Source organism: Neodiprion virginianus, chromosome 4 (genome assembly GCF_021901495.1).
Source record: "Neodiprion virginianus isolate iyNeoVirg1 chromosome 4, iyNeoVirg1.1, whole genome shotgun sequence".
Lineage (NCBI taxonomy): Eukaryota > Metazoa > Arthropoda > Insecta > Hymenoptera > Diprionidae > Neodiprion > Neodiprion virginianus.
The window spans coordinates 34,673,256-35,176,617 of record NC_060880.1 but is presented as its reverse complement, the minus strand read 5'-3'; the positions used below and the strand labels follow the sequence as shown (position 1 = coordinate 35,176,617).

Here is a 503,362-nt window from a genome sequence, read left to right as displayed (position 1 = left end):
ACGTGGTGCATCCTGTCTGCAACTCTTTGTTCGACTTTTACTTGTAGTCTTCGACGCGCACCGCGTGTTCCGTCGACCAGGTTGCACCACCCTTCCCGATCACGCTTACGCGAGGTGCCTCTCTGCATCACAGGGGAATACACTTGAAACGTGATGTTAAAATTGCCCACGGCTGGGTTTTTATGAAGCAATTTTTTCAACGATTAATTTAGAAACTTAGCAGATTATAATTTAATAACTTGACATCGGATACGTAGTAGTGTTATATTGTCTAAAAATTGTAGTTTATGAAAATCTATACCGACATTTTTCCTGTAACAATGAACGGAGTGGACGTTACTAGAATTTTTTACGGGACTTTGGGGTTTTTCTTTTCGTTTAAAGGGCTTCTGCAGGTAATCGTATTGTACAGGATTTTTAACTCGTGTGATTCCATCGGTTAATCGAGACCATGATGTCTGTTTGCTGTTTGCATTAAATAATTCAAGAGTGATTTAGGATATTATTTACTCTATTATGAATCAAAGTTTGGTAAATTTTCACTTTGGCGAAAAGAAAATCGGTCTCAGGTTGACAAATTACTCAGTCCTCGTTATACAATCATAAACAATGCTTAATCGTTTTTTAGCAGCGTTCAAGTATCATCCGATTATTATACGGGCTGTTAGGATCTAACATAAGTCAGATTAATTTATAAGGCAATGCATTCATAGGGTTAGTTAGATATCACGTTAAATATGCAGAAATAGAACGCTCATCTGGCTTATGAGTGAGTTATGGTAAAAGCTGCGGTACAAATGCGGTCAGGAACTCAACGCCCGTATAACAAACAGTCAGACGGGGACAGCGGTATTCGACACTGACTCAAGCTTAGGTATTATATTTCAACGAAATTCCTCGTCGGACATTTAGTAATTTTGTCCAAACCTTACATATAATTTTACCTATGATAATTTTAAAATGACGATGAAAATGTTGGCGATGTAAAAAAAATGTGTGACACATACATACCTAAGTTGGCTAATTATGGAAATCGACAGAGGTTAGTTCATTATTTCCCCTCGATCCAACAGCAAATTTCCTTTCATTCCCAGATCTGCGGTTTGTTTAATTTCAACTATTCTGTCCGATTGTATAATGTTATAATTATTCGAATTATCTTAATCACAGAGAAATTGTACGGTTATATCTAATTCTAATTCTCCCTTTCTTGCAAAAAAAAAAAACCTTTAACCGAAACTTGAAAAAAGCAAATCCGCTGCAGCAGCCGTTTTAATCGGAGATGATGCGTTGAACTTAAGGTTGTCCCTGCGCTTCTTTGCGGCATGCGATCCTGGGGGACAAAGAGAGCGAGCGTAGAAATTCAATCGACCGTGACTGACGATCAGGCTGCAGTTCTATCGCGTTCCGACGATTCGCGGCTTCGCGAGGTGCGTCGTCTCCGACGGTTCCCACCCAATTCCTGCTGCTCCACCCCGTGCTCCACCCCCTGATATCTTTGGAAGAGAGCAGGCAAGCGCTTCGAGCATTCGCGAGCCTCGTCGCGATAGGATAAAGCGGTTCGAACCTCGCCCAGCTAAACTACACCCGGTAACGATTGCCGCCGAAACGGAGAGCGGAGGTAGAGCTTCAAGGGCTGTCCTCTCCTGCACGGGGGGCGTGGAGCAGCGTAATACGAGAGGACGCGTCAAATTGCGATGACGATTCATATCTTGGCCGCGCTGCGCAGCAGGAGTTGAGAATCAGGAGGAGCTCGAGAGAAACACTTCCGTTATGACGGATATTTCATCTCTTCGCGACCCGGCAACCCCCGACCCGCGTCCCGCTCCCTTTCTCCAATAATCCGTCTTCCCGATTTTTACGCGCCAAAATTTCGACAACGGTAATCGCGCCACTTTGCGCTGACTCCTCCTTTTCCTCGATGGCTTAATTGATGTACGGAAGGGTGGTCTTCGCGAAGATTCAACTATCGATGCCAGGCACGGCTGAGAGGAATGAATTTTAGAGAATTTATGAAGAAATTTTAGAGAATTTACTTCTGTTTTCTCCGTAGTTCTTTGCCTTGTGAATTTTATTCTCTTCGTATTGGTATGTTCGAAGTCTAAAATTAATGCAAACCGTGGTGTTTACTTTCAATTATTATTTCGTATCGATAGTACGTGTTAAATCGTACAGTAAACACGCGACGCACGTAGGTAGGTACTTCACGATGTGCAAATGTTGTTTGCATCGGGAAGCCATTATGTTCAGTTTTAAGTACAATACGTAAAAAATTTGCGATTCCTTTTCAAGTTTACGTTATATCCAGCATAACAGTATGCACAGCTATAACTACGTACAAACACGAGTGACGTGTTCGGCTCTCGAAATCTTATACGTATAATGTACGTGGATAAATATTGTTGAAATTACTATATTGAACAAATTATCATTTGTTAGGCGAGTGAAAATCTCGATAAATAATTTGTGGAAGCACAAGTTATATCGACTTTGCCGACAAAATTGTTACCGCAAACGAGGGACCCGATCAGTCACATACATTATATTTTTTGAAATACCTACAGTTTTGTCTCGTCGATTATAATACTGGTTGGATTCCAAACGAGCAATAATGGTTTCATAGACGAATTAATGGATTTGCTATTATATCATCAGGCCATCTTGAGCTATACGTATAATGTTAGTTAATGTTCTAACAAACCTATCGTGAAAATTTATCACAGAGCTAAGCGTAATTCTTCGCAAACACAAAATCGCTCCTCATGAAAAACGCCTGACGTCAGGCAAAAACTACACAAACCGTTTCTGTTATCCTGATAGAATTTCGCCCAGATACATTGAAAAAAATGTTTCGACACGACGGATATCCTGGTACAGAAATAGATCCCGTCACTAAACGGTGGCTCAAAATTCCTGGCCGATGGTTAAACTGGAACAGTGTGTGTGTGCCGAAGGATACGACACGAAAGTAATGTTTCATTCGAAGGGCTTCCCGCTTCCTTTAACGCAGCCCTAGCCCTTCGCCTCCCCATAGTTTGTACCTTCCACCTCGTCCTGAAGACCTGTTCAAAATGCGTGGGTGAGTTCCAGGCAGGGGTCAAGTTGCCCGACACACGTGTCAAGTGCATTTAGGGCGGACTCAGACGAGGACTTTGACCTTTGTCCGTACGTGCCGGCTACATCATTGGCGTCGGAACGCGCTCTCGTTTCCAGATCGACGAAATATCCCTCGGGAGCCGGTACGCAGGGTTCGACGACCGTATCGCCGCCCTTCGCCGAAGGCCGCTATCAAAGGCACGCACCACGTGTGGGGTGAGGTGGATGAATTCCGATGCACACCGCGGTAACCTATAACAGCGGTGATCCGCGGCGGAGGGACCGCCTTGAGTAGTAAAAACCCGTTCTCTCCGCCCCTCGAGTTTGGCGACGGGCGAAGGGTCGAGGCCGAGTCTGGGAAGGGGGTCCGGCCCTTCGGAGGTTCGGTCGTTCGGTCGCGGCCAAGGCCGCCGAACGGTTCCTCGTCGATTCTACGGTCCTGTTAATATTGCGTGGGCGCGGTCTCCCCGAGGGCCGGACTTCGGCACCGAAGGCACGCGCCCTTTGGCCAACCACGGGATACGTGTGTGTCTATCCGGCTAGTTCTTCTTCCTGCCTCCTGCCCCCGGGACGACCCTCATTAGCGTACCCGCACCTCCACCTCGCGTCGGAGCGACGGCCCTTCGGGCGAGGCGTCGTCCTGGACCACCGCGCCATCCCCGGAAGAACGACGCCCCGCGCCTCCCTGCGCAATGCGCACTCCAACAGCATTCGATCAACCGACCGAACGACGCGACGCCCTCCCTGCCTACCCCCGTCCACGTTCTCGGAGTTCGACCAAATTCCCGGCTTGGGTATATATCGAAGCCCCGTTTTCTTCCTTTTAGATCCAGACCCCTCCCTAATTGTATGAACCTCGTCTCAAGGACCTCGACGCCCTTGCACGTCGTCTGAAATCCAAACCCGAGTCCGCGCTCATGGTTGTATCACAGATTTTTCCAAGTTTCATGGATGTGATATTAGTATATCTAACAACACAAACGGTGAATTGAATAACTCGAATTCCTGAATTCGGAGCTTGGCTTTGAACGGCGTGGACGTTTAATCACGTTTATACAGCGCGTGTCTAGACGATGTTCTTTAGGTGCCAGATGTAGTAGGCGTGTGTGTCGTTGTATCGTTTGAAAGTAAATCGCGTGATCACCTAATGCCGTGCCTTCGGACCGACGTGCAAAAAGTTATACCTCCTCCATTAGCAATATGCGGCTCTGGTTGGTGAGGTTTCCCGCGCTGACACCTCCTGAGAATATTGTACTCCTGTTACGGGGATGTAACGGAGTTGTTTACGCCGCGCATGTAAGGCATCGCTTTGCCTGCGGTGCCGGATCCTATTGGTCGGATCTAGCGGTACGCGATTTGAATGGGAAACCGGATGGATCCACCTCGGCAATCAACATCGGCAGCTTACGATTAGACGAGAATAAAAAACGAGCAGACAAAGAATCGATTTTCAAATGATTTAAACACAAGTATGAGCGCTCATTGTCGGATAAAAGTGTGCAAACAGTATCATGCCGGTGGTTTTTATCTCCGTCACGTCAAGTGACGATACAACGGAAATCGCGGTGCCGATTCGAGGAGTGGAAGAGGAAGCGGCCAAGATTGCGGGCGGTTGTTCAGGGCTTGGGTGACCCTTTTGAAGCCAATCGATTTAATCAGGAAAGACCAGGGTAGCAGTAGGCGGAAGGGAGTCGTAGCCGAGACATAAATTACAGTAATTACAACGTAACAGCAGGAACGCATGACTAGCCGCAAGGGTATTCCGTAACGCGACGCTCTTTTGAAACCTGCACGGAAGGCGTCGTGAATTTTGAAAGACGAAGAAAATCGGTCTCGGGGTCAGCCCCGAAGACAAGACAAGGGTAAACAATCGTAGTAAGGAAGTACGCGGCCCTAGGAAGTGGCTAGTGACCCGGGTCAGTGGCGGCCGTGTGAGGAAGGGTCAAGTGTTTCGTGATACAACTCGAACCAGGGACTCATCAAGGCGGGAAGGGCCTTTCGAACTCACGGGTGCTTCCTTGCCGCCCAAGAAGTGGCTCGCACGCTTATTATACCTGGCGTGGTTCCTTCGGGACCCGCCCTTTTCACCTTGAAATTTCGCGTCGATAGACGGCACCTTCTGCGATGCCGCTAAGTTGGCAATTGGCAGCTTTGCCAATTTTATCCTACCAACCAACGTCCTAATTTTATCAAGGTAAATCGCATTCTTTGCACATTATCTCAGACCGGCACACGGTCGTGGCGAGCGAAATCTTTCGCACTGAAATGCGCAAGAAATTTTTTCAGGAATTCTACCAGCGTCTACATCCTCGTAACTCATTGTCAGCGATAATGCCACGTTGGAGTTATATTCGTTAGGTAAATCATCGCGGTGAAAAGGCTAACACTTTCTACAATTGCCACGCGTATGCGTACAGAGTTAATGTTCTTTTATTTTCGAACGAAATTTTGACTTTCAAGTTTTTTCACTCAAAAGCCGATCTTTTTTAGGCGCTGAGATTTTTGCAGTTCTTATTTCTACTGCGTTGATGATCGGGCGGCATCGATACCCGTTGGAAGTGGAATTGGGCGTCGGCGAAGGCGTAGCACGAGCCAACAGTTTATCCAGTCCGCTATAAACTGGGCTCTTTCATAAATCACAGACTTTATCTCGAGAGTAGATATGAAAAAAAATGAAAGGTGATATCTGCGAGAACAGGAGATCATCTTTGCAACGGAGTAAAGTGATCAAGTCACGACAGAGAGGGAAACCCGTTTCTGGGACTCACCTTTCTCCGTGAAATTCCCGGACACTGCAGTGGGGCAAATCATTCCCGGACAAAAAGCTACAGCTGTTGTTATTTCCCCGAGGCTAGTCTTACAATCAGTCAGGGGGCTGATGAACGACGAACCGTGAGGGAATTTCAAGCGTCGAACGTGATTCATCAACGTCTCGGTGTACAATACTCAATTTGATAATTTATTCAAACGTACTTTCGTCACGTCGGGAGAAAACTTCTTCATTTTTTAGGATCTCATCTCTTTGTATAACGATGGCCTAGAAATGTATCAATTAATTCTGGAGTTTTCAAAAATTATGTTACAGTTTTAGACTGTTGGTCATTCTGTAAATTATTCGAGAGGGAGAGAAAGAGAGAGAGAGAGAGAGAGAGAGAGAGAGAGAGAGAGAGAGAGAGAGAGAGAGAGAGAGAACGAAGGCTTGTACAGTTCAAATTTTCTGTGCATAGGTATAACATCTTTTCATATTACCTATACCTAGTTGAGATCAGCTGTACCTGCAGGAAACAGCGCAGTGGTTCTGTTCGTAGGGTACAACCCGTAAACAAGGACATCCGGGAAGCAGGAGTGAACTGCAGGGCGAGGATCCTTTGGCCATGGGTGAGTTGGCCGGAGGGGAATCGAGGATTGAACTATTTGCAGGGTACTGGCCGAACGGAGTTCTCGAACCTTTGGTGTCAAGGATCGAATCCCCGGGAGACGAAAATCTGATAAACAAAAGTAACGAGACAGCATAACGAGCAGGAGTAATATCCTAACGGGAAAAGGGATATGTGAAATATCCGGACCTTTCTACCTACAGAAATTCTCGGCTTCTACAGCCCTGTTGCAACGTTGGCGTCTCCTCATTAATATGTAATGCATTCGTTCTCCCCTGATCAGAACGCATTTTAAAAATAAATTTAACCGTAGGCGTGTTTCTCTATCCTAGTATTTTTATGGTAGATAAAACTCGAACCTGCACTTCCACGAAGGATGTTACGGCTTAGCTCACTCTAAAATCAACGACATAATCATCACCGAGGCGCGTCCCGACGTCATGAAGATGCGCCCTACGACGCACGGTATAGCAGGGAACCAGGAATCCTGAGATGAATTCCAGCCTGCCGCTAGAATGGCGTCTTGTACTTTTTTCACTTTCTTGATTGAAAACGTTGAGCGTCAATACTAGCTGCACTCTCTGTATAAAGTTACGAATAAGGTGGGAAAAAAAATGAAAGAAAATGATAACCGTCATTAGCAGTGACGATGTTGTTTTCATCAGCACGTTTCGAAATACATATTGGCACAAAATCAGTGCGAAAGTCTGACAAATATTTATGCAAATACGGGTAGCTCATATCTTGAAAATATTAATGGCACATTTGTTAATTTATATCTTTCGTTCTGTTGTTATTCTTTTTGCAAAGACGTGTGTATGTATTCCTGTCCCTACTTACGTCATCTATTTACTTACAATTAAATCACTGAACGCAGGAATTTCAATCAGGAGCACTTCGTTCCCGGACCCGCAGAACGTATCGTATCGTTCAGTTCCAATTAGTGCCCCTTGGGCGAGTTCTAAATGCGGAGAGTCTGATCATCAGGGCCTTAGGGACCTGGAGGAGGATCGAGACATCCTTGAAGCGGAACACACCCAGCACTGCAGAACCTTTAAGGACTTCTTCTGCTATCCTGACACTTGTCACCAGCTTACTTATTAATATGCTAATTTTCGGTCCCGCCGACATTTACGAGTTCCACGTGTCACCGCGATACATTCTGTTAATAATTTCGCGCGCAGCCATTAGTGGGGCAACCGCCTTACAGTGAATCTGGTTCCCTTTAGTTTTCCACTTTATGCGTTGTCACGTGTAATGCGATACTCCGCAGACCAGGAAACTATAGCTTCTACTGTATGCAAGTGCGACAAACCTCAGCGTTGTTCCGTCGAAGACGAAGGTATGTAATCACCGTCGTTTCAACCTTATCATTGATCGTACAAAATAGCCAACAAACTTACTTACGTATATTGCTGACGTCTGTTGTTGTCCATTTACTATTACACTATTCTTGCATTATCGTTTCTCGTCCCCGTTACTCGGAGCCTCTGTAAGCTGCATAAACAAAGTTACATTATAACGAGTCGTGAAAAAATGGGAACGCAGTTGATTATGTTCGAATCAACGTCCAGTTACAAGCTCATGACGTAATGGCGCCTATACCTACAGTCCTGAGTTGACCGAAAGGCGATTAATAGTTACGAGAGATCAAAAATTACTTTCACCTTTCTCATACTTTCTTGTCGGCCAGAGTATCACGTGACAAGATTTTTTTTCCGTCTTTTCGTATGGTCCATGTCTGGTCTGGAGACTAGAACCAAAGGTCCATTACGTAGGTATGCCTAACAATCAGCCCTTCGTTAATCCGATGGAAGGATCGAGGAAGGTAGATCTTTTCACGCCTTTTCTACGAATAGTTAGTTATCTTCTTACCCGCGGTCTATAGAGTCTCATGGACATGTGTTCATCGTCGCTGAGTAACTCTTTCAACAATACCGAAACGGCCCAGGGACTAGGAGAATATGTCGGGTCGACAGAGGAGAGTTAGAAGTCCTTGGGGATAAGTCAGTCGGCTATCTCGAAAATTCCAGGTTCCTTCACCTCATGGTGCTTTGGCCCCTGAAAGTTAAAAACGGACCGAAGCAACAGGCACAAGTGTACTGTACGTATAATTCACACGTGCTTGTAGACAGACATTCTCTGACTGGCATGTAGCGACTGTCAGTCAAAGCGATGGGTTCTGCATAAAAATTTAAATGTCACCTGTACTAGGAGAATATGTATAATATAACAAGGTCAATTGAATTTATGCCGCCGAACTTGCAGGAGGCCGGAAAATATCGAAGTTCTTAATCGACGGTCGTCGAGTTAGTTAAGCTCGAACGATTTTGAAAAGGTTGTGAGTCGTTCTACGAGGGTACTATAAGAATCAGAGAGAAAACTCGTCGCAAGTGTCACTATGGTGAATCACAGCTGCACCTGCATTACCTGGTTATTCCGAGCTATTTCACTGCCTCTATTTCCGCGATGCTCGATGTTCTCCGGAATAGTCGAAAAGGTTGAGAGATTCTTTCGATCAGGAATTTATGAAGAAAAATTCATACCTTGTAAGAAGAAGGCTGAGTTTTTTGATGGTTGTAACAGTTCTGGCTGGATGATTCTTAAAAATTTTGACCCAATGCAACTAGGAGAACATCCGAAGTCCGAGGAAAACCGACGACGCTGACAATGCGTGTGTGTCATTGTGTTCGCCAGGGCTGGCGGACGAGAAAGGCGCACTGGGAAATCACCCTGAATTAGTCACGCTCGATAGAAAATGAATAGAAGTGGAGCCTTCCAGAACTAGGGTAGTATGAGGAAAAGCTACGACGCCCGGAGGCCAGACGAGCCAACTGGCAATTGGCCGGTTCTGGTTGGCCGATTCTTGAAATTTTCGGTCCCATGTGACTAGGAGAACATGACAAAGCGGCACCATCGTGCACCATGGAGACCATAGCACGCCATGGTGAAGCATCGCTGTGCCGAGAAAACGGGCTCTTGTACTTGCAGTAAGGGTCACTTTAGAACGGTTCGAGAGTCGGGTTCTTCCGGTGGTATTGCGGCAACAAAGGCAGATAGATCAGATATGAAATCAAACCCGACTCAGGTAAGTTCGGCACACGACGAAGGAGGCGAAACGATCAAATAGCCACGCGGAAAGCAACTAATGGATAAACAACCTCAGCCGGGTTTCAGGATGTTATAGAAGGTGATGGTGGGTAACCACCCCTTTCTTGATTCCAGCTTTCACACCATGTTGAATTCCGCGTTGAATTTCTCTCTTCAGCATTAGTCATTCTTTAGATACCATAATCACCTGCATGATGTCTCGTTTGATTATTGACTTTGTGTGGAAGTCTATGGAAAATAGAAATATGTACATATTTTTTTTTAAGGTACATATTGAATAATAATCCAAGCTTATAAATATACATTTTCATTAGCATTGCGATTAGTCGGTCGGTGGCGATGTAACGCTGACTCGATTATCGAGCCGATCTTGACAGCTCTACTTTAATCTGTCTACTTGTATCTGCCCTATATATGTTTAAAATTTTTTTTAGAGCTTTTTCTAACGTTACACTCAGGTTTTTAAAATACGGGCGACCACGTTGCATTATACGATACCGGTGCAAAGTGCATTTTGTCATTCGCTCTTTGGTTAATCGCATCAAATTTGCAGATCCATTTTTCAATTCAAAGCGAATGGCCGGTACGACGATCTTCATCGAGTACTGCAGAGCTATCTACATTTTACACGTGTAATATTGTAACTTTACAATGAAACAAAATCATGATCGCAATCGTGTTTAAGTTTTCAGTAACAACTAGTCGCCGCGCGAAGATTTATCTGTTATGTATGATTTCAAGGTCACTGTAACCGGCGTTCGTCATAATATAAATGTGGAACACTATCAGATTATTTTCGAGCAGCCCCTTGATCCCGGTTTCTAGGAAACACGTAGTGAAGCAAATAATAAGGAAAAAGTAAGTGAGCGCCGCAAATGTTGTCAATAAGTTTACGCTAACCATGCAATAACACAAGATTTTTGGGGTGATATAAATTGTACTTTGGACAGGCCTATCTCGTTTTTTATAATTATAAATTTACTGATTATGAACTCCGTGTGTAAGGCTAATCAACCGCTATCTCTGGTTCAGAGTCACCACGGGTTAAACTCACAACGGTTTTCCCCAATTAGTATAATTCGTTTTCCTGTTTTCATTCCGTCGACGTAAAGATGCAAATAACTGACTTACAGCAGAACGAGATACAGCAATCTGTTCCGATCTGCACTTCTTCCACAAAAAGCTGTATATTTTTTAGCCTTAGACTTTGAATTTAATCAGTGTACGTACTAGAATTGTTGACAAACTTTGCTAAAATATACATCGAAAATAATGACTACTTTTTTAAATGAATTCCATGTTCCTTAAATGCTTATCGAAATGTCAGTCAGTTAATCCCGAGTTTATCGAGATTTCAAAGTCCACGAACGCGTTCATCGGGCGGTTCACGACCTCTGCCAATTAATCTTGAACGGCGTCAGGTTTATAGTGCCATTAATTACGCCATCCTACTAAGTTGCTATTTACAGTTTCGAATTATTTATAACTCAGATACTGAAAGCTGTCATTTATGGTTAAAAATGTCTTTCCGTTAATTTTTTTTTTTTGTTTTCATTGATCAATACGCATGACTTACTCTTCCCATGCGTACATCAGAGAGAACCGAGTCTAAACCTAGACCCTACCATAAGCCAGCAGGTACTAAACAGAGCCTTATTTAGTATTTTTTGGTCCTCACGCCGTGTTCAGAACCTTGAGAGAGAGCTATCTTTTTCATAGTTGAATCCCTTGTGGACCTTAACTTCCTATTAAAACCTATTCTGGTACTCCATGTGATACTCCTCTCATATGAGAGCCTGTTGTGAGGTCCTCAAAAAGTACTACAGCCGTGTCTGGATTGGCGATTATATTATTCTACTTACTCGGAATAATTATATGCGATAAGGAGCCAAGGTTGCGAAAGTATAATTATTCAAATATTAATGCGTTATATATTACCAAAATAATAAATAATGCCCCAAACCTAAGATTTTTAACTACCCGAACAATTAAATAACACAATCAATAATTGCCAGAGTATGAAAAATGCATTTGAATTACATTAATTATTTCCAAAGTAAAGAGTATTTTTTTCATCGAATTTTTGGGAAGTATCGATCTTAATATTCTTTGACTGAAATTGTACATTCTATGGTAAAGGACTTGTACAAGCCTTGAGGATATAGAGGATATAGAGTACCCGTAGAAGTCCTGAGGCTACAGAGGACCTGTAGAGATTTTAAAGATGTTCTACTTTGAACCTGAACGAGGAGGAAACGGAAATATAGGCCGAATTTAGGCCTACAATAGGTTCATGACCTGTTTTCCGCCGTACCGATGCTCTCAGAGATAGCAATTTCATCGACCGTGCTAAGCTTAACACTGCGTTACGACCCACGGTTGCAGTAATTATGTACATTTGCGTGTAGTTCTTAGATTACTGGCTAAGCAAAATTTTTACGGTCAAAGACCCAAGGACATGGAAATTTAATTGCATACAAGGCTTCACCATTAAATTTATAGTCGTAGTCATTCGCAGGATGCAACGTCCGCTAGCGATTACCTTTAAGAATAATTAACTAAATGTTCGGCATTCAGAACAAGAGAGTTATCGTGATGCTAGGACGAGCTCGACTCTTCAGGCTTTGTCTCTGATTTCCTTGAAACCTTCTAAAAAATTAGCTATTCTAAACTTGTTAGAACTATTGGGTTTAGTCGCATCCTAAGCCCTGAGTTACAGAAAGTTACGTATCAAAAACTAAATACACATTCGAAAACATAGAATTTCTTACTAATTATTAAAGATTGTATAAGAGTCGAACACAATAGTTTTAGCATGATTTTGAAAATTTCAAATCATTCGAAAATAACCTGCTAAGAGTAGGATTAAATCGAACAGACAAATTGTAGATCAGTCATCGCCTTATAAAATTCAAAAATACGATCTGTGACGTCAGCGGGGAAATTAGTACCCTAAATTCTTGTCAGATAACGTTGCGATCATGCTCATCCGATCTGTGGATCTGGCAGTGAGTCGAAAGTCGCGAGATGGCAGCAGGCGCTGGAAGCAAAGCAAAGCTGAGTCGTTGGCTCGTGTCGGTGACGTTGTATGTAAGTTAGGTTAGGTTAAATCAAGTTAGGGTTAGGTGGTCAAGTCACGTGGTAGAAAGCGATGCAGTCCGCATATGGAGTAAACACATAAGCGTTGAGATATGTCAGCCGCATTTGGACGACGCGTTGTATCGCAATTATTTGCGAAAACTGCGAAAAGATCATGTTTAAGACTCTCGACGTCGAAATGGCGAAGCACAGCTGCTGTCGCATCGGAAACCGTCGTCGCTGACAAACCCTCAAAGAATGTTATTCCGACTCCGGAACCCGGTCGCGTTCAGGCGGCCTTGCTGAAAAACTTCGATGAGCCTCTTCAAATCGAGAACATTGATGCACCGAGGATAACCGAGGACAAAGAGGTTTGGAATTGGAAACTTATTTTTGCCTTACTTCGGTTAAGACGATAAAAGAATTCGTTAAGTCTCACCTCGATTCTTCGCCTCCAGGTACTCATCGACGTTCACTACTGCGCTCTGAATGGTCCGGATATCCTTTTGAGTAAAAATTCTTACCCGCACAAGCTGAAGCTGCCTCAAATACTGGGCTATGAGATAGTCGGCGAGCTTCGAGAGGTTGGCGATCATGCGGCCAAGGCTGGATACAAAGTTGGGGACAAAGTTATCGCCCTAAACAAACAGCGCTTTGGCGGGTTTGCAGAAACCTGCACAGCAGAATTTGGGGTAAGGGGTTGAATTTTTCGGTATTTCGTTGGCACAGATTTACTTGGATTCCTAGGAATTTATGGTACTTTAGTAGTGAGGCAGATAGATCAAAGGGATAAACTGAGATATTCATGTCGCCTTGTATTATTTCTTATCTCTTCTCATCTTTCAGGACATTTGGAAGGTTCCTAACTCGTTGAAACTGATCGATGCAGTGTGTTTGCTGGACGGTTATGCCACGGCACTTGTTGGGTTCGAAACGAGAGCCTGCTTGCAAGAAGATGATATGGTATTGGTCAATGTTGGGCTTGGCGGAGTTGGTTTGGCTGCCGTCGATCTTGCTGCAAATGTCTACAGAGCTCAGGTTTATAGAATTAGTTTTTAACTTTCTAATTTAGATTTATGATCAGACTTGCTCCCTACTTTGAATCGTGTTAATATTGGGAAAGTAATAATTAAGATTATTTACAGGTAATTGGGGTTTGCGCAACAGAAGATAGAACCACGCTTGTTAGAGAAAAAGGAGCATTTGCAGCGCTTAAGTTTCACGACAAGAAGTTGATGAAGCAAATCGTCAACGTTGCTGCGGAGAAAGACATCAAAGAAATTTTCGATGGTGTCAGTGGCGAAAATTTCAAGAAAGTTTTGTCTTGGTGAGATAACAAGCTTGTTCTCAAAACTAGAAGTTTCATTTTTGGCCTGAAAATTATCGATTTAAGACAAAAGGAATTTTCATAATCTTTCGCTAACAAGATTTATGCAATTAAAATTCGTTTCTGTTTTTTTCTTTGCCAATCACTTTTCTGTTTTACATTTACAGTTTTACAGATGTCTATAAATCGGGTTTGGTAAAGGACCTGCTACACGACAACGAGTTTTCCGTTGTAATACAACACTTGTCTCGAGAAGGTATATTTCAGTGAAAGAATATCGTTTAATTTAAATTTGGGCATCAGTTCAATCAAAGTCTGTGTTACAAAGGGCGAGTTATCGTTGCTGGGCTAGCAGTCAGCAAGTACGATGGAAAAGATGCCGCGCCTACAGGATCCTTCGGTGTGACAGGAGTAAGCCTTCACGAGTACAGAGACAAGGATCATGAGTTTTATCGGTCAGTGCGCAAACAGAAATGCTCCAAGAATGTATACCTTTTCCTTTGAGTATCATTTAAAACGCTTTACCCCACAATTGAATGAATCGATGTTTATTGTACAGTTCAGTCGGGGACGAGGTGCTTGAATTTTTTGAAGATGGACTGATTTCACCCTCACGTTCGCTTGTTGCCGGACTATACAAAATTAACAGCGCCATGAAATTCATTTTAAAGATGAAGGCGTCGGGAAAGGTAAGTTCCGGCTTTTTATTATTTCTTATTATTGAAACTTGGAAGTCTAATAATTTTACAAGTAAGTGATAAATGTATTAAATTTCACTGCCATAGGTTGTCATAGACATGAAAAACAAGGAAGTGTTTACGGAAACGGACGACGACGATTAAAAGTTGAGAACTTTTATTCTCTTGGCTTTTCGTAAACGCATAATTAGAGATTAAAGTCTCCTCAGATTGTTTCCTGTTCAAAAAAAAAAAAAAATTACATCGAAAACCCCATACACCGTGATTCGTTCAATTTCTAGATAGTGATTGATCTACAGAACAAAGAAGTTGAACACAATGCCAACGATTAGTACCGGAGAATTTTGTTAGAAAAGAATCGCGTGCCGGCCGCGGTAAGGAATGAGAGTTTGAAAATCGAATAGATTTTCGTAAAAAAAATTATTGCTTTCACCGATTCGCTTTATTATGGTCCGGAGTTGTAATCACGCCATGCAGTCAAGGATCAATTGCTTACAATTACAGTGTCGTACAGTTGCGTTGTTATGTAGTTCCTCGACTCTCTTAGTTTATACATACGTGTAATTTTCGATCGTTAAATGTAGGTATGGAGAACCGATTTGACGAGTTGCGTAAGTTGTTCAATTGCAGATTTATATATTAAACCCTCAATTAGCTTCATATGGAGAAAATAAAAAATGGAATAATTATAGGGCTCAAAGCAACAGCCGTAACCCCATATTTTGAATCACATACAAATTCGGCTCTTCTGTCAATGTGGGGCCATCTTTTAGACTGATTGCGAACCGACAGGTTCAAAAGTTTATTTATTTACTCACTTTCTGAACAGAGACACCGAACAGCATTCGACGTAATAGCTATAAATCCGTATTGTGGTAAAAGTTACAAAACGTGCTGTCCGATCTCTGATAAATTGGAATGAAATTGTATAAGAGCTGTAAAGTTAATAAAGAGATTTATATCTTATTCTTTCAGCGGTTGTGTTTCACTTCGTCAAAATGAATTTTTAATGCCATTTTATAGCCCACGAACAAGCGCATATTGAATTACGTACAACTTCTGGATTAGAAAAAAAGAAACAAAGAAGGAAAAAAACTCTAAATCACGTTCGGTCCATTAGTACAAATGATCCGGAATGTGATTGTTAATAACACCGCAGAACGAAGGTGAACATTAAATTTATGATTCTATCTGGGCTACTGGCATCGCGGATAATTGCTAATTACCGATTGCCTAATGGGCAATTGGTTTCGTTGAAACGGGAGCAAAGTGTGGAAATCATGAATGAAGCTGCTGATAAACCCGAAGCTTGCGCAATGCAGCCTTAACATGATAATTATTATATACCGTTCTTCCAGTTGGCTAACATTTAAACAGCTTCTTTGTCACAGATTCATTTTAATGTCTCAAGTAAATGCCTTGACGGACGGTAGTGTGCGTGCTTTATAAATTTCACACCTTTTACTTTCGAAATAGTTTAATGTACGCGGCCGTGGAGAATCTCGTGAAATAAAATTTGGTGCACGGATTTGCCATTTAGCTGGCAATCTAGGCATATACAAATCCGGTTATACATGGAATTTGAAAGAGACGATTAACGAGCGTGTTTTTCACTGGTATATCAATACCGCCGCGCTCGTTTCGATATTACGATTCAAGTTAATTTTTTTTTTATCCTTACTCCGCTTAGAACGCCGGCAAACTCTTTATCCGACGAAATAAGCACCGAAGGTGCGAGAGGAGTGTCGGTTTTCATTTGCATCCGTGTGTCGAACACCAAATCGTAAATTAACAATTTTATTTCCGAAAATATATATTCCGCAAAATTACAAAGATTTCACGCGTTTATTCTCACGCAATTCCGATCCCGGTTATAGCCTGATTAACGATTGCGCAATCGGCGCACGAGGATGGGAAGAACTGATCGTGAGATGGGAGATCTTCGCTGCCAGGGTGCCCGACGCAAACATGAGCCTAGCGAAAGAAGGCTTTCTTGTTACGCAATCAAAGCGAAGCGATGGTTTTCTCTCGTTTGGCAAATGTCGGGACCGTTAATCGCTTTGACGGCATAAACGACGCACAGCGGTTGTAATTTTGGTGATTTATAAGTCATTCTTGATTTAGATTATAAACATGCGCATGATGGATGTTACACCATGCATATATGAATCCGCGGCTAAGTTTCGTGGAAGTTTGCTACAGACGAGAGACGATGCATGTCTCCTAATGAGATATAACACGTTGAAGATGTTAGCCTACAGTGCTGTTAAAAAGTTCGTGATCACTTTCCAAATTTTGAATCAAGGCAAATAATTAGATGTTTCGACTGAAAAAAGGCGTAAACAAATGATCCACATAGTACCTGAAAGTAGAACCAACTTCATTATGCTTTTCTTTTTAAATGATAATACTTATCGTTATTTTTTAAATAATTAGACGTACCTTTATGACAACACGAAAATTGCGTGAAAAAATTATGTTCAACGTCACATAATGAGTGCAAAAAAAAGTTGTAGGGAATTTAGAAAGGAAGTATAACGACGCTGGTTCTTTCTACTTTTGAATGTAGCCTAGATTACTAACGCCTCTTTTTGGTAAAGATATCCAATATTTCGTCTCGACTGAAAATTTGTAGAGTGATCCCGAACTGTTGGACGGTATTTTACAATGTGATACCTACTAATGGCGATTGAATTTCGTGAGCCAAATTCTCAATTCTCAGGCATTCTACGAAGGCGATATTGCCAACTAAATTATTCTTGCCATCGTATTCTTTGGCTTGAAAGACCGTTCGCTCAGCGATGAATCCTAAAAATAATCGTATAATCGATATTAAATTTCAAGTGTGTGAACGGCAGCCATATTGATTTCGTAGGAAGGGTCAAGCTGCCTGGTAAGGTATAACTTTTGGAAACCTTACAACTAATCACGCCGTTTCAGGTCGAAGATTAATCACCTCTGCACCATGGATTAAAAAACTACCTTTTCACTTTCTCCAATAGGTGTGTGCTTGTATAAGTACAGAAATCGTAGTAGAGTTGATTCCCAAATGTAATTCATTGGCTGACTTACTAGAGCCAGGCTTATTGGACGGGGGGGTTTGCCTCGGACTGATCGATGGTCAATAAACTTATAAACCGACAATAAAGAATCATCGGTCGTAATTTTCGACCTGATTAAAAGCGCTAGGTATACATGATCGACTTAAACCCATACATGGATAGCCGGCGCCTGTTCCGCTTTGAGGATCGTGCACGAAACACGAAAGGAGCCGAAACCCACCAATTGTGGCAAATCGTGTCGTAATAATTGGCGCACGAGCCGACGAACGCTCAACTGACATCGGTTGTGGGTGGTTGTTCTATAGATCGTAATTATGGGATTTCGTCGTGACCGTAGCCTGAACGATATAACGAGCAAACGAAAACAACGGATTGAACGGGACACGCCTAGGGGCAAAGTATAAGGCAATTCCAAGTTGCAAAATCGTGATCCATGGCACACGCCGATCTACACTCGATCATTTTAATACCTGTATCCATTCTCTGTAGGGTATAATATGTCTGTGCATACTATGCATACGTGGGTGGATGTGATATCGATGAGGCGGGTTATTTACGCACATGTATGTATGCAAGTGTTGCGCGTTTGCAGGCGCACGACACGCTCTGTGGAAACATATCGCATGTGCGTGTAATATTGACGTAACGATAATTGTAGGCACGATGAAAAGAATGTGCGATATCGAGGCGTAGGTACAGCCACTTTGTTCGTTCGTTATACTTCTGTTCCGTATCACCCAAGGACTTTAACCGTGTGGGCATGGGCGTGGTGCAAGTTCCTGTTGGTGTACCACTAAGCTACGTTGTATAATACAGCTCACGTTAGGAACGAGTGACATTGGCAATTATAAGCATGTACGAATAATTCGGGAATTTGAAACTGTGCGGTTTTTTACGTTTCCAATGTGACGACGCATCTTCTTTTTATCAAATACGGTTAGGTCTAACAGTGTCATATTGTATGACAATTTTGACAAGATTCGTTAATAATTATCCGCGTCAAGCTTCCAATTGTCGTGTTGCTTGTTAAAATCGATGAAACGATTGCATACGTGTTATAAATATATTGTTTCATTCATATTCGAATAGTTTTCTAGACATTTAGTTTAGACTTACCTCAGAGTTTCTGTGTACAAAGAAGAGGACCAAAAATCGACGGGCAACAAACCGCAAATTTCGTAGTACGTTTTATTAGGCTTGTCCTAAAAATGGGTTGTATCGAACGATTTCTTGCACTTAGAATCAGGCATTATCTTTACACCAGATATTGCCTTTATCAATGAGTGAAAAGTAGGAACGAGGAACTTTTCACTTGAAAATATCGATATTTATAAGGATGATTTTTAGCGTGCCCATATTTTGCGTTATTCACACACATCAGCGAATATTGGATTTCGAAATTGATTAAAATATTAGGAACACTCTGTTTTGTCTACTCAAACGGTGCCATCTATCTGAATAAGCGGGTCAAAAACGCCCTCAAAGCTTATTGCCAGACAGTTGCAGATAAATATTTATTATAAAAGAAGAATTTTTACCGAGTTTTAACTCCTTACTGTTTCCATTCAACGTTTTCGGTTTTCGGATTGTTTTCAAAAATCACGCAAGTTTTACGTTCTGGAAGAACGTCTGCGAGAGATCTTCGATTCGCCTCTTGATTCAGATTAAATTTAGAATAAGAGAATAACTTTATTGCGCCGATCCCACTCTTGATAAAATTTTGTAAGTTAATTAGTTTGAAAATTATTAAACGTACGTAGTTTGACGTGTCAAATTTAGAAAATTCAATGTTAAATTGATCAAAGTTTCAAAATGTTGAGCAAATTATCATTAAACGGATTCCTTTTAGTCCTGTTACTAATTTATCTGTAACAAAATTCATGTCATTAAACCTTGTTTCACTCACACGCTGTTCTGATTTGCTTGATTTCCTGGACCTATACACTGTCAGCTGAATTTAATTATTCCGGAATAACAGTTCTCAATTATTGGAATGATTATTCCTAGTCGAGTTATTTCAACCACGTTTTCCAATCGAATTGACAATCATGTATCGTGAGATTTTCGCGACGTCAGTAATTCACTCTGCTTCAGATATTCACGGTCTGAAAAAGGTTTTGGAGTGATAGAAAAAAACTAGCGAAACTGGTTATGTCTGTATCATAATCGTGAGAATTATTATGTAACTGCAAATTTTGAAATATGTAACATGGTTTTATCTGCCGTTACGCGGGTCTAAATTCAACATTTGCATTTGCATTAATTTGGTTTTTGCCTCGTTGCCTTCACTTTTTTCCCCATTTTTTCCGCTTCATCGTTATTATAAATTATCGCGTCCAGACGCCAACCGATGTTTACGATATCACATATTACAGGTTATCACATATTAAGACAGGCGTTACAAAACATGAAATTTCTAAGTTTGTTTTCGTCCGGACTTCAAGAACACACTGCTCCGTACTAACATACATGAGATATGCGTGTGATTAGCAAAAACGATTTGACACTCGGCCTCAACCTGATCTTAATTAATTCACCTGATCCGGTTTTGGAAGAGTAACGAACCAGTGCCGATCAAAGTGATCAACAGTAACGGGCTTTAAGGTACATACGATGCAGCGTATTGAGAAAAGACGTACGTGATATACCCACGAATATTATCAAAGAAATCGATTGTCTTGAAAAATTTTCTTTACCACTCAAAGTTAACCGTAAGTACGTGAGCTCTCGAATTATAACCAAAATGTCAAAGTCAGGATACATCAGACGTTAAGTATCGTGATTATATACAGCCGAAAGTACAGGAAGTTGTCGTAATCAATTTGATCAGTTTTTTTCTTTTTCTGATTTTAGACCACATCCACATCGAAATGCCCCTCACCGAGTGTTTGGCCAAGACAAGAAAGAGAACGATACGAACAAGTATTTTGGCTATGCCGGAATTACTTCAATAGCGAATTTCGTGTTCGCACAACATACATAGGTTATTTATATCGCTATAGATTTACTTCTGTCGAAATCCGGCACGTTAGAAGTCCATTGCGCTTATCCAATACAGGAATCTGTTCTGAACGATGGTAGATCAAAGGATCTGAAACCTGAACGGCGATTGATCAGACTCCTTGTAACAACTCCTTTCACGTTGACTACTGTATGTTGATGTTGTATCTGTTATAACCTATACGAGAGGCCGCACGTTTCGTTATAGATCCCGACTTTGACAGCATTGTATTCTAACAGACCAGGTGTATAAATCAAAGCGACACCAGTCTAGTTCGTAATACACTTTCAAGGCGTGCGTGCATACCTTTGCACCAAAGTTTTTACACATTCAACAGGGGGTGTCCTGGCCGATTTCGACGTTGACGTATATATCTCCAAATACCGAAGTCCACGTGTCTCAAATACGAAAACGGGCTCAACAGCTCCGTTCTATACCCAATTCTGGACAAAACCACTCCAATACATTTTCATTTGAGGCAGAAATAGAGAAATGGCATGAATTCTACGAATTTCACGTTACGTTTTCGTAGAATCTATGCCATTTCTTTATTTCTGCCTCAAATGAAAATCAGTCGGAATGTTTTTGTACAGAATTCTGTATAGAACGGGGCTGTAAAGTCCTTTTTCGCGTTTGAGATACGTGGATTTCGATATTCGGAGATATATAAGTCAACGTCAAAATCCAACAGGGCACGCCCTTAAGTCTTGGGCAGGACGATTTTTCTGCAACCGGTCGATTTCGCCCTGACTTTAAATTTCTGCGCACACGTTGCGCAATGCCCGCTTTCATTTCTGGTCAAACTAGCCCAAGAGCTCCGATTCCGCAAGGCATATCTTTTGCAGACATTGTAGCACTGCAGGAACAGGCCCAGCTGTCATGTCGGAAATACATTTTATCACTGTTCTTTATTTTATCAGTTGTCACCATTAACAAGAAGTCGACGTCAACGGCGGTGTAATCTTTCAGACGAAATCTCCGTGCTTTGGTAGCACGATGAGTTGCGAAACACATTTTTTTTCACATTTCAGCCGGTTCGCCGGTGGGCCTGTTTCGTCCGGTTGGGGACAGGTCAGAGTGGCTGTCGAACGTCAAACGCGTTCGCCGTCCTTTTATTCCTCTTTTATTGCTTATTTTTCCCCTCGTTATGTTATCTTTCGGCCACCTTCAACCGCGCTCTTACCGCGAGGCGGGGATCGACTTTTGCCGCGACTTCGACTAACCGGATACGTATTGCAAAGTCGACCTTCGCTCGATATGTCGTAGACGGTACGCCTGATCAAGTGGTCTTAGGTATAAAACGAAGCCTTTTTTTCTTTGCGCAGGAGATAACTTTATATACACCTCGTCTAGGATAAGAATGTCGAAGAAATTTTTGTTTTGTTTGTCAAGAAGACGCGTCGAGCTAACGAGTGAAATTTTTGTGATAATTGCGATTATTTATACCCACTAAACATTTTAGCCATACGGCAAATTAAGCAGCTAATTATCACCGTGTTACTTCACAGCGAATCAGGAATATCTCTTTCAAGGTTTTGGTGTTGAAACCCTCGGCATGCGTGCAGCATAGTAGATAAATAAAGCCTAATCCCTGCACTATATCCTTGATTCAGAGTGAAATATATGTTTGATAGTTTCGGTGCCCGTTCACGTTATGTTAAAAATTTGTTTGTCTTTTTTCACAATCTTCGTATTTCTTCATTGACAGATTAAAGTTCGAGAGATCTCATCGAGATATTTACGCCATTTCTCGAACCCTCCGCATGCGTAATACGACTATTCGTTGAATCGTATATTACCGTGCGAAAATCATCGTCTATACCTCTAGTGTAGAAGAATGATAATTCGTGGGCAAAAAACTGAGCAGAGCTGGTATTCTGCCGCATAATAATAAGATGAAAAAAACGAGAAAGAATGTAACAGCAAATTAATGCAGGTTCTCGTAATTGCCGCGATGAGAGATATCACGCTCCGCGACGCGGAGGCACCGTAGGTATGTATTCCACACCGGCGCCGCAGTCGCGATATTCGAATTGAATATTTAAACAACGCGGAAATTACTAGAGATGTAATTTTCATGAATATACCCAACGCCGGCTACCAGCTGCCAGTCGGTCTTCCTAAGCCGAGTTTCATCCGCAGCTCGCAGTCTCTAAGGTCACGAACGTGATGCAGGGACCCGATTGAGGGTGATCTATAGGTTGTACGTACAGTCGGTTGGAAAAGGTGATTGAAAGAAAAACATGGTAAAAAGAAGGCTGAAAAAGTCGCAATTGAGCTAATCTATACTTACGCGTAACTTAAAGACTCTGAATTTCAAATGTATAAACCAGCTTGTAACTATAGTTGTTATCATCTTCAAACAATTGCAATATCTATCATTTGTCACCGAAAATTCTACATCGTTTCTACAATTCTGATTAACAATAGATTGTATTAGTCGTGAATACATTCTCCATGGGATCGTCTGACAGGAATGTATCCCAGGTCGATCTCTCCGATTTCATTTCTTTTGTAACCCGTTACAGTAGACTAAAAACTAAGCGACAGGATTTTTCTGTTATCTGCCATTAAACACTTTAAGGGGGAGAATTGGCGGGAAACTTAAGAATTGAAATCGATCTTTTATTAGATGTGAAATTTATAATAAATGCAATGAATCTCTTACGTTATGTCCCCACCCTCACTGCTGGTTGATATATAGGCCACTCCCGCCGTTAAAAGGTTAAAAAATATTATTTTCAGGTGGTTGAAACTGCCAAATCACCTTTTGTCATGCCTTGTACTTCGGAGGGTGATTTCATTCCCATAAAGTGTTTAATGACAGACAAAAAAAAAGAAAAAATGTGTCGCTTAGTTTTTAGTCTACTATAACATATTACAAAAGAAACGAAATCGGAGATATCGACCTGGGATACCTTCCTTTGAGTTACATTTTCGGCAGCAATATGATGCATTTATTGCCAAATCACAAGTTTATTATTCGTTAATTGTAACGATCGCATAACTATAATAAACGCATAACTAAATTTTTTTTTACCTACTCATAAGCTCGAGTGAAATCTGTATCAGGCGATTTGTAGTGTATTAATTTACAAATAAAATAAGCTATTGTTGATCAAAATCGGATAAAATTGTAGACTCTTGGATAAAAAAAAAATAGTAAAATGTGCGATTTGTCTGAGGTCGTTATTAGTAGGGTCTTCACCAGTTCAATCTCGATGTCTCTTTCAATAATATTCAACTTTATACAATTTTAGTTTCAATTTTAAAACTTTTTTTATGCCGCGTTTTTGTTTCGGAACATTCTTGAGCTGACTGTACTTTTGATATATCTTTAAATGTTTGAAAAACATCGCGAGCAAGATTATACGGGATCGATTTCGTGATTTTTGGCGGTCAATCAGCGAAAGCAATTAAATTGCCCGGTTCTTAAAAATAGAATTCTCCGGAATATGTACGTGAAATTAAATCTTTTGCGGATTGAAATTTTAAAGTTCAAAGCATCATTCAGCCTGACTGTGGGTAGGAAAAAAAAGACTTATCCTATACTCCGAACAGGAAATTTTACACTAGTCGTTACCAATTACGAAACGAATTCTTGGCACCGTAATGTCACAGGGTGAGACAATGTCGTCCTGCGGATTGGGCAATGACAACGGCAAGACATAAAACCTGACATTTTCGGTCCAGACGGAGTCAGGTAACATTTTTGGGTCACGTGGGGCGTGATGTATCAGCGGCTGCTCGTAAGTCGCGATCAATCGGAAACCTCCACCTCTCGCACAGGCTTGCCGAGGAAATTGGTCGCCTTCTTCTTTGTTTTCGCAAAAAATTAATTGAGTTAGCGCCGATTGATCGAGACAATGAAACGTCAATACCCCGACGAAAAGGATTAATAACTAATACCAACTACTCTATCATTATGTCTGTAGGAACTATAGCGAACAATAGAGATTGATACTCTAACTAGTTCTGCTAATGAATTCTATTCAGGTAACGATTGACCAGTCATTGCATGCTTTGATTCTGATACAGTACACCGCTAATTAGGGTAACAGTATACGATGAAAGATATTTGTGTTTATCCTATCCGAAGAAGATAGGCATTGCGTATGCCGATGAAGACGATGTTAACGGTTTTTAAAACTGAAATTTGGTGCTTAATGGAAGATTGCTTGGACTCGGAGAAAACGCGTCTTTGACCTACTGAATATAAATTTCCAACAAAGAGTGAAAGTCCATGTTCCTGATTTTTTATACAGTTACAAAAATTTGCGTCGTGCGTTGGAGCGACAAGTGATTTCGAAAAATGACGTTTTGAACCTATTAATTCAACGAGTGTGCAAAAAAATGTACCAAGAAGTTCGCAGACATCCGTTTACTCTTTTCGAGTAAAAAATATTCATGTTTACGACGTCGATTACACGTATAGAAATAATATATCGTAATTGAGATGTATGCAATTAAATGAATTTGAAGTACACGTAACGGATGCAGCAGACGTAAACACCTAAATTTCATCATTTACTAGTATTAAAAAAGTGTTCGCGAACAAAAAGAGACATTACAGTAGGTACGTAATAATTTGACTCTTTCAAGATTAATCGTTCATTACCCGTCACTTAATTGTAAGTAATACAAACTAGCAGCGATCAATTTGAGAGATGACTCTTCCGAATCTCGATACGAAGGAATTTGAAGGGGTAAAAATGCGTAGAATCGATCTTCGTTCGAGTACAGTATAAGCGTGTGCACAGTACAGGACGTAAATTACGGCAGTGCGCAAAGATAGGTGTACATAAGGCATACAATATCATACGATTGTGTTCGATAACTTGAACGCCCACACTTTCACCGATTCGACAACCTTGCAATTCAGATTAAAGAACTGCTACTGGAGCTGGACTCGACCGCAGTTCGCATATATGCTTGTCACTGGTGCCTGTATGTAATGTACGTACGTACACGAATTTACATCGCCTACACGTTTATTTTATATCGTAGGAATGGAGTATCGATCGACGATTACGAGTGTTTTAGGATACAGGGTAGGATTAGGGCCGCGGGAACAGCGACTGGCGTATTGTTACAACGGAGTAATTGGTGGAATTAGTAGGATTAATCAATCGCATTTGTGCCGGGTGTTCGGCATCGGGATTATCATTACGCGGTTATTTCGATTACGTATAACGTGTAGAATATCGCCAGCCGCGGGCTGATTGACAGAATTTAAGGATCGAAGTGGGTATATCACTGTTTACACTTGTATATTTATATATATATATATATATAGAATAGATACAATGAGGCGCGCACGCCTCTACATTAATTGGAACAGCAGATCTTAGATCTTAGAATGACGAGCAATTTGGGAATATTGTATAACTCGTGAACAACGCACGTATGTATGATATGTACGTACAGCTACTCAGCTTGCAGATATTGCGGCACAGCGTTGATCGAAACTAGACCGCGAACTAAAATCAAATTGTGTAACAAAGCGTGACGATCGGTCCGAATAAAACGTCCGCAAGGTTTTATCCCGGCCGTTTAATTTCTTCGACGATTTGAACCGCTGCCGCGATCATGCAGATTTGATTTAGTTAGGTATATCGGACAATGCCATTTTGCTATTCGATTCCAATTTGGAACGTTAGGCCTTCCATCTGCAAGTTGGCAACCAAGAAAATATAAACGATAAATGTCAAATACACCCACGGGGCATGGATACTTGGGTAAATTATACCCGGGTCGCCTCAAGGTCGCGAAGTCGTTTTTTCACTTCACTTACACGTATTACACGTCTGAGAAAGAGAGAAAGAGAGAGAGAGAGAGAGAGAGAGAGAGAGAGAGAGAGAGAGTAGACACCTTTATCTCCCAATGCAAATGTCGTTAAATATTTATGCATAGTGTTCGCGGGTGGACAGACTTGTATAACTTGTTGCAAATTCATCAACTGGCAACAACTGTCAAAGATATATTCCAACGAAAATTCAAGGTTTCAGTTCTGCACCCCGCAACAGAGGAAGAACATGTTTGGTACGAGTAGTCCAAGAAAGAAGCCAAATCTCACGATCCCTTCGGTAAATTTGTCAAAAGGAAAACTGACATTTAAAAATATGTCGGCCTGCTTGAAGAGAAGGCTCTAAGAAAAGAAGATCTTTTGAGTGCGTCACGTTGCGTTGAATCAACTCGACTTGTGGAATCGGAACTAACCCAATTCCGATAGCTCCAGCAATCATTGCCGTAAAACAACCTTCCATTTAATAGGTACAGTCGCTTACCGAAATATATCGTAGGTACATACATACCTACGTACCTTGTATACTCTGGCCAACTTTTACTTCAGGAAGTAATTCTTGCGCCATTCGGTATCCTTATCTTAGATCAGATGCCCTGTTTAAGAGGATCAAATTCCACGAGTCCGCGTTTGATCTGGATCGACGCCGCGATCATCGCGTGGCATAATTCGCGTGCTTGAAACCGACCAAAGATGAATTAGACGCTTGAGTAACGTCGTTTATTATCACCTTGATCGGTATCAATTTGCAGCGCGATGACTTTGATACCCAATAGATTTCATTCAAACTATTTCTATGTCAGTGACTAATCCGCGTTAGTTATGCGGGGGCGTAAATTTATCCCTATAATATAATCAGTTTCTATTTATACATGATATTTCTTCAAAGACGCGATGGCGTAACGCTTGCATTTTTTTTTTTTTTTTGATCAACAACAGTGGATATATAACCGCGACGCTTCGTTGTACTCTCCATTTATTTATTATAACAACGCGCTAAAAAATTGTACGAAAAAGCGAACGACAGTTTTGCCCTTTTTACCTGACTGTTGCAGCTGCCGCTGTGTATAATCTGCAGTTTCTAATCCTTGGAATCTGTCTTTCACACTTTGCTCAAATTAAGTAGTTCAAAGTTTCACCAATCCATTTCATCAGATCGGTATTAAGCCTTTTGAAATCATTAAAAAAAAAACGCTAAAAAATATTTTTTCCACCGCTGCTGCATTTTTAGTTCGATGCTCATCTCTTACCCTCAATAATTAACGAAGTACGTCCGTTAGCCTGTTGCGAGATCGGAGCAACCAGTTCGTCACGAAGTATATTTAATGCACCATGATTACAGAATCGGACGTTCGTTCTAATAGCTGCTGCAACGTAGATGAAAACAGAAGAAAGAATAAGAGCGAAGAAAAGAAAAAAAAAAAAAAAATCAACCGCAGAAGAGAAAGATGTAAAAAAAAAGAAAGAAAAAAAAGATCAAAACAGGGGAATAAAAGAACGATCGATAAATCATTTCTCTCCGCCTCTCTCCAAACCGGGTCGATAGCATCTCGCTGAGTAAATCTCTTCTCTAAGTGGACAGAGAGCTGCCCACCCTATTGGGCAATTACATTTCGATCAATTTGAGATTCGGTTTATCGATCGACTCGAGTCGCAGCGCATGTTCCCGTATCATGCGGCATATGTATGTACGTACCTTGATATAGTCTGGGGTATAAGTAAAAGTAACAGCAGGATTGTATTCGGGGGAGGCAAACAGCTGCGAAATCGTGTCTTCTACATTCGGTATCTTGCCTCATGTCTCCCATATAGGCCAATAATAATTGATCAGATCGCATAACGACCGAGGCTTCATCCGCAATTTGTCTACCTGCCATGAACGTGGATCTAAGCTAGGTAATATACAGGCACACACGTAAGGAGACGTGCAGCATGTATGAATCTTCGAAGCTGTTGGTGACTCCTGTCAAATAACACCGGTGAACACGAATTTTGAGTCCGGGTTCCAGATGTGAAATTTTAATTTCTTCCACGTGAGTGATAGAAGAAAAAAATAGTTTTATTAGATAAAGTTTGCTTTTTATTTCAACGTGCTGCTATCTGCTGTTTATACTATTAATAAAAAACTTTACGACTTATTTATCAACGTAAAAAAGGCAAACTTTACAAGTAACGAATGAAGATTTTGGTTATTATTCCATACATAGAATCAAAATTTGTTCATTTAAACATAAACTTAAGAAAAATAAAAACATCATTTTTTTTTTATTTACCTGTGTAAAAAGAACGGTGGTGGGAAAAAACCCGGATTTCCTACCTGCAGGCAGTATTTTTTTTCCTCTGCTTTGACGTACGTGCCTCGGAGACACGGCGCTTTATTACCGCGTTTAGTGGATACAAAAATTAACCGTGCTCTGTTACTCGGTGTAAAAAAAAAAAAATATATATATATATATATAATAAACAACTTTACGGTGCGGGCAAGAAAATATAGATGTATTCAAGTCGATTACAGCCTTCCGTTCGACAACTGCACAATTATAAATTCGCTACCCCTGCAGTGCAGATTCATGATTCACCAAGAATTCACCAGGGGCGAAACTTTCAGTTTCTGTCCAACCGCGTAGTTTCGCGTGTAACCTGCTATGCGCAACGCGTAATGCGTATACAGGCCAGTGCACTTAAGGTGCTGTTGCAGTTTTATTACACGCAACGCATGCTCAAGGCATGACTTGTAAACACCCGGGTGCAATTTGCATGGTTCGCCACTAATATGCTTGCGAGTATAATAACTATTCACATATTAAGTGTCTTTCTACTCCTGGTCAGATCTCGGAGAGGCGAAGCGAACGAAAGGAGTTCGTTATTCCGGAGCCGAATCGGTGCTTCTCGATATATATCCTTGTACCCAAGCTGGAGGTAAACGATCGTGTCCTGTCCGAGATCTGACGCGGGTCTGGACAGATTTAGGTGCAGCGTTTGCGTACCTTCGGATACAGGTATTACACGCACACTCGCAATTAACGCCGAATCGTCACCCCGAAGGCAGCTGGGAGTCACCCTGGAACCAGCTGGTCAGAGAAAGGCGCCCACCCACTTACTCACCCGATTACACAACCGCTTTGCTCCAGTTATGAGCACGCGAGAGTTTTTAGTCTTACCTACATACCGAGGCGTGCATAAGCACAAGATAGATACGTGAGGTTCGCGGGGCTCGTACGCACCTTTGATTGCCTCCAATTGAGGTATCAGTGTAAAAGAGGGAAGAGAAACCAATCGAATGCCGATCGATTAGGACTAGATTACTACGATTCAGAGTTTCTATCAGACGATCTGTTATCGCAGAATAACGTTCGTCGTTGGATTGTTTAAGCTTTCTGTTTCAAAAGAACGTTTCTTTTATCTTCTTCTTCTTCTTCTTTTTTATTTTTTTTTTTTTTTTATTTCTTATTGCTGGTGAAATTAAGGCAGACAGAGGAAAAGTTGTTACGAATACCTGCGGGAGAGGAATTAGAGGTGGGGGAGGAGGAGTGCCGCTGGTTCGTCCTATGACGTTAAATTAATTTGCGAGGAACCTTCCTCGGGCTAATTGCTGTGCCGTTTGAAAACGCAGCCGACGGAATGGTTACGTTGGTTCGTTTATTACACCGGGAGTGAGCGAACGACCCCGATATAAACCGACGAAATGAATTGAATCTGTCTCGAAGGCCAGCCGGACTGCTAACCGGCTCACTTTTCCTCCGTTCCCATGTTACTTGTCCAATACAACGTATTGAACTCTGTCATCGGTCTCCGGTTGTCCCGTTCCCTCTTATCATTTCGTATCAGATAACGTGATTTCAACTCGGCGCAGCTGCCGAGGCTGATAATTATTCCGAGATCTCGTGTAAAGTGGCAGGCAAAAATATCCCTGTGATCTGCACAGTACTTGGTATAGTAATTGATAGATAGAGTGGAACTCATTTTTATCGAATTCGAAATGTTTCTTTGTCGTTTCCTTTTATTTTTTATTCTTTCCTCCGCTTGAACGATGACGATTATACCGAGTCGTCGAATATTATTGATCTTCAATGGTAAGTTAATATTTTTACAAAGAGAAATTGTCTTAGGTAAGATTTTTATCAACCAACCATTTCTCATGTAGCCCAGGTTCGATGTTCGTTCGATCGTGTATCGAAAGCTCACGGACGAACGAACAGACAGTTTTCGTACCGATGTATGGATACCTGTTTGTACCCGTCGGACGAACAAAGATAAAAAACGAAAATAGTTGAATGGGTAAAAGAAAAAAAAAATCATTCATTCCTCAAAATTTGTTCATCTTTGTATCTCAGCACGGTTTTATTTGTTCGAGGAATAAAAAGAATAATTTCTCTACGTAACTCGGTGAAATATATTTTACGCAAGAAGTTAAGTTCCTGCAGTGAATCGCTAAACTTTGCTAATAAAAATAGCAAAACATTAGGTAGATACTCACAATCGGAGAAAGTCTCTAGATCAACGTTAATTTCCGAGTTTTCTCGGCAGATTTTGCAGCTTCTTTGTATTTTTCTAAATAACTGTAAACGATTACTCTGTATTCCTCAACGTGAAACTAGTTTTTTCTTTCAATTGCCATGATATTTTCGCAGAACCATGCGAGTTTCTACATTTCCAAATGCGATATTGTAATTTCTCTGCATTTAATCGAATAGCTCGGCAATAGCAAGGAAATCGTCCGGAAGTTGAAAGATGGAAATTGCAAGTAAAAATTGTATTGATATAAAATTTTCATCTGTTTTCTAAAAGAAAATCCGAGGTGTATCGTTGAGAAAAAAAGTGTTGGAAAGTGGCGCATACCTGCCGATCTAGGGCGGAAATCCGTACTTGTATCCATGCGGATCATGATCGATTGTACAACTGCCTCATTGTCAGTAGTAGCCTTCGCATTCGTTATTGCCTGTACGTTGCACCTCTCAATTAAAATCAGCGCGAAGGTGGCTGTTAACCGTAAATCGGCACGCTTACTTCTACGATTTTTCGGCACGGATATCATAAAACTAGATAAAGGTAAATAGATTTTGTAGCTGTGACCATAAACTCTAATATGGGTTACTAATTTCGACAATTATGGTCACTCGTATCATATTCTCTTTTAATTATCGCGATAATTTGATGTCGGTGGAAGAATAAATATGTGTTGAGGTATTATTTAACCGATAATTATTGTAGTAAATTCAATCAAAGAGATTTAATGTTCCGATCTGCGGAAAAATTTATCGTCGACAATTATCATTACACCGAATAATGAGTGACTTGTACTCCGTTTACTTGTAATTTCAGCAACATTTAAGCCGTTGTTGTAACGGTAACGATTTAAATAAAATTTCCTATTAACCATAATATGAGTGAAATTTTTCACAGTGAGAACAGCAGCACCGATCGCCGAGCAGTCACACGCTCCGATTAATTTTGGCGGCAGGGACGTTTGAAATTCGATCTTTTTAGGTTTGGAAGCGATGAATTAGGCGCGCGATTTTATGGGTCAAGATACATATAATTGCGTTGCCACCTATGTAACTGATATATATTGGTTTGGTCAGACGCCGCATAACGGTTGAATATCTGTAAGAGTTGCAGCCTGACAATTGCAGAGTGCTCAATTTACTTGCCCCGAGGAGCAAAAAAGAAAATTTAATTGGCGCGAGACTCCGTACATGAATCGATGAGGCGAATGATTTATTTATATAAAAATCGACGCTGATCGTTGGTACGAGTCTAAAAAACCATTCGTACACCGTGTGAACTGACTTACGCTATCATCATTCGTAAAGTAGTGAAGTCAACGTTGTACTTATCTAATTAGAACAATTATTAACACAAAAAATTATTATATTTGTAAGCTTAAAAGATTTGTTTTTTTTAAATACGAAAAATATAAAACACTGGGATTATGAATAAAAGTTCAGATACAGATGCATTGTTCTAAATCGCTTCAAAATGGTTTAAAATCAAGTAGATTCGCTCGATTTCACCCTACACAATGGCTCATTTTATTCAGGCGTTTATTTTCTACAAATTCATTGAAACACTTTCTTTTCGTCAAGTCGGCATGGTTGAATATTTAATTTCATAAGGTTACACTGATATTGATTATGATCAACAAATGCAATGTTGAATTCACTGCTTCAAAAGAAAAAAAAAAAAAGGAAATCTGTTTCAGTGGGTTTGTAGAAAACAGTTTTTAGGATAAAATGAGTCACCGTAGAGTAAAAGTGCGAACCATTCTGTCGGCGATTTGAAACCAAGCATTGTTATCCGAGCTATTCTTCATAATTCCAGTATTTTATATTTCTGTATTTCCAAAGAGACCTTCATAGTTTACTGGTACAATAATTTGAACAATACTAAATGAACGACTGTCTGGTTATAAAATTAATAAAAAGTATCGATATTTGGCCAAGCAAGCTCCTTAATATTTGATCACGCTTGCATAATAACTGTTCCTGCGTTACGAAAGGGGACGTTGTCTGGTTTGCAACTGCACAGCAGTCGAACTGCAGGCTGAGTAATAAGTGAATAACCGTGTTTAGAGGTATTACAAGAGAAAATTTATTCACAAACAATCGTCTGCGGTGATGCAATCCTCCCCATCGCGGCGTAATCAAATGAAAATAAAATTAAATGAAAAGTGATTTAATTGAAAAAAGGAAGGAACGAATGGAAAAAAGAAAAGAAAATAAAACTCTACGGTAATTATTACGCCTCGACGATGTCGCAATTGTAATCGTGCGAAAAAATAACGGCGCGGCCGTGTCGTCGTACGATCTGCGTCGATCCGATTTATTTCTGGGAAGTGAACTTATTCAAGTGAACCCAGAGCAGCGGGCCGACGTCCCCTGGACAGATGGAGGAATCACTTTCTCCCTGTGAGAAGTAATTTTTAATCCTATTGTCCGATACCGGCAAGTTAATTTCTGGCAAGCATCTGCCGCGTTCTCGTTTCTAACGAGGCAAGAAATAATTACCACACAGTGATCGCTCACTCGCTTATTATCTCGCGTCACGTTTGCCTTCACCGTGATGAATAATTGCGTGTCCCCTGTATTTTGGCAAAGCTGGCCGAAGCACGCGGCGGTTAATATTCGGCGTTAGCAAATAACCCGTGTCTTGTTTAAATAATTCCCCCAACGCGTCTTCCTCACCCGGCCTTCTTTCCTTCGTACTCCTCTTCCATCCCGTCTTCCATTGCCGTTGATGCAGCCACGGACCGGCGGAGAGACGGTTATTATTCAAATTGCACAATTAGCTACCGTTTCTAACGTCTCGAGACGAGATCTCGGAGAGTTGAATGAGGATTTCGGGTTTCTCCTCGTCGTTTTTCTCCTGCACTCATCAGCTGCGTTTTGCAATACAAGGAAGAAGCCTTCGACGACGATCTGGGTTCACGGAGCAGCCGAGATACATACTTACCACCACCTATTTCGCCACCTCGACCACTGTAGCCTTGCCTAGCCGCGGTGAACCGCGTCCAGAACATTTGTCACGGAGGTGGCTTATCCTTTATTAGGCAAAGCGTATCTCCCGGAGGCGGTGAATTATTCCTCCACGGAGTGATGTTACACGCTGCAGCTTTGCCCCGGATGAATTATCATCATTTCTTTCACTCAAATCCGGTCGACTTCGCTGCAAAAGCAAACCTATTCCATTTACCCGCGCATTGTATACATGTATGCATATAAGAGGATCCAGTTACCTCCGCATATGTATAACACGATTTCTTCCGACGTGCCGTGATATTATTATTGCGCAGTCGATTTTTCTCACTGGTTCTTACATGTATTCCACCTACAATACGTCACAAGCTGCCGGGTGTATTACACTTGTTTTATTCCGCTAATTCGACGACGTGTCCTCGTTAATAACACGAGTTAACACCTCTCGACTGGCCGGTATTAATTTCTTCGTATTAATTGAAGAGGCGAGATTAATATGTATAATTTAATTGCCGCGAGACGTTTGCACCTGATTGTTTCTGCACGAGTTTTTGGTTACCCGTCAAATATCGCGTAATTTGTAAAATTACGACGGTAATTTTCACGCAGCAAAACTTTTCGAGAGGCTTGTATGTTATTGGAGTATGGTCATTCCTTGCAGGCATTGCGGAAAAATTTTCATACGAAACTGAAATGAGGAAAAAAAATATACCGCATTTTTCTGCTCACTGATCGCGACGCCCGCGCTGTGACTTGATTCATTCATTTTTGTGGGAAAACCGTGAGCTGCACGATGAATCATTGTGCCTTGTTATTACGATTTTACGGAGGTATCGATGATGCAGCAGGGTCTCGATGTCCTAGATATATTAATATTCGAGAGGCTTGTTGCATTTCTTCGATTCAAAGACGAGTTACCTCGCTGTCACTACTGTTTTCGTCAAGGGTTGGGGTATAAATCCCGGTATTGCAAAACAGTCGGCATTCCGAATGAAGAAATCACGGAATGTGAAGGTATAGAAAAATGAAAGTTCCGAAATTAAAAATTGATAGCGGCTAATACTTCGAACAGTCGAAAAACGCAAAAAACTAATTTTCTTAAATCACATTTCAGAAGGAGCAGAATCTCGGTCCGCAAAATGCAGAAGGATCAGAATTCCGAAACGCTGAAATACCGAATCTCCTGAGAATTCGGAATTTCTGAAATTCGTCCACTCAATGCGGCTTTTATCATGAATTATCTCATTTTATTAAGAAATCGTCTGTATCATCAGAGAAAAAAATAACGCAAAGGAACAAGCAATATATTTTTAATAACATTTAAACAGTACATCTTTTGTCCCGTTAGATTTTCAATTTATTCAACATATCATTACATTAAATCGTGTCCCACATTCACGTACGTACCCTCGTGTCACTTCACAAGCATAGCGCTATATATTTAGCTGCAACTGGTGACGTTGGAAAGAATAAAAGTGCTTCTGACGACTTGCAACCTTTCGGTATTTTGCACATTCTGTCTCAGTGAGTTTCGGGATTTTAATCTTTCGAGTCTTTGGCTAGTCGTTATTGATAAATTTGGATTCGTAAATTTTTGAAAAGGGCACGAGTCTGACATTTGAAAAGTTGACTCTTTGACTGTTCGATATTTTCGCAATTCAATATTTTCCCCTTCGTAATCTTGCCCATTCTCAAAAAAAAACAAAATATTTCAGTATAAATATATTTATACGTTTTTGCGTGCTTCATATTTATTCTTCTACAAGACAACTTTTCGTATTTATCGTTTTGCTACGTTTTTAACCTTCCGCAATTTGACTTTCGGGATTGCATTCCGTCGACTTTTTGATCTTTCACATTTTTGTACCACACCCTTCGTGAATGCGCGAATTTCATCATTTGTCTGGCGTTTTTCTTTTGTTTATCTTTGCCAAAAAAATATCATCACATAGTTCTGCAGTGATAACGATTTCAACATTGTAATCCGACCAAGATTCATTAAGCCGTTATTAATTTACATCACTCAATATATGCCGCGAGATCAGACAAGTATGGCAATTCCGGCCCAAAATGATTTTTTCTTGTTGCAACGTATTCTTACGTTTTCCTGGAAAAATTAGCTACTCGAAAAATCTCGGTGTGTTCATTCTTCCCAACAAACTCCCGGACAATTATTTCTATAACTGTTCAATGAGAAAATCTTAAACGCGTAGAACTTGACGTTCAAATAACGGAAATGAAGAATGGACAAAACCCGTTTTGTTTTTCTTGTGGTCTCGTAAATGGTAAAATAAAATCTCAGATGCATAGGATTCTATCATTGAGCTATAAAAGAATGCAAACAATTTTGTAATGAAATGAAAATATTAAAAAGTTATGAAATATGGTGACGATATACTTGAACCTATACAGTTCCTTGCAGTATAATTGAATTGGTTAACAAGGTGATGAAAAGTATAATACCCACACTGCGAAAAAATACTGTGTTCACGGCGTGTTTTGTACTAAAGTCGATTATCTTCGTTGTGAAAACAGCAGTTAGAAATAAATCTGAATTCACACATCCGTGAAATATTGCAAGTGGTATATGAAAACAATTGAAAAAAAAAAAAAAACCTGGAATACCGCTTCCCCTGTACAACAAATCGCTTGGGGTCAGCGTGCTGACCCTTATCAAACAGGACACACACGCCTATAATATACTACTGTGTACTGCAGCTTGCTCTCTAGCGTGGAAAACGTCACCTTGATAACGTATCCTTCGCGTGAAAAGAGATCGTTGCAAACCTGCCTATTGGGTATAAGGAATGTAACTGCGTTAAAGAAAAAAGAGAAAGAAGAAAAAAAATTTTTTAAAAAAATTGAAAAATCACGCGACACGAGCATCTCGAATCGCAGGTCCTTATCGTCGAGGACATGTCGTCCCGGCGGATGATCGGCTGGCAGATATCCGTTTGGGATGCGAATATCTGTTCGGCTCGTGCTGCACTCCCGCGAATGTCGACGAGGTGTAAGACCGACTGTCTCTCAACGACGCCCCCACTGCCAGCTGTCCCCGCAAGTGTCCATTGCCCACTGTCCACCACCACCGCCATCTCCGCCTTCGTACCGCGGATCGACTCCCGTATGCAAGGAGGCAAAGTGGCGGTAAGGAACTGCTGCTAACCCAACGAACCATTCACTCTCACCACCAAGAAACCTTGCCTCGCTTGATCGTTGACTTAGTCTTACTATTGCCTCCTCCCGGTGTGGCTGCGGCTTCCCGAAGCAGTGTCCGTCCCCCCCCTCCCCCTGTCCAGGATTACCTCGCGCTAATTAAACCCGAAGATCGAGAGAGAAGGAAACGGGTCCCTTTTCATCATCCCCGCGTAGAATAGAATTCGTTTGGACAGTGTTTTCTTGTCGATCCGATCAAGCCGATATTACCGATGCCAAACGCGAGTGTCGATCTTCTTCATTTCGTAGACGAAATCAAGATTAATCGCGACTGCGTGTAAATTTTATTTTTATCTTTTTTTTTTTATTCTGTTCGACGAAACAGTGTGACGAACGATATTTCTCTTACTTTTAAGGGTAAGCAACGTATACAGTGCGGGTTTGTGTTAATCGTTGCAGGCAAGAGTTGCGCTTGAAAAGAAAGTACCGATCGTCGCGTTTACAAGTACATCGTATACCCAACGTATAAGTAGACAAAACTATAGCTGTACGTAAGTGTACTCGAAAATCAGCTGTTTTGTCGGATCGTGCGCTGGTTTCGAAGTTGATCATCGTCAACGATGAAATATTACTACAAGACACCCGGTACGTGAAATTCTCGGTCCATCGCGAGCTGCGATTTCACGTCCGAATCCCGAGGTGTGTGAAAAGAAGAAAGAAAAAAATTATTGAAAAAGAAAATACGAAACTATAAAGTAACGGTTTATTTATTTACGGTGCGTGGAGTCCGTAGCTGATAAAGAGGAAAAGACGCGCTTGACGGTGTAAAAAGTTCAGAGTTCAAAGTCAAGACAGAGAGAGAGAGAGAGAGAGAGAGAGAATCAGAGATAAAAACGAAAAATGAAAGAAATCCTTGCCTGCCTTTGAAAATTTCGCTAAATTTCTTGCTGCGGATCAGCACTGATCGGTTGACTGCGAATTTTCAAGCCAGATCAAACCACTTGCGGAGAACGCGGAGGCGTTCACCCGTGAAAAACAAAGTGACCAAGTACGCAGCGCGCATGCAAATTGGTCCGGCTAAATCGAGCAGATATAACCGTAAATCGTAAAGTTCTTTTGCGCGTGTGTAAAAATCGTGAAGAGGGTGATACCGGCTAAAACTCGTTTCAATTCCCGGCCGATTCCGAGGATGAGCATGCGTAAATTCGACATTTGGTATTCCCATTAGCCGAAATTTTTGGAAAACTTTTCCCCAATTGCTGCAGAGCTCCTACAACACCTCGGTCTGTCTAGCTGACAGCGTTGCGGATAGTTCGTTGAACGCCTCAGGGTTTCTATAGAAGGAAGTTGCACAAGATCGGGCAACTACGAAAAGCATTCTTCAAACGTTTAACGATGCACCGTTGACGCGATCGAGCCGGCTATTATATCCTGAAAAGACAAGTGCGGACCGAAGGATTGTCTGGATTATAAAATGTGTCTATAAATCGGAAAGATTGACAAGTCGTACATCATACGTGAAAGTAAACCGCGATGATCATGTCCAAGTGCGTCGGTATAACTGAAATTTCTAATCGAAAATCAGTGATCGTCAATAAACAATTGTAAGGGTATAATAAATCGAGGAAATTGTATAATCGGTAAAACATATTTTGGCTCATTTGAAAAAAAAAAAAAAAAAAACACAGTTTCGACAGATCTTTAAAGCACCCGTCCAAACCGAGTGATATACGGTTCGGCGAAGTGATTCATATCCAGAGGTGGAAGGATTGGCTTAAAGACAAATTTAAAAAAAAAAAAATAAAAAAAAAAGAAAACGTTCAGTGCATCGAGTATAAACGCGCGAGAGAATTACCTCAGCATTGCACCTATCCACCGGCAGGCGTCAAGCAAAGGTCAACCGAGCATAAAGTAAGTTGTAATAAAACATCTTCTGTCATGCAGCTGCCCTATTCGCTCAACGATCCATCGTTGACCATGAAAAGAGAAAAATCGTTCAGACGGGACGGATCGATAACGAAAGAGAATCTCGAAAAATGGACCATTGGTGAAAAGTTTATTGTTGATTTTTTTCAAACACAGTCGTATCGCACAACACTGATTATATTTTGAACTATCTTCCGAAGACGTTAGCAGCCGTGCAATCAGAGTGAAACGAATGGTCTTGGAGAATCAGATGAAAACTGCTCCTCTGTTTTCATATCTTATGTTAGATCAATTCCATGATTGCACAGCGAGGTAGCCTACATTCATGGTTTCGTATTTACTTGCATGAGCGCTTCATGTTCGGCCGGCTTAATTAACGTAGCTCCTGTAGATTACTGGAATGCCGACTTTCCGACGATCAGTTGGGTGTCTTGAACGATAATCCGAACGATTTTGAGTTTAAATACACGAACTGCTTGACTGTCAAAAAATTGAAGTTCAATTGTCACGATCTTTGTTATTTTGTTTGTAAAAGATACTTGTATCGTAGAAGAAGTTCTTCACAGAGGTATACCTGCCTAAAAATTGTAACGTGTCTTTTGACTCGCATGTCTAAGTCCGATTTCTCATTGGAAACAATCTTAAAACCAGAATCTTTCGAGAATCGAACAATTTAGTTGAAAAATCTAGCGATCAATGATCTAAAATGAAAATCAAGGAGCGTAAGCTTTGATTTATATCAACATACCGACAGGAATTTCTAGTTACGGTTATGTACAGTCCTTACGAATTATTTTCATTTTATACCATAAGCAAAAAATATTGTTCTGGGTACGTAATGAAAATGAATTTTACAGAGCCGTAACTAGAAAATCTAGTACGTATTACAATTATCTATGATTATTCTCAGTTGTACAATATTTTCTTGTGACCGTTGTGTTAATTTGACGTTGAGGCCTTATTTAACAGAAACCGTAACCAGTCAACTAAACAAACAGATTTAACTTATCATAAATGCGAAAACGCAGTATCGACAACTGTAATCACACTAAAAAATGACTTAATCGTACCATGTTTCCTTGTAACTCCACCAATACTCGAATGGTTATTGTAACGATACCAATTCGCCTAGAATTTCCTAGTAACTGTAACGAGTGCAACTTTTTCTCACTACAGTGATTCGTGCCGATGATTTGCAACATGTATACAGCTCTTATATATAACCACGTTCCTACAGAGTTACGCGGTACAAACCTGTAATCGGAGACCTTCAGGATGAGCGGGCGGATGGTTATTACACTCATACATGCACCTATACGTGCATCGTTACGTGTCAAAGAATTCGAACATCAGCCCGTTACACGTCGGGAGTTGAGCCCGCGGTTCGACCCGCACGTTTGCTTTTAGTATTTCCCGTTACACAATGGCAATCGATCGGCATGAAATCGGTCGAGCGTTTTAATATCGGAGCTTTGCGGTGATGCTTGCTGCAGGCTGGTTTGCTGGAATCACGTGCACGCATGTGTGGCCAGGATCGGAAACCTGTTCCGTCGATAGTGAAAACTGGAGGCCCGTTATCCGGTTTACGGTTGTGAAAAAAATTTTACACCTCGGACTATTTTTGCCCCCTTCTTTCGTTTCGCAGCCTTTGACCTGCGGTCGAGAATCGAGAAGCTCGCTGCCTTAAAATAATTGCACACAAGACGGTAATTCTCTCGGCTGGTGAAGGGTTTGCATTCAATTTGCGTGTAGCTAGCCCGAGGTGGGTTGTTTCTCGAGAGATCGTGCCGGGGATAATTTCCCGAAGCAAGCCAAGATACAGCAGGAAGTGAGACTCGCAAATGCGTGATACAATTCGCGTTTACATCGTAAACAAACCAGCAGCCAACGCCACGGAAGAGAGAGAAAGAGAGGAGGAGTGAAAAAAAGAAAACCGGAAATCCAGAACTGATTATCCACGCCGTCTTAGATGCTTTAATTGAGGAGTTATTTTTCAAACTCGCTTAGTTAAGGATTGGGGTGGGGGTAATAAGGAACTGCAAAACCTGTTTTAAGATTGTTGTTATTATTACGCACATGGGCGTTCCCCTTTTTTCTTCGTCAAAGCAAGTTTTATGCGTGCACGCTTTACGATGTATCGAACAATTCAAAAATAACCACGGATAGCAGGGATGTTAAAAATAGCGGTTCAAGCCTGTTATAACTATGTTAGAAAACAATAATCAGTACGGTGATTGCATACGTGTATCCGGAATGTTGTACATGATACTTAAAAACACATTCATTATGCGAAGCGTCCACGAAATCTACTCGCTTTCATTCTCTCTCTCCCTCTCACGCTAATACGTATAACCACTATCCATTTTCTACGAATCTGTTAAGTAGCTGGACGTGAACCACGAATTCATTTATGTATTTCACTAAAGTATTCATTGATTAATTCAATCGCTCATTAGATTATCCCGCGTCCAGCGGTATGAAATACCAATTACGGTATGCGAGGTACGAGAGCAGAGACAAGATCGTAAATAAGTATGAAAAAATTAAAAAATTAAAAAAATAGAAAACAATTTACGTAGAAGAAATTATAAACCGAGTGGCGCGATTGCTCAAGCGATAAATTTTTCACCGTTTAAAAAAACTTTTCCTGCAAAATTTTAACGGCAATTTCTATGCACGTGCTATACGCGTGAACTGTTTGATTTTAGTTTATTGGTTTATTGCACCGCTGTAATCGGTCGCCCGAGTAGGTTTATCCGTATACATGTATTATATATCTGTATACAGCAGACAGCGAGACGCGTGAGTAATTTCTAGGCACAACGTCGTCGAGTTGCCGGTTATACGGGTATAATCGAGGTGAAACGCGCTGTTCCGTATCGAAAATGAAAGCGAAGCGTATGTGCGCTCTGCAGTTCTTGTATCTTATAATACGAACCTTTTCGTACGCCAAGAGACGACGATACGTGTCAATGTATTAAAATATTAATAAATTTTATTGCCTTTGATTCTGAGGCATATTGCTTCCCGTTAAACTCATAAGAGAAGAGAAAAAGGACGAAGGAAAGAACGAGATTTAAAATAAGATAAAAAAAAATATCGGTGATGGTGTCGTCTTTTTTCGATTCGCGAATTGCGAAATTTCAAGCCCATGCGTAATTAATAGCCGCAGGTATGCGTTGGAAATTCGCAATTCATTAGCCACAGTTTCGCTAACTTCTAAGAGGCTGACGCAACATTCTCTAATCTATATAATCACCTTTTCGCGAGATAAAAATTCATGCAACTGTTCCACCTCGGGCTTCCAACCACGGGGCTTCGCTACTTGTCTATAACTGCAGACCCTGTCATAAGCTCGAAGTAGTTAAATCCCGTAATGATCGGGCGAACGGCGCGGCGCACGAAGCAGATGCCTCGGCACTCGTCACGAATTAACCGTGTCGAGTTGAAATTTAGTCGGGAAAAAACCGACCTTTCCTTCTTCGCCGGGCGCACCTCTGTAATGTAACGCATTTCTAACGATCTTTGGATCTGGACTTTAATTTTCTTCATTTCATCACGATCTAGTCGTACATTGAGTATTTACCATATTATTATTATTATATTAGTAATCTACGAGGAACTCTTTGAAAATATGAGAAAAAAAAAAATACTGTAAATATAAAGAAAAACTTAAAAATCGACGCCTATTTTCAAATCGTTTTAAAACCATTAAGAATCTAGTAGAATAGCTCGATTTCACCCTACGATGACTGATTTCATTCGGATGACTGTTTTTTACAAAGTCAGTGGAACAGATTTTCTTTTTTTCTCAGAAGTCGATTCGACGTATTGTCATTTGTCGACCATTATCAATATCGGTGAAATTTTGTAAAATCACATATTTAATGCTGCTGACATGATAAAAAAAAAAAAAAAAACGAAGCGTTTCAGCAAATTTGTCGAAATAATCGACTGACCAAAATGATCTATGCCGTAGAGTAGAGCCAAACGAATTTGTATAAGATTCTTAACGATTTTGAAATGAATAAAAAGTGTCAATTTTTGGCCAACCTGCACAACTTCCTTAAAGGCTGCAGAGCTGTGACCGAGGCACGCCGCTAAAGGAAAGAAGACGCTTCCTCTTGATCGTGTCGGCTGGGTGTGTTACGAGGGAAAGTTAGTTGTTGCCGTACGCATCGCACGCTCTTCGTCGCATGCTTCTAAGTGAGGTATAGCGGTGCCTATCTCCGTAGGTATAATTCGATCGCCGAGTGGCGCTTGTATGACGAAATCACACGCCGCTGGCCCTTTGTACGTTGCACACATTCCTTATGAAATAATTCAGCCATTATCGGGGACAAGATTAGAAGCCGCGATACGCAAATAACGTCTAACATCCTCAAGGGAATATCGATTATGGTGTCGGTTACATATCGCATCCAGTCAAACTTGTATTTTTTCAATGTCTATAATCTGCCTAAGTGCCTGTCATCGCATACGATTGTTAGAATTTATTTTCTAGTTTTTTTCAACGTATCCTATCAACACGAGCTTCATTGAAGAATCTCAGAAGGTGAAGTTTATAAAAAAAATCATGTTCCAAAATGAGATAGATTAAGAGAGGGGCTTTTTCGTTTCTTCTCTCATTACACTTTGTTCTTTGATTCCACCGCAGGTATATAACAAGGTATTTGTCAAGGAGGTGAAAAGTTTCCGATCGCATATATCGGTCAAACTGCGTTCACTTGTTGACCGAATGCCGACCGTGCGCTTTTATTGTCGATTTTTTTCAGACAAATCCGGTTTCCAGTCAACAGCATAGTATACATATACATTACAGAAATGCTTTTTAACGATTATTATATGACTGTTTGTGACCGGTAAGAGTTTGCTGATACGGTTGTTGATTTTTTCCATCGATGTAACTTACCTCTCACATTATGTATAGTTCACCAAATATTATGAGTCGGTAATTTGTATGCGAAAGGTTTTATGTCGTTCGACGAAACGCTTTTTCTACACGCTTGCAAAAACGTTGCGATCATTCGAATAGATATGGTCGTAGGGAAGAAATTGACGTTCTATTTTCCACGCGTCACTTTGTAGACACACAGAAACGACACTTTGACGGATACCTTTGTCGCGAATTAAGTAATAATTATTTACGTAATAATTATTTTTGTGCAACATATACAGCCCGGGGTATGTTTAATTGAACGTGAAATCTGTTGCGACAAATGACGAGCGGGTTCGCAGTTTCTTTCCTATTATACACAACCGCATAACTCGCATTGCCGTGAGAGTTTCTAGCTCGTGTATATGTCCCTCTACGTATTGACAACGTGAATTCCATTCGATCCGGGTTATGCGGCACTAAAATCAGCTGGGCGTTTAAAGAGCGCAGTCACGTTACGTATTGTACTACTTTATGTATCCATTTTAGGTCTATAGGTACCATTTAAGAAAAATTTTTCGTTGGGTGTATAACGAGAATCGATTAGCGAAAGAACCGTTCGAGTTACAAAACCCACCTCGACTGTCCGGCCTGCCCATATAACCCAGCCACCGTGTAGAATCATTTACATAACCCGATCGAGCGAGAGAGAAATCCGCCTACAATCACTGCTCACTTTTTCCAAGACAAACGCGAACCGCCCGCGACTCTCTTAACAAACTGCACGAATTTATTATATCTACCCGCTGCACAATACACGTGGACATTCGATGTAACGACACCAACATCATTCTTCTCTGTCGTTTACCGCGGTTTGCATTTCTGCAGCGTTGCTGCGACGTCGAACTTTCCAAGTATCACAAAACTTTTCGACATCTCTCGCGGCTCGATTTTCACCCCACGCAACGAACTATCCGTTCCAACGATCAAATCCGTCGTACACCCGCGGTTACGAAAGGAAAATTTCTCACTTCTGGAGTACACTCTGCACCACTCGACGTAATTAGGTACACTTGCACCACCCGCATTCGAGAGTGACTTTCATCCTCCGCGAGGTTACACGCGGTAATAATTGACGATGAGCTTGGGAACAACAGTAAATGATCTGGGCTGCTGGCTAGATCTGTGGATCAGTCTTACGGTCGAGGAAAAAAGAAACGCACCTACCAAGGAACCGCTAGCCGACCTTGCCTGTCTGTCGCAGCCTTGAAGCCACCAGGCATCTCTCCAGTTAAATATACCATCGCGTTGTCGGCTAGAAGGCGGTGGATTTCACATGTGTAATGGTAGCATAATTATTTTGCCTCTACGAGCAGTCGGTCAACGCTTGTTGTTTAGTTCCAATTTGATTGGAATTGGTTTTGCAACACGCACCGACTTCGCAGGGTCGGACGGCGCAAGGTGGAGCAAAATAATCAGCTCCGTATGCTCAGTTCCAAGAGTTGTTACGAAACTGGGTGTACACCTTCATCGCCAACGTCCGCTTCTCGTGACGCTTATTGCTATTATATGTATATATATACTTGACCGTGAAACTCGCTGAGAAGAATCCCGATTACCTGAGAACCTCCGTGTCTTTCGCTATATCCTATAATTTTGTTTTCGAGAAGAATCGATCATCCAAAATTAGATTCTTAGAACTTTTCACGAATCGATTAGCTCAAAATATACCGGTACCAGGCTCGAATTAAGGCGGCACGATGCCTAATGCTGCTCTACAAAAAAATGCCGAATGTCGGTCGTGCAAGATGATCAAATTGGTTAATTTTAAAAAGTCGCGACAGAAAATTAAATGGACTAAGTTTAAGAAAAACATTATTATTGTATTATTTCTCTCGTGTAATTAAGTTTGTATAAAATGGTATTGTACAGGGAAACACATTTTGTATTACGATATCGAGTAGTGTACAAGATTCTCAAACTTTATGCAGGAAATTCGTCGAAATCGGATTGCAGCGAGATATTTGTGCAATCCTTTATTAGTGACGATTAAGAGTTCGAAAACTTTTTGAAAATCTAGTTACTATTTTGCAAAATTTGATTTTGAGAATCGAAGGGCCGAAAATTTCTAAAGTCTAGCGGCTACAGCCTTTTTAGCCTTAGGGTTAATTTGGGCCTGACCGGTACCTCTTGTTACCGATGAAATTACGTTATAGCTGCCGATTGGCGACACTTGTTACGACTGATGAGCTCACGGCGGCATGTGTGCTCTGTGTAAATCTTTTGTGTTTATATCTACGAAGAGTACAAGATTGTACACAGAGAGCCATACGTAACCCGCGGAGTTAGACGAGGCGGAGCTCTGTTCACTTTCTATTTACCAACTATTTTCGACCGTATTAGCTTTTGGCACTTGGCAAACTTTGCGAAGGATGGGATGTGTAATGTTGAATGAAACCTTAAGATTTGCCTGCGAACGATTAATTATGAATCATTGGCCGATGAGACGAGGAGCTTCAGTAGCGATCACTTTTCAATATAAAGTCACGACTGGCGATCCTTTCCATACGTGCGCACATTCGGATGAGGCCATCTTGAAATACCTCGAAGGATGTCGACTCCGCACATCGTTTCGTGCGTGTCGCGTATCTTTTCTGCGTAGGAAGAGGCGAGAAAGCACTCCGAAAGGTTCGTTCCCTCCCTTGGATCACATGTGTATAATTGTACAAGCACCGTGTGCGCATGGCGATTCTCGTAAAATTTGATCCAAGGATCGAGAGTTATCCAAAGAGAATGAAAAGAATCAAATTGCTTTATAACGACTCGCGGTATCAAATTTTCCACGGTATTTCCGTCCGATGTATCGAGTATTGAGTACGTCTATTTTATTACGATGGGAAGGTCGGTGACTTTCTGCAACAGGTAGTTTTGATCCCTCGATATTGTAGATCGTACGGGTAACTCGATATCGGTCGAGGTCCCTGAACCATCGCATCCAGTTATACGCGTTCCCTGAAAAGGTTCTCGTCTGGACATTTCGATCGTTCGAATTTTAACTTTCGCCCGATCGTCCAGAGATCGGATCTGGGTCGTGCCCGAGGGCATATGAAACGTCCTGCGGAGATTCAACGAATGTTTTTAGTACAAGCGTATAAATTTAATCGTAGAAAAAACCAAGAGTCGCCGTGACTAGTTATTAAACTTCTCGTTATGCGTGGATGTGATTTACTTAAAAATCGATCCACGAACGAACTTGGCCGCCCGGAGCTACGGATGATCCGACGCTGGAGGTTGCCTTCGCACAATGAATCGATCACTGGTCAATTTGTCTGACATTTCAATTATCGAGTTATTATTTTCGTTGCGGATGCAGTTTCTCAATGGCACTAGCGTATCGTCGCTAGGTGAAAGTTGTTATAGATACAAGGATTAATGGACGCAAGCGGGATTTCGGAGCTGTGGAATTCGAGTACTTGATGGATTCGAAGAACCATTACTCGGGTATACGTGCCTCTCGAGAGGTCCAATAAGCGATTTTGTACGATTCGTAAAACCTCTAATAAAAGACATAACCGAGAAAAATCTCATCAATTGCGTAAGCCGTGTGGTGTCGGCTTCTACATGCACAGTTGTATAATTTTTATTATCGTATAACTCGACGCGAGCTGTCAACGATCACCCGGAATATTTACAGCGATCGGTAATTTACACAGCCAAGTCAAATCGGTCAGCGACGGAACGTTCGAAGCTAACGTTCATCGGTCACACGGCGACATTCTTCGATTAAAGGCTATCGGTTATGAACACGTAACCGATTGATGCACAACCTGGTACCATATGTCCCCGTGAGAAGCTCTCAGGTTATTTCGACAAGCTCAAATCACGACATCGAAAGGAACCGAGTACAAGACGGATGTACAACCTCGATGTTCGCTTTGTCCGGAACGTCGAACTCTTTAACGATAATCACCGATAAGACGACATTACCGGAGGCTTATTCGAATCTCCAGTCAAGGTTGAGGACAGCATTCAGCGTACCTTTCTCTCGATCCACCTCGACATCGTTTCGAGAACATATAGTTTTCTTTCTACCGGTGATTAGATTGGTCCCTGTTACAAAACGTTCTGATATGCTTCGCGTGTTTGATACAGTCAAATAAGTTGATTTTTTCAACGACGTTCCGAATAAATCTTATTCGGTGAAAGTTTACGTTACCGACGTGTTGCCTCTACTATTTATATCGCCCAAATAATGATAATTGGAATGACTAATAATATCGAGCAACCGTGCGGACGCACGAATTTTACGCACGCGAGAGAAAGAAAGTTTCGACAGTCATCGCTCATCGCCGAGTTTCATCATTGTACGTATCCCTGACCCGTATTACAACTCGACTGATGACTTCTCGCCCAGTTAGCTGCAGCTAGCGTCGCACGTACCGTGATTGATTCTATTGCCACTGAACGGAATCCGCGACGATGCAGTGGGCGAACCATTTGGCCAATTTGGTAACACGGCTATAACGAGGCTTGGTTGCAATAAATTGTTCGATCTTTTTGATTCGCTGGGAGTTCGTAATAACCAGTCATCCATATACTTTCTCGACGTAGACGTAGGTACTCGGCGAGATCGGCACTTGGCAATGACCTCCATATCGTTGACCTCTGTCAGTCGAAAGCCCGCTGCGAGGAAAGGCAACGCGGCATTCATTCCGGGGGCCAAAATTCTTATCGTTAATTTCTATATAATATATTTCCTAAACCTGCGGATGATCCCACATGTGTAAGCCGCATCGGCAACACCATCGTGCGGATACCTCTTTAGCTTTCTAAAACTTCCAATCCACCGGACAGGCGTCACCGCGATTTAACGCCTCTTGCCACCGACGCCACCGCGCACTTGTTAATTGACGTCTCTATAACTGATCAAATGATTATCTACCGATTTCGACGCGTGAATCGCCCTCGTGACATCCACCTTTGACGGTGAAGTAGACCATATCCTAATACAATTATTCTCTTTCATCAGACTTCGTGCCACCACCTCCGGCTGATCTGCAAATCGATCAGTTCTCTGAGACAGGCACGTTGATGATTCAAGCCGCGTGCGGGTGTGTCTACTCACTATGGATCGATAAATCCGAACAGTCCGGATGTTTGTCGAACCGTTGAATATATACGATAGAATCAGGGAAAGCTCCGTCCCGCGGAAACGTAGCAGTTCGGTGCATATTTACGTAAAGGTGAAAAGTCTTTTTGCCGGTTAGCATCGACCGGAGGTTTCTTGCTTTAGGCAGAGATTCGTATTACCGGTAAAAAGACTGCGGTAGTGCCAAATGGAACGTAAAGTTTCAAAGACAATTCGATCAGTTTAGTCCGGCGAGCGGTTTCTACAGGCATTCTTCAATTTGACAACATTGCGTTTTTGCTCATTGATGTCTACGCGATATACGAAGATGTGCTACAAGTTCCACGGTTAATGAGAAGGCAAACTTAAATAATCTGGGGAAGAGCTGCACCTCTCCGCTGCAGCTCGGTACAGTTTAAATATTGACAGGACACGACACGTGACTCAAACAGAAGGCCAACGGCCGTTACGGTTCCCTCGATCATTTCCTTTCGATTTTCGAAGCCGAGAATCTCACGAACCCTTTTGCTTTATAACGATCGGATGCTACGCTCCCTCGATAATTCGTAAACCACGATCCGGAAAAATTGCAATCATACGAACACTCTCTATTTTTCAGGCGTCGGAAGTGGCGGAGCGACGAAGAGGCGGCCTGGATCCATCGACGCGTTAGCCATGAACCTGGTGCCGCACGGAATATTGTTGCAGGGTAAGTCTTATATGTTAAGTACTTATATGTTACCTACTTGTATACTAGAATTACTCTGTGAAAGACGGATGTCACGCTGCCGAGACAATTATTCACCTATCCAACGCCGTTTTACCACATTTTCTACGGATGTTCATGGTACTCGGTCTCAGGTGGACTGTCTCACCTATCAGCCAAGCAATGTTTTGTTTTCCTTTACAGAACAGCGTTAACGTGCGTATAGTTAATCGTTTCACTCATGCTAAACCATTGCTAATGATCATCAAAAATAAAATGACTTTCGGCGGGTTTTGCAACCTACACAGTGACACTGTCCCCCCACTGCAGGCGAAAAGCCCTGACATTCGAGCATTCGCATTCGGTCTCATGGTCGTAATTATACACCATTTGAAACTCGTGTCATGGCAGTTAGTGACGACACTTTGCGTTGGTCTTTCATGTACAGTTAAACACGTACAGTAGGTACGATTCTCGAGTCCGTTACGAGCACGTGTGTCGTACGTTTCGGCGAGAAACATCACGGCTGACATATTTGCAGAGGATTCAAGAACGTTGAGAGCAAATCCGCACGTTCGTTCGGATGCAGCTGTCACGCGTGTGATTTTACGCCACGTCACGCTTGCAGAGCGAGCAAGATACATCATTTCGCTTTCGAAGCACAAAGGCGTGCGCGAGGCGCTGATCGTTTGTGAGAAATTCGTACCGTCATCGGGTCAAGAATCACCTACTTCAATGTTGACACTGACGATGAGCTCGATCCTAGTTGTATCCGCACACCGAGCTTAGGAAGGTTATAAAATAAAATCACCATTGCCTAATGCGAGAATCGAGCATCTCGTATCCAGTTAATTTCTTGACGCGATAGGTGTCAATGACTGGCATTCGACTACGTGACGTGTAGTGTACAGATTCACGAGTATTGTCTGCCTCCTTGAGAGAGAGATAGAGAGGGAGAGAAAGAGAAAAAAATAAATAAAAATAACGACGGAGACGAATTCACACGTTATACTATACATTACCTCTGGCTGCCAGATCAACCGCAGATTGCAGTTGCGTAACTTTTCGCTTCTGAAATTCGCGCTGGTTTCAATAAGAGGATGCAACGAACAAGAGCGATGATTCAATTCGATAATAATCAAGTCCTGGGATCTCCGCTTCCACGCTTTGATATAGTTGGATTTCACAAATTTATAAATTAGTTGAAAAACAGCAAATGATGTATACTCGCAGACGAAATCTGTTGGGTGAATAACCGCAGGGAACGAACTTCACTAGTGGATTTATAACCTGGTCCTATCGTTCTTGACAATCTATATTCTAAACAGAGACGACGACAAGGAAGTGCGAAGTGTTACACATGCCAGCCCTCGTTAGGTTGGGTTACGTAATTTGGCCGTTTTGACAAGGACTTTGCGGTTGACACTCGACTGGTACCGGACCAGCTGCCGGCCGGTTTAACGCACCGAATTGAACCTGGAACCTCTTAAGATGAGGACGAATACGTCAAGTCTTGGCGTGAGTCCGGAGAGGAGTCTCGACGTTGTAACGAACAACGACTAACACTAATTTCCATCATTCAATCTGCTGAAAATTATTTCAAAGATGCCTTAGCACTTTGCACAGGAGTACGATTTGTTCATTGAACCGAGCCATTACTATGAAGTATTGATTTTGTTCGGATAAACAAATTTGTTCAGCTCAATCTGTGCATATCCCTACACAATACGTATTATATGTACCTGTGCAACTGAGGCGTATGAATTATATCTAATTAACTAAATTCTCCGACCACGTTGAAACCAGATTTGAAAGTAAGTCTTGTTTCGCACCGTAGTCGTGAATGGGCTGCTTACACTGCCAGACCGGTAGTAGATATATGTAGATACGTACAAGCTAATAGAGTAAAGCAAGTCGATTATTGTGAAAAAAAAACAGCCTTAGGTGAACTGATCGTAAAACGTGTAGCAACGAAGGCATGGATATTAATTATCGTACCTTAAAATAAAAGGACTTGGTCGTTGAAAGACATGAAATTCGACGCGATTTCTCGTAACAGCTTTTCCGAATAAATGAAGGATTTATAAAATAAGGACGCGCTTTGTCCGGCGTTTCTCGTTCATCTCAAGGGACAGCGTTTTTCGACTTGACCTGGTTTTCATCCAGTCCCTCGTTCGGCGATCGACACATTTTACAGTTCCACACACGTCTCCACGTACGAGATATCCGCGTACCTATATCTCTGGTCATCTGTTCACCGGGTAGACAGCTGTTGGCGCATGGTGAAGTGGGGGAACGTAATTAGCTCGGTGGAGTTTTCCTCATCTCGCTTCCGGTCCGCTGCACCTCTCGACACGAGCGAGTCATTATTATTCAAGCCCTTTCGCCGGAAACGGAAACCCTCCATTACTGGTCGTCTCGAAGATTGCAGGACATTCTTACGGTTTCTGGCCACCGCGTCGTCTGTTATACGTTGCACGCGTCTGCGCTCCGACCTTATTTTTTTTGCCCGTGAACCGAGTCGCTTTCTTCCACGCAATGACAAACCTCGAGGTCAAGGGTCGCGAAAATTATACAGGTTCTACACACCAATTGAACAGCAAAAAATCGTTTCGCATATATCTTTGTGCAGTGATGAAGACATTATAAAATTAGAATCGGGCATCAGTTTTTCACTACACTTTGATATTACGAAACACCGTACACATTGACCACTTTGCAATTATACTGTACTGGTTATTTCTCTGCCTAGCGTTTCTGCACTGCATTCGCAGTTTATTTTCGTAACAGTCGAAAGATACGATGCAAAACTGCAGAGCCTTGAAGGATAGGCCGATCGAAATGGGACCGGAAACGTTTTCTTATTCCACCGACAATAGGCTTATTTTCAATTATATTTTTATACTTTATTGCCACTTAAAAAGAGTCATCTCTTTGTTGCGAAATGGATATTGTTGGACAAACGATTAACAAGAACAGAAAAGTTGGTCCAGGCTGCAATTTTTCCAGTCTCCAACCAGTTTGAGAAATTTTTCAGAATAAGAAATTAACTTTGCAACACGCCGAGTTTAATTTCTTCGCAAAAAACATGACGGGTTCACTGATCGAGCTGTTTTTCGTTCACACTCTTTAATAACCCTCAGACGAGTTTTTTCCCGGTTCTGTTACAACAGAAATTTTGGGATAACGAATAATGAGAAAAAACAGAGGATACATTATTCGTACTCGCGTACATAGTTTCTCGCTGTCAGTTGAACAAATAATGAACATAGATGGTTGTCGAACTGTCGTGTCTGCCGTCCGCTGTGTTGGTTAATATACGCATGCCTAGCTAGATTCGCCGGCTGTCAAATAGTCGCGTGTTCGGTGCCAATAAATATTCAATGATCACGCCACGAATGGAAGAATGAACACGAACATCATGATGCGGTAGGTGAGAGCCTCGCGTGTTTTCTTCCCTGCTGTCTGCCTACAATTACGATGTGCAATTACACACGTGTATAGTAGTCTATTAGTAGGCGTATACTATTATACACTGTATGTATCAACCATGGGATTAATCCGAGCGGCAGATCGTCCCGAAGATCAACGATTTTTAGATGAAAATCTGTGCCCTGTGAATGACAATTATCGTCGTGTGTACGATAATGCGTGTGTGGGTGTGTGTGTGGGTGCATTTTTTTATACTTACTTTGTAGAGGCTGCAGCACGTGTTCGGAATTGTTTACCGTAAACCAGCTGATTTTCATTCCGTGAAAGACAAAGCACGAGGCAAAGATTTAACGATCGAACCGCGGCATTCATCGTCTTGTCGTATTTCGCAACGCGACAAAAGCCGCAGGATATTTGCACAATGTCTGTTCGGGCTGACAGCCAAACGTGGAAGAGCATATCGCAGGCGTGCTTGGTATGGATGGATATTATTACATCACTGCACGGTTAGAATTCGTAGGCGCGACGATCGAAGGGATGGAGTAAATAGAAAGTGCCGAGTTCTTTAACTTATTCGCAGCTGATGATGACGAGCTTACGTGTACTTGAAGCACTTCGCTTCTTCAATCGAAAACTTTTGCTCAGTTTCATTTACTTCCCCACCCACTCAATCGGTTGTATCATGCTCTGTAGAAATGTCAAGTGGCCGGAAATAATAGACGCGATGTGTTTTTTTTACATCGTTACTAAACCTTAGGTTCATTCATCCACACCGAAATTATGGCGTTGCATCGCTTATGTCTTGGAAACCATTCAAGCGATTTGTGCAAAATCTATTTCACCCCACGAGTGTTTAGCCCTGATCCTATTAAATTCGGCATCAAAATCGCGAGCTTTCGAATGTTGGTACGCAAATAAAAAGTCAGAAGAGCAATTCGACTCGATCGTTACAAAAATTATCACGCTGGTTTCATTTCTCGATGCAAAATCTGAACGTTTTTTTTTTTTACTCCTCGAATGAAAATCGTGGAAGAAAAAGTTTGGGCGATATGTTTGGCCTGAATTTGAGTTTAACCGAATTTAACTCGGTCCTAGCAAAAGTATAAGTAATTTGGTAAGCAGACCTCGTCGATATTGGCTCGTGACGAGGTGAACTGTGCCCTAAAAATTATTCCAGTAAGTCAACTGCAGAACGACATCGTGCAGCGCAATTTCATGCACGAATCCAGCGCATAGTTACCCTATACATATATATCAGAGATTTAGTATTCTTAGTGGATCTTGGGCACGTCGTTCGAGTTAATGGTAACCGTTCCCTTCCCCGTTTCCTAACAAGTCGTAACGATAATACGAGTATTGCACTCGCGTCGCACGGCGAGTGCCGGTTTGATTGGCCCAATGTAAGCTGCATATGCAAATCTACCGAGCGCATGTATAAGATCCCTCAACGAAAGTAGACGTGAGCTAATCGTGCGAGGATGACGAGGGATGGGATTTCGAGACGGTTGGATCAAATTGCCGTAGGGTAGGAAGGAAAATTTTATTCCATTTATCGTCGTCAGATTCGTCGGTCAGTGACAAGATATCGTGCTTATATTACCCATCTTTTTACATTTGAAATTTTTCATTAGTATGCCAGCTGCATCTTTCATTGAAATTCAAATTTATTTTTTTCTTCCTCTTTTCTCTGTATACACATGTTTTTGAAAATAAGTATTATACCTTGGTTACGTAGGTGCTCGAGAGGACTTTTATCACTCGCTCATTGTCAGTATCGTTTGACAAATAAAAACCTCAACATTTTAGACGGTAGATGCATTTTATTCACCGCGTTGTAGAGTCGGAAGTGAAACACTATACTTTTTCTTATTCAGGAATTGTATGGGCAAGTGTAAAAAATATTTTTTTCATCTTCTGCACGACGGAAATTGAGATTGAAGATGAACCGCTCACCTCAATACCCGTGATTGTCTACAGGTGTAATTGAAGAGGCAAATTTTTCAACGTCAGTCACTCGAGATTCGATCCGTAATGCAAAATGTCATCTCGTCCAAGTTTATACACACGGGAAACTTATTCGACCTGTGCCTCACGGTATTCGTGTATGTACAACCTATTATAGCATAGACTCGATTTCCGCGCGTGGGTTAAAAAATATCTAAACTCACCGCACGTCTCGTTTTAGCCTATAAAAAATCCACAAGGCACTCCCTTGGCAAGGCAATTTCGCTGACACGGTGGCGATTGTTAAAAGATGAGCCGCAGCTCTTTCGATGTCACAAATCGCTTCGAACGATGAGGCAGCAAGAAATAAACAGATGATTTTCAGACCGTTTACGGTTCGGCCCCAAAAATTCGTAATTTTCAGAATTTGTCTCGGAGAAATTTACTTCGCGCCTAACGAAAAAAGGGGGAAAAAGTAATCCGAGAATAAAACGTAGGTGATATTTCTTTACGATGAGACGGATTTCAGAACGTGGTCTGTCGGCTGTCGTGGAATACAGCTAAATTTCGTTGAAACAAATTCCTGCGGTCAAAATTAATTTTCCCATCAATTTACGCCGGTGTGTATGGCTATATTATACGCGCAGACTTAATGTTTAACCCTGTATGGCCGAGCTTCGAGCCAAGGTTGCACTTTGCTCGAAATCCGTTTTGTCCTCTGTATACCGACTAATCGTTACAATATGAACAATGAACATACGATACTTTAGTCACGGTCACGGCTCGCTGACGAGCAAACGTTTCCAATGCTATAATATCGATGAATTTCTACAGCTAACCAGATTCGAGTCGTCTCATTTTTCAATAGCGCAACTGTACGTAGCTCGATATTTTATTAAATTTACAGCAAATACGTGAGTTAAATTTTGTCCCATCTATTTATACAGACTCGGGTGACATCTCACGGAATTTTCACAATTTCATACGACCGTACGACACAGCCTTGAGAATTTCTTACCTGTACCCGGAAATCACTTGTTTTGTCGCGGGAATTTTGGTAATCCTTGGACGTACGGTACAGGTTCAAATGTTATCTCCGCCAAAGATCTTCCGCGATGAATGTAATGAGTAAACGGAACGGGAGAAGAATTAAACTTGAAATTCTAGGGAAGCGTATATATGGTGTATTCCATGCCAAAATGATGTTCTTATTTATTTATACATCAGTCTTCGTTCCAAAAATCACTGAAAAAAGAATTCTCACGATATCTCAAAAACTACACTGACTTCGTTTTTTAGGGTTTTTCTATTTCTTACCGAAGGTTTTAAATTTTTCATCTTGATAATATTGACATCATTAATTAATTAATCCTTAATTTTAAGGACAATAGCCGCGGGATAAAAATAATTTCCAACTAAAATGATCTCGAAATTATTGATATAAAAAATTTCAATAAAATTTTTCTCAATACCTGAATTAATATTGATGTCAACATCGTTTAAGAATTTGTAAAATAAAAAAAGGAAGAAATTTTTTTTGCTATTTTTTATCACGAGGAGCATCGTTTGTACCAAAAGCTAAATTTTCAGTACTAAATTGTTCGAGGCTGGTTGATTTGTCATGGAAGGCCCCATGTATTATAGGTTACATATATAGATTGTAACTTTCGTTCGCGAATATCAGAGCGTTGAGCTGTACATATATTGAGAAATGCGTTTCGGCCATTAACCGTCGAAGCAGCGTCGAGGGTCTTTGCGTTAAGGAATGCGCAGCGAAGCAAACGAAATTATCTAAGCTGTGTAAAGAAATGTAGAAATATGAAAACGAAATATACACTTGCATTTAATTTATATGTAGGTATTCATAAAATAATACGCAATTGTGTTCCGTGTGTATTTAAATTTAAACAGATGACTTTCATCCTTTTTATCCAGGAGCATGTTTAATTCCGGCGGTAATTTTAATTCGCATTTTTGCCAACGTTTGTACATTATCTATAACACATGTGAACCAATCTCTTCCACAGATGTGAACAATCAAATATTGTAAAATATGTGCTAAGCGATCGCGTTCAAAGGTTAATATAATTTTTGCTCCATTCATAATCGGCTTTATCTTATTTTTTCCTAGTAGTAATGTATATACGTATGTCTATCCCTTCGCTTTTCATTTCGTTATTTACTTGATTTTATTTTACACTAGCCGACCCGTCCCGGCTTCGCACGCATGACTTTTTCTTAGATCTACTAACGACCGATATTTTTTTAATACATTGTCTTCACGTATATCCAACCATTCGGTTAGCGCATGCCGCTAAAGCAATCGAGCAGTGCTTTATCTTCCGGCTTAATTTAAAAATATTGAGTATTCGAACTGAAAACTTGTTTTTATCAAAATAAATTATGGCCCATGTTATTCAGGGACAGTTTAGCTTTTTATTAGTGAAAGAATTTTTAAAACCGGTTTAGTAGATACAGAGGATACCCCCTACATACAAATAAACAACAAACAAACATTACCTCTTTATAATATTAGCATATATTATATTTTATTTCATCGTTGTGTTACTTTTGTTCGATTATGTTTCTGTTTATTACGGTGACTCTTCGTGTTGCCTTCCGGGACTTGTCCCAATGTAAATAAATTCTGATTCTAATTCTAATTCTAATTCTAATGATTAAACATTTTACCGGTAATCCGGAGTATTAGAAATTTCAATTTGTGTTATAAATTGATTAATATGCACTTAAAGCTGCGGTTTAATGTTCAGTTCTGCAGATTGATGAAACCGGTCGGTCCGGGAAAAATGCCTGTAATGTCCCCCCCCGCCCACGCTTTCAATATTCAAAATGTTTTTTAACTTTCCAATCTCAGCTATTTCTCTCTTTTTAATATTGACTTAGTGACGATCGGGAAACCACACGCGGTACCGAGCATCTGATTGCCATGCAGGGTGACGGATGTCTGCACGAACAAAGAAATTCGAACATCGAAAGAAAGGAATATCGAGAAAGAAAAGTCACGTACCGCAGGAGCGTAGGGAAGTAATAATTTTTCTGCACCGTCCGCGTGAGATGGCATTTTGTCTAATTTTAGAATCATTTATTCCCGACAAAGAACGGCACTCGGCGTATTTGACAAACAGATTTCTCGTTGAAAGCAAAGCTGTGATTCGATCAGGAAACAATTTTGAGGCGCATAGTTTTAATCTTGCATTTACGTATTCTTATGAAATCAAGTTAACAACTTCTACTGCAGCTGGTTACAATTTTAGCTACAAGTTTATCAGCAGGGGATAAAAACGGTTTGAATACAAAGAAAAAAAAAAAAAAAATAAAAATAAAAAACTGAAAGTAACGAATTATCAGTGTCAGAATCTGTCTTCAATTCAATTCGTGATTACTGATAATTTGTAAAAATAACTTTCAGACACTTTGAATCATCACTAACGTCGCTGCCGTGCTGATCGTATTCACTATAATCTGAGAAAATACAATGTCAGTGAATTAGCTGAATTTTTGCAAACGGTCACAACGATCGTACCGTTTGAATCCATTGTAAGTCAGATTTCGCGTTACATTCGTCTCGTTCGCCTTTTTTTCCAATCTTAAATCCATTCCTAGTTTTACCCTCGTTACCGCATCGCCCACTTTCGTACGAGAGGTCGATTCGGTACGACCGGCACGTATGAATATTATCAAACCATGCTTGTACAGCTGCAGAAATCGACGCAACTGTCGACAGACAATAAAGATAGATTTAGCACTAGCCTCGTGCCGATCGTTGAAACGGCAATTTAAATAGTAAGTCCGGCAACTCTGCCACATTCGTATTATATAATAAAAATTATATATAAATATATGTATATGTTTATTAATATCATATAATACATGTATATTAAATTTGACATGTAAATTATACATCTGCGGCGCCTGGAAAATTAGTTGACAACGCGTAACTGAGCATATTTTTTAAAGAAAATATCGATCGAACATGTTCCTGTAGAAGGATTTACACGATTCTGGTGAAATGTGAGATATTGATGAATAAACTGGCGCATTCAAATCAATTTTTCACCGCAGTTTTCTATTGCACTATTTTAGAATAATGGCAGTAACTATACGAAAAAAGAGTAATGGGAAACCTAAAATCCGGACATGCTTGTTTGCAGTGATGTAGTGGAGGCTCCGTTTAAAAACATAAAATCCCGTTTTGAAATACAGGAAATTGGTTTAATATTTTTTTTTAACGCACCTTCGAACATCCGCAAGTATCTTGGATGTAATAAATTGCCTCGAGCCGTTGGTGTGGTAAAAAGAATTGGAAAGTGAAAAGTTGTAGATAGCGAAGTAGAAAAACCTGGACGAAAGGAAAAAAGGACGAAACCGGGAACGTGCAGTGGCATAGACAGATAGACAGATAGATAGATAGAGGTTTCTTGCATCCGCAGCGACGTTGGACGAGTACATAACGATAGAAAATTAATACAGGATACAGGAAAAACGGAAACAGATTACGTACGTGCAGGTAGAGAAAAATAACACAAGACAGGTAAATTAAAAAAATTAAAGAGAAGAAATCAAAGCAGATTTCAGTGGAGTGTAAAAGGGATGAGATAAAATAGAATTAAAGTTAGAGACAGCAGGTAGAGTGAAATGAAGAAAAATACGAAATGTGAGAAACGAAAAATAAAAGAGACAAACGGTTACCGGGAGTAATGTCAGAGGATCCGTTGATACATCGCGTGTAATTTGAGAGGATGAGCTCTGCCGGGGCAGCAAGGGGCGCCCGTTAATTGCCTTGACGAAGACGTACGCCGTGGGCCGTCGGTCGGCCATCGCGACGGCGCCCGTCGTCATGAATCCGTCAGCATCCGCTTATAAACCGCGTCTGCAGCGTACAATCCCGAGGTCTGGTTATAAAACGTCAAGACGACGAGCCCACCGGTAATCATCGCGCCAAGTGAATAACTGCCTTTGTCTAGGACGCCCGCGCGTCAATTCCGGATTCCTCCGATTCGGCTGCAAGCTCTGGAACATCCGCAGCATCAACGCTCCGGCAGATTTATGCCCTCTTTCTCCGCCGATCCTCGCAGACCGAGCAATCCTCCGTCTGCGTTGGCGTGACCTCATGTTTCGTCGCCGAGTTGCTGGGTCGTTTTGACGCACCTAGAAAAACGTCTCGCCGTTTTACAGGCAACTGACAATAAGTGTTTAGCGTCCGAAGCTGAGCTAAAAACTTATAGCTACTCGGGCCGAACAGATTTTATCACATATTTGAAGAGAAGATGGAAAAAATAATTCGCTGGTACAGAAAGTTTCAGTTTTAATGTATACTTACAGCTGTGCGTTTTGGCTGTCGAAGCAAGAATTTTCGTTACAGCAGAAGAGGTTAAATTTTCTAAGCATACCAAAGATTGGATGGAACAAACCCGTTAGCTAAACTTGCAAAATTTTCCTGTCGCGAACAAACAAACGCTAAAATTTCCTGGTCAGCGCAATAGTTTTTTTTTTTCTCCACGAATCTCTTTATCTGGAACCGATACTCAAGTTGCATAAATTACCGAGGGTAGAAAAACGTCAAGTACGAAACGTTGACGTGCAATTCTACATTTAGTCATTAATTTTTCTGGCTGCGATGCAGGTATGCGTGTCTGCAACACGGTCACGTATTCTACATACCTGTATAGATATGCAGATATATTACACATTAGAAAAGTGAAAGTCCAAAGCTGTCAGGACGCCGCAGCAGGGCGGAATGATCGGCGACGCGAGATTCCTTGGCTGCATCCTCGACCTTTTCTGGGGGACAAGCCCATCGTTGCGCAACGCTTTAAAGCTGTTCAATTGAAAACAGACGGTCGTTTAACCGTCGTCGATGACCAGATTATACTTCCACAATAAATTATCCTTCCTCGATATGTTTATACCCGTTTCAGGGAGTTTAGGGTTACCTTCAGACGAGCTACATTATATCCTTCCTCCCGGAAACTCGATAGTTATCAAGGTATCCGGTAACGATATAGGCGTAAACGAGTTGAAGAACCGTCGAGGAATTCCAGCCGAATTTTATCATTACGTAAGATATTATAGAGCTTATTCGCGCACGCACAAACTGTCATTCGGAAAAAATTCTATTTCGGATCGTTTCTGCGGTTTTCTTTCAAAGCACGTTACACATTATCAGTATAGCTGTTGCAGGGTATTGATTTCTGTATTCTCGAATGATTTCAAATCGATGACACAAATTGTAAGCAATTCGAACAGGTAGTCGATTATATAATCATACCTGAAATATTGGCCGTAGTTGATCACCGTTGTAATTTTTTTTTTATTTTTTTTTTTATTGTTGCATTGAGACGATCGCAAATCTGCAGTTTACAAGTTTTCGTCACACATATCAATTTCATAATTATCTTCTAATCCGCAGTAAATATATTTTATACAGGTTGCCCCGGAATCATCGTTATGTTTTTTGTTTTTTTATTCTCCGTTATTGTTCTTACAGTGTTTCGCATATCGAAAGGCAGGAATTTTTTGTTGGACGCATTTATTACAAGCGATTGGATGACGCAATGTCCTCCCAGCGTTGCGAAGGCTCCGTGTATGAGGATTTTCGCACGCCACTCTCAGGTTCTCGGCGTAATTACCTCGGGTTACCCGAGCGAGGAAGCGGACCGTCGAGGATGGCACTCGTCGGGTTCAGGAGAAAGGTGCAACGTGTATTTCTCCTCCCCCTTTTGCCATCCTCCCCCCGCCCTCTTGCCCTTTAAACTCTTATAAACGTCCCGACAGACTTCCTCGTCTTGTTATTCAACATTGGATTCAGCTCTTCCGTGAATCCGTTGGCCTGTAGATGGATATACATGTACGCGGAGCTGTGACGAACGATGGAAGAATTGTCATTGGAGTAAATTCCGGCGATAACATGTTTTTATAAATCATCTGACAGCAATTGCCGCGAAGCGTTATGAGCAAATATTGCTTATACTTTTCCCGACGTTACGGAACCCGGTATGTACTTGCTTCTGTATTATTTGAAAAATGAAACATAAATCAATCAAATGAAGTCTAAGCTGCAGCTGTCGAAACTATCTCCGTGTAAATCTGGATCATTAATTCACTCCAATGAACAAGTTATTGCGATGTACTTTCTTGAATCGGTGCGATCGCAACGCCGAGTGCCTGCAATAGGTATGCGTACTTATACATATTCAGCGTCAGTGATGGATCTGATTTCAAAATTGCAAAAAAAACAACCGTCTCTCGAATTTTGGTTTTAAAATTTTGCGGGGAAAGGACTAAAATACTGTTTTTTTCTTGTACAAATTATGATCGGAATCATTTTTTTTTTTAAAGCGTCGACAGAATGTTTGGTGGGTTCTGTATCTAAATCCAAAACCTTACTCACAGTGTAACGAAAGTTTTGTCTCTAAAAACTAAAAGAATTTCTGAGCGTTCGACGCGCACGTTCAAAATAAAACCTATCGCGTGTATGTAATTTGTCAGTAATTATCAGACAAAACGGAAGTAGACTCGGGGCTAAATGTACTTACATCGTCGAGTCTGACTTCAAAAAGTGAAAATTTCCCATTGATTTTCCTTATTTTTCGCAAAAAGTATGACAGAGAAGAGGATTCTTGATGGTTCTTGCTGTGATTTCACAACACCGTGAATGTGTGTTATACATGTAGGTAAATTGGTATACCTATAGTCTAGAGAATACGTGCAGGTGATACGGGAGTTGCGTACGGAAAGCGAAATCCAAATCGAAATTGATTCGCTTTCCTGAAACCGAAAGAAGCGATTGCTCAACTTACCTCGGCCGTCTCTCTTCGTACCTCGGATCGCAGGTTGTGCGAGACTTTGCTCTTTCTCTTTCCTACAGCCACACCTCGCCACTTTCTTCCCAACTTACCATGGTTATGGATAAATGTGTATAAGGACTGGATACATTTCGACGGCATACCTACATAAACACATTTACGTGACTGCGATCGTCTCGAAAGCTCGGAGGCGAAACGAATTATAACAATATTGATAACATTAGCTACACATGAATAATTTTATTAATTCCAAGCTGATCAAGCTCCGTTTCATTGTATATAATACGTGTGTGGTGCGAGATTCTGTGTGTGCACAAGTATTGTACAACTTGTGTATATTATTTCAAGGCTATTAGTAACGAAATTGATAATTCACGCGTGCAAATTGAGACCCGCCTAAATCAATAAGCGGTATATTTTTTCATATGTATTACAAGCGGTGGGAAATCGTTGAATTTAAATCACCTATGGTTGTTTGAGGAAAGGTAGAAAACAACAGCAACAACTACACATTTACATACCGCGGGAAAAAATATCTCTATACATATGTATACAATGTATATAATGTATGTTTATTTATCATAATTCGTTGAGTTCGCGGAGATGAGCAGCAAGTGCATTGCAGTTGCGCAACCATTCGCTTGCCGCGATGTCTGATGAAGGCGGCCGCGTTTACGAGAATCCGAGTTAAACCTAAACGCTGTGCAGGTATAAAGCTGCAATGCGTATATAGCGAAAAGTTTCGCGAAATGAGGCAGCTGCAGCTCATCTCCATGGGTGCAACGGCTAGACCAGCGTCTCGATCTGTGGGAAGGTATTTCAAGCCGAGTAGCGGGTATAATGGCGTGTAGCAATCGGTTCGTCTGAATCGATGCGGATCTTGGCCGCGTAAATGGATCGCTAAGCTCGGTTCTGCAGGCGTTCAGGGTTACATTTCGCTCTTGGATAATTCATATATTTAATTTCTATTAATTCGGGGTTTGTAAGGACAATTAACAGGTCTGTAAGGTGAAATCGTTGCCGGCTTATCTATCCCAGTAAATAATTATAAACGTCTGCGCGCAAGGAGGGAGGATTATACGTAATCACGCGCGAGGAGCATGTCGCTTTGATGGCGTAACGAGTGAATCCTGAACGAGTAACGATATAATTTAACTACGTAGTAACAGTCTGATTGAACAGGTGCTCCTTGGGATGCGTTACCGAATTAAAATATTTCACAGCGCGCGCACGGTGTGAACAACGACTGACGTGAATCGATGTACTTAACCATGCGACGACGTACTTAAAAGAAAATCCGACAATTTCGAAAAGATGACTCTGCGCTGATAATCGCACTTTTATTCACCGCGGTGAAAAAGATACGAAAATATGGATTTTAACTGTGTCGCGGTAAATTTTTCGAATGAGAGTGGAAAAAAATATTATTACATATCATGTCAAATGTTACTTGATCCAGTTCAAAAGGTATTCCGAACTTGGGATTGTTGAATTACCGAAGGGTTAAAATTCAGAATGATTTTATGTGATACTATCGCATGATCTCAAGACGATTTATCCCAGAAACTTTCACAAATTCTGTCCGATCGCGGTTTGACCATTCAGAAATTTGAAACGTATCGGGTTTTCGACATGTGAACTGATCGAGGTCCGGTGTAGTACTTGATCTGAAGTTTCGTCAATCGAAATGGTGGTTCTTATTTGACTTTATGCTGTAACATTTTATGGGCATTGAGAAGAAGAACCGGGCGATTTAGAAAAACATTGAACGAAAAAAAAAATTCTCACCATTTGCATCTCAGCAAGGAAGTCCGATGCTTTGGCTTGTTCCATTTTTCTGCATTTAGCGAATCGTCGAAACCACCTTTTCTATTTACTCAAACATCAGAGTGTGGAATATGATGAGGAAAAAAGTTATAAAAATGTGGTATTACACCTCGTAGCATTTAACACGAGTAGACATTTCGGCTGATTCGCTGTGGCTCGATCATTCACCTTACGGGTTGAAGGTTGCGAGTTAATCATGGACTTTATAACGACGTAAAAATGATTTCTGGCATACGAAGATGCGCAGCCCTTTCAGCCTGAGAAATTTCTGTAAGAAAGTGAGCCAACACCTCGGTTTTCACCCATGTTTGGATAAACATTTCAGTTACCTAAGTAAAATTTTAAACTTCAATACGATATTATAGCTACTGCGCTGCTCCAAGGTCAGTGTAGAGGGTAAATTTACAGTTGGGTGGTTCAATTTGGCACGTGGCAGTTTGTTATAGCCAATTATAATTAGACTCGTGGTTCTGACGTCAGCTATCCAAGTTGCCTAAACCACCTGAATAATCTGGATTCTTTCAACGAATGAACGAAAAGTCAACATTTGGTTATAAAAGTTATTTAACGCTGTGATCGTCTTTCCAAAATCATATCAATTCCTTAATATGAATGACTCTTATTGTTAGAACATTTCGTCGCAAAATGTATCAATACGATATTTAAATCTATACAAGACGACTTTATAGCATGTTCTGAACATTAATTACAAAGTTCACGGTTCGGTGATTAGGTACATCGGCTAATAAAAACTCTGACAATGAAGTGTCCGAATGGATATTACATTGGAAATCAACCGAGAAGTAGAAGCATGAATATTAATTTCATCGGTTTATTACCTATCTTAAATTATAAATTACCGCCAGCGATGTTGCGTCATTGACCGATCCAGCCGTCTTCTCCAATGCAACTACCGAAAGCTGTATCACCTCAGCTACGATTGGTGCTGAGGATATCGACTTCAACTCATTGAAAAATTAAAATGATGTCGATGTTTCTTGGGTCTTGTTGTGCTTATATTTATAGAATCTACTGTACTGTGTATACTTCCAATTTTTACTTCACAGAATAATTAAAATAATACCTCTTTCTCTTTTACGTATGCTCTATAATTATTTTGCACAAATTCCTACCAATTCTTGGCGCACTTGGTCAACCACAAGGTTTGCAAATAAAAAAAGGCATGCATTTATTGATTGAGTAATAAATTTGAACAAATTTACGATAAAACGAAAAACTTTGACGGAATTCTCTGTTGGAACTGTTTCTACATCTTGTTGCGATGAGGGATCTTAAGCGCAGGGCCCAACTGTTTGTTGGTGAGTCTATTCCTTTGTTCGTATCATTTCTAAACTAAATTATAGCAACAATAGCTTTTGCAAGTTGCGTGCTCAACATAAGCATACATATAAAAATACAATGAGTTTTCATTATAATGGAAAGATATTGTTGTCAACTTATCGTGTCGATAGTCTGCCTGATTCATAGTCGCTATAAAGGTAAATTTATTCCATGCTGTTAGCAGTGTCACCTAAGAACTACGTTCGCCGATTCCAGCCCAAAATCCCCTGAAGAGATGAATCGACGAAATTGTTATGTCTTCGAGACCTAAAGTTCCTTCAACTCTGTCCGGACACTTTTACAGCCACCTTGTAACTTGCGTCACTCTTCTTATCTCTACTGTGCTAGTTGCAAACGGCACCAGCTAAACTGAATCTAGCCAGTCTCTTACATGGTTCCTCCAGTATACTCACTCTCAAGTCATCTTTCATTCGGCCAACATGTGAATTCGCCTTCAGTAAAAATCTTCATTCTAGACATAGGAACATTCTTTACTATTATTAAATGCATTTTAATCTAAACGGCCATGTGCTAAACTGTTGTTTACATGCATATATTTTTTATAAGTATGTTATATTATTGTAAACGGTAAGTGGCGTTGCGAAACCACCGATGAAAAGAGTTTCACGCGTGAACTGATTGAAAGTATATGTCAAATAGAAAAATGGCAAAGATGGAAACTAGAAGAAGGAAGTATATTCGGGATGCGTAATATGTAACATGCTCTTTAAAGTCTGGGAAAGGACTGTTTGCACAATTTTGTTGGTTGACTCGATGACGGCAGTGATTCAGACGGTTGATAAAACGGCTGATTCAAAGAGTACGATTTACAAATCGATGATGCATAGAAAGCTATAGTGTGAGCACACCTTTGTTGCAACGTGTACTTTAATAATTTTTATACCACCTACGTCGTTCTTTTAATTCACCATCAGAAACAATATGAGACTCATACTTGCTCCAAATCTTTCATTATTTGCAACATCTGCAACAGCCATCTCGGCGTTCGAGTGAAATACTTTGGTACGATTCATGGCTTACTCCGCATGGAGTCTGCGGCAGATTTTCACCTAGGGCTACTTCTACAGCCAAAGTCAGTTCAACCACCGTTAAAGTTGACGTCACGACTGTATCATCCCAGGCAATTGTCATCGGTGATGCACATTAAACAACCTGAGTGTGTATTCTCTGTCGGAATAATTCTAAAGCTAACAAATAGTTGATTAGATATTGATGTATCGATGGAGTACACATTGAGAACTATAATATACACATACACCTCTCAAATTGAACATGCATTGTGTATGACGTCTTTTAAATTATACAAATGCTATATCACCAGTTAATTTGAATTATGAACCACTAAATTATTCTTGTTGTGTATAATATTACTATCGAAATAAATATCGTATGTACTTTGAAAAAGATCGTAATGAAAGCCTCGATGTATCTGAGGTTCCACTTTATGCTAAGATATTCGTTCCGTGTTATATAACGCACCTTTACTTTTTCTCAATCATAATATCATCGATTGTTATGCCACTTGTCTTCTGCTAGTTTGAAGTCGTTTAGTACATGTTTTGATTATAATTTTGAAATAAATTAATTCACACACAACGCCATTATTTTGACGGTACCCTGCAATTAGGATTGGTTTTTTGGTCACATCGAAGAACGATCAAGATCGGAAATTGATATTTCCGATTCAAACCTAATTTTTTTCTGAAGAAGAATTATCTTGACCTTGGAGATTTGTTGATTAAAGTTTTTCTTGGATATGAAGGTCACAACTCAAAACACTTTTTATCGTGTTAACGTTTCGGCCCTGGTGGGGGCCCTCCTCAGAACAATTTTATTTAAATATCTGTCACGAACAAAATAAAAATAAAAATGATATACAAATAGGTTTGACAAAATAAGACATATTGATGTAACTGATATGCAAGGTGTTGAAGAAGTATAAAAGAGAGATTACCTCATATGTGATAGCACTTCCAATTAAATAATGCGTGTTGATAATTAAAAATATAAATAGAACAAATAGGCAAAAACGACAGAAAACAAAACCCACTGCGTTCGCGACGCGTAACTCCCACGAATTCATATTTATAGTTGGTTTGTTGAAAGAATAAAATGCACAGCCGTTATGGTTGAGTCAGAGCACATAAGCACAGTGGAACGTCTAATGTGTAGTGGGAAGAGGTCGATCTCAATAGTTATCCGAGCAACGCAGAGTCAACGGGTTAGACAGAAAAACAAAAAATTTTTTTATGTTAAGAAGGTAAAATCGAGAGCAAGCTCAGTCGGTAATGGACAGAATTACGATGGTCGTATCACAGAGGTGTAAATATTGCTTAGGTGTTCTATGTCTTGTTTACGGTTGACAGAATTAGGATGTGCTACTATATTGCACATTTCCAACAGAAGCCTATTATAATACAATGGTTCGACATCAATAATACTAGCTTGAGAATAATGAAAAAGAGTGGTCGAAATCGATGGCATGTCTCGTCAATGCAGTATAATTATCCTCGTGTTCGTGGATGTTGCGTCTATGTTCGGTTATCCTGGTGTGTAGTTGTCTACTAGTTTGACCTATGTAAGCCTTGTTGCAATGATTGCAAGGTATTTTGTAAACTACACCCGAGCGATTGACCAGGGGTAAGGGGTCTTTACCCGAATCGAACATCGAGGATATATCATGTGCACATTTGCCCACAAATTGAATTTTGTATTTGGAGAATGTTCTATTAAGAGACTCAAACAGACCCGCTACATAAGGGATGGAAATATAGTTTTTTTGAATGGTCTGTGTAGTAGTTGCATCGAGATTGTTGTTAGGGCTGGTAGATGCCAAGATGGAATCATATTTGAACTTTATATGTTTGTTAAGCAGGCGAGAAGGATAGTCGTTCTTAAATAATACCTGCTGAATCAAGGACAAATTTTTATTGTGAAATTCCATGCTTGAGAGTCGGATCGCTCTGTCAACTAAACAATTGATCGTTCCAATTTTGTATGATTTGGGATGGTGAGAATGGTAATTTAAATACCTTTGTGACCAAGTAGCCTTGTGGAACCAATCAGTTTTAATGAGCTGATTGTCATTGATAATCAGTACATCTAAAAAGCTGATTTGGCGATTAGACTCTAATTCGGATGTAAATTGTAGTCTCGGATGGAAACTATTAAAAACTGAAAGCATATCGGCGACTTTATGCGAAGGGACAGCTGTAATTATGTCGTCTACGTATCTGAAAAAGAATGAAGGCTTGAAGTCTAGTTTATTAAGACAGTGTTGTTCAAGGTCATCCAAAACCAAATCAGACAAAATTGGAGAGAGCGGTGAGCCCATAGGTAAGCCAAACGTTTGGGCATATATGTTATGGTTAAATTTAAATATGGCAGCCTTAAAACATATTTGTAATGCTTTTAAGAGTTCATTACGTGGGACCGGAATTTTGTCCACCAGCTGATGCCAGCGCTTGTTGATGGCGTTGATTGCCAGATCTTGTGGTACATTAGTGAATAAGGATATAACATCCAGTGAAACTAAAATATAATCAGCTGGAAGACGAAGGTCCCTAATAGCATTCACCAACGCAAAACTATCTCTTATCCGTGACAAAGGTGGTATGATGTTATTACCTATCCATTTACTAAGAAAACGAGCCAAATTGATCGTCGGACTATCGGTGAAGGACACAATGATTCGTACCGGTGTATCAGGTTTATGGATTTTCGGTAGTCCATAAGCTCTAGGTGGTAGGCAGTCCGTTTTAGCAATTTGACGTCTTAGTTGATTAGAGATGAATTTGCTATTGACCCAATCGGTTGTTAGTTTTTTTACTTCTTGTTGCAAAGTAGAAGTGAGATCATATCTAACAACTTTATAAGAATTATTGTTAGATAGTTGTTGCAACATTTTGGCCTCGTACATTAGTTTGTTCATAACAACAGTCTTGTTTCCCTTATCCGCTTTCAAGAAAAGCAAGTCCTTATTGTTGTTTTGGAAGATCTTGGTTTCTTTGATTTTTTTGTGAAGGACATTCTTATCTAATTTTTTTCTCCCAAAGTACTGATAAAAAGAAGGCCTTGATGTTTTTTTCAAATTTTTTCAATCATTCGTGACCGATATATTAAAATTTGAAAAAATGTAGAAAATTCCAGGAACGTACAACAACATTTGCAGCGCATTATTCGCGTTACAAAATCCAGTTTTGAGAAACATCAATACGTCTGACTTTATGAAGCCAACGTATCTATTGGACAGGATTCCGGTAGTCGGGTAATGAATAGAGTTCTTGTTATGTCGTACGGTGCATGCTGCAAATAACTGGCGATACAATGGGCATCGCAAGAAATGCGAACAATATATTTGTAAAAATTTCGGTACTTTCCAATCAGCATATTGTCGCCTAGTGTTCATGGAACTATGTCTAGTTAGCTAGTTGGATAACGAAGTTATCATCACATGATGATGAGTATAATAATTAATCAGAAATAGTTGGGAATGGTGGGGCAGCGCCAGCCTGTGGGGCAAGACCGCAATACCCAAAATAAGAAATGGTTAACTGGCCGCCGCTTTGCCAGTTAGCCAATTGTTTCTGCGTGGCCGGTGTTGCACTACTAACCGGCGCTGCCTCACCTTCCCCAAAGTTTTGTTTGAGAAGCAACCAAGATGCCACTGACAGCACGTAAAATCGGGGTGGGTTAATTTACGCCTAATGTCGCAGTGCGTAAAATTGAGTAATTCGAAAGCACGCACGCGCCGAAGGAAGTCCTCGTCTGTAAAATAAAGTATTTCAGTAAAGTATATAAGGTCAAAGTCAATGTTGTTTTACCGCACTGTTCGGAAATGGGGCACTTTACGCACACTCCACGTGCAGGTATCAGAAAATCTAATTTTCCAAACAAGTGTTGGAAAAAAATTCCCATCTAATTCTATACCCAGAAAAGAAATTTATTCGCTAGAAATAGGGATTCACTTGGTCGACCATAATATTTTGATATGAGATTGAAATATGCAATGAATAACTGGGCTAGGAAAATTTATGATGAAGCAGAGCATTTCTGAACGAAATAATGCTCATCGTTGATATTGGATTTCGTTAGGCCACGTTTCTTTCTGCTAGTTGATTTCTAACATTCTAATATTGAATACCAAGAGAAAAGTGCAGCACTTTCGTATCTCTGGTTCAAACGAGTATAGGTAACTAAAAGTAAATTAAATAAGTTTTACGTGAAGTAAAAATAATAGACCAATGAATTTTGTATAATAATCAACTCATTGTATGTAGCATCGTCGTGATACAAGGTCGCTATGAGGGTGAATGTACACTTGCGTGGCTTGATTTCGCACGTGTCGAACATGTGTGGCCAATAACCATCAGAGTCTGCCTTGCACGTATCAGCAAATAGTGTTAAGCATACCAGCTGAGTACTTGTTAGTATAGATAAATCAACGAATTTTTAACATCTCGGTGATTAAATATATTGAATCGTAGAATTGAAACCCGAAAAACATGTTTGTACTATATATAAATAACTAAAATACCGCAAGCAGCGTGACGTCGCAGGATTAATTGAGTAGAAACGGGCTTACTTACCAATGTAAATTTTCACCACAGTTTCAACAGGAATATTTTACTGTCAAATGATGTTGATTTCGAGAGGGTACTGCCAATTATTTCTGACATGAAGCTCATTTCCGTAACTCGATTACAGCGCTTTATCGCGCTCTTAAAACAGGGTTCACTTCTATACCACTTGCGGTTTTTTCCTGCATAATATGAGAACCGATGTAAAGTTTATCCGAAATCCTTATCTGCACGATTTCTAAAATTCATCTGCAAGTATTTTTCAAATCGGACCGAAAAAGAGTAGGCTTGATCGCTGTAGCAATGTACAATAAATTATTATAGATAATAACGCTAGTAACGCTACTGTAACAATACTGAACTCTATTCAATATAAAAACAGCGAAGAGGAAATTGGTAATACACTATTCTCAGTAGAATAAGCGTCAAGCAAGTAGGTATCCCTAGTGGTTTCGTCGCATCTGTCGTAAATTATGAGGCGATTACTATCAGTAATATTTAATTACCTATCACGAAAATCTTGAATTGACGACTGTTTCCACAGAAGTAGCAACCGCTAGAGATATGATGTGATGCATGATGTAGATAAATCGAAGGAATTTTTATACCTTGACGTCAGAATGCATTTGGCGTTGAAAATATAAATAAAGAAAACATGAATTTATTCTGCATGAATCGCTGACACTTTCAAAAGTGATGCCGCAACGTACATTCAATGGAGCGTCACGAATTTCCGCACACTTTTTAATGAGTCTGAATTATGATAATATGTAGGAATAATGTATTGGAACATATTTATTGACTTGCCAGTTATAGATTTTTCTTATTTCGTAATATCGATAATTCTTGTAATCTGGTTTTGAAATTAAATGTACCATATTAATTTTGTTACGTACAATGTTTTGCTATTTTTGGTACACTTTTGGAAACGGTAATCATATCTACACTCAGATAAAAACTATAAGCGTTTAGATAAAGTGTCATTTTTTGCATTCGCCAAAATAAAGTTATGAAATAACTTACCAGTAATATGGTGATAGTCCAAAGAATTGTTAACACAAAAATCGTGTGACTGAACTAGATGTTCGGATACAGAAAAGCTAGTATACATGCGACAATAAAAATATGTACCATCGACGGAAGCAAAGGTGGATGGATTCTATACATCTTAACCAGAAGAAACACTTGAAAATTTATCAAGTTTTTCTTGATACATAAAGTATAAATTCTGTTACGATGAAACAACATCATGCGATCAGAATTTCGATTCCTTGTCCCTTGACGACACGTGGACAAAAATTATTTGTCGGTGGATTAAGTTATTTAGAAAGGAATACGTCTAATTATAATTGCGATGATTCAGTTAGGGCTTGTATTACGGACATTGGGATCGTAGAACTGTTTGTGTGTCATATATGATCTGTAATTGAATTCTTCGAGTGCGTTTTGAAATTCATAAATTCAATGCCTTAAGAGTAAGGATAACAAATATTCTTGCATCAGATCCTTTCATATGGCACAATATAAGCCCACTGTAGAAACAGTACGTCTGAACGTGTGGGGATCAACCCAGGTTCATCAAACGAAAAAACATCTGTATGTTCACGCTTCAATGAGCATATAGCTGCATAAAAACTCGTGGTTTGCGCTGGGAACGGCAAACTGGTGATCGTCGGTTAAGAGGCAATATGCCTAATAAAATCTTCATATTGTTGGCACTCTTGGCCATAAGTGACCAGTCCCAGGCAAAACCGTCGTTTTGGAGTAGTATATTGTCCACGGCAAGTAAAGTTGAAGACTCGATAATAGGCTTATTGACCGGAAGTGAAGATTCAGATAATGAAGGTACTACTACAGAAAGTGCAATACTTGACTACACCACAATTATAGAAAACGTAGTTGATGATGTGAGTGAAAAAATCGGTCAAACCACACCTGAAGCAAGTATTTCAAGCGAAAAGTGGATAGATACGACAATTACGAGTTGGCTTCAATCTTCGTCAGAGAAAAATTCGTTCACGAAGAACAGGCTATCGAGCGAAAATGAAACAGTCGACAGACCGTCGTCAGAATCAAGCTATACTGGTTCGAGCCAAGCGACGGAGGAAACGAAAACTAACACAAGTGATTTATCAGATAGAACTGATGCCAGCACGAGTGACGAAGTAGGCGAGGAAATTAATGGAACCACGTCTGAAGAAAATATTGAAAGCCAAGAATGGATAGATACGACTACGCTTCGGCTTGAATCTTCGTCAGAGGAAAGTTTGCTCACGGAGAACGGGCCATCGAGTGAAACTGAAACAGTCGTCGATTCTTCGCTAGAATCACAGGATGCTGGTTCGAGCCAAGCGACGCAGGAAACCGAAACTGGGGAGAGTAATTCATCAGATGGAACTGGTGTCGGCACAAGTGATGAGGTAGGCGAAAAAATCGATGCAACTACGTCTGATGAAAATATTGAAAGCCAAGAATGGATAGATACGACTACGCTTCGGCTTGAATCTTCGTCAGAGGAAAGTTTGCTCACGGAGAACGGGCCATCGAGTGAAACTGAAACAGTCGTCGATTCCTCGCTAGAATCACAGGATGCTGGTTCGAGCCAAGCGACGCAGGAAACCGAAACTGGGGAGAGTAATTCATCAGATGGAACTAGTGTCGGCACAAGTGATGAGGTAGGCGAAAAAATCGATGCAACTACGTCTGATGAAAATATTGAAAGCCAAGAATGGATAGATACGACTACGCTTCGGCTTGAATCTTCGTCACAGGAAAGTTTGCTCACGGAGAACGGGCCATCGAGTGAAACTGAAACAGTCGTCGATTCCTCGCTAGAATCACAGGATGCTGGTTCGAGCCAAGCGACGCAGGAAACCGAAACTGGGGAGAGTAATTCATCAGATGGAACTGATGTCGGCACAAGTGATGAGGTAGGCGAAAAAATCGATGCAACTACGTCTGATGAAAATATTGAAAGCCAAGAATGGATAGATACGACTACGCTTCGGCTTGAATCTTCGTCAGAGGAAAGTTTGCTCACGGAGAACGGGCCATCGAGTGAAACTGAAACAGTCGTCGATTCCTCGCTAGAATCACAGGATGCTGGTTCGAGCCAAGCGACGCAGGAAACCGAAACTGGGGAGAGTAATTCATCAGATGGAACTGATGTCGGCACAAGTGATGAGGTAGGCGAAAAAATCGATGCAACTACGTCTGATGAAAATATTGAAAGTCAAGAATGGATAGATACGACTACGCTTCGGCTTGAATCTTCGTCAGAGGAAAGTTTGCTCACGGAAAACGGGCCATCGAGTGAAACTGAAACAGTCGTCGATTCCTCGCTAGAATCACAGGATGCTAGTTCGAGTCAAGCGACGCAGGAAACCAAAACTGGAGAGAGTAATTCATCAGATAGAACTGATGACAACGCAAGTGAACTAACCACTAGAGCAGATTTCAGAGTGAGCGAAGCGTCTGATGAAAGTTATAATGACATTAAAACGGCTGACGAAAGTAGTGCTGGTTTCACTGGTTCCTTTGAAGAGAATAGTGAAACTGAAAGTGAAATGTATGAAGATATTGATGACGGAATAAGTGAATCATCTGTCGAACGTGATGACAGGACGAGTACAACGTCTAACGAGAGTCACGATGGTATAAGTGATTCGTCTGAAAGAAGTGCAATCCGGTTTGATGATTCATCCGACGAAACTAATATCATACAAATTGAGCAATCAGATGAAAATGGTGGAACGACGGAACAACTTTCGGACTACAGTGATGAGGACGGAGTGGGAACTTATGTTACAAGTAAAACGGAAGATGAAACGATAGAAACAGTGAGTATTAATAACAAAGTAGAAACAAACGAATCAGCCCATACCGGTGAAACAGCTGATGGGTCTGCGGAATCGGAGGAGGCAGCAAAAACAGCCGATAGCACGAAAGCTACGAGCCTTAGTGCAAATCTAGAAAATCCGACCACATCGACCATCACGACTACAAGCACCGATCCCAACAACATGGATTCGGACATTGCGACCAGTGAAGTTGAGACACTATCATCAGCGACGATTATTGTCAACGATCTATCCTCAACAAGCGAATCTTCTGAACCGACCGATAGAGGTTGGACGGATTCATCCGAGAGAATTGTTGCCGACGCTCTAACTTCAACCACCGAACCCTCCGGAACTCTAAGCCAGTCAGAAGCGGCGACAGATAACGGTGAATTGTCTTCGTTAACCGAATCGATTGACAAAGAAACCGATGTATCCGGAGGAAAAAAAGCCAGTGATGAAACATCAAACAACATATCTACTATCGGAAAGAGCATAGCAATAACAGAGAAGACTCCCGTCAGCGTGAACCGATCTAGCAGTGTGACCAGAGTAAGTAGCGATTGTGAAGAAGATGACGATGATACAGATTTGACATCGGAGGAGATTTATGATGATTCTATTGACTCGTCAGAGGAAGATTCATGTCAAGAAAGCACTGACGAGTCGGAAGATTCATCGACGACGACGGCCGAAATAACATCGACGACCGAAACAACTGACTTGACTACCGTTGCGTCTGGAACAACTGACGTTGGAAACGACGCTACAACAACCGAATACTCCGACGTCACAACAGTGACATCGAAGACCACTACGGCCAGTGCCGATGCATCGACCACAGAGTCTTCCAACGCTACGACGGTCACATCAGAGACCTCCGCAACAAGTGCCGATGCATCGACCACAGAGTCTTCCAACGCGACAACGGTCTCGTCGGAGTCGTCCACGACAAGTGCAGAGGCGTCAACTACTGAATCTTCAAACGCTACGACGGTCACATCAGAGACATCTACAGCGAGTGCCGATGCTTCAACTACAGAATCATCCAATGCTACGACGGTCACATCAGTGACCTCCACAGCTAGTGCTGATGCATCTACCACGGAGTCTTCCAACGCTACGACAATCACATCAGAGACCTCCACAGCTAGTGCCGATGCATCGACCACAGAGTCTTCCAGCGCTACGACGGTCACATCAGAAACCTCTACAGCAAGTGCCGATGCATCGACCACAGAGTCTTCCAACGCTACGACGGTCACATCAGGGACCTCTACAGCAAGTGCCGATGCATCGACCACAGAGTCTTCCAACGCTACAACGGTCACATCAGAGACCTCTACAGCGAGTGCCGATGCATCGACCACAGAGTCTTCCAACGCTACGACGGTCACATCAGAGACCTCCGCAACAAGTGCCGATGCATCGACCACAGAGTCTTCCAACGCGACAACGGTCTCGTCGGAGTCGTCCACGACAAGTGCAGAGGCGTCAACTACTGAATCTTCAAACGCTACGACGGTCACGTCAGAGACATCTGTAGCGAGTGCCGATGCATCAACCACAGAGTCTTCCAACGCTACAACGGTCTCGTCGGAGTTGTCCACGACAAGTGCGGAGGCGTCAACTACTGAATCTTCAAACGCTACGACGGTCACATCAGAGACCTCCACAGCTAGTGCCGATGCATCGACCACAGAGTCTTCCAACGCTACGACGGTCACATCAGAGACCTCTACAGCAAGTGCCGATGCATCGACCACAGAGTCTTCCAACGCTACAACGGTCTCGTCAGAGTCGTCCACGACAAATGCGGAGGCGACAACTAATGAATCTTCAGAAGCTACGACGGTCACATCAGAGACCTCCACAGCTAGTGCTGATGCATCGACCACAGAGTCTTCCAACGCTACGACGGTCACATCAGGGACCTCCACATCGAGTGCCGATGCATCGACCACAGAGTCTTCCAACGCTACAACGGTCTCGTCGGAGTCGTCCACGACAAGTGCAGAGGCGTCAACTACTGAATCTTCAAACGCTACGACGGTCACATCGGAGACATCTACAGCGAGTGCCGATGCTTCAACTACAGAATCGTCCAATGCTACGACGGTCACATCAGTGACCTCCACAGCTAGTGCTGATGCATCGACCACGGAGTCTTCCAACGCTACGACAATCACATCAGAGACCTCTACAGCAAGTGCCGATGCTTCAACTACAGAATCATCCAATGCTACAACGGTCTCGTCGGAGACGTCCACGACGAATGCGGAGGCGTCGACTACTGAATCTTCAGAAGCTACGACGGTCACATCAGAGACCTCCACATCAAGTGCTGATGCTTCAACTACAGAATCATCCAACGCTACAACGGTCACATCAGAGACCTCCACAGCAAGTGCCGATGCATCGACCACAGAGTCTTCCAACGCTACAACGGTCTCGTCGGAGACGTCCACGACAAATGCGGAGGCGTACACTACTGAATCTTCAAACGCTACGACGGTCACATCAGAGACCTCTACAGCGAGTGCCGATGCTTCAACTACAGAATCATCCAATGCTACGACGGTCACATCAGTGACCTTCACAGCTAGTGCTGATGCATCGACCACAGAGTCTTCCAACGCTACGACGGTCACATCAGAGACCTCTACAGCAAGTGCCGATGCATCGACCACAGAGTCTTCCAATGCTACGACGGTCACATCAGTGACCTTCACAGCTAGTGCTGATGCATCGACCACAGAGTCTTCCAACGCTACGACGGTCACATCAGAGACCTCTACAGCAAGTGCCGATGCATCGACCACAGAGTCTTCCAACGCTACGACGGTCACATCAGGGACCTCTACAGCAAGTGCCGATGCATCGACCACAGAGTCTTCCAACGCTACAACGGTCACATCAGAGACCTCTACAGCGAGTGCCGATGCAACGACCACAGAGTCTTCCAACGCTACGACGGTCACATCAGAGACCTCCGCAACAAGTGCCGATGCATCGACCACAGAGTCTTCCAACGCGACAACGGTCTCGTTGGAGTCGTCCACGACAAGTGCAGAGGCGTCAACTACTGAATCTTCGAACGCTACGACGGTCACATCAGAGACCTCTACAGCGAGTGCCGATGCATCAACTACAGAATCATCCAATGCTGGGACGGTCACATCAGTGACCTCCACAGCTAGTGCTGATGCATCGACCACAGAGTCTTCCAACGCTACGACGGTCACATCAGAGACCTCTACAGCGAGTGCCGATGCATCGACCACAGAGTCTTCCAACGCTACGACGGTCACATCAGAGACCTCCGCAACAAGTGCCGATGCATCGACCACAGAGTCTTCCAACGCGACAACGGTCTCGTCGGAGTCGTCCACGACAAGTGCAGAGGCGACGACTACTGAATCTTCAGAAGCTACGACGGTCACATCAGAGACCTCCACAGCTAGTGCTGATGCATCGACCACAGAGTCTTCCAACGCTACGACGGACACATCAGGGTCCTCCACATCAAGTGCCAATGCATCGACCACAGAGTCTTCCAACGCTACAACGGTCTCGTCGGAGACGTCCACGACGAATGCGGAGGCGTCAACTACTGAATCTTCAAACGCTACGACGGTCACATCAGAGACCTCCACAGCGAGTGCCGATGCTTCAACTACGGAATCATCCAATGCTACGACGGTCACATCAGTGACCTCCACAGCTAGTGCTGATGCATCTACCACGGAGTCTTCCAACGCTACGACAATCACATCAGAGACCTCTACAGCAAGTGCCGATGCTTCAACTACAGAATCATCCAATGCTACAACGGTCTCGTCGGAGACGTCCACGACGAATGCGGAGGCGTCGACTACTGAATCTTCAGAAGCTACGACGGTCACATCAGAGACCTCCACATCAAGTGCTGATGCTTCAACTACAGAATCATCCAACGCTACGACGGTCACATCAGAGACCTCCACAGCAAGTGCCGATGCATCGACCACAGAGTCTTCCAACGCCACAACGGTCTCGTCGGAGACGTCCACGACAATTGCGGAGGCGTCAACTACTGAATCTTCAAACGCTACGACGGTCACATCAGAGACCTCTACAGCGAGTGCCGATGCTTCAACTACGGAATCATCCAATGCTACGACGGTCACATCAGTGACCTCCACAGCTAGTGCTGATGCATCGACCACAGAGTCTTCCAACGCTACAACGGTCTCGTCGGAGTCGTCCACGACAAGTGCAGAGGCGTCAACTACTGAATCTTCAAACGCTACGACGGTTACATCAGAGACCTCCACAGCAAGTGCCGATGCATCGACCACAGAGTCTTCCAACGCTACAACGGTCTCGTCGGAGTCGTCCACGACAAGTGCAGAGGCGTCAACTACTGAATCTTCAAACGCTACGACGGTCACATCGGAGACATCTACAGCGAGTGCCGATGCTTCAACTACAGAATCGTCCAATGCTACGACGGTCACATCAGTGACCTCCACAGCTAGTGCTGATGCATCGACCACAGAGTCTTCCAACGCTACGACGGTCACATCAGAGACCTCCACATCAAGTGCCGATGCATCGACCACAGAGTTTTCCAACGCTACAACGGTCTCGTCGGAGTCGTCCACGACAAGTGCAGAGGCGTCAACTACTGAATCTTCAAACGCTACGACGGTCACATCAGAGACCTCTACAGCGAGTGCCGATGCTTCAACTACGGAATCATCCAATGCTACGACGGTCACATCAGTGACCTCCACAGCTAGTGCTGATGCATCGACCACGGAGTCTTTCAATGCTACGACGTTCACATCACAGACCTCCACATCAAGTGCTGATGCTTCAACTACAGAATCATCCAACGCTACGACAGTCACATCAGAGACCTCCACAGCAAGTGCCGATGCATCGACCACAGAGTCTTCCAACGCTACAACGGTCTCGTCGGAGACGTCCACGACAAATGCGGAGGCGTCAACTACTGAATCTTCCAACGCTACGACGGTCACATCAGGGACCTCTACAGCAAGTGCCGATGCATCGACCACAGAGTCTTCCAACGCTACAACGGTCTTGTCAGAGTCGTCCACGACAAATGCGGAGGCGACAACTAATGAATCTTCAGAAGCTACGACGGTCACATCAGAGACCTCCACAGCTAGTGCTGATGCATCGACCACAGAGTCTTCCAACGCTACGACGGTCACATCAGGGACCTCCACATCGAGTGCCGATGCATCGACCACAGAGTCTTCCAACGCTACAACGGTCTCGTCGGAGTCGTCCACGACAAGTGCAGAGGCGTCAACTACTGAATCTTCAAACGCTACGACGGTTACATCAGAGACCTCCACAGCAAGTGCCGATGCATCGACCACAGAGTCTTCCAACGCTACGACGGTCACATCAGGGACCTCCACATCGAGTGCCGATGCATCGACCACAGAGTCTTCCAACGCTACAACGGTCTCGTCGGAGTCGTCCACGACAAGTGCAGAGGCGTCAACTACTGAATCTTCAAACGCTACGACGGTCACATCGGAGACATCTACAGCGAGTGCCGATGCTTCAACTACAGAATCGTCCAATGCTACGACGGTCACATCAGTGACCTCCACAGCTAGTGCTGATGCATCGACCACAGAGTCTTCCAACGCTACGACGGTCACATCAGAGACCTCCACATCAAGTGCCGATGCATCGACCACAGAGTTTTCCAACGCTACAACGGTCTCGTCGGAGTCGTCCACGACAAGTGCAGAGGCGTCAACTACTGAATCTTCGAACGCTACGACGGTCACATCAGAGACCTCTACAGCGAGTGCCGATGCTTCAACTACAGAATCATCCAATGCTACGACGGTCGCATCAGTGACCTCCACAGCTAGTGCTGATGCATCGACCACGGAGTCTTTCAACGCGACGACGGTCAAATCAGAGACCTCTACAGCGAGTGTCGATGCTTCTACTACAGAATCATCCAACGCTACAACGGTCTCGTCGGAGACGTCCACGACAAGTGCAGGGGCGTCAACTACTGAATCTTCAAACTCTACGACGGTCACATCAGAGACCTCCACGGCGAGTGCCGATGCTTCAACTACCGAATCATCGAATGCTACGACGGTCACATCTGTGACCTCCACAGCTAGTGCTGATGCATCGACCACAGAGTCTTCCAAAGCTACGACAGTCACAACAGAGACCTCCACAGCAAGTGCCGATGCATCGACCACAGAGTCTTCCAACGCTACGACGGTCACATCAGAGACCTCCACATCAAGTGCTGATGCTTCAACTACAGAATCATCCAACGCTACGACGGTCACATCAGAGACCTCCACAGCAAGTGCCGATGCATTGACCACAGAGTTTTCCAACGCTACAACGGTCTCGTCGGAGTCGTCCACGACAAGTGCAGAGGCGTCAACTACTGAATCTTCGAACGCTACGACAGTCACATCAGAGACCTCCACATCAAGTGCTGATGCTTCAACTACAGAATCATCCAACGCTACGACGGTCACATCAGAGACCTCCACAGCAAGTGCCGATGCATCGACCACAGAGTCTTCCAACGCTACAACGGTCTCGTCGGAGACGTCCACGACAAATGCGGAGGCGTCAACTACTGAATCTTCGAACGCTACGACGGTCACATCAGTGACCTCCACAGCTAGTGCTGATGCATCGACCACAGAGTCTTCCAACGCTACGACGGTCAAATCAGAGACCTCTACAGCGAGTGTCGATGCTTCTACTACAGAATCATCCAACGCTACAACGGTCTCGTCGGAGACGTCCACGACAAGTGCAGGGGCGTCAACTACTGAATCTTCAAACTCTACGACGGTCACATCAGAGACCTCCACGGCGAGTGCCGATGCTTCAACTACCGAATCATCGAATGCTACGACGGTCACATCTGTGACCTCCACAGCTAGTGCTGATGCATCGACCACAGAGTCTTCCAAAGCTACGACAGTCACAACAGAGACCTCCACAGCAAGTGCCGATGCATCGACCACAGAGTCTTCCAGCGCTACGACGGTCACATCAGAAACCTCTACAGCAAGTGCCGATGCATCGACCACAGAGTCTTCCAACGCTACGACGGTCACATCAGGGACCTCTACAGCAAGTGCCGACGCATCGACCACAGACTCTTCCAACGCTACAACGGTCACATCAGAGACCTCTACAGCGAGTGCCGATGCATCGACCACAGAGTCTTCCAACGCTACGACGGTCACATCAGAGACCTCCGCAACAAGTGCCGATGCATCGACCACAGAGTCTTCCAACGCGACAACGGTCTCGTCGGAGTCGTCCACGACAAGTGCAGAGGCGTCAACTACTGAATCTTCAAACGCTACGACGGTCACGTCAGAGACATCTGTAGCGAGTGCCGATGCATCAACCACAGAGTCTTCCAACGCTACAACGGTCTCGTCGGAGTTGTCCACGACAAGTGCGGAGGCGTCAACTACTGAATCTTCAAACGCTACGACGGTCACATCAGAGACCTCCACAGCTAGTGCCGATGCATCGACCACAGAGTCTTCCAACGCTACGACGGTCACATCAGAGACCTCTACAGCAAGTGCCGATGCATCGACCACAGAGTCTTCCAACGCTACAACGGTCTCGTCAGAGTCGTCCACGACAAATGCGGAGGCGACAACTAATGAATCTTCAGAAGCTACGACGGTCACATCAGAGACCTCCACAGCTAGTGCTGATGCATCGACCACAGAGTCTTCCAACGCTACGACGGTCACATCAGGGACCTCCACATCGAGTGCCGATGCATCGACCACAGAGTCTTCCAACGCTACAACGGTCTCGTCGGAGTCGGCCACGACAAGTGCAGAGGCGTCAACTACTGAATCTTCAAACGCTACGACGGTCACATCGGAGACATCTACAGCGAGTGCCGATGCTTCAACTACAGAATCGTCCAATGCTACGACGGTCACATCAGTGACCTCCACAGCTAGTGCTGATGCATCGACCACGGAGTCTTCCAACGCTACGACAATCACATCAGAGACCTCTACAGCAAGTGCCGATGCTTCAACTACAGAATCATCCAATGCTACAACGGTCTCGTCGGAGACGTCCACGACGAATGCGGAGGCGTCGACTACTGAATCTTCAGAAGCTACGACGGTCACATCAGAGACCTCCACATCAAGTGCTGATGCTTCAACTACAGAATCATCCAACGCTACGACGGTCACATCAGAGACCTCCACAGCAAGTGCCGATGCATCGACCACAGAGTCTTCCAACGCTACAACGGTCTCGTCGGAGACGTCCACGACAAATGCGGAGGCGTACACTACTGAATCTTCAAACGCTACGACGGTTACATCAGAGACCTCTACAGCGAGTGCCGATGCTTCAACTACAGAATCATCCAATGCTACGACGGTCACATCAGTGACCTTCACAGCTAGTGCTGATGCATCGACCACAGAGTCTTCCAACGCTACGACGGTCACATCAGAGACCTCTACAGCAAGTGCCGATGCATCGACCACAGAGTCTTCCAATGCTACGACGGTCACATCAGTGACCTTCACAGCTAGTGCTGATGCATCGACCACAGAGTCTTCCAACGCTACGACGGTCACATCAGAGACCTCTACAGCAAGTGCCGATGCATCGACCACAGAGTCTTCCAACGCTACGACGGTCACATCAGGGACCTCTACAGCAAGTGCCGATGCATCGACCACAGAGTCTTCCAACGCTACAACGGTCACATCAGAGACCTCTACAGCGAGTGCCGATGCAACGACCACAGAGTCTTCCAACGCTACGACGGTCACATCAGAGACCTCCGCAACAAGTGCCGATGCATCGACCACAGAGTCTTCCAACGCGACAACGGTCTCGTTGGAGTCGTCCACGACAAGTGCAGAGGCGTCAACTACTGAATCTTCGAACGCTACGACGGTCACATCAGAGACCTCTACAGCGAGTGCCGATGCATCAACTACAGAATCATCCAATGCTGGGACGGTCACATCAGTGACCTCCACAGCTAGTGCTGATGCATCGACCACAGAGTCTTCCAACGCTACGACGGTCACATCAGAGACCTCTACAGCGAGTGCCGATGCATCGACCACAGAGTCTTCCAACGCTACGACGGTCACATCAGAGACCTCCGCAACAAGTGCCGATGCATCGACCACAGAGTCTTCCAACGCGACAACGGTCTCGTCGGAGTCGTCCACGACAAGTGCAGAGGCGACGACTACTGAATCTTCAGAAGCTACGACGGTCACATCAGAGACCTCCACAGCTAGTGCTGATGCATCGACCACAGAGTCTTCCAACGCTACGACGGACACATCAGGGTCCTCCACATCAAGTGCCAATGCATCGACCACAGAGTCTTCCAACGCTACAACGGTCTCGTCGGAGACGTCCACGACGAATGCGGAGGCGTCAACTACTGAATCTTCAAACGCTACGACGGTCACATCAGAGACCTCCACAGCGAGTGCCGATGCTTCAACTACGGAATCATCCAATGCTACGACGGTCACATCAGTGACCTCCACAGCTAGTGCTGATGCATCTACCACGGAGTCTTCCAACGCTACGACAATCACATCAGAGACCTCTACAGCAAGTGCCGATGCTTCAACTACAGAATCATCCAATGCTACAACGGTCTCGTCGGAGACGTCCACGACGAATGCGGAGGCGTCGACTACTGAATCTTCAGAAGCTACGACGGTCACATCAGAGACCTCCACATCAAGTGCTGATGCTTCAACTACAGAATCATCCAACGCTACGACGGTCACATCAGAGACCTCCACAGCAAGTGCCGATGCATCGACCACAGAGTCTTCCAACGCCACAACGGTCTCGTCGGAGACGTCCACGACAAATGCGGAGGCGTCAACTACTGAATCTTCAAACGCTACGACGGTCACATCAGAGACCTCTACAGCGAGTGCCGATGCTTCAACTACGGAATCATCCAATGCTACGACGGTCACATCAGTGACCTCCACAGCTAGTGCTGATGCATCGACCACAGAGTCTTCCAACGCTACAACGGTCTCGTCGGAGTCGTCCACGACAAGTGCAGAGGCGTCAACTACTGAATCTTCAAACGCTACGACGGTTACATCAGAGACCTCCACAGCAAGTGCCGATGCATCGACCACAGAGTCTTCCAACGCTACGACGGTCACATCAGGGACCTCCACATCGAGTGCCGATGCATCGACCACAGAGTCTTCCAACGCTACAACGGTCTCGTCGGAGTCGTCCACGACAAGTGCAGAGGCGTCAACTACTGAATCTTCAAACGCTACGACGGTCACATCGGAGACATCTACAGCGAGTGCCGATGCTTCAACTACAGAATCGTCCAATGCTACGACGGTCACATCAGTGACCTCCACAGCTAGTGCTGATGCATCGACCACAGAGTCTTCCAACGCTACGACGGTCACATCAGAGACCTCCACATCAAGTGCCGATGCATCGACCACAGAGTTTTACAACGCTACAACGGTCTCGTCGGAGTCGTCCACGACAAGTGCAGAGGCGTCAACTACTGAATCTTCAAACGCTACGACGGTCACATCAGAGACCTCTACAGCGAGTGCCGATGCTTCAACTACGGAATCATCCAATGCTACGACGGTCACATCAGTGACCTCCACAGCTAGTGCTGATGCATCGACCACAGAGTCTTCCAACGCTACGACGGTCACATCAGAGACCTCAACATCAAGTGCCGATGCATCGACCACTGAGTTTTCCAACGCTACAACGGTCTCGTCGGAGTCGTCCACGACAAGTGCAGAGGCGTCAACTACTGAATCTTCGAACGCTACGACGGTCACATCAGAGACCTCTACAGCGAGTGCCAATGCTTCAACTACAGAATCATCCATTGCTACGACGGTCGCATCAGTGACCTCCACAGCTAGTGCTGATGCATCGACCACGGAGTCTTTCAATGCTACGACGTTCACATCACAGACCTCCACATCAAGTGCTGATGCTTCAACTACAGAATCATCCAACGCTACGACAGTCACATCAGAGACCTCCACAGCAAGTGCCGATGCATCGACCACAGAGTCTTCCAACGCTACAACGGTCTCGTCGGAGACGTCCACGACAAATGCGGAGGCGTCAACTACTGAATCTTCCAACGCTACGACAGTCACATCAGGGACCTCTACAGCAAGTGCCGATGCATCGACCACAGAGTCTTCCAACGCTACAACGGTCTTGTCAGAGTCGTCCACGACAAATGCGGAGGCGACAACTAATGAATCTTCAGAAGCTACGACGGTCACATCAGAGACCTCCACAGCTAGTGCTGATGCATCGACCACAGAGTCTTCCAACGCTACGACGGTCACATCAGGGACCTCCACATCGAGTGCCGATGCATCGACCACAGAGTCTTCCAACGCTACAACGGTCTCGTCGGAGTCGTCCACGACAAGTGCAGAGGCGTCAACTACTGAATCTTCAAACGCTACGACGGTTACATCAGAGACCTCCACAGCAAGTGCCGATGCATCGACCACAGAGTCTTCCAACGCTACGACGGTCACATCAGGGACCTCCACATCGAGTGCCGATGCATCGACCACAGAGTCTTCCAACGCTACAACGGTCTCGTCGGAGTCGTCCACGACAAGTGCAGAGGCGTCAACTACTGAATCTTCAGACGCTACGACGGTCACATCGGAGACATCTACAGCGAGTGCCGATGCTTCAACTACAGAATCGTCCAATGCTACGACGGTCACATCAGTGACCTCCACAGCTAGTGCTGATGCATCGACCACAGAGTCTTCCAACGCTACGACGGTCACATCAGAGACCTCCACATCAAGTGCCGATGCATCGACCACAGAGTTTTCCAACGCTACAACGGTCTCGTCGGAGTCGTCCACGACAAGTGCAGAGGCGTCAACTACTGAATCTTCGAACGCTACGACGGTCACATCAGAGACCTCTACAGCGAGTGCCGATGCTTCAACTACAGAATCATCCAATGCTACGACGGTCGCATCAGTGACCTCCACAGCTAGTGCTGATGCATCGACCACGGAGTCTTTCAACGCTACGACGGTCAAATCAGAGACCTCTACAGCGAGTGTCGATGCTTCTACTACAGAATCATCCAACGCTACAACGGTCTCGTCGGAGACGTCCACGACAAGTGCAGGGGCGTCAACTACTGAATCTTCAAACTCTACGACGGTCACATCAGAGACCTCCACGGCGAGTGCCGATGCTTCAACTACAGAATCATCCAACGCTACGACGGTCACATCAGAGACCTCCACAGCAAGCGCCGATGCATCGACCACAGAGTTTTCCAACGCTACAACGGTCTCGTCGGAGTCGTCCACGACAAGTGCAGAGGCGTCAACTACTGAATCTTCGAACGCTACGACAGTCACATCAGAGACCACCACATCAAGTGCTGATGCCTCAACTACAGAATCATCCAACGCTACGACGGTCACATCAGAGACCTCCACAGCAAGTGCCGATGCATCGACCACAGAGTCTTCCAACGCTACAACGGTCTCGTCGGAGACGTCCACGACAAATGCGGAGGCGTCAACTACTGAATCTTCGAACGCTACGACGGTCACATCAGTGACCTCCACAGCTAGTGCTGATGCATCGACCACAGAGTCTTCCAACGCTACGACGGTCAAATCAGAGACCTCTACAGCGAGTGTCGATGCTTCTACTACAGAATCATCCAACGCTACAACGGTCTCGTCGGAGACGTCCACGACAAGTGCAGGGGCGTCAACTACTGAATCTTCAAACTCTACGACGGTCACATCAGAGACCTCCACGGCGAGTGCCGATGCTTCAACTACCGAATCATCGAATGCTACGACGGTCACATCTGTGACCTCCACAGCTAGTGCTGATGCATCGACCACAGAGTCTTCCAAAGCTACGACAGTCACAACAGAGACCTCCACAGCAAGTGCCGATGCATCGACCACAGAGTCTTCCAACGCTACGACGGTCACATCAGAGACCTCCACATCAAGTGCTGATGCTTCAACTACAGAATCATCCAACGCTACGACGGTCACATCAGAGACCTCCACAGCAAGTGCCGATGCATCGACCACAGAGTTTTCCAACGCTACAACGGTCTCGTCGGAGTCGTCCACGACAAGTGCAGAGGCGTCAACTACTGAATCTTCGAACGCTACGACAGTCACATCAGAGACCTCCACATCAAGTGCTGATGCTTCAACTACAGAATCATCCAACGCTACGACGGTCACATCAGAGACCTCCACAGCAAGTGCCGATGCATCGACCACAGAGTCTTCCAACGCTACAACGGTCTCGTCGGAGACGTCCACGACAAATGCGGAGGCGTCAACTACTGAATCTTCGAACGCTACGACGGTCACATCAGTGACCTCCACAGCTAGTGCTGATGCATCGACCACAGAGTCTTCCAACGCTACGACGGTCACATCAGGGACCTCTACGGCAAGTGCCGATGCATCGACCACAGAGTCTTCCAACGCTACAACGGTCACATCAGAGACCCCTACAGCGAGTGCCGATGCATCGACCACAGAGTCTTCCAACGCTACGACGGTCACATCAGAGACCTCCGCAACAAGTGCCGATGCATCGACCACAGAGTCTTCCAACGCGACAACGGTCTCGTCGGAGTCGTCCACGACAAGTGCCGATGCATCGACCACAGAGTTTTCCAACGCTACAACGGTCTCGTCGGAGTCGTCCACGACAAGTGCAGAGGCGTCAACTACTGAATCTTCGAACGCTACGACGGTCACATCAGAGACCTCTACAGCGAGTGCCGATGCATCAACTACAGAATCATCCAATGCTGGGACGGTCACATCAGTGACCTCCACAGCTAGTGCTGATGCATCGACCACAGAGTCTTCCAACGCTACGACGGTCACATCAGAGACCTCCACATCAAGTGCCGATGCATCGACCACAGAGTTTTCCAACGCTACAACGGTCTCGTCGGAGTCGTCCACGACAAGTGCAGCGGCGTCAACTACTGAATCTTCAAACGCTACGACGGTTACATCAGAGACCTCCACAGCAAGTGCCGATGCATCGACCACAGAGTCTTCCAACGCTACGACGGTCACATCAGAGAACTCCGCAACAAGTGCCGATGCATCGACCACAGAGTCTTCCAACGCGACAACGGTCTCGTCGGAGTCGTCCACGACAAGTGCAGAGGCGTCAACTACTGAATCTTCAAACGCTACGACGGTTACATCAGAGACCTCCACAGCTAGTGCTGATGCATCGACCACAGAGTCTTCCAACGCTACGACGGTCACATCAGGGTCCTCCACATCAAGTACCGATTCATCGACCACAGAGTCTTCCAACGCTACAACGGTCTCGTCGGAGACGTCCACGACGAATGCAGAGGCGTCAACTACTGAATCTTCGAACGCCACGACGGTCACATCAGAGACCTCTACAGCGAGTGCCAATGCTTCAACTACAGAATCATCCATTGCTACGACGGTCGCATCAGTGACCTCCACAGCTAGTGCTGATGCATCGACCACGGAGTCTTCCAACGCTACGACGGTCACATCAGGGACCTCCACATCAAGTGCTGATGCTTTAACTACAGAATCATCCAACGCTACGACAGTCACATCAGAGACCTCCACAGCAAGTGCCGATGCATCGACCACAGAGTTTTCCAACGCTACAACGGTCTCGTCGGAGTCGTCCACGACAAGTGCAGAGGCGTCAACTACTGAATCTTCGAACGCTACGGCGGTCACATCAGAGACTTCCACATCAAGTGCTGATGCTTCAACTACAGAATCATCGAACGCTACGACGGTCACATCAGAGACCTCCACAGCAAGTGCCGATGCATCGACCACAGTGTCTTCCAACGCTACAACGGTCTCGTCGGAGACGTCCACGACAAATGCGGAGGCGTCAACTACTGAATCTTCAAACGCTACGACGGTCACATCAGTGACCTCCACAGCTAGTGCTGATGCATCGACCACAGAGTCTTCCAACGCTACGACGGTCACATCAGAGACCTCCACATCAAGTGCCGATGCATCGACCACAGAGTTATCCAACGCTACAACGGTCTCGTCGGAGTTGTCCACGACAAGTGCAGAGGCGTCAACTACTGAATCTTCGAACGCTACGACGGTCACATCAGAGACCTCTACAGCGAGTGCCGATGCTTCAACTACAGAATCATCCATTGCTACGACGGTCGCATCAGTGACCTCCACAGCTAGTGCTGATGCATCGACCACGGAGTCTTTCAACGCTACGACGGTCAAATCAGAGACCTCTACAGCGAGTGCCGATGCTTACACTACAGAATCGTCCAACGCTACAACGGTCTCGTCGGAGACGTCCACGACAAGTGCAGGGGCGTCAACTACTGAATCTTCAAACTTCACGACGGTCACATCAGAGACCTCCACGGCGAGTGCCGATGCTTCAACTACCGAATCATCGAATGCGACGACGGTCACATCTGTGACCTCCACAGCTAGTGCTGATGCATCGACCACAGAGTCTTCCAACGCTACGACGGTCACATCAGAGACCTCCGCAACAAGTGCCGATGCATCGACCACAGAGTCTTCCAACGCGACAACGGTCTCGTCGGAGTCGTCCACGACAAGTGCAGAGGCGTCAACTACTGAATCTTCGAACGCTACGACGGTCACATCAGAGACCTCTACAGCGAGTGCCGATGCTTCAACTACAGAATCATCCATTGCTACGACGGTCGCATCAGTGACCTCCACAGCTAGTGCTGATGCATCGACCACGGAGTCTTTCAACGCTACGGCGGTCACATCAGAGACTTCCACATCAAGTGCTGATGCTTCAACCACAGAATCATCGAACGCTACGACGGTCACATCAGAGACCTCCACAGCAAGTGCCGATGCATCGACCACAGTGTCTTCCAACGCTACAACGGTCTCGTCGGAGACGTCCACGACAAATGCGGAGGCGTCAACTACTGAATCTTCAAACGCTACGACGGTCACATCAGTGACCGCCACAGCTAGTGCTGATGCATCGACCACAGAGTCTTCCAACGCTACGACGGTCACATCAGAGACCTCCACATCAAGTGCCGATGCATCGACCACAGAGTTATCCAACGCTACAACGGTCTCGTCGGAGTTGTCCACGACAAGTGCAGAGGCGTCAACTACTGAATCTTCGAACGCTACGACGGTCACATCAGAGACCTCTACAGCGAGTGCCGATGCTTCAACTACAGAATCATCCATTGCTACGACGGTCGCATCAGTGACCTCCACAGCTAGTGCTGATGCATCGACCACGGAGTCTTTCAACGCTACGACGGTCAAATCAGAGACCTCTACAGCGAGTGCCGATGCTTACACTACAGAATCGTCCAACGCTACAACGGTCTCGTCGGAGACGTCCACGACAAGTGCAGGGGCGTCAACTACTGAATCTTCAAACTCTACGACGGTCACATCAGAGACCTCCACGGCGAGTGCCGATGCTTCAACTACCGAATCATCGAACGCGACGACGGTCACATCTGTGACCTCCACAGCTAGTGCTGATGCATCGACCACAGAGTCTTCCAACGCTTCGACGGTCACATCAGAGACCTCCGCAACAAGTGCCGATGCATCGACCACAGAGTCTTCCAACGCTACAACGGTCTCGTTGGAGACGTCCACGACAAATGCGGAGGCGTCAACTACTGAATCTTCAAACGCTACGACGGTCACATCAGAGACCTCTACAGCGAGTGCCGATGCTTCAACTACAGAATCATCCAATGCTACGACGGTCACATCAGTGACCTCCACAACTAGTGCTGATACATCGACCACAGAGTCTTCCAACGCTACGACGGTCACATCAGAGACCTCCACATCAAGTGCCGATGCATCGACCACAGAGTTTTCCAACGCTACAACGGTCTCGTCGGAGTCGTCCACGACAAGTGCAGAGGCGTCAACTACTGAATCTTCGAACGCTACGACGGTCACATCAGTGACCTCCACAGCTAGTGCTGATGCATCGACCACAGAGTCTTCCAACGCTACAACGGTCTCGTCGGAGTCGTCCACGACAAGTGCAGAGGCGTCAACTACTGAATCTTCGAACGCTACGACGGTCACATCAGAGACCTCCACATCAAGTGCTAATGCTTCAACTACAGAATCATCCAACGCTACGACGGTCACATCAGAGACCTCCACAGCAAGTGCCGATGCATCGACCACAGAGTCTTCCAACGCTACAACGGTCTCGTCGGAGACGTCCACGACAAATGCGGAGGCGTCAACTACTGAATCTTCAAACGCTACGACGGTCACATCAGTGACCTCCACAGCTAGTGCTGATGCATCGACCACAGAGTCTTCCAACGCTACGACGGTCACATCAGGGACCGCTACAGCAAGTGCCGATGCATCGACCACAGAGTCTTCCAACGCTACAACGGTCACATCAGAGACCTCTACAGCGAGTGCTGATGCATCGACCACAGAGTCTTCCAACGCTACGACGGTCACATCAGGGTCCTCCACATCAAGTGCCGATGCATTGACCACAGAGTCTTCCAACGCTACAACGGTCTCGTCGGAGACGTCCACGACAAATGCGGAGGCGTCAACTACTGAATCTTCGAACGCTACGACGGTCACATCAGAGACCTCTACAGCGAGTGCCATTGCTTCAACTACAGAATCATCCATTGCTACGACGGTCGCATCAGTGACCTCCACAGCTAGTGCTGATGCATCGACCACGGAGTCTTTCAACGCTACGACGGTCACATCAGAGACCTCCACATCAAGTGCTGATGCTTCAACTACAGAATCATCCAACGCTACGACGGTCACATCAGAGACCTCCACAGCAAGTGCCGATGCATCGACCACAGAGTCTTCCAACGCGACAACGGTCTCGTCAGAGTCGTCCACGACAAGTGCAGAGGCGTCAACTACTGAATCTTCAAACGCTACGACGGTCACATCAGAGACATCTACAGCGAGTGCCGATGCTTCAACTACAGAATTATCCAATGCTACGACGGTCACATCAGTGACCTCCACAGCTAGTGCTGATGCATCGACCGCAGAATCATCCAATGCTACGACGGTCACATCAGTGACCTTCACAGCTAGTGCTGATGCATCAAGCACAGAGTCTTTCAACGCTACGACTGTCACATCGGAGACCCCCACAGCAAGTGCCGATGCATCGACCACAGAGTCTTTCAACGCTACAACGGTCTCGTCGGAGACGTCCACGACAAATGCGGAGGCGTCAACTACTGAATCTTCAAACGCTACGACGGTCACATCAGAGACATCTACAGCGAGTGCCGATGCATCGACCACAGAGTCTTCCAACGCTACAACGGTCTCGTCGGAGTTGTCCACGACAAGTGCGGAGGCGTCAACTACTGAATCTTCAAACGCTACGACGATCACATCAGAGACATCTACAGTGAGTGCCGATGCTTCAACTACAGAATCATCCAACGCTACGACGGTCACATCAGAGACCTCCACAGCAAGTTCCGATGCATCGACCACAGAGTCTTCCAACGCTACAACGGTCTCGTCGGAGACGTCCACGACAAATGCGGAGGCGTCAACTACTGAATCTTCAAACGCTACGACGGTCACATCAGAGACCTCCACAGCAAGTGCCGATGCTTCAACTACAGAATCATCCAATGCTACGACGGTCGCATCAGTGACCTCCACAGCTAGTGCTGACGCATCGACCACGGAGTCTTTCGACGCTACGACGGTCAAATCAGAGACCTCTACTGCGAGTGCCGATGCTTCTACTACAGAATCATCCAATGCTACGACGGTCACATCTGTGACCTCCACAGCTAGTGCTGATGCATCGACCACAGAATCATCCAACGCTACGACGGTCAAATCAGAGACCTCCACGGCGAGTGCAGATGCATCGACCACAGAGTCTTCCAACGCTACAACGGTCTCGTCGGAGTTGTCCACGACAAGTGCGGAGGCGTCAACTACTGAATCTTCAAACGCTACGACGGTCACGTCAGAGACCTCCACAGCTAGTGCCGATGCATCGACCACAGAGTCTTCCAACGCTACGACGGTCACATCAGAGACCTCCACAGCAAGTGCCGATGCATCGACCACAGAGTCTTCCAACGCGACATCGGTCTCGTCGGAGTCGTCCACGACAAGTGCAGAGGCGTCAACTACTGAATCTTCAAACGCTACGACGGTCACATCAGAGACATCTACAGCGAGTGCCGATACTTCAACTACAGAATCATCCAATGCTACAACGGTCTCGTCGGAGACATCCTCGACAAATGCGGAGGCGTCAACTACTGAATCTTCAGAAGCTACGACGGTCACATCAGAGACCTCCACAGCTAGTGCTGATGCATCGACCACAGAGTCTTCCAACGCTACGACGGTCACATCAGGGACCTCCACATCCAGTGCCGATGCATCGACCACAGAGTCTTCCAACGCTACAACGGTCCTGTCGGAGTCGTCCACGACAAGTGCAGAGGCGTCAACTACTGAATCTTCAAACGCTACGACGGTCACATCAGAGACATCTACAGCGAGTGCCGATGCTTCAACTACAGAATCATCCAATGCTACGACGGTCACATCAGTGACCTCCACAGCTAGTGCTGATGCATCGACCACAGCGTCTTCCAACGCTACGACGATCACATCGGGGACCTCCACATCAAGTGCCGATGCATCGACCACAGAGTCTTCCAACGCGACAACGGTCTCGTCGGAGTCGTCCACGACAAGTGCAGAGGCGTCAACTACTGAATCTTCAAACGCTACGACGGTTACATCAGAGACATCTACAGCGAGTGCCGATGCTTCAACTACAGAATCATCCAATGCTACAACGGTCTCGTCGGAGACATCCTCGACAAATGCGGAGGCGTCCACTACTGAATCTTCAGAAGCTACGACGGTCACATCAGAGACCTCCACAGCTAGTGCTGATGCATCGACCACAGAGTCTTTCAACGCTACGACGGTCACATCAGGGACCTCCACATCAAATGCCGATGCATCGACCACAGAGTCTTCCAACGCTACAACGGTCTCGTCGGAGTCGTCCACGACAAGTGCAGAGGCGTCAACTACTGGATCTCCAAACGCTACGACGGTCACATCAGAGACATCTACAGCGAGTGCCGATGCTCCAACTACAGAATCAACCAATGCTACGACGGTCTCATCAGTGACCTCCACAGCTAGTGCTGATGCATCGACCACGGAGTCTTCCAACGCTACGACAATCACATCAGAGACCTCCACAGCGAGTGCCGATGCTTCAACTACAGAATCATCCAATGCTACAACGGTCTTGTCGGAGATGTACACGACAAATGCGGAGGCGTCAACTACTGAATCTTCAGAAGCTACGACGGTCACATCAGAGACCTCCACAGCTAGTGCTGATGCATCGACCACAGAGTCTTCCAACGCTACGACGGTATTATCAGGGACCTACACATCAAGTGCCGATGCATCGACCACAGAGTCTTCCAACGCTACAACCGTCTCGTCGGAGTCGTCCACGACAAGTGCGGAGGCGTCAACTACTGAATCTTCAAACGCTACGACGGTCACATCAGAGACCTCCACAGCAAGTGCCAATGCATCGTCCACAGAGTCTTTCAACGCTACGACGGTCACATCAGAGACCTCTACAGCAAGTGCCGATGCACCGACCACAGAGTCTTCCAACCCTACAACGGTCACATCAGAGACCTCTACAGCGAGTGCCGATGCTTCAACTACAGAATCATCCAATGCTACGACGGTCACATCAGTGACCTCCGAAGCTAGTGCTGATGCATCGACCACAGAGTCTTCCAACGCTACGACGGTCACGACAGAGACCTCCACAGCAAGTGCCGATGCATCGACCACAGAGTCATCCAACGCTACAACGGTCTCGTCGGAGTCGTCCACGACAAGTGCAGAGGCGTCAACCACTGAATCTTCAAACGCTGCGACGGTCACATCAGAGACCTCTACAGCGAGTGCCGATGCTTCAACTACCGAATCATCCAATGCTACAATTATTGTCAACGTCAACAATAAGACACTATCATCAGCGACGATTATTGTCAACGATCTATCCTCAACAAGCCAATCTTCTGAACCGACCGATAAAGGTTGGACGGATTCATCCGAGAGAATTGTTTTCGACGCTATATATTCAACCACCGAACCCTCGGGAACTCTAAGCCAGTCAGGAGCGGCGACAGATAACAGTGAATTGTCTTCGTCAACCGAATCGATTGACAAAGGAACCGATGTATCCGGAGCAAAAAAAGCCAGTGATGAAACATCGAACAACATGTCTACTGCCGGAAAGAGCATAGCAATAATAGAGAAGACTCCCGTCAGCGTGAACCGATCTAGCAGTGTGAGCAGAGCAAGTAGCGATTGTGAGGAAGATGACGATGATACAGATTTGACATCGGAGGAGATTTACGATGATTCTATTAACTCGTCAGAGGAAGATTCATGTCAAGAAAGCACAGACGAGTCGGAAGATTCATCGACGACGACAGCCGAAATAACATCGACGACCGAAACTGCTGACTTGACTACCGTTGCGTCTGGAACAACTGACGTTGAAAACGACGCTACAACAACCGAATACTCCGACGTCACAACAGTAACATCGGAGACCACTACGGCGAGTGCTGATGCTTCCACTACGGAATCATCCAATGCTACGACGGTCACATCAGTGACCGCCACAGCTAGTGCTGATGAAACGACCACAGAATCATCCAATGCTACGACGGTCACATCAGTGACCTCCACAGCTAGTGCTGATGCGTCGACCAAAGAGTCTTCCAACGCTACGACGGTCACATCAGAGACCTCACCATCAAGTGCCGATGCATCGACCACAGAGTCTTCCAACGCTACAACGGTCTCGTCGGAGTCGTCCACGACAAGTGCAGAGGCGTCAACTACTGAATCTTCAAACGCTACGACGGTCACATCAGAGACCTCCACAGCTAGTGCCGATGCAACGACCACAGAGACTTCCAACGCTACAACGGTCTCGTCGGAGACGTCCACGACAAATGCGGAGGCGTCAACGACTGAATCTTCAGAAGCTACGACGGTCACATCAACGACCTCTACAGCGAGTGCCGATGCTTCAACTACAGAATCATCCAATGCTGCGACGGTCACAACAGTGACCTCCACAGCTAGTGCTGATGCATCGACCACAGAGTCTTCCGACGCTACGACGGTCACATCAGAGACCTCCACATCAAGTGCCGATGCATCGACCACAGAGTCTTCCAACGCTACAACGGTCTCCTCGGAGTCGTCCACGACAAGTCCAGAGGCGTCAACTACTGAATCTTCGAACGCTACGACGGTCACATCAGAGACCTCGACAGCGAGTGTCGATGCTTCAACTACGGAATTATCCAATGCTGCGACGGTCACATCAGTGACCTCCACGGCTAGTGCTGATGCATCGACCACAGAGTCTTCCGACGCTACGACGGTCACATCAGAGACCTCCACAGCAAGTGCCGTCGCATCGACCACAGAGACTTCCAACGCCACAACGGTCTCGTCGGAGACGTCCACGACAAATGCGGAGGCGTCGACTACTGAATCTTCAAACGCTACGACGGTCACAACAGAGACCCCTACAGCTAGTGCTGATGCATCGACCACAGAGTCTTCCAACGCTACGACGGTCGCGTCAGTGACCTCCACATCAAGTGCCGATGCATCGACCACAGAGTCTTCCAATGCTACGGCGGTCACATCAGAGACATCCACAGCAAGTGCCGATGCATCGACCACCGAGTCTTCCAACGCCACAACGGTCTCGTCGGAGACGTCCACGACAAATGCGGAGGCGTCAACTACTGAATCTTCAGAAGCTGCGACGGTCACATCGGAGACCTCTACAGCGAGTGCCGATGCTGCAACTACAGAATCATCCAATGCTACGACGGTCACATCAGTGACCTCCACAGCTAGTGCTGATGCATCGACCACAGAGTCTTCCAACGCTACGACGGTCACATCAGAGACCTCCACAGCAACTGCCGTCGCATCGACCACAGAGACTTCCAACGCTACAACGGTCTCGTCGGAGACGTCCACGACAAATGCGGAGGCGTCGACTACTGAATCTTCAAACGCTACGACGGTCACATCAGAGACCTCGACAGCGAGTGCCGGTGCTTCAACTACAGAATCATCCAATGCTACGACGGTCACATCAGTGACCTCCACAGCTAGTGCTGATGCATCGACCACGGAGTCTTCCAACGCTACAACGGTCACATCAGAAACCCCTACAGCGAGTGCCGATGCTTCAACTACAGAATCATCCAATGCTGCGACGGTCACATCAGTGACCTCCACAGCGAGTGCCGATGCTTCAACTACAGAATCATCCAATGCTACGACGGTCACATCAGAGACCTCTACAGCGAGTGCCGATGCTTCAACTACAGAATCATCCATTGCTACGACGGTCACATCAGTGACCTCCACAGCTGGTGCAGATGCATCAACCACAGAATCATCCAATGCTACGACGGTCACATCAGTGACCCCCACAGCTAGTGCTGATGCATCGACCACAGAGTCTTCCAACGCTACGACGGTCACATCGGAGACCTCTACGGCGAGTGCCGATGCTTTAACTACAGAATTATCCAATGCTACGACGGTCACATCAGTGACCACCACAGCTAGTGCTGATGCATCGACCACAGAGTCTTCCAACGCTACGACGGTCACATCAGAGACCTCCACAGCAAGTGCCGTCGCATCGACCACAGAGACTTCCAACGATACAACGGTCTCGTCGGAGACGTCCACGACAAATGCGGAGGCGTCGACTACTGAATCTTCAAACGCTACGACGGTCACATCGGAGACCTCGACAGCGAGTGCCGATGCTTCAACTACAGAATCATCCAATGCTACGACGGTCACATCAGTGACCTTCACAGCTAGTGCTGATGAATCGACCACAGAATCATCCAATGCTACGACGGTCACATCAGTGACCTCCACAGCTAGTGCTGATGCATCGACCACGGAGTCTTCCAACGCTACAACTGTCACATCAGAGACCTCTACAGCGAGTGCCGATGCTTCAACTACAGAATCATCCAATGCTACGACGGTCACATCAGTGACCACCACGTCTAGTGCTGATGAATCGACCACAGAATCATCCAATGCTGCGACAGTCACTTCAGTGACCTCCACAGCTAGTGCTGATGCATCGACCACAGAGTCTTCCGACGCTACGACGGTCACATCAGAGACCTCCACAGCAAGTGCCGTCGCATCGACCACAGAGACTTCCAACGCTACAACGGTCTCGTCGGAGACGTCCACGACAAATGCGGAGGCGTCGACTACTGAATCTTCAAACGCTACGACGTTCACAACAGAGACCTCGACAGCGAGTGCCGATGCTGCAACTACAGAATCATCCAATGCTACGACGGTCACATCAGCGACCTCCACAGCTAGTGCTGATGAATCGACCACAGAATCATCCAATGCTACGACGGTCACATCAGTGACCTCCACAGCTAGTGCTGATGCATCGACCACAGAGTCTTCCAACGCTACGACGGTCACATCAGAGACCTCCACAGCAACTGCCGTCGCATCGACCACAGAGACTTCCAACGCTACAACGGTCTCGTCAGAGACGTCCACGACAAATGCGAAGGCGTCGACTACTGAATCTTCAAACGCTACGACGGTCACATCAGAGACCTCGACAGCGAGTGCCGGTGCTTCAACTACAGAATCATCCAATGCTACGACGGTCACATCAGTGACCTCCACAGCTAGTGCTGATGCATCGACCACGGAGTCTTCCAACGCTACAACGGTCACATCAGAAACCCCTACAGCGAGTGCCGATGCTTCAACTACAGAATCATCCAATGCTACGACGGTCACATCAGAGACCTCCACAGCAAGTGCCGTCGCATCGACCACAGAGACTTCCAACGCTACAACGGTCTCGTCGGAGACGTCCACGACAAATGCGGAGGCGTCGACTACTGAATCTTCAAACGCTACGACGTTCACAACAGAGACCTCGACAGCGAGTGCCGATGCTTCGACTACAGAATCATCCAATGCTTCGACGGTCACATCAGTGACCCCCACAGCTAGTGCTGATGCATCGACCACGGAGTCTTCCGAAGCTACAACGGTCACATCAGAGACCTCTACAGCGAGTGCCGATGCTTTAACTACAGAATCATCCAATGCCACGACGGTCACATCGGTGACCTCCACAGCTAGTGCTGATGAATCGACCACAGAATCATCCAATGCTACGACGGTCACATCAGTGACCTCCACAGCCAGTGCTGATGCATCCACTACAGAGTCTTCCAACGCTACAACGGTCTCGTCGGAGTCGTCCACGACAAGTGCAGAGGCGTCAACTACTGAATCTTCAAACGCTACGACGGTCACATCAGAGACCTCCACAGCTAGTGCCGATGCATCGACCACAGAGACTTCCAACGCTACGACGGTCACATCAGAGACCTCCACAGCTAGTGCTGATGCGTCGACCACAGAGTCTTTCAACGCTACGACGGTCACATCAGAGACCTCCACATCAAGTGCCGATGCATCGACCACAGAGTCTTCCAATGCTACGGCGGTCACATCAGAGACATCCACAGCAAGTGCCGATGCATCGACCACAGAGTCTTCCAACGCCACAACGGTCTCGTCGGAGACGTCCACGACAAATGCGGAGGCGTCAACTACTGAATCTTCAGAAGCTACGACGGTCACATCGAAGACCTCTACAGCGAGTGCCGATGCTGCAACTACAGAATCATCCAATGCCACGACGGTCACATCGGTGACCTCCACAGCTAGTGCAGATGCATCGACCACAGAATCGTCCAATGCTACGACGGTCACATCAGTGACCTCCACAGCTAGTGCTGATGCATCGACCACGGAGTCTTCCGAAGCTACAACGGTCTCGTCGGAGTCGTCCACGACAAGTGCAGAGGCGCCAACTACTGAATCTCCAGACGCTACGTCGGTCACATCAGTGACCTCCACAGCTAGTGCTGATGCGTCGACCACAGAGTCTTTCAACGCTACGACGGTCACATCAGAGACCTCCACATCAAGTGCCGATGCATTGACCACAGAGTCTTCCAATGCTACAACGGTCTCGTCGGAGTCGTCCACGACAAGTGCAGAGGCGTCAACTACTGAATCTTTAAACGCTACGACGGTCACATCAGAGACCTCCACAGCTAGTGCCGATGCATCGACCACAGAGACTTCCAACGCTATAACGGTCTCGTCGGAGTCGTCCACGACAAGTGCGGAGGCGTCAACTACTGAATCTTCAAACGCTACGACGGTCACATCAGAGACCTCTACAGCGAGTGCTGATGCTTCAACTACAGAATCATCCAATGCTACGACGGTAACATCAGTGACCTCCACAGCTAGTGCTGATGCATCGACCACGGAGTCTTCCAACGCTACGACAATCACACCGGAGACCTCTACAGCGAGTGCCGATGCTTCAACTACAGAATCATCCAATGCTACGACGGTCACATCAGTGACCTCCACAGCTAGTGCTGATGCTTCGACTACAGAGTCTTCCAACGCTACGACGGTCACATCAGAGACCTCTACAGCAAGTGCCGATGCATCGACCACAGAGTCTTCCAACGCTACGGCCGTCACATCAGAGACATCCACAGCAAGTGCCGATGCATCGACCACAGAGTCTTCCAACGCCACAACGGTCTCGTCGGAGACGTCCACGACAAATGCGGAGGCGTCAACTACTGAATCTTCAGAAGCTACGACGGTCACATCGGAGACCTCTACAGCGAGTGCCGATGCTGCAACTACGGAATCATCCAATGCTACGACGGTCGCATCAGCGACCTCCACAGCTAGTGCAGATAAATCGACCACAGAATCATCCAATGCTACGACGGTCACATCAGTGACCTCCACAGCTAGTGCTGATGCATCGACCACGGAGTCTTCCAACGCTACAACGGTCACATCAGAGACCTCTACAGCGAGTGCCGATGCTTCAACTACAGAATCATCCAATGCTACGACGGTCACATCAGTGACCTCCACAGCTAATGCTGATGCGTCGACCACAGTGTCTTCCAACGCCACGACGGTCACATCAGAGACCTCCACATCAAGTGCCGATGCATCGACCACAGAGTCTTCCAACGCTACAACGGTCTCGTCGGAGTCGTCCACGGCAAGTGCAGAGGCGTCAACTACTGAATCTTCAAACGCTACGACGGTCACATCAGAGACCTCCACGGCTAGTGCCGATGCATCGACCACAGGGACTTCCAACGCTACGACGGTCTCGTCGGAGTCGTCCACGACAAATGCGGAGGCGTCAACTACTGAATCTTCAGAAGCTACGACGGTCGGATCAGAGACCTCGACAGCGAGTGCCGATGCTTCAACTACGGAATCATCCAATGCTACGACGGTCACATCAGTGACCTCCACAGCTAGTGCTGATGCATCGACCACGGAGTCTTCCAACGCTACAACGGTCACATCAGAGACCGCTACAGCGAGTGCCGATGCTTCAACTACAGAATCATCCAATGCTACGACGGTCACATCAGTGACCTCCACAGCTAGTGCTGATGCATCGACCACAGAATCATCCAATGCTACGACGGTCACATCAGTGACCTCCACAGCTAGTGCTGATGCATCGACCACAGAGTCTTCCGACGCTACGACGGTCACATCAGAGACCTCCACAGCAAGTGCCTTCGCATCGACCACAGAGACTTTCAACGCTACAACGGTCTCGTCGGAGACGTCCACGACAAATGCGGAGGCGTCGACTACTGAATCTGCAAACGCTACGACGGTCACATCAGAGAACTCGACAGCCAGTGCCGATGCTTCAACTACAGAATCATCCAATGCTACGACGGTCACATCAGTGACCTCCACAGCAAGTGCCGATGCTTCAACTACAGAATCATCCAATGCTACGACGGTTACATCAGTGACCTCCACAGCTAGTGCTGATGAATCGACCACAGAGTCTTCCAACGCTACGACGGTCACATCAGGGACCTCCACATCTAGTGCCGATGCATCGACCACAGAGTCTTCCAACGCTACAACGGTCTCGTCGGAGTCGTCCACGACAAGTGCGGAGGCGTCAACCACTGAATCTTCAAACGCTACGACGGTCACATCAGAGACCTCTACAGCGAGTGCCGATGCTCTAACTACAGAATCATCCAATGCTACGACGGTCACGTCAGTGACCTCCACAGCGAGTGCCGATGCTTCAACTACAGAATCATCCAATGCTACGACGGTCACATCGGAGACCTCGACAGCAAGTGCCTATGCTTCAACTACAGAATCATCCAATGCTACGACGGTCACATCAGTGACCTCCACAGCTAGTGCTGATGAATCGACCACAGAATCATCCAATGCTGCGACGGTCACATCAGTGACCTCCACAGCTAGTGCTGATGCATCGACCACAGAGTCTTCCGACGCTACGACGGTCACATCAGAGAACTCGACAGCGAGTGCCGATGCTTCAACTACAGAATCATCCAATGCTACGACGGTCACATCAGTGACCTCCACAGCGAGTGCCGATGCTTCAACTACAGAATCATCCAATGCTACGACGGTTACATCAGTGACCTCCACAGCTAGTGCTGATGAATCGACCACAGAATCATCCAATGCTACGACGGTCACATCAGTGACCTCCACAGCCAGTGCTGATGCATCGACTACAGAGTCTTCCAACGCTACAACGGTCACATCTGAGACCTCCACATCAAGTGCCGATGCATCGACCACAGAGACTTCCAACGCTACAACGGTCTCGTCGGAGACATCCACGACAAATGCGGAGGCGTCATCTACTGAATCTTCAGAAGCTACGACGGTCACATCAGAGACCTCTACAGCGAGTGCCGATGCTTCGACTACAGAATCATCTATTGCTACGACGGTCGCATCAGTGACCTCCACAGCTAGTGCTGATGCATCGACCACAGAGTCTTCCAACGCTACGACGGTCACATCTGAGACCTCCACATCAAGTGCCGATGCATCGACCACAGAGTCTTCCAACGCTACAACGGTCTCGTCGGAGTCGTCCACGACAAGTGCAGAGGCGTCAACTACTGAATCTTCAAACGCTACGACGGTCACATCAGAGACCTCCACAGCTAGTGCCGATGAAACGACCACAGAGACTTCCAACGCTACAACGGTCTCGTCGGAGACGTCCACGACAAATGCGGAGGCGTCAACTACTGAATCTTCAAACGCTACGACGGTCACATCAGAGACCTCGACAGCGAGAGTCGATGCTTCAACTACGGAATTATCCAATGCTGCGACGGTCACATCAGTGACCTCCACAGCTAGTGCTGATGCATCGACCACAGAGTCTTCCGACGCCACGACGGTCACATCAGAGACCTCCACAGCAAGTGCCGTCGCATCGACCACAGAGACTTCCGACGCCACAACGGTCTCGTCGGAGACGTCCACGACAAATGCGGAGGCGTCGACTACTGAATCTTCAAACGCTACGACGGTCACAACAGAGACCCCCACAGCTAGTGCTGATGCATCGACCACAGAGTCTTTCAACGCCACGACGGTCGCATCAGTGACCTCCACAGCTAGTGCTGATGCATCGACCACAGAGTCTTCCAACGCTACGACGGTCACATCAGAGACCTCCACATCAAGTGCCGATGCATCGACCACAGAGTCTTCCAACGCTACAACGGTCTCGTCGGAGTCGTCCACGACAAGTGCGGAGGCGTCAACCACTGCATCTTCAAACGCTACGACGGTCACATCAGAGACCTCTACAGCGAGTGCCGATGCTTTAACTACAGAATCATCCAATGCTACGACGGTAACGTCAGTGACCTCCACAGCTAGTGCTGATGCATCGACCACGGAGTCTTCCAACGCGACTACAATCACACAAGAGACCTCTACTGCGAGTGCCGATGCTTCAACTACAGAATCATCCAATGCTACGACGGTCACATCAGCGACCACCACAGCCAGTGCTGATGAATCGACCTCAGAATCATCCAATGCTGCGACGGTCACATCAGTGACCTCCACAGCGAGTGCCGATGCTTCAACTACAGAATCATCCAATGCTACGACGGTCACATCAGAGACCTCTACAGCGAGTGCCGATGCTTCAACTACAGAATCATCCATTGCTACGACGGTCACATCAGTGACCTCCACAGCTAGTGCAGATGCATCGACCACAGAATCATCCAATGCTACGACGGTCACATCAGTGACCCCCACAGCTAGTGCTGATGCATCGACCACAGAGTCTTCCAACGCTACGACGGTCACATCGGAGACCCCTACAGCGAGTGCCGATGCTTTAACTACAGAATCATCCAATGCTACGACGGTCACATCAGTGACCACGATAGCTAGTGCTGATGCATCGACCACAGAGTCTTCCAACGCTACGACGGTCACATCAGAGACCTCCACAGCAAGTGCCGTCGCATCGACCACAGAGACTTCCAACGATACAACGGTCTCGTCGGAGACGTCTACGACAAATGCGGAGGCGTCGACTACTGAATCTTCGAACGCTACGACGGTCACATCGGAGACCTCGACAGCGAGTGCCGATGCTTCAACTACAGAATCATCCAATGCTACGACGGTCACATCAGTGACCTTCACAGCTAGTGCTGATGAATCGACCACAGAATCATCCAATGCTGCGACGGTCACATCAGTGACCTCCACAGCTAGTGCTGATGCATCGACCACAGAGTCTTCCAACGCTACGACGGTCACATCAGAGACCTCCACATCAAGTGCCGACGCATCGACCACAGAGTCTTCCAACGCTACAACGGTCTCCTCGGAGTCGTCCACGACAAGTCCAGAGGCGTCAACTACTGAATCTTCAAACGCTACGACGGTCACATCAGAGACCTCGACAGCGAGTGCCGATGCTTCAACTACGGAATTATCTAATGCTACGACGGTCACATCAGTGACCTCCACAGCTAGTGCTGATGCATCAACCACGGAGTCTTCCAACGCTACAACTGTCACATCCGAGACCTCTACAGCGAGTGCCGATGCTTCAACTACAGAATCATCCAATGCTACGACGGTCACATCAGTGACCACCACAGCTAGTGCTGATGAATCGACCACAGAATCATCCAATGCTGCGACAGTCACTTCAGTGACCTCCACAGCTAGTGCTGATGCATCGACCACAGAGTCTTCCGACGCTACGACGGTCACATCAGAGACCTCCACAGCAAGTGCCGTCGCATCGACCACAGAGACTTCCAACGCTACAACGGTCTCGTCGGAGACGTCCACGACAAATGCGGAGGCGTCGACTACTGAATCTTCAAACGCTACGACGGTCACAACAGAGACCTCGACAGCGAGTGCCGATGCTTCGACTACAGAATCATCCAATGCTACGACGGTCACATCAGTGACCTCCACAGCTAGTGCTGATGCATCGACCACGGAGTCTTCCGAAGCTACAACGGTCACATCAGAGACCTCTACAGCGAGTGCCGATGCTTTAACTACAGAATCATCCAATGCCACGACGGTCACATCGGTGACCTCCACAGCTAGTGCTGATGAATCGACCACAGAATCATCCAATGCTACGACGGTCGCATCAGTGACCTCCACAGCCAGTGCTGATGCATCTACTACAGAGTCTTCCAACGCTACAACGGTCTCGTCGGAGTCGTCCACGACAAGTGCAGAGGCGTCAACTACTGAATCTTCGAACGCTACGACGGTCACATCAGAGACCTCCACAGCTAGTGCCGATGCATCGACCACAGAGACTTCCAACGCTACGACGGTCACATCAGAGACCTCCACAGCTAGTGCTGATGCGTCGACCACAGAGTCTTTCAACGCTACGACGATCACATCAGAGACCTCCACATCAAGTGCCGATGCATCGACCACAGAGTCTTCCAATGCTACAACGGTCTCGTCGGAGTCGTCCACGACAAGTGCAGAGGCGTCAACTACTGAATCTTTAAACGCTACGACGGTCACATCAGAGACCTCCACAGCTAGTGCCGATGCATCGACCACAGAGACTTCCAACGCTACAACGGTCTCGTCGGAGTCGTCCACGACAAGTGCGGAGGCGTCAACTACTGAATCTTCAAACGCTACGACGGTCACATCAGAGACCTCTACAGCGAGTGCTGATGCTTCAACTACAGAATTATCCAATGCTACGACGGTCACATCAGTGACCTCCATAGCTAGTGCTGATGCATCGACCACGAAGTCTTCCAACGCTACGACGGTCACATCAGAGACCTCCACAGCAACTGCCGTCGCATCGACCACAGAGACTTCCAACGCTACAACGGTCTCGTCGGAGACGTCCACGACAAATGCGGAGGCGTCGACTACTGAATCTTCAAACGCTACGACGGTCACATCAGAGACCTCGACAGCGAGTGCCGGTGCTTCAACTACAGAATCATCCAATGCTACGACGGTCACATCAGTGACCTCCACAGCTAGTGCTGATGCATCGACCACGGAGTCTTCCAACGCTACAACGGTCACATCAGAAACCCCTACAGCGAGTGCCGATGCTTCAACTACAGAATCATCCAATGCTACGACGGTCACATCAGTGACCTCCACATCTAGTGCTGATGCATCGACCACAGAATCATCCCATGCTACGACGGTCGCATCAGTGACCTTCACAGCTAGTGCTGATGCATCGACTACAGAGTCTTCCAACGCTACGACGGTCACATCAGAGACCTCCACAGCAAGTGCCGTCGCATCGACCACAGAGACTTCCAACGCTACAACGGACTCGTCGGAGACGTCCACGACAAATGCGGAGGCGTCGACTACTGAATCTTCAAACGCTACGACGGTCACATCAGAGACCTCGACAGCGAGTGCCGATGCTTCAACTACAGAATCATCCAATGCTACGACGGACACATCAGTGACCTCCACAGCGAGTGCCGATGCTTCAACTACAGAATCATCCAATGCTACGACGGTCACATCAGTGACCTCCACAGCTAGTGCTGATGATTCGACCACAGAATCATCCAATTCTACGACGGTCACATCAGTGACCTCCACAGCTAGTGCTGATGCATCGACTACAGAGTCTTTCAACGCTACAACGGTCTCGTCGGAGTCGTCCACGACAAGTGCAGAGGCGTCAACTACTGAATCTTCAAACGCTACGACGGTCACATCAGAGACCTCCACAGCTAGTGCAGATGCATCGACCACAGGGACTTTCAACTCTACGACGGTCACATCAGAGACCTCCACAGCAAGTGCCGATGCATCGACCACAGAGTCTTCCAACGCTACGGCGGTCACATCAGAGACATCCACAGCAAGTCCTGATGCATCGACCACAGAGTCTTCCAACGCCACAACGGTCTCGTCGGAGACGTCCACGACAAATGCGGAGGCGTCAACTACTGAATCTTCAGAAGCTACGACGGTCACATCGGAGACCTCTACAGCGAGTGCCGATGCTGCAACTACAGAATCATCCAATGCTACGACGGTCACATCAGCGACCTCCACAGCTAGTGCTGATGAATCGACCACAGAATCATCCAATGCTACGACGGTCACATCAGTGACCTCCACAGCTAGTGCTGATGCATCGACTACAGAGTCTTCCAACGGTACGACGGTCACATCAGAGACCTCCACATCAAGAGCCGATGCATCGACCACAGAGTCTTCCAACGCTACAACGGTCTCGTCGGAGTCGTCCACGACAAGTGCAGAGGCGTCAACTACTGAATCTTCAAACGCTACGACGGTCACATCAGAGACCTCCACAGCTAGTGCCGATGCATCGACCATAGAGTCTTCCAACGCTACGGCGGTCACATCAGAGACATCCACAGCAAGTCCTGATGCATCGACCACAGAGTCTTCCAACGCCACAACGGTCTCGTCGGAGACGTCCACGACAAATGCGGAGGCGTCAACTACTGAATCTTCAGAAGCTACGACGGTCACATCGGAGACCTCTACAGCGAGTGCCGATGCTGCAACTACAGAATCATCCAATGCTACGACGGTCACATCAGCGACCTCCACAGCTAGTGCTGATGAATCGACCACAGAATCATCCAATGCTACGACGGTCACATCAGTGACCTCCACAGCTAGTGCTGATGCATCGACTACAGAGTCTTCCAACGGTACGACGGTCACATCAGAGACCTCCACATCAAGTGCCGATGCATCGACCACAGAGTCTTCCAACGCTACAACGGTCTCGTCGGAGTCGTCCACGACAAGTGCAGAGGCGTCAACTACTGAATCTTTAAACGCTACGACGGTCACATCAGAGACCTCCACAGCTAGTGCCGATGCATCGACCATAGAGACTTCCAACGCTACGACGGTCACATCAGAGACCTCCACAGCAAGTGCCGATGCATCGACCACAGAGTCTTCCAACGCTACAACGGTCTCGTCGGAGACGTCCACGACAAATGCGGAGGCGTCAACTACTGAATCTTCAAACGCCACGACGGTCACATCAGTGACCACCACAGCTAGTGCTGATGAATCGACCACAGAATCATCCAATGCTGCGACGGTCACTTCAGTGACCTCCACAGCTAGTGCTGATGCATCGACCACAGAGTCTTACGACGCTACGACGGTCACATCAGAGACCTCCACAGCAAGTGCCGTCGCATCGACCACTGAGACTTCCAACGCTACAACGGTCTTGTCGGAGACGTCCACGACAAATGCGGAGGCGTCGACTACTGAATCTTCAAACGCTACGACGGTCACAACAGAGACCTCGACAGCGAGTGCCGATGCTTCGACTACAGAATCATCCAATGCTACGACGGTCACATCAGTGACCTCCACAGCTAGTGCTGATGCATCGACCACGGAGTCTTCCGAAGCTACAACGGTCACATCAGAGACCTCCACAGCAAGTGCCGTCGCATCGACCACAGAGACTTCCAACGCTACAACGGTCTCGTCGGAGACGTCCACGACAAATGCGGAGGCGTCGACTACTGAATCTTCAAACGCTACGACGGTCACAACAGAGACCTCGACAGCGAGTGCCGATGCTTCGACTACAGAATCATCCAATGCTACGACGGTCACATCAGTGACCTCCACAGCCAGTGCTGCTGCATCTACTACAGAGTCTTCCAACGCTACAACGGTCTCGTCGGAGTCGTCCACGACAAGTGCAGAGGCGTCAACTACTGAATCTTCAAACGCTACGACGGTCACATCAGAGACCTCCACAGCTAGTGCCGATGCATCGACCACAGAGACTTCCAACGCTACGACGGTCACATCAGAGACCTCCACAGCTAGTGCTGATGCGTCGACCACAGAGTCTTTCGTCGCTACGACGGTCACATCAGAGACCTCCACAGCGAGTGCTGATGCTTCAACTACAGAATCATCCAATGCTACGACGGTAACATCAGTGACCTCCACAGCTAGTGCTGATGCATCGACCACGGAGTCTCCCAACGCTACGACAATCACACCGGAGACCTCTACAGCGAGTGCCGATGCTACAACTACAGAATCATTCAATGCTACGACGGTCACATCAGTGACCTCCACATCTAGTGCTGATGCATCGACCACGGAGTCTTCCAACGCTACGACAATCACACCGGAGACCTCTACAGCGAGTGCCGATGCTTCAACTACAGAATCATCCAATGCTACGACGGTCACATCAGTGACCTCCACATCTAGTGCTGATGCATCGACCACGGAGTCTTCCAACGCTACGACAATCACACCGGAGACCTCTACAGCGAGTGCCGATGCTTCAACTACAGAATCATCCAATGCTACGACGGTCACATCAGTGACCTCCACATCTAGTGCTGATGCATCGACCACGGAGTCTTCCAACGCTACGACAATCACACCGGAGACCTCTACAGCGAGTGCCGATGCTTCAACTACAGAATCATCCAATGCTACGACGGTCACATCAGTGACCTCCACAGCTAGTGCTGATGAATCGACCACAGAATCATCCAATGCTACGACGGTCACATCAGTGACCTCCACAGCTAGTGCTGATGCATCGACTACAGAGTCTTCCAACGCTACGACGGTCCCATCAGAGACCTCCACAGCAAGTGCCGTCGCATCGACCACAGAGACTTCCAACGCTACAACGGACTCGTCGGAGACGTCCACGACAAATGCGGAGGCGTCGACTACTGAATCCTCAAACGCCACGACGGTCACATCAGAGACCTCGACAGCGAGTGCCGATGCTTCAACTACAGAATCATCCAATGCTACGACGGTCACATCAGTGACCTCCACAGCTAGTGCTGATGCATCAACCACGGAGTCTTCCGAAGCTACAACGGTCACATCAGAGACCTCGACAGCGAGTGCCGATGCTTCGACTACAGAATCATCCAATGCTACGACGGTCACATCAGTGACCTCCACAGCTAGTGCTGATGCTTCGACTACAGAGTCTTCCAACTCTACGACGGTCACATCAGAGACCTCTACAGCAAGTGCCGATGCATCGACCACAGAGTCTTCCAACGCTACGGCGGTCACATCAGAGACATCCACAGCAAGTGCCGATGCATCGACCACAGAGTCTTCCAACGCCACAACGGTCTCGTCGGAGACGTCCACGACAAATGCGGAGGCGTCAACTACTGAATCTTCAGAAGCTACGACGGTCACATCAGAGACCTCCACAGCTAGTGCCGATGCATCGACCATAGAGTCTTCCAACGCTACGGCGGTCACATCAGAGACATCCACAGCAAGTCCTGATGCATCGACCACAGAGTCTTCCAACGCCACAACGGTCTCGTCGGAGACGTCCACGACAAATGCGGAGGCGTCAACTACTGAATCTTCAGAAGCTACGACGGTCACATCGGAGACCTCTACAGCGAGTGCCGATGCTGCAACTACAGAATCATCCAATGCTACGACGGTCACATCAGCGACCTCCACAGCTAGTGCTGATGAATCGACCACAGAATCATCCAATGCTACGACGGTCACATCAGTGACCTCCACAGCTAGTGCTGATGCATCGACTACAGAGTCTTCCAACGGTACGACGGTCACATCAGAGACCTCCACATCAAGTGCCGATGCATCGACCACAGAGTCTTCCAACGCTACAACGGTCTCGTCGGAGTCGTCCACGACAAGTGCAGAGGCGTCAACTACTGAATCTTCAAACGCTACGACGGTCACATCAGAGACCTCCACAGCTAGTGCCGATGCATCGACCATAGAGACTTCCAACGCTACGACGGTCACATCAGAGACCTCCACAGCAAGTGCCGATGCATCGACCACAGAGTCTTCCAACGCTACAACGGTCTCGTCGGAGACGTCCACGACAAATGCGGAGGCGTCAACTACTGAATCTTCAAACGCCACGACGGTCACATCAGTGACCACCACAGCTAGTGCTGATGAATCGACCACAGAATCATCCAATGCTGCGACGGTCACTTCAGTGACCTCCACAGCTAGTGCTGATGCATCGACCACAGAGTCTTCCGACGCTACGACGGTCACATCAGAGACCTCCACAGCAAGTGCCGTCGCATCGACCACTGAGACTTCCAACGCTACAACGGTCTCGTCGGAGACGTCCACGACAAATGCGGAGGCGTCGACTACTGAATCTTCAAACGCTACGACGGTCACAACAGAGACCTCGACAGCGAGTGCCGATGCTTCGACTACAGAATCATCCAATGCTACGACGGTCACATCAGTGACCTCCACAGCTAGTGCTGATGCATCGACCACGGAGTCTTCCGAAGCTACAACGGTCACATCAGAGACCTCCACAGCAAGTGCCGTCGCATCGACCACAGAGACTTCCAACGCTACAACGGTCTCGTCGGAGACGTCCACGACAAATGCGGAGGCGTCGACTACTGAATCTTCAAACGCTACGACGGTCACAACAGAGACCTCGACAGCGAGTGCCGATGCTTCGACTACAGAATCATCCAATGCTACGACGGTCACATCAGTGACCTCCACAGCCAGTGCTGCTGCATCTACTACAGAGTCTTCCAACGCTACAACGGTCTCGTCGGAGTCGTCCACGACAAGTGCAGAGGCGTCAACTACTGAATCTTCAAACGCTACGACGGTCACATCAGAGACCTCCACAGCTAGTGCCGATGCATCGACCACAGAGACTTCCAACGCTACGACGGTCACATCAGAGACCTCCACAGCTAGTGCTGATGCGTCGACCACAGAGTCTTTCGTCGCTACGACGGTCACATCAGAGACCTCCACAGCGAGTGCTGATGCTTCAACTACAGAATCATCCAATGCTACGACGGTAACATCAGTGACCTCCACAGCTAGTGCTGATGCATCGACCACGGAGTCTCCCAACGCTACGACAATCACACCGGAGACCTCTACAGCGAGTGCCGATGCTACAACTACAGAATCATTCAATGCTACGACGGTCACATCAGTGACCTCCACATCTAGTGCTGATGCATCGACCACGGAGTCTTCCAACGCTACGACAATCACACCGGAGACCTCTACAGCGAGTGCCGATGCTTCAACTACAGAATCATCCAATGCTACGACGGTCACATCAGTGACCTCCACATCTAGTGCTGATGCATCGACCACGGAGTCTTCCAACGCTACGACAATCACACCGGAGACCTCTACAGCGAGTGCCGATGCTTCAACTACAGAATCATCCAATGCTACGACGGTCACATCAGTGACCTCCACATCTAGTGCTGATGCATCGACCACGGAGTCTTCCAACGCTACGACAATCACACCGGAGACCTCTACAGCGAGTGCCGATGCTTCAACTACAGAATCATCCAATGCTACGACGGTCACATCAGTGACCTCCACAGCTAGTGCTGATGAATCGACCACAGAATCATCCAATGCTACGACGGTCACATCAGTGACCTCCACAGCTAGTGCTGATGCATCGACTACAGAGTCTTCCAACGCTACGACGGTCCCATCAGAGACCTCCACAGCAAGTGCCGTCGCATCGACCACAGAGACTTCCAACGCTACAACGGACTCGTCGGAGACGTCCACGACAAATGCGGAGGCGTCGACTACTGAATCCTCAAACGCCACGACGGTCACATCAGAGACCTCGACAGCGAGTGCCGATGCTTCAACTACAGAATCATCCAATGCTACGACGGTCACATCAGTGACCTCCACAGCTAGTGCTGATGCATCAACCACGGAGTCTTCCGAAGCTACAACGGTCACATCAGAGACCTCGACAGCGAGTGCCGATGCTTCGACTACAGAATCATCCAATGCTACGACGGTCACATCAGTGACCTCCACAGCTAGTGCTGATGCTTCGACTACAGAGTCTTCCAACTCTACGACGGTCACATCAGAGACCTCTACAGCAAGTGCCGATGCATCGACCACAGAGTCTTCCAACGCTACGGCGGTCACATCAGAGACATCCACAGCAAGTGCCGATGCATCGACCACAGAGTCTTCCAACGCCACAACGGTCTCGTCGGAGACGTCCACGACAAATGCGGAGGCGTCAACTACTGAATCTTCAGAAGCTACGACGGTCACATCGGAGACCTCTACAGCGAGTGCCGACGCTGCAACTACAGAATCATCCAATGCTACGATGGTCACATCAGCGACCTCCACAGCTAGTGCTGATGAATCGACCACAGAATCATCCAATGCTACGACGGTCACATCAGTGACCTCCACAGCTAGTGCTGATGCATCGACTACAGAGTCTCCCAACGGTACGACGGTTACATCAGTGACCTCCACAGCTAGTGCTGATGCATCGACCACAGAGTCTTCCAACGCTACGACGGTCACATCAGGGACCTCCACATCAAGTGCTGATGCATCGACCACAGAGTCTTCCAACGCTACAACGGTCTCGTCGGAGTCGTCCACGACAAGTGCGGAGGCGTCAACCACTGAATCTTCAAACGCTACGACGGTCACATCAGAGACCTCTACAGCGAGTGCCGATGCTTCAACTACAGAATCATCCAATGCTACGACGGTCACATCAGTGACCACCACAGCCAGTGCTGATGAATCGACCTCAGAATCATCCAATGCTACGACGGTCACATCAGGGACCTCCACATCAAGTGCCGATGCATCGACCACAGAGTCTTCCAACGCTACAACGGTCTCGTCGGAGTCGTCCACGACAAGTCCAGAGGCGTCAACTACTGAATCTTCAAACGCTACGACGGTCACATCAGAGACCTCGACAGCGAGTGCCGAAGCTTCAACTACGGAATTATCCAATACTACGACGGTCACATCAGTGACCTCCACAGCTAGTGCTGATGCATCGACCACGGAGTCTTCCAACGCTACAACTGTCACATCAGAGACCTCTACAGCGAGTGCCGATGCTTCAACTACAGAATCATCCAATGCTACGACGGTCACATCAGTGACCACCACAGCTAGTGCTGATGAATCGACCACAGAACCATCCAATGCTGCGACGGTCACTTCAGTGACCTCTACAGCTAGTGCTGATGCATCGACCACAGAGTCTTCCGACGCTACGACGGTCACATCAGAGACCTTCACAGCAAGTGCCGTCGCATCAACCACAGAGACTTCCAACGCTACAACGGTCTCGTCGGAGACGTCCACGACAAATGCGGAGGCGTCGACTACTGAATCTTCAAACGCTACGACGGTCACAACAGAGACCTCGACAGCGAGTGCCGATGCTTCGACTACAGAATCATCCAATGCTACGACGGTCACATCAGTGACCTCCACAGCTAGTGCTGATGCATCGACCACGGAGTCTTCCGAAGCTACAACGGTCACATCAGAGACCTCGACAGCGAGTGCCGATGCTTCGACTACAGAATCATCCAATGCTACGACGGTCACATCAGTGACCTCCACAGCTAGTGCTGATGCTTCGACTACAGAGTCTTCCAACGCTCCGACGGTCACATCAGAGACCTCCACATCAAGTGCCGATGCATCGACCACAGAGTCTTCCAACTCTATGACGGTCACATCAGAGACCTCTACAGCAAGTGCCGATGCATCGACCACAGAGTCTTCCAACGCTACAACGGTCTCGTCGGAGACGTCCACGACAAGTGCGGAGGCGTCAACTACTGAATCTTCAAACGCTACGACGGTCACATCAGTGACCTCCACAGCTAGTGCTGACGCATCGACCACGGAGTCTCCCAACGCTACAACGGTCACATCAGAGACCTCTACAGCGAGTGCCGATGCTTCAACTACAGAATCATCCAATGCTACGACGGTCACATCAGTGACCTCCACAGCTAGTGCTGATGCATCGACCACAGAGTCTTCCAACGCTACGACGGTCACATCAGAGACCTCCACAGCGAGTGCCGATGTATCAACTACCGAATCCTCTAACGCTACAACGGTCACATCAGAGACTTTCACACCAAGTGCTGAGGTGTTGACCACGGAGTTCCCTAACCTCACAAATGCTTCATCTGAAACCACGTCTACAATGTCTGTCAATAGCCCATCACGTGTAGTTGTGTCTGAAGTGTCGAACGTTACTACCGTTAATGCTTCAACCTCCACTGATTCGTCGACTGATAGTCATACCCAAACGATAGATTACAACGACGACGGCAATTCATCTCTCCTAATTGATACCCCACCAGTTGTCCCATTCGATAATTCCTCTACTTCAGGCAATGAACTCAGTGATCCCAACGTATCGATTATCAGCATGAATACTCCGGTTAGGCATGAGTCACCGCTAAATCGCGTTACCACGCGCTCACCTGATCCAGTGTCCTTCAGTAACGACCCATCGTCATATGTTTCACTCAATAGCAATGTGGGCAACCGCCAACTTTCTGTTGATAAACACGACGATTTAGAACTTGTTGGCATCGATTCAGAAGCATTAGACTCAGAAATTACATTCAATGGTATCGTCCGAACCGCGCACCCACAGCATCATAGGAACCTGCATGAAATTGGTTCCTTTGGCAAGTCCGGCGCACGGACGGATGTTGGTGCATCCAAAATTGACGGTCAGAATTTGGACGTTTCACAGATTGAGAAACTGCACGTAAACGATGCTGTCAACAAGTACGGCTCATCAAATAATGTTGGCATCCAGAAAACCAGCGGTCAGAATCTTAACGCTCAACGGTCCACGAACATACAAATGAACGGAATCATTGGCAAGACTGGCACTCCGATCGATGCTATCTCATCGAAAATAGACGGTCAGAATACTGACACACAACAATCAGACAAGCTGCAGACGAACGGTGCTGTAGCTAACCCTGGCACCCCGATGGACGTTGGCTCATACACATCTAACGGTCAAAACCGTGAGACTCAGCAATTTGAGAAGCTACAGGTGAATGGCGCTGTAGGAAAGACCGGCGCACCGATTGATGTTGGCTCATCCATAATCAGTGGTCAGAACGCTCACCCTCAACGGTTTAGGGACCTCCAAATGAATCGAATCATTAGCAAGCCTGGCACACCGATCGATGTTATATCATCCAAAATAGACGGTCAGAATTATGACACTCAACAATCAGACAAGCTGCAGACGAACGGTGTTGTAGCTAACTCCGGCACCCCGATGAACGTTGGCTCATACACATCTAACGGTCAGAACGGTGAGACTCAGCAATTTGAGGAGCTACAGGTGAATGGCGCTGTAGGAAAGACCGGCGCACCGATTGACGTTGGCTCGTCCAAAATCAGTGGTCAGAACGCTCACCCTCAACGGTTTAGGGACCTCCAAATGAATCGAATCATTAGCAAGCCTGGCACACCGATCGATGTTATATCATTCAAAATAGACGGTCAGAATTATGACACTCAACAATCAGACAAGCTGCAGACGAACGGTGCTGTAGCTAACCCTGGCACCCCGATGGACGTTGGCTCATACACATCTAACGGTCAGAACGGTGAGACTCAGCAATTTGAGGAGCTACAGGTGAATGGCGCTGTAGGAAAGACCGGCGCACCGATTGACGTTGGCTCGTCCAAAATCAGTGGTCAGAACGCTCACCCTCAACGGTTTAGGGACCTCCAAATGAATCGAATCATTAGCAAGCCTGGCACACCGATCGATGTTATATCATCCAAAATAGACGGTCAGAATTATGACACTCAACAATCAGACAAGCTGCAGACGAACGGTGCTGTAGCTAATTCCGGCACCCCGATGAACGTTGGCTCATACACATCTAACGGTCAGAACGGTGAGACTCAGCAATTTGAGGAGCTACAGGTGAATGGCGCTGTAGGAAAGACCGGCGCACCGATTGACGTTGGCTCGTCCAAAATCAGTGGTCAGAACGCTCACCCTCAACGGTTTAGGGACCTCCAAATGAATCGAATCATTAGCAAGCCTGGCACACCGATCGATGTTATATCATCCAAAATAGACGGTCAGAATTATGACACTCAACAATCAGACAAGCTGCAGACGAACGGTGCTGTAGCTAACCCTGGCACCCCGATGGACGTTGGCTCGTACACATCTAACGGTCAAAACGGTGAGACTCGGCAATTTGAGAAGCTACAGGTGAATGGCGCTGTAGGAAAGACCGGCGCACCGATTGATGTTGGCTCATCCATAATCAGTGGTCAGAACGCTCACCCTCAACGGTTTAGGGACCTCCAAATGAATCGAATCATTAGCAAGCCTGGCACACCGATCGATGTTATATCATCCAAAATAGACGGTCAGAATTATGACACTCAACAATCAGACAAGCTGCAGACGAACGGTGCTGTAGCTAACTCCGGCACCCCGATGAACGTTGGCTCATACACATCTAACGGTCAGAACGGTGAGACTCAGCAATTTGAGGAGCTACAGGTGAATGGCGCTGTAGGAAAGACCGGTGCACCGATTGACGTTGGCTCATCCAAAATCAGTGGTCAGAACACTCACCCTCAACGGTTTAGGGACCTCCAAATGAATCGAATCAATAGCAAGCCTGGCACACCGATCGATGTTATATCATCCAAAATAGACGGTCAGAATTCTGACACTCAACAATTAGACAAGCTGCAGACGAACGGTGCTATAGTTAAGTCCAGCGCCCCGATTGACGTTGGCTCATACATATCTAACGGTCAGAACCGTGAGACTCAGCAATTCGAGAAGCTACAGATCAACGGCGCTATAGGTAAGGCCGGCACATCGATTGACGTTGGGTCATCCAAAATCAGTGGTCAGAACGCTCACCCTCAACAGTTCAGGGACCTCCAAATGAATCGAGTCATGAGAAAGCCTGGCACACCGATCGATGATATCCTATCCAAAATTGACGGTCAAACTCGACGAATAGAAAAGCGGCAGATGAACGATTCTGCAGGCAAGTCCAACGCCCCGATAGACGTTGGCTCATACGTAATCAACGGTCAGAATTCTGGCACTCAACAGTTAGAGAAGCAGCAGATGAACGGTGCTGTAGGTAACTTTGGCGCACCAATAGACGTTGACTCATACAAAATCAACGGTCAGAATGCTCCTTCTGAGTGGTCTTGGAACTCGCAACGGAATAGTGGTGTAAGCAATTCTGGCTCACTGATCGACGATATTACATTCGGCGGCATTGACCAGAATGATGAAACTGTACCAGATGAGATTACTGAATCGGATCATGCTGGCCTAAACTCAGATGCATCAGGGGATGACTCAGTGTCTGATCACTTTTTACAATCTCGTGTCAGAATCCCGGACGGCCGCACTCCATCAAATATTTTACAATCTACTTCAAACACGCATTACAACTCGTGGCTTTAGATTATCATGATTCGTGTCAATCTTGGTGAGAAAACCATTTTAGTATCATCACCCTTTACTCTGGTTCATACCTGTTTTCTATCGGTCATATCAATGTTATCATTTTTGACTGCTTGGATTAAGGAAGGTTTATCATATACAGCACCAATAGCCAAATCTTGAAAATTCGCCTGTGGTTACGTCTGGTTAATTAATTTGTCGGGTTATTGTACATGTATTTTCTTGAATTCGACAATCGAAATTTTTACATACTTATGTATCTGAATTCGTTTGAAATAAACTTTATTTTTCTTTCCTACATCACTACGGCTATACACGTTTGGCGTACATGCCATCCTATTTCAGTTGATCCTGCATACTGATCAGAAGCCTCTAATCGCATTTACAAATTTCCAACACTTCTCATGCCTTTTTCTATGCATCATCCTGCATAATTTAAGTGGATGGAAAACCTAATTTGGTTTGTGCACAATGTTATCTATCTTTTATGCCCTCTTTTCCCATATTAATATTCATAAATGACAACAATTTAATGTAGAGCAGACCTCATGTGAAGTCGGCTGGTGATTTCATTGTCTCCTTGGAAAATGTATCGTCATACATGAGTGCAGGTTAATATCTGAGCAAACGCACAGTGCTTGGACCATGCTAGTTTACTATAGTATGGAAATGCCTGCAACAAATTGTCCGGTCGTTGCCGGATAGTGGCGCGGGCCGTGCAGAGAAAGATATCACGAATGTAGTATGTTATCCCTTTCACACACTACGCAGTCTGTTAAAAATTGAAGGCTGATAGCACGGAAGAGAGTATACATCACTCTGTGATTCGGCACTGCATTTTTGGTAGGCTTGTATACCGCATGCAAATTCCAGTTAGAAAAGGAAGATAAGTTACACAAAACGGCATTGACCTAGCGCGATCATAGGATAGTACTCCAACACAGCGTACAGGTTCCAAAAATTTCGTCACAATCAACGTGACGACACTTCCGAAAGAATTTGGTCCTATCACCGATCTTCATTTGTACTGCAACGCGGTTCGACAGTGAGAGAGCAGTTGACGAAATCAATAACGTTCAATTTGCTCAAGTCTTCTCAGGGTAATACAGTAATCAAGGCTGGCCTTAGAAAATAATCGACGATTACGTGTTATGAAAAAACTTAGAATATGTGTCGAACGTGTTGTAGAAAAGTTCAACCTAATTTGTACCAAGGTACCTTTATGCGCGACGATCGACTATTCAGCAACATTGAAGCCGATTTTCTCAAAAAACCTTCTTTCTAACGTTACCCGGTATTCTAACACACCCATAAAACACTGTTCTTGTCTCGAAGGCGAGAGTGTAATAAGTTTTGATCAGTTTCAGTTAGATTAACAAAATAAAATGAGTATAATTTGCTTTACACCGAATGAAGTTGGTTGAATTTGTGATTTCTTGCCAATTGGAAGTGATTACGACAATTCGCCGCTAAAGAAAAAAAAAATAAGGAGCGGTGCAACTTCCACTCGTACCCTCCTGACGTTTAACTTTTCCTAAGTTAGGTCCCCATCCGAAGCGCGCCTTAAGAAGCTTCGCTTCAAAAAAGTCCTTTCAAACTTAAGAAAGGTATTTCACAGTGTTTCGTGAAACTGAAAAATGAAACGAGCCATCGTTCACACCAATACGAATCTGCACCCACAACTGTAATACGTGGACAACGTGGGCAGTTAAATACACGCGCATGTGCGTAATTCATACGTTTGTGGATATATTACAGTGAACTGTGCACCGTCGTCTCCTCGTTATGACGTTACGACTAGACTGCGGGAAAACATTTGTATACTGGTATGCTCCTTCATTATACCTCTTTCACTCACATCCGTATTGGCACGGTCGCGATGAGCGGTGATATAACCCAGCTGTACATCAGAGCTGTGTGAATCCCGTGACATTTAGGTACTTGATATCTTCCACCCATACAGCATCCGTCGTGGCGTTGACCATTCCTTCTCTTTTATGATGTAGTCGCTTTTTCGGACCGGAGTTCTCGTTGACCCCGGTCCTCGGTAGCGAAGAGTATGAAAAATAAGTGTTTGAAGGATGATCAGTGTCGGCATTTTCTATCACGCACCGTGCTCGAAAAGTTTGTTCCATCCTTTGGTGCAGATAATTTGTTTGAACAAGCGCTTTGGCACGAACGGGCGCCCGTTCGTTCTCAAGTCAGTTATCGTAGGTAAATAATTGAATAAATAAGCGTGTAGGTATGTATATGGGTTAACGGCATCGTAAAGAAAAGTTCACTACTCGATGGCTGTAAGGCTGGCTGGTTCGAAGGAGATCCTTGCACTCCCAGTAATTGATACTGATCGCCACGCCGATCCGATTGCCGGATCGTGTCTCGCTCGCTTAAGATATTCCTGCACGAGGAATTAAGTATCGGCGAATCATCTCCAAGCCTAGTTTATAGATCCAACAACATGTTCGTTAATCACCCAGCTACTAATCGGCGAGATGTTTCGAAATTTCATATGCTTGTGTACGTGGATGATTGTGTGCGACGTGTATATATCTCCTAAAGCTTAACAACTTGAGAAAACGAGCACTCGGACTCTTCGGAATTGCTTCAAGCCACTCGAACCCAGCCCCCGAGGCAAACGTTATGTACAATACGGGGTCAAAGTATAAATCAAACTTAATCGGTGTAAGAGGATAACTCTCTTCACCAGATTCCTACTAAAGCTGCTGTGCAATGACGCGTTTCATCCAACCTCCGTATATCTCTTACGTCTAGAATATGCAGTTGTTACAAGATATTCTCTAAGTAGTTCGTGATACAGACCTACTCTCGTTTACATTAATATTTATTCATCAATGCGCCCGGGATACAGGTGCAACGAATTGAGGTCACCCTGTCTCCTACACAGTGGTTGATGGTTGCATAGTTTTCTGCTCGGATCATTATTCAGCCTCAAGTCTTTCGAGTCATCGGAGGATTTCGTAAGGCTGTTACCAGAATAACCTTGGCAGGAGTTTGCGAGGACATCTAAGGCCCAGTGAACTTCTTCGAGAGCAATTAACGGTACGACGGTAAAATGTAGACAGGCAAAATTTTTAACAATAAAAAAAAAAAAAAAGCGTGGTAAGAATGTAACGGCCTCGTCAGCGTGGAATTTCTTTATAGAAATTGAAAAAATTTTATGTTCAAACCTTGGTTGCCCTCTGGCTACGCGCGTTTGTCTCGTAAACTGCGTTTTAGGATCTTGAAAGCGTTTGTTTGTCAACGATTAGTGAGCTAGCGCGGCTTGCGGGCTGGTACTTGAAAATATTGCGTACTTTCTTCTTTTCATGATTACGTACACTTCAAATTGCTGTTTCGGACGGAGTTTTACAGTCGACATTTTCTGAAAACGGAGTATAAGATCCTTCATTCAACCTTTAGCGGCTATATCATAGGCTGGAAATTTTGTTTGGGGTCTAGCATTTCACAGGTCGGAAGAATTTCTGACGTATGACTGAAACGTCCGTTTCTTTTGAAAATAGGCATGTGACGATCTAGTCACAAGTTATGCTAATAATTTACCTCGCTAGTAAAGTGTTCGATACCGATCAATAATTTCAATAAATGAGATTGACTGTCAGGGTTGGACTGATCAGGTTAATAGGATGCTTTTACTGCAAGAAAGTGCTGGAGGGTGTCTAGAGGAGTGTAGCATGGGGTTTCACATGCCGTTAGACATATTATCTATTTGTATACTAGCAACAGCTGACGAGTTCGATTAGCAACATTTTTGTTCATTAGTGCACCCAGGAATTGAGTGAAATGATCAAGCAGATCCGTTTCTGCAGTTTATTATACAAAAATGATTGATTCAGTTTTTTACTATTTTATTTTTATTCTGGATGCGCCGTGCTTGCATCGCGGTTGGTACGGATAAATATAAAGGCGCAGGAAACATGACGAAAATCACCTGGTCTGTCAGAACTGAGAAATAATTAACACCAGGGACGTCTGTCGAGTTAGATAAGCACGGTGAAAGTTATATTAGCTTCTCTAGCTTCGGTAAGAATAATGTGCATGTAATAATTCTGTATGACATTCTTGGCTGAATATGTATCTTGTACATACTCGTCTACTGCTCGCGAAATCATCTATAATATACAAATGTGTAGATCAGACATTGCACTGCGTCAGATCGATATACATATATTATTTACGAGTTCATCACTTGAACGGTTGTTATAATTACGAATCGATCAAAGCTTTTCACCAGAAACTTAAACCGGTGAATTTTTTTCCATCTGTTTCAGTTATCGTGTGGCTCATAAATTTCCAGCATGGCTTCAGATTGTGCAGCGGAGGTGAACCTGGGGTGAGTGAAAGTTTCAGTATATGTGGTAATTGAATCAGGGTATAGTTGATTGACGCAATTAAGATTCCAATGCCGAATCCCAACAAGGCACAAGACGTATGCACGTACGTATATACACGCGACTGCATAGTCACGCCTTTTGCAAATTGACGTGTTTACAAAAGTAGATGCCACCCGCAACTGGAAATACCCGCATACCGTCCATGGCTAAAGTGAAAGTGAATTTTAATTTTTTTATTTCTCTTTTATTGCTTAGAAGTATCTAGCTGCTGCCGTATAAAAGATCACAATTTTGTCATTCAGCCAAATTGGCCAAGGCAATATCAAGTTACGTACTGCAGCGTTGTGCAAGTTATGCAGTATTAAAGGTATATCACGCTACTCTTTAAAAGTATCGAGATACGGGCGTGTGCACGGCAATTTATGTGACACGAATACAGTGCGAATCACTTACAGAAATTTGACAAAAAATAAAATAACTTTATATACGTTCATTGTTACAACTGGTATTTTTCGTGTAGACACTTACAGTTACATAAATATGCTGTACGCAATGATAATTATAATACTATACATAATTGTACAGAAATTTCTGCCAAGCCCTTGACAAGTTTTAAATTGACCTCCGCGGTATAAATTTAATTGATGAAAAAAAAGCATTCTTAATGCCAATTTTATTCACGTAGTTCACGACAGTATAGAAACCTTTTTTTAACGACCGAAGATAATAATCCATTAAACACTGCTGTAAGCGTACAAACATGAAATAGAAAATTACGTTTTATTTATCCAATTGCGCAAATATATAATATAATATATTTATTCGATGTGTAAATATAATTGTTAATAAACGACGAAACAAGATAAATTATAAACAGCTATATCTAGTATACAATGTAATTGCAATTCTACGAAACGGTGACAAATCAATCACGGAACATGGAGCAACGGTATTGTCGGTGGATAAAAGAGCAGTTTTGGCAATTAATTTCGGCGAATTCTGTCGGTATAGAGAACCGCAATCATATGCCGCCTATAGATATTAATTCTCAAAGAAATTACGCAGCGGAATCTATCGGATGTCATGTCCAAATAGTTGGGTCAACAAAGGTGCTGACGGTCTGCCGTAAACAATACCTTGAATACTGGTCTTCCTCGTTACTCGAATCAGTTGAGAGAATAATTGTTCAGCTCGAGGGTGAAAATTTCTAATTTGTCATGCTCACAAGGATAACTATATCTTATTCCAGTATTTGGACTTCGACAATTTGCCGGAGACGAACTTTTCCTGTGTGGGCAAAGTCATCGGCGGATACTACGCCGACGTGGAAACTGGCTGCCAGATGTTCCACGTCTGTACCATTGGACAGAAAGGTAAATTACCGACAAAAATGCTGTTTGCCATTCAACTACATACCTTGCGAAACGTTTTCCTCGCTAATTATACGCATCAAGGTGGAACTCTTTCTATCAATTCGCAAGCTTTGCAAGCAAAACCTACAACTCTAACTCGATCTGATGGTTACATTGACTGTAAAAATGAATCGGGGTGCTGCACTCTCGGAATTTTTTTCTCCCTCGATCGTTAGCTCGTGTTTCAAACGTGTAACTTCCTAATTTTTCAATACCACGAGTATGCCGTTTTCTGCACTGTGGCTAAAAGTTTCACCGACGTGTGGGATGCTCGGAAGAAAAAGTTTTGACAGTGCAGAGCTATTTCATGATTGCCCGCTTGGTTACTCGCATTGAATTCTAACAATAATCAATCCATTTGGCAATGGTCATATTAAAATTCCATGTTAATTCCACCGCCGCGCCGCCATAGAACGTGATCCAGTGATATTTACTCCCGTAAGAAAGAATCGTTACATCTTTTGTAATTCAGGTTTCGGTCATTATTGTGATATCTAATACATTTAATTAAAGCCGTATTGAAACTGGGTTCAATAATGCCTTACAATTAATCGAGATTGTTCCCTATATTCGTTTGTAATAGCATGATTACCTACAGCCCGTTTCTCGACGTGGCTGATCGGGCGTTTTATTTTTTATATCAATTTTTCCCTTGTTTTTAACGCTACGCAAAACTCGGGCACAACCAGTGAACCGAAACGCATGGCCCAGCAAACTTGTATTGAAAGCGTATAGAAATACGTAGCAAACAGGTCTTACAGACTTTTTCCTACATAGCAACGGTTTTGACATGTCAAAATTGCGTCACCAATTCACGATTCGTTGGTGTTCTAAATTCCGATAAATATAAGGGATCAATCGATGTAGAACAGTAGTCACAAATATACTTATGGGTAAAATATAGAGAGAAAAAACAAACGACACCATAGCACGGAGTATTAAGCGATGGCAATATATATTACGTACACACTTTGTCGAAGTTATTTTCCAAGCATAGGTCAGTAACATTTGTCGCTAATGCCTACGACCATGACATTCCGAGTATGATCAAGCGAGGAAGAATGTGCTTACTGATTAGCATCAAATGCCGATTAACTTGTTAGCTTTTTTTCCGCACGATTCATCTCTACTTATTCATTGTCACCACAACGCGCCGCAACGGTGATCAGTCGTCAAATAAAAAATCGGCATTTCGGGTGAATTAAACATTAGCGTTACATCTATGGTTGAAGTGTATAATTAAGAATCGCTCGAATGTCAAGAGGCTCGTATCCGTACCGAGACTGTACGCTGAAATGTACGAACGCCTTGAACAACGTAACGGTTACGTAAGACGTGCGCACCATATTGCACCGCCTGTCCCTAGTCTTACATTTCACACACGTAGCTGCACTCCGTGCTTCGGTGGCGTCTGTGCATGGTCTGCACAGACTGCTTATTCTAGCATTTATGCGTTATAGCCACACGTGGCATCTAGTCACCGAGTTCATGCACGACCAATCTGCCAGATTTGGTCCACGAGATTTTGACCGATCTGCATCTTGTCAAGATTTATTTGTACTGGAATAAACGGTTTCAGCCTCTACAAGCAAGAAGAATAGCTGAGATTAATTTTGCGAAAGTACACCTAATACCTACTAAAATGGACACGGTTGTTCCGAACGCTTCAATGCACACGATCTTTTCATTGCTGTGCAGGCCATATTGCACTGATTAGATTTCGTTATTCAATCATATCGTAATCATTAGTTATGTTTATGGCGAATCTTCTATCACAAATACTTTATTCAGTTCTATACGGAACACTGTCACAGAGCAATGGATTCAACGGTTCATTAATGACGGCATTTGATTTTTTAAATAAGTCAAGGGATTTAGACGGTTACTCAAACACCTATTGACGTTGAATGGGAAATTCGCGTAATTTCAATTATATTATGAAAACTCAGCGTACGAATATCTTCGCGTGAGTGCAAACGAAACATTTTTCCAGGCTTAGTATTTCTTGCCCAATCTACGAGTCAAGTTCTTTTCCCTTTCGTCCACTGATCCGTTGGCTTAGAAAATAAGTACCAAACTTGTAAAAATGGCGGAGTGATCGGTGCAAGGCTGATAAATAAATCGCCGAAAGAGAAACAGTGTGCGAGTGGGAGATAGACGGTACAGGGTTTCACGCGACTTTTGTTCCTTACGGTACTACAGTTGACCAACGTTTAAGAACGGTCGATTCAATCGGCGACATTAATCAATCACACGAGGCGTGACTGTGAGGAAAAACGTGGGTACGTCTCGCTCCGTATAATACCGTAAAAAATTCTTCAGGGGTCTACGGCCCCTTCATCCTCACATTTCAATTTGCCGGTACGTCTTCATTTTCACTCCACGAATTCCTCGGATTATCAATGAGCAAACTTCTGATCTACACATTCCATAGAAGAAAATAAAAATACCGCACAATAATTTAGCGCCCGGTGACGTTTATTTCATTTTGTATAAATTTATTTTATCGATACTGGTTTCCCGAATAATATCATATATTATACGGTTGAATTCACTTTCAGATGAAAAAAAAAGAGAGAAAATAACAAACTGTACGATATCTATCGGTAGATCCGTCGAGAGATAGGAGATGCTTGGGTAGTTTCGAGAGTGTTTTTTCAGGCAAGTGATGAAAGGTTTGGAAACTCATCTCACTACTACACGAAAAGAAATTTCTAACGATTTTTGTATAGGTTTCAAAACTGCTAGTCGGTAAGACTTGATCGATACTATTGGCGAAACTCGAGTATATGAATAATTGGCATCGCGTTCACCAGTGCCATAAGATCGTATGAATAGTACCATATTCACATTGTACTAAACCATACCTACATTGTATTTTTTTCACCGAGTGATTCCTGGCTCGTGCATCGGCGCGCAGTTGAAAAGCACGGCTTTCATTCTAACATCGCATGAGATTCGCTACACATTCCTCATACTATGTAGGTACTAAGTACGATGGTGCCAATCATACGATCTTATAGCATTGGCGAATGCGATGCCAAATGATCATGTATTTCGTCTCTCCAATGGTATGGATCAAGCCAACTAACTAGCAGTTTTGAAGTCGACGCAAGAATTGTCGGAATTTTCTCTCCGTGTAAGCAAATAAAAAAAAAAAAAAAATAACTACACGCATTTGGTGGCACGAATCCTCATTGGTTGAAGACTGTTACCATAGAGCTAATTAATCCTACCGCTGCTTCATCAGTTATAAAGAAGATTTTCAACGTCCCTGTGTGAGCCCCTAATTAACGGTCGATTCTCACCGTAAGATTTGGTTTCAGACGAGATAATGGACATCAAGTTCTTGTGCCTTAATGGCACGGTGTTCGACCAGGAGACTCGAGTTTGCGAGCGAGTCGACGAGGTCGACTGCAGCAAGAGCGAGCGCTTCTACAACCTGAACCTTGAGCTCTATGGAAATAATGCCGTCACTCTGAGGTGAGTCAACCTTTCTTTTTGTCCCAACTCTCATTCTTTCCCCCAGTGATGTACGGTGTACAAACACGAAATGGGCGGATACAGTGTCGGTTCGACCGTCAAATCGTTCAAGTATCAATTCGTATCCCTCTTGTTATCCACCACGAACAATTATCGATTCGTGTTCAAGTAGCACGCGATGTGTTACGTCCAAGTACCGCCATGTAAGCTGGTAGCTCAAGCTTATGTCCATTTGGTTTTGAGGCGGTACAGGAATCTCGCCCGAAGTGAAATTGAACTCGCTTATACAGCCGAAGCACGTTCTTGTATCTAACGACAAGTGACACATCACTTTGAAGCGATCCATCCGCGATGCTCTTCGGTTAATTAACTCGTCGATTTGCTGTGATGTCCGTACGAACTTAAGCGAACGGTTATTGAATTGAGTACAATTACAATGAAACGCAATTTTTGGTTCTGCCCGCTGTGTTGTTTGTCGGCTTATTCTTATGCCATAAATAGGCCTGTTGTATCCTGCGTTATAGGCACTTGACGAGGCATTAAATTCTCAACACCTTTCATGTGATTGATACGATGGGTGGGGCAATACGGTTCAATAGACGCGCTAAACACAGTTTCGATCTATCACGAGTCCTCTTAATTCTTCTTTCTTCTTCTACTATTTCTTTTGCTTGTTTTTCTTTTTATATCCTTAATTCGGCAATAGCTTTCCATTATCATGCTCGAGTTAGCCTGAGAATTATGGGAAAGCGAAGGGCGCTCCTTCAGAACGGAGTCCTGACCTAACCGAACTCGTCGACCGAGTGAAAGTACCAAAAATTTTTTTTACAGCATAATAATAATAACAACATAGATTTGTAGCCTGATTATTGCGTAACTATGTGCTCCGTTTCTCACTTTCCAGCCTCCACGGGGTATCCGACGACGAAGGCGAGGCCACGGAATCCATTGACGATAATCAACTCCAGACGACGATTCATCCGTCGACCAGCTCAACGACTACGACCACTCAGCGACCTACCATTCCTCCAGCGACTACACCATCGACTCTGTATCGCCAGCAGAACACCGTATATCCATCGCACTACCAAACTCCGACCGTGTACTCAACCTCGCAAACCAGCCAATCCAAATCACTGTACGACGACAAGAATTCCGGCTACAACCGTCATCAGTACATTTCGCACAACGGCGAACAGGCCAATAATCAGGCAACGTCCTTCCAACTCTTTAGTAATCATGGTATCGGTTCGAGTACCAATCCTCCTCAGGTGCATCAGGCGAGGTATGGAACGACGTCGGCACCTCAGATAATCCACAACAGTCCGTCTACTGTGGCACCTCTGTTCCACGGGATTTCTTCGACGATTCAAACACTGCTTAACAGCAACGCTAATAACCCGTCGTACATAAATCCGATATTCCATAACCACGGCGCAGTAAGTACTACCGAGCATTTCACGATCCATAGCAACAACCCGAGAGAAACCCAAGAGTATCACGATGATGGGGAACGAACGGAGGACCGCAGGCCGCTGGAGGCCATACAATCAACGAATCAAGGAAAGGTTAGCAAGCTCACTATATCGCCTGTACCCACGGATGATGATTCGCATGAATCGGACGAGAATTCGACTTCAAAGATATCATTGGATTTTCATCCTGTGCCAACTAGCACCGAGCAAACGGCAAGATCTTTCTACCCAACACCGAGATCTTCCCCTAAGCCAAATTCTGACTCGACTCAAATCACTCGGCACATTCACTTGTCGCCATCTGCAGCGATTCCGCAATTGAGACCTCAGCAAATAACGATCAATTTACCACCGCCAGACATCCAACGAATCGTCCAAAATCCCTCACCCCTTCTTCCTTCGCAGTCACGAGTTATTGTAACTGCGAAGGCCAGCGTCAGCGACGAGTCTGGACGTCCGTTGAATACCTCGGAACTGGTTACGCTCCCTCTGACAACTATACCGGCTAGCTATGACGACTACAAGGAAGGTGACGAGTCCTTCGACCCGTTTTACAGGGATGTGCCCAAGATTAGGCAGTCACGAAGCGCCCGGCTAGCAAGGAGTTCACTGGAGGCGGCAGGAAAGGTGAGGTCTTTGAATCGGCGTAGGCAGGCGATTATTCGGTTGAAAAGGGAAGTTTTGCAGGACCAAAGTGACTACGAAGAAGATGATGAACTGGCTCGTGATTATGAGTATCCCGTGATTGATGACTCCCGTGAATATGGTGGCAATCATCCGTTACATACCGATTCTGAGGAGATCATGGACATAGCAACGATTAAGGCTAACTTTAAAAAGTTCAAAGCACTTTTATTAGGATACCGGGCATCAGCAGAAACATCAGCTGAGAAAAAGACCTCGAAGGAGCGCCCGAGTGATGTAAAGTCCAACTCACCCAATGATGGTAAGAAAGATTCTGCCTTCCATAATATTGATGAAAAATCTGAAACGATCGGTAACAACGAAACGAATGTACAAAGTGAGCCAGAAGAAATTAAAGCAAATGAGAATCTCAAGGATTCAGATAACAACGATAACTTGAACTACGACTTGATGCCTGTTGAGAAAACTGCAGATATAGAAAAAAAAGGTCATACCGAGATATCTCTCTCAGTCCCGAAAGAAATGAAAGCAGAGGAGCAGAATGATACAGACTCGTTGTTGGGTACGCAAAAAAAAGATGATCAGCCAGATGTCGAACTATCTTGCAAATCTGCATTTAGTAAAGAAAACAAAAAATGTGTTAACGAGTCTGCGGTGAGCAAAAATGATTCTGAAAAGAAAAATAATTTGGAAATAATCGAAACTGCAGTCGATGCTGGAAAGACAAAGACTGAGGAAGCGGTAAAATCTGGAAACGCGACAACCTCTGCAGTCTCAATAATAAAAAATGCGTCCGGACCTAAGTCTCCTACTACGATCGGTTCTGACGTCGACGAATATATTCATCCTGACATTAAAGAGGAAACGAAGGTGTCAGACCTTGACAAACACGTCATTAAATCTGAATCTGTTCCAACACCTACGGAATCTAACGTCAAAGACATGGACTCCAAAGAATATGAGACCCTAAAATCTGAAGTGAACACGGAGGAGCTGGATGTGCAGAAACTTGTTGAAGATACCGAAAAGTTATCTTCCTCTCGCCATGAAGGAATTGTGCCGGATGCAATGCTTCGCGACGGAGATTTGCAAAATTCGGATGCGGCAATCATCAATAGTGATGCGGTCTCACACGTTGCTCCGGAAACAAAGTCCGTACCTTACTCTAACGAGACAAGAATTGAGGAGAAGGAAATAACAAGTTTTGAGAAATCTGAACCCAAGCCTGAGCTCAAGACTGATCAATCGCACATTGAGGCAGTACCACAAAAATTAATGGATATGTCCAACAATGAACAAGAATACCCTAAAAATTACAGTAAGACGTCGCAAGTACCATCCGATGTTAGGGTACCAGAAGCTGAAGTATCGAAGGTCGAGAAAGACCGTGAGGGTGAATCTGTTGACTCCAAAGGCAAAGAAGATCTTAAATCTGATGACGATTTCACCGCAAAGGAATCTCATCTCAGTAAAAACCACACAACTCAATTCGAACAATCCGAAGCAACCCCCAACGAGAATCAAGAGATTGAAAATAGCAAGTCAGTGGTGGCTGAGAATGTGAAACCGCAAGACTCAGCTGTAGAACAAAGTATTCCCCATAGCAAGGAGTACGAAGTCGAGGGTCAATTAACTGATGACGTGATCGATAAAGAGCTTAATTCTTCAGTTGTAAAAGTAGAATCTGCAGCAGAAATGAGAGATTCCCCAACCGACGAACAGTCCGTGAAAGCATCAAACTCCGAGGAAGTGAAGGCATCAAACTTATCAAAGTTGAATCCGCAAGACTCAAAAGCAATTAAAGATGGCTTCTCAGACTTAAAATCAGAGAAGCCAAAGACTTCCACCTCAAATTCTCCGAAATCGGAGAACGAGACGTCGACCATCGATGACATGCGAGATAAACCAGCATCACAGTCATCGAAAGAAGTCGACTCTGAAGAAGAACCGGATAACAACTACTCCAAAAACATCATGAATGAAAGTAAAAATGAAAAAAAACTCGATGCTCAGAATGAAGAAATGCATGAAAAAACCTCAAAAGAAAGTACCACTGAAATAAAGGAATCGGAAACGACCCAGTCATCGGACTCTAGGGAGGAAACAGAAGATGAATGGATTGCTAGCAGGGACACTAATGATTACCCATCATCAGATAGGAGCGGGGTTCATCGTTCTGCGGAAAAGTCATCGGAGTCACCGAACCAGATACCATGTGACGAGTCGGACTGCGAAAAGGCTACGTCATCACAGAAGGCAAGCTACGAGGACTCAAGGGGCGAGACGGGGGAGTACGACGACTATACCTCTGACGAGTACAACTCTAGGTCTAGAGATTCGGAACCTTATAAAATGAGTAGCGAATACATTGGATCCCAAGAGCCGACGTCCAGGGACAGCTACTCGGACTATAACTCTGAGGAATATTCCACTTCGAATGAGGATGATGGGCCAGTCAGTGGCGAAGCGTACTCGATCGAAGATTCCAAGCCGACGGTATCGAGTGAAGATTACAGCACGGAGGGGGTCTTGAAGTTCACTGACGAGATACCCCATCTCAAGAAAAAACACTTGAAGCAGAAGATCGAGGAAGCGTCGAGCACCGCGGTCGGCTCCGAGGATTACGTTGACGACAATTACGAGCCTGAACACTACATCGAAAATTCGGCAGAAAACGATGAGTCCTCTTTCGACACTACCGAGGAAAAGAAACCCAAAGCCGTATCCGAGTCCTCCAGCGAACACGGACTAAACGACGAGGCTTCGGATAGTCGTCTCCCAACTACCTCGACTACCACTACTACTACGACCACGACGACCACCACGACTAGACCCGTTCCTCCAAGTCTCTTCAGGCCGCTTACTGCGAGGAAAAATTATAAGTACATTCCTCCAACGACTACTCCTAACCCGGTGGTAATCAAGCACAGATTTGGGCTTGTGAATCCGCGACCTGCGAAACCCATCAAGAGCTACAATGAACTTGCTCCAAGGCCTGTGATCAGGAAGAACCCACTGCTCTCGAGAAGAACATTCGGTACTGAAAGCACGACACAAAAGTCAACCAGCTTGGTGCGGCGAATCGACGACTTTGAAGACTCGTCTGAGATTATCTGGACGTCGACTGAGTACATTGACGAGGATGAAAGACCTCGAGAGAACAAACTAACTCGATCAGCAAACGACGTCTCTTTCAACGATACAATCGAAGCTTCATCTAACGACAAAGGGCAAGAGGGAACAACTGTTGGCCAGAAAGCCCCTGTCGCAGAATTTGTCGCCCGAAGCAATAACGAGGCAAGTACGAATCCATCCGTTGGCATTGAGACGACCCTTGGTATCAACGCGGCGATCTTCTCGACTCCTTATCCGTTGCTGAAAGCAACGGAGAGCCCAAATTCAGCGGTGCAAGAGAGCGAGGATAGCGAAACTGACGGCGCTAAGTTGGTGCAAATAGACGAGCCAAGAACGGAGACGGTGAAAGTTATTGACGACGAATCATCGACGAGTTTGAATGTGAAGACCGAAACAACAACGGAAGAGAAGGGGTCGAAAATTCATACGAACCATCGGGATGAAGGATCGAAAGTTACTCAAGTTGCCTTCAGCTGCATCGATCGAGAACCGTATCGCTTTTACGGAGATCCGAGAGACTGCCGACTGTTTCATTACTGCTCCCCAGGATTCACTTCCAGGCAAATGCTAGACTTCCGGTTTGTCTGCGAGAATACGACCATGTTCGACGAGGAGACTCAGAGCTGTCGAGAGGACGTTGTCAACCCAAAATGTGCCAATAGAAAATGGTGAACAAGGCTGAGATTTTCCGTCACTCGACGCGTTATACGGGATTCTTGCAAGACACACACGTAGAACGATTTTTTTTTTCAGAACAATAAACGTTGATAGATGAGAGAATTAATTTTCTTCAAAGTGATTTATTGCTATGAAACTGAACTTCCGGTAGTTGGATAACATCGTTGATGTTATAAAAAAATCCTCAAATTAAAATCGTTCCACAGATTATTGTTTTCAATTGTTACGGTAGCGCTTTCGCATGGCCTGAGTTTGACCAAATGTAATGAAACGAAAACTTCCAAGCGTTCAACGGAAGGACCTACTATTTTAGTATTTAACATTGCAATTCGACTTTACCGTCCGAGATTGATTTTGGTGATTCGTGAATCCTCCAGATTATTAGCATATTTATATAAGATTTAGAAAACTATTCTTAAGTAATTGCCATAACAGTTTTTGTTGTTTTTTTTTCTCTAAATCTCAACGTCTGGATTCACACTTATTAAAATTAATGCATCGTTTCGATTCCCAGAAATGTTTGAGGAGGATAACATTCATTTGCGTTCCTTCGACTGTTAATATTTTTTTTCGGAATCGAAATTCGGAAAGAAGTGTTTTATTTGCAAGGAAGCTCTCTCGTATATACTATGACAGATTTATAGACTATAAAATAATTATAAGCTCGGTTTCGTCGCAACGCAAAGGTTTCCAACAGATTCTCCCTAGCATGGTTTCATCATTCCAATGGTTATACACTATAATTATAAGGAATGTTCGGTAACAAATATCGAATACTAGTAGGTAGATTTGTAATACGAAATTATAATTTCCCGTGATCATTTCATCGAGGTATGTATAAAAGTGTCTATGTATGTAAATGATCGGTGTACGAATAACGATATAAAAGTTGTACAATGTATGTATACGATTAAACAAAATACAATAACCTACGACGTAACTGTATTGGAACGTAGGATAATTAGGCAAAAGTAGATAATTGAATATCGTTAAAAAGTCGCTCCTATATAATATGTATTGCTCAAACTTACGGTCAACTAAAACGCACTTAGGCAAGTTGTACAGAGATTTTCTATTCACTAACAAGCATGTATGATTATGATATTTTAATGCCTAAATGAATTGGGTTAATCTAAGGTTTCCCTCGTATTTAGTGAAACACTGCGGTCACCGCGTCCCGCAGTCCAGCATACACGAATAAGCCACGTTATGCACATGAGAAAAATACTCGTATTCCTGTAAATAGATTTTAAGTTATATAATACGTGCCTCGCGTCATCCGCATATCTTTCTATGATTACTTTGTATTTTGTCGGTAAATAGATATAAATTACTTTTACGCTGGCGAATAGATATAAATATTCAATTACATAATATAGTGTATGATATTTCTTCTAAGTTTCATTGAAATTTGTATTAATTATAAGTTGGATGCGACTTCACCCCGTCGGCCAACCCGAATCTGTTTCAAACCACGTTGCGACAAGATTAGCAAGTTTGGTTTATTATATACAATAAACTTTGAAGCATGTTGATCTGATCGCAGTTAAAGATTATTTCAAACTACGAGACGCCATGTGTAACCAGATCAGTAGGTACAAGAGATTATACGACGAGGAGACCCTCTGTATTTTTTAAGGAATTATATCACGTTAATAGCAACAAAACGTTGCCCTCATAATTCAATTACTTCTTCCATACGGTCCCCCTTCCTATACTTCCTGTGCATTCCCTTGTCCTTGACTAAACCTATCAAGTTGTAATTTTGGGATCGCTTTGTCTTCCCGAATTCTCAAGAACGCTGCGATTGATCGTGTAATACATCGTATGTTCTTCCCAACTTAGAATAACCTCACCATCAGAAACGCTTTGAGTCGACCAGGGACCGAGATAAGACTATTTTCAGAAGATCGACTGATATTTGCGTAGAGGCCGCTACTCATACGGCGTCCTAAAAGACTCACAATCAAGTACATCTGGAACGAAGAGTTTCGAAAAAGGACCAATTTTCGACGGGTAAGTAGGCTCAGGAATTTAAAAATCAAGGATTGTTAATTGAAAGTGTAAACAAATAAAGAAATCGAATGAACCGGTAGCTGCTCGAGCTATAAGAAGATAAGCTAATTCTTCTTCTCATTCTAGAATTGTAATACGTGTAATAATGCATTGAAACGAATCAACTACTGATATTTCATTATTATGGTTTTTGTTGAGAACAAGGGTCCTGGACACACCTATAATATTTTCACTATGGGCTAATGCGGTAATAAAAGTATCAACAGACATCTTGCGCATGCAGCAATGGGTGCAAGATTCTGGAATAATGAGAATGCATTAGATTATGTTCTCACCTCGAAAAACCGGTACCGTTCCATTCTATTTCCTTCTCGCTTCTTTATTTCCCCTACGTATTTTTGACTCGCGGAATTTTGCCGTTACGTCGGTACCCATTTTCACGAGCTTCTTTTTACCGCCGACTGCGTGCGCTGCCGCGTCAATACGCGTCAGTAAGGGTGGATTGTCTTTACATTTTTAATCCAACGATTTGTACAACTGATAAAAGGAAGTCGAGCACGGAATTCAGTACGGGCTGATCGTCGGTCGGTGTTGTCGATCGTTTGTCGATACAGTACCATCAGAGCAGTCGGCATCGGTAGAAATCTTGCCAGGTGTCGGTGCGACTGATTCAGGTGAGCGTCGTTTGTTTTTTCGGGAACTACAGCGGTGTTCGGGTGGGCGAGTGATTGGGAGCGAGGCGAACAGGTGTCGCCACGATGACGGAGGAGCGAAAACGGTCGGATAACGTGGGGCCACTGACAATCTCGTGTACGGCTAGGTAGTCGTGTGTCGGTCGTTGGGACTATTGTCGAATAAAAGTAAAGATAGCCGGTGATTTGGTGCCGATTTAAAGCCGGGTAAGTGCCCTAGTTGTAGAGTGACAGAGCGGCGGGTTTCGGGCGGATATTTCGGGGCGTAAACAGGCCGCGGTATCGTTGCCGGATCGGTTGTCTCGGTTTGACGGCTCGGAAAGGGATTTTCGCGTGGCAGCCATATTTTCGTCACATGCAACCTGTTGTTTTGAAAGCGTGGCGGAGTGAGTGCGCCTGCAGTGACTGATCGTCGTTCATTATCGCCACTCGACACCGAGGTATCGAGGAGAGCCTGGATTCCCACTCGCGTCCCCAGGATGAACGGGTAAGTAGATGAGAGAACAGGCGGGATATTCGTTCCGCCCGCTGCGATACCGACCCAACATAACCTCGTCAAGCTACGCTACGGTTCCCTATCGCTTCTCCACGTGTGGCTAATCCTCTCGCCGCTCCTGCGTATTCGGCGCGACACGGACTTCGTCTCGCGTCGAGTGTCGCTGTCGCCCCATGCGAATCGCCGGAATACTTGACCCCGCCGTCTCGCCCGTTATTGAAAGCCCTTCCCTTATCCCTCCCCCTCCCCTCCCCCCCCCCTCTCCTCCTTTCATCCACTCTCCCTCCTCCTTTGCAGCGTCGCCGAATTGAATCAGTTGCCGCAGCGCGCGTCGAAGTGGACCGCTAAGAGAGCTAAAGACTCTCGCTCTTCTCTTGGCATTTACGGATATTTGTATTGAGGATTAATCGAACGGCGGCGCGATTCAAGAGTTGGAAACGGAGATAAATCGTTTCATCAATATCCAGCAGTGTTATTTGCGCCCAATGATCGTTAAGGGGATGTTCTGGTCGATTTCATCGTTGACGTATGTATACCTCCAAATATCGGAGCCCACGTGTCTGAAATGCAAAAATGGGCTTAACCGACCCATTCTATACACAGTTCTGAATTAAGAAACATTCCAATAGATTTTCACTTGATGCAGAAATATAGAAATGGCATGAATTATACGAATTTACTATTGCGATTTCGTAGAATCCGTACTGTTTCGTTATTTCTACGCCAAATGAAAATCTATTTTATTGTTTTTATTCAGAATTGTGTATAGATTGAGACTGTTGAGCCCTTTTACGCGTTTGAGATACGTGGGCTTCGATATTCGGAGATATATACGTCAACGTTGAAATCAACTAGATCACCTCCTTAACAAGAATAAGCGATATCTGCGATGTTAATAGAATAAGCCCCAGAGCGTTAGAATGAAAGAAAAAAATTCCGAAGTTTACAATTAGTCACTTCCAACGTTCTAATTACAAAATCTTTTCTCAAATTGTTGATGCGTAGTTTGTACAATTTCCGCTTACACGATACGGATTATATTGTTTCATTCGAGATCATCATCATTGGCGCAAATAATATCACCGGAGACTTTTCAAACGGTTTTTCCTCTCCTCCCAATTTTTGATTCAAATGATTCGGCCAGGAACACGTGCCTCTCGAATGTCTGTATAACGATACCTGCTCCATCTATGAGAGTGTCTATAGGGTGTTTGAATTACCTCCGAGTTTATTTAGGTTTTGTTTGCTCAAAGCCGGTATTTTTACTATTCACAATTACTGATGATTTATACCGGCTCATTTTAATCCAATGAACATACACCACCTATACCAAACGGTTTTATGTAGTGTAATCTGGACGTTTGAAGGAGAGCATCGGAAAATGTTCGCACGATGTTATTACGACAACCCGTGACAGGCAACATTCAAACCGTATACATCTCGTCGCAATGAGTGTAACAAATACACAGTGAAAATTAATTTCGAATATCTCAGCTTCCAATAGAGCTGGCGAGATTTTTTTTCTTAATTTAAAGATCAAACAATTGTGCATAATAAGGTTGTATTATGAAATTAATCAGGTTGAATTAAACAAATAAAACTGAACGTTGAAGGGGTTCAATACTTACAGTCTGCTCCAAAAGTACAAGATTTTGAGAAAGAGAAGGGGAGATTTACCCTTATTACCTACCAAGGAATAGAAAATACAATTACTTACGACCAGACACCTATGTTTGAAATTTACAAAAAGGGCAGAGATATGCTGTATATACCGTGCTGAATATTTGATATCGTTTATTCGCAAGTTGTTTTGTAAACGTTATATGCATACATGTACATACATTTACAAATAACCTTAGCAAAGGAGGATTAGCGTCAATTTTTATAAAAGCATATGTTTATAGCAATCCGAACTCAAAAGACTTTGAGAATGATTACTGATTGGAAAACGTCCCAATGTTCAATATTAATGTGGTAATTTGTTGTATGGTAATATTTTCGATGTATTGTGCGTTCGTGAAATCCTTTGGCAAACTCGGCTCTTGAAACGAGAAACGAATAATTGGGTAGACGAAGAGCAATCGAAAATTGTTGACCGCACAATTTCACTTTTTACGTGAAAAAATTCCCTGCTTTTACTTTTGTCGAATTAGTTGGTCGTTAAGCGCTTTACGATCTAGTGCGTAATCGATTCTATACCATGAACCGGTTCCCCTTTGTACTGGGAATAATATTTACGTGATATTCAACAACTGCTGGTTGGAAATACATTTGCAATCGTTTTGTAGTACCGATCAAATTTTATTGTGCATCGAGTCGTTGTTGCCGTTTTTTCATCAAATTTTAGTCGGCAAGCTCTGATTTTCATTTTGTCTTAAAAATTTGCACTGCCGGAAAATCTGACGTATTGACCGTTGAACGTTTTTTTTTAGAAAGTTATGTCTATATGAATTGATAATGATCTTAAGATTCAAACCTTATTTATACTTTTGAAAAGTACGAGGAAAAATTTGAAATTTATCCCAATGAACTGGCAACAAATCTACCTACCTAGTAGGTAGAAAATTGAAGAAATTCAAGCCTGTCGATCTATGCGAGCGATTTTAGTAAATCAAATCAAACAATGAAACAATAACGAAAATAAAAGGATAAAGCAGTAATGGATGCGCGCTCTGAACTTTTTCATGTCAACCACCCAACAAGATTATTTATTGTTATTATATAACAGTTTGTAATTATGCGATACAGGAAAAAAAAAAAACAAAATGACATAAATAAATACGTTTCAGAAGTGAAACATGAACGCCCTCGAATTACAGACTATATATCGTAGGTATTCAACCGAATGATTTTCACAATTGGATTAATTAGCGTAGATTGCGTGTTAATTATTATGGAGTTGCAAAAATGGCGTAGCTCGATTTTTTTTAAACCGACGGCCAAAGAGCATCTCGTACGCATGCAAATTATTTGATCGATATTATATGAAACGGGTTTTGAAGGGGGCGAAAAATATACTCGAAGTGTGCCGATATGAATGAGGGGAAAATTGATTATTAGCTTCAATCACAAGCGACTAAACGAATAAATACTCGTATCAACAATAAGATCAAACACAAGTGAGGTTCGTCGTCCTCTCATTTTTGTTCATCGTACTTTGAAAGCATGGTGCGTGTCGTCGATAGTCACGTGACAATTCCATAGCAATGGGAATGGTATCGATCGAAACCGGGTAGCAGATACGTATATACTCACATCGGCACATACTATTACTACATAATTTATGGTAGAGTCGCAGAGTTGTATTATTAGCCCAACTATCGTTCAGTTCAGTTTATATCACACGCATCCTCGCCGGCAGCAATATAACAACCGAATACTCGTAGGAAATCGAATAAAACGATCGAGTCGTTCAACCAGTCAAATAACCACACAGCCCGCGATTTCGTCAATATGGTTGTTGTTAATATTTACCGATCGTCAGTTATTATTATAATGCAAAGAGGCGCGCAACGATTAGCTAGACAAATTTGCCTTGCCGGGCGATTTGGCCTGTACCTGTATAACCGGAGTAGATTTGGTCTACAAACTTGTCCTCGTTCTACACAAAAATTACGCTGCGCGTGTGCAGTTCTCTTGAAAGCCGACAAAATTGATGATATTTGCGTCTCGAAATAGCGCATGCATAAATCATGCATGGTATTAAAATCGCGCAGGGGAAAAGAAAATCCCGAGATCTTGAGTCAGATCGGATTTCTATATTTTCGGATATTACACCGACGACAGTATTTATAATTTTAACGAACAGATCATTGCCTCGAGGCTCTGCATTCACGGCATACGAAATTATACCGTACGGCGAATATTCCCCATCGGCTCGTCGCTCGTCGTAAACTCAACGAGCAATAACACCGGCATGCCAGCACCAGCTTCTCCCATCTGTAGGACTAATCTACGTCGTATGAGTATGAGCGTCCGCAAAATCTATAGACACAATGCCACGTGCGGAATGGCCGCAGATGTACGCCAGTGTACATAAATTAAAAAAAAAACTAAATCCGCTCGGCGGGCGTTTCAAATTTGGCGATTATGTAAACCTGACTCAACCTATTTGCTGATCGTAACGTAGTACGTAACGATAGCTCACTGTTTTTCGATATTATGCCAACGGATCCCGTTCCAACCAGAGTATATTTATAACCATGGTAAACCGTTTTCCACAGGTCGTCAAAGTTCGTAAATATAATATGTAACTATAAAAAAATTAGAAATGTTGCAGCAAAAATTTTCGAACAACAAAAAATCAAAAACACGAACGAATGACGATCGTGCCAATTATTATACTATGACTGTCTTTTGCAGATATCTCAAGCATTGAAATTCTTCGGTAAATTAATTTCTATAACGCGTTTGAAGATAAGATTTTTGAACAGCTTGTCGAACATTTTCATCTCTGGAGTTTTTACGCTCCCGCTGTGAGTAGGTATAAATCGGTAAGTTGATCTACATGAACCGTGAGTCGTGAAAATTTTCATCTCACATCCGGTCCGGTATGCAGTTCACAAATATTGTATAAGCTGTAATACTTTGAAGAAGATTCATGAATATTAATCGGCTAGATTCATTATTGGATCCTGACTGAGCAACCGACAGACCATTCGCCACACAAGTTGCATGTGATTCGTGTACATATGAGTGATTCCACGTCAAATCGAACAGCTTTTTCGCCTCGATGTTTCCGATATTTCGCCATAATTTCTGTAACAGATTTTAATGAAAGATGTAAATTAATCGATCATTAAAAAATTTCGCCCAAATTTCCCAAGTTACACGGTAAAAACCTCGTGATCTCGTACGGCCAGTACTCTTATGGTGCACTCATCGCGCCTCGATTGAGGCGTGGCTTTCACAATTAGCCTCCTCGTCGCTGGCCATTGGCTATAAGCTGACCGCAGCCCCGATAAGTAGGTACCTATCCTCCGGAAGATTTCGGCGCGAGTATCATTCTCTTCGTCGTCTCGGTAAGCTATTGGTCGGTTCTTATCTTATACGGAATGAGCAATGACGCTAGTCACTTTTTGCGGTATCGCCGCTCATTGCCAATGGATGGAAATAGTAAAAATTCGTAACTCACCGAATTGTGTGAAAATGTCGACGGTATTTTTTTTATTTTCGCTTCCAAGCTTGAAAAGTCTCGTATTCGACAAACAAAATACGCATTCGAATTTTTCACTTGTTTTTACAATGACTTAACGCTGCTCAAGAGAAAAGAAGAAATAATAAAGATTCCCGCTGAACGAAAAAATAACTATCTTTTATCTCACGCATATACTTTGCGATACAATACTTCTGATCGAAATTTATCCGGATTACACGTGTAAGGAAATGCGTCAATTGTCAAGGGGATGAATTGTGCAATGTCCTGATTATTGCGTTCGCCGTCTAATCGATACTTAAGGAAGTCTAATCCCGAACTCTAATCCCGATTTATGCGCGCGTAAAACCCGCTAATTCAAACTAATTTACAATTATGTATATAGTTTCGGCAAACGTTATATGTAAGAAGTGTGGAGGGGAGGTGAGGAGAGGGGGGATGTGTTACGTTACGTTACGTGTGTAATGACATGTGACATGGATATATCGCTGGTAGGTTATGCTTGCGGGCAAACACCGGGATCTTCTCAGGTTAAATTAAACCGATGTGAATTGGTATGTTGTAGATTCCCCGCATAACGCAGCTCGAGGGTTTTTGGCGACAAAATTGTCCTCGCTTCGCTTTAACGATCTCGTTTCGACGGTAATAGAACGACGTGGCAAAATGCCATCACGCTCTGCACTTACATACCCAGAATCTTCGAGTATACGTACACGATCAGTTATGATACGCTGTTAAACGAGTTTGTTGTAAAATTTACTCAACACGTGTAGGGAGCCTTATCCGTATACGGTATGGTTAATTAACGATTCATTTGTTTTGTCACATTACAAAGGAAATTTTTAACGTCAATGTACCCTGTAAAAGCGATATGAATGTACATTTGCGTATCCATTTTAGTGAACATTGCGATGTGTTGTCTCTCGAATTTCTATCTTCCACTTTATTTTATTACGGTTATTTATTTATTTGGTTCGTTAAGAGAAGTCTCGTCAATTTCTTTTAAGATAAATTGGTTCTTTTTTTGAGCTGTTTCCTTTTAAGTTTTGTGAATTTTTGCTGGTTAAATCCTGGTCTTTCGTTTTATGGAAGAATTTTCCGTTTAGATAAACTAAAGTTGCCAGAATCTCTCTGATGAACTCTCACAACAGAGGTGGAACGGCTTAAATTGAATAATGAATTGAAATAAAATTTTCCAGTACACTTGATGACACCAGCGCTACGAAATTCGTGAATAACTTTATTTATTATTCGCAAAACGTCTCAATTTTTACAACATGGTTTACCGAATGCCTTCTCCTCCCTTTTCACAACGATCCCGTGAAAAGAGCGTTGTTTATCAATCTTGAACTTATTTTCTATCAATGAAACACTTACAAATAACTCTAAATTAACTTAGAACTAATTTACAAACTATAAACCAATGAACAAGTCTTTCCTACAGAACGTGGTAAACTGAATTTTCCGTAGAGATTTAGTAATTTCAAAAAACTAAGGATCATTAAAGTGTAGAGTATTTTTTTATATTCAGGATAGATACACATCGCTTTCTTTTTTGTTTAGCCTAATTATAATCAACTCCCTGATGACTAAAACGTATCTTGAATTTAATCGAGAAACGCCGCTTGCGCCAATCGCTCGCATGAAAAGTGAACCAATCTTTCATAACTTATGTTGATTTAGGAACAATTCTCGTTCGCTTGACTTTTAAAATTATGTATCATCTAGTATTGAAGAAATGATTATTAAGGCAATTCGCAAAACAAAGTTACGAATTTAAATTTCAATTATGTGAGTTTTTCTTTCCTCGCCTCTTCTATGTGTTTCACAACTCGAAAACGGTTCCGATCTGTGACTTGTGACAGGAAAATTGTAAACAAAATGTTAATGATTCAGTAGAAACCCCGAGTAAAGTTATGCGCATATTTAGTACATTTACAAAAATATACAAGAAATTTCGAACAATATTAGTGTAATTAACACACAAATAGTATTTATACGACAAGTTTGGCAAATTTGAAAAGCAGTTGCGTATTTTTTCAACAAGGATTTTAAAATTTCTGATTTTGTTATTAGATTTTTTTTTAAACGTATGGCGATTCCACTTTGCTACTCAGAAATTCTACGTTTGCTCTAATTTTGCTTAACAAAAGTTTAGTAAAATCACAAACACTTCTAACAGTGTATACATGGGTCCTGTTGCTGTTCATATTACTGTTTATTATTCTTACGCATACGTAGATATAGTTAATTTTCAAATGTGCGTGATTTTCGGAACGAAGCTTCTTGCATCTAATGATGCATAATAATACCTACGTCAGCTTCGTGTTTGGAGACAAAGACTTGTACAAGAAATTATTCAAACATCAGTAAATGAAAACAAAAAAAAAAAAAAAAATTAATCGACTCTCCGAATGCACTGATAAAAATTTGTGTACGGTACTTCCTATACTGTATTGAAAGTTTTATTCGGATACGGAACAATGAACGCACTATACATTTACTGTCTACGCAATTTACAAATACAATAAATTTACTACACAATTTACTGAATTCAAATTACTTTTTTGTATTTTTCCTATGAATTTTAGTATTGTCAAAAATTTTCATTTTAAATTTAAGACAAATACATAGTAATTCACATCGCTGCACCGAATTTGGATATTTCCAACCTGATTCATAAATTGACTGAAATTACAGTACAGTTTGTACACTAAACGTGTACTAAATTCACGATCATTCTCAACAATGTTATTTATTCAAAAACTGAATTAAAAAAATCAAACGAATTAACTATAAATATAAATTTTCACACGCAAGGGAGGAAATGTATAACATAATACAAAATATCACACGCGAGTAAATTCGGCATAATTATAACGCGTTGTGTGTGTATATATATATATAAGCGTAAAAGGTGAGGGAAGAAATTTAATCAAAATACTGTTCGAACCCCGGGGTTGGGGGGTTGATAATTGTAACGCGGATCATCGACTGCTGGGCTGATCAAGCAACGAACCTGCAACCCCGTGTAAATACTTCCTATCGATGCCGCACTGCACGCGGCGCCGAATAACCCTGTGAATATAATTCCAGGATTGCGCGCGCGTTCCCTGCTGCATGGTGCACCCTCGGGGGGATGCTGGGCGAGGCGGGGGTGGAGGGTGTGGGAGGGTAGGGCATGAATACCCGGTGATTGCCGACGGCGTAGGCAGGCAGAGCGTGACGAGTGCCGAGGATATATGTAGAGGCCTGCATGTCGGGACGTACTGACCAGTGCAAACGGTTGCCGGTTCAAATTACCCTCCGTGCTACGAGTATTACCTACGCTACTCGCGGGCCTCGATTATTAAACTTTTCCCCGTTACCACTGCCGATTACACATTCGCGAATATCGGCCTCGATTCAATCCCATTTCTCTTTCATCCTTATTATCATTTCTCCGTTAACAGGCTCGTCGAACAAACCTACCCGACCCCGTTAAACCCGTTTAGATTTTTTCCCAAAAACATCAAGGTGAAAAATCATGAAAAACTTGAGGGAAAAATCACAATATCATATTTCTCTTCGACATGTTTCCCTGAGGATGTGAAACGTAAATACGTTGTAGAATCTTTCCAACTGTAGCTGTAAGTAACTGTAAACTAATAACATGATGACGATAATAATAGTAATAGTAATAATAATATTTCAATTCGAACATGTTAAAACTGACGGTTCTCCGCGTATGCGAAAAACCTCAGATCGAGTCATGAATCAAATAATGTAGAAAGAAAAATCATTGAAACTCCTCTGCTTTTTAAAAACAGTATCTGAAGGGAGATTTTACCGCTCTCCGTAGATTTGCGTTGAGAGTAAAATCTTTCACGTTGTCAACGCGTCTTTGCCGCGTTGAAGTAATCGCAGCCTACCGTGCAAGCTCGTACTCGCTTAAGTTGTTAAAATTATGACGAATATTTTTTTTTTTCCTCGTTTCTTTTTTTCGCGGAGAAGAAAAGCCGGACAACTCACCGCGGGGAATCGTCACAGTTGGGATATAATATCCGGGGCGAAAATGTGCGTAGAACGGGCGGCGTCGAGGCGACTTTATCGTCGCGTGTCAGTGCATTACATGTTTCATCACGTTGTACGTCGCGGTTACCTGGCGGCGTGTTTTACATTCGCTCAGAGTGGACGACGTGCGGTTGTGTCGGCGGATTCCTTTGGGGGTCGTGCGCGTGTATCCGATGAAACGAGTTGGTACCTTCACGAAGCCTCGCGTAGATACGTACACGCGCCATCGTCCGAGTCGTGTCGTTGCACGTTGTTCCAACTGGTGCAGGGGTTGGGTAATTTACGCGATTCTCATCCAGAGGCTTTTAGCGTCACTCACCGCGGCCCCATCCGGCCTCCTATCACAATTTACGAAGTGTGTATGTAACGTATGCTTAATGAATCCTAAATCCGATGGGGACGAACCGCGGCATTGGCCTCGTCTCTGTGTATGTACTGTAAACTACACGTCGTATAATATTATACATATGTGACGTCGTGGTATTTCGCGATAATCATTTGTCTGTTGAGAACCCAACGAATGCTCCTCGAGCTGTGTAATTGACGTGCGTTTATATATCGATGCTTATAATACGCTGGATGTACCGTGCAAACGCGTAAGTATCCGTACGTATAGGATTATGTGGTATGTAATTTAATGCCGCACAACTTGCAACTCGATATTACAACGCAAGTTCACGTAGCACGGTAATTAAGGGCTTTTAGAGGGTGCTTAAAACCATATCTTTAATAATAAGCTGCTCGGTGTAAACTATATGTACTTAATAATATCTTCGGTTAATTTCATTTGTTTTTTGAATCCTGACGTTACGAGGCATGACGTACAACAAAAATGTACGTTTGGCTCAGTAGGTTGATTCGTTTAACAATGAATGAAACGCCTTTTTATTCGTCCGTTTATCTGCCCACCTGGAGAATTAAAATCATTAACGAAAATCAAACTTACGATCTCTTATGTATGCTCATGCATGGGTACCACTTGTTCTATGCTTTATCAGCAATCGATCTGTACAGCATTAGCGGAAATGAATTTATTGTCAGCCACACAAAATATGAACTAAACGGTGCGTAACATCGGACGAGTCATCTTGTATCTGCCTTTGTGTCACTTGTACGTGATACGTGATATTTCTAGCTGGGGATAGAACTCGGAACAACCTCCGTATTATAATTTGACACTGATAATTATTGCCGTATCAACAATCGGTTTCAGCATCGAGGCGTGTACAACGTTGTAGAGGCAGACAAAAGATACCTAATATTAGCGGAGCCAATTACATGTCGATAGATGCTATCACGAGTTACAGCGTAAGGAGACGTTCTCTAGTTGCTGCTTCGATACTCGATATGTTATAAAAAAAAACACTAAATTTTATCGCAATATTTCAGAGGCTATAATCTTGTACGCGATATTTCAGTCGCGTTTTTTTCAGTTTCTATGGCTTTGTCGATTAACCGGAAGCTTATTCCGTCAAAGCCGAAATTTCGATAAAATTTGGATACCGACAATCCCCAATTCAAGGAGTTTTTCCATTCAAGTAATCGTGGTGTCAATACCATTCGAAATGATTTATTTAATATTGAAATAAAATTCTACATCAGGAATCATTGGTAGTAATGAGAAATCAATTAGGATCATACAGAAATTACTTTGTTACCTTTAGAAATTATATGAAATGTTAAAAACCATGAGAAATCACCCAATCAAAGTAAAATGCATTTTAGTCAAGTAATCTCCCGTAATCTTCCCTACACCCAAAAAATCATGATGTTGAAGTTAGTAACGTTACTGTAAACGACGCATGTTTGGAAAAAATCATTACTTTACATCTTCAAGTAGGTCTGAAATTTAGTAAACCACAACAAACAAAATATACTTATATTTTGTAAAGCCAATTCCTCAAAATTTATTATAAAATAACATGCAATAATAATTTCTCCATAGTTTTCCTCTCGCTGTATTGTGACATTAACATTACCAACTTCATCCCATAAGAGATCAGGGAAAACTCGTGAAGTTACAGCGATTTTAAGACGCGACGACGACGCTACGAAGTTAGCTTCAAGTCCCTTTCTTTGTATTATTCACATGTTTTCATAACAAATTTATATCTCAACTAGAGAATTTTTTTTATTCAAAGTGATTGAAATGAGTGAAATAAGGGAAAGCATTGCTATGCACGTTACATAAAATTGGCGATAATATGAAGATTACATAACGGGTGACGAATCGCGTCGGGAATCGATCCGATCTTCCGCTAATTATAAGCGTTACATGGGCTGAGATGGAACAGATGCCGTTGAAGTTTGACTAAAGCTTTGAAAAGTGAGGCGTGAAGCCCGTAGTCACTTCATAAAATGTAAGGAATCGTGAAATATTGTAACAATGGCGTCACGTTTCTCTTAGCGAAACACCCCTGCTCCAATTTGTATCATCCCAAGTCATAACGGCCAGAGTATAAATTTGCAATGTCGCGTAATCGTCAATCTTTATACGAATGTAAGTACGCAACTTCGTTCCGATCTCATATATGGTTATGGAACGAGGCTTGAGTTGGGCTGTTTTGACGTAAGTCGATTTCTGAGAATTTATTTTCGTATCGCACGCGGGAGCACCGAAGTCAAATTTTGCATTTGCCCTTTTCACGGTTTAATTCGTTTCACCGAGTATTGGAAACCGTCCTCGTGACGTCAGAGCCTGGTTGTCGGCGCCATTTTATACCACGTAACCTAAGTTCGTAATTTTAACGTTAGTCAGATCGTTTTTCGAATTCTTGGTGTTTCAAATCACTGATGTTGGGTAAATTAATGATAGGTACGTAATAAATAACGTACCTGTTCTACTAAATATTGCATCACTTTGACTTTTTTTTTCAAAGTGACAATCCCAATAACAAAGCCTGTATTTTTCAAAGGATTCGGTTTGTTCTCGATCTTCCGAAAAGCTCAGTTTTCTCGACATCGTACACCAGACTGCGCTTTCCGCCATGGCCCAGGATGTATCCATCCTTCTTCCTACGTTGTAGGTATACCGTAAGACGTAGGGACGCATGGTCATTGTTCGGTAATGTCCTGATTAAAACGGACACCGGGCACACATTCGTTCTCCCCGAGTAACCCCTGAACCTTCGATTGTATCCCCATTACCCTCGCCTCCGCCCGGGGTTGCCGCTCGGATAAACCTCAATTATACCTCCACTCCTGGAGTTACCTGGAGGGTGCTACGTCAGTTCCTCCGTGTTTCGTGTGCGCAAGTAATTTCGCGCACGTATACAAGCGCAAAGAAATTACTGTAGCAAAAAGAGAAACGGACAAGGAAAGTCGTTCCGTGGAAAAATACGGAGGAATTATATTACGTACTTTGAAAATCACATCAAATTTTCATTACTTTTACCTGAAAATCAGATAAACTTGTTTTCGAATAAGTATTTCGAAGTGTGTGTCACATTTCTGACAGCAGCATCTCAACCGTCTGTACACGGTAAAAAATAATTCGCCTGACTAGTCAATTTTATTGTGGATACAAAAAGCAGCGAAAATTTGGGCTCTCGAAGCGAGAAGTTTTACTAAAATATCAAACGTTTTTTCAACAATCAGTCAAGTGGGCTTCCCGACGTATAAGCAAACCCGTTATTTCATATTTTAACTTGCGAGATTTTTTAATGTTGCACTAAATTTTCTTACCCTCTCCATATCGACACTGACGGTGAAATTTGCTGGCCCAGCGAATTATTTTCTTCTCTACGTGTACGTATACGTTTGTCGTCAAATTTTTTTTTTTTCCCTGTTCACGTTACAGGTACGTGTTTGCAGAATCGGATTTACCTGATTTTCCCTTCGAATTTATCCTGAATGTTCACCGCACAGCACAAATTTTCTCTCATACAAAGTAATAATCAGATCACTATAGCTCGCCGGTCTCGTTATATCGGCGGTTCTGCCATCGATTTCGAGATGCATAATTTATTTTTCATCGTTGCAGTTGTACACATAGATTTATAGAGAAAGCAGCAGCAGCAAGGGGAAAATAGACCAGAATTGGTTCATTTGTTGAATCGTTTATTGCCGGGAATATCCTGGCGTGTATTCCTGCAGGTTAGTCGTGATTTTATCTAGGCGCGTGTAATGCCGGCTTTGTACACAGTTTACGATCGGTAAGTACCTACCGCCCAACCGTAAATGTGTATGTGTATGATATGTGGTGCTCCAGGTGCGCAGGTATAGATTATAGATAGTATACGTGTATACATACTCCGCAACTTGTTCAACGAATGGGTCAACAACTTCCAATCAATTGATTATCATTTGTTATCGATCTCTAATCCAGCCTCCGGCCTCGTAACTAATTTTAAGCCCATTGTAGTCGAACACCAGTGTTTGCACGGTCTACCTACCATCCACTTCCCCGTAAACACCAAAACTGAACAGACCACCGTGAAACGGCTCCATGCGTCGACGTTTCCACCCCCGAGGATGGCGCGACGCCGCGAGCTAAGTGGATTCCGAAATTTACCCTCTTCCATTCTTTCGCATTTATGACGCTGCAGGCTTAAAAAGATATTTTTCATTTTTCTCAGCTCCGTCGCGCCGCGCGGCGTGATCAAAATCTAGGAACCTGTGTTGCATAGATTTCACGTATCGTCGGATGGACACCATTTGTAGCAATACAGTTGTTGGAGTTCTTCGGTATATTATAATCCTACACTCATGCACGATCACAAATTTTTGTCTCTCTGTCGTTTAAAGTTTACCGAACTTGGAACTTATTGGGTAAGATTATGAAAATTTTACCGAAACGTGCCAAGAGGTTTTTTTTTTTTTGCCGTTCTCTAATAACAGTCTCCAATAAAAATTGCAAAAAAACCTCGAAAATTGCAGAATTGGTTTTAATTTTTCGGAAATTAAACGTTAAATATCAGAAAACACGTAGAATTATTTTATAATCTTAAAAAATCGGTATCGGACGTGAAAAATTTATTTAGGTAATAATAAAATATACGTGTCCGCTTATTTTGGCGAAGATAGAGCATACTTCGGTTACGAGCAATTCTGAAATATGACCTCTGCTGGCCTGCATGATTTGCGATGGATTCAGCCATAAGAATATTGTATTACGTACACGGGAACGTGTTTTATTTGTGCACGCGACGTTACTTGCCTTGGAGAAATTCAAACGAGCCGTATGAAGAATAATAGAGAAAGACGAGGATCAATCGGAGGAAGATGAGGTGGACGAGGATGAGGTTGAGGATGAGACGCGCAAGATTGTCGAAAAAATTGAAATAAAAGATTCGGACACTCGAACAAAATGAAAGGCTAGGGAGACAAAAAAGCACAAGCATATTATTAAAAAAAAAAAAAAAAAAAAAAAAATCGAAGAAAGTCGGAGAAAAGAAATTTCCCGACGTCTGTCTCGTGCCCTGAGGTTCTGTGCCTGTTGATGATTTTGTGCGAGTCCCCGCGGCTTCTTTATTCGCGAAATCGCGGAACGAAACTCGAAACTGCTTTTTAATCTTGTACATTATGCCGCATGTATGTGCGGTATATAATGTTCCTAAAATGTATAATACAGGATAAAAGTTGAGGTTTGCGTTACGTTATGTATTATTTGAGATGTGTTGAGCGTTTTATCGTATGCATGTGTGATGTGTATCAACTCAAGTAATATGTATGAGGCATTCCACCTCAAACCGAACTACGTCTGACACGCAGACTTTTTTTCATATTTAAGTACGGTGTAGAGCGTACAAAAAAATTGTCCTTCGCAGCGTTTTAGATTTGTTGGCCCATGGGTTTGATTTTTACTGCTTCCAAAAACACGAAAACCCAATTGTCGAATAAATAGCCGTAATCGATTGGCCTTAATTTAATTGTTCTCGTAAATTCTTTGTTAAAAAACGAAAATTTCGAAAGCAAGATAGAAATGGGCAAGATTTTGGTTTAAAAGCTACAGGCGAAAATAATAAAAAAATTAGAAAAATCGAATTAAATATAAATTTACGAAATTGACTTTTATATTTTATACGTTTTTTTCTCACTTTTCGATTACTTGGTTCGCTTATTCCCTGTACACCAAAAGCTTTCCCATTTCTATCTTTGTTTCAAAATTTTTTTTTTTTTAACAAAAAATTCATGAGAACAATTCAATGCCAATGAATTAGAGCTATTTATTCGAAAATTTGGTTTTCGCGTTCGTGGAAGCAATCAAAATCAAACCCGTGGTCAAAAAAATATAAAATTGGGTGAAAGATGTTCTCTTTGTACACTTTATACTTTGCGTAAAAATTTTTAAAATCGCCAATGATCATAGGTAGGTCGGTTTGATGTGGAATGCCTCATATATACAGCACCAGCCCGTACGAGTATACCTTGTGCACAGAAACGTGCCTCTGTACGCGTTTATTATGTACCCTGCGGGTACCTAATTTGTGAAAACTATTATAAAACAATGTTATTCTTTCATTTTATTCGAAACCTCCAGCTACATTACATCTGCGGAGATGGAAATCGCCCTGCGGCCAGGTGAAGAACCTCGATACAATATAATAATAATTTTCATAACAATAATAACAATTACAGTACGAATTTATACACCGTGATGCGTACGGTCTTTTTATATATCACGTGTACAGTGACATGCATTTCGAAATGAAAGAAAAAAGCATATTTGTTTCATTGCATACTGAAACATCTTACGGTAATTCTCGATGAAATCTTTTCGCCTCATCGCTGGCCTCTGATGTTATTATTATTATTATTATGCAAAATACAACAGACGTAAAATAGTAACTAGTGGAATCTTTTCAATGTTTGAGAGAAAATTTTCCCGACTTTTTGATAATTCTCTCATTGAAATTTTTTTAATTCAACCAGTAAAAAAATCGCGTAGCCAAATTAGTTACTCAAATTCTGTATAACGAGCTGTAGTATAAACATGGTGAAGTATGAGGTCCGCGAGGTAGTAACTGAATTTGCCTCCGGGTTGAAATCTACACCGTGTACCGTAACTGAAAATTTATTTGCCTCATTTAGTTTTTTTTATCGACGTGTCATATTCGAAGCTTTCATCGCGTATCTATTGAGAACGAAAGGGAACTTCTCATACATAGGTACATACTTACGTATCTCCAAATTCAACATAAATCAAAATCCAGCTGCAACATTGGAAATATAAATTATCCCTACGGGGCTACGGGTTTTTTTTTTTTTTTTTTTCTCTTTCAAACGTCGTCATTAAGGTCATGTAGCAGTCCTACCTTTACCGACCGAGGAAACTCACTCTTTTTCTTCGTATATGAAATAAACAAATGAACGCGAAGGGTTTAAATTTCGACGGTGCGTCATTCTTTCGTAGTTGAATTCAGGAAAGTTACTCATATGTGTGAATTTTTGACACGTGTTACTATTTCCAAATTTCCCGCAATTCATGGGCCAGAAAGTGCATAGTTGAGATACTTTTCGCAATTTCGGAAAGAATGAGGAATAAAATGAGCCATCGTGACACTGATTTCATGTCATACACGATTTTTGGGGTCTGAGTAATTTTACTGAATTCACCTAGGAAAGAGCGATGCACTGTCGAAATTTGAGATCTTTCCATTTGTTTATTTGATATACCTAGGAAGAAAAAGGGTGAGTTTACTCGGTCGGTAAAGGTAGGACTGCTACGTGACCTTAAGAACTCTAGAATTCGTAACGCATTCTACCACAGCCCCGTTAGAACTCAGTCAACCTGACCGCACATTGAACGGTCTGTCGTCGTGTGTGTTTAACATCCTGCAGAGACAACGGATTAGCGGAATAAGGCGAAAGAATCACTGCTAATCGTAATTACGCACAGCGTACGTAATAGTATCGCTTATCTTTCGTGTATTCATTCAACTTTTCTCTCGGTGTTTTTAATTTGTTCCCTCCCTCCCCCTTTGGTTTCGAAACCCTCGCAGAACCCGTGTAAATAATTATATTACTATATACGTATGCGCGTGTGTGTGTGTGTGTGTTTTTTTAAAGGCATACTTATACGTTTTTAACGCGTTGAAATGAACGACTCAATAATCCACTGCCCTTTTACGTGTTACTTTGAAAAGGGCGACTGTAATTATTTCACCTACCTTACGTACGAAACGGCGGCTGGTTGGCCTTTGATCTTGGTGTTACAGGCGTATGTTATACTTATATTATTCACCTGTCGCCGCGTCGCTGCGTATATCGGCCTTGTAGGACATGTTATATATATGCGTATTTGGTATATTATGTTATATATGCGGGTCATTCCATGTCATATTCACAATTGAAAAATAAAATCACCTCGTATACATTTTTTATTTTTTTTTGATTGAATATAGAAATAATTGACATGTATTCTTTTATTTCAACATGATACGCTAAATTTCGGAGTTTTCAATCTTTGAAGTTTCAAAGTCAGAATAATCAAACTTTCCTCGAATGCTAGAAGCATCGTATCTTTAACACCACTTAACTGACCACTTTGAAATTTTCATGAGATATTCTGTGGACTATGATGAACATTTTAGTCGTTGAAAAATAATTTTAAACAGATCGATTTATTGCAAACATTATTTTTTTCAAACAATTGCATATTTGTTGTATGAATAAACAAAGAAAGTTTTCCATTTATTGCTACATGCAAAGTTTGAACGATTATGAACTTTTTCTGGAAATTTCGTTTTTTTCCGATGAAATTGTATACAAGCTTGGAGCATTCAAGAGAAGGTTGATTTTTCCGACTTTGAAAATTCAAAAATTCGTAACTCCGAAATTTGCCGTATCACGTTGAAATAAAAAAATGCGTGCCAATTATTTCTATACCCAATTATTTATATTTTTTGAATTGTAAATATGATATGGGACGACCCATGTATATCTAATACCCCGCTTACCTTAAAGCTCAACGGTTGCACCGGATTTCATCAATTTGAACAGAAAGTAAAGAAAGAAAGTAAGAAAGCAAAAAGAAAAATAGAACACAGTCATTTTGCAGCTGGAAAACAGAGACCAGTGCCGTGTCGCTAATTTGTAATGTAAATATTCAGCGGCTGAATAAATCAAACAAAAAGTAAAAATGAAACGAAAAATAGAGATGAAAAATGAAAAATAAATGAATAAATCACGAAGCCTGCGTTATTCGACGACCCTTTGCCACCGCCTCGACACTTCTCTATATGTACAGTCTCCACAGTATCTTCGAAGTATGCAGTCTGCGTCGATTTATATTGTACGAGATAATCGTATAATACTTTTTGAATAGCTCACATACTTTGCAGGCACTGACGAATCGATAATTTTTCAATAATTACGTGGAAATTATGGCCAGTGAATGACATTTGTACGTTTAATATCCTTTATCTGGATAACGTGGTGTAAAGTGAGAGATAATAAAACGCTGAGGTCGAAAATTATTTAATAGGTTTTGCGGTGGACTGTACACGCAGTATACGAACCACCGCTAAAACCGTGTTGAATTCACTGTGGAATGTACAATGTTGATTCAACATGTTCTACGCTGAATTTTGGTTCTTCCTTTTTTTCCGTCGTTGCTCGGTCTTTTTTAATTTTGTCTGTTTGCAGTCCGGTTTGTTGTCTCTTTAATTTCATTTCAACAATTCTATCCTCTATGGCAATACCATTTTATTTCTCACCGATTTATAGAAAATAAAAATATCATACAAATATCCCGAATGATGTAACTAATTCTTACTGTCGAAACATTCAGCGCATAGCCTGCAGAAAAAGTATGCGTACGTTGATTTGATTGAAAATATTTGTACCGAAGGATGATGCCTGAATTCGTGAGATTATTGAACAAATTTTTTCTCTCCTTTTGTTTCTTAATATGAACTCTAAAAGCAATCAGACAACAATGGGGGGAAAAAAAAACTAAGGGAAATAGATATTTATACAATATTTGAATAAAATACGTTTATCGTCACTGAACAATTGCCGGGCGAAGATTGAAATTAAAAAAAAAATCCATTCGCGAAAGGAGCAAAGCAACAATGCGAGAAAAAGAAAATGAGTGAAATCGTCGAGCTTCTGACGTGACTCCCGATGCAATTCAGGGTGGAAAACATTTGTTACGTCGGGTTTAACACGTCGATCTCTGGAGCTTACCGATGAAATCTCCTTTAGCCGCTTGACCGGTGGATTATAGTTGACGCGTTTAACAGCACGGCACGAGACGTGAGAAGATACGGGAAGGATTTCTTCAGGGAATCTGTGTTCGTGCCGAGGCGCCAAATCGGAGATTCGCTAATGCATACTAAACGTCGGTATCAAAATCACCGAGAATATTCCACGTCCGCGAGACAATCTTTTGTTTTATTCGGTATCACGTTTTTTCATCTCAATAACTTCGTTAGGCGAGGTTGGAATGCCGCTGATACTATAAGCACCGCGAAATCGCGAATCCATCATCAATTACGGACCTTGGTTGGCCGAAAATCGGTACCTTTTATTAATTTTCTTTCGAGGTGATCGGATAGTTGAGTATTTCGGATGCTGTAAAAATGATGGTTGGAAAATATTGGGATTTCTATGCGTCGCTTTAAATCGATTGAAAATTGTTAAAAATCAAATGAATTAATCCAGTTTCACTGAACGGTAGCTTATTTTATCGAAGAGATTATTTTCTGAAAATTCAATGGAATACTTTTTTATTATAATATTGGTATCGTTAAACATTTGATGTTACGAAATTACACCGATATTTATTGTCGTCAACAAGTGTCAATATTGAATTGAATACCGAAGAATAAAAAATCTATTGCAGTCGATTTGTAAAATAAACTCTTACAATCAAATCAATCAAATGCATCGTTTTTTAGCCAACAAACTTCTTTGAATACTAGTAATTTTTTTTTGGAACAGAGAATCTTATTTCATAATCCAAAAATGCCGGAAATCACGTAAAAAATCATCTCAAGATCCGAATCGACATTTTGTATGATCGTCTTTGATATGTTTTTTCATCAAAAAGGCAAGTAGTGTCTTTCTTTCGTTTTTGATGGCCAAATTGAATTTCAGAAGAATGGCGCGTTCTTGATCCGGGAAAATTAAAATCAGTGCAGCAGCACTAACGGCAATCTTTCCCGGTTCCCGTTTCCCGTTCGTTTTTCGTCCGGACACATACGAGCCTCCATCCATCCTCTGCAAGGGGTGAAACGCTGGGCTCGCCCCGAATATTAGCATTTTAATCGTTTATTCTCCTGCAAGAGACGACGAGTCGCGCGCCAGTGACTCTTATTCCACAGGTATAGGATAGATGTACGCCCTCCGGCTCCCGCACACCGTATAAAACAACGATCTACACGTAGATGCGCGTACCTAGACTCAAGTCGACCATTAGAAAAAATTTACTACCGCGTTGCCGGATCAGTCGGGATTAATCTTAGATGACGAGGAGGATGAATTCATTTTTTATTCATCATATATTTTCTCTTCCAAATACCAAATCGACCTTGTCGTATGCCTGAATTTTCTCGCACGTCTTACTGTTTGTAGCTTCTGATTTTAATCTACATTTTTCACGCGATCCACTTGTTTTAGATTAAATCGTAAAGGAAAAGAAATAAAAAAATATATAGAAAAAAAAAAAAACAGTAAACAAGAGAGTATAAACGAAACGGAAAATATCGGCTTGTCATTCGCAGCAGATTATTTCCTTTGTTACATCCAACCGCTGGCACCGATTTAATATGTTACGTCCTGTACGAGTTTATTGGGAAAACGACGATTTTGACTGCTGGATAAAAATATCGATATAACGAAATTTAGAATCATTTATTACTAGATATGCTGAGTAACAACAAAATTTGTCGAGGCTTGAACATTTTAGTTTGATTATAAAATATATCGGTTTTGTTTGGAATTTATCGATTACTTGCCGTTCTTATATTTCGTAAAAACACCAAGTTCCGTATGCCTTACTACAGGGAAAAATTTTCAATCCATAAGAAAACGTACAATCACGAATTTTTATTTCCACTTTTTTTTTTTTTTATGCGTCTCGATGACAATACGAATAGCTATTTCTGGATCACAGCGATACGGTTGTTTTAAAAGATGAAAAAAAAAAAAAAAAAATAACGAATTGGTGAAAATAATCGTAAAATGTAGAAATGAATTCGAAATTCGGAAATCAGATTTACTATAGAAATTATATTAGCGTAAGAGTCGCGTGTTCTAAGCCGTTGATGTCTGGCAACCGTTCGGCAGGGGAGTGAATGCAAATTCGTACGTTGGTATAAACTGCGGTAGGGAAAGTTCGGAGCTCCAGGGGCGGCAACAAGTGAAATTTAAATCCAAATTATTGCCGTGGCTTAGCGCGCGCCGGGATTCCTCGTCACACGACGACGACGACGGCGAGGATGAGGTGGACGAGGAGGACGAGGAGGACGACGAAGAGGAGTTTTGCAGGAAAGGGAGAATCCTCGAAGCGGGTCGACGCGGTGCAAACCCTGCAGTGCGGACTCGATCGCGCGTAAAATTGGTGGATCAACAGTTTGCCGGTTAGAAGACTGGCTGAACGAACCTTCGCTTGTGTATCTTGGTGGGCACTCGATGCCACCCGGTGAAATTTATCGTCTCAAACACGCCGCCGAAGGGTTGTAAAAACTATACGAAATTAATTGCATCGCCGCATCGACTCTGCAATTACGTTATCCCCATGAATATAGTATAATATTAATAGGTGAAAGATTCTTGTTGATCATAATTACAACACGGCAGTTGTAACAGTAAAATATTTTGATGGGGTACAGGAATATCATTTTAGAGTAATTTTTTGTTATCGATTCAATGGGGTTCCAAAGCTTTTGGGAATATACATTTGTTACGTATGTTATATACCCTTTTGGGTTCTTCTAAATGTGGCTGAAGTATGTTGTGATTCAAATGGATGTACGCAATTCGATTTGTTGATAGTGTTATGCATATGCAGAGTACGTTATAGATTTTAATGATAACGCTGGTAGTTTGCAAGGAACTAATTTCAGAATAAAAATTTCTGTAGTTTTGGTTACCACACAATTCTTGACTACGTCCAGTTGTTTTACTGGAATCTAAGGATTTCGGTGAATTGCAATCAAATTTGAACGTTGTCGTAACATCTTACTAACTATAGAAAAATTGAATTTCGCTTATTGTTGTTCTAATATCTTAATATCCTTGCTGAATATTAAAAATCAAGCACGATTGTGTAAAAGGCTGTATTCGAAAAAATTTTGATTACCTCCCTTACCGTTCGTCTCTGAAAGTTATGCAATCAGAACAATTCCGATTGTTATAATTAATAGGAAAATAAAATAACATTGACATCAATTTGGTCTAATTATAGTTGCCAATTGTACCACATTTTCCGGTTATTGTAACGTTAAATCTGGTTCTTCAGTTTGCCAAATGTTTGTCAGACAAATGAGTCCCTATCATCAAATAATTGTTGCACTAACATTGAATAGTAAAATACTACTGGATTTTCTTGTTTCGGCTGAGAGAAACCTGTAAAACAGTAACCAGGTTTAGAAATTCTTCTCGGTGTGAGTACGTATGCGTGTAGCGCATGCAATTCGAGGTGCGCTGCAGGACGAGGATGAAATGCGAACCCTCGAGCGAAGTGCGAGCAGTTAGGTGGATCCTTAGACCGAATGTCCATTCCCGTCGTATTTCCTTCACTTCCGGCCGCGGAGGAGCTTTACAATAATCGGATTTCCATTTCGATTGCAATAACATAATAATTCCTCGATCTACACACACCGCGCGTCTTTGCCCTTCGGGGTCAGCCGGTCGAGGGGACTTGGGGGCTGATTAGGAAGCGTCGGAATTGTTAATTAAGTACTGGTTTTATATCCTGAAACGAGAGACTCCTGCAGGCTATGCGGATGCTATAACCGTTGCAGGCGAACGATTTTCCTCGATCGGACCACTCGTGCCATTTCTCATTAGCCTTCCCTAATGGAAAATCGCGCCGCAGAAGCGACCTCGTCTCAATTCAGACCTCGGGAGTTTTGAAAAATTCATAAATTGCTATATTTTATCATGAGAACGGTATGTAAATTTTTCAAATTGCGGAAAAGCCTCAATATCGTGACGCGAACGTCGTTGAGTATCCCGTTAAATTCTGTTGCAGATAAAGCTTTTTATTCGAAAGTTAAAGTATCGATAAAAGAAGATGATTAAACCGTTTGGATTACCTAGATTAATTTATAAGTCGTATTGGTAGATTTATAAAAGAAATGCCTGTGCTGGGATCAGCTGTTTAAATTACAAAATATCTTGCGTTTGACAAGTTTTGCCTCACATTTATAAGAATTTTTCGCGTTACCTACTTGATTTATCGTCCTGATTTCACCCGAATTTTTTATTTTTTTTTCTCGAGCTTCGGCGAACGTAAAATGATGGAAAATTATCGATAAATTTGCAAACCGATAACATTGGATACAGTTAGAAATTTGAAACTTTGAAATTTCGTTAGAATTCAAATAGGTTTGTACAGTAATGATCAATTATTTCTTTCCAAGTTTAGAAATTTTTTGCATTATTTTGTAACCCGCTGAGATTTATTTATCCGTCACTCACAAATATTATATTCGGCTCTTGAAATAAAACAGAATATATTGTGACCAATATTTTTGTGTGTGTGAGGGTTAATTGATAATGTGAGATTGGTTACCCTACGGCGCAGTTACTAACCTGAATTAATAAATAAATAGGCAAAACAGAAAAAGATATACAGTACTCAAATTAAGCATTGATCAAGCAAGCCATAAAATATGAGAAGCGATTATAAGAAGCATGCGAAATACAAAAATTGTAATAGTTATCACATTACCAGAATTATCAGAGATATAACGGAGGCAGGGAATTATTAATTACGAGGTAAATTCAAAGGAACAGGTCAAGTAGAGAATTATTATAAAATATAGAAACTAACAGATAATACGTAGTCTCTAGTTTGCGGTAAGTGCGAGAAGAAAGAAAGATAATGTTCGGTACGGTAAAAGATAATTTCGGGATTAAGACAAATAATACTCAAGAGAATTAATACGCAACGTACGACAAACCAAAGAGACTACGGACAACTACGTTCAGCGGTATTAGCGAAGAAAATAATGAGAAAGATGTTATTCGATACGGCGCAATACTCCAAAGTCAAAAGAACGACGAGCGAGACCGCGCGGTGGTGTAAGATCGCTCACGCGGTACACTCACTAAGATAAACTAATCAAAGATAATAGGTGAAGAAACAGTTATGAATTAATCAGAGAAAATATAACGAAATAGTAATGCTCAATAGTTAAGGTAAGAATTGATAACTTAACTGAACACGCTGCTATACAGCGATATTAGATATTTAGGTATTCTAGAAGAGAGAGATAATAAAATAAAGCAATAGTCGCTAACAATGCGTAAGTAAGAGTCAATCAGTCGCGAAGTTACTTGCGATAAGAAATAGGAAGGGACAAGATAAGAAATAGTAGAGAATAAGGTACGAGCCCAGGTGGCTCACGCAGACCAACTGCAAGAGAGAGAGAGAGAGAGAGAGATAAAGATACGATATATTGTAAGTAATTTCGTGGCTTCACAAAATAGAAAAGGAACCTCACTTGCGTGAAAAGAAGATATATCATGTACTAGAGAATGCGATACGATAGCGGTACGAAGAACTTTGATAGCGATAGCAAGAACACGTCTGTTATTATAGAAAACTGAACGTAGAGTGTCGAGACGAGCGATGATCCTGATTTTCGTCGTGCTGCTGTCACGTGATTCTTCCTCAAATTTGCGTTATTCTAATTGGGCCAGCAGGTCGCGTAGGTCTGGTCTACAGGTAGGCGGCGGTAATCCCTGGCCGCTTGTTTTTCTTTTTCCTCGCTGACAGGTATCGAGGTATCGGGACGTCGGAAGGTGGTCGGAGATGTTTTCCCTCAGCTGTGCTGTATCGTTGGTGAGAGGGGAGGTCGTACCGCTCATGTGTTGCGATATTGAGGTGTGCGATAATATTGCGTCACCGATCTCTTGGACTTGCGACCGATTGTACTTCACTCCTTGCTTTACTGGTACTTCCCGTTGTAGCTATTTCGTTGGCACTGCATCCCGGTCCTCGCTCATCGGAGCCCTCATACCGGAACGATCTGGTGGTGATGGCCCTCGACCCGGATCCCCACACTATATCCACCAGATGCACGTGTTCAGCATAGTCTAGCCTATTCCACGCCACAGCCCTTCGATAGGACGGTTCATTAAGAGAAAGCCGTCCTCTATTTGATAGACAACGACTTAGTAGATGTCGTGGTCGGTTCAGCTCCAGGCTGATAAGTATCGTCGACGGGAGGCTTTGTTGTGTTTTCGACGGACAGCCCTGTACGCCGTCTGGCGATGCATCCGAGCGGTAGAAGCATTGATTCGTGGTTCGGCTCCTGGCCGATAAGTCTTAAATAGTTGGAGGTACTGTTTGTGCATCACGCACGACCCTGTTCACAACTTAGATAGGCATCCATCGGGAGTGGTTTCAGCGGTATTCGTTCGTCTGTAGTCGGTGGTGGTCGGTGTTGAGCTGGTACGTGACCCCTGTCAGGCAGTGTCCTGGTATCTTGAAGCGGAAGTCTCGTAGATGGTTCTCGTAGAGCGTTACAAAATTAGAATATCGAATAAAATTAGCTTAATAAAGAGAGTTTCACTTAAAGATAACTAGTCGTTCGTTTTGGAGTATTGGTCTCAGACGTGGTTTCGTTATTTTTAGCGATATTCGTTCGTAGAGAAGTGCGATAATTAAACCATGTGACGGGGTACGAAATACCACGTCACAATATATATATATATATATCCAATTATTCCAATTTATTCACCAATAATTTCAATTTTCGTAAACCTTTCTCAAATATGAAATATGAAAAATATAATAATAAGATGTTTTCAAAAGGCGGTCAGTTTTATACGAACGTTGAGAAGGGATGTGAATATGATAGGCTGTGCATTGGCACAGCCGCACTGCCACTTCTGTCTATAAGATACGAAATATGAATAAAACAGGGCTGTGTTCATCTCGTATGTAGATGGCCGTACTTGTAAATGCATGGCTCCTCTTCCACGCCTATACCTACGACACACGCCCTTCCCACCCTGCCGAGATTATACGAGGGTAAGTCTGATAGCTCCGACGTTATACCTTATACCTCATACGTGTATGGATATGTCGGTATTATAACCGCAAAACTGAACTATGGTAAGGCCTCTCGAGGCACTCGTGCAAGCTCTGTAATGCACCAACGAATCCAAACTTAAGTGCCAAGAAAAAGTCCTTGAACTACGAGTGTCATCTCTGATCGCCATTGTTGCGTAATCAGAATTTGATAGCATCTGTTTTCTCTTTTCGGGAATTTAGTACCGTTAATTTCTTGTGAAAAACAGAGCTTTGCGAAGGTTCAAATGTGATCAACCAAGAACTCTTCAAATTATTTCTGTTTTAACCAGATATAGTCACCGACCATCTATTATTACCTGCTAATTAGACGAGTTCGAAACATCTGAAATTGCCACTGATCCTGATTTTCTGCAAAGTATCGTGAGTCCTTTTCATGATCACGAAGAAAATTTAAATCGAACAATCCGTGGGGGAAAAATTTTGAAACATAGGTAAGAAGAATAGCAAGAAGAGTGGACGCAGATTCCTACATTACCGACTCTAGCTAAGACACAAACCTTTTTCCAGAACGTTTGAGAGTGGGAGATATCCCCACTCCGACTGAGTTTATCAATCATGGGATCATTCAGCTATCCGCTGTTATCGATCGTCCGATAACTCTAATACACTGATACCTTACCGTCAATTTGCCCTGCCTTACCATAGTTTTAAGCCTCATCGGAAAAAATCCCTCGATCTTGCTTGATAAGGTACGCGTGTAGTTAATTCAGTTTCAGGATTTTTTCTGATGAGGGTTGAAGCAATGGTAAGTCAGGGCAAATCCTTGGTAAGGTACATTAACGGAATTGTCGCTCGATCGATAATATCGGATAAGTAAATGAACCAATGATCAATAAAGTCAGTCAGAATAGAAATATATCACCCGCCCTCGAACGTTATAGAAAAAGGTTTGTATCTTGGCTAGTGTCAATAACGTAGGAATCTATATCCAGAAATCTTCTTGCTATTCTATTCAAGTATGAATTGTGCATTGAATTTTCATCCAAATGCGTTGAAAACGTGATGTTATAATTGATATACATCGATTACGCGTTCGTATCCATATATAACATGCGCGTATTTGGACGCATTGGAGCATTTTGCAATCGGTGATTAATATTTGCGCGACGTACATACTACTCGCAATGAACGGTGACAATTACTTGCCGATATGGCTATGTACCCTCAGTGATTAATTAACGTGTATACCTATAATATCAGTGTAACGGAGTACACCTAATTGAACATTATTCACGATACGTTTAAGCGTGTGTCTTTCCGTTACAATGTATAATTGCATCAAGCTGTTGATTCATTATACATACGTATAGTAGTGTAGGTGCGTATCGACTCGATCGTTACTCCATCACAATATTATATATTTGTGTTTTACCGTGTTGTATTATATCGCCGAATTTGATGCTGTACAATAAATTCGGATATGGACACTGTAGATGGATGCATCCTTTGTACACCTAGAAAAAATTTTTCATTGTTATAAAGCAACTCTGAATAGGGTTTTTAGATTAAAAAAAAATAATAAAACAAAAAATTGCGCGTCAAGTTGGCCCAAGTATTTTAAATGACGAAAACTAGAAAAAAATTATGAGCATTTTTTTTCGCACCGTTATATTGTTGTTTTTGTTTTGTTGTGAGAAATTTTTCTTTTCTCGACTGAATTTTTTCCTGGAAACCTCGAAACAGTCGACCTAGACTCCGATAACAGTAAAAACTACGAAAAATTCGACTCAGAAAAGTCGAAATGGGGCAAGTTTTCGGGAAATTATTGTCACGTGTGAAAACTTGCACTAACTCGCGATTTCGTTTAAAAATGTGCACATCTTGTTGACCCGCTGTTCAAATATCAAAAAGATATATATATATATATCAAATGCAAGCGACAAGAATCACCTTTCCGGTTATCTTATTGCGAAATATTCCAATGCAGCCAAGGAAATGAAAAAAACATATTTAGACGATTCAATTTCAGTTTTTCAATCACTGCGAGGCCGCATGTGATGCGATATATTCTAGTTAACAACATTCATTTGTTTCAAACATTATAGCTTTTGCAAACGAGTGCATATAATATTGAATAAATGCTTACAGTGAATTATAACCTAAATTTACTTCAGCTATCTCATATTATGAATTAGCAATAATAAGACTGTATTTCAAGTAGGTATTATATGTTTTCCGGTCAAGAGAACACACAAGCACGATTTACATTCACAATCGATTCGAAAATCACTACGATTGAAATTCCTCTGCAGCGGCGATTTACAGCACGACCGTAAGCGAAATCCAACGATCACGGCTGTGTAATATAAGCTGCGGGTACCCTGTTCAAATATTTACTACCAATTTGGTAATGCTTCCTATATAATCATTTGTACACCTATCCTACATGCGGTTCACGTATTTCCGAAAATAAAAAAAAATAAAAAATAAAAAAAAAACCCGTTGAGAAATCCCTCGATAGATCTTTTTATATTTTCATTTCTTCGCACTTTCCGTATACATTTTTCTTTTCGTTATTGGATTGATCAGATTTTTCTTATATTCTCACTGCTTTTTCGCTTCTCTCTTCTACCCCGCCGTGTACGTATAACTACAAGGAATAAAAAATAGTATGCAAGTATAATTGATTCGTTGTTATACAAGGTTTGATGAAAACGAGAGAAAGATGGGCAATCACTTTTATCTTTACTTTCTTTTCGTGCTGTTCAGTGAGAACTCGTCATGAATTACGAGTACTCGATTATGGCGTGCAGCATCAATCAAGGTTTCGCGCGTCGCCGATGAGTGGATGAGGATAATCGTTACGAAACAACGATAATCGCTAATTAGTCTGGTAACTGGTTTAAATTGTCTCGGGGATAACGAAATTGTCCCGGTAATCCATTAAGAGCGGTGTTGTACCTACAGCAACAAGGGATACATCCCACTGCCTGTGGGACGCCGGCGCATCCGCGAACCGGGATTTTACGACGATCCTTAAACTCAATCCCCCCTTCCTGCTAATTCCTCCGACTCTTCTATTCCAAGCACATGTGTAACCGGTACCCCGTATGTGTTCGAAAGGTGCGTTGGAGGAATATTGGACCCGGAGTAGGAACGTAACGTTGTTTCGGATCGAGATAGTGTTATTTTTTTTTTCTTGCGGGGAAAAGGTCTGAACGTTGGTTTTTCCAACGAACGTAAAATCCTCTTGAAAATATTCGATTTTCGATAAGTCAAGTCCAAGGAATGACAATTGGACCCGCTACATTTTAATAAAATTAGTAACATGGTATTTTTTTTTTCGTTTTAGACGTTGAAAGGACGACTTTAGTCCGGCATTTTAAATGAATTGTAGACGAAGTCTTGATCTTGCTAATATTTCGTTTTTGACTTCTTCAACGAAGAAAAAGTAAGTACTGTTATCTTTTCTAGAGATATTTATTCAATTATTTACAGGATATCTCCGTATAAAATCGTACTTCACGATTATTTTGGAGGATTTCGCGAAGGAACTGAAATTTATGAGTTGTTTTATTCTTACATTTTTGAAACGAAAAAGAAGTCATCCTGTGACAAGTATAAATCCTATACTTCCGTTGAATTTTCTTCTTTGTCATAAATTAACGTTCACAGATCTTGATCTTCCGGAAGAAAAAAAAAATCGATACAGGTTACGTGCGAAACGAAAATATTGAGAGAATGAATGAGGTGATGAGATTAAGCAAAAAAAATTCTACAAATAAAGTGAGAATCTACTTATAATGCATTGTATAATCTATATTTAACGTGGTGAAAATTTCTAAGGAAATTTTACAAAAGCCTCTTTTGTCAGTCGCCGATGTTTTTTCATTGACCTGTAAAATGGTGAACGGGTAAACGGAATTTGAGTCTGAAATATGGACTGTTAATTTTCCGCCGGCGCTGCCGCCGCCGCCGCCTAACCGTTCTCTTAATTAACCCTGTAATGAGAGAGACAACGGCTTTGATATTTAATCGCGTTTAACGCAAGCAAGCAAACCAGGCAACCATCCAACCGACGGAACGACAGACGGACCAGAAGACCGCTGCACTCTGACGTTCGGTTTTAATCCTGTTTGTCTGGCAAAGAGAACGTCGGATCGCCTCTGTCGGGGAATTATGATATTACGCGTCCTTCCCTCCTTATTTTCGTCCTTACTTTACTCGCTCATTTATTCCTTTTGACATATTTTCCTTCGAGTCGAATTTACTCGGCGGATTATAACGCTGCTGGCTGTTACGTGAAATAAAAAATTTCGAACAAGTATTTTTTTACAGGGCTGTGCGAATGTTCGATCGTCAGAAAAATCATGTCAATTGCACAGCCAGCGACAATTTACTATCTAGCATTTATTATATTCAGGAGAATGGAATATAATTTCTTAAAATGTATAAAAAATATCAAAAAATTAAAAAGATGAGAATATCGAATTTTCAAAGACACTAAAATCTGTCTCAACAGAGTTTCCAATTGTAATAAGTGTTCGTCAGAATTCTAACGATTCAAAATTTTTACTTTTATCTATATGTTTCGACTATAGAAATTTGAAAACTTTTAGAAAAACAGTTTCTCACCATTTTAAAAATCCCCCATTGCGTCCCATCTATTTTCCAATCATTCTCTACGTGTAAAAAATACGTTTAGCTCAAGTGACAAGTAGTATACATACACGGAGAATACATATATAAATTTGTACCGCAACCCTGTAGAGGAATTCGACACGGTATGGTCAAATGAATTTTAAAGTAAAGAAACGAAAAAGTTTAAAAAAAAAAAAAAAAAAAAAAAAAGCATAAAAATCGAGAGACGAATACACCGCGAATATTTTGCACGATCCACTGCACGGGTCGGATCGAGGTGGCTCTAGCCATTCGTGGTGTCAACCGTTGATAGCGACGGAGGTAACGCGCTCACGTGCAACGTCTGTAGGGTGGAGGAAAATTGCAGGGATGAGAGGAGAGGAGAGGATTACGGGAGAATCGCGACCACCGTTGCACACCCCCATCCGTCATTCGTGCAGATCCAAGCGTCCGCGTGCCTGTGTCGTTCACGAATCCACGCCCAGCTCAAGCGCGTTCGGATTTCGGTGCTGCTGCAGTTCCACTAGATTCAGGGTGCAACTGCATACGTTGGCTGCCTACATGCATATTACTAGCCCGACGGTGTTGGAGGAAATGGTCCGGTAGCACCTGCCGCTCTTCTGTCCCTGACGACCGCTCGTTGATTATACATTTTTATTCCCCTGATTTTTATTTCTCACTCCGTCCGTATACGCCGGAGTCTGTGAGAATTTTACTTTTCATCATTTCACCTCTCTTTTTTACACCCGACTTCTCTTTTTGTTACGATAAATTAACGCGCGCTTCGCGCAACGTACTTCTCCCTTTATATTATCATACCGTGTAGAATATTCGTCCTGTTATTTATATATTGTCTACGGATTATGTACTCTGCGGAAAATAATTTCGGTTTACCGCACCTTATATGTGACGATTGCTGGAATTATTTTCTTTTATTATCGTCACGATAAAGTTTCGAGATTTTAATTCTATCGTGTCTTTTATCGGAATCTATTCGTTGTAGATAAAATGTGTTGTTATTGACGTTATTTAATACATTGCAGTTTTTTTCCGGCCGATGTCGGAAATTGTAATTCATCGCGAATCTAATGAGTTTCAAAATTCATATCTATCATTTCTTCAGATTAAATCGAATAGCTTTTCATGGCAATAAACTGTAATTATGATCGTAATTCGAACGTAATTGTTATGAATTCATCCGCGTACTTATGCACGATAATATCCTTCTGTATATAAAGTTATTACACAAGGGTCAGAGGTGAAAAGCTCCGGGCGATGTAATCAACTTGCAAAGGTTCTCGCTCAGACAGCATCATCCAAAAGAATCCTATATGAGATACAAGAAAGTCGGGGCGGCGCTGCTCGGAGCCCTTCGTCGTCAACGTCAAATTTAATTCCAAGACTAATAGTTTATTTAAACCTGAATTAGTGTACAGCATAACCTACCCTTGCAGCTCGTGTTTATTTTTCACGTAATGTCGGCTAATATTATACATACAGTACGAATTTCCCGCGAATATTAAACGAGATGCGACATTGGATAAATTATAGGCGTGGGTGATATTTTTTTGGCCACGAATTTTTTTTAAAAAGAAAAAAGTCTTGTCCGTGAGCAGACGATTTTTTTTTTCTCTTATCATTAAACGTCATTTTTCCGCCGTCTCATAATATCGCGTAATGCACTGCAGATGATGTCGGAATCGCTGATATGTTATCACACATACATAGGTAGCTAACGCGTTATTTATTTATTTTTATTATTTCTTTCTTTTTTTTTTTCAATGGTATTGGTTAAATATCCGTCGAAGATTATCGTCGGGCTGTGAATTAACGTGATTTATTGTCGTTCGACGGGAAAGGGTGCATTATTTGAGGGATGAAAAATCACTGTTTTTATTTTTCGTAATTTATTTAACGCGGGTGAAAAAATCCCGGTATATATAGGCGGTTATGACAAGTTAATGAGAGGGTGAGACGTCGAGCGGAACCTCATGGATTCGTAACGCGTCCTGCTGTCAGTTGTTGAAAGAGACGAGGAACGCGATAATGCATAATAAAGTTATTTTTCGAATGAAATGTGTCAAAAACCCGATGTGGCATTCGTTCGGACAAATTCGACAAGTCGTAACAATTTTTTAAAAGAAAGCAACCGTCCCTTGTGAATTTTTCTTTTTGTTTTTCTTTTATTCCTTCCTCGTATAAAGTGAAATGTGTACAACTTTTGTGACAGCTTCGACAAATTGGATCGTATCTACGTTGATCGCCGAAAAAACAAACGATCATCTCTAACGATATTAACGGTAACACGTGAAACTTGAACAATCAAGTTCGGCGAATTGAACAATATAATAGTTTACGAAATGTTGTGACGTCATCCTAGTCGATCCGTATCTTACATTACATGTGTCATCGTCGTCAGTTGATAACGGAGCCAACGGACGTTTGAGGGAAACCTTTTAGTTTTTAGGAATTGATACGATCCGCTCTCTCCACGTCGATAGCGAATTCGATCGTCAGGCAATGTTGTAATCCACCCCAATCTTCCCTATTCAATTTACAGCTTTGACAGCTCGTTACCTATACTCGCATTTTCCTGACATTTTATATATATATATATATATATATATATATATATATAATACCTACATGGTTGTGAATTTCGATCAGTTACATGCTGCACTTTATGTACATACGATCGCCCGCGGCGGCCATTGCAGTCTGGTGGTGGTTTTTTTTGAAAAGGAAATGTTTTTTTTTTTTTTTTTTGCGATCAGGTATAACGCTTCCCGTCAACGTCGACTCGCGTTACACGAGCTCAAACAGCATCAAAGGATTTGCCTGAATCTACTCTTCCCTTTTTTTTTTTTTTTTCTTTGCTGAATTTTTCATTAATTCGTTAGTTAAATTAAATTTTTTATTTCATTGGACTTTGAAGCGCTGCTGGCTGTACACGCGTACAGTACGTATATACATACGCACCGATGATCCATCCATAGGTATATATTATTACTGGCATAAGGTGTGTAATGGATACCGTATATACGTGTATCGTCGGCGAATCTTGATGTCGAAAATTTATGAAAATATTTTGCAAACACGAGTTACGATATAACGCACAGACGTAATTCACTGGGGAACATTCATATTCATACGCGCGATGCCTTCTTTCTCCTTTTCAACCCCTACTTCAAATTTTCATCTCACTCTTTTTATTCGCTTTACCGTCATCGATACGACATCGCTTTTACACTTTGTAGACCGCGTTGATGCGCGATACGTAAATTATCCAGTCGGTTCTACCTTTATCAACAAAGCACCGGAATACGAAGATGAAAAAATTGAAAATTGAGTGTTAGTCGCGTAACTGATTATTCGCAGAAAGCTAGAGATAGGGAGAAAGAGATTTTAATGTGTTCGTTAATTTTTTTGCAAAGAGCGTGTAATAATACAACCGATTTTGCAAAAATCGTTCTTTGACTCTTCGATAACATATCATCGTCACATGCGTATGTGAAAATATTCCAGCAATCCTTCCGCGCAGCAGTCAAAGATTCGCAAATTTTGTATAGTCGAGATCGTGCAAATGGAGGGGAGCCAAGGCTTAAAATTGGACGTCCCGGTGGCTTGTAGTTCCACAGGGAATATACAAGACGGAGGGAAGAACGTGCAGGGCACAACGAAAGCAGCAATCAGGATATCGCGAATCGTTCGTGACCCTTCGGGATGTAGGTATACCCTACACGGAATAGAAGGTAGATAAGGGAGGGGGGGATTCCTTTTCGAAATATCGAGCTGCGAATATGCTTCTCCCATTGAATATTTTTGCATGGATTTTTTTTTCGTTTTCGCCATCCGAACATTCAATTTTTTTTTATTTACTCGTTTTTTTTCCATCGCGTTTTTTACTACTTCGCTAGCCCTTATATAACGGTGAAATTTACGGAAATGGGGGTGGATATATATGTATATATATATATTATAGAGTCAGACCCGACGCTTTGCGCCTAATAGAGAAAACCTCGCGAAAGTGCCGCGCCGGAAGTGGATTCAGAGATCGGAGGGAGGTTCCCTATTCTCCGCAAATTGTCAATGATTTCCGTTTCCACCCCCGTCCGCATTGAAACGTGCAGTTTTCTTTTTTATCCCCATTTTTTTGTGCTCATTTCCAGTTCTTGTACATTGAATCTCGTACCCGTTTTTTTCACGTTTTTTTTTCTTTTTGGATCTATAATGTGAATCATATCGTACGCTCAGTTTTTGGGAGAATTTGTGAATTCAAAATTGGCTGACAGGGTGATCGGATGTTTGGGGCTTTGCGGAGTTTTTTTTTATTTTTATTTTAATTTGGCTCCATAATCGCCACTTAACCAATGCTTGGGGAGAAATTCGGAAGAATCAGGAACGGGTATCAGAGCTCGTGGGGATTTGAGAAAATTAATGAAGCAAGAAATAAGAAAAAGAGGTGAAAAGTGGAATGAGAAGCGAGAGAAAGAAATGAGGGATGAAAAGAGCCGCGGTGAGGGTGTATGAGGTAAAAAAAAAGAAAGAAAGAAACAAGGAAAAAAGAAAAAAGGAAAAGTTAAAATCTTCTCGAATTAGACGGTCAAGTCTTAATTCGAGTTGATACCCTCGCTCTTGAGCTGTTATGCGCCCTGAGACTCGACCTTCAAACGTTTTGACCGCAACGTTGGAGGGTGAGAAAAAAGAAGCAGAAAAAGAATACGAGAGAGAGAGGGAGAGAGAAATATAGGGGGAGATCAGACGAAAGCAATTTAAAATTTTCAAGATTCGTTTAATAATTTTTTTACCAACTTTCATCAGATAGCAATCTCCCTGCGTTATGCGCCCTTCGTTTTCATTTTAATTCTTGTTTCGTACTTTGTTTAGTGTTTTGATTTTCACGTGTTTTTCTTCTTCAACGATCGTTGAGAGTAAAGAAAAAATAAAAAGTTTAACATGACTCGTACCTGTTACATGTACGAGAATGCGTAATAAAACCCAGAAATATTTTTTTCAAGCAGGTTAAACAAAAGTGTAAAGATGAGAAAAATGAACCCTTTATTCCATTAATTCATTCTTATTTTATATCTTCCAATCCCCGTCTACGTAACACGATAATAACAACGACAACAACAAGAATAATAATAACAATAATGTGAAATTTATTTTGAGAAATTTTTCTTTGCTCGCGAACCGAACAAATCCTACAAAAAATAATTCTTTGACCAGTTTTTGCAGTGATTCCGTGCTCTTCCTCAATTAAATTTGTGCGAAAAAAAAATTTTCTACGCGGCTTAAAACTGCGAGGTGAAAGTTTTCAAAGAAGGATAATCTTTTGATTCTGAGCTAGCTACACGTACATTTCTGACAATTTTCAGCCCACTGTTTTCCTGACTTTCTCGTTCGCTCGATCTGCGCTGCACTTGGAACGTTATTATTTCTTGCGAACCGCAACGGGTTGAAAATCTGAAACGCGGCACGAGCCTCGGGGGGCCGTCACTGCGCTTGACGTTCTCTTCAAAACCACCGTGACGTATACGCGTGTAATATACGTACCATCCCTCCCGTGGCCGCGTGGATACAGGTAGATGTTACCGGGCGTCTTTAAATTCGCCAATATTATACACGATATTATATCATGATGTTGTACAAGAGTTGAAAAATACAGATATATGTATATATTCTATGCGGCTGTTCGTAACATATTTTCGTAAAAATAACGAGATTCGCACGCGGAGACAAGGATCGAGAGAAATTATTAATCTTATGTATTATTTTTCATTATTGTCGGTGTATTCTTCGACGAGTTAAAAATTTCAAAGAGAACAAAAAAAAAAAATAATTTACCACGTCATTTTCATAAGATACTTCGTTCGCAAAGTGGACTATCTTACAATTAGATTTTTTTTTTTTTTTTCAACAAATCGAAAGCGTTTAAACCCTTGGTAACATAAGAATTTTAAAAGAACCCTGTTAAGGACCACCATTATACAGTGATACAAGGCTAATACCGAGAAAGAGGAATTTCGTCGCAACGGTTTCAGATTGTGGTTGTAAAATGGCTAAAGAAAATGAAGAAGGAAAGTAAAGAAAAATGGAAAATAAGGGGGCCGAGCTCTGCATCCCCTCCCCTGTCTTCTCCCATCTCGCCTCTTCTCTCGAAAAACCCCGGGGGCTCGACGCCGACCTGAAACCCCTGGCAAAGGGAACGACGACCCGTGTCAAACGTAGGCACTCTGCGTCTAGGCCACGTCTCCTCGAGGCACAGAGGTACGCGTCATTTACTTACCTGTACCGCAGGCTTATCCGAATCAAATGTACAGCGGGAATACAAAAATGAAATACGAGTGTTTCTTTCTGCGTCGGTTGTGCCACAGCTTTCGCCCGAGAGCGGCTCCGTTCGTTCATGTCGCGGACAGATGTGTAATTGAAAAAATACCCCTTCGGGTAGGCACGGTAGTAGAAATTGCGTCTTTTCTCGTTTTCCTCGTACTCTTCGAGAAGACGGGTGGGGCTAAAAAATTGGAATGGCCGATTGACAGAAGGGTCAAAATATCGAATTTACAAAGGCGCGAATATCTAATTTGTAGAATTATCGTTATATGGAAAGTCAAAGTACAGAAAATTGAAAATATAGAAAGTAGAAGTACGGAAAGACAAAATATAGAAAGGTCAAATTCTATATTATCGAGACGAATTCAGACGATTCTACATTTTGGTAATCTGTATTCTGACCTTTCTATTCTTTTTCTTCTTCGTATCTCGAATTTTTATACCTTTAAATTCTATTAAATCGAACATTCATTTCTTCAAAAATTTCAATATCGCGACCCTTCTGTTTTTTAATCTTTCTATATTTTTATCCCCACTCTACTCGCTCACCAAAATTTCACCCTGTTCGTTTCGTCCCTGTCTACAGGTATGCAGCAGGATAAGAAGAAAATAACAAGTGATAAAGAAAATTATTGACCTTACCGAATACGGTGATCAGTTATGATTAAAGAAATATTTTGTCCATTCCAATAAATAGAGTTTCGATCGATGGCACGAATTGTTGTTCATACCACTTGAAAAAAAAAAAAAAAAAAAATTAAATAACATTTCTCTGATTGAAAAAAGACTTTTTATTTTTTTTTTGCCGTATTTGATAAATTCAACAAATCCGTTATCTCCGTGAACACAAAGCGCCGCGTCTTCTTCCTTCGTTTCGTTCCGTTTGACGACGCGCTGCACGAGATCGTCAAACAGCATAATTACCGTTTCTCCTCGCATAAATATACGATCTGGGTTGAAATCCAACTTGTTTTCTAGCATTTACAGTTGGATGATATAATATGGTAAACATTTAGTATTGCGGAAAATCAAGTATTCGCAAATTCACTGTATTAGGTTGCATGCGAATTGATCAAAGCATCGAAAACAATAATCCCGTCGCTTATATATATATATATATATATATATATTATAACGCACGCATCCAGCAGTTGTTGTACAATTATATATAAACTAATTGTCTGCGAATTATTTGCGGTGCAGCGGAGCAAATTCGCTTTGAAGCTTTCCAATGCGATGTAGTTAAACATTAACCGCAGTACCCGATCCGTCTGAGAGAAATTTTCAGTAAGACTGTTTTGTTACATCGGGTTGAAGATTCCGCTGCATAAAGTACGTATAATAATTGCCTTACAATAATTTTTAAAGACTTCCTGTTGAAAATCCCTGCTCATAATTAAATACCGGTGTCAAAGAACAGAGCCGGCCTGTCCAATTTTTATGAATAATATGATTCGTTACCGTTGCAAATTGAAGCGTGATCGAAAACTTTACTGCTAATGTAACGAATCGCGGGTTTCGGCTTTTGAGTTGTGATTGTATCTTTCAATCTTGAAACCAGGCTATCATCGGCTATCGTACTATAAGTCAAGCCCGACAAATTTATTCTGTTTTCCGTGAAACAGACAGGAAAGAAGTCGTACCGCAAACTCGAATCGTATCCTGACGGCGTATTCTTGGGTGCAGGAAGTGGGGATCACGAGGAGCGAGCATTATATGTATCGAGCGCAATTATAACTTTATTAAATTTAACTCGGTTTGTCAATTTTTAAGTTATAAATTGAATAGTAGCTGGTGCAGGGAAGCCACGAGGATTGAAGAGGAAAGGGGGAGGCAGATTGAATGGTTACTACATTAACGAGTTGGGTAAAAGTTTCCCATTACCAATGCAAATGTACAGCTCGCATTGTAAACCCCGGCTCTCTTATATTGTATAATAACTGCCAGGCTCCCTGGCAACATGTCGCTGCGGCAATAAACGTTCCTCCCCCTCTTCTCATTTCCCTTATTCGCCGAGCGGTTTGTACCACATTTTTGCCACGTGTTTAAATCAAATCGAAAATTGGGGCTAAATTGGCCCACGACGAATCCGTGGAACTAATACAAAACGGTTCGAAGCCGCTCTTGCACCGGAATAAGCGACCCAGTTGCAACAATCTTCTCGGTCTCGGGAAAGAATATTCGATTTATCCCGTGAACGTTGTAAAATAAACCCGAGTAGACGTAGCGTGAAGTATTTGCATGCAGGCGTCGGATCAGCTCGGCTGGAATGGATTGATGACTTACGGAAATTAAAAGAGCCTTTTATATATTTTTAGAGGCACTTTTACGGAGCCTTCGACCATTATTCCTGCCACTTCCTTCTGCAGTACCCGACTCTTTTTTCCCTCCCTATTTTTTCCTAGGTTTCCGGTTTTCCCATTCTCATTGGTCGCAAGATTTCCACTATCTCTGTGGCATCGTAAAATGCGAGTAATTCAATGGTGAATTCAAGCCGATTTCTTTTTGGTGGTCAGCTTTGTGACTAGGTATAAATTTCCGTTGCTTCTCAGGATGCGAGACATTCTTTCATTTCTACCGTCTTTTTTGCGGTTGAATTTCAGCTTCTACGTTTAATCAAAGTTTTGGATAATTTTAAACGCTCCGATTAACTCAACCCTTGTATTCTGTGGACGAAATGGGAAAAGTCCGCGTCCGCGATAATCGCACCCCACGCGGTAAACGGAAAACGCTGTGACGAACGGAAAGTGAAACATTTATACCGAAAACCGTGTACAAATACAGTCAAAATGATAGAACGCTACGCGTGGATGAACTTTGCAGCGTCTCTCCTCAAAGTTGTAGTTCCAATCTGCATCATCGCAGTTAACTCCGGTAAGTCCATCATCGCGTTCCTAATTTCCTTTCGAGTGCCGGAAACTTTTAGGTATACCGAATCCAGACTTTTGCGTCAATTTAATAAACGACGAAAACCGATAAGGAAATATTTTGTTATACGTGTTATTTTTCGGCTTTGTATACGTTTCGAAATTAATTTGCACAGCTTTTTGTTTCAACTCTTTTGTTTTGTCCATTTTGCACGCGTACGATTCAAATATCAATATTGGAAACATACGCGGTTTTTAATCGCATTTTTTGTTTTATAATATTTTTTATCTAATTACAATAGTCAGGATGGCATATTGAAACATTTTGTAAAAAAAGTGTATCAGACTTACATACATGTTAAGTGACTTAAATTGATTGCGTTCTATCAATGAAATGTTTGACATGAAAAAAAAAAAAAAAAAAATTCAACTCAATAAAACGAACGGCAAACAATTTATTTGAATTTGAATTAGCTATGCAAACATTTATTCAAAGCAAATGAATATTCTGTGTTTAATGTAATAAGCCCGTGATGAATTCATTTCACTAGATCAACTGGAAGTTTCTCAATCCGATAAAAATAATTGTCCAATTTACGGTTATACTATAGATAGGTATATGAATAGTAAACATTTCTTTCGTTGAAATAAAATCTATAAGTTGAAAACGCGTCGTTTCTGTACCTTCGAATCGTTCGAAAATACAAATGATATAAATTTACATCTCTCCCAATTTGCGGTCCACTTATCGTCAGAATCATCCCTCTTCAGAGTGGCGACAATTTAGCTGAGATAAAATACTATGATTTTTTTCATAAAAAATTTGTGTATTCAGTGTCAATTTCGACACCGCCAACTCACGTTATAATCCTCTCAGTTTTCACCATACCGACAGGCGGAGTACTGCGTAAGTTATCCGCGAAATAGCGCATGAAAATTGAACGATATTATTTCGAAAATCGAGATTGTTCGAATGTTCGAAGCACAGTTAAACCTTGAAGATGACCAGGATGTTTTTCCATCGGAACAACGTATTTATTTCTCTCACGTTTCCCTAACTCCCTATATCTGCAGATAGTTTTCCCGACGCTGTCGCCACTCTTTTTATACCACGCAACACTACCAGTGATCCTTAGACGTCTGCTCGATCCTCGATGCCAAAGGTTGACAACAAGGTGAAGTGAGGCGAATCGAGGTGCAGAATTGAAGTGTGTTAGGGGTAGTATAGGAGGGGGGCGAATGGGGTGAAGTTCCCGCTGCCGGACCGAAGCGACGCTCGTTGGTATACCTGTACCTACGTATAACGTGCAGGGATAGCCGGCCGATAGGAACGGGCGATTACACACCTCTGTGCTTACCATTCAATCAACCCCTAATTACATTTACCTGTAGCTGTTTCCCTCTGTGCTGTTTCGGCCCGTCGCAGCTGCGTAAGTTTGCCCCTGTGCATTTCGACTCGTGGGTGAGGCGGTGGCGTTTGAGGATGGGGTCGAGGGGAGGTGGGAGGGAGCCACCCTTCACCCACATCTCCCGTTTTCTACCACTCCCCCCCCCCCCCCCCCCCCTCCCTCCCTCACCGCCTTCCTCTCTCCGTGAGCGCGCACTTGGCCAAAGAGCCCTTCGAGGGCCAATCCTGCTCAATGTCGCATCCCGGACCAGGACACACTTGACAATGTTATCCCTGCGCAACCCAACGGTATACTCTGGCCCCGCATACTCCACGAGGGCATACCGCAACGTCTGTGATTATCTATGTCCTTGCTTCGAGTGTTCCGCATTGTGTATATACGTGTACCACCATTGGACTACTCTCCTGGTACTACGCCTCGATCTAACTACTCCTTCTCGTGCACGGACCGCAGCTTCTCTGTGTACCAACGTCGCGTTTGCATCGTGCGGATGTGATGTTTGTTGCAGGCTCGTGTTTGGTACGGGTAGGCGTGTCGTCTGGCAGTGATCTGCGATTGATGAGGAATATACGGGATGTTGCGATGGTTTTGTTGCGAAGAAAAAAATAAAATACCAACAGCCGGGTCGTTGATTCTGATCGGCGACGGTCAAAGTTTACATTTCTCGAACTTCGGACAGATAGTTGATAGTGAATGATCAAAGCTCCGGATAGATCCAAGTTTCGAATGGTCAAAACTACGAACGTTACCAATCTTGGTATATACCACGAAGTCGCCATTTCAACCACGAGTTGCGACCATTCGCAGTTCGAACCATTCAGAGTTTTGACGATTCTGAATTTTTACATTCGGTGTAACATTCAGTCTGGACTTTAATTATTCGGAATTTTGACCGTCAACCGAACCTGACAGGGTATAAAACCAGGGACATTTTTTGAAAGCAATACGGCTCGGCCTCGAAAGAGGATCCGGATCCCTTATCAATGTTCCCATTCATGGACCGTATAATAAATCCGCGAGGGACGACGAGGACGTAAAATGATAGGCGGCTTATACCGTCGAGCTCGGAACCCTTTTTACAGAGGACTCGAATCACCGGACAGATTTTTCAATACTGGATTCCGAACTTCGGTGAGTATCTATCTGATATACCGGCGTGGGGCTCTTCCCAGCCTCGTTGTCCTCCTCAACCGATCAACGATAGTTGAGACGCGAGTTGGTTACCTCCGACTCTCGTCTCTCGTCATTCGTCAACTGGGTGATCATCGCACTTTCGTGCTTCAACATCGCCGTCGTCGCGGCTGTCGATGTCGGTGCTCGCGATCGGAGCACGACGCTTTGAGGAAGGGAGGGCGACAGAGTTTGGTTTCACCGCGCATTAACGGATGCAGAGTCGAGTGGTGCGTGTACCAGCTATAACAGTGCGTGGAAGCCGGAGGGAGCAGCAGCCTAAATCTTGAATTAATTGGCTTAATATATTCAGAACTCAGTTGGGTTCGAATCCATCTAGAGAATCTGAGATACCGAAGGCTGTTCGAGACGTCTGTCTAATTCCGTTTGCATTAGACTTGGATTATAATGGAATACAGGAACTACGCCTCTGACACAATTTCCTACATATGTATAATATATATGAACCCATATAACCTCTGAGCGAAAACCACGTTTGCAATAATATGCGTGGCTGCATAACGTTCTTTGTGTATGTATCTACATCGCTTCACATGTTCCGTATCCTAATTGGCATTGACTATAGTAGCAATTGACTCCGTACTTGATCGGACCGAAATGGCTAAACGAGACGAGATTCCGTCTTTGTACCTCCGTATCAATGTTCAATCTCTTAATAGTACGGATCGAAACTACGAACCGAATGCAATCGGATACCGGCATGTCGTTGTATCGCTTTGTCGTCGAAAACGCAGCTGGAGGCTCGACCTATAATCGACAGATATTGATTGCATCCCTGAAGCTTTCAAGGTAAACTGGAAACTCTGTCAGCGCCGGTAGGTAGAAAGTGACAAAACCACTTAACCCATAACGAGCGTCTCTATTCCGCCGGAAATCAAAAACCGACGGCTTCGGACAGCCAATCGACATTTTGTGAACGAAATTATGCTTGTCTAATGCATGCTGCACGGTTAACTGTCGATTAATCGGAACTGTTTATGACAATATTGACATGATTAAAACCTTGTTATACCTACAATCATCGTACAAGAACTTGAACGCAGTTCCGTTATACACAAGCATGAGCTTGTCTTTTTTCGGTCGAATCATCGTTGACATTACAATGACGATTGTACAATGCTTAGACAGTGAATCGATAATTCTTGAGTAGATAAATATTCATTATTGTAATACCTGTGCACATTAGGCGGAAAATTGATGAGCACCTGTCGTTTGCTTTTTCCTTAGGTACATTTTGGTTGACCTGAAAACCAGCACTACGTATTCTGATATTGACTTGTTATGGAATTGGGAAAAATTATCGTCATCCGAACGTCCGTTTGCACACTGGGTGTCCTGAAACAATGCATGAAAAAATTTTCTAGGTCATTTCGAACAACGTTTCTTACTTGGTTCTGTTCAACGCGCCGAACGTTAAACGTAAATTTTATTCTATGGCGTGTGAAATGAATTCACGACGCATTTTTAAAACAATTCATTTCCCTTCTCAATTTTGCATTTTTTTTTTTTGCTTTTTTGTTTGTTTTTTTTCTTCATCGTCTGAAGAAAATAGCCGACTTCTCAAAGCAACCACCCGATGTGTGTCCTGCGTGCAGAGTGAAGTGGACACTTCTTTATGCATACATTAGCCCGATAAGCGATCAGTTTCCCGCATAAAGAAAGTTCTTTTCTTAATGTGACAGTGCATAAATTTGTTTTGAGTTATAGACAGTGTGTTGTAGCGCGTGGCCATAGCGCCATAGCCAAAGTTAAGTGAACCTCGTTAGCATTATTACTTTTCATAAAGCTTTTTCTCTCCGCTCTCGTGTTGCGTTTCTATTATATTTGACGACAAATTACAGCAGAGGATAAATCGAAAGACCAATTTTCAGGTGGGCATTATTGTATGGAAGTTGGAAATATTTTTGTTCAATCTCAATTTATGTCTCGTTACGACGGCGTTACTTTCCTGAAAGCATACTTTTATTTATCCGTTTTCTATTTTTAAATACTTTTCAATATTTCATATCACTCGCGCCCTTTGTTCATTAAATGCCATATGACAAAGTTGTAATGCACGTTCCTGAACTTTCTTCACTTTTTTTTTTTTTTTTCTGGAAACAGCTCATTTCTCCTCAATTGCAACAACACGCGACGTAGTCGTTAAGGTATAAAAAAAAATAAAGAAACCATTCTAAACTTTCACAAACGACCATAGCTCAATTCCTTGCTTATTTTGGCCAGATCGAATTGCGACAGAAGTTAGAACAGCTGGACAACGAGTTCGCAGTCAGCTTGATGACCATGTGAATAATGCGTTAATTATTGTTGTAAAATTTCTTTTTCTCTTTGTTTGAGCCTCAGATGATTCAGCTTTGGAAATGACTGGTTGTAGTTTGGAGCGTATTTGTATAATTCGCTCGTGCAAATCGGCCTGCTTGAGTTACAAAAAAAAAAAAAAAATTATAACTACCGTATCGCCGCTCACAACGCCGATCGATTATTAATTACAAAAACGACGTTCGAGTTAACATTGCGTTACATGTACACATTGTCTGTTTGACCAATTTCAATCAGTTCGGAAACAGAACTACAGATTGTCGGAATATTTTTGTAGGCTAATCCATCAAACACTGCATACATGGATATGGACCCCTAACTTGATGTTACACGACCATCGGTGTGTCATTCGATTTTGCAGTGTCGAATAACCCTCTCTCGCATATTCTCCGATGCAGCGTCAAATGGAGAACGACAGAAAGAGAAAAAGAAAAGGGTGAATGGAGAAGACAATCTTTTTCCCAAAATTTTTCTCTTTATTACCCTTCACGGTGCACGGTAAACAAAGTAATAGATGTTCATCCTTATCTCTACTGTATCCTGTCTATACTGACTTCTCTTTTTTACTTATCGTACACTGTATTTTAATGCATCTTACCTTCGTAACACTGATTTGTTTTTATTGATTGATTATACCTATGAGTGTGAAAAAAAAAAAAAAATAATGTTTAATAACTACAAATATGTGTATTGTGTACTTTACCTGTATATCTTATTGTGTCTCATACTCGTCGTTATACCTGTTATAGATATATCCGTTATGTGTGACCATTTTTCTAACTCTTCTCTTTTCTGTTTACTTTACAGAGATACTCTGCACGGTGGGCATAAGGTACGACCTCCTCTTTACACTTTTTTATTTGCCTTCTCTTATCTGCTCTACGTTTTCTTCAATCTCTTGTTGTTCTCTCATCTCTTTATGCTTGAACCCCTTGCCAACCCCCACGGTTTTCTTTGAACTTTGGAATTCTCTGGAAACACCGACGGCGACGCTTATTCATCTCAGTATAAAACAGACTCTATTTAGCGCGCAGTCATTACATCCCTTCCCTTACGAATGTATGCCGACTTAAGCTTGCAGGTTCATTTAGATCCGGTAAATTCATCCAGTGACAAAAATGCAATCTGAACAAGTTGAGGGTTGGAACTAAAGTCAGAGCCCACGGGTAAAATATATCATCAAGTGGCTGTAATGCCACGTGTGCGAAGGCACTAACAGGCCAGTGGGAAGTAAGTTTTTGTTCGCGGAATCACTTAGCTTGTCTCGTCGGGCAGTTGAATAATTGAATAGCAGCTCGTGCCTATCTTTACAACGGTCTTGTTTGACGGCGATAGACTACGTTGATAAATAACAACCGCGTGTTCATATCGATTTGTAATTTTACCATGACGTGTTTTACTTCCGTTTTTCCCTCGACAACCACCAACTCTTGTGCCCTGCGTCAATTTTTATCTCGATCATTTCGCGGAAAGAAAAAGAAACCGTTCTCCGCCCACTCAGATCCGCATGATTGCGAAACTCGACACATCTCCTATCTTCAAAATATCTTGAAAACTGTGAGTATGTACGATATATTGATCTATAAATTTTTTCTGTTTAACTGTATATCGCAGGCATGCTGTGTTTCTTATTCTTTCCTCTTAGCCGTATTACGTTTGCGCATGCACGTGGTTATACTCGTTTTTGCAATTTCTCAACTTCGGATGATCAGCGAAAGTGTATCTGTGCCTCGCATGCGTTTGTGCCAGAATCGTAAAAGCGATCGATTTTTCAATTTACACACTGAGAGGAGAAGACGGTCTGTTGATTTTGCACTGTGAAATAAGCTAGTTTTCATTTCAATTGAGAAAAGTTTATTCGACTTAAGAAAAGTTACTTATCGTTTCTATAACAATGTATATGGTAAGCAATTTCATGAAATCGGAAAGAGTTTTGCTAACGATTTTATCAATTCATTACAATACACTTCTCTGCTTGCATTCTGTCTCTATGAAAAATAATTTGATAAAATCATCAATCCTCTCACCGATTTAATGAAAACTTACTAATTTTTTATAAGAATAAAAGTATCGTCGCGTTTACGGGCGGTTCAAGAAATATTTTCTCTTCGCGTAAACTAAAGATTATTTTTATGATCGACTCTTAACACGGTGCCACAGCGGTAAAACAGATTTCCGCACAGATATATAAGCCTACTTTGCGTAAACCGTAGTAAAATATTTGCAGTAACCGGTGTAGGTGCCGATATTTCCGGGAAACTTTTAAGCTCACAATCAGATTGACTCCCCAACATCGACTACGTGACATATCATTCCGAACCACGGTTGCATGCCTTCGTCCGAAAAAAAAAAAAAAAAAAAAATATATGACAACAAAGAAGAAAAGAAAAGAAAAAACGTTTCGACGTAGAGAAGGAAGCCCCGTTGCGGTGGCTCGCGATACTCGATGCACGGCCGACGAGGGTTGCGAAGGGTGGAATCGGGGGCGCCACTCGCGAACCGCGTCTCAAATTAAATTAGGTATGGATATATTCGAGTATATATGTGTGTGAGAGTGTGTGCGTATATTCGTAGGCCACGTTTGATCGTATTTAATCATATTTGATCGTCGTACCGGATCACGCAGTGCTGTATGATCGCTGACCCGGGACACGCTGATCCTGCACGCAGTTCGTATTACCCCGCGTTTTTCCTCCACTGACTGCTACATACCGACACAACTGTTCTATATTACCTACGGAGGAAAAGAGAGGGAGCGTGAGAGAAAGAGGGGGGGGGGGGGGGGGGGATCAGAGAGCGGAGAACCGAACGAAAGTTCCCGGAGAGTGACGCCACTCAACGCCATTACAATATCATACATAAAGATGCAGGGGAACCCCCGACGGCCCAAGCCCAACGACTGACTGCTTCTCTGCACAGACAACTCTCTAAAGAACCCACTTCACGTCTCGTACATTATTTAAACGCAATCTGGAACCCCTGCCCTCTGCCGTTCCTCCGTTTCCGAAAAAAAAAAACAGGATAGAAATAAAGAAAACAAGAAAAAAAAAGGAAAATTAAAAGAATCAAAAATATGTGAAAATGAAACAAATATTTTACACAAATTATATTTACCTACCGTTATTATTCGTACAAGGATTCTGCCAACTTCTGCCTTGTGATTTACTATCGACCAACGCGTGCGTTTTACATATACATGTGCATAATAGTACAGTCTTTCAATTATTGCTGAGTGACTTAAATTCTAATTGAGAAAAACTTCTGGAGTAATTGGAGCCTAGAGAGCAAGAAATTTTGCAGGGTTGAGTTTTTGTTCGTTTCCACTTATTATGATAACGCGATACGCGAAATGGACGGCTTTTGGGTTCGGGGTTGAAAGGGTTAAGCGCGTATGCAAGCGCAGAGGCGAAGGACTTGTGAAAATCTTCGCAAAGCGTAAAGGGAATGATTTATGAGGGAACCGATTGTTCCGGTATTCCTTGTACGTGCCCAAGTCGGATAATCTCTAGTCGAGACTTTCAGTAGGTACGAGTTTTCTTCGGAATGTTTAAAAAATCACAGGAATATGTACGACGGGAAATTTTCCCGGTATCTACTCTAGCACCTACTCGAGTGGCGGGCGCAGCCCGGGCTTTGAGGCAATTTCATTTCTATGATGCATTATGTAATCGTGGATTAATTTTTGATGTATTCCAAGGAGAGAAAATTAACATCCAAACAGAATAAACCTTGCTCGTTGGCCGCCTCGCTGCCCGCCTTTCGGAAATACCTACGTCGGTGGGTGCCTTGTAGTATTATATATAGATAGATTATAATATAATATATATATCTAAAGCAGTCTTTCTCTCTTCAATGAAATTGGATTTCTCCTTAAGAAAGGAAGTTTTAAATCCTCAATCCCTGAAGCTCCGCGTGTGCTTTCAGCAGCTGGCAGTCCCTTGAAAATATTCCTTTTCATACCTACGACGAGGAAAAAAAAAAAGAGAGAAAATCTAACCCTGCGGACCAAGGCTTGCGTTTATTCTTCTCCATACTTATGAGGCTTATAAAGTAAAATATTCACAAACATTTTTCCCCTTCCGTACCATTTCGACGCTCTTGAATCCTTCGTTTGAGACCCGTCGTTCGAGCTCTTTCATATGCTGATGATGTGAATCGCGATTCAGTTATTGAAATAAAAGTTAGTTCAGAAGTTGAGTATCATCGCGTTTCTGCCGATTTCAATGTGCACGCTTTTCACATGCGGTACAGTCAAGCACCCGATTCATTTCAATTGAAACTCAATACTGGCTTACAACGACAATGTTGAACATTCCGCCACCCCATTACCCGCCGGAGCAACTTGTTCCAGAAGCTTGATATCTAAATTGATATTCAAGTCTCAGATACTTGTGGGAAACGTCGACACACGGTAGTGTAAATTGAAAATTGAAAACCGAGAATCGTGAGGTAGTAAATTGATTTCATATTTCGAAACAGTTTCGTTGACTTCATATTCTGAACAACGTATAAGCTCCGCAGTTGTTTGTACAAGCTTTTTTTCGAACGTGTTCAGAATCAACGATTCATCGATCAAGATAAGCAATATTTATGTCAACTTACTTCTGTAATATACTTGTTCTCGGAATTTGGACACTTATCGTTGGCGAATAAGCGAATAAAGCTTTGTCGCGCGATCATTCGAGAACAGTCAAATTGAAAGAATTTGTCATGGAATATCGAAAGAGTCGTGTAACTGACAAAAAGTTGCACTACGAACTTGAATGTAATTTTCATTGTTCAAATTGCGGTCTGAAAAAATCTGACACAAATAGCAAATTTTTTTCGCTTGTCGAGCTTAGAATATCCGCTGATTGTAATGAGAATGCGATAAAAACAACGGGTCTTTGAAACGTGTCCGATACATGCACGCGTATACGATAATCAGGTTGAAAAGCACTGACGTGCGCAACGCGCGAACAGAGGAGAAACGGATCTTCGACGTAGCGAGCCGCGGAAATACATCGCCGCCGGCTACCTGATCAAATTTGAATGTTAAATCTGAGTAGATATTCTATGGTTATCCGAAGCTTTTGGTATTCCGCGGCAAACCTCCGGATGGGAAGAGAAGAGAGAAGAGGAAGAGGCTGGCGGAAAGCGGTAGAGAGAAATGGTGTGTGGTCGATGCCCGTGTTCCACCTTCGTCACGCCATCCATCCATCCATCCATCCATCCGTCCATCCGTCCATCCGTCCGTCTATCCATCCATCAAACCACGCATCGATACCGCCTCGTCTGAAGCAGCGAAGAGGGATGAAAATAGAAACAGAGATGCGGGAAAGCCGAGAGTCGTTGAGGCTCGAAGGGTGACTTGCAAAATGAATCGAAACGTGTCGATAGTCCTCGTCGCCTGCATCGCCATGCAGAATTCGGTTGACCCTTTATCGTTTCGTTCCACTTCGTTTCTTTTCGTTTCTCGTAAATAATTATCGAATTATCACGCAATTTGTTTCTTTTTTTTCTTCCTTTTCGATATTTCGTTCCTCTTCGCTAAATGGGGATATTTCAATGGAAATCGGACCCGGTGACGCGTTCTCGATCCATTCCTGTGAATACGAATATTAGGGGGTTAAACCGCGCTGAAAATTCTGAGCAGTGATTGCGAGTCCTTGCGGTCACGTGGCCTTTGAATTTAGACTCCTCGTTGACCTTCGCTCTTAAACAACCCTCCTGGGCGGTCTGACCTTTTTCAGACAGAAGCTCTGTGCTTCAAGATTTACCTCCACGGTTCAAGGAAGAAACGTTTTTCAAGACTTTATTCGCGGAGCGCTTTTCACTGTTAATACAAACGGGAAATTTAACTTCTATCGCCCTAATTATTCCCAAGAATCAATCGTGAAGAATAGAGTGAAAATTGTGTATCCTTCTCCGACGAATCCAAGGAAAGGACGGATCGGAATTTTAACGGGAAAACACGTTGTCATCGTATCTGAGACGCGAAGTGGATTGAGAAATCTAGCGCAAGAAGCCGAAAGACAGAGAAAGAAAGAAAGCGGTTCTCGATTCATATCTATCCTTATCTGTATAAAACCGGGCGTTATTTACTGCATTCGTTTCGCATGTATGAGGGTAAGCCGAGCCGCGTCGGCTCAGTAACGGCCGGACATTAAAACGTATCGGATAAATTCATGAAAGATTCAAAGGCCGGTCGAGTCTTCGATCTCGCAGCGGATATACGTCCCTTGGGACGAGGGACCGGACATCCTGCAGTCTGCGTTATATTATACCCATACGTGTAACAAGGATTCGTACAAAAATTGAAAATTGCGAGCGAATGCTGCACTGTGGAGCGTGGTTAAATATTCCTTGGGATTTTTGCAAACCCCTGAACGCGGACCGATCGTGAGATGAAAATTACAAAGCTAAGGGTGCGGCGATGCCTCGTTACCCATGACTTGTACTCTTTACTCCCGTTTCATCATACGCAAGATCCTTGCGTAACTCGGCGTCAATCCTTATCCCTTTGTGCAATTCGTACAAGATTCGACGTCTAAACATTCCGAGAGGAGAGCAAGCGGCCGGATTCCCCCTGAGGGCTGAACGGCGTCCGGATCTCTGCTTTTCTTACGTCTCCATTACGGCATGTCGTTCGGATGGTAAGCGTGTGGGTGATACACATCGACGTTTTTCCGCCCCCCGGCCGCCATTCAAGCCACCGTACGACGTCTTTGTATCCAATTATAATATTTTACATTATTGAAAGCCCTCTTAAGGTCTTTTGTCGCATACTTGCCGTTCGTAACGAGGATCGTATCCCCGGGACAAACAACACGGGTTTTTAATATTTCTACGAAGCTTTATACTCTCGGCTGTAACGTTATTCGCAACGAAACATGATCCCTCGGTTTTTTATACACAGACAAGCTGCTTGATGCTTCATGTATACGAGAATTTCCCAAAATCTTCACCAATTTCAGACCATCAAAGGAACCGGCGGCTATACGACATCAAAAAATCGCTTCTGTAACCAACGACAATTCTTTGTTCATCTCTCTCTCTCTCTATATATCTATCTATCTCTCTATCTCGCCGTCCGTCGAAAAGACGATCCGATCGTAATAAAAAGTTAGTCCGCCGATATTTATTATATGCGCGTTATACTGAAAATTGCGTGAAAGTGGAAAGTTTAGAGTTTTATACACGAAAATTATCCTACAGGAATGCACGCATAAAATCCATCGTAGCCTTCGGCAGGATCGGGGATCCGATTTTCGCACTCGCAATTCCTCAAGAATCAACGCTGTAAAGCTTGGGGATTAATTTTCCATCCAACCGCGTTTATACGCGTAAGTGAAAAATCCTCGTCAGAGGTGCGGAAGTGATCTTGACGGTCCGTAGGTACCAAAAACGCGCACACGGTGAAACGTGACGAGGGGTGATTTGACTCCGGTGATTGTCTTCACGCCGTAATACCCACGCAAACTTTTCAAGCCTCATCTGGCGGATATAAATTATATACATATTATCCACGTCGATTTATATATAATAAAAAATGACTTTTATCGTCACAGATGCCTGCAGTAAGTTTCGTCAGAAACAGTACAAGCATGGCAGGTCATGGAAAGACCCGAATAAAAGGCTGATAAAGTCAATTAAAAATGGGCATAGAACCAGCCTGAAATCTCACAGAACTTTGGACACTCTGAGACCAATAATTGTTCGAAGATTGATTCGAAATTGAATCGCGGAAATCTATTTCACCCTCTTTCGCCTTTAGGTCAGAATAACCTTGGCAAAGAGCCATTCTAAACAACAGCCTTCGTCATAACGGAACAAATTTTCGGTACATCAAGTGGTGGGTCATTGGCATACTAAATAAGCTGCGTTGCGTTCACGCGGCCGCAGGTTGGGGGCTTGTTTTACGGGCACTTCCGCTGTTGTCTCCAATTTACGGGTTATGGAGCAGCAAGTTTCGAGCATCGAGTTACCCGTCATCTCTTGCTGAATTGACGGAAAATTCTGAACTCTTTGGAGTCGTCTTTAAACTTCGCGGACCTCGTCCTGCAACCCTCGTTCTTGTCACCAATTTCCTGTCCCCGATGAATATCTAATTAATAGTCACGAGCCGGTAAATGATTACGGTGTCGTAACGCTGCCCCCTGCAACGTGGACGCGCCCTTACTGCTTTCCCGTCAGCAGACCTACTTATCCAGGTAATTAATATGTTGTGTAAGAACCTCGAGGTTCCGCCCGAGTTGCTTCGCGGTTTTATAAAGTGCATTATAGGTAACAGGGTTTGACTGGCCTTTGTGTCAACTATCGACATCGTAAAAGGAAATTTTTCAGGACCGTCTTTCGTTGATAGTCGTGACAGAACGGGAGTGGAATGGACCATTCGCATCGTACGACGTGACGTCGAGGTTGAGCGACTCGACCGGATGCCGTTAAGACAGTGCAGTTTCCACCTTAACTTGCACTACGGCATAGTTTCGTTCGACCGAAATTAGTTAACGCCAGTACGCTGTTCGCCGTGGCCATAAAAACCCTTTTGCCTGTATCCCGGAACGCTGGCTACAGGGAACAGAGGGAGTAGACGATACAACCTGCATCCCCGGTTGAGGTAGGTAACGGTGACTATAGCTGTACAGGGTATAACGTCACACAGACACATGGGCGGACTGAAATTCAATCAGCTCAACGTTCGCGGTTCCGTGATCCCGTCGGTATTAAAGATGTTGCGAAGGCAGGAATCAGCATCGGAGCCAGAATAAAGAGCTCCGAGGTATTGGTTCCTGTTAACAATTGATGGCCGATAGATTGCAATTCAGAGAAGCCACCGTTCGCTCGCCAATTTCTAACTCCGGAAACTCGGTAGCGAGCGCGCGTTTCATCCGGACTCGCTCTTTCCATTCCGAATTTCCAGCTCCACGCATATACCTGTTACACACATTCTGTAACCCTGGCATGACTGAGGAGCGCAAAGCTGAGAGCTTCGGAGAGAGGGAGGGAGAGAGAGTGAGAGAGGACGGGGAGGAAGGTAAGTGCGGCGGCGGTGGCGTTGCCTGCATAATCCCAGCCTTGGTCCAGATCAAAGCTCGGCAACATTCTCTATGAATAAAGCCGCGTTCCGGCAGCCTCGGCGGTTTCCCGTCGTTGTCCAAGCGGCAAGCGAGCCCTCGACCATCCGGACCTGGTTCCCAGTGCCCGACACCTCTTACCAAATTAGCAACGTGGACATATAACCGCATATTTCGTCGCGCGAGAATCAGTCCAGGTCTCTAACGAGTGCGGAAACATGGGTGACTATTCCGCTTGTGTACGCCTAGGCTTTCCTTTGAAGGACGAACCATGATATTTTGTGTAGAAAACTCGGTGCGGTGTGCCGAAGGGATCGCCTTTGAATGGGGGGTGGGTGCCTGTCCAGAGTGAGCCGCGAGGCTTACTCTTCTACATTTCGGGTAAAGGCGCCTGCTTTGTGTACCTGCATCAACAACAAGAACCCAACGACGAAGCTGTGGACGGACAAACAACAAGCGGCGAACAGAACCGGTCCATTCTATCTCTACAGGCGAACTAATAGAGCCTGTTTATTCACAATGGAGGATCTTAATGTACGAGGTACGGTTATAGGTGCGTACCTTCGCCCGGCCAACACCCTCGTCTTTCCTCGAACTGAAAGCAGAGCCTAATGGAACGGAAAGCGTGTATACCAAGCCCGACCCAAAGTGTACGCTGGATCACCTCTTATAAGACGCTCCGAATACAGATGCCTCGATGATTATGGCTGGCGTTTGGGTCGTTTCGCGTCCTTAGTTCAGACAAGTTTTTCGGACGAGTCTAGATCCGGGATTGTTGAGCAGCTCTTTTCCAAGACCATTCCTTTGCCTGGGTATCCTTGACGATCGCTTCGGCTTCGATCCAGCAGTGTCGTAACCGAATACCCCAATAACTAGACTAATTGCCAGGTCCGTTGGACAAGCTAGCCTTTTAAGTGTACAAAACTCTCTATAGGTATAACGAGCTTGCTATGGCGGACGCCAAGCATCATCGGTAGGTCACAAGACACCCAGCAGGGAATATGTAACTTTATTCTTTTGTCTTTCACTAACTCCTCGGTATGTTATTTCAGGCGAGACGGGCGTAAATCATTTAAATATTCCCACAATGAGGAGAAAAATTCATCTCCAAATCCTTATATTCCTCGCATGAATTCTCTCATCGTCAAATCACAAGGCGAACGTGTCTCTGTCCATGGATGCAGCGACGTCGTGACACGCAGAGGTGCTGATCCTGAGCATGGAATTCATGATAACTCAACTCACGATTGAATAGGACGTTTGATCCTGTCGAATGGATCTTGGTGGTTGGACGCGTGATTACCTTCGAGCAAATGCAATATTCCCGTGAGTCGGTCTGATGCCACAAAGGGAATCGCCGATCTGTACATTGGCGTTGGCGCGGCAGTTGATGGCGATTCTGGTTCCTCGCCTTGGCACTGCAGGCTTTCCTGTCCGATTGGAATTACGGAGGACACTTGCCTTGCCTCATCCTCTCTTCATTTTCAATGGATTGTCCAGAGAGTTTCCTGATTGTTGACGATATTACTGTACCCGATGAAGTTGTATTCCAAAAGGAACTTTGTGCTTCTTGTATACCGGCGCCTAATCCTGTGCCAACTTTGTTCTTCCCGCATTTCTGTTCGCTTACTTCGCAAGTCGATTTGCCTCACCAACCTCTGATAGTATAACGTGTAGCTGGTACAACAGCCGTAAGTATTGATCAATTTTCATAACTGTGAAGAACGGTTGTTCTTGTTCAACGCTGACTTCAGTCTTTCATTAAACACCGTGAGAGCAGATGTGAGCATGCATCTTGGATATCACGACTTTGGCAAAGCGTGTCTCTTCAACCTACCAAGTTAAGCCAGATTCTCATTTCACGATTGACCTTGATCTCAAGCTTCACATCCAGAGTACAATGTTCACATCACCGATCAACTTAATTCTAGAAGAAGTATCTTACCGTTAGTCCAATCTAATGTTGTATTTGAAAGACCTTTCGCTTCGTCGTCAACGTTGCGAAATCTTTCATTTCAACCCAACGGTTGATTCTTGTTTTTGATCGATCCACTCGGCAAATTGGGGCAGGGTAGAAGATTTCCAGGATCCTCGGAGGTTTGAGAAGCACTGTGAGTTGGTTTCGTTACGTAATAATGGTCCCAGGATGAAGTACGTGCATTGTTAATGAATCAGGTAATTAGGTGGGGGAGTTCAGTTTAGTGAATGCTGCCCCAGGGGGGAGGGTTAGCGGCGTAGCAGGGACCGGCGAAACGTTCGGGTCGTGTTAGGCAGAGTCTGGAACCCGAGTGTGAGAGGGATGGCGAGTGTTACCCGGGAACAGCAGCTCGCGGGGTCAGAGGGAGGTTTAAACCTAGGCTCGGTTCGCTGCGCTTCGCGCGTTGAATATGCCCGCTCGGTTCAAAGCCGAACGCCTAAAGCCACGAGATCATAAGCTGCGGTTCCTGCACCGTCTCTGAACGCAGTAACTACGCGAATTTCGCACGCGTCCCGCCTCCTCATAGAGAGACACAAACGCCAAAGTCGCTTCATCGATACGCACGATGGAGACAATATTGCAAGTTCCCATCAAGGTAGAGAAAGTTCTGCCGTCAGGCAGTCTCTTCTAATCGACTTCTCGAAAAAGGATCTCTCACGTGGCCCACTCGGTGGTTTCTCAAAATTTCGAGTGGAATGGGAAGAAGATAAACGTCCCTGACTTTGTGTAATTAGTTTTTTCAGATTTGATCTTAAATGAATTTCGAGAATAATTTCTTGAAGGGTTTCTGGGTAACGGTACAGGTTCTGTCTCGTTTCGTTTCATGGATGCAGCTTTCGAATGTCTGGGTACGCGAGGAGACACTGTTTGAACCTTGAAGCGATCGGTTCATCGCGTGCCGCTCGATATTGTGCACAACCGGGTTTGCTGTGCAAGGTATACAGTGCGCGTTTAGTTCATTGGATAATTACTAACGATACGATAGCGATGGCGGTTCCGAGCAGCCAACGAAACGTACACAACGCTTGGTTCCAGTACGTGAACAAGCGTTTGCAGTATGCCGACTGCGAGTATCGCACGGGCGCGGTTCGAAGCTTCTAGTGTTGTATCGGCGCAAGGTGTTCCGGCCGATGTGAAACCGCGTGCAATGGAAGCTGCAGGGCTGCCCTGGAAAATACGCTTTGCAATTGAGGGAGCCGGTGCTGGGGAAATCGGCGTTTTACCTTCAAGTACACACGATCGAATTCCGGATAGCTTTTAAGCCGGGTTCCTGTTCATTCGTTCGGATTACCATACGTGTACGAGGCACGCGGTGCGCTTCGGCCGTTTTATATCGGTTGTGTGTGACGTCAGCCGCGAGCAGCCGAACCAACGCATTACCGTAATTACGAAGATTGTTCCGGCGCAATACGCCCCCCTCACCATCCGCACGGCTCGGTATATTCCCGTCACAGAATCCGACTAGGGTCATATTTCCGGTCGGCCCCGATTCACCGAATTTCAGGATTAATTATGCGGTACACGAATAATCTACACGCGTGACGAACCATCGCGTGTCCGCTTTTGTTCCTCCCTTCACCCTCTTCACGGGGTGATCGTTCTACCGTTTGATTACCGTGCCCGGAGCAAGTCGTTGCAACTGCTGTATCGAAGATGACGGATTGTACGGATCATTTATATCGGACCAAGGTGAATCGGACGAGACGATGGACGGGTGATCTGGAAAAGGATTGATTGGAAGAATACCTTCATACCTCGTTTTACGCCCGGCATCGGTTTGGGGTTGTATTTTATTCATAACTAGTTAGTACCTCGCTCTGCGGACCGCGGTTCGACGAGTCGCGGTAACGGTACACGTGCGGAAACCGTGAGGGTAAATAACATCGCGGATATGTCTATATTTAATGTGTGTTGGCTTTCCAGGGCCTCTGTATGCATACGCGTGTACAACCCATTGTGTGGGTATGAATACAGTTATATTCTGACATACATATCGCGTTACGTTGCTCGTTCGGAATAGCGGAAAAACGAGAGAGTGAGAGAGAGAGAGCGAGCGGGCAGGGGGGGGGGGTAGAGGAGGAGGAGTAGTATTGTTGTTTAAAATTACATTAAATATTTCTGAACAAACACGCATTTCGCATATTCGAATATAGAAACGTACCTTGCCGTGGGGCCAATTTCACCGTCATGCTAAAAGTAACCGAAACTTCGGGCCAACTAGCCGGAAAACGCTTTGTTTGAACCGTAAAAGTTTACCGTGCGCTCTCCTTATTTATCAACCACGGTAAATAGCGATGCGATTAACCTGTTAGTTTCTGGCTTTGCGTTGAGTGAATTCCACGACTTCAGTTATTCAGCTCAACTTTTCTCATGCATCTCTCAATCGTCTTTATTATGTCGTGATTTTTACCTCTGACCTACTGTAGGCAATAATTTACTTTAGACTTTAATCGATGTTACTGGCGTTATTATTGTACCTCGGACAGAAATTGAGAATGGATTTTATTCAACGTTAAATTTACCGCTGCGGGTAACGAAGGCTTGTGTTTTTACCCGGGGGGCCTGGCCATCGAGCGTATTATATTAAATTATGTATTCGTTTAATTAGAGACGCAATCACGTGCAATCACGGCGGTACCACGGTCTATGCACCTTGTTTTCGTTTATATTACAGTTTTATACGCACATATATTTCGTTGTTCTCATTATTGTTATTTTTTGGTACGTTACGTACCTACACCCGTCCTGTTGTGCCGGATATTTACAGGATTTACCGTATCGCTCGATATTTGCTATAGCTCGCACCCGCTGCGCCAAGGGGTCACGTTTCGTCTCGTTAAAATAATGCAATGCAGGAATCAAAGAGATTGTTTCATCGCATAGAATGAATCCGGCATATTTGCGACCCTTCGACTTACCGTACAGTATATTCAAATCTACAAAACCCATAACGAATTCGTTGGCTGTAACTACTAATAACCGTTTCCGTTTGTAGAAAGTATCCGTAAAATAGAGTACAATTAAGATGGCGTTGCTGTAGCAAAAGTTCCACGTTTAAAAGAAAGCACGAATCAGGTTGAACCCTGATTGCTTATTAGCGTCATTCTGGTGACTTGTTGAACCATTATTTGTCGCTTTTTGGTGAAAACATTTCCAGTTGAAACCCCATATGAGATACTTCTCATTACCTCTACCCTCCGTGCTACGAAGTTAAGAATTATCTACGTTTTTGTAGAATTTTATTACTTCGCAATTTCTTTCAAACGTTACGAATCTTCCAATGCTTGCGAAGGTTATTCCGAGCGAGGTTTCCTTTATACAAAGTTGAAACATTGAGTTACGTGTAATATAGCCGTCGTCGTCAAGAATTCAGCCCCGCATGTATTCAGCCCGTCGAACATTTATCTAGCCCGTTAATTACCTTTCTACTCGCTACTCCGCGAGTGTATAGTAATATAAGAGGCAAGGCGGCAACGACGGGGAAAATTATCCGTTTGAAAGCTCAGGCGGGTAAAAACACGAGGGATAAAAACCTTTATAATCTCTTGCAGTTAAAACCGACTAGCTAGCAAACAGCAGTGCTGTTTTTGCATGCAAAATGTCTCACGGAAAACTGCATGCGCTCGCGTATTTTGCGATACACGTTAATCAACGAAGTAATGTCATACTTACTTTGCTAGAGGAATTTAAAAAAAATACGTTTTATAATCGGATGTGACTCTGTAACGTGCATGCATTCCTATTTTATAGAAATTAAAAAATTGTGGTAGAATTGAGTGTATAACGTATGATACAGTAATTCGTATTTCCTTTCTTTGTTTGATGGCAAAAGCATTTCCAATTCAATTTTTTCCTATCCAAAGAATATTAGGCAAATTGTGAAATTATGTACTTCTTACTAGTCTCATTTTTTACCCTATAATTTCATGAATAATATTAGGTCTCATCCTTGCTCAGGCTATGTTCATGTAAGAAAGATTAATTTTCTACTGTAGACGCGAGGCAATATTATTTTCTGAAGAATGAAATTCAATGATGAGAAAAATTAAAAGATATCAAACCGGGTACATTGAAATTTTTTCAAGCTGCAGTGCAACGTGTTTCTCTCCTAATTACCGCACCTCGGTGTTGAGGTGAATTTCTTGAGAAGATAAAAATGCCTGGAGCATACAACTGTATCCGTTAATGAGAAAGGGTGGTTAATTTTCTTTAGAAAATGCAATGATCGGGATTAAAAAGGCGAGACATAGAAAGGTATACATGTATACAATAGCTGAGAGAGTATGAAATATAGAAAAATGGAGTTAAAAATAAAGGCGAACACCGTTCCGGCGAATCCTTCACTCGACCTGGTTGATCGACACCAAAGAGCCGCGTGGAGAACGACGCCGGAAATATAAACGCATGGGTATTATTCCTCGACTCTGCGCCGCAGCGTACCTTCGGTCTAGAGAGCTTGCAGCAACACCTTTGTTCACGAAGGATATTATGACGCTTTGTTTTCCCGACTGCAGAAGCATCGTAGACAAGAAGATGAAGTTGGATGGAAAAAACGGTTTAAAATTAAACGGCTAAAAACTGCACGGCGAGTGCGCAGGACGGATTAATTTTGAAAAATATTAAAATCATATTTCCTTGCGTAGCGTTGAAGCGCCCACCTTATCCATCCCATCTCTAACAATAAGCTGTCGGCACGGGCAGCTTTCACTTTGCCTCGTTACTCAGCAACGCCGCTGTTTTTGCCCGCGTAAAAACTTCTCCACGTTGTTACACCGTTGTTCGGATTATTAGTATCTGCAAGCTTCGACCCTTTCTTCCACCCTTCTGTCCCTCGTTGCGGTTCATCGTTGCGAAGCTCGAGTCAAGCTTCTCTGCCGTCGGGGACGTCGTCGGCTTGCAGATAACCGCCAGGTCTGCGGTCTCCAGTCAGCTTTGACCGACCGCTCGGCCTGCGGTTGCTCCTGTCGATTTTCTTGCGCAAAAACATGAGCTTCAGGATCGGCCCGAGCTTCTCATGCACCGTTCCTCTGACCACGACTTATCGTTAGGATAGCTTCACTGTTCGGAGCCGATTGTTTCTCGTCGCGACGAACCCGCTGCTCGATTAATCTCATTGTCGTGAAAACTTTTCTCCGCCAGTTATAGAATATCTCCGAGTTGGCGAGTCAAAGTCCGGATTTCATTTGGTGAAGCGAAGAAAATTGCGGTACAAATTAAGCTCAGCTACGAGACGCCATTTGCTCGACGAAGTCATAAATTTAACAGTTGGAAATCAAGTTGTAAGTGAAAGGCAATTAAATTAACGATTATGGGATATGTACTCTAAAGTACGGAGGCATTAATGGAGATGTGAATCGAAATTATTAAAAACCATTGCGAATACCTTGAAATCACGCGATGGCACTGAAGAAGTCGGGCGTTGAAATTGTTTCGAGTCCCGCACTTAACCTTATGGTAAAGAACTCGAGTCCTTTTAATTCAGTGGTATTCTATCGATCTCTACCTTATCGCGTGTCTTCCTCGATTTTCAGATTGCCAGACGATTTACATTGATTTCCACAAATTTTTTGCGACTTCTTGTGACTTTGTCCAATCCGGAATACACCGAAGATCGCTTGAAGATTATTCAAAATCAATAAAGATCACATTACAAGATAGAAACGAATGTCAACGAATCGAAATAATCCGTTCGATTTCTACAAGCGAACGAATCTTTTTTGTCATCCTTCTTCACACGATGTTGAAAGGAATTCGTGGCTTGATTCCGACGTCCCTAAATTTCAAAGTTCTTGTAAAACATAAAAAGAAAAAAAAAAAAAAAAAAAATGAAAAAAATGAAAGAATTTAAAACGTCCTTTCATTAGGGGATGAGTTATACGTGCACGAATATTGTACACCTCGTTTGTGCTCGCCGATGCGCGCGTGTGTGTGAATGGACTCTGCATCTGTGTCGCGTTTGTGCTCGGTGAAAATCCGTTGCAGAAACGATTACAAGCAGCGCCACGGAGCGTTATGCCGCAACCGTGCAGCAGCAGCAGCAGCAACGCAGCCTGCGCTTCGCGAAGCTCGTGACGAACAATGAGCTGGCAGCAGTTACTGCAGGTTGTAATAACTCAGAGCGATACAAGTTTCCCCATTATTCTAATAATTAGCAGTGGCCATATTTCTTCCAGCAGGCTTGAAGCACCTTGCCGCGGACCCCACAAAGAACGTCGCAAACCGTTTCATCGCTTCCTCGACGTTATACGTCCTACTTTTCGAGTCGGTATAACGTAGCCACCCCTGCGACCGACCGTGCCTCGCTTCCTCGTTTCAAACCCCTCCAGGATTACACACTTTTTACCGTTGAAGATTGTTTACTTTTACAACGGGCGATATAACCGGCCAAATTCTTTCCTCGCTCACTCAAAACCCCCTGAAATTTTTATACAGTCGTAATATACGCACACCGACCTTATTTCCACTCAATTGTTAAGCTCATCCTCTTCGGTCATTTCCTGTGGCACCGAGTCGCGGGGTGGTTCGCAATACGCCGCTGCGAGGGATGACGATGATAAGTCCATCGTCTCGGGGGGTTGGAATTAAGGGAGCGGGAGTTTCTTTGTTCCAAAATCTAATGTACCGGAAGACGCTGGGGATTTCAAAAAACGCGATTAACCGTGAACCGTGTAATCAACAAGATTCGGTTTACCGTGTAACGCATACGCATAATCGCGATAACTCGCATCATTTGCTGCTTTGCTGCAGGTTGAATAAATTTTTAAGCTTTGAATAAATGAAGCGATTCCTGCCCGGTCCCCGGGACTTCCGGCCAAGCAGCCGAGCCCCCCGCGTGTTGGGACATCCGTAGTGGGAATACAGATACTCGCGTAATCTGCTTTCCGGCGGGCGGAAAGTGGCTGCCACCCCCCTTCGCGCCCTTCTCGCCCCCTCGACTGCCCCCTTTCACACCCCCCGAGCCCTTGCTCACGGTTTGCCCGTCGGTCTTATACCTCCTGGAAACAACCCGCGCGGTTACTCACCGCAGCATGCATCTTCCATGAGCTTTACGAGCGTTTAATATCGTAAGCTTAAAGCTCACCCGGTCAGCTCCGTCTCGCCGCTTTCCGCGCCCCGATCTCTCTCCGTCACTCACTCTCATCGTTGCAGTCTTCGATTCCTTGTAGTCAAAGGTATAATATATATTTTTTCAAATTCGTTAGATTATCAGGAAATTTCATTCCGGATATAGCGCGTCCGTTAATTTATTCAATTCTTGATGTTTTGTACCTTATAAACTGCACGGATCTCGGTTAAGGGATGTAGAATATTCACGGTTACACTGTAAAAAAATTATGTTTCGTGCAGTTCCAAGTTCGTACGGGCTCGGGCAAATTGTACTCGAGCTCGTAAAAATTTACACGAATTTCACTCCGCGTAAGAAAATTTCCGCAAACTTTACACGGCTTGGTGGAAATTTACGACGAATGCGTACGGAGTTAAATTGAATCGTGAAAATTTCCACTTCTCCACCAAAATTTGTTAAATTTTAAACGAAAAGAACCGTCAATTTTTAACATTGTATACCTCGGGTCAAAATGATTACAATGCTGCACGATTGAAAGTTGAGAACATGCCGAATTGCGGTGTTTCCGAGACGATCAATCTTTTCATTTCAAAACCATCGATTATCCTTATAAATGTCTACCTTGTTGATGAATTTTTAATATCATCTAGCGGTCTGCAGCTGAATCTTAATTATACCCCCAACTTTAATCGTTCATTCTGCAGCTTCGAAATACTTCGAAATACTCAACAAAATCGAGGTGAACAATCACTCGGCGATTCTGCTGTTCATTTATTTCGCCCTTTCGACAGTTTCCTTGTAAAGCTTTTATTCACTTCGTACCATAGTCCTGACACTTGTAAATTTTCTAACTCGTACATCGTCACTTCGGTGATAAATTTGTAACTTGTATTAGTTTTTTATAAATACTATTTTTTTACCACCAATCTGGCTCGAAGAATTTTGTCCGTCACTTTCATCGGGTACTGCAAAGATTTGCAATCTTGCCGACCACTTTTCACACACCGCGTGGCACGCAATTTACCGCGTGGAAGCCGAATTCACGTGACGCGTTGCAACGCAGCTGCGATCAGCGATCATCCCTTCCGAGTAAAGGTGCAGAGGATATACATCGTTTCGCCAGTTATGTCTTTGGGGCTGCTTCCACCCCTGAACCTCCTGCTTATTTCCTGATCTCGGGTTACCTCTCAAAGTCTCCAGGCGGATTTTCGAGGATTTGTTTAGCGTATGTTCGAGCGCACGATTCCGCCTCATTCGTGCACTACCTATACGTGTTTCTATCCTTCGAAATTTTATGCATAACAAACAAATAAAAAACCGGTTATGAATCTGAGGAAAAAAGAAAGAAGCAAACATAAGAATAACCAGTTTGGTATTCGTAGAAGAACTAAATTTTTTACTTTTTATTGTCTGTTTTGTTTTTCGGTAGCTACGGTTTGGATAAAAAACTACCAATATATCAAACATCTTGTAAGTTTTTTTTTCCCTGTAAATAGATTTACGTCGATACTTGAATCAAACGTTTTCACAAAGATTTAGAAATCGTTCGACTATTTACCCCTCGGATTATCAATATTCACCACTAACGATCACGGGACTTTAACCCACACCGCAATTCCAGTTTCCACAGATATCTCGTTCTGATTTAACAAAGCTGCACGACGGTGATCTTTCGGCGTGGCAAAAAGGCGACTCGAACAGGACCGATATAACGTCGCGATGTAATATGCAGGTATTATGACGGGGAAGGTCGATCCATTTACATCGAGCGGTAACTTCTATTGTAAGGAATAACGAGGCGCAATTTTTGACTCTCCGAGTCTAGCGAACAATATGACGCATTAGGCGAATTGTCCGTTGCGATTGTCCGTTTACCTATGTACGCTACGTGCATGCATGTACACACCTACGCAGGGGCGAAGCGAAGCCCCGTAATCAATGACCGATTTACATTCCGTACTCTCGGGGCGCGCGACTGAAACTTTTAACACCCAGCTGCCAGCCTTTAATGCATCTGCACAGCCGCGCCTCTCCGCAACCTTTGCATTCAATTTTCTGCAGACAATTTACGCCGTTCAGATATATTATAATATTGTCTGCACCGAACGCGTGTTGAAATTATTTGATTTCTTTTTTTCGTTTTCTCCTGGGATTAAAACCCGCGGTAAATCCTTTTGCTGTACCGTGGAGGCATATTGAGATAAAAATTGAGAATGTTTCGATCCAGCAACGTATGACAAGGCGGATTTTTATTTCACCTCGAGATACAACGATACGCACTTTGTTTCAGAAACCGTGTATCGACGTCTTTGTCGAAGTTCGCCGGTCGGGTGAAAAAGGGTTGAACGAAGAACGGCGCGGTGGTATACGTATAACGTGTGTAACAGCGTTGAGAGCAAATTCTTTTTATTTTCTCTTCGTTCGCGGCGAAAAAAAAAAAAACCCTTTGTCCAGGTCACCTGAGCTTCAAGTGCCCGAAAAATCTATATACGTGATACAAGGTTATACGTACACGCCGGGTCACAATGGAAAAGTGAGTTATGTGGTTGAAAACGGCCCGGCGCATGGTTTCAGGTGAAACGAAGTCGGGGACGCGGGACGCTGCTTAACGACACGGGCGGATAGCGGTTAATTGTATTTTTTGCGTCGCTGGGGACGGCCGCAGGCTCCGGAACGAATAGAAGACCGTGGGGGTGAGTCGAAAGGGGTTTGAGTGGCTGCCCCGCAGGCGCCTTCAATATTCATCTGTGTTTTTAGGTACGAGGAATGCTTTTACTGCCCCCCCCCCTCCCCTAACTGAAACAGGAAGAGAAAGAGAGGGAAAGAGAGGAAGAAACGACATTAATCGAGGCTTAAATTTAACCGTCATGTGCAGTCCACGCTCACGTTTTGCCCAAAGCCGAACGCTTCCGGTTCGGAATAACACGTAGTTATTTTCAGAAAACTGACATAAAGAAAGTGGGCCCGTAACGCGATAATACCGTGAATTGAAAAACCAAAAATTAAGGTTCGAAACGGAGGAAGGTAAAATATAACTGCGTTAATTAAAAATTGACCCTCCCCCCCTCCCCTTATTTTTTTGCTCGTTCTTCGCGAGTAAACATTACCTGGAGATTGTTCTCTCGCCAAATCTCGGCGCGAAATTCGTACTCCGCGAGGAGGCGCCATCTGGTGAAAGGATCGCGTACCTACTTGCCTTTCATCCTGCAGCCATGCAGACGTATCAACTTGTATTCCTTTAGCCGCCAGAGTGGTCGAATTGTTGAGAGATGTTAAATTTTAATAAATAAGGGTACGAATTTTCTTACCCTTGAATAGGTTTTTTTTTCTTTTTTTTTTTTTGTAATTAATAGTTGCAAAAGCGTGTTTGCGTGAAAAATGGGTTTTTTCGTCGTAGCGAAGAAAAGTGCAGGAGGTGGTCCGTGACATGCACGTCGTAGGTATGGTGCAGTTGAAGCGGAGTTCGGATCTACGGCTCTGAAGGAGGGGTGGAAAATTAATATTTGAAAATGTAAAAGCGCGGTTAACGAAGCGAAAGATCTAGAGACATCTAATCTGAACCTCGTTAGTAATTCCACGTCTTAAGGTTCCTTCCTTTCACGGAATAAGGATAGAGAGCTGAGGAGAGGCAACTTTACTTACTGCGGAAACGAGACGAGGGGAGGAGTAAAAAGGACGATAAATCCTTGTTACTAATCCTTTTCGCCCTTCATTTTTTATTTACCTAGTAAATTGATGCCCCTCCCTTTCCATCCGCATTTTTATTAATTTCTTAGGAAAAAAGGACGGATCCTGATTGCACGGGCGACCGAAGCTAGCACATTTGTTATATATTAAATATGAATCAACGACTATCCCGTTAACTTACGTGAGCTCAACTCGGCTAACTAGGCACGTAAAATTGGTGGGCAAAATATACCCCAGTCAAATAAATCTTACGCAAATATTATCAAACGAACATTACTCACTCGGAGTTACTTTTTCACGCAAGTACTTGTAACCTTTCTTATTTCCACTCAAATTTAAATTTCTAACCCCGCATGTTTGAATAAATGTTTACTCCTCGCCTTAGCGAGTAGTATTTTTCCAAGAGAGTGCCGCCTCCCGATTACCCGCGCAAAAACCGGAGGATTTTCACTTAACGCAGCGGGTATGCGAAAATCTGAATTTTTCGTTCCACAACTATTCCAGCATCAGCCGAGTAAACGTGGAAACCCACATCCTTGTCCTCAATTTCGAGCCTTACACGTATTACACGTGAATTTCAGACGTATTTTTCTTCCCCTATTTCCTCCGCCTCGTGCTTCCGATACGGATCTCGCTGCGGCGGCGAATTAAATTCCAAATAAGGATGTAAAGGTAAGATAACAACCACCCGTCACGGCTCCTTTTCAGCCCCGCAGCGTTTCGGTCTCGTCGAAAGCACCTGCGAATATCCCACAGGAAACCGGCGACTCGCGGCCGCCGCGAGGTCCGGCATCGAATATACTCCGTTATACGCTGCGGGTACGTGTATATTACACATACGTGTACCGTCCACCTATGTTCGTATTTATCCGGTTAGGGATGCGGAAAAGGGACGACGGAACCGTCGGTTCTATCAGCGCCGGCGGGCAAGCAAGTTTCCTCCTCCTAGCGCCCGATGAATCCGCCGTTTTTTGACGCCCCTCCCCCAAACCCCCTCCAAAATCGAAATCTCATTTACATCCGGTACCAATATCCATAACTCGTCGTGCGTCAGTTGTACCGGCGAAGTGACCGCTCGGCCAGACTCCGCCATTAATCAATTTACCTCCGCTGCCCTGCCGGGTTAATTAACACCGTAACCGTAGAGATCTTTCGAAAGATTCTCAACGCAAATTCCAGCGGGATTGACACGTCCAACGGTTGTACCTTATACCTTCGGGGAGGTGGACGATTCGCTGGATCGTTTGCCGACGCCAGATGGTACGCTGACAGTGATACATGTTCCAAGATTCTAACTGATGGAAATTAATTGGAGAAACCGCGTTGAAGAAAAACCGTGACCAAACAGAGGCGGGGAAATTTTTTGTACGCACACGCTTTATCGGCTGTTGTATTTGAAACGAAATGTTTTTTTATTCAATGCACGTTGTGTTTGTATTTATTTTTGGTCCAAACAGCAGAGAAGTCTGCACAAAGATCGCAGTATTGTTGAGAAATTCGTCTTTGTTTTTTCTGAAAATCAGCTGATTCTTCTTAAATCTTGAGTTAGAAAAATTCGAAATTTAGTTTCTTTTTTCTGTTCATCTCGTATTCTCATAAACTTCATAAACTTCTTCAATTCCTCAAGTTTTTCATCTCCACTTGTTACACTCGTAAAATTTCGAAAATCGGGACATTCACCGTGACAGAAAATTCGTTCCCCCATTATGAAACCAGTTGTGTCTTTGTTCGGGTAAGAGTCACAAATATTGTGAAAATTCACCCAAAATTACGAAATAATTTTGAAAAGAATTTCGAATTGAGACGCACCCCCGAGAAAAGAAAACAACAGATTATTTCGACCTCGTGCCGAGTGAGTTTCAAATGTTTTTGTTTCAACGGCGAACGAATTAAGGGTGGGTCGAGGGTGAAAGAGATGAAAATTTTGGGGTTGACGTACCGAGAATGAAGCGTCGAACAACGAGGCTTCAAACGTAGAGTGCGTGGATCACGCGGGCAGGTACGTGTATAGGTAGTACATGTACCTGTACCCACATGAATGTTCGTTCAACGTGAACGAGAAGGGTTGGCAGGGCGGAGGGGGGTGGAGGGCAGGTGCAGTGCATGAGCAGATAAACGGAAGCTAGGCGCGGTTTATTCAACGGGATGAACGGAGGCACCGGTCGAAAACCTGTCGAGCCGAAAACAATCGTTCTACTGCTTCGCAAACAATATCCTTGCCCCCCCCCCCCCCCCCCCCCCCATCAAAGCCATCAACTTAGGTATTTATCTATGCAAATTTTCAATCAATCGCCTGCAGCTCGTTTCGTTCGATTTGGTTTCGTCGGCGGCGAAGCTAACGTTCAAAACGGTCGGACGAGTATCCGAACTCTCCCTACGAGTATGCCTATGTAGTTATAAACATGTAACAACAGAGTCAGGGACACGAATTGAATGAACTCCCGCGAGGGGGATAAACAAACTTTCCCGTCTGTTTTATTATTTTTTCTCTCTTTCGAAATTTCCTACCACCTAACAGGCGCTATAATTCTAGTTTTGTCGCTTGTGCGTCTCTCTGTGTTTCTATTTTTCTTTTTCTTTTTTTGTCCCACTCTTTTTATTATTTTTGCTCGCTCACTCGCGCGTGTTTTATTGACGCACGCCGCCGCTTAATAGATTTGCCATACCCCGCGGCCTCACGTTGGGGACAATGCCGTATGTAGGAGGGAACGCGTTTGTTTCCGCTCCGCAGCATCATCCCGACGAGTACCTTTCAACCTCTGCCCGCCTACGCGTGGCTAGGCATGTAGGTACTTCTACGTTGTACCAATACCCGGACAATGCGCTTTTTCCTACCCTTGCGGCGAAGTCACGTAGTTGGGTAGAATGGGAGGGTCATCAACCGCGTATACTCGATTAGTTACGTTACGTAGAAGTTTTCATTTTCATGACCTATTGCTCCCTGCTACCTCATTCGTCTGTGATTCAGGATCGGAATTTTATCATTTTTTCACCGCGCGTGCATTCCTCAAGCTCCGACAACGCACGGCCCTATGTATTGTACAGAAATAGTTTAGCGGCTGGTTTTTCTCTTCGTTGTCCGCATATTTTAGCGTTAAGTAAAACGATGCTATCGGTTATTATATCCAGGCTTATGGATCGTTACCCATCTGTATTTGATTGTGAGTATGTACGCGAAAAGTTTTACCGCGAGAAAAACTACCGACATGCTGCCTGATTTGTTTGGGAAAACTTTTATACGTCGTGCGCACGATTTCATCCACGCACCGCAGCATCAAAAGTTGCAGACATGCAACGGCGCATCGGTGAATTTTACAAACGTTCGTTGCGAGGGTAGGAAGATTCATCCGTATATAACTAAATTAATTAGCTCGCTCAACGGCCAAGTGGTCATTTCATTCCGCGCAGCCAACCGCGTTGGTTCTGCGTATGTAACGTCAAGTTCGAAGCTTGTGTAATTCACTGGTTCTTTTACTCTAGTCTTTCATAGCTGCGGGTGAAAAGTTTTTTTTAAACGTGAAAACTTTCCGCCAGCAGGAGCGTCTGTTCAACAACTTCGCGAATCATACTCATGCATAATATTCGAGTATGTACTCACATCGACGGCTTTGAACGCGCGGGCTCTCAACTTTTTTACGGCATAACGCGGTCAGTTATTATAACCATCTGCACACCGTGCTCGTGAAAGATAATGAAATTTTATCGCGTATAATCACCCTGCCTGCTTACAGCCGCTAGGAATTGCTAATAAACTTGGTATTTTCCTTTGTTTTTGTCTTGTTATATTTAGCGGTACTTTGTATGGGTATACACTATACATATATATATAACATATCCGCCGTAGTTTACGGGTGCCAGTATGGCGCCTTCTGCACGAGGCTAAGATTTTCTTTCGTGAATTTATTGACGATACATTTGTTGGCTAGGTCAATGTGAAATCAATCCGATGTCACATTCTATTTTACTTGTACGTTAACCACGATTTTTGTCGTTTGTGCAACCCTCAGCATCGACTACGAGCGCGCATCTAAGTAATGAATAAAACTAAAGACCCTTGATCACGAGGCTTCTTGTGCTACCCATTCGCCGATACGCTTCGTATCGATCGGTAAATGGAAAAGTCGGATAGAATCTATGCGGACAAATGACGATTGTACTTTGGCCGGAAATCGTAGCCGTATTTACGACGTCACGTGGCCGTTAGGAAGAGCCGCGGATCAGTGAGCTGGGCGTACGAACAAATTGGTGTCTATAAAGACATTTGGACGGGAATTACAAATGGAAATGGAAAATACCCGAAACACTCTGATGAGAATGGAAAGAAGTGCAAGAAAATTGGTCGTGTTCTATATAATAACGTGCAGTATGAGGGGTGGATAAACTGCTAATGGTTGGGGGAAAAATGGAAGTGATCAATTGTTACACTTTTTACAGTGGACGCGCAATATTGAGTTTCCTCATCTTTTATTTGTCGAATACGTTATTTTTCTGTCATTTCGTCAGTATCGCGGTACTTTTCGTGTCCGTCTATCCAGACATATTAGTTTCAGCCGTTGCTCGAACCTTTTTACAAATCACATCTACGCTTCCATTATCCACTCAAACTATCTGTTTCACATTTATTTTACCTCCTGTAACAGTTTTTGCTTCTCACGTAGAATTCGCGCGAGCTTGCACTTTGCCCCTTTACACTCTAATTCGAATCCACCTGGCGTGTGCAGGATTATAGCGAAGTTACGGCAGGTCGTAGTGGAATATCAAGGATAGAACCAGGGAGCGAAGAGCCGATAATATCCTCGCTCGACGGGATATCCGCAGACTTTACGCGACGCGTACGATTGGTGCGTGAATGTATGCGGATGTATATCGGGAACACCACCGACAAACGGACGGAAATATCCGTCGAGTGCTTTCGTATTCTCACGCGCGTCGTTCTCGTAGAAGGTGACGCGTAAAGCATGCCGTCGGAATCGTATCCATTGTCAGGGTAATCCAACGACCAACAAGTGTTCCCCTGAAATTCAGAGCCAATTTTCACCATTCGGATATACACCGACAATGCAACTACCGTCACGGCGAATAGCCTAGCCTTCGAAGATCCTCGCGGTTGGTTCACCGAAATCATCCAGGTTTATCCGTTCAATCGGCTCTCTTATATATCTACCCGCAGCGATTTCATTCAACAGCTCTTCACGCTGCAGCTGCCACCTTCTCTTTTGTGATTCGAGGGTGGCTTTCCTATCCCATTTTATTTCACCGATTCGCATGTAATACCGGATCGTTTTTTTATACGTACAAGTTTCAATTTGTTTAGTTAATAAAACCGACGGCATGCGGAAAGTAGGTATATGTTCATCGTTTAACGTGTACTAAACAGTCTGTTGGAGTTACGTTAACGAATCTTAATTCTTTCAACTGGACAATATCGAATATCAAAATTGCTCCAACCTTTGTTGAAAAAAAAAAAAAACAATTTTCTTGGACACGATGATCATCCTTATAGAATTAGATCCGACGGATTATTTTTTCCTCGTGGTTGACATTGAAAACTGTGAGCCACCCTTGTACGCCGCCTATAGCTGGGCGTAGGTACCAGGCGTACGCCTAAGTGCGGGGATTATGCTGCGGGTGAGGCGGGATGGCACGTGAAGGTAGAAGGTAATAACGGGCATGCGTATAATCCAAGTTGATTACAAGTGGGTGCCTAGCCGCGTATAGGAAAATCAGGCCGCCCACATGACAAACTTCATCGCAGCCCGGGCTGGCGCGTTTCGTATTATATATAAAATATGCACCCCGCCGTGTCTTGGTCCCCGTACCACCTTTCCCGCAGTTCCAGCCTGCCGCCTCTGAAAATTAATCAGCAACCCTTCCATCTTTATTCCACGCCCCGCGTCAGAACGGCGCTCCTTATCCCGGCACCCTTCGCTGAATCGCAACGCACCTGCACCTGAAACCGGACGAAAACACGTCGCGTTCTTTACGTGCAGCTAAATCTGTGTCGTCGTAACTTATCCTCCTTCCCCTCGTTTTAGTCCCGCCAGGTGTTACTGATTTTAAAATGCAACGAGGCCGGAAGTCAATGCAACAATACATCAATGAAAAATATACGTGTATCATTTATCAACAAATATACAGTATAAGATCAAGAAAGCGAACGAAGCCAAGCAAGGTTCTTACATTTATAGGTGGAGCCTACATTTTACCTCATATATATATATTATACGGTTCTAAACATTATTTCATTTGTTATTTACAAGTTTATCCTTGGTTTTCTCTCAGTGGTGAACAAATTGTGCAAAGTTCTCCTGATTCTCTTCTATTTTCAACGCGCGAAAATGATTACTATCAAAAGATGCAGCAGCAAGACCACAGATGTCTTAAAAAGACATTGAGATCCCGTGCTCCGCCCATCAGATCCTTCAGAGTTGTCCTTTTCTGGTATTATTAATAATTTGTCATTTAGGTTGGTCCAGAACTTCATTCTGTCCGGATAAAATTCCTCCTTCATTGTGAAATTTGCATCTTGCGTGAACTCGTTATAGGCATGTCCCTCCGTATAAGGTTCCCACTCAGGCATGTACGACAGAACGGGGACTCTGCAAGACGTTAGAAAATGCGTATTAAACTCCTCCCGTTCTGAATGATAATTTCAATCTCTACTTGCTTATATTCAACGGTCTCGATGTTTTGCCAAAGCCGATGGCCTCGAATTGCTTTTGGTTCGGTAAAATGACCTCGTTTCTATCCGTTAATATTTATCGATTTATTCGTTTGCCTTCAATGCGAATCATGTGTCTACAGTCGCGCTTTTGTCCCGGTTAGTTGTTTTACGCATGTATCATTGTAGGTAATTTTTTTTTCTATCGTACACGACAAATCTTCCGACGCACGGTAAAACATGTTATCCTTACTCACCCATTCTTTGTGAAGTTCGCCCACATTTCAGTAACATAGTACTTCATTGAGGTATCGTTCGAAGTGTCACTCAGCTGCAGGTCGTTCGCGTGCAATTCGTTGAGCAGTGAGAAAAGGTAATTTAAATCGTCTCCGTGACAGACACCTAATATCCAACATAATCACACCGTCGAGAATAAGTTGCGCTTGGTAAATTATGGATGATAGGTACTATATTTTACCGGAGTTACGGTGCCGAGCATACGTACCGTAATTTTTCAGATCATCGTCTTTCTGAGTTGCGGTGAAAGTGCCGATATAGTTGAATTTGTAAAAATATACAGGAGACTTCATTTTTTTCGCCTGGATCGATACCGCGTTGTGAACCGGCCAATTGACCACGGCGTCTCCAGCAAACTGCGATCGAAACACAGTTCATCAAATCTTACCGTCTCTGTATTTCTGGTAATGGGGCTGGTTCTACAGAAATACATCCTAAGGAGTAAAAGTTCGACGGAGAATATCCTACAGGACCTTTCTTGACAAATTTTATCCTACAGTGTATAGTTTGGCAAAAATTTTATTTTATCATGATATAAAAGTGATATAAAAAAATCTACACAAGTTCAGAATTACTCGTGTGGAAAGTGCATTTAAGGGAATCCTGGCACCTTTAAGATGACTGTGAATTAGGCAATATTCGAAATTACAACACAGAATACAAACAAAATTAAGTTAGGCTTCATTTTCTTTAGGACCGCAATATATAGGACTGCACTCCGTAGAATAAAACTCCGGTAAAAAAGATTGTTTTGATCTTTTCAGATTAAACGTTTTCCGTAGGACCACACTTTGTAGGATTTTTCGTTCATTAGGATCGCATACTGTAGAATAAAATGTAGAAAAGGTCCCCGTAGTGTAATCTCTCTAGGATTTTTACCCTGTAAGATAGATTTCTCTGGTACAGGAGGCCGGACTACACTAATAAATTTACCAATCGACTCACCTCGATAAAGTTCGTCGCACAATTAATTGCTACGTTATCGTCGAAGTAGAAATTTAACAGCTCATTTGCGTATTTGGTCGTGTTCTTCACAGAATATTCGCAGTTTGTTACGGCCTTGACGATTTCCTCAAAGTTTTCGGTCAGCTCCCAGTGACACAGTGATTCGTTTTTATGAAATACTTGAAAAATAATGATACATAAATTCATAAATCGTGAAACTCGTCTCACAAGGCGCAGGTGGTGATCCTACGTTACTTACGAATAGTTACCACGAGGCCTTCGTCAGCAACAACACCGGTTAGCCACGGAATGTCGCGAGCTTTTCCCTCCGACATGAGCGTTTGCGGATGATCAGTGATGACGGCCTCATCGGACTCCGGCTCGTCCGTAGGACCGAATCTGTTCCATCCTCTGACTATCTGAAAGACTCCGAGCTATTATTTCACCTTAAATTAGCGCCGACTTGAATCCCGACGCGCGCAAGGTTTGCCAATCGAATAGAATGAGAATGCCACTCGTCGAGTGGACCGTCACGTGTTTCAGAACTTGAAAATTTCCCATTCCTAGCCGACACCCGTTTGTTGGTTCACGCCGCTCTCGTCGTTTTGTGTTCCGTTAGTCTCATTGCCCTTGACGCATGTTCACGTAAACATATGGGAGTCTCATATATCTCTATATTTAAACACGCGTTACGTCAGTGCAACGGTTGTGCTGCAAACGGCAGTCGACCTTGGGTTCGAGTCTCTGCTAATTGCTCATTAGCCCGACTCGAAACTGGGAGCATCGTAGTTACGATAGTCGCAATGTCGAGTCGGTGATGCGTAACCCTGAGTTCTTCAAAACGGAAGAGACTAACCGGAACAATGATACGATCGTTAAGCACCTTACCTCGAGGTCATCTTCGTTGCTCGTGAAGTTCTCAATTTTCCGCAGACACTGAACAATTTCCCACTTGGTGTCGCGGGTGCAGTTTAAAGATGCGGCAAACTCCAAAGACGTATTTACCGCCGTGGCGTGCAAGCGGTAGGACCAGGGCATGTGGGCCGCTCCACTCTGTGTTATGTATCTGTGAAACAGACCTTCAGATTTTTCCGAGAGGGCCAGCAAATGGACAGCACCAGCGCCCAGACCGTGCCCCATCAGGGTTACTCTGTTATGGTCACCCCCGAAGGCCGCTACATTCTCCTGAATCCACCTAAGCGCTTCCAGGATATCCTTCAGGCCGTTGTTACCCGGGGCAACGTGGTTGCCGGTGGTGAAAAAGCCTACGAATATTTTCAGAGGAATTTTTCTTAGCAAGAAACGCACAGTTACCATGCGGCGATAAGCGTTTTAACCTGATTTGGGTATTCAGTCAGCTGTGTACGATCAATTTCGACCGCCACCCTCGGCAATAGCAACTTTGGTCGATTTCCGAACAACTTTCTACCAGGCGAAAAACAACTTTCGGAATTGCCGTGCCGTAAATAATTCAAACTACTTTGATACCACCTCTCAATCGAGACAACGGGCAGTCCAAGCGGTCGCATGGCTTTGTCCCACGACATTCAGAAACTCATTTTACCAACTCGCCCAAAGTTAACCCCGTTCTTGGTATGGCTAACGAGTTGACCGAACAAACCTTGACGGAACTAGTGTATCCGAATTTTTATCAGCTGAATTCTGTTGGGTAATTCGACTGTTGCGTGGCTAAAAGAGGGTGCGCGTCGTGGTCAACATCTGGTACAGATGTAGGTTCTCGCGCACTATACCCGGAGGGTAAAACATCGGAGAGTTGAGTCTATTTACGGTCATTCTTAGTCCAGAGTTAATAATTATCGTGCGTCTTTTCATGCTCACCAAAAAAATCAAGACGATAGTTCACGGTGATCAAAATTATGTCATGTTCGAGGAGGTAGTCTGGCTTATAAAGGGAATTATCGTTATTTCCGAAGATATCGTTAATGACGAACACCATCACGGCCCGTTTCGTTGAGTTAATCTCGCGCTTGGAGTTTTGGATTTCCTAAAATCGGACAAGTTCGTATTTTATTAATCAACCACTACAACCAAACGCAATATCTTTCATGTTCAAGTTATTTTTACTTGGCGGGTGAATATGTTCAAGTATAGGCAATCCTCGCTCCCTTTCCCGGATCCTTCGATTGATAAACAGGGCCCACGGTATTGTGTAGCATTTCGTCCTCTTCGCCAGTGATCCGTCCATGGTACTGGTTTCTACGTGGAAAAGAATGCAGATTCTTAGCTCGAAATTCCAGTCAACAAAACAGACCAATATTTTCACTGAGTGGATTTATTTTTCTATTTGCAAAGAAATCGTGGCGAGTTCAAGTTTTATACTGGACAAAATATGGTCGGATACTATACGGGTAGAATATGATCAAAGTTCACGTATCTAACTATGCATGATTTCCCATTACAATTAACCATAAATGCTATTTAACACCGTGGGTTATTCTAAGTGAGACCATTCAACAATTAACATCCGAAGCCCTGCGTGATCACAATTTATGGTTCAGGGGTTAACCACAATTCAATTTCACTCTAACGCACTTGACCTTAGGTCGGCGAAACTGGAGAAAAATTCCAAGGGTTGCTCGCCGACGTCGCGTGACCTACGTAATCGCTGAAATCTCGCGTTTTATACTTTGAATGAAAATTTTGAACCTTGAATCGCAGATGGTCAACAGGCTTTTCGGCATAAGGAATCCCAAGGAAACTGGCAATGGGTTGTTTCGAGACGGTTTCAGTCCAGACTCCTACGTAGGTTCCGTATTGCGTTGTCACCCGGGGTGGCAGTCGATTATGGCTCCATACTATTCCCAGCGAAATAAACATCACAATCACACTGCGCCACATTTTATTCACTGTCAAATTCGACCCTTCACTACAATAACTCGCGGCTTAGAGACAAATGATCGGCATCACAGGAGAGCGAAAGGAAAACCAACTTGCCTCCAATATCACAAAGCGACCGACTGTGACTATGAGAGAATTCCCGCTGCTACCGATCACGTTGAGTTTGGTAGTGTGTGCTTTACGTAATTCTACCAAAATGTACACAAGCTGATATCACACCGGAATATACAAGTGTTGAACCTCAATCAACTCGTACGCTAACATCTCGTTTGCGACATTGTTGTTTCAATGGAGTTGGGTAATTTTTATGACCTACCGGATCATATTCGCTTAATTTATCCAACGATAAACAACAAGGTAGCTTCCCAGGCGTATATTCTCCGCTGTTTATCCAATGTCAAAGATGTTAAAAATGTCAAAAATATGACAAATTTAAAAGATCTTGCCATCGTTAATTGATACGAATTCTTTCCATTCTTTCAACGGCAAAGTTAATTCATGAAAATTTTATCCGTGATTGTTGAACTTTTCATTCTAACTATTATATATTGCGATTCAGTTGGAACATGGAAGTTCGTTTCTGTATTCGGTCATACGATCGACCGGTTTCCGCAATCTACTTCGCAATATTGAATAATACGTACGGAAACACCTTGGAATATTGCACAAAGCAAACCGCCGGTGATACGCGTTACATATGCGTGAGGGTTGAACTACGCTAGCGGGTCGAGATGAGCGGTTGGACGTTGTCCACTTGTGACTACACGAATAGCGGTTCGTCCTGTTTCTCTTGTAATCAAGTTCCATCTCTGTTGATTTGGTCTCTCGTCCATGGCGTACCTACTCTCCTCGCTCGGAAATTAATCACTGTGTTCAATTAAAGATCCTCCGTCAAAGCGGTTAGCAATCATCTAACGCCGAAAGTTTCCGACCTATTTCGACTAAAAACAGTCATCCCTCTGCTTCACTTCCACAACGATAGTGCTAACAATAAAGATCCGAAGAAGCTGGAAACGTAACGGAAATGCAAATCTCCAACTGTAGCATATTTTTTCAAGTCTATCGGTCGCAAGTCTTTTCCAAAAATAAAGAAACAAAAATAAAAAAGACGAACCATACGTTCGAGGAGTGATTTCATTGCCCAAAAGTACTCGCAAGGAGAAAAAAATAAATTTCCAAGCATTGACTTGTTCTGGTCCCTTCTGTGCTGTGTAGCGTCAAAAAATGACCCTATGTTTCGGAGAAACGTAAGCAGCTTATCTTCCGTATTAGGCGGTAAACACATGTTGAGCACTTACCCGAATCCCCTTTACGAACGTAACAGAAACGCGTCCAACGTTGCAGACATAGATTCCGGGCCGAAGCGCACTCCATAAATTCGCGCTTAAGTAAGCCACCTCGGTGGGTGTTAGGAGACCGCGAGCCTCGGGAGGGATGATTTAGAAGCCCGCTGCATGGCCTCCTGGCACTTGACCAGGTTCTGTCCTCGGCGCTTCGCGCCGCGTTTCTGCAAGCCGCCTATATGTAGATCTGACACCGGTTACCGCTCAAACTGTCAAAATCATCCGTAAGTCAAGGACCGAAAGCCTGCGATCCTTTCTTCAATTCGTCCGATCGGCCCACCTTCATCAGCTATTCGTCTGGGCTCATTGTCTTGGCTCTCCCGGCTTTTCCACTTCGGCGTTAATCGAGCCATGCATCAAACGCGGCTCCCCACTTTTCCCGGCATTGCTGAGTTACTGCCTCCCGGATCGCTTTATCGCACTTAACGACTGCAGTCGCCACTCGTGCTTCTGGATGTGCGACTATAGCCTGGCTTCACCGCTCGGACACTAAACCCCGCATTCCGCCACTCGCTCATCTCTACAAAACCGACATGGACCCAGCAAACACCGTTGACGACGTTTCACCAAATCGCCCTCGGCTCGAAGGAGTGAGTGTAAATCAACTGGCATTACACAAGTATGTTCATCTGGGAATGGAAGAGGCGATCGTTGGGGATAAGGTGCCGGAATAACAGATCGGACATACTCGTAAGGAAGGTATCCTGTATGGGTCGATTTCTCCGATTTCATTTCTTTTGTAATACTTTGTGGTAGAATAAAAACTAAGCGACGTGTATTTTGTTTTCTTTTATCTGGCATTAAAAACTTTAGAGGGGTGAAAACGACTCCCAAAGACGGGCACCCAACTTTGGATTCGAATGAAACCAACGCTGAAATGTTTCTATTCATTAATGAAACATTTCAGCGTTGGTCTCGTTCAAACACGTCAAGTGCATCAAGAAATCACCCTGTTGGGTACCCATTTTTGGGAGTCGTATTTACCCCTTTGAAGTGTTTGATGACAGGTGCAAATGAATACGCGTCGCTCAGTTTCTAGTCTACTGTAAGACATTACAAAAGGAACAAAATCGGAGAGATTGTCCTGGGATATCTTCTTTGTCGGTGAAAAGTTTTTACTCCACATCGGTACGACGAGGTCGCAGGATTCATATATTATACATTTTTCTCTCACCTTTCAGGAATCTATTATTAACCGTCACGCTCCGAGTGTTTCACCGTTGAATGCTTTCATGCAGCCTAATATTTGACAAAAGTAACCACACGGGACCGCCATCCTCGTATTTCGAAGCCCTTTCGTCCTCCGTCTCTTTTCGGTAAAAAAAAAATAAAAAAAAAAAAATAAAAAAAAAAAGAAAATCTCATCGATCCGGCCGAAGGTGGGTGCGACATGTGCCAGAAAAGCGAAGGGCAAATCAAATCGAGTCAGCCGTCGTGCGGATAAATCGGTGCAACTGCAGATGCCGGTGGTCGCGGATTTGCAGCCAGTGATGCATCACCGGCGGAGATTAATGCGGTGTATAAACAGTTTGTTACGAGGAGAAATGGCCTGCCGTAATAATAATGATTACATCATTAGCTTTTCACCGAGGTTGTTTCATTTTCTCCTCCGCGACCTCTCGATCACTTTCATCGCTGCTTTACAGTGCAGTTGCACAGGCGTACGTTGCCGCCTACCGTCTGCAGCTAGTCTGGCTAATTGCCTTTTCCCGCTTACCCACGCTGCTTCTAATACCCGGTGATCAACTAGTTCCACCCCAAAGTACCGCCTGTTGACATCGTTGCAACGCGCAGTTGCAAATGGAACGGCGTATTATACCGTGTGTACACGGAATTTCCGACACAAATGAAATTCCTCCACCCCTCGATCCTCGGCGCCGTGCAGCGGTCGCCTCGCGACTTGACTTTGTAAAATTGCCTCGGGCTGGATTAATGTCGTTCCCTCCTTCCTTTCCTCCTCTCCTCCTTTGCTTCTGCCCTTACGTAAAATTTTCCGTGCGTCGTAACCGAGCGCTTAGCGTCCTAGGAATTCTATTTTCCTCCTCTTTGTAGCCACTAATAAGTAACGCGTCTTCCCAAAGCTCGAATCCTCCCGGTTAGTCGGCAAAAGCTTTTCTTGCCAAACAGGGCAGGACAGGTTCGCAAGACTGGAACTTCGGAGCTTTTGAACGCGCGATGCGAATCTGCAGTTTCACAGTTGGTCACGACTTCGAGCAGGGATTTCTGCCTTGAATCTCATCGCCGAGAAGGTTTCGCCGATCTATTTGTATTTCGAGATAAATCCTCGGCTCGTCGCATAGTTGAGGCAAGAAACTTCTCGGTCGTTTGTGCTTGCTTGGCTTGCGGGTGCGGGGATGGTAAGCACTAGTGGTGTCTTACAATTAGTCTCGCTCCGATTGAAGCTAGACCAGATTACGACGTGATGCTTCGAGGGTTGTTTGGGACCTCGTACCCCGGGTCAGGATTACACAAAGGACGTAATCCTGGTAATGTACGGTTGAGTGAGCCCAGGGAGTACGTACACGTACGGGCACGTGTGAAACACGTTCTCCCTGCCTGCTTCGCTAACTTTGACTAACCACGCTCGCGTTACCCTTGCCCTTCGAATTTTCGCTCCTTCTTACACGATTCGCGCGATTACGTCGCGACGGTCATTCGAAATGATCGTTCGTCGAACATTCGTAGGAGTAACAATTAAGCCGTCAAATTTTCGCGTAGGTCTCTTTATTTCCAAGGAAATGTGTAACGTAACGTCGGAAGCGCAGGAGAATCGTGGAATCAGGACGAGACGACGATGCGAAAGGGTAAAGACAAGAAAAAAAACAAAACATGATAATTTCAACTCGATAGAGAACAAACGACGTTAGTTTCGTCTAGTCGTCGTCACTTCTTCGTCTGGATTACGTCCGTGAATTTATTAGAGCAGCTGTCACCGGATTTGCACTATTGGCTCGGCTACAGCTGGCACTAGCTTTATTCGCCGCTTAGACACACTTACGACGATACGTGAAGTCTTCTTGTTTTCGCTTATAACTAAATATCGGAATCAATCATTCCGTGAATTCTCAAGCAAGAATGACGAGAGGAGATGAAAATTTTCACGTCATTGTCGCAACTGTAATTTCTCATCTGTATAACAGGAACGCTTTCACTTGCCCTCCCGGCACAGTCGTTTTCTATTTTCTCCCAGCTTGTACATCGCTGAATTACACATATACTTTGAGAATATAATATAATCGGGTGTCAAAGTTTGTATCGACAATTTTTACCGCTAATTTTTTCTCGGAAGGTGTGTAATCGTTTTAACCCAAAATTTGCAACTCAATTTGAGTAAAAAAATTAAAGTGTCAAAAATAAAAAAAAAAAAGTAAAAAATAATAAAAAGAAGATGGTCTTCGAGGATTCGATTTAACGAGCTTGTTATTATTGTAATTATTTATGTTTGCTGACGTGGCGTTGTCATTGAAGAGAAAATTGATCGATCCTTCCTGCGGGTGCTGACAATGAATAAAGACGAGTATATAAGGATCCCTGCGTTCCATCGATTCTAAACATTATCGTTCGTCGAGTCTTCTCCCTTCCCTCGAGGTTCAAATTGACGGGCACATCTCCGATCCCCTGCAACCCTCGTAACATTGACGTAATCGGTTTAATTTCGTTTGAATTTATTACACTCGAGAACTTGACGACGGGTTTTCATCGCACAAAACATCAGTTCCCCACCGTGGTAACTCGTCGTTATAACACTTCCGTTATCCATGCTTATTAGAAAACCGCAGGCCGTGTAGCAGGCCTCGCTACTCCAAACACCGAACCGTATACGATCGGCGCGGTTTTCAACCCTCTTCAGAAATGAATACACGTACCGAATCACTTGTATCTTGGCTCGAATGACGCTAATATGCCAATCATCCGTTGAAATAAGAGGTCACTAATCGTACCTCGGGGAGAGAGTCGGCCTAATTACGTTTGGTGGGATCGGTAATTCACCATTTCCGGCGACGCAAAGCGGGTAAGATGTCGCCGATATCGCCCGAGTTTAATTTCTAGCGTTGCGGATCACGACGTGACATTCGCATCCTCCGGATTCGTTCGCGGCGCATCACGATACGAGTTAGACAGTTTTGCGGGACAAGGGAGACGGTCCGGATCGTACCACGCGACGGGTTCTACACCCCGAAGCAATTCGGCACAGGCACACGATGCTGCAGACTTGTAGATGTACGCATGTATACCGCTATTGTGTGTACAGAGGCGTGTATGGAACGTCTCTATCCGATTGACACACGCCTCCCCCCCATCCCCCCCCAACCCCTGTGCTACTGTGTTTTGCATAAGCAAATTTGCATTGAGCGACGGTGTAGAGAGACGCGCGAGTTAACGCGTTAGGGATGAATTATGGGAATAGATAATCAGAGCCAATCGTCGCGCGGGTCTCGGTGCTTTATACCTGTATGTATAAATAAATATCGATCACTCGAATCCGGTGATCGATAAACGATGGATCCCTTACATATTTCATCGGCTGTTTGCGACGCCCTACTTGTCGTGCAAACTTTATTGCCCAATCATTGCGAATATGCGAAACGCCATGCATATTATTATACATCGTTCGTCGCCTGCGTGGTTGACGGAAATTATATCTAATACCAAAATTAATAATTAACGAACAATCACCGCGGCTGTACAGACGCGGTCGAGAGTATGGACGAGGCTGCGGTGTGGCCGTTTCATAATTGTCCCACTGGCAAACGGTTTCCTTTCGTGCAATCAATGCGTCATTTTTTTTTTTTTATCACAGTTTTTCCTCACATATACGCTTTTTCGTCTTTTTCCAATTTTCTTTCTTGCGACGAAGCGTGAAATTGGTAAAAGTATTCATAATTTGATAATTGGAGGTGTGACGTTTTTTTTTCAACAGCAAAAATTTCGGAATATACGTACAATCCGATATTCCATCGACGATAAACTGGACGAATGATGTGTCGATTTATACTACAAATTCGTTTTTACCGAAGGCGATAAGAATAGGAGTAAGAATGAAGCTGTGAAAAATGACGTAACTTTGTTGAAAAAAGAACGATACATGCATACATATACATCGCTGAAAAACGCTTTTAACTACCTTGCGCAAGCACGAGCGTGTAACCTCTGACTGACTTTTCAAAGCTTTCGGGACGGCACAGGTGCGCGGTTATTTGCATCGCATCTTTAATTCAACCCCCCGAAACCTTGAGACCCTTTATACTCTGCACGCGCGTACCTCGCTACGTTTTCATCTAATAACCTCGCTAGTTACGCCCGCGCCCGTGCTTATTAAGGAAAAAAACGTGACATCGATACCCCGATTTAACCCGAGGACCTGACGCCTGTTGAGGCGGCCGACGTATTTCGGGGGTAGATTCAACGACCCCGTAGAAGCGATCGCAAATCGTTGATAGCGAGGGTTTAAGGCCAGGTTCGTGAAAGTCTACGCGTTCCTGCCTCGTTCTTCTTTTTTCGATCTGTCCCGGGCCATTCGCACTACATTGTTATTATATCATAGACATTGAGTACAGGATCTTGTGTAAGGCTTGCGCGTACGACAGGGTGACGGACGTGTAGGTATACACGTGATCAATGAAAACACGCGGATAGAAAAAGAAGATGGCCGCTCTATCGCAATAATTATCATTTCCATATGAAGTGGCCCATGTTTATTCAATGCCATTCATTACCCACATGACAATATTGGTTGATGGGAATTGCTTGTATTCCGTAACACGCGCTATTTGATATGCGGGTGCCTCTGTTCGCCCACCTGACAGTCCGCTCGTCCGTTTGCCGATGAGGGTGAGTCGGTCTCTCCCTTCGTCCCCTTTCCCTCCTCTCCCTCTCTCTCTCTCTCTGTCTCTCTCTGTCTTCCTCCTTCCCCCGTCATTGCTCCGCACTCTCTCTCTCTCTCTCTCTCTCTCTCTCTCTCTCGCTCCCGGCATCCTGAAATGACTATCCTGTCCGTCGACCACCGCTAAAGCGAACCGCCGAACTGTATGATAACGCTAATCACCCATCCACGCACCGTTAACCACCGAACCACCCTGCCTAGTCTCGGAGTTCGTTAATTTATTCATTTTGTTACCCACTTGCTCACGGCTGGAGAGTAACGCTGGGCGTGAACAAATCGAGATACGTCGTCTCTGACAACGAGTCTTGGCCTGCGAAGAAGAAGCGCGGGTGAAAACGCAGGCTCGAATCTAATTCCAACGGGACGTCGAAACGGGACGAAACATACGAGGTGTGCTGTTTAGCAATCGTCGCTGAAACGCCTCGCAATCCATCCCGTGTTTGCGTTCCTTGGACGACCGGCTTGCGTGCTTTAATAACAGTGCGAAATGGTTGCGAGCTTGCGGCTGCTTGGTTGGTTCGTCGGGTAGGTGGTAAGTAGGTACGTGGTGACGCGGTCTCAACGATGATTGATAACCAAGTTCGCCGGATGAAACGTACGGAGAAACCGTCCGTGGGTATAGGCAGACATTAATAATAATAAAGGGCTCATTCTCTAACCCCCCTTGCCGCCGGGCGAGTCTGCACTACGTTTATGTAAACGCCTACGTTTCGCTAGTGAGAATCGCGCAACCGGAATGGCGCTGGATGGATGCACGCCGACTTCGCGATCTGCCGCAGCAGAAGCTGTTTTGTCGCTCGGATGGTTCATATTCACCGTCGCTACTCCGGGACAGGGGTCGCATTGTGCCCAACTGACGTATCTGCAACTTTGCCCCAGATACAGCTGCTGAATGGATTCGTTTATTGAATTTCATACCTCACCCACCCTTCGTTCGAACCTCCTCTTTCTCCTTTCCCGCTTCTCCGCACCGCAGACTCGACGACCGTCATTTTCAAAAGTTGCGATTACCGCGCCGCGTCAATCTCACCGATTTATTCGACCGTTCATCGACAACGATAACTTTCGCGTTGAGCTTAAAGCGCCAGTTACCATCTACGGCGGACTCTTCGCCACGATGATGCCCTCCTTGTTAGCCGCACCGGCACCCCGACGTTGGTAATTCGTGGGAGTCGACCCGAAGCCGGAAATAACGGCCCGGGGTTGGATATCGATGAGCGACAGAGCCTGTAGGAGCTTTTCTCTTACTGCCACGGCTAATGCTGCTCCGTCTTCTTGTTAATCCGGTTTTAAATCCTTGATGATACGTCGAACAACGTAACATCCATTAGGTACCTACCTGCTGTTGCATCTACACCCGGACACAGCTTATAATTATTGTAATTATTATAATTATTATGTACCGTGTATACCGAGTTTTGTTTCGTTCTTGACCCTATCTACCTACCTACCTTATACTTGCTTCTCGTCGCCAGAGTTTAATGAATATTTTAAAAATTGAACATTTTCCATTAGCGGTTGGTTGGTAAAACATGTTGAAGTATAGGTATACAAGTTCACGCAAATGTTGTATGTATATATAAAGCTTGTTTATTTTACCCGAACACCGTCAGCTGCCTTCGAAGTAATATTTAATCATCGTACAGAGCATGGTATACTTTAGCACTGTCCCATGGTTACTTTAGGATACTATTATTATTATTGTAGGTACAGATTCAATCGCGTTGAAATTACTTTGTCAATTTGAAATAATTCAAATAATAGATCCTGCGGCGTGAATGACGGTCCTATGATTTCATTCATCAAGGTCCTTTATATACATATAGTTGTAAGTCACGAGGAAAGAATTTATAATAGCCACTCAAGTCACGTTATTGAATAACTTTCCTTCAGTCGCTTTCGTGTCGTATTATTCGACGACGAACTAAAACGAATTCCAGATTGTTTACACCTTTATTCCTATCGTTTACTATTCTAACAACCAGACGGAAGACATATCGAGTTTGTTAATCACTATGCAGCGTGACCGAATCTGCGTAATTTCCCCATTTGTTAAACTTGCCCGTTGAATAAATGTGCAGGTTAATTTACATCCCCGATCCAAAGGCTAAGCGACGACGCCCCGCGGGGCGAAATCATCCTCTCAGCGCTAAAAAGTCGGGGGTAGAAAAAGGAAGAAAAGGAAAGACGCGACGCCGGGCGTCAGACCGACGCGTGGAAGGTTGACAGGGATGCACGAGTGCCAAACGGGATGCCGAGAAGCAGGCGCAGAGACTCGCTCATTGTTGCTTGGCGCGTTAATTAATTACGGGAGTATCGTTAAGTATTAAAAGCACTCGCGTCTGCTGCTTCGCTCGATTAATTCTCGCCGGTATGCGTATTCTGTGAGGAACTCGCCTAGACCTAAGGTGTTATTCGTAGTTTTCCACTCTATTTTCATCGAATTTCAATTCCTAATGCGTGGACATAAGTTGACCATTTTTAATGCGAAGACATCATAGCGGCGTCGAGCGCGCCCGTGCAGTAAGTGACAGAAATCGCGAAATGACGTAATAAAGTAATTCTATGTTTTTGGAGTATTTTTTTAAAGCGTGTGCTGTAGTTTTGAAGTCAAGGAATCCGATTGTGATCATAAAAATTTATTTTTTCCACGCAAACGGTGTCATGGAACAAACTATCATTTTGTTTTTTCGAGATGAATTTTTCTTTCGAAAAACATTGAATAATAAACATTGTCGATTGTAAATACGTAATTTTAAGAATTACCAAGTCAATGTGATTTATTATACAGTACAACTATAGCTTATATTGGAAAAATGAGTCGGCGATTCTTGAAATCGCGTATTCGGATTCAAAAATATTGTTATTCATTGTTTTTCAAAAATAACATTCATCAACTTCGAAGTCTCAAACCTGTATTAACGCGGGGAATAAATAACTTTTTACCATCGTAATCGGATTCCTTGGTCTGAAAAATACTTGGAACCCATACTTTCAAAATTAAACACACACCCGAGCACACAAAACATTGCATTACTTTATGACGCCATTTCGCGATTCTGCGCACTTACGACACGGGCGCGCTTAACGCCGCTATAACGCCTTAACACTTAAGTGGTTAACTTTGCGAGTGATCAGAACCTGGGGGGGGGGGGGGGGGGGGATAATCAGATCGATGATAATTTTTTATACAGCAAGCTCTCATAGAACGACTCGTCAATAAATCCAGCAAAATCCCTTGAACGAAAAAACAAAATAACAACAATGTCAGAATCAAGTGTGAAAAATTTTCGTGGCTACAGTTCGTCGAATAAATTGTATCGCCGAGTTATTAAATCCCTGCATAAATAGATTTTCGGTGAGTATAAAATGAGGAAAGACCTCTAATATCTTTAGATCGAAAGAAAAAACATGTATGTCGAAATCGAGCATTAACACTGCATCTAGGTCCAGACGTGCGGATGGTGTTAACTTCATTTACGATCGGTGATCCGTAATCGATCTTTCATCCCTCCGTCGATCCGCACCGCCTGCTTTTAGTGCGCTTGTAGCTTATTCCGCAGATTTAAGTGTCACGAGACGGTTGGAGCTGTCAGTTCAGCCGCCTTGCACGTGTCGAGGAGAATTTCTTCCGGTAAAACTGATGTGCGAGTAGGTACGATGTTCGCGAAGCTTTGCTCACTTCGTCGTAAATCGCCTGTGCAGTGTAGGTGGTGCGCAATCCGCTTACGATCTCAGTCTCGCGAGGGTTAACCGGAGGGTTGTACTTTGGTGGATCGATCGATCTATCGATCGTTCGTCACGATCGAATTCTGGATGCCTGAGCAGGCAGCCACTTTCCAGCGCTGATTGTGAAACACTGTCGTTTGCCTTCTTCAGCGGTCAGCGAACTTCGTGAGAAAAGCTGGAATTATCAACGATCGCAGAAACGATTCTTGGAATGGTCTGCAGGGCCACCCATGCGCGTTTCACCCAATCACTTCGACGTCAGTTTCTGGACGGTAACCCAACCCCGCAGGATGTTGATTCTGTTCGCTTTTAGTTTGGATTCTTGTCACTCGATCCCGCCGAGGACTGTCTCGTCGGCTTATCGCTCATGGCCTCGATATTTTTTTATTCAGACTCTATGTGCGTGAAACAACGTGACTTCAGGAAGAAAATATAGAGTCAGTGTATAAGAACGGCGATACTCAGTTTCTACACACACGCGCACACACACACACACCTATACGGGAAAAAGTTAATAAAACATATCGAGTATACTTGCGTCATTGTTTTGCAAAAGTTTCTTAACACACTGCAAAAGCAGAGATATTTACGATTGTTTATCGTATGATCGCGGTCGGGACGTGAGATTTGACACGTGTAAGGGAGAAGAATAATAGAAATGGAAAAATATCCGAGGACAAAAAGCCAAAGAGGTAAAAGATAAAGGCAATGTCTCCTCGATGATCTTTGTCGTTTCGACCTGCCGCGAGTCGGCTGAGAAGCACGAGGAAGAGAAGATCTGAACGGGGTACGAGAACAAAAGTATCGTAGAAACAGCGAGTCGGAAAGAGAGGGGGGGAGAGAGAAAGAAAGAGAGCGAGCCGAGTGACGACTGCTTCTGGAAATAAAAGCTCTATCGTCACGCGCCGATAGTGGACTCCCGGTGAACGGAAAGAGGGTATTGTTTCGGTCGAAACGTGTAATCCGCAGGCGTACGTGTAGCTCTCTACCGAACGGCATGTGTGCAAGCTCGATGCATAAAAATTCACCTTATAAATCCGTTTCGTTCAACAACGGTGAAACCTGCGTCTACGTCCAGATTTTGCCTGAGTTAGATTTTATAATGGAAGAAATTCAGCCCGCGTTAATATCGAGAAGCGTGCGAGGTGTGTATATAGTCGTAGTATCTCTTTGGATAAAAGAGAAATGTTAGCCGTGTTGTGATGAAGACTTACAACTTATTTCTCGCTGAATCCAACCCTGCATTCAATTCACTTTTTTTCACGCACTGTTTGCGCGTACGTTCAACTCTTTACGTTTACGTACGTATTCACAGTCGTTCGGTACGTTGATAACCGGAATATTTATCTCTGCTCGGAATATAATGTACGGGTAAAAAGCAGGGTAGATACTCACCGTTGAAGATACTTGAAGAAAGAATTTTGTACAGGTAACGAACAACGGATTTATTTATACTCACCGCGCGTCGGTGTTCCTGTAATTTTTCTGAAAAATTTCTATCGATCTGTGAATTGATCAGAAATTTTTCAAATCTCAATGAAATCGGTTCAAACTTGCAATCACGAGTTGAACTCACGGGACGAGTTAATAATTATTGAAAACTAATGTATCTTCAACCCAGCGGTACTCGTACGACCGTATTTATCAATGGAGAATAACCAGCCTTGTTAACAATCAGTTCGCGAGGTATAAATAAACAAACGCTGCACAAACACTAATATTGACAAGCAAGCGCAGTGCCTGGATTAACCGTGTACGTGTAGCGTAATCGTTAACGGTTATGAGCTGAAAAGTGGGGAAAAAAAAAATTTTGTTTAACCTACGTGACATCGATCGTTGCGTCATTTCGCCATGAATAACTGGCCTATACGGTGACAGAGCGGTCGAATGTTCCAACCACTGCGAGTCGTCGACGTGGTCGTGGATATGTCGTACGGAAAGGTGACGACGACCACCAACCGCCATATGGCCCCGGGAGTGCCGCGATATGCCGGCCTGTATATTTATCCGATAAGTTTAATCGCCAGACGGCCTTTCCCCCCTCGTCCACCTCCCTCCCCATCACCATCCTTTATCCCCTCATCCCTCTTTACGACCCCGTATCCTCCCACCTCTCGTTTCTCGCGTGTGATCTCCGCACATTGTAGGTATTGATATTACACGGTCGGAAACTGGGTGTATACGATTTAGAGACGTCGATAAGTAACTTCGAAGTTTCCAGCGATGGACAGACATTGTTTGGGAAAATTTAGAGAACGGACCGAGTACGAGAGAATCTCTTGTCTAAATCAAAGGTTGCATTCATTTTATAGGTGATTTTAGTCGATCCGATGTAGTGGATTTTTAATAAGATTTTGGGAAATCGATGTTTCCGTGAAAAATTTTATACTCGTCGAACGTAATGTATTTATAATAACAAACCATCGGCGACATCGGAATATTTTCACCGGGTAACCGTGTCGTACGTCGCTGTGCTTATCCTAATCGCAGAACGTTCCGTGTAATTAATCTTTTTTTTCTTTTTTTTTTTTTTTCTCATTCTCGTATCCACGACACGTTTATAACAGCATGTGTTACGCCGCGGCCATGATTGATAACGGGCAATCGCTACTTGTCGTAATTTCGAACATCGCAAATGTTGTCGTTGAACTCAAACCAGTTTATAGTTACGCATTCAGCCACCAACTTTTTTACTATTCCATTTTTTTTTAAATTCCAGAGTGTGTAAACGATTTCAATTGAGCCGTGAAATACGCATTTTATATACTCAATATTGAGAACATTTACAACTCATGACTCTCACCACATGAGTAATCGAATTGTTGTAATTACCGGTTAGTCAGCGTGGGTTAAAGAATTTATCATCCGTGTCCGATCAACGAAGTCCGATTACTTTTATACTCGACGCGAGGAACTTGGGAAGCATTTTCAGAAGCGATCACTCGTTTAAAGTTGAATAATCATAGACCGATGCGATTGGCTTTCGGCGTTGGAGAATCAAATAATAGGGCAGATCACGATTGATCGTGCGTAATTATGATTGAGCATCCAGGTTGGCTATAGATATTCTAGCTACCGACGGACGGCCCTTTAATTTGGTTATCCAGGTTCACGACGGGTCAATTGTATTTATCAAGGAATTAACCGATGAACAGATAGAAATATATTAATTAACCAAATTCGGTCGAAACGCGTCCGGCTGACAGCCGGCGGTTCCTCGACAGTAATTCGATTCATAAACTCTGCTCAACAGTTCCGGAATTCTCGGCTGTCTTTTCGCTCGCTACAGTCGATGACACTAAATGAAAGAGGCGTTTATAATGCCTAAGATATTCGGTCTGATTTACGCGCCACGTACTTTTTTGTTTCTACATCAACGATCAACGAAAATAAAATCGAAAAGAAATACAAGAAAAAAAGCTACGGAAACTACCTCTTGAGACTCTGAAAAGCAGTTCGTTCGTATTGTTTACAAAGCCACGGTGGAATTTCTACATCGAGTTGATCATCATCATCATCGTCGTCGTCGTCGTCGTCGTCATGCAAGTTGGCTGGTTCGCGCAAACGCTCGTCATCCATCGTTTTAAATACAGTCGAAATAAATTGCTGAAAATTTGCATGTACGGGAGTAAATTCAACCGTTGACTTAGAACCGGAAATGTCTCGCCTCCCGACACACCGAGGTCAGTAAACTCTCTTTGATCGTTGGTGAAAGCGGTTGGCCGATGGTAAAAATACCGCGTCGTTGTTCGACTGGAGCTGGATAATTTTGTGGGTACAGCATCACGGAGATTTTTCCGAAGGTCTGAGAGCACTGGAGTTCGTTTGTTCCTTGGTCGCACACGGATTCGTACCTCGAATGAATCACGTACGCACCTGCTATGCATCGAAACGCGAGCTCGGAGACTCTCGGAGATAACTGAAATTCTGCAACGTCGCGAGATCACGCGCTCGACGGAGCGAGAATGAATCCCCAAGTCTATAACTTCAAGCTTATGGGCGAATACGTGGAAGGAACGAGGTTTCTTTTTCTTTTTTTTTTTTTATCACTCCACGTTCCAGGAGGTGGGCAGGCACACGTAACTACAGGAAAATATATTCAACGTTCAACAACTGGACGTGTTCAACCGGGGACAACTTTGACACCTTTCCTGCAGCTTGTGCTGCTTGTAATATGCCGGGAATCCAGTTTTTTGTACGACCGTATTTGTCAAATGTGAATAATAGTTATTCACTCTGCTTATCTCGTAATACAATTACGAATATCTATTTTTTCCGATTCATAAGGCCAGAGACCGGCTTTCGGATCTGGGCCCAAAATGGCCTCCGAATCGGGGCCAAAACGGATAGAAAATCGGGCCAGGATGGCCAACGTATCAAGAAGTCTTAAACGGGTAACAAAAAATGAAATGGTAATTCTTGCAGCGATGGCATAAAATTTAAATGGGACTTGTAGGTACACGGGGTACCTTAAGAAGCGAAAGCGATTTATGTTCGCCCTTTTTTCGTAGCGTTTCGAGGCATCGTCCAGAAGAAAACGAGTGGTGACAAATTGGAGAATACGAGAGTACCAAAGAAGATCGTCGATCGTTGTCTCAGCTATCCTGCCCACTTGATACCGTGCAGTTAATTAAGCGACGTGTAGAACTCGTCGCTATTACAGAATAACGGGTGAACTGTTCTCGGCTCCGTGCCAACTTTCCTCTATTTTCCACCGTCTGATCGTCAGTTCAGATCCCGGTTTGTATAGCGCAATTCCTACCGTCTCGATACCGGCTTAATTGCGACGAATTCTCCCCAGCCTATACAGTCATTTGACAACTATACTTGCAAGACAGCTGATAATTCAAAATTCGCGTTATACCGGCTTCATCGAATCGAAATTTCTTTCAACCCAGCGATAAAATGAAACAATTGGTAAAGGTTGAGTTGAAACGTATACGTTGCGATAGGAAATGTTTCCGCGTCTCGTCACTCTGTCGTTTCTCATTTGCTCACATTACGCTCGAGTTGAAACGAGAATCGCCTATCGCGTGTGTAAGGTGCACGGCAGCTTTCGTCTGTAGACATTCAGTAAAAGCGTCGCGACGCCTGGTTAACGGAGAGTGTCAGACGTACGTCGACGGGCCCGAAGTGTGACGCGTATATCCGTACACGCGGAGGAGCCAGAGTCCAATTAATAATCGTTTCCAATTGGCCGCCTGGCATCGGCGTTGGCGTAGGCGTCGTCACTTCTAGCTATCCAGTTTCTAGTTTCTAGTTTCCAGTTTATAGTTGCTATCCGTAGCTTCGACTCCGCTCCGCAGCTCTCCGAGTTTTGAAGGTCTTTATCGACTCCAGAAACTCGGCTAATTGTAAGTCCTCGGTGGTACCTAATACCGTTTCACGCTCCAACTCTCCGGGAGTAGCCTAGACGACTAGGCTGCTGTTGAGGCAGACTGGTGATGAGCTGGGCTACTTTAAGGAGGTATACTATTCTATTTCAAATTCGGAGTTGAATTGTCCCGGCATGAAGCTAACCGATTAAGGAGCTTTTGCTCATTGAACTGGCAGATGTGAGCATGCAAATTGGCCTTGATTTTCGACTCCAGGAGCACCAGACTTCGGGTATACTGTTCTATTCAAATCTAGAGTCTTTCCAGCTTACCGCTTAATAAATAGCTCAAGCCCATTAAATTCGTAGATGTGAGCACATTAGTTGGCGTTAATCTTCACCTCTTACGAAGAATCGTTTAGCTTATAGAAGTTTGAACAACGTACAGTTCTTATGACGAATTTTAGTTGCAGAACTGCCGGTGATGGATGAACTAAACAGCATCCAGAAGAATCCTGAAATTTCGTTCGCGTCGGAAACTCTTGTGGTTATAAGATTGAAGATTGAAGTATATTCTCAAGATGAATGACGTGACTGAGTTTGTGCTTTCCACGATTCGTTAAGACACTGTATATATTACAATACCGTTCTCTCTAAGCGATGATAATTCCCCGAACAATCGGGAATAATCTCGTCGTCGTTTCTCGGGGATAGTGGACTCGTGGATGCAGTCTGACTCATGTATAATTAATTTACGTTCCAACCGCTATCGTGACATTGACTTAAAAACACTGCAGCCCAACGGCGACATTCCGGCTTCGCCTGACGCTTGACGAGGTCGATGAAACGGTAAGAATCGTAGGAAAAACATATATTCCATCAGATTAAATCGAACCGTCGTGGAATCGGCTTTGAGCGTTGGAAATACCGGACGGAATACACTGCTGGTCGTCGGTCGAAAGACGCCAGGCGTCACCGCGAGCCGTTTGGGAATATATTCTTAGGGATGCAGTAAAGTCGGAAAAGCGTTTCATTGCACCTCTTATATCCGCACGCGTCTCCCAGTGAAATGTCTCGGATCCTTATTTCAAACGGCAGGCAATTTTACGGTGTGGATAAAGTCGCGGAAACGACGCCGCGACGGTGAAATAAGGACGAATTTATACTCGCCTGTTGGCCAGCGGGACGGAGAGCCATGCCGGCTGGCTGAGCTTGTGCTTCTGGTTTGTATATCGGATTGATCGTTTCGGTTGATAAATAATCTAATATTAACTTCTGGCCTGCGGCAACAGGCTGCAGGTTTTGTATGTATAACGGGTTCCGAAAACGCTGGCAAAGCATCGCAACGAGAAATATTATACCTATCGTAAGTTCGGTGGGATTATATACCGGAGTCCTAAATTTTTTTTTAACCGTATAATCGAAGAGGAAGTATGTTCACAAATTTTATTCAACGTTTCAATCAGTCGGTTGAATAGGAAAATTGGACGGATAATTTTTTCGTAATTTACTTGTTCCCAGGCAGTGGAGAAAAGGAATAAGAAAAATAAAAATTATTAAGCAATGCTGATATTTATATTTCACTCGGGTACGATGTTGCATCTGTTGTCTTTTATAATCATACTCAGTGTACAACGACGAAAGATAATATTCTAATTTTAACATTTTTTCTTTCTTTCTTTCAAACGACCCGGAAAATCTGCTCAAATATTTATGACGATTCAACACGCCGCCTGGCACTCGTTGTCGGCCTTTGATCCGTAAAAAGTGTTGAAAAATTAACTTGCGATTGAATTGAACATCTTGTTTTTTATTATGCTGTGATGCCAGATTTTAGCGAGTTGTTTTTTTCTTTTTTTTTATTAACTGTAGCAATTACTCGACGGTTTAAGCTGTCGATACATTTGCTAGTTAATAGATATTTGTACGTTTGGGAATTGAACGAATGGACACGTGTCGTATATCTTAAACCGATTGTCGTAGATTGAGTTGACCTGTGCGTTTGAACGTTTATTCAAGTCAAGCAATTCGCGTTTAATTGTACGTATCTAATGAGTTTCGTTGCATGAAGTTGTGATCTGTATTAAAATATACAAAACCTGTTGTGAATCATGAAATATGAAAAAAACCATCGTAGGTGTAAATTACTTATCGCAGTACTTTGATTTTCGCATAACAGGTACATGGTATATGTTTTGTAAATCAAATACGATTTCAATAATTTTCGATACTGCCGTTATGTCGCGAGAGCATTTTTACTTCGTGATTATGCAATACTAATTAACAAAGTAACTTTTATGTATATTTTAACAATAATACGTAGATGCAAGTAACGTTCAAGAATTCTTATCTTTATTGTTTCAGGTAAGTTGTATACCAGCTGTTCGTCAAAATTGAAAATCAACAAATGGGGATCGGAAGTTATACCGATTTTGACTCGCTTTCGGTGTAAATCGCAAAGTCGATTGCGATTCGGCGATCGCCGCATGCGTCATGAATCCATCTAGCGGTGGATATCGGTTACGAATAACCGATTCGTGAGTTTTGTTATACCGAAGTGTGTACATTGTTCCAAAATTTATACTCGCTGTAATTAAGCAGAGGTTATAATTTATATTCTTCGCATTTACTGACAGAAATTAAAAATACCAATGAAAGTAGATCTGTTTTTTTTCCATCCGAAATTTTTCCCTCACTCGATCGAATTTTTGCGGTTGTGACGCAGTCAGTATTGATAAGGATAAAGTTTCTTCGTTTTACGCTTGCGTCTTAACTTTTGCCACAAACTTTTATCCCTACCTTTTTCTTGTTCTGTGATAACATCAATATTTGAGCCAAAGAAAGCGGCGGAAAGTTTACCGATATTTGTCCGAATTTTTTTGGAGCCGAAATTTTTTTATATCGGCCCGATTACTTTCCAAAGTTTGTGAATAATAAACGAATCAATTTTCCCACAACCAGTGTATAAAATCGTTGGGAAAATTTGGATAATTCTGTATTTCGTATAAGTTATGTTACTGTCTTTGTATTTTCTCATTTGGGTTATATATTTTATTTTTATTTTTCATCATGAAACAAAACTCACCATCGCCAGAAAGGGTTTCGTTTGAATACTTATCAAAACACCGACAGAAAAATGCGAAACATTGTTTCATCCATCCGAGTTGCAGACAGGCATAATATTATAGCCAGAAAGGCTGAATCAGCAAATGAAACCCTTTTTTTCCACGCGTACTTTTTCGTTGGTTGGAAAATTTTCAAAGGAGAATTTCAGGATAATTCACTCATTTCACATCCTCCGCATGACGGATTAATTGTCTCTCCTTTTGATTTTGCTCTGAAAATTATTTAAAAAGCTTAAATCAGATGAAGATGAAAGCTTGCAGAAGCCGAGTCCCTCTGATGCTTATAATTCTCATTCCAAATACCTATAATACAGCTGACAGTGCTGCGGAGAGAAAGAAGAGCTCCCGCTGAGCAAGGGAGACGGCAATTTCTGTTGCCACGATACCGAATATCTCCATTTTCCATACATAGTGACGGATAACTCGAAAAATTTTCAAACAGGAAATTACGATGGGTGTAATTATCCTTTTCGGTAATCCGAATTACCCCGTTTAGGTGCTCGTCTCGCTAATTCCGCCGTTTTTTCAGTCGTATATTCACAGGTCTCGAAACTCTGGTGGTGGGGGTGGGCCCCTTACGCTTGTCGGTAATGCTTCAAAAGTTCTCCGCTGCACCTGTGGCGCTTCGATCTCGGTAGACAGTGATCGTCCGCATAGACATAGAGCATGAACTACGGATTTAGGTAGAAGATCGCTCGGTCTGTGGAAACAGACAGAAACACACGCGGGAAATATCTCGTCTCTTTCTGAGAATTCGATTGGTCGCTCGTCGCTACCTCGTTGAACGGTGACAAATGGCGTCGACCAACGGCCAATCACATCCTTAGAAAGAGATAGCAAGAAGCATTGCCCGCGTGTAGTGTCCAACCGATACACAATTTTCAGCCAAAACCGTAACCGAAACTGAAACTTGTGTAGTCAAGTCAAAATATATCCTGAAATCTAGTGTTTTTCTTAGCTTCTTAACAGATTATTCGATTAGATCAAATAAAAGACTTCAATTTATTAGAAAATCACTTTATTATTGGAACGGAATGCAGGTACCGACGAAATTAATTTCCAACATATCCTGCGCACTCCACGCTCTATGTCCATGATTGTCCGCGTGAGCCAATGGAGTAGAACCAGGAAGTGAGTGAGAGAGGGAGACGAAATCCCGGCAAACAAAGTTGGGCCAGATCTCAGCGCATATAGTTAGTAGTACGGATTTCTGCCACTTGTTGCGTCCGTGTTCTTTGTTCGTTCAAATATTATGATTATTGAGTATCAACCAGGTATCGATAGCTGCCTGGTTTGCATATTTTGGAGGAAATCGGCACTGCTAATTCTTCTTCAAAAACGGGCCCACTTTTTATCGGCACACAAGCTTGAGTTTCGACTCCTCGCTTACTTCTAGAGTAGAACCTTTTGCTCCGTCATGTTACGTTGTTCTGTACCAAGATCGCAGCGCCAAACGTCCAGCGGAGAACTTTTGAAGCGTTACCGTCAGGCGTACGGGACCCATCCTTACCATCGGAGTTTCGTCAGCCGTGTAATATAATTTTGTACGACCGTGACCGTTCGAGACGCGGGCGTCACCCGGTGCATACAGTTAGTCCGATAAGAGATAAGAGGACGAGGTCTTTGCGGCGACTGGTCCACTCGCAGTCGGCTGACGTTCTTGGCTCGCGGTTCGCGGAAATCGCCTCTCTCTCTCTCTCCGCGTCTCGTTGGCCGCGGGATGACGGCGGTAGGCGGAGATTCGGAATCTCAGTTCGAGGACGGACTCGACGAGAGTCGAGAAGCGAATCGAGATTCAACGACGCGACGCCCGGCGTCGTCGCCGACGGAGCGGGATTCGGTTATTCCGCGTGCGTAACGCGATCGCGAATGCGATCTTCGTTTACTTTGAATATCTTCATCGCTTCCCGCGTCGCGACGCACCGGCTCTTTGCTCTCTATTATTCGCTCGTCTCGGCATCGCGTCTCACGATCTTCAAAGAGGGTGGAATAAAAATCTAATACCCTCGAGTCCGCAGCACTAAAAGCCCGCTGTTCGTCGCCGGTGCGAAAGGGGAGAGGAGGGGCGAACGCTTCACAGTTCGCTTTATATCACCCACCGTACTCATACGGCGAACTCTTCGTAACTTCCTGCGTCTTAACTTCTCGCATAGACAAAAACTAAGAAAAAAAAAGAACCTCTCTACCGGATTTCACGTACAAATGCAGTCGAAGGTGTCTTCTTTTCTTTACGTCTTCTCTAATACGTTAAATTGAATCGTGATTTTGCCAGCCCCGAAGATTTTTCTACCTTGAGATTTACCGTCATTGTATCTATTCCCCAGAATCGTGTTGCGTCAAATGATTGTTAGATTTCAATTTGCAGCGTTAGTCGAAGTGTATTCGTGTACATATATTGAAAGTTTTCGTCAACTTTATGAAAACCTATTGAAAGCACCCTTACAATAGATATATGTGCGTATTCAGGGGAACGGATGTCACGAATCAAATAACTTGGGAGTGCTTTTTCATTCCGTTATATGTCGAGAGGGAGTGCGAGAGGTTATTTTAGACGAGTGAAGTATCTCCTTTTTATAGAAGTAGCGTGAAATTTCATTCCATTCTTGTAAAATCGTTGGAATGTATGTATCGGTGTATAAAACTTATACTATTTTCACCCAGCGGATCCGTGTGTGTACTGAGAAATGCCCAACATCATTTTCCGTGTATAATACCGTATACCTCGCCAACAAGGTGAATACATGTACCTACGTCTGGAAAGTAGGTGGATTTTGTTGACTGTCCACTTAAAAATCAAACAGAAGCTAAAAGCGACTTTTCGCGTGACTAAAATGTCAACTTACGCCATCTAGCAAATCTTACTTCATATTTTTATGTGTAAAAAATTGTACCGGCGGAACGGATGAAAGATGCTGCTGATCTGGCTTGGGGCAGAAAACCCATGGTTAATTCAGGCTTAATTTTAAAATTTAGTCCGAAAACATTGCATGAAATTTGAAAGCTTTTGCGTGTAAATTTAAACTCTACGGAGGTTCAAAATGTTCCCTAAACTTTGGTAGACTCCGAAATAATGCGAACGGAAAGTGTGAAAATTGAAATGTCTACGGTATACACACACTCACATACATATATATCAATAATACTGATCAACAAAAATTCACTTTTTGCATCTAACATGAAAACTTTTAACTGATCATGTTAGGAACAAGGTTTAGTATAATAAAATTGATATTACAATATTTTATATACGAACAGTTTTATTGTAATATGATTTTCTCAGTTTTTCCAAAAATACAGTTTGTATGAACAAAAATAAGTTTATATACATCTAATACACTGGTGAACAAAATTTTGTAACAAGGAAGGTGCTTACTAATTTTGAAATTGCTATTCATCCTTGTTATTATTTTGATTCGATAAGGTCTAGTTTTTTCGTTACAGCTACTACCAGTAAAATTGAATTTTTATCGTTTTGACTTACTTTTTCTGATTCAGGGTATTTTGTTATTAATCGTAACTAATTAACTGGTATTTATAGCAAATATCGAAACACCCTGAATCAAAAGAAGGTGAGTCAAAACGATAAACATTCAATTTTACTTTCAGTAGCTGTAACACAAAAACTCGACCCGCACGAATGAAAATAGAATATGGTTTTGTAATGAGGGTAAATACACCTTTCTTGTTGTCAAAAGTTTAGTTTACCAGCGTAATCATTCGGCGCTCGGCGCAGGGCCGAAAAGATCGAGTAAAGAAATCCGCTGTCTTATTATTCTCTAGCTCTGTCCTTCGTTGCCCGCGGTATTATTCCGATAATTGCCTATCGTCATGACCGTTAATACATATATCTCCGTGAATGACACGGGAAAACGTTACCATCACGGACCGAAGAAGCTTTCGGAGTTCTTAGGCGCGGGTAATGCTGCCATGATTAAAATGGCCATTTAGCTAACGATCGAGGAGGAATAAATAAGGTCTCTGCCCAGCTATATTGTAGAAGCCTCATCCGTTAATGGAAGGCGAGAAAAGGGGCGCGATTTTGGTGGGCCTTTCGTCCAAAATCCCAAGGCGACATGGGGCCAGGTATTTTTGATACACTACAGGGATTTGCTAATTTTTACACTCGGTTTCAAGTTATGTTTAGAACATTCTATTTATACAGTGTTCAAGTTTCTCAGGTATAATCTATGATACACATATCTGGAATAATTAAAATATCAGCAGCAGAGATATTGTGGGTGAATATTCACGTAAATAGGTATAATAAAACATGTTTAATTGCAACGATTTTGTATTTAAATCGATGCTTAAAATCCATATCTAAATGATTGCAGTTTCATGAATAATTTCGACGAACTTTATTAAATAACATTTTGCGTCGGTGAAAGGATTTTGCAATTGAAATATGCAACTGTTTTTGTGGAATCATTTTATTCATTTTATCATTCAGCGCTGCCTCACAATTATCGCATGGAGGATACAAGCCAATTTACTTTGGAGGTAAATATACGAAGTTTAATATCAAATTTCGGGTAATTCTTCGATTTTTGTACATCCTTCGGGTGTTTTATAATCTCCATCGCGACTCTTGGAATGGCCCGAGTCGTTTTCCCGTCTAACCGTTAGAAATTCTCAATAGCGCGGTGTCTGAAACACGCTGAGATCGGTCGTATTACAGCATCGCGTCGCGACGAGGAGGAATAAACGTTTTTCGAAAGAGCAGTGATTACCGGGCGTCGCGTCGCGTCGGTGAGCACTTTAATTCTCCTACGTCAAGGTATGGGAATAATGGAGGGGAGACGAACGTCGCGTCCTCGAGAAGTTCGGTCGCGGGCGGTCGGAGCGGACTCTTCTTTCAAATAAAAGGGGTTGTCGAAGGCCCGTACATGCTTGCGTAGTGGAAACGCGTTGCGGTAAATTTCGAGTCTCCCCCTCGTCGAGGGGAAGGTCGATGCGTGCGTGGGAGTCGTGCACTCGGACAAGAACGTGTAAGGAGGGGTGGGGGGGGGGGGGGAGGGGGGCGATGAAGTGCGTCGGAACACGCGTCGCGGCGCCGACGAACGAAGTGTTGGTGTCGCGTGTGTGCGCGTAAGGGTCTATATTTGCTTTCTTACGAGCGGACAACACGAGCCAAGTTATACAGGGCGTGTTTGAGGGGCGCGTCTGAGTGATTTCGCTCTGGGGTATGAAGGCGCGTTCTTATTTTCTCGTAGTACGCGCGCAACGTCGCCGCACACAAATGCCGATAGGTCGCTCAAACAGACGATCCTTCTCAGCCACCCACGTCCTTAATTGGTTCCGCTCCCTCGATCATCCCCCTTTATTTCCACCCTCGGCGAACCTCGCGTTATACGCGAATATACGAGAGTATACGAATCCGTTTGTCAACGAGGCCGTGTTCCGAAACTCGACGAGCATAGTCGTAGGTCGTAGTTTCGCGTCTCGTGCTAGCTTTGCGCTGTATTAATATTCGATACCGACCTCGGCAAGTAGCGGGAAACAGCCTAAAAGAAGACCTGCGATTGCCGCGCGGTGATCGGACTCTTCGAGAAATCGACGCAGCGTAGCCAACAACAAACGGCAGAGATCGCCGGCGACCGGTTCGACCGTCCGATCGACGCGGCAGCGTCGCGAAGTCGCGGCTCTCCCTCCTCCTCATTCTCATCCTCATCCCGCCTTCGGTCCGTCGTTCTATTCCTCCTCCTCAGCGCCGGACTGGACGGCGTCCTTCTACCTCTTCCCCGCGGCGTCGTAGTTTCTCCTCTCCTGCATAAGTCTCGTGCTGCGGACCGAAGGCTTAAATAATTTAATATCTCCGATCCGCCGCGTTACAACCACCACCACTACCATGCATGTAACGCAATTCCTCCAATTTTACAGATAAAAATTTCAAACTCAACGCAGTGAGGTTTTTACCCTTACTGGCCGTGTAGAGCATGACGCAAGTATGCAACGAAACTTCGCCACGTCCTACGACGTAGTAGGTTGCAGGTAGTAGGTAAGCTCTTCCAAAAGCCGGCGTGTAATGGTAGTCGCATGTGCTCCGCAGCCGGCTTCGCCGCTACAACAAACGGCGGCAACCGAGTCGCCCGTGAGCAGCGGCAAGCAGCGCGCCATCCAGCTGTCTCCCCTCGCCCCCCTCCCTTGCCCCTACCCTCCTTCTCCACGCGCCCCATGCCGCCATGACGCCACTCTCCTCCCACCCCGCCGACGTTTCTCTCTCTCTCTCTCTATCCGCCCCGCCAAGCGGCCAGGGTCCGTGGTGGTGAAGTTTTAGCGTCACTACTCGTGGTGTGTCTACAACTTATTGTTAGTCGGGGATCTATTACGTACTTTTCTTCCGTGTGAATAACATTACGTTTATTGATACGAAGAAGACAAAGACGAGGAGGAATAGCGGGAGAAGTTGGCGAAAATTTTTTGTTCTGTTTTTTCGTTTCTTTGTTTGTCGTTGGGGATATCGGAGTGCGGTTGTTCTGTGTATCGTAGACAGCTCGATAGTACCGAGCGTAGTATTTGCTGTGAATCGGTCGAATTTCACTGTTTGAGGTCGATTACTCATCATCGGACCGTTGTGCCGTACGTGCGCGGCGTAATCCTAGTTTTACTCCTCCTGTTTACATCGTGTTCGACAACGACCAACGACTGTTACACAAAGACAGAGTTGCCGTAGCAGAGCTGTCGTATTTTCATAACCTATACTCTACCTACGCACGCCGCACCGGTTTTCATTCGAGTAGCAGCAGCCAGCCGCCTTGCCACGTCTCGACGCGAGAGGCAGTTCCGACCGAGTGTGCTTGCTCTTGACAACCGAATTTTCAATCCGAAACGAACGAACGAACGAACGAACGAACGAACGAACGAACACTCGGCGTCCGTCTCCGCACCGCGCGGACTCTCGCCTCTCTCCCTCTCTCTATTCATCCTCCACGCACCTATGTTTCACTGCGGCTCTTTCATTCCTGTCAACTCGTCCACGCTCTGACAGAACGACGCGACGCGACGCGCGGCTTGTTCTTTCTAACCTTCAAATCGTGCTGCGTCGGTCAGGTTTTCGGTCGGTCGGTCGGTCTGCGCGCTACGAAACACTCCGGGATATATATATATATATATATATATATGTATATATATATATATATACACACATATATGCTTGGATAGAACGCCGGTTTTCACGCCGGAGATCGAGACGATCTTTACTGATCAGTGTATAGTGTTTTATGATTATAATAATAGTGATAATAGTTGTGACAACGGTGTTAACGCTTGTAACATTAACAACGCCTTTGTTATCGTCTCTGCATCGAGTATTTGAAAAGTAGGAGTAAAAAAAAAAAGCAAAAACGACTTGTGTGAAATCGAAATAGTGCAGTGAAGAAGCATCCGGTGTGGGTTGTGACAAATTCCTTTGCTTTCGGATACCCGCTGCTACGCATATCGTCGAGAGTTTTTCTTCACCTACGTCCTCAAGTTTGTCATTGCATTCTTCTCTTTCACCGTTTGTCAAGGGATCTGCCAGACTCGGTAAGTACCGCCTCTCACGACGCACTTTTCCACTACGGTTTTTCTTTTAAATACCTCCCCCCCGTTGCATTATCCTCACGCACTTATTTTTATTCCTCTTTTATTATTTCTTCTTTTCATCGCCGCTATGCGTCACCGACGAAACGACGCGTCTCCTCGGCTACCTCGGTCAGGTACAAGCGATTAATTACGATACTTGGAACGGAACGACGCGACCGGCTCGGCTCGACTCGTCACGTCACGTCTTCCAGTCTATGCCGCAGATACGCGCACACGGAAACCCGATTCACGTAAGAATAATTCCACGAATTGTGCGAGGCTCGCAGTCCTCGTCCGATTATGTTCCTCGCGCATCCACCGTCCTCTCCTCTCGACCTTACGGACACGTTCGTAACGGTTGCAAAACAGCTGACTGACTATCCAGCTTCGAGGTCGAGCAAACGCAACTCTACTCAACTCCAATCCGATCCAATCCTCGGCGATGCGCCGCGCGCCGGAACCAACCGGTCGCCATTTTCTGGTACTAGCTATGCGTACGCAGCCGATGGACGGATCGACCGTTTTTCCCTTTCCGTCTTCTTCTTTCTTCGGGATATCGGTATCCTGCCGATTTCGAAGCACCGAGTTCGCTCAGATTCGCCAAACGTTCATCCCCGTCAGGGTTGATGCAAAATTTCGTCGATCAACGTTGAATAATATCCATCAAGTCAGGGTTTTTCTCGTGAAACGATTACGGAGAGAGACAGAGAGAGAGAGAGAGAGAGAGAGAGAGCGAAAATTGTCGGCAACGTTCTTTTCCGATCTATCAATGATCGATCGACTCGTTTTCGCGATTCGATATCCGAACGTTCTTCCCGAGACTCTATATCCGATATGTGTGTACAACATTTCCAGTGCATGATTATTTAGCCATTGCGTATACTCGGAGGGGAATATGATCCCGTTGTGTATACAAATCGGAGTTATTTTAGCCTGCCGATGTGTCGAGGCGGTGGAATATGGAGTTGGATACGCGCCGAAGAAAATCTCCCCCCAATTCTTTTAGGAATCGAAAGACGCTCGGCGCCGACCGAGACGGTCCGTAATTCTCTCTCTCTCTCTCTCTCTCTCTCTCTCTCCCCCTACTCTCTCTACTCCCTCGGCACGCATTTCTCTCCGTTCCTCATTCCCGTCGTTTCACCTGCTGCACCGACGCGATGCGTCGCGGCCGCGGCAACTCGAGACTCGCAGACGCATTCCTCGTGTTTACGACGGTCGCGGCCCACGCGGAATTCAATGTGCTCGCGAAATACGCGGGTCACACTTTTAACATCCGAGCCGCGAGTATCGACCCCGAAGTTGAAGAGAACGCGGTTCGTTTGCGCCTCGATGAAATTTTCATCCAGAGATGTTTTCGCCTCCGTTAGTATATCACGGACGGGCATGCGCGTCGACGCTTTCCGTGCAAGCCCTCCTCCTCTTAAAGACGAAGCGGGGCGAAGATAGGGGGGGATTAACGCGGGGAAAAAGAATCGGCCTCGAAGGGCGCCCCCGGCTCGGAACCAGACGAACGAACCGTCGAGGAAGCCTGAAGGGGGGAAAAACCGGTTGCGAGGATGGCGGACCGACGAACCCCGTATTTATTATACCCTTCGTCTCACTCCTCACACTTTGAGATTCACATCCTCTCCCCTCCGCTCCTTCTCTCTTTCACCTCTTTCATCTTTTTCATCTTTTTCATCTCCTTACTCTCCCGCCATCTTTTTCTCCCTTCGGGCCACGTGGAGCTGCCGCACTAGTTGCGCATCCCCAAGGTTGTCCGATATCTTGAACCGAGAATTGCGCGTCTGGTGGTTGCTATTCCCGTCCCGCTCGAATCGACATGTTGCAGTTGTTTACCATTCGTACCTCGGATACCGTCACATTACTAAAGACAGTGACGCTGATCGAATACTGGTATTTCTTGGAAATATTGAAATTTTTCGTATATACTGTTATTTATTGAAACGTCATCTCTGGACTCACGCTTTGGAACAGATCACGTGTATGTTTTACCCAGGAATTGAGTTTGCGTGGAAACAAATGTTGAGAAATATACAATTTGCACGAACACAACGATTAAGCGAAAACGTGAATTTTCACAATAACAAGATATTCAAATGTCTCGAAACATCGTCGACATCAGCTTTTGAACAAACCACTTGTCTGGAAATATTTTAAAATGTAAATATTTGAGTTTAAAATGTCGACGGTAAAATTTTGATATTCTCAATACGGAATGAGACCCATAAATTAATTCTAACCATCGACGGCGGCAGTAGCGGCAACGTTAGCAGGAAAGGGACGATTTTTTCGCGATTTGGTCTAATTGCGTGCGAATCGCGATAATCCCAATACACAGTATGTTTTTTTTTCCCTACGCACCTATGCTTATATGCATATTTTTGCGTCCATGATACATAACGTCGGTTTTTTTCTCCTCCTCACATCGACGCGTCTCTCGGCGTCGTTCGTTCGATCGATCGTTCTATCTACGGACAATTGTACATACGTTGTCATACGTTTGTATCTTGAAATCCTGCATGCTATTATTATATTTACATTATGTATCGAGGTATGTTGTAGACTCTGATGATACGGCAAATATAAAACCGTACTGCACGGCCATGTGTATAGACGGCTAGCGTACCGTTTGCTGCTGGAGTTGATAAAATACACGCGATCAAAGATCCATCGATACTCTAACGTCGTACGGTGTATGCATACATTTATAAACGGAAGACGGGTATTATCATACACCGAGTTATTTCAAACAAGGTTTATTGTCGATGTCGTCAATAAAATTCTTCCCCCACTCCGTCTTCATGCCGTTTTCTCTTCCACCGTTTCCATCACACTTTGCGGGTCAACTTGTGGCCGATGTACGAATTTTATACACATCTTCTGGTCATCCTCTTTTCATCGTCACGCTTCTGATATATATCGGCGAAGAACAACGTTTTTTCTTATTCTAATAGTCGTTTTACTAATCGGGTCTTTTCATCGCTTCGCTTCCATTATGCATTCAACAAGCGAATCCCGCGGATGGCATGTCGAGTTTTTCAAATCCAACAAAGATATATGTATTTATTTTTTTTTATCCATCACTTTTCCCTCGCTTCTATAACAGCGAGACATTGTACACAAGTAGCAATCACCATCACCCCTCCTCAGTTCTTTTTTCGCGTGTCGATTGACGCGCGACGCTATCATATATTATACATTGGTGGAAAAATTACAGCCACACTCTACGTGTTTATGTACAAACAATATAGAATGTACATGGGGGAAGGTTTAGTTGGTAAATGACGATGATACGTATCTTGTTTTTTCTCATTACTAATGCAGAATTCGATAACGCGATTGATACTTTCAAATGATTATAACCGCATCATTCCATCAGATCTGAAAGCTCAGCTCTATACTTTGGCATGGAGGTTTCTTTTTTAATCCTCTACCTTTCGTCACCCTTGTCAGAGCCTCGCGATTGCAAAGCCTGTGTAACTGTAATATCAAAATTTGTTTCTTTGTTCAACTATTTATCCTCTCGCAATTTAAGTTCCCGTGGTAAACTTGTTCCGAAAAAAGTTAAAAAAGAAAAAAGAAAGAAAACGAAAAACCGATTTAGGGAAAGAACAAGGGGTGGGGAAGATTGAGAGCGAGAAACTGTAGGGCTTTGGTCAGTCAGAGGTCACCATGTATAAGAGGAAGGTGCGTTTTTCGTCTACCTGATTCGAATTTTCCCTTCTCTTTCTTTTTCCACCGTTTTCACCTTCTCGGATTTTTACCCTCTTTTCGCATTTCATATCCCTCGGGTAACCGGCGCACCTGTCTCTCCTTCTCCTTCTTGTTCTTCTTCTTCTTCTGGTACCGACCCAAAAGGTGTCAGCACGTCAGTCCCAACCTCCGATCTTTCGTCCAGCTTGAAACTACGTGTCGTAACTTGACCCAAGGAGAAACCCGCTGTCCCCTTTTGGCCAGCCTTGTTGCAACTATCGTACATCTGCCAAAAATTCTATCTTTTTGTTCTTACCGTATACGGTGGGACAAAATCGATTATATTTCAGTTTGCGATGCGATGACCTGTACATTTAAACACGTGTGCCCCGTGGCAATTATTGAAAGAGAGAGAATTGCCAGCCCTGCCACCATCTCGAATTACACGCCTTTTCCTCCGTTTTTCCTTATTTCTTTTATGTAAGTCTTTTCCGTACCTTGCGATATAATACCTCCCTCAATTAACAGCAATTTTTGTTTCTGTTTTAAAAAAAAATTCCACTCATTAGATTTATTATTTAGTTTTACAGAGAATTTCACGCATTGACGTGTATTCAAAAAAAATTCTATAAATATACATGTATATGTACGTATCCGCTGGCTCGCCAACCGCGTGTAAAACATATATCTTCAGTGTGAAAATTCAGACGGTTCTCTCAGTGAGGCAACACAGCTTTCGGGTTTCCTGTGAATAAGTTTATGGCTAATCGTTCTTGATCGCATTTGTTCGCTCTTACGCGATTGTTACGGTCGCGCAACGCCGATGTATAATCGGAGAGGACGTTAAACTCTTGCTCGCCTAATTCGAAGGCTCGAAGGCGCGTGTGAGGAAGTCGTGCTGCAGGAAGGAACGGCTAGCGTGACGACCTTGGAACAAAATCCAATCCCTACCTGTGTCGGAAGACGCGTTACGACTTTGGCGGACTCGCGACTACCTGTTTGTTGCCATGCGTTATAGCGAACGCGCCATGCTCGTGTTCACCATGGCTATAACAGGCGACAGGTTTCATTTTGGTCGGTTGCCATTTCATTGTTTTTAATTTGAGACAAAATCGCATTTACGCACGTGTATGCATCATATCGTTATTTTATTAACATTATTGAGCAAGCAATTAATTTTTTCATTTTTAAATACCAACGGGAAAAAGAAAGTACAGAGATGAAAAATATTATTCGCTAATGCAATCGTGCATTAAAAAATTTGTAGCGTGTGTTGCTTGGTGTTTAAATTTCACCGCTGCTATATTTTAATGTCTTCGCATTATTGGCATCTGTAAAAAATTTATACCCACGATTGGTCGTTGAACAACTTTTTTCACTGTCGTTGCTAAATTTACAATTCAGAAACATGGATTAACTCGTTGTTGGGCGAGAATCTGGCGCCAGAATCCATTCGGTATTATATACCGTGCAAAATAGTCGATAATTATCTGAAAAACGACGGCATATTTGGTAATAAACCTATGAATTAATTATTGTTTTCTTTTCGTCTCTTTTTTTTTCTATTAAATATCGCGCGTATCTACGGTCTGCTCGCTCGTTACTCGGTCACGTTATTCCTACCTTTTCATCATCTTCATCAGCCGCGGTACAACGTGAGCCGTGCCGCGTTTCCTGCTTACCCCAGGAGAATTTCTCCTCTCTTCAATCCCCGCGGAGACCGCGAATGCGAACCACCCTCCTTTCTACGGTAGGGGCGAGTAGTCCGTAACAGTAGTGCTTGAGATTTTCGCCTTTGTCGAACCGACCTGGATGTACGAAATTCAAGGGTGCAGAACCGAATAGGGGGTAGAAAAGAGGGTAGCAGAGAGGGGAGAAATTTAGAAGCGTAATTATTTTCCTCGCAAATCGATACACCTGGCCGCCAGCCGGCTATCCACAGGCATCGTTCTGTAATAATGGTTGTTACAACGAGCCCGAAGTCAAACGAATAAGGCAGTGACGTTCGAAAATCAAAATTTTATCAAACACCTTGAAATATAGAATTACGAGAATGAGACTGAACTCCATTTTTCTATTTCGAAAAAGTTTAATAATACACGTTTGGCCGCTAGTTTCAGCATCATGTTGTTACACGGTAATTTTATTTGAATTTGTGCACAAACATACGTCATTTTCATTTTTCACCCGAGCACAGCTGCCAGCATAGTTATTATAAAATGCATCGCCGAGGCAATAACGAGCGTGTACGTATCGGCAGTTGCATGCGGTTGGGTAATAAATTACATTGACGCAGGAATGTGCAAATACAGTGTATCTTTGATAACTTTTTCAAATTCTCGTTTTTCTTCCTCTCATTTCGTCCATTCGCTTCCTGCGTGAATACAGCGTGCAGTATGATGTAACTTTGGGCAACCGAGGATCCCACATCGACTCTTTAGCGATTGCGTTTATACACATATGTATATGTATGTGTACATTTGCGGGTGAATCAGCCGTCGAATATTGTAATGGGCGATTCCTGGGTTTTTTTCCTAAACCGCTGCCGTATCTACACATCTATTTCTCCGTGTCGCTGCTACGCGTATTCCTTGCACGTAGAGCTCGATGCAGGCACTTTTTTGTTCGCCATCATTTTTTTTTCCTTTCTTCTTTTTATTTTTATTTTCACTCTCCCTCCAGTCGAAGGAGAGGGTCGCTCCCTCTGTCTTTTGGGCGGAAGTTGCGCGGCAGATGCCATCGCGCTTTTAACGTTTCGCTTGACGAGAGTCGTGTCGTTGAGTTTTTCACGCGCGTACAAAACTACGACGACTTTTCAAGTCACAAGGAATCAACGAATTTCTAGTTTTCGTTTTAACGCAAATTATATCCCATTATTATCCAGAATTGTATAACAATATATCGATGACGCGGCAATTCATCTTGTTTGAACAAACTTCTGCACACATATAAGTGTAATATATATATGTAATATATTTTACACACCAATCTTTGTAATACTAGTTGTAATAGTCATCATCCTACAATACATTTTATTGCGCCGGATGCTTGAACATCAATTTATCGAAACCTATTCCCTGACAATTCGGAGACGAAACAGCTGCTGCTTCGTCGTTACTCGCGTGCTTCTTCTTCTTCTTCTTCTTCATCTTCTTCTGCTTGGTCTTCTTTCTTTCTTCGCATGTATGGACAATTACACAACGGCGCGTGGGTGACTAGAGATTAAACGAATGTATGACGAGGTATAGATGAAAAAGATACGACTCGCCTATTCAACCGCCAGTGAATCACCATCCTTTTCTACGTTTATAGTATTAATTACCGTCGTCCGTCTCTTTTCCTCTTCCGAAATTTTCGACCCTTCTCTTCTTCCAATCGATCAATCGTCGTATAATTCATTTGGATCGCGGACTCGCCGGCCTTGTTCTGTTCTTTTTCAAGGTCCGCACGGCGGAAGGCTTTCTTATTTCGTCAAGACGGAGATGATATAATTTATGACATATTTCTCGAAGATTCTCATCAGAATTCAGAGGGGAACGTATGTGGCTTATAATTTTTATACACGATCAAGCTAACGGTAGCAGAGTTTCGTTCATAATTTCTGTGAAAAAGTTTTCTACACGAAACATATATACGTTGTGATTTGCTGTGTGTCGTGTGAAATATGTCGATTGAATAAAACAAACTGTTACTCTTGCACTTGTATATATCGTCATTATCACGATTGTGAGGTGAAGAAACTGGTGGTTAGATACAAAATTCTTAATAGAAGTAAAGAGTCGTTTATGATTTCAGAAGCGAGTGAAGAAAAGAATATGTGATATACATAAAAAATACATATATCGTAACAAAAATAATCGTGTCAATGTTAATAAAAAGAAGTTCTTTCGGCAAAAAAGAGCTTGCAAGCCTTCGTAAAATCTTCTTTTATATATGGCACCGTTTTCCTTTGAAAATTCGTGGAAATTAGTGTATTCTTGATTGTTCGCAAGCGTGTTAGCGCAGGTAATATATAGGAGAGGTAACGTCTTCTTATATTATCCAACTCTTGGAGAGGGATCCTCGTTGTTAGTGAGAGTCGTCTAGTCTATGCTTCGCTCAAGTGTTGGGTCACAGACGAAGCTTTCTCACGGTGAGAACGATGATGCGGGATCCTCGGCTATTTCTTCTTTTTATTCTTCGCGGGTATCAGGGTGGCGGTAACGTCCATGTTTTTTCCTCGTCTTTCTTACTTCCAAGACTTCACGGCTAGAAGAAGATTTTTAGCGAGGCGTAGGGCGGGGAACAGGAATGGGGGGAGGGAGACGAGGCGAGAAAGTCGAGGGGTTGACAGAAAAAAAAAATCCCTGATGGTTCGTTGATCGATTCCCGCTTGCGTTCTTATTCCTGTTGCTGTTTCCGGTACATGGATCGTTTCATTTATTTATTTTTTATTTATCTCTAAGCGAGAGAGAGAGAGAGAAAGAGAGAGTTTCCGTTCGAGACATTTGTTGGAGATCGACGGACGCTTTTGTATACAATTATACGGGAAACCGAGAGGCGCCATCTAGATTAGCCCCCCTCACCGTAGTAGGCAACCAACTATACACAACATAGAGAGACAAAGGGAGATGAGCTTAAGAAAATTCGTTAAAGAGCGGTGGCTAATCTAATTTCCGGGGGTCGCCTGCGACGCCGCGGGCCAAAGTTGCTCCTAATTAAATCGTTTCCAGGGTCGTAACACGCGCGCCCGGATTACGTCGAACACGCATTTATTTTTGCTCATTTTCTTCTCCTCTGCTCCGACTGCCTCGAACTGACTCGGTAAGCTCGGACGGCTTACGATTAGAACTCTGCTGCTTATCTCCTTCACAGTCCCGAGGAAGAAAAGGGGATGAAGGAGAAATTTCCGGGCGAAAACGGCGGTGCGGAGCGCTTTGTTTTATACGCTCACTACTCGGTTATAGACGAATGTCCCTAATTTTCACAGGCGGTGGAATTTCACTGCAGTGCTTCGTTCGTTCGTTCGTTCGTTCGTTCATTCGTTCATTCATTCTCCTTCATTCTACCTTCGCGCTTTATACTCTGGAATTATTCCTCAACCTGGCTCTCGCTAGTTCTTGCTTCGCTCTCTTCTCCCTCCCTTGCTGTCTTTTACTCCGCTGTATAATGAACGCTTTGATTAACGCAGTCAAAGGGTAAACAACCATCCTCGACGAGAAATTACGAAATTTATCACCGCGCATCTCTTCCATAAGACAGAGAGAGAGAGAAAGAGAGGGGAAAGACTTGTAATCGCTTGATCACCAGACTGATTAGCTGCTAATGAAATTCTCTACGAAATTGTAATGACATTCATCTTTGACTCGTTTACCTTTGAAATCGTTGTTCCAATAGTATTTTTCGTTTATTATTTAACCAATGACCCAGATGCACTCGAAGGAAAAGTATTATGATAAGAATCCATTTCGTCGTACAAAGTGTCACATCACCGCCTTAGTGTTTTGTCTTTTTCTTTCTATTCTCGAAATATTTCGGCAGCGATCTTTCTAATTTAGAAATAATTCGTATCGTTCGTTTTTCTGATCTTTCCTTATCAAGTTTCATCGGACGATTCTTGGATACAGAGCACGCAAAAACAGTAAAAGAATTGCGAATTGAATCGTGAATCCCATTTAACGTTTTTGTTATTTGAAACCGAAGTATCCGATCATAGATGAATTGTACAACGAACGTTTCGCGTCAAACATTTACACCAAAAACTATTTTTGTACGTACAATACACGTATACACCGTAATTCCTCACTCCACTGTACTTCGAACAACGAGCTACCGGCCTAAAGCGCATGTCCTAATATCATATGTATACCGGGACGATCTCTTGTAACTATACATACAATGCGCATGCGCCAAATAATTCAATCTCATTGGTCGGTGAAATCGCCCTGCGGTGATGTTTTCGTCTGCTGAGCAGAGCGCCAACGTACACAAAATGAAACTAAAGCTGTTAATCTCTCGCGCTTAAAGCCGTAGATTGAGGTTATGCTGTTGTTTATTTTTACGTAACGTGAATTGTTTAATTTCTTGAACGCTCGGTTTAATGTCTCATTTTCAAAAGTGATAAAATTCAATATTACCACCTGAAATCACAAGAGAGTGAGAAAGTTGCTTAGTTGCTTGAAAGTGGCGATGATCTTAGTACGTGTGATAAATTGAATAGGCAGATAACAGTACATATTAGAGATGTAATTATTTTGGCCGTATCACCTGTTGATAGAAAAAGATTTCATTGTTATTTCTAATGTATGAAATAATAAAAGTGATCAAATAAAACGTTCCCACCTACCTGCTGCGTTTCTCATTTCAGTCGAATAAAGCCAATTTTCAAAGAGCATTAGCATCAACTTTCCGAGTCACTACCTCGACTGTTTGAGATTCTAACCTCAAAAATTCGTACGAACAACATCGCCGCCAGAAACAGAGTTTGACAGCTGAAACTCGGAGTGGCCAGCCTGTCCGAGCAGCCGATAAAACTCGCGCATGCGCATTGTATGTATAGTCTCAAGAGATTGTCCCGGTACATAAGACGTACGCGCAGTTGGTGTACTTTTCCAATTTGTTTTCGGTGGTAATAAAGCGGCTCTGAAACCGCGCGCATCGAGAAATAATACCCGCTGTGTCTCCGGCAGGCATCGGACTATCAGCGCAGCATTTATACCAAATCGTACCTACGTAACACGATAACCCGCGGGGGATATCGATGTCAGGCTAATAACAGGCATCGGCTGATGGCTCGGGGGGTGGTTGCAGATAATTGCGACGCTGTCCAACGAAATGAGCCACGCGAACGTGCGTTAGATCCTTCGTTACACTTGCCTGGATTGCGAAAGGACTCGAAGAACGTCTTGGTCTTCGTCTTCGTCTTCGTCCATGCCTCGTAATTTCACGCCAACCTTTTTCGCTTCGACGGCCCCGATCTTCTTGTGCGGCGCACTTGACCCACCGACATACTTACTTTCACTTTTCATCACACGGACACAACGCAGCTTCAAGCCTTTGAGTATACGTGTACCTACCACCTACTTCGTGTTTCTCCAGAGGTGACATCCTCCACCGAGTGGGAAGGTGTTCGGTTCGTCTATCATCGCGGCAACCGCGTTTTCTCACCTGGATCCGAACGGGCGGTGGAAAGCCAAAGTGACTTGTAGATTAAAAAAATTCACGCTGCCGTGGACGGTGGATTTTGAGGAAACTCAGAATCTAAACCTGCCGATTTAACCGGGTGTTTTGCAGTTAGTCTAAAGAATCACCAACGAGATTCGTTTATGCACCAGGAGTAGTAGGTACGGAAATATCCAAAAACTTTATGATCTCAGCTTTCTTTTTTTTTTTCAAAGATTCCAATTTTTTTTTTTTTCGCTCCCACTTTCCGCTTATAATTTATCAATGATGCGACGCATCGCAGTCCCCTGTATTTTTTCTTTCTTCTCTCCATCCCAACAGCTCACACCACCGTAATATACAAATTATTCTTTTAATCTTTGCCAAAGCTGACAGAGGTAAAATTCTCTCAATTATCCGACATTTTCGCGACCTGTGGAGTACGAGAATAAAAGTCAAACAGTAATGAATATATATATATATATATATACACATACATACATACATACATACATGCAAACTCACGCGTACAAACTTTACTCACTATGAGAAGAAGACAACTCTCTTTCTCCCACTCTCTCTCTCTCTCTCTCTCTCTTGCACGTTCATTCGCGTCCTGTGTACGTTTTCGTTTATTCAGCTGCGACGTGTTTGTACACTATAGAGATACACATGATGGTTCGTTTGCTCATTTCTTTATGCCGTTTTTTCATTCCATCGGTCATATATTATCACAATTTTGTTTGGTAATCGAGAAGCCAAAGAGAAAAAAAGAAGAAGAAAACAAGCCATGGACGTAGTACTTTTTTGTTTTTTTTTTTTTTACTCTTCTTCTTATTGTGCTAAGCACTTTCTGTCTCGGCTGTAAACGAACGGGTATCCGAATACTTACTTATATGTTATAACTGCGACCGACGCAACTGGCGTCTAATTCTTTCGGCCGACAGTTGTGGTCGTCACTCTGAACCCGATAAACAGCCCGCAGCCAAAATTTGCGATTCGTGAATTATGCGTCAGTTTTTCTACTCTCGCATAATTCTGGTTTTTTTTTTCTCTCTTGTTCTTCAGTAGTCGAAGTTCTCTTCGGCACGAAATTGACAATTGTTAAAATTTAATTTAAAAATTATCTTCAGTATTGCAGTGAGTCGGGTGAAGAGAACGCGACGAATCGCGATCGGTCGAGCTGATCGACAGATACTCGATATCGGAGAAATCGTTCGGTGGCTCGGACGTGGCCTTCGTATTACGAATTCAAATCGAGGCTCCTCGTCGAATCGTCGTTGACTCTTCGCTCGCTGTTCCGCGACCACGGCGACGGGTTTTCGATGATAATTATACGATTTGGCCGTATAAGCACGCGCGCGAGCGAGCTCTCCGATGACTGAATAGGCACGTTTTACTTGAACCGTACGCCAGCGGAGGCCTTGAGTCTTTGAAAAAGAGTGAAACTCCTATCTCGTATCTCCGACTACCTGACTGACTCTGCCTACATGCGTTATGTCGCTCCTTTACTCTACTCGTACACGGTAAAGAGCGAAACTCGCCCGTTTGAGAGCATCGAGTATACCCGATGTAATAACGGAGTAATTGATATTCGAACTGGAGGTCAATGAAGTACGTCACATCATTTTTTCCTCAACGTTTTTACCCGAGTAAGGACGATATATATTTATTAACACTGTCAGAAAGCTAAGTGAGAAGTGATCGAATTCCAATTTTATTGCCAAAATTTTTATTCTAATCGGAACTTGATGTTTGTTTTTTTTTTTTTTATCAGTGAGGTTAAGATTTCAATTTTTTTGATACCCGATATAATGCAGAATGCAATATCGAAGAAGAAACTCGATCAAAGCTTCTCACTCTGCGGTCAAATGCCCGTAGATTTTTACATTCTGTTTTTCGGAGGAAGTATTTTACGCAATGTGTATCGTGATGTAAAGACGAAACCAGTTTTAATTGTACAACGAATCATCTCCCGTACGCTGGTTTTAAAGCAGAAATTGAAAATTGCGGTATTTCACGCGTCGAGAATAATTTATTCCGCAGGGAGCAAACGAGAGGAATCAGTTGCTGATTCCTCTCGCTTTGGCGGAACGCTTGCGGGGCTGGGTGGGGGTGGGGGGGGGGGGGGGGGGATTAATCGGCAGCTGAAAAACCGGATGCGATCCCTCCCGTTATCTCCTTTATTTCCGGCTAATCCTCCGGTAATATCCCGTTGAGTTTTTCTTCCGGGGTGGCGCTAAGAACGACGCGAACGAATCGCTTGTGGATCGGTACACGTATAATTATTTAGTTTCGTCGAGGCAAGGCTCGTCAGTCAGTCAGTCGCGTTGCTTTGCTTTGCTTTGCTTCGCTTCGCTTCGCGTTGCGTTAGATATACATGAATAAGCAGACAGTGGCGACGTCGGTCGGGTATCTTTTCATCGTTGAAATTCTCGTCAAGTTAATTAAAAGACACCAGCCTGATCCCTGCTCCCCCCACTCCCACCCCCCAACTGTACGGATTCCAACTGAGTCACGTCACTCTCGTTGCCTTTGTATTTTACGCCGCGATAAGTAGCTTTTCAATCCTTCTCGCGCCGGCCTTACCTTGCTGTCGACGTCCGAGACGAATATAAGCCTGGGACTTTGTAACGTGCGACAAAGTAAAATCCCTCTCAAGCAAGGGAGGAAGGAAGGAAGGAAGGAAGGAAGGAAGGATAGGTGATCGAGCGATCTACAGGTCGAAGACTCGGTGGTTAGGCCAAAGGAGAGAGGGAAAAAAAAAAAAGAGAAGAAGGAGAAGATCCGTCGGCGTTTTACGTCCGGAGACTCTTTTCTTTTGTATTTTATATTAAAGCTACGCGGGGTTTAAAGCCTTGAAGAGATAACTTTTGGGGGGAAAAAAAAAAGAAAGAAAACTTGCGCTTACTAATTAATCCCTGAATAAATTTTCCGCGAATGATCGTCCTTTGCAGATCGTTTCTTCTATGTTCTTAACGCGGTTTTTGCTTTTCAATAATTTTTCAAAGTTATTAGCCTGCGACATTGCAACGATCGAGCTGCGACGGAGAAAAGAAAAACGTTGTATTATACTCACCTGTGATTAAGCTAAGAAATAAAACTTGGAAAAATTGTTGCTTCGTTAAGTATAAAGTTAAAGTTTAACTGACAGGTCGTCGAAACTTAATTAAAAATTCGTGAAAAATTTTACCCGATCGAAGGCTGCCTCGATAATCGATGTTCACCATTTTTCCGTCACTCGACCCAGTGAAATCAAAATATCGTTTACGGACAATCGCGAAGCAAAATATCCACCGCCTAAAGGTAGACGAGAATTATATCACGTGTGTAATAAAACCAGACGGTTCGCAATATTTCACTCTTTCAAGTATAATACGAGAATAATACGCGTTGCCGTCCCGGCGAAACTCCAGAGGCGTATATAATCATCGCAAAGAGGTCGGTTGCGTCGCATACCTTGCTGGGTCATTGCGGATGGCGCATGGAAGAAAAGGAGGAGTAATTATTCCGGTGAGAATAAATTGCAGTGTCGTTGTTGCATCGTCGACGAACGAACGACGCGGTACGTTTGCACATCCAACGCCAATGTCGAGATGCGACTGCGACACTGGCGCTTGTGAAAACTGACGAGTCATCCGCGGTATACTCGTATAAATATATACACACAAACATATATGCATATATATGCATACATGTATATATGCAACAAACGAGTTGTAGGTCTGTACATACCTAACCTAGCCTTGGGGGAAAAAGGCAAGGCAAACGCGAGCATCGAGGCCCTCTTCGACCTCTCTCGTCAGCACTCCTGCGGATATTCTCATACGGTACGCAACAATGGTCCGGGTCACCTGGTGACCCCTCGCAATGCGAACTGAAATTACGCGAATGCGAAACCTCTGTATTTCCCTCCTTTAATCACGTGTTCTTGGCGTTGGGTTCGAGGCGCTGAAACGCGATCTCTTTTCGCGTAGCTCCTCCTTCATTCTCAACGTTCAATTTCACTTGTGTCGGTATTCGGTAACTCGTTTCAGAGCTATTATTTGTTTATTAGAATTTCTCGCGAATATCCGCGACCGGTAAAAAAAATCTCTCCTTCAACCTTGGCCGGATAATTCCGGCCTATAACCAACCATTTCGGTCTTGTAACACTTCACTTGTGGAGAACCTCTAGCTGGGATCTGGTTCAAGGATTTTACTCGTTCGCTGTTACTTTTAACGAGCTGCAGAAGAAAGTTACTTTTCACCCCGGCTCTCGTCGAGTAGGGCGCAGGGTTTCGAGGGTTCGGGTCGAGCTCGAGTCTCCGCCCTGCCGGATTGTTAACTGCTGTTCCCGTGAGACCCAGTCCCAGAAATTCATCGTTAACCGTCATTTCTTACTCGTGTTTCACCTCGTTTTGGGTTCTTAATGCTCGGGAGTGGCTGCCGTGGGGCCTGCAAAGGTTGAATTAACGCCCCCGTGCACGTATTTGGGAGCGAATTGAAAGCGAATTGCGGACGAATTTTTGCACGATCATTATTCGCGACCAAGTTTGTATTTGCACGCACTTTGTTCAACGGCGAACGGAAAAAGGCCGAATCATAGAGCGGAGCAATTTCTTGACACGTGTAATCGATTGCGTGCCGAATCTCCCTTCTTGTTTGATTCTGCAATTCCCTGCAATTTCCTGCGTCAGTCGGTGACGTTGAAAAAGTTTACCCCGGGCTTCGGTCGTCCCCATAACGTGTCGCTAAAAATATTGGGTATGTGAAGTGACTTTCGTCCAGCTTCTTCGATTCGATTTTAGCCAGTGAAAATCGTCGAGGGATGTATTGGCCCCGAGTAATCGAGGTTCAAGTTATTCACGGTTTTCTCTTATTCTGAGGGAGGAGATTCTCTTCCGGGAATTGAGGACTAAGGGTCGACAACGGCGAAAGATTCCCGATTGAATTTTCTTAGATTGTTGTTCGTTCGTTGCTCGACTATCTTGTTGGCCCAGTTTCTTCTTCTTTTTTATATATCGAATAATCCTGAATTTTGAATAAAATATCTGCACATAGACTTCCTTCATTTTTATACATCTTTCCAAATTGCTTACATACCAACTTTATATATATGTATACACACAGCCATCGTTAATCAATTGTGTGTATGAACGAAACTGAAGCTACAAGTCGTTCGTATTATACATAGAACGTGCTATTCTCAAGAAACAAACACGAGCATGCAAAGAAAAAAAAAAAAAAAAAAATAATCAAGATACATATTCAACGAAAGAGCAGAACGTACGGCGATGAGTTGCCGATGAAAAATTTCATCCTTCTTTTCTCACATGAATTCAGGCATGCTTCCCATCTCCTCGACGCTTTACGGAAGAAGATCCGCTGTATGGTGTAAATGTATAATCAGTTTCCATGCATCAATTACTCAATCGCCCGTCGATGCTCCGTCTTGTTTCCCTTCCTTCCAGCCTCCCTCGTCTACAACTACTGCTCGAGACACCGACTCACGTCTCGGGGTATTGACCAAGAGAGTTGCTTGTACGCGGTAGGTAGACGTACGAACGAACGTAATGGCTCCCCTCGTCCTCGTCTCGCGTCGCTAACCGAAGGAGGTGTCCGTACATGGAGGTGGTTCCGCTCCTCACATCCGTGCCTGAGCGTAACTTGGCTACTTCCGGTGGAAAAGGGGAAAAATAAGTAAGAAAGTAACGTCGGTAATGCAGGGTACGGATAATGGAAAGAAACTGAATTGCGCCAACGCAGTCGTGTCGTTTTTTTAATCGATTATGTACACCGATGACTTCACCTCTTGCGTTATCGTTCGAATTTCGAAGTACGACAGAAAGTTTCCATTTCGCTCCTTCTACTGCCCGAATGCCTGACTAACGATAAAACGCATCGCGTGCACACTGCGCCTGGTTAGTGACCGGTTTCAACGAGCCTCGTCTCGAACCAGTTTTAACAGGAACTTGTTCCCGTGGTCAGCGTCTTGCCTCGGACCTTCGGCTCGAAGGTGCAGAGATGTGGGTGGTGTGCCTGCCTTCGGTACGGTTCTACCAGGTAGATGTCGTGGATGCCCAAGGCGTGGTCACTGCGACCACGCTTATCCATTCAACCGTTTGTCTATCCATACTATACCGTGACGTATCCACAATGACAATGAGCTTAGTTTGCACGCTTAGTACCATTCGGCACGGGTATTTTGTCCTTCGGTTTGTTAATAAATGCTGGTTAGTAGTATAGTAGTCAGGCGAGTGAGTGGCTTGCCTGCTGGGTTCGAGGCTGGCCGTGACCCTCGCCGCGGTGGTCAATGGCATCGGAGTACGCAGCGGTGGAGGGTGAACCAAGGAGCTAGTCGGACGGGTGACCAGCCAGCCATGCATCTCAGGAAGGAGAGGATCGCGGTCCAGGCTCGTGTGATTCCAACGCATTCTGCTTACAGTCGTCGTCGAGTTGAACATCGAATGATATTCAAGTTTATTCACCAGGTTGTCGCATTGATCAGGATGTTGGAAGTAATGAAAAAATGTTGGTCCGTATTGAAAAAGCATTATGAATTCGAATGAATGTGAAAAAGCATTATACTTGAAAAATTGATCTGTTCTCTTCGTCACCATGGTTATCATCTCGATGGAACTGAAACTGATCGGTCATTGTTGGAGTACCGGGGCGAGAGGGGAATTCGTCTAAAAGTAATTGGCTAGCTATTCGTACGGCGAATTTGACCGTGGGTCGCAAAGCTTGCAGGGTTTGTTTCGAGAATCGTCTCGCAGAGTGGATGGCTCTCGACCGTCGCTTCGGTACCTATACAGCCTCCTTTGAGATATTAGGTTTCCTCCGGAACTGGCAACTGCCGAGCCTTTGTCTCTTTCGGATGTCCGAATAGCTCCCAATTCGATCTGTAATGCATTACTACGACACGTGAATTGAACATTGGGTGCTTCTCCGTACTCTCTGTACCTCTAGAGTTATTGGTTTCTCAACTTTGGACGATCAATTTTACATTCGCTCTATGCTTGTTCTACGATAGTTAACAATCTCCTAAATGTCGTTTGGACATTAGTTGCTCTAGTAATTATATTTGGTCCTTTATAACGCGCCTGTTGTGGTTAGGTATTCAATTCTCATCCTCAATATCACAGTGTCATGTTTTTCAACGACGTTCGTCCGACTGACGAATGTAGTCGTTGAACATTCGGAGCTTAGGTTCGTAATCTTAGCATACGGGTACAATAAAGTCGAGTTTCCAAGTTTCTCTGCGCAGCTGAGCCTTGGAGACTATGCTGTAAATGACGACTACGCACGGTATGCATCGTGTGACTTTTCATTTCAAGCGTCCCCTTGGCGACCCCGTGTCGTCCCCTACGTGACTGTCTTGGATATTGCTGACAATTAACCGCATTTCCGGTCGACCAACTCCTCCCTAAGAACGAAACCAACACGCGCAAGTTGAATGCCTGACGAGTTTAATTCGTACGTAGTGTGACTGCAAATTCTTAAAATCCTCTTTCTCTTGAAGCGCAAAAATATTGAAAATTTCTAAAAAAAAAAAAGAAACAAAAAAAAAAACAAATAAAAACGACGACGTCTCGGAGAATTGCGCGAAAGAAAAGAAGGAGATGAACTTCGCGTGCTACGTGGCAACGTTGCCCCCTCCGTTTCTGTCAATTGGCTTGAACCGGCAGCTGGAGTCAATTGCCACGTCACTTTTACTCAATTACTGGGGTTAATCACACCCAGACTGTGCAAAGTGACTTTGATCGAACATATGACGCAACGTCTTACGTATTATAGACGGAGATTGTTGCCGACTACACGGGAAATTTATTCAACCAAATATTTGTCGCTTTGTTGGGCATTCGTCGTTTCGCGGCAGCGTCGGTGCTTCCACAATTGTCGTTTCGTAACGAAAGAGGAAGAAAAAAAGACAAAATTTACCTCTGGGCCTTGTCGGCCGTATTTTAGTTTAGACCCGTACCCTGCATACACGCGTACATCGTTTCATCTTCGCTGTGTAGCACACGGAGAACTTGACACCATGGACTGTAGAGTGTGGAGGATAGAGCAGCCGCGGCTGCCTAGCTTCAACAAGTGGCGGAACAAGCATACCCGTCTCCGCTGACGGCGATGAAGCAAAACGTGTTTTGGCGTGGTTATTTAACTCCTCGTACCTGCCAGCCGGGGACGGATAGATCAAATAAGTAGCAGCCGGAGGGAGAGAGAAGTTTTAAGAGTCTGGGCCGTGACAGTCTTATTCATGCTCACTTCTGGGGTCAAGGTGGTTCACTATTGGCGCGGTTCTTTATCTCTCCGAGGTACATAGAATTCTCGTATCGATTTCGATTGTCGGTAGAGATGGGGCGATACCCGCCCGACTATTGCGCAATTTCAACGATTGTTCTCCTAGCATTCTTTAGCGATAAGCGCACCCACCGCGGGCACGGCTTTGCTTGGTGTGTAAAAGGCGAACGGGAAGGTACCTACTTGTTGAGGACATTTTTGCGCACAAGTATTCGGCGTAGCGTCCATTCGATGGAAGATTCTCGTCAATTGACAATTTTTACACTCTGGACAGTCCAAAATCGTCTGCCAAATGGTCAGCACTGACGCTACTGACCCATTCGCATCCAAACATGCCTGTCGCACAATCACGCGAAGACTACGTGTCGCAAATTTAGCGATGCTATTGTGCGAGTAGCAAAGTGCCAAGGCTAAAGCGGATAGCCGTGTTCCATAAGCAATTCGCATTATGCCAAGTTCCAAAGGAAGGTCTTGAATTATGCTCACCATGGTGCCGGTATAACCATGATCGGAATGGAGAATTACGTAAGCGAACGTTGGAGCGGATTGTTAACCGGATAAAAGCTTGTCTATAACAGGATATGTCGGTCTGTTAAAATTGGCGTATGAAATTGTTATTCAAACGATGCTTTAGGCGCCTGAGGATGATGACAGCGATAACGGAGAACCTGGTTGTGGCCAATCCTGCAGCAGAACACGGGCTATAAACGAGAGGCACAAGACGCATTCGGTAGCTGATTATTACCGTGAGCGTGTGTGCCAAGTGCCCATTATTTATGGCACCTTATCTATCTGGCGACCATTCGATCACCATTATACCATTATACCGGCAGAGTGTATCCTACTGTGTAGACAAGCTTGATTTGCATTTATGCTGATGTAATTCGAAACTGTTTTAACACGAAGAATGTTCAACTTGTATTATTCTGCTCCGTGTGTCATCTTCCGTGTTTTTCAATCAACAAGTAAATCAACTCCTCATTATTTTTCTTTACGAACAGGCGATTCTCACGCTGTACAATAAAATTCCCGAAGAATTCTTATCGTTCTCACGGTCGCGTTCAACGTTAAAACCAGACTCCTGACCAAATTTGACCACTTTCAAAAACTCGAACCCACTGAATTGTCCAATGCGTTACGACATTTCTTAAACCTGTAATATGCTGCGTTTTTATTCATTCTTTGGCTCGTTCGATTTATCACGTGCAGTTGATACCCTCATTATAAGTATCAAATAGTCCTGAAACGAGACTGTCATCCGAGAGTCAATTATTGAAAATTATAAACCGTGTAGGATGAAATTTATTCGTCGTCGTGTATCAGTCAAGCACTGATTGTCCGGTTCTCGATGGTGGGTGATTTGAACTGCGCTCGGGGCTTACGGAGAAGATCGATAGCGCGATTCATCATTGGCTTGTCACTTGCCAACACTCATCTTTCATCGGAAAACCATAATTAAAATGGCGCGCGCGTTCGGCATTAAAGTGCCGGCGCCTGCCGTCGTCCCAGCTCTTTGTACACGGACTTTTGGATTTTCGAGGATATGCGTTACGCGTGGTAAGGCAGTCGCGAAATTTTTCGCGACATCGATAACTAGGCTGAACGGTTTTAATTTAAGACCCTTAAGGCCTCGAACGAGGTGGTGGCAGATGGCGCCGGTTTGTTAAATGGACGGCTGGAACGTCTTCGACCTTTATCGACCCGGTTCATTAAGATATACTGATGACCATTTATTGTGTCGAATTGAGTGTACCGAGTTACGTCAATGCACAGAAGGCTATGTGGCAAGGCTGATTATGCAGGACGACGAGATTCACGTCGCCGCTATCCATTCGTGTATAGGGGTGATAAAATTTTTCCTATTTTGTCGATAATTGCTCGGGCACAGATTCACTTATCCCGCGCAATTACAGTGTCAGGTAAACGAAAATAATTGACGTGTCGCGTAGCGTGAATTAATGATTACCTTGCGAACGCGTTGGCGTGATTCGGGTGGTGCGGCTGTGACGACGATAATGGTGAGGTAACCGATATACCCGTGCCTCGTATCCACGCACCATACACGCGTACGTACGCCATCACACAGGTACACGTCGTACGACATACAAGCTGCAGCCTTTCTACACGGCTGATAATTATCGAGCTTCCCGTTTTCCAAATTACACGTATATATACACTTGTACAGTAGACATTATATCGAAACTGCTGACACCGAAACGGTGTGTAATTAATGACTGGAAAACCGGCGAGAAGCATCGCCAGAATTAGCATACTAATGAAACAACAGACGCGTTTTCGCAAGCGTTTCTTATATCAATAAAGTTTTAATTTATTCATTAGAGAGCCGAGGGATGCTGTCGGTTGTGTTACTATTTCTCGAGAGGAATCTTTATTAATAGTTTTATGCGTTTAAATAAATGTTGGGAATAATAATGAGACTTTAGAGAGAATGTCTCACGACTGTATCTTGGTATACGGATAAAGGGGTGGCAGGTGGGCCCGTTCCAGCACCCTGTAGACCGTATCCAGACACTTCCGCTTCCACAGCTGCTTCTTCGTCGCCTCATCTTGATTCCCGAAGCGTCACCCTCCCTCCCGTATCGCATCCGTCTCTCTTCTCCGTCCCACTTCCTTCTCATCGGCACAAGGCTTACTCAACATGTACTGCAGGAGAACAAACGTTGGTCAGTCGACTGCAAGGTGCTTTTCTGGGTCACACGAGTAGACTGCCGGTTTTGCTCGAGAGAATTTTTTTCCTATTAATTATTCAGGGTACGCAGACGAAACGGAGATCCTGTCTTCGTTACGCTTCTTGGTGTCTCTTCTCGGAGAACTATGAGTCCGAAATATCTCGAGAAACATTTGTTGCGTTACGTTAATGTCGACGAACTCTTTTTTAAGAGTGTGGCAAAGCTTTTCCCAAACCGTTGGATGAAAGGGAGTTGTAAATATTTTCGTATTTTTGATAGCTGGATATTTTATTTAAAAAAAATTTTCCTTTACAGTGTTATTAGACTTTATTATCAATTAGTCGCACGCTCATCCAGACTGTAAGTAATAATTGCGAGAAAGCGTACGACCGCTGTATGTATAAATATTATCGTTAACGGTAGATTACTTCCTGAAATTTTTCTGAAACACTAATCTTTACGGAATAAACTATTTCCGCGCGTATTAAATGCAACAAACTAGCTGTTCTCTACTCCGTCGTGAGAACACTGCAACCTTTGTTCGTTCATGAACGTAATGGATAGACTCACAATATCTTCAGCCGTTGTACTCAAAGTCTATATCCGACCGCAGAAAGACGCGTGTAGGCATCAGTCCAACACTCTGGGTAATATCAGTTAACGCTTTGTATCGTTAAATTATGTTAGGTACTCTACATTCCATTCCGCCTTCGGAGATGTTCAGCGATTTGCAATACCGTCGTTAGTATTATCCGAAGTGGTCGTTCGATCACGTCGCAGGAAATCGGATCTGTTCTAAGATGAAAATAAGTAGTAGGTTTAATTTACTTATACCGTTTTAGGAAGTTGTTACATCGAAACGTTTATTTATACATCGCAATTAACGTTGGCGCACAGACGTCGATGTTCGGTTCTCACCTTCCGAAGAGAATGGAATCACAAAACGCGTCAAGGTCAATTCAGGAATCCATTCGAGCGTATTCCAGACGGTGCATGTAATCTTGGGAATATTTTCGTACCTGCAACTCACCGTCCGCATTGGCGTCGTTCCCACCGTTGGAAGCAATTTTGGAATCCTTTACGCTGCACTGAAGATATTCGAGGTGTGTGAATAATTCCCCACTGTACTTTACACAATTTTCCATACCGTCGAAGGGGAATAAGTTTAAAACCATTCCTGAAGTCGAGCGTGTGTATAACCATGCAGTAGGTGGTGCACCTGTTCCAACGTCTAGTAAAATCAACATATCGCATCGTCGATTTTGTGGCAAGTTGTGAACTCGGATGGGATGAAACATCCTCCTCCATCGACGTGCGTCGTCTTTCTTTCTTCGCGTAGACTTGCGTCCATCGTCACTCTCAGTTTCGAAGTGGGCGACGTTTGTCTGGGTATATAATACGAACCCAACGACGGAACAACTTTTTATTTTATTTCTCCAACAGCGTTGTGCAGCCTAGCCTCACATGCTCTCATTAAGCTTGATTACACCGCACCCTTCTTCCTCTTGCCATGTTGCTCAGCCTAGTGGAACTCGGCGCAGATGCGATGTACTCGGTGTAAAAAGAACGAAGAATATCACATGCAGCAAACTTCGAAGAGACGTTACTCCACTTCCTTCTTCTTGTTCATCCACGTTGCAGCTGTGGGAATCGAATTAGTTTCGACGATGCTCCGATGCATCGTTCCAACTTATCCTCACTCACGGTGAGATAATGGACAAATCTCCGATGCAACGTTTGTTTCTGGTCTTCATAGACGAGACGATGCGTATTGCGCCAGTCGTACGTGCATACACGAGGATACAATATACGAGGAACGGGTAAACTGTCGTCTTGTCAATTTCGCCGCGGTTTGTGGTGGCTGGAAGCGAACGTGCGAGTTCACTGTCCTAGGATGACCACCGGCTGTCACGTGGCCCGGGTCCGACTGACGTCACCGACATGAACGTCGTCTCTTCTCCTCGTCATTACTGCCGAGATGCACAGGGAATATTGATGAGACTCGGTATTATACGCTCGTATATTTGAAATCGCCGATGAGGCGAGGAGAGCAGCAGCAGGGTTGCTGGTAGCGCGGTTTTATCGCAAGCTTACGGATGCTTTTCAAAAATCATCGAATCACACGGCCGAAAACAAATTGCACATGGCGGTTGTACATTCACTCTGAAAATGATGGACCACTTATGAAAATTCCTCGACATTTCTTCCCTCGAAAAGTCAAATAAGAAGAACAAAGCGATTAAAATTTGCTGATTTTATCTGTCATCTCCGCGCTTCTTCGCACTTACTCGATTGCTCTCGGTGATTCAAGTGGCTCGTTCACGGTCCGTTAGACTTTCTTCTTCGATTCGCTGCACCGTTTGTAACACACTCGCACATATATTATTAATATATACATATGTTAAATATGTTTATAACGGCATGCAGTGATCACGGCCGAGAGCAGAGCAACCGACGTTCAAGTGGGCTTGAACAGACCATCCAACGGGTGGGTGGTGGGTTCACATTGTGTCCTGGAACGGGTGACGTGGCATTGTGCAGCCGCAGATGGCGCGATAAGGTTTTCACGGTTTACTGATTCTGACAACAGGATGTTCAAGCTCCAGGTGTATATTTCCGGGACGTGTCTAATCCGTTGGCCTTGGGTGGCGATAAACTCCCGAAAAACACATGCGGCGAAGGTTTTGGTCGTACGCGAATCGTTCTGGACTTTTTATAATCGTGAAAATTGAATTGGGTAAGGGTTTTGATGATTCGTCACAGGGAACACGACCATCGGCGACTGCAACAGGCGCTTCAGCAATCGATAAACCTTCTAACGAAGCTTTATCGTCGCCAGATTTATGTCGTTTTCCACCAATCAGTCATACCACTGACGGATAAATACTGCGGGATGATGTATAATACATTTCCACGCGATGATCGGGTGGCGAGATTGAGTGATAATGCTGTTTCATCGATGCATGTGAGAGAATTCATTTTTTTTTTTTTTTTTTTTTAATTTATTCCTTCTACTCTTGTTGTTTTTACTCCAAATGTTGTCCCGAACACCGGTTGTCGGCAAGTTTTTACCTCGGCTGTACACGGATCGTATCTGATTCTCAGTGGCGTAGAAACGTGACGCGGCGATGCGTGGCGAACACAATTTACAAGCTCACTGTGTAACGTGGTTCGGAAATATTTGGTGGGAAAAATCCAAATATCAAGTCGGTTCTTTGTTAAAGCTGTGGAAAATTATATGCAATATATGGTATTCGTAACAGCGGAAAGCAGACGTAATTGGAATCTCGCAGTTTTATATGGTCGATTCTGTATCTTATAGCTTATCGCGTTACGTATCATGTAATTAGTTGTTTAACATTTTGCTTTCTTTTTTCTTATGAAGATTTTTGGATTCGAACGAAGTTCAAATTAGGAACGTTGATTTCACGAAGCATTGAAGTAAAAATCGATGTTCGGAAACGTCAGGAGTATCAATTTGAAGAAATTGAGTGTGGAAAATATGTGTATATTTTAATTTGCCTTGTTGAGATCAGTTACTGAATTTTAGAGAATTTTCAAGATTTGGAATAACGATTTTTCATAAAAATTCATCGTTACCTTGAGGTTAAGAAGATGACTCTCGAAAATCAGTATACGTCAAATGAAATGGCAGGTTTGAAGTGAAGAAAACTAAAAAAATTATGGACGCACGATTCAGTATTACTCCTGTAATAAGTTGAAGGTTTCATTTACATTATGATTTAATTGTGGTTCAATTCCATACTTATGATATAATCGGTCGATTGAATTGGACTATTTCGCAAAAATGGTAAATATCACAAATTTCCATGGAATCAAAAACGTATTTGTTTTAATAATTTCTGAAATGTCAATTTGAAACGATAAAAAAAGTAACGCAACAGATTATCGCTTATTGGGTTCTCCCAATCATTCTGGAATACAAGATTGAAGTTCAGGAGAAAAACTATGGAAAAACCGTTGTTGCGTATAATTTTATGACGATTGTCGGGAAAATATGACTATATTTTGTTTGTCGTCGTTTATTAAATATCAAACATTACTAAAGGTGCGAAGTAACGATTTTTTCCAAAACATGCATCGTTTACAGTAACGTTACTAACTTCATCCTTATTCCGGTGTGGCAATTAGTCATCTGACGACACACTCGATAAGTAAGGCGGGGGTGGATTCGCTCTCGTCCAGTCTCGTCGCGTCGTATCCCCGTGAATTCTTAACCGACGTCGGTCTCTCGACGCCGCCGTCGACGTCGAGCTTGCGTTACACCCACTCCAGACCCAGACTCGCGAGAGAGAGAGAGAGAGAGAGCGAGCCTAACAATCGGAAGCCGAGGTCCGGTTGGCCGACACGTTCACCGGGACAATCGTGACGTCTTATTAATTATTGTTGCAGCCGAGCTCGGCGAAACCGGGTGATTGTCTAACGAATTGACACCCGAGCCGAAGGAATTTTCGAGCGTCACTTCAATGAGAGGAATTTTTATTTGCAACCACTTTAGAGTCGACTTGAATACTTTCATTTGTGAATGTAACCGAAAAGTATAGCCCTCGAATTGTAATAGGTGAAAAAAGTGGGCAAAATGGGCCTCTTAAGGGAGGAATAACGCAAGACCAATTTCCTCAAAGCAATTTTTTTGTCGTTGGCTTAAAAATACATTTCAAGCGTGATCGACATTTTTTAAAATGCCATTTCGTTGTACAGGGGGCCCATTTTGCCAGCCACTCTTCTACATTCTTTTTATTTTATTGCAACTACATTGCGATGACGATTGATGTTGATGTGCAACAACGAATTGATGTTGGAGCTCTGTATTTAATTAAAGAAGAGAGAAACAAAAAATACAACGAATCAAGGAAACATGCTTATAGTAATTACGTAGCATTGACAACTGTAGACACGATTAAATAGTTACTTGTACCACATTCGCTTGTAATTGAAACAATATTCAAACCCTTTGTTATGTAACGATACCAATTTCCTTACAATTTTTTCCAGTACGACTGCGTCAATGAAATTTTTCTCAGTGCGAGGACGGTCGGTCCCTTTCGGGTTCCGTATACACGCTTTTTACTATTCCCGGTTGACTCGTATTCGTCTTTTCCCCTCTCTCTTCGTGTAAACAGAAGACGTAAATTTCCGGTTCCAAATCGGCTGCAGCATCTTGGGTTTGGGTTTGGGTTTGGGTTTGGGTTTGGATCGCGGGAGTCAGAACCGAAGCCGTTGGCGACCTTTTATTACGATTCAAGGGACGGTTGCAGGAGCTTTGACGCTGGCTTATACATGTACCTTCTTTCCTTCGGGAGATCCGCGTAATTAATGGCACGAAGCGGAACGGAAAGGAGGAACGAGCGAGAGAGAGAGAGAGTGAGGAGAGGAGAGAGAACGAGAGGCTCTCCGAAAGTCCAGAAACACTAATTCCTTGCGTTTTGTTCACGTAATGATTATATTCTCGTTTCTTTGTTCCAGGTAAGTTGGTCGCCTCTTTCATCTTACGTTCTTCTCCCCTTTCCTTCTCCCTCAAGAAAACCCGCTTTGCGAGGTTGAACTGATATCTCGAGTCCCTGCAGGCGGCGGTGTAGACCAACTTTTGGTGAGTCTTAACTTTCTAAGAATCTCAGGACGGACCAGCGATAAGCATCTTACACCGCTATCGTTTGTACATCTATGTATGTATACGTATGTATGTATGTATGTATATACGTATATAATGTTTATACAAGCGGGCGAGATGAGATATCGCCGAGGGAGGGACAAAGGACGCCCTTATTACACTGCAGCCCTGCAAACAAATAGAATTAGGAAACTTTTGCCTTACTCTATTAAGTGATAATCGTCGCTCGTCTGCGATCTTGCTCGCGTTAATCTTCTGCACTGCGTTAATTTCCTGTGTAAACCATCCTCGAATCCACTCGCTCGTATGATCATGTTATCGTTTAACCAATCTTCACGACAGCTGAAATGCCCACGCAACTTTATCCAGCGAGACCAAAACAAAAATGATCTCCTCCATTTTCTCTGTCTCTTGTTTCTCGGATCTGTGAACTAGACTGGGCCAAAAAAATTGACTATTTTTTTTTTTGAAAAATATATTGAGAATATGATTCAGTATGGCAAAAAAAAAAATTTCATGAAATTTTAAGCCCTTAATATTAACTTTGAGAGGTCTATCATCGCTATTTTTGATTTTTAGTAATAATTTGATGTTTTACGTCAGAACCGTCGAAATATTGAAGTGAAAAAATTTATGTTCACTTATCCCTTTATAAAATTAAATTCCCTACAAAAAAGGTCTGATTATAGATTTTTGTCAGACAAGCCGTTTCCGAGTAATTAAGCTTAATAAATTGATATAATTTCTCGATTTGACTTTTTTAATTTGGAATTTCGTGACTAACGAATCAATGAATGTATAAAAAAGATCATGACAGATTCTTAAAGGAAATTTAATGTTCTACAAAAAAAATCTCTTAACATTTTTGCCTCAATTTAATTTTTCAAAAGTTATTCTTGTAGAGCATTAAATTTTTTACAGAACAGCCGGAGGAATTTTTTTTTATAATGTACAGTTTTAAAGTGGTGAACACTTTTTTCGTGTAACATTCACTGCTTGAGTTTTTTTTTCTTTATTTAGTCTGATTTTTTTTTCTGTACAACATCGTTACTTTTTGGGGGCGAGAGTGACGTAATTCAAACAAGAACAAACCTACTACGTAACAGATATCGATATAGGTGATTGATTCCGAACGTCTGGATATCTAACAAATTATTAGTTGAAATGAGAAAATGGGCGTTAATAGTCGGATTTCTATTTAAAGTTTTTCTTCGTTTTGTCCCATTCTTTTTTTCATTTTTCTTCTTCGCTACAGCTATTTCACTCGGTCGCGTCACATCCGCCCGCGTCTAACATCCGTCTGACAATCAGTAACCTCGTAAACGTTCACTTAACTCGGCCTTAGTACCGAAATTAGATCGAATTACGTTCATTCGTAGAAACGGAAAGGTTTGTATATAAAAAGTCGTCGCTTTGAATCTGTTTTCGTTTTAACTCACAGATGATTAAAGTCACGCTGCATAAGCTTTTCGGCTGTAAAAAGCTGTATCGAAAATCATTCAAGACTGATGCGATTTTTCAACAAGCAATATTGTCCAATTTTATGTCTTACACCGAAGTGAAAAAATATTGAATTTCTTCCGCTATATTTTATATTAAATCAACGAGAGTCGACGTCACCGTCGTCGTAATATTTTATTTCCCTAGTGTCCGAGATTTTATAAACATAGACCCTTCAACATTAAAGTTTTCTCGATTGATTGATACCCGCCGCTGGACGATAATAAATTTCAAAATCTATTAACACTTTACGCCCACCACGCGACATATGTATCGTTGAAATCCGGATAAAACTACGTTTTTAAGATCTTGGGAAGGGAAAAGAAAAAAAAAAAGAAAAAAAAACAGAACCAACAAGAAAATAATACGATTATCGTTTACGATAAATTTAAACGCCCGTCAGTTTTCGCACTTGCAACGTGGCGAGAAGCCTCGTGTGATGTGTTAAAACGACGATGTTTAATCGAGCGTGCAGAAGAGAAGTTGAAAAATCGTTGATAAAAAAAAAAATAAATAAAACAAAGATGTTGAAAAGTAGGAAATTTTGTCAACTTGCTACTTGCAAGTGTTGTGCTTTCGCTGTGCGTGGGTGAGGCGAGACGCCTGATTTGCCGGGGGGTTCGGAGAGCTAGGGATAAAAATAGTCGGATAAGTATTAGTAGAAAGGTATCTCCGTACAGCCGGGGGACGGTAATCCGTCTTTCTATACGTCGGTGTTCAAGTTTAGTTAGACGTCGATATATATCGGCTGGCTCTCGCCGCACCTTCTCCAATGTCGCGGACTTTATCTTCTACAGTCAATGGACTTCTCCGACATGTCGGCTGACTCACGGTGTAACTGTAAATTTTTCTTACCGATACGAAAGGAAAACGAGTCGAGAAATCGAAAGATTTTCCTACGGTCGGGAGAATTATTTTTAACAGAAAATTCGCGTAAATTTACCGTCCTCAAGAATTCATACATCTTTTGACAGTTCGCCAAATCAAATACTAACTAAATTTTTGTCAAACAGATTCTAATTTATCTTCAGTATGAATCACGCATTTTGTACGTATGTTTATTTTTCTTTTTTGTTTTTTTTTTAATACTTTTTTTTGCTACTTCTCTTGACAATGAAATTTGCGATTATCTGCAATTGACCCAAGCACTCCATTCGAGATATTTTTAAAATAGATTGTGTATTTATAGGTAAATTATGGATATTTGTTAGAGAAAAATTCTTGTGTGTCATTCGGTATTACCGAACGAATATATGTTTAACTGCAGGCGCGTATACATCGCGAGGACATAACGGGTTATTGTAATTCATCTTCTTCGCGTTCTTCCTCTCTTTTCTCCGCTTCCACCCTGTTAAATTTTTCTTTTTTTTTTTTTCTCTTATTTTTTAATTGTTTTTGGGTTACTTTTCATTTTATTTTTCTCTCCATTTTGTAACAATTAATTGAGTTTGTGCCGCGGAAGGACTTAGCATGAAAAGCAGAGGTTCGCCCGCCTCCCCTCCTCTGGGGATGGTCATTTAATTAATTGAAACCCACCCTGCTGCAACCTATCTTCATATATTCTGTTATATGTGTTATATGTATTGTATATACAGGTATACACGCATCACAACACAGCGTACATCTTCCTCCGTAAACGCGACACGCATTTGTCACATTTACTCTTTACATGTATAATATAAGCTGTGCGGTAGAGACGACAGGGTGTGTATATTGTTTTCTCTGAATTAAAAACTAGACCATATTACTGGTTATGCGACAAAATTGAAACACCGTTTCGTCTACCGAAATGACGAAGGACAGCTGTTTTGCTTATTATATTTCAGCTTTAACATAAAACAGAATTTGGCAAAATCTCTGCTTTACAAAGAACTGTTGTCGCTTAATTATTTTCTTTTTTCTTTTTCATTTTTTTTTTTTTTTTTTTACATTCATCCTGGATCCCTTATAATTTCGTCGTGTGTTATAATTATTTTCGGATTTAATTAATTATTTTCACTTCTTTTACCGTATTTACAAATGTATATATATATATATGGCGGAGATATTTTGACGAGGGTGGAAAAAAGGGGTCGAGGCCAAAGAGGTAAGTGCAGGTTACATCCCCGCGGCGAGGAATTGGTATGGATGCCGGTATATAGGTGGCGCGGAGAATTCCAACCATCCTAAATAACTAATCGGGAAACGGTGCGAGGCCGGTGCTGCAGGAACTTGGGGTTCCTATTCCGTCGGGCCCTCCACGCATTACGCATTTACAAAATGAAATTGCGTTTTTCAATCTCTATCGCGGCACTGGATTTTTCACGAGAGACTCCCCCCCCCCCCCCCCCCCCATCCCATCCCTCTCTCCCTCTCTCCCCCTCCCTTTTCTTCTCCATCCTTCATTCGGCAGCGTTCCACTTTTGTACGTGCATATACAAACACACACACACACACACACACACGCGCACCTAACCATGGCATCGTCCGAAACTTCGCCAGTAATTTTCTAAAGCCGATTGCTCTCGATTTTCTGTTCGCGCTTTTCGAATGGATCAAAGTTTGCTGTCCTCGTATAAAAATGGAAAAAATATTCATTTGGGACATGTGTATTGTTTATTTTGATAATAATTTAAAAAATGGGGTTTTTTTCTTCTTTTGTGACCTACCACAAGAGTCGACCGCGCAACGTAAGCTGCAAGCTCACATATAGGTACCCAGAGTTTTATCTCGTTGTCTTGTTGACTATTCCCTCGGTATTTTTTTCCCTCCCACTTCTCCTCTTCTTTCGTTGTACTTTTCTCAGTCTCTTTCTTATTTTTTCATCGCTTCCACTTCTTTACCGCTCACTTGCATCGGACGTGAGCTTGATTAAATCCTTGGTTACCTTTCGAAATTCCTGCAGCAGCAGCATCCGATACGAACCTCTCTGCCTAGCTATATGTACACCTGCCTTACCTTTACACCTGTGTACCCTTGGATCGCGATATAAATATACAGGAGCAGATTATTCAGGGGGAGAAGAAGGTTGCTGGGAAAGCAGGAAGAATTGCATACGCCGAGAGATCGATGCGCAGTGTGGAATCGTACGGTCCAACGATTTTTTTTTTTTTTTTTGTTTGCGTGTAAATCCTATTCCATACATACACGATGTAGCCATTTCTCCAGCAACTTCGCTATTTCCTCACCGTCAGGATTCAAACTCGAGACAGTTACACGCTAAATACGGATTTTCTTTTCCGTAATCGATGCTATATTTTCTTAGATCGTTTGAACTTGAGTTAAAATTCTTCAAAGAAATAACATCGTAGATACGAAAGACACCCGAAACACGTTCTTCGTTGTATTGTTGACGCATGTTTTTTTACTCTGCTACACTGGAATGTATTAAGGAGGGGGGGGGGGGGAGGGGGACAGTGCTTGGAAGGTCTAAAATCATAACTATTTTTAGGTTTTTTTTTCTTTTTTTTTTTTCTTTCAAAGAAAATGGAAACCCTTAAAGCAATTTGAGTATGAGGTTTTATTATTATTCTCAACTTCAAGATCATTTTAGAGTTTTTTTTAATTAAAGTTAATATCAAAATGGCGGCACGACGGATATAAGTAGCGAACGACCACGTTTTCAATCCGATGGCGCAGATTCCTCGGTCAATTGTTATCCGATCAACTTGAAATTATTACACAATCTTTAAAACTTGTTCAACAAATCGAGCTCGCGGCTAGATTTTCGAATTTCAATTCCAACATTTTTTTCTAAAAATTTTTCCAACAACTATTCGTTCATAATCGTATTTATTTGAGATATTTTTTTTTCTTTTTCTTCAATATTTGGGTTATGCGCTCGAATTCAAAAAGGTGTTTTTAACGCTAAAAATTTTTTTTTCCATCTGCTCCAAGTTGGCAGGCAGTGATGTCAGCAGATGCTCCACCGCAAAAGCTTTTAAGTTCGGAGTCGTTCGCTACTCGTATCCCCCATTCCGCCATTTTGTTATTAATTTCAACGAAACAATTCTAAAATCCTTTTGAGACTGTAAATAATACATCTCTCGAACTTAAATTGTTTCAGGTGTTTTCAAGTTGTAAAAAAACAAAAAAGAAGAAAACACCTAAAAATAAGTATGATCTTAGACCGTCCTTAATCGTTCACCGGATGCAAGTGCAGCCCGACGCAGCTGGTACGGCGAATCCCCTTCTTCTTCGTTATAACACATCTTGGCTTCGGTTCAGCGTTTAAATTTACCCCTCACGAACCCCGCGATATTTCGAAAGCGTTTGTTTGTCCGATGAGGCGCGAAATTATTGGTCCTGCCGGTTGGTTGGAGAAGCTACCGAGGGGCAGGATTTCTATTCTGATTGAACGCGGCGTCATAACAGCTGTCCTCGTTAATTATTCTCAACTTCAATTGCCCCGTGATCGTTATTTAATCCTTCACTCAGGGACGTACCTCCATTTTTCTGACGATTCTGCTTTTATTTGTTCTCACGGTGATAAAATTTCGCCAACCGTTTTACTCTCGCAATTATAATACACGGAATTTATTCGTAAATATAATTTAGGCATCCCGTATTTATAAATTATCGCTTCTCATAGATTTCACTTTATTTTTCATTCTTCGTCTTTCTTATCCTGTAATATAATACATACTTTGTAATTCGTTTATTTTTTTCGTTTATACAGTATATAGTGTATGTGTCCAAACACCATTCTCTTCATCGCCTCGTCTTACTTCGATGTATCTAGATAAACCCCCGAGCTTTCGGGCAGGCGAAACGAAGTTACTTATTCAGGTACATCCGGCAACGAGATACTCGTATATTATATAATACGCTCCCGAATTCTCATCTCGCTTTGTATAAATGAAATCCATTTCCACCTAGTTAACTTCTTTTTCCAGACACGAAAGCCTCTTCGAGCTCACCCCAAAAATCCTTTACCCACCTCAAACCGTCTGCAGATATGATAAAATAAAAATGCGAGAAGAAGAAGAAAAAAAAAAAGAACCTTAAAACGATTCGTTTGTAAACTTTAAACGACACGAGACAAAATTGTACGCTTGATTTCTACTAACTACCTATCTCGCGTTAAAATTTTAATACCGATACTGCAGCGGCGTGGCGGCTAGTATTCGTATTCTCTTTTCTAACTACTCGATAAATCCTATGAAGAAATGGGAACGAGAGAATTTGGCGATCAGCCAAAATTTTCCGCTGCTGCTGTCTGCTCCCCGGAGTATAATAACTGATATGGAAAATCATTAGTAACCAGTTTAGTTCCTCGATGTTTTTATTTTATAACTTGTTTTTCTTTTTTTTTTTTTTTTTTGTTTTATTTTTATCAACGATCGTTGATCTCATTAGGCACGGTCGTGTCAACGCGACGAGATATCAGGTCGTTTATACAAATTGATTGATTAGACTTTTCACGCTACACGAATCTACGATCTTTTTTTTTTTCATTTTCTCGCCTCTTGCACCGAAACGCTTTACGTGGGAATTACATATCGAAGCTTTATCTTTACATTTGCTATACAATGCTTATTTTCACAACGTTTGTAACTACGGACAGTGGCAGGTGCTTGCGGAATAAACTCGCATAGAATTGTTGAACGAGAGTAAAAAATTTTATTTTTTTTGTTTGTTCTAATTTGTTTTTCTTCTTTTTCTTTCTCCGTTCTACTCGTTCTCTCGTATTATTAACTGTTCTTAACGATTTCAATTATCGTATCATTCTTTACAATTGGGGGGGAAAAAAAAAAATGAAAAACGTATATTTTTTTTTCTCTCTTTCTCTCTTCACCGAAACGTTAAGAATAACCGTGATCTTAATTCGGGGCATTGATTGCAAGTTTGTTTAGCTCGACCGTTTCGTAGTCTTATGCCGGCTTTACATTTCCATAACAATTTACAAATCACCCGTCGTGATTGACTCATTGTTTATCTCAGATCAGCTTCTCTGCGTTGCATCGACTCGGCAAAATCTTACGACGACACTTGTTTTTTTTTTTTTTTTTTATTTTTCTCTCGCTTGTTCTCCTGTTTCCGTTTTGTTTTCTCGCACACGGCGAGATAGTTTCTTCGAAATGCAATATGCTAATATACAAATAACGACCTCCACCTTCTTCTTCCTCTTTTTCTTCCTCTTCTTTTCTTTTCTCCTCGCGATGTTTATTATATGTATATCTATATACTTCACCGTTCGCGAGAGGGAAATTTTCATTACGTACCTGGGTAAGTAAAAAGGACCTCCGCCAGCTACTGCATTTATGAATCGTCCCAAGAAGCGCGTCACAATAGCCCAGCGTTTCATTTAAATGCACATCCAGAGCGGCTACAGGTATAATACTAGACACCTGCCTTCCGTCTGCTGTTTTTATTCAAATTGATTAAGAAAATGTTCCGCTGGTTTCTTTGGCGTCGGGAATCAGCGATGAAAATTAATTTTATTTCCTCGTCATTTTGTTCATTGTTGTTTCTTTTTCTTTTTCTTCTTTTTTTTCTTCTTTTTTGTGTCTCTACATTTGCGAAATTTCTTACCGCATAATCGCAACGACCGAATTGGTTATTTTTTATTTTCACATGAAAAACGCCAACGCCTCGGTAAAACTTTTCTCCACCTGTTGCCCCATATGCGATTCGTACGAATCCGAACTCAGCGACGACGACGAAACAGAAGCGGATGGCTATCTCTCCGTTAAAGTCGTCCTTGTTTTAGTTTGGTTTTGCTGCCAACTATTATAGTTGTTCGTATGATGTACACTTTTCCGTCCTCTAATTTCAGCCGCTCCTCATCCGTCATTGTCACCGGGTTTGAACGATTCTTGGTTACGAGTACGCATATATACGTAACGTTGTGTGTTTCGCCTGCGATCGACGAGCTCGTTTTGATTTTTTTATTTTTTTTATTTTTGATTTCTCTCGAGCTTGATATTCATGAGTTGACTTTCGGTTGCAATATCGGATGCTCTGTTTCCATCCTCATAGATATATAAAATTCTTCACTTCTAACTATATATTTCAAGCGTGATCTCGGATTATATTATACGATTTTAGTGAAATATCGAGGGTGAAAACTACTCGCGTCTCTTCTTACCTTGGTTGTCTTTTTTTTATTTTTTTTTCTTATTTTGCTGCTGCCGTTGCACCGTTCATCGGCTGCGTAATTCATTGATCTCTTATGACGACCTCCACGTACAAGAGTGGTGTGAAATTGTTGACAAATGATTTGAAACGTGGATCAGTTCGCAAGCTAGTCCTCCCTCTTTCAACTCCTTCCTCATTCATCATCGTGATCGTTACGAGCTGCTGTGTTGCAGGAAGTGGTCGACTTTACTTATCTCCTCGCCCAACCATCGCCGAATCCGCGATTAAACGTTACCGCATTCCGTCACGATATATTAGCGGCCTCCTTTGAGACTGTCGTTAAATTGACCGACGGCGACGGACATTTTTTTTTTTCTTCTTTTTTTCTTCCTCAAAAAATATAGCGAGAAAACGAAACTTATGTGTCATCTTGTTACTTGTCTCCGGTCCAATTTACCGTTCTTATTTCTTTTTCTCTCTCTACTCGCGCAAAATGTTAGGCTTGTCATTATTGCGACATTTCCAAGTTATACGATATTCAAAAATTTTCTTCGCGTCGAGTTGACGAGACTTCTAATTAGCGAGAGTAATAATTAAGCTGCTTCCATGTTGTTGTTGTTGTTATTATTATTATGAGTGTCTTTGAGCTTATTTGTGCACAGGCCAATAATGTTATTCTTTTGATAAAAAAAATAAATAAAAGTAAATCAAATAGTCTCGAATGTCTGATATTATTATTTGTACCGATAATTTGTATTTCAGAATATTGAAAACTTGTATGCATATGTTATTTATAAACTATGGATAAAACTTCTTCAATATTACAGATATACGTGGTAATGAAATTTTTTCGATTGTTTGATCCATTGCCAAAAAACGTATCGTCAAGTTTTTACTGTCGCCTGTAAGTAACGATATTTCAATTTCATTGAAATGTAATATCCATACAAGATCTTCGAACTTGTGAAGCGAGAATTCCTAGAGAAATAAGTTGGCGATTAAAACTAAAGAACAATTGCAGCGTAATAATGAATAAGCAAAAAAAAAAAGATGTGAATTCCTCTCGCCTAAATTGATATAGAAATATCGCCGATCGTATCACTGCATTTTAACGTCTGCGATAAATTGTATCCGCAAGTTTCTTTAGAAAATTTACTTTTACACACAGTGTGAAGGTAGAGTTACAGAAATGTCAAAGCTTGCAATTCAAAATACACCGCCTGATGAAACATTTGCTGCGCGAGGATCGCGGAAAAAGGAGGAGGAGTGGCGTCGGGGATTTTAATTAGCCGCCTCTTTGACCGGCGAGGGTGAAAATGGGGTTCAGGCGTGAACGGGGGGTGGTTGGGATCCTAGAGGATAGTAAAGGTGCGATGGCAAAGGAATAGCGAAAGGGGGCAGCGAGGGCTCGTCGTCGTCGTCGTCGCTCCACGATGCATCGCTACGGGAAGCCAATAAGCCGAGGATCGGTAAAAAGGAGGACACCCTGCAGCTAACTCAATAACGATAACTCCGTAGGTTCGCGGAAAAAGAGGAACATGAATGAAAGGAAGCACGGGGCTTAAGAGGGAAGACTGCGCCTCGTCTCTGGGACTCGTTTTAGTTACGCATGCAAACTGGTCCAATTTCGTTTCCAAATCGCAAATTATCGCCTCTTTCGTCCTCTGCGCCCAATATATGTATATATATATCTGTAACGTAGATGCAAATTTATGAAAATCCTGCGTCGCGGCGTCGACCCGAACCCGCGTGATCAGACCGACCGAGAGGCAACCCATGCCCAGCTGCGTTATGGTCTCGGGGATGATTAATAACGAACCGCGAACCGTGTTTGTGTGTGTGTGTGTGTGTGTGTATGTCGAGTCGAGAAGCCGAGGAAACGGCTTCTTTATGGCGCAATAAAGCTCGCAGGGTTGCTTGCCGGGGGTTGTTACCGGCATCATTATATACTGTCGTATTTACCATCGGGTGAAACTCGTCTGGGATCACGATTGATTTATTTTTTTATTCATTTTTTTGTTTTTTTATTTATTTATTTATTTATTTATTTATTTTTTTCAATCTTTCGGAAATTATGTTTATTGCGAACGAACAGGGGATTCGAAGGTACTGAAATTTTTTGTCTCTTGTAAAAACGCTGCGGGCGAAAGTTACTTCAATTTATTGTTTCTCTTTCATTTTCTTAAAACGCAGGTAGATACCCACGTTTGTAATACAAGTTGAACGAGAAACGAAACTGACGGGTGAAGGTGGAGAATAAAAAAAAAAAAAAGAAAAAGAAAAAGAAAAGAAAAGAAAATAAATATGCTAGGTATATTACACGAAGCTCTTTTTCGCGGGATGGTAGTAATTAATCAACAGTTCTTCTTCCGCCCTTCTCGCTACTCTATCTCTGTACCTCTCTCTCTCTCTTTTCGGTTTCAGAAAACAAAAAACAAGATGTTGGAGAGAAAGAGATAAGTAAATAAGAAATAAAATACAAACAACCTGCAGGGGGACAAAATATAGCAAACGCGGCAAAAATGAAACGAACGGATTTCTAATGCAAAAAATTTTACGGGGTAAGCAGGTGCTTACTTCACCATTGTCCTTGTTACCTGCTCGCTTCTGCTGATTATATGCGGCATCGCAAGCTCTGCTGCTCCGTTCTCGAAAGCTATTTCAGTATTTTTTTTTTTTTTTTTTACTTCCTCTACCTGTTTTATTTTTAATACACTTGTTTGTATTTTTCTATTTTTTTTACATTTCCTGTTACTTTTGTTCTCTCTCGTTTTCTTTCCCCGTTGGAAAAACCAGACCACCCCTTAAGCAGTCAGCTATATTCGTGATATACGATACCGCGAAGCGAACTTTACGCGACTAATAACAAGTAAGTATAATTGCAGAGTTTTTGGAAATGTAAATCAGGAAAATTAACAGGAACAAGACGCAAAAGATATTTGACCGTAGCTTTAAGCTCTTGTTCGTTGTACACCCTAATTTCGGCTAGTATCGATATTTTGTATTCTATAATCACGGTAAAACGATGCAAGGAGAAAAACGAAAAGTGAAAATTAAATATAAATGTGTGTATTCCAGTTTTATAAGATTGAAAATTATCTTGACAATTTTCCGCGATTTTTCCACTTCAACGCGTACCTACTCATCATCCAGATTTTGCCCAGTAGCGTATAATGTATTCGAATCTTAACAAAATTGTTTATGGTTTTTACTTTTGAAAAAGTGTCGTTTTTTTTTTTTTTTTTTTTCTTTTTATATTCTGTGGAGGAAAAAAGGGTGAAGGTGGCTCTTAGTAATGATTACGGATACAGGCTGCAGCTGTAGCGAGACACCGTTCGCTTGTGCTGCATAATCGCAGACGACGATGAGAACGAGAATTGTGAGGGGCGGGGGGAGGAGAGCTTGGTTTGAATCGTTTGAATCGTTACGAAAGTTCTCACTCGGATCTAATTTAGTCCAGGTACATAAACTCGTTCTCAACAGCTTCCAGCAGACTCATTAAACGCACCATTATATTATTATTCAGCCGTTTGTCATTCGGCGTTATTGGGTATAACTTTACGGAGTTAATAATAATCACGCTGGCTGGATATATACATAAACAGTTGGCCACCTTCCACTGCAGCCGAAACCTTGCGCAACGGATTGTGAGTAGACATCGGTATTCTGAACTGGGGCTTTTGATTCACTGTTGAGAATTTTTTATTTTATTTTTTTTGCTTTCCTCCTTATCGCGGCGAGTCAGCATTAGCAATTGAAGAGCGTAGATTTGAAAGAACTAGAGTCAGCAAGTAGACGAAAATAAAAAATCGTTTACTCTTTTGGTTCGAACTATGAAAACCTTTTCGTACCGTAGAACAACGACGTTGAATGTGCGTAATCTTACGTTGATCAAAGGGAACGGTTCGAAGATCGATAGTGCAACCGTGTAAGTTGACGAAGATGTTTTTCTTCGTCGATTTCGCGTCGGTAGTTACTTTGAGAGACCGTTGCTAAGTGTTGTCTTGATTCCGACCGAAGGAGGAGAGAAACGGCGATAGCGGCTGCCGCAAGGATCGGAAGAGAATCTCCATGTACCAAAAACTTGGCTCCTGGGAACTGGAGCTTAAGCTGATTGCCGGGGAGAGGAGAGGAGAGATGAGGTGGGATGCCGAAACTTGATAGTCGGTGGCAGCTCGAGTACCTCTATTCCATAGCTGTGCGTTCGCTCGTTATGTTATATTACATAACAGATTAACTCAATGCGGAGGGAAATTTGCGGTTTGCTATAAATATTAAAACTTGGTACCCATCTGCTCGACCTTCCTTACCTTAAGCCTTGAGTTAAGTCCCTCCTGCCGACCACCGCATTTTCGCCCCACCAGCTTGACCCATCCTGGCATTACAACCTACCTAACAACTCACTTCGTAATCACTAAAACTACCCGAAGGGGGCTTAATAATGGGTAAACAAGTTAGTTAACTTTTCGATTATGGTAAATGATCGTCACCTTTTTCACATCTGCAGGAAAAATTTTGTTTCGAATTTAGTGCCGGTGGAAGTTGAAATTTTAGTCGCATATGAACCTGTTGAAAATTCACCGATAGCGAATGAATTTCATTCGATTTTAAGACACCGCCTATTTTTGACAGGTAAAATTAAATCTTTTTAACGAAACATTAATTTTCTAAGTCTGCAAGAAAACATGATCGGTTCAAGTGTAGGGCAAACGTACTAGAACTTAATTTTTTTATTTTTTTTTTTATTTTTTGGTAAATTGTTCAAATCTAAATTTCTTAGCTCCCACTAAAATCGAATCATCTTTCCATTTTACGCATTAATACCAGTTGCACTGTAAAGCATTTGTTGAATAGCATAAACAAACGATTCACGAAGCGCCGTGTGATTTCTCATAATTATAAATTTAGTGTATATCCTATACAATACTTAACGGAGATTTTTTTTGACAAAATGTACGCCGTAGAAAATTTTTCCCCGCCGACAGATGCGGTAATAATATAATCCTGATAAATAGCTGGTGATGTATTCATAAGTATAAAGTGTCGGTTTCCTAATGCTTGATAATTGAATTTAATTTTTCTTTTCCGTTTTTCGATCCTTCGCGAATGCGAGTTGAAAAAAAATATTCATCTCCCTTATTTAAACGACAGCGAAGAAATTTGAGGTGAAATTTTTGTTAAACTGCGGCAAATTACGAGCATTTGTAACAATCATTGACGACCTTTAGCGAACCTTTGGCTGCACGTTTATTTGCCAGACGGGTGCTTGCAGGTTAGACGGAGAAGTAATTGTGCCTACGCTACGTCGTACTTGAAAACGGTACGCAAAAAATTCCCGCTAAACCTTACTCAGTTACTCAGCCGGGATAATGGGACGAGAAAAATGGCGAAGAAAAAAAAAATTGATAAAGCGGGTAAATTCTGAAGGTTAAACCAAGCTCACCTGTAACCGAGCTTTTTCTCTCTCACTAACAATAAACCCGAGTCGCTGGCTGCTGCTATATACATGTTCGCTACATTTGAATTATATATATACATATATAATATATATATATATGTATAAAAACATGAATTCAAAAAGTTTCGCTGGTCTCTTCCTTCTTCGGTAACAGGGCTTTAAAGTCACGAGCTGTGCGGTGGGAAAAAAAAATTTAATGAAACCTGTTTCACATTGTTTTCTGATGGTTCTCGTTTTATACCGCCTCATGCGAACGAACGTCGCCCTGCAACTGTAATCGTGGGTAAAGCAATTGCAGGAGTTTACGAAACAGCGAACATTGTAGGTTGGGTAGCACTGTGAGAGTACAAGAAGAAATCGCGGGGAGCGGGGAGGGTGGAGGACAGAGGCTGCAGATGTCGAAAGACAAGAGAGGGACAAAAAGAAGAGGCCGGAGAACTCGAGTCGAATAGAATCCTCGCCGGAAGTTGAAAGCTCTAGTGATAAAATGCGGGGACAGTTCCGATAAGAGAGAGAGAGAGAGAGAGAGAGAGAGAGAGAGAGAAACAAGACAAGAAAAACAAAAGACGAACGCAAAGTGTGCTAAGTAATGATGATTGCCTTTTACCCCTCCGCAAGACTCTGCCTTCTTCTCTATTTATCAATTTTATATTTTCTTCTTCTTATTCTCGACTTTTGCGTGACCGCGCATGCGAGGGAGGCAAAAAACCATGAAAGAAGAAAATCAAAGTCAAAGTGAATTTCGAAACATATTTCAAGTAGGTTTCTTGGAAAAAACATTTTTTTTTTTGTATTTATTTCATTACGAAGCTGTCGTACATTGGGTGTTTATCAAATTCTTGTATTCGCAAGCCATGATGATCTTTTTGAAAATCGGAGTGTAGAAAATGCTGGCGTTATGAATAAATTAGCTTAGATGTCTATACTTCATTTCAAATCGCTTTAAAATTGTAATAATTTCCATAGATATGTTTGATTTCACTTTGCGATGGCTCATTTTATCGAAAAAGACTATTTTATGAACAATCGCTGAAACAGTTGTTTTTTTTTTTATATAATAAAATATAATATACAATAAAAAAATTTTACAAATACGCAATGTAGGTAAAAATGAATTGGTTATAAAACTAACAGCGAGTATCGATTTTTGGCCAAACGATTTCCCTAAGAACCGTATCCTTTGTTCGATATTTTTTTCATTTATTTTTAACCAACATGGATTTTCGCCCCGTTCCCGTTATCGGCGGAATGGTATGTATAATAAGCTTGCACGTAAAATACGTCGTGCAACGATCTCTGTTGTTATCGGGTATCGGTCGTCAGGACAAATGACAGAAACTCCCGCTTATATTCACGCAGCCTGCAGCGCAACTGTCAAACGGTTCTAAATTGATCGAACGCTTGTCCCGGGTTGTTAATCTCTCGAAATAGGTTTAGGTTAGTTTTGTCAATCGGGTAAATCGGTATTTCGCCACCCGACTTCACCTCTCCTCCATCGCGTTATACCCAAACATCGAGAGCAAGCTCTCGAACTTAATTGCAGCTTCGTAATGAATCCGTTTAACAAAAGATTCCAATCGCACCGATGCAAATGGGCTTGCTTCATCCAACGTCTCGACACAATCTTTTCTCCCTCCCTCTCGATTTCTCTCTCTCTCTCGCGTTATCGCGTCTTCTTTCTATCTATTCTGCAATACGGTTGTACTACATTATACACGCGCCTTTAGTCGCCGCCGCTGCATTGAAGGTGTACATTAAACATCTCGCGGCAAACAATGCTTGATTAGAATTCAGATGGCATTGAACGCCGAAACTATTTCGCCTCTAATGAGATTCGGTTCAAAAAACTCACGACGCGAAAGGAGAACCGAGAAACCTTGGAATACGATCGTCGGAACGATTCGCTTCTTTCCTCTTTTTCTTTTTATTTTTATTTTTATTTTCGTTCAATCCATTCTTCTACCTGTTCTTACCATCGTCAAGTTTTACAGCAACCAGCACAAGTCCAGCAGAGTTACCCTGCAATTATTTTCCACACGAATCGCAACGGCTCACAGATGCGTCTACCCGACAACATCGCACACACGTCCCGGTATCGCGGTACGAACTGATATATAATAAAATAATAAATCGGTCTTGTTTTCCGAGGGGCGAATAGCCGCTGATGCACGGTTATCCGTTCATCCCCCGTTTTCACCTGTGTCGCGTACTCCAGTTTTTTTTTTCTTCTCTCCTCTCTCTCTCTTTTTTTTTCTTCTTTGTTTTTTTTTTTTGTATCTTTTTGTATCCACGCCGAAGGGAATGCTGGTGCCGTTTTCCTCGCATGACAAATGCGTCGATCTCCCGTAAAACCTGCCGCACGATTTATACATTCCGACGTTCGTTGTTTATACTTTTCCGGCCACGTATGCACCTCAATTTTATTTTGATCGAGTTAGTTTTAGCCAGGACAATGCCGATGGTGTGAATGTATGTATGTACAAGTATCTCGTACGATATTTTTGCCAGGAATTCACTCTGGAGAGAAGTTATCGTAATCTCCTTTAAGAATCTCATTACGTGGCGTGTAAAACGATAAGACTTTAGGTTAGTCGTCTCCGCGACTTATTCACGTGTTATACAATGTTGCACGAGGCACATTGACGATCATTACGAAAAGTGCGAAGTACTCTCCGAAGAGTCGTTGGGCGGATCGGGAAAGGGGTTAAAACACGCCCCATATCCCGGTATAGTATGTAAATAAGAGAGGGTGTCGGGTTCTATTTCCACGTGATACTTTGGATAAAAGCTCTTATTTCTTCTTGGAATGGAATAAACATGACTCTCGCGAGTCTTGCTCGAGGGGGGTTCTTGCTCTTGCTACTCGACTCCCGGTCACCCTGCATGCCGTCCTCTCGGTAACCGCCAACTCGAACACCTTGGACGAAGTAACGCGGGCGCTTCGTCGAAAGGGTAGACATCGTTCCTAATGAAGTAGAAGCATTGAATTGCAAATACGGAATCGTCCCCAGGTTACAGTTTTACAATTCATCGTCGCACAGGTATTGCACCTGCTTCAATCCTTACGCACGCGTGATACTCGTCGGAAGCACTAGATCCAACGATTAAAGGATTTCACTTTTGCCAACTGTTAAATAATAACCCTCGTTCCTATTATTTACAGTTTGCCGGTTTATTCTCGATCGAAAAACGATTAACGTTCGTTCCTTTATTTATTCATTCGCTTCGTTCTTTAAACTTGAGCGCGAACTTTGGCTCTCGGCTTCTTGACGACTTTCATTATTGCAGTTGATTGGCGCGCGTGCGCGTGTATACATGTATTGTATAATACGAAAAATTGTTGAACCGTTTTCGTGATTACACGGACAATGGATTACTTCGGGAAGTCGAACCATTCTTTTTTTTTACGCGAGTATTATGTTAATTGGAGTGTCGGGAAACTCGTTCTTCCGTCGTTAATAAAACTCCGTCTCTCGAAATATCGGATCTCTTAATGGTAGAAAATTTCATACGCGTGTACGTGAAAGACGAACAACGGTTAGTTTGCCGTCTCTGTTACAACCAGTTTTTTTTTTATCCATTTTTCAAACTGACATTATTGTCCTTGAGCAGTAATGAACAGAAAGTAGTTATTTCGAATGAACTCGTTGAATGACTAACTCATTAATTGGTTATGATTGCCTTTTCGTGGTAAATACGTGAACAGTTCGATATTTAGGGTGCGAAGTTCAACGTCCCTGGCTGTAGAGTGAAGTTGGCCACTCGTGCGAACTTCAGCATGCTGCGTAGATCGCTGCCGCGGTAATTCGTGGCCAATTTCACTCGAAAGCAACCGACAACAATATGCGCAGCTCTGTATTTATATTCGGTGAAATTCGATGTTGCGGAATTTTTTAAAAGTATTAATACATACAAGGATAGTTTTCAAGTCTGATCGAATACTTGAGAGAAGTTGAATTCTGCCGCTACGACTCCCGGTAAATACACACTGATGACTTTTGGTATGTCAATGTTTGTTGCTTTGTTGCTTATAGCATGTAAGAATTTACAGACTTTCCAAGTGCTTATGGATAAGCAACAAAGCCAACATCGATATCCAAAAGTTTCCGTGTAGAAACGAATGTCAAAAGAGCGAAGGGCGGGGGGGGGGGGGATATGGAATCTGAGGGAAATAGGATGGAACGGAGAAAAGAAGAGCAGATCGGTCGTTTCCTCCCTCCCCTCCTTCTCCTCCTCCTGCGCTTTGCGGCCGTCGACGATAATTGGCTCTTTGACAGGCCGAGGAGGATCCGTGCGTCTGTCTCCTTTTTCTAGCGTCGTTAACCAACAACGATCGGAGGGAATATTCGTATCTCATTCTAATTCATGCTCATCTCAATTCTTCTCTTCGTTTCTATGGCCGTTGTGTCATACACATATACGTGTATGAGTATATACGTACGTACGTACATGTAGAGTAAGACTGACGTCGCGACGACGTCTCGCCACGTGTTGTCATTTAAATAGGGAGAAAATATAAATATCACATATACATGTATATTATCCACGTTATTCCGACGCCGCGCCGCGCTTACATGCCGAAACTCTTTATGAGATCCGTCCGTCCCGACGTTGTTTCCTTGCGGCAATTTCGTTCTCCTGCCACACGCCGAACGCTTTCATATCTTTTTTCCGTATTCCGAGTTCACCCACTTGCCACCAGATGCCGCCACTCTACCGGTCGCCCAGTCGTGACGTCATCGACGAAACGTGCTCAACGCCTCGTCTCGTGTTGCATGGGATTTTCACTCCCCTTCGTTGCTTCTTGACGTTATTTTCGTTGAGTTTTTTCTTTTTTTTTTTCTTTGTTTGTTCTTTTAAATATCGCTTTTTCCTCATCAGACATCGAAAAAAAAAACAAATAATAAGAATTTTTTTTGTTCTTTCGCTGCTTGCGAATAAAGTATTTTTTCATTTTCACGTAGGTATACGGAAACACCGGTGAATCGAATTATTTTTTACTCATATATCGACAGAGCTAATACGTTACGTGTTCAGATTTTAAAGTGTCTTTGGTGCAAAACTGCGGATAAACGAATGTTTGAAATTCAGATAGAAAAATGAAGTGTTCATGTTATATGCGAAAGTTGTAATGCAGAAATATTTCCTTCCCGCAGTGTATAACCTACTTGATTTGATTGATAAAACAAGACGGAGACAATTGAGGGTCTCGGATTGCAAAGGGGACGAAAATACTCGATTGCCCGGAAGCGAATTACGTACATACATGTATAACACACCACGCCCGTTATACAGACCTACGTGTACATGTGTAAAATTGAACACTCCCATAGGCGTAGGTGCGAAAAAGCTTCGCGTGCTACTTTGCGCCCTCTGTTGTAATTTCTGTACGCCAAATTAGATGAGAAAGTCTGACAAAAATGAGAAAATGAAAGACGGATCGCCGATGGAGAGACGAACGAATTGTTTTCCGGAATACCCGCCGGAATTCTATCTCTATCCCTCTTCTCTTCCAAAATATATAGAAAAAAAAAGAAAAAAAAAAAAACTTGCAGAAAGGACCGGAAATATTAGCTCGCCGCCTCACCGATTTTGCGGACGTGAAATTTCTCACGCGCAAAACACGTGAACTTGAGTATCGTGCGTGACGCTGCTCTTTGTGTAAATATATGTATGTATACACCGGTTACGCATTCGCACCCGCCGCCACCTCATCGCAAATGTAAGGTGCGTGGCGGCAAAACGAGAGGAACGATGTGCCAAGTTCACGGACCCGTCAACCTACCGATGAAACACCTACATTTCTTCCGTCCTTCCTTTCTTTCGCTTTCTCTCTCGCTATCCTACACGACTTCTGATTCACAATCAGTCCAGGGGTCGGTTTCCAAACGTCAAGCGAGTTCGAGTTAGTGAATTCTACGGTTTTCCGCTCTCCATACTATTATTATAGTCGATGGTTAACGAACGTCACGGTCGGTACAGAGCTTATCGATGTTAAATATTATTACGAAGTGGCACATGCTGTTGACAGAGGGCGATAGCTAAGAAAGGAGAGAAAAATAGATGTTCGTTCTCACGTTTGTTTCTATTAACCATACATAACCTCTTATTCCTTCTCAAAAGGTTGGGTGTTGAGTATACTGTATACTTCTTATTTTAGAGTTATTTTTCGGATAAGTAGTCTGTTGCATATCGCGTGCTCAATAATCGGTGTATTACTCCATTAGAGACTATTTTTATATTATTACGCGAAAGTAATTTGCCAGTTTTAATGTTTGTTTATTTTTTAGTATTATTTTTTCCTCAATATTCTTGTTCTGGCACCACAGGCAAAAAAATAATAGCAAAAACACGGGGTGCTAGTATGTGGGCAATTACCACGAGCAAATAGAGAACGATTTATTAGCCGCTAGATGGCGCAGACCGCAAGTTCCTGAGCCATACACTATTCAGGAAAGAAGAGATCGACATCACACTCCAAATTTCCGTTTCCACAAAGGCGAACACAAACTCGCTTGATGTCCGGAATCCGGCTCCAGGCTAGACGTTGCAGCGTCTTGTTCATCATATGAAAGTGATGGTATTAGTACAGAATATAAGATGAAAAATCGTTACATGTACGGTCTATATATAATTTATTATCTGTAACTATTTTCGATTTTGTTTGTTTCTTGAACTCGAAGTATTCCTGATTCATTGAAGATCGGCGAAATTTCGTGAAACAACGTGACAAGTATAAACTCGAAAACTAATATTAATGATTTTTTTTTTTTGATCCCGATTGTTTAAATTAAATCCAACACGGACGATATTCTTCGAGCCTCAATTGCAAAATTTGTTTTCTTGTACAAAAAGTTATTTATTAAATTTTATGGGTTTATATATATGCATGTATATTACGGTGTCTCGGAAAAAAATAATTTGCGATTTTCCACCACGTCACCCCGTACAAAGTTTGTTTACATCGAATGAAAGGTTCTGTCAAAAGATGAGCGTTCTACGTTATGTGGAAGATTACGCTCGGTTGATTTTTCACTTTTATGCATCTTTTTAAATTCATAAAAAATCGTGAATAAATTTCTTTTCTTTTTCCTTTTTTTTATTCCCTTGCTCACATCATTCATAATATTAATTTACCTCACTAAGGAGATCCGCACTTGTAATATCAAGTCTCTCCAACGGATGTTTGAGAAGTGTATATGCATTATTAATTCAATCTCATAAAACAATCTTCATAACTCAATATGAAGTTTTAATTTAGGACGACATATCGTTGTGTTATGGATCTTGATTTTTTCGGGTTGAATGTAAATGTCAGGAAAGTAATAATAAATTCGGAAAAAAAAACAAAAAATGTGAAAAAAGTTTAAAAATCAAATGCATTAAAGAAACAAAAAGTAATGTCGGGCGAAGAATTATTACATATCTGTTCCCGATTTCGCGAATCTAGGTCTAGTCTTGAGTGTCGAGGTGTAAACAGGAGGCTGCAGGAGCACTTTAGACGTGGTTCGTTGCTGCCAGAAGGGCTGCGGGCCTCGCGACTATTATAGGTTTACGAGTAAGAGGCCGGGTGGGTGGAAAAGGGGGGGGGGGGGTGAGTGGGGGGGCAGCATCAGACGGCATTAGGAACGCGATTGCATTTCGAGAGTCGTTCCGGAGACCTCTGCAAGGCGGGTATATACGGCGGTAGTTGAGTCGAGTCGAATCGACTCTGCCTTCTTCACCCACCCGACGCGATTACACGCTGCAGGAGAGTAAAGGGGATTTACCGCGTACCTAGACTTCAGGCAGAGAATAAGACGCCTTGTACGCCAATTGATGCCCCCGATTCATTCGCCGCTAACCCCCTGCAGAAACCAACTTCGGGAAAGTGATAATGCTCAACGACTCGGCAAGTTCTTCGTTGGAATGAAGAATGAAATGACTAACCCTCCCCCCCTTTTTTTTTTTTTTTTTACAATTATTAAATCATTAATTCTTTATACGACGATGACGGTGACGCGTGAGTTACGAAAATTATCGGTGTATCAAAATATTTACGTAAACCAGTTTTTAAATAATGTCAAATTGTCAACTGGAATTACGATTTTTCGACAAAATCGTCTATCAATTTATACTTGAATCTGAAAATTTGTTTCCAATTTTTTTTTTTTATTTCTCAGTCACCTTCGAAATTCGCGATTATTATGGGTTACAGTTTTGAAAAATCTGATGAAAATATTGATAAGGTCTGCGGCAAATTTGTTTCCAATTTCAGAATAAGTACTTTATTACTTTATTACGATCGTATTCTTCTTCATCTTCTTCTTCGTTTAATGCCGTTGAAAAAATATATCTATCAGCAAAATTTGCTAGTTAGATATAACGAGGTTTTATTTGACAGCGAGTAGATAAGTGAATTATTCTGAATAAATTTGATGCTATGAAGATATTCGTATTCCAATGAAAGTATTTAAAGTACGAACGTCTTCGTCGACTCTCCTTAATAACAATTTTGTACTTTCTTATCGTGACTAAGAACAAGCCAACGATAAAACGCAATATTATACAATATTATACCATACGAAACAGACCGCTCTTCGTTTCGTTCTTCGCCAGTTATACACGCACCAATTATAGGTGAATAAAATAACCGTTTAAGCAAGGACAAGCAGTAATGGGCGTGATCGATATAGATTTGTTATCCTTTTTACGCGTCGCGAAAACGTTGATAAACACTTATCGCCGTAGTCTGGAAATTTTTGCCAAGGAGCGTAGAAACAATGCAGCCCCTTAACGTGACAATACGGTTAAATCAGCTCGAAAGTTGGCGCCTACCGTCGGTTCGTTTTATTAGTTGAAAACAAGGAATAGGTAATTATGAATTGTATTCAGCACATGAAAATACAGAGTACCTACCAGGTGAATTATAAAGTTCATTCTCCACTGTCCCATGAATATTAAGTTGAGGGGCAAAAGTTTTATATACCAGAGGATTGAATTTGAGCAATTTTCACTCTCGAGTCTCTTTAGCTGCTACGGTTTTCCCGCCAGCCTCCAAACTCCCTGCATTCGTCACTCTCTTCACTTAAACAGTTTTTCGGTATTCAATTTTCATAATATTCGTCGGCCGAGTTTAATGTCGCAATTTTTTAGCTCAATATTCACCCATCTCTTCGTCTCTCGAATGCTCTTTAATCACTCGTTCGTTTTCCCTTCAATATTTCATTGCACAAAGTTGTGTATTAACGGTAACACGTGTTTGTTTACTGCTAAATCGTATCACTTTTCTTTTCCTCCTCCTTCTCCACCTCGAAACGCTGGACAAATCGAAATCCGAAAACGTATATCTGATTTCACTAAATTGAAACCTCAGCCGAAGTTAAACATTCCGAACACGCGGCGCGACCTTTCCCAGTCAGGTAACACACCCTTAACCTCGTGCGTCTTTTCTCATCCTTTATTCTTTCGACGGCAAATCTTTTCCTAATGCGCATACAAACGTAATATCTTTCTCAATTTCTTTCTCGTATAACGCAAAGTGATTTGGCCTGTAGAGCTATAAGAAAATGCATCAAGATGCGAAATGGTTTTTGATTTTCTGGATTTCTTTTATTTATTTTTCCACATCGTTTGCAAATAGGCATTGAAATTGACCGTCCGCCCGTTTTTCTGATTTTCCATTTTTTTTTTCTCACCCTGCCGCTCGGGAGGACGGATGTCGCGGAAACGAAATGTTCTCCTCCGCTTTTCTGCACACCGGCACGCGTTGATACTCTTTACGACCGGGGAGGTAGGGAGAAAAAGAAAAATAAAAAATAAATGAGAAAAAGAAAAACGAAACGTGGGGGAGAAAAAAAAAACAGGGGTGGATGCGTTGCCCCGGGTTCCGGGGAACTGCTGCTGCACCGCCCGACGACTGGCTAACGAAATTGTTCCCGTGCAGTATGCGGTTTTACGACGCACCGCGGTGCCTCGTATACACCCGACATTAAAGGCGTGCAGAAGCGACATTGGTCACGTGGGTGGGTTTCTTTCCCGACGTCGATGTCCGGAGACTCGCAATGACGCTTATATTACTCTTGCAAAATACACATCGTATACCTACTCAGGGAGCAAGAATGCCACCTGCGGTTTCATTTTATATTGTCTAACTTTTACCTAACTGCGGCGCAAACGATTTTTTCATTTTTTCCTACCTACGGTTTTTTTCTTTTCTTTTTTTTAGATTTTTAAAAATTTACTTTGATTCTTTTTCTACCAGTAACGAACAAGTGGAATAAACAACGGAAAAATGCATTGTACTTGCGTATTTTCGTCTGAACAATTTAGGGAATGGTATTTTTTTAAACGGTAAAAACTTCAGGAGCATTTAAATCTCGGTTCAGTGGAATGATAAGGCTGTTGCAGGTTGGCTTTGCGTATGCGAAAAGACATTTCAACACGTCAATCAATCGCGTAACACAGCCCAAACCTAACTCGGTTAACCATTTTATGATTTTTGTACGTTAAATATTTTTAATTTTCATTTTTTGGATTTCTTAATTGAGGCTGGAGCGTTGGATTGAATTTGTTACGTTCAATCAAATTTATGTCACTTTCATTTGGAATTGGAAACGGAATTCTTTACATCTTTTTTACAGATATTATAGAGAATTCAGAATCTTGAAGATTCATGAGATAAAAAAAAACATACACACAAAATTAATGCAAACCTTACGTTGGTGAGAAATTCGATCGTTCGTTTCGTCAACCATACATTTTTCGCGCCATATTGTATTCGTGAGGTTTCATGGCTAGCAAAAATTATGTATAAATGTTGTCTTTTTTTTTTGTTCTGCAAATGTAGGTAGAGGACGATTTTCCCCGTATTCTTTCACTGATGAAGGTCATTGGTACGTCAAAGTTGCCTATGCTCGTTTTCGGAAAAAATATTTCCATTTCATTTTTCAATAAACTCCCCCACACGTGTTTACAAATATTATCATTTTACAACCAGATTTTTGCCATTTACGCGTGTTTTCAATTAAAATATTATCATTCGAAATTCTGCGGAATTTTCAAACAAAATTCCGTGTTATCGGTTCGTTGTACAAATTAATTGGTTTACATGCAATATATTCATCCGCATATATCGTGATCTTCTCCAAATCACCTGTAAAATATTTCGAACAGTTCGTCCAGCACAATTAATATCACACACAATCGCAACTGTGCGATTCTTTCTTTTCTTTTTCCGTCCAAATCTACGTCCTGGGTTTTCCACTCACCCTAGTTTCGGTCGAGACGACGTCGTAAATTTGACAACTCTCCAAGCCTTCAAAGCTTATGTATCCGTCCATGATTTTCCTCGACTGAACGTATTTCGAAACGTTGTTAGGAGGTGAAATGTTTTCTTTTTTTGTTTTTCTTCATTTTCAGCTTTTTCTCTTTCCTCAATTGGTTTAGATACGCATATGTCAATCTTGTCTCAGTTTTAACAACGCGACTTGAAAGATTTCTCAAATGGTCCGCGAAAAATAGAAAGGCAACATTTTTATCCTCTCTCTCATTCCCTGTCTATCTTCCTTTCCACCACTCTCCACAATCCGGTCTTTGTAATGCAATCGTCATACGCACAATCAAGTGTAATGCCAAAAACGATGCCAACATTTCACTACAGGTTGTTTGAAATCGCTGTAAGGTCCGGTTCAAACAAAAAAAAAAAAAAAAACATTAGGTAAATTAAATTGGAAATGATGAAAATGGATTAAATGAAAACCAATTAAAGTTTCTCAAAAAATTGTTCTTTCAATTTTAAGGGTACAGAGAATATTATTATTCCAAGTTTCGTAAGTTATGCGTCAAATATCTGACACAAGGAATTGGGAAAATTGTGGAACACAAGAGCGTGGCCCTTGGAAGAATAATGTTAGCGTAAAGAGAAGCACGGCAGCAACTGCACCGAGTGAGCCGGAAGTCCTCGGAGAATATCGACGACGACGACGACGACTAGGATCGTGACAATGAAGTGGCGCCTTGCTCCGTTGCTGCAAGTGCCTTCGATACCGATTTCGCTGTGGGTTTTGTCGAGGGGCCAGGAACCAGCGACGCCGAGGGCTGGCGGGGGAGTAATCCAAGTAATGGCTCTCAATGCCCCTAATTAAGAGCCACCGGAATTATTGACAAAGAATATTCCCGCTGCGGTCGAGGGTCGATTCACGATCATTATCAAACTTGATTCGTCACAGAGAACGCGGCGCCTCCTCGTCTTTCCTGCAAACTTCGCCATCTCCTTCGGGGTTTGAAATTATGTCGGAAATTTCTAGCTACGCGATACCCGTTTCAATGAAATCATCCTACTGACTGTAAAGAACGAAAACCTTTCGTCGGTTCAACTTTATGGTCTTCGTAATTAGATTTCTTTATCTTACTGCCGATCGTTTCAACTTCATCACCTATGTCTGTCCATCGATTATCGTCGTTAGGAGAGAAGATCGGCTACCGGTATATGGATGAATGGAAATTTGTTTGAAAAAACTGCAGATCGATTCGCTGGGTCAATGGCGAGTCGATGTATAATCGTATAAAAGGAGAACGAAGGGGTTGACGGGACTTTGGTTTCTGCGTGGAAGAAGATCCGTCAACAGACGTCGAAAACGCGGATAATTACATGGGAAAACACGCTGCCAGTGGGGTCGGATGCGAACACGCAACAACCTCTGCCGGGGATTGTTAATTAATTACTTGGCTCTCCAGGTGTTAATCGAACAATTAACAGTCACGTCACGCTGACGGATCGGCAGTTCGCGCACGCGACTTCCATTCGCACCTCGCTGAAATTACACAATCCGAGTCTCTTCTCAATTTTCACTATCCGGCTGTGTTGTAACGTGCATGCAGCTGAAATTGTAAGAAAAATCTATTATTTTCTTTTTACGATCGTAAAATACTGCAGGTAGAGAACTTGTTCACATTCTGCAATATACTTTGAATTCGATTTTTACGCTCAACTGTAGGTTTACACAGTGGTAGGAGAGAGAGAGAGATTGTGTTCTATCGTTGTGCAGATTTCAATTGAAATTCTTTTTTTTTATTTTTCATGTACCTCTGCATGATAGTAAAAATTCCCCTTGAATAGGACCGGAGCACTTGAAAATCTTTTTACGATTTCGAAATTCATTTGCAATTTCCTGCAAACATCATATACGTAAATAATATATTGCAGCTTTCGATAGTTTTAAAATTTTTTAAATATTGTACCAAAACGAATCAAAGACGCTGCATACCTAATAACTGATTGAAGCCCCTAAGTTGTTGTTTAAATTCTTGCATTTTCTGGGGAAATATTATATACGGTCACGACGTTAAAGAATCTTCCACGTCAGAATCAAGTGAATTTATCCTCTCGCCATCCCCGAAGTGTAGAAGCGGTTGATGTACATTATTATATGGTATATATATATATATATACGTATTTATATAATATAAAGGCACTGGATGTTCAAAATAATAACTCGGTACACTTGAACTGATTTGCGTTGACACTCCGCTCACGGAACTCGCTAATGAATCCCATTCCAACGATTCATTTTCCAATTACGCTAACCTCTGCTGTGCCTACTTCGATCGGCTTCGGGAATACAGGGCGTGTAGAGGAGAAGGAGAAAGAGGAGGATGAGGAGGAGGAGGATCTGAGAAAATTTATTATATAAGTTATTATTTTAAATTATTGCGAACGGTGAATCTCTACGCAGCGCCTGAATTCTTCTTCATCTTCGTCTTCTTCTTCTTCTTCTTCTCCTTCTTCATTCGTCAAGTGTCAATTTGAACTGTAACTAATTAATTCACGAGTATAAAATTGAAATTATTTCAGGCTGAGCGAAGAAGAAGATAATTTTGCATGTAATTTTACCCTGCACCAAAGTTAGTCGCAGCTTCGCCGGCTGCAAGCTTCGGAGGATGTCATCTTACTTTTATTTCGTTTTGATATTCTGTTTTTCTTTGTTTTCATCTCGGGAAACTTGAACTGATTCTTTTAAATCAAGAATTTGCTATTTAATGTAATTTTAATTATGCAATTATTCGCAGTTGAACGAATCGCTGATGCAGAGATTGTTTGTCTGTGAACGACGGACCGATATATAGTTTGGAGATAAAATTGGAAAAGTTTTTGCCGATAGTCAAGAATAATCAAATCGAAAATTCATTTTACAATTCGTTGCAGTTCTTCTCCGTACTATTCTTATTTCTCTGTTTGCTTGTGTCTTTTTTTTTTCATATATCCGTTTTTCACTTGTTTTTTGACACCTAACTCTTCAGTATCAATCAAAATTCGTCAGTTGATTGGATGTGTGTGATAGGGTGGGGTGTATGCCCATGTGTACACACCGAGGCGTGTTCAATGATATACCGAATTTGCAAAGTACAATTATTGAGCCAGTACATGGGAATATAAAGCCAGCTAGTCTCGATTATTTCTGAACGACTTTGAACGGTCACTTATTTACAAGGCTTTGTTTTTCACCTGTATAATTTTGTAGCGAGCTATATCCAAGCTTTTGTTTTCCAAAAAAGCAATTCTTGGCAGATATGTATCACAATAAATAAATTTATGTATACTACATCTACATCAAAATCCGCATTGTGTAAAAAAAATGTAAATAGAAATAACTGTTAAGTCGATGAAAAGTTGAAAAATTTTTAAATCGGCAGGGGGGATTTTATGGCGGTATGGTAGGAAAAGAAATGAACCTAATTTCCCCCCCACGAAGACCTTTATTCGTTAGATATATACTCAAATCGGCACATCGATTGTTTAGAATTCAAGTAAAGGAAATATTGAAAATTTTCTCAGAAAATATACGACATGTGTTTTGTTTTATCTCCGAGCTGTGCATAGACAATATAGTAACGTCGGGTTATATACGTTGTTACAAAAAACAAACCGTCTCAACGATCCTCGACAGTTTCTCGAGATAAGTATATTTTTTTCGCCAACTCCGACTTCCTTTCCCTCATCTTCATTCCTTTATTCCCATTCATCCAATGTTGATTTATATCTTGTATACCACGACGCAGCCGAACGACCGTCGATAGTCGATTCCGTTTCGGTTGCAGGCTCTATAAAAAACATGCCTTTGTCGAGGGCAGCTCGGTGGTTTGTAACGATAAGATCGAGTCGGCGTCGAGGCGATGCCGACGACGCTGCCGGGGGTTGAAGGGGGGGTGACGGAGGGGGTGGCGATTCAAAAGAGGAAAGATAATGAGCGAGAGGTTTGAGAGGGGGGGATGAGGTGAGAGGAGACTTATCGTTACGATTGTTATTTTTACTCCTATATTATCATTATCATTATTATTGTCATTATCACTCTCGTTATTGTTATTATGCTTATTGTCATTAGCGCATGGATATTACAGGTGCACCTGTAAATATCCATTATATACCCGAGGACGTGTATTCCTATCGTATACCACCGTATTCTTATACACCGTATATAGGTATAGAAATGGAATAATCGTCTCCGATATCTTTTGTTCCTCGGAAGTAAACGAAGCTTCCTGTCTGTCGGTGCTTCGCAGAAGAGGAAAACTCGACGCGTTCGTATATATTGCGTTGGCTAACCTCCCTTACTCTCCACCGCCCTCCCCTTCCCGCTCACTTAGCCAGATTCCTCTCTCGTTTTCTCCTCCGCGAAATATGCTATACAATGTTCGGGGGACGAACGCCGGTTCTCAACTTTCATTCGTTACTGTTTCTGTTCTCCGAACGTCACACGTTTGCACACGTGTCTGAGATGCGGCAATTTTTCGCCTTATCCCGTTAATTTGATCTTAGATTCTAATTATAATTTCTCATACTTAACGGGGTTAATTAATAATATCGTCGTTACTAATTGTGATCGGAGTTGTCATTCAATTTTGACAAATTTAATCGCGAGATTCACTTTCGAGTGGGGAAGTAAAATCGAAATACGGATTTTGAAGAGGATCAGAAATGATCAAAGCGTTGTTTGTTGCATTTTATTCCAAGAAATGTGTTTTAGTATAGTTTTCTTGACGATAAAGTGATTTTAATCGTATCAGAAGTTGGTGCAATTCCTTCAGATTTGAACAGATTTTTCATCACGCAATTTATTACATCGAACAACTTTAATAAGTTTCGAGTCTTATTTTTACCTGTAAAATCATTTAGTCAACGTGATCGTATGATTTTGCCTCTTACTTTGACTTATAAGCAGTGAAGCAGCTGCACCTGCATCTGCACTTGCAATAATACCTACGTAGAAGCGATGGAGAAGTTTGATTTCGAAACTGCCGTCAACGTATGTTTACATCTATTAGCTGCTACTTGGGAAACTGAAACTACCGAACAACTTGGTGCAATTAGGAATAACTAATTATTCATGCTTGAGGGACGCGGAGACGGTAAAATTGATGAAACGTATCGACCGTTGAATATTATTTCGTCTGTCGTGATGACAGGTGTAACTTGATTTTTCTTACACGAAAACACGAAGAAGAGTATGAATCGAACGATTTGATTAGCTTCTATTCGAATATCGGCTTCCGACTTGGTAATTGAAATTTATCAAATATCTCGCTGGTTGGAGAAGACTTTCGATACTCAAGTTTTAGACTTTTGTTACGCGAAAGATGAGATACCGATTTCACGTTGCTAACCGCGAATCTCGAACCAGCAGCAGCGGCAGCAGCAGCAGCTCGGCTCGACGTCGCCCCGCCTGCTGTTTCATCATTCATTTCATCCAATTTCAGATGCATATTTCAGTCCCGGTAACGAAACTCTTGATCCACGAATAAAGCCGAAATTCAATTTGTAATTCAATATTCCCGAATTGATATTTTCAACGATCGATATCTCGTATAATCAGCCCGTCATATTCATGAGCCGCGTCTTCTTCTTCTTCTTCTTCTTCTTCTTCTTCTTCTTCTTCTTCCCGGCATCATTTGCAGCGGTTCGTTACTTTAAGCTCTCTAATTGTTAACAAGAGGCGGAAAACGAATTAACATGCAGCAGTCCCGTAAATTCAACGTCACATCGCCGTGTCTTTGCGTCAGATTTTAACCGTCTGTTCGTTCGCTTCGAAATTTACCGTGAATAATCTTCGTAGTCCGCCTGTTATTTCAACGAAGAATATAGTCAATCAAACCGACGTTGTATTTATCCGCGATACTGGGAATTTGAGAAAATCCAATGCGTAATTTTATGTCCCCGGAGATTCTTCGTCGAGATCCGGAAACCACAGCAACAAAACACGGACACCGTGTTCCTCGAGTTCGCGTCGTCCGATTCTCGTTACCAAGTGACCGTCTTTGGCCACAACTATCAGGGTCGGGATAGAATGAACGTGATACTTGTTCCTTATTTTCGCCGTAACTGGTCCAACCGGAACTGCGAACCTTGGAAGGGAGAAAGAGGGTTGAAACTAGAGTGACGATCTTTTCGCTTACGATTTCTATCGCGAGTCTTCGTACCATTGACCGTGATTCTTTGAGAAGGATTCGAACATCTCGTCCTGATCGTGATCCGATGGCACGTAAAATATTTGCATGAGCAATTTTCGCCGGGAGATTTCCTCGGCCAGCCGCTTCATCAGGGGTAAAAATGTTTCGCACGGAGGACACCAAGAGGCCGAGAAATAATAGAGAACGAATTGGACGTCGTTTATAATATCGTTCGCTAGGAAAGCTTCGTACTTGTGATTGATGACCACCTGCCCCCTCAGCATGTCCATTTCACTTTGTTTTGCAACTTCCTTATCGCTCGTAGATTTTCTCTTCACCTAACCTCGCGATCGGCGATATCGTCGACACATGTGGACTCTGTCTATTTTACACGTTCTGCGATCCTCGTTGGTTCTACACTTTTATTAGCTGATTTAACCTTTACACGTAGATATATCCCGGATACCCAAGTCTCACTTTCGTCCACTCGACGAATGCAATGAAAATAACTAAATACCGATATAAACTGGAAATGTTCCGCAAAATCGTTGAGTAAATCGGTAGTTTTGCTACAAGTGACAAACGGGAAAGAACAAAGGATCCGCGGTTTTGACGTCTTGGGTGAAACGTTTGTCAGTTTTTCCCACCTTCGATGTTTAATATACGCACAGAGCCGCGAAATTTAGGTTTGTTTGTGTTAATAATTGGCTCGGCGAAATTTTGTCGGTGCGTTTACAGTCGCTGGGCAAACCGAAACGTGCGTATCTCTACGTGTTGGTACGTACAATGTATATTATACCTAATCATTATACCTGATGTAGTGTGATTAAACAAGGCAATGTTGACGCGTTGATGAACTGTGCTGCAAGGTGGCTGTTTCTCGGTGAAACGGACTTTCGAAATGTTTCGTGAAAAGCGTGCGGAATTTTCACCGCAAAAGTTATATTATTTTGAGAGCGCTGGCAAGTTTTGGATAATTAGGAGAAATTATCGGTGCCGCGTTAAATTGACACGAATTCTCGCCTCTCCGCTTTCCCCGACTCACCCTCTTCTCTCTCTTTTTCTTTCCTCCGCCCTTCCGCCTGCTTCTCGGCCCCCCCTTTCACTACATCATATCATCGTCCGACTCTATCGCGGCTTCTTTCCTTCCTCGTCTAGCCCGTGCGGAATTTGACGTCGTTATACAAACCCGATCCGACGTCGATATTGAATAAGTAATAACATTGAGGTAGGATCCGGCGCTCAGTGACGTCTTAAAGTTGACAGCTGACGGGTCCAAACCGGAGTCTGCTAGGTCACGTTGCAGTCAGATTATGCGAGAGACCCGATCGGTGTTTTTTGTTTTTTTTGTTTTTATAATTTCTATACACACGAGTTAATCGTCAGAAATTTATCTCGTCGTGCTGATTTATTCAGTAGGTATCGGAAAAAGCTGTTCGAGTCTAACGCGGATCAGACAATAATTAGTCCCAGGACGTATCGCGCTTAGTTTGCTCAATTTCGACACCAATTCTCAGGGTTGAGTAACCCGGCAGAGTTTTCAAGATATACGACCACCCCAGCCATCGTCGTGGGGTTAGGTAACCGGAAGATTTAGAAACTGGAATCTCAATTATTCTGATTAAACCGACACCCTAATTTCTCGAAGGGTTGCGGCGGCAGCGGCGGCGACGACGGAAGGGGAAAATCGGGCCTAAATGGGGAGGATAGTCAAAAGTCATTAGCCGGAACGTTTGCCCCCGTAAAGATGGTTTGAGTGGCCAATTAATCTTTGCCCGATAAACTTTGTCTGCACGGTAGCGTGTGTGGGAGAATCGAACCGCGGCTTTTCTCCTCGCCTGCTGCAACGAGGCTTCCACATCTTCTTCTCCTCCTCCTCCTCCTCTACACTCGACGATATCAAGGACGTAAATTTCTAGCCGCCCCGACCCCCGAATCCACGAGGGTAAATATCAATCTGGATTCCGAATGCGGGGAAAACCGCGAGCGGTGTTCGCGTTGCGTTTCTCTGTAGCCTGCATCTTGGCGAGAGGCGCAAGCTTGATTACCTTAACCTCACCGCGATCCGTCGTTCCCCTTTTCCTCCGACTTCTAGATGCATGCCTGCCTGCCTGCCTTCCGCCTATCCGACGTCTCGATGCACGGGAGTAGAGAAGCTGGGCGTCTTCCCTGAAATTCACTATCTCTCGAGTGCAGAAACAGCAGCCCTCGCTAGGATCTTGCTTTATGTGTGTATAGTATACACGCCGCCTATCTCCCGCTGGGAAACATAATTAAAATTTTCTAATTAAGAATTTTGATAAGCAGCTTCATTACAATGGCTTTCCTCCACCGACGGTTATTTACCTTTAAGAAATCCTCCCACCTTTTTCTTTTCAACAATTAATCAGTCACTCGCTTCTTCGAGCCGCTGAACTGCCGCAACGAAAACACCATGAACACCCCGCGTGCCCGTGTTCTACTCGTCGATAAAATCAAAATCCGTACCACGAATGGGATATATATATATCGATCTCATCTCGTATATTTAAACGTCCATATTTTCCCGAATGACACAGTATTTAACTTCGTCGACAGGACAGGTGCCGCGCTACTGTGTGTATGGTGGAAGGAAACACTTTCTTAAGTGATTTAACTATGCAACGAAGCTTGACTCGTTGTATTACAAGCACCGCTTTTCATTCGGTGTCTCGAGTACATTTGACTGTAAAAAAATGTCGATGAAAACGAGGAGAAGATGGAGATGGAATGTTTTTAATTGTCTCATAGGTAACTTCCAAATGACACGAAACGTCGGTATAAACGGTTTAGTTTCGTGGGTATACTCGCGTTCAAGTGCCTGTAAGACCGCATGCAGGTATAGGGCGAAAAGCTTTACGGTTCGCAGCTGGGTTATGATCGGTGACGTTCAGGCTGCCGGAGAACTCTGGTCTCGAGTTAAGGTCGGACTCGGATCGCGTCAGGAGTCAGTACTTGCTCGACTACGGTTTACAACCACCTTCTACCCTGTTTCGTTTATGTCAGCGTACTCTAAAATTCTCGTAATTAGCCAGCACCGGAGCGGATCGTCGAATTATACGAGTCCATAAATATACGAACTAACTTGGGAAAGCAGCTATACTTGCGCTCGAACGAGTCAGCCAAGTTTCAGAGGCTAAACGGACCAACTTTCATATTTCGTGAGTGACTGAAACGTTACCCCGCCCCGACCCTTCGCGTTAAATTACGATATCAGCGACACTCGGGGAGACGATGTCGCATCGACGACTGTCTCTTCATTTTCAAAATACACGAAAAGAAAAAGAAGAAGAAGAAGAAGAAGAAGAAGAAGAAGAAGAAGAGGGGGAAAAAAGGATATTTCCTTCCGTTGCTGATGAAACGAGAAGAAGAAACACTCGTCAATTGATAAAGCACCTGTTCATGCGACCGTTTATCAACGAAAAGACAACGTCGTTGAAATCGACTGAGATACGGATGCTTGTCGGTACTGTAAATAACGATGTAGCGAAACTGGTTCGTAAAATTTGAAAAAATTTATCATTATTTGACGATCTTTTTGTCGAGTCGTACGTATTGATAACGAGTGAAAAAACTGTGTGTGTGTGTGTGTGTGTATTGCAAGGCAGTCTTTGACGCGATAGTAGAATAGTTTATTCGTTCGGTTGGACAACCGAGTGAATCGGTAAATTGAAAGTCCCTGAAGCCACGCGAGGCCGTTGACGATGTTCAGGGTGTACGATGGAGTAAAAACGGGTTGAATATTGGCTAAAAATGTAAATTGCTCTGGCCCGAACTATTCCGTCTGTGTCGTCCGGCGGCTATATGTGAAGTAATTGAAAACACGCGTCATCTCCGGTGTCTGCCGCCTGCCGCTCCGCAACAGCAACCCTGGAACCGTTCGCACGTACGTTTCGTACCCTCGAGGATCGGGGGACGGGGAACGACAGCCAATTGCATCGTTAGCCTCTCGAACAACGAGCGTCAAATAATGGCTGGTCAATAAGCAATTATTTTACTGCTTCGAGTCTGGTTATTTTAACGACCTCGATACCCCCTCCCTTCGCCCCCCCCCCCTTTTTTTTTACACGTGGGTATACACACTTTCTTACAGCATGCCTCTCGGTATTCAAAAACGGGGAGGGGGGAATTTAAGGGATTTCGTTGCGGGAATGTGGAGCTGTAACGTCAATAACCCTTGTTTGACATATTTCTGAAAAATTACATAAATGACACCCTGGGGTCGTTTGTACCCCAGCGACAAAAAAATTGTCATGAGAAAGGATCTAACAAATCTTTTTTGTAAGCTCTTGAAAGTTTAACTTCTCAAATTATAGGTTATATAACCAAATATGAAAATGCCAGATGGCGCCACGTAGTCCCGATGTTTTTAGATTTGAAGATTTTGAATTAACGAAGAAAAGGCGTGGGATGGATTGTACCCCAAGGTGTGTCAAACAAGGTATAATAAGCCAATTCTTATTGTCTCTATTGTGCCGGATATACCGTAAAATTGACCGATATATAGGGGGAAACGATCGTATCAGAGCTAATGTAAGGCCTCGGAAGATTAGACAGATGCTGTGCGGACCTGGTGGCGTCCGATCGACTCTGTCGCTGGTCTTTGGGCGACGCGAAAGTTAATCCTCGATGCGAAGCTCTACGGAAACGGGCGGCGGCCGATGGATCTTTGATTAGATTTTTATCCCCTTCGGACATGGGACAAGTCTCGTTCCCTCGCACAGACACCGTCGGGTAGTTAACAAATTATCTCCCGCAGGACGTAGGTTGGGAATTAATCAAACGCATACCTACTTTGGCCATGTGTACGGATGCGCGGGTTCGAAATGGCGCCTCGCTTTGCCATGGAGTTGAGCATTGTTCATTCACATCAATGGACGTATTGCCAGACTTTATACGTATCCATTAGGTTTAAATAACGCGCACGATTATCGCTTCGAGGCTTCCGTCAGAATTTCACCGGCAGCGAAGGGTTCGCATTATTATAACTCCTGATTCGGAAGTAAAAAACGCGGCTGATTAAAGTCCCTCGGATACTTTTTCAGTTTTTTTTTTTTTTTCTCTCTTTCATTCCGCTTTGCAGCCGACGGACGCGAAGACTTAACGTGATTGAATTTCGCGTCATGTTATTATTCACATTTTTTTCGAGACGCGTAATGAAGTTGAAATTATATGTCGTGCTGTAAATAGTATATTCGTTTTAATTCGTTTTCGGTCAGGTTCTGCATGGTTGAAAATATCCACCGATACCAAAGGTTATCATCAATGCGGTTTTGCCTCGAAGGGAAGAACAAAAAAAAAAAATCGCGTGCTTTTGTATCTCTCCCGTGAACGCAAATATGGTTTTTTTTTTTTTTTTTTCTTCAAGGCAAAAAACCGCATTGGTTGAAATGTAACTCGGCGTTACGACTGATATTTCTCTTACCTCTTGTGTTAAGTATTAAAAATTTACAAAGAAAAGTCATACGTGCGCAGAAAATGGTGTGTCAAGGTACTACAAATTTAATGTATAATAACAAAGAAGATAGATCATGCGTACATGAGACTGGGTCAAAAGATGTCGCCAAAGATACGCGTATCGTTGAGTCATCCTCTCGCATCTTGTATTTCTTTTTTTTTTCTTCTTCTCTCCGTCTCCTTACTCCACCTTTATCTCCCTTTTCACTCGAGATGTTATCCGTTTTTGTACAGTAACGCTTTCATAAACAGATTTGTCGTTCGGATCTCTGGGCTCGAAGAACGGGATCGCGACATGTGCCGAAGAGCAATTTCGCGCCCCTTTCCATCCCCGTTCCATCCCCGATATATTATTCAGGAATACGCCACCCCCTCGCTTTTCCGAGAGCTTGCACCTCGCTCTTTGATAGTATATTCGTCGCTTCGTATAATAATATACATAACCCCCTCCGGCTGGCGCGGCCTATCCTTATACCTTTGTATCCTTTTATACCAAAGTCATCTACGCATCCTCGACGTCCTTGTCAAACGTATCCAGGGAGTAACACCCGAGTCTTTCGTTCCAAATCGTCGACCTTCACTCGAGGTACGTAGACCCAGATTATTCTTTTCGAAAACGAGTGTCGTTTGGAAAATAAAATTTCGCTATCTCGAATTCCTTCGATCCGGAGTCAAAGTAAGCACAGACAAGCTGATCTGTAGTTTGTAACTCGAATTGGCTAAACGTGCTGAAACCTCTGGGGAGCAAACACGGGGGGGAGATATCAAATCCCGGTATAAGACCGTTGAAATCTTGCACCCACCCAAATCACTCGGCAACCGACAGTCGACGCCCAGACGCCACTCCGTCAGAGGCTAAGCTAATCCCGGGTACACCCACCTCCGCCATGTAAATCTTAAAGGATTATTTTATAATTGGCTGCGCTCTAGTTGAATGAAGGGTTCTCGACTCGCTCGCTCTCTTCATCCCGCAGGACGCTTCCTCTCGCCGAACGCTTCGTCACATCGGATGATCGTGCTTGTTGGGAGAAATCTAACGGATAAACACTTTCCAAAAAAAATAAAAAAAATAATAAAAAATTATGTACTCGGTTTTAGCAATCGTATTTCAAGTAGGTGCAGATTTTTGTCTACTCAACGCGGATCACGGGTAACGAGTATATGATTTTTTTTTTTTGTTAAATGACGAATACAATTTTTGGCCTTCCGTTTGGCTGCATGATTTATGTTGAATTTTTACACTACTGTAAATATGTATCGTGTGTATTAACGAGTTTCTTTTTTTTTCTCTTCACCTTGTTTCAGGTAGGTCAGACTCTGGTTCTAGGATACGAATAGTTGTGCATAGTTCGATACGGTGTGCGCCTTAGCCAATCGACAGGATGATGATGACCAATCTTCCCCCGGTGATGCTGCCCGCTCTCCACGATTACGGGATCCTGGCGCCAACACTGGGAATAAAGGTCAGTCTCGCTTTACACGATCATTATCACAAATCGTGATATTTTCTCAACGGTTGCGGTGAAATTTGATAGAAAAAGAAATCTTTCATCTCAATGATTCTTCGTTATTTTATACGAACGTGTCACCGGCAATGAAGTGAGAAACAAAACTGCGGCGTCGAATGAACGGGGAGACAAAGTTTTGAGAAATATTTCAACCGATATATTCGAACAGTATCGGGTCGAATCTTCTATATTATCTTCGATGGGAATATCGCAAGAGGTGGAGTGGTTTTCAGAAATTTCTTATATACTTTCGAAAAAGGCCCGCAGCTTTCGCGGCTTGTACACAACTGTATATATAATACGGTCCATTGGTGAAAAAGGAAAAGTTTTTCGAGGAAAGTTTCTTCTTAGATTTCGAGGAGCCTGTAGATCGGCGCCGAGGGTTGCGAGACCCGTTTGCCGGGATGAAAGAAAACCAGACGAATTAAAGTGTCTCCGGGTGAATCATTTCATTGATTAAAGAGTCGGTAAGATGAATCGGATCCTTGCTTCTTCCCATCCCTGCATATTTCACCATCACAGTTTCACCTCTCGCATTCTACATTCATTCCGTACGAGAGATGACGCTTTTCATCGTACGATTCACCGACACATACTGCATCTGATAAATATATATATATATATTTATTTATAGTTAAGTATATCTACACATTTTCCGCGCGCAGCAGTCAAAGATAAATAATTCAAAACTTGGGAGTTTATTTATTCAAACGCTGGCCCTCCTCTGACGAAGGCACTTCCCCTTCCTGCAAAACTCTGATCTTTGTGTGAATACGTGCGGCACGACATTATAATTTATAAATTTTGTGTACACACGCGCCAGGCCGAATGTTGTTGGTGTAACGTAACTCCGGAAATGACGTTGGTTTTTTTTTTTTTTTTTTTTTGTCTTCCAACTTTCCTTTCTCTACTTCCGTAAAAATTTATTTACCTCGTCACTCGTTTGGCCAGCAAACCGGAGCAAAAACTCAACCCTAGGCGTTTTTTGACAAAAACGGGGCTCCGCATCGTTTCGAGATAATAAAGAATCGGCGTGGCTAGCTCAGGCCTCTCCGACCTGACGATTATTTTAGTTTGTGATTTAGTTCATTTTCTTTCACTCTCTCTCTCTCGCTCTTATTTTATCTTACTTCACACTTTTGGTCACACGGTCCGTTTCCTTCCAGCTTCGCAGGTGTAATCCTCTTGAATCCGTAAGACGGCGGGTGTTTGTGATCAAAATTTATCGATTCTCTCGCATCGAGGCCGCGGGTTTCCATTCATCTTTTTCTCCTATTTATATAAATCTGAAAAGTACATACATAGATTCGCGCTACTCGGGGTTCAACCTTTCCAAACGTACCTATAACACATACGCGTATATCGTACACATATACACACACCCAGGTTATACATATTGTATGTTTTTCTCTCTCTCTCTCTCTGTCTTCTGTCTTGCTTGTCTTATTGTATCGAATTTATTGTCACCACCGTCGCGTCTCCCTACGCACACATCTTCGTTACGAAATCCCCCTGTGCAACGGCGGTGGAGGCAGCGAAGGGGGTTGTTTGTTTTGTTTATTTGCACCCCTATACCTCCGACCTGCCAACCCTCGGCCCCTCTTCCATATTTTCGTCTCGTCCGCGAATCGATATCTCCGATTGAATATATGTAACGCGTATATCGCGGACGATACGTCCGTATAATTTTCGAGCTCACTCTGTCTCTCTCTCTCTCTCTCTCTCTCTCTCTCTCTCTCTCTCTCTCTCTCCGCGCCGTTTGGCGGAAAAGACAAAACATGGGGGCAAAACAACATGAAAAAAAAATAAAAAAAAAAAATAATAGATAAATAAATCACCGGTTATTAATGTCGATTGGACAAACAGGTTAATTAGACATCAATGAATCCTCGCCGATGGAATATTTACCGCGTGGAATTTTAATTAATATATCCGACGGGTGCTGCGTGAGGGGGTTGTGCAGCAGCGGAAGCAACGGCTCGCTGGAATGTATCGGTATTTTTATATCAATGTTCCAATGCCGGACGGGGGTCGAAACGGGGTTGGAGAAGAGCTATTCGGTCAATCGCATTTCCCAAGCCCATTGGCATTCGGCCAGCCGAACAAACGCATCTATGTATAGTATATATTATATATATATATATATATATTTTTACAAAATTTGAAAGATCGATGACGCTCCTTTTAAAAAATTAATTGAGAAAAAAAAATCAATTCCTATGCTTGATCGCACAAATCTGCGATAAATTCACGGTCAATGCTTCTATAAATTTTCCCTTCGTCACCAAAAATTCATAGTTGATTTACCCGAATTGGTTGAAATTATGTTCCGATTGCGTAAAACGCGGTCATCGATTTCTTTAACAAAGATCGCGAGATGAGGACCGGATGTCTAACGCCGTAACTTCGCAGGCGGCAAGCTTCAGGAGATTTACCTATGTATATATACGTTCCGCCGTCGAGTTATTTACGCTATTGTATTGATTATCACCGCTCGGTACACACTGTGGTGTAACGGTGCAGAGGGTGGGAGATGGAGGGAGAGTAGGAAGGGTTAATATGGCGTGGAGGGACACGCAGGGTGGTTGGTTCTCTAATCAATTTAGGGGCTGCACGGAGTGGGAACCCGTTCAGGGCTGCTCGCTCCCGGCCTTACTCGTGCTTCGCTGATACGATGATGATCCTCTCGTGCCTGGTAGGTACATGTATGCGGGCGTGACATGACGATATTTGCAGCCATTGATGACGCCGCGCTCGAACCGCCGCTCCTAACGTCGAACATTGTCACTCTCGATGACCGTGGACTCGCCAAATCGGGAAACCCAGGGTCAGCCAGGGAGAGATCGGGGCAAGTTAGGCTGATCGGTCATTGTCGGGTTTTGAACCTTCGGTCCTGATAATCGTAACTTCGTAACGTGCTCGTGTTGCGAGTGGAGAGGATCACGGCGATTCACTCCATTCGACACTACAACGCTTGTCAAATGATCCCGACGATGATATAAACGTAGCACGGCTAAAGAGGTTCCTTGACATTTTTTTATGGGCCCGTCATTCACTGCGAGGTTGCGGTTGGGAGCGAAACGCATCCGAAAGTCTTGGGTATCGCTGATTCAAAGTGAAAAGGAAAAGAAAAAAATAATTAAAAGACAATGTAATGACTTTCACCCACATATTTTCAGCGATTTGTAGTTAGGAGTGATACGGTATTTTGGTGTAAGGGAGTGACGGTGAAGAGGGATGAGAATCGAACCAACGAACGAAAGAAGAATGGAAGGAAGGAAGGAACGACGGGCTACTGAGACCACTAGAACCAGCAGCACGTAGTGAGGCGCCCGTCGGGCATTGTATATTAAAATTAAGGCAATATATTAACTAACTTAATGTTATTCACGTTTTTGTTCACCGGATACTTTTATAAAGGCGTTGTTCACGGTGTGCAAGGTGTTCGCACACACACACACATATATATATATATATATTAACGAAGCCCACCTTATTCCTCCTCCGTGTCTTACCCCCGGCTGGTGAAGGTCTCGTCTGTCGGTTGGTCGGGCTTCTTTGCATTTTGCTTTTAAACGTTATATAATAAGCGAGCTCGCGAGAACCTCGGAGGCTGGGACAAAACCTGGAAGACACAATGAGGGAAGGACGAGGGAAGAGGAGGGCGACAAGCCCTCCAAGGATCTTTTAATTATTACTCCCAGGAAAGGTGATGTGATTGGGTTAAATTGCTTCAAAGTTTATCCAACATTTCGGGGCACGCCGCCGTGCTGTGCCGGTGCTGCTTGCTTCCCGGTTCCACCAACGACGACGACGACGACGCCGTTGGTGGCATCTCGATCACCCTTAATTGAAAACCTAAAGAGCTCCCGGAGCGAAACTTCCCAACGTTTTTCATTTCGCCTGCCCTGCCTCGATAAAACCTCGCTACTATTTATACCAGCTTCAGCTCGGCCTACACGCCCTCTTCGCGATCGCTTTTCATCCCGAAAACTCATACTCGGGCACTTCTTTCTCAAATTCGTGTTGGACGTTTGATCACTTAGCCGAGCTGTGTCCTCTGACTCGTTTCTTCCAAATTCGACGTGTGACGTTATCACGGTGTCGCGACTTGACTTGTCGGTCAAATTTTTGTTTTCAGAACGATCGCACGTAGGTCAAATCAATATTGTCGAAAAGGTTTTCTCAATTGTCTACGTATACCTTGCGCGGATTCCATGTAACATACACCTTCGAAAGATCTGGTGTCCCTCTACCCTGACTGGTCAAAGGTTGTAAACTACCGCCGTTCTAATATTTTCTTTGAATTAATCCTCGCGCAGCTTTGTATGGCTTGTTATCCAGCCAACCAGGGTCGGGTACGAGGGTGATCAAAGTCACCTTCGTCCGAGTCCCGGTCGTGATGGCGAGTCCTCCGCCCGCGTCCCTCGCGACATCTGCATACGTAAACGTGAGGATTAAAGCGGTTCGTATCACCGGTCACGTCACTTGACGTCCGTCTCGTTTCTCGACCCTTTTGCCTCCTAACTCTTTTGGGTAGCTCATCGTACGTACGCAAAGAGCCTACTCTTGTCGCTCGAACAAACCGTTGCCCAAATATCTCGGTGTTGAAACTAGTTTATTGCTTACCGTGCGACCCTCGGATCGGTTGTGGTTCCAAGGTCACGCGAGTTGTTCTCTTTCAACGTACGAAGGCGATAAAACGACTGCAGGGACGTTTTTCGTGCTTGGCTTGCTAGTGTTCGAATCCTTTATCGACGATCATCGAAGATCCGTTCATGCAATTGTGTAACTCTCGCTTCTCTGCGTCAACGATGATAGCTCTTCAATTTAACGGTAATTCTTAATTTTAGCTCCATGGTTACGACAATGAGCATATACTTAATTGTTTCTCGATCATTTTCCGACCACATGTACTGTCTACAAATTTTTAAACATGAAAAATTCTTGTCCTGTGCTTTTGTACGGTTTATTCAACGGTTGATGTACCGATCACGTTTATCGAGGTACCGAGGCTCCGTGATTGGTCGACACAGACTGCTACGATAGTCGAGATTTCGGGACGAAGGGCTCATCGATTTATACATGGGATGTCTGCGTCCAGCTCACTCAATCGCGGTGTTAAATATATACAGACGTATAATATTCCATAAATAAATGCAGTGTTTGATTATAGAAGCGAGAGGGCTCATCGCTCAGTGTCGAAAGCGAAAACGGGAAGATAGAGCGAAGCCTGTACCTTACCTGCAGGCACGATAAGCTTCTTCGTCATATTCGATTGTAAATTTTGACATCACTTTCCTGCGTAAATCGCAACGGTGCATCGGGATCACCGATGGATTTTTCTAGTTACCTTGTAACTGCAAGTTGACGAGGGATCCAAAGGTCTGAAGGAAACGACGCGCGGCTTGTGATTTTGTCATCTAAATTCCGTTTACACTTGAATATGTAGAAAATTTCCCATAGGATACAAGCAAATCACTTGCTATACCGATGTCGGTGGTGGACGTGTGCAGCCATGTAGATGTAAACGAGGCCACTAGCCCGCATTTGGAATGTAGTGATTAAAAAGCATGGGCGCATTTGAAGCGGCTTGCATTGTAAACGAACCTAATACAAGCGGAAAATGATAGGGAGAGAGGGGAAAGAGAAAGGGAAAGGGAAGTGGGCAGCTCAACAGTTGAAAACCCTCTCCAACTGCTCGTCCGGAAAGCGTCGGCGTCGGCGTCGGCGTCGGGGGTGGTGATGGTGGTAGTGGTGGTGGTGGTGGTGGTGGTGGTGCAGCGGAACCTAACAATGGTTATTGTTTTCGCTCGAGTCCCGTAACTAGGCTAATAAAATTCCCTCTCTGAGAGAAAAATCCACGGACGATAAGAACAACTTTGAATCGGCCTATTTAGAGGCGGCGGCGCAGGAAGCGGGCAACCAGCCTAGGCTCGCCTTCACCTACGCCTCTTCTTCTTCTCGGCTTATAGGTTACAACATCGGGTACGTAGTTACAGTTATTGTTACGACGGTGCACTTTTTTTTAATGGCTCAACTTCCAGACTCTTAAATCCGGCTGCACCGTAACGGTTGAGTCGGCAATTCGCTCTCGACGTTAAAACCTTTGCGCCGTGCTCGCTTCTTTTCCTGCAAATGAGGCGTCCTAAAATCGCACGATTCGAACTACGATCATGCGCGCGTTTATCGTTATTCCGCAGCCTTTGACGCAAGCGAAAATCTCGGAGAGATACGTTGCGGAGGTGAGAAAGCGGGGGACAAATGTCATCTCAAAGCGACAACTCTATGCGCGGACAGAGGATCACTCGCGGACGATGCTGCGAAGTACTTGAGAAACATGTTATTCATAAACGTTGCACGTACGTCCGGGGATATCCGGTAAATAGGAGATGTGTTCGGTGTAAACAGGGGACGACGGGCAAACGGAATACGGAAAGAATCGAAGGACACCCTCGCACCGATGATTTTTATACACTTCGAACGGTCGAAGGATCAGGTTGTATTTTGTATCTGATTGATTTGCGACGAAAAATAATCAACGACTAAAGAGACGGGTGCGAATGAACAATGTTTTGCGTTTTTCTTCCTTGGGACTCCAGTGCTGGGGATAATTTTCTTTTTAAACCTCATCAGAGTGGCGGCCTCGAACAGTCGATAAATTACGGTTAGGGTGGGGATGGAGGGGATGTCAATTGCGACGCTACGTGACACTTATTTCCTTCCGGTTGAATAAGGGGTGCAGCTGTTGCTGCTCCTCGCGAGTATCGGTCGTTCGGTGGGTGGTTGGCTAGATATATTATCGTCGATAAAACATGGTGTGTATAATTGTCTGGTTTTGAACCGCGCGGTTCGCGCTCTCCGCAGTGACGAATAACAGGTCTTGGAATGAATTGCTGCAGTGTCGTCGCGCGGTTACGCAATAGGGGAAAATTCAAAGGTCATTAATTTCCGAAGTGGTCCCTATTATTGAGAATCCTTTTCAGTTCTACTCGATTAACGACCGCCGCAGGGTATTGCGAGTGCTTTTATTCGGAATTCAGAACGACGCGTACACCGGGTGAGCGAATGTGCAGGGGAATATAATTCTTACCGGGACCCTGAACAACCCTCCACCCTCGTCCCTGAAAACCTTGGTGAACAAGCAACGCGATCAATCGGAATTTTTAAGCGGCGCATGATCGCAGAAGTTACAGGTTACCGTCGAGTCTCTGTGCAACAATGAGACTCCATTGTTCCTTCTTTCGTTTATCTTGGTTTTCGATACGATACTTTTCAAATAAGCGATCTGACCCTGAACCTGAACTCCCGCGCCTCGACATATCGCACCACCCATGATCGCCCGATAAGTTGGAATTTTTTTCGTCCCTTGTTGATCTCGAGTTCACTTGAGATTTAATCATCCGTTTGTCCGAGCTACGGTTAACGGTCGTGAGAAAAAAACGGATTGTTCAATCAGGTTCCTTCCGATGCAGTTTCGTCTTACTTCGCGTGTGATTCGTCGTGGTCGAGGCGGTTTATTTTCACGGTACAATCAGGGGCGACCGACTCTTCAAACTCTCCTCTGTTCAGCTCTTGCTGTTCTCTTGTAATCCGGGGGCGAGGAGCTGCGAGGCGGATCGAGGGGTAGCGGCGTTATCAATAATCCGACGTCTGAGCTTGTTCGCTGTTTCCGCGAAAGGCTCCGCTGAAAACTCGCACACAGAGGGGTTGGAAAAGGGCCGTTTCTACCCGCTGGGAGAAAAATTAATTCCCTCTGCCGGTGAGAGAGAGAGAGAGAGAGAGAGAAAGAGCGAGAGGATGAGAAAATGACCCGGACCGGCGAGAGACTCCCTTCGTCCTCGATCTTGAATGGAAAATTTCGCGAACCTTGAGACCGTATTGTGTCTCCGAAGGTGGACACGTTAACCGACAACGAGACCCTTATTCCCGGCACGGACTGAGGATCGAGGATCGGATCAGCGACAAAACATGACAGAGTATGATAGATGTTGTATTAAAATATATGATGGTCGGATAGTGCGGAACGAACGGCGTTACGAGCCCTCTTTACGACTTGAACGAGGATCCGACGCGCGGTTGCTGCCGATTTCTCGAATTCGCGGGAGAAATCCCCCCCCGTCGCGCCGAAGCCCTAATGACCTCTTCTTTATTCGCCGCTTCGTCGACGCGGGTGTATAAAAAACGCGAATAACGATCGCGCCCCCCTCCCCCCCGCCCCCCTCGACCTTTGACGCGCGAATTTCCAACTCCCCGGATCCTAAATCTCTCTCTGCAGTAGCCGACGTGAAATCTTACGAGGCACGCCCAGCCAGTTGGTCAGTCGGGCCACCCTTACGCGATGGCCCCCACAGCCTAGTTATAACCAGATTGTTTATGTGGGTCTTAAATTCTCGGTCGAATTATTAGGCTGTATACGCAGCGGCGGCCGCAGTGGCAGCAACCAGCTAGGCTGGACCGCGAAAACCTGTAAGACCGAACCGGCCGGGGATGATTGTAAATCTGAGCTGCCGTTACCGTAAATCTAAGGGACTGCACGGGGGGAGAGGAGGATGGTCGCCACCGTCGAACCAGGTTGTGTAACTTCTCGAGGGAAGAGAAGAGAAGAGAAGAGCTGCTCTTGAGGGCGCTGCGCGGTTTTTCCCCTCGATCCCGAATCGAACGCGAAAACTCACAAGAGGTCTCATCGCGCTCGTTCGCGAGACGCGCAAAGACGCCAAGCTTTTCAGCTGGGCCTCTTCTCCTTATCCTTACCCCAACTCTCCGTCATTCTCGCGACTTCTTCTTCTTCTTCTTATTCTTATTCTTCTTCTTTTTTTCTTTACACTATCCCGTCTCTGGAAGTCTCTGATGTGTTTCTTCCCACCGAGTAATAGAGGTAGTCATGGAAGAGGCATGGGATGGGCAGGTAATAAGGAAGAGGGACTATCAGAAAAGGTTCCCCTTGCACCTTCTATCTTACAACTCTTTCAAAGTTGTTCCTACTCCTCGTTCTTACCCACTCGCTTACTTCCGGTGACAATGACGAAAGTTGGCCAAACTTTTCCCCTGCAGGCAGATATCAAATCCCGAATTTCAAACGGCGAGTCTCCGGCTATCGGGCTACCAGGTCTAAGCAGTCCAACGAAGATAGGCCAACTTTTTATGGCGTAAAAGACGGGCTGTTCGTACACCGTGATTCTCACGAAATCGTATGAAACCTGTCCGCGAAGATGCCGTTGACTAACAATAAAATCAGACTAACCTTGTTCGTGGTTTTTTTTCTTTCTATCTTTATTTTTTTTCTCCCCCATTATCTCAACCTCCGATCGACGCAGTCCTGTTGCACCGCCGGATGAGGTGACGAGGATCGCGAATCTCTCCGAAGCGAGTAGTAGGCAACGATCAGCAAACTTGTCGAGAGGCTGGCCCCGAATCAGGAAAGATGTCAAGAGGCCAGTGGCAAGATTGCCCGGAGACTCGACAGGTTCTTTGATTGCTGTTAAATTGCTCTCGATCGGTTTCTTATTCGTTTTGCCCTTCCCCCAGATTTTCCGCAACCTTGCCAATTTTTCTTTTCTCTTTCTCTATTCATCCGTCAACTTTAGCGAAGAATTAGTGTTTCGTTGCTGCGATAAATTGCCCGGGTAATCGAGGGGAGCTCGCATCGAATCTTCTTGCAACTAATAATTCCTTCTTAGCTCTGCAACTTTGGAATTGCTGCAACTTCCGCGATATCGTATGTAATATGTACCTAATCGTTCGGTTCAACGATCATCAATTATTTCGAAGCTTTCTACATTCACGTTTATCCACGATTTTCTTCGCACGCTTCATATTGCGACAACCGAGAATTGAATCAAAGATGCGGAACGCGTTTGCGATCCCGAGAGGAAACTGCACCGCACACACACATATATCTATCAAACCAAGAGACAGCGCACGCCACTCTTTTGAATTGTTTATTCGGTGGAGTAAATTGGTAGATTTCATACGAAGCGATGTTTGAAATTGAAGGCGCGACATCTCGCGAACGTCGTCGTCTTCGTCGTCTTCGTAGTCTTCACAGTCTTCACACTCTCTTCTCCCCCTCGTCGAAGCAGACTGCTCGAGATGGTATTGGACTCTTTTATCCCTGTACCATTGTCTTTCCCTCTCTCTCTTCCTCTCTCGGTTAGCGGCGTGGATACGCCGGGGTGTCGGCTCAGACAATGGAGTTGTCACCACGCGGCCCAAAGCGGCTGGCGAAAGCGAGAATATTCCCGATACGATACAACCCCCGACACAATACCGGCGAGAACCATCTGCCCTACTCCGGACCCACTGATAACGCCCATTACCGCCGAGGACCGATAGGAATTCAAATGTGCGGGACGCCCGGGCGTGTGAGGCGTGATGCCTAAAGTGGTACGATACACTTACATATCCAATGCGTCGGGAGTCGCGGAAAAGTCCGTCTGAAGTTCAACCCCCCTCCCCACGTGTAGGAGTGCTCGCTTCTGTCGTTTGTGTTGGTTCTTTATTTTTTTTTTTCCTGTCTTTTTTGGACTTTGACTTTTCGTTCTTTTTTTCAAAGCAACAAACAACAACACTCGCCCGACGCGGCGCGGGGGAGGGGGGGGGAGGGGGATTGTCAATATTTCATTTTCCCCCGAAACTGAAAATATAATGGAATATCTGATGCCTCGGGGGCAGGGGGGGTTGAAGTGGATGTATGATACAGTCCGAAAAGAGAGGATGAACAAAAAAGAAGAATCGTACAAAATATCGTCAGAACGTTGGGTATGTATTGGCCGTCGGATGGTCGGGGGAGGGGAATCGAGAACGGCGGCAAAAGTGAAACGCTTGTAGGTTTCTATGTATCTCTTCGTGTTCGGTGCGCGAAACGGGCAATTCAGTTACAGGCGTATAATTGTTTGTAATTCAATCCTCTAACGCAATTAAACGCAAAAACTCCCGTCAGCCGGCAGCCGAGGCCGTCGGGTTTGCCTTTGCCGGGGTGGTTAATTGAGTGTGCTAATTAAGGGTGCGATTGAACTCGAAATACACCGGCGCACACGTTTGCGAAACACCCTGAAAAACACCCCGCTCGCCCTTCGCCGTCCTATTTCGGACCATTCTTACTACAACCCACGATACTGCCGAGTGCAGAAAAACTCTGTTGCACCCCGCTGCTTATTTTCTTACCTAATTCGTGCAAAATCTCTCAGCCAAGGGTTGAAACGGTCGCGAAGGCGAGATTATGCCGGCTGGAAATAGACTCCGCGGAACGAGATAATCAACGTTGATGTTACGACGGATTTTCAATTATGCCCAATATGTAACTGACTACTTTCCTATGATCGTGGAAATCATCGTTACATGATAAGTGGCGAATAATTTTCACGTTTCCTCGAAAATCCTGCAACTACACACTCCTTTAAACCCTTTTCTGCATTTCTCGCTCTTTCTTCCTCCCCCTGTTTTCTTTTATATTTTTCAATCTTCCGCCTCACGCGCATATCGCGTCCTCTTTCCACTTCTCCCCTTTCCCCGGTATCATTTCCACCGCACGATACGGCAATCTTATACCTCGTGTATACGTCGCTTATACTGCTGATTGTACGACCCTCTTTCGGTACGTACCTACGTGCGGTACTCTTCAAATTTCATGCACTCTCATACCTGTACTACGTGCGGTACGATCTGCCGCGGCGAGACGCCTCCTTTCAAGATATCCTCGAAACGTGTTTCGGTTAGTTGAAAAAATTCAATGCTCCATTTCCTATCGCTTTTATGTACGCAATGACGAGAATGCAATAACCGCTTTTCCCAATTTTTGCGTCGACTCCTCGGCAACGTTTGCTTTTTCTTACGCTTGATAAACAGTGGATATTATCAACCAGGATTATTCTATATTATTTATCAATGTTATTCGAATTCAGCAGTTCTATTTGTTCGTTAAAATCCGGCACTTGACTCATTTGAATTCAACGTACCAACGAATGTGACTTGATCAAAAACATGAGAATAACGAATACGAAGATCGCATTAATTGCGGTAAAGAAATCTGTGAATTCATTGAAAACCTTTGCAATATATCTTCGGCTTGAATGAAATCGAGTAGTGGTTGATTTTCGAGTGACAAGCCCCTGAATTCGATGCCTTCTCATGTCAGGGAGGATTTATAACGTCGGGGGGGTCTTAATCGCTCCTTCAGGATTGTTCCTTTCTTCGCCGCGTCTCTTTCGACGATGAGACCAGGTATTTTTAATCTCGAAGAAGACGGTTTATTATTTTTCGGTGGGAGTTTTTCACTTCATAAATTCAATCGCCTTCGAGTTTATTGGATTTCAGGTAGATCCCCGATCTCCTCTCGCTTCAGATCGCAACCTCCGGCCCCGGACTCTGAGCGAGAGAGAATTTAGTTTCGGGACGATCCAACCGCCGCCAGCTTCCCGCGTCGTAGCTTCTTTCGCCCCTTTGCGGTTCTTTCTTCTTATTCCCGCCTTTCGCCCCGCAAGAGCTATTAGGCGAGGAATTTTTATAGAGTAATAAAAATATCTCACCCCACCGCGAGGGCGGTAAATCATTTTTGTCATCTCGGATCCCCCGCTGCTTCCTGTTCAACCGCCGGTCCGCACGTCGTCGCGGTTCTTCGGTCAGGAAAAAATCATCGCCTCATTCAATTTGACACACCTTCACCCTCTGCGTTCGAGGTTTTCAACGGATATTCGTCCGATTTCCTTAAAAGTGGAAGAGAAAAAACGGGGAAAAAAAATAAAAATAAAAATACGTTAAACGAATACAGTATCTACTCAAAGATTGAATCATTTCCCAAGAATTCGATCCTCTCATCGTTATATACGATCGGAATCCGTTCGAGTTTCCTGCCGCGAATTAAATCCATCAAGCCGCAGATGTTTGAACTGGGGGTTGTTTGCTCTGGAATGTCGGAAATGTGGTTTTTTTCTTTTCTTTTCTTTTCTTTTTTTTTTTACTTCTCTTATTTACATTTTTTTCACCTTACCAGGTCGGAATTAATCTCCGACGAGTTTAGCTGCAGCGGCCAAAGCGTGGCTGCAACTCGCTCGATTACGGATGGAAATTAAGTTTGCGGATTAAGTGTCTCTTAATTTATTTGTAGAGTCGTTTCGATATAGTCGCCCTACCTCGTCTAGCGTATAACACGATCGGACGGAATATTCAGGTACACAATATCGCAGTTTTCCAGGAAATATCTCTCGCCCCGACTTATCGGACGGATATTTCGCCGACGCGTTTTTCAAAATCGCAAAGCAAACAGTTTCCGACTCATTATCCGCGGCTAATACGATTCTCGCGGTATCGCCCCTGGATTGTTCGTTCCTGCGAATGACGCGGCAGCTGAGCCCCCAGGATCAGGATCCACGTAGCTTTTTCCACGTATCTTCTCAGGGAATCCCCTCGTCGGCGGAATGACGGAACGGACGCCGGATACAGAGTCGTCGGCGGTGGCTCGATATTATGCAGATTTTAGTTGGACGCCGGGCGAGTAGTTAGGCTGCCCGAGGTAATAGGGGTTGATGCATGGCTCCCGGGCGGACCGGCTTCTCTCCGCGGCTCTCTTTATTTATTTAAACCCCAAGTGACCCCGGGCAGACGGGTAACGTCGGCGGCGCGAGGGGGGCGGGGGGGACTTCCGCCGGCGGTTTCCGAAATTCGAAGGAACCCGATTGGCCGGCTCCGGTAACAATCCCCCTTCGCGACTCCTTGAGTTACTGCTGTTTTCCATTCCTCGACCGACTCGCCATCCCAGCTGACTCCCAGCAGGCCGATTACCCCTCCCCTACACCCTTACACCCTCGCCATCTCACCCCTTTACCTCCCGCGCGATCCTCACGCCGCGGCGCCGCTACCGAAGATCTGCAAGACTGCAAGACGAAAGAGTTATAGATCCTGATCTACACGGTACCTTTACCACTGACGCCAACCTCGCAGGGGATTCTCTCTTCCTTCGCAGCATCGACTCGAGTTGGCTCGAGCTATCCCGTCGACTGATGACCAAAGGCCAACGACTAGCCCCTGCATGTTTCGGTCGACTTCGTTCGGCGGTAAGGGATGTTATCGCGCTAAGGCTAGGATACCACTGAGATTAGTACTTTGGTAAAGTTACCAAGTTTGTCGTCACGATCAACCGGCGCATCAAATCTTACGTACCTACATAGTTTGTACCCTTTCGAAGCTCTGCAGTGGCAAAGTTTGAAGTCATTGCCGCAGCTCCGAAAGTAAAAATTATTTTTTTCAAACGACAAAAATATAAAAATATTCAAGAATCTACGCTACAGTGACAGAATTACTATTTTTCAAGAAGATCTCACTCGATTTCACTGCAATGTGATTCTTGACAATGTTCGAAAAATGTTTCAGCAATGCTAAAAATTTACCTATAATACCGAACTAGCTGTATTAGCTACTGAAAATTGATCGTGACCACTGAGTAAATGTTTTCGATAAACTAATTGTATTAAATACATTTTCCAATGTGTAAATGCTTCGAAATTTTATCCGTCCTGTACTTTTTGATACATAAAACGGACTCGCGGTCAGGAATGTTACGACATCCAGCGATTTCGTTGAAATGGGTGGCAAACGGTGCTTTTCTTCTTTTAAACGTTCATGCGTGACCTGGAGTACAGTGCATTCAGTCATCTTTTTGCATAGCTCTTTGGTTTTTCACCCTTTAGCTTGGCCAACCGGGACGCCTGGTCGCCGTTTTCGATGCCGCGGCATCGTCGAATGATTCAAGCTCCCGCTTGTGCCTCGCAAATTCACCGCGCATGTCCCTCTCTCTCCTCTTCCTCCTCCTCCTCCTCCTCCTCCTCCTCCTCCTGGATCCCCGTCGTTTCTCGACAAACGCACGCACGCGGCGTGACGCCACGACTGCTGCTGGCAGACACTGGTAAATTCTCCACGAAACTTCCCCGTTTTCTCGCAAGCGTCATGCTGCTGCAGCATCCTACGCGTCCTACAAACCGAAATGGGGCATCTGAACGACCTTCGTGTTATCGTACGGCTTATACTGTCGGGGTCTCTGCATCTAGTTTAGAGTTGCTGGATTTTATTCAATTTCCCTTATTCGCCGAGGTAAACTTGTTCTCCTCGAGTCTTTCCATTTCGCTACGGATCACTGGAAGCAGCTTTTTTTTCAAACGGAATGCCGCTTTATTTAGATACCATTTTGTAGAACAGGGAAAAATCGCTTCTTTTTTTTTTTTACGTAGAGCTGTCGAAACAATTCTTTTCCGGAATCGGGTATTCGGAGAAAAATGAATTAATCGAGAAAGTAATTCGAGCTATTGCGACAAAAAAAAACGGATTTTAATGTTATCAGGTATATTTTTTAGTCGGTAATTACACGTCGAGCACATTGAAGGTGGGAAATATTTTTTAGATAGAAACAAACGACCAAAAATTACAGTTTATGGAGTAATTCGCACGTCGGTGCGCAGAGTAAAATGAATGCCGTCTGATATTCGATTTTTTTTTTTTTTTTTTTTTTTCTCGGTATTCTGGAAGTTGAGAAAAAAAAAAAAATTAAACTGCTATGCGAGAAAGATCGTAATGAAGTTGTTGATGGTAAAATACATCGACCACAGGAATGGAAAAAACAAGTAAAATAATTTTGTTTATTAGGCTATTACACACGGGGCGTTCTATTTTTCTGAAGCCTTAGATTTTCACATATTTTTGAATATCATTTAATATACGAAATAAAAATGCATAGTGTATATAAGGAGCGTGGGATGAAATGAGTGGCGGTGGAGGGGGGGATTAAGTTAGGTTAGATTAGGTCGAGTTAATCCCCCGTAAGATGCGATTTTGTAATCTGCATAGTGCTGCGCCAGGCAGTATTTGCCTTTCGGGGAGCGAGAAGAATAGGGAGCAAAAGAGAGAGAGAGAGAGAGAGAGAGAGAGAGAGAGAGAGAGAGAGAGAGAGAGAGAGAGAGAGAGAGAGAGAGAGAGAGAGAGAGGGAGGGAGGGAGGTAGGGGTGAGCGCATAAAACAGTTTGCCTAGAATATTAAATCCGTTTTCCTGAACTAATATCGTACCTACTTACCTTACCTACTTTCGCCCTTCGTACCTTATTGTTAGTCCTTGCACATATGTGCGTATAGTTTTCAACTATTTACGTATAAGCTCCGCCTCGAGCAAGCCGCTTTGTCGCGACAGAGATTAGAAAATTAGGCACACGCGAGTTTCTAGAATGTCGGATGTCGTGCGGTCAGCCCATGTTCACTTTTTCTAAAGCTAGTTGGAAAATTTTCTTTATCTCGACACTTTAGCCCGACGATTTTCTCGCCTCTTCGACGAGCTTTAAACGCTTCAACTATAAATTCAGGCTTGTTGTAAAAACATGCAAAATTGGCGACAGTCAGGCAATCTCTCGAGCTACTGCCTATGAACTTCAGAATTATTACGTAATATGTAGAAGTTTTTAATCCGAAATCTATAGCGATGGGTGAATTTTTTCAACGCTGATCATTTGCCAATGTATAAAACTCGTTTGATTCGTTAGAGAGCTTTTAGCCATTGACTTGTTCGATTGGAAATGTAGAAATTTGAATTCATAGTTTGAACATATTTAAAATAATTGTACAGCATGAAATTAACGAACGTATCCGCTTTAATAATTAATTTGAATCGCTTCGTGAATTTCTCTGTAAAGTGAAAATGAATTTTTGGTCCGATTAAATCGGCGAAAAGCGGAGTTGAATTTGGAAATTGACATTTTTCGGAACAACGTCCCGCGAAGCTTGGATAAAACGATGCGAAACACGATTCCCCGATTATTTTGACGACGATTGATCAGTCCGCGTATAATATTTTGTATAAATACCCGTATACGTATACAATGCCGGACGAATTATCAGTTGGGTATAAATCACCGAAGGCGGGGCACGATCCCTTTTGTAACTCACTCGTCAAAGGTTTAACCTTCGACCAATCTCTCGGCTCTCCCGGCACATGTACGTGTACACAAATACTATCATTTCCGGTACACACACGTACGAAATAGCTACAACGCGAGATAACGGCGATGATTAATAAACGGAACAGATTTTTACGGCATTTACATGTGTACACGTATCTTCCTCTGCGTAGGTGAAAAAAAATTTCACCGAGCGATCAAAATCACCATTCGATACCCGAGCAAAGTCTATGTACATATTATACATATATACGTATCTATGTATCTTGGCTGGAAGAGTGCCTACAACGAACGGTGATCAAATTTCTCTACGTTATATAACAGGGTGCGGATGATAATTCTGGAAATGGCATGTATATGCGTGTGTGCGTGCGTGTGTGTGTGTGTATATATATAATATGTACCGTGCAAATATATACGCAGGTATAGAATATGATGCTGGTGGGTATATTGTAATTGGGGGCGGTTTCGACAACCGGAACGGCGTAGTTCTAACGGATTAACCAACTCGCTCCGGGCTCGAGATTACTTTACATTTATATATGCCCACCTCGTCTATCCGCCGCTCTACGGCATGCCAGCCAGGCCGGTAAGAGAGGAGGAACGAAGTCTTGTTTTCAAACGGTTGTGCGGACGATAAACCCCGTATAATATACAGCGTCGCTCGCATGACAATCCTGCGGAAAGCCGCGGAATTTAAGCTTTGTCCAAATATCACCAGCGGAGCCGCCCTAATCCGTCGCTGCTGCTGCTGCTGCTGCTGCTGCTTTTGCTTTGGCTTTTACTCCTGCTTCTGCAGGCTACTTGAGAAAGCTCGGCTGTCGTACGACCCTTGGTAATTATCACTGTAATTACTGGCTCTTGGTTTATTTGATCTGCCTTTATTTGCCTTCGTATAATACACCCTCGAACGGCGACCAGACGGTGCCTGATTTTGCACCGAGTTTATGAAAGCTCCGAGATCGTTGGTGCTGATGCAGGGGTGTAACGAAGGTGGTGGGAATTGGATTAGCATTTTTCTGTTTATCGGATCGAGACTGGCGATTAATCACAATTCGTCCCGCTGGTTGTGATTAATTTACCGTTGATATCGCGATGTACGAAATTTCGTCACTTCGAATGAACATTCTATGAAACATATTCTTCGACGTCTTTAACCCCTGCGAAAAAACGCTTTTTTTCCTTACGCCTCGTCGTTGCGACGGCTTAGTACTTAATTATATGGAGTCGCTAGTTAAAAACTCATGCTCTCGTCTAGGGTACGTTAAAAAAATTTACGTACCTACCGTATAGTAGGTGGAGGAAAAATTTTTGCGAAAGACCTTTGGATCGATGTTTCAATCAAATGTAATAAATTATAGTACGATACAATTGTAATTAAAAAAGAAAAGCGTCGAATTGAATGTGAGAGGGACGGTGTATAAATGTATAAATGAAGTTTCATGAGAGGGTGCTTTGAAAAATTCAGAACAATTAGCCTCAGGTGCTCAGCGTTGTGTCCGCGAGAAATGCGGGGAATGAATCGACCTAATTCGGTGCAAATATTCCCGTTGTGTAAAAGAACTTGCGGCCAGCAGAGACACTCGAAACTACGCATCCCGGGGGCTTCTTTGAAACGTCTTTAATTGTTTCGGGCGCAGGCGCCGCGCAGTCATCTGGGAATTTCAATTAATGTAAAATTAAATTTCAATTTCGTCTCGGTCACGTCGCTTAGCCGCCGGCCTTTTTGCAGCGTGCTGCAGGGAAGGTAAAACTCGCCCGACAAACGAACGTCCGCTATTTTCTCCGTACATTGGAAAATTGTCGTACTCGGATTTCTCTGTTAATTGCGAGTGAAATTTTTTACGACGTGACGCGAATAGTCGCCAATTTTGTGAGGGGTGACCGCAGAGGGTGAATCTCGAGTATTTCCTTAGCTGCTAAATCTCTGCGCTGTTTATCCGTCGTCTCAGAGATGCATGGAAATAAAACTTCTCCAAGATTAGGGCACCTCCTCCTTCTTCCCTCAGGAACTCGCGGAAATCCCATGCACGGCATATTTCGCGTAATCTCCGAGGTCTATACTGAATAATAAAACGGATACGTTGCAACGCTCGCTGCTCTTGCTGCCGCTGAAACGCCCGCGCCATTCGCATCTGATGCACCTTATGAAATCCACATGAGATGATATTTTGCCGTGACTTTCATGCCGTAACACGTCATGTTCTTTTCTCGTAACGCAAGTACTTATGTATAATGACGAAGCAAAGAAAGAGAGAAAAGATTTTTCAAACAAGAAAGTACAGTTTTTCAAAGTAATTACTGTAAGTTTGTAAATGTATGTGCACGATGCATTCGAGATTGAAGAATAATTAAGGGACTCGAGGATTCGCATATTAGGGACGAATTTTCATCACGACAGATTTACTTTCATTAGTTTCAGTTTTAGTTAATTGATTTTTCGAAGAGTCGAGATCGTTTGTAATATGGCTTGACGAATTCTACAGTTTTCTTCTCCGAAACAATCGTACCGCAGAATGTGCCCGTAGAGATAAATTCCCGAGTCCGAAATACCACCGAGATCGAGAAACCGGAGGAAACAACGTATACCTATATTTTTGATGACAAGAAATAACTGTGACTTCCTTAAACTCGCAGAAATATTTTCAAGACAAAATACCAGTGGAAATATGTATAATTTTTTTGATATCGAAAATGCCCGCAAAAATGCCGTACTTTTCTAGAACCGAGCTTCGAACCTGGAAGTGATTTTGTCAAAAATGACCATCTTTCAATTCCTCTTTTAATATTCATTCGCGGTCGGCAACCCGCGTACGACACAAAAAACTAAATTATGCACCGCAGAAAGTCCGAATAGTCATTAACACCATCCATCTGACCGCACTTCGTCTCCGACGCAAAGTAATCGTTTATTTCACAAAACGATCACCGCTCCTTGTACCCTTGCACCAAAGGTTGGACAATCCGCTGCAACGTCTGAAAGGGTAAGTTGTTTCGAGACGTGCTACTCTCTTTCACCTGTTAATAATTAAAACGAGCGGCGGCCAGCCTTACGCTGCTTATAAACTATCGTAATAAAAGTCTGTGTTATTTTAAAAAAATTTCTTTCGCTCGTCGGAGCAAGCACCTCGCCGAGTTTTCGTCGACTTGGTCGTAGCCGCATTCGCGTATATCATGCACGTTTTCAAAAGCTCCGTAGCATTTCAAGCGGGTGTAGGTAGTAGGTAAGTCACCACCGGCGTAGCCGGAATATCAATTATTAATTTTCTGACGCACAGGGAACGCCGGACACCGGGTGACCCGGAGGGGCGGAAGGATGGCGCAGGGGGGAGGAGGGGGGGGAGGGGGGGTGGGAGTAGAGGGAAGGGGATTTCGCAATTCGCAAGCTCGCCCCGCGGGCGAGAAGCTTTCGCGAGGGGTTATCCGGGGGCGCTCGGAGGCGTTCGGAAAAGTTCGGCGAGGTCTCGACGTCGATTGGAGAACTCGGGGCGAGGAGCCCGCGGTGGGAGGCCGCGTTTGAAACGAGGCTTGCCAGCCGACAGCCCGTGCTCCGCGGATGCCAGTTGTGTCAAGCTAGGCGATCGAGTAGGACGCTCCTTAATCGTTCCATTTTCAAATCTTTCCCAACGCCTGCCTGTTCGCTAACTAACAACATCACCGACACCACCGCCACCACACACCACCACCACTACTAATACAACAACAACAACAAAAAAAAAAAAAAAAACAAGAAATTAAAATTAATAAATAAACATATACATACGTACATATATATATATATATGTATTCTCTCGCCACGCGCCACGCAACGGTTTAACCTACAGCATAACGCAATCTACGGGATAATAACAAAGATAATATTTATCATTGGTTATTCGTTTACTTTACGTTTTTTTTTTTTTTTTTATCTTCTTCTTGGCACACCGCATTAAACGATCTGTCGGAACGGAAGTACGGAGGAGAACGCGGTAAAAGGAGAAAAATACGAAGAAGAAATAGAAGAAGAGGAATAATCCGAAGACGGGGAGAAGTTGAAAATCAGCGTGCAACTGAGAAACTGATATATATATATATATATGTATATATATATACCCTGTTTGTTGTATCTGTTAACGTGAAGAAAGGAGACAGGATCGTTCGCACAACAACCTTTTTTCTTACTTCTATAGAGAGAAAACGAGAATATTTAAAAAAAAAAAAAATATATATATATATAACAATAATCAACAGGTACACTGCACTGGTAATAATAACAATAACAACAATAATAATATTCGCAGAACAATAAAAATATTAGCAATAATATTGATAATATAAGTAAAATCAACTATTCGCAACGCATTTGCAAGCCGAAAAGAGAAAAGCACAATAACGTAACGATCGTCGCGTCGCTTCGCTTTTTTCCATCTAATCAGCCCCGTCCCCCTCAGAAAGCAAAAAAAAAAAAAAAAGAAAGAAAGAAAAATTTTCTCAACCGTAGACAGCATATTACTTACTTCTTTGCCTATTCCCGTATTATGTACCGTCGATTTCCATCTCTGAAATACCCGTCTGCATCTCTGTAACAAGTCGAAATCTTCGGCGTAAAAAAAAAGGAAAAAAAAAAAAAAAACGAAAAACAACGGGCAAACGTTAAACAAGAAAACACAAAGGAAGATTAACGAAGAACGATAATCGACGATTCGCCTGTTTATGTATAATATTTGTATATTTGCAAAATATAGTGTAAATTGAAATTGATCGGAATTCGTAATACCGTTCTAACTGAAATTCTTAAACAAAAAAAAATCTGTAAAACCGAGGGAGAAGGGATTCGAAGTTTTAAACATTGAAGTTAACGCGTGCGTTTTGTTATATGTATACAAAAGTACGTGTGTATATCACACGTCGTGGATGTAGTCAACGTTAGAAGGGAAGGAAGAGATTAAAAAAAAAAAACCAAGTATATTTATGTATCTGGCTAAAGCCAGTCAACAGAATTGCAACTTAACCGATTAATCAAACGAAGGAAAGCATATTTACAAAAGGACGTAAGTCACTGGTCTTGCGTCTCTATCCTCAATTAGTGACGAGAATATTTGTGGTTGTTGTTGTTGTTGTTGTTTTTTTCTTATTCTAATCACTCCTCTCGCAACTATTTTCACGTACGAATACTCGTTTACACTAACAAAAAATCGTCCGCTTTCCTGTTTTAGATTATTAAACTTGAGATCGTAACAGCGTAGAAAAAAAAAAAAAAAAAGAAATATAGAAAGAAGGAAAGATATAGAAAAGTTACAAACACGAAGCACACGACACCCTCGAAGTATTATTAGAGTATAAGGTAGTTGTCGGACAGTTTGACAATTCTTTGTATATGTATATATATATGGTATTGTATACATAAATACGTATGTATTTATATATATACATGTATAAACACACACTTGCGCGCACCCAATCAGCCACACACATATTGGTATAAAAAATTAAATTAATTGTATAGGTTAAAATTTATGTAGGTAAAGAAAAGAATCGCGTTAAGACAATCAAGAAAAGTAGTGAATAAATTAAATAACAAATATACGGTTAATAATTAATTCGATAGAGTAAAGGTATAAATAAAATAAGTAGTATAACCGTTGAATCTGAATAACGTAATGTTAAGCTAGGGAATATCTGTCTATATTATTACACGCATGTGATCTCCAGCCTACGTATTACTGTTACTATTATACACATATATACGCGAAATTCTTTATACAATTACACGTATGAACCACTTTTGATGACCGAATAGCATATCTAGCAAAGTTTATATCGAAAGAGGATAGAAAGAAGGGAATAGGAAAAAAAGACAGTCAGACAGGAACCTGATGGTCTAAAGTTATATTCTACTCGCACAATCGTCATATCGCTGAAAACTCTTGGCCCACGTTTATATGTCAGGCGAGAGATTTTAACTCTGACAATCATTTTCACCTAGTTCTATTAGACATACTTTGTACTTTTTAATATACACACCCACGTATATAAATATAGATAAGTGAATGAATGAAGAATTAAACAAATCAATAAATATATATATATACACACATACATATATATATACACATATATACACATACATAAATATATCTATACACGTATACACATGTAAAATTGTAATAACTATACCGAGGGTTAATCGTTATATTTCTATAACACACTATCGTGCGGTATCGTCGTACGTATTATCGCCCCCGCAATCAATCCTACCCGCTTACACAAGCCCCCGTAACTTTTCTCTCTAAATAATCATTCCGCTCTTGTACGTACATAAATAAGAAAAACCACATCCGGTAGGAAATCTCGTTTATAAATCCCGAACGAGTTACGCATATTTGTTACGTAGCGTGAATGTCGTAGTCGTCGCTGTACTCCGTATACCTACGTCGTTTCAATTACATTAGACGATTAAAATTAACTTTGTCAAAGACACGCGCGTTCGGAATTTAGAAAAGCAAAAGGGAAACCCCGATAGATAAATTGCACTCTCGCGTCTGCGTCTCGGACCGAAATTTCATTTAGAAACGTAGATTCTGAAGGTGACGAAAAATAAAGTACAACAGGGTGGAACCGAAAATCTGCACATACATATTCGTACGTGTCGGCACGATCGCAGCTCGTTGTCCCTTCAAATCGCACTCCGTAGCCGTTAAATAAAACAACCCGGACAATCGTATCTCCAAAGTCCTCGTTGAAAAGCTTAAGATTATCATTGAATCGGTGAAAAGATTCATTCGTACATCCTAGCAATAAACAGCGTAAGCTTGTAACTATCCTTATCGCATAAACCTAGGGGGTGGAGGGGGACGAAAAAACTATCTTTCGACAAATCATTCGCACGTAAGAGGTTTAGACCATAGTTAGAAAATTCATCAAATTCAACCCGACGACACATATCCATCTGTAACGTTGATCCGTGAATCGAGTTCCGAAACGAATTCTGTCTAAAAAAAAAGAAAAAAAAAAAAAAACAAAGCAAAAAAAAATAAGAAACGACAAAAAACGTTCCCAGCATCCGAGAAGAAGTACACTAAACAAAAAAAAAAAAAAAAATACGAAGAATCATCCCTGTATAATTGACGTTATTACACATATCATAATACCACACGTTATATTACACGTATAAAAGAAATTTAAAAAAAAAAAAAACAAAGAAAGAAAGAAAAAAATCTCGCCGAAAGTGCAGGTGACGAATCAAGTGTCGATATAATAACGATAATAATACTAACAACAAGAATAACAAGAATAAAGGAAAGGAATAAAGAAAGAGCGGGAAAGTGAAGGCGGCCAGTGGCGCGTGGTGATCAGAATCGAGTGCAAACTGTGGTGCGGTTCGTCGACGGGGAGTTGCGGGGTGATCCGGCCGGGCCGCGTTGCTCCGGGTTTCGCAGCGTCCCGGCGTTTTCCGGAGGCCGGAACCAAGGCGTTCTCGCATCGCCCCGAGGGGTACGCGGAAAACGCTAAGATTGAGCGCGGTGCAAGTCAGACCCGGTTCACCACGTATTTTCATTCGTACTCGTTCGTGCCGGGAGGTGCGGTGCCCCTGCCCCCGCCAGGGGTTGCGAGCCATCTCCTCGGTCAGCAGGGCTGCAACCTCGCCTGCACTTGCACCTGCACCTGCACGGCGAGCGTCGTGTCAGCCGCGACTGCGGCCGTCGCCGTTCCGCACATACGGGGCCCGAATTCGGCCACCGCAACGGTCCTCCTGCAGCCGGTCGACCACCTCAAGGACGCAATGGTGAGTCCCACTTCCCGTGAACCATGTCGGGTCAAGAGACCGGTGCGAGGGTGAAAAACGAACTTTTCGTTGTTGTCGCGTTCGTCGCGAAGTACCGAGTCTCGAACGTCGGGTAAATCGGAAATCTTCTACCTACACGGAAAAAAAAATTCAGCTCGTGGAACTAAATATTAGATAGTTACTCGTAAACAGTTCGTCGAACTAAACGTTCTGTTATTGGAAGAGCACTGCATGGTTCGTATAACTGACTGTTAGTCAGCTGTAATAGCTGTACGTTGTTCAGCTCTCTCAGCTAAACAGCTTCGTTCGAAGAGCTAGACCAGAATTTTTCGGCTCCGCTCACAGCGCTTATTATTAAATAGTACAATTATATTGCTATTAGTATTATTTTTCATCATTATTATCATTATTTATTCAGTGTCATTTACATATTTGAATGGACTATTTAAACAATTATCTATCAACTGTATTTAAATCATACTCATGAAATTTGAAGGTTATGAAATATGTCAACGCACCAGAGCACAGCGCAACTTACAGCTCTTAGAGCAAAACCATTCAGCTGTGAGAGCTGAACAACTTGCAGCTATCAGACCTGACTAATATATAGTTGCTGTAACTGCAAGATAGACCGTAGAGTGCGTATAGTTACTGGAGCTGTAGAATACAGCTCGCCGAACGGAATTTTTTTTTCCGTGTAGAAGGCCGCTTACATTTATTGCCATGAGCGGAGCTACTTTTGTTTACGGTGGTCCAAATGTACCTGGCATTATTTCACCTGTCGGTCTACCGTGAGATTTAACCAAATTTTTGTCACCATAGCCTTGGGGGAAAAGAGCGGGTATTGCACTGTATCGGTAAAGTTTACGAGGCTGAAGTTATTAACTTTGATGTAAAAGAATCTCAAGGAGTCGGTTTTTCGACATAAATGTATGTTTTCATTTTTTTTTTCTTATCACGGTTTACCAAATTTCAGACATTCCTAAAGGTGGAAAGTAACGATTTTTCCTAAACGTTGCTAACTTCGTACTCGCAAAGATTCGAGTCCGATGTGATGTACGGTAACGTTACATAGGTTTTAACGATGCGCTGCTTAGTTGTTCCTATTCTCTGAAGCGATTCTTGCTATAACTGTATAATGCGATGTTCCTATTTTTTATACTGTGCATATTTAGCACGCAACCTTATCTCTACGTGGGCTTGACTGTCTTGTTTCAACGAAAACACCGAGTTTCTAAGCATTCTAAGCTCCGGCTGCGTTGAGTTCAGCATCTTCCCTATTGGGATATTTTTACACACGCGTCGCGACGTCGTTCCTTAAAGGGGATGGACTCCGACCGCGGAGCGAGGCGACGCGACGCCCCTTCCCGGGATCGAGAATTCAATCTTCGGGGTGATTTAACCCCTCGAATAATTCCGTTAGGGGCCAACCCTCCGGATCGAGCGGCTCCGGTCGTAGCGATACTTGGAGTGTGTGTACATAGACGGTTTTTTTTCCCCCCCCCCCGTTTTGTTTGTTATTCAGGAGCCTTTCGATTATGCTTTTTATTATTTTCACCTCAGGCTCGGTCGGGTCGTGGAATCTCTTGCGCGTACACCTCTGTCATTATCGAGTGAGGAAACTTTGCGCGGTGTACGAAAATCAACTCGCTTACAGGCGTGCGCGCTGCGATAGTGCCCGACCACCTACACATTACACGCCAATTTTAAAACATCCGGTTAGATTAGATACACGGTACCCTGTGAATTACACGTTTGGCATGCTATGTGCGTCCGATTCGATAACGCTCACGCGGGTCGCGATGGAGCGAAGGTAACAAACGAAGGTTTCTTACAGGAACGAGTGCGTACGTTGGAATATTTCCAAATTGTTGCATGCGATATTTTACACCATTGTCTGCGAAAGGGATTCAGGATTTTTGTCGAATACGTCGCGGTTACAGCGTCAAATCGCGACCACCCGGTATAGCGTATAATTTGTTAAGCCCCGTACGATTGTCTTGAGATATTCATTGACGTGGTTTCGAATACCGGAGACAAAGCGGATGAGAGAGAGAGACCGGGAACGAGAACTAGAACAAGAACAAGATTCGAGGGGAGTTTGAGAGAGGCGAAGAGGATAGCAGCGGACAGAAGGAGGGAAAGAGAGAATTGTGCTGGAGTAGAGTGGTCTTTATCACCATCGATTTGGGTACGCTGCCCGAAGTTTCTCGATGAGGAAAACTTTCACGTGCGGGAACTGAGATTACGATATGAGTCGAAATCGGGGAAATAGTCGTTTAAAATTAGACGACACGCCGAGAGCAAGCCTTTAAAAAACGTGAAAATTTCTTGCAATAACGCAATTTTATTACATGACTATTTTCACTCGTAATCTTGAGCTGCGATATAGTTTCCGAATTTTTATTTTTTTTTTCTTTCCCTCATCTCTCACAGAACCAAAAATTGAATAGTTAACTTGTGCACGTTTAGTCGATGCCGATTACCAGGTATAAATTTTCAGTAATTTTATGAAAATAGTCGATTGACGGGGGCGGAATAACTGTGTTTTTGAAATATATCAATACCGGGGGAATCCGATTCTCGACAAAACGCTGCACCTTTGTTCAGGGAGAAGCTACAGTAACAAACGTGTAAACCCTGTTAACGTGATTCTGTCACGATCCCCGACTTTGGAATTTCGGGGCGGCGGGTGGGGGGGTGGGGGGGGGGGGGGGGGGTGGATTTGCCGGCGGATTTGCAGCGGTTACGCTTGTAACCAACGATCCGCACATTCTCGTGGATTTCCCGCCAAGATCCCGGGAGTCTTGGGCCAAGTTTGGAGCCGGTTTCGGTTCGCTTCGCAAGGATCCGGATCGGGGAACTTGAGAGGAGTGGGTCGCGCATTCCTCTTTCAGTTTCTGTTGTCCTGCCCGCAGTCGCTCTTTCGAGGATCTCCCCTCGCATACTTCGAAAAATTGTTGAAACTTCGCGGGATGTGTGATTTTTTATTTATTTTTTTTTTTTTTAAATCTCAAATTATCCTTCGCGTTTCTTCTCCAGTTCATTACTTGAATTCACGTCACTCTTACGACAGAATACACGTAACGGTGATTTTCCTTCCCGAGTAGCTAATTTAGACATCGGAAAAAAAAACTTGCGAAGTGTGTGACTTCGGGCCGTGCAGGCACCCGTGATACATCCCTCCGGATCCCTTTGCTTGTTTGCGCTCTCGATAAGACTGGTCACCCGTTCGCCGGAGAATCGGGGAGGGCTCGCTGACGGCGAGGGTACACAAGGGTCTTTTTTTCACTATCCCGTAATACCCATAGGTAAACATTCAACTCTGACCCAGGTCAGACGGCCGTCCTTAATACGATATTCCCGAAAAGGGAAGGTGTAAAAACCTGGAAACGTGGGCAGTTTTCCTGAGCTTTACTTCGGTCCAATTCCCGCTGTTGGGGATCAAAGCGATTTCGAATTTCCCGATTTCATCCGTACTCGTGTAAATTCGTCGTGCAGCCAATTTCGCCGTTTAACCGGTTGAACCCATCATCCCCTCACCCCCCATGCCCTCCCTGCCCCCCCTTTTTTTTCTTTTCTTACCAAACATTTCTTTTCTCGGTGCGTTGCACTATTTCTGCCGGACAAACGACCGAATGCTCGAAATGACCGTTGTGCCCGAAATTGAAACCGGTGTTTGGAAACTTTTTCTTTCAAGAGATCTTTCGAGATAAGTGTTAAAAAAAGATACGGTACTGAGGTAGGATACCTTGTCACCGTGCGAATTCGGACAGTCGTTTTATTCTCGTCCCTAAGAAGTTCCGAACTTGGTTCACGGTTTTGAAAAATTGCTCCCTCGAACTGGAAGTGGTTTAAATTCTGGTCCCAAGGGTGTACAGTACCACCACCATCACCAGCAGCAGCAGCAGCAGCTAGTTGCCTTGTGTTTTCCGGACCACATATCTCACGCCTCGATGGAAAGTTGTGCAGGCAGCAAAGCGTGGCGTGGCAGCGGGTGAAATGCGGGGGTGTCACCTGAAGGGGACGAGGTTGAATTACGCCGAAGCGTCTCTGTTTGTCTTGCGACCGCCTAGTTTGGCCGCGACGCGTACACGAAAGCGTCTTTCTCTCTCGCTCTCTCGCACTCTCTCCGCCATCCGTTCATAGTAGTGGCCTAGATATATGTATATGTACTATGTGTATAGATATCTAGGTACAGAAGGCTAGGCACACAGAGGCGGTCACATCGTCTGGCTAGGAAGCTCGAGAGACGCCCTTTGACTGGGCGAATGCCGACGATTGAAGCCGGCCGCAAACTACGCCCGCCTTCGACGAGACGTAGACGCGGGAGGCAGGGATCTTGGTTAATTAATCCGCAAATAGCGGAACGCTTAGCCGGTTCGCATCTTCTCGCCGCGATCCTGACCACCGTCCGCGACGACGACTTCAGCGGCGTCTCCTCGAGACAAGGAACACGCCCGTCTTCATCAACCCTCGCGGTCGGTGGCAGCGGTGGGATCGTTCCTCTCGGTCTTCCGCGTCTCTACATCTATTATTACCATTGGATCGCATCCGTAAGTTAGCGCCCGTTCCGAGTGGTCCGGGGGCGGTGGATCGGCGCCCCGGAGGCGGAAACCGAGGGCTCGAAGAGCGTTCCGGCAGCCCGGCCTCGACCCCGACCCAGCGTATTAGGTAATTGTGGGGGCCGTGGCGGAGCCTGGAACGGGGTGATTTATATTACGGGCACGTGACGCCAGGGAGAAATTATCGTTAGTCGGCTACCTCGAGCTTTCCTTCTTCCTCGAAATCCACCCCCGACGACGACGACGACGGCACCGCGGAGTGCGAACCGGCATCCAATCCCCGGAGCACCGTGGCCAACCCGCATGCCGTTCGCCGCCATCCGGGGATCGCAAACATCAGGGAACCCTCAGGTTCCGTGTGTCGCTGATGCATACGTGGGTGTCGAGTTTGAAGGGTTGCGGACCCGCGAACCGGCCGCGCCCCTCGTTTTCGCCTATTTGTCGTCATAATTCTCGAGTTTACCGGATGTTGGGCATCAGATGCCTGACCGAGAGATTGTCGGGTGACAAATTATTGTTGTAGGTTTCGCGCAACGTTGCGGTCAACCTGCCACTCGCCTCCGTTAGCTTAAACGTTGTATTGTTTCTTTTCGGGTTACAATAACGCGCTTTCGCTACTACCTTGCCTTCTTTTTTTTCTTCCTCTTCTTCTTCACCCTCCATATCCCCTTCGATCGATCGAAGATTCACGTCATTTAAAGACCGCTTTTCGATATGCTTCTTTTTTTTTCTTTTTTTTTTCCTCTATTAGCCTGCAACCGAAAGCCGATTCCCCTCGACTGAGATCTTCTCTCTTGTTGCACAGTATCGTCTTTTGTAGTTTCAAGACGAGACGAGACGAGACGTCTCGTTACCGAGACGTTCCAGATGAACTTCATCAGCCGTCGCGTCGAGTCGCGAATCCGCCTCTCTGGAAGTATAGATATAAGGTAAACCGTTGTTCGGGAAACGGTCACGAATTCACAGTCTGGTAAACGACAATGAGAGGCTTCGTCCGAAATACGTCGTTTCCATACTCTCGATGTTGTTACGCAACGAACGTTGCGCAAGTTCTAATTTTACCTATGGACAATCGGCTCTCGCTGAATCACCTGTACATCTATTACGATTATCACTTTCTTGTAATATGCCGTGACATGAATAACGACAACTTTATATATTGGTATCATGAAAGTCGGGTAACGTTTCTGGACCTCGTCATGCTGTTAAAAGTTTGGAGGTAAATTGAATTGGCAAAAAATGTCGACAATCATTTTTCTTCAACGTCCATCCTGTTCTCCGGTACTATTAATTCATCCAAGCACGCGATGCGTCTTAACGAAACGACGACGACGAGTTCTAGTCCTACCGTGACGTACAAATTAGGTACGCACTCGATATTTCGCACTGCTATGCGAGTGTGGCCAAGGTGTTGGTAAGAGAGGATAAGCCAGGGACGCAGAAGTTACCCGGAGTGAGTGCTCACGGCGCCGCTCCAGTTCACTGTCTAGGTCCACGTCCACATCTGGCCACCCCGACCAAGCACACAAGGTACAACACATGGATCCGGGATCGATTGGCGGACTGAAGCGCCGTCAAGTGTATACACGTCGTCTTTTTACTTCGTTTTTTTTTCCTTTTTTTTCCCTTATTACCTCGACTATTGTTTCCCCGTCTCCGGTTTTCACCCCACATGCAGACCCGAGTATCATAAAATCCCGCGTCACCCTCCTTAGGTATAAGGTATACCAGGAAAGTGATTTCACGACGGAAAAGTTGACGACCTATTTTCAAAAGTAAGAGCTGTGTCTAGTCCCGTTTTGAGGCATCGAGAATTCACCCTATCTTCCCGCCGTACGTATATGTACTATATATAGTAACCTTTTTTTTCTTTTATAGACGGCATACCGTCCCGAAAAATGAGAGGCACAAATTTCACGCGTCTAGACCCCGATTTTCTTTATGTGATTCTGCACGCATGAATTCTCCTCGAATCTAATTTTTTTCTTTTTTTTTTTTTTTTTTCGTTTGTAGAAGAGGGATGAAAGGAAAAAATGGAAAATAAAACAGCACGATGTAGAATATTGTCGAACCTTCCGCATTCTGTCCCACCCTTTTTTCGACCTCTCGCCTTCAACTCAATACAACCTCGGGTCGCATCTCCGCGTCACAATGCGCATTATATTATGCGATACCCTTTTTATCGGGTTTCTTACAGGAATCGTTGTCAGCGACGGATGTAGCTTGTACCTATGGAATAGACGGATCGGAGATACAGCAACGCCGTTTCAAATTATTATTATTTTTTCATCATTCTTCGGTATTCAAATTTGCATTTTACGAGCCTCGTCGCTGCGATGATCACGTTTTTACTTGAAATTGCAGCGAACCTAATGATGATAATTTTTCTCCTCGTCAACTTACCGAAGAGCGAACAATATCGCGGAAAAATAGAAGAAAATTTTCGTTGACGACAATCAACGAATTGCGCTGGCACCGCTGCTTGAATCTCTAGCCAAAATGAAAGGATATAAAAATACACGTCGATCGAGTGCAGATATTCTCGTGATTTACGACGCCGCGAAGACTTTCCGAATTCGAAGGTGATGTTCGTCAATTTTTTATTACACGTTATAGATTCATCCAGATATTGAGTCTAGACAACGGAATTTCATGCGTCTGCATAACCAACGTAGAGTCGAATGGCAATTGGATGGATCGAATCTGTTGTCCAATCTGTGTTGTACAGGCTTTGCGTATACAAGCGTGCAGTATCGATTTCTCGTTAGGTATTGCGCCCCTGGTGAAAAGCTACAAATTATCCCTCCATCGATTGGTGTAGGATATGTACTTTTACACGGAATGAATGTGGTTCAAGCCTGGCCATTTAACCCCTCCGGATGGCATACCTCTCTCCGCTCCGTTATAGATTGCGTCGCTGATCATGAGTATCATTGACCCGAATGACGAAGTGGTTCAGAGCCAACCGTACAAGTTGTGAAATCGTAGGTACGCAACGTATTTTCCATTGTGAAAATTCGCGAGATTTCCCTTTTCTTATTCACTTCTTCTCCTTCTTTTTTTCTTTTTACCGTTTATATTTTTACCCCGCGCCGTCTCTTTTTTGCTCTCTAAAAAACCTCGAAACAATAGCGATGGGAATCTCGAGTGTACGAGGGTCGGACGGAGGATGACTGATGACCGGGGTTAAAGTCGCGGTCAATCGACGTCGCTCGTAAGAGAACCTAGCCAGGGAAGAATGAAAGTGAAAAGGCTCGGGGCTTAATGCAAGAAAAGAATAAATCTCACGCTTTCCGGAACAATCTGGTTTCCTCTGTGATATATTTTCCTCCCTAGAATTTGACGTTTTCTTATTCACCTGGAAAAGTTCTTCTCTGCCTCGGTATTTTTGTTTTACAATTCCTTGCTACGATCGTCTACCCAAAGAGACGCGTTTTCCCCAGCCTCGCTGCCTCGTTCGTCCGATTCACCTTCGGTCTGAGATGTATGTATAATACATATAATCAGTTTGAAAGTTGAGTTGGAAATTTTCTCGGTAGGTATTCCTCTCCGGTACTTCATGCGAGGGCTGCTTCATTCATTTCTAGGTATCATATACTTGAACGTCTTCATCGAAGTCTTGCAAATGTCTTGAAAATTTCAAATCCCCTCACACCCGTCAATAATATTTCATCCCACGTACGCGAAGTATATTTGGAAGCCACAGTCACCTTCAGACAAACTCGGACTCGCTCTGCTGTTTCACTTCTAATTAGTAAAAACGCGGATCTCTTTACGAAGAGCACGTTCGTGTCGTGCATCGTGAAAGGAAAGATGTGATGAAAAATCAAACTTCATGTGAAACGGAACGACTTCTTCTAGTCGTCGAAAGAAGAAGGGTAAATATATCGGTGACCCTTCGACGTCCTGGTATTCGGGTGAAATCGACTTTCGGTTGCTTCCCCGCAGGACGAAAGTGCGATGCAGAAAAAGTTCATTTCCAGGGAGTAAATTAACAAGCCTGGACGAGGACAAACACGGAAGGCAACCAGGCAACGATCCGGGGCGCGGTAAAAGCGACTACCTACCCGTTCGCCGGAGGAAGTCGAGTTTTCCGCTAGCGTGTTACTCCGCCAGAAGTAACAAAGTACCAATTTGACTTTTTAATGGTTTACTTTCGCGCAGCTCGGGGGCGAAGGAGGAGGAGGAGGATAGGTAGAGGAGCTATCTTCGTCGGGAGACGCGACGCGGCGATCATTACCGAGCGTAAAAATCTAATTTCTTCAACTGAAACTTTTCCCACCGACGCGACGCCGGCTCCCTTCGTCGTCGTCTCGATAATTTTCTCGCCTTTCCTTCCCGGCGACTCCCGGCTCGTGCAAACTTTCTATATATCACTCTCTTGTTCGGTTCACGCCGTTATGCGTTTCGCTGAGAACGAAGCCCCGGTTTTGTCGCTTCTCTCGCTTCGCTGCCGGAAATGATGCCAAACCGTTCCGATTTCAGTTAGTCGTGCTGGCGCACGGAAAGAGCGGAATTCCCGCTTTCGAACTCGCGAAGATGCCAGCTGGAGGCGCGAATAAGGGTGCCTCGGGACGATTGAGATTTTTTGAAGTGGCCTATGGAATTCTGAGCCTCCGGTTCCCGGTCAAATCCGCCAAACGACCAGCCAAGCTCTCTCTCTCTCTCTCTCTCTTTCTCCATCGGGTCCTACGACCGTCCCTTTGCATCGCCATGTTCGATACTTCGACGTTACATTCGAAGCTCGAGTTACCAGCTTCTTACGCCACAAAGGTTCATCGCGTCTCCACTCGACTCCATTCCTCAGGTCTCTGGTTCCCCGTCCCTTTTCTAACTCATTGGCCTTTCGACTTGAGGGCAATTCCGAACACGCTCTAAAGGCACCGAGAGTTGACCGCTAATCTCAACGGATCCATCGTCCTTCTTCGTCTCTTATTTTCTTCTCATTGATCCTTGCACTGATCAAACCGATTCTGCCAATACCGTTCCTTCTTTCTTACTTTACCGTTGCACTTTTATCGGTTGGTTACCTACTTCACCAGTTGTTTGGACAGTACACAACGTGGCTTCTGCTGTTGTTACTGTCCTGGTTTTTTCGACTTCCCTTCTTTCATTCACATCTTACTCAGCAGTTGTCTAACAGATCAAGGTGAAATTCCAGGGAATTGCGAATTCCAATCCGCGATCGGTCCTATTGATCTCCCGCCTTTTCGAATCGCTTCTCTCTACTCGACTCACGCGTTCACCTACAAAGCTGCAGAGAAAACCCTCGCATGTCTCGCCTTATCTGACAATAATCTGGCTTATCGGATGCAAATTGCTCGAGTTGGTAATCCGTGTGTAAACAGCGTCCCAGCGCAGGCTGATGCCTCCTCAGCGCGCCTAATATCTCTTGTCACCACTCGGCTCTCCCTCCCTCCCTCTCTCCCTAGCTCACTCTGTCGGTTTCCGGCTTTTTCCTCCGGCCCGCTCCCACTTGGCCGGTTCTCGCCCTCGAGCACGCGGCACGTATCTAATTACCTAATAACGTTAGTTAGGCTCAGATAGCCAAGGATTCAGCCCAACATCCAGCGGCGGGACGCCTTGGAACCGAGCCATTATCCGTTCCGCGTAACTCTACCGATTGGACGAGCAATGCGATCTCGGCGTTCCCACCAAGTTGCTGTATTGATTCTACTCTCTCTCAGGAATTACTGACATCCGTGCGCTATCCCGATTTCTAGATTACACTACGCGGTGTCAGGAACAACTGGATTATCGTCGGAAATTGAAAAGTTGCAAAATTTTACTAAAATGTCAGGAGAAAAAGTTGTAAGAATAATCATACCGTTTGTACTTGAGGTTGAATACCAAACTCATCCGTAATCTTTATCGTGGTTCACACACACTGTGGTCGTTAATGCGAAATCATTCGCTGCTTGTGATTGTTGAAGAATTTTAAATCACTCGTCTTCATGCTACCCCAAACATCCAGTGCGCAGTGCAGCGTTTCATAGTAATTATAAATGTAGGGATGCTGGTAATTTACGCTTCCTGTAAACAGCCGATCGATGTTACCGAAAGGAGAACAAGCTGCGATGACTATATAATATATTATGATAGACTCGGAATTATCACATTTTGTGATTGCAGCACTATGTTACGTGCTTAGATGAAAATGTATCGAACGATTTCTTTTTGGTGACTAGATGACGCGATCGTATATTCTTTCAAGCGTCCTGCCAGTGACATTTAGAAAAAATTTGATTATACCTTAGACATTGTACGGCATTCAAGCATTGTACAACTTGATTGTTCTTTAATAAATTTCTCTTTTTTTTTTGTTACAGGTAAGTGTCAAAGCGCGAATTATTCGATCGCAGTGTAGACCTAAGCAGCGGTAAGTGACGTCGGTGTTGTTATCGGCGATGAAGGATATGCGAGGAAGCGGTAAAAGGCGCGACTCCTACGCTCTAGCAGACTGTAAGGTTATAACCCTTAGCCGTTTGGCCGCAGAAAATTAACGGGGTCGAGTTTCACTGAGAAATACTGGGGAACGTTAGATGATAAGCTACAGCTAATTATTTCGCAATTAACAAGCTATACCCATTGAATCAGATTAGCCCTTCCATCCCTCGCCCTAATTTGCGTGGGTAGATGGTGTTGTGCCTATATTTATATACCGTGTCTACCCCGCCCACCTGCCCAACCTCGCACCTAAACAGGATTTGCGAGGTGAGCCGTTGTGCGAAAGGAAGACTTGGACTGCTGCGTTTAAACCACCCCATGGTATCTGATTTTCTACGGTACCTTGTACCTTGTACCTATGACTATAGGTCGAGCCGCATTATCTAAATTAGCTCTCTTCTAGCGGTGAAGCAGCTTTCGCGTGAGAATCACCGCACACTGTCGTTTCCAGTCTCCTAGCCTAGAAGGTATACGCCCGCTTGGACATCTACGAGAAGTTATTTTGTTTGTAACGACCGCACGGGGTTTAGAGTTTTTTTTTTTTGTTCTTTTATCATTTAAAAAATTATGCCTCAGTGATCAGGATCAGGTTTCTTTCGGCTTATCGGAACTTTATGGAAACTCAAAAAATGCTTTTCCATCTGCAATGAGTTATGTAACGTTGCTTTTCATCCTCTCCGTATCCAAATCGCAGTTCATCATTTTTGAGTAAAGAATTGCCGAGAATAAGGGCTTCATAATTTACTAACGACGGCTTTAAACTCGATTCGAAAATTTTTTACTTCAGCCACACAAAGCTGGAGTAGTCAGCATGTATACCTACTGAATATTGATGTATTAGAAAAAAGAAAAAAAAAACTTCGCCAAGTCCCCCAAAGAGCCTCAACTAGTAGACGCATAAATGTCGTCGTAGAAACCTTCCTACGGTTCGGTTCATTCGAAACACGCGACGTACGACTATAAAAGGGAAATTGTGTTATGTAGAAGAGCCGCGAAACTCGCGCAGACCGTATATAAGACTTTACTGTTTTCCCCAGTGTTACCGGCGCGTTAACGGACCCTCCATTGTTAGACGGTGAAAACCCCGTGAATCCTGTACTGCAGAATACACGAGTACAGAATTTAAGCGCCCAGGTAGCAAACGTCGACGAGTCGAAAGACTTTCGAACCAATAAATCAATTAAAAAAAAAATTTTTCATCGATTTTTTAGTTCATTTTGCTGGTGAAAATCCTAACCCCCCCCCACAACCGAAAAGAGACAGAAAGCGAAAGTCTCCAAGAAGAAGGGTTTCGTGGTTCAGACTGTAAACCAGTGGGTTAAGTGCACCGAACCGACGTCAAGAAATCACTTTCCCGATTCTCTCGGAAGGGAAGAAAAGTGGCTATGTGGTGACCGTTGCGACGTTTAGAAAAAGGGACGAAAGAGCAGAGATGTCGTGGGGGGAGGGGGGCGATAAGGTGAGACGCCAATAAGATTTCCCGGGGAAAACCAATCTTGAAGCGGTGAGAAAACAGTCGGAAAACACATCGGTCCGTTCGTTCGTCCAACTGCTCCAAACTGATCCTCTATATCCCTCCACCACCTTTTCCCCTGACTGCTTATTTTCCAACGCGGGTGAAGGTGGAAGGAAGGAAGGAAGGAAGGAAGCACGCACGTGATTTACACGACTAACCTACACACGTATTACTCCTGCAGTATGGGGTGACTCATTCATTCCCCTCATGTACCCCTAAGCATTTCCTCAGCCGAGGTGTATCTCACTGCGCGTGAGGATTTGGCGGGAAAATGGAAAGAAAAAGAAACATCGAATGGGCCGAGAAGCGGGTGCAAAAATAAAAATAAAATGGAGGAAAAACATGGTCGGCATAAATTTGTCATTGAAAACTTTTGCTGCACCGAAAATATCGTACCGGGTATTTTCACGGTTCTTTGGCGTGGGTAGCGATATTTCTTTCCCCTCTCGACACACATCAGCGACACGTTAACCGTGTTCGGTTGACCGGCGTTTTCGAGCAATTTGGTCGGTCTGTGGCTGCCTAACTGTTACCAGTTTCGTGGCGACGTTAACGGAGAAATTTACAGCAAATATGTTGCGGTTGACATTTGCAAATTAACATTTGGGATTCCTAACCCGCGTTTCAGAGCTGGCAAATTTAACCGATATTCCTCGTCACGTCGGAATGGCTCTTTTTAATTCATGTTCGTCGTGACAGAAAAATCGGCTGAACATTCGCGATGCCCATCGGTAAGCGGGACGTTTTAGAAACATTTCGAAAGGGTACGATGATCTCATTGGAACAACGTTTTTACTTTACCTGCACTCCGGGATTCAGTTTTAGTAACTATGAAAGATGCGCGACGTTTCGCGCGGATCTTGAATTTTAAATGTTTCTACTCGAAACTAGTATAGTGAACTGGTTTAGAGGTAGTGCGGCATTTATTGGAAAGTTTCTTCGAGGCGGCGGCGCGGCGGATCGAGTATTCGAAAATACGAGGCGAACGTGCCCCGTCGTATTATCGAGAGAGAGAGAGAGGGGGAGGGAGATAGAATTACCGGCTATACGTGAAAGAGAAAATGAATTTTGAATGACACGCATTACATCAAATTGATGAGGGTTTTAACCATCGTATACTGCGGCGGATATATTTAGCCTGACAAATAGCCCATTACTTGGCCGATGAAAATGAGTTTGGAAAATTATTCTTTTCGAACATACATCGTTTGTGTGTTGAACTCACAGTTACATACTGTTTAAATTCAGCGTGTAACTCATCGTCAGCAATGCGTCACTTGATTATTAAACGACACTACTCACAGATTCTGGGTCCCTTTGAATTTGTTATACTCTGAAAATAGGATAAATGACAAATCGATGTCTGACGAATTATTCACCCATGACACACGCCCTAATCGAGAGGGTTATAGTCTCTTTCTCTCGTTTGACGGCGAAGATTTCTCTTTAGGGGGAAAATTGAGACCATCTATTCCACGACGCCTCCGGCGTGCTTAATAATGTCGACTTCACCAGCGCCAATGGTCTCGTCTCGTCGGTTTCGTATTGCCGGTTTCCTGTCATTACATTCCGGAGTTGCGCCGTGCGCTGGACGAGGAAATGGAGAAAAGTAAAAGTAAAAATAAAAGTCGAAGAAAGAGAAAGAGAAACAGGGCGAGAACGTGGAACGGCGACGGATCGTCGTTGATAGCGAATCTTGATGGAGGGAACACGTTACGACTAAACTCACGTCTGCGGCGACGGTATAAACTCGACACGATACCGCCGGAGTGACATCAGTGTCAGCACATGCTGACGCCTTCTGAATTTGTAATCGGGCGCGTCGCTAATCGCCTCCTTCCATACGAACCGGCGGCAACGACGACGTTGCGAACGTTCCGAACGTCTTCGTCGTCGTCTTTGAACACTCTTGTCGTTGTCGCGACTCGGGCTTTACCTTGCTTCCCTGCTAATGAGAACTGACGTCACGTTAGGTTAACCCTGCGGTGCAGGTGACTTCTACACCATTGACTCACTTCGCCATCCCCTTTTCATCGTCCGCGCACCAACGGAGCGGTGAAACTAGATTGAAATCCCCGTACATCCCCGATTAGTTTCCTATTCGTCTATCCTTTGTAGAAGTCGAACTTCTCGATACCTTGACATCGTATTGACCCTTCTTCGAACAAAACTTTTTCCACGCCACAGGGTGTATCCTGCGAATGATCGCTGTCACGGAAATTGAGTATGATGTTGTTTCGGGACGACGCGAAGATCGCCGAGTTCTGCTCTTTATAATCTCCGTTTGACGCCGGATAGTCTTATCAATATTCCGAGTCGTTCCAGTCCCCGGCAGTATAACCAGCTCGGCAATAATAAGGCTCGCTACGGTGGAATTCCACCCGTCCCAACGGCATCGCCACATGCTCCCAGGATCGATTATGTCATAATCCACAAACTGTCACGTCTTCCTCCCCTCTCGTTCGCCCTCGCTCATCCACTTCTCCACTCACCCATGCGTTGCCATCGCAGCCCTTGCCTGGCGACGCCTCTCACCCTCGGATACGAACGATAATAATACATGCCGGCCTTCGATCGTTTCAGACGGAATATTCTCGACGCCTCCGAATCGGAAATACAAGTCCTAAATACCAATTTGCCAATTGACATTTATGACACCGCTACCCGTGAGTAGAAATGTGATGAGATTTCCAATCGAGGCGGATTCGCTCATTTGCGTTACGTGAATCACAGATTCGTTACATCGCGTTGCGTACAGGCTTTCAGCGTGCTCAACGGGTTTTTGCGGCGGTCCTTGGAACAGAAACCGTCGGAGCACCGCTGCAGGATCCTTGATACGGGTTGTTGGCGACTTAGTGTCGCGAACGCTGGAAGCCAAGCAACCGTTGGGTCGCAGCAACAAGTGTAAGCATTGTTATACCGATCCGTGTTATTTGCACAAACAAGAATTCGCGGCTTCAGAGGCAAAGACCCGGCGGCTCAGGCCAAGGACACCTCTAGTTTATTCGCACGACTTACATTCCGTAATTAATACTACTCGAAACTGAATTTTCCTCCGTTCGGCGGGAGCTTTTTAGGCTTTCAGTTTTCCCAACTTCCGTGCCAAAGAGAGGGCAAATAAAATACGACATGCATGCAGATGGCACAAGAACATGGGGCTTCTGGAAGCTCGACAAAAATGATGCGTCCGTACGGAGTTCAGTGTTTAGTGTCTCGTGAACGTTGATATATAAATTCTTGATATCTAACTCGACGTGCGGGATAGCTGGAGGCACCTTCAGGGGATTCAACTCCTGGGAATTCCTGTTATCGTTCGGCGTCTAATACCATTGGCGCGTTGACAAGCGGAATAAATTGTCACCTAGCCATTTCGTAAATGAAAAAGAAATAACAAATGTTCGGTTGGGATGTCGGCTGGCGTTGCTTGGAGTTGCCGGCGTTCTAGTGCGCTGTCTGCTGTCACGGTAATGTGACAGCCAAAGAACAGCCGGAAAACAGGCAAAAGCTCGCGAAAATCCTCCGCCAGTTTCAACCTCGACGACAACGAGGGTTCCGTTGCCGTTGCCGTTGCTGCTTCACATTCTCTTCGTCGACCCTTGACTACGTTGACACAAAATCGCACTGCCGCGGCGCCGGTTTCCGACCTGGGCCTTCGCCGTTATCGCTTCGCGAACTTTCAACGACACGTCGAATGCAGAAGTGGGTTTTGCTCTCTCTCTTCATCTAAAGACAGATTTGCATTTCTCACATACAAATTCGCTGGAAGGTTAATTTTTCCCGTTTCTCTATTTCACTTTTCGCGGTGGACGAAGAGAAAAGCGTACTTTCATGTATGTATGTACGTAAATGTTGCGAATAACGATCTCTCAGAGAGACCGAATCGTAGGTGAAGAGGAGAGGAGAAGAGAGATGAATCTCTGAAGAGTAAATACATTTATCTTATCGTTTCTTTCGGTGAGCGCCTCTCGGTTCTTATCCATACCGGTATATTCAGCGGCACAAGGCGAACCAGAAGCGCAGCTGAGCACTCACTCGACCTCCACTTTCCTCGATGCAGCACGCTAGTCTAGCTCTTCCTTCTTTCCTTCCTTCCTTCCTTCCTTCCTTCGTTTTTCTAGTCCCTCGGTCCTCCCGTTTCTTTCTCCTTAGTCGGCTGACATAAACATATTTATTAGACGAGAACGAGGGAGAACTCAGGGTTAGAGAGCGTATCCGAAATCCACCGCTTCGCGGCGCTTCGTGGGAGGAATGGGAAAAGATAGAGGGAGAGAGAAGTCTGATCTCCGGATCCATGAATATCTCAGCTCGGTCTATTTGCATATTCCTTCTCGAGATATTCAAGTATATAAACGCGTGGCATGGTTGGTTCGGCAGCAGTTACCTCCTACCTCCCACCTGGTGCATCGGTAGAGGCGCAAAGTGGATCCTCCGATGAGGAGAACACCGTATGTGGTATTCGGAGGCCGTTATCTCAAGGTCTTGAGTGGTTCGCAAGCCACCGCATCATCTTCTTCTCGTTACTCGTTCTCTCGATTTATTTCTCCACCTGCTCGACGAAATCCCGAGGTGCGGATGATACGCGGCGTAGGTTAGGAACCGGGAAATATTTAAGGCAGTAGGCAAAGGGAAAAGGCCGCTTCACGTATATACCGAGTTGTACATAATCCGGGAGAAGTAAAGATCCCTTTAATCTGCGAGGCTGCAACTCCATTTGCGTAAGTAAATCTTGTTTGCCGGAGGCTATCCCGAGCCGCTGACTGAGGGTGAGCGAGATTTGAGTTGCGTGGTTTCAGGGATCCGCGGCTGCGGCGGTCGCGTTGGCGTAGAAGGAGACAGAGTCAAGTCGGCGAGGGTGCTTCAGGTATAAAGACAGACGGGCGGGATGCTTCACGGAAGGAAACGAGCGCCCAGAGCGAGAAACGGAGAAGGGCTCGTATGTAACTACTGGCGCGTTGGTACCTCTTGAGAGACGTTTTCACCGTTTTCCACTCGGTAAATGAACTCTGGCCAACCCCCCCAAAATGAAACCTGCTACCAAGAAACAGCAATTTCGTACCGCGATACACCCCGTCCCTTTACCTCTCAGAGTTCTCCCTCCTCTCTCCATTTTATCGCTCCTGCTTGTGCCGGCTTACGGAACGGCGCAAGGCGGATAGACGGCTGTGCCTGCCCATGGTTCCCTTGATAAATATACAAGTACCTAGGGACCAGGGAATTCGTGCTCTCGAGTGCAGCAGCAGCAGCTTCAGCAGGACGAACCGCCTCCTTTCAGCCCCGCTGCGTGCGTGCCGAGAACCCGTTTAGAAGGTCGCCTGGTTTCCAGCCGACGATGATTACGGAGAGAGTCGGGATATGTACGGGTTATGGTCGCTGCTGCGGTGCAGTAGAACGTTCGTGGTGGTTCCCCGTAAGCTTATACCTGTATCGTCTTCGTCCTTCCGATCCTTGTCTGCAGGGTATAAATATACACGCCGAAACTCCTCGAAGAAAGGCATGCATTGGAAGTCATTTTTCATCTTGTCCTTGAACAAGTTTTCGATCACGTTTCTCCGTGCTCTGCAGGGTCTTCCTTATACTTGGCGTACTTTTCTCTTTTATTCCAGGTATATGTGTATATATATATATTTCCCTTCCTTTTTTTTTTCCTCTCTCTTTTACTTACTTTCTCTTTCTCTTTTACTCCAAGCATCTTTCGAGGGGGTGTCTTAAGACGGGAAAGTGAGAGATCGCGTCGGGGTAGAAAAACATTAAGTTCAAGTCTCTCTCGCATATTCAGCTTCGAAAATCGTCAAGGTGGATCAACCGGCGGGTGGCGTCGTCTTCCCGCCCGTCACTTTTCACTTCCAGACGGTGCGTGACGGGCGGGCGTTTTGCTATACGTACACCACCTCTGTCTTATTTTAAAAGTAATAAAACGACGCGTTCCGTGAGGTGAACTCCAGGGGTGGGATTCAGATTTCGTTTTGATACTCTCCGTTCTCTTCGCGCGCTTCAATTTCAATTATTTCAATCCTTGGTGGAAATTCTCAGGTTTATTTTTATCCCTCCCCTTCGCTTTCTTCTCTCTTTTTCTCTCACCTCGCCACCGTTGCCACCCTACCAAACTCGACGTGTCTGCCCTTCTTCGTTCCCAACCGCGCAATTCCAACCCGCTCCACTAGCCCCAAACGACTTTCTCGCATCGTGCCCGGCAGCCTTTCAATTTGTCGACAAAGTGGAATCTTTATCACGTAACGAAGATTTTCTTTCGAACGGTGTACCGTCACGTAAGGGATGACGTGTAACCTCTCGCGTTCGTACATCTCGATTTATTAACCGGAGGTGCAGCAGCCGTCGATGCTCGCATACGAAACGAAAATACAATATTTCACGGAAAAGTCTCTTGATTATCTGGAACAAAAGGAGTAGGGTGAACCACCGTTTTCGCTTACAGTGAATATAACGCGAATATGCAGCGACATTGGAATTCTTGATAACTACTAAAATATGAATTACTACATAGTCATCGACGTCTGTGGGAGCACAAATCCCGTTGGTCAAGTCTGCGATCACCCTCGGGTATCTTTTTTTCAGACAACAAATTGTATTTTCTATCGCTCAGGTTGTCACTTTACCCCTTCAGGATCGAATCAGTCCGTATCGAAGTTCCGTAAACGGTCAAGATTTGGACAATATTACCCGAGCGAATGGAAGCAGCTCGCGCGACGATCGTTTTTATATGTCTGTGGGAAAAATTCATCCCTCTTTATATTCGAGACAGAACGACGTACGTCTCCGCCCCTTGTATCTGGTATATGCACAGGGCTGATCGCGAGTTTGGAGAACTTACAACTTAATTCCGTCTCCCGTTTTCCGCGTTACAGAAAAGGATGAAAAAATTGTTCAATTTTCATCAGCTTTATTTTTTGCGCCATCGGAAACGTCGAGCGACGAGTGCGAGAACGAGAGATTTGGTGTGATTGGAGATTTCTTGTTATCCAAAATTGACTTCTGGGTAGGTATAGAATATCCTTTCGCCATTCGGTCTCCTCCACTCGGTGTAAGACGCTGGTGGTCCTCCTCTTCGTCGTCGGCTCTCTGGTCCCGAGTGGCGGGCTCGCGTTGTGCGGATAAATGGAGAGGACGCCGACAAAGAATCTCGCGTTGAGTGACGCAAGGTGGGTAAAATCCTCGTAACCGTGCTCCTCGATTAGGGATTATCGACTGACGTCGACTTCATGCTTCTTCGCGGGGTGAGGTTAATAATCCGATTTCGCATCAGTCTCTTCCTACAACGCGCAGCAGTGCTACCAAATCGAGGGATTTATCTGATGAGAAAAACTTCTTTTCTTTTTTTCTCTCTCTCTTTCTCTCTCTCTCTTAAGTTCTTTCTGTACCTTGCTGTTATCTTTGTCCAACATTGCTATGGATAATAATAAACCATAGTCTATTCTATTCTATTCTCTCTCTCTCTCACTAACCAAACAACGTCTCATCATCTTCGCGTTCGCACCGTGACGCGTTCGCTTGCAACCGTCAGCTGCGCTTCTCTCTTTCGACTCGCAACCGGAACGCGCCAACGTCGCCGTTGCAGTACTCAGGTGTACCTTGACCCCAACCTTGAAACCGAGGAATGTGCACCAGCTAGCCAGACTCACCCCACCGTAACTCAGTCACGTTCACCGCCTCCCAGACCAGACTTCGACCTCGTCCCCGTCTCCACTCTCTTTTTTCTCCCTCCTTCCCTACCGCTAAATTATTCCCAGCATGTATTTTCGTTGCGGATAATACTTTCAGGCTGAATTCTTCGAGCACAAGTGTGCAGTGTTTGCGTTGTATTTGAGAAACTTTTTATTTCTCCCATTGCTTGGAGTGTTTTTATTATTATTATTTTTTTTAACGTGTAAATTGCTCTGTAAAATTCTATCGTTTCAAAAGTGAAAATTTATTTCTGACAACAAGACGTGTTTCTATCTTGAAGAATCGAAGCTCGTAGTCAACAATCAAGGTTAGGTTAGGATCAAGTGGTGATTCGGTGAAGCTCGAGCTTCCAGACGCCACCGCTTGGCGCGCTTTCGTGTGATTCCATGGCCGCAATTCCTAAACAGTCGCATTGTGGATAGAATTCATCTTTACAAATTGCTCAGCCATGAAGTATAAATAATACGATATCCGTAAGATTAGAATCTCGTGTACATTTCGCGCGCAAATTGCCGAAGGTATGACGGGGCTGATTATCGTATTCCAAGTTGCAATTCGGTCAACTCTCATGGGGCGGAAGGATCTTTGAGTTGAGGGAACGCGAAGGAACCGTGAATTGTGCTAATTAATCGCTTCGAGATTCCACGCTTCATGAGCGTCGGTTGTGGGAGAGAAGGAGGCGCACTGCTTGACGGTGAAAAGCGGGAGGGGCAGGGGGGGGAGGAGGGCAAAGGCTCGGCTAAAGACGGCGTTGCGATGGGGTCTGCGGCTAAGCGGGGGAGACGTGGATGCTCAAAGAGGCCTGATCTGAAGGGTGAAGGGTGAAGAGCGGAGGAGGAAAGGGGTAAGGGGAAAGGGAGAGGAGGAATCGGCCATGGTAAAGGATATTCCTTTTCCGCTGCAGACCGACCACCACCAGACCGTGAGAGCGTCGAGGTCTTGGTGCTGGAACGCGACGTCTGCTGCGGTAGCTTTCTCGATACGCGATCATCTTTGTTGTTTGTTCGTGCGGTGTTTTTTTTTTTTTTACGTCCTTGTTTTCTCTATTTCTTCGCCCCCTCCCTTGCTCCTTCCCTCCCGCTCTTGCGCACCATCCAGACTATTGTTTTTAATATTCCCGACGATGATTCCGGGGCAGCCCAACAACCTCGAATTCACCCTACCTCGACTTTGTCTCCTTTTTAATCCGTCCGCGTATCGACGCGGCGTGAAACAGAGGGTTGGATATAAGAAAAAAACGTCGTCGAAGATACAAAAAAATTTTCCCTCTCTTGCGCTCTTTAATAATGTTGTATGATTATACATCGTATCGTAGTAAGCAAAATTTGTATTTTTGTATCATGAAATAGTAATACCTACGCGTTGCACGAGTTTGACGTTAGTAAGATTAACGTAGTAGGTAAAATATTCGGGAGAAAATCACTATTTTGCAGTTTTGTAATGATTTTGATTGAGTCGAGTTTATGTGTAACTTTAGAGAATCCCAACATTGCGAAATAACAACTTTACCTTGACACGTTTCTTAACAATAATGTTACTAACTTGAACCTAACTAATCGCGTTGCACACTTTCGATCTCATCGTTCATTCATCGGCGATCGTTTACCTTTGTCAAGTTACGCGAAAGTGAAGAAGGTACGTTGAACGAAGAGAGGGATTCTTGATCCTAAACGACGGTAAGTGATTGCTAGGGTGCGCACGTTCTGTTTCTACTACGAGAGCCGCACGGCAATCAGCGATATTGGGAATCCAAATGAGCACATTTCACCCTCCTCGTGCATTCCTCCCAATCGTGATTATTGATTATCGACCTCAAGCCCGGCTCGTATAGCGTTCTCGCAACGATAATCGATTTTTCCAACGTTCAAAATTCCGCGATTCTATCACTCGACGGACCAATTTTCCCCGCAGCGTAATGACCGCGCCAAATTTCATCCCGAGAGCCATCACGGACGGCCAAAACACCGCCGAGTACCCTCTGCCCTCCGAAACCTTTGTAATTTCGTTCCCAACGAAGCGAAGTCTCCGAATATGTACGGGCACTCGAGCATCACTTGAAAACAACAATTTGAACCCGAATTTGAATTTTCAGTGCCAGCATCGCTAGCTTCATCGCCTTCGTTATTACCTAGCGTAATAAATAAATTCTCACGAGACATTTCTCGACGATCTCGTTGCACTTGCACTTGCCATCGGATATTTTCAGCGGGTACGGTTCTTCGTAGGATATAATTCTCTCCCTCTCATACCTTTCGACTCACCCCCGCGCTTAAGTCGCGCATTCTAGTTCAAAGCGAACTGTTCACCTTCAACTGCTTGTTAGTTTACATCGCTATCGAGTCTGCTGAGATTCACTCAAGTGGCGTTACAGATTGTGCAAAGAACGACGAGCAGGGTATAGGTGCAGCCAGTCCGCGATCCGGGAAGTTGGAAAGAGAGGGTATCGCCTAGCCGGTACAAGGGATAATTGCGTTCTCCGCGGTATCGGTTCGCCGAGGTTCTTGGTGCAATTTAACCGGATTTATTACAGAAGGTGCCCTACGATGATGCACGCGGTACCTTGGCTCGGCGCTAGCTTCGCCTCCCGGAATATGTCCGGACGTAAGGACGCGAGGGGCGAGGGGCGAGGGCGGGAAATAAAGCGACATCGGGTGGGCGAAAATTTCAGCAAACGAGCCGGCTAATTGCGCCGAGATTGTCATCCCGCGACCGCTGTTTGTCTGTCCGTGATGCCACCCTTAGAAACATGACGTACCTACCTACTCTTCCAACCAAGAAACACGTCATAATTGTCCCTCCCAGCAGACGCACGAATCGCACGACCATAACGTTCTTTTCAGCCCAGTTACACCGATTGATGAGACAATTTGCGAACCCTGCTAATGTCTGCCAAATGGAATTCTTTTACATTCGCCTCTTGGAACAAGGGGTCGGACGAAATATACTTGTTACAATTTCGGATGAGATTAGACCGTGATGTTTGATGAACGTATATATACGTAGTTTGTTCGAGAATAAAACGTATCACGAGGTTAAAGCCATGGTCATTAGCTTGTGAAAAGTACATTGAGAGGTCGTCGTTTAAAAGAGAGACATTTTCTCGGTTACTCGGGACGGTTTACACCGGTGGATTATTTTTATTTATTTTCTTTCACTTTTACACTTTTTCCATACAACAATCGCATGCTTCAGCGGCATCAATCAGCTTCTATTTTTGTTGCTACAAAGCGTCTGACATTTGGTTTCTTTTTCGTTCTGTTTCAGGTGAGGCTTGCAGTAACAGCTATATGTGTATGTACAGTCTGTACAAACCCGGCACTAAAACATGCCTAGCCAGGCTTTAGTTAGGTCAACACTTCCCTGAGTAGTAGGTACGTAAAGCGAAGCGGGTGCCACCCCGACGGCTCGGGGGCTTTCCGACTCGTATGACGCTGGGCGGGACATTATCATGAACAAATTTGACTTTCCTTCTTCTTTTCCGCTCGGCTCTCCTCGGAGTAGTGACATTAACTCCGACCGCGAATCGACTATGCATTAGGGAAATCTCCGGGAGCTAGCTGCTCGACACGTGTGTGGGATTTTTTTTGCTCTGTGGAAAACGGTAGAAGCTACTCTCTGAGTACTTTCGGCGCTTTTCGTCACGTATAAAGGAAAAATAAAAGAAAAAAAAAAAGACAACCCCGGCGACGCTGCTCTCCAACTCTCTCGAAATCTATATCGCAGCTCAGCTGCACGATTGTCTTCCTCGGGCGAAATACCCGGGGTGAAACTTGTAGACGCGCGAAAGATACGTTCCAGATCTTCTTTTCTTCGTCTTCTTCTTCTTCTTCTTCTTCTTCTTCTTCTTCTTCCACGTGTGTCACACACGACAGCTTCTCTGGCCTCGCTGAAGTGGAAAAACTTGGAACCCCGACGCAATTGGACCCGCTCTGAATGCCCCACGTGGCGACACCCTGCAGGACGCCTCCTGTTCTCCCGGTTCACCGGTTTCGATTTCTCGAATTTACGCTTAGAAAAATATTCGATGCCTGCTCGGTCGACCGGATGCTAAATTGACAACCGGTTAAGTCTGACTCTATTAATATCCGCGCTTTTCTAAGGCAGCCTGAAGCTTTCGATGTTTTCTCCAATTTTACACGTCCACCCTTCTTCCTACCATCATTGCCATTTTTTTTTTTTTTGCCGATCTTTTCAACAACCCCCAAGTTCCCTTCTCTTTTGCTGCAGTAACTTGAGTCTGTCGTGAAGCTTGTCCGTAATATCCGGTTTGAAAAACGAGTTAAAAGCCCATATTGTCCTTAATTATATTGCAAGTTTGAAAGATGCTAAAAGAAGAAGATGTTAAAAGAAGTTAATTCTTCAAAAGTGTTGATAAAATTTTGAAACCATTAGTTTTACGTGAAAATTTCGACGAGACTCTAATCTTTGAATTTTCCAATTGTTCTTCTTTCCCATCATCTAACGATGCGCGTCGCGATTTTTTTTTTTTTTTTTCTTCCACCGCATTCGGTTTATACATTCGCAAAAGCTCGAGTGTCGGAGGGTGTTTAATTCGGTTGACCTGATACTGAAATTTTTTTTTTGTTTTACCGAAAGATTTTTTCGGGCGAAAAATCCTTCTGAATGCCATTAGCTCAAAGATAAATTCGAAAATAAATTTCCGCCGAGGGGAAGCCGCGGAACGTCGACCGTGAATAAAGCGATTTAAAAATTAATTCGCACGGGATTGAGGCCGCGGTTTCTGCAACGCGGGGCTCGCGGTTTTCACGCGAGGGAGAAGTGTTTCCGGAGTGCGTTGTACGCCCTGTGCCGTATTATTATCTCATGTTACCGGGAGCAAAGTTATCCCGCGCACAGGATCCTTTCCACCGACTGTAGAAGGGCGTCTTGACGCCCTTTTGGCCCTCCCTCGCCCGTTCCGGTTGCACAAAAGTTCGCTGCCGGAAGAAATAGAAACCGTGAAAAAGAATTTCTCACTGTATAATTTCGTTTCCACTCTTTCCCGCATTGTTTCTTTGACAAAAACGCGAGCAATCTCGACGTATTTTCTCGGAGGGATTTTTCTTCTTCTTTTTTTCTTTTTTTTTTTTTTTTCACTCTCTTTTTTAGTCGCACCGGGACTCGTCGAACACGAGTATGAATCGGCGAACGCAGATTATTTCGATTAACGCGGCTGGCGCGACTAGGGTGAAGGGTGAACGGCGGCCGCTGCGCCCTGACGATATAAATTGTATTGAAGAAAATCTCCTGCTCTTCAGCATTTCGCTTCCCTTTGAATGAAATTAATACCTATAAGCTGCCTTCTCCGTCCAGGAATGCAAATCGAGAAAGGGACTGCAGGTCCTTTTAGGGGTTGCGTTATGAAGAAAATGTTAAAATTTTTAAGTTTTTTTTTTTCTTTTCTCTTTTTTTCATCCAACAACGTTCCGCGAGAAGATTCCACCTTCCCCATCTCAAGCCTAATACCCCGCCGTCTTTCTCCGCTCTCCGCTCTCTTCATTCGCCTTTACGCCTCCTCCTCCTCCTCCTCCTCCTCCTCCTCCTCCTCCTCCTCCTCCTCCTCCTCCTCCTCCTCCTCCTCCTCCTCCTCCTCCTCCTCCTCCTCCTCCTCCTCCTCCTCCTCTTCCTCCTCCTCCTCCTCTTCCTCCTCCTCCTCGTCCCTCCGGAGGTGAAGGAAAGCTCTAGCGAACATTAATTTCTCCTGCTTTTATACAGTGCCCATCTTATGCCGGAGAGCCTAGAGTTGAGTGCGAAAGAGTGACCGGTTGAATTAGCGAGGGGTGAAATGGGGGAAAGAAATGAGAACCGTCGTGTCCTTAATAATTCAAATTCTTTGTCCGAATGGTTGCCCCTCACAATAAGCTCCATATTTTTTTTCTCTTTCCACTTTCTCTCTATTATTTTTACTCTGTTTTATTTCTTCGTTGTTTTCTTTCTTTCATTCCATTTTTTGTTTTTGTTTTCCACCCGCGTCATTTCGCGACCCCCGTTTATCACCGCACGTCACTCGTCACGTTTCAACGCGGTTGAAACGTCCGTTAATAATAATACCCGCAACGAGAACCTTGAATGTTAGAGAATTATTATTATTGTTACTTTTAAAGTTTGAGACAGAAACTTGAAGCGTTTTTTGAGTACGGTTATTTCTTGCGTCGTATCGTGTAGAAAATGTCGTAACTCAAACTTACCCGATTGTATTAATAAACTTACACGAGTCTTCGTTTTAATTCACCCAGAATTAATCCACCTGCCATCCAGATCTCCCGCAGTCATATCAACCATCCGCCACTTTGCGTTTTTTCGGAGAGACGGACGGCACGCTTTCAGCTTTGCCGAAAGTTAATACCCGCGACGATGGAACATCGCGCGTCACCGCGCCACTCTCTTCTCTTATCTTCATTATTTCTCCATGCCTCAGCCCGTGAGAGGAAGCTTATGCCGTTGCCTAATGCACTTTTAGAAAATTATTCAACATTTTTTTCACGACAGTTGGAATTAATATTTGCGAAGGATCGTCTTAGCTCGCCGCCATAACGGTGAACCGTGAACACACTCCGCGGGCGGAAAATGCAGCGTTTTCTCTTTCTTTCTTTTTTTTATTCCTCATCCTCTCTCCCTCCCTCGCCCACTCATTCCTCTATTTGTCGTTTTCTTCCGCGGAGTTAAATCTTACTTAGGAAGTAACGCAACCCCGCAGTCACCTGCTTTAGTGTTACTTTTTCCTTTTTTTTTTTTTTTTTTTTTTTCTCCTAATCTAAATTAATCGCTAATAGCATTTACATTTTTTTCCATAACTTCACACCCGCTCGGGTTCTTGGAACGATAATTAAATCTCTCTCTCCTTTCGTCGGAATCTCTATCAGATGATTACACCACAAGTGTAAGAAACACTTTTTTTTTCCGAAAAATTTAACTTGTCAAGATTCTTCGACCATTTTTTTTTTTTTTTTTTCTTACTTTCATGTAATACACGCCTGATCTTTATTTTCTCATTTTGAATAAACTTTTTTCCGACACCCTCTCTTTCGCTCTCTCTCTCTCTCTCTCTCTCTCTCTCTCTCTCTCTCTCGCGAATTAGTTTCGTCAACTTCTGCAGTCTGCGACATCCAGTGCGTTGATTACGAGTAAGGATCTGACTCCTTCTAGTCGAATTAACGTTTGCGAAATATTCTTTATAGAAACCTGAAGATCGACTTCCTCCTTCCTTCCCTCTTCACTTGGATGTTAACGAGAGTTTGTTAATTTTTTCAGGTAGTAATCAACGCACTGGATGTCGCAGACTACAGAAGTTGACGGAAAAAAAAAATATACATATATATATATTTTTCTTTTTATATATATATATATATATATATATATATATATATATATATATATATATATATATATGTATGTATATATGTATATTTACATGACTGAAGTTTTTTATGTATACGTACATGTATACATATCTTACCTTCTCTCACAAGAAAGTTCGCAATTAATTTTAACGATGAACAAAATACTCGCTTCGACTGCAGAACTTGGTAAAATCCCTTAGGTACATATTTATATAATATAATAAGAAAATGTCGAAACCTCGATTCTTTTAAATATTATATCAGAACACTTGTTTTTCTTTTACGAATATACGTTGTATAATATAATGCGAAAAACTTGACAAACGATGAAAATCTGGCCGCCTAACTGGTTCGTGAAAAATTTTCAACCAAGTTAGATGCTAACAATAACGCGAATATATCAAACCGTCGACAACGTACGAAGAAAACGTTTCGGGAAAATTTACCGCGGTGCAAATTTTTTCGTATACGACGTACGCATACGTGTATGTAACGTAACGTACTCACACACGCGGCATACGTATAATACAGCTCTATACCCGAAAGCGTCCTTTTCATCCGACGGTTTTTCCGAGACCAAGCAGAGTTAATAACGTTTTTCAACCCACCCCCCCCCTCCCTCCCTCCCTCCCCCCAGCACCCCTCGCAGCGCGCGATATTAAGCCCTGTTTGAACTCGCCGTACACACGACAGCCACCCCCACCCGTAGGTTTTTCGTCGCTGTACTTGCGAAAGGTTGTCGGGTAGGATACAGAGAGTCGAGATGTACAACCAGCGCCCGTAAGTATAGGTACCTACTTGTAATACTTACCTCGATTCCACGCCGAGCGAGGAATCGGCCGATCTTTAGTCGCGGAACCTCCTCGAAGCTGGTCGTTCATTTTACTCAACCGCGTGTACGGTCGCGTCTCGTCGATTTATTGCGGAATTAACGTACATTTCCGATTCCTTCGAGCTTTCGCAAGCGGTCAACGATATCGCGCATCGGGAGTGAAAATCACGAACGATTCTTGACAATGTACCTCGAGCGTTACCAAATATCGGTGAGTGGCTGATTCGTGATCCGCAGGGACCGGCATCCTTCTCTCATCAACAATTGACAACGTGAGTTGAAACCCTCTGTTGACTCGTAATACCCGCGTAGAGTTAAAGTTTCGGTGTAACGAACAACGCTTGTGTAATTTGACAATATCGCTCACGTGATCAATTCAGAATCGTCATTCGCTTACGATACTTTCACATTTGCTTCTTCTCGCTTTAATACATTTTCACCGCGATGCTTAATGTTGACGAATTTTTATCCATAGGATTGTTAATCGTGTGTAAGATTTCTTTTTGAGATAAGCGTTCAATAATTTTATTGTATCAGGACGTATGAAGTGAGTTTCAGGTGTAAAATATGCGAAAGATACCGATAGATGGAATTTTATAACCAGACCTGATTAATTATACCCACTCGGTCGTAAAAAATATATATATATATACGTATATACATATATACCTCGCGATTTTTTTTTGTTTCGTTTTTTCTTCTCGCCTGGACGAAAACCGATTTCTTTTTTCCAAAGCACCAAATTTTCCAAATGACGATTTTACAGCACCACACACGATTGAGGCTATGAAAAAAATTGTTTGATGTAGAAATAACGAATCCAACGCTAGTTTCGTATCGAAATTGTGCCTCGCGGCGTCGAGGGAAGATACCTTGTTTCTTTTTTTTTTCTTTTTCTTTTTTTTTTTTGTACTACTTTAACAAACATCCAACGAGAGCAGATCCACACAGGTACCGTATTCGTTTACCTCGCAGTTTGCACATCACGTTCACGTGGATACAAACGCGAATAACCCGTCATTCGGCGAGCCCTTATCATGTGACTAAAAATCCTTGCAACGCGCGGCGTGTCCCGAACAGCAACAGCGGACCTGTCGGCTGTTTGGCAGTGCTGCTCTTGTATGTCTAACAGTGTGCGTATTTATGGGAGGGTTAACGCCGATTCGCACATGCACAAGTGTCTCACTCTCTCTCTCTCTCTCTCTCTCTGTAGTTGGGAGTCGTCTGCGAACCGCGTGCAGCTCGCATTCTGCGACCCGCTGCATCAGACCAACGCAACTGCAGGGTGTATTGTTTCGATCTCGTGGCCTTGGTCGTTAACCCCACCTTTGCCACCGTCTCCCACATCCACCACTTCGCAATAACGAAGTCTGCCATTATACGCCCGGCGTATACCCGGTGTGCGGATCGAGGGTTATACACTATTTTAATTGGCACTTCATGCAACGCGCTATATTGCCGGGAACGAAAAAGTTTGACCAAAAGAGGTAATTTTACATCGTCTACTTTCAGAGGCACCCCGTTAAGAAAATCTTATATCTTTTTAAGCCAACGAGGCTGAGGCTAGCAGCTAGAATTAGCAGCCGGATGTTCCAATGTTTCTTCAAATAAGGCAGTGAAGTCGGAAGATCTACATTTTTCTAAAAACCCTCGATACTTTTATAGAATTATAAGGATAAAATTGAACTGCGTTTTTCTGTTGCCAAAACGTTTAACACGTTTGGATACTAATCTTTGCTATCAGCTTTAGCGTCATTATAAGCCCATAGGTTGTTTTTTTTTTTTTATTTTTAATCCCATTCGATGATTTAGTCTTCTTTCAACGATTCTGGAAATTAAGTAATCAATGGTACGAAGCAGGCAGCTAATAACGTACAAAGAACAATCTTCGCTTTGCATGGTTTTTTCATTTACCTCATTTTGTCGATTTGCAGACCTGAACTTTACGGAAGTCAGCAAAATAATTTCCTTTGGTACAACACGATATTAACAAATGCCTCGCGGATTTCATTATTATAGTTTGATGATGTTTAATTCTGTAAAAGCAGCACTTATTGCTTGTACAAAGTAACTAATTCATACCGACAGAAAATATTTTTGACGTAAACTATGGATCGTGTGTCCTCCAAAATTTTGCCCAATTTCTCACGAGCAGTTACGTATGGGAAATTGTTGCAAGAATATTTTTTTGTCCTTTGCAATACCGTCATCGCGTGGCATTGAGCTCGTGACTCGAATGAGACACCCTGTATACGTGTACCGACGACTATAACAACATTCAACCCGAGTACTCGTCGCTGCGACAGAGTCTGCAGCCTATTCTACTCGTGTATATATCCGTAATACCTTGACTCACCTTTGCATTGCATTCGCACGTCTGTTCAACGGCTGTGCAACTAGACGCATTTAGGCCTTGCAGCAGTCAGTGGCACTGTGTGTATAACCATTAACCAAACGTTGCGATATCTCTCCTCGAGGCTTTCACATTATCCGACGATGTTTCAACTCGTTGACGTAACGTTGAGCGAGGTGAAAAAATTGATGGTCTGAAAATGGACGGTTGGGAAAAAGTTTTCGAATTAGAAACGTAGCGAATCACATTTCGATTTTGATTCGCTGGGAATGAAATTTATCGACGAAGAAATAAAACTTTACTCAATTTACGGTTCTCTGAAAGATATGGATGGCTAAGCTGCGTAATATCAAATCTATTTTCACGCGTCCTGGATTTGGAAAATTTACATCTCGGCTCTAGGGCCGCGAGTGAATCGCGATCGAATCGGAGCATTCTCGGTGCATATGGATGGAGAAAAGTGTGTCCGGCGTGGTCGGCGTGGAGATGAGAGAATTTGTTTGCGTTTGCCACGGCCGCGGAGTGTCTGGAGGTGAGATTCGATGCAGTAGAGAAGAGAACAAGGTCGTCCTAAAGGCCGATTTACATCCTTTTACACGGTGTCAAAGGAATCGCAGCAGCATTGTTCCGTCCACTCTGGTGTGAAAATCTCTTTAGGTCCACAACGCGAGTTTGGCAAGGGGAAGAAATTTTCCATAAAATCGTGCGTGTGTGTTTATGCAGCAACGGATCGCTCCGAGCCATGATTTTAATGGAAAAAAACTCCGCCACATCCGCCACGGAAAGACGCGTGTGACAAACGAAGTGACAAACAAGCGTCAGGGAAACGAGGCTGAATTTAAAATCGTGGTGAAAAGCGAACCCTCGCGTGGTAATCCAAAAATCGGGGTTTCAAGCGGAAAACCTCGAGAGTTATATGCGTGAAAAGAAAAGTAGAAAGAGAGCCGTCATATGTGAACAAAATCTTGACGAGCAGATTTTTATGAAGCTTTAACCATGTAGGTACGTCAAAGGTGAATTTGTGAAGAAATTTTTGTTTAACATTGTCGCAGAATATTTTTAATTGATATAAAAATATCACGAACATCGTGAAAATGAGCTCGAAAAACTCTGCAGTCATTAATAACGTCAGAGATATCACTTTACTTTACGACCTTAAAAGATTCAATTCCCGGCTGTGTAATTTTTCTGCATCAAAGTGACCCCACCTTGATCAAATTTCACTCGATTAACACCAGTCGCACCTTAATTCCAGGCTTGATTTGGTTATTTTTCAAACATGAAACACGCACAAGGAAAAGAGCACTCAGCAGCAGCAACCCTGCATGCGGAAGTAACGCAGCTGAGTCGAACCTTCGGGCAGCACGCATTTTCTAACCTAACCTCTCGACTTTCTTCCACTTTCAACTGACCGTCTTACACGAATCTCACCTCTTACTTCCATCGTAAATTATTCAAGATACTCCGTCCCTCCCCGCGTTGGAATTACGGCTCAAGATGTCCCCCGACATTTTACTTTTTTCTGCAACGATTAGAGTTGACAGAAATCCAGCATCTAATTCCAGTACCATTAAAAAAAAATGTATACCATTCACGAACGATTGTTTATTGAAATGGGGTGACGCACGATTTCGGCACTTTCTTTGTGCACGCAGTTCACCGTTTCAATTTTATTATATAATAAAAATGCTCTTATCGCGGATAGAAGATATTGCTGATTCAATTTTTTTTTCTTTTTCGTTGTTTCTGTTTTTTAAAGTAGGTTTAGGTTCAACATTTTCCACGATCGGAATAATTTTATGGGAAATTTGATCCAAGGGTTTGATATTTCTTCGTTGAATCGATCGGGGGCTTCCCCCTTCGGCGAATACGGGGGGCAGAAGAGGAAGAGGGGGAGGATTTAATTAGTGCAGGACATAACCCACAGCAGGGTCCTTCGATTAAATTATTAATTAACGTCCTCCTGAAAATACCACATCACACACTGCGGCCGTACCAACTCCTGTTATATTATACCTATACCGAGGCATCCGTCGCACACGCGTACTGTTTGTGTAAAGTATCGTCGGCCGTCGTACATAATCTCTCTCCCTCTCTCTGTCTCTCTCTCTCGAGGTACATGAAACATATAGTATATACAGGTACATAGACGGCCACTCATACACCCGAAACCGTCGAGAGTGATCCGTGTCGGTACGTATCGCGTAATGGAAATTGACTGCGGATGTAGTTCCGTTGTCCCAAAATAGAAGATTCTTCTTGAATCTTGAAAAATTTACGATATCTCTCATAACCTTCCTTCCCCGATTCGATTTGAGATGACCGCGATGTCGCGGAAACTGGTATAACTATCGTAGAATACAAATCTCAAGTTTTTTCCATTCCAGTATTACACAAGGCTGGAGGTTTTTAACCTTTAACCGGCACATTGGGGTCGTTCGTGACGTAAGGGTTTTTAATCGAGATTTTCACAACTTGGAAAGTTTGAAGGAGTGATTAAATTTTTTTACCACCTTAAAATTAAAAATTATTGTAGCGATTTTTCTTTAACTTGTAAATGGTAAATTGCTTTGCTGCTGTAAAAAAAATTTCCCCCCAAGGTGCCAGCAATGTTATACCAGATAAACGTGTCGGCTAAAGGTTAAAAAAAAAAGGTTCGTATTTCAGCAAAACCACTTGAATGTAGGTACGTACGGTCCTGTTACCTTAAACCTTAAGATAACCAATTACAACTGCGAATTTTTCGAAGTCTTCGGAAGTTCGGGACATGTGGTGCCTGCGCGTGAAAAAAAAAAAAAAAAAAATTGATATCAGCACCCCATAGTGATGAGTTTTCACGACGGTTCCCTTAATTGCCTCATCCTTGGACATTCGGTTTCGAAAGGTCAGAGCGGTGCAGGTATCTCCCAATCGGATTGTTCGAGGGGTGAAATTGGCCCTGGGAGGAGGGTGGCTCTTTTGAAAAATTGGGCTACGCCGCCGTCGAGGTTCGCCCCGCTCGCGGGCTGGCCCTTATTGACTGACTGGATGGGCCACAAGGGTCGGTGAAAAAGCTCTAAAGCTATGCGGATTGCGGAGGGTAGGTGTATTAACGAGGCAACTTACTGCCCACGAACGAGGCTCGCTCTCTTAGCCTCGGCGGAAACCGAGTGGAGGAAAAGCGCGGAAGGGGCGGCGGGGTGGTCGTTAAATCTTTTAGGCATAACGGCGAACAAACACTTCTATTCAAATAACCCCGATAACACGGTGCTGCTTCTGCTTCTGCTTCTGCTTCTGCTCCTCGTTGTACGAACCTTTGCCGGGCTCGTTTAACCCTTGAACCCCCGGGAAATAAGTGTTGCGGACGATTCACCCCATCGACTCCCTGTTCTGATTTTCACGTTGCGGTGAATTTTTTTTTTTTTTATTTTATACGCTTGAAAATAATTGCTTTTTCACTGCATCTATTTTCTCGATTGAATAATTAAGAGACGATGTATGCAACCGTTTGTGTAGCAGAAAAATGCCAGAATTTAGTTTCATACTTGGATTTTTTGGGTCTCTTCGATTGTCATAAAGGGTCAATTGAAATTTGTCAGACCGTTTTTAAAACGGCTGTGTGGTTTAAAAATCGTTTGCTATGTGTAAAGAGCAGGGTACTTGTGGGTAAGTCGAGTTTATACGATTCTAAAGTTAGTTTTAGCACAGTTTTTACACCTGAGTAAGAATCGCTCTTCTTGTCTTTTACGTTTCCGGTTCGTTGGGTATGGCGCGTTTTGTGATAATTACCTCGGGTATGATTTTCATCGTAGCAAATTTTTCGTATTCCTTTTCGCGAAACACATTAATCCGTACGTAATCCGTTGGAAATTGATAGGACAGAAAATGCCGATTTTATACTGTCAAGAGAATCGATCTGAAATAAATTTTTGTGATGAAATTTTTATTCAGAATTATTTTGTATTCAATTTGAAATGACATATTTGTAAAAAAAAATCCTAAAAATATAGACTGTCAATCTCGGTTATTTTAACTCACATATCTGCGTCGATTCTACGGATTTTCCATGGATATTGAAACCAATTCGTATAATTACCGGCATTATCGGTGATCCTGAAAAATGCCAATATCCCGATATGTCTAATTTAAAATCAAATTTACAAAATATATTTTCCCGGACTTTCAAACTTCGTATCGTCGAAGCTACAGCCTGTCTCGACGCTGTTGTTAAACCCGATTTGCGTGAGTCGATATAAGACACTATTTTTTGATACTCCATATTTAAGCTTGCAGAAATGTGGCGGATGAAAGGTTTTGCATCAGACGTGGCTTGAAGCGGCTTCGCTTAAAGCGTTGCGTTTTGCGTTTTGCGTTGCATTGCGTTGCATTGGCAGCATTTCATGTCCCTCGTAAAACCGATGCGATGCTGGTGCTCAACGTTCAGGTGAACGTCGAACTAGGTACGCGATGCGTTCGACAGCCTCGGGTGAACCAGCGTTCAGACTGTATAATAATTTCAAAGCTCCTTTATATTTTGCATATCCACTATCGACTTAATTAACTTTCGTGTTTTTTTTTTTTTTTTTTGCTTTGAAAAATGAAGAGTCAGAAAAATAAAAACTGCGACATGTGCGTAGACTGGAGAACGCTGATAACAATAAAAATGATAATAATGGTAACAATAATATTACGTACAGGAAAAAATAATTGTTGCTATTATTATTATTATTAATATTATTACGAAAATATTAATAATGATCGTTGAACGGTCGTTTGATGCCAGGCGGTATTCAATTACGTGATCTTTATTTTTCTCTTTTAGCGTTTACTTTTTTTCGCTTCTCGAGTGTGCTCGCGCATACAGATTCTCGCTAATTGAAGTCTGACCGAAAGACCGTGTATTATACCTATTTCTACAGTGTAGGATACGCGCGCCAGCGTGCCGAAAGAAGATTAATAATAAACCGACCAAATAAACATCTTCACTTCACGAATCAACTAGAAGCAATATGAAAGCTTGAAAAGTAAAGTACATAGGCGCCGATTGTGTTTCCAGATTTAAAAGAAAACAAAAAATAATTATTTTTCTTCTTCACTTTTATCATTCTGCAATTGACGTTTGACTAAAACAAATTTCTATCTTTCGCATGTTTCCAACATCTTTTCATTGTAGCCGCAACGCCGCTGGGATTTATTATACATCCGTCGAGGAGAGAGAAAAAAAAAAAAAATGGTATAAAAATTTAAGTCGAATATATTTTGCAATTCATTTCCCCAATATTTCTCACCGTTCGTTCTCCCTCCACCTCGGGTAGGATATTAGAATCTCTCAAGAAGTATAAACTCTTGTTATGATAAAGAGATATTCATCACGCCAATTCTTCGAACGATTTATTTTTTTTTTTTTGCTTACCTTCCGTTCTTTTTTTTTCTTTGCTTCTCGTCTCTCCTCATGCTCAGACAATCAAAAACGGCCACGTTTCTTCTCACAGTGTGGCATCTGGTCAGGCATCTCTATACTTAATAATATAATTCAGTCGTATCTACTTGAAAATCCTGGTAATTAACAGAAGCTTCGGTGTAATTCAATCATCGCTGTTTGTATTCGACCATTGCTTTAATCCCACGCCGTGAAAATGTCCGCCGATATATATGTTCCACGTTTTTTTCTTTCTAACGGTAAACGTAATAGAATCCACCACGAAGGCTGGGGCGAAAAATGTTGGGATAACAAATTCTCTGTGGTAATGGGGAAGCATTTCATTTCTCACGCCACTCGATTTTCGCTCGAGTTATGTCGATACGCACAGCACGATGCCTTCGGCGGTACAACATGACGCATGCCCTCCTCTCTCGTTAATGCAATGCGCATTTCCTATCCAAGTCATAAATGTCTAATCAAGGCCCGAAGTTTGGCTGCCAGCTGAATTCCTCGCCCCATCGAAACGCCACCCCCTGTAGCCCCCTTCTCCCTGCACCGTGCAGAGGGAATAGGTCTCGCCATTCCCTCCATTCCTCTCTCTTTCCGTTTCTCTCTCTCTCCCCCTCCCTCTCTGCCTTTCTTCATACCCGATACACTTCTACCATTCCATCCCACCGCTTGCACCAATGTACGTAGGGGTACCTGTTATAACTGGTAGGCAGCGAGGTCGAAAGCTGTCGTATTTCTAAGTAAATTTCGCTGTAAAATTAACGTTCAACAGCCAACCGTTCTGCCCTCGGTTGCCCTTCGCGATCCTTTCCGAATTTCTCATCCCCCGGGGGAGGGGGCCGGTGGAAAGTGTCCGAGCGAAACAAGGCGCTTGTTACGGTGGAAATCCTGCCGGAAGTTGGGGGTAGAAAGGGGTAGTTGGAAAACCGCGAGGCAAACCGTTCCGTAATTGAGTGACTCTGCAGCCGCGAAAACAAACTGGCAAATTTTCGCCAACTGCAAGTGCAGTTTGGCGGTTTGCGGTGTGGCTAATTTTGAGCTTTCTCTCTGTGCCCCGATGTTTTCGCGTTTTTTTCTCTTTGTTTTCTACTTTTTTTTATTTATTGTTTTTTCCTTTTTTTTCTTCCCTAACCTACGCTTTTAATTCAATTGTCGGCTTACAGTCGTAGCTGTTTGCAGCGACGAGAGACGCTTCGAGATCGGATTGTGCGTGAAGGGATGAAATCTCGGCTGAGGGAGAGTAATTATCTGGCAAGACAGACGGCTGGTCATTCAATATGCTAAGCTAACGAGGCGTTGACACAATAAATTAAACGCTTAATTCCGCGACTTGGCGCGTAACCTCTCGTTAACCCGGATCTCTCTTTCTCTCCCTCCCTTCCTTTCTTCTCGTTAATACCTGAGAAGTTAAAAGTTTGAAATTGTAGGCCCGAGAAGTTCGGCTCTGTCGAACTCGTGGTCCCGCGAGCTTTAATTCCAAGCGAAAAAATCTCTTCTCATGTACCAAGAATTTTCATCGATTCGACTTTATTAACACCGTCATGCATCACGTTCACATTACAGCTTTTGCGCAGACCCTCAAATTTCTGATTTCGCGATTTCTTCTCTCACCCGAAAAAGTTTTAGTACCCCACCTCGTGGACACTCTGCAGCTGCTGCGGGAAGCTTTTAGTATTTTATCATCCTCCGATGAATTTTGAATAAACTGATGAATAAATGAAAAGAGTATACGATCATTTCGATCCTCTTTCTCGCGACGGTAAGAATTAGTAAAAACTACGTCTTCTTCTCGTTCGGCGGATTCGTGAAGAACGAAGTATGTTTGCTTTCCCTTGATCGTTTACTCTCGTATACCGTCCAGATTTTTCCTCTTACCCCTCCGTCCGCTCTGCGCTCAGTTTTCTGCAGGCAGCATCAGCTTCTCCGTCTTCGTCTGCTTTTTCTTGCCCCCTTTCTCCCCCCATCCTGTTTTTTTTTTTGATTTTTTTTTTTTTGTCCCCCATCTGCAGAGGGATTCCGCAAATCCCATACGATTCACCGGGGATATATCCACGTGTGTGCTCCGTGGATCTAACCGCCCCGATACATCCACCGCCCACCACCTGCCATTTTCTCCACCCTTTCGCTCCTCCTCAACCGCTGTTTACTCTCGACTATTGGTCTTCCGTCTCCGTTATTCTTCATCAGAAACTTTTCATCCTTATTCTTTTATACTTTCCCTTATCTCATCCTACGTATCACGAATTCCAAGCTGTGTTAATTACATCCCCGTGAAATTTAAACGTCAGTTCGTTTAGTAACAGATTTTGCTGTCAGATCGGTTGATTGAAGTATTATTTTTTTTTTTTTTGCTGCATGTTCTATCGTGCATAAGCTGTATTCAATTATATACAATTGAATAATATTTTAAGATCATCATCGGAGGCAGCTTCTTTCGAAATCTTGGCACACTCGAAGCGCAAAGTATCAGATTTATTTCTAAGGGTAAGACTTAGGTAAAAAGTAAAAAATGGGGTCTCTTTACAAGGATAGGTGAAATGGAGTGGAATTTTGAAAGTAACGTAAGACTATCTTGCCGCTCTTGGGGGTTGGAAATCCTTTTAACGTATAGATGTCGGTGACTAGACGGTTACTGCGATCCTTTCCCTGGCTCCGAGCGAACTCCGCGTCATCCCCGCGAATCTTCTAGCATTCCCGGAGGAATCCCCCTAGGAATCAAGCAGACATCCTGTGAGACGAACGAACGCCGGGAGGTTTCTATTATTTTTCAATTGGGCAACGGGGCGTGTAGAGGGCCTGTATTTGTCTCTACACATAGGTATACGTAATACGTCTATACATATACCGCCGCACACAAAGGGCTTTCCTATCCAATATGTAATTGGACGTGGCTTTTCCGCGTTATAACCTATCCCGATGAAATGATATAAAATGGAACACTAGGGGGTAAAATGAAGTATTACGAAAAACTTTATATATGTATATATGTTTGTGCACGGAAAACAAACAGAGGATGATGAAACTTACGAGAGATTTTCGACGGATCGTATCCGCCGGTCAGAATGATTCGGAACCTACCTAAGCTAAGATACTGCTCCGCCTCTTCATGCCGCTTCACCCCTCCGCTCGTTCTTTATACCCTCGTTTTTCTCCCATTTACACGGGCGCACGATGTGGTTATTACGCGATATTTACTGCACCATGGAAGACCCCAAAGAGTACCCACGTAGTGTCCTTAAAAGTCCGGAACTTTATTCTTGGGGTAACAGCTGAACATCGCCGTCTAGGCATCGTTCCGTTATATGAAAATCTGTGAATGGAAGTTTATTTTTTTATTTTATTTATTTTTTTTTATACCGTGCAGCACCGAAATGGACGCCGCTACGTTACATTATGGTACGAACTTATACTCGGGGTAACGACACGGGGGGCAGACGTGTGACTCGTTCAGGGGTGAGGTTAAAACTTTTCTCGTACATAGATTCGATCTTTTTTTTTTTTTTTTGGTTCACACATATTCACGGAATCATTGACAAAAAATAGAGAAAGCTGAAAGTTTCGGAAAAAATATTCGAAAAGTCACGAAGAAGGTTTTTGGAAAGACTGAAAACCGAACCATACGCAGTCTCGAGTTGATACATAGTGCAAGCCTGTTGGGAGGGGGGGTGTTAAACTCGATTTGAAACGGTATAAGGCAGGAAGGAAGAAGCGTGTTATCCCGATATGTCCGTCGTCTCGGGTCGTAATCCTTTTCCCGACAGGTTCGTAATCTCATGAAGTCACGACTAGCAAGGCATGCTCTCGTTTTCTCGAAAGAAGACTATCGCCGGTTCGCTAGGTTGTTCGTTCGTTCTTTCGTTTCCCATTTCATTCGGATGGATCCACCTGATCCCGTCGTTGCTTATCCCGTCATTCAAATTCAATATGAACCCGTGGCGGGGTAAAAAGGTGATTCCAAAAATCGAAGAAATATTCTTTATACCCTTCCCGTACCTTATAACATACTTTCAATCTTTACCTACACCGGCGGCGGTGGTGGCGGTGGTGGGAACGGGAACGGGAACGGGAACGGGAATGGGAATGGAAATGGAAATGGAAATTCTATCGGTCCGCAACCCCCGCCCCACGACGGTAGAGAGTTACGTGTAGTAGAGATACCCGCCTATTTACCCCTCACAATTGCAGAGACGTGTACCTCCGGCACTCCGACGCGCAACGGCATTGCAAAACACGCCTTTCGCCCGGCCATACGGAGATACAAACGGAGACTACGTCGTTCTGACGTGTTTCGCACGTCAGCCACGTGACTGACGGCGTGTCTTGCGTATCATGTCAGCTTTGTCGCTCCCTTATCGTTACTCCGGGATGTAAATTGGGATATATGTTTTTCGGGATTGGAGCCGTATCGTGGTAACGTGTCTGCCAGCTCGAAAAAATTCTCACCTCCCTCCCACCTAAGGCTGTACCTTCGTTGCAACCTCCTCTCGGCGAAGCCGGTAGCTAGTGAAAAATGAAACGACAATGACTTGAATTCCTGATGCTACCGGTTACTTTTTTTTTTTTTTTTTCTTCAGTTTGAATTATCATGAGGCTGCAGTTGGTAACGTTAATGTAACACGAAACATCAGGGTAAACATCATTTTTGCACAATTTTTTAATACGACTTTGACGGAGTTTGTTTTCAAAGTAAGAGTAGGTATGTCTTGAAGATGTAAACTAACGATTGTTCCCAGACATGCATCGTTACAGTAACTTTACCAACTTCGTACTAATGAATTTTCACCGTCGATCAGTTCAACGCGCTTAATGCATGCTGCGCCACGTAAACTCGATGGTACTTATCATCGTTACTTTTTCTAGTAAATGTTCGATAGAAATAAGTTTTACCAAGTTGAAATGTGATTATGCTCATGTGGGTACCGATGGTTGGAGTTAAGCACCGTTTTAAAAGATCCCTTGGCTAGCCGATGCAGCCAGGAATCGTTCGTTCGGTTCTAATTAATTTACGAGTGAACAAGAAAGACGCCCCGGGGCAGCGGTTTGCAGGTGCGCTTAATTGAACTCCTATATCACACGCTGGTGTACTTACATACTACAACGATCGACCCCGTCGGGGCTTGCTGCGTTCTAACGACCGACCTGTTCAGCTTAGAACTGCCCGACATGTGTTCCGGTATACAGATATGCGTTGATTCGATACTCAAAACATAGATTTGGGTTTGGAAAACCGATTTCCCCCCGTCGATTCACGTCTCGACCTGGTTAGTGGTCACCTACATTCTTGATCAAAATCCACCATTCAACTTGGACGGAATTTAAAAAAATTCAAAAGTTCCAACAATTTTTCGTTCAATGACATTTTGAACTCGGACCGCACCGTCAGCACGCCAGTTCTCGTCCTTGCTAAGCTTTGTCAAGTGGAACGCATACTCGTACACGAAAGTGGGAGCTTTAATCTGGGTGACTGCAAATGCAAGGGATTCAATCTCTGTACATTTCAGAGAGAAGTGTTATAGTTGGAACTTGCGATACCCGAACAATGGTCGAGAGATCAAGTTCTAGGCTTTTGTCATTCGGCGTCGTGTTGCTGGATGGAAACGCGTCAAAACAGCTCGACATTTCCACGAAGGGAATCCTTTGCTCCTTGTTTGCGCTGTAAGAACACAGAGAGCCGTTTTCAGGGAACGTGATTTCGTACAATGTTTCGAAAATTGAGCAGCTTTCGCGATAAAACGGTCGACGAAGAATTGTACCGACTTAATCAACCTGACGAACGTAATGAGGTTGACCAGAAGAGGAGGTTCTTACCTTCTTATTTAAGTTCGCTAAATAGAAGATGCTCTAATTAGGATGAAAGTTAATTAGCTATCGAGCTTCACGTTCGGTCAGGTACGTCGAGCCGCGTTCGTCGCGACTAAGGGAGGGCAAACACTGTGGCGTACAATGTTCTGAAAGGACCTAGATCAAAGGCTGTACCGATATCAAGCGCCGCGCCGTGCCCTTTGCCCATATCTTTCACGAATCGCTTACAAATTTGAAAAAAAATTCCTGAGCAACTCTGTTTGAATCCTGCGAGCATACGGCTCGAACGCACGCGCGGTCCAGAGTTTTTAGTTTTTCGTTTTCTACCTTCGTTTACCAATTTTTCAATCGACAGCAATCACGTGAGATCTAAAGAATGTCATTAATGCTGTGTCAGTTTTACCGCAAAAAATTCACTCGTGTGTTTGATGGTTGGTTTTTCATTTTGCATATTCTGTTTTTTTTTTTTTCTTTTTTTTTTGTGCGCGTGCGTGCAGCTAACAATATCTCTCTTAAAAATGCCTCCTCGCGTTGTGTTGTTGTTGTTATTATTGTAATTATACGGCCCGCCTATCATTATCACCGGTTATACACGGGCTGAATGATGTTGCTGAATTTTCTATCCTCCACTGCAGCACTCTGTTTTTATTTCACTTTACTCTCACCATCCTTCGCCTGGCCCGTCGTTCGCCTGTTTGTCTTCCTACGCGCTTGTCGTTGTATGCAGGATATAATATATAGAAGTTGCGCGTTGTGTGTTTAGCCACGTTGCACGCTTTTCTCACCCCCATTTTGCCCGATATATACTCTTGAATCCTCCATCTCCGAAAGCTGTTTGCTAGCGCGGTTTGCGTCGGAGGGAAAAACGGTTGTTTAACGAATAAACGGCTTTAAATTGACGATTTTTGCGTTAGTTACTTTCCTGCATTTCCATTATAATTTTGTACGCAGTTTCTTTCTTCCCTTTTTTTTTTCAATAATATTCTTCCACTTTTCAGTTTGAAGAAGCATTCGAACGGTAAGAGTTTTTTTTCCCCTTATACTACCATTTCATGAAAGATGTGTCCTATACCAAATTCGCGCTGTTATTTACTGATTTTATGTGCAAATCTTAAGTGAGTCGAATTATGGCTTGTTCGTGGATCTAGACTCGCGGTTGGAGTTGGGGCTGAAAAAATGAAAAGAGAATGATAGCAATGCGATGCAAATTACAGAACTTGGTCCCCGGTAGACAATAAGGGTGCACGAAGCTTGCTGGCAGCGAGTGGCGGACGGTGTAAGTAAACGGACGATGGTATGGTAACAGCTAAGTTCGTAATGTCCTGGAAGACTGGAACATGCCCACTCAGCTAGGGTTTAAATTCCGCTGTATCTCGGTCTGCAATCGTATACCACCAACCTCGCTTAATAGTAGCTACGTGTTCCTGAATATTCAGGGATATTTTCAGCCGAGATCATACCATCAGCGTAATGTAAATGATACGGCGTTACGCTTTTGGACAACATTGAACAAATAGTCTTGTCGTCAAGTTCGTTTTTTCCACTATCGTTCACGTTCATCCATATGTCATATCGCGATTCGTTGGTGCTGCATGAACTTCTCACGAAATTATCATTCGACTGATTGTGAGAGTAATAAACTGTATGTAAGTATATCGTGAACGAGGATAATATTTCCAAAGTGATCAAAATTGTAGAACGATGTATTGTTGCCATATAATTCGGAGTGGTTATCTTTGATGAAATAGCCAGGCGAATGGAAGATCCTCGGCTGTTCTTTTTCGTATGGTATAGCCGGTATAGCGCGTTTCTTTTTTGTAATTTTTATTATCAATTTTTCTTCTTTTTCAAATTTAATCATCCCGACTTTTCATTTCGCAATTGAAAAACGGCTCGAGCTCTGCCGACTCTCGCCATTGAACACTGCAGCGGCCGGACTCCGGCTCTCGGCTTCGTTCATTCAAAAAGTCCGCAGCTTTATGATTTTCAGCCCATCAGCCTTCGTAGGCCACTGCTGCCAACGTGGACGGCGAACAAGCGGCAGACGCGATCTCTTTCTCTCTCTCTCTCTCTTTCTCTCTCCCTTCCTCTTTCTCTATCTACCGTGCAGAACCCCGTTCCTATAAGCTATAATATCTTATCGGTACCTACCACGGCAAATTACTCTTTTCATGCCTCCCAGAGGAAATGTATTCGCGTATATCTAATCTTACCTTGCCTCCGCTTCTCCACACCGCCGTGTCTCTTCGGTTCGCCTCGGCTCGTCTCACCCCAAATCAGCTATAACTTGGGAAAATTGTGTTTTCGTATTGATTCTGTAAATCCCGCAGCGATGGTATTTTCTCTAACCGCGTATGTTTGCTCGGTAATTCAACTCGCCGCCTAGACATATCCACGAAGCTTTCCTCCATTCTCTCTCGGCTGGACCGAAAGAGAGCTCGCTTCGCGTAGTTCGCGAAAAACGTTCGACGGTGTAAACCTACGGGCTCGATGATCGTAAAGAGGGTCGTTTGCGTTGTTGTATAAAGTTAAAGGATCGTCTCAGTGTGACCCTCCGAAAAATCACTGATTTTCGCGAATTTTTTTTTTAATGTTCAAATAAACTAATCGGTCCGGTTTTTTTTTCATAAATAAATAGGTTTATGAAGAATACAAAATGATTTTTTTAAAGTTTATTTATTGAGTGCATCATTGTTGTATAAATTGTTGTAATTTCACGTGAAAAAAAAAGGTGCTGCACGGTTTCCACGATGACGGCCGCAATTTTGATCTGAAAAAAAAATTTCAAAAAGATTATTGATCTGTAGGAAAGTCGCTATCGCGCTATGGACGGTTTTTTTTCTTTTTTCAAATTTGACAAAATGGCGGTGGTTTGAACAAAAAGTGTCGAATGTGGCCCTTTTTTTCGACAGTTTTTCGTAAAAAAAAATAAGAAGTTTTCAAAAAAAAAAAAAAAGCTTCCATAGCGCGATAAAGAATGACGTTTAAAATGTTCTCCCGAAATTGGAACTAGATATCTTTAAAACTCTTCTTTTGAGAGTGGAAACCGTTTTGAAAAACACCATTCTGAGAAAAACGCGTTTAAAGATTGAAGTTGGAAAAGTTTATATAAATCGTTTACTTACGATCAATCGGCGATGCCAGGTCTTGATTTTTTTCTTGGGGGTTTCTCTCGTACGTCTATCCGTGGTGGATGTCAAAAACGAACTGAAATGCTTGGACAGTTTATTCTGCAAGGTTATAGAACCTAAGCACCTTAGTACTCGCGCAGGTAGAAAACCCGTTCCCTTTCTACAAGAAACGCTGTAGCGACCGTAATAATTTGAATTTCGATTTAAAAATTTGGGAGAATGTTTAGAACAGTGTATACTATACGATAATGCAAAAAAAAAAAAAACAATTTTTTGAAAATTTCACACTGAGACGATCCCTTAAAGTGCGTTATTTGGAGCGGAATGAGAAGTTGTGGAGGGGCAGAGGGGGAGCGGGGATACCTCTCATCGATCATTCACTCATTGGTAATTCATCGCCGATTCTATTCCCGACGGGGAGAATTTTCAACCTACCAGTTTTGTGACAAAGCGAACGATATTTCTTCAGCCCTTCCGTAATTGCGATAGCAGGGGTGATATAATAAAGCTCTACAAAATACCCCGTTGAAGAAAACCCGCGAGAAATTCTTCGAGGCAATTACGCCTTGGGGAAGGGATTTTTGGCCGCCATCCAAGCTCTGAGCACCGCAAAACGTTTACCACTTTTCACTTGTCACCGGCCAGTCTCCGCTACCGCATTTCACCGTGTCGAAGCAACAGCGACGATTCGTGCTTGGATTGGTTAACCGGATCATTCTGCTTTTCACGGTTATTTCAGTAAGATAGTCGTTAAACTGATTGATTGATGGACACCGGGTCCCCAGAGGCTGGAAGAAAAAGTTCAGAGAGCTGCTTTGAACAAGTCCGTTCAAAGTAAAGGGATCGGTTAACTCCGGACCAAATTTTCCATGATTGAAGGGTTAAAACCGTAAAAATTTTGCGGTGAAACTAGGGCGAAAGTTGTAGTTGTTGAAGCTCTCACGTGTAAAACGTGGAGCGTGATTTCATCACCGGGACTCTCGAGAAATGATCGCGCGGCGGAAACGATGGACTAGGTACTGCAAACTTTGCTCGTCTCCCGTCTTCTCCCACTCGCGACGGGTCGTCACGGGGTACCCTGACGTTTCCCCAATTTATGCTCCACAAAACGACGCTCCTCTCTTGTTACGCACTATTGTCTCGCTCTCGTCTTTCTGCTCCACGATTCGTGCTTTATTAGGTAGAACCCTTCATTCCTTCCTACCAGCAGAACAAGAGCAGCAGCTCTGTCTCTCTCTCTCTCTCTCTCTCCTCTTCGGCCATCATCCACCATCCAGCCAGGATCCAGCTTCGCCTCATCTTGACTCGGGCCCGGGTGAAACGCTCCGAAGAAAGCTTCCTTTGTGCCCTCATCCTCCCTCCCAGCTCTTTCCGCCCTCACCGGCACTCGACGCTCTCAACCCCATGCCGACTCCTTACCCTGGTCCTCGTCATCGCCACCGCGTCCGACCTTGCCCGCCACTGCTACTGCCGTTGCGAACGTCAATTAGTACCGCTTAGTATATCGTGCCTTGTGCCTACTACCAACCGACCGACCGATGTCTGCCTGCCCCGCCAACCCCCATCCTCGTTCCCTCGTTCCCTCATTCCCTCATTCGCCCACGTTGTATTATCATCCATTTACTATAATATACAAGAAGATAAATTGCTTCTGCGCGTTCGTTGATACGGATGCAGCTTTGGTTCCGGCGCCCCCATTTCACCCCCCTCAGCTTCCATCCCCCAGCTATTCTGCTCCCTTATCGTTTACGTCGACTTGGATCATCCAGGCTCGTCTGTTACCCCATAGTCGTATCTGGATACTGCCGTTGCGCTTCGATCCTTCCATTTGTTCCTCTTGCCACCGAGTTATACAACATACCAACCAACATCTCTTCGTCGGACGGTTTCGCGTCACCGACAAAATATGCTAGACCTGTGTCTACAACGGTAATTGAATTTCGCACAAATTTTGTTCCACATTAATTACCTCCAGGTTCGTTCACCTCCGAAATGAGGGTATTTCAATGATCACCGAAGCCATGCTCACTCTTTGTTTCCAAATAATCATACCGCGGAACAATATTCGATACTCCACGGAGTGATCAGTATTCATAATACATGGTGCAGAATGCTGCGCGTACGTGAATATTCAATGCTTTTACCAACAAAACAATTTATTTTTTTGTTTTTTCTCTCTCTTAATTTGTGAGCGATGAATTTACATTGTTTTATGAAAATAAACCGTGGTGTGAGAAATTACCGACGTGACGTGACCGATACAACGGTGAAGGAACTAAATTACAGAGGCACATCGATTGTTTCTAATCTTCTTAATTTTCCAATTTGTCGTCACGAATTGGTCCCCGAAATCCTCAGCGACGAGAACCCATACACGGTATTGATTGGAAGAGGCGATTACCAGCTCTGTTGGAATCCCATCGTCATAGGTATACACGTACGTGCAGAGTAATATACATTGTTTGATCGATGTCCCAGCAACAGTGAGAGGCCTGCAAATCTATTTCCGATGAAATGGTACCCCTGCAGATCGCCACGAAACTGCGATTGCCCAAGCGTGCAGGGTACTTTTACTCACTCCTGTATGACCTTGAACAAATGCTCGACTACCTTTGTTACACCGGACGTTGAATATATACAGACATCCCATGGTTAACAGCCGAGTCAAACAGACTCGACAGGAAAGCATCTATTCGCACAGGACTGTGTCCCACCTTCGGGAACCCTACGTACCCTAAAATCTATTGCCAGTGCGGGAGCGGGACCAGAACTTTGAAACTTGACCCAAAACCCCAGCCGAACTTGATCCTATCACTATGCTTACGTTTCATCTCGGAACACCGGAAATCGGTGGTGTATAATAAATCTGCGGTGATTTTCCTCCGAGGGTGGATTAAGTTGTGGAACTTGCGATTGGGCGGTGTATGTCGATCATTGACGCGCGGTATCCCGTCGATCAATAGCTGTGTCTTCACGATTGAACTACGGTAACTGAATTCAAATATGCTTCTTACATATATTCGTGCGAAATGTTTTCGCTTCGCTAGAACATCACCAGAGATGGAAGAAGGGAGACCTTGACATGCGATGAGATCCGTTCGGAATGAGGAAACAGGGAAGCATTGATTCGGAAATGGAATGGTTCGGTGGCGGTCTTACTTGCCGTAGTCAGAAATAGATTTTTGCCGGTGGCGCGGAAACACACGGAGCCCAGGCGAAACCGAATTTCGTACAAGCGAGAGAGATTCATTGAATATTGAAGCAAGACGGACCATTACTGCATCGGATGCACCCCGGAGGTGCCGTTATTTCGGTCGCTTTACGAGCCCTTTCGAGCTGTTCGTGCAACGTAACGCTAGCGCCACGGACCTTGCAGCACCGCCTATGGGTTGCCCCAACTTCCGGATATGACATCATCAATTACAAAGCAGGATGCGCCAATGTTACCAACTTGCTTTGAGTACTCGGTCGCTGCCGCTACCATCGGGATGCTGCAGCGACGTACGTGCGCGCTCGTTCACTCGGTGACTAAAATTCATGGAGCTTGACGCTATATTGTATTGACACCCGAGGACTAACTTTATGACTGATCTCCCTGAAGCTCGCGCCTTATGCTCGCGTTGCGCGCACTGCGTGCGTACAGTTTACATAAACTTGTAAGCAATTATCAGCAAACTTTGACTAATAGAGTTTTCTTTTTCCCCCTATCTGTTTCAGGTGAGTTTTCAATGTATCGCAGAATGATCGTTGCCGGTGAGCGAACCGTTTGTGGACCATGGTAAGCCGTTGTATGCATACGTATAGGTTTGCAATTTAGCATGGTAATATCAGGGATCCTCTTCGCTCAAACCGCGTATTTACTGCTGTAGTATTTACCGTTATATTGGTTAGTTGAATCCGATAGATACACCCGGTCGAAGTTTACTCGTCGCCAGAGGCGGAAAGAGAGATGATAGAAGCTCATCTTTCTAGCAATCAAGACGTAGTGGCGTACATCCGAGGGAAGAGAGTGAGCGGGCACTGAACTCCCGACGTTTACCGTGTACCTCGAGTATTCGCGATCTAGCGGTATTTATTTTCTATCAAATATATGAGCCCCGCAAATACACTCAAGCCCAAGGCCAAGTTATTCTCGGTGCTGGATTCCCTCGCTTTCGACTTTAAAATCACTTTATTCCCTTATGGAGGTCAGGTTTACTTTAAGGAAAATATTGATGGTTTTATGAGGTCTCTCGTCGCGCTGCTTGGTTTTTGCCACTTACTTTTCTTCATCTTGCAGCACGTCATTTTCGTTTATTAGATTTACAAGAGGTATTATGTTATTCATCACGATGGCCGACTCCCGAAGTGCTACCCCCGAGGTGTCGTACGACCGAGTCTCCATGCATTTCAAATTACGATACCCAGCATCTCGCTGCGCACCTTGTGGCTCGTTAATAAATCTTGCGTCAGCTGTAATAATTTGGAATTTTTTAGTGCTCACCGTTCGAGTGAAAATGAAGTCTCATGATATTGCAGAATTTTGACGGAACGTTTGAAAAACAAGACAGAAGTTACGCTTGCGTGAACAAGGAAGAAACTCTCTGCTCTTGGAAGTGATAAATTTCCGTTTCAAACCGAGTAAATCTACTTCCAATTGAGTATCTAACACTCTCTGCGAGTACGGCTCACTCGTACGTAAATAATGAAAATAAGAGTCATACCGGTGAAAATAATCGATCACGTGACACATGGCTACGTCCGATATTTCGTTACAGGTTTATTGAACTGCCGACTGTCTTTCTCCCCCCGCAATTTCAGCCGCCTGGGATACGAGCAGACCATCTCATACGCCTTTTTAATGGTCATTTTTTGCTGACATACACAACGGACATGCAGTCGGATTTTTTTTCAGTGACAAATGAAAGAGAACTGGTTAAACTCGGATCTAAATGCTCTTATCTGAGACCCGGCTTTGCTTGGATGTCATTTAAAATGCAGGAAGGTGTATTTCATCTCGACATCAGTTGGATCGAAACATCTTATGTCCCACAATTCAGCGAACGGAGATACAGGGGATAAGGCTTAGGCATTTCTTCGATGTTCAAAAAAGCGGATGACAGGATCCCACCCGGATCTGGTCTTACGACTCACGAACCATTTCTAAGACTCAGCCGCGGTGTTTCCCGGTTGCTTCAGCCGCTCCTCGAGTCAATCAAACGGAGAAAGAGCAACGGCACTGCTGTAGGAGAGTTTTGTTGTGACGGAATGAGAGTTCCGATGGATAGCCCCAAATAAACTGCAGGCGGGTGAAATCACAAGATCATCCAACGAACGACGGCAGGTTTTCGGCTCGCGAGTGTGATGCAGGTGTTTCTCATTCATTCGTCCATCCCTGAACGTTACGTGGACTCTTCCCTTCTCTCCTCTCCTCTCCTCTCCCCTATACTTCTCGTCTCCGGGAATCTATAAAACTGGATATTTTGGTACAAAACCCATAAACCAGCCGTCGTCGCACCGCGCGCATAAAGTCTGGCGGTGGGCACTTCCGCGCTTTTCACTGCCTCATAAAATATCTAGGTAGTTTGTGAGCGGGCGAGTACCACGCGCGGTGGCCAGCCAAGGGGTGAGGCTGCCCAGAAACCCGTTACAACGGCGGACACCCTCGCCCACACTTGTATGCATATACCCGTGCACCTGCCCTGCACTCACTCCGAAACTATCCCGTCAGTCTGCTCCGCTCGTGTTCGTGTCCTTCCGCCGTGGCGCAAAGTCGCATGCATAAGTCATGTCACTCACTTTCGCGCTGGCTGGTTGACGCCTATTTCTCGCTGTCGTTTTTCCATTCACTTTGGGTCCACTGACATCGGAGGAGGAGGAAATGAATTATGAAAATGTCGGGGGTGCGTCGACGATTCCCCTTTTTCGAGATGTCGTGTGGATTTCTTTCTGCGAAAACTCCCGGATCAAGATCCTTGATACGTGTGCATGTTCAGGGGACGAGGATCGAGTCCGTGTAACAAAGTGCGCCTTTCCTTAGTTCGAAGCTTCGAGAAATGTAGCTCAAGTTTGCGGCAACCTCGCCGCGTACCTATTATCGAGATAAGACTCGCGTACACCAAGGACTACGCACCAAAACTTTCGAATCCCGCCGTCTGATCGTTCGATATGCGATCGAACTCCCGGGTAACGTAAACGCGTGTTATCTATTAACTTGCAATGATAAATGATTCGTTTCCTTCCCCGTAAGTTGGGGGTCTTCTTCCCTCGTAAATCGCTTGGAAAAGGGTAACTTGGATATCCGCCACCCGATACTCACGGTGCCTCGCTATTTTCCGCTCGTCCATTTTCTACCCCTCTCAGATCCGTGGTTTAAACTACGGTTAAATCCGCGAATTGCTACCAGCAGGAATTCGCCTTTAGCCTCGAGGCAATTGATTCTCTGGTTCTCGCTCCTTCCTAGTCAGCCTGCCAGGTACGTAAAGTTTCCTTACGGTAAGACTCGCTAGCTAAGCCTCCGGTAACCGCCTTGATATCAAACTTCTCCGCGGTCGAAGCGGCTTCGTTGTCAATCGGTAAAATTTTTGCGATGCGATTACACTCGCGATTCGACTGAGTGCCGTTTTCGCGACGGGAGCACGGAGCTCACGTTTTCGTTCGGGTCGACATCCATATCCACCTGTGGAACTTTCTTTTCCTCCCCTTTTCTTTCTTTTTTTTCTCTCTCCGGAGCTCAAGCCCTCGGCTGTAGGTTGTCTATCTGTCTCTCTGTTCGTTCGCTCGGATAAATGATGTCTCCGAACAGATGTGCTTCTCCCGGTCTGGTTTCGTTCTTTCCCCCCCTCCCGTCGAGCTCCTCATCTTTCCACTGCTTCCTATATTTTCATACAGATGAGGGCTGCTACTGCTGCTGTTGCCCTCTCGCTTTCTTCCTCTCGTGCTCCCTCTTTGCGCCCGTGTTCGCCCCATGTAACACCGTATATGCCGGCTTATAAGCCAACTTCTGAACCACACACGGGTGATATCTTGGCTTCCGAGTTACATACGAACTTCCGAAGAGCCATGAGGAAGGGCAGCGAACCACCACCATCATCATAATCATCATCCTCCGAAACGGGAGCCCTGACGAAACTTGAGGGAGTTATGAAGGATGTACGAAATGGGATAAGTGGACCGCACACCGGGGATGACTGGCTGGCCGAACCAACTTACCGGCCAAGAGCAGTTTGTCGTCAACCCCCGGGGTTGTTAACGGGTCTTAATGGTCAGCTGGCTTCTTCGCGAATCCCTTGGTACTCGCTTTTAGCTCTTTGCTTCCTCTCTCGAGGACTCTGCTCGCTGCCATATCTTTTCGGCGCTAAGTCTGCGAAAGGTCCATCGAGCAATCGGTTTAGCAGTTTAGGATCTTGAATTTCTGATGACTCGTCAAATTTCTACGGTGGACGAAGGAGAGGAGGAATAGAACGGAACGAACGGGATATTGGTTGCCTGTCCGGCGATGATACGGTTTAGTATTTCAAAGAGAATCGTTATACCCTATTCCCCTTCGCCATTTGTCGATCGACAAAAGAGGGGAGGAGAGCCGGAAACAACTATCCGTCCCTCTTCCCTCTCTTTCTTCTTCATCTTCTTACTTTCCCTCCTCCATATTTTCCTCCGAAGAATGCTCGTTCCCTCCCTTCGTGATCCTTACGCGCGAGAGATCCAAGGCGTAGAAATGCGAGCCGCGAGCTCCCTCCTTCCTTCATATGTAACCAACTATCGAAAGATGAAGGGGATCGCGTGCGCGGGGGATGGGATAAAAGAATGGCTTTGACAATTTTCAAGCCATTCTTTTCGGCCCGTCCGTACATCTGCCGATCCCCCGCGGCAGCGGCGGCGGCAATCGCTCTGATTCTGGTCCTGAATGGATGCGAAAAGTGGAGGAATATCCATCCCTAAGTGTTGCCTGTGGCATGGCGCATCCATCCTCGGGAGTTTGGTTGGGGTGAGGTGAGGGATTGCCGGATGCTCGCCACGCGCCTCGACTAATTCGACGAAATAAATAATCGATGACGACGCGGTAATATGAATCGCCTCATCGCGTGCCTCGCCATTTATTCCGGCTCACCGAAGCTCGTCTCTTCTCTTGCATTTCGTACGATACGTAGCGAACAATTCGGGGAAATCGAGACTTTTGACATCGCCTGTAACCAGCCGACTACCATGACCACCGTGACAAGCCGACTCTTCAGTTATTCGCCGCTCACGCCCGTTTGCACGAGTGTCATCCGTTTTGGCTGGTATAATTACGTTATCAGTGACAGACAAAGCTGGATAGAAAGGAGAGCAGTCACCGATCAACCTGCCTGTCTCCCTCTCTCTCTCTCTCTCTCTCCCCCTCCCGCCAACGATAGAGAGTAATCTGCGCAACCTAACTCATTCCCTCCTTTCCTCTTTCTCTCTCTCTCTCTCTAATTCTCTCTGCAGTGCAACCGTATCGAGTGTTCTCACTCCAGTGTATCTCTCGCTGCTTCCATTGCCCCGGGTCGTCGTTTTCCCTCTTGAAAATAGCCCGGAGATCATCTTTCGCCAGAATTAGTTTCGACGTAAATTCCCCTCGGGATTGAATCCTTAAACGCTGTTCCACGTGACTTGTGCTTTTACTAATCCCCCGTTTCTTTTCTCTTCGGTGCGCTTATAATCAATCCATTTGCCCTGCGCTGCAGTATTTCATGCCGTTAAATGGGTTGGTAAACGGGTTTAGGTATGTCCTTACGAGTACGGGTATATCGAATTAAACTTGCGAACGTTTTTACGTTGGTAAAGTACGTGTAGTAAATCTTGGAGGGATAGATAATTGGCGCTGATCGACGATGTGGGAGCGGAGAAGACAGACGAGGAACGTAGTTTACTGATAATTGATACCGAGAAACCCTTGGGGAAGAGGAAAAGAAGGAGAACTGTGACGTTGATGTGAAACTCAATACTTGACCTGGGCACAAAAACTAATTAGCAAGAAAGGTAAATAAGTGAGAAGTCAAGAGGGGTCGGGTGAATGTATCCTCAGACATTGTTCGTCTAATGTATATTTATTGTTTGCGCACTACGGCGAATGAAATACGACCAAGGTAAAAGAATCGCAAAAGAATTGTTTATCGGGCGTTCGGAGTTTATCATTCGTTACTTATTCTATCGGAACCAAAATTTTTCCTTCAACTTTGTCAACGCTTGTGGTCCCATCGCGGAACCGGGTGGAACGAGGCCGACGTAACTGCATCAAGAGAGGTGCAGAAGGACGAGGAGGAAGAGGAGAGGAGAGGAGAGGAAACGGGGCTGCCTTCGATAAACTTCAATAAGCTCGGCGTGGTGTGTAGTTTAGTTAAATTAGTGTTATAACTAATGGCGGCGAGGTGGCGGGGCGGCAAATGTTTCAGACGTCGAGCTGCTAGTGCCGCGCGTTAATTCAACCGTATTTACCGTGGCCGTTTGTTTATTATCTAGCCACTCATAATTTAAAGCCTTTATATTACCGACTCCCCATGTGTGCGCCTAATTAAAATCATATAATCAACGCGCGCTGCAATAGCATTGTGCATAGACGCGTATATTCGCCGCTATATTTCGGTTGCTGGATGATTATATCACCGTGCGACAGTGATCAAGAAACTTTTCATTCATTCGTTTTATTCACTTATTTTCCGTTCACCTGGTTATTCACGAGTTATCCATGCGTGGTATAATCAGAAAAGTCGCGTTACTCTCTGTCGCAACTCTGCTGTAATTATTCTTTCGTCAAACTCTCTCTCGAGATTAAAGAGTTTATTCTTTTTCTATTTCTACCTGCACCGATGATCTTATCTCTTCAAGGTTCAAAAGTTCAACAGTCACGCTGAAAACTCGGCGAGTTGTCGTTGTTGTTTCTTGCACGCGACAACTTATTCCTTTATAGTATATAGACACTAGTATACTGTATATATATATATATATATATACATATATATATATATATATATATATATATCTATATTTAATCGCATTATAATTGTACCAGTTTGTGCTTTGGCATATCAGCCAGTGTTGCTACAACATGGACCGTTTAGAGGGTCACTTCGCATTCAAAGTCACCCCGCATTTTGCCTGAGTAAAATCATTAAGCTAACCCCTGGATGCGCATTTTCGGGCAGTCCCGGGACTAAACTTGCAGGATTAAATACGTATCAAACAGAAGGATAGGAGAAAAAAAGTATCGGTAAAAATTATAGTATGTACTTGCGGTTCAACTCGAACTGACAATAGCTTACGCAAGGGACTCTAATTGACCAAATCGCAATTATGCCTTGTTACTTACAATTATACGTGGCTGAAACCCGGGAATTTCTCAAAGTTCACCGAACGCTTCGTTGCTGCTGCCTGCAGTTATTTTACGACCGATGGTTTTTCGATATTTCTACATTTCCATATCGTCCCTATTCTTTATTTTTATTTTATTTATTTTTTTTTTTTTTTTTTAATTAGCTTCCCGTACTCGCGGTAACTGTGAACGAGGGAAGATCGAGATAATTTATTGGTTTTGCGGTTATCTTCAGCACGGAATTACGCCGTGTTTTATATAAACTTGAATACTGGAAATGCCGAGAAAAAAAAAAGTTATAATCAAAGTGGGGGATAAAAAATGAAGTAAAATATGTATATCGCCACGCCGCCACAGCGAGACACGAAACATTTGTCCCAGGGTGAATTCTCGCTGTATCCTCCCCCGCTCATCTTCTCCTCATCTCTTTTCTCCTCTCTCATCTCTTTGCACGTGGTAATAAACCTGTCCGACTGACAGGTCGGTAGATTGGAAAATTGTTATTTTCCCTCTTTCTCTTTCTTTCTCACACTCGTTTCGTCGGTGCTCTTTTTTTCACGCCTTCTATCTAGCTAGCTTCGTTTCAGCCCATCTTCGCATCAAGAAATACGCCGCCGAAGACGCAATGCGAGACAAGTCTTTGTGCATCGGGTGATTTTTCATAAAGCTTATACTCGCTTGTACCGTGTAGATATACATGTGCGAAAATGTACAGCACAAAGGAGTAAACAAGACGTGGAAGACCGCAATTTCTTGGAATTTTCAATAACGCGTGTTCGCAAAAACTTTGGACGAACCTATTCGAAACCAAAGAAAAATTCACTGAATACACGCGGAGGCCGCAGCGGTAGATTGAAGCTGGTACTATAGTTGCTTAATCGATTCCTTTCAGCCCGGCGTGTAGATCTCGGTGAAAAGCTTTATGCTGAAAAGCTTTTTTTCGCGCCCTGTGCGTCGTGGGACACGCGAATCCAGCTCTGCCTGTAAACCAACAACAATTGAATCGTCGTTTAAGGATCCCGGGGTGGCACGCCGGGTTATTCTGTAACGTTGAAACAGTGTACCCGACATGCACTCGTAACACTTTCAACCGTTGCAAGATCTCTCTCTCAAAAGAAAAAAAGGAAAAGAAATGCCCTAAATTTCTTTATTCGCTCCTTGCGCCGTTTTTTCATCGAGCCGAAACTTCCATGTTACGTAGGTAGTTGTATAATACGAACCTCCTCGGAGCCCTGGCACACCCTCTGGTTTATTTATATTCATTTATTTATTTATTCATTTACTTATTTATATGGGTTAAATTCAACTGCTGCGCGACGCCTAACTGACTTGCGGAGCGAGTCAAACCCACGTGGAATGAAAATCGAAATCTAACAGAGAGGGGTGAAAAGGAGAATTTGGAATATACACTGACTGCGCTCCGGTTTCCAACTCTTTTCCCTCTCTTTCGTATATATATATGTATACACCGCGCCCATGCACATTCTCACACATCCTTTTATAGCCAACGCCCTTGCTGCATTCTTCACGGGGTATAAATTCGAGTTAATATTTCCCGCGAGGAACTGGGAAATGTATCATCCTTACGGTATTTATGTACACACGTACACACGGGTCTATGGAAAATAAATACACATACATGTGTACACACATGTCATACGTAAGTGTACAATATACATGTCGCGGGGGTAGAAAATGCCCGCGTCTGCTACCACGCGATATGATATGACACGATTTGGCACCCGAGGAAATCTCTTAGGAACCTTTTGTTATCAGCCTTTTCACTTGTCTCCGTATATTATATTACCCACGACCATATCTCTGCGTTTGGTACGTAGGTATGTACCTTTTACGTATATAAAATATGTACCTGTATCGTACACCTTGTCATCCCTTTCGTCCTGCCGTTTTTACATCTTCATATCACCGCCGCTGAAAGTCTCGTACACGTCTTTTTTACTCATCTGATTTCCCCTGACATTTTCGCAACGAATAAGTATATCATTTTTCCAATCACGTGTCGAGTTTCGAAGACCAGTCTCGTTCTTGATCAATAATCTCGTCGTTGTAAACTGAATGGATTTTTTTTTTTTCTCTTTTTTTATCGAGGTAAGAATTGTATAAGAGGAGAAAATACAAATCATGTTTATTGAATTTTATATTTTCTCAATTGACTCGGGAACGTTGAAAGCAACGGGTGACTCTGACGAGGAAGGGAAATTTCTATTTGCATAATCGTATCGTATCCGCATTTCTGATATTCACCCAGGGAGGAGGGTGGAAAAGGTCGGTTCACGAACGAGACTGCAGCAAGCCGTTATGCGTACAGCTTTGGTAAATTTATCGGGCCTCTTCGTCGTTCTCATAGGTAAATGTGCAAAGACCCCTTAGTTTTACTCGCAGGGTTGGACGCTGGCCTAAAGGGGATATTCGGGTAAGAACGGGTGAACTGTTGGAAGTGCGCTGTTCAGGAGCAGCAAAGGAGGAGCGCCGGAGGCGAAACGGAGAGAGAATCTCTACTTAACCAATAACTATGTGCTGGGTTCGGGGAGATAGCAAAGCTATCGATTGTCCTCCGGGACTTTATAACCATTTGGGTAAAAATAATACAATACTAAAGTGATAAAAACACGTAAAGAAAAGTTAAACGAACGATGGACGCGATGCGATATGGCTACTGGCACCTTCTATCCTTCCAACGCAAGAGGGTGAGATTAAGCCCTCTGCGCTGCAGGGTCGGTAAGAAGTACCTAGCCTTATATATCTATACTACTTTGTACCTCCGGCGCGAGAGAGAAACGCCCTCGAAAGCTCACCCGCACTTTACAAACTAACTTGATTTACTCAATTTCCATATTTATATCTGAACGAACCCCATCCAGTCGTCCCTTCGTACCGTCCGACAGTCCATCCATCCATCCATCCATCCATCCATCCATCCATCCGTCTGTCTATACGACGTGTCGCGTAGAGTCTGCTGTGAAGAGATTTTGCCAAAAATTTATTGCCCCTTTTCAATTACATCGTCGACAATTTTTTCGACCGTAATATTCAAACCGTGAACTTATTTACGATTATACTCAAAACGATTGTCAAATAATTTGCGAACGTTTGGCGGAGTCAAGTTATTTTTTTCACTGTAACTTTATGCTATACTTTATTAGATCTAGTGAAATTTCATTCGCTGACATAACTCCGAGTGTGAATCATGACCTGAATCGCGATGCCGGATTGCGCGACGCTGTTTTGTATAATGAAATTGCACGTAAATTGAATAGGTCGGGCCGGCACGCGATCGCAAATTATCGTAATTGATGTTATCAGATGTTATTTCACCATTCGATCGACGTCACACTCGCGATACGTTTGCAGTTAGACTGTTACACATATTTGCATGGCCGAATTGGCGAAATAACAAAATCCCAGAAGCGTATAACCCGCTCAACATTGCTACTGGATCGTCGCAACTGCCTGTAAAATTATAATCTTCATTACGAAATTTCCCATATTTTCGGTGAAAGTTGACAAAAAAATAAAACCATCCGTCAACTTGTATTTTCTTTGGAAATTCCTGAGCGTGGAATTTGACCTTATTGAAAATGATAAAAGCGTGACTGTGTCGTAACCCTTTCTTCTGACACCCTAATTGAGTTCCATTTCGTGTCATCCGATCCCTCGGTGCGGTACTTTCACCTGCCTACGTCCAATATTTGCCCACAGAACCGCCCTCGAATAGCTCTGCCCCTTAAATGGGATGTTAAGTAAAATTCGTCACGCGTATAACCGGCCGATTTTCACTTAATATTTACTCACGCCCGCGGTATTTATGCTACGTCGAAAATTTGCACGTTTTACAGCTAGCTCCGGTTGCCGATTGGAAATTTAATGAACGCAGTTATACTTCACATGTGTACACATAATTATATTCATTTCGGATCTCGAGGAAATAAAGTTATCGTCACGTTTAACATACCTGTTTATTTCTGTGTAAATATTCAACGAATCGAAGTAATTATCGTTATTGACTCGTGTGTTTGTTTTTCTTCAACGTCATACACGGATTGATTTATCAGCCTTTAATCTCTGATCTGATCAATCGTAATATGAACCTCCGAGCATGATATTTCCCAAGTATTATTCGGTAAAAGTATATTTAAAAAAAAAGTATCATCCTTTGACGGTTACAATTCGAAATAAAATGTCTATCAATAATCGATGCGACGTTTCGACTATTTCGTCTTGTTCGCAACCGTGTACAACACGAAGCATCAGCAGCAGCAGCAGCAAGAAAGCAGTACCACTTGAATCTTCGGTCGTAAAATAGATTTATATGTAGTATACGGAGAGGTAGCTGGTTTGGGTGGGTGGGAAGGAAGCGAGTTACGTAGGCGTGAGACGAGTTCAAGAATTACGGTGACGTTATCGAATTTTCACAGGGGAAGCACTCGTGCCTTGTATAATATGTATATACAACAAGTAAAATTTTATTAATATTTAACGCTGCACTCACTCAGCTCCTGGCATCAGCGACGGCGCGTGTTGGTTCTCTTTAACCTCCTCCACCTCCACCTCCACCTCCACCTCCACCTCCACCTCCACCTCCACCCCCTCCTCGTCCTCCTCCTCCAGAGTCGTAGACACAAGGAGAAAACCGTGGAAAGAGAACGACGCGCGGCGCCGCGACGCCTGCGAGTCATTCGAACGGCAAACGAGCGAGCGTGGGAGACTCGTCGCGTTAATAGATTCCCTTTGCGGGGCTTTAATGCACCTTCTCACCCCCGCATCAAGCCTTATTGTAGGCGGCAGGGGGTATATGTTACATTTTCCAGGAAAACATCACCGGCAAGCCGCGTGGTGCCGTGCCGTTAATACTATTCGGCGAATATAACTCGAACCTGGGGTAGACGACCTTTTTTTCCTAGCTGCCAACGGCTTCGAAATTACCGCTCCACCTCCTCGTTATTTTCGCTTAGCGGTTTCATCGGTCCAGATACATCTCGCTTTTTTTTCCCCGCTTTGAGGATTCTTCAGTAATTGAAAACAATCCTTCATCTATCGCCTCTTCCGGGTTCGCCTTGCACCGCGCTACTCCTCGACCCTCCCTCCCTCCACCCCGTTTGTTATTTCGCCAAGTTTACGAACTAATCTTGGATATATCGCGCCGTATTGGCTTCCCCCGGGTATACGCGGGGGGGTTGAAAGGGGGAGGGAGGGGACCCTCACACGCCCCACCCTGTAGCCCGCTGCGCTAAGCCCTATCTTAGGATTCTCCGCGTTATACGTACGGAGGACGCGACGGAATTTCTCTGCTTTCGCTTCCACCACGTATGTGTATATATATATATATACTCGCGCACACACACATAGACAGAAACACGTACGGATGTATAGTTATAACTACCCAGCTGAGATGCCGAGACACTGGAAGGGTTGGCGTCGGGGGTGGGGGGTGGGGGGTTGAAGGCAACGTGTCCTATTAGCCCCACTAATCCCGCTAACCTCGGGAACTAAGCTGAGCTTAGCTTAGCTCTGCTGAGCGCTTATTAAACGACAAACGTTATTCCTTATCGAAGCGCAGGCGAGTCTTTGGGTATAGGTGCGGAAGTGCATGTTTTTGGTCAAGGATCAGTTTCAACAAACCAGGCGAAAGAGAAGCGAAAACCGTTTTAAAAATTTCTCACGGTATAGGTAGATATTTGTGACGAATGAATGTTATTGTAACTTGAGAAATAAATTTCAGCAAATTTGAGCTAACCAAAGATGTGAAGAATTTGAGGAACGATTTTAAAATTTTTTTATAGGACGGCCAAAATGAAAAAAAAAAAGAGAAAAAGTAACATAGATACATCATTTTCGCATGTACTTTTATAACTGAGCCATAACGGTTCAGGCCGATACGACGGACTGAAAACACCAAAGTTACGACGTCGCCCATGCTCAGATATGTCCTATATACGTGTAGCAAAATCACTGTAATTCGGTTAACCGTAACATTCGTGATCGTAACTTTTAACAACGAATAAAAGATACATAATAATTATTTCAACTCGCACCACGAAACGCGCACGTTTTCATTCGTAAATAAATTCCGGGATCAAGATACCAATCGATGATATCGCTGTCAATTCCACCGTTAGGGAGGAATCATTCGATTTGCAAAAGAACGAAACGTGCCAGGGTATAACGCATGTTTTTATATCTTCACCGTAACCCTGAGGAGAAAACAAATAGGAAGTCTGGAGAATCGAGAGAACGATTACCGTAATGCGTCAGGCGTGTGCGGATCCGCGTCGTTGTTTGTTATTCCACGTCCCTAACCGTCATGGCGGCACGGCACGACGAAATGTCTCAATTCATAACGCATCAGACGCGTTCGAGCTTAAAAATTGAACGACGTACCCGACGCGTAACCCACTGCGAACAAGTGTCCAGCTTCGTCTGCAGGGAAACGCCGGAGCTTTAAGGCCAAGGCCTTCGGGACGAGTTGTTCGGGCCCTTGTTTGACCGTGATATTACGTGGCCTGAGGCCTGTGTACACACCGTGAGGCATGTGTGTATACATTGTTACATTTCCCAGCGGTAGGTGACTGTGGCATGCACACGCGGAGGCATTCCTCTTTGCCCAAATTTACGCATTTCGTAAAAAACCAGCGTGAAGGGGGGAGATTTTGCCGAGGGTTAGGGATATCGATTTCCCCCTACCGGGGCAACGAAATCTTGACGAATTCGTCGCGTGACGGATCGCGCGGCGCGGTGGCCGTTTGTTGTACCGCATACGTCGCAAGCTGTGCTTTAGCTGCTCGCTTGGGTCGGATTATTCCGGGCGAATCGCGTGTCGCGAGACGACGCGAACCTACGAGACGACATCGAGGGGGCAAGGACGATGCGATTAGGTACGCGCGTTTATCTATTCAAACATTACCGGTGCCGTGGCGTGAGCTTTGGGTCAACAAACAATGGTCGATAATCACCATTCGACGCATATAATCGATTTACGGGACGCCGTGTGGCGCTGCTCACGCAGCCCCATTCAGTCCTTTCCCCTTGGATTCGCCCTCATGGCCGCGTACCACTTGTGGCCGGAGATAACAATTGTTATTGTATACGTGTGTATAACAACAATGCGAGAAGTCAATAGAGCAGGAAACGAGAGATTATTGTTTCGGTAATAACGATGCGGTGGAAATCGTCGATGTGCCGGATGCAAGCCTTTCTTTTCCAATCTACGATAGAACGGGCGTGGAGGCGGCGGCTCGCAAGTTCTCTTTCAATTTAACTAACGGCTAAACTAAAATCACTTTATTGGCAGATATAGGCGGAGGATTTCGCGAAACGAAACGAATCTTCCTCTGATTGCTAAAGTATCAGCTGCAGCTGTGCAACGCGAATGAATAAAGTTAAACACCGATAACAATTAAACCGATGTGTAGACGCGATTGTTTTGCAATTGCGATGAAGTGAAAAGTTCAGCCAGGTTCCTTTATGTAGCCTTATATAGTCTTTCCAACTACTTGCGCGCGATAATTTGTTTAACGAGACGGGGAAAGTCGTTCAATGGAAAAACGTCGATTGCAAATCGCACCGGTGGTAAACACGTTCGTACCTACCGCAGTCGTCTAAGAATTTTTACGAAAGCTGTGCTTGCGTGTAATTTAGCGACCTATTTATTCATCGGCCGATATTCGTCGCCTGATGGGCTTCGGCTGTAGGCTTTTACGCGCTGTATCAACTTCTGAAATTTCGGCCAACTTTGTCGTCGCGGTAGGCAGCCGGAAAGGAAAACGTTGCAGCGTGAGGTAAACAGAAACCGTCTCGTCTTATGGAAGCTGGAAACAGAACAAGAATACAGAATCGAGAGGGGAACCCGGAGTGCGAAAACTTTTGATAACACTTGCAAATTGCTTTCGAAAATAGAATAACAATTCAATTCCAGTGCGCGCGGTGGTTGACTGAAGACGAACGAGTGAAACGAGGCGGGGTTTCGAGGGTGCAGAGGTTGGAGTGTGGCGAAGTTGTCCCGGGAGCTGGAGGAGGAAGGCTGGGAAAAGGTTGGGAAAAGTGGTAACGCCGGAGAATAAAAGGGAAGAAAAAGGCTCGCGCAGAACTGCGGGAGCAGAGAGGAAATTAGAAAAAGAAAGGCACGGCTCGAGCTAGACGAGCGAGGGAGACAAAAGGTGTAGGCGCCAGAATGGTTATGTGCGCTCTTCTCCTCCTCGTCCTCCTCTTCTTCTTCTTCTTCTTCGCGGTGTGCCAATCTTAGTCAACATCCGGCCTCGAGATCCGACTTCCGCCGAGCGGGGCAAAGGCTGAAAATGTCCCTTCCACTTTTCCGTCATCTTCAGCAGCAGCAGCAGAAGCTCACCTTGTTTCCAAGACTGATGGTCTTTTCCAGTCGAAAGGACGGCGTTGAGAACGAGATTATTTCACTCAACTAGCGGAATATTATCCCGGTTTTCTATTCCTTTATGACTGTTTCGGTTCGGCGACGCTGTTGCAGTTTGTCCTATCGAGGTTACGTCAAGATTTTTGAGGACCTTACACAGTGTCCGTCGACATCGACTTTCATGTACAGGCGTACTCAGGTATTCAACCTTAAAACATCGCGAAGCGAGGGAATTGAATTTAACGCCACGTTCCGGGGGTCGTTGAATGGTCAATAAAAGGATGCGATGCGGTATGGCGCCGGCTTGCGAATCCCATTTTTGTTCAGGATCTTCGCGCGATCTCTTCGAGCTGATAAATAGATGAGACGAGGTAATAAATACCAGAGTATTTGTCGGCGGTGGGATATTTGAATAAAATGGAAAGAGGGAGGGAGGAGGAACAGTGGCATATATATACATATACATGTATATACATATACATAGTACACAGGCTTGTAAGACAGCAGAATTAAAACGGAAAGACTGCTCTCGCTAATTGGCATTTCAGGCATCCATATATATAACTTGGATGTGGTTTCATCCAACCCCTCGCAGATGATCGATAACCGCGAAGCAGAGAGGAGTTTTCAGTAATCGCTCGACACGACGGTGACTTGCGAGTCCCTGCAGGGAACCAGGGAAGAGTTTTCGGAAACCGCTTAACGAATTGGCGTCGTCCTGGAAGATATTCCGAATGGGACTTCTGCCTCCTCAGGGACGCACTTCTTACCGTTTCGCCCCGAAGTAACATGCAGTGCTCTCGGTTTACGGCTCGGGTGTAAATTATTCCACCAATTCGTTCAGAAGTAAGTTTCCTGCCCTCCCGTTCTGCCCTTCGAGTCCCCCTCCCCTCCCCCCTTCCCTAACCAGCCTCTTGCCTCTTGCTCTTCCCGGCGTATCTTAGTCGGGCGAAGCGCGAAATGTTTCCAGTTGGATATAACCAAGTTCTCTCTGTTTGCTCGCCGCAACTCGAAAACTCAAATACTCAGGCAGGCAGAGAAGCGTGAAAAACGAATTCCTCTGTTATGCGACGAGGCTGGAGAACCTTTTCCTTTCACCGAGAGCGAACCGTCGGGCATACCTAATATCGATCGAACGGCAAATTCATTGCGCTGCGTTTCGACGCTTTAAGAGGAAGTCGAAGTGGATGTGAATGTGAATGTGAATGTGGAACTGGAAGTGAGTCCGGGGGGAAGGAAATGGGTGCGAGGTGACACCCGCACCTTCGTTCTTACTTGAAGATTCCTAAATGGAGATACGTGTCGGAACGTTCCCCAGATCTGTTTCGATTTTCTTTTAATTCTTTTTCTTCCCCATCCCAAGCACCACTTTCGTCATTCTTTTCTCCCGACCCCGTCATCTCCTGTTCCTCATTCGCAGCTCCTCCTCACACGGTCCAACAAATCGGTGGAAGCCTTATCGAGTTAGTCCCAGGCTCTGGCAACTTTGTTCTTACGCAGCTACGCCACCCAACTTCATGAATTTCAAAACAATACCAACAGCTCCGAATATACGCATACAAGAATACACACGGACGAGTAGATGAGACTGGAGACGAGCTTTTTTCATTCTCTCTCATCTCCCCTTTTCCTTTAAGAGTTAGGGTATCCGTCGGGGGTGGCGGGGCTGGGGGAAGGGTGCTCGCTGTTGCATGCCCCGAGTATTTTCCACTTAAGGGAATGTTTTTTGATCACCGTCGATAATGCGCGAGAAGAAAATTTCTTTTATCTCGCGAGATTTTACGCCGAACGAAGCGGTGCTTCTCCCCACCCCCCTCTTTTATCCCCCTTACCGCAACAGTTGCCGGGGTGGAGCAAGTCCGCGTCGTCGGATTATATAGGGTAGGATATACCTCACCGTTCAATTCAGTCTTCCGGATCGGTCAAACGATATCTTCTTTCGACTGATTCGAACGCAAATGATATAGATTCGCGAATCCCGTTAGGGAAAAGCCCCGGGTATGTCTGGACTTTAAACGATTCAACGCTCGACCGGGTAACGATTATATATAAGAGATGGTTTCGACGAACGCTGCCTTTCATGCCCCGTTGACTGGCTAATTCCCCTTCTTCTCAAACTGCCACCCCAACCCGCCGCGGGGGTTGTCTTGCGGTTGAATAATTTGCTCCTTCCGAGCACCAAATACCGCATGCCCTCAGCCTCCCATCATTGGCAGGCTAGCAGCAGCGATGCGTTGATACGCAGTTGTTGCCTTGCGCTACGCGCTGCAGTTTCTCGTCCGCCGAGACAAGGTGCATGCATCAAAAGCTCACTCTCTCTCTCTCTCTCTATCTATCTATCTATCTATCGATACCATATTCTCCCGCGGGATACGTGCCGTGTCCTCCTCTTCCTTGTGCAGGACTGTTAAACCTTCTTGTATGCACTGGGAGTATAAAGCTACGCGCGATTTACTGTCTCCCGGTATACGCGGTACATACACGTATGCCTATAGTCGATGTTCGCTCGAAGTACCCCAGAAGCTTTGCTGAGCAGAACGAAGAGTAAAAGAGCGGGAGGAGGAAAAGCGGCGGCACACGGCACTCTGTGGCCTGCACGCTATTACCGAGCGTTTCCTCTCTCCTGGTTGGGGTGGGGAAGAGACGCGTCTGCGAACCGCAACCTTCCACGATCCACCTTTTCTAAGGTGGCTTAGCGCCACCTGCCCCTTCCCTCCTCCCCTACCCCTCCCCTTGTCGCCGATTCACCCGCCCTCCAAATGGCGGAGAGTAATTCTCCAAATTACTCCGGGCAATTTTCTCCACCAAAGATTCTTCCGGCTTCACTTCATCCGCACGGCACCCTAAGTCCCACTCGCACCCTCTCAGCCACCCCGTTTTCATCCTATTCCCAACCGCCTCTGCATGGTAGCTTCTTAAACGAGTATCCTAGCACACTATTCCAACGGTACTAAATATACGAATCCCGGCTTTACTCTATATCTGACTTGGGATAATTTTGCCAATTCACACACCGGTGGAAATCTCCTCCTTCGCCTTCTTCGTCTTCTCCACCTTTTTATCACATGGATGAAATTGTTGCTGATATAATAAGCCGAGGATTTACGATCTGCATATAGTTGTAAGACCCTGTACGATTCGCAGTGTCGTTTCATCTCATACATAAACATATATATATATATATATATATACATATTTACATGTATTCATCGAAGTACCAGTAGTCTAGTCGAGATATGAACACATTTGGCACATCACTGATCAGGATATAGTCACACATTGGAAGAAGGAGAAAAATACGCTCCAGCAACCGCAGTTTCCTCTTCACCCTCCACTAAGCCGCGCTACAATGTAAAGGAAGTTTGCAACCCCTGACGGTGGCGTTTAGCTATTCGAGTCAACCCTGGGGAATTAATAACGCGACGTCGGCGCTAGCGATCAAAACGTAGATCGAGGATTCCGACGATTGCGGATTTACTTTGTCCCCTTGGTCTCGATGTCCTTTTTTCCCGAGGATTTAGTCTGACCCGCAAGCTATCAGGTGTAAGTACTTTTGTAACCTGTAGATACCCGTTGCACAGTAGTCAAAGCCCCACTTCGTTAGCGGACAGGCTCAAGTTCCTCGCCAGGTCGTGATCGCGTCTATGATCATTGGAATATAATGAGGCATCGCGTCTCTTCTCCGAATATCGTAATAATTCGAGATACTCAAACACGACGCAAAGATGGCTGGTAGAAGAGGATTTTCGACATACAGAGATAATAGGCAGATCCCGTAACTATCGTACCCGCTTCGTTACGCCACGTATTCCATTACACGCCCGCCGCTATTACATTAATGGTTATTATAATTACACTCAATACCTGCGTACGCGCCGCTGCAAGTCCATGTAGCCGTGCGTTAATGAGAGTAATTAAAGCTCTGCACATTAATTAAAAAGTACCACCCAAGTCGGACCTTTGTCATTTCGTTCGGTATACATCCAGGACTCTGCCTGTCCTTCGCCCTGACGCTGCAAACTTAACCCCCGTAACTCCGCGAATCCTTGCTTCAGTTTACTATAAATTCGCTGCTCTTGTTCCGTCTCTCCCTCTCTCTCTCTCTCTTTCTCTTCTCGCCAACTAACTCTCTTTGGTAAAAAGAGAACGCGGCGAGGGGTTCGCAGTCTCGGGTTCGCAACGTCACGCAATTGCGCCCGGTGTTTGGATAGCGGATAGCGTTGGGCTGCTTCGCACAATCTAAAACGTTTAATCGTCTAACTTGGAGTGTCTTTCGTATTATTTCCATAAAATCTCGAAACCCCGAGATCCGCCGTTGCCCCCCTCGATCCTTCTTTGCCGAGACGGGGCAACGGCGAGAGCGAGGTATAATCCTATCCATAAAACAGAATGATCTCCGAGGAGAAACACCACCGATGAGCGTCTCGGTGCTGCGGAGTATCCTTGGGCCAATGCTACCTACCTTCAAACACCCGACTAACGCCTTATATTCTACCAAAGCCCATCCATCTTAGGAGGCGATAACCGTTTGTCCCCCACCTTATCCGGTCCTCTTTCTCCCTCTGCTTCTGCTTCCCATCGCATGCTCGCGAGACCGTCTTACAGATAATATCATTTCAGTATAATCATTCTTCCGTGTAGTCAAAGGTGGCAATCCGAGGTCATATTACGCACCCTGTACCAACGAATGCGGTGTACAGTCTTTGTTACCCGAATTTCAATCTCGCCCGCGTACAGATGATTCAGAGTTCACGTAAGGCATTGCAAATTCTTGAGCCGGATGATTATGATGATGCGGTAGGAAGGATAAGTGGAGAAGAGACGAGCAGCGGGAGAAAAGGGGAAACAGAGCGTGAATCCAGCTAGTTAGAAATTTCCTAACTAGTGGTATAGCGGCTGGTAGATGCGGATGGAACGGCTTCCAAAGCTCGGACTACGCGACGTGGAATGTCGGGATAGGGGGTGAAAAGCTTTAGCCATTTCTGCAGCAGGAAAACGTCCAGGACAATGCCGTTGACAATGTCACACCCACCCACGTAACGTATAACGTTATACACCGAACTCAAAGCGCTTTCGCGGTTATGGAGTTTGGCGTCGCGCCTCCCGATCCTCAGTCGGGAAAATCTTCCGCGTGATTACGCCACCGCTCGCTTCTGCAACGTGTGAATAAATTTTGTATCTCATAGACGCGAAAATCCAACGGCGATGTTTAAACTTCCTCTGTATATCCCTGCTCTTCATCTTCGTCGTTGCAGCGCGACAAAAATTCAGTCTGGACTTTGTGGAGCTTGTGGAAAACAAATAATTGACAAAAAGCATGATGTGGGCAAAGAAAAACATATCGCCGATTTGCTGGTGCGGAGGAAAAATTATGAAGAGTACCGTCTCGTATCTAACAAGGACGCACCCGAGGAGTAACCCACCGATTTTCTTCGTTTTGTGATATATTTTACAGTATATCAGAAAACATTGGATACGTATTTTTTTACGCGCCAATTCAGTCTTTCAAAGGATAAAAATCGCCCCTTAAGATTACCCCAAGAATCGATATTTTAGAATCTCTCAGTTTCTCGACAAAACTAATCGCACATAATTCACTGTTCAACTAACCGAAAATACGACGCAGCGTTTTCATCGTCAAGAGTTGCGTCCCCTATTTCGTTTTAGGGTAACTTAGGGTACGGTTTTGTCCCTCGAACGGCCGAATCAACGCGTCAAAAAATGCGTGTCCAATGTATATCGATGCGTTACACCGTGTCACGCAATGAAGAAAATCGTTGAGGTACACCTCGGGTACTTTGCTTGTGAGAACCCTTATCGGGTTATGCTTAGGTACGTACAATATACATATGATGCCTGGGTTATGAGCGATATTTCCCGACCGTTCGCCGTCGAGAGTGGTGGTTCCCCATGCTCGTATCCCGGATCCGGCCACCAGCTAGCCTGCCTCCCTGCTGCCTCCAGGGCCGAGCAGAGTGCCACTTTCGTCCCAAGTTCCGTGTACGCGAAGACTATGGTCCATTAAAAAGAACGCAGCGCTTAAAGCGCCGTAGACTGCGAGGGGTGAGGGGGGCAGAAAGGGCTCATCGCGCAACGGTGTATTTTTCTCCTTGAGAAGTAAATTCTACGTGCCCTCTGGCTCCCTTTATCTCTCCCTCTCTTTCTATCTCTCCGCCCCCCCCCCCCTCCCCCCATCTTCTCCGGTCCCTCTCGACGAGAATCGTGTATTATTTATTTCTCCTGGACGTATGGATTACGGGTACGAGTAGCAGTCGTTCGAGTCACGGTTCTCCCCTTCATCCTCCCCGCAGGCCTTATTCTATCCTCCTCGCTATTCTCCAGCTGGAGCTCAGTCGAATTTCTAAGAACCAACCTCACTCTTAGGTCTCTCAGCTTCAGGGATAAGCCCTCGAAGACCGCATCGCACAGTGGAGGAGGATCCTTACGACTCCTTTTTTCTCCTATTTTTATTCTGTTTCTTCTTCTTCTTCTTCTTCTTCTACTGCTACTTTTTGTACTTGTGTCCACCCCGTTTGTTCGGTAAGTGGTATGAAATCTGTCCGTCTTGAAGGGTAAACTGTAAACCGTACCCGTAGAAAACGGATTATCAACACGTAAAAATGCCTGAATGCAACGGTTTGCAGTTTGATGTATCAGAGAAATACCACGTGTTTCTATATTGTACCACTCGCGTTTCAACAATAAATCCCGTCGCTTACAACTTGCGCCAAGCTGATCCTAACCGAGCCGATAAGCTGATTTTAGGACGCGGTTTCGTTTGAGGAAAATTGTAGCGAAGGTAAAGTCGCGTTCGCTCGATCCTTTAACGCCGGTGGCTGGTGGATCTCTCGTGTTTTTTGAGGATGCCTGTAAAAGCAGTAGCAACGCGGTGCTTACGCGGCGATTGTACAGCCATTTGCGGAGAGGGTGAAATCCTCGACCTAGAGAACAAATAGATAATTGTGCCCCGTTCCCTGTATACGTATACTTACCATCCGTCGTACCTTACACCTGGCTAATTCCCTTGCTGCGCAGCCTTTTCTCCCGATGGCTTCCAACAACCAACAACGAAGCCAGTCACGCAACGTTGTTTTAGGCCTAGACGAACAAAGACACGCGAGTTTATGGATGTATATCCCTGCAGTGTTGTTGTTTGATCTTTTCACCACACTCGACTACGGCGACTACACACCTTACATACCTTCGGTGTAAGATTATAGCGAAGCGTGCTATCTTCGGCGTCTCTAAGCTTTCTTCGGCACACAACAAACATCTCATAACGAAGAAGAAAACTCGGCTGGTGCAAAGGGGCAAAGGCGAACTTTGCGAGAAGCGCGAAAAGCGGTGCCAAGGGATGTTTATTCACTATGAAATACGCTTAGCGTCGTATCTGTTGTGTATATACGCGTTTTTTTTTAATCCTAGTGAAACTACCCGTGCGAACACAAAGTGCAGTATACGGTGAGTCGATGGGTGGTTGCCGATGTCGAGTCGACGCGGGGATGACATATTAAAAAGTATAAAGTACCGAGTAGAGGTATCGTATGAGGACATTTCTCCTCGGACTGGTTCTCTTTCGAACATTTGCGGTGGTGTTACGTGAGAAAAACCCCGCTACAATTTCCTCGTATATGTCTTGAAGAACTCTGCACAGCAGGTATAAGACGAGAGAACACTGTATAAAGGGAATGTCGTGAATGCGTCGCGAGCGAGAAACGGCCTGAGACATTATCATTGAAACATGATGAAAGAAGGTCCGAGAAGGCAAAGGATTTTTCTTTCCACACAGACCGAGAGTGGTTCGTCTTCTCTGTCTCTCTCCCCCCCTTCGTATCTCTTGCCGATTTTGCATAGCCAACAGACGGAAAATCTGTGTAACACCCAGCGTTGTTACTTAACGAAATATCATCACCCTCCTTTCCCTCAATGCGGGACACCGGTAACTTTGGGATTAAGCCACCCAGGCTCCGCGTTTAATTAACGCCAAACTTAATTACGTATCGATTATTAGTTGGGTCGCGTGCCTATGAAATTCAAGGATCATACCTTTCGGAGGTGGGTACAACGCACACCCAACGAAGGGATACCCAGTCCTACTGGAAATAGTTTCGTGAGAATATCCACCGCGCAATATTAACCAAAGTTGACCTCACTCCGCCGCCGTAATTATAATATACATACTTGTTCCGGCGACATGGGCTACGTCTCGCTATTCTGGATTACGAACTATTTGTTGCGCTGGGACTTGCGACGTTAGATTGGTATATTTAACCGTTGCCCACGATCCGTACGGATATACGAAGTTCAATTTTATTGATAGCAATTTGATCGTAATATTTTTCAATATTCTTCGACGAAGCGATTTCCAGACTTTTCATTCGTCTTCCTTCAACAAATATTGCAATTTTTCAATACTCCTGGTAAACCTGATGCATCCGCTGCAATACGGTAGATAAAAGTACAGAGTTTGCTGCAACAGCGGTCTCTCGTTCTTCTACGCGCTGCCGGATGAAACGCTGAATAACTTCGCGCTACACTCGTTCAAGATTCCCGGTATTTGAAAAATCTACGGGTACGTCGTTGAACGTTTCCTCAATGACGTACAAATATTTGCCAATGCAGTTTGGGCGCAAGCTTGATGAAATCTACAGAAAGATAACGAAATTAAAGGTTGTGTAGAAAGCACCTTTGTAACTGTTCGATAACGGTTTTAATTTCTCCGGCTATTTGGTGTGGCGCCGGGGAAAAAGGTGATAAATGTAATGGAGCTTTTTGAACACTGCCAAATCCCGCGGAGTGCCGTCTCATCGTGTATGATTGAACACGGTGATCCCGAATGAAACGTCGAGACTAAAACGTATCGTTTTTTCTTTGTGTGTTCTCAGAGAGGAAGCGACGAACTTTTGTCACAAAGCGGAGCCGTCAGTAATGGTGCGGCAATGAGCCCTCAACCGCATCACGCCGCGGACAACAACAATGACGCTAAGAAGGTGAGTCCCTTTTCTGATTGAAAAAATATTTAAAACGTCACGAACAAAACGACAAAAAGAGAAAAAAAAATAAAAATAAAAAGAAAAAGAAACAACGAACAAACAAAAAAACAAAAAAAAAAAAAAAAAAAAAAAGAGAGAATGTGAGAAAATGAAGTAGAAAGAAGGAAGAGGAAAGAAAACAAACAAAACAATGGAAGAAAGCTCTCGGCCTCTGTCCCTTTGTTCGTTTCTTTGTTCATCAACTTTTCGCGCGAGACCGGAAGCTGAAGTGTTGTTCATTTCACACGGTGGGTATAGTGGGTATGTAGGTACATAGGTACATAAAACGACAGCCTTGGCCTGACAAGTGTGTCGGGCGACGGAGGTGAAGATCCTGAGCGAGGAGAGTCATAGATCAACCTGGAAGGGAAGGAAGGAAAAGGAGCGAGGGAGCGAAGCCTGCTGCAACCCCGATACGTATGACTTTTTTGACGCTCGCGTCTACGCCGAGTTCCCGGTACATATATCACCACCCTCGCCTCGCGGACGGTTGTCTTTGTATCCATGAGAGATCTGCCAGGTGCCGCGTCGTCGTTCCGTAACTCCCTTCGCTCCGAGTCTGACGAGTGAATGGACCGTCGCCTAGAAATCCCAAAAGGTGCGACCCGACGAGGGTGTAAGTACATACATACCTACCTACCTAACCGTTACGACGGGTGTCAAAAGTGAAAATGTCACGGAGGGCGCTGTCTCGTCGTCGATAAATTTATGTGCCGAGGCCTCGATCACCCCCAAACTTTCCTTTTCGTCCCCTCTAACGTTGAACGGCGCCCCGTCTCCGTATACTTTTACCCCGCGAAACTCGCGACGCACGGTGCGTTACTCCATTATATATATATATATATATATATATGTGTGTGTGTGCGTAATATGTATACGTATACGTATACATTACCTGCACAAGTTTTTACTTCGACCTTAAATTTGCAAACTTTTCTTGACAACTTCGCGTCAACGACAGATAGGCATATATTTTTCCCCTTCGTCGTCGAGTTTACCGTATACACGTGGCTGAGAATAAAATATTACCACCCACCTCCGGTATTACGGTAAGGTAGTACCTACGTGTAGTGCTGATCGGGAACGAGCACCAACATTGACGCTTGAACCGACTCCAGCTTTACTTGCCCCCCCCCCCCCCCCCCCCCCCCCCACACACACAGCGTTAAAAAGCTGAGAGACTTTCTTTTTTTTTACCGTTCGCGACTCGGTCTCTGCCTTCCAATCAAAGAACCGAATCGTCAACCGTGGTTAATTCAGTGTTGTGCAGTTCTGCAACAGTACAGGTACCTACGTGTCGAGGGGCGAATGTGGCCGGGATTTCATGCCGTAGGTTCAAGGGTCCTGACGAAATAACTAGTGGGCTCGAAACCTTTGACCACTAGTCCGCGCGGAACTCGCCTGCAATAAGAATTAATCGCTCGTTTGATCTCTATGCATAGTGCATCGCGCGTTTCACCGGCGCTAGGTGCAGTTTGGACGTTTGTTGGCGCCCATTATCTCGGCCATGCGTAAATATTTCACGCTGTATTAACCGTCAAATCGCTCTCTCCAAAACATCGGGTAACGGTGGAACGGGACTGCAGCCACCGAATGCAACGCGGCCCCCAGTGCATTAGGTCGGAACACATATCTAATACGTTGTGCGGTAATCATCCCGAAACGATTATGCGGAGTTCAATCGAAATCCCGGACGTTGCTCCGAATTGCCGTTTCCATTATCCGCGTCTTTATTTTATTTTATTTATTTTTCTTTATTCCCTCTCACAGCTCGTCAGTTTATTCGCACTGCACCGTTCTAGCGATAACAACGCCGACGACTCGGCAGTCGGAATGACGTCTCGTATAAACTTTTGGTAAAATATCAGCGCAGTTTCAAAGCGCGGTAACTGAAAGCTTTGTCACTGGATTCCACATTCCGTGTCGGCATTAGATGCCCAGATGTTTATTGCACGTATACATACAACGTTCTCGAATTTAAAGTGGGTATACATACTGCAGCTCGTTTGATATTTTTTATTTTTTTATTTTTTTTTTCTTTTCTTTTTTTTCAACTCTCCGTTACACAACCGGAGTCGGACAGTCGTTGGAGGATTCGGCTTCTATGTACCGGGTAAAATAGCATCGGTCTAATTTCAAATAACGAGAATTTCGATCGGAAACGATACACCGGGGTAATAAAATTACGCAATTGGCATCAAGAACCGGTAGATAGCCGCGTTAGGCGATCCTCTCTTTTTTTTTCGCTAGAGACAGGAAACTCGTTACAGTGATAATCTTTATTTTCAAAACCCGCACGGGTCACTCACAGTCGGCCTAGTTTTTACGGGAAACAAAAGCGAGAGAGAGAGAGAGAGAGAGAGAGTTTGTTCTTTTTTCTTTCCGCATCAATATTATTTTCCCCTCTTTTCTATCGTGGCATCCTCCGGATTAATAGCCGACAGACGCGGCGACCGATATCCGGACCCGGCGCGGGTTGGGGGAGAAGAGCCTGAGACCGTTTCCAATGTGGAAATCTCGGCCGAATCGATTCTCTGGGTTGAAACGATGGTGGCTGCCTGCCTGCAGTTGTGTGTCCCTCTTGTTCCGTACTTAGCCTACCAACTCTGCATTTCCAACAATCGGAAGAGGAGAATGAGGAGGAAGAGGAGGAGGAGGAGGTGCAACGCCGTTCTAGAATTTCTCCGACGACACGGACTGCGTTCGCTGCTATACATACCTATATATTATACAATATATATATATATATATACCCGTCTCCGAATGTCAAATTTACAACGGTAGTCCATAACTTGGGAGCCAAAGTCACATCTTTGTTCGCGGTTTAACGTCACGCCGTTTGACATCGGCACGTCTTGGCTAACGGGGCTGAAACTTTACGAGCCGCTCCCTCGGGAAGCTCGCGAACCAACTGAAAACTGATATTCAAAACACGGATACGATAATATATTCTCCCACAAACGGAAGAGAACGTCGCTAAAAGAGCTGCCGTTGTCTGCCGTTCGTCCAACGATTTTCTCCTTTTTTTTTGGTTCACGTGACATTTTAGAGAATTTGACGCGGGAACGCGGGACGTTTTTCAGTGTCGAATGCGGGGCTCTGATAGTTGGTTAGCCTTTGGTCAAGCCGGTCTGGCTCGTTGAAACCGTATGGAAAGTCGAAAAGGCAGAAAACCGTGAAATCCCGAAACGGCTGATCGCTTATAGATCGATCCAACCGGCGCTGCACGACTGAATGGGCTTTGTCGAGATTCTGATGGTCCCAGATTAGGCGCCTATTCGATACACACTCCACCATTTTCTCGATTAGTTGCTGCAGCGTTTCACGGGACCAGCGGCGATCTATACCTATATACGCATAACGTCCGGATCTAGTCGCGCGGCTATTGGAAATTTTGGAATTCATACCCTGTGTAACACAAGAGTAGTCGATACCTGACGTACGTCGCTATGGTAATAATACCACTCCGTTGTTCACTCGGAATATCAGCTCTTAATAAAGTCACCGGATTACAGTTCGAGTTTTTTTTTTTATTTTATTTATTTTTTTTATCCTGTCATTCCACGTGTAGATTGCAAATGTGAAGGCAATATAATAGGTCGTTTCTTTCTTCGTCACTTTTTTTTCTGTCTTCTTTTACGTATACAAACTCGTGGAAATCTATTTCAGTTTCCTTGATAATTTTACATCGCAGACTGACAGATGTTCGGCGTCGGGTTCAATTAATTATCGATTAATTATAGAGAGAACGGTTTTAAATCTCCCCGTGCACTGCAACTGTCGAAAAATTACAAACGAAACCTACGGTTAATTGGTAAAAGATTTTACCGTCATCTACGTAGATTTTCTAATTTTTCGTTAATAATTTTCCAACTTTCTTTTTCATTTGTATCTAGATAAATAAATTTATAAATTCAAAAGAAACGCTCTTAACTTGTGTGTTTAACAAATTCAAAGGCAATGCAGCTTCAGGGCATGAGATACTCGGTACAAAGTAAGAACTTGTACAAAAGTATAATCAAAGTTTTCAATTATATTAAACATATAACTTGAGAATAAAAAAAAAAAAAAAAAAAAAAAAAAAAACGAAAACGTCACTCATTCCGACGTGGAGTCAGATATAAACGAGAAAATATCATTGTCCCGCAATTATTCTCCGTGCGCAAGGTCTCTTCGCTGAAGAGTAAACTTGGTCACGAGTGCTCTCTTGCCTCTGGTCAAGCTTTTTTATCTCGTTTAAAACCAAAACTTGAAACATATTTCACGGAATAAAGTAAGGAAAAGAAAAGATGCCGACACTCACGGAACATTCAGCCGTCCTGCGATAAAGTTTGAAAATTGAAGAAAAAATAGAATCTCTGTAATTAAAGCCGGCGGTAATCTTCTCTCAAGTTATGCATGTCACGGTTGGCAAGGAATGAGCCATTAAATTTTGACGGTTGTGAGGATTAGTCGATGCGAACAAACCCTGGTGTGTTACTACCGTAGTATAAGCGAGTCGTAGGTACGTACGTACGTACATAGGTGGTATTAATTTCACGTCTTTTACGTCTTGTAAACCTGAACCTAAAACCGAATCTCGACGAAGAAGCGATTCGGTGTTCGACTCGTGTTGCGTGAAATTGTACACTCTGTCACGTTTATTGCTTATGAGATCGACGCAACCGCATATGTCGGCTCTCTAGAATTGGCTCGTCTGCTATCTCTTGTCCCACCCCGTATAGAATCGTTAAAATTTCAACGACTAACGCCGTCCGCGCCGTTAGACGACGACGACGTCGACGACGACTGTGCCATGACGCGAAGACCTCCGTCTCTCCGCTCCCGGTTCTCGATACAGTTATTTACATCCCAGTGCAGTGTGTTATATATGGTAAAAAAAATAACAATGGTTATAACAAACAAGATTCCACGATATACAAGAGAATCTCGGACAATCTGCCAAGTATGCCGACGACTCGTTCCTCGGAATGTTCCTCGTGCAACGAATGTTCGTCAGAATGTCGGTTTGAAAATCTACTCCCTCGGCTATACACTTCGCTTTATTAGAAACGGTGCCGTTGCAAGCGCGCAAAGTATGCAAGTCTTACCCGGTAGGTACTTGCCGAACGGGATCGTGGATACTTTGGAGGAAAAAACTTTCCAGAATAGCTTTCACGGAAGTAATTATCGGTACAGAGTATGCCGTCACCAATACGAACTTCCGCTCTTCTCTAATCTCTTTGCAACGCGTACGGATTCTGCACTCGCGGAAGGTGGGAGAAGCTTGGGTGAAACAGGGTGAGTCGTAAAAGTTGATGAAAAAGATAGCGTGTCTTTGACGAAGCTAAATTCGGGGCTGAAAACGTTCGCAAGTTTTCTCTATTTCCCGCGAAAGTTTTTTGTGTCGAAATTGCGAGGTCTGCCGTATATCGGTGTGGACAAGAAGCCGTCTTTTCACTCCACAACGACTACCTTCGATCCGTGATAAGCGAACTTCGCAAAAGTGCACGAGAAGCGTCGCGACAAAAGCGCAGCGGCCGCTTCGCATAAACGACGTCCCGCATCGCCGAGACACTCAAAAAAGCGAAAGCTCAAAGTCCATTCGTAATGTTACTGCCGTGTGTTGTGCCGCTGCGTTATGCAGTGCCTGCAGACGTCCTCGGCGCGAGGCCGCAATGCGGTGATGAAATATCGGGGAAAAGTTAGCGATGGGGGGGGGGGGGGGGCTTGTTGAAACGGCGAGCACTCGGTGAAACGGTCTTTGATTTTCCTTTTGTAGTTTCGCGGTCGGTGCAACGCCTACCTAGTTCTTCTTCTCATCCCTCGTCTCGTACTCGTACCTACCTACTTTGCTTCTAGTGTCGCGTCTAGTAGGGGTGGGTATCCTGAAAACCTTTTTACCGTGCGGTAAATCGTTGCGGAAAATTTGCCGTAGCCTTATTTATAGAACGGATTGGAGAGAATGCGAATTATGTGGGATTGATCATTGAATTTAAATTAAAAATCGGATGTGAATTTTTAGCCATCCGTAGGATCGCTAAATCAAGCCCGTACGCTCGGGAATAAATAGCAGAATATATACGTATAAGCTCTTTCGGTGCTGCTGCTGCTGTTGCTGCACGGTATCAGCTTCGATCAAGGTTCATCGGAAACCATTAAATCGTTGAGGATCGGGGTCAGATATTTCGCGCGTCGGTCAACTTATTAATAAAACCACCTGATAAGCCTCTGTTATATAGAGTGATTGACTCGTGAATTTCAGAGCTCCGATTTTCACCTCTGCAGTGTGAACATCGTTAATTTTCTCTTGCGTTTTATCACGGTGTTTTTCATTTTTCAAGGCTATGTAAAATCCGGTCGTCATGCAGTAATTATCGACTTTTCTAGTAATCTCAGTTTGGCCCGATTCTCCCGCTTTTTTCCTCTTCCCCCTTTCCTCTCTCTTTCTTTCTCTCTCTCCCTCTCTCCCTCTCGACTATCGACGATGCGACATCAGCCAGGCACCATGTGGCCGAGTGAACGGGCAAATAAAAGCTGCTTCATAAAACGGTCACGCGGATAGCTGCATGAGCGAATGGATATTAGCTCATAAACCTTCCGGATGTTCGTCGGTCGGCCCCGGTATACGCGCCTAGATTTTCCGTCGCCTCGTTTTTGAGGTCGCCGCGGCTTTTGCGTATAATATGCCCAATCTTTGCGGCCCGCTAAATTCTCGTCCGTAGGACACAAGGGAGCTTCTTTGGAAGAGAGCGAGTGCTTTCTTATCAGGGGACCTGGAAATAATTGAAGATCCAATAAAGGAGCCGAACGAGTGGCGGCCGTGTCTTCCCAGGATGCGGCTCCTGGAACAAGCTGGCTTAAAGGTTACGCGTCTGTTCCATCAGGAACGAGATTTCATTCCACGAAGTGGTTATATAAGCCTGTTAAATTCAAGTCTCCAGCCGTGGTTCCACTTTTTCTCTTTTTCTCTATCTCTCTCTCTCTCTAGATTCGCCTTCCGTACCACTTGCGCGTGTTACGACAGGCGATTCCACTGCGGAGAAAAAAAAATGGTAAATTAAACGAGGCGGTGAGGGGGTGGAACGCAAGTGAAAGAGAAAAAAAACATGGGAAAAAAAAATGGCAGAGATCTAAATATGCCGCGACTCGCGCGAGTCCCCCAAAGCTCGACGGGCAAATGGACGCGACGTATTTCCGGTTTTCATACGGAAAGATAAATCAAACGCGAAAACATTAACCGGCCCTTCCCTTCGCTTCCCTTTCTCCCTTCCTCCCTTCCTCCCTTTCTCCCGCAAACGCGATAGATGCTTACCGAATCGTAATCAATCAAAATAATATTTATACACGCGGGGTTATTTCTTTTAATATCCTCCCCCGGCTACCTGCAGCAGTCGAGTCGGTCGGCCCGTCGGCCGAAAGGACGTTCAATTTCCAGCCTAACTAACCAACCAACCAACAAACCAACCAACCAGTGATCCGCTTTGATTTACCCTTTTGCGGTCAGCCAGCGGTCGAAACTTTGCGTCCCTTCCTTCGGTGGCGTTTTGCGATTCATCCCAATCCGGAAATTTGCAAAGTGAGAGTAACACCGGGGGAGAGAGACGAGAATATAAAAACAAAAAAGGTGGGGAAAGTTCAAAAATTCGTTTTCAAAAATCTCCACCTGAGATCGAAACTCGGCATGTACGGCTACGTTTTTAGCCCGCGGGCTTATCGGCGTGGTTCATCCCCTTTTTACGAGCCAATCTGCTCTCAGATAAGGCCGAGCAATTAATCACACAACCCGTGGACCGCGTGCGTCACCCGTTACAGAGTCCTACCTCGGCGGCCAGCGTGCCCTGTGTTAACAGCCCCCCGAGCCTACACACTCCTCGCCCTCGTCCTCGTCCTCGTCCTTCTCCTCCTTTTCCTGCGCCGGCTTGGCGCACGTTGGGCAGACGTGAAGTCGCCTCCCGGTCCCACCGCTAAAGCTTCATCAATAATCCCGGCTTCCAGACTATACCAACTCCTGTAAAACTAATAAAACCAAGATCAACGTCAAGCCATTTCCACGCTTCGTCGACGGTCCGCGGGTCGACTAATTAACCCGGTTGGACTCCGGAATACTCTGCAGGGAGGAAATAATTCGTGCAAATCTTGAAATCTTTCTGTCACGACTCTTTCTCTGCGTCGCAAGTAACACCCTTTTCCAACTTTACATCCATTCATTGACGTTTTTATGGTTTTTTTTTTTGCTAGTATTGCCGTTATTTCACTTAAACAACACAGTATTATATATATACCTGAGAAAAACTGGGCTACCTGTATTATATGCGAGATAAATATGTATTGTAACAAAGGGTGAGATGGCCCTTCATAGATAGAAGAGACACAAAAGCTATATCAAATATTCATAAAAATGAAAAATGAGAAACGAATCGTGAAAACAGTCTTGCGTTTCTGACTTTCAACGGAATAAACAGCATTTTCCTTTGCCTTTTAATTTTCGCCTCTTTTGACATTTACTTTTCGCTCGCGAACCCTATTTTCTCTGCGCCGCGATGCAGTTTTGCACCAATATATAGACGGTACGTGTCGCAAGACACAACCGTTCTGATGTTCGTATATTTTTCACCTTTCTTCTTGGTCTTTTCGTGGGTTTTGTCACGGTAAGGTTACAGTTTCGTAAATTCCCTGTCACGTATATGTATGTATGTAATATGTGATGTATGACAGCATGAAAACGCGTGCGAGGACCGGGTCGCGGGTATCGCTATCACGGTGTGAAATATACTCGTACATGTACGACATACGTGTACGTGTGCAACGCCCCGAGTTCCACGTGTCATCGGTATTGGATTAGCTAGATGTCTGCACGCAGATAACACACACGCGACTCCGCATAGGCCGTGGATATTTTATACTCTCCCTCATGCCGCGACAAGCGAGTGAAAGACTTTTGAAAAAAGAAGTCTACGGAAAGAAAAAAAAAAAGAAAAAAAGGGATACGTGAAACAGAAAATACCGTTCCAAGGCTCTTATCACAACCCAGATATGGATGAAAGGTTGCTTCTAGGTCTGCACTTTCAATCCTCCCGAGAAACTGGAAAACAGAGACCAGAGAGGAGTGTTTCTTTTTTTCGTGATTATTTCAACCTCTGCAATTTTCAGATTCACCCGTCGGCTGTTACATTTATATGGACAATTATTATACGTATATATATATATATATATATATATATATATATATAACATATGTATATTGTATTTGTTTGCACAGATTAAACGGTGAAATAAAAATTATAAACTAATCGATCGAACTTGAACATTTGACTCTTGACCATCGGACAAAGAAATTCGATAAAATTTCTCCGTCGCTGCTGCGCTGCTGGTTCGTAATGGTTGGTAATGGTTCGGCCATTACCGCTGCCGTTGACTTTCATATCTCCTCGCGTCCTCCGTATCTCGGCGTTTTATCTTTACGCGTAAATCGTAAAGCCGGATGTCCTTCGAACCTCGCCGAGTTTTCGCATCGCTTCGAATCCTGTAGTGACGTTCGGAGAGTTCAGGCAGAGTTTACGATAGTTTTGCACTCTGTCGGACGAATCCAGGAGCCTCGTCTACGCGAGATCTTCGGACCGACGTTGCCGCGTGTTTTCCTACGATTATAAACTTATCCGCATCCGATGCCGCGGAATTTACTATCTCGGGTTATAAACTGCACCGCTCCAGCCTCTCGCATATCATTGCCACGTATCGCCCTTTTTTCCCGCTTTCCATCCACATCCGCGAAGGTAAGTTCACTTTGCGTGATTTTATTATCTCCTTAATTTATGTGTTTCGTAATATGTTTTTTTTTTATTTATTTCTTTTTTTTTCAATACCGTTATTATTTTTAGCATCTACACGTACTCAACGGTCGAACTTGTAATTAACAGAGGACAAAAATGAAAGTGAAAACGAAAAGTGGAGGATTGAGATGAAAAATTTTTGTTCAAAATTAATTATCAACACCGCGGAATATCGACCGCTTTTGAATTTCGATTCATCTACCCCGACCATCTTTGTGCCCCCCTCACCTCGCCTCGGGCCGATCCATTTTTCAGGTTTCAATTTTAATGAAATGAATGAAGAATTACGCTCGTGTGCGTGTGTGTGTATTCATATATATATACCGAAAACATTTTACATTCCACCGGACTAATCCGTCGAATATCGACAACTGTCACAGGTGACTCTCTCACTCGTATATTTTTCTCTCACTTCCACCTCCGTCTCTCAGCAGGTTTTTCACCGCTCGTTCGTCTGACCCGTTTTTTTTTTTTCTCTCGTTTTACTTCCTCTCATCCCCGTGCGTTTCATTCCCTTCATCATATTTTATCCCCCCGTTCACGAGTATATCATTTTATTCGATTCGCCCAGCGTGTAGTCAAGTTTTGAGAGGACTATCGTCCATCCGTTCCGTCCTCCGTTTTTCATCAAGTGCCGGTATGTTGTATATGCACATGTGCACATACTTCACATATATGTATAATGCGTATCGGGGTTAATAACAATCGGCGCATAAAATGGCCGAAAGCTACGGGATAAAAAAAGCGTGCATAAAACACTCGCTTATCCAAGTTTTTGTACACGTTGTACATATAAATATGTTTCGGAAAAATAAAATTGAAAAAGAATAAAAAACCAAGAAACAGAAGAAAAAAAAATTACAATCGGATGCGGCAAAAACTTTTTTCTCGTACTCGTCGAACATGATGAACCACCGGATGAATTTCTCATATTTTTTGCATTTTCAGCAGATTCTCGCGTTTTTTTTTTCCCTTCGTGTATTCAACGAAAAACAAATACCACTTATTGGCGGTGTTACAGGATTATGCTTGAACGAGATGAATATGTTATTCCAATTGAAACCAGATCCCGGCTAACGTACCACGAATAACAATACGATCGCCAGTGGTTGAATGTAAAAATATCACACCAACGTAAAGATCACGAATGACTTGCTCCGAAAGTTGGTAATTCGACAAAAGATGTTTGATTTCTCGTGATGTGAGAAAAATGAAATGGCAGTAGGTGCACCGTATACGAGATTTAATCTCCGACCCCCCTGACATTTTATAAACGCTACGTATATAACGACGGAAATAGAGAGGGTGTAACGTTCGCCGATGGAGGGCTGCAGCTTGCAATGTTGGGGTAATGCGTATTGACGTTTTCTCGATAATTCCCACTGCGTCCTAGCGCCGGGATTCCAGACGGCTCGGAGCTATCCTGCGGGATATTCCCACCTCAGACGCTTGCTTGCTTCATCCCTTATCCGCAGGTTGTTCGAACGAAACGAACCATCGCCGGTGCTGGACTCGGCCGCGTTCGTTGCGCGGTTGAATAAAATGCAATAACGTAGAAGAGCGAACGTATCTCTGCCTCGAGATTCGATACATTTTTTAATTTCTCGCGCCGATTTTTACTAGAATCGTATTTTATGTTTTCCCGCAATTATCGATATAGGTACGTATACCGATGCAGGGTTGCTAAAATCGAGGGAATCGTGATCGTAGGCGTCTCGTTCAGTTGAGGGGCTAACCGAGTTATCAAACGATCACGTGGGGTACGTCAGGGATAATTAAATTAATTAACCAGTCGCCGAATGATTCGTTCGACTACAAGCTTGGGCAAATATTTGGTAAACTTTTTTCCGGCTTGTTATAGGCACGTGTATATATATATATATATGTATATACGTTGAGGCGGTGTAACGATGCGGACAAAATAATTGTGTAAATTTACAGCTATAAATGTTATACAGGTATGTGTTTATTTATGTACGTATACGTTATACCAGATGCGTGGTGGGAAATCAATAGGCGGGAATGGAAAGAGTTGAACTACGGCTCGAATGGAAACTGAATTGCCGGATGCCTCCGGCGTTCGTCGTTCGGTGCGCCAAACCGAATGGAAAATAACTCATTATTGGTCATTAATTAATATCGAAACCGCGATCGTTCGTGACCTTTTAATTGTTTCCGCACTCGTTACACGGATAAATTCTTATTCACATTTCGTTTGGTATTCGTGTATTATACAAACGGGCAAACAGATCAGGCGCAAATTGTCACGATTCAGGTGGAACGGTTTATTGTTATCTCACACCGCCGGGGTGCAAATTACTCGAATCTATTCCGTCGACAAATTCAAACACGATTAAAACATTTTTATTTCAACGATATTACGCTGCACACTTCTCCGCGTTTCGACTCTTGATATTTTACCTAGTAATCTTTTGCCCGGTTTTCACGAAGATCTCGTACAAGTTTCACATTTCTGAAAAAAACCTTAATTTCCTTCGCGTTGGTAAGTATGGGGTTTCCACCCACGATCGTTTCGTCCACCAATTTCCGTTCCCTGAGTTTTAACGTCATGACCTTGCACCCCCGCGTAACGTAACTGAAAAAGGATCATCCCGCCGCCTCCGTATTCCAAGAAGGTGATAAACACAAAGAATTACAAAATACAAAATAGAAGAAGAGGAAAAGAGAAAAAACTTGCTCTCTGCGAACCAGGGAGAACAATATTGGGTTTACACGTGAAAATTGGACGTCATATTTGAATTATTTAAAAAATTTGATAATCGAAGTCCGGAACTGCAGAATCTCCCGAGAAATCGGTGACCCGGTTTTACCATCTAGAACGTTTTTGCACGCTCTTGTTTTGCATCGCGCCGATTTATCAGCGTTTCAAGTCGTTCCTGAATTCGACTCTTCACGGAAGTTCACGAAGTCGGGACTTTTCCGCAACACGTTTTCAATCTTAGAAAAGCAACAGGCGACGGGCACCATCTCCATTAGAACTCTCGGAGTTTCTCTCTCGCCTTCCTTATTCCGCCGCCTCCGTTGCCGCTCGGTTGTGTCCCCCTCGTTTCTTCCGCCACCCTTATTCACCCTGGCACTTGGTTCTTTACGTGCCCTCGCCTAGAATACATAGGGAGGAGCAAACGGGCAAGCGAGCGAACCGGCAGGAAAAGCTTAGCGGCTCTGGCCCGGCAGCTTCGTTCAGTTCAAACTCCAACTTCAACTTGAGGTTAAACTTAACTGAAACTGCCTCCTTCCCCGGGACAGGGGCTGCAGCTTTTCGATTAACGCCAAATTATTATTCATTTGCTTTTTAATTCAGAATTAAGTAAATGTTGAATGGGGTGTACTTTCATCGCACGAGCCTAATTTCTTACTCGCTGTATTAACCTTCTCCGTAAGTCGGAAGCCGTTCGGCAAATGTTCGCGAAAACAGCCTCGTAAACTTGGTCGAGTGCGGTGAATTCGTAAGAACAGCAAACCGTTGGCCGCTCAGTTAGCGACGCAGAGAAAGATCGCGGATAGCTGACCTAGGTACTAAAAATCATCCTCCTCGTCAGGGTTTTGTATGAAATCGTGCCATTTCCGAGTACTTGCGATTACAGTAGATAGTGGAGATTTTTTTTTTTCCTCCTCCTTCGACTCGGTTATACATCCTACGTCACGTTCGTTCTCCTAGTCCGCTTTTACTGTCCGAGCTTCGGATTCTTGTTCGAACTCGAGTGAGCCTTAAATCTAGACGCTAGATTTTCTCAACGGACGTTTTTACAGTTTGAAAAGAATCGTGCTGATCAGAATCAGCGCCAATTCTGCATCATGTTTTTCCTGTACGCGCAAAGTTCACCGCTGCTTCCTAGATGATGGGCATTCGTATCGACAGTGAGTAGCTGAGACAGGAGGAATTCAATTTCGAGACCGAGGTGTAATTTCACTGGAATTGTTATGAGGATCGGACTCGGTTTGATCCACTCACGCTTATCAGTTAAGGATAACGAGGAAAATGAAGCGAACGTTGATGAACCAGCGACACACGCCATTCTCACGGAAAGACGATAGATATTACCGATTAATGCACACCAAAGGGGGGTGATAAATCCGTTGGGATTGCCACTTGAGAAACGGGGAGATTACGCGGTGCACCGTTGTCAGGCTCCGCCAGACACGTGACACGCGATAAGACGCCGTGAAGAGAGAGGATGAGGAGAAGGAGGAGGAGGATAACGAGGAGGTGAACACAAGAGGAGAAGCGGAGGCGGCACCAGGTGCTAGACGCGGCACAATCCTGCGCTAGCAATTGGCTAATAATCTCTAGCAATGTCTCCACCGCCTAGCAGGAGAATAAACTCGACACTGGGACCATTAGTGAGCAGCTCAACTAACCCATAACCCTGGTTCGAGGAACTCGCACGAAGGACAGAGACACGCTTCAAATGACGCTGGTGACGATCGCTCGATACGTTCCTTCATTCATGCAGACATTCGATAAACTCGACGCGAGCTTCGGTCTAATCACGAATGACCGTCTGGTATCGGTCTGCGAAAGAAACGAAACGAAACGAAACGCGATCCTGGCGGTAAACATAATCGTGTTTTACGCAGCTGTTATTTCTGGACTACCTGAAACATGTCGCACGTCGGAATTTGACGGATCATAAAAAGTCACGCTTGAAACCCATCAATCTTAACTCCGCAAACGTTGGGCTATGGCTCCTCTGGCCGTAAGGCCAGTGCTCACTCCGTGTCTGACAAACGTTTTTCCCGACGATGAACCGTTCAAGGCTCGATTACCGCGCACGAAAGGATTTTTAAAAACCTCCACCAGACGTGTGTCATGGGGACGATTTTATTTACTCATCGTTAGGGAATTATGGAGTGAAATTAAAAACACATGAGCTCGTATTAATGAATTTTAATCAGTACCAGATCTACGGCACCGCCTGTCTTTGATGTTTTAAACTCCATTCACGGGGCTCTGTTGATCCGATCCTCGATTTACAGACGCTGACCCTTTTCATCATGATGGAATGAGCTTAATCAGATAATGTAACGAGATACGTAATGTTACGTGGGTGCTAGCTACCTACCTGGTGCTCTACTGTTTCACTAGTTTCTGGAAATCACAATCACGTGACGTGTTACCAAACTCGATATTCTACTCATTTGATGTACATGTTCAGGCATTATTGGATCGACTGATATTAAAGGGGTTTCGAAACTGGCAACCTGTTTGTAATGACGCAGGGAATTTTGTTCAGTATTGTCAATCAACGGATAACAAATATTAAAGCGATTTCGTTTGAGTTTTTCGAAACAATCGGCGAAGGGGGTGGGGGGGCGGGGGGGGGGGGGGCGAATGCTAGAATAGAAATTATCCAGTTCAATCAGAATGGAAACGACGATCAAACGAATGAGTTAATCATTTGAAAGAACGAACGTGTAACGCATAAATGAGTTCTAGAATGCCCGAGCAACCCTGATTCGACGCGTTACAGTTCGATAAGCAATCCGAGAATCGACTCGTTTCTGGGCGTTTGAAAATGAATTCAAACTTCGCAATCGCGAGGGGTGTGAATCAAGATGTCGGTGATAACAATCCCTTTTTCATAATGAATCAAAAGAGAGTCGGGGCTGAGTAATTCTGATGCATACCTCATTTTCAATATTTCAATTTCAACTTCAACTCTTCGTCACGAAAACGTAACGTGATAGTGTGAGGCTGCTGTCAGATGTATTATAGCCATTACTCGTACGGTATAAACGTGCAAATTTTCAGTTTAGCATCGATTTTCCCACGATTAGACATACGTATATTTATTGTGCCTAGCGGTATGGCAAAGTTTTTTCGATATCTGACGTAATCGATAGTTGACAATTTATTATTCAATAAAGGATGAGAAAAGGAAACTCATATATTGTCTCGCCGTACGTGAAAAGCATTCCGAACCCGTCTTGTCTGGAACTCAATGGGAAACTTTCGTTTATTCTTTTTGGCATACGGAATAATATTCGATTGCGCATGAGCCAAACTCGCTGCGACGAATGGTTCAAAAGTGATAAATACTTTTACAATCTCTGTATCCTCAAAATTGTCACTAGTACGGTGCGTGCGGTTATAATGCGATACCTGACTTTTTCTCGTTCTCTCCTATCCAGAAAATTTTAGTACGTAACCGGTTTTCGTGACTTATACACAATTTCCGATTGCACGTATTCAGTTCTCCCGGCTTCATAATAATTCATGTCGTTTGCAATATTTCTTATACTCTTTGACCGGCAATGCGATTCTCGGAATTAAATTTTATCACCGCGTGACTGGATGCTTCGAGATATCCAGTTCGTAGTGGAAAAAGGAACGCGAAAGAGAGAGAGAGAGAGAGAGAGAGAGAGAGAGAGAGAGAGAGAGTGAGTGAGACCGCGGCCCCACGCAACAGCAGGACATTTGTCTTGACCAAGGTTCGCGGTGGCTTCGAGTGGCCACGAGTGGTTCGGCCATTTCGCCAGCACCCGTTTTCCCCGGTTTTTCGATCGTCGATTCGTGAACGACGAGGGGTAGCAGCAGCCCTTCCACGGTCCGGCCTTTCGGACCTCAGAGGCTTCTAAATCAGCTTGAAGCATCCGCTCGCCTCGAGGCAGAGAAAAAAAATGGGAGAGGAGAGGAGAGAAATTGAAGAGGACCCCAAGGTGCTCAACTACCTTGTATCCCACCGGCTGTCTACATCTTGTCTTGGCATTCCATTAAATCCTTTGTGCAAACCGGATCCCATGGTCGGGTCGAGCTCGAGATAAGAGCTGCTCCCGGATATATCCGCCCTCTTATAATATAAGTGTGGATATACCTCCCCCGCACACCTTTGTCGTCCTCTCTTGAAAGGCGGACGACCTTCCGTCGGCGCAGGAAGTCGAGTCGAAGTACGACCTCGGGGGCGGTGGATGGGGATAGAGGGGGGTGGGAAGCGGGCGGGGAGGAAGGGAGGATGGTAGAAAGGTGGGAGAATAAGGGGGAAGTTCCGTAGGTAAGAGCGAAATGCCGAAGCTAATTGAGCCGGATGTCGAAAACCTGGCAATCCAGTCGAGGAAACGGGTTCCCCAATATGCACCGATTTCCTACCATCGATTTTCCGCAAATTGCCTCTATTATGTCCAATTATTGACATGGCTGTTGGCTTCGTTGGCTATGCCGCCGCGCCGGCCGGGCGGGGTGGTACGAGTCAGTGGTACTAGGACGAGTTTCGAACCAGTTTGGTCGGAGAGGAGACGAGTGCTGACTTTGAGTGTCCTTCGGAGGTCCTTTGCCTTCCGGGAACGAAATGAAGAGGGTCACTCTATTTCGTACTCGTCGGAACCTCCTCATCGCCTCAACGTTGTTTGACCAGACAACAAACTGTTTGTTTGCTCATCTTGGTGTTTCCTGGAAGAAGGCTTGATCAGACGCTCGGACGCGAGGGAAAGAGGCGAGAAATTTCTCCTCCTGCTCACTGTCCGTACTTTCATCGTGTAATAATTGGCAGGCTTGTTTTTCAACCTTTTTTATTCGTCATTCGACTTCGCTTCCTCTAGATCTATACGGAGCATACGAGGAGTAAAGACGAAGAGTACGAAGAAGAACCAGAGAAGAGAACTACCGACACCGTAATCCGTGGAGTCAGTAGAAACTGTGTGTTGGAAATCATTTACATCCGTTTTACAGTCGCAAAAAGCTAAACCATCAGTCCACAATATCATTCTAGTACTTCGTATTGTCTGCTCGTTCACGAAACTACAAAACTGTACAATTTACGACTGTGAGCTTATTTGCGAGATCGAAAATCCGAGAGATCCGACGCTCGAAATCATCTGCCAGTCTCGGTACGCTTGTTACTGATATCATCATATCTTCAAAGACTGCAAATTGAAAGCAAGCTTAAAGATCGCGCGTAAAACAATGATCTTGAAATGTTTAGGATGAAAATGAACGGACCTTCATGCTCCGGTCTTCTCCTGGTCTTTGTGTCCCGGCATCCTGTTCTCGCCAGGTCCTTTCTGGCCTCATTTTTGGCCCCTCAGGGGCTCCAACAGCTCAACCCAGCCCAAATTACTACCGAAATGCTTTATTCCGCTGGTAGGAGAGATGCCGGGCCCTTTTCTCTTCTCCTCGGGCTTAAAAATCTGCTTGATGTCGCCTCCAGGCTCTCCGAGTACAAGAGAAAAGGACGAGAAGTACCAACGTCGTGGTTTCGTCTCCTCGCGAAAGGGAAAAACGGAGGCTGAGGCCCAAGGCTATAGCCTCTATCGCCGCTCTGCTCTCCCCAGTCGCTTATTCTTCCTCTTTTAGCACCCCTCCCGTCTCTCGTCAATGACTCGTTTTAATTAGACAAATATTGGTCTGATCAAATGAGAACGGTATGAATTAATTCTTCCGGTTGAAAGCAAAAAAATAACGTTGATAATACCATAATGATGATAATAATAATCACCTTGGTGATAATGGTAATAATAATGAAGTCATTAGCTGCGATTATCGCTGTTCGGAGAAAGAGACGTTGTACGACGAATGGCTACTGCTGGAGGTTTTTATTTTTCTGTTTGTTAAAAAGTGAAACAATCCGTCTCCTCGCTTTTATTTATTTGTTGATCAATTTATTATTTTTTTTTTTTTTTCTTGTCTCTTCTTGGGGGGGGGGGGGGGGGCGCAGGTTATTTCGTCGGCCAAATCAGCTGATCCCTTCGATTCTCCACGGCCGTGAGGTTATTCTAACCTACCCACCTATCTCACCCCATATCTAGAGGTATAAGAAAAATCCAATTAACCGACGGGCAAAGTTACGGCTCTGATAAATCGGACGGATGATGCTGCCAACCTGAGAAACTACTCCCGGCACGTGATACAGATTAAAAATATGTTTCTCGTTTCTTTCTCTATCTCCCTTCCTATTTCTCCCTCGCTCCCTCCCCGCCTCATTCCAGGTGATTTTTCAAACGCATCTCTCTTCGCGCCCCTTGCGATGAGTCGGCGATGCCCGGCCGCCCCGTTATTGAAGGAAGGCGGAGAAAGGGAACCGTGATTCGGGGTTGAGAGAAGCGCCAGTCCCGGGGTCCGAGGACCGCGGGGAGAGTAAGAAAACGGGACGCAGATGGGCATTGTGAGAAGATCGGTCAGAGGTTTAGGCGGGGACGGACCGACGGACGGACGTGTCTCGTTTTATCATTCCCCACACCCTCGACCCCTGACCGTCCGGGGTCGTGTCAGCGCTTAGCCCCGTCAAAGATGTCCATTTTCCTGTCGCCTTTTTGCGCTCGGACGAGCCCCGGCAAGAGGAAGATTTATAGAGGGTAGTTTGTAATAAAATGGCTTTGGCGCGCGCCACCTCGAGTCTAAAACCGTCTTCCCGCAGATACCAAGGCCTGTACAGGTATACGTACGAGACGCTCACCAACACCCCTGTAAACGATTTTTGAATCTGTGTCGCTACATCCTTTCTTCGCCCCCAACGTTGATAACGCCTCCGCCGGGTGGCTGAGGGTGAGGAAGAGGCGTCTTGAATATTGTCCACCCGAAGAGCCTTCCTCCTTCCATTTCGTTCCTTTCTCCTCCCTCGGCGACGCATATAGTAAAAGGTGGCTGAAAATTTTCTCGCCGATCCAATGAAACAAGACATCTATAACGTGTCGTCGTCAAAAGAGACTGGAATTACCTCTCGCACGTTTCCCAATTTTTTTCTTTTTTTTTTTTTTGCAATCTCTCCTTCTCTCTTCTCTTTCCTGAAACACATATTTTCTACAAATTGATACTTTGCAACGATCGGGGATTGTTAGCGAGAAGTTATATTCGCCTTCGCGTTTCAGGGGGCGAGAGGGAGGGAGGGAGGGTGGAGCTACAAGGAAGGGAAAAAAGAATTGGGGAGGGAAGGCTGAAACTCGAGGGAGGATCGACTATTCACCGGTGTATATATATCACCGTCCCGCCGAATCTTCCCCTCGAATTAGGGTGCCGTTGGGTATAGGTATACACACACCAGGAGCGTCGCGGCGACCCGGATTCTTCTTATCTCGGTGTAAGGAACGCGCGTTTTCCGATCAGTTAAACTCGCTTAAACCTCAACAACGGTTTTAAGAGGCTCCGATCGACGGAGTGGCTCCTCGGACACGACGAGGGTGCGGGGCGGAATGGAATACGGGGGTTGGAAACGCCCGTCTGCCTGCCTGACTGACTGAATGACTGAATGACTGGCTATACGTTGAGGGGAATGACTCTGTGAGTGGAGCTGACTAGATTGAGGCGTGATTGAAAACTCTGCCTCGGGCTCCTGCCCGGGCTTCGATTTAAATATACGAAGGGTTCTGCTCCGATAGGATAATCCCGGCGATGGGGGAGGATATATAATTCACCCCTGGTACCTGTACCCATCCTATTGGCCTCCCGAGTGACAAAATATTACTAAATCCTTATCAGTCGGGCTGCTGCTCTCTCGTTCTCCCTTTCCATCCTCTCGGCTCCGAGGCGCACCGGGGAAAGAGATTTTTCAAATTAACGCCGCGTCGAGAAAACGACGGGTAAAAAATATCCCTCCCGCGTCTATGTGTGTATACGTGGGCGATATATACATGTATATATTTATTCTATTTATTTCATATCGAACAAATGATCGCATCCGGAAATTTTGTCGCGTAAAATAAATACGGTGAGATTATACGGGGCGGTTGATGAAACTTCTTGCATAAATTTTCGATCAACAAATGGCCGATCATGCTGAATAATATCCGGAATAAATTATTGAGAGAGGCGTATAGCGGTTCGTTGCTGTTGCGCGTCTTCACAGCGTATTTGCCGTGATTCGTGCACGCGCTTCGCTCGCCAACTTAATTTGGTGTGAATTATTTGCTCGATTTTTTCTGTCTGTCGATGAATAAATTTGGTATTTGGATTTTACTCTCAAGTTTTATTTTATACGTTATACAAGGACGGCGTTAGAAGTTGTGAGTAGTGCAATGGTTGAAAGTGTTTCGTCTGTTGTTACAAAAATTTTTAAAAACTTTAACTTCTAAACGTAGGAGGGAGGTTGTTAACAGTTGATGAGGTGAGGATATTCTGTTTGGTATTGTTTAACCTTTTTCTTTTTTTACGTGGAAAAGGATATTGTATTAGCAATAAAAATTTCTCTAGCATTTAGAGAGGATAACAGGCTATCGTTTTGACGAACCGAAAGGGTTCGGCTGGTAACGAGAGTTCAAAGAAAACTCCTAAAACCGTACCCTTTGTGTTTCTACTATGCTTCCACTCGAATGCGACGTCTATACTTGGCTGGCGAGAATTAATTTGTACTGGTTAAAAGCTTGCGAATGCTCATTTCGAACGGTTTCTGTTTCAGGCCAAGCTCGACAAAAGTCACAATGGAAAGCCATCGAGGGTTATCCATATCAGAAACATCCCAAACGAGGTGACGGAGGCGGAAATTGTTCACCTTGGTATACCGTTCGGCAGAGTGACCAACGTCCTGGTATTGAAAGGAAAAAATCAGGTAAGTCTGTAATACCTACCGCAGTTCAGTTAAACGCGGAACTTGATGTACAGAAAATCAATTTGAAAGCATTGATTGACGACCGCAACGCTGATCGGTCGACGAGCGATGCCAGAAACAATTGAATGATTGAATCACGGGAATTCCCAGGATTCCCTCAGGGTACAACGCGCGTTTCACTCCGGAGCAAAACGTTAACGGCGGCAATGAACCCCGATCCGCGAGCGAACAACGTTCGATATTCCACACGTAGGTCAATCATTCGATCCCTCAAATTACACTTGCCAGAATTATCCCAGGTTTTTTTTATTTATTTTTGAAACATTTTTATTTCCCCAATCATCGTCACGCTCGTCGACTCAACATCAAATCAAGATAAAAAATACATTCACTGACAAAAATAACGCCGATGACGCCAGGTGGCACGTATTGGTCGGTTCACTTATCCCGCGGGCACTTTTATCCTGATCCGTTGATGATAGTTTTGGATTGATTGGAAATCAATGTGAATGCGGGGCGGGGGAGGGTGCAGGTTGCGAATGGCCAACCCCCGTTCGCATTTCACGCGCTAATGAGAAACGACTGACGGCGGCGGTTCGGGTTGAATGCGGGAGAAATCAGAGTCCTTCGGCTCGTTTGCCGGGGCATTTGAAGAGACACTTGCTGTGGGTTTGCCGGAACGTCAACATCAGCGTCGAATTAAACTTAGTCGCTTCAATCGTCGAAATGGGACGGTGTATCGAATTTGCGACACAAGCAACCGAAACTTGTCCATTGTCACTTGGCCGCGGAATTCAATTGAGCCGAATCGAGCAACGATTCACGAAGCGGTGGAACGATCCGTTTGGTAGATATAAACACGATGACTCAAAATATCTATCCGTGATTGTTGGTTATGGGAACGATTCTGCGAACCGTCGTATCAATTATTCAGTATTAACGCTTGCAAATTGTAGCTGCATCGTAATATTGGTTTTCATCAGACAGTCAGAGCGCCTGGCCCTAAAGGGGATTAAACCTGGACGCTCCAATATTCGTTAGAATTGCAGCTTGCCAGCGCTGCCGGAATATTCGAATAACATGGAAATCCTGTGAATACTATTCAGCGATGGTAATTCGGTGATCCGTTTGCGGTGTCTCGCCTGGAGTGGCAGGCTTCGATCGAAGGTTGCGTGTCACGATCGGGACCCGAGCCAGTAACCAACGAAGTAGCGGGACCGAGTCCGAATTTCCTTTTATACGATTTGGGGTGCGATATAAGAGAGGAATAGCGCGGTGCTGCACAATATTGTGTTGTTTGTGGGTAACAACGCGTAAAAGTTTCGAAGCCGGGGGTTTATATTGCGGGAAATGCTCGTTCGGATCGTTGGAAATCGAACCAGAAACAATACCCGTTAGTGTCAATTTTCATTACGGTTCTCGCCCGGCAAGCTTTAGCCTCGTCAAAAGTTTATTACTTGAGCAACTGTGCGGGAACCAACGATGCGGCGCACCGTTACGTTCGCGTTACAAATTTTACCAACTATTTCACCGCGGTCGGAGGACCGTCGAGCATCGGTGAAGGGTCGGGTCCTTGGGTCGGAATATGTGCTTGTAACAAAATGGTTACGGGGATAATCAATCCATGCCATGCCGAGCACCGTACCATACCCCCATACACTCTTTATGGTCAGCCCCTGGCCGCAGGAAACTATCGCTGCGACGTTAATATTCCCCCTTTCGGTGTAATTATTCTCTTCGTGTACCTATGTAGTTGAAGTACGCGATTTTGCCACATATGCATCGTTTTAATCCTTTCCGAATAAACAAGCCGCTTAGCGTCCTTCGCGCGCGTCCAACTCCGTACAACATCGGCACCGGGAAATTTCTAGCCGAAGAGAAAAACGTATAAATCGAGGGAGCGTTCGCCGATGTTTGCAAAGTTATCCTCGGACCCAAGCGATACTTCAAACGTGTTAATTCTGCCGTGATATCTGGTTTCAATGACAACTGAGAAAGCAGGGAGGTTATAACGTGATTATGAGGAGGGGTAATTGATAAGTACCTACCGAGGCACCTGAATTACGGTTTTGGGCTTGAACTTCCTCAAGACAAAGTTGGGTAGGGCGAGTGGCTGAAACACATCAGAGTGTGGGAAATTCCGTTTAGAGAATCCGTAACGTTATCGAAGTTATCCGAAACCGCGGTCGACCCCCGAACCACAGGACCCGAAAATACGGTGGTGCGTAAGGAGCAGCAGCAGCAGCAACAGCAACAGCAGCAGAAGCGCCGTTCGTAAGACAGACGGGCGGTTGGATACACCTGCAAATCTGGATCAAACGGTAACTGGTAATAGTAACTAACTTAGCGGTAACTTTGAGTCAAAGCAAATACTGAAAGTGCCTTGAGGGGTCAACTCGAAAGGCCCGGCACTATAACTGCTCCGCCTCGTTGCCCGTCCGTCCGGACTTGCGAACTTCCGCAAACTCAGCCAGCTGTTTGCTTAGCCATGAATTTAAACGTAATATACACGGTCGGAGTTATTACCGTTGATGTGCTACAACCGCTTCTATGCTTCTGGTATTGCTCAACCGACGACTGCCTAGAACCAAATTATCTTTTTAAAGCTACGCTCGTCCCGCGCTACTCGGTTTAATCCCAACGCTAACGCGACCCCTCTATATATAATTTTACTTTTATTTTCTTTTTTCATTTTTTATTTTTTTCCATTTTTTACTTTCATTTTAAGTTTTTTCTCTTGCTTTTTCTCCGTTCTCTGACTCTTTCTCCCACACCCACCATTTTCACTTGTCAGTCCTTTTTCCCAACGGTCTTAAATCTGCGGGTGGCAATTTCAGCCGGAAAAGCTGGCTCTGATCCTGACTGCTGAGTGTAGGAAAAAAAAAAAATTTTACAATCTTACCAACGTTACACGGTTATATATTTCTGACGCAGAGATACATCGTGCGAATCTTATTCTTAATCTCGTTACCACCGATTCGAGATCCGATCCGTCTGCGAACCATGAATAGGTAACCCGACGTTATCTGTATACATAGCTAATCTAAAAGTGTGTATCAACATTCAGCGTGCGACGCCCATATTGTATACGTAACAGGTGTTTAGAGATACACTTAATTAATTAATTAATTAACTAACTAATTCAACGAGGCTGTGAAGCTACTGCTCCTGGTGCCGCTACTACGGCTCAAAAAAAAAAAAAAAAATTAGAAAATAAAATAAAGATTTGAAAAAAAAGAAACGGACAGACAGAACCGGTGGCGGTAGTCCTGATAGCGGGAGGTAGACGTAATAACTGTAATGTAGAGAAATATTAATATTTTAAATTCAATTTAAATTCAATTAAAGTTAGAGAGTCTTGAGTTATGAGAGACGAGAGACAAGCTGGGGAGGGGGAAAGAGGTGGCGAGAGGGGGTGGTGAGGGAGGCGGAGGGGAAGAGTAGACTGCGTGGAAGTACGTGGCTTTGTGCGATTGGCAATAGCGACTCGTCGTAGCTACCGCTAATTAAGGGGATTCAGGTATTTCTATCATCCACAGTGCACTGCTGTTGCTGTTGCTGCTGTTGCTGTTGCTGCTGGGTACGGTAAACGCGTATATTACGGTTAAACGCATACCCACGCAGGCTTTATTGTAATGGCGATTTATAATCGTTGACGGTACGGGGCGCGCATATTGCGTGAGTAAATAAAGCAGGGGTTGTTTTCGTTCTTCAACTGTTGCGCATACGCAGGCACAAGGCACACGTACATTATTAATTAGCAATTGAAAAAGGGAAATGGGAAAAACCAGATTGCGCTTATATATCTTCTTTAGCCGATTCGGTCCACGAGCGAGTGAATACTTGGTGGTTTTTTTGTGTGTGTGTTTTTTTTTTCATTCTGCTAACGTTAGCGTAACCAACTGTATCCTCGTTTGCATAATTGTGCCTCGTTATTTCCTCCTACCCTCGAGTCAGTTTCCTCACGTGACGGTTTTTAGCTGTAATTTCTCGAATCGTATAACAACGCGACGCGATTCAAAGTTGCCGCATCTTGTGTTGACGGTAATTTGTCATATTGATGTTACAACGACGTGCGTTGAACAGGGTGTCTAACGACCTGAAATAACCTGAAAATTCTTAAATGTCATGAAATTCAATGCAACCCTTGAAGAGTCATAAAATGTCATGAAGTTCTACTAATGAACCTGAAAATTTTATTTTTAGGTTAATCGGTAACGCAGAATATACAAAGTATTGATACTCGTTTACATTTTTTGTTTTTCAAAAACACTGTATTGTTTGTTATTCCTAATTTTAATAAAAAGAAAAACAAGTATTCCATAAATTTCTCGCTTCAGCGTTGTGGTAGCAATATTTATGACGAAAAATAAAAAAAAATCGAGACGTTAATGTCAATGTTAATGCTGCTTGCTATACTCTAAATATTTGAAAAATCACATTTAAATTTTGCCAAAGCAGTTGTGGATCGTCAAAAAGGTCATGAAGAAATTTTTATTTTGTCCTGATTTCCTAGTCGCCGAAAAAATTAGACACCCTGTTGAAGAGATCTTTCACAGTTACAACTCAAGAATCACGGGTAATCTTACGACTTCTGTTTATTGCTTTAAAAATGCTTTTGTAAAATATCGCAGAAAGATGAATGAATCAAATTTTTTCAAAGACTCAAGAATTTGCAAGTTCAAATCGCTGAATAATAGATTTGCAATTGAATGACTCGACCCGAGAATCGGATTTATAAATTGTCCCTGAAAATCAAAAGCTAGGCGAATCTTTCATCGGCAAAGGAGGACGAGGGGAGATCCTTGAATGCAAAAATCACAGCTTTCAATCTGCGCTGATTTTGTCTCTACTCGCGAGGATGAAACCCTTTTGCGAGAAAAACAAAAATACAGACAGGGGCGGTCGGCGTTGGTCTTTCAACTGCGAGTACGTCGCCTCGCTATGGTTATGCAAGGGTGGTTTTTTTCTGTACGCTGGAGTGGGTAGCAACCCTCAGCCGCTGATGCTGCTGTATGGTAAGGCTCAGCCAGCCGGCAAGGGTGTAAAACTTTACCACAGACATGAATTTTTCCTTTCTTCTTCTTCGGCGCGCTTGTATTTTGGAGGGAAAAAAAAAAAAAAAAAAAAACCAGCTACCCTTAACGTACAGTTCCAAATTCTCGCACTCGCCTGATGTGCGCTTCTGTGATTACAACGAGTTTTTCTATTCGTATATAACAAACTTCCATCGTGCCTACTGGTCGAAATATAATTGAAAAATTTTTCACTCTCCGCCGCGGTAAAAAAAAAAAAATAAATAAAAAAAATAACCGTTGTAGAGAAATTATACAAGTCGCGTCAGTGTCGCATTATTAGCGAATTTTCACGTCGCAGTCTCGGCATGTAAATCGTCGTTGCGGTGTACTCGTAAGTCGGGAATTTCACTTTTCACATTCGCGTCCCTCTTCTCCACCCCCCTCATCCGTGCCGTTCCTTTATCCTTTTTCCCCCGCACCCTTGACTTCCTCCTCTCGCGCCGACTAGTGGGTGGTATTAAATGTACCGATGCGTAGTCGAGGGGTCTCGAGTGGTTTTCATTGCGCCCACGTACCGCAGACCGCGATACAGATACGCCATATTTCGACGTTATTCTTCTACGGGGTAGTAGGGGGAAAAATATCGGGCTCTCTTTTCCTCCCTTTTCTCCCATCCCCCCTTCCGTCCTCTTTCTCTCTCCTTCTCTTTGTCCCAGCTTAAAATACACAGCGCTAAGTGCGCGCGGGCTTCTCTACAGAGCAAAAGTTGTTTAAGGGATGCAGCTTATAAGTCCGTCGCGACTCGCGCTAATGACGGCAACCCCGGCTGATCTCCTCTTCCCACCCCTTCTTATCCGCCCCTCGCAGTACGTAAAGACTATTTCAAATCCCAGCCGCCCGGGGCGGAGTTTCACGCAGATAAGTATATTATGGTTGAGAAATTTTTTTTATCATTTTTGAATTATTTTTTCTTTATTTTTTTCTCTTGCACAGTGTTAATTTACTTCACTCTACATTTCGCTCACCGTTTATCCGCAATTTCCTGCCACACGGCTATACTGAATAAATTGCGCACACCTCGCGTGATACAGCGTTCATACAATTTCCTGCCCCTGCGTATTACAGTTGCTACTGCTGCTGATGATAGTCGTTGCGTGATTTGACCGTACATGCATCTATGCGCGTAGATATAAAATGTATATACATCAGGGTGTCCGTTATTTAGGGTGTTGACGATCTTCAACCTTAAATAATTGAAAAAGAATTCTCCAATATTTTCTAATCTATTTTATTGTAAGAGTAACGATGTTCCAAAAAATCTATAACTGCGAGATTTTAGTCGGCATCGGTGCTGATATCTGAGAAAATATTCACATCGTCATACCATCCAATCTCGACGAATTGCACACCCTCGAAATCTAACTTTTTTCCGTTTAGTGGAAGTGCAATTTGTCTAGATTACCTGGTATGACGATGCAAATTTTTTCTCTGATAGTAGCATTAATGCTCACTATCACCTCGCGGTTACAGTTTTGTTTGAGTATTATTACTCTTGTAATAAAATATATACTGAGAATGTGTCCGAAACATGTGTATTTGAAATGGGGAAATCCACCCTTTTATAGGCACGGGTTAAACTTGGAATAAATATCTGAATACATCAGAGAATTGTTTTTCAATTATTTAAATTTGGTTCGGCGGGTGCGCCAGAAAAAAAAATTGTAAACACTCTAAATAACGGACACCGTAGTATACATAAATTATATTCAATCGCGTTGCCAATTTCTCATTCTTAATCCCCTTCATCTCGAATCCTGAAACATATCGCTAACTCGATTCGCCATTTTTTACAGCGTGGAATCCGCTGGATACGATTATATGACCGTAAATAATTTGGAAATCGTTACACCGAGCATTGCTCACGACTAGCGAGTTGTTTAAATTTTGTAAATCGATTCGGAATCCGTCTATTTGAAAATCAACGGCGGCCAAATTTCACCGAGTTAGAGTGACAACGAGCTAAGCAGACCCGTCTCACCACCATCGATAAATTTAAGTTAGTGCCAATACTCTTGGCGACTTTTTCCCTTGAGCTTGTTCGCATCTCGCTGCAGGGGTTGTATCACTTCGTTAGATCTTGAAGTTGTCTCGGCGCGCTGTCTGCGCCGTTAACTACTCTTTTCATCCCTCCTCCTCCTTCACCGTTCGCTGAGAAAATACCAGGGATCTCACTGTAATCGAGTCGTACCGGGATCACCGGATAAATACGGCTGTATAGTACCACCAGGATAACCCGGATCAATTAGATTATCTCCTGTATCTATTGGATTACCCGCAGTGGATAATCGCGTTGCACAACCGAGGAAATACCTCCAAGATTTCTTCCCACTTATCGGAAATACAAATAACGTGTATTTTGTATATCGCAGAGAGTTTGTTTCGTCAAATAATCGCGTCGTGTCTTATATACGGTTCTCGTTTGTGCAAGGCTTCGGTTCCGATGAATAGAGCAAAAAAATAAAATAAGAATAAAAAAATAAAGAAGTTGGAAAGAAGAAAAGTTTCCTAAACTTACGGAAAACCGATGGGGTATACGTACAGAACCGTGAAGATCGGCATGAGGTACGTACACACGACGGGGCGTAAAAAATTTGAAAAGCAAAAAACCCCGTCAAACTTTTCAGCGCGGCACTTCTTTCGCCACCGTTTTGAACGAAGCCAAGCATACGAGAGAGACTCGCGTCTTCTATGGGGTGAAATTATATCATCGGTTCGTTTTCATTTGATCAAATTTTTCCGCTACGTGTTTTACGTTGATTAAAAAGTGAACAAGGTCAGAGAGAGAGAAAGAGAGAAAATTTTCTTCACCATATCAGTTTCGCGAATCGAGTCGATACGTCTTTCTTTCCTTATCGGTAGCACGCGCGCAGGGTCGGGGGGGGGGGGGGGGGGGGGGGTGGAAAAGAAAGTGCAAATAGAGTGAGACTGCACCGTCACGGGCAGATAGCGGCTCCAACTGGCGAAGTCCGCCGAATAAGGCGACAAAGTTTGTGACTCGGGAGAGAGAGAGAGAGAGAGCGGCATTAGCTGAAACGGTTTTGTGCTGCGCGGGTCAGATGGCAAAGGGGTTTAACAGAGGATGAAAAGTGGGGACCTAGCTCTCGGGAGAGCCGGTAGGTATAAATGGCACGAAGACTTGAAATGAAAAAGTTTAAAGTAAAGTTGAAGGGGTGGCTGGCTTCTGGTGCTGCTGCTGCTCGTGGTGCAGGGGCGGCGGGCGACGAGAGTATGTAATACGTGAAAGGAGGACCAGCGGTGACTGAGCAGAGGCCATAGAAAAGTCCTCGTCTATAGAAGCGTGCAGGAGCTTCGAGGCGAAGGCGGAGAGTCGGTCGGTGGTGACCCTTTGGACCTCGGCAAAGAACCCCGACTGACCCCTCCATTACTCTCTCTTCCTCTGTAACTTTCCTCCTCCTCCTCCTCCTCCTCCTCCTCCTCCTCCTCCTCCTCCTCCTCCTCCTCCTCCTCCTCCTCCTCCTCCTTCGACGTTTCTCTGCGAAATTAGTCGTTGGAATTAATTTTATTTACTGATGGATTCCACGGTGTCTTTCAATTCGTCAGTTTCGACCTCGTCGTACGAAACTCGTAGCAAAAAGTGCCGCTATGTCCGTTGAAATAGCTTTTAGGTTCCGAAATTCATATCGTGTGAAATGGTGTGTACGAGCAAAGTCGCGTAGTCGTAGCCTTTCGCCTTTCACCGCCACCCTCGTATATCATTTTCTCTCTGCGAAGTGGACGGGCTTCCCTTCGGAGAAAGCTCGGTCTCGTCTTACCCCGCTTTCGTTATGTTTCGCGTATATTTTTTCCTTCCTCTTTTTCTTCTCCTTGCCGTTTTTATCCGCAGACCTTTTCTTCCTCTCAAAGAATTCTACTGCTATTAGCTGATCAAACGCACTGTGCCGCGATGCAATGTTACGTGGAAGGTTTTGTGCTTCGGTATATTCCTTCCTTCGATCCCAACAGTCGCTGTTACGATCCGACGTATTAACATGCAGCTACGGTTGTTGTTTTACACGAACTCAAGACAAAGTCGCACGCTTTACCCGCTAGTGCGGAAAATCAACGGCACCAGATCCCCGCCCAGGCTGCAAAGTGTTTTTTCAAGGCCTCGCGGTTTTTTACAAGCTTGCAGCAAACAGACAAATGACTCTCGTTTGGCAATCTTAAATTTTCCCTTTCTTCTCCGGGGTTCGTTCGTCGCTCGATTGCTTCTTGCGCGTAATATGAAAAGTTGGGGTGAGTTAGTAAACGTCAAGTTTTCAGCTCGCGTTCCACGTTCCACCCGAGCTGCAGGTCGTTGTTCGTTTCTTTATTCTATTTCTTTGCTTCTTTATTTCTTTATTTCTCCCTTTTGTCGACGGTTCGCTTCTAGTAAAAGGAGTCGAGGCAATGCCGTGAAACGCGGGATACATGATCGCGTAAGAGGATCTTCTTCTTCTTCTTCTTCTATTTCTTCTTCTTGAAGAGATTACCTGCACTTACTTCACATCGTGGAACCAGCGGCAGCCACCGTGAACAGACCGGGAAAATATCGCTGCGTTGACGAAACGAATCCTCAAAATGATCGATACCATCAAAGGTACGCGTTCCAACGGCAGTTTCACGAGTGGAAACTCGAAACTTACGCGATGTAACGAGAGAAACATCGTCAACTCCTTCTCCAAAACTCGCCGCAGTTATTACTACAAATATTTTTCATCAGTCTCTGCTTGCTCTGCGATAAGATTAGCCCCTGTTTACTCTGGCGTGTTCGCTCGCCATCCTCTTCTTTGTCCTCCTATAAAAGCTAATAATAAAGGCTTAACCTCCTTCGCGTTGTGCCTTGTAGGTGTAAGTATGTGTAACATACGCAATTCACGCAGTGATACATGATCGCTGACGAGTGCTTGGATCACCTTAGTTTTAATTTTTTTATCCCACATCGTTTCGAAATCGCGAACGTACGTCCGCAACAGATTTTGAGAGTTTTCAGGAATTTGTGTATCGCCCGCTTCTCGAATAGGGAAAACAAAGGATAGAGCCAAGAAACAGCGTCCTCGCAGTGAATGAAATTCAGCCTGATTGAGGGAATCGAGTTGTACTTGAATGAAATCAGCGTAAACGACTGATTATACAGATGATATACCGAGTTCGTCCGTCTCGACAGAATTGTCTTGTAGCCGTGAATCCTCGCCTCTCGGTCAACCTTGACAAGTACCTGTAATTGTGCGACAGAATTTCGTTTCGACAAATTTTCGAGGTGAGCAATCTTGTAGAACTCGTGTTCTTATTCGTAGCATTCCTTACCTTGCGACCTTAGTTATTCTCTGTTCGGGTGTTCGGTTCTCCCTTTGTATAAATTCTGAAACTCGATCCGCTCAACTGGTGCTAAAGACGGAATTTTGGATCAGAGGAAGAAAGAACGATGCGCGCTGCAGTTATCCTTCATAAAGTTTCCCCCTTTCCTCCGATTCGTCAGTTTGTTGCAATTTTAGAAGAGCCGCTGAAGTTTATTATTTCCCACTAGAACTATAAACGTTCTTTCTTTAGTACATCGTACGACTCTCGCTGGCTCGCTCCCGGACGATTTGCTGCAAGAGGTAAAACACACATATGTGTACACACACACACACACACACACACACACATATATATTTACACGGAACAATTCTCTGCAACAAAAACCTCGAATAAAAGTGCCGTCAAAATTTGATCGAAAAATCGTCGGTCAGATCCGGAGAATGTTTTTCGCTTACGATTGCTCGTCGCGACGATTCCCGTAAAATCCCGTGTAATTCTTCTCGCAACAATTATATATTAAACTCGCAGGGGATGAAGGGAAAGCGATACAGCTATAAATTGACCGAGCGACTGACAGCCGCGGCGTTAGAGATAAGTGTTTTGCTGTCCGAGCATTCGAGTGTTTGGTTTCCTTGATTCTGCTTACTTAGTATCTACCTGACAGCTCGCTACGCTTCCAGACACACGCACACAAACACGCGCGTCGCACTTTCCCGCAGTAGGGGAACTCGATATAATCGAGGGTCGGGCTCTCTGTGTAATTTCCAACGATGGAAATTAATAACGCTTCGAAGGTATTTCCAACGAGAAATATCTCGGGCTTGATAATGAATTTCAAACCGATCTTAAAACCGCTGGAATCTGTATCGCCAAACTGTATATACATACGCTGAGAGAAATTTTTAGTTCCGGTTACCGCTCGGTCTTTAAATATTTTCATTTTTTATCTCAATCGAAAAATATGGTTCTAGGTAAACAATGAAAATGAGTTTTCTATCTGTTACCGAAAAGTCTAGTATCCGTTACTATTCTTTCTCATTACGATCACTGTTACTAGATTTTCTTGCAACTGTTGCGAAAATTTAATGCTTGTGGAACAATAAATTGACGTTAAAGCCTTGTTTAACTAAGAAAGTAGAGCAAACCGAAGAAACTGATTTTGCGTTGCAATTGCCAAAAAAGGATCGACGATAGCGCAAAATGGTTAGGCGTACCTCGTTTTTCGTAATTCCAACAATATTCAAACAGTTTTTTTAACGATATCTGTTTTACTGAATTTTTCTAGTTACTGTAACAAATGAAATTTTTCTCAGTGTATATACAGTGAACGTAATTTGCACTGCTCCTCCTGTTCTACAACATCTCAAAAAATGCTGAAGCTCGAAAAGATTCACTCGTGCGATGACGAAAAACTTGGCGAAAAATCCGATTCGTTTGCGCAGTGAATTTTTCTTCAAAAGCACGTAGAATTGTAAAGCTGACGAGGCGGCTTTCGGTCGGATTTTTGGTAACGTAGTTTCGTCGTCTGCGTTCAGAGGCAAGTGGATAAGGCTTTTGAATATGATCGCGTATAAGATCGGGATTCGACAGAGGTCGTTACGAAATATCATTCAAAAAAAAAAAATCCGAACTCCTCGGCATAATGAAACCGCCTGCAAACAGGATGAGGAGGGGAAACGGAAGAGATAAATAAATAAACAAATTTAGTCGATCGATGAAATGTGAACAAGCAGTCGAGGAAACGACACAATGACTGGGGGTCGAGTGGGTGCTGAGATATTTTACGAGGGGAGTTATTTCCTCCTTCTTCATCCTCTCGCTTTTTCTTCCATCCGGTAATTTATCTCATCACGAAGCGAGAGCGGAAAGGAATAAATAGGTAAATAAACGAGTCCCTGCAGTAGCGAAAATATTAACAGGGATGAAGATGTATAAATATATGTATATATATATAATAATAATAATAATAATAATAATAATAATAATAATATATACGTAATCGCGGCACGAGAGGCGAAAGCTGCCTTGCCGGCATGCCGCCGAAGCGCATTGCAGGTAGTCGGAAAGAAACTCAATCAGGTAGTTTTGCGGAAGTCGGATACGACCGACTGACTCGGGAGTCTATTTCTCGTTTGAGCAACCAAAGCGAGGCGCGATGTTCCTGCAGGAGTCGGGAAAATGATAGGTGGAGACCGTAATTTATCCCCGACCTGCAGCCACGAACGGGGCACCTATTCCAGGGATGCGAAGCAACAACCGCGCATATTCCAAATCTTAGGGGCGAATCAAAGAAATATTATATCATTAATACCGACTCCGGGACGCGCATGGAAAATGGTTTAAGAGGTGAAAATAATCCCGATTTTCCTCTTAGCTGAACCGAGATTTACTCGGGTAGACATTGTGCGGAACTCGCGGCATCAACGGAGGATATATCTTTATAATTTGACGTGTTTTATCAAGTAACCATTGTTTACGGACGGCCGCCCGGCGAAGCTTTATTTCCAACATTCTTCTACCTATAGATTATATGGATAGGTGTGCACTCGCTCACTTAACGATCCCGATAGTCTGACAACCTTTCACAGCTGCTGTGTAATACGACCCCGATGAACTTTCCTTGAAACTAATATCGCGCGTCTTTTTCAGCTCTCAATCTTTCCGACTGGACACGTTCTCAAACCACTCTGCAACTTCGAGTTTACTAACTTATTGTTGAACCAATCGGGAGAATGGGAACATTCGCTGATCCCGTTGTTATCAGTACTTGGGAATTCAGTCACAAGCTATATTTTTCAATTTGCTATACTTTTCAATTGATCGATCATCACAATTTAACAGTGTATAGAAAGAAAAAAAAAAAAAAAACCTGAAAATGTCTTGAGAATTTTGAGTAAAACCGCGATATTCAAAAACATTGAAATTCTCTGTTACATGATTCACGATAAAATTTTGGTTAAAAAATTGCTATTCAATTCCAGAATCTGCATTTGTGTCAGAAATTAATGAGCGATGAACGTGAATGAGATGGATTATTTTTTATCGGCCTGCACACTCGCTTGACCTCCACTTTTGTTCTCCGCAATTTCAGAACTCAAAAGAACCGGCCGGATAAACCAGACGAGATTTGATTCCTTCCCCTTTCGTTTGAAAGCAGTCCATTCTGAGATTTTAAGGAAAATTTCTGGGTGTGAAACATGTGCGGCCTGGCACGAATATACCGAGAGTGAAATCGCTGCTTACGCGTGACTAAGAGAAATGTTTTTTTTTTTTTTTCCCCCGATTTTTTTCATTCCGTCGTGGGGAAGAAGCAGGAACGGGTGGGGAAATGGTTTTGCGGAAGGTTGTAGAATGTAGCGAATAAAAATTCAGGTTCTTATATACCGAAGGAGGATGAGGAGGAGGACGAAGAGGAGGCGGGCGATACATCGATCGGCTGAAAAATTGAGGGGGCGTGAGAAACGGGACGAAGAGGACCTTTTCTGCGCTCCGTTCCGTCGGGCGATTCTCGATAACGGTGTTCCTCTCTCCCTCTCCCTCTCCCTCTCCCTTTATTACACATAGCAGCGGTCTCTCTTCTTTGAGGCCACAATGCATCTCCTCGCGCGTGACTCGCCGCGGTCGCGCGACGCGAAAGCCATTTAACGGCGGGAATTCCGAACGAGTCGTAAGAAAATATTGGCTCCGTGATCTTTTTCGTCATAAAGAACGCTTTCGGAGGAGATTGAAAAGGCGACGAGGAGGAGAGGGGTGGGGGTAAGACTCAAAACACACATCCCACCGCCAGGTCCGGATGAAAATTTACTAGAAATTTCTTCGTCTTTGACGAATCGACGAACACGGAGAAGCGGAATTTCTCTTTCCACCTTTGTCATGTTCAAACCGTAATTACCCTTTGCACAAATCTTATAAGCTTGCCGCGAAGCTCCAGATTCGTGGTTAAAGTCTGAGTACAAGATCGGGCGGCTCGATAACGATTATGAGTAAGCCCCGAAACTTGAAAGTCATCCGATGTTCAACGACAAAGCACGTGGAGCGCAAAAACAAGCCACGAATCAGAAAGAAAAATTTTGGAAGCAGCTTGGAACAAGGCGACTAAGGAATTCACGTGGCATTGTTTGAAAGCGAGTTCAACCAAAGTCACAGATCGTGGAGTCAGCCGAGGCGGAAGAACACTGAGAAGTTAATTTAGCATCGGTTCATTGAAACGTCGAGGCGTTAGGGAGAAATCTGGGATCCAAATCCGGAATCCGAGGGTCGCACCTTTTGGGACCGGCCCGTCCCACCGCGCTGGGTTCAAGAGACGCTCCCTGCCTCTGAAATAATGGTAACAATCCTTACCCGGGAAGGGTAAATATATTGTGTACGAAAGCCAGTTAAATATTTAGTGCTTTTGCGCTAATGGCTGGGTTAGTGCCGGTAATGCGACGCCTGTGTAATGCTCAACTCAATTTCCCCCGCTGACAGCTTTCGGCTTTTCAAAATATTCCGCACGTATATAATATTCTCGTCTAGCAGGAGAGGGAGAAAAAAGAAAGGATCCTTCTCGCGTGATCTGTTTCTTTAGAACCGTGCTGCCACTTTCACCGGAAGTTTAACCACCCTGAAACCTTTTTCAAGATCTGTTTGGTGACTGAAAGTCGTTGGATATCGCGCCATCGTAGTTTCTCAAGATCGCCGTGATCTATCGGCTCATGGCAGCACTGGTGCCTAATTTCTCGCGGATAAGCGAGTTGACGCGCGTGCGAATTTGGAGCAGTCGCCAGAACGACGCGCTTCGGAAAACACGTTCACGACAAGGCCTAAGGCCGATACACGTCCAACCTCACGAGGTTGACGAAAATAGTTCTTCTCATAGAGATCGCGAGAACGGCAACGGCTCGACATTCCCCGGTACAGATGCACGAAAATAATGCGAAAACAACGTATCACGTATGCGAAATTGCGATGGTGTGAGTCAACGGACGGATTTAATATCATATAATGATGGGATATACGCGTAACGATAATGTATGTGATATAAGATCGACATAACGTCATGGGATTTTATGCTTCAGGTTTTTCCCACGTGAGCTAATAAATGATATTACGATTCGACAGCTCAATCATTATAAGTTCTCATTCAAATTCGTAATAAACCTAGAACTATCATCCTGGATGATCGAAACCAATACGAAAATTCGAGGTAACTTCGAATCGAAGAAGCTTCGACCATACAAGATCTTTCGGATCGTTGTCTCACGGAATCATCGAGGAGTCAAAAAATCACTCGAATCTCGTAAACGTTGTTCGCGTCTAAACGCCTTCCAGCCGTTCGAAACAATTCTTGCTTCGTAAAATCGCAGCGATGCGACATTTCGTTGGAGAATTTTCCCGACCTTATCATAAACTCGCAGCATTACGATATTTCCGATTCCTTGTAACTAAACGACAATGTCGCTGCGGCAGCGAAAATTCCGCGCAGTAGTATAAACGGAAGTGGCGTAGGGAGGAGGATTTCCCAGGACGACGGCGACCTGGAGGTACTTTCGGATCATGTTGGGGAGGATCACGCGGTGGTTCCCGAGAATGGGATTGCTATTGATTATTTCCCTCTGCCTTCGCGGATGCGACCCTGCGAGAATCTTTCTCCTGTTTCTTCCGCTCCTGAAAATAAAAGGCGGCCAATCAGCCACGTTTCGTGCGAAAATTTGAGAAAACGCGGCTTCACCGGGAACCGGGAATCTGGCAGGAATAACGCTGGAACAACGCGAGCGTTACACGTGTACTTATTCTCTGAACAAGATCAGTGCGCGTTTATCCGAGTCGCAAGCTCGGCGCGATTATGGGACGGAAGCTCTACTATCTCCGTGTCGTACCTATACAGAACAAACCATGACGAGGGGTCGTAACTCGAAATTTCCCTCCCAGCGCTGCGGGATAATCGCACGTAACTTTTCAATTAGCGAAACGTAAGCTCCGAGAGTTATAGGGTTATATATACATATATGTATATATGTGTGTGTATATATAGATAGACGTATGTATCGCAAGCTCTTGTATCACGTACTTTTACACACAGCTCTATCACCGCACGGCGTTTGCCTTCTCGATTCTCCTACGACCGCGTGCGGCCTGAATTATCCGACTACACTACCCGCAGCCATGAGAGCGGAATGATATTCTCTGCTGCCTGCCCGGGGCTTGTTCGTCGGGATTATTATTTCCCTTTTTTACTTTTCCTTCTTCCCTTGAATCCGCCACTGTTTCCCCCCGAGAACGCGTATTCCCGGTGAAGGACGGGGCGGTGACGCGTTTTTTCCACCCCCTTTTCGCTTTACCCCTCTTTCTCTCTCTCTCTCTCTCTTTCTCTTCCTCTTCCTCTTCCTTTTTCTCTCGTTCCCGCGCTGTTTTATCCACCCCGGGACCGCTCCGCCAGAAATGCAAAGTAATCGCGCGATAACAACCGCAAACAACCGTTCTAACCCAGCGGGCGAACTCTCGCGCCCTTGCGGGCCGTGTCGATGTGTACAGTTTTGCGTTAAAACAACCCCCGACACAGGCGGCCGATGCGATGCCGCCGCTCACTATCGTTCTACTACGTTCGCCGACCAAAAACACTCTGCCCGTGTAAATACGCCGGGGAGGGGGGGTAAAAAAGAAACTGAAATTAAAATTCAACGGTAATTAACGTGTGCACAGTTACCAACGATTCTCACGCATAATTAATCATTGAAACCTTAAGTTATCACAGAGTCTAGTTTGCGGAAACAATTGCAAAACCGGTCCAACTGGTCCGGCATTTGGTTCGCGGAACATAATTCTCTGGTGTTTGGAGGATGATATTTTATGAGAAGTGTCAAGTTTCTCGAGGAAGTCTTCGCGTAGCATTTCTCATCGCATGTGACAAGTACCTTGGGTGACAAGCATAACCCGATCCGCATTACTTTAATTTTGTGTAAAATAAAAATTTGATTTCGGATTTCGAATAAGCGATGATACCCTTAAAGCCCAAACAAGGCAGGCTGGAGTAGCGAATTGATACCTACGTAGGTCCGTGAACAACATCCGACGATGCCCGCGCAGCGTGCCGAAATTGATTTCGTAAGCGATTGCAGTGCCGTTTACACACGCCGAGAGGAAATAAATTGAAACCTGTACAGCTTATATATATACGTATATAACATAATTCGTACCTTGCAAAATACATAATCCAGAAACTGCTGGTTTATATCGTATCCGCTTGTACCCTCATATACCGAAATGATAATTATCGGCACCCCACCGCCATCGTTATCATCATCATCATCATCACCGATGCGATTATTATCGTTAAATTAATTGCAATTGGTGATACGAAAATAATGACAATAACGATGATGATGCCGATCGTCGCCGTTCGCTCGCTCGCTCGCTACAACTGCACGCGCATTTCCATACTCTGTACACCGGCACAATTTACCGTAAATTAAACGGGTGTTTTGGGACGCATGCAGGGTGAAAGAGGAAGGTAACGATCGGAAAGATAAAAAAAAAAAAAAAAAAAAAAAAACAGAAGAAAAGAAGAAAAAAATAAAAAGGTTCACCGCATACGAGCGCGCCGTTCGTTTCACCGGTTGCATGGAATTCAGTTATACCTGCGTTAATTACGCCGAATCGAGGTAGCGGGCTTTCGGTTCGTTCGCGTTTTGTCCAGGTGTTGGTTGACCGGGTCGCGGTTGCTCGGTTGGACGTGCGGTTGGTCGGGCGTAATGCACCGCGTGCAGGGGAGGGAGTTGGAAAACGGGGACGAGTGCCGACGAACGGACGAAATGTTTGTCGGTGAAAATCTCCGCCTCGGCTTCGTTCCCCGTTCCATCCCACATTTATGCGCATTTCATTCGCAAGTGCAGCGTGTGTCGGAGGCCGGCTACGCGGGGAATTCGCTAACGGCGTTACAGCCGCGTTTTCCTCGCAATGACGATCGGAGATACGGATCTGAAATTTAGTTTCCACCCACCCTCGAGGGAAGAAAGGCGGCTTCGGTGTTGCAGGGAGTCGCTTCTCTTCTTCTCTTCCCGCCCTTCCCGATTCTTCTCTTTCCTATCTGCGTCCTTCCCTCGCTCTCGGCACTCGGTGAAAAACAAGCCCGAACTCTTGAAAATCGTTTCTCATATTTTCATCACGTTCTGCGGGCCGAGAGGAAATTACGCGCCACAGAGCCGGCAAACACTCGTCCGTCCCGTCGGATTCCTTTGACCGGCTTAAACGTATCCGGGAATTTTTAATAACTGTCATCTCGTACCGCGTATTTCGAGCGAGGCGCACGAAGCTCCTTCTCCTTTAAATCTCTAGTTCATATTATGCCACAACTCTCGTTTGATCTGCCAGATGAGGGACTAAAATTATTATACACGTCTATACGTATATTATACATATACATGCATAACCCACGAGAGTTGGTGGATTTAGTCGTGCGATTACACGAGATGGTTCTCGTTTAACTACACGATGCTTCGCGGATGAATTATTTGCTTTACCGACATTTTGTTTTCCTCCCTACGATTTCAGATATGTATATATATATATATATACATATAAGCTGTTGGGTAAAAGGTTCGATTTATTAGGGGCCATCCATAAATTACGTCACACGAATTTTAGAACTTTTAAACCCCTCCCCCCGTCCTTGTCACATTTTTAGAACCCCCTCCCCCCCCCCGATGTGACGTCACAAATTTTTCAAACTTATGCATGTGTTTCATTTTTTTCTTATTTTTATTAATAAATAATCTTTATATATAAATTTCGTGTTTTAGTATTTTAAATTTTAACATGTGACGTCACAAAGCTTTTGACCCCCCCCCCCACATTACGGTGATACCCTCTCCCCCCATTAACGTGTGACTTCATTTACGGATGGCCCCTTATGTAACCTTGACGATAGTCATAAATATGACGCGATTGGATTGAAATGATCGTTTGCTTCTGGTTTTCGGTCACTCTCATTGATAAATTTACCCTCCCAGCTCTTCGGTAATCGAGATATTATGAGATTGATTATTGACCTTATACCACCGGGATAACAGCTAACAATTTTCCGAGACTCGATACTATCCAGCTTTTTGAGTAATAAACGGCTAAGCCGTGCTCTGTAATCACCGGGTTTGGTCGATGCTACTGTACGTACCATGTGTTTGTACATATATACGTACACATATATATACAATCCCTTTATTTCTCTCTTAAATATCTTTGCTTTTTCTCCCGCTCCGTAGAAGGTTCTCGACCGACCGAGTTTTATTTTCCTCCCGCTTTACTGCACACCCTCATCTCTTTTCCCTCTTTGTCTCCGTCGCTATACGCTCCCGGCTCATCGAACGAGTCGAGCTTAAGCAATATTGATTTGAGCAAGAGAGAGAGAGAAAGAGAGAGAGGAAAATAAAAATAAATAAATAAATACGAGAAAAAGAAATAAGGCGAGCAAAGCAACGCGCGTTCAACAAGCAGCCTCCTAGGGTTTCACAGGATCGCTTTTTCTCAGTTTATAGTCTTTTACACACACGGCTTGTATACACGCACAAGGCACCGTTTCTTCTTCCAAAGATCTATTTGTTTCGTTTTCCGCGATTTACAGTTCACTTACACTTCCATGAAAATGAATTAAGGACGGAGGGACATTCTGAGGAGAGAATTGAACCTTGTGTCCCGCGAAATTTCCCTTGCTTGTTGTTTCGACGCGCCTCTGTCTTTCATTTTCGCGATGAATCCGGGAACTGTAACGATCCTGATAACGACGACGATGATGATGATGCTGATGGTGATGATGATCGCACAACGCCTAGAAAATTTCGTCTTCCATCTCTTATATAATATATATATATATACACATAACACAATAATCCGGTACAAATTGTTAACCGTAGAAAGTGAAGAGGGGGAGGAGGTGGTGGCGGTGCCCTCTTCCCGCAGAACGGTTGCGCCGAGATGAGGGGTTGAAACCACTAGCTCAGCTGTTTGTTATTTATCGTCAGGTCGACCCCCCGGATTAACCTTGCCAACACCCTCGCCCCGCCTCGCCTCGGCTCCCGCATCCACGATGAAACAATGATTATATGCGGTACTTAACTCCGGTAAAATCCCATTATCGCACCTCAGCGTAAATTTCCCACCTCCCTCCGAGTTATATTCCCACTTTTTCTTCCATCAAATATCTTCGTGCCTTCTGGAGTGAGCTGTAGTTCAGATTTATTATCATTTATTACGAATAGAATATCGAATGTAGTCGCGGTCAGGTGAAAAGCATTGCTGCTGATATTTACGTACAGACGTCGGTGATTCAACGAATTTGCTGAAGTAAACTCTACCTCAGAGTCGAGTCGATATTTCGGCGATTAGATTCGCGACGAGTCTTTCGGCCGACGAAGGCTTCTATCATTTGAGAAAGAGGACCCGCGGAGGCGGCCAACCAACCCCATCGAGGGAAATTTAATCTGGCCCGATGTAACCGTAAGAGAGGAGGCTTCCCAAGGCGGTGGGAGGTGGGCGGTGGGGGGGGGAACGAGTGGGGTCGGGAAATTATGCAGATTAATTAAGGAACGTTGCAGAGTCAGAGAGAGAGAAGATGGGGCAAGCGAATTGGGGAACTAAAATATCAGAGCGGCAGCAAAGGCGAGACGACGAGCGGGAAACTAGGCCGAACGTGTAAACACTCTCTCGCAAATTGAAAATTAAGCGAGTCCCCGGGATTTGTACAGCGGCAAGCAAAACTCCTCCGGGGGATATTCGTGTTCGCGGCTTTCCCACGGGAAAATAATCCCCCCCCCTCCCCTCCGCCACTTTCGCAATTCCTCGCCCATCGCTAAAGAGTAAACGATGCTCGCGGCGTGCGCGTCACATGAATATATATGTATAATGATTTTGTACACGCTTTTTTTCACCCTCCCCTTCGGAGTGAGTCAATTTTGCAAACTGAATACACCGCGACGTTTTCCAGATTCAAAATGATCATCGAGCTTTCGACAGGTGAAAGTAATATCTTCGTTTGTTGTTTCAGGCCTTTTTGGAGATGGCCGACGAAGGGGCTGCGGCCACAATGGTGACGTATTACGCATCCTGCGTGGCCCAGCTGAGAGGAAGAGCTGTTTACGTCCAATTCAGCAATCATCGAGAGCTGAAGACGGACCAGACCCACAGCAACGCGGTCAGTAGTCCCACAAACATCATCGCCAACCCGTCCAACGTCAGTATCATTATTATTTTATTTTTATTTAACTTATATTGTATACTTTGAATTATACTCGTAATAACATATCTTATACGTGCGTATACCAGGGTGGTTAAAAAAAAGTAGTTTCTTTATACACCCTCGAATGTTGATGTTTTATAGAAAGAAGAACCTCCCAAGAGATGAGCTCTGTATTGTTAGATCTGACAGGTAGATCTTTTAATTTTCATCTCCCATTCATTTGCCATGGGAAAATTTAACTTTTTTTTTAACAGTTAAATTACTCGTATAATATCCAATATTCTTTAAGTTCACACGTAGATCCTTGGTACCGATTCTTCAAACTTTGCAAATCGCTGTAGCAAAGCATAGTTATCATCGTTATAACACTATCGATTTTTTCTGTTACGACGGTAATATGTTTTCTATGACGATAACCATGCATTATTACGGAAGTCTGGAAAGCTTGAAGAATCAGCTTCATGGATTTGTGCATGAATTTGAAAAATATCGAATACCTGACGAGTATTTTAACTTTCAACGAAAAATGAAATTTTCCCACGTTAAATGAATGGGAAATAAAAATTGAAATACCGACCTGTTAGACTTGAGTTAACGAGCTTATATTTTGAGAGTACTCTTTTCTTTCTATCAAACACTGACATCTGAGGGGGTAAGAGCAAAAAAATAAATAAAAATTTCCTTTGGACTACCCTAATATACACCATATGACTGTAACATAGGTAACTGTGATATACTTCTCGTTTTTATTATTCTTGTTACGACAATTATCACGCATGTACGAAATAACGTCGATTTCAATCCATGTTTCGCGTGGTGTTTCCATATGCCGCAGGTGATTCATGAAGCATCCTCGAAATGCAGTCGCTTAAGCAACGCGCTTAGCAAGCCTTGTCCGAATGTCGCTCCTCTCGATGTAATTATTTTATCGGTCGATACACCTGCGAAGATTCGTAACTTTGCCCCGTCTATGGCTCCTCTAACTGACGTGTGCACCAGGTGATTTTATTCCACTACCTCAAATCTCCAATACAAACTTCCGGCGTTGTGGACTATAATCTTATATAATCTTATTACGACCGTCATCCCGCCGCTTACGGTGTGCAGTAGTCCTATATCTACTAAAAACCGTTCCTCACTCGTTACGAACGGTGATAAATTAATTCCCTACTTTGATAGGAAACTATCTCGGATGTACGTACATTGCATCTCGACGCGAGGCTGTTTGAAACAAAATTCTCGAAAACTTAATTGTTTACCAAAAATTGTCAGTTACCCATGTTTAATGTCGGGAATTCAGACCTAACGAAAGTTTTCTGTGTTCGATGATTATCCCCCCCCCCCCCCCCCCCGCTTTCATTCTTTCGCGAACACTTTTGCAAACAGCAACAACAACAACAATGTGTGTATAAATTCAAAGTAGGATAAGACCGGTTGTTGTGAATGAGAACCTCGCAACAATTATTACATTAAGCGGGATAAAACAAGGGATAAGGATAAAACACCGTACGTACATATATATGTCGTAAAAAACAAAAAAAAAAACTAAAACCCCGTTGTATATGGAAACACGCGGGTCCGGGTTTCGCTGTCCCGTAAATCCTTGGGCGTGTTGTTCCAAAAATGAGTAAAAATCCCACGGCTTATATCCGCGCGGCGTCACTTCAGGCTCAACCTGGCTCAAGAGGACGATGACGGGCCCGCCGCCTCACAATCAGTCTTCATCTTCACCCCCATCCCTTCACCCCCTTCCTCACCCTGCGCTTCGGCAACGATTCCTGCAGAGCGTCGCTTCCACGTCCCGACAGACACAATAGGCCGAGGAGAATATTATTTCCCCCGAAACAATTAAAACTTGAGAAACTTGGCGTCATATCGCGATAACCGGAAACCATCCTCGCCACGCTGATGACTGGATACTCGCGTAAATATTATTACATGTATGCATGAAACTCCGGGTAATATATGGATACGTCGGGAAAATCTTCCGCCACCGTCTTGAGGAATTAACCAACTTTCTGCCACCATGTTTCTACGACAATAATTTTCGTTTGGCTAAAATTTCAATTTGTCATATTGTTTTGCACTGAGATATCTACATCCTCCAGTTCTCAGGCCTACCTTAGTCGTTGCCGTTTCATCGATTTTTTATTAAATTTTAGAATTAAAACGATTCATCTTCAAATTTTTACCACTTCGATTCCACCGTCGGAAACAAATGCAACCTAACGTGTTTATCGTGTTAAATAAAATTGAAGAAAAATTGCAACGCCCGACTTATCTTACCGAACACAATATTCTAAGGGAAAAATTTCAGGACATACCAAAAAAAAAGGCACAAGTTTTTCCTTTTAGTTTGACGTAGTTAATCCCGCACATGCAAAAATCGAGCCGCCAAAAAAAAAAAGAAAACCAAAAAAAAAAAAAAACAAATTGTTTCAAGTTCTTCTGTCAAAAAAAGTAGTCATGTCGGAGCAGGTATATCCTTAAGTTTTCAGAGGGGTGATGAAAACGGGATGATGATTAAATCCGTGCAAACATTCCGACGGTATATAGTTTAACGAAGTTTCTTCGTGTCCTCTGCATCCCGCACGTCACGTCACTGGGACTTTGGCGGGAGTAAAACTCCGCGGTTACACGTTGTACGTAGGTATTTGTGTCACGTAGTCAGAGGAGCCGAGGGCCTGGGGCTAGAAGAGGAGTTGGACCCGGTTGCGTTCGGTTCGACTTTGCTTACCCCGCGGCGCGGCGAGGCGCGGCACGCAGTCGGGTTAATTAAACGTGTAATCCCCCATCCGACAGATTCTGCCGGGGCCTCGAGGCCTACGCCGTCAGCGGCGACGTTGACGGCGGCGTCCCGCCCCCCGCATTCGATCCCTAAACAGCCCCCGAGCGGACCTAAGCTCTGCCATAATTAACGCCCCCGCATTATATAATTTATGAACGACCTCCCGCCGACCGAGTCCATCAACGCCGGGGTCGAAAATATGCGAACCCTGCGCCACCCCCTTTTCAATTACATAATTCACCTACGCGTTACGTCGCGTATGCTTGGGGCGGATTCTGCGCTACGATTTGCTTTGCAACTTTTGTTCGACACTTCGTCCCGTTTGTAATAAGGCTTGATAGTTTCGCCAGCTAGTATTTGGCTAATTACGTAACGCTCCGTCCTGCCTTGCAGATATGCCCCACAGCCTTTTTACCCGTTCGTTTGGTGGGCTTCCGGCCTACCGCCCTTCTCGCTAGGTCCTTAAGTTATAGACTTTTAGATCGGGTTTATACACCCCATAACCGGGGCCGAACCTTCACCATCCGCAGCTCAAAGGCCTACCTTGCCTGAATGTTTTATGCGGTCACACGCTATGGCCGGCTATTTATTTCCGGAAGGTATATCGGGCTGCGGGATTTCACTCTCGTTATACGTTGTAAGCCACCCCCATGGAAATTATTACGACCACGGATTACGCGTTGCGCGATCGAATTATGTGCTCGGGAATTGCCGAGATTTCTTTACGGTCAAGTATCGTGTGGAGATGATATCGAGTCGAATTGAAATATGGGAAAATTAAAGAATCGAATTTAAAAGCGACACGGCAGGTATATTTATACAATGGAAAAGAAAATTTTGGTGCCGGAATCATAGAATTGATTTTTCGATCAATCTTGCAATTCTTTCCCAAGCTTGAAAACTAAGTGATATATTCTAACTGTACACAGAAAAAAAGAATTCTTTAAATTTACCATGCGTGAAGATCAATTAGGGCTAAATAAATGTTTTATCGAATAAAATAAATTTTGATTCACTTGATAAGACGAATTATTGTTCCTATCACATTTTTGTTGGATACAAATAACATTTATTTGAATGGAATAACCATATATTTTACAATGTTCGATAAATTAAACAAATCCTTTCTGGGTGCGTACAAGTCATTTTGGAAGAAAAATTTCAGCAGGCGAGAAGCTTTTCAACGCGGATCGAAAAGTCGGCGCTGCGGCGCGGTGTCCCGGGGCACGAAAAGAAATTAACCCCCCCAACTTCCGAATCCCTTCTTCCTACTTGGAGCTGGAGTTTGAAAGAAGCGACGAAGCCGTCTAATTTTCACCGTCTTGGGAGGTGTTTCGCGTCAATGCGGAATCCGGGCGAACCAACCACCTTGGGATTCGGTTGCGGCTTAGAGCAATTAGAGGCGGAAAGCGGTTAAGAGAAGCCGACGAACAGGCAAGCAGGCGGCCAGGATGATCCGGTCAACCTGCGCGTACCTCGGACGTCGCGAGGGTAATTATCAAACGGCTCGCTGGGGGTGAAAGCGCAGCTACGGGGGGGGGGGGGGGGGGGCGGAACGAGTCCGGTGCTAAATTAATTACCGAACAACGTGTACCGGCGCGTGCAAAAACACTAATTTGCGGGTTCGCAGACACGTGCGAGGTTAAACGCCCCGCGACGGCGTCTTTATTAAGCCTGCGGAGAATAGCCGGGCACGCGATATTGCCGAGAAAGGGAAAATACACGGTCGGTATTTGGGTTGAACGGTCGGCGGAAGGGAAAAAACGGAGGAAAAGCCCGGACGATTTTCCTTCGCCTCCCCCGGCGCAGGACGGCCGATATGTATAATCGAAGGGCTTGAAAACGATGCTGACGATTTTTTTCCGCACGATTTCGGTTGCGGGACAGACTGCGGAACGACACATCGAAACCCTTGGAGGTACGCGTGGTATACACGATGTATTACCGACATCAGCGAGATTTGTCTTCTTCCTTCACCCTCCAGCCTCCTAAACAATTTGTACGCTTTAAAGCGGGCCGAGCTTTCACACCGATTGCTTTCTCGCAAAGCACACGCTTCCCCGGCGTTTCTCAGGAGACGTCTGCCGGGTGATCTTTAAATTACGATGCCAGGCGGCTGCAGGATTCTGCCGTTGGTAGAAAAAGCTCTCGGTGCAGAGCTTCGATCAGACGCTCCAACGCGTTTCATCCTTTTCGGATTTTTAAGGAAAATTGGTAGAGCCGAGCTGAGGAACTTGCAGTTATTCATCGTTTCCGGGTGAGGGACGAACGTGTTACGGGAAAAATCTTCTTTCTCCGAGTCAAACAGTTCGCCGGAGAGGGAAGACACGGTGAGATAAAAACAAAGAGGGGTTGTTTTCGCTGCCGTTGACACTCGTAAAGGGACTCCAGCTATGCCGGTAATACTCGAGAAGAAGAGAGCCGAGCCTTCCCGTAGTGTTCGGCCGGACCTGAACGTCTTATTTCCGAATAAGAAATCACCACCCGCACCCCATAAACTTCGGAATATAACCCGCTTTATGCCACGTCACGACACCGTTGGGAACGGTGTGCACGGCATGGTTGAAAATAAAGAAACAACGCGTCTCCTTCAAGATGGACGTTGGAAATATGCGCGAATCTAAGTTACTTTTTTTTCTACTTCTTCTTCTGTTTTACTATTCGCTTTCCGCGATCCGGTGGCGCTCTCGAAGCTTCGTGAAAGAAAGCGAATCTGCTGCATCAGCCGCGAGCAACGCGGTCAATATGCCCAGACTCTGCCGTATTGTGAAATCGGGATAATACACGCGACAGGTGTCAAGGGTCAGGTGCGATCCTCGTCACTCGTTATGTTAAGGTCGGCATGATAAGCAACGCGGTTATCATTGTTCCGAAACAGTTATTCCACTGTCGTCTATAAAATATTCGTACCCCACGATACTGATTATCCTCGGACACGCAAACCTGCCGGTCAATTTGTCAGCGAAATGCGAAAGAAAAGAGAACGACACTTTCCGGATGACGAGCGTTTCCTGCAGCAATTCAGGACATCCTAAAACCTTGGAAATCCGCGAGGAAGAATTTTTTTTTTTTCCAAAGACATCGTATCGCAGCGTAGAATGACTGGAAGAATTTTACAAACAAATTAACAACTCCGAGCAGGAACTTATTCCGCGGAAAAACATCGGCGACATCTGGATGCATATTAATTGAGGTGTAAGGTAGAAGGTTGCCGGTGTTTTTAAGGACATATCGGGGCGACTGGCGCCCGGCGAGGACTGAAGAAGCCTCGGGAACAATGGTGAAATTAGCGGTGAAAAAGCGGGTGAATCGGGGATCGGGGGAGGTTTTTAGGAGGGGTGGCAAGTGGACGGTTGATGGTAGCGACTGGTGGTGCTGATGGGAATTCCAAATGCCGCGCGGTTTCTTAATGATTGAAGATTTGTGTCAGCGGCGCCCAAAACGAGCCCCGAACCACCGCCGTCTTCTCTTTAGCAGCGTTACAACTTCTTCCGAACGAGCCTTTCGCAGTTTCTTCCACGTACATTGCGGCAACGGTTGTTTATTAAATCGTCAATTTAACCCAAATTAATCTCGCGACTCTGCTTCTGACGGTACGAACGCACGGATTATTCTAATCAACGGTAGTGCTTCTTTATTGCTCAAACACTCCGCGATGAACACTCTTCCGGTGATTATCCAAGGTCGTTGGAAGCCGGAAGCAGATTTTAGAACGACTACAAGGTATAAAGAGAGACCATTGTAAATCGTAAGATCCAAGTTTGCTGAAATTCCGACACTGGACTAGAATTGGAAAATTATTACTCCTCTCGCTTCTTCTTTTTGTTTTTTTTTAATATATATTTTTTCTAGTTTTGAACTTAAAAAGTCCCTCCTTAAGGGGTAACGCCACTGTAACGGTCCAAAAAAAAAGGTTTTTTCACGAATTTTTTGCTTCCAAAATTGAAAGTAATTGAAAAAAAACTTTTAAGGGTGTTATCGGGCATACATTAAACTTTATTATCAAATTTTTTTACAGCAAAAAAAAAACAAAATGGCGGTTCCACAGCTATCTTTCCGGGGCATGTTTTGCTTGCAGGGCTCCGCGGCACGCAGCACCACTGGTGCACTTTTGAATCTAGAACAAAAAAAAAAAAAACCATCAATCTAGAGGGTTATAGCTAGAGAATGTCGATCGGATTTTAAAAATTATCAAATTTTGTGGATTTAGCGTGCGTTTGAAAAAAAAAATTGATTTTTGACGAAAAAACGGCTAGTTTTTTGTTAATAAAAAATCAATAAATAAAGTTATTGAAAATCCCGATCGACATTCTCAAGATAATGTTAATGTTCACATCTGGTCAAAATTTCAAGTGAAAAAAATGAAAATTGTTCGAGTGATGCTGCGTGCCATTTTGAAAAACCGTGTTTCGAGAAAAACGCGTTTAAAGTTTTGCGAATAGTTTTTTATTGGAAAAAATAAAAAAAAGGAGGTAAAAAAAAATTTTACCGTTAGTCTGCAATCCCAGCACCATATATTTGTCCTTCGATGGCCAAATTTTCGTCTTCTTTGTCTTTCCTGGTGGAGTTTTGGAGCGCACGCGCACTTTTTTCCGCGTCGCTCAGAGATGTCTTCGCGTGCGTAATGCGTTTGGCGTCGGCTTCGATGCAGAAATTATATAACTGTACATCAATTTCCACCTCCAACATCTTGAATATTTGAAGATATAAATTTGAAAAACTGGTAAATTCGAAAAATCAACGACGGAGCCAGGAATCGAACCTGGTGTCTAGCGATGCTTTACCGGAGCCTCACTCCACTAGACCACCTAGCCGCCCTGACTCTGATGTCGTTAATTCCTTTCATCACCAGTTAGTTCAAATTTGTTTTCTTGTGCTGTTGTATGTGAATATCTTGTATGTATATCTTGAATATTTGCAAGACGTTGGTAAGGCCGCCATTGAATGTGCAAACAGCGATATCCATCGCGATATCTAGGACAGTTTTTCCGCTTGAAGATGATTTGGGGGCCAAAAAAAAATTTTTCTCGCACGGGACCTTTTTTTCCTTATTCTAGAGGGTTTAAACTATTTTTGAAGCCAATAAAAAAAAAATCGATTTTTCAAAAAATTTACAGTGGCCATACCCCTTAAAAAACAATACCGAGTAGAGTATTTGAGGACTCGAAGGGTCGAAGTCGAGATCAACCGTGATTAGATGTAGAATTTCATTAGTCCAAGAAGCAAAAATTCCTGATACTTCCAACTCCTTGACCGTTAAAAAATATCGAATGGACGAAATTTGATAGAGTTGTAACTTCCGGAAGTTTCTAAGACAAATTTTCATGCAGTTGTACATCTGTAGTATTCGAACCTCCGACCATCTAAAACTATTCGCAATTGAAACAATTCTGAGTTCTTACCGTTACGTTTTGACTAGAGAAATTCGGTGTAACGACGAGAGTGATTTCGACTATTCGAAACACTAATCCGCCCCCTACAAACGACAGATTTCCTAATACTGGGGCCGGGGGTCGAGCCGGTGGTTAGCAGAGAAGAAAGACATAAACGACGCTCCCTAAGCAGAGAAAAGTCAGGTTATAAGACCATCGTCTGGCCATTCGGAGGTGTCGCGTTTCATATTTCAGGGGTTGCAGCAATAACAATAGCACATTGTTACTCGGACTTGTCGCTGACGGGGTTGGCGCGCGGGCAAGATGGCGTAATATTTTTAATGGAGGGCGTCGCGGGCGTCGTTGCGGCGTGTCTCTCTCTCTCTCTCTCTCTCTCTCTTCCTCTCCCTCCCCCTCCCCCTCCCTCTCGAGCGTCTTGGATGATCTACGGCCCCGCATTGTTTCTAGGTGCTGCCTCGTATATTATTTTCCCCGTCGTTTTTTCATCCCCCACTCACGGTTATTCTACACGGCGGGTGGCTCGTTCCCTCGAAACTTTAAATGCTCGGCTTTGAAATAATGCGCCTCATCCCGCCCGACACCCCCGACGACGAGAAACTCCCGCATTACGCGGTAGAGTCGCTCTGATTCTTTCCCCCCTCGCCCCGAGAGTCGCGCCGGAGGTGCGAAACAACAGACGTCGCCTCCCGGTGTTTGACGATCCGCAGTTTTTCATCCCCGTATAATATATGTATATATCAGACCTTTTTAACCCCTATAAAAGCTTCGGACGGAGATGACGAGCCGTTGCGTTGACTTTCGCATTACGCGGACTCGGCCGCGTTTCGACGTTTTCAAACAGAAAACTAAAAATTTTATTCGACGAAAAAGAAAAGGACTCTCTCAAATCATTCAGCCGAGATTTCTGCCCCCTGATATACAATATAATATGCAAAACGGTGAAGTTCCGTGACGTAATTACATCCGACAGCCCCGTGAAATGCTTCCTTCTCCTTCTCTTTCTCCTCCTTATCCCTTCTCTGAACGCTAATTACAAAGCTGCGTACGATATAAATTCTGCTTTTGAAACGGAAAGACACGCCCTGACGTGAATTTAAATCGGAGTCCGAGGGACCATCCCAGCTCTTTCTCTTTCGCTCTGCTGCCCGGTCTCTCCGGCTTCAATTTAGCACCACTTTTCGGCTGGAGTAAAATTCAAGTTTTAAAGAGTTTTCGTGCAATATCTATATATATATATATACACACACACACACATATATACAAGAAACTGGGAGAAGAAGTCAGAAGTGAAAAAGTATAGAACGACGAGGAAATATCAAGGACGAGAGAGGTGGTTTTTAACTTATATTCGTCTTCATTTCCACGCTGCGAAACTTTGTTTCATTTTTGTTCTCTCTTTCTGTCTATCGGCTTCTATTTTCTACGTTTTGCCTTTCTACGCCGGATCTAGTAGGTGAGACTATTTTTCATCACGTCGCCTGTTTTTGACCGGAAATCGTCCGCGAATCAATCGTCCGACGTGTCGGACGATGTGGAGAGAAAAAGCGAAAGGAGGAAAAAGAAAAAAACATCGCACGCAGACACAGCGAGGGGCAAACTGAAAATAATAACCGTACAGGAAAGTGAGAAAGAAAAATGGAAAGACTGATTGTTTTGGTGTCTGTCTGGTCCGGGAGCTAGCTACTCCATCATTTGAACAGGTTCGAATTCCGTTTGTAATGTTATTCAATAAACGTTTTCCCGACCGAAAGCGTGTTCTCATTCCCATCGCAGCTGTCCTTTCTCCCCCGATTTCATTCAACTTCTATTTCTCGCTCCCTCTTTCTCTTGAAAATTTATGTACGCATTGCTCTCACTCGGACCTCCAGACACGCCAAAGTGACATTGGCCATATTCCTCCCACTTGCTGCACTGCGATGCAACTCGCATATTCGCCTTTCCCACGTCGATCCAAATTACCCCGTTATTCTCAAATATCCTTTCACGGCTTTTGAACGAATGTGCAGGAACGCCTTCCGCTGTAACTGCGCACCTCTCCGTAATATGTCAGGAATTTTCTCATTGTCACATTTGAACTCTCGACGTCGCAGGATGTCTTCTTCGTCAATTCTCACTCCTCGAATTACCTTCGTGCGGTAATTATCGATACCGTTGAACCGAAATTATTTCAACGCAGTAACGAATGTGAGAAATTGTCAGCGAAATACCGACTACTCGATCAAAATAGATCAGTCGATTTTCTCCCAGTTAACCCGAACCCCAATCGAATTCCCCGAATGCTTTCTCATTCTCCTTTCGGTTCACAATTGGAAATCTATCAATAGTTGTTCACCGATCAAGCGCATAGTCGTTGCAACGGAGTCCAAACCCACATATATTAATCTCCAAATTCAAACGTTTGCGAGTTCATTATTGGGGGAGAAGATTTGGAGACAGTTAATTTTTTCGTTTCTCAAAGCACCGCACGGCGCATCCCGAAGTTGGGATTAACAGTCTCATTGACCATTAACGACTGATATAAATTCGTCGGGCGAACTATCGCGGGGCGGTGAGTGAGGGGATAAAACGAGGGGATGAACCTAATTCAAACTAACCATCGCGTTACCAGGGCCGGATTATTATTCAACTCCCCATTCCTCGAGGAGCCGTAAGTTACTCTCGGCCTCTTTAATAATAGAGGCAGCAATTTGGTGGAAAAACGATGCAGGGCGTCGGTGGTCCGCCTTCTCACTTCTCACTTCTCGTTTCTCGTTTCTCGTTTCTCGCTCCGACTCTTCCTTCCAGGCCGTCGGCTCTCCGTCCCAATTTATCAATTGGCGGGGGAGGAAAGGAGGGACGAAAGTAGCGAGCCTTCCGTAACCCCTCTATATTTGATTCGCGCCAGCTTCTCTCCGGGTCAGCCTCTGATCGCCGCTGCGAAAACCGCTGCTGCAGCATCCGAGGGCTCGATTACCTCAACTCGGGTACTCGCGTTTCCCCTAAATACCCTATTTTTTTTCAGAGGGTGAAAGAGGAGGAGGGATAAGATCGGCGCTGCTTTTATCGAGATCTTAACCGGCCATTTCCGCCTACTTTTCCTTCCGAATGCTTGAACGCGGCCCAAATTAACACGTCTTACGCTATCGGACGACCCTCCTGATCGTTATTGAGGCCATTGCCGGAGCCGCCCTCTGTTAGGTAACAAGTTCGAAACCGAGAGCCTGGAACACGTGCCGCCGGCCTATAAAATTCACCAAAGGACGGTTAAGCTTCGCGGACGAGATACGCGCTCTTCCGGTTTCGCATCCGTGTATATTTTACCAGTTATGGTTGGGACCCGCGTGTTTAATGGATGATAGGCACATTTCCAAGGCACGCGTGAGTCTTCATCATCTTTCCCAGATCGAGCGGTTACATATGCTTTCCACGTATGCTGCCGCCGACCCCGAAACTTCTTACACGCGCGTTACTCCGAATTTTTTTCGTCTGATCTATTCCTCCTGAATCCCAATTGATGCCGTCGATTACCTGACGAATGAACCGCGATTCGCGTGGTACATACCTTCGGAAATTCTTCAAATGCGTCACGCCGCTTCGACAACTTGATGGATTTTTTTTTTTTTTTCTTATTCCAAACATGGCAGGGTTGTCGAAGAATTCGGGAAAATTGTAAATTCTGGGATTGAACCCCATCTATTGAAAGGTACGAATTTATTTGGCGACAAATGAATATCGTCATCTTTTGACGACTGTCGCGATATTGTGTCGTGAAAATCGACAAGTCTGAGTGATTATTGAAAAATTTTGACGGAAACTCAGGCGGGATGAGGGAGTGGAAAAGAAAAGCGAATCGTCTAAGTTTCTTGCGTGATCCACTGAAGAAAACCAATTAAGTAATGCGTTGAAGTATTCCACGAAACGCGTTAAGGTTGAATTCAGCGGTTCGCTTCTTTCGTATTCATCTCGATGCGGACGCACGATGCAGAAGGTGGCACAAGACGAGGGGGTAACGTTTTCGTTCTCCGAGTATAAGTCGGAGAAGACGTGAGGAGGAGTTGAAGAGGTAAGTGGACGCGATCGCGGAAAGTGTCTGCAGCGCACAGCGGTGGAGAAACGCGGTTGACACTCGACTCTGATGTCTCTGGGTGTTGAATAATTCATGCGATAATAAATGTACAAGCGAGGAAAGGCTGAGGTCGGTACCCGCGATGGCTCAGTCTTCTAAATAATGATATCGCCGAGAATAGACAGGCAATATTCATTGCGGACAATAATATCTGGCGCAACGGTAACGGGGAAACGCGTTTTGAACGGGCGATTTGGATACGTGCCAGCGTCTGGAGTGGATGGTGGATGGGATAAGTGACGTGTTCACCCCGACGTTATTGCTGTTATTGCCGCGGGGTTAAAGGTGAATCAGTTTATAGCGGGATATAAAAGGTGATAAAAATTTAATAAAAGCCAAAACCTGGGATCGTCTCATCTCGATCTCGCGTTTCTACGACCGTAGAACGAACGAGGATCTCTCGGCAGAATTAAGGGGGCGGATAGAACGAGGCATCAAGAGGGTCTTTCCCTCATTTGACTAGTGTAGATAAATCCGATTTTCTCTGTCGTATCGTTAACGTCTGACGGCAGCTTCTTCGGGCTCGATCCGAGCTCTGGGGGCAGATCGGATTCTCCTACAGGGGTCGACATCCCCTCGTCTTCGTCCAGCCGAGAAAGTCAAGCAAACTCTGGTGAATGAGAACGGGGGATGGGGATGAGGGATCGAGGCTCGGGGGAGAAGGAGGAATCGAGATTTATATCTTTGCTTAAATAATTCGTCCCACCTGTCTGGAATCAATTTATGCGCAGATACAGTGGATTGAATAAATAAGTCGCGAGAGGGTGAGGGGGAGATTATTGGAAAAGTAATTTATAGCCAATATTACTTCTTTTTTACCCCGTATATACTTGCGTATGTATACGCAGGGGTGGCGGTCCGTCTACTCTCGTTTTTATTCCTGCTCCCCGATGTTCCCCAATTGGCCCTCTTCAAGGAGGAGGCTCTGGCCTCTTTTTAATAATCCCTTTCTCAAGTGCATCTCTTCAGTTTAGGTTTTAAACCCACCCTCGATTCTTCGTAGCTCATTACCGTAGTCGCATGACTGCCTGCCGATTTTTTCCTTTCTTCCATTCGCTTTTTTTTTTTTTTTCTTCATTTCCTTCATCTTAACCGAAACCCACTCCCAAGGATAGAATGAAAGAAAAGCCAATAAACTCTACAGGTTAGGGTATAACGCATCCTTCTCCGCCTCCCTGATCTGATCGCTGGCCACGATATCCACCGACTGCGAATTGGCGCTCGCTTAAACGCCCCATTTTGATCCTTCCAGATATCGGCTCTTTGCAAACGGTAGATTTGATCCTTCAGTTTCTCAGCCACGTGCCTTCTCGATCCGGTACGCCGACGACCGTCCAACCGATTTCCATTCCCTCCTAACGTTTCGGATTTACTTAATACGGTGGGTCTGATAATTCCCTAGGATCTTTTCGAATCTTGGTAGAAAAGAATTTCTTCCCATTCCTTTACCCATCAACCATTTTAGGCTTTCGCGTTATTTGCTGATGAGTTTCAAAGACAAACACTTCGGCGTAACTTAAAGTCACGAACATTCCCCGACGTACATCTTATGTTATACCGACGGTTAAGGGAACCAATTTCATCTTCGAGTCACACGTCTTGATCTGATGGAGAAGTAGTCCTCTCCCTTCTATCAGACTCGCACCCTACGGGCCTTAACATCCAAGACTTGGCTCGAGATATTCTCTCCGTTTCACCCGAGACGAACGGTCTATAGCTCGCAGGTAGCGAGGAGGAGGAGAAGGAAGGTAGGTTGGGAAGAGAGCTGCAGGAAGTGGAAAGAGGAAGTTTCCGAATGTAATTACTTAGCGTCACCACAGTTATCGTACCTATTGCAGTTGTATCGTCACGGTCGAAGTTCTCGCGCGTATTTCTGTCTAATTGTCAGTCACGATATCGCAAATCCATCACGAAGCAAAGCAGAGAGCTGTTTCTTTCCCGTACTTGTGTATTTATGGAATTTATAGCCTGGAGTCATTCCGTGTTGGCTTTGAATTATTAAGCCTTCGGTACGGTAAACTGAAATGCAAGTAACGCCTTTGCTTTAACATACTTTGCTGATGAAAACAGAGGGACGGTTGTAAAACCGGTTTGTTACTTCGAAACTTTCCGCGATTATACAAGTCGTAGTTTCAGATAATACCTGGTCCGCGATGCCTGTACTTCTAGTTTTAAGCCGTCGTAGCTTCTTGTGCCATGGCTCTCGTACAATCAACCTTCGGTTCTGAGACGTTGGCAATTGAAATGAAGGGACAAACGAGAAACTGAGACAATAGCCCACCGTTAATCCATCTCCATTCACGATATACTCTTCATAATCCTCCAATCCTTGTTTCCTCGGTTCGCTTTCCATAAGTAAATACTCAGACATATCTGCAGTAAAGGTTTCCCAACAGCCCAGAAGAAAAGAAATAAAAATAGATTTACAGATTTCTTATCACAAATTTGCGTTCCTCAAAGAAATGTCAGCTTGGCATCATGGTGAATGTTGCACCACTCGGAAACTCCAAGATTGGAGCTAGGAAGCTCAGAAAAAAGGTGCGGGGGTTGCGTTTATGCCGCAATTATACGAAACTGCTTGGACCGCAGAGAATGGAAATGTACAGGAGCGAAACGACGTCGTCAGAGAAGGATTACACGAGCAACAACAAAGTGAAAAAAGGAGGGAGAAAAAAAAAAATACTCTGTAACGGATGCGTCTGACGTATCGCGTGCATCTCTCGATGAAAATTTGTGCCCGGTTAGGTTGAAGCATCGTTTACAAAGCCCGTAAAGCCGGTCGGAAGCTCGCAGTGAAATTTTACCCCGCACTGTGCACGCGTATAAGGTGCAACGCGTTGCAGCCAGAAGAGCATCGCTTCGTCTAACAACCGTTTCCGACGTCTTGGTATTGGCGGCTATTACCGTCGGGTCTTCGCGTTTCATGGTTAAAGTTGAGAGTCGAGAGTCGAGGGTCTCTCGAGTCTGAATGCGGTAAAGGAGAAGGTTCCGAGTAGCTCCTGCCCTACCTGCCTACCAAACTTTTCATGCCCTGTGATGAGGAGAAAAGTTCTCCGTCTCGCTGCTGCACTTACGGATATAGGTGTGCCAACCTCCTCCCTCGTCTCCCCCGACTTATGCAAAAGAGATTTTGGCTCCGCGAGAAGTTTACTCTGTGGCTTGTAACGGAGTGCAACGATTTTCAGAAAACTGGATACCTGTACTACTCCGGCTCTGCCTCGTGGACGTCAATTACTTGGGTGGCTGATACTCTCACGATCACGCGTTGCGGGAACGAAAATCATTAGTCAACGTCCCGACGTGACGGTTTGTTCAACCACGTATCGGGCGACATCCAACCGAACAGACGTTCCTCGATCTTCCCCCGGCTCTATTTTCACCGTATTCCAAAATAATTCCAATCTCTTACGCCTGTCACAATCGCGTAGCATAGTCAGGTACTGCTTATCGTGAAATTTTGAAAAATATTCTGCGAGGTTTGCCTTAAAAAATTGGGAATAGATAGGTTTGATGGTACAGGGATCCTCTTTTTCGAAATGTCAAATTCTTCGGACCCAGGAATAAAAATTATCCGTGATGTAAATCAAGGTTGAATTTGGACACATTGAACCCATTTCCAGTTTATTCAAGATCTTTCTATATAAACATAGATTATTCACACGGTATAATCTCAATCGTTACCGTGCCTGTCTAACCCTTCGCAAAAAAAAAGTCTACACTGTGACAAAAATACAGGGTGAAATTGTTCAGATTATAATTTGGCGTTAATCTAACATACCCGATATGGAATTTCCAATTTGACTATGAAAATTTCTCTGTAGTAGTACAAATTAGACAACTTTTGATAATTTCAAAACTACCATTTTTTACATTAGGTATACCATTCGGACAAAGAAAGTCGTTGAGCTGACTGACTCTGCGTGTAAACATATACGCGAGGTACGGACACTGGTTTTTAATAAATTTGAAACCACGTTGTACTAATTAGTGTTTATAATTAACGGATATTTTACTATTTACTTAAGCGCAGTGGGTTCTTAACCCATTAAAGCCCAGGAAAAAACTGGGTCAGATAGCATCAAACTAACTAACTATTCTATTCGTAGCAAAATGAAAAAATGAAATAAACGTATTTTTTGTCATGTCATTTGCAATTGTATGTAAAAAATTGAGACAAATTATGCTGAAAGTCGTTAGTTTGAAACACTGACTGCGCCAATTGATTTTACGAGAAAAATGATGAAGAAAATCTATGTACCGTATTTTTTGTCAGAGTTCAGTTTGTTGGTGTAAAATCGTGCCGAATAAATTTACAACTCTCCATAATTTCCATCATAAGAACTATTGCACTGAAAAATTGAACTCTGACGAAAAAATTCCACATAGGTTTTCTATCTGACCCAGTTTTTTCCCGAGCTTTAATGGGTTAATGTTTTGAAGTTTAATGAATATCTGAATTCGATAGGAAATTTCATAGAAAATGTACAAGGCATATAATTCGCGATGTGTTTGCTGTGAATAATTGGTGTTGACCTGATACTAGTTCGATTCTAACCGACTCTAGATGTTTTCAAAGAAGTGGCATATGCAGGCTCTCTTTACGGGCACAAAGAGGCAAGAGACACTTGTCTTTTTTACATAAAAAGTCTTCAATTTTCGTTCCTGATATTTTCTAGCTAGCTTAGCGAGTAGTCCAGAGTTCTATTTCTTTAAACCCCGTAAATTTGCAATATATGGTTGTCTGCTCTTTCTCAACTAACTCACTGCTTTTGTCACCCAAACATCGAAACCCCAAGACTTTGGGCCCTCCAAGACACTAGCGGACTCGAACAAAAGTCATTATGCAGAAATTTCTTCTTCCGTATAGTTATTCCTGAAAGGTAAAAATTTTCTATTCGGAAAACAGACGTTTCTTGGTTGATTCGTCGGCGCGTTATTCGATAATTAGTTGGATTTTTCTCATTTTCTCATTTTCGGGTCGCACATGAACCGCAAGGTCGAAATATCAGGAGCCCGGAGATGCAATGCGGAAATCGGTAGCGGGCAGAGCTCTATACGTGCGGGTTAAAAGCGGGACTGATAAAAGGCAGGGCGAAACAATGCAGTCATTTCGAAACAAACACAATGCCCGAACGGTTGCGCAAACGGAACGGCAAATTCAAATTAAATTACCGATATACGATCGACACAGCAGCCAGCGAGCGGCACGCGGGGCTCGCACACAGGGGATAATGTCATTGTTTTTGTTGCGCTCGACTTCCAACTTCAATTTCCAGCCCCTGCATTTTTAATGGCCTCCTCCACCCCCAACCTCCACCATACCGATACTGCGGTAAAGGCTGATGCAGAGGCGATCGAAAGCCTCCCTCCCACTTTTCGTTTCGGGTTATTCCCAGCTATACGCAGCTTTAGCATTACCGAAATTCTATTATTACCAGGCGCTACACAGTGATCGAAAACGCTCGTAGTTCCGGTAAAAATTCTTTCGCTATGTCATCTAAGACAGCGAGACGAGTAAAAGTTTGCTTGAACTCATCGATTATAGAGAAGGAAATTTACTTAAGTTGATTTGAATGGAATAAACGGCGTTGCTCTGATCTGAAAAACACTTCTTTCGGTATATTTTTTCCTGTAAATTGAACGTATCCTCCCTCGGTCTATACGGCGTCGCTTCACGCCGAAAGCTACCATCGTATAATAGTCTAGTGGTTTTCCTAATTCAATAAGATTCCGAGCACAGCTTGCGCTGATTTAGCGCCCCACGAACTCGGTTAATTTTCTACCTCGTGGCAGTTGGTACCGCTTACTCGCGTCGCGTCACGTGATCGAAATGACTGAGCGAGTCTCTTGCGCGACAAGAAGACAGGAAGACCCGACGAAGTAGGCTGCTGCTCGGAGGGGAATCTTATCCACCCTTAGTGCCCCGGGAGAAAAGATTCCGGCCTGGGGATGAAAATTCGGAATTTAGGCCGCGCACTCCCTTGTATACGCGAGATGCGGCAATCTGGCCATCCGCAGTTTAATTACGTGATTAATTACCGTCTCTTGGCTAATTTTCAGCGCGTGTATACCACCTCTGTAACTCGAGATATTGAGAAAATCCAGTTCGGGTAGCTTTCGACGATCGATGAAATTATTGAAATAACCGGAATGTAATGTATACATGTATTACAGGGCTGCTCGTCGATGATGCTTTTATTTTCATTTCGGTGTACCTTTGCGGGAGAAACGTTATCCAGCGTAGAAACGAGCCGTGCTGCGACTCTCGCTAGCGGTTTAGTTTAATAACCCAATATTGTCCCCGGCCATTACTCTTACTTATAAAGTATAATGGGGCGTCATTTTTACGCTTAATATGCGACCAATTTAAATATCCACCAGACCCCATCTTACCGCCAAAGCACTCATTGATGCGGCCTCCTCGGGCAAACAGGCGGTAGAATCCCTCCTTGGGACGAATTGAGAGGCGGGGAAAGAGAGAATATCGCGGTCGAGTTGCGGGAGGAATCAGGTATTCAAATGGTCCGTGCTTTCTTAACCCCTCTTAGTCGTCGTTTGCTATACAGAAATACCTTCTTCTTCCTCCTCCTCCTTTTCTTCCTTCTTGCCAACTCCGAACCCCCAGTATTCAAGCAACGTAACTAATTCACGATAAAAACGGTGATTAAATTTTTCGTAGAAATATAAATACCAATTTCAAGCTATTTCACGTTTGCATTGAGGAAGAATCTGTTGAACCGTCTAATCGTAAATAAAAATTTAGGGAAAGTGATGAATCATTTTTAAGGTTTTAGTTGTAAACTTATCGTGTGTTATTAAAACATCTACCACATCACGCAGTATCGAGGGATGTTTCGACCCTATTCACTGTCACTGGTTGATTTACCCTCCTTTCTCAACTTTTCATCCTCACATCGAAGCCCATTGATTCTCAAGCCGCTTGAGCGCGAGCAGCGAAAACGTCGTTACAAGGCGAAATCCTCTCAGTTACGGGTGATCCTATCCTGGATCCGTCCGCGTTATGTATACCTACCAACAAACACCGAATGGAAGTGGAAGTGGCGTGAGATAGTCGGTGGTGGGAATGTTCACCAGCTGTTTGTTTGTAGTATCCCTCATCGAGGGCCGCTGATCACGTAGACACTTAGCCTCCCCGGTTCGCGGGAATTTGTCTCTCTCTCTCTCTCTCTCTCTCTCTCTCTCTCTCGCTCTCTCCAGCAGTAAAACGTTGCCTATCCGTATGCCGGAGGATGCGTTGTTACGTAGGTATGACCGTGAGGAGAAAGGGTGCCGGTGGCGTTATTTATCATCGCGTGCAGCTCGCCGCGTCACGCCGATATCGCCCTCCGGGGGCGTTAGTTCGGCCGAGCGAAAGAACCGTAAAAATAAATGTTATGGTATAAATTTTCGCTTCCGATCAACCCTCACTCAAGAGTAATTTTGCCCAACCTATTTCTGTTGCAGAACGCTAATGCTCAGGCCGCACTTCAGGCGGCTCAAGGACAGGGTGCTCAGAGTCAGGGTGGAGAAACTCAGGGTGGACCCAATACCGTTCTAAGGGTCATCATCGAGCACATGATCTACCCGATTTCCCTGGACATACTTTATCAGGTGAGTAATAACGCTTTTTCCTTCGGCACACGTCGACTGTTCGATAGATTTTTGGGTCATGACGTACCGGCCAAAAGCAATACGTATCTACGCAGTGACGTTGAAAAATCATTGGCGAATCAGATCCCGAAACATTTTTAAACTGCCATTGATCATCGTTACGATTTACAGCGTTTACGGTTGATTCGGCATCACTTTTGAATATTATCTTTTATCGCATCCTTATATTTTTTCAAATTTCTGTAAAAATCACTCCCTAGAAAAGTTTTTGAAAATTTGCACTTCGTAGCTGTACAAGTTCTTGGAAAGCTTTTACGACATCTTATCCTTCCGTGATGAAAATTGTCCAAACATGTCAATTGTTTTTCCTCTCTTTGTAAAGGAACAACCGACTTGAAGTTTTGACTGAATGATTTATCGTGAGTACGGCAACGGTTGGTAAAAGTTTCGGTACATTAGCAGAACTTTCGTCTCACTACCGAAACATTGGCAATGCAACTCGTACCCCGGAAGGTTTGTTAATTTAAAATCAAGACGGTTTCGCTCCCATCAACGGACGGCTTGCATTTAGGCGGTTCTCCCGTTTGCTTTAGCACTTTTCAACGGCGCTAATTCGAGGGTTAAAAATTCAGAAGTCACTCAACTCAGACCCGAAACCACTCTCAGAACTCGGGTTGAAAATATCCCTTTCCTAATGACTACTGCAATATCTAACCTGTCCAACTGACTCGACCGCGTTTCTACCCTTGTCGCGCCTTCGCGATCTATACAAAGCGAACTTTCCTCAGTGATCAACAGCGCTAGTTAACCGCACGGAAACTCATTTTCAAAGTGCTCGGAACAAGTTTTTAGATTTTCGCAACCGCATCGTGTGATTCACGGAAATTCGTCGCTGTAAGATGAAACATCACGCGTGAAGCACCGTTCGATTTTTATACAAATCCGCCCACTCAACTCTTACAGTGATCGCACACCGCAGTGTTTTTATATCCATACATACGCGAGGCGCGAAAAGGTCTTTTTCACGTGGCCCTTTTCAAACGGGTGATACACTTAACGGAAATACACGTGGCTATATCCCGCGTTTATGGGGCATCGATTGACGTACTTTCCACCTAATATTATTATTGTCATTATACGTGAACCGTAAAAGCTCGCGGTACGCTATAAATATGTATATTGTCGTACATGTACGTACGATTTATAAGTAATTCTACGAGCTTTCCACTCCACTGGATTACGTCGCCGCATTTATGTATGTCTATATATAATATACCCGCACGTAAACGGCCTCTTGTCTTTAACTGGATCATTATCCTGCGGAGGTCAATCGTGACCCTCGCATATGTGCCTTATTATACCCATACAGAGACAGTTGCGCCGTTAAACTTTGCGATTTATCATACCGAGCGGAATATTTCAGTGTATTACGCCCAGTGTGCGCGTGTGTGTGTCTTCGTGATGACCGTACACACACGTTTCATAATCGTTTAACCAACGCGCCGGGTCTCGAATGTATTGTACGCGCGAAGAGAGAAAAAATAAATTACCCGAAAAATCGCATTTTTCTCTTCGTTACAAAAAACCACGATAAACATATTTCTCCCGTCGCGCAACATTTCGTAATTTTTTTACTTTTTTTTTTTTTTTTCGAACCTAATCTATCTTGAAACTTTCTCACACGCACGCTAGTTATCGTATCATTCTATTTTCATTCAAGTATTATTTTTCCTCCATTTCTATCTCTCTCTCTCTCTCTCTCTCTTTCTCCTCTTTCCATGTATAATCAATAAACTTAATAATGAACAGCGCGTAATGATGTTTTTTTTTTTCATGTAAAATCGTCTCGATTCAAACACAACTTCTTCGTGATACAACGGTTGTTATTATTACGATTTGATTTTTATCTCTAGAGTGAAAAGTTGAAGTAATTTTTCTGGTCTTCTACTATCTTCTCGCCTTCCTTATCACAGTCTCGTGCATGTATAAATAATATTTAGTTTATCTATATTTACACACAACGTGAAAACATCTCGTGGTGATTGTAATCTCTCGTCCTAAGTATTAGAGCAGATATCAGAAAGAAAGAATCTGGATAAACTTTTTCTTTCAAGGGTTTTAAACTTCACGACACTTGAGTTATAAGACCCATTAATTATTTTCATTTTCCCCCTGACGCACTCGAGTTAAACGAAAAATATAGAAAGTTTAAAAAATCCGGACTTACGCAGTGAACAGAGCCTGTATCATATGGGGGATGACTAGCCAAAAAAAATAATTTTTGTTTCAGATATTATTATTATTTTTATTTTAAATTATGACAAACTAATCATGAATTTGTTGAGATAGATCGAAACAAATAATTAGCGGCTTGAAGAGACCTTCGTGTCTCTGTTTCTCCTAGATCTATACCTATTAATATTATTTCGAATCGAAATGTCAAGAACAAATTTATGATTCCCACTGTACGCAAGCAGTGGACTTCTCCCCTCTTCAACTCGCAGGTTCATTGAGATGGACAGCTTCCAATTACCAGACTCTGTACGTTCGGTTGATTTGCACATCGAATAGGTACAAATCTTCGGTCCGTATATAGTGTGTCCGTAATACGCATGCGTTACGTTCTATAGGTATTTTGATAAAAGTGCGATTATTATTCTCCAGCGTGAATTTTTACTATCTTTTTTTTTCAAATATTTACGTTCCCTCTCAGATTGGTCAAGGGATCGACACATTTCCGCGTTCATTTCTGTACCGATTTACACCGTATACGGAAATAGAAAAAGTTTCTAAAGCCCGCAAGCTCTTGTAAGCATTTTTCGAAAAAAGAAAAGCAGGTATAGAGAGAAAAAAGATGAGCATCAAATCCATCCATAAGCCTTGAGCTAGAACCGCAGTAAAATTCGCACCTAATCCGTTAATGGAGCGTCGTCGAACGAGTGTGCGGTGTGTGTGTGTGTGTGTGTGTGTGTGTGTGTGTGTGTGTGTGTGTGTGTGTGTGTGTGTCTAGTGTATAACCTATACATATGTATGCGGTGTATGTACACACGCAGGAGAAGATCTAGCTGCTCAAATGGCGCGTATAGGACACGCGAACCTCAGTTTCGATCCAGTTCTACAGACGTGTATGTACACGGATAAACGTGATGTAAGTGAACTCGGGAGGGTAAGTTGAATAAGCCCCAAGAGCCTGGGTATACTCGGGGGCCGCCGACCGGCTAATCAGGCAGAAGATTATAGGCGTTAGTTTGCGAAGCAAGTTCGAATCATCCCGTACTCCGCATCGCTCCTCGTTCAAACCCTACGTCAAATCGTTCATTTCCTACCGCTTTCGCATTCCGTTTGCTTCTCGTTATCCTTAATACAATTATCATTATATTTTTGCTAGCGATCAGTTATTTCTAGAAGAGAAGAAAATAACAAAAAAAAAAAAAAAAACTATCCGACAAACAACTTATATTATATATACATTATACGTGGCTATGGAATTAAAATTCGTATGAACAATAATTTTTCGGTATAAATAACGTGCGATTCGGAAAGAAAAAAAGGTGAAAATTCGTTTCTGAAAAAGTGCATTTTTATTGTACAACGACGGTATGTCAATTACCATTTTAGTATATCGCATAAGCTACTTGGGTAAATTTATTTGTTCGTACAGCCGCGAATGTATTCTTTTATTATAATATGCACTCTGACTATATTTATCTACATACCTCGATTTTAATTTGTTTCACGAATCCGCAAAAAGTTGCATAATATGAAAATTATTATTAAAAGCTGGCAAATACTCTTGCGTTCCCGCAGGCATTTCCCCCGATGTTAAACACGCATAAACGCAGGAGCTGCGTTTACATTCGGAACAACCGAGCTTTTCTAGCTCCCTCTTTGTATTATAAATTAATAATTTTTTTGTTCACCACGGTCGACGCTTTTATTTTATTTTTTTTGTAGATATTGTAGATAAATTCGTTGAATATATTTTTCAAACGGACAAGATTTTCCTCTCGTCTATATTGCGATTAATTTAATCGAATGATATTGAATATCTATTCACAGCGACAAGGATCTGAGCACCCTGAAATGTACCTTCAAATGCCGGAGGAGAAAATTTAAAAAAAAAAAATGCAATACGAAGGAATCATGCAAAGATAGTGTACGGGAGAGTGAGTATAATAATATCCGGGTGATCTAGGAGACGCGCGGCTTGTTTTAGTCGACGTAGAGAAGCCGAAGACGAGGAGGGTGAGGGTGGCCCCAATGGGAGCCTTAATAAGGTGAGATTTAGGGTGTCCCAGGTGCCGGGCGGCCACTACGCCCCGTTTATGTCGCACGGGCGTTGCGCCGAAGCGAATCATGCAGGCGACCAACGCGAACGGGGCATAAACGTTAAAAGCCTCAACATTTTACGCCGATATTCCACTAGTATAACGGCATAATGCGTAATAGAGGGGCGCGGGCTTCGAGCTTCGAGCTTCGAGCTTCGGGGGCGGGGGAGGGGCGGAAAACTCTCACGTGGAGCGGCGTGGTACGTAGTTATTATTGATGTACGTTATAACCGCACTGCACACGTCGCCGCGAAATTTTACGTCCACGGGAAAATTGAAAGCTCAAAGAATAAGTGTTTTTCACCGAAGCCATGCGGAACTTAACGACGTCGGACGGTTATTGCGCAAAAAATTGAGAGAAATAAGGAATCGAGGACTTCCTGCCTTGTCAGAGGAGTGGAGTGTTCGCTTGTCTTTCATACCCCTTGTTCAAAATCGCCGACCGCGGAGGGGTGGGACGGAAGTTGGAGGGTTAACGTATTGAAATAAATCCGGAAAGCCTTCGGGGATCCTCCGATATTCTACAGCTGATCCTGAATTGTTTAAATCCCGGAGACCCGTGGAGTTGGGTACGCCGATTGAAACGAACTTTGTGACAAATTTTTAATTAATACCAAAGGGCGGGTTCAACTTTTTATATTAGGTAGAGTAATTGAAACATTTAACGAGGTTGAAGTTACTCTAAGCACTGAGATAAAGGAAGACTGTGAAAAATAAATAATTACGACGTTGCGACGTTCGAATCACTTCCGAGGGGTTGAATTCGCTAAATATGAACATGTTCGTTCCTACGAAGTTTCGAAACAGCCATATTTCAAAATTAATTACAGCCTGTTGCGTCGAAGCTTGCGAATTTCAAACCCATCAGATGTCCGCGATGCCCGACGACCTTGCAGTCTGCAGGCGTTGGGTTAAAGTTTTCAAAGTTGCGTAAACCTCACGCGAAAACTATAATAGACACAATAGAATCCGCACGGTCGAACCCACCGCAGCATTAACCGCAACGTCGTGTCTAGTCGAGCTCCGGGATCCATTAATCATAGAATAACAGAAACACGTGATTAATGTTTCGGGTTTTGTTCATTTTTGCGCCCGGCTCACGTTCTCCTCTTTTCAAACTCGGACTTTGCTCCGCGCTTTATTCTCCTCCTTAACATCGGAGCTTCTTTGTTGTTTTTCTGGTTGGTACTTTTGTTTTCAAACTTTATTACACGACCTATTGCTCAACCGACAATGGTAATTGCCACCCTGAAACCGAAAACGTGCGGATGTTTTGCGATTTCCTACCATTTATGAAGCGAATGCATCTTCTCTTATTTTCTGAGGCAAAATTTATCGGCTATAATTCACTATTCGTACGCGATTCTATAAATATGAAACAGCCTTGGAAAAAAACAATTAATTTTCGCTCTAGAAACTTTTCACCCTTGTGAAACTCGGGGAATTTTAAATATCAAATTTTATGGTCAACATTTTCGAGATCGAATTGGTTTACCGAATCGTTTCCATCCGGATATATTCGATTCAAGGCTCTTTCGGGCAAACCAAAATATTCCAGACAATATTAATTTGATGATGAAAATTTCAGCGAAAAGAATAATAACCCATCGACAATCACTAATGAACCTTGAAGATATAAATTATCAACGAAAAAACTTTTCTAATTTGCCTAAGAAAATTACTTTGATATTAAATTTCATATTTTGTATGCAAAGTTGAATCAATTGCCGGAACGAAGCCTGAACACTGGCGTAAATAGCCAGGGACGAATCGTGCGTATAAGTATAATTTTTGCAGTTTCGACGAAATCGCTGCACAGGGACGAACAAGCGTAACGGTCAATATCGGCCCGAGCGTCGCGCAGTGCTAAACCGGAGGTGAAAACGTGCGGTAATCACGTCGATAAATGGATTAATAAGCGCGATAGTGGATGTGTATTATAAGGGTGAAAAAGTGAGGATCGTTAGCGAGGCGAGCTGCAGCGATTGGCCGATGGTCATTGGGCTATTGGACCCGCGGGAGATGGAGCTCGTAACCCGGGTGAAGGGATTAGAGATAGGCCCTTCCTATCCTATCCGGGGCGGGATGGTAATCACCGTTATTGATTGCTATTGTGTAGTTATTAATTCGCATTGCTCGATTATCGGCGAATCTCGCCCAACCCCTCCACCCCCTCTTGCAGTCTTCCGAGCAATTCTGTAGTCAGGGGCCTTATTCGGAAATTTTATCACATCTGAAACGGCGATACATCGCTATAGAGAGCTGAAATATGCTTTTCGGTTGGGCAGGATCTTCACTTTACTTTACTCGCGGCATCTTATCGGCCGAGATATTGTGTAACATCAAATTTTAGCACTTTCAAATAAAAACGACTCGATTGTCGTTATTTTTAGAGTATCGATACGGTCTTCCTTCTTATTTCTATGAACGAACTTTTTTTGGTAATACTGTAAAATATTATACATCTGTCAACACTCGAAACTTTTTTATCCTGTACCGAACGTTTTCTCACGTACATCAAATTGTTTCAATCACTTTGTCCTGTAGAAGATTTTTTCATCAATACGTAGATTAGACTGATAATTCAGTTTATTTATACGCTTCGTTATTCGTCTTTTCGATTCTACGTTATTGAGGTTATGCCAAACGAAAAAAATTATCGCAAAACATTACCCACCCCAAATACATTGAGCTCCGTCACTTGTATCACCGTCATCTTTGTGAAAAAAGTGATAAAATTTTAGAATAAACTCACAATCCTGACGATCGATCATTGTTCGATAGTGCTGGCAAATCCTTATAGCAAATTAAATTCCTAAAAAAACTTAAAACTCCTTATTACGAATTTCGCGAATCGGCTCCGAATTAACAGGAGAAAAAGAGCGTCGTGCGGTTTCTCATTCTTATTTATCTCCTCCTCCTTCTTCGGCTGGATGTAAATCGAGTCGTGATTGAGGAATAAGCGACGCGGATCCGAGTGTCATCACATCCCGATCCGTGTTTCGAGCTCTGCGAATGGTTCGGTCGGCGGTTATTACTGCTAAAGATATAGCTATTTTTGCAAGAAACCTCGTGGGAAATCATCCCTATATACACAAATTGGAAAAATGTGCCTCGCGGCGCCAGTTTCTGTATAAATACACACGTCGGTGGTTCGTTGTGCGTGCACACACGTCCTCGAAGCCACCTGCGCTCCACTCCGGTCCGCGAATATCGCTAATATTTTATTTGCTCTCCATTTGCGTATTACAGCTCTCACCCTGCGCCCTGCCATGCCGCCCCTGTTTCTATGCGAGAAACGTGCACTGCCTAGGAGAATCGCGCACTGGATTCAATTCGTTTGCATCCTTTTTTTCCGTAGTTATTTTCTTTTTTCTTTTTTGAAATACCTTTTCCCCGTGACAATGTTTCGCTTTGATCAACACGTGCCGAAAAAGAGTAAAGTTGACAACGGAGAAAGGCAACGTATGTAATACGTAATTGATTGATATTAGAAAGAAAAAAAAAAAAAAAGAAAAAAAATCGGTAATCGAACAAAAACTGAGTGGATCGCTCGGTTTTACGACCGTGTATAGAATATATGCGGTAAATGGATATGGAAAATATTGGGAAATAAATTCAGCATTTGAATATCCGGTTCTTCCAATTACACTGTTTTAATTGAAGGTACGCGCGGACGGATAAAGTTGACAATTATGTATAGCAATATTGTTTCATTAGGGAAAAATAGTCACGTTGACGAGGTAGAGTGCATTTGAATCCCTCCCAAACGTGGGTATATGAGTAACATTTTTGTATTACAAACCTGCGGGTTTTGTAATTTTTTTTATACTTCCTAATTGCAAACTCGGTTCCGCCGATTCCGGCATTCGATATTCCGGCTAATTGGCGAATGAACGTATCAAAGAACGAACATTTAATTTCTCATTCTACGGATTAACGTGTCCTCGTCGCGAAACTCTTGTGTACCTGCACGCAATATGTTTCATGCAAGCGGATGCTGTGAGAGAGTTGCAGAGTTTCAGAGACGGGGGCTCATTGTCTACGGTAATTGTCGAGTAGGGTGGGGGTCGATGTTCAGAATGCAGCGCGCTGTAAAAGCGTAAATTTAAAACGTCCGTTTCAAAGTTTTTTTTACAACTTTCAAGCTTCCTCTCCTCTATCTCTATTTCTCTCTTTCTCTACTTGTGCCGTTCTGTGTGCAGAGCCGCTGCACTTTCCCGAGAGTCAAATTAATCGCAAAAGCGTTAAAGCTACGTTCAAATACCCCGAGTTTTTCTCATTTCTTTCTTCCATTTTCTTCATCTTCTCCTTTTCCATCTTTTCTCTTGTGTAGGTACTTTATACATACGTATACGTCACGCGGTGTTCAACAAACTTACAAATCGCTATACCGAGTCTTTTTGAATCTCTCGACTATGTACAAACTTGTCGCATCGTCCAATTCATTATCTCGCTAAAGAGTGATTTATTCTGTAATAATAACAATAACATGGCTGTTTAGTAAGTACATTGTTTCGCTTGTCTGTTACAGATATTCACACGCTTCGGGAAGGTTCTGAAAATCGTCACCTTTACCAAGAACAGTAAGTACAAAAAACAAAAATTTATAATCCGATACCATAACGTTACCCTCTACGTCTTTCACTTGAACGCTACGTCGTAGATTTCACCCCATCCACCACTTTCGGTATTGCATCCCCGCTTAATTTCGGCAGGACTTTCTTCTCAAGGACGGTTTAAAAATCGACCCCAAATTTTCGGTGAAACTTTTTACACGATTCATGCCCAAATTTAAACTTGCAAAATTTTAAATCCCCAGAATCGATTCGGTATCTGCGATTAAAGGATTCGATGAGGATGAAACGAGGGTGCAAATTTCGCGGAAAACTTCTACTGTTGTCTTATTAACGGATTAAATTCGCGTTTTTACACATGCTAAAAAAAAACTGACAGTTCTTGGACGAGTCAGAACGTGAAAGTGAAAACGAACTCGATCGTAGCTCGGTGTTTCCATGGCTGCTCGTCGTAGATGCACACTGAAAATTCGTAGGAATTCATATCCGCGCGATGTGGAGTGCGGAAGCAACCCCTTCCGAAACACGCGTATTGTTCGCCTGCTGCACCGGCTCCTCGATGTTTCGATGTTTCAATGTTCCAGTGCAGCCCAGCAGAGCGAAACCCCCATGCCAGAATCCACTTCTCGAGTTTAGCCTTCCGAAATGAGATCGGGCATCGCGATAATAATGGACGATAAGTTCCTCGTTCGCCTGCGGTGAAATCATACAGTTGTAGGAAATGACCAGAGTCCAACAGCGACCGTGGTTTAAGTTTCGGTTTTGTTACACGCGGGGGTGTTTCTTGCTCGCGTAACTAGCACGAGGGGCAAATTCAAAACCCACCCTTCAATTTATTTCATACACAATTTAATTTCATAGTAACTTTATGCGAGAGTCACAAATTCAAACGATTTACGACAGGTATTTAAAAAATTTCCGGAGGGGGGATTTTGGCTGATACTAATCGTAAGAGGAAGAAACAAAATTTGACGAAATTCGATTGATCAATTTTTAATATCTGTAAAGACAATTTTATACGAATTTGAATATTTTTGCCAGTCTCAGTTTCAATTTCTATGTTTAATAGCTAATGATCCTCTGCTCCCGCGATTGCGAGCAACGATTATTTATATATATACACATAATACACGTCAGGCCACTGTGACCCATTTACAAAGGTAAATTCTCGTATAATTCTGCTGAGCTACAACCGTAACAACAGTGGCTAGGTTGCATGCTTCAGGCTGTTACGCTGGGACTAGTACAATGCCACATTGTTACCTTGATATTTATACATTTAACGTGTACGAATGAATGTGGAACAGTGGACTTCAAGCTCCGACCTAACATTAGTATCCAGTTCGTTATACGCTCCTTTATGTGAAAATGATGTTACACATGTTCATAAATGAAATTTATTTTTCAGGCTCCTTCCAGGCGCTCATACAGTATCCGGACATGGTGGCAGCGCAAACGGCTAAATTTGTAAGTAAATCTCGTTATTTGTATAAAAAAAATTTTTTTTTTTAAATTGCCCATACCCAAATCGATATCAACGATTATATGTATTTAAACATGAAACCTGTATGTTCTTGCTTATACGAAGAAATTTCTTTTGAAAAATCTATAGTTATAAAGGGTAATTGGAAACTACATACATTTTTAATCGAAGCGTAAGCAAATTTATGCGAATTTGAAAAAATCTCTCTCCGTGTAGCTGGATAAGGAATACTTTTTTTTTTTTTACTAATTTTGTTCTCCCGTGAACTAAGAAATACAAAAAAAAAAAACCTAGCAAATTCTCGCCGGCTTCAGCAAAGTTCCTCTTCAATTCAAGGCGCCCTCTATTAAGCGTACCTGCTGCGGAAAGTAGACAAAAGTCCGTTTCAACCCAGATTGAATATCGCGGCACATATCGTTTCCGGAGGGGCGATTTCGTCGTTGTGTTTAATACAATATAACACACATGCATGTAGCTTATCGTTATTAACCATTATTATACCCATTATCCGGGAGACCGGAAGTCAAAAACAAATCAACAAACGCAAGGCAAGCGAGGCACGAAACATAGCAGCGAAATTATAGAACAGTCGAACAAAGTTTTGTCGGTTGCATGAAAGTTTTGTACATGTACAACACGTTTCGGGTTTCGATGGGGGGACTAAAACTGGGTGCACGCGCATTGTCGAGATGGAGCGCATTGTTATTTTGCGCGAAACTTACCGCAAAAGTATTTACTGCAGATAGAGAGGCGTGTGTACGTTATATACATCCGGTGTACAAACGACCCTCGGAGATTTAAGCTTGCGGGCTAAAATCGCGCACGTAACTTTGCTCCAATCGCGAGCCGACTCGTCCGAAGCCGATGAGTTAATAACGCGAAAAGAATTCCCCGAGACAAAGAACCGAAGAACAGAGAAATTGCGGCGGGAGATGAGAGGCGTAATTCCTTTACTTGCAGGGCTTGTTCTTTCAACCACCCGTTTTTGTGCCCCATTGTGTTACCCGGGTTTGGAACAACCCGCTTTGCAAAAAAATTTCCCCGAGTTATTTTGGGTACATGGATTTATTATACGTATATTGTTAAATTCGTTACAACTTTTTCTTACCGCCCCCTCCGACTTTTCCCTCTACCACCGACTCTGCGGTAACTGAATAATAACGTTCAAATCGCCCGTGGCTTCCGAGGCGAGCCGAGCGAACAAACGGTGTGGACTACGACTCCACGTTTTTGATGACTGTGGGGGATAGGATGAAAGAATTTTTCTTTATGCATATGAATATATTATAATTTGCAAAGTATTTTTACATGTGCACGAAGCAGAGAAACGAAAAAGAATGAATCATATAAAATTTTTTCATGCAAAGCACCAATCCTTAACTCTATAATTTTAAATATTATCAAGAATTTTTTTTTTTTTTTTTTTACATTGGTTTCGTGGCTAATATCCGGATTATAAAAGTTGTGCATCTGCACCTGCAGATTCAAAATCCATACGCGTGCGCAGGATGAAGGCGGATGTGCATGCTGATGATAAAATATACCTGCATAATATAGTACGCGTATACACGTGCGTACAAATTAATTGATTATTCACGTCTCTAATTAGCGTAATTAGGCTATATCGTTCGAAATTTGTGAAACTGTGCAATTTCTGTAATTAATTTTATCGCGTGCTTATTACCGTCGCTAGTCTTCAACCGGTGACGAATTACGCGTATCTATTACCACACCTCGCCAGCCTGTATACGTTACCCTCTCGTACATCGTTATTAATACTCGAGGTTTCTTAACTTTTACCCCGTACCTACCGGCACGAAAATATTATACCAAAGACTCTCTCGTTGGTCGATCCGCTTGAATATTCGCGTAGAATGTTGAGAACGGAAAAATACGCGCATAAGCAGGAATTCGCTCATGCGAATTATCATATAACGAAGAAGGCAGTGACCGTTTCATGCCTGATATACTTGGCGAGGTGACGTAACAATTCGAAGCTCCTCTTTCTTCCCTTGGGAGTTCCCTCGAGGTATAAGGTATAATAACAGAATCCGTAATTCATTTAAGCGGTAAATAGGGTTGCATGGAAGTCGGGCCGGTTCCGCGTAGTGTAATCAAAATTTTCCGTGATAAAATGCGGAGAGCACGCACGGGGCGAAACGCAAGTCAAACAAACCCGTACGTTACTTCGGACTTTGGTGAATTTTACGTTTAAAGTGTAAGGTGGAAAATACGAAGGTTGCACGAACCCTGGGGTTTGTTTTAATAATGAAATCCAAACAACCAGCGGACTGCCGCCACCCACGTGAACTTATTATCGCCGGCTTTTCAAACCTCCCGGCAAAATGTCAACCGACCTCTGATTTCGTTTTTTTTTTTTTTTTGTTTTTTCAGTCACTCGATGGCCAGAACATCTACAACTCATGCTGCACCCTGAGGATCGATTACAGCAAAATGCAGAGTCTCAACGTCAAGTACAATAACGATAAATCCAGGGACTACACCAACCCTACATTACCGACTGGTGACGCCAACCTCGATGCCGCTTCCCTCGCCCTCGGGGGTGAACTTTTGCCACAGCTTCTTCTCGGAGCCGCGGGGACGCAGCCACGCGCAAGATTGCCAGGTGAGATATAGTTTTTCATCATGTGGAAGACGGAGTATCGTGTGGCGAACCATACCGGAGGAAAATGAACTACAAACGTTGCTCGTATTTTATTTTAAACGTCTTTCTTTGCCCCAAATTTTCACTTTCATCGACTCTGTTTGGCGAAATTAACGTCCAGCAGCTTGCACGAAATATCCTTAGCAAGATAGCCGGGTGAGATATAGTTTTTTCATCCTGATATTAAAAACGGAATATCCCGTGGCGCCGCATGGCGGCGGAAAACGCACTACAACCATTGCTCGTATTTGATTTTAAAAGTCATTTCTTGCCATAAATTTTTACATTCAACGACTCTGCTCGACAAGATTAACGTCCCGTAGCGTGCACGAAGTATTCTGAGCGTTAATATCAACGTAATTCACCCGAATAATGACCGACTCTTAACCCTATATGCGACGCCATATTGTCTCACCTGGCCATACTCCGGAATGTTTGTTTCGGTGCTCCGTCGAAATTATAAATTTTCCGTTATCTTTTGGGACGATTTTCTCACATCCAAATCCAAAATCACCCGCATTGTTCCTTCCTGCCGATCGCCGTGGTGATTCGGGAAACTTCGAAGAGGCTTTTGCCGAACCAAAACCTCGCAAATAATCGCAAGTGTTGCTTTTTTACGAAGCAGATGTGTTTGCAGGAGCCCCGAGCGTCCTCGCCTCCCCGTTCGCCGCCATGCACGGCTTGGCGTCGCCTCTTACGGGTCCTTACAACGGCGTCGCGGCGGCCGGCGGCCTCGCAGGACTCGGTGGTTTCACCCTCGGCGCCGGAGGGCTTGGCGTTCGAGTTCCCGGCAGCCCTCAGCCATCGTCGGTTCTTCTCGTCAGCAACCTCAACGAGGAGGTAAGTTTCCGTGTTTTCATCCCTCCGTCATACCTATATAACCGTACGTACGTACTTTTCATACCCCGTGCATTATTGAACCCTGTGAATGCGCGACGATTGATCCCATAAAAATTGGAGAAAAATTACCGTGATCAAAATTATTCCAATTTTCGGTTCCCTGTTTCGATTCTACTTTGCAGGGCTTAGACAAATTTTTATCAACTTCTCTGAATTTTGACGATAACTTACAAAAGTGCATAAATATCTTGCGTAAAATTGCAGAGATCGTTGTGGAAGTCTGTATACGATTTTCCCACTCTTATTCCGTCAAACCTTTTAAAGAAGAAAAAGAAATTCGTGCAAAAAATTTAAATAAAATTTAAGTGTTTACGAGTTGTTGGGGAAACGGATTTTAAACTTCTAGAGTATTTTAGAATATGCGAGAGACTTCAGCGCGGACTAGTGATCAACAGGTTGTTCGATTTGGGCCGGTTACTCTGAATTCTTCTAGGTCTGTTATATAACTCGGTACAAAAATATATGTTCAATTTGATTATCCCAATTGCGAATAAGCCAATGTTCGTCATCGTCGTAATAGGAATTGAAAACCAAATGCCATAGAAGTCGTGACGTAATTGTCTAGCCTCACGGTAATTAATTGATTTTCATTACTTATTCGTACGGTTATTATTATTCTGGTGTGCGCGTGAGTTTGTGTTGAACGCCGTTCTCTATTCTCCTTATTTTCTAACTTTTATTGTTTCTGTATAACTATGTTTTTCCTTCTATCTTTTGCCGTCGGTACATTTTCAGTCACGTATTCCACTAGCGTACATCAGCAACAATCATTATTCTGGAGTCTATCGTCATTCGATCACAATATATCTTTGCTCTGCGTCAAGCTACGATAACAAAATATTGTTAAAATATATCTGCTATCCCCTCAAGGCGTAAACATTAAACATAGATAATTTCGGAGTATTTTCAACCCATTTCGCAGACTTGATACATGCGATGTCTGTATACTTATGCGAAGCAAAAAGGATCAGCAAAAGTCCGTGTTGGTTCGAAAATGTTGATTCAGTGAATCTGGATTTTGCAGAATGAATATTTTTGCGATTATGGTACCAAACTTGAGCCCTGCAATCGTAACATATAATTGATATGACATAAAAATAACGATCCAAGCGCTTTGTCAACAAATTGAAATCAAAGATGAAAAAATGATGAAAGGCAAAAGAAAGGAGGAAATTCCACCATGCATCATTTATTCATTTGCCAAATAGTGAAAAAAAATGCTAAATCAAAAATGACTCGCGGAAAACGTTCTGTGGTGTTTCCTTCTTGTTTTTCGTTATTTTTTTTTTTTTTTTTTTACCCTTCTCTTCTATTCTTTTTCATCATTGTAAATACATATTATAAAAAGTGTTTCGATTTTGTGTGTCAATGCCACACTTCGCAGCTGCTGTAACTTGTCACTACTGTACCTATAACTGTGTGTACTTATACTATCATTGTGTTGCGCACGATTCCCGATTTCGCCCATGAATCTTTCGCCCTCTCTCTTTCTCTCTCTCTCTCTCTCTCTCTCTCTCTCTCTCTCTCTCTCTCTCTCTCTCCCTCTCCCTCTCTCCTCCTCTCTCTCTCTCTCTCTCTCTCTCTCTCCCCCTCTTTCCCTCCGATTCTCACTATCATCTCCCTCTCTCTCTCTTCATCTCTCTCTCTCTCTCTCTCTCCCTCTCTCTCTCTCTGTAGGCAGCTAATAACATATTATATATATACATGTATGTATGTATGTATACTATGTACATATATATTATACAAAGCGCATAATTAATATCCCTTAGAATTTTCATTTTTCATTTTCTATTTCATTTTCCAACTCTATCATTTGTCTCTGCTAATCTATTCGTCACGATGATATCCCGCAGTTGACTTAATAAATTTTTCAAACTCGCCTTTAAAGAGATGATGAAAGAAATAAAAAAGTTGTTTCTAAACTTGAGTCATTAGCTAATGAAAGTACACTTTATAAATTGCGAGAGAGGAAAGCTTAACGGGAATCGTTCGCCCACACTATATCATAAATTCTATATACTCACTGACTATAACTTACTGACTGTGGACTCTGTCTGTTCTCTGTGTAGATGGTCACGCCTGACGCTCTCTTTACCCTGTTCGGTACGTCTCTACATTTATATTATTAATTATATTACATTATTAATTATTATACCTATATATTTATACTACGCTCATCATGCAAATATTATCGTTGGTTACTCAACCGTTGTCTTGTTCCCCAGTCTTCTTTCTGGTTTTCCCGGTGTTTTTTAGTTTTTGTTTCGGCGAAATTTCGAGTGCCACTTCTATAGTTTTCCTTGAATAACTCATTTTTTTTTTCTCATTACCCTGGTTTTTGAGAAATTGCATTTTGGTGAATAATGATGTAACAAAGACGAGATTAAATTCGTATTTGTTTGTTTGTTTGTTTCATTTTCGTCGTATTAAGCGTTGATGCTTAAACACAAGTTTATTTATTGATCATTGATTGAAATTGAAACGTAAATTCTCACGTATGGTTAGCTTTGATTTCAACTATTTTAATCCTGATTTTTCAAAATTTTCACTTATTCATTTTATTTATTACTGCTCTCCACCACTCGTCACGTTCTACTATATTCTTCAAGCATCTCTTCTGAATTTTATCATATTAATATTTTATTATTAATTCAACAAAACACCTTATATAATATATAAGCTTTGCTTATTTCGTATTTTCATATAGGAATGATGAATCTTTAACTATACTACGAATGACAATGATTAAGCGTTCGAATATCGGATTCGATTGCACAGTGCATGATGATCGATCACCTTGTCCATCGATAATATATATATATATACCTTATATTGTATCATTGCATTCTACACTCAAATTTTACGCACATATTATAACCGTTTATCGGAATGTTCGTGCCTGTTCTTCTTTGTCCTGAAAAAATGAGTATTCTTGTCATTGCTCACTTAGCATCGTGAAAGATAATTTTTTTCACTTTTTTTTTCCCTTTGCTTATTTTTAAAGAACAAAATTTGACTGTCGAACTCACACTTACTCATTGTTCAACATTGCGTGCATGTACTTGGATTTTAACGAGAGTACATATATACATATAGTATATGGATACTGAGGTCTCAATTTGAAGAGATAAAAAAAAGAAGAACGAAAGAACGACGACAGTCAGTAGCATAGATCAAATTAGAAAATATATAAAAAAAATTTCGAACCTGCAGTACGTGTCATAATGTATTTTGATGTTTTCTTGTTTGTTTTCCAATTATGGCATAGGCGTGTATGGTGATGTACAACGTGTGAAAATCCTTTACAACAAGAAAGATTCCGCACTTATTCAGCTTGCTGAGCCGCATCAAGCTCATTTAGGTGAGAATTAGTAATGTATTAACATATTGTTATTTTTCATCTAACACGAAATAAACAGTTTAGATCTTTTGATTCAAAACTTTTTCTACGATGTCGAAATTACGTGACTTTCAGCAATGACGCATATGGATAAGCTCAGAGTATTTGGCAAACAAATCAGGGTGATGCTCAGTAAACATCAGGCAGTGCAGCTACCTAAAGAGGGTCAACCCGACGCTGGACTCACTAAAGACTACACCAACAGCCCTTTGCACCGGTTCAAAAAACCCGGTTCAAAAAATTACCAAAACATTTACCCACCCAGCTCTACTTTGCATTTATCAAACATTCCGTAAGTCAATTTCCCTTTCTATACCTTGAGTCTTACCTTAGTCATGTCATTTTTAAAAAGAATTTGGTCATGTGTAAAGCGACGAATATATATCTTCGGGTTTATTCAGAATCGTTTCAGATTTATAATTTCGTGATTGTTTTCAGAGCAACAGTGTCCGAAGAAGAGATCAAAGATGCCTTCACCAAGAATGGTTTTACAGTAAAGGCTTTCAAATTCTTCCCAAAGGACAGAAAAATGGCTCTGATTCAAATGGGTAGCATGGACGATGCTGTCGTGGCCCTGATTGTGAGTATATTACGATGTAACCAAGAAAATATAATTGTACTTACGAAATAAAAATTAATCTCGAGGTTCGTGGTAAAACGAACAAATCAATGCGCTTGTAACCAAACGCAAGTTTTCCACTCTCAAGCCGAACGTCACAAATCTCTTTCTAGCAATAATCTCTGAAATTTCGTCAAACTGTAAAAATTAACTGAAAAAAATGTAATTCTGTTTCAGAAAATGCACAATTTCCAACTGAGCGAATCCAACCACCTCAGGGTGTCGTTTTCGAAGAGTAACATCTAACAAGAGAGGCTTTCCAGCGAGCCGCAGTGGTTCCAGCCCTACACCCTAGTTCATTACTGGTACCCAAGTGCTGTATACGACTGATTGCTCTGCGGATCGATTAGGTAATCGATTGATTAGTCATCGGTCGTTTCGCCGCAGTGAGTTATACCAGCAGGATCCTTTCAAATTTCGGCCGTGCCGTTGGTCGAAATAGAAAATTGCGTAATTATCGTTTTCCACGCCCCCAGTATTGTTCGGGTCAGTTTTAGGGTGAGATAAGGGCTAGCGATACTGAAAATAATGCCAAGTTCGAGAATATCCTTTGAAATTTCATATCCTCTTTTTCATTAATCTTACCAAGATTTGCATCGATTCCTTACTTCGCAATCTGTATACTGTCTTCTGCTTTGTATTTTTGGGAAATACTAGGCGATAACAGCAACAACAAAAAGAAAAATAAATAACCGAAACGAAACAAGATCAAGTTTCGTCTGGTATTTGGCAATGCTTTCGGTATCGCTAATTTTGGTAATGGGCGTCCAGCCCCTCGCTGACAATCCCATTCTTGTACAGAGTTAAACAGATAAGATATATATACATATAAATATATATATATATATTTTACAAGCGCGACGCTATAGCCTAGGATTTGCCTGGGATAGAAAAACAAAAACAAAAACGAAAAAAAAATTAATAATAATAAATAAAACTTGAAAAAAAAAAAAACAACCAGAAAAACCTACTAATTAAGAGCTAAGAATTTTTAAGCCTAGTAAAAAATCAAGATTATTCAACAGGTAACTTTAATCTAATAATTACGATAAAATAAGTAACGATTCACATTACCAATGCGCTATATCGAGGTAACAAGGTATGAACTGACGCAACGTGATTGTGTTCGTATGTTTTATTCAATTGACATATAATATATACTTGTACTGCTGCAGGCTGCCTATGAAAACAGTCATAAAAAAAATTATTCTCAATGCTAGGTTTGATGGAGCGTAAAAAAGATCTGTAAAAGTTTCAATTAGTACCTTACAACATCATTTTGTTGCAACCATTTCCCGTTCTTGCCCATATGTTCAATGCTTAGCGCAGCCAAGTCAGGAACCTGTAAAAAACAAATTTCCATGCATATTTACTGTATGAAAATCGCTGTTAATACAATGACTAACAATTGGAGGAAAGTAAAATCTCATGTGCTCAGGTGCTCTATGTCCGTATAGCTGAATTATTTGATAATCATAGTTGTGTTTGTTGTTGGAAAGGGACACGAAGAGTCCGAAACAAATGTTCTTGTATCACTTACTAGGTTGATGGGAAATATAAAATGGTATTATTATCACGAAATATAATCTGAAATCGGAGCGAAATGACACGTGAGATTTTGAAAATACGGCTCAGAGAACCTGCGAATGAAATTTGAGGTGAATAAGCGACGTAGGCGAGAGCAGAACTTTGATTAAGGAAATCTTATTTTTATGACGAGATGAATATTTATAAATGATGGCAGGAAAAGGATTGACCAAAGTCGCGTATTATTGATTTTGTCATCGTTACTATAAAGTGTGCACAATCTGCAAGCATATCGATTGATGATGTGTTTTAAGGGTTTTATTTTTTTATATTATTTGTATCTCAGTTTGATAAGTATTAAATGTTTTAATTTTAGGGCTTTAGAAATGCGTAGCTCTTTTTATCGTAAATAAAATAGGTGAAGTTTAAATGAACATTGACATATCGCTATTCAAGTTGCTGGTATTAAAATGACATGACGAATTAAACACGTTATAAAAGTGCAGTGAGGGATTGTAAACTGACGATGCTAACTTCTGTGACAAATGCATCATTGATAAATGATCGGTTGCATTCAGTTTTGCGACAAGAGTGAAAAAAAAAAAAAAAAAAAAAAAAATGACAGGTCTGAACAATGTTCAGTTTTGATTCCCACCATCATAATATCTTTAGTCCAACTCTCATAATAAAGCGTTTGCGGACAACACGGTAGCTACATAAAAGTGCAAAGGCAAAAAAGCGCTGAATAAGTTTCTGTTGTGTTTGAAGATTATCGTCATGTAAGATATATTACAAATATATATATATTACTATGAATGAATTAATATTAATTATTACTATTATGAATTGATAATGATTAAAAAGAAGTTTAGTATTATTAACTGACGGGCACGCGACGAAAAGTTATAAGTAAGAAAAATCTGCAGAGTATGAATTTTGGAAATAGTGAAATATTAACGAGTAATGAAATACACAATACAAAGACGATGGTCATACCATCAAATTATATGGCCCAACTTTACAAGATCAAATTATTATTACTATACACATACATTTATACGTCAGGCATACACAATCTCACACAAACATCCATACACACACGCACATATATATACCCGATATACATGTGTGTAGGCATACGTGGACATAAATATATTATGTATAGACTATGAATATTAAACAATAATCATTATGGTAATTAATATAAACGTGTACGGAATCAGGCTTGCGAGAGAAGAGGTACAAGCAAAAGAAGAAGATGAGGATGATGATGATGATGATAACAGTGTTATTGAGCAATGGACATTGGAGAATTTGCAAATGACTTTGTTGAACACAGCAAATTAATACAATGTGAGATAATACCTTGTTATAATACTAAAATGAATGCGCTGTAACGGTGTATATTTTGGTCTAACCGATATTATAATATTCTGTTGGAGTCAATTAAATTAACAAAATATTAAGTAGAAAAAAAAATGCGTAAAGATAAAGATAAAAGTAAAAATAAAAACAGCGAGTGCCGGCCCGGGCAATGTTCACTGTGCCAAAGTAGGCTAAATTTGAAATCCAGGGAGGATTTTGTTAGACGGAACTTTGCGTTGTTTATCGAATCGAATGTATTACGAGAACCCGAGTCAACCAATGAGATGTGCAATTTTCTCTATTGTTAATAAACATCATCAATGTCTTATCACGTTTCACAGATTCAACTGATCTCAAAATACTTTTCACAAACAATGTTATACCAAAACTGGTTCACCGTCTTACATAGTTGTTCTTTCTTTGTGTTTTCCACTTCATTTCATTTCGTTGCACAGATTCTGAGATTGACTTTCGGTAAAATTGAAATTTGAGGGTATTGAATCGCGTAGTAAGTAGCCGGCATGAGCAAATGGGGCCAGTCTTTGCATCTACGATCTTTCGAATCTCTGTAATATAACCGAACATATTATATTCACATTCAACGGCCTAATTTCTCTAAAAAAAAAAAAAAAAAAAAAGGAAAGAAAATTAGAAGATCATCACTTCAAATAAATAATTTCATCGTTACGCGGAAATAAAACATACCCTAAATTTATATTAAATAAAGTTGAAATATTATATCAATCTTGCTACAACGTTGTGTCTTACATTTACATTATTTCTTTTAACCAAGGAAAACTCTTGAACGGCTTTCAATATTGATATTGGTGAAGAGATAGATTTAGAGCAAGAAGTACCTACTTCGGCACGTTAATAATGTAATTGATCAAAGAACAAATCATTTTGGTGTATTAAGAGTCAAGTATCCTTGGAGAGATAATTTTGGCCGTGTACGAGACAAGTTTACAAAATTTATCTGCCGTTAATGTTTAGTTCAAACTGAACGCAAAATATGACTTAAAGTTTGAATGACGAGAAAATAACGCGGAATTAATTTAAACAGCGCATAAATAAATAACGATGATCATATTATTGCCGTATTATGTCGCTGGTGCACAAAACAATGCTTAACAGGCAACCACACATACAACACACACACACACACACACATACACCTAAACAAGAAAATAACCGCTAGTATTAAATTTTATTACAAGTATTTTTTTAAGTTTTAATTGCTTCTTTATTATTAATTATTAATTATTATTATTATCATTACTGTTAATTATTAGGTGACTGCATGGCCTTTCTGTGTGCGGTATTCTGTTTTTTTTTCTCTTTTTTTTCTAATTTTTATTCCTCGTTTTTAATGGAAAATAAACCTAGCTTAAGATTCATCGATTTCAATTGACTTATGTTGAATTTTGATTTAAGTATTATTACATAATATTCAATTTCAATTTATCGCCTTGCCTTTAATTTCAAATCAATATCCCCTAGTTTAGTATATTTAGTTTGAAATATTCCGACAGCTTCGCACCTTTTGCACGCATTATACTATCACAACATACAACATAAGCAAAGCAGGTAATAAAATGAACTCAAAAAGTCAACCGTGATCGGACGAACTTATATTCGTTAGTAAACTTTTATTATTATAATTATTTTACTTATGCCTATGATAAAGAAATCAATAAATTTCACAATTTTATTCATACACGCACGTCTTGTGACTCCATTTAAAACTCGGCTGCCCTATAGATGTAAAATTCGTGTACAGCCAAATTCAACTTGTAAATTATTGTAATTCATCTGGCTAAACCTTCAGCGGATAGCCGCTTTTAGTATCCGTAAATTGAATTTCTTTCCAATCGACGATATAAGAGGAAGATGTGAAACCGTCATAAAAAGATATCGGTAGTTTCAGTTAAAAATTGTTGGAAAATTTGACCGGAACAAATTACGTATACGTGTATATGTGTCGTATATAAAATGTGTTACTTCGTATTCTCAGACTTGTCAATAGCTCGAATAATGAACAAGAAAATAAACAGGCATATGTAAATAGTAAACCGCATTACATATTCATTTATTTTCCAAACAAAACAAAAAAAAACAAGACAAAGCAAATGAATTTGAAAAAAAAAAAAAAAGAAAGAAAAAGATCAATGTATATAGTTCAACTCTTGGCTAATTATTCGGTAATCGTACAATGATAGGCAGCAATGGTAAACTTTAATTAAAGATATTAGAATCTTATCCGATACTAGCTGGATTGAGGGGGGCCGCGGTGAGAGTTGGGGTAGCCAGCACTCGCTACAAGACGATGTCGAAAACTTGATGCTGAAGTTATCACTCGAGGAAAAAGCAAGACGATTCAATTATTTCTCCCACATTTCCAAACACTTTCAATTCATTGTCATACACATTTCACCCATATTCGACTGTTCGTTCTTGTAAGTTCGAAGCACCTTTTTCATTGAATTTGAAAATTCTTAAAAGCAATGAGACTCAATCTACAACTTGCAAAATCATTGCACAAAACACTAGCTTACGCATAAAATATTCACACATACAGGATCGGTTGATTTATTGAATCGACGAATAATCATACAACTCAACTGAATTCCGTGGTTTAGCTGAAATGTTTTACGTGACGTAAATAGTACTCGAATGGCAAATTCAGTATGCAATTTTGAGAAGAGAAAAAACTGTTACGAAGAAAAAGGAAAGTTTATATATTTATGTATACATGTGTGTGTGCGTCCGTGTGTGTCGCCAGCATGTTTAACGCATGCGAGTATGTGTGTATTACGTGTATACATAAATGTATAAATACGTACCGTGACGAGGTCATCTATTTTGCGAGATCTGGGGTAACGGGCTATCTTGTGCCAAATGATAGAAAAAAAAAAAAAAAAAAAAACCCAGAGTATTGGGTGAATGATTATTACCTATACAAGATAATATGAAGGTAGAGAACAAAGTAATATTATAAAAACATTAGAATTTGGTACTTGGCCCGTCAACCCCATGGCAGCGTCAATATTATGATATATAATTTAATAATAACGATTAAGACATAGTGTAACTAAGCGCTATAAATATACATAGATATATGATATACAATAATATACAATACAATACATAAATGACTTAGGTATGATAATAATAATTACCATATAAATATACATATATGCTATTAAACGCATAAATTAAACATTATTACCAACATTATTATTATTATTGTTATTATTATCATTATTATTATTATTGCTATTATTATTATACTGTCAAATATATCGGGGAATAGAAAGAAGAAGGAAAAAAAATTGAAAACACTATGGATTATCAGTATTGATGTATTATCGAGATATACGTAGGTTTAAATTGGTATATTATATGCAGATACATATAATGCAGATTACATTAGTGGACATTAAAAATACCGCTATCTCTGAAAGAAGAAAGCCATCAGCAAGTGCAGCATCGCGCTGTTTTCCACCATAAACGAAACTTACGAGCTGTTTATTCAACGTAAATGAACACGATAAAAATATTCAAAAATCAACCTGAGGATAGATCGTATTGTCGCTGAGATCCGGCAAGTCGGGGGGATCGAGAAACTCTATTGAACGGGGTAAACGGTGATATTTATACGCAATTTGATTGTTCGTCGCTTAGAGCCCTGTCGAATTGAAAATTGACGGAATCGCATGTTCGTGGGAACAGCGCTAGGTATGCATACAAATGCAATGTATGCAAATGAAAGAGAACAAATCTGTACACGTGTTGCTAATGTTAGTATACAAATATATATCTGTGTGTGTATACATGTATGCGTATGTACATATATATACACAATACAGTGATCGGAATTTGAACGAAAAGGAAGCCTGACTTCGAAAAGTAATTACAATAAAATATATAATTGAAATTACTACTGCAAAACGACAATGGTTTGTGGATAGAACTTGCGAGATCTTAAGGGAAGAAAAAAAAAAAAGACAAGTATATACATATACTGAATAAATTTACGTACATAGATATACAGGTGTATGAAAGGGGTTTATCTGTGTTTGAATAATTATACATTATAATGATAATATGTAATATGATCAGACAGGGTTTTAAAGAGTGAAGATAAAAGAAAGAAAGAGTGAAAAAAAAGGGGAAAAAATAAAGATACAAGACGAGTACTGTATTTGTCGCTGCGAGATTTGAAAAAAAAAAAAAAAGTATAAAATAATATTATTCCTCAAGTGTTGAAATTAGTAGAAATCGACATCGTTATACATACACATACGTATAAAATATATATAGTTGAAAATAAATTTAAAAAAAAAAAAAAATATATATATGAAACACGGTAAGAAAAGAAAAACGGAAATTTTCACACTATTATAATATATTGTAGGAAAAGGTTCTCTATAATACCTATATTTGTTGTTCTTTGAATGTTTGATACAAAGTTGCGAGAGGATTGATAATGAACCGATTTTTTAATATCGCATCAAAACGAAAAAGAAAAAAAAAACAAAAAAACAAAAAAAAAAAAGGCGGACAAATTTCGAACTCTATATTCAATATTCTATCCATCTATATCTAATCTGCCTAATCAATGCCATGTCTTCTTTATCACGAGAATTGAAATAAAGTGGGCACCCTTTCGATAATACTAGTTTTTTTTTTTTTTTTTTTTTTTTTTTTTTTTTTTCTTCATGTCACTCCATGTCACTTTCCCAGGCAACCCATAATGCAAATCATGCACGACTAACGTGTAATAGTAACAAATAAACGGCGAACGTCCTTGATATGTCGAAGAGAAGAAACACCTCGGCAAGTTATTGTATTATCCGAAGGCTGAAAGCTATCTGTAAATTCTCTCGTGTTTAACTGGAATTTGTAACGTAACTGGTTGTGAATTCTGGTAAAATTGAATTTTCCCCTGCTCGCACGCTTTGCGCGACTCTTTCTGACCTTTCATCATTTCATCAATCAGTCATAAAAGTAACCGCATTTACGAAATATATTTCCCTACGGTATAATACGAACCCATCGTCAATGTTTAGATCCTGCGTAGAGGAAACGTGAAGAGCTAACGATAGTTTGTAGGTAAATATTCTTTTCCTTTCATCTCCGAAAGCTTAAAAGTATTAGCGTGCATTAATTATCAACGAGGAGAATAATAATAGTTGATAAAAGTAAAATTAAAGTAAAATATAACGACGCCTCAAGTCTGAAGCGCGAAGTAATAGCGTTATGTATAATATTATAGGTATATAGTAGCTCGATTATAATTCTATTTTACCTTTCGACTATATTGAAGTATCTTAACGTTTAGGTAACGACAATCACTATTTGCTAGCAATGAAACCCCCTTGATAATATTCTTGCTCTTTTGCATCAACTGTCACTGTCTCTGTCAAACTTTGTACAATTTTTTTCCTCCTTGTATTGCAGCGAAACGATTGCTGCCCGAACTTCCAAAGCAGTATAATTGCGCAAAATCGATTTCGCGCGTTTTCTCATACCGCGTAATCTTGCATATATGCAATCCATCTTTCAATGATTGATTTGCTTTTCCTTTATCACTTTTCATATTTTCACTTTCTTTCTTTCTTTCTTTCTTTTCTCATTCATTACCTGTCATCCGCAACTCAAGACTCTGACTACTGTGGTATTTTTTCAGATAGAAGCTGTGGCCAAACCTGAGGCCAAATATTACCCTGTCATTGAAATTCTGTCAGTTTCTCTGAAATGTATAAAATAACATATTTAAAAGCAATTGATAACAATCCTCGGAGCAATGTAATTAAAATCAAGCTTCTCTTTCATCGTTCCAAATACAATTACAAGACTTTGAAACGTTGTAAATTCTTGGTGGATAATCGTAAACAGAATTCGAAAGATATTGGCCTCACGGTGACAGCCCACAGCCAATTAGGAAGCCCATTGGGGATAGAATTGGGCCAGGAATTGCGTTAAAAATCACAATCAGCTCTACTCGGGCAAAAAAGTAAAAAAAAAAATCATTTTTTAATTAACAACTGTCGGAGTGAGCGTTAACAGTTAAGCTATGGTAATTGATTATTGACTAGGTAGTTTACAAGGATAAAAGAAAAATAACTAAATAAAGTAAGAAAATTATATTTAAAACAAACAAAAAAAAAAAACAAAAAAAAAACACCAACAACAACAACAACAACAATGAAATGTACACACAAATAAATGCAACTGAAAACCAACCACAAGTACGATTTTATGATAAAACTGTACGATATATGTATGCATGTACGTACGTGTATAAATATGCGTTGTACGTACACGTATAGGTACATAAATGGTTGGTAGCAAGGCAGCGAACACAATTTTTGTTTTATTTTAATTTTTTTCTCACATTCATCTAGCTTTGTTCGTTTTATCACGCACACAATAATCATATATTATATGTAATTTACGTGAGGGTTCGACCCTCTACCGCGGTTTGGAATGGAGTAAAATAAAAAAAAAAAAAAAATTAAAAAAAAAAACTTGAAACACGGTATATTAGGCAGGAGAATACAAAGTATTATGTATATGTGAATAATTGATGGTGAAGTGTGCAGAAAAGAAAGAATTATTTCGTTAAAAATTATACAGAAACGGCAGCTAAATAATGTGAACGAAAGTAAAGAATTGATCAATTATTTTAACGATTAATTTACTAAGTAATTAATTAATTGATACGAATACACACGCAATTGGGACTCTAATTACGTTAGATTAGATTAGATGCGTGTTATTGTGACAGTGATTATTATAATAATTAATATTATTATTATTATTGTAAGTCAAGGAGGCGTATACTTTTATAACGAACGAAGCACTATAATTCTATGATTATGTGCGGAAACACATCAGACGATATACAACATAATCAAGCACATTATATATAATATACATGCAAAGCAGACACACACACACAATACTTCGCATAAACGCTATTAACTATATTAATATTGTCTCCCTCGATTTTTCAAACCGTCTAATCTATTCTACTATTCAAAATTTTTATCTTTATTATTGATCACACTCGACGTTGCTGTCAATAATTATAATTCCTAAGTATCTTACGAAACCGTACGACACTAACTCTGTAATATACCTCACTCAGCTGTATTTTCTTACGACCTCACTTATCGTTTATGTATCCTTTACGTTTACGTTAAATTTAGTCTTTTCTTGTTCTTTTCATTTCAATTTCAACAGGTCTGGAAGCCGCGAAATCTGTCGGAAGCGTGATCAAATATTGAAGGTATAAACAATCATCGGTAAAAGATCTGTCAAATTATTACCGCGCATATCGATTCATTGGTAACTGTCGATTCTTTTGACTGGAAATGAAAAAAAAAAAAGAGAAAAACATTTTTATTCAGTCATTACTACGCTTAGAATTTTCACCTCCCTTTTCTCATTATGTTATATTCTCATGTTCTTTATACGATAATAATGTATAGCTAGTTGAAACGCACAGGATTCGTTTTGGTGCTAGTATAATAACGGAAACGGAGGAAAGGAATTAAGAATTATTGCAAAGGGATTGTTTCTGAAAATTTCATAATTATTACGTATGATGTTAAAGGCATGCCGTTTCACGAGCAGTATTTCTATGTCAAATCTTCTCACCATTCTATCTAAGGTTATTCAATTCCTTCCAGATCTGTTTAACCTTTTACACAATTACGTAGAATAATTACATATGCGTATGAATTATGTATGTATCTTGTTACGGATATCTTCAATTCGCACTTCCTACGTTTATCTATAATTTCAAATCATTACCTCGCACTACAGCGACGATGATCACCTTTTATTATACTTATAGTTATATATTTTTTGTCCTCTTTTTTCCAACGTATTATACACGTCTGTATTACTTTTTAATGTTTAATTATTATTGTTCTAATTTATCTTACTCTGTATCTTTGTCACTACATACTTAATCCTTGCCTGGTTATTATCGTTATTATTATGGCTATTAATATCATAAATAATATTATTATTATTATTATTATTATTATTATCATTAATATTATTTTGTCTTACCTTACTTGATTTTTCACCACTTTCTGTAATACCTTATATGTTTTATGTCTTGTATCTTGTGTGTTCTTATGTCCAGTTTCTAATTCTTATCATTAATAATATCAAAACCGCAACAACGGAAAAAAGAGAAGTTAAAAAAAAAATAAAAAAAAAATAAATATATATATATATATATATATATATATATATATATATATATAATCATTTTATGAAAGATTTCCAGTTTTTGGTTTTCATTATTTCACTAAACTATAAGTAATATATATTTGATCCGATCCGCCTTTGCCTGTTATATGCACGTATAATCATCATTCGCATCATCATTATCATTTGTATTAATATCGTCGTGTCGTTCCACCTTTCGTTAATATATTGTAACGTACTTTGACGTTACGGAAATAAATATGGATCCGCGAGTTTCATTATCAAGTCAAAAACCAAGAGCGTGAATAAAATGTTGTGAAAATGCTTTAATTGCGTAATATGTGTTTCTCGTTTAAAGTCTGAAACAAGACTGTTTTTACAATAATGTTGGTTGACGCAGCAACCTTATTCTTTTGAAAGACATAAGAGGTTTATAAACGTCTTTTATCTATGATGACTACTAGATTATTAAAGAGGGGGCGAAACGGGTGATTTCACCCTTTGTAACAATATGTATAATATCAGTTTGTTCCGCAGTCCTATAAGATCGTCTACCAAGCATCTTCTCGCTAAAATTTATACCACGCGCAAATGATTGGCAATTTTTTGATTCGTATTACGCGAAAGTATAATATTTCACTTCCTTGTCTGTTTATTACTTTATTTCTATTACAACGGATCCCGAACATACGGTAAAACACACGCTCAGGCGTTCATTTCTTGCTTCCGCTTTTTCGTCAAATCCCACCTTTAAACGACGACGCGTTGAATATGTTCGTAATATTCTTTACCAAACACAGAATTAGTCACGGTTATTTTACACGTGCAGTATATTTTCACCTGTCGTTTTAACGTTTTTTTTTTATCATAAACTATTTAACGTTCGCCTTGATTAATTCTTTTTTATAATTTTTCAGCCACGTGCGGTTAAAGTCCTGAAATTCCGATTGTGTATTCACGCAGGTAATTCGTATTACAGAATAGAAAAATTTCTGTCAAAATTTTATGAAAAAATGAAAAATGTAAAATATTATCGTACTTTAAAATGAAGGGCGCGATATACTTTCGCATCGATTCACGTGATGTGAATTATCCGTTTGCATTTTTTTCGCTCATTCAAAGTGACGAGGGATGTTTTTCGCTTTTAAACAAAAAAAAAAAAAAAAAATCCATTATATCTACAACAACAATAACAATGTTGATAGTATAACGATTCTACATAGCATTAAACAACGATAATTACAAAACGTGAAAAATTTCTGTCAGGCAAAAAGGGGGTTTTCATTATAAGATAAACGGCGCATCGTGCTTAATTGTTTTCGTAATAATTAACAACGGTAAAAATGAGAATATAGTCAATATTTCGCCAAAATTAGGCATAAGCGGTGAAATTAATGACGGTGCCGGTGCATTATGCTATAATTACCTGTACATTTTCACGTGTACATTATAACTACACCGGAATCAATCGGAGCTGATGAAAACCATATAATAATCGAGTTTTTACGAGCCGGTAACCGTAAAGTGCACGTAAAAAATCCAGGCAGAAGATGTCGGATTTTTATGCGTGATTAATTGGGGATAGAAAAAATAAGAACACGTTGAATTCGTACTTTTGAACTCTGCGCTAATTACGGAGCTTGTATCGAATTGACAATGCTGTCTGTAATTACTGTAAGCGTATAACGTCTACAATAACGTATAACTTTATACGCATACATACGCAAGATGTGCGTGCAGGTATAAATAAAATATATAATATCTAGATACATACTGTATACCTAACCAGTATAATAGCGAGAAAAGTTAGGTCGCGTATTTATTTACAACATAACGGTATACTTGAGGGGTGAACGTGATGTTAACAGAATTACAAGAAAAAAATTGAATGTGCATAAAAATATATATATATATATATACATATATATATGCGTGTATATATGTATGTACGTATGTATGTAACTTAGAAAAAAATAAATAAAATAAAATAATTTTCGCACAAGCTCGCCAGAACAATCGTTAGGAATTGTGCCTAGATGTTTAAACACGTATTCTATGGGATCAACGTCATTACCTTTAAAGATAGTGATGAAAAAAAAAAACTACAAAAAGAAAAAACAACAAAAAAACTGTAATTATTATATTAAACGTAAATTATATCCAGTCATCTAATTCTGCTGACATATATATATATATATATATATATATATACTTATATGGTTGGGATGACATTTATCTTATTCTCTTATACAAATGCGGATCAGTTGCAATTAAGACGCTTGTATAATAATGTGATTTGCATTAATTAACAAGTCGTACTGTGAACGCTTCTTCGTAGTATAATATCTACGAAAATATTGTTTGTAACCGTGCAGCGTGCTCGGCAAAGAATCTACAGCGTTGCGACTCGTTAATTATTACAATACATGTATACAAAAATACATTCTTAATATTCTGATGCGCGTCGGACGGTCGATTTGCGAAAAAGGATCCATCGCGGCGTAATGACCCGTTTGATTTTTGCCGCGTTACAGAGAAAAAAAAAAAAAAAAATTATACAAATAACAATAAAAAACATGGACACAAGCTTCTGTATTACACAAAATAATCTCAAAAACATTCCGTTTGTCGTCTTTAATCCGAATCTGGTCATTACGCGCTTTATATACTTAATTATACGTGTTATAATTAAGCATATAAACGATTAATATACACAATATATCACCGTTAATTCGCGCGCATCTAATTCGCGACTTATTCTTTTATATCATTGTCATATCTATACTATATACTATGCTATACCATACTATACTATACTATACTATACTATACTATACTGTATCTTCTACTCACTATCACGTTATAATTTCCTATCTATACTATGATTATCTTTATCATTATCATTATTATTATCATTATCATTATTATTATTATTATACTTGTACCTACTACTAATCCATGTACCTATGTAGCCTGTCTGTCTGTACTATACTACATTATTATACATTATTATCATTATCATTATATCTTCTTATCCTTTGCTACTATATGTATTATAATATCTTGAAAGATGAAGGAAAAAAAAAAAAAAAAACGGAAAAAAATAACAAACAAAAAATTATTAAAATTTATCTAAATCTACGCACGTGAATAATTACACCTTGATCATCTAATTTATAACAATATTTTGACACACGCACGTCTCAACGTACTTTCCGCAACAATTAAGAAATTTTTTTTTTAATTTCCTACCAACAAAGTCTCTATTGTACACTTTTATTTTCAGATCCTGACATTGTAGTGTTTTCGAGATTTGAATTTCCGCGATGGTCGGATGGTTGAAAATCTACGATCCGATTATTCTCTCGAGGATCATAATTATCTCGATTATCGAACTTTCGCTCGTTACAATTGTCCCTAACATCACAATAAGTTATACATGTAACTGTAATGTAAATTTTACCGAAGTTAAATAAGTGAAATTGCGATCCGTCGGTGAGTTCACAGCAGGATCATCGTAATTTCTTTCCCCGTTTAATCGCAAGTTTCTTTTGAAAACTTTTTACGGTATCCGACTGCGCAACATCGAAAGTAAATTTCGGAGCTCTGTACATCCTTTCTCCCGTTACACCGTTATTTATAAACTAACGATGTTGCAGTTCTCTGTTACTTTACTATCATTCCGTCGGGATTTTCACAAATTTTTTTCTCGACCGTGCAAAAAGTGTACGAAAATATTCCTCTCCAAGGTTTTGTGCGAAACTAAAAATCTGCACATAATTCCATTTCCTTGCACGTAGCGTCCGCGGTCTATGTCTGTGCAATTTGCACATCGTGCAGGAATACAACTGCTAACTAATTACGTTGTATCCTCAGGTACAGAGATTAAACTTTCGATTTCTTTCCTCGCCGAAACTATGCTTCGATCGCTTATTTTTTACGTCCACTTATTTACGTGTCACATCCAACCAACCAACCAACCCACCCACCCATCCACCTACCTCTCCGCACTACTTTCGCTTTCATGACAAACACGTCCGAATTTTTTGCGACCTCTGCAATCTATAAATACAATTCACTCACGTGTACGCGAGTACGTGTGTTACACTTTGTATCACTTTCTGCGTGAGCTGATCTAAATAGTTTTACACAGGCAAACATACACGCATGCGCACAAAGCCGAGAACACGAGTCGTGGAGTCTTGTGTGAACCGGCGTAATAATCACGGGTCATTTTATTTTTATTTTTTTCATTTTTTTTTTTTTACTTATCTTACCGATCGCAGATCGTTTTATTGACGTTGTTTTAGGCGTCGAAGCTAAGATGAATCGGCTTGTCGCTGTAATTGAAAAAATAGAAAGAAATAAATCGCCCCG

The 503,362-nt window shown here is 43.3% G+C and overlaps 4 protein-coding genes and 3 long non-coding RNA genes across 15 annotated transcripts; 3 read left to right on the top strand and 4 right to left on the bottom strand.

Moving 5' to 3' along the window:
• The first annotated feature begins 12,677 nt into the window (after positions 1-12,677).
• Positions 12,678-14,909, top strand: LOC124302553 (quinone oxidoreductase-like protein 2). The gene is made up of 8 exons (XM_046758830.1): positions 12,678-13,033; positions 13,121-13,354; positions 13,509-13,700; positions 13,808-13,989; positions 14,157-14,245; positions 14,318-14,444; positions 14,549-14,678; positions 14,775-14,909. The coding sequence occupies exons 1-8, from the start codon at positions 12,776-12,778 to the stop codon at positions 14,829-14,831; spliced, it is 1,269 nt and encodes a 422-aa protein (XP_046614786.1). The 5' UTR covers positions 12,678-12,775; the 3' UTR covers positions 14,832-14,909.
• Positions 14,910-37,241: 22,332 nt separating this feature from the next.
• Positions 37,242-137,601, top strand: LOC124302986 (calponin homology domain-containing protein DDB_G0272472-like). Of its 3 annotated transcripts, none has more exons than XM_046759624.1 (6): positions 37,242-39,095; positions 49,734-49,823; positions 125,027-125,088; positions 126,339-126,462; positions 129,828-129,984; positions 130,889-137,601. In XM_046759624.1, exons 2-6 carry the CDS (start codon positions 49,790-49,792, stop codon positions 135,909-135,911), a joined length of 5,400 nt encoding a protein of 1,799 aa, XP_046615580.1. In that variant the 5' UTR covers positions 37,242-39,095; positions 49,734-49,789; the 3' UTR covers positions 135,912-137,601. The 3 variants fall into 3 exon arrangements, with proteins under 3 accessions (XP_046615580.1, XP_046615579.1, XP_046615581.1); XM_046759623.1 differs by having other exon boundaries at positions 129,816-129,984; XM_046759625.1 differs by lacking the exons at positions 37,242-39,095; positions 49,734-49,823 and adding an exon at positions 123,769-123,797 and having other exon boundaries at positions 129,816-129,984.
• Positions 91,387-91,803, bottom strand: LOC124302993 (uncharacterized). Its single transcript, XR_006907806.1, has 3 exons — positions 91,754-91,803; positions 91,556-91,621; positions 91,387-91,423 (listed from the first exon to the last, which is right to left on the bottom strand). It is a non-coding gene; the product is annotated as an uncharacterized LOC124302993 (long non-coding RNA).
• Positions 96,286-104,276, bottom strand: LOC124302991 (uncharacterized). The gene is made up of 4 exons (XR_006907804.1): positions 104,171-104,276; positions 103,775-103,906; positions 96,638-96,769; positions 96,286-96,373 (listed from the first exon to the last, which is right to left on the bottom strand). It is a non-coding gene; the product is annotated as an uncharacterized LOC124302991 (long non-coding RNA).
• LOC124302992 (uncharacterized) lies at positions 106,386-113,265 on the bottom strand. The gene is made up of 3 exons (XR_006907805.1): positions 113,213-113,265; positions 106,706-106,810; positions 106,386-106,449 (listed from the first exon to the last, which is right to left on the bottom strand). It is a non-coding gene; the product is annotated as an uncharacterized LOC124302992 (long non-coding RNA).
• A 1,146-nt stretch (positions 137,602-138,747) lies between the features above and the next one.
• On the top strand, positions 138,748-488,856 carry LOC124302987 (polypyrimidine tract-binding protein 1). 7 transcript variants are annotated; one of them, XM_046759627.1, is made up of 16 exons: positions 242,479-242,596; positions 243,428-243,715; positions 309,420-309,577; positions 406,975-407,079; positions 428,279-428,428; positions 449,801-449,986; positions 469,743-469,889; positions 478,752-478,803; positions 480,203-480,261; positions 482,672-482,903; positions 483,568-483,782; positions 485,912-485,945; positions 487,111-487,203; positions 487,318-487,534; positions 487,681-487,822; positions 488,039-488,856. In XM_046759627.1, exons 3-16 carry the CDS (start codon positions 309,497-309,499, stop codon positions 488,105-488,107), a joined length of 1,782 nt encoding a protein of 593 aa, XP_046615583.1. In that variant the 5' UTR covers positions 242,479-242,596; positions 243,428-243,715; positions 309,420-309,496; the 3' UTR covers positions 488,108-488,856. The 7 variants fall into 7 exon arrangements, with proteins under 7 accessions (XP_046615586.1, XP_046615583.1, XP_046615585.1 ...); XM_046759630.1 differs by lacking the exons at positions 242,479-242,596; positions 243,428-243,715; positions 309,420-309,577 and adding exons at positions 138,748-139,112; positions 185,055-185,079; XM_046759629.1 differs by having other exon boundaries at positions 242,479-243,715; positions 449,801-449,947.
• Positions 212,130-216,959, bottom strand: LOC124302989 (esterase FE4-like). The gene is made up of 9 exons (XM_046759633.1): positions 216,605-216,959; positions 216,023-216,154; positions 215,777-215,942; positions 214,826-215,202; positions 214,197-214,356; positions 213,938-214,116; positions 213,201-213,348; positions 212,953-213,097; positions 212,130-212,633 (listed from the first exon to the last, which is right to left on the bottom strand). The coding sequence occupies exons 1-9, from the start codon at positions 216,794-216,796 to the stop codon at positions 212,360-212,362; spliced, it is 1,773 nt and encodes a 590-aa protein (XP_046615589.1). The 5' UTR covers positions 216,797-216,959; the 3' UTR covers positions 212,130-212,359.
• Positions 488,857-503,362: the final 14,506 nt, after the last annotated feature.

Bases quoted from the DNA above. Each gene is read 5' to 3' on its own strand.
- LOC124302553 (XM_046758830.1), top strand. From the start codon at position 12,776: ATGTCAGCCGCATTTGGACGACGCGTTGTATCGCAATTATTTGCGAAA. The intron at 13,990-14,156 runs GTGAGATAACAA...TTACATTTACAG, and splicing joins TTCAAGAAAGTTTTGTCTTG to TTTTACAGATGTCTATAAAT. The intron at 14,445-14,548 runs GTCAGTGCGCAA...TTTATTGTACAG, and splicing joins AAGGATCATGAGTTTTATCG to TTCAGTCGGGGACGAGGTGC.
- LOC124302986 (XM_046759623.1), top strand. From the start codon at position 49,790: ATGAACCTGGTGCCGCACGGAATATTGTTGCAGG. The intron at 126,463-129,815 runs GTAAATTACCGA...TCTCACCGTAAG, and splicing joins CTGTACCATTGGACAGAAAG to ATTTGGTTTCAGACGAGATA. The intron at 129,985-130,888 runs GTGAGTCAACCT...CTCACTTTCCAG, and splicing joins AATAATGCCGTCACTCTGAG to CCTCCACGGGGTATCCGACG.
- LOC124302989 (XM_046759633.1), bottom strand. From the start codon at position 216,796: ATGTGGCGCAGTGTGATTGTGATGTTTATTTCGCTGGGAATAGTATGG. The intron at 215,943-216,022 runs GTAAAAATAACT...GTCCGATTTTAG, and splicing joins TGAACATATTCACCCGCCAA to GAAATCCAAAACTCCAAGCG. The intron at 215,203-215,776 runs GTGAGCATGAAA...AAATATTCGTAG, and splicing joins CTATCGTCTTGATTTTTTTG to GCTTTTTCACCACCGGCAAC.
- LOC124302987 (XM_046759627.1), top strand. From the start codon at position 309,497: ATGATGATGACCAATCTTCCCCCGGTGATGCTGCCCGCTCTCCACGAT. The intron at 487,204-487,317 runs GTGAGAATTAGT...CGTGACTTTCAG, and splicing joins GCCGCATCAAGCTCATTTAG to CAATGACGCATATGGATAAG. The intron at 487,535-487,680 runs GTAAGTCAATTT...GATTGTTTTCAG, and splicing joins TTGCATTTATCAAACATTCC to AGCAACAGTGTCCGAAGAAG.